We start from the raw sequence: 576716 nt of genomic DNA on the forward strand, positions 1-576716 counted from the left end.
TCCAAGATTAAGGCCCAGCCATCAAAGAACCAAATTCCCTAATCTGATTCAGACAAATAGGCAGTATGCTAAAAACTCATTTTCTCTCCCCAGCATGCCTTCTCTAGCCATGTTTTCCAGGAGATGAAGGGTTAAGATGTAGATCTCTCTCTCTCTCTCTTTCTCTGGAGACACAACCTCAAGTGACTTCCCATAACAGGCCATCTGCCATCTGGTTCCCCCCCCCCCCCCCGCCCCAGCATCCAGAGGGGGAAGGGAATATCTGCATGCAGATGCCACTTGCAACAGATCAGCATCCTTCAGTTTTCCTGGAGGACACCATTAGGTTGATTTGGCAGAGATATTAAAGTGATATCTTTCATATCCACCCTGGCTTTCTAAAGAAGTAGATCTGAGGGATTTACTGAGAGAAGGAGATTTGGAAAAGTTCCTCAGGCAAAGACCTGCACAAAACAAAATCCATTTTTTTTTTTTTGGTAAAAGAAGCATCTAAAAAAGAATCTGTTTTCAAAAGCTGCATGAAGAAAAAGGAAAAACCTTTTGCATGCAACAAAAAAAGGTGTCATTTAGATAACAACCGCACTGGAGAAATTTCAATGCCCCAAAAGGGTACCTTGGAGAGAATTCATATTAATATTAAGAAGCAGAATGGGAAGTTACTCTCCCGCTTATCATACTAAAATGAGATGATGCCTGGATGGGGAACTGTACAAGGAATGGTTAGAAGGATTGCACAGGCTTAACCTGGAGGACAGAATATTACACCGAACCACAATAGCTGAAAGATTGTCAGGTAGAAGATGGGGCAAAATGTTCCAGAAGACAAAGGCAAAATACAGGGGTTATAAATTTTAAGGAAGTGGATTTTGCTTGGACATCAGAGAAAATTACCTAAGAAGCTGCCTTGGGAAAGAGTCCCCTTTTCAGGAGAGATGGGCGGTGATAGAAATTTGAAAAATAAATAAAAATAAATAAATAGGACTCTCCTGGATAACTGTTGGTTGGACATGGTGTAGGAGTGGATTTCTTTTTATTATGATTTTATGATTTTTAAAAAAAATTTATCCTGCCTTTATTATTTTTGTAAATAACTCAAGCTGGTGAACATACCTAGTACTCCTTCCTCCTGCTATTTTCCCCACAACAACAACCCTGCGAGGTAAGTTGGGCTGAGAGGGCCTGGCCCAAGGTCATTGCTGCACTGGACTAGATGATCCTAGAAATCCCTTCCAATCCTTACATTTGATGATTCTATATTAGGGAAAGTTGTGGATGAGAATGGAAGACCTGTTCCATTGATCTATCCATCCCTGGCTGGTATTGAACAGTGTCTGCAGCAGGGAGTCAAAATCTGCAAAATGGCAGGTGTGGGATCCTGAGCCAACCTCCACCCCTTTTGTATGGGCCTACAAAGAGGTACAGCTTGGACCATGATGCCCCATCCACCAACTTGTAGAACTTCATTCCTGTTCCCCCTCGTGGATGCCCCTACTGGTAGCGTTCAAAAGTTGGGTTGATTTTGGATTGACTGTAGAGATACAGTGGATAATCATGATTAGGCTAGGTTTTTGTTTCCTTAGTGGACACCATTAAGAAACACCAAAACTGCAGACCAGCTTGTGAGAACTTCAACTGTCTTCACCCAGAGAAGATAGGAGTTGGCGAAATAAAAGACAAAAAAGCTGAGTAAGATTGAAGGAATCCAGCTGGCACTGTAACAGTCCCAAACTACTGACTGGGTTGACCCAAGGCATATGACTTGTTCAGTGAATTAACCCAGTTTCTGGTTTTGTACTATAATAGGGACGCGGTGGCGCTGCGGGTTAAACTGCTGAGCTGTCGATCGGAAGGTCGGCGGTTCGAAACCGCGCGGCGGGGTGAGCTCCCGTTGCTCGTCCCAGCTTCTGCACACCAAGCAGTTCAAAAACATGCAAATGTGAGTAGATTAATTGGTACCGCTTCGGCAGGAAGGTAACGGCGTTCCGTGAGTCATGCTGGCCACATGACCCGGAAGTGTCCTATTGGCAACGCCGGCTCCAAGGCTTTGAAACGGAGATGAGCATCGCCCCCTAGAGTCGGACACGACTGGACTTTACGTCAAGGGAAACCTTTACCTTTACCTTTACTATAATTGGTAGAACAATCCATGACCAGCTGAAATATCCATTATCAGCATTATTAGAAAGCTTGGCTCAACTTTTACTCATAATTGTCCTCTCTTCTCTGCAGTAAAGGCTGTAAGACATATTTGGGCAACCCCAAAACAAAACTACCCCAAATAGCCAGGATAAAAACTAACCAAGTTTAACACATGATCTGAATGCTGGCCACTATGTTTCTTACTGGTCTGGATAAATGGATCATGCGAACAGTTACGGTGATGGTGAGAACATCTGGATGGCTGGGGATTTTGTACACTTCATGTTACCCCAGGGAGAATTTAATTTAATTATTTATTTCTCATACTGGTATACTGCCAGAATATACAGACTCTGGCAATATATTGGGACAAGTGGACACATAACGGCCACCTTTATTTTAAAAATACGACACCTTGCTATTTCTTTGAATTGTTTACAACCTGAGGTGAAAGATCTAGGCTGTGTGGCTGAGAACCAAAATGAACGAGAAACATAGCTGGTTTTACATCAGCAAAAGAAGAATATGAACTTTGCCGGGGTGCACTAGCTAAGAAAGAATGCCAGAAGGAACCCAACTGGATAGTGTTATCTAATGGCTAGAGCAGTGTTTCTCAACCTTGGCAACTTCAAGCTGTGTGGACTTCAACTCCCAGAATTCCCCAGCCAGCATGCGTCAATACTCTTCCTGTTCTGCTTCTTCAAAACCCAACTTTTGCTTCCATGGAGTGTCACAGGGAAGACCATGGCTTGCACAATTCTGATCTTTGTAGGTCTATACCCGTGTTTCTCAACCTCGGCAAGTTTAAGATGTGTGGACTTCAGCTCCCAGCATGGCTGGCTGGGGAATTCTGGGAGTTGAAGTCCTCACAGCTTGAAGTTGCCAAGGTTGAGAAACACTGGGCTGGAGGGAAGGTAACCTGCAAATATTTCTGGCATTCGTTTAAACATCAGTTCTCCTTCAGGGTAATCAAACTGTTTTTGAAATTTCAAAGAGGAGGAGATTTCTAATATGCAAATGTTTGTCTTGGCTTTCATGAACAATCCTATCTCCAGGAGTAAACGAACCCCTGCATTACCCTGAAATCCTAAAAAAAAAGTCATCAAGAGGGATGCTCGCTTTCAATTTCTTGAAATAATCCTTTTTGCAATTCCCAGGATTAAGGATTGGAGCCAAGAGATGTGTAATCTGTCTGTTGTTTGAAAAGGCAATTTTATCTCCTAATCAAAACATGATACAATATGTTTTCCTTTGGCCCAGATTTCATGACATTTTACAGTGATGAGCAGTAACATTTATTCTCTTTAATTTAGAACTTTTAAATATTGTTTAAGTTTGATGGATCTGTGACAGGTTGAGACAATTTGTAATCCTTTTTGTTGTTGTTGTTTGTTTTACTTTTTTTTAGCTTGTTATTCTTTTGTTGTTTCTGTTTTCTGTTATTCTCTTGTTTTGCATTGTGCTGGGGAGAGGTTGGTGAAATGTATTAAAATACATAAGAAAAAAATATTGCTTCTATTATCAAAATTAACCTATGAGAACTTGTTAAAAAATCCAGACGAAAAAGCCCAAGAAATTTTCCATTCTCTGACCAATAATGTATTCTAAAAGAATGATTTCAAAAAGGGTGTTCCCAAAGAATAAAGTCCACTTTTCAGGTTAAAGATATTCCTCTTTCTCCATTTTTAAAAGTTCCACTAAATTAATTTCTATATTACATATATCGAAACAAAAGAAATGAGGGAAAGAGACTTTAAAGGTTTATAAGAATAATTCCAAAATTCAGTATCAGGCAACACCTTTCAACTTTAAATTTGATCGATCTGAGCTGCCAAGAGTGAGTCGAAATATTAGGAGAAAATGCAAAATCCAGCTTTTTCTTGAGGACAGAGTGAAATGACTAAGTTCAATTCCTTTCTACCTGATATTTGCAAATCCTGCTTCTAAAGATGGCTCAGGGTTCTGTAAGATATCCATCACAAAGGAACAGCTGCATTAATCTCTTTTCATTGATTGATTATGTGACATCAAGTCGTTGTCAATTCTTAGTGACCACACAGATAGATTTTCTCCAGGACAATCTGTCCCTAACCTGGTTCTTCAAGTCCTCCAATGGTGTAGTCCTCGGTCTGTAACTAAGTCCATCCATCTTGCTGCTGGTCATCCTCGTTTGCTCTTCCTTTCCACCTTTCCCAGTGTCAGAGCCTTCTCTAGACAGCTAGTTCTTTCCCTTGATTGAGTGAGTGAGTGAGTGAGTGAGTGATGATGTGCCTTCAAGCGAGTGATGACTTCTTGCAACCACAGAGATAGATTTTCTCCAGGATGATCTGTCCCTAACTTGCTCTTTCAGATCTTCCCATGGTGTCCCTGTCACCACTACAACTGGGTCCACCCACCTTGCTGCTGGTCCTCCTCTTCTTCTCTTTCCTTCCACCTTTCCCAGCATCAGAGCCTTCTCCAGAGAGCTGGGTCTTCACATGATGTGCCAAAGTAGGATAAATTTGAGCCTGGTCATTTGTGCCTCAAGTGAGAACTTTGGGTTGATCTGTTCAATGATCCATCAGTTTGTTTTCTTGGCTGTCCATGGTCTTCTCAGGAGTCTTCTCCAACACCGAAGTTCAAAAGCACCAATACTCTTCCTATCCTGCTTCTTCAAAGGCCAACTTTCGCTTTCAGAGCATCAGAGGGAATACCATGGCTTGCATGATTCTGATCTTTATAGGTATGGACACATCACGGGTTTTTACCTCTTTACATACTTTAGGCTTAAAGAATATCTATGTGCCTCTTGTTTATATTGCTTCTGATCAGTTTAAAGGGAAAGGGAAAACTAAAAGTGAGTTTCTTGCAAATGAACACTTTCACCCATATTTCGATTTCGCATTGCGACGGCAGCAGCTTGAAATTCACTTTTTCCTATCTACGTTGGTCTCTGAAATATACTAATGCTTATAATTTATCAATATAAATCCAATCTTTTTTCTAACCGTATTGATAAAGAAGTAGTCCAGTTCATCTTCTCAATGGCTAAGAAAAACTTTGTTTAAAAGAACTCATTCGTCTGCTCTGCTCAATTTCCCCTATGGAGTTTTGACATAATTTTTTTCCAACATATCTTTTTCATATAAATTTCTCCCTGCAGGCTTAAAAAAAAGTATGATAGAACATTTGGTGACATTTCAAGAAATGACACCCACACCAAGTAAATTTAATTCATTTCTAATCCACATGATTTCTGTGTTGGATCTCAGTGAATATATTTCTTTCATTTTTTTCCTTTGGACATCTAAGGAACGAGAGAGATAAAGATTTTCTTGCCTCTTTCCAGTGCAAATGCCAAAGTGAAAGAATGTCAGGGATTAAAATATATGTTTATTTGTCATCCTTTAATGCTACTTAGCTTGCAGGCAGGGAAACTGAAGAAAGAGAGAGGAGGGAAAAAAAGTTTACAGGTAGTCCTTGCTTAACAACCATTCATTTAGTGACAGTTTGGACTTACGACGGTCCTCACTCTTACAATCATTGCAGTGTCCCATGGTCACGTGAATGCCATTTTCTACCTTCCCGGCCAGCTTCTGGTCAGCAAAATCAATGGGCAACCGTGTGGTTCACTTAATGACTGTAGTGATTTGCTTAACAACCACTGCAAAAAAGGTCGTAAAGTTGGGTTGGATTCACTTAATGACAGCTTCATTTAGCAATCAAAATTCCAGTCCCAATTGTGGTTGTTAAGCTAGGACTACCCGTATTGATTGGGAATTTCCACTGCAATGGTGTTCCTTCATTTACAACTCAGTTAAAGATGCTTGTGAATCTGTTTCTTTGTAAAACAAGAGTTGTTGTAATATGAGATGGGCAGGGAAGAAATATGATTAAATAAATAAATAAATAGATAATCTAGAAGTCAGGCACAATAGTTCTCTCTATTGAAACTATACATTTCGGAGATGAGACATTTTTTTCTGGATCATATCAATGAGATGCTAGTTATCTAGCCAAGAATCTGGCTAAGGATTTAACCCCGTCATCTTGAGCTCTGCCTCCTTGCTGTTTACAAAAATAGCATTTTATCAGTGTGTACCAGAACAGCCCTGCTGGATCAGGCTAACGCTAATCTTAGTTCAGCATTTTGTTTTGCACAGTGGCCAACCAGATGTCTCTGGGGTGCTTGTAAGCAGGGGAGGGGACCTAAACTTCTCCCCATATTGTTCCCTGGCAATTAGCATTTGGAGGCATGCAGCCTCCCAACCCAGAGATAACATGGAGTCTTCAAGATGAATAGCCTGATAGACCTTTCCTGTGAATTTATCAAATCCGCTTTAAGACATCCAAGTTACTGGTCAATACCATGTCTCATGAGCCCAATTCCACAGTTTAATGATGCACCACTTGAAGAAGGATTTTCTTTCATCTCTTCTGAATCTCCTTCGGTCACCTACTGTCAGCCTTGATAGTCCAGACAGGTAACCCAAGCCATGAGTACCAACACCACCTTTACTGTAAGGTTGGAGGAACAGAATCCTGCAAGTCTGAAGGCACTTCCCCCCTCCCCTGCCTTTACTTTCCAGAGAACTAGGGAGGGTCCCTTCTGAGAGGCTTTCCCCACCCCCATCCCTCCTCTGGGCTCAGATCTCTCTTATCAGCCCATTGTCTAGGCTGCGGCTCTTCCTCCTGTCTCCCAAGGTTAGTCTCACAGCCCATTACAAAAGGAGAGATGGAGGGAGGGATAAGAGGGAGATGGATGGATGGATGGAAGGAAGGAAGGAAGGAAGGGTGTTAGCCATTTGAGGTAGTCCAGACAGGAAACCAAAGCCATGAGTACTAACACCACCTTTACTGTAAGGTTGCAGGAACACGATCTTGCACGTCTGAAGACGCTTCCCTCGTCCCCTGCCTTTACATTCCATAGAACTAGGGAGGGTCCCTTCTGAGTTGCTTTCCACACCCCTATTCCTTCTGTGGGCTGAGATATCTCTTGTCTGACCATTGCCCTGACTGCAGCTCTTCCTCCTGTTTCTCAAGGTTATTCTTGCAACAGACTTGCAAGATTCTGTTACTATAACCTTACAATAAAGTTAGAGCTAGTACTTCTGGGTGTGCTTCTTGTCTGGACTGCCTCACAAGGCTGACATCAGTCTTGTAAGTCTGAAAGTACGTCTCTCCCCCCTCACCTTGACAGCTGAAGAAACTAGGGGGGGGGGGTCGCTTCTGAGACATTTACCACACCCCCATTCCTTCTATGGGCTCAGCTGCCTCTTATCTGACCATTGCCTAGTCTGCAGCTCTTCCTCCTGTCTCCCAAGGTCATTCCCCCAGACCATTACATTCACACCCAACCTGAGGCACCTGCAGGATCAGCAGGTTTCATTAAAAACGGCGTTGCATCGTCGCAATGCACACTCCACCCCTTTTGCATGCCCATATGACATCAGGATGATGAACAGAAGAGGCAGGGCTTCTGTGCTGATGGCATGGTGCTGCTTTCTTCATTTGGTTCCCCCCATCCATGCCCTGATGAGTCTCTGATCCAGCCAACATACAAATCCTACAAAATAAAGAAATAAACCATCGAATAACTCTGAGAAACATGTTCCCTTTCATCACGTTGAATGCAAACTGACAAGAGGAAGAAAACCCCAGAGAAAATTTGATTTGATTGGGGCGTGTGCATACGCAAAACGCCTTTCCCCAAATCCATCTGACTTTCTAAATCAAAACCACAGGGCTCTGCTGGATTAAGGCTGATTTGCCTACCCCTAGCAAATAAACCTATAAAACCCCGAGATAAGCTTTCCAATGGCTTTACCTCTGCCTTGTTCTCCTTTTAGACAGAGGCCTTGGGTCACCTCCAGCCTCCTGGGAGGGTTCATTAGAAAAAAGACTTGCTCCTGTTTGTTTTACTTCTTCTGCAACATCACACAATATTCAATAATGCAGCTCTTCGGGCACAGTTTTAACCACGCTGGGGAAGCAAGGAACCTGTTTGCCTGGCTCCAGAACGTGTACAGCAACCTCTTGAAGGCAGAGAATGCAAATCTTTGCCTTCTGTTCTTCCCGGCTTTGAGAATCAATGGAGAGAGTTTCCTTGCCGAACAACAGCCTAGCAATTAAACCGGTTTATATATAGCTCTACAGCCCAGGCAAGAGAGGAAACTCTATTCAAAACAGCCACCGTTTCAGGAGAACAGCAACGTTGGGGCCCCCAGGCTCTACTTAACTCTTATTATTTCATTATATGTACACACAGCTCTTCCTCCCAAGGGAGCCCCAGGTACCTACAAATGGACATTAACACCATTCTCGGTAAGGAAAAGCAAAAAAACAAAGAGAGAGAGAAAGAATTGAAGATAGCTCAACTCCCCTTGGGCGAGAAAAATCAAACCATGAACAGGCAGTAATTAAAGGTAAATTCACCTTTTTTTTTTTTGGCAGGGGGCCAGAAGACTGCAGTGGGAATGAGGCTATGTGGATGAGATCATATCACACATGGGTGGACCGAGATGTCTGTTTTTGTCTTTCTGAGTTTGGAGGAATTTCTTTTTAATGGCATTTTCGGGCTTAGAAGCGTGGGACGGAAGGGACCTTGAAGATCCTTTTGCCCAACTCCACACTGGCAGCAGATTTAATCATTACCTAGGCAAAGCAGGAACAAAGTCTTGGAGAATCTCCAGTGTTGCATTATCATCCTACCCAGAGTAGCTCCCAATGTTAAATGCAGCCCCTAGTCCCCCCGCCACTCAAAAGTCCTGCATCCAGACTTCTGCAAACTGTTTGGCCAACAGTCCTACGAACTGAAATAACCGGGGTGGATAAAAACAAGTGGACCAATTCCAGATGTGCACTGCCAATCGAATTCTGTATTGACCCCAAAGGATGACAGCCCTGAAATCAACTCCCAGAAGCAGCTGACATTATCTTATGAAGACACCATTCCCCTTCATCTACCTCGATTCCTATATTCCCAGCAAACCACCAGTGTCTTTCCCATTTTGGAAGTAATTGACTGGGGCAGAGGAAGAGAGACACAGGGGTTCTTTCGGGAAAGAGCATCATAGGAGTGTGGGAAGGTCGCAAAACTAAATTTCCACGTGGGCCTTCCCCGAGTTAAATCCTAACCCTTTCGCTCCATGTACACATGACCCCTTTCCATGTGTTGGGGGTTTGCATGATCTGTGAAAGAAGATGACTTCCTTGCTTGCAACACATGTAAAAAGGGGGCAGGGCTTGGATCATGGTTGTGGCCACCATCTTTCTTTTTTTTTGCCCCCTCCTCCCTGTGGACACCCCAGGGTGTGGGGAGAAGAACCGGGTAGGGCTTTTGAAGGAACAGCAATACAGGCATATAAAACAAAATGGTTAGGTTCTATGAACAGCATGCATTGATCCACTCTTGGTCTACTCATAATCAAGGAAAGGTGTAGAGGAAACCCATTGCTCTACTGTACCTCCAACCACTGGAACCTCTGTTTAGCCCCCTTCTTTCTTAAACAGAACTTAACATTCTGTGAAGACAGATTCCGTTCTCATCACCTGGAATGTGGTATATACTCAGGCATAATAGGAGGTAACAAATCAAAACACATCTTATATATCATTTGCATCCTTCCTTTCTGGTTCATCTCCTAACCAAGTTGCTGGGCTGGTCTGTCCTGAGTTATAAATTGCACCATGTCCTTAGCAGCGATTCCAACACGCATCTTTCAAGAAATTATGGAAAATAACAATCAATTTCCATGCTTATGGCATATATTTATCTTGCGGGAAGAAACGGGGTAGACCCCCCCCCCAAGAGATCTAGTAATGACATCAATTACTGCTCCGAGGAAAACATCCATCCATTCCAATAAGAGCCATCCATCCCAAGACAGCCATACTGTTACGTATGTCAAAAGTAAAAGCGAGCAGAGAAAGGGAATGCTTTGAATATACCCGGCAACAATGGAGCTCGGAAGCATGAGCCAATCTTTCAGGATTAAACCCCAACTTCTGACTGAATCAAATGGACAGAGGATGACAGAGTCTTCAGCTAGTATCAAAATGAGCTGCAGATACATTTTCTCTCCTTTTCCCAGGAAGGAAGGAAGGAAGGAAGGAAGGAAGGAAGGAAGGAAGGAAGGAAGGAAGGAAGGAAGGAAGGAAGGAAGGAAGGGAGGGAGGGAGGGAGGGAGGGAGGGAGGGAGGGAGGGAGGGAGGGAGGGAGGGAGGGAGGGAGGGAGGGGGAGGGGGAGGGGAGGGGGAGGGGGAGGGGGAGGGGAGGGAGGAAAGAAGGAAGGAAGGAGGGAAGGAAAGGAGAAGGGGAGGGAGGGAGGGAGGAAGGGTAAGAAAGAGAGAGAGAAAAAGAAAGAAGGAAGGAAGGAAGGAAGGAGGAAGGAAGGAAGGAAGGAAGGAAGGAAGGAAGGGAGAGAGAGAGAAAGAGGGAGAGAGGGAGGGAGGACAGAAGGAAGGAAGGAAGGAAGGAAAGGAGAAGGGGAGGGAGGGAGGGAGGAAGGGTAAGAAGGAGAGAGAAAAAGAAAGAAGGAAGGAAGGAGGAAGGGAGGAAGGAAGGAAGATGAAGGGAGGGAGAAAAGGAAGACAGAAAGAAAGACAGGGAGGGAGGGTGAGAGAGAGAGAGAGAGAGAGAAAGCCTGCTTCTTCCTTTCTTCAATGACATATTATACTAAACTTTCATGTGGTTGATTTGTTGTGTTTGTTGGTTTTGGCTTTGTTTGTTGTGTGAATCCAGAGATCATGTTTTATAAATGATGGCTTAGGGCTTAGTGTTACATGGGAATTCAGGCATTTACGATTTTGTTCAGCAAAACACCATTACACAAGCAATTGGTCGCTGTGCACAGTAAACTCAACCAATACAATATCACCAATTAAATGCAGGTCAGATGATGACCCTACCTGCTATGGACAAGATGCTCCTTTGGAAACCTCTCTGGAAGCATCATGTGTTCAGAATATGTGCCTTTCCCCATTAAGGGCTCACCACCATTCCCTGAGTCACCCTAAAATTATACAGGCATGGCATTTGCTCCCCATTGCCAGTCCCCATCCTGCCTTTCTCTGCAACTGTTCTGGGCTGCGGCTAAATGGCGCTGTCCTGACTTTTGGTGTGCAGAACATGGTAAGCAACGCTATTGGTCGATTCTCATGGCTTTGCTGCCCATGAGACTGAAACAGCCAATAAGCACCGCCTTGATCCCACCCAACCCATCAACTGACTTCTCTTCTGACATGGTGAAGCACCATCACCTTCATGGACCTTGAAACTTCATGGACCTTGCAACTGCCAGGGCCCCCACCCTTTGGAATACGTTAACCCCAGAAGTAAGACAGGCCCCCACTCTCCCAGCCTTCTGAAAGGGAGTTAGGACTTGGTTGTGCCACCTCGCTTGGGGTGGGAGGGGGGATAGCCATTCATGGGGATGGTTGGCACCTTGATAGGGCCAATGATGTCACCATTGTTGATGGTGATCTTGGACTGTATATTTTATATCTTGCATTTTTATATTTATGTATTTATATCCTTGTGTGGCGCAGAGTGGCAGGTGGCAGTATTGCACCCGAAACTCTCCCCACGACCCGGGTTCGATCCCAGCAGGAGCTGGATTCTCGGGCAGCCGGCTCAGGTCGATTCAGCCTTCCACCCTTCCGAGGCTGGTAAAATGAGCACCCAGCTTGCTGGGGAAGGTGACATCTGGGGAAGGCAGTGGCAAACCACCCCGCTCTATAGTCTGCCAAGAAAACATCACGAAAGCGGCGTCCCCCCAAAGGGTCAGACATGACTCGATGCTGGCACAGGGGACCTCTCACCTTTCACCTTTATATTTATATTGTATTTATTTTAATCTTTTAATCTTTGATTCTTAACTGTTTGCAAACCACCCAGAGTCATCGTAATACAAGATGGGCAGGGAAGAAATACCATAAACAAACAAATAAATAAATTGCTATTGGATGGTCTTGGAATAAGGTGGATTTTTTTTTCTCTAATAGCAATATGGCTAAGCTTGACAAGCCGGTCTCTTTCACAGGCTAGGCGTGAGATGAATGGACCCAGCAGGGGAGGAAAAATGTTGCAGGACACATTTGTGCATGGTTAGGTGCAAGTAAGGAACTCTGGCTTTACACCTATCCTGCAACAGCTGCATTACTGGCCCCTAAAGGCCACCGCAAACATGATTTAAAAAGAAAAAGAAAAAGCATCACAAAAGAGAAGTTTGAGCTATGTTATCCTTCATCTATGCAATATAGGAAAACATGAAAAAATGGATTGGTGACACTCGGGCCACCACCATGAAGCTCTTACCCCCAACATGAAAGAACTGTACTGTTCGTACACCTTCTAGCAGCTCTTGCTCAGCACAGCCAACACTGGGAGATGCTGACCGTGAGAAGGTCTTTGTTCCTTTCTTTACCTATCTGAAGAATGCCCAACTTCAAGTGACCTTGGGAGATTCACATTAGAGCAGTATTTCTCAACCTTGGCGACTTTAAATGTGTGGACTTCAACTCCCAGAATTCCTCAGCCAGCATGTTCTCAAACCTCCTACTCAGTGGCCATTCCAGATCACCCATCACTGATAGACACCTGAATTCAGATCCATTTCTAGAAGATAATTTCTGGCTGCTTCCTTTGACACTCAGTACCCATGTTTGCTGACCATATACTTTGATGTGAGTCACAGTGGTTCTTTTTAATGTTATAACTTTGGATGAAAAAGCCAAATAGTTGTATGCTTGCAATACTGACATCCTAAATTGCAACTAATATGGATAGAATGTTTTTCTTTCTCTTCTCTCTCCTCAATAATCTAAGCCAGTGTTTCTCAACCTTGGCAATGCTGGCTGGGGAATTCTGGGCGTTGAAGTCCACGCATCTTAAAGTTGCCGAGGTTGAGAAACACTGCATTAGAGCAAGCCAGAACAATCAAAGAGAGAGACAAATATGTGTCCAGAGGGGAGTGGGGGAAGCATACAGAACAACACAAAACCTTATAGGGACTCACCAGCCACCCTACATCAAGGCCTGGGAGCATAGCCAAGGTTTCAGTGCCTTTTGGATCATCATCAAGGTAGGAGCCATATGGATCTCTGGGAGAGATTTTGTTCCAGAGGGCATGGAGAGTGAGATATAAAATGATAATTTATCTTACTAGACAGATTTTTTTTTCTTCCTTCTAAGAGTGCCTGGTGTGGATATTTTTCCCTTTGTCAACCTTGTTTGCATTTTTCATTTCCCCCCCTACTGATTCTTTGTTTCTTTTACAGGATTGTTCTGTTTCCAGCACTTACCAAGTGCCCAGAGCGATGCTAATCCATGGAAACGAGGAGAATGAGAAAGGAACGTTGAAGGTGTTGCCTCCAGGCCCTCATCATTCATGAAGCAGGCTGAGGCAGCAAAACTGGAAGTGATGAGGGAGACCTTTTTTTTTTTTACTGAACTAGCTTTTCCAAACTGAAAAAAATTGAGTATGTAGTGAAGCTGTAGTGTACAAGAGACATTTATTATTATTATTATTATTATTATTATTATTATTATTATTATTAAACATTCCTCCCTTGCTCTCGAGATTAGAAATTAGAGCCTAGATGCAATCCTGCAATCTGGATGCAGCTAGAATGGCTGGGATTACCACTAATAGCAGCGGAGAAATTGTTCCAATACAGATAGTCCTCGCTTTAAAATCATTCATTTAGTGATGGTTCAGACTTACAACGGCACTGGGAAAACCAACTTATGACCGCTCCTCACACTTATGGCCGTTGTAGCACCCCCATGGTCATGTGATCAGGATTTGGGCACTTGGCAACCGGTTCACATTTACGACCATCGCAGTATCCCATGGCCATGTGATCACCATTTTCAACCTTCCCAGCCATCTTCTGGCAAGCAAAATCAATGGGGAAACGCGTGATTCACTTAATGCCCATGTGGTTCGCTTAACACCCAAGGAGATTTGCTTAACAACTGCCACAAAGAAGGTCATAAAATTGGATCGGTTTTGCTTAATGACCACTTCACTTAGCAACCTCAATTTCTGTCCCAATTGTGGTCATTAAGTGAGGACTACCTGTAAAAGAGATTATATGTAGTTCAGGGTTGGACTTTGGAGTTCTTGGTATTTTCTCTGAGCTTGGTGGTTTGCTTACTGACATTTCATTACCCAGCTAGGTAACATCATTAGTGCGAGGGAGTGTGGGCTTTGCTGCCTGCTCATATATGGTAGCTTGTCCTGCCAGTTGCTCTGTTTTATAGATAAACCACATTTGCATACCATTCAGAAGAGACAATAAAAACCCTAGGAATCTCCTCCAGCAATCAATGTTCAGATAAGAAGGGATTAACACCAGACAAACAGGCAGAAAACAATACCCCATTCAAGGAACTACCAAGGAGAGAACTGGCAGGGCAAGTAGCATATATAAACAGGGAGCAAACCTCACACTCCCTCGCACTGATGATGTTACCTAGTTGGGTAATGAAATGTCGGCAAGCCAACCACCAAGCTCAGAGACCACCAAGGGCTCCACAGAGAAATTGTTTTCTCTGCTCATTTCATGGAGACAGAAGATGTTAAGCTCCCACCCAGAGCTGGGTATCACCTCTAAACCTCTACTTAGCATAGCAGCAGGACATACCAGGAATTGTCTTGCCAAAATTGACCTTCTCTGTCGCGTCCAAACATCTAGAGAAGGTCTGCTGAGGTTTCCCCTCTTTGAGAAGTATGTGAGATGTGGGCCAGGCAGAAGGTCTTTTCAATGGTGGCCTCCATGCTCTGGAATATGTTCTTTCCTGAGGAACATGTGACCCCACCTCTCCTTGAATTCTGCAAGGGATTCCAGTGTGTCTTTGGTCTTGGCTGTGTGTGCATGACCATCATAGCTAAGTAATTATTGTCCTGTCTTATTCTGGGCTGTATTGCTTTGCCTGTTTTATTTATTTATTTTCTTTATGGGATGCTGCCCAGAGTCTTAATTTATTGGGGCAGTTTACAAATATGCTACCTGACAAATGAATGAACAAAATGGTCCCAAGGAGGCCAATCTGTTAGCAACCCAATTGTTCTCTGCTTCTGGAAGATCTCCTTTGGTTTCCCTATGAAATGGAGATATAATGGATACTTGATGTCCAACATGTGCCCACCCAGGGATATCCTTCAAAAGTGTCTAGCCTCTCTTTATTCATGCTCTTACTAAACCTGGATTGGTGATATAAACCTTATTCATACTTATAGTAAAGGGAGAGCCACCTTGAAGAGGAAACACAGGGGGTGAATGGCTGGGTTCAAACTAGACTAGGCTAAAATGGGGCTGGGTAGTTCTAGTAGAGCATACTGTGGTAATCCAGCCATTGTTTTAGATCTGTGTTTCTCAGCCTGAGCAACTTCCACTTGTGTGAACTACAACTCCCAGAATTCCACAGTCAGCATGGTCATTGCTAAGAATTCTGGGAGTTGCTGTCCATACAGCTGGTGGTTGCTTAGACATGGAAAGCATGCCTTAGACATGGGGGTTCAACCATGGGGGGTGAACCAAGCATCACATTAAGCCATAATGCTGTGCGTGGCGGGTGGCAGGATATTAAGCACATGTAGCAATTGTATTTTGTTAACCTGGGTTCAGGAATGAGCAGGCTGTGTGAATTGGCCCATAGAGGGAAGGACTGATTTTGTACAACAGCTGATTCAAAACATTGAATCAGCCTTCCTCAGATGCTAAACTTGGTAAATCTGAACCTTGGGTGAGCCAGCATGCAGCTTTAGTGGCTCAGTGTGCTGGGTGAGCTTAGCCCATTTGTTTAATCATTGCAGGAATCTAGAAAATGGTTTAATTCAGCCAACAAGTTAAGGGTGTCATGGCATGTTTGGGTACACATGGGGGAAAAATGCAAAATAGGAAAGAAGGTCTGGTTGCTGAATAGCTCATAATACAGACAAAGGTTTTGGAATTAGCTGGGTGGCAGTAAGTTTCCTAAGTAACATTTTTTAAAAAGCCATTGCCCAAAAATGTTTTCCTCTCTTTCAGAACTGCAGCCAATGCACAGACCCCTTGGGCATCCGTGGATGAAATTAATAGTGCTCACCCAAGGCAATGACAGTGCAAGGACTTCAGATGAGGCCTTCCAGCCCTGCTCACTGTGGGCCTTTCCCCTCTTGGGCACAACCCTGGCAACTTGGTTTTTCTCTTCTGTCCCTGTGATACTGCCTTTCCCCAGCCCAGCAGGGAGACAGGCGCCAGCTGTCCTCAGCTGCGCCAGTATAAAGGGTTCCCTGATGTTCTGATGCAGACTGTGGGCAGTGGAAAATCAGCTAGGATTTGTCAACCCTGGCCTTGGAGGGAAGTCAGAAGATTGTAGAGATTTGAAAGAGAAATAAGAGAAGCAGGAGAGAGACCAGCAAGGGGGGGAAGCCAATTTTATGTCAGCATTGAGATAGCAATCTTCCTATCAAAAAACTGTCACATGGAAGGCTTATTCTCTCTTGTCCCAAAGGGCAGGACCAGAACTAATGAATTAAACTACAGGGAAGGTGGGGATAAAGCTCAGGAAGAACTTCCAAACTGTACAAGCTGTCAGCCAGTGGAACAGGCTGCCACAGGGTGTGGTGAGTTCTGGTCCGCCCCACTAGGTGGTCCAGACCAAGAAATCAACTCCACAAGAAGGTTAATGCTACTTCTATTGAGAGTGGCATAATAGAACCTTGCCAGTCTTATAGTAGGGATGTCTCTGTATGAGCCTCTTTCAGATATTATCTGTCTGTTGTGGATGTAAAATACGTTTTGCCCCTTCATGCCTTGACAGCAGAACAGTCAAAACTCCATCAAGGTCGTCTTCTTTACTCTCTGCAATTCTTCTTCAAAAAGAGGTTGGATGGTCATCTGTCCATTCAAGCTCTGCTGAATCCTGCATTGAGCAAGGATGGACGAGATGTCCCTGGATTCTATGACAGTTTTATCATGACTCAAGGATGGATGCAGGGCATATCAATTCAGCAGTTGGGAGAGACCCCTTGTATTAGTTGCTAAGATCTTTGGGGTGGGGGGAGAGGGGAGGAAAGGGAGGGGCAAATTATGACATGTGCATCTTAATGACATGATGCAAATAAGGTCAGTTACAAGTTCGTGCCAGATGTCTTGATGCAACTACAGAATGGCATCATTGGCACCACGAGGTCACGGCATGCACGAGATGGTGATGTCATTGTGGCTTGTTATGAATTCCCATGTTCGGGAACATGGGGGAAAAAATTCAGCATGGGGGCCATTATTGGATGGTCAGGATTACCATCTTGACTTTTTTTTTACCTCCTTTGTGGACACCTGGGCAGTGCCCACCCAAGTGCTGAAAGGGAGAATTCTTGCTTAAGGCTTAAGAATTTTATTTATTTACATGGTTGTATTTATAAGGAGAAAACTAGGATCAGGTGGTGGTGAAGGTGCTGTCTAGAGTGGGGAGACCCAGCCTCTAGTCCCACCTCAGCCAAGGAAGCTCCCTGGGGCACCATGAGTCAATCCCTTTGTCTCAGCCTGTAATGGTATGTGGGAATGACCTTGGGAGACAGGTGAAAGAGCTGCAGGCTAGACAATAAGACAAGACAAGACAAGACAGGGTCCGATAAGAGGCGGCTGAGCCCACAGAAGAATGAGGGCATGGCAAACATCTCAGAAGGGACCCTCCCTAGTTTCTTGGGCTGCAAAGGTGAGGTGGGGAAGAGACGTACTTTCAGATGTGCAAGATTCTGCTAATGTAACTAGTACTTCTGGATGTGCATCTTGACTGGACTACCTCACAAGGCTGACACAGCCCAACAGACAATGAGGGGGGGGGGGCGGTTAATGAAAGTACTGAAGTAGGAGTGGGGAGACCCTGATTCCTGACCTCCCTTATGCATGGAAGCCAGCTGGGTGACTTTGGGCCAGTCCCCACTCAGCCCTGGACTGGGAAGTCAAAAACAACTATCTACCAACCCACATTGGTACAGCATGGTAGATTTTGGTCCATAACTTTCAGTGAAGAGGCCTTCATCCTTCACTGAACTGATTCAGGCTGATAATAATAACAATAATAATTTATAAGCAGAATCATCTTAATAAACTAATTATTCTTTACAGTGGCCCAGGAGAGACTGGCTGAATGAAACACTGAAACCAATACAGCCAAACATATTCAAGTTTGAATTGTACATCTCCATTCTGTGTGATTGCTTGATACATCCTGTATGACGTGCCAGCCCAAGATCTTGGGGTAAGTAAATAACTCATAAACAAAGATGTCACGCTAACCTGTTTTTCCTTAACCATCTGTCTTATCCCTTACTCAGCCCTGTTTGGAGTCATAGAAAAAGAACTAGAAAAATTGGTGGTTTTGCTTGTTTTAGAATCAAGTATGATAAATGTAAAGTTTTTTTTTTTAATCCACAAGGAATCTTGTTTGGGTCACAGAAGTGAATATGGAATAGAGTCATCGAAAAGGCTGCCCACAAGTTCTTAAAAGAAATGCGGCAATAATTTTTTCATATGAAGACCAGCTTTTGTCCTCTCTGCAAAAGCTTTTGTGGAATAAATGTAAAAAGCAAAAGCTGTCTTATTTAGGGAAAAATTCTTAGGCATGGTGGCTAGTGGTCCATTGAAGGACAATGTCCTCCTAAGTTTCTCTACAGGTAGTCTTTGACTTACGGCCACAACTGGGACTGGAATTTTCGGTCTACCCTTTCTAATCATAAAACCCGTAAATCATAAGTACATTTTTTTCGGTTTTCAGCAGAAAGTTCATAAAGGGTTTCCAGTCACTAGCTCAAATGGAAACTTGATTAAGTGTTGCTATCAATGTCCTGTAGTTACAGTTAATAAAACAACTTATAAATCAAATAAATAAGATAGTAGTAGAAAAATAGTAGTAGCAGAACAGCAACAATGATGATGATGGTGATGATGATCATGATGATGATGATGATGATGATCATGATGTGCCATCAAGTTGTGTTGACTCCTAGCGATCACACAGATAAATTTTTCTCCAGAAGGATCTGTCCCCAAGCTTGTCTTTCAGGTTTCCAACACTGCACCCATTGCCACTGTGAGTCCATCCACTTCATTGGTGGTTGTCCTCTTCTCTTTCCTTCCACCATTCCCAACCTTCTAGACTTCTCAGGAGAGCTGGGTCTTTGCAAAATGTGTCCAAAATATTATAATTTCACTTTGGTCATTTGTTTCTTGAGTGAGAACTCTGGGTTGATTGGCTCAATGATCCATTTGTTTGTTTTCTTGGGTATCCATGGTATTCTTGGGAGTCTTCTCCAACACCAGAGTTCAAAAGGGACAACTGTCTTTCTATCCTGCTTCTTCATAGTCCAGCTTTTGCTTCTATAGAGTATCACAGAGAATACCATTATCTGCGTGATTCTGATCTTTGTAGGTACAAATGCATTACAGCGTCTGAATATCTTTTCCATGGCCTTCATTGCTACCCTGCCAAGTGCTGGCCTGTGGTATATTTCTTCACTGCAGATTCTTTTACTGTTTATTTATCATATTTATGTATCATATTTATATAGCCGCCCATTTGACAAAACATGCCTCCAGGTGGCTTACAATAAAAAACTGTAAAATAGCAATATAAAAAACCTTAAAACATTAATATATAATTAAAAAGCAAGGGGAGAGCATCAGATATTACAGACAATGAAGTCATTGCCTAAAAGCAGAGCCTAACCACCACTTCAGTATCCCCATTATCGATTCTAAGGCTGGTTGCTGTACTTATCGTTAGCTCGGTCTTCTTTACATTTAATCTTATTCTCATTTTTTTTTGCTGTATCCTTGACTTTCATTATTAGAGCTTGCAGATCATTTCCATTTTCAGCTATCAGAATCGTGTCATCGGCATGGCACAGGTTATTGATGTTTCTTTCTACAGTTCTAAAATCATGCCCAACTTCCCTCAGTATGTTATATTCAGCATATAGGATGAATGAATAAGGGGAGAATATCAAGGCTCATCTCACTCCTGTGCCAATCTGAAGCCAGTCTGTTTCACCATGTTTCATCTGTACTGTGGTCTCCTGTCCCATGTGGGTTTCGCATGATGACAATGAAATATTCTGGGATTCCCATTTTTCTAAGCACATCCCATGGCTTGATGGGATCAACACAATCAAAGGCCTTCTATAATCAACGAGGCACTTCTTTTTGGTATTCTGTGGCTTTCTCAACTACCCCGCATGCATCAGCAATAATGCTGCATGTTCATCGACCTTTTCTAAAACCATCTGGCGTCTCCTTTTCCACGGAAAACATTGGATGATCCTAAGCATTATTTTGCCACCATGTGAAATTAAGGATATTGCACAATAGTTTGCACACTCTGTTAAGTCTCCTTTCTTTGGTATTGGTATGCAGACTGACACTTTCCATCTGAAAGTTCCTCAGCTCTTCCTCACTGGCATGTTGAGTGCCATCCAACCTCAGGGGTACATAATTCAGCATTATCCATGTTGATTTTGGGGGGAATAAAATACCGGAATGGTTTACCATTGCCTTCTCCTTTCATGCAGTATGAAACAATGTCTTTGGTCATGAAAGGGATAATTTGCCTCCGATATAGATTACTGCTTACTTTAACTGGGCACCTGGGATGACCTTGATGCTTTGGGTGGCCTGGCTGGGATTTTTTTTAATGAATTAATTGATTGATTGATTTAATATCCCGCCTTTATTATTTTTATACCCTTGTCATGCACTCTTGGCGTTCTTTGATCATCTCTCCCAGAAGCCCCCACACCTTCTCTACCCCCCCACCCTTGCTACAATTTGGCAGCTTAGGACGTGAGGGGGAGTAACAGCAAGAACCACTGATTTTTATACTTAATTTGCTCATCTAACTGAACTCATCCATTCCCACCCATCGACCTGCTTTCCAAGGTTTATCTACCTGCATCTCTCCTGCGGCTGAATTAACCCAAACCTTTCTTTGATTCTCTGCTGCACAAGCTGAAATGTGTCACAATCCTAGTCAACTACCCTTACTCACTATTTCCCCTCTCCCTCCCTCCCCCATTTTTTATGAAGGGGCTCTCCTCTGCCAAGTTAGAAGGCATGCTTGCTCCTAGCAATAGAAATCTAGCTGTGACTGAATTACATCCTTGTTTAAAAAATATCATGTCCCAGTTTGGCAGGAGGATTCACTAATACTTGGCCAGTTTTGACAGGGAAGAGAAAGTGGGTTGCTTCAGTGCAGAGTAAGGCTGATGGCAAAATGAGTTTCAAGGGGATCCCTGGGCTTTTACAAGATGATAGCCGTATTATTATTTTCCTTCAATTCTTTTCTTTTCTTTTCTTGATTGTATAGTTTTAGTAAATAACATTACTACTTTATTATTGTTTATTTTCTGATGTTATGTAAATATATTGAGATCTCTTGCACAAGTCAAATTCCTTGTATGTCTAATCATACTTGGCCAATAAAGTATCCTATCCTATCCTATCCTATCCTATCCTATCCTATCCTATCCTATCCTATCCTAGAGTTGAAATTCTGAGTTGAGAGAGAAAAGAAGGGAAAGAAGGTAAAAGAAGATAAAAGAATTGCGGGTGTAAGAACCAGCGACTCAGCCCAGAAGCGAAGATGTAGGATGGAAATATATTGTAACAATAAGCTCAGCCCCCTTTGCAACCATTGTTAGAACAGATGAAGACAGTTATTTGTTCCTCCCAAGCAGATCTTGTTATCTAGACTGTGTTTCTCTTGCCTGGGAAAAGTTGGAGCATTGCTCTCTCACTGACCCTGAAACAGACGCCAGCTGCTCCTGGATGAGATCAGCAAAGCCAGCCTTGCATCAGATGCTTGGCCACCCAGTTCTTTCTGTGACACCATCCCATGATGACCAGCTAGCCAGGCTATCACAGCTGCTTCTTGCCTGAATCATAGCATAAAAGGCAGAATAATTCCAAGTGCAAATGGGTGAAAATTAGACCAGGATTAGGACAGGAAGGGGAGACCCAGTTTCAAGTTCCCATTTGACCATGGAATGCATTAGGTGACCTTGGGCCAATCACTCTCAGCCCAACCTACCTTTGTAGGTTGTTGTAGTAGGGATATAATGAGGGAAGATGCCCCCTTAAGCGCATGGAGGAAAGACAAGATTTAAAGAAAATATCAACAAATGATTCCTCTCCATCACATTACAATCTATGTTTTCTGTCCTCTATGGACAGACTTTTCATCTCCAGGGATCTTACGTAAAGATTTTGGGAGACTGACTTTGCATGTGAATCAAACCATAAGGGAAAATGAGCAGAGCTATTTGGCAAATATACGGTTTCCCCCTTCTCTTGCTGCAAATCAGAAATTCTGCATATTTTCCCTACCAGCTCTCATTCGACTTGATAAAAGAGAATTTGCTTGAGACTTTTTCCAGAGGAGAAAAGAATGGTGAAATTCTCCTGGGAAAAATGTGGTGTTCTGGCACCTAAGTGATGAAGCGCTGCAAAACGATGTGTGTGAATGGTTTGCCTTTTGAGCTACACACTTCTCTATAGCCATCTGCAATCGCTCTAGTTTTTCACATTTCCCCAGGGGGAGATCAGGAGGAAATTCCCTCCAGGGGAAGGGATTTCCCCCCCTCCCCCAATTCTGGTGCTACTATCAATGCTTAGGGAAAGTCATGTCTCTGAGAAATAATTGGATAGTTTTTACTGCCCCTAAAGAATGTCAGAGGAACTTATCTGTCCACAAATTGGGTGGGGAATTTACAACCTAGAGAAGCCATTTGTTCTCAGCTCTAGGGGTTCTTCCCCATAGGTTTTGAGGGGAAATTTGTTTTATTAGAAGAAAATCACCACTAACAAATTGCAATGAACATATTTTAGGGGCATACCTTAAAGAAACAGGAAACTTATTAACTTTTGGCAGTTATGTCTGGAGGTTGCCCTAGTCTGGGGAGTGTGGGAGGGAGGACAGTGAGAGGAATGGATGGACAAATGGATGGATGGACGGACAGTGATACGGAGGGAGGGAAGAAGGAAGGAAGGAAGGACAGTGAGAGATGGAGATGGAGATGGCTGGAAAGACAGTGAGAGGGATGGATGGACAAATGGATGGATGGATGGATGGATGGATGGACAGTGATATGGAGGGAGGGAAGAAGGAAGGAAGGAAGGAAGGACAGTGAGAGATGGAGACAGAGATGGAGATGGAGATGGAGATGGGTGGAAAGATAGTGAGAGGGATCGATGGACAAATGGATGGATGGATGGATGGATAGATGGATGGATGGATGGATGGACAGTGATATGGAGGGAGGGAAGAAGGAAGGAAGGAAGGAAGGAAGGAAGGAAGGAAGGACAGTGAGAGATGGAGACAGAGATGGAGATGGAGATGGAGATGGATGGAAAGACAGTGAGAGGGATGGATGGACAAATGGATGGATAGATGGGCAGTGAAATGGAGGGAGGGAAAAAGGAAGGAAGGACAGGGAGATGGAGATGGATGGAAGGATAATGAGAGAGAGGGATGGATGGATGGATGGATGGACAGTGAGAGAGAGGGAGGGAGGGTGTGAGGGATGGAAGAGAGGGAAGTTGGGCTTGGGATCATCCATGGTTAAACCAGACCCTTTTCTGTTGTTTCCTTTTTTAAAAGGATGCCCTTTAGAAATTTCCAGCGCTATGAATGACTACATTAAATGAAATCACAAGCCATTTAAAACATGTACATTGCTGTCTATAGACAACTGAAATGCAGTAAGAGCGTTCCTTAACAAAGGATTGAGGGGCAGATTACAAAGGGAAAAAAGAGCTAGCAAAAAAAAAGCTAAAAGAAAACAGTTTTATCAAGGGGATTGTCACCCGTTCGAAGTACAAAAGAGACACATGCTCAAACAATGCAGAACTACTTTCAGCAAAGAACAGGCAAGGGAGGATGCAGAGGTCCTCTATAGAGCCAGATTTCACCCATATTCCCTTTTATGCAGGGTTTCAGTTCCTACAAATGCCCCCATTTTTCTCAAATCATCCATTAAGAGAGCACCTTTTCCCTTCTTGTATAGCTGCACTCAGGAAGAAAAGATTCAACATTGCTTTATAGGCTCCCCACAGCTAAATAAAAAGTGATGGAAAAGCTCGTACAATCCAGGAAAAAATGATGTTCCCATGCACATGCCTGTCATTCGAAGAATTTAAGGATTCTCAGGGATTTGAAAGAAGCAAAGATCAATGGCGGCAAGACCCAACACTTTTTAAAACAGCTTTTGGATCAAAAGAGTTGAAAACTGCCATCTTGTAGTGGAAAACATGAAAACTGTACTAAAAACATAAAGACTCAGTCAAGTCCAACTCAACTCTTGGTGGCCATATGGACATATTTTGGTTATTTCTGTAGCAAGAATAACAAAGTGGTTTATCACTTCCTTTTTCTGGGATTTTTTTCCACTTCCTTGTCCCCATTACAACCCTAGGGTTTTCTCATATCTCTCATCCAAGTGTTGACCAAGTCCAACCTTTGCCAAGACCAGACAAGCTGGGCTTTATTAGCCCTTAAATAAGCAGCCCCTTCAAAACGCTTCCCCAAAAAAGCAACTTTGCCTAAATATGGGATGTGATGATGCACATTTTGAAGTCTCCTGCTCCTGTGTTAAAATATGCTTGGTCATCTAAAGGCTCCTCACTTTGGACCCAATGACAAAAGCTTCACACAGATACACCCCAGAACACTTTTATTTAGAAGGTATTGTCAGGGACGTCAAAGCAAACAGGCTTTCTGAAACAGCCCCTCAAGAGACACACACAGTCAATTATCTTGAAAGCAAATAGAAAAATGACTCCGCTACTTCTGTACAACACACATACACCACCACACTGCTCTTGTTATGAATGATCAAATGTCATTTTGGGCCACTTCAGGAAAAAGCTGATAGGGAAGCTATCAGGAACAGCCATGGTGGCTACTAGGCCCATGAGGTTACACATATTTGTCCTTCAGGAAGCTCCTAGGTGGCATGTCTTCTCCAAACATGCAGCTGAGTAATGGCATAAAAGTTGTATGAAACCACTATAGTCTTTCACTGGGATCCCTCACCCAGGAATCATATATGGCTTCTAGGCCTTAGATGACCTATTTTTCCCCAGGAATTCAAAACCATATGCATAGCTCTCTCTTCTTTAGTTTTCCCTGCAACCACATGGGATAGGCTGGAGTGAGAGAAAATGACTGGTCCTAAAACACCCAGGCAGCTACCATGGCTGTAGGTAGCCTGGAACCCAAGCTTTCACAGTCCTAGACCAACACTCTTAACCAACACACCACACCAGTACATCACATCTCCAGGAAGAGGGTCAGCTTCTACATTTTTCCTTCCTAATCCATCTTATTCCCTTGAGAAATCCCAGGGATCTTGATCTTCTCCCACCATTCAGATAACCCTGGTAGGAATTTATTTCAGGGATGTTTGAAACTGGCACAGCAGACGCAGTTGAGGCAGAAGGACAATACTACTCTTTAAAGAATATTCATACCTGGCTTTTTGAGCCAAATAATTTGTACGTATTTGTGTTTCTACCTCCTCACAGAGAATTTCCCTTCCAATCTGGATCTTTGAAGGTCGCAGAAGAACTGTCATATTATCAATCTATCTATCTGAAAAATTGATACTCCCATGACAGGCATCTTGGATCAAGAGTGACCCTCTTAATCTATACGGATGATTACCATCATTGGATGGTAGATGAAGAGCCATCATTTTATTTATTTATTGGCTCATGGCTTGTCCCATGACTATTCGAGGTGGAGTGGGAGAGAAGGAGAAGGTCTTGCCATCCAGGAAAAACTAATCTGAAAAGGGCATTCAAGACAAGCTCAGATCCAGAGTAACCCAAAGGAGGATTCATCGAGAAGCAGATCAAAACAAAACAGAGAGCAGAAATAAAGAGCAGTAGCAATATCAGTATAATAATACTATAATGCCAGCAGTACTGGCAGTAAGTATGAAAGCCAGAGCAGTAAATAATATTAATTGTAATAAAACACAATACATGCAGCAGTTATCAATGTAACCGCTGCCCCAAATTGTCAATCAATCAAAGAGGCTGAAGTCTTTCTCTACAACCCAGGACCTTGGGAAAAGTTTGCAGCCCTGCCCAGCGATGACCCCCAGGACAGCTTTTGGATCCACCAGCTCTCCCCTCCGGAGAAGACCTCAGCCAGCACACCAGCAGAGACCCGGTTCTCATCTTGCTTGCTGGTCCCAGGCACGGCCAGCCGAGCGGGAGTCTTACCTGGCCAGTGGCTTGCTGCGGGAAGTGATGCTGGCCATGATGATGCTCCCCAACCTGGGGGTGGCCACGGCTCTGAAGGTCCCTTCCCAAAACTTCTCAAACAGCTGCTTCTCGCCTTGCTGTAGGCTGGCCATGGCGCTGAGCTCTCCGAGGTGCTGAAAAAGCTGCCCTCGTTGACATCCAGCAGGGCGTGGGCTTTCCCAGAGTCAGCGCCAGGAGGAGGGGGACGGATTGGGACCCTGGATTGGGGACTCCGGAGCAGACGGCCCGGGGCGGGGGGGTGAGGCTTTTCCTGCCTCTATGATCCAGCTATGGGGGTACCTTGGCGGAGGCGTGCTGAGTTTTGTCTCCCCTTCAACGTGACGTCCAATAGAGGGACGGTCGACTTCCTCCTTTTTCCTTCCTTCCTTCCTTCCTTCCTTCCTTCCTTCCTTCCTTCCTTCCTCCCTCCCTCCCTCCCTCCCTCTCTTTCTTTCTTTCTTTCTTTCTTTCTTTCTTTCTTTCTTTCTTTCTTTCTTTCTTTCTTTTCTTTCCTTCCTTCCTTCCCTCCCTTCCTCCCTCCCTCCCTCCCTTCCTTTCTCTTTCTTTTTTTCTCTCTCCCTTCTCCTCCTCTTCCTGCTCCGTCTGTCTCAGGAACGGACACAAAAGACAGGCACTCTCGCTCCGATTGGCATCACAAAAGGCGCCGAGTTTCCCTCCCACTCCCCCCGTGCGGGGTGGTGGTGGTCGTGTGCTTGTCAATAGCTTGGGAGGGGAAGGGGGCGAGGCAAGGGCGCTGACTCAGAAGCGACAGAATCGAGGAAGGCGCAGAAGCCCCCAAGCTGCCTGGCCGCGCACACAGACACACGCTCAGGCAAACACACGGAGACACACTTAAGTCCGGAGCAGACGGAGGAGGGAGGGGGCGGGGATGAAATCATCCAGATTCACGATCTCGCGGTGGAGGGAAGCGGGGAGCAGTGCTCCTTGGGGGCCCCAAGTCTTGGCAACTTTCCCAAGCAGCCAGGAGGGGGACAAACGCGGCGACCGAGCCGATTTGTCAGCTGCCACGAGAATCAGCTTTCTCCAACTGGCCCCACTCTTGATGGGATGGGTGCCAATTCCCAGCCACTCCAGCCAAGAAAGTCGGGGCGAGGGGTGGGGGGAAGACTGCAGCTTTCGTTTTTTTAAAGAGCCACATCATCAGCATCAACTCCAAAGGGTCCCTAATTGGGAAACGAGGGGCAAACTGCTTTCCTAGGAGATTTTGGCTCCCTGTGACCTCCGCTAGACCCACTCCTGATCGTCCTCCCCTCCCCATATACACCCATTACAAATTTTCTTGGGAAATCTGTTCATGGCCTGCTTAAATAGCCTCATTAGATGTAAGGTCCCAGTTTCAAGCCAAACCCTTCCTTAAAAGTTGTGCATAGAAGCATAAAAGCAAGTGAAAGATGAATAGGGGAATGGGGAATTGCTGTGAATTTGCTGTAGCTAGCAAGGGGCAGTGTTCTCCAATCCTCTGCCCTGGGGCGGTGGGGGGCTGGATTACACTCCCCATTAACCGCAGCCTCTTCAGGAGAGGCAGCTGAAGTCCCAGCCATCAGAAAAGCTGCAGATTCTATTTATCATGTCATGACTGAGATTCTATCAGGTACAGAAAGGAAAAGGTTTTGTTGGAGAAGGTAAACTGAGCAACATAAAATAAGTTTATCTTAAAATTTTTTCCAAATGGCTCCTAATGCCACCCATAGCTTCTGGGGGCTTAATACTCAAACCTAGTGGCATATTGCTCTGTTAAATTGAGGACACACCTCCTAAATTACTCAGAAAGCTTTCATTAGGTTAATCTAAGCATTATTTGGAGGCGGGGGTGGGGTCCCTTTGAATCACTCTTGACTCCTGGCAACTGCTTGGACAAGTCCCTGCAGTTTTCTTGGCAAGGTTTGCCCTTGCCTCCTTCCTAGGGCTGGGAGAGAGGGACTGGCCCAAGGTCACCCAGCTGGGTTTGTGCCTAAGGTGGTACTAGAACTCAGGGTCTCCCACTTTCTAGCCTGGGGCCTCAACCACGACACCAAACTGGCTCTCAAGCCCATTGAGCCATTCATTACAAAATGTTAGGTGCACCTATGGTTTTCAGCCAGACTTGCTCAGTTAAGTCAGTCTGTTGGCACATGCTCAGAGGCAGTTATCATTACTTACCTGGTACTCAATCCAAGTCGCTGGATCTCATTATGTTTTCTCCTTCTGAATCCAGCCTAGGACATTCTCTTTCTAAGGAACTGTCCCAGGTGGGCAAAGCTAAGCAATCTGTATTTTAGTGCTCTTTAGGCTTCAAACACAGAGCCAGTTTGGTGTGGTGGTGAAGGCATCAGGCTAGAAACCTGGAGACCATGAGTTCTAGTCCCACCTTAGACACAAACCCAGTGGGTGACCTTGGGCCAGTCACTTTCTCTCAGCCCAGGAAAGTAGGCAATGGAAAACCACTTCTGAAAAACCTTGCCAAGAAAATGGCTGGGACTTGTCCAGGCAGTCTCTGAGAATCAGACTCAGCTGAATGAATTTAAAAAAAAAACATGGGGGGGGGGCTTCTAACAAGAGTTTTCAAAGATGGCCAACAATAAAATACAATAAAAGCAACAGAGGGCAGGAAAAGTGTAAAAACAAAGCTCACAACAGTCAGAAGTGATCCAGAAAATAATACAATCAGTTATAGAATGATAAAAACCCTCCAGATTTAGAGACAGGGGGTTAATAACTAGGATTGTTGTTGTTGTTTATTCGTTTGGTCGCTTCCGACTCTTCGTGACTTCATGGACCAGCCCACGCCAGAGCTTCCTGTCGGTCGTCAGCACCCCCAGCTCCCCCAGGGATGAGTCCGTCACCTCTAGAATATCATCCATCCACCTTTCCCTTGGTCGGCCCCTCTTCCTTTTGCCCTCCACTCTCCCCAGCATCAGCATCTTCTCCAGGGTGTCCTGTCTTCTCATTATGTTCTGTCGTTTTTGGGGTTGTATCCAAGCACTGCTTTCGCCACTTGACTATTAATTACGAAGGCTACTCCATTTCTTCTGTGGTCCTCTTGTCCACAGTAGTAGATCTGGTGGTCATTTGATGTGAAGTGGCCCATTCCAGTCCATTTCAGTTCACTGACGCCCAAAATGTCTATCTTTAATCTTGACATCTCACCAATAACCACATCCAATTTGCCCTGGCTCATAGATCTTACATTCCAGGTTCCAATGGTGTGTTGATCCTTAGAACATCGGATTCGCCGTTCACCACCAGCACCGTCGGCCGCTAGCCGTCCTTTCGGCTTTGAGCTAGCTGCGTCATCACATCTGGGGCTAGTTGAACTCATCGTCTGTTCCTCCCCAGTAGCATTTTGACCATCTTCCGACCTGGGGGTCTCATCTTCCAATGGTATACCGACATATCTCTGGTTGTGCTGATCCATTTAGTTTTCACGGCAAGAATACTGGAGTGGGTTGCCATTACCTTCCCCAGGGATCGCATTTAGTCTGACCTCTCTGTCATGACCTTCCCGTCTTGGGTGGCCCTTCACGGTTTAGCTCATGGCATCACTGAGGTGCTCAAGCTCCAGCACCACGACAAGGCAACGATCCTTTGCTGAAGAATAAGTAGGATTAGGATGGGGAAATTGAGAGCCAAGAAGACCTTTGTCTTGCTGGAGGAGCAGAAGGCCACTTAAGCTGCCAAAATCATACTAGCAATATCGACATTCCTTGTTTAACCAGGCCAGTCAAAGGCCCAGCAACTGTGTTAACACAACCTGCTAAGCTTGGCTAATGTGATGGTTAGTTTTTTTCTTTGTGGCATTGTGCATTGTGCTACTCCAGGCTGCTTGGTTAGTTTATAGTTCAAGGTATTCTATGAACTCAGAAAATAGGGTTTTTTTTCAATTTCCTGGACAAGCTGGCTATGGAAACCCAAACATTAGCGGTAAGCAGGGAGAACTAACAGGGCAGAGTTTTTGCATAGCATGGCACTCTGCTGAGAGAAGCTCTGTGGCGAATATTCAGGGTTTAAGAAGCAGGGCTGAAAAACGTGAGAGAGGGAGAGGGGGGGGGGGAGACTGACTAGTTCAGAGGTCAGTCTGAAGGAAGTATTCCAAAACTTGCTGCTGGAAATTAAGGACTAATAAAACTAGGGCTCACAGATTTTAGAACTCCAGATGACCACCAGAGAGCACTAAAGCACTGTTTCATATAAGTCTTTCCCGCCATCTAGTGGTCAACTGGATTTTTGCAGCTTAGATCTGGTGGCCTTAATTGCATGAGAGCTCCTTCCATTTATCCAGATCCTGGTACCAGCTATTCAACTGGAAGAGGGACCTTTTACTACTGGTAAGTGTTTATTGACAAAAAGATTTATTTCTCCAGCTTGTGCACTCAACTAGCTGTAAGTTCTGGAGCTTTGATTGTTCTCTGCAATCCAAACCTTGCTGTCATCAGCTAAGATCTGTCTCCTGGGGCATTTCACTTACTCCGAGTAATGCTAGCCCTGGTTCTGGAGATCTGTAGTGCAGCCAAGCTCGGGTATCCTTTCAAACACAGACATGAGAAATGCTCCTAAATATCCACCACAGACTTAAGAGCTATCAACAGCTTATCATCAAGGGCAGGCTGAGAGGGGAGAAGCAGATTGGGAATGATAATCTCTTGCTGATCTACTAGAAACTCAAATGTCTACTTTGCCTCCACATTTACCCCACCAGCATCATCCAAGGCCCTAGCCATTTCAGTTACAAGATTAGAGGTATCTTAATCTGTTCTTCATCCAGTATGAGATATGCCATCATCAGCCAGCAGTGGACCTCTGGATTCTAGACAGGGCAAACTGACCAAGCTTCAGACAAAAGGATGAATGAACATGTTTGACATCAGGAGCCAAAACTAGCACAAAGTAATATCAGCATTTAAATCTCCCAGAGTTGATAGACATACTAAACTGTATGCTCCCCTGCACCCATCTAATGCTACTACCCTGCCTTTCAGATTTTTAATCTTTTAGACTTTTGTGTTTTTTATCTATATTTTAGCTTTTCAGTTTATTCTTTAAATGTATGTTCTATGCTTTTAACTGACTGTACCCCACCCTCCTTACGCTGGTCTTTGACCAAAATAAAGGTTTGATTTGATCTAATCTCCCAGAGCATTTGATTACTGATTTCGAAGGCGCGTTTTCAAACCGCTCCACCATTGCAGAGTGAGAGACTGCCGAATTCACATGCATCAAAATGTTTCTGACTTTCTTCCCACCCCTCATCCCCTTTTAAAATCCTACTTCCCTTTAACCACTCTGGGCATCTGGTGAAGGGAGATAGGAAAGTTGATGCCCTTTAATAAAATTGGTTACTTGGAAAATTTGCTACCTCTGTGGGCTAAAATGCTTTTTACAAAATCTTTTTTTTACAAAATCTACAGATCTACACAATCTACAGATCGCTCTTTTTACAAAATCTACAGATTCCCCTGAGGTCTACTTTAGGGTTTGACCTGACCAGCCTCAACCTGCATCATAGAGGTCTCCTGCTGATGTGAAGCCAACATTTCAGGCAAAACTAGGAATGGAACATAGCACCCAAGGAGCCATGCAGAGGAGATGAGGAGGAAGAGAACAGTTCACAGGCCTTCAGTTGTTACACTGATTCTGGATTTTCATGAAATACCAGCATTAAAAACAACTGCAGGAGGACGCTGGATGCTCCTCCCACTACAGGCATCTGCAGGGGGTTCAAATAAGTCAAGATGGTGACCATGATCGAACCCCTTGAGCCTTTTGATATGCATTGCAGGGCTTCAATCACATGATCTTGGCCACCATCCTGACTTTTTTGACCCCCTTGTGGACACCTTTGCTGCCTAACAGCTTTGAGGCATTGAGAAACTTCATTTTATAACCAAATATTTAATATTATTTTCCTTTTAAAAAATGGAAGCAATTGTGGGTGGAAGATAATTCCCTTCACCTTCCTGTACTTCGGATCCTGGAAGAAATTAATGAACACACACAGAAACATGCAGCCAATTTGAACTGCAGATTTGTGTAGGCAATGCCTTACTTGGTTAGATGAAAGATGTGGGCAGGTGACTAAGCCCATCATAAAAAACTCTGAAAATCTTGCAGTCATAATACCTGGATTTGGTGATAACTGAAATGAGACAAGAGGCTCCTACTGACAGCCTTCCTCTCTGTTTTCCCATTTTATATTAAACTTGGGGGGAAAAAACCTCAGATGCTAACATATGGTTTGTGATTTTTGACTGCCTTAGAAGAAGAGGATTTTATTGCTTTCACTTGAATTCATTAAATCAGGGTTGGAAACCTGTGGTCCTGGGGAAATTGCAGAATGATCATTCCTAGCAATTCCCACCACTGGCCATGGCTTTCAGAAGCTGTACATTAACACAAGTTGGAGGTTGCCTTCCCTGCATTATACAAAAATCATGGGCCCTCAAGTCAATCTTGACTCCTGGGGATTGCCTGGACAAGTCCCAGACATTTTCTTGGTAATTTCCAATTTTTGGTATTGGTTGACCACTGTCCCCCTCTTAAGGCTAAGAGATAGAGACTGACCCCAAGTCACCCACCTGGTTTTGTGCCTAAGGCAGGACTAAAACCCAGGGTCTCCCTGTTTCTAGTCCAGTGCCTTCAACCCCACACCAGATTGGTTCCCTGCATTTGATTAATCTTTTCAGGGGCTACCAAATCTGAAGTGCAAAAATCTGCAGGACCACTAGATGGCAGCAAAGAGATATAGGAATCTCTCTTCTGCCCCTTAGTGGTCATTGTGATTCTTTTGCAGCCAAGGTCTGATAGCCATGATTTTGCCCAAACTTCTAATTGCTGGCGGTAAACATTCCCCAATGGGTTAAAATACAAAGACACAATTCAAATTCGAATGCAAAAATCATCTATTTTTAATTCGTGATAAATTATTAAAAATGGTTATCCTTCATTATTTGAATAACACACAACTGGCTGGGGCACACCATGCTAACCCCTAAGCTCTGATTTAGAACCATGACTTATACATGGTACTTATCTGGGTTCACACAATAGGCTAAGCCAAAATCAAACAGACTGTTTAATGTCTTAGTGCAGTTAATATTTGCATGAAAGTCCAGCTCTTCGACTGACATTTGATGTAAATCATCCCTGATAAGACTTACAATAAAGTCCACGTTATAGACTGGAAATGCAGAATTACTACAATAAGAGATCTGTTAAACCAGAGCTCACACATACGAGTTGCAAAGAAGCAAGGCAGCCACTGAGGGCAGCAAAGGAATACAGAAACCTCCACCATATCATTTCCACCTCTAGAGGGAAGAGGGGATGGCCTTGAGGGACAGGAGGAAGAGCTGCTATCAAGGCAATGCTCAGATAAAAGAAATCTGGGTCTGGGCCAGAAGTGTAATTTGAGAAAGCGTCTCAGGCAAGGCCCTCCTAGTTCTCACAAAGATAAGAGGAGGGAGAAGCACATTCAGGCTTGCAAGATTCTGTTACTATATCTTTACAATAAAGGTAGCATTGGCCTACGTGATTTTGGTTTCCTGATCTGGTCTACCACGAAGGGCTGAAACCATCTAGTGATCATCTGGATTTCTCCAGCCCAGATCCGGTAGCCCTAATTAAACTCTTACCAATCCCTTATGCTACAGTAAGCTTCACCAGCCTGGTGCCCATGTAGGATTTTAACTGTTTGGCCAAGAGCTATGGATATATATGAGTTGAAGTCTACCATATTTGGACGATGGGCGTGTCCATCATAGAAAATATTTTCCCTCCAATGACTGCAGAGGGGGAAAAACTGCATTAGCTCTCCCTCCTTACTCCAGATGTGTATACATGTAGATTAGAATATTATCAAGATGCATCAATTACTATCGATCTCTTGCCCCTAAATTGGAATGGAACTAGGATTAAATATCCAGACAGCAAAGATGCTTTAGGACTAAATGGCTGGAGCAGTTAAGATCAATGGTTAAGGGTGCCCTCTGGTGGACTCTTGAAACCATGACAATATGGCTTTAAAAAAAAATACAGCAAAATGATCAAGGGGTGTTTTGGGCTCTTTTTTTTAAAATCCACGGTGACGTGCCAACACTGAATGTCATTGCTAGATCTTGACTAGGTTTGGTGATTCAGTTAAATTGGCTTCCTGGAATCAAAAATTTACCTAATGCCAAAAAAGTACCTCTCTTATGAAGAATTATGTTCATTTTGAACGATTTGACTTGTTCTCTCTCTTTCCCAACCCCACCAGCCCCATCTTTGCCTCCAGAGCAGGATCATACATGTTCTTTCTTACTCCACCAAAGCACAAAAATCTGGCTAGAAGACTTCAATAGCTCTTTATGACCATCGATCAATCCATCCAGCCAGCCAGCCAGCCAGCCCTCCCTCCCACCATCAGGGTTCTCTAGAATTAGCAGTAACTGGTTTGAATGTCCCCATTTGAATTTCCCACTCTTCCACTGCCACTCTCAAGATGACAGCCATGATGGTGCAATAGAAGCCTGGCCTCTTTTAACGTACGCCGCACACACAACACACATCTTTTAACACACACGCAATATATATCTTTTAATGTATATCGCACACGCAACAGGCATAAAACAACAGGCAGTGTTTGATTGCACATTGTGGCCACCATCTTGATTTTGTCCCCCCCAAGTGGACACCCCTAACCCTTGCCACTGTTTCTCCCCCTGGCCCACCCCTTAATTTTCCCAGTATCTTTCAAGCTGCCCACCTCTTCCCTGTTCCTCATTTTGCAGCAACTGTAGAAGTTTTGTCTGATTTGATTTAGCAGAGTGATAAAGAAGAGATTTACCGCTGAGAAATTAACAACGGGATTGCAGAAAATGGATCAAATCAGCTAGATAACATCCCAGCATCCATCTGAGGAGGGAGATTATGTTTTAATCTCACGCTACTCCTGAAAGTAGGTCAAATTGAAAAAGGGGGCGAGTTACGATTGCATTCTTTGGTTTCCAATTCCCTTAAAGAAGTTGGTCCCTTCCCAACTTCTGAGTTTCCACCCCACTCTAAGTCCCTGAAAACCTGGACCAAATATTAGGTAAAGATGATCTGTGTCCTGGTTAAGTACAAGCCTATTTGCATTCAGACATGTGTAACCTGGGTCATCGAATTAATCCATTTTCTGGGCTTGCACATAACATTAAATACTTAATTGACCAAATTGGCCATGTGTACATCAAATGCTAACCCTTACCAAAGCCAAAAATAATTGCCCTGAGTTTAGCTGGTTGGGTAAATAAAGCCACAAGTCCTTAAATCAAACACATTCTGCACCGTTGCTGTCTATAATGCATTCAAGTCTGCTTGGATGGATCGTGAGCTTCAAAATCTATGGTAGTTCCTAGCAACAGCACAGTCCTTTTGTTACTCAAGGACAAGCAAGACAATATGTAAAAATGTATATCCTGCCTGTGTAATGCATACGCATCATTCAGGGTGGCTATTAATCACGGTTCGATTTGCATAGATTTATTATTTTTTTAAAAAAATAGCAGCCTTGGGCCAGATTGAAATGAGAAAACTGTTTCAAATGATTTGGAAGCAAGCTACCAGGTTCTCTGGTTCTGCCTTCCCTTTGAATGACCCTGTGCTGAAAAATCCTCCAGGGTTTGCTTGGCTGGTTCTCATTCACCTGGATGACAGAAATCCTGATTCACAGGAGCGGGGCATTTAAGGTGAAATTCTCACAGGTGGAACTGGGGTTCTCACATTAAGCTGGATGAAGTATAGCTGCCATGGTCCACCCGATGAGGACATCTACAGAGGCTCTGCTAAAAGCCCCAGCTTCCCGGAGCTGTGAGGAGCACAGATCAGAAACACAGGCCTTCTCAGTGGTTTATCTATTTCCAGGGCTCACAAATCCCTCAGCTCAGACTCCCTTGAATGAACACTATGATCCTCCAGATCTAAAACTTGGATTAAAACGAAATATGAGATCAACCACCACATCATCATAGAATGACAGAGTTGGAAGGCCGGCAAGACATCCTCAATTCCATACTGCAGAGTTCATTACACCTTCCCCAATAGATGACTCTACAGCAGCCTTTCTCAACCTTTTGACCCTGGAGAAACCCTTGAGGTATTTTTCAGGCCTCGGGGAACCCCAGAAGTTACAAAATTATTATATTCATTTCATGGGTAGGCCTGTCTATACGCATGAGCATGTTCTTAAACTAAAAATGAAGAATGAAACTTCCCTCATGTGAAGTTGCTGGAATGTGAGATCATTTTTCAAATAAATCATGATCTCCCAGGGAAACCCTAGTGACCTCTTGCAGAACCCTAGTGTGCCCTGGAACCCTGGTGGAGAAACCCTGCTCTACAGCCTGTTTGACTACCTCCAGTGAAGGGGAAGAAATCACTCCATGTGGTAACGGGAGATTGACTGATAGCTCTGATTGTCAAGAAGTTCTCCCTCAAGTCTCATCTGTATCTACCATACGTCCATGAAGTTTCATCCCATTGGTTCTAGTCTACCCTCTGAAGCAAGGGAGAAGTCCAAACCCTCTACCATGTGACAGCCCTTCAGATATTTGAAGACACTGTCATGTCCCCTCTCAACCTCCTCATCTGCAAGCTGAACATACTTAGGTCTTTTCACCATTCCTTGTGGGTCACCAGTCCTCTCACCATCTTGATAGCCCTTCTTTGGGCTTGCTCCAGCTTATCAATGAGTTGTACCCACTTTATCATCTTTGTCGGAAAAGGTGCTAGCAGACTCCTTTTGATTTTTTCCTTTCAAGAACTTGGGGACACAATTCAGCCATCACAAATCCTTCCTTTTGTCAAAATCACTTGAATTATTTTTGTGCCTGCAAACTCTAGACTGTCTTCCGTTTACGATACTTATTTATTTCCTGATTTGCAGGGCTTATAGGCTACCCTCACCAGCCAGCTTTGAGCAACAGACAACTTCCCAAATACCTAAACGGGGATTAGAAACAAACAAGTCCATAATCAAATGTTTAAAAAGGATATATTGATCTACATTTTGGTTTAATTTGCTTCAGGGGCTGTGTTTCTTCTCCTGGCTGTGTCAAGATCCTTAACTGCTGTGTACAGTCAAGGAAGCCAAGAGTTACACAGACTTTCTTTAATAGATTTTAATGTCAAAAAATCGAGATTAGAAAAAGACTAAAGATTCACACCATCTAAAGAGAAACCAGCGTATTTTTCTTTCTTTTTCTTTTTTCCCCTTTCTTTTCTTTTTTTAGTATTTAATCGTTACATTTGCTTTGCTTATCTTTTTTTGTCTGCCCCCTTTATTAACATGTACAAAAAGTATTAAATAACAATATAATGGAGACCTTAACATTAAGGAATCAGCTCAGACTGAAACCTTTATTATATAACACAAATACTTGGATGCAATCTGCAGCTTTTTTTTTTTTCTGTTATATTCCATTTTGGATGAAAAGGCCAAATGATTTTATTTTTATTTTATTTATTATTCAAGTTTTATTACCGCCCATTGCCCCCAAAAGAGGGGCTCTCTGCTTACAATAAAATCAAGCTACAACAATGAACGTTAAAATCCCATAAAAATAAAGCACATTACAAATATAAAATGCAATAAATAAATATAAAATCCAAGAGGCTATAAAGATTGCAATCTGGTGGCAGGGGCTCTAAGGCGCGAGCCACCCCATAAATGGTTGCCCACCTTCCCGCCCCATGTGAGATGGCAGAACCAAGTCTTCAGGGCCCTCCTGAAGCTTGGAAGTGAAGGGGCCTGCTTCAGCTCTGGGGGCAAGATGTTCCAAAGGGCGGGGGCTACTGCAGAGAAGGCCTGCTTCCTGGACCCCGCCAGATGGAATTCTCTTACAGATGGGGTCCGTAACATGCCCCCTCTGGATGATTGGGTGGGGCGGGTCAAAGTGATGGGGATGAGACGGTCCCTCAGGTAACCTGGCCCCATGCCATGTAGGGCTTTAAAGGTGATAACCAACACCTTGAATTGGATCCGGAAGCAAACTGGAACCCAGTGCAGCTCGCGCAGCAACGGTGTTATATGTGCCGACCTAGGGGCACCAAAAATGGCCCGCGCGGCTGCATTCTGGACCAGCTGAAGCTTCCGGATACTCTTCAAGGGTAGCCCCATGTAGAGCACATTGCAGTAGTCTATATGGGAGATGACCAGGGCATGAGTGACTGTTCGGAGGGCCTCTCATTCCACGAAATAACCTTATGCTTGGTAACACTGACATCCTAAATTGTAATTAATATTGATATAATTCTTCTTTCTCATTTCTTTATTTCCAGTAGTCTAAGTTCTCTAAACAACAGAGTATTAATAATCTTCAATTAATACTGTATAAATATCATTGTACCAAAACAATATAACATATTAAGATTTACTTATTGGCCAGATTGGTCTTCCTGAAATTCTGCCATCTATAGTCTGTAACTCTGCTGGTAACTGCTCCTTTCTGCCAAAAATTGGATTAAAAAAGATAATATACAGCTCCAGAAATATTAATCTTTTCCTTTTAATCTGCCTGATTCCTTTTGAAAGCTATTAAAGCCAAAGGCAAAACTTTGAGGAATAAATTGCATCCATTAGTTACATGCTCCTCCAAGAACAGACTTTGGTTTCCTTTATCAATTGCCTGTCATTGTCAGCCTTTCAAGGTAGACCAGTCTAGGAAACCAAGGTCACACAAGCTAATGCTGCTTCCATTAAAAGGTTCTAGTACAGAATCTTGCAAGTCTGAATGCACTTCTATCCCCCCCACTTTTTTTTTTCTTCATGAGAACTAAGGAGGGTCATGTCTAAGCCGCTTTCTCACATTACCCTTCTGGCCCAGACTCAAATTTCTTTTATCTGACCATTGTCTTGGTAGCAGCTGTTCCCCCCTGTTCCTCAAAGCTAATCCTTCTGCCTATTACAGCCAGTTTCCATCAAGCAGCAGAACCCCAGCAAAATTCACAGGGTGTTTCATGAATCAAGCTTAAGGTCAAGGAAGATGGGGTTAAGATGGGTAAACTCCCCACCTGCATTGATCAGTGAATTCATTAAGGTGGCGTCTCTGTGACTTGTTCGAACCTTTTTTTCCTAAAATGAGAAACTGAAAGGCTTTCCGGGCCCTAAAACATCCATCTGCTCTTCATTAGGGATGTTTTGAAAAACTCCTTTTTTATTTTCTGCATCTCACTCTTTTACAGTTTCCTTGGATGGCTGAGTTCCAGCATTATGAAGATATCAACGTACCGCCCTGGGGCGAAGGGGCATTTCCGGTGTGCGGCATTATTAGGAAAGGCACTGAAAAAAGTATTAAGCTTCTTTTCCAGCTCAGCAATGCAGATTAATTTTATCTCTAAGTAGCTACTCAGGGATGCAGACTGCTTATAATATTGCTGTTACACGATTCCGCTTTATGGCTTGTCTGCGCTGTGTGCTTGCTTGTACAATTACAATCTTCAGGTATAGAGCTGGTATTTCAAATTCTGCATATTTTCTAGGCCCTGGTGTGAAGGAAGCCAGCTGGGAATGGTTGGAGCAGTAGGCTAGCCCATAATAGGCTGAGTACTGAAAGAGTGAATGGGTGAACCGAGTTGATGCCAGTATACTGTAGGGATTGTAGCTGGAATTACTGTAAGAAGAGGTAGACACAAATTTAAAAGCTGGCTCAGACAGATGGGTCCTGCTGGGTCAATTTCAGCTTGGGATTTTGGGGGACTTTTGTCTTTAAGCATCGCCAGAAAACCACATACACCACCTTAAGCTCCTCGGAGGAAAAGCAGAATAAATGCATTAGTCATTCCCAGATAAGAGATCTGAAGATGGCATTCTTGCTAAAGGACTAGCTAAAGAAGAATTTTGGGAATCAGGGCAAACTCTCTCTCTAGCATTCTGTACAAAGCTTGGGTACCAAAATACTCCAAGGAGACAAAGTCTCTTGTGTTTATTAATACTGGGCTGTCATCTACCTTCAAAGTTCTCCCAAGTTTCTTTCCTTGCAAAAGGAGATGAAGAAAATGAAAGAAGAATATTCTTTGGGGTGGTTATTTCTAGCCTTAGTCTCAGGGGTTGGAGGTATTTTCAGTTGATTTTCTGTCAGGGATATTTTCGAGTTTCCTTCACTGTGTGCTATGTTCTTCACCGATTCTGTGAAAGGGACTTTAGAGATCATATAGTCCAACCTCTGCTTAGTACAGGATCTATTAGAGCAGGGGTCCCCAAACTCTTCAGCTCATCGACCCCTTCATGCAGTTTCAGATGGTTCATTAGTTATTATTTTAACTAATAGTAATAATAACAGTAACAATAACACTAATAACAACATTGACCTTGGATAGCCCCATTGACCCTTAGAAGTCAATATTGACCACTTTGGGGAAGCCTGCATTAGAGCATCTTGGACTGATGATCATTCAGCCTCTGCTTGAAGACCTCCAGATTAGGAGACCTTCATTTCTTTCTTGGTGTTCATCCATTCTCTCTGCTACATCCCAACTACCCCCAATTCCTAATTTGAAAGCTCCAGGAGAAACTCCCTCACTTCCCCTGAAAGATAAGGAGATGGCTGACTACTGGAGAGATGATTGGGTCAGGAAAAGGAAAAACATCAGCACCTTCCTCTATGACCCACCTTCAAACTCAAGGAAACCAAAGCCGCCCTTCCCTCCTTAACCCATGCCAATTTTACCAAAATTTAGTTCTGCACGCTAACCTGTGAAAATTCCATGCCGTGTTCTGATTAGAATAAAAACAAAAGCAACTGATTTCCCTGATGAAAGAAACCAATGCAGGGGGGGAAAAATCACAAGAGATCACTTTTTGGGCACCTACACAGGTAGTCCTCGACTTATGACCAATTGTTTAATGACAGTCTGAAGTTATGACGGACTCAGAATGGGTGCTTTACTGCCTGTAAAGCACTTCCAAGCATAATAAAATATCGCCCCCCCCCCCCCGTGATGATCGCATTTCAGGCGCTTGGCAACTGTCTCGCATCTACGATTGGTTGCAGCATCTCATGGGGACATGATCACACTTTTTAACTTTTTTGCCATTTTCTGGCAAAAACCGCCCACTGGGTAAGCTGGATTTGCTTAACGACCACCGTAAAAATGGTCATAAAATCAGGTCCAGTCACATGATGACTCGACTTACAACCGCAATGACTTACAATGGAAATTCCAGTCCCAACTGGGATCGTAAGTCGAGGACTACCTATATTGACACGGCACCTATATTAACACACTCCTTGGTGTGTGTCCTTCAGCTGGAAAAGCATGCTGGGCTTTTTATGCAGCACAACAGAGTCTCCCTTCGGGCAGCCTCACTATCACTCTGGCCAGGCAGTCTTTGCAGACAAATCTCCGGGCCTATAAAACTGGAGGGAAAAGATAGAGGGAAACGCTCCCTTCGTTTCTGCTTGCAGCTGTCTGGAAGCAAATAGCTTTCTGATTGGAAGCCCATCAGTCTCCGGGTTTTTAAAGGGCACCTTTTGAAATGGCTTGGGAGCTGATTACTGTTTTCAAACCTAATGACTGCCACTAAAAGCTGTTATTTCCTTGCAGCGGATCCATTGCCACGGAAAAAATGCCAACTTTGCTTGTTGCAGAAAACGCTGGATTTGGCATGTCCGGGAAAGGTGGGGCAGGGAGGCCACTGGCTTGCAAGCTGAAATGGTCAGGGAAGAAGGCAGAATTCATTGGTTGTCCTTTCCAGCCAGCTGGTTTGTAAGAAGCATCGTTGTACAGGCACCCTCCCCCCGCCCCCCCCCCCACCAGAATGGAGCTTCCGAAAGCCTTTTTTCTCCTTTATATTCTGCTGCTTTGGGGCAGGTGCTGTCAGGTGTTCGAGGTAGTCCAGACAGGGAACCCAAACCATGAATACTAACACCACCTTTATTGTAAGGTTGCAGGAACAGAATCTTGCAAGTCTGAAGACACTTCCCCCCTCCCCTGCCTTCACTTTCCAGAGAACTAGGGAGGGTGCCTTCTGAGAGGCTTTCCACACCCCCATCCCTCCTCTGGGCTCAGATCTCTCTTATCAGCCCATTGTCTAGGCTGCGGCTCTTCCTCCTGTCTCCCAAGGTTAGTCTCACAGCCCATTACAAGAGGAGAGATGGAGGGAAGAAAGGAAGAAAGGAAGGGAGGGAGGGAGCCCTTCGAGGTAGTCAAGATAGGAAATCAAAACCATGAGTACCAACACTGCCTTTACTGTAAGGTTGCAGGAACGGAATCTTGCAAGTCTGCAGGCACTTCCCCCCTCCCCTGCCTTCACTTTCCAGAGAACTAGGGAGGGTCCCTTCTGAGAGGCTTTCCACACCCCCATCCCTCCTCTGGGCTCAGATCTCTCTTATCAGCCCATTGTCTAGGCTGCAGCTCTTCCTCCTGTCTCCCAAGGCTAGTCTCACAGCCCATTACAGAAGGGGAGAGAGAGGGAGGGAAGGATAAGAGAGAGATAGGGAAGGAAGGAAGGAAGGAAGGAAGGAAGGAAGGAAGGAAGGAAGGAAGGAAGGAAGGAAGGAAGGAGTCAGCCCTTTCAGGTAGTCCAGACAGGGAACCCAAACCATGAATACAAACACCACCTTTATTGTAAGGTTGCAGGAACAGAATCTTGCAAGTCTGAAGGCACTTTCCCCCTCCCCTGCCATCACTTTCCAGAGAACTAGGGAGGGTCCCTTCTGAGAGGCTTTCCACACCCCCATCCCTCCTCTGGGCTCAGATCTCTCTTATCAGCCCATTGTCTAGGCTGCAGCTCTTCCTCCTGTCTCCCATTACGGGTGCCTTCCCTGTGAGAGTGGGGGAAAAGAAGTTTTGAGCTGCTCCCAGGAGTGTCCCACATGAGACAAGGTATGGCAAGCACCACCCCACAGGGACATCCCTGCTCAAGCCCCTCCTTTCTGTGCCTGCATCGTGCCAGAGCTGCAAGTCAGGGCTTGCGTAAGGATGACACCACAGAAGCACCAATGCTGCAAAAGGACATCTTTGTTCCTTGCTTGCTGGCAAAAAACAGGCCAGTCACCCCAACAGGTGTGTTTTCTGACGGTAAATGACATTATCTGCTGAGAGCTGACCAGCTATAGACTGCTGGTGGCCTGTTTTTTGCTGACAAGGAATAATTAAAGTACCATCTCACTCTCTCTCTCTGGTACCACTCTCTGTTCTTTAAATAATTTCTGGGAAGTGATTATGTTGAAAGACTTCACTGGTCATCTTCATCTCAGGATCTTCTGGATTTATTTATTGATTTAATTCAGTTCAGGGGCCTTCTGACTCCGGATTGATTCTGGGCGACTCACCATATAATAAATAATAAGAACACAATGGATAACAAAAGAAGATGGGATCTAGTTGCTTTATACAAAAATATAGACAAAAACATATGCAAAAAGAGGCTTCATCTATGTTAACCCAAAGCCTGGGAGAACAACCCAATCTAGAATTGCTTTTGGTGAAGTTTGTAACTTCTGTTACTGCAGAGCTTGTTTTCTGCTACACATCTTTTTTTCGGTTTAATTATTTTTATTTTCGTAAGGTATACATTAAAAAGAAAAAAGAGATTACAGTGAAAGTATAAGAAAGAGAAGGAATAGAGGTGCAGAACAGAAAATAGAAAAAAGGGGGAAGAAACAGAAGAAGAAATACAGACATATATAGACATTTAACAAAGCGACTTCCAACTTCCTCTATAAAGGATATATACAAAAAACCTTTCATACATCCCTTGTTTAACTTTACATTATTTCTTCTACTTTTCCCGATAATCTGTAATTAGAACTAATCATTGAAACCATATGTCACCATTTGACTATGTTCAGTTTCAGGCAAAAAGTCAGTGAATGGCTTCCAGTCTTCCTTAAATTTTATCAACGTTTTTTTCTTTCATAATAGCTGTCAGCTTCACCATTCCGGCTAATTCCAAAAGCTTAACGAACCACACCTCAACTGTGGGTAATGCCTGGTCTCCAATATTGGGCCAAAAGCGATCTGCTACACAACTCCCAATCATTATTCAGTCTCCCTGGCTGTCTTATCTGCCCAGTCAGGAAATTATCTTGATGTCTCCTGATATCTTCTCAAGGGACTGAGCTGAAGTGTGGAAAGTCAGGGAGGCTGTGCACTGCTGGAGGGATGAATCCACAGCCACTTGGTCACACACCTTGTCGTTGGAAGTCCTGGCAAATCCAGCATGCCTCATTAGCATGTGAATTAACATGTACATTAAGTTGTCCCACAATGCAACTCTGAGGAAGCTGTTTGTTGCCACTCCCGCTTCATCTCTCTCTCTTCCTTCTTCTCCATCAGAAGCAAGCACAGGGATGCGTGCTGCTCTCCTCCATTCTGGGCATCAAGTGGTGGGCCTGGAATTCCCCTTTCTTCCATGCAGCTCTTGGCAGCTGTAGGGCTGAGAGTTTAGGGCAAAACTAAGTATTTAGAAAGGAAAGAAGAACAAAGGAACTTCATCTTTTCCACCAAGATGGATGTTACAGAAGCAGCAATAAAGTCAGTAAGAATTCTTTTACTTATCTTAACCTAATATGTCTAAGAGTGTGATTCTTTATGCTTGGGAGGGCTGAATGTGTAAGATTTAACTTGTGTTTCCCTGATATGCTCATTGAAGCTATCTAAGATAATTTTCTTTTTCTGTGCCAGCTTCTCAGCTGTGTTATAAGCTCTGCTCCATTTCAGTGGTTCTAGCAGGCCATCAAAAATGGCTTCACTTGTAAGGTCAGCCAATAGTAAAGGTAAAGGTTTCCCTTGACATTAAGTCCAGTCGTGTCTGACTCTAGGGGGCGGTGCTCATCTCTGTTTCAAAGCTGAAGAGCCGGCATTTGTCCATAGACACTTCCGTGGTCATGTGGCCAGCATGACAGTCACAGAACGCCGTTACCTGCCCACCAAAGCAGTACCTATTAATCTACTCACATTTGCATGTTTTCGAACTGCTAGGTTGGCAGGAGCTGGGACTAGCAACGGGAGCTTACCCCGTCATGCAGATTTGAACCGCCGACCTTCCGATCGGCAAGCTCAGCAGCTCAGTGGTTTAACCTGCAGCACCACCGCATCCCTAACAAGGTCAGCCTCTAGTCCCATGAAAATCGTTGTGCTTGGGGGAAAAAAATCACTAAGCAGTTCTTTCTCCATTCACTGGGAACAGGTGGAAAAACTAATATGCAGAGGACTTATTTGCCACAGCACCAATTAAAGTAGGAAATAGTTTCATTTGTTCTAGCCATATGTATTTCATCCCTGACCATGGATTTGTAGCTTATCAGTTGCAAAGAGACGATGCTGAGGATCATGCAAAAAGTCCAGTGAAAAGGGGTTAACTAAGGAGAAAAGAAGTGGGTAATAATTAACCTTCAGAGGCCAAATACGCCGTCAGTTAACAGATGATGGGCAGAAGAAAGGCAGGAGGGTTGTTGAACTTGTGCCTTGCTTGCAGGAAGCAGGTTGCTGAAGTTGATAGGCCCTTTGCTCTCATCCAAGAAGCCTCTTCTCGTGTTCTTAAAATAGCCCCTGCAGTTTCAGAGCAGAACGAGCTGTTACATCTGAAGTGCTATCACCCCTTCTGCCAGGATGACACTGGGAATGCTTTTCTTCGCACCACCCTCCCACTTACACAGAAGGAACGTGCCGAGCTGATCGGCACAACACAGGGTGTTGTTTTTCCCTCTCTCTCTCAGACACACACACACACACACACAGAGTAAGCCCAACAAGCTAGACCAGACGAAGAAACCAATGCCATATAGGTCGGGACGGCTTTTATTGTAACAGGATCTTGCAAGTCTGAATGTGCTTCCCCCTCCCTCCCTCTATCTTTGAGCGAACTAGAAAGGAGCTTATCTGAGACATTTTCTCAGGTTATTTTCTTGGCCAGGGCTCAGGCCCCTCTTATCTGATCACTGCCTTGTTAGGCCTGTCCTTCAAGGCCACCCCCTACGCCATCTACACACACCCCATGAATACCACAGGCCAACGTATGTATGTTTACAAAGGGTTGGAACTGTGTCGTGTTCCCAGGCTGCACATTTTTCAGAAATCTCTTCTGCTGTGTGCATGGTGCCACCCACTTTGGGGTGGGGTGGGGGGGGGCACAGATCTCTCTTGAAATTAAGCAGAAATTGCAAAAACACAAAGAAGAGGAAGGACACTACAAATCTTGCTGCCGTTGGGGGAATCTCTAGTTCACTGATGGCCCAAATGAGTTACAAAACTTTATCTGTAACTCCCAACCAACAGAAAGAGGGGAAACAAAAATCTAGCACTAACTTCTTCACAAGGATACTATTTCCTAAGCAACCCGGTGGTTTCTGATCTGCTTTTTTTCTTTCTTTAGAGCCATGGGATACCGATTCTGTGGAATGTTTGTCTCTGTGTTAAAAAGACATCACTCACAAGGAGGAGGAATGGAATGGAATGGAATGGAATGCAATGCAGATGCATTTTCCTACTTTTTTTAAGGAACTAGAGTTTGGTGGACAGTCAGTCTGTCCACCAGCAAAGGAACAAGACTGAGTCCCCCAAGGCAACTGAAGGCCAAACCATGATAACTTTACGGTACGTTATTCCTACCCATCAATAAGAAGGATTCAGAATAATGGGGTTAGCCAACAAAGTTGAACAACCTTTCAATAACACCTACTCTTCCCAGTAAATGTCCTTCCCTGATGTCAAGGCTGAACTTAAAGTCTCTATCCAGGGTGTTCCATGAACCAGAAATCAATCTTATATGTCAAACATGGATTAAGAGAAGGATTTAAGCTGTGGAACAAATGAAGACATAACCTACTGCTAAAGGAAAGCTCAGACTAAATGTCATCTCTCTTGCATCTTCAAGAAACAGAAGACTTCTAGAGGTTCCTGAACTACAGCTTTGCAAACCATATGCTGCTCTCTTCTCCCTGCTGGCTGGGATAAATAGTTTAGCAATATTTAAAGAGATGCAGGTTTTCCATACAGGTTCTTAGTGTCATTTGAGAGGCCCAAATAGCTTTTACTAGACAACCCATGACCTGTTGGGTCATCATTTCAAAGATATTTCATTACCAGATTCCTCAATGCCTTCAACAATGGCAGAGCTTCTAACGTCCTGCCTTCCCTGGAAAAGTTCTTAAAAATTCAAGGAGATATTTGGAGATGTATCTACCTGGAAAATAGCCCATGTCATTCATACTGAACTGTATAGCACAGTCAGAGAATAGGAGTTGACCACAGGAAATGTTTTATGGCATTGTGTATTATGTCATAAAATGTTTTATGATCATTTTTATGTCACAAACTGTTGTATAAAACCTGCCAAATTCCAGTTCCACAGGAGTCATGGGTCCCAGATTTTGGACACATTCTGTAAATTAGCCCATTTGAGGTAGGTAAAGGTAGAGGTTTCCCTTGACATTAAGTCCAGTTGTGTCCGACTCTAGGGGGCGGTGCTCATCTCCGTTTCAAAGCCGAAGAGCCGGCGTTTGTCCGAAGACACTTCCTCCGTGGTCATTTGAGGTACCTTGGCTCAAAAATTGTTGCCCTGCGATGCACTGATTTACCCAGTCAAAGGTTACAAAGTATCAAACAGACAGAAGAGTTTTAGCAGTATATAGATTTTGAGCTCTGCTGATGGCTTCTGGAAAGGTACTGTAAAAAGTAGAAGATCCTGTCTAAATATCTCCTCTACTACCTGGATTAGCACTTGGCAGAGAAATTATCTTGCATTCTTTTCTTCCTGCGTTGTCTTTCAGTTTTGATTAAGGGGAATGAGAGCAGCTCTCGGATGCAAAAACCTTGCAGGGTGGTTAAACATGGCTCTGTGCTTGCCCTCACTGGACGGGAACCTCATTTTGTCCCAGACGGCAGAACCAAGCTTTGCAACTCCAGCATTTGTAAGAACACTCCTGATCTTGTATGGAGAACATTCCCCTTCTTCTGAGCTTTTAAATGTAGCCACAGTCAACAGATGTAGCTAATAACCTGTCTATTGTAGGAACCTTGTTTAGGGAGAGCAAAAAAAGAAATCAAATGTTCCTTTTATTTGGATGGCAGTTTTGATTTCTCCTTTTAAAAAAAGTACCCAACTTAAATTGACTCAGACAAAGCAGTTGGTCTGCTTTCTCTGTGGCCTCCTTGTTCCATAAACGCTGTAGATGTACCCATTGTGCTCCCCTTATTCAAAATCACTAGAGCGTGTTGCGACTGAGGCTTTTCTTGTGTCTGCGTTGCAAATGGAAAACAAACAGACTGGGATAGAAAAAAGAGGAGGAGGGTGAGAGTACACAGGTTGGTCACAGCAGAAGTGGGGCGCTATCGACAGGCTGCAGACCCTAAAGGGTTATGACAGAAATGGAACTTGTTTGCAGTAAGGAAATGAGAGAATTGGATGAGAGAACCACACGCATCATTTTTCTTTGACCATGCTGTTTCTTTCAACATTTCCCATTCCTGGGGTAGCAGGGAAAGAGAAGTCCCTTTTCTCTTCTACAGCATGTCCTCTGTACTAGGAGACATCAAGGGGGGGCTTCTGTCCAACCCCCAAAAGAACTCACATGGTCTTCAGCTTGCCTTTGGCAGTTTGAGCCTAAACTCTGACATTCGTAAAGCTGTCAAAACAACACTATTCCACTGTGGTTTTAATCAAGTTTGAATGTTTCTGGCCACCGTCTGGGGGGGTGGGGGGCTTCTGTTCATTGTATGTCTCTCCTGCATTGTTGTTCTCCAAGCTTGGTTCTTGGATTGTAGACATTTCATTTACCCTACAAGGTTGCATCATCGGTGTTTGGATTTTGGAGAAGGGAGGTGCACTGATTGGCAGGGGTTATAGATCCTTCTCTTTGTTTTTATTCTGCATTTTTAACTCCATTGCACATCACCCCGAGGGAATGGATGGAGCCCCACCTCGTTGGCTTCCAGTTTTGATGGTGCCATCAGTCAGCAGAAAGCAGTAAAGATGGTTGGGCTGTGCAGGCTCTGAAAATGATGGGGAAAAACAGCTTTAGAGTTTTGCCTGATTGTGTGGGCCATCATTTCTCTGCTTTTGGTTAAGGCAGATTATTCAGCCTTTCTCCCAGTGCTGAATAAAGGTGTCTCTGCTTTAAAAGTCTTATCGATTTCCTAAAGCAGCTGTTTTTTTTTCAGGGCTGTATGGAAAGCTTCCCGAAAGAGGGGCTGCTTTAACAAAGGTGCTGTGCTTGTGAAAAGTGCCAACTTTCTTTACACCTGATTCCACAGTGGCTGAAAGAGGACAAATGAACATGTCCTTGCTGACCTTTGCAATTCTTCCCACATACTGTCCTTCAGCCTGCTCACCCATTGTGGAATACAGCCAGGACTCCTGAAAAGGAATCCTGTTTTTAATCCTGGGTGTCTCGGGGCAATCATCTGGGGGAAAAAAAGATGTGAATGCTGAACCAGGGAATACCTATTTGATTTTATTTTTTAGATTCATACTGAAATGGAGGCAGACCCTTAGCGCAGCTGTTGCTGGGTGACAGAGTTGGATTGGAAAAGGAGGCAAACTTGCGCCTATATTCTTCCTGTCTCACTGGCAATTCTTTAAAATGAGCTTCAGGATTCAGAGATTGGCAAAATAGCTGGGCACACTTTGACAACAAGTGCCTTCTTTCCTAAACTGCAAAATTTGCAGCGGCAATTCGACAGGGCTGGCCCTGCCTCCAAGACAACGGTTGTGAGGCCAGATGAAGAAGTAATCTCAGTCATCTGAATCTTCAAATTGATTCATAGAAAGAATTCGGGTCCTCCGTTTCTCCCCCCTTTGGAAAGACCTCAAGTCTTACAGAGTTTAGTCATAAGAAAAAGTGAATAATCAAAAAGTAATCAAGCTCAAGCTTACAATCAAGAGACCTGGCACAAAAAGAAACAGGATTAAGAGGGAGAAGGAAAAGCGAAGCAAATGGAGGCATTCTAAGAGGGAAGGGCGAGGTACGCTCCCTGCAACTGCTTTTTCCTAGTATTTTGCTGCCTTTGTAATAGCCTTTTCAGAATGCAGGTCAGCCAACATTTTTTTCTTTTTCCTTTTTATTATGTTGTTCTAAATCTTAATACATTGTATTGTTTCAACACAGTGATATTTATATAATAAGATTAAAGATTATTACCATTCTATTATTTAGATAAGTTCGAGTGGTGTTACTCAACCTCAGCAACTTTAAGATGTGTGGACTTCAACTTCCAGAATTCCCCAGCCAGCATTCTGGCTGAGGAATTCTGGGAGTTGAAGTCCACCTAGCTTAAAATTGCCAAAGTTAAGAAACACTGATCTAATGCATCCATAGTCAAAAGGCTACAGCAACATCAAATACTTGAACAAAAGTACACAATAAAATAAACTAATCACTGCAGCGTCTTGGGTGCTGTCTGATGACAGCTGAAAGAACATATACCAAGCAGCAGTGAGAAATTCAGTTGCAAAACAGGGCCAACACAGGATGATTGCTCTAGCATGGGCTTTTAGGCTTCACCCAGATATAGTATTCCTTAGCACAGGGTTTTTTAAACTATGTTCCATGGAATCCTAGGATTCTGAGAACTTGGTGAGATTTTGTGAGAAACCAAGAGGGGGAAAAAAGTTCACTTGCATGCAGCCAATTTTCTTCCAGTGGAGTTTTGCCCCTTGATTGGAGGTTCCAAGCACTTTCTCAGGTTCTGCAGCCTGAAAAACTTTGCAACCCCCTGCTTTGGCAGATGTGGCCAGAAGTGCTATTCAAGAGCGAGGCTTTCCCCACAAGAAACCCATCCAAGCAGGCAGCGCTTCTGCTTTGCACCACAGTGACCCCTTCAGCCCATGAACCCTGGCTATCAGACCCTTCTAGGGAATGGTGATGGGCCCTAGCCGCAGCTGGAGAAGTGCCTTTCTGCATTTGCAATGTGACATTTTATGTTTTAATTGCCAGCAAGCCTCATTCTGCAACATCATATTGGAGACAGAGAAAATTCCATGCCTGGTTTAATGACCAGTTTAAAATGGAATTAAGCAGCTGTCAAAAGATGGCTTGTGCCTGGTGCTCTTATAGCCACATCATTTCAATATTTGGAACAATGTAAAGCAGGGGGAAGGAAGGAAGGAAGGAAGGAGGGAGGGAAGGAAAAGAGAGAGGGAAGGAAGGAAAAGAGAAGGAGGGAGGGAGGGAGGGAGGGAAGGTAGGTAGGTAGGAAGGAAGGAAGGAAGGAAGGAAGGAAGGAAGGAAGGAAGGAAGGAAGGAAGGAAGGGGAAGGGGAAGAACATCCAGGAAGAGAAGCTGACTTCCCTTCCTCCAGATCCATGAGCTTCATTTTTCACAATCTAAATTGGATTTGATCTTAAATTTGAAATCCCCAGGGACTTCAGAATCATATCTTTACAGCAACAGTGTTTAGACAGGAAAGCTATGAGAATTAATGGCCTGATAATAATAATGCCATATCCATCTGTCACAAAAGAAGTTGCTATGGCAAGGTAGTGCGCCAGACATGTCTGGAGGGTGAGAAATTTTCTCTGGTCAGTCTGAAATCAGCTTGCTGATCCCTGACAGGCTGCCTTTAAAACTCACCTGACAGCATGTATTAATTACACATCTTTATATTTTATCAGCAATGCAGTAGTGCATTCTAGCCCAGCCTGCCAAGAATCAACATTCATCATTTCTCGAACAGGACCATGGACAGCTCTGTTTCCTTTTCTTTAAGGTGGCCTTACTGCCATCTGATGCCCTTCAAGTTTTGTACCTATTGTTGCTGGCTGGGGAGGATGGGAATTGTTATACACATGTTTGAAGGGTGTTGAGTTTTGGAAAAGTGCCTTAAGGAAAATTCTGTGTAGGTTATGCCAGAGACAGACACAAACTTGACTACGTCTATGACAAACTTTGCCAGAATTTGTGATGCCCAGAATTGTCAGTTGAAACGTCTTTATTTTTTTATAAATTGTGGAAATTAAGATGATGCATGTGGAGGGAATGCATGTTTCCCTAACAAAGCTATAAACACTACTTTAAAAACAAGCAGGCCATTGTCAGATGAGAATAAGCTTAGATCTATCATCTCCTCTGACCTAGCTATTACTTTCCACTTTTCTCCAATTGGAGGAGTTGAGTGGTTTGTTTGTTTTTTTAAATCTAAAGCAGACTCCATAATCTTCTGAGTTTCGGATCAGGATACACTGAGTGTACTGATGTGCAAACATATGCAGAAGAAGTGAGCACGCTGTAGCTCCAGGTCGATGTAGCATAGCTGACTTGATATTTTTTTTTAATGCATGCTCAGTAGTCCTATTGGAAGTACTTGTTAAAATTAAATTTAAAAACACATCCAATTTTATTCTCATCCTGGTTCTACCCATCATTTTTGGTCCTGACACTTTTTAAAATCTTGCTGAATAGGGTACTCCTGAAACACATGTGTGAATGAGTGTGTGAGACAGAGAATCTGAGAACCCAGAACTCTGGTGTGGATTTCTCAAAACTTGTTTAGAGAACAGGAGATCATTGTGATGTGTTTCTCATTATGGAATTGCCCAGTAGGGCAATTTTAGACTGTTGGGTGCACACCCAACCAGTGAGGGTTATGGAGACCATTGAGATGGGGTTGTAATATTCTCTGCTCCTCCACCCCCAGCTCTTCCTTCTTCTTCCATCCTTTCTACCTTTCTATCCTTGCCATGGTTTCCTCCAGAGGAATTCACACACAGACCAACAATAAACGCAAAATGAATTGTGCAAAACAGCAGAGGCATCTGCAGGTATGGTCCAAAAGTCAAGATGGTGACCATGATGAAAGCTTTGCCTATTTGTTATGTAAAAAAGTAGGTGGAGCTTCTGTTGTGGCTGACATATTGACTTTTTTGACCACAGCCCTGTGGAACAGCCAACATTGTAGCATAGATTATGCAAAATTGATGCCATGACATCACAGTCATACTGTACTCTCCTAGCACGGAATACCCTGAGGATTGTAGCTATTTTTTCCCCTCTTTCAAAGTCCAACAGCTTACATGCTCCAAAGAGGTTCCATCTGTCACAATTGCCAAAGGAGAACTGGATGCAGAAACTAAGCTAGTTAAACCACTTACTAATTCATAAACTAATTAAGCCAGAGTAATATAATGTTCAACCAAGGCAGGAACCAGTCTTTTCTTCCCCTACTCTTGTGGGTTGTGTTCCAAATTGGAGAAGATGCAAATGGGGACAGAGAAGGTGATTTAAATTACAAGGAAGACTGGTTTATTTTGTTTATCCAAACAAATAAAGCAACTGATTTGCTAGGGGGAGAAACAGCACAGGAAAATAAACATGATAAGAAGATTCCGGCACGAAATGCTTGCTTTTGCAACCATTCTCCTGTTTGTGTTTCCTTTTCCTCTTTCTTCATATCACACTGCTCTAGAAGAGCTAGCTGAACTGAAAGAACTGTCCATTGGGAGCACAGGCCAAGAGAATCCACCCATCTCTAGCTTAGTTGTTAATGGGAAATCTTGATTTCACAGACATAGGGAGAGAAACTTCAGGGCAACATGAATAACTGTGATCATGCATCCAAGCCCAGATTCCACTTGCCATAATCATCAAATCCTCTCAGAAGCTCAATAAATAAATTAGTGCTGGAAATAGAGTCTTTGGCCCCCGGGCTCCACAGAGGACCATTTGAAATGTCTTCAGCAACTTCAGAAAACTGCAGCCCCATTCATGCAGCCCTCTTTGCCAACTCATCTACAAACCACAGGCCTGCATTTGTAGCACAGGCTAAACTTGGCTTGTTTTTAATTTGGGATATGTGTGTGGCTTAGCATGTGTGAATCCAAGCCACTGAGGTAGTGTATGAGTCAATCGATGGCCCCAGTGCAGAATATTGATTAGTCCAATTAAGTGCATTGGGTGAAACCAGCCACTGGAAGTGACTTGGAGGTTCCACGGTTGCTGTCAATGAGCACTGGCAATGTATAACGTATGCATTTATTTAGGTGTCAGTACCAAGCCTTGGGGACGCGGTGGCGCTGCGGGTTAAACCGCTGAGCTGCCGATCGGAAGGTTGGCGGTTCGAAACCACGCAGCGGGGTGAGCTCCCGTTGCTCGTCCCAGCTCCTGCTCACCTAGCAGTTCGAAAACATGCAAATGTGAGTAGATCAATAGGTACCGCTTCGGCGGGAAGGTAACGGTGTTCCGTGTCGTCATGCTGGCCACATGACCCGGAAGTGTCTACGGACAACGCTGGCTCTAAAGGCTTAGAAACGGAGATGAGCACCGCCCCCTAGGGTCGGACACGACTGGACTTTACGTCAAGGGAAACCTTTACCTTTACTTACCAAGCCTTGGATGCTCTGGAAAAGCAAACTTGGGGTGCACCATGTCAGTCCTTGGACAGGAGGCCACCAGGACATTCCAGGACCGTAGGGAGTTTTAAAAAATTGATTGGGAAGTAAGAAGGATAATTCCAAAACCACTTCCATATCCCTGCCAGGAAAACTACATGGGTGCTCCCTACAGCCATCTAATGCTCCTACCCCTTCTTTTAGAGTCTTTTAGACTCTTGTTTTTAATATATACTTTCTGTTTTAGTACATATATTTTTTATATCTTCTAGCTTTTCATATTTTTTTTAAAACTCTGATGTATCTTCTATGCTTTTTAATTGGCTGTACCCCACCTTCCTTATGCTGGTCTATGACCATAATAAAGACTTGATTTATTATTACTAAAACATTCTGTAGAAAGTAGAACGTTCTGGACTTGGGAAAGTTGACAGACAAGGAAACTGAGGTGTGCCAAGAGTCCCAATGGGTATCTCAAAAGAAGACAAAAGGTGCAACTGTTTTTCCAGGAAGCCGCCGTAAATCACAGATCCACTCTAGACTGGGCTTGACGGAAGCATCATGGAGACAGGCTTTTATGCAAAATGCCACACACTGAATGAGCAATTGGCGTGAAGCGCTAGGCAGCCCTGCCAGGGTTGGGAGAGACATGCAAATAGCAGCCAGGGGTTCATCAACTGTCACCAAGAGATCAGGCTTCCTTGCTAATATCTGCAAGGTGTCATTACATTTCTCCAAATTGTCAGCCACAGTTTGGTGTTGGGCATTCTCTGCTGATGTAATCCATGCCCCCTGCCAAATCTCGCTAAAAGCCACTGTCCTTTTAAAAGCGGGGTTCCATAAAGAAGGGGACCTCTGGCTCCAGATGCATATCTTATTTTATATTTATTTATTTAGATTTCAAATTTCTGTCACCACCCATCTCCCCCCCAAGGGGGACTCTGGGAGGTTCACAACACAATAAACAAATTACACCCATAAAACATAGATTGCAATACAAAATATCATTATAAATAGATAAGCATACGAACCTTGTGGCGAAAAGCTCTCATTCAATGGGGAGGGCACTACGGCACCAACCACCCCCAGAAAATGCTATTGCCCTTCCCATATCCTATGCCAAATGACCTTAAAAAAAACAGGGAGAGAGAAAATTCATCCTACTTTTCCCCACATTATATTCCCACTATTGCCACTTCCCATCAAGTGGGGCAGCGAGGTGGCCTTGGGGAAGACGCTTGCTCATGGCTCCCATTTCCATAATTCATCACACCTGCCTTGCTGCCCCCCCCCCCCACTATTTGTCAAAGAATGAAATGGCACCATGAGCAAACCAATTAAGCTCTGAAATGGGCTTGACATTCCCCAACCTCCATTCTGGTACCAACTGCAGGACTGGAACACATAAACATCATTAATTTATGAAAAGGAGGAAATCTGTGTGGGATCCTGGGAGTTAGTCAGTTGGCTTCATTGGAGCACAAAACCTCAATAATGTATCGGAGACCATTTGTGACGCTGTGTTAAAATACTACACAAAAAGGATCCCCCCCCCCCCCATCTGTTGGCTTGTTTTCTTTAACTCCACCTTGTGGGTTCTGCAGCAGACAGATGGGAAATTATTATTATTATTATCATTATTATTAAAACTTGTATGCTGCCCAACTCCTAACAGCTCTGGGCAGGTGGATAGATAGATAGATCAGGATAAAGTCGTCATTGTCATCATCATCATCATCATCATCACTGCGATGACTGGAACACTCAACTTCCCATTAAATCTGACTCATAAGCATTCACTTAGAATTCCCTTTAATGGTGTGAAGCATTCAGTACAAAGGCAAACATTGTGAATGACAAAGCCCACACTTTCCCCCTATTAAACATCTTCAGTGAATTCAAATCCCCCCCCACTCCCCACCTCAGGTGTGCAGCCCTCCCTCTCGTGCCAGTTAGTGTAAGAACCTGCAGCTGTCTTCAGCGGCTCCTCGCAGATGACCTTGGCATTACAAGATAGTCCAAACGAAATGATTTCACACTCCAACGATGTTCCCCCTCCCGTGCCTCCAACTCGCAAGAAGACGACATGTGCCTGCTGAAACATGCATGCGAGCCCAATCAATTGTTCTGAGAATGTTTGATCTGGGAGCATGACAATCACCTTGATGTGGAGCTTGCATGCTCTGAGGAAGATGGGAGCTATGCCAGAGGTTCAACCACACTGGACAGGTCTCATGAGAGGAGCCAGATGAAGATCGTCTCTCCCCTAAGCAATATGGTGAGATGCTATTATCCAAGAGGCATTCCTTAGGTTTCTTAGTTCCCTTGCTCCTTTTCCATGATTTTCACACACCACTGTTTTGTTTACTTTCTTCGCTCTTACTGAATGGCTGGTTTGCTTCGGCGGGCAGGTAACGGCGTTCCGTGTAGTCATGCCGGCCACGTGACCACGGAGGAAGTGTCTATGGACAAACGCCGACTCTTCGGCCTTGAAACGGAGATGAGCACCGCCCCCTAGAGTCGGACACGACTGGACTTAATGTCAAGGAAAACCTTTACCTTTACTAACCTACAGAAACCTACACCGGATTGGTCGTCACAACAAGGGTCAACAAGGACTGCACTGGGTGTTGGAGGTCCTGGACATCTGGTGACAAGTGGGCCAGAGGACTCAGGACCGCTGTGTAATCATTGCCTATTCAAAATCTCTATCAGACTCACACAAGGCTTTCATGGATATCTGACTGAATAATGAATAGCATGCAACCAGCAACAATAATAATAATTTCCTGTCTTCTCCTTTTTCCCAAGGTTAAACATTCCCCGTTTTCTTGCTCTTTCTTTCTGGGATTTATTTTCCACTTTCCTAATCCTCCTAGTGGTTTTTTCTTGGACCCAGGGATGACTGCAGAAAGGGCCAAAAAGTCAAGATGGCAGCCAGGATCGCGTAACCAAAGATCCACCCCTTGTTTTTTTATATGAGCCACACTTGTATAAATGGGTCTCTGCACCTTCACAGACACCAAGTGGACTTTTTTGCTCCCTCCATGGTGAACCTTGACAGTTGGTCTGAAGATCTGCTAACCTGCAATCCTCAAACTTCTCTGAGACACAGGACCATGCATTGCAGAATAAAACAGAGCCATGACTCCCCACAATTGGAAAATGCATTTATTGACACAGCAAAAAATTGCACTTGCCTTTTTTTGCAGCCATGTGCTGTTCCTGTCTCCCATTCTCTTTGTAATCAGCAACCAGTCCAAGTTCTTTTTCATAGGCCAAGCTAGATGTCTCTCCTTTTTTTTTGGCCTGTTCTTTTGATCTGTTTCTCCTAAATGAAAGACTTCACATTTGCATCTGTCAAATCTCATCCGCCTCTTCCTTATCGAATTTTCTCAACCATCAGCATTGATAACATCTGAATTTTATTTCTATCTTCTAAATGGTTAATGGTTCCACTTTTACTCTTTGACTAACTTCTGGATCCCATTTCCACACCCAGGAAAACAGTTAAAAGGGCCAACCCAGGGGACCCAGCAAGACCCAAAGGACCCAGAAAAACAGATCTTTCCCAGTAGAAATGTTACAGAATCCTTTCCGAGCCGAACAGGAAATACAGTTCTCTTTTGAAGTAAGGTGTAGAGAAAAAAAAATCTTTGATTGGTTTAGCAGAGAACCTTAAAGGACTGGACTTCAGCGAGGAGCATCGTGCAACATACAAATGTGGTTTTTATAGAAGAAAAACCCAATCACACATGACCATATTAGCCACAAAAAGTTTCATAAATATGATACACCAAATGAGGGGTTATCTGGAAATGTAATATTTCTTCCTGTCTGTCAACAAGACAGACCAGCCTAAGAAGCCAATGCCAAATAGATCAGGACTGCCTTTATTGTAGAGCTCTAATGACAGAACCTTGAAGGTCTGAATGTGCTTCCTGCCTCCCTCCTTTTATCTTCATGTGAACTAAGGAACAACTTGTCTGAGAAGTTTCCTTGCATTACTTTCCTGGCCTGAGCCCAAGGCTCTCTTATCTGACTGTTGCCTCCATAGCAACTCTTCCTTCTGTCCTTCAAGGCCATTCTCTATGCCCTCTATACTCCCCTCCAAGTCATGATGAAGGGGGTTGAGGAGGAGAAGAAGAGTCTTGGAGGCCCCCCTCCCCTTTCAACACAAACATTGCAAAAGACTCTTTGGCTGTGTTCCCCCAGCTTGCTAGGCTAGATTAAAATAGGGTTGGATAGCTTGTGGTCTAGCATATTGTGGGAAGCTTGCCATCATACTGAGCCAACCAATGACTTCTTTGCTTGGATGTAATGTCAGATATCAATTTTATAGCCATTTTTTAGTGTTTTCAAAGGAAGCCATAACCAGCCACAAAGAAACTTGGTTTTCTTTTCACTGCTTGTCTGCAGGGGAGATGGAAGAAAGGGAAAAAATTGTGTTAACCATGGAGCAGTGGAGAAAATAAGCGGGTATCAGCAAGACGTGGAATATGAATATATTTTGAAAGTCTTAAACTCAACTTGTCCTCAGGGCCACACAAAGACCAGTTCATCAGCCCAACAACCACAACACAGAACGCTTTTCATCCAGGAGAACTAAAAGAATCACAGCAGGTCATTAAACATGAATTTATTAAATTTTTAAAAATACTGTAAAAGGGAGCTGCAGAACAGAGAAATGGCTTTGGTTTCCTACATCTGTTCTGTGATAAAGTTCTTCTTTAATTTAATAAAGTTATCCAGCAGGGCTTTTCATTAACCAGAACGCCAATATTTGGTTTTATTACAAGATTAATATGTCATCTATTTTCAAGATCAGTGCCTACAAAATATTGTTGCAGGCCACAGAAGATGACTTGGTTGACTACAGGGGGCCCAGGGGATGGCGAGATCCATGATAAATGTTCTTGATTAGAGGTGAAGGGTTACTTTGACCCTGAAGGTGCCTTTCTGCTATATTTAGCAAATGACCTCAAGGACAGATGCCTGTCTGGAAGAAGATATTGTATTTTCTTAGCCAGGCTGTCCATCAAGAAGTGACAGGCCTCATGTTTGGAGTGCAGCCTTCCATGAAGATTGTCAGTCTCTGATCATACACCACTGGCAAGAAGCTGCCTCATGCATCAAAACTTTGGAAGAAAATTGCAATGTTTGACTTAATCAGCCTATCAAGGCAGGAAAAGGGATGGGTGGGGCAGAAAGGAAGGATCAAGCCTAGGATTTCAAGGATCTCAGTTGGCCTGCTCTAAAAGGGGAGCACTGGACAGAACCCCCAAATAACATTTGCTTTTAGGAGACATTTCTGTAATGGTATGTGGGAATGACCTTGGGAGACTGGATGAAGAGATGCTGCCTAGGGAATGGTCAGATAAGAGGGAGCATAGCCCACATCTGTATAATGGGAAGAGCAAGACGTTCATGAGGGACCCTCCCTAAGTAATCAGGCTGTAAAGGTGATGGCAGGAGAATTGTACTTCCAGATTTGCAAAATTCTGTTAATGTAGCTTTACAATAAACAGAATTAGTTTATCTGGCCATGCTTCCTGTCTGGTCTACCTGGTAAGGCTGACAATTTCTGACCTTTCTATGTGCATCAAGATAAAAAATCAGTAGGAATCAATTGGAAGAATCACTTTTCTACCCAGTTTGGTTAGAGTGATCTCAGGGGTATCAAAAAGTGGCTTGGAGGTTTCATTCAGTGGGTAGACCATGGGGGTTTCCAACTGTGCTCGGTCAAAGGAAAATTCCAGGGAAAATCAGCTTTCCTAAACATAGCAACCCAGTACTTTAAGAGTTACTTCCTGGACTACTATTATTTTTTAACTGAGTCTCTAGTAGTAGCTTCACCAAGTGACAGCACCTGGATGGCTTTATCTGGGCTGGGCAGCTGAGCAATACTGGCCCTGGACAGGAAATGCCAGGATGAAACTAGACTGAGAAGTTGAAATCAACTTTGAAAGGAAGGCAAAAGAAAATTGCTCCCCATATTGCCAAGAAAGATGTGTCCAGGAAGTCACCTGTAATGGTATGTGGGAATGACCTTGGGAGACTGGGCAAAGAGATGCTGCCCAAGGAACAACCAGATAAGAGGCAGCTTAGCCCGCAGCTGGATAGTGGGAGCAGCAAGAAGCTCGGAAGAGACCCTCCCTAGTTTCTCAGGCTGTAAAGGAGCTGGGGGGAGAATTGTACTTTCAGACTTGCAAGATTCTGTTAATGTAGCCTTACAATAAAGTAGAATTAGCTCATCTGGTCGTGGTTCCTGTCTGGTCTCCCTGGGAAGGCTGACATCACCAGAAATCAAACTTGACTTAAAGGAGACTTTGGAGAGAAGGAAATCCCAGGTTTGTAGGCTAGATTGGAAGATGAAGTACAATATAAACAAACAAATGAACAAATGCATCCAATGGCAAACGATGTCCATATTTTTGCCAAAAAAGCAAAAGGACATGTCCACACAGTCACTAGGGAGTTGTAGAGAAGTACGGAGATGGTCTTGAAGAAGCTATGTGGTAACTGTTAATAAAACATGAGCTTAGCCCAAGGAAACTGGAAGGGGTTAGAAAGAAACTCAAGACTGTCCCTCATTGATTCTATTTGGTATAAAAGGGAGTGAAGGGGAAATGCTGCTGGACTTTCAAGATTCTGATATTATTGCTGACAGCAATACAGTACTAATCTTTCTTGTGGTGTGTGTTTCCTTGGCCTCCCTTGAAGGGCTGACAGGAGTTGAAGATTTTATTTTTACGTTTATTAATGAGAGTCGCTCTTTGAGTGAGATGGGTGGTGAATAAATTTGAAATATAAATAAATTAATGAATAAATAAAAATAAATCTTGCAAGTCTGAAAGTACATTTCCCCCCCTCACCTTTTCAGCCCAAGAAACTAGGGAGGTCCCTTCTGAGATGTTTGCCACACCCCATTCCTTCTGTGGGCTCAGCTGTCTCTTATCTGACCATTGCCTACTCTGCAGCTCTTCCTCCTGTCTCCCAAGGTCATTCCCACAGACCATTACAGTATCTTTTATTAAGGTTATAGTGAGCATCAATTCCATCTGTCCATCTATAGATGTTATCTCTCTGTTTTAAATTTAAAAAAAAATAAAAAGGAAAGGAAAAAAGAAAAACTTGCAAACCAGCCATTCAGTAAGAGCGAAGAAAATAAACAAAACAGTGGTGTGTGAAAATCATGGAAAAGGAGCAAGGGAACTAAGAAACCTAAGGAATGCCTCCTGGATGATAGCATCTCCCAGCCCTTATGGCATCTCCTTGGCTCCAGCATTTTCAGGCATGAGAAGGAAGACAAAGCTCATGGTGACATCAGCGCTGTCATCTGAAGACAGATATGTTGCTGGCTGTGGGGAGCAAGGGAACGTGCCCTCAGCCCACCTTGTGATCCCTTGCTGGCTCTGATATAAACATTAGAGGTGGGAAGAAGGATGTAGATCAAAATGTAATTTTCTCTTACAAGCTTGAGGAGAACACCAGGCCTGGTAGGTAACCTGCCCCAAGGGCCTTCAAGCAATCACTGGCAACCATTTCTTCTCTGCAAACTGGTGCTTATGAAAGGTCAAACTTAGCTGCAGGGAGGTAGCCAGGAAAAGCGATGGAAGTTGCAAAGGAAAAAAAGAATGAGATGGCATAAATGGAGGAAGTAAATAAGGGGGTGAGATGCTTTTATGGATGGCTTCCCCTCCCCTCCATTGCAGTTTATGTTAAGGTCAAAAGACTTGGCTCTCAGTAGCTAAGGATCCTGTCCCCAAAGGATAGCAAGGAATAATTGGAAAAACATCTAAAGTTGTTGTCTTCAGAACTTGACACTGGTAAGATGTGTGGATGGCTTTGCTAGCGGGAGGTTGATGTGCCAGGACGTACAGATTTCCACTTCGGAAATTTGGTGACTGTTTGATCAACTCTCAAATCTGATCCGTTGTCCAAATCAAACCACTTGGTGGATGTGGAGCATCGGACCAGAGGTGTCCAAACTGATCTGACCATTCAGTGGAGTCTTAGGCCCAAGCAAGCCATTTTTCAACTCAGAATCACCAGTCAGATTGGATCAACTGCTGGCCAATCCTGTTCAAAGTCAAACTCATAAGGACATTCAAATGCATTTCCTATTTCGACTGGCTGTTTTCTGAATTGAATTCATGAAGAGAATTCAATGAAGTAGCCCAGGTCTAAGATCTAAAGGAAAGGTTGCGGCTTTTAAAAAAAAGTGCACTCATGCAGATCACCCCGTGTTTTCGCATTTCCAATTTAAAAGATTGGGGTGTCACAAGGATTGCCTCTCTGTAGCCTAGAGCAGTGTTCCTCAACCCTGGCCACTTTAAGCACTGCTGGCTGGGGAATTCTGGGAGTTGAAGTCCACACAGCTTAAAGTTGCCAGGGTTGAGGAACACTGGCCTAGAGGGTTCCCCAATTTGGCTTCCCATCTCACCTTTCAGAAAAACAAATCCAGCAATGCTCTCATCCTGTCGGTCTTCCCGAACATGATTTTTGGAGAAATAAAAGGTGCTGGGCTTAGCTGTAGCTTTATCTTTCACACATCCAAGCTGATTTAAAAATTAAAGGAAGGAAGAGAAAATGCTCTAGCTCATATTTCATGTTGATTTTTCCTTTGCCAGCTCCTCGACCCACACGAATTTTGGCCCTGTTCTGTTCAGTTTTCAGTGTTAGCCTGCTGATGGACAGAGAGACAGACGGAGTCCTTCTTCTTTTTACAGAATTTCTTTCCAACTTTCCATGAGGTTGAAAAGAATAAAGAGGCACTTGGTACGTATAATCGGTTCCTTTTTTATTGTTAAGTGAATAGACTCACCTGATAAAAACATTAAAAAAATAACATTTTTTTTCTTTCTTGATTGTATAGTTGTAGTAAATAACATTATTACTTTACTATTGTTTTTTTTTTTTTTTTGATGTTAGGTAAATATATTGAGAGCTCTTGCACCAGAGTCAAATTCCTTGTATGTCTAATCATACTTCTTCAGCAAAGGATCGTTACCTTGTCGTGGTGCTGGAGCTTGAGCACCTCAATGATGCCATGAGCTAAACCATGAAGGGCCACCCAAGATGGGAAGGTCATGACGGAGAGGTCAGACTAAATGCGATCCCTGGGGAAGGTAATGGCAACCCACCCCAGTATTCTTGCCGTGAAAACTAAATGGATCAGTACAACCAGAGATATGTCGGTACACCATTGGAAGATGAGACTCCCAGGTTGGAAGATGGTCAAAATGCTACTGGGGAGGAACAGACGATGAGTTTAACTAGCCCCAGACGTGATGACGCAGCTAGCTCAAAGCCGAAAGGACGGCTAGCAGCCAACAGTGCTGGTGGTGAACGGTGAATCCGATGTTCTAAGGATCAACAGACCATTGGAACCTGGAATGTAAGATCTATGAGCCAGGGCAAATTGGATGTGGTTATTGGTGAGATGTCAAGATTAAAGATAGACATTCTGGGCGTCAGTGAGCTGAAATGGACTGGAATGAGCCACTTCACATCAAATGACCACCAGATCTACTACTGTGGACAAGAGGACCACAGAAGAAATGGAGTAGCCTTCATAATTAATAGTAAAGTGGCTAAAGCAGTGCTTGGATACAATCCAAAAAATGACAGAATGATCTCAATTCGAATTCAGGGCAAGCCATCTAACATCACAGTGATCCAAATATACGCCCCAACCACAGATGCTGAAGAAGCAGAAGTAGAGCAGTTCTATGAGGATCTGCAGCACCTACTGGACAACATGCCTAAAAGAGACGTTATTTTCATCACAGGAGACTGGAATGCTAAGGTGGGCAGTCAAATGACACCTGGAATTACAGGTAAGCATGGGCTGGGAGAACAAAACGAAGCAGGACATAGGCTGATAGAATTTTGCCAAGACAACTCACTCTGCATAAGAAACACTCTCTTCCAACAGCCTAAGAGACAGTTTTATACATGGACTTCACCAGATGGACAACACCGAAATCAGATTGACTACATCCTCTGCAGCCAAAGGTGGCGGACATCTATACAGTCGGTAAAAACAAGACCTGGAGCTGACTGTAGTTCAGATCACGAACTTCTTCTTGCACAATTTAGGATCAGACTAAAGAGATTAGGGAAGACCCACAGATCAGCTAGATATGAGTTCACTAATATTCCTAAGGAATATGCAGTGGAGGTGAAGAATAGATTTAAGGGACTGGACTTAGTAGATAGGGTTCCGGAAGAACTATGGACAGAAGTTTGCAACATTGTTCAGGAGGCGGCACAAAATACATCCCAGAGAAAGAGAAAACCAAGAAGGCAAAATGGCTGTCTGCTGAGACACTAGAAGTAGCCCAAGGAAGAAGGAAAGCAAAAGGCAACAGTGATAGAGGGAGATATGCCCAATTAAATGCAAAATTCCAGAGGTTAGCCAGAAGAGATAAGGAATTATTTTTAAACAAGCAATGCGTGGAAGTGGAAGAAGACAATAGAATAGGAAGGACAAGAGACCTCTTCCAGAAAATTAGAAACATCGGAGGTAAATTCCAGGCCAAAATGGGCATGATCAAAAACAAAGATGGCAGGGACCTAACAGAAGAAGAAGAGATCAAGAAAAGGTGGCAAGAATATACAGAAGACCTGTATAGGAAGGATAACAGTATCGGGGATAGCTTTGATGATGTGGTCAGTGAGCTAGAGCCAGACATCCTGAAGAGTGAGGTTGAATGGGCCTTAAGAAGCATTGCTAATAACAAGGCAGCAGGAGACGACGGCATCCCAGCTGAACTGTTCAAAATCTTGCGAGATGATGCTGTCAAGGTAATGCATGCTGTATGCCAGCAAATTTGGAAAACACAAGAATGGCCATCAGACTGGAAAAAATCAACTTATATTCCCATACCAAAAAAAGGAAACACTAAAGAATGTTCAAACTATCGAACAGTGGCACTCATTTCACATGCCAGTAAGGTAATGCTCAAGATCCTGCAAGGTAGACTTCAGCAACTCATGGAGCAAAAATTGCCAGATGTACAAGCTGGGTTTAGAAAAGGCAGAGGAACTAGGGACCAAATTGCCAATATCCGCTGGATAATGGAAAAAGCCAAAGAGTTTCAGAAAAACATCTATTTCTGTTTTATTGACTATTCTAAAGCCTTTGACTGTGTGGACCATAACAAATTGTGGCAAGTTCTTAGTGGTATGGGGATACCAAGTCATCTTGTCTGCCTCCTGAAGAATCTGTATAATGACCAAGTAGCAACGGTAAGAACAGACCACGGAACAACGGACTGGTTTAAGATTGGGAAAGGAGTATGGCAGGGTTGTATACTCTCACCCTACCTATTCAACTTGTACGCAGAACACATCATGCAACATGCTGGGCTTGAGGAATCCAAGGCTGGAGTTAAAATCGCTGGAGGAAACATTAACAATCTCAGATATGCAGATGATACCACTTTGATGGCTGAAAGCGAAGAGGAACTGAGGAGCCTTATGATGAAGGTGAAAGAAGAAAGTGCAAAAGCTGGCTTGCAGCTAAACCTCAAAGAAACCAAGATTATGGCAACCAGCTTGATTGATAACTGGCAAATAGAGGGAGAAAATGTAGAAGTAGTGAAAGACTTTGTATTTCTAGGTGGGAAGATTACTGCAGATGCTGACTGCAGTCAGGAAATGTATAACAATACAGAAATGTATATCCAAGATTAGCTTTTGTTTATCATGTAAGATGCATATGCCTCTTGTCTGTTTTTGCCATTCCCTCTTTGCATAGAACAATAAAATAAAAACTTTGTTTAGCATATAAGATATGCATTCTTTTAATGGTTTTGCTTTTTGTTTTTTACTTCTATGACCATACAAAGCTTGTTTGGTATATTAAGAAAAGCTTTCCCTCTCCTTTTTTTCTTTTTTGCACGTCATAAAATAGATGTATTTGGCTTTTTTATTTTCTGCGGTTTTTGCAGGTAACCATAAAATACAGATTTAGTACATAAGATACGTATCCTTTCATGTTGTTTGATGCTGCTTTTATTTTTTGCATCTTACAATAACAATCAAACAAAATTTAATATATTACCTATGGTTGGAGGGGTTTCCTTATCTCCTTCTTTCCTAGTTTTGCATGTAACACTCCAATGAATACTTTTTTTAGTATATAAAGTTCATAGCTTTTTCTGTGCCTTTTCTTTCCCCTGTTGGCATAGGACAATCAGATAAAAACTTTGTCAGAGAGGACAGTGAAAAAAAGGAACTAAAACTAAATATAAAGAAGACCAAACTAAAGACAACAGATGGAACAACCAGTCTTAGAATTGGCAATGAAGATGTTGAAGTGGTGGAGAGCTTTTGCCTTTTAGGATCAACCTGTTGAGGTTTTCCTACTAACGATTAAGACTGCTATTGTACCTAATCATTTTGGCCGGGTGAAGAGGTTGTATTTGATTGTCTCCTCTCACGTGCTTCATGCAAATTGCCTGGGGGGAGGAAACCTGCCCGGACTTGTTCTTACTTCCTCTTTTTTCTCTCTGCCAATATGTAGCAAGCCAGGCTTGCTCTCAATGAGAGCTAAGTCCTTTAAATATGTTTTGCTTTTGTTTTGCTTTCTGTAAATAAATTATTTTTATAGATATGCCTGGTGTGTGTGACTTTTCTGATCTCTCCTGGGCTAAAGGCTTTCCCAGCATTCTGCCAACACAACCATCAGCAGTAAAGGAACAAGCAGTCAAGAAATCTGTTGCAGACTAGCACTTGGTAGAGTAGCCATGAAGGCCTTGGAAAAGGTATTCAAATGCCCTGCTGGGTCTATACCAGTGTTTCTCAACCTTGGCAACTTTAAGATGTATGGACTTCAACTCCCAGAATTCCCCAGACAGCATGGCTAGCTGGGAAATTCTGGGAGTTGAAGTCCACACGTCTTAAAGTTGCTGAGGTTGAGAATCACTGGTCTATACCTATGAAGATCAGAATCGTGCAAGTGGGGGTATTCTCTGTGACACTCTATGGAAGCTAAAGTTGGATTTTGAAGAAGCAGAACAGGAAGAGTATTGATGCTTTTGGAGTCTGGTGTTGGAGAAGGCTCCTGAGAATTCCGTGGACAGCCAAGAAAACAAACTGATGGATCATTGAACAAATCAACCCAGAGTTCTTACTTGTGGCTCAAATGACCAGGATCAAATTATCCTACTTTGGACATGTTATGAGAAGACCCAGCTCTCTGGAAAAGCCTCTAATGCTGGGAAAAGTGGAAAGAAAGAGAAGAAGAGGACGACCAGCAGCAAAGTGGATGGACTCAGTTGTGCACCGTTGGGAGACTTGAAAGAACAGGTTAAGGATAAATTGTCAGGGAGAAAATCTGTCTATCTGGTTACTAGGAGTCCAAAACCACTTGATGGCACATAATCAATCAAACAATCAAATAAATCAAAAACAAAAGAGAATTTTAAACGGTATTCTGTTCATTTTTCTGGTGACCTGACCTTTCTCACTTCGTTTTGGCCAAGGAGTAGAGACGTGGATTGTTTATGTCACCCTTGCCCTCAACCTTTGCCCATGACTAAGTCTGAGAGAAGCTGGGATGGTTCCAGCCATCCACAACACTTCGGGGGGAGAGAAGGAGTCACCTCAGCTGATTTTTCCACCATGAAAGGTGGAGAAGGAGGAGAAGGAGGAGGCTCACTCACCTTGATTGAACAGATTATTCTTGCGTGCTTGAGAGCTCGCGGAAGTCACCCCCTGTTCTTGTTGGGGACATGTCAATCCTTTCTTGCAAATGAATGCGGGAAGCTCTGGTTGCAGGGTAATGTGCTGTGAAGTAGCTCAGTGAGAAAAAAATTGGGAGGTAAGAACAAGTGAAGGACTTTGGGGAGGATTTGAGCATTCTGCTTTGAGTGCCACAAGATGGGCTGCTGGCAGATGCCACCTCAACCCTTGCACCCCCAAATTTCAAGTTTTAGAAGGAGAGGTGTGGAATGCAAACAGGAACAGAGAGGTCACAGTATAAACTGGAAGATCTGCCTTTATCAAGGTAGACAGCAGTGGCCAAAACAGTAGAGACCTTGGGGAGGACTGTGAAGCTAGGTAAGAATTTCTTGTTTAATACAAGTGGGAAGAAGGGAATTTGCACTTTCATTGCAACAGAAGGCAATCAGCTGCTTCATGCTAGTATGAAATAAGTATTTTTATCTAGCTATGCCACACCCTATGCCTGAGGGACTTTAGCCAACCCTAGCAGCCCAACCAGGCTGCATTGAGTCACATGTCCAGGAATTTCTCCATAGGTTTCCCCAGGTAGCAGCATGCCTGACATTTTCCCTAAGTTTTGGAAAGGGGAGCAACCTGAAACTACCAGGGATGGAGAGCTGTGTGAGTTTATTATTTATTTACTTAGTACATACTCCTATCCATTCTGGAGTTCAAGATGTTGTCTATCAACTTCCTTCCTTCCTTCCTTCCTTCCTTCCTTCCTTCCTTCCTTCCTTCCTTCCTTCCTTTCTTTCTTTCTTTCTTTCTTTCTTTCTTTCTTTCTTTCTTTCTTTCTTTCTTTCTTTCTTTCTTTCTTTCTTTCTTTCTTGTAGGCTTTGTTTTATTTTGTATGTTCTACCTTGTAGCTCTAATTGGTAGGTTTTATTGAAGAAGTTTTATTCAGTCTGGGTCATTGGCCTGTAATAAATAATTTGATTTGAGTTCAAGATGACGTACATGGTACTCCTTCCTCCCATTTTTCACCACCAGAACCAACCTGTGAGGTAGCTTGGGTGGAGAGAGAGGGCTAGATCCAAAGACACCAAGGATCTCTCTCCTTCAACACCTTAATCTTAACATCACAAAGGTTTATTAAATTCAGCCTAGATCTTGCAAACAAACCTGCCCTTAGTCATTTGTGAAGGTATTGTGTTGTGTTTTCATCTCAGATGCCTATCTTTCCACTCCTTTTCATCCTAAATGAAAGCAGATCCCATCAGTAGATCCTGAATTTCCCCACATCTGCCAATGAAGAGAATCAGGTGCCCATTTCAGGACCAAGGATAGCTCCACAGAGACCTCTGTGGACCATTTCCCAGAACACTCAATTATGCCCACGTTGACTGGGGATCTCTGGAAGTTCAAGTCCATACATCAAGGACATTCTGCTCTGTCTTCCCAGTAGTCCTTGCTCTGTCCTCATCCAGTGTGTCTCATCCCTGCTGACTTTCCTGAGATCGTTTCTTTGTGGGCCAAACACTGGCAAGGAGGAGAAAAGATGAGAAGAGGTGATTCATTATTGGCTTAAGGTGGGTGATCTAAGTGCCAACAGCAGGCCAAAGGGGGGCTGAGCTGAAAGACTTGATATATCCACAAGATAAGTATGTAGGGTTTCTTCAAACGTTTCTGCCAATTTGTCATTTTTAATGCGACAGAAGAGGGGACAGTCACTAAATATATGGGGAACGATCCTAGCGATGGTATTTCATTTGTCATCTGCATTTGCATTTTAATTAAATCACATGTCATTTGGGTCTTCCCTGGCCACATCTTTTGGAGTACAGCCCCCAAAGAGCCCTTGAAAGGCCAAATACACCTTCCCTCTCACCCCTCCAATTTATGCTTCCATGTCAGCCCTTCAAGGTACATCAGACTTGGACACCAAAGTCGTGAATACTAAACCTACCTTTATTATAGGGTTACAGTAACAGCATCTTGCAAATCTGAATGTGCCTTCCTCCTCCCTGCCTTTATCCCAAAGAGAACTAGGGAGACGCTTTCTCAGGTTACAGTTCTGGCCTGGACTCAGATTCCTCTTATCTGACTGTTGCCTTGGCTGCAGCTCTTCCTCCTGTTCCTCAAGGCGATTCTCACATTCTTACATTCCATCATGTACAGGCTATCTGGAACTTCACTGTAACCCAGTTCAATTACCTCTGGTTTCCCATGTACATCTTGAATTTCTGCCCAGCATTACTTCACAGAATCATAGAATTCATGGTTTAGAAGATCTGTTAGAGATCATCTTGTTCACCCTCCAGCCCAGTACAGGAACTTACTACAACAGCACCCCTAACAATGGCCATTCATATGAGAATCACAGGAATTTGGAGTTGCCTGGAGTGCCCATCCCTGCTTCTTTGGTGGAATTCCATCTCTGCTTTTCTCTCATATCTCAGCTGGTAACAATACCTGGATGGCTTTGCCTGCAATCGGATGCTGAGCAGTGTCAGGCTAGGTTGGATGGGATTGCTCCAGAGAAGTCCAGGATTACAGGTTAGACTAGGGAGTAAAACAAATGCTTGGAAAAATGCAATGGCAAACCGGTTTTTTAGCTTTGCCAAGAAAACTACATGGATGTGTCCATGAAGTCACCAGAAATCGAGCTCAACTCAGAAACTTTTATTATACAGGCAGTCCTCAGCTTGCGATCATTTGTGTAGCAACCATTCCAAGTTACGGCGGCACTGAATGAAGGGACTCACAACCAGTCCTCACACCTCTCATGGCGTCCCTGCAGTCACGTGATCAGAATTCAGGTGCTTGGCAACTGGCATGTATTTATGATGGTTGCAGTGTCCTTGGGTCACGTGATCACCATTTGCGACCTTCTCAGCCAACTTCCAACAAGCAAAGTCAATGAGGGAAGCCAGATTTGCTTAACAACCATGTCATTCGCTTAATGGTCATGGTGATTTGCTTAACGACTGTAGCAAAAAGGTCGTAAAGCTGGGCATGACTCACTTAACAACTGCCTCACTTAGCAACAGAAGTTCTGGTCCCAATTGTGGCCGTAAGTTGATTGTGGTCATAAATCGAAGACTACCTGTACTTTTTTCTATAGTACTTCTTGGGTTCTTCCTGGGTTTTAAAAGTCATCTTCCAGGTTCTGAATTCACTGAATATCAGTATCTGCCTGAATACACTATCCATGCTTAGATAAGTCTAGCAAAGGACAAAGCCTGGGTTCAGTGAATCATCTGGGCTTACTCATTGCCAGTCCAACTGCTAATCGTGAAACATTTATGACTCCCCAGAATAAATAGCAAATCTCAAGAGCAGACAATTTCCATTTAGAGGCACTAATGAAATGTGAAAAGATTACTATCACGGTAGCTGTGTTTGCATGGTTTTGAAGTTGCTATGTACTTCCATTTGTGGCTAATGCAAATGCCCATAAAACTGGGCTAAATTTGCATTTTATGAAGAGGCGTAAACTTTTGTGGGCTGCAGCTCACTTCATCTGATGCACATGCCCTTTAAAGGCTTCTGCCTTTTAATAAAATGGGTTAGTCGTAAGAGGGGCCACCAGACGCCTTCTGATTTTTTTCCACCATGGACTAACCTGGCTGTCCTACAAATTATTTTGAAGTGGGTTGAACGGACATGAAATGAGAGAGAGAGAGAGTCAGCCTTGCAAGGTAGTCCAGGCAGGAAGCATGACCAGACGGACTAATTCCACTTTATTGTAAAGTTATATTAACAGAATCTTGCAAGTCTGAAAGTACATTTCTTCCCCATCACCTTTACAGCCCAGGAAACTAAGGGGGGGGGGTGTCTCTCTGAGATGTTTGCCCCACCCACATTTCTTCTGTGGGCTAAGCTGCCTCTTATCCAACTATTCCCTGACTGTGGCTCTTCCCTCTGTCTCCCGAGGTCATTCCCACAGACCATCACAGAAAGAGACAGTTTTGTATTTTGGAAGAGACATCTGGAGGCCAAAATAAGCACCTGTGGGCTGGAAGAAGTTTGGAGTTAGCCCAGGGGACCAAGTCCTCTCTTTGAGAAATCGATATGGGATGGTGCACATCCTGCCTTGTCTGAGTGCCTCATTGCTTCTACATGTGCTGCATTTGCACATTGAAAAATAAAATGCACATCCCAAAAATCGCCATGCTTCTCTACCACTGTCATACGAAAGAGCCTGAAGATGCACAGCCCTGCAGCCGTTTCACCACTTGAATAAAAGGGGAGCTCGGTTGTGTTTTAAAGAAATTGGAGCTAAAGAGCCTCAGAAGCACAAAACTAGCTATTTTTCTTGTCTGTGGAGGTCACAGTCAGTCAATTAATACAGGAGAAAGTCAACTCTGTGCGGGTGTTCAAACATGGGCTTGGTTGGGTGGAAATTCTGTTTACTGTTTATTAATTAACAATGAGATCTGTTTTAAAGATGAATACACTGTTGAAACTGGAGGCTTTTCTCTTGGGACTGATGGACAGACAGTTGGAAAAAAGTCATGGAATTTTGTTTTTGTACATGATAACTGCAGCAAGATTATTGCATGGACAAAGTTGGAAAGATTCAGTACCACCCACCATGGAGGAATGGTTGGTGAAGACGACGGAACATATTTACTTAGTTTCATTCCTAGTGCTGACCTTGTTACAGCTTATAATTCTAGTTAGTGATTCATACAGTTGACTTTTTTGTAGTCTAAAGCTCAATGGTGATTTTTAGATGCTGCTTTAGAAAGTGAGATATGCCATAACTTTATAAGCAACTAAGGATATATTGAAAAACTGTAACCTCCATGACTCTGTAGACCTCAAGCTTACTTACCCGTTCTCTCCCATTGTATTATAGTCCTTTATTCTTTTTATATGTCTTTCATGCTTTGCGCTTTATATTCTTTTTTTTAAATGTTTAATAAAAATATGGCATCTAGTTTCCAATATTGTGTAACCTAACCCCTTTTTCCTGGCATTAAGCCTGCATAATGAAACTCTGTGCTAAAACAAGCTGACTCTTGCTTCCTGGATCATGTGCTAATGTAAGGGGAGAGAGAGGATCTCTGTCGAGCTTTCAAGATTCTATTAATATACCCTGTAACAATAAAGAAAAGTTCCAGTAGTCCTGTTTCCTGACCTGGCCTACCCTGAAGGGCTGATAGCAGTCCTGAAAGCCTATCAGAATTTCTCTCCCTTCCTCTTATACCAAAGAGAGTCAAGGAGAGGCAGTCTTGAGTTTCTTCCTCACCCCTTCCTGTCTTTTAGGGCTAAGTCTATGTTTTCTCAATGGCTACTGCATATTGTCTTCAAATCTATTTCTGGATGGATGGAGACAGACAGACAGACAGTCAGACAGACAGGAGGCAGGCAGGCAGAGACAGACAGACAGACAAGCATTTGAAGCTGCTTTATAATTAACTGGTCACCTAGCCTAGCCTTGAAAATTCAAATGAACGGCAGAAATTTCCCAGATCTCAAGTAAAGCAATTTCCTAGACAGGGTCTGAGTTTATCTGACATGGAGAAATCAGAAATGGACTTTCTGGGTATGTTCAGCCAGTTTGCTATGGATCTCATTAGCTCAAATGCAACCAGTAATATACAGATTCATGGACTGCCTCCAACAGTACTCATTTGTATGATAAATAACATGGATTAAAATGATAACATGAACAGATTAAACTAGGCAGCAACAGAGTAGAAGATGTTTGCTTTGCGGGGCGTTTTTCCTTTTCTTCTTTAAATAGTAGAATGCCGTTTATTGGTTCAATTAATTGTTCGAACTGCCAAGCCGATGAAAAGTGTGGGGATTAAACAGATGCTGATCATGATTCAATACTCATTAAGGCAGAGAAAGGACTCATTTCCTATGCATGATTAACTTTTGCCAGCCAATGTTTCATAAAGCAGATGATCAGAATAGGATAAATTGTTCCACAAATAGTGTCTCTGGTATCTTGGGAACGTCAGCCCGTGACTTGGCTCTACTGCGATTTGATAATGTGGAGTTTGTAAAGTTTTTAGTTAGTGGGACTTGAGAAAGCAGACCCATTTCCATTATCATTATCAAGGCTACATGTTTGTGAAGCCAGTTCAGCGGCCTGCTAGAACCACTGAGATGGAGCAGAGCTCATAACACAGCTGAGAAGCTGGCACAGAAGAAGAAAATTATCTTAGACAGCTTCAATGAGCATGCCAGAGAAACACAGGTTATTGTCATGAGTAAGGATGGCGAGCAGGGGGCTCCCACCCAGACTGTCAAGCGCATGCGTAGCACTGAGGAACTGTTCAGCCATTCAAAGAGACACAGATCGGGACCGCCTTAACCTTTGGGGTTTATATGACTGGGTTTTTCCCACACTTCTTCAGTTTGTTAGGAATCCTGTTATGTACAAGCAATAAAACATTAGAGACCAGTTCCTTGTCTCAGCGTGTTTCCTGGCAGTTAGGACAGTTATGGATCTTACACACTCAGCCCTCCCAAGCATAAAGAATCACACACTTAGACAGATTAGGTTGAGATAAGTAAAATAATCTCTTACTGACTTTATTGTTGCTTCTGTTACATCCATCTTGGTGGAAAAGATGAAGTTCCTTTGTTCTTCTTTCCTTTCTAAGTAGATAGTTTGCCCTAAACTCTCAGCCCTCTTTGCTGCCAAGAGGTGTGTGAGAGAAAGGGGCAGAATCCCTCATCAAGGCCCAAGCACATGGCCCTGATGAAGGGAGCAGCATCCATGCTGCCTCTCCCTGGGTGGAGAAGGGGGAAAGAGAGAAAGAGGAAGTGGGAGTGGCAACAAACAGCTTCCTCAGAGTTGCATTTTGGGCAACTTAATTTACATGTTAATGAGGCATGCTGGATTTGCCAAAACTTCCAATAGTTTGGAAGTGTGACTTCGGTGATGTTGATTGTTCAGTCCTTCATGACTACAAGGGGCAGTGGGGTGTAGATAGAGTGCTAAGGATTTGCTCTATGTCCCCCTTTGTCTATTACTCAACCTGCTCCTTCTCTATGATTGTAATAACTCGAGGTCACTTCCTTCTGCCTTTCATCCCAGGCACACACACTCACAGACCACATTCTCCTGGACTGTCCTCATGGTAGAATGTAGCTCGGTGCTAGGCTTTGCCTATCATGTCTTTCCTGCAAATAAATCTCCTGTCCATTATAGTTCTTATACTTGCTTCACCAATCCTTGCTCAGGTTAGATTCCCTCTCAGGAATGCTCATATGCACAATGTCTCTAACAAACATGACCTACCAGGAACAGATCAAAGAAGACTATGTAGATCAGGGTTTCTCAACCAGGCTTCCGCAAGAGGTCACTAGGGGTTCCCTGGGAGATCACAATTTATTTAAAAAATTATTCCAAATTCAGGCAACCTCACATTAAAGAGGTAAGCTTCATTCTTTATTTTCAGTTTAAGAACACGGTGAATGCACATAGACAGGCCTACCCATGAAACGAAGGTAATAATTTTGTGACTTCTGGCCTATCTTTGAGCCTGAATGTGCAGGGGTTCCCCAAGGCCTGAAAAATATTTCAAGGGTTCCTCCAGGGTCAGAAGGTTGAGCAAGGCTGATGTAGACACATGAGAATGGACAAGAGTTTGGGGGCTGAGGACGTCACTTCCCTGATTTTTCTGGCTGCCAAAACAGTAAAGCAATGAGGGTGTCATTATAGAGGCAGGATCAGAATTTTCTGTCCTTTCCTGTGTTTTTTTCAGCAGTGGGGTGGGGTGGCTAATATTATTGGTAGGGGGAATTGAGGCCTTTTGAAGGAAAAAAATCCCCATTGGAAGCTTAATATCAATTGCATTAGATCTCTTGCCAGAAAACATTACTGGTTTGCCAGTGAATTTTGATAGCATTAGCTTGACGGCTCTTCAATCTGGAGAGAGAGAGGAGTGTTTGAGGCCCATGGATTGTGGGCTCATTGCTGAAGCTACATTGCCATAGAGTACTGATCCAGATAAGAAGTTGAGTCAGCAACTGTTACGCAACAGTGGAAGATGATCAGATACTGATCCATACTCCCCCCATTAAGGGAAGATGTAACGGACTTCTCAAAGCCTGGGAAAGCAGATGGCAGTTTGCAAAATATTACAAGCTCAGAACATCTGCACATTCTTCTTTTATCTGGAAAATGAGCCGTTACCCCCCAGCATATTAACGGGTGATTAGCAGGAAAACCAAGAAAACTGTGCCTTAGAAAACTTAGAAATAAATTGGGTGCTAACGTAAACATATCCAGTTTCCAAGGTTTCAGTAACTTAATCCCTTTTCCCTTTCAATAAATCTAGTTGAAGAAGATTCTGTAAGAATCTTGCTCTTTGGTTTTAAGCAACTGTTAGATACTAGGTTCGAAATGGAATGTAGGTACTGGATCTGATTTTCTACCTTAACTGAGCCCAGGCACGAATCTTCTGGAGTGGGTGGCTATAATAAATTTAAATAATAATAATAATAATAGAAAAAAGCAAAATGTTAAAAAAAAAGATAGTACTAATAGTAATAGGTACCTTGGATGCAATTCCAAAACATCTGGAGCACCCCTGGAACACCATCGGCACTGACAAAATCACTGTCAATCAATGGCAAAAGACAACTTTACTTGGAACAGCTGACATCCTGCGACGATACCTTTAATATTATTAAACCACAACATCTGCCTATCCCAGGTCCTTGGGAAGGCCTCGCTAGGTGGACAAAAATGCCAAATCCAGTCTAAACATCTGGCTGACTGTGCAGCCAACCATAATAATGTAAGTACAATTATTCATTGCTGGAGACCCCAAGTCCTGAACACTGGTTTAACAAGACGCAAGGGCTATGTTCATATAACCTGCTATGCTCAACAACTTCAGAATGGCCTGGTCCAACACAAGATGCTTGGACGATGTAATGGGCTGTAAGAGTAACCTTGAAGAACAGAAGGAAGCGTTGCAGCCAAGACAATGGTCAGATAAAAGAAATCTGAGTCCAAAGCAGAAGTGTAATTCAAGAAAATGTCTCAGACTTGACCCTCCCTAGTTCTCACAAAGATAAGGAGAGGGAGTGGGGGAAGTGCATTCGGACTTGCAAGATTCTGCTACTGTAACCTTAACATAAAAGTAGTGTTAGTACTCATAACTTTGGTTTTCTAGTCTGGTCTACCTTGAAGGGCTGACAGGCAGTGGCTGGGTGCCACAGCATGCTGAATCACAAATCACTCCATACCTCTCCTTTTAGCCTAGCTGAGGGTAGTTTGCAAATGGAGCACCTTCTGATCGAAACCTGCTTCAACCTTTAGCAGTGTTGGATTAAGAGAATTTCAAACAAAAGGCAGGTGATATCATTCTGCCGGAGCATCACAGCTCTTTTGGCCATGGGGGAGGGCTGTAGGCCCATTTTTTTGCCACCGATTCTCAAAAAGGAACATGCAAAGGGCATGCTGTTTGCTTTTACGGAGCAGCTGTTGGGTTATAGATAAAAACTGTCCATCAGGACAGCAGTCTATCTCTGTTTGCTCATGGTGTGTGCCCGTGTGTGTGTGTGATATTTCAAAACCAGCACCATAAATCTCAGAAGCTCCCTCTGCACAAAGGAACTGACCCCATAAAAGCAGCTGCCCTCAGAAGCTCATGCTGCTCAGGGGAAACAGCATTGGAGCGCAAAGCTATATCTCTGCCAAGGGAAAGAAAAAGAGAATTTCCAGCCAAGTTTTGCTCCAGCGTCTCTCCTGGGGCATTTGCCTATTGTCTGGATCAATGCAGTTGGTGTCCTGTTCTTTGCAGGGGCAGAGGGGGAAGGAGGCCAGCATAAAAATAACAGGGTTGCTTTTGGTTGTCTCTAATTATTCCCCTTTTGTACACACTGCTGGGCAGATTTGTCCCTGACCAATCACGAAAGCAAGATGCCCAGAGCTGGATGCTTTTCTGCCACCGATCTTCCCCTTGCAACTAAAGGATGCTTAAGGTTAACGACTGCATTTGGGCCCTCCGAAAAAAATCCATCCTTTCTTCTCTTCCCACTTTTGGTTCTCTTTTCTAAAAGGTGGAAACGGTCTCCAAATTCCAAAGAGCACTAATGGGAGCTTCAACAGTCTCCCCATAGCGGTTTTGGAGGGTTGATACAAAAAAGTTCCCTGTGAGCTAAGACTATGCCCCTGCAGATAAGGGCTATTGAAACTACAGCTCATGTCCTTTTTTTGGTAACCGCTACAAGGATCGAAGGACCGACTTTATAACTCATCTCTCTTTTTCCCACGTACCTCTACCTCCCTCCCTCTCTCCCTCTCTCTCTCTCTCTCAATCCATCCCTCTATCTCTATCTCTATTATGTAATTTTTATTGAAACTGTTAAACCAGAAGATAAAAAACTAACATGAGCTAATATAGAGAAAAGAAAGAAAAAGGAAGAAATCAAAGGAAAAGCAAAATGTGCAAGAAAAGAAAGAAGTTGAAGAAAAACAGAAAAGAAAGAAAAAAGATATAAAGAAGAGGCTTCTGGTATTTCTCACAGCAGTTATAGCTACAACTATATTTTAACCTCTCTCTGTAAAGTTTCATCATGACTCTTCTTCCTATCATCTCTCCTGTCTAATCATCAAAGTCATAAGTCACAAGTTTTTTTTTTCATTTTTACGCAAAAAGCCCATAAGAGGTTTCCAATCACCAATACACATATATCCTGTCTTTTTTCTAATCAAAGAAGCCAAAGAATTCATCCATCTCAACAAAATCTGTCAACTTCACCAACCATTCCTCCATAGTGGGTAGTGTCCCACCTTATAACTCCTTACTTGGTAAGACACTGGGGAAATTCGGATGTTTTGTTGTTGTGATCAAATCAGTATCAAATTAGGGAGTATCAGATTAGATACTGATTTGATACTCCCTGAATGTAGCCAGAATTTGTTGATGTTAGCCATTCAGGGTGGTCCAGACAAGAAGCACAGAAATGAATACTAATTCTATCTTTGCTGTAAGATTGCATTGACAGAATCTTGCAAGGCTGAAAGCATTTCTCCCCTCCTTTCATTTTACTGTCTGGAAAACTAGGGAGGGTCCCTTCTGAAATGCTTCCCATGCCCCTTTTCCTTCCGAGGGCTAAGATACCTTTTACACACTGGTTGTCCAGTCTGCGGCTCTCCTTCCTGTCTCCCAAGGTCATTTCCACAGACCATTACAGTTATACTGCTTGCAAAATTAGACAGACTTTGATAGCCTATCAATGAACTCGCCACCAATTTTAATATTTTTTTTTATCCTGTTTTGTTTTCAATTATTTTTATTTTTTTAATGTGCTTCTATCTGAATTCTGGTCTGTGACCATAATAAAAATTCTGTTCTAAAAATGGAAATGTAAACACACACACACAATTCCTTTGATGCTCACTCCTCTTTATACAGTTTCCAAAGAGTGTATAAATCCATTTTCCCTTTCTCTCTTCTTGAGTTCCTTTCCTCAGCTGCCAGCCTAAGTCCACATTTGGATTTGATTAATTTTAATAATTAATTAATTAATTAAACAATTAATAATTAAATTAAATTAAATTAAAACCCACTCTGGCTGTTATAATGAACTACTTCTCACAGTATTGAAACTAGATAAACCTAGTTAGTGTTCTATTGGTGTTAAAGAGGCAAAAAGGCTCTTGTTCTTACCAGGAGAAAGACAGAGAAGCTAAGATTTATAGAAAAGATTTTGAGGACCAGACATCCTCATGGCGAGAATTAGGGGATTTCAAGAAACGTCTTCAATTTACATTTGCATTTTCCTCATTCCCACTTCCCAAACTAAGAAGCAAATGCTCTCAATATTTTGCCTTTTCGGAATGTTGAGATGGAATTCTCCAATTGAAAAAAAAATAATCCACCCTAAATTGAGGATAAGGCACTGGGCTAGAAACCAGGAGACTGTGAGTTCGAGCCCTGCCTTTGGCACAAAGCCAGCCAGGTGACTTTGGGCCAATTCCTCTCTCTCAGCCCTAGGAAGAAGAAGGCAAGGGCTAGCCACTTCCAAAAAATTTCCCAAGAAAACTGCAGGTATTTGTCCAGGCAGTCATCAGGAATCGATACTGACAAAAAGGCACACACAAAAAAAAAAAGAAGAAGAAGTGATGGGAGGGGTACTTGCAGATTGCAAGATCGATGTGAGCCCTTTGAGGTAGTCCAGATGGGAAACCCAAACCATGAGTACCAACAGTTCCTTTATCGTAAGATTGCAGGAACAGAGTCTTTCAGAGTCAAATCTGAAAGTACCTCTCTCCTCTCTTATTTTTACTCTTCCAAAAACTAGGGAGGGTCCCTTCTGAGGCGCTTTCTCCACCCCTCCTCCTTCAGACTCTGATTTCGTTTATCAGAACATTGTCTAGGCTGCGGTTCTTCCTCCTCTCTCCCAAGGTCATTCCCACTGCCCTTTACAGAAGGACAGAGAGAGGGAGGGAAGGTTAAGAGAGAGAGAAGGAAGGAAGGAAGGAAGGAAGGAAGGAAGGAAGGAAGGAAGGAAGGAAGGAAGGGGGGAAGGAAGGGGTCTCAGCCCTTTGAGGTAGTCCAGATGGGAAACCCAAACCATGAGTACCAACAGTTCCTTTATTATAAGATTGCAGGAACAGAGTCTTTCAGAGTCAAATCTGAAAGTACCTCCTCTCTTATTTCTACTCTTCCAAAAACTAGGGAGGGTCCCTTCTGAGACACTTTCTCCACCCCTCCTCCTTCAGACTCTGATTTTGTTTATCAGACCATTCTCTAGGCTGCAGCTCTTCCTCCTCTCTCCCAAGGTCATTCCCACAGCCCTTTACAGATTAACTGCAGAAGTCTCATTCTATCATGGAGTGCCAATTCCAGGGCTGAAAATTATAGGCCCAAGTCATTGTTGTGCACCAGGTTCAGAAATGTGGACCTTCCAAGAGGGTGGGGCTGAAGGAAGAAACAGCAACTCTTGTAAGTGTCCAGTTTTGCCCACCCACCCTTCTTGCTTGCTCTTCGTGACTTGCCAAACCAAGCCGTTCAAAGGCACCTCGCATTTTCCATTTAAATGTGTTCTCTCTCCTGACTGTCAGCAACGTACTGAATGGAAAAGATAAATTTGTCAGCAGCTACCTGAAACAGGGAGGGGGGGAGAGTGTGGAAGCTTCCATGTTAATTGAGACATTTGCTTGCAACCAGCCACAGGCTTCAAGCATTTGCTTGCGCACTGATTGGTGCTTGTTTCGGCAGTGCTGAACTCATGTTCTTCTTGTTCTGCTGTGACTGGAGCTGGTTTCCTCAATCAATGAAGACGCACGGTCCCCCCAGGCTAGACAGCAACGCTGGCTTCGTTTACTTCAAACAAAGGATGTGCCAAATCGTCTCCCGCTTTGATTTTTCAGGTCAAACATAGCCCTTTTGGAAGGTGAAATCTCCCAGACTCACTTCTATCTGTATTAGCCCTGCGAGGTAGTCCAGACAAGAAGCGCACCCAGGAGTACGAGGTCCCTCTTTACTGTAAGGTTACATCAACAGAATCTTGCAAGACTGAAAGGATTTCTCCCCTCCTTTCCTTTTACTTTCCAGAAAAACTAGGGAGGGTCTCTTCTGAACCGTTTCTTATGTCCTCCTTCTGTGGACTGAGATATGTTTCACATGCCGGTTGTCCACGGCTCTCCCTCCTGTCTCCCAAGGTCATTCCCACATACCATTACAACCTCCTAGGCTTGCATTATTGTTTCTCCAAACTTTTGTCGGGTCACCGTTGTGTAACCCCCACCCCCTATTAACACCCCCATTGTAACGATTGCCTACTCAAAATCACCATCAGATTCACACAAGGCTTCCGTGGATATCTGATTTAATAATGAATAGTATGCAGGATCACAGGCAAAGCTGAGAACAGTGAAAGTGCGGGATTTCTCCCAGTAAAAACCCAGGCAGTGTCCAGTCCCTCCCCCCAGAGTCAGTACAATCCCATCCCCTGCAGGTGCCCCTAACGGTTCCTGCCGGTCTTTGGGAAATGTCCTTGACCAGCCAAGATAACCCAAACATGCATTCTTCACTCCTCACAGCACAGCCTGGTACAAGGAACAGGAGCCGCCCCCTCCCATACAGCAACCTGTGTCAGCAGCAGCATGGCATGGGAGCATGTTACGATGTTTTCTAGGAACATTGGAACAGGGACCATGACAACATCCCTCCCTCTTCATCTTTGCAGTCCAAGAAACTAGGGAGGGTCCCTTCTGAGACGTTTGCCATGCCCCATTCCTTCTGTGGGCTCAGCTGCCTTTTACCGGACTGTTGCCTAGTCTGCAGCTCTCCCTCCTGTCTCCCAAGGTCATTCCCACAGACCATTACAACCTGCTAGGCTTGCATTATTGTTTTTCCAAACTTTGGTTGGGTCACCGTTGTGTAACCCCCACCCCCTATTAACACCCTCATTGTAATGATTGCCTATTCAAAATCACCATCAGACTCACACAGGGCTTTCATGGGTATCTGATTTAATAATGAATAGTATGCAGGATCACAAGCAAAGCTGAGAATAGTAAAAGCGCAGGATGTCTCCCAATAAATCCCCAAGCAACTCCCAATCCCTCCCCCTAAAGTCAGTACAATTCCATGCCCACAGGTGCCCCTAACGGTTCCTGCTGGTCTGCGGGAAACATCCTTGACAAGGTGAGATAACCCAAACATGCATTCCTCAATCTTCACTCCTCGCATCGCAGCCTGGTACAAGGAACAGGAGCAGCCCCCTCCCATACAGCAACTCGTGTCAGCCCCATGGCATGGGAACCCATTACGATGTTTTTCAGGAACATTGGAACAGTAACCATGACATACTGCCCCCCTGGAAAAAGAAAACTTAACAAGAAAAGGTTAACAACAAGCACAGGAGCAGCCCCCTCCCGTACAGCCTACTGTGTCCCACTTATCCATAACCCCTTGGATGATCCCAGCCAATCAGGGATCACACCGTCAAGCCCCTTTGCTGCACAGCACAGCCAAGGAAGCCAGATTCACACAATCTTTTTTTTCGAATCAGTTTTAATGCCAAGAATTTAGGGTTAGAGTACAGCATCTTGAGAACTGAGGTAAGAACCCTTCAGTCCTCCTTTATTAGTGAGTTCATTAAGTCAGGGTGTCTTTGAAGTTTTTGAATCTCTTTTGCCCCAAATGTTTGCATGATGGACTATGAATATTTGATAAGCTTGTAGCAGGACCCCCCCCCCCCCTCTATTGAAGGGTTGAGTCTTTCTTTCTCAACCTCAACACACTTGCGCAACCAGTAACATCTTGCCACTGTGTTATTGGTCAGGCTTCGTTGGGTGATGTAACATTAAATAACTGAGAATTGTAGTCAATGTTTCCTGGATTGGCCGCACGGGGAACCCATCACGATATGTGCAGTGAATGGGATGACATCACCGCCTTTTGCAGCTAATTAGCTTTGGAATGCGAATCCAAATTGGAAGTGAAAGCAAACTGGGGGTGGGGGGTAAGGGAGGCCAAACAATTAAGAGAAAAAGGAATGGTGTTCTTCAACACCACTGAAAGCATTTGCACAATTATACACACACACATACCCAGGCTGCTGTGAATAATCTCAATCCAAGGCCAGCTTGGCAGGTTGCTGGTCTAATTTTATGGGATAGAACAGCGGAAGGGGTGGGGTGGGGTGTTGAATATCTTCATGCTTACACATATATTACATGCAGCAATGAACACATTTTCCATGTTTTGCCCTATTGTATTTTTAACATTTAAAACCTACCTATCTTCCAAAATGCTAATAGCAGTATGCATGATTCCCTTCTTTCCCTTCCTGCCATTGCATCTTCTCTTCCCAATAATGCTACAGGGGTTCCAATGACATCCTGGGTCTGGCTCATCCTGTCAAAGATGCAGCTGTTGCAAATTGCTAAACGCGGTAAGTTTTTGCCCTGGTTAATTTGTTGTGGATGAAACATGCTGTAATGCATCATCTGCTTGGTTGGCTGATGGCTCAGCGTAATGGGCAAAGTCAGACATTGGGTCAAGTCTATAACAAAGTTGAGCCTGTGTTGGGTGGACCCAACTCCAGGCTGCTGCATGGCGAGGTGAGGATTGCAGTGGGGTCTTCCCAGTGGTTATCAGCCACTTCAACCCCCTCTTGTGCAGTGACCATGGGTGGCCTCTCTCTAAGGTTACATCATAATTCCCACCTTTCTATACCCCATTCTTTCCAATCATCAAAAGCACAAGTCACAAAACCATTTTCCTTTTTACGCAAAAAGCCCATAAAGGGTTTCCAGTCGTTGATGAATGTCAATAATGCCCTTTCTCTAATCAAAGAAGTCAGTCTGGCCATCTCAGCAAGTTCTGTCAACTTCATCAACCGTTTCTCCATGGTGGGTAATGCCGAATCTTTCCATCCTTTTCTGCTTGTGTTTCTCATTGGTTGCCTTCGTGCCGTACACACCGCCCAGGCATCCCTCTGGTTGGGGAACAAAATTCAGGGGAGTAATCAGGGTTGATGCCCCCCCCCCAAAAAAGTTTTGAGTAAGAGTTTACTTCCATCCCTTTATATCCCTCTTTGACACCGCATGTTGGTGAATGATGGAGGAGGTGAAAATGGCAGAGACATGAGTTCCAGAAGAGGCCCTGTTGGCAGAAAACTTGGCTATTTCTACCTGGCACATTATGCCTTTTTTTCTGAATCTTTGATAGATCTAACCTGTCCTTCCCTCCCCTCTCCTTTTCTGTTCCCATCGCCTTTCCTAGTTGCCTGGTTACTGGCTCCTTTAAGAGACAATCCAAAGATAACAGGCACTCCAGCGCTACAGATCTCAGTTCTTCTCCTTCCTTTCATCCAGATTTATTTACTTGCCTTCGCTGTCCAGCTCTCCTCACACAAACTCTCCCATTGCAATTTATCTACTATATTCATTTGCTTCCCCATCCTTGGTGCATTTGCACACCAATTGTTTGAACCTTGGGAAAGGACAGACTTTGGTACATCCTTGCCTCTGAATTATCCCAAGTGTCAGGGTCAGCCTCGCTCCGAATAAGACACGGACTCACTTAATAGGGATTAAGGATTTCCGGTTTATTGAAACGCTTCTGACAGAAAGAAAAACGGGAACGGGGGTGCGGTGGTGAGGTGCCCTGTATATACCCTCTTGCGGGGTCCCGTGCTCCTCCACCCTTCATTGTCCCCAATCCCCCTTGATGGGTTTCTTGATGGCTGTGTGGGCGTTTTCCCGGTGGCTGTCCTTGTCCTCTTGGGTCAGGTGTGTCCTCCAGGGCACCAGGTGCGGCTTATCGCTGCTTATCTGAAGTCCTTCTATTCAGCTGCATATGATTCCATGGGTGTGGGTGCTTTGGGTGCTTGGTTTAAGCGCTGATTTAATTATCTCCTTCCTCTCTCTCTTAATGATCATGATCCACGTTGTGAGGCTCTTTGTGCCTTGCAACGGGGTCATGACACCAAGAAAATTATAGAATCACAGAAAGGAGAAGTTAGAAGGCCATCCAATCAAACCTTGGAAATCATCCAATCAAGCCCCTTGTTCAGTGCAGAAATTCCCTATACAACATCCCCAGTGGATGGTCTTAATCACCTCCATCAAAGCAGAAACCACCATCTTTGGAGACAGTCTGTTTCACTGCCGAACCCCTCTTATTCTAGGCATTTTTTCCTGATATCCAACTGAAATCTACTTCCTCGTATTTTAAGCCCAATGTTTCTTGTCCTGTCTTAAGTCTAGAACAAGGAGATTACATTTGGAAGTGGCTCAGACAGACGCCTCTTTAATTCACTGGAGAATAAAAAGGAGGATGAGGTCCAGCATGATCAGATGTGCAAGATTCTGTTATTATAGCCAACTTCAATAAAAGTAGTTTTAGCCTTCTTATGGAGTTGATTTCCTGATATGATCTACCCAGTGGGCCAAACACCCTCTTTCTGTAGGGAGGATCGGTAGGGAGCCACACAAATTGCTTGCAAGAAGGACAGGGTGACAGCCCTGCCAGTGTTGATGGGGGTGTGGTTTTCTCCTTGGCAGTTCCTTGACTGGGATATTGTTTTCTGCTTGATTGTTTGTCTGGTGTTAATCTCTGCTTATCTGGGTGTTGGTTGCTGGTTGCACGGCAAGACGTGTGTGTGTGTGTGTATAAATAAATAAAAACAGGGAGCAAACTGTCTGCAAGCCAACAACCAAGCTCAGAGAGCACCAAGGACTCTGCACGTAAGGAAGGGTTTAAAAGAAAAAAGGCAGCCAAGTAGAACATTTAATGTAATTTATATAATACATTGTCTGCAGGGCTTCATTTCTGGTACACCCTGTATATGTATATATTCAGAAGGGTTCAGCGTATTCTTCAGTGGTCCAGACCTAAGGCTTTTGTCAAATGATCTGTGGAGTCCAGGGGAGCAGAGTAATCATGCAAAAGGCCTCTTGCTAATAAAAACACAGGATCTCTAACCAACCTCAGCAGGAGAAGAGCCATACTTCAGCCCAACAGAGCATGCTCAACAAAACAGTTAATACGTGCAGCGTGCCCCTGATTGTTAAGTATGAGTAAGGGGGATGATAGTAGGAAAGTCATGAACACACAATGTATCGACGCAATAAATCCTGCATTGATTTACTTGACGTGTTTGTACATTCAAATTTGCACATGGATTCTTAAGAGCTCATTTGAGTTGAAAAGTAAAGTGAATTCAAATCTAGGATGAGTTGGAATCATCTCTTTGCTATGTCCATTGAAACAATTGGGTTCAAAGAGCTGGTTCATTCAACTGGAAGCAATTGTGATGTGGGCACAAGTTGCCATCAAACGTCTGAATTGTTACCCTTGGGTCCATTCAACATCAAATCAGTTGGGGATTCAGTACAAGGATGCAGCTCAGAGGGGTGACTCGATCAAATGGCCTTTGAACTTTCTCTTCAAATCCAAAGCTTGGCCCAAATAAAAGAAGGGGAATCTCAGAAGATAACAACAAAGTAGAGAAGGAATTCCGAGCATGAGGTCACAGCCCTGCATTTATTTTTACAAGTAATTTTATAAACGTTATACATATAAAAATTAGAAATATAGATTATGAATGAATGAATGAATGAATGAATGAATAAATAAATAAATAAATAAATGCATTTCCTCAGCATTAAAATGTGAAAAGAGCTTCTGGTTTCAATCCAAGACGTAGATAAGAATGGGGTCTTTGCAAGGCTCCTGAATTTCACTGTCAAAGAACAGCAGAGGAAACGATTCCTAGGGCAGGACTTGATGGTTGTCAACATACGTTAATTATATTTATATTGGCCACCCAGGTACAATATTTCTTCTATCAAAAGGTTAGAGCAGGGGGGGAAAAAAAGAACCACAACTGGGCACAGAGAAAGAATATGTAACACTCTGGCACTATTTTAACATCCTGAAAATTCTTCCCTGACAACTTCTATCACTTTAAATCTTTGCATCTGAGATTGGACTGCATTGTGTATTTATTTATTAAAGTAATGTTATATCTTAAACTGGAAAACTTCCCAGAATGATTGATGGAAATTGGTGGAAAAAAGACAGTTCCAGCCTGCCGGATGACAAGTTAATAAATGAGATGCAAAAAAAGAAAAAAAATAGATGGGAAGGGAAGAGGAAGAAAGCAAGTTCAAGCAGCAGTTCTTAATCTTAAATAATGGGTAGCTGAAAATCCTTCAATGAGAGGAGGCATCTAATGGTTGGGGCCTGCCTTCCATTTCATCTCCTACAGGCAGGCACCCATTCTCAACTGCTCAGTTGCTGAAATTCTTCTAGCCCCATCCTATTCATCTTAATAAATCTTGTTAAAGAAAACTCTGAGAATCGTATTTGGAAACAATTACTCTTGGTTTGGGGCAGTTGCTAAAGAGCCTGATGATATAGATCAAAATGTCTACATTTTGCAACTGATGGAGCTCTGGGGAGGGATGGAGGGGAGGAAGAAAATAAGAATTTGAGTAGGTCTCTAGTTTCTTGCAGTGGCCCACTAGATGCCCCAAACCAAGAGTAATTGTTTCCAAATACGATTCTCAGAGTTTTCTTTAACAAGATTTATTAAGATGAATAGGATGGGGCTAGAAGAATTTCAGCAACTGAGCAGTTGAGAATGGGTGCCTGCCTGTAGGAGATGAAATGGAAGGGAGGCCCCAACCATTAGATGCCTCCTCTCATTGAAGGATTTTCAGCTACCCATTATTTAAGATTAAGAACTGCTGCTTGAACTTGCTTTCTTCCTCTTCCCTTCCCATCTATTTTTTTTCTTTTTTTGCATCTCATTTATTAACTTGTCATCCGGCAGGCTGGAACTGTCTTTTTTCCACCAATTTCCATCAATCATTCTGGGAAGTTTTCCAGTTTAAGATATAACATTACTTTAATAAATAAATACACAATGCAGTCCAATCTCAGATGCAAAGATTTAAAGTGATAGAAGTTGTCAGGGAAGAATTTTCAGGATGTTAAAATAGTGCCAGAGTGTTACATATTCTTTCTCTGTGCCCAGTTGTGGTTCTTTTTTTTCCCCCCTGCTCTAACCTTTTGATAGAAGAAATATTGTACCTGGGTGGCCAATATAAATATAATTAACGTATGTTGACAACCATCAAGTCCTGCCCTAGGAATCGTTTCCTCTGCTGTTCTTTGACAGTGAAATTCAGGAGCCTTGCAAAGACCCCGTTCTTATCTGTGTCTTGGATTGAAACCAGAAGCTCTTTTCACATTTTAATGCTGAGGAAATGCATTTATTTATTTATTTATTTATTCATTCATTCATTCATAATCTATATTTCTAATTTTTATATGTATAACGTTTATAAAATTACTTGTAAAAATAAATGCAGGGCTGTGACCTCATGCTCGGAATTCCTTCTCTACTTTGTTGTTATCTTCTGAGATTCCCCTTCTTTTATTTGGGCCAAGCTTTGGATTTGAAGAGAAAGTTCCAAGGCCATTTGATCGAGTCACCCCTCTGAGCTGCATCCTTGTACTGAATCCCCAACTGATTTGACGTTGAATGGACCCAAGGGTAACAATTCAGAGGTTTGATGGTAACTTGTGCCCACATCACAATTGCTTCCAGTTGAATGAACCAGCTCTTTGAACCCAATTGTTTCAATGGACATAGCAAAGAGATGATTCCAACTCATCCTAGATTTGAATTCACTTGACTTTTCAACTCAAATGAGCTCTTAAGAATCCATGTGCAACTTTGAATGTACAAACACGTCAAGTAAATCAATGCAGGATTTATTGCGTCGATACATTGTGTGTTCATGACTTTCCTACTATCATCCCCCTTACTCATACTTAACAATCAGGGGCACGCTGCACGTATTAACTGTTTTGTTGAGCATGCTCTGTTGGGCTGAAGTGTGGCTCTTCTCCTGCTGAGGTTGGTTAGAGATCCTGTGTTTTTATTAGCAAGAGGCCTTTTGCATGATTACTCTGCTCCGCTGGACTCCACAGATCATTTGACAAAAGCCTTAGGTCTGGACCACTGAAGAATACGCTGAACCCTTCTGAATATATACATATACAGGGTGTACCAGAAATGAAGCCCTGTAGACAATGCATTATATAAATTACATTAAATGTTCTACTTGGCTGCCTTTTTTCTTTTAAACCCTTCCTTACGTGGTTGACACATGATCTTTGAAAATACGTGACATTTCTCTGATGTTTGCAAACTCTAATTAGAGATCTCCTATGACTTAGGGGGGCTGACTTTTAGTGGAACCTGTATATAACTGAGAGATTAGAGAGAGAGAGAGAGAGAGAGAGAGAGAGAGATAATAGATAATATAGAGAGATGATAGGTAATGTGACAGTTCTTCTGCAACTTTCAAAGATCCAGATTGGAAGGGAAATTCTCTGTGGGGAGGTAGAAACACAAATATGTACAAAGTCTTTGGCTCAAAAAGCCAGGTATGAATATTCTTTAAAGAGTAGTATTGTCCTTCTGCCTCAACTGCATCTGCTGTGCCAGTTTCAAACATCCCTGAAATAAATTCCTACCAGGGTTATCTGAACGGTGGGAGAAGATCAAGATCCCTGGGATTTCTCAAGGGAATAAGATGGATTAGGAAGGAAAGTGTAGAAGCTGACCCTCTTCCTGGAGATGTGATGTACTGGTGTGGTGTGTTGGTTAAGAGTGTTGGTCTAGGACTGTGAAAGCTTGGGTTCCAGGCTACCTACAGCCATGGTAGCTGCCTGGGTGTCTTAGGACCAAGTCCTCTCAGTCCAGCCTATCCCACGTGGTTGTAGGGAATACTGAAGAAGAGAGAGCTATGCATATGGTTTTGAATTCCTGGGGAAACATAGGACTTGTGAGGCTTAGAAGCCACACATGATTCCTGGAGGAGAGATCCCGGGAAAGGCTATGATGACTCTATGGTTGCCTTTTTTCTTTTAAACCCTTCCTTACGTGTTTGACACATGATCTTTGAAAATATAGTAACATTTTCTCTGATGTTTGAAAACTCTAATTAGAGATCTCCTATGACCTAGGGGGGCTGACTTTTAGTAGAACCTGTATATAACTGAGAGATGAGATAGAGAGAGAGCGGATAGAGGGGTTAGGGGATATCTCCTCTATCCTTTATGCCACGCCTTATAATGCAGCAACCAAGCAGGCTGTATGTTGCAACAATAACCGTCTTTACTGCGGTCATTAAGCAGCACAAGGCTGTGTGTTGCAACTTTGCAGCAGGGTAGAAAAATTGCACCGAGTGGTATTTGTCCATGAAATCCACCTCCCCAAAAAGGAGAAAGAGAGGAGAGTTTAATCAAGGAAAAGAAGGAGGGGAGGGAGGAAGGGAACAAGGAAAAAACGGGAAGATAGAGCCAATTTGCCTGACCAATTTGAAATCGACTTGTTCACACATTTCAAATTCAGCTTTACAGTATGCTGTCCTGTTGTCTAGACAGCGAATCTTTTAAATATAAGGAATTCCATTCACTGTAACCATCAAATAAGAGCAGCCTGCAAATCTGGGGAAAAGCATCACAAAGTCTCTGCTAAGAATTTGGGTAGCAAATTGTAGAGCGGGATCAAAAAGAAAGTAACTGTTCTTGAAAACCAGGGTTTTTAAACGGAGAATCTGTTCACATTGCATGACATTTCACGAAGTTACAACTGTGTTGACTTGCTTGAAAAAGTCAGCATGGTGCCCAAGTGTGTCCATGTGGGAGGTAAAATCTAAATAATCTTATGCCCATTAACACTGACATTTTAAATCACAGTTAATACTGACATAATACCTTCTCTTTTTTTCTGTCTTTAATGGTCTAAGCCATCTGAGCATTTGAGTGTTTAATAACCTTTAGCAAATACTATACAAATACTACTATATCAAAAATAAAAAGTATTAGGTAAGCTTTACAACAATACAGACAGTCCTCGCTTAATGTCAGCTGCTAAGTGAAGTGGTCATTAAGCGAATCCAACCCGATTTTACAACCTTTTTTGTGGCTGTCATTAAGCGAATCACTGTGGTCTTTAAGCAAACCACATGGTCGTTAACCGAATCACACAGTCCCCGAATGATTTTGTTTGCCAGAAGCTGGCCAGGAAGGTCGAAAATGGCGATCACATGACCATGGGACGCTGCGACAGTCAAAAATGCAAACCAGTTGCCAAGCGCCCAAATCATGATCATGTGACTGCGGGGACACTGCAACGGTTGTAACTGTGAGCACCGGTTCTAAGTCGTTTTTTTCCGAACCCTCACTAAACAAATGGCCATTAAGTGAGGACTACCGGCATAATAATTTTAAAAAGATGGTGGTCATGTTTGTAATAAAAGGGGCGGGCTTTCATGACCATGGACATGGACACCATATTGACTGCAGTTAGACTCCCCTGGGTACCCAATCCAGAGAAAGTCAGCTCCATTTCTTTTCAAAATTGCTGTAATTGACCCCCCATCTAACAAGATCAGATCTGGATTGCCAGCTAACAAGAACTAGACAATGCTGGCCAACCACATAGAAAACAATGACGCCCAGCCGCATGGCCCAGCCAATCACATGCAGTGCTAATAGGAGAAGCAACTGCTTACTGTCCACCCCATTTCTCCAACAAATCTCACTTCTCCAAGACCATAGGACTGCAGATATGACCTAGGTAGGTAAAGAAACATCTGCAAATGAAAAATGAAGCTCTGAGGGTCCTTCTACCCCACCCTGGCTCATTATTAAAACAACTTCAAAAAACATGAATATTAAGAAAAGGTGGAGCGTTTATCATCCTTGGGACTTCTAAGAGCCATAGTAGCACTGTAGCTCTTTTTAGCTCTGTTCAGAAGCAATGCTTCTTTTCCAGCCCGGTCAGAATTTGTCAGCTTCTCTCTCTTGTTGTTTCTCAAAGGGTGAAGAGGTACCTCTCCTTGAAAAGGAGATGTGAAGAAAGGAGAGAAGCAACAAGAAGAAGGAAAAGAGAATATTGAGACCCAGTCAGGTCTGGAACACCAGATGCATTAGGGAATTGGAAATATTTTCCCGTCAATTTTTTTTTAGGGGGGGAGACAATTTCTTGCCCCCAAGATTAGCGCCTGGGCCTTAGGTTTGAAATGGGAGGCTGTTGAGTGAGTTTCTGTCTCTCTCTCTCTCTCTCTCTCTCTTGTATTCTCTGGACCTGCAAACCCCAGAAATAAGCTCCACTGATTGTCATTCAAGTTGTCAAAACAGGTTTCCCTCACCTATCATATCACATTCACAACATTGGTGGGTGATGAATTCCAAGCCAAAAAGGAGAGATGGGAGTGAGAGGAAAGATTTCTAGCACTGGTCGCAAAGCCACCCACCCATTGCTACACTCAGAAAGGGCCTTCAGAGACCCATTTTGCCTAAATTCATGCCTTCCAGTGCCCCAGCCATGGAGAATCTCAAGCATGTCTGTGGGTCCATGAATTAAGAAAAGATGTAGGCATTTAAATCATTGTCTCACCTTGTTATGATGCTGCTGGGGACCGTGTTCCGTTTTGCATTTTGTAATTAAGGAGGAGGAACAGATGGAGGTTGCCATAACCAAAAGCAATGAGTCTATTAAAATAATACTTGCGCCTCGCCTATTGTTTTGAGATTGTAAGAGTTCTTTGTCACTTGGAGTGGGTAATGAACACTGTCACATCTGATTCTGCTCACGCAACTCTTATTTCCAAGAAGAGAAAAAAATCATCTCAGCATTACGAGGTGGGGGAAAGGATGAGAAGTTGTGAGATCCATAATCCATGCTGTAAACCCCTTTGAAATGAAAGGATTCGGTAAAACACTGCAGTTGTTTTCAAGGTGGTGTTTTATCTCATCAGGGTGACAACTGGTTCCTCCAGGAACATACGTGTCCTCTGGATAGAAATTCCCCTTTGAAATATAAGTTCCCCAGATGCTTTTATGATAGATCTTCTCAGCGGTCAACTTTTCATGCATTCGGTTGTATCTCTGATTGACAGGATCCAGTTTGGGTACCAGATGTAGGAGGATTCAACCAGGTCATTTTTCTAAAGCGGCCTTTCTCAAACTTCTGACCCTGGAGGAACCCTTGAAATATTTTTTCAGCCTGTACATTCAACCTCAAATATAGGCCAGAAGTTACACAATTATTATATTTGTTTCATCTGTAGGCCTGTATATATGCCTCAACGGTATTCCTAATCTAAAAACAAAGAATGAAACTTACCTCAACTGTAAAGTTGCCCAAATTTGAAATATTTTTTAAAATAAATCATGATCTCCTGGGAGCCCCTAGTGACCTCTTGCGGAACCCGAGGGTGCCACAGAAACCTGGATAAGAAACCCTCTTCTAAAGTGTATTGTGAAACTGCTTAGGAGAGGCTGATCAGGTGCAGGCCACTAGAAAAAAGTCATGGAACTTTGTTTTTGTACATGACAACTGCAGCAAAATGTTTATATGCTCAAAAGTGGAAAGGCTCAGCACTACCCACAATGGAGGAATGGTTGGTGAAGATGATGGAGCTTGCAGAGATGACTAAATTGACTTCCTTGATTAGAGAAAAGACAATCTCTATGTTTATTGCTGGCTGGAAACCCCTAATAGACCTTCTGCATGAAACAGAAAGAAATGCATTTACGACTTGTGGTTTTGATAATTAGGGGGAAAAATGGATAATAGAAAAAAGTGCACTTTTTTTGTAATTATAGAGTAAGAGATAATTTTGTAATCATCCTTAAATTCGCTGCAGAGGAAACCGGAAGCTTCTTCTATTTCTCTGTATTCTTTCTCACTGCGCTTTTTCTTCTTCTTTTTTCTTCTTTTTTCTTTCTTTGATCTCTCTATTTGTATTAGTCTGTGTTAGGTTTTACATTTCTTTACAACTTTTAATAAAATTTATTTTCAAGAAAGAGAAGAGATTGATCAGGTTTGCGGTGAAGACTGGCTTGTGGAATCAACGGAAGCAAGGGTCCCCATTCTTTGGGGGCTGGTGGGCCTATCTGGCTGCTGGGAAGCTTGTGCATTCCCAAAATAGTGGTCATGGGAAAAATTAAGGAGTCCACAAAACATTGTTACTCCCACTAGCCTCCCCTCCCCTTCCCATACCTTATCTTGCTTATCTTGGTTCTTTTTCTGACCATGGGACAGCAGGTGACAGAAAGTTGCAAAGAAGTCATCTAAAGGGGCTTGGAAATAAATAAAATGTTTATTACCGAAGCATAATAAACAAACTAAAATAATCCACCCATGATCATACAGTACAAACAAAACTATATAGATTACAGGTATGTAAGTAAACTGAATGTAAGGAGAGAAAAAGGAACTAGGAAAAAGGAAACATAAGATTCAAAGAAGATTTATTCAATCCTCAAACTTATTATTCAATCTAAAGCACATCGAAACTTGCTCCATCTTCTAATTTTTAGAATAAAAAGATACTTTGAAACTTGGTACCCAGCCCATCTCTTGAATCCATTCCTTAACATCAGGATAATGTTATCTGTCGACAGGATAAGTCTCTGAAAACTGAACGCAATGGGACAAAAATTGGCACTGTGGGCAGAACCAGCGAAAGAAAAAATGAGGTTGAAAATGGGTCGGATCCTGCAGGGGCTGCGGAGAAAAAGATTCCAGAAAGAAACCCCCAACAACGAACCATTTTTGAGTCATAGAGAACAAGCTGCCTAATTTTTAATGCAACTCTTTCCAATTCTGTTTGTGAAGGTTTGGGCCCCTTTGCAAAAACATCTCTCTGGCAGCTGTCCCAGAGAGCACCTGTCAAACTGTTTTAAGTATCCCTCATGCCAGTGATAGTTTGAATCTCACCAAGACATAAAACGGACAGAATATTTTTATATTTCCTTAGATGGGAAGGAATTTATTACCCTGATGTTAAGGAATGGATTCAAGAGATGGGCTGGGTACCAAGTTTCGAAGTATCGTTATATTCTAAAAATAAGATGGATCAAGTTTCTATGTGCTCTAGATAAGTTTGAGGATTGAATTAATCTTATATGAATCTTATTTTTCCTTTTTCCTAGTTCCTTTTTCTCTCCTTACATTCAGTTTACTTACATACTTGTAATCTATATAGTTTTGTTTGTACTGTATGATCATGGGTGGATTATTTTTGTTTGTTTATTATGCTTCAGTAATAAACATTTTATTTGTTCTGGAAAAAAAGATATGTAGAACCAGTTAAATGCCTCCATTCCCCCAGGATGTAGTTTGCATCCTAAAGGTTTTGTGAACAGAAAAGTTTAAACTTTTCTTGGTTGAGCTGGTACCAATTCCCTTGCAAGGTAGATAATAGATAGACATACAGAAATACAGAGAGAATAACAGTGCCAGGAGGTTGCAAGGATCAACACACCCTCCCCAGAAGTACCTCAATCTTTCCAGATTCTGTTTCCATCCTTACAAAAGCTCATAGGCAGGAGATAATTTTCAGGGCATGCCACCCCTAAACATCATTCACATGGTTGCATTTTCCATGCTGCTAAACCGTGTGCAAGGTCATTCATCTCCAGGTCCTCCAGAATTCTCTGTGACCTTGAAATGCTGCCTCCAAGTGATGTGGGGTAGCGGCTTTAAAGCACGTGGACCCCAAAGAATGTTTCTTCAAAAATAGCAAGCTGCCTGCAGGCTATGCCCTATCACTCGCCAATTTGCAAATCCCCGTTATGGCTTAACAAATGAATTCCATGTGATTGGCATTCTGGTTTCTGAATGGAGCCAGCCAGTTCTCAGTGGATTCACCTTGAGCCTCAAAAGACAACACATCCCAAGAGGGAAAGGATGTGGAAGGAACAGGAGACACGCTGATTGCTACAGTTGATGAGCAATTAAAGACAGTATTTTCGACAACAGAATATTCTCACTGTCAGGAAAGAGAGGAAGCTGGTGGCCCTTGGGGGTGGGGGGGAAGAGTGCTACTTTCAGATTTTTGTTTCTATCTGCAGATGACAAAACAGCAGCCTGGATGAGATGCCAAACACCTGCCGGCTGCAATAATCATGGGGCTGCATACAGAACGAGCTGAATTTCTCATCCTAAACCTGGCTGAAGTCTCACTGCACAAGCCCATGGTTAGAACTTGGATGGGAAATCGTGCAAAATAATTTCAGAGCTTTCAGCTAGACTGGAAAGGGGAAAAGAAAAGAAAAAAATCTTGTAAGAAGTCAAACCACTCCTCTATTGTTTCATTCATTCATTCATTTATTATTCCAATTTGCATAGCCACCAATCTCCCCTATACAACTCTGGGCAGCTCACAGTGAGCAACAACACAAAACAGCAAAACAATACAACCATTTTAAATACTATTAAAACATTTTTTTAAAAAAAAATCATAAAATTCATAGCCAAGTAGTCACATCCATCAGTAACAATCAATACTGCCGCTGCAGAGGTTCTACCACATTCCTGAGCGTATTGAGTAAAACCACTTGGACATGTCTGCAAAGTTCCAGAAACTGTGCTAAATACAGGTAGTCGTCGCTTAATAACCACAATTGGGTTGGGAATTTTGGTTGCTAAGTGAAGCAGCCATTAAGCGAATCTGACCTGATTTTACCACCTTTTTTGCAGTGGCTGTTAAGCGAATCACCACAGGCATTAAGTGGACCACATGGTTGTTAAGCGAATCATGCAGTTCCTGGCTGGGAAGGTTGAAAATGGCAATCTCGTGACAGGATGCTGCAATGGTCATAAATGCGAATCAGTTGCCAAGTGCCCAAATCATGATCATGTGACTATGGGGGATGCTGTGATGGTCATAAGTGTGAGGACCAGGTGTAAGTTGGTTTTTCCAGCACTATTATAAGTCCAAACTGTCACTAAAGAAATGGTTGTTAAGCGAGGACTACCTGTATGGCAGTACATCATGCACACAGATACCCCAGAACAGGTATCCTAATTCTCCAACTCAGGGATGACCTTTGCTGCTCCCTCAGTCAAAACTGGATTCAGAAACTTCAACAGGTCAGTGTCCCAAGTTTGCATCTGAATAGGGTGGGAAGTGGGCAGCAAAAAGGAGGATGAGGAAGAATCACATTCCCAGCCTGGGGAGGTTTTTTTAATATCAAAATGGGGTAACTCTTTGTCTTGAAGCAGAACCTGAAATTGACGTTTGATGGCGAGAAGCCTGGGTACCTATGTTTTCCCCCTCCCATTTTTTTCAAAGATCATTATCTTCTTTTACAGCCAAGCTCACTAGACTGTACTTGGATGGTTTTATGAGTTGTGTTTTTAGTACTGAGCTGGAATATTTGCCCAATAAATTCCCAGGAATGGGAAATTGGGGACCGACTCTTGCAGGATATGAATACATCTGTTGTGCTAAAAGCCACCTCTTTCTTTGTCAAATGAACAGTCAAAAGTCAGCATGAGACAGGTGAGGGCGTTGGAGGTGAGTTGGAGCTTGTTAAGCAAAAAGGGGTGGTGGTTGGGGGCCTTCAAGTCAATCTTAACTCCTGCTGACCACTTGGACAAGTCCCTGCAGTTTTCTTGGTAAGGTTTTTCAAATGTGGCTTGCCATTGCCTCCTTCCTGGGGCTGAGAGAGAGGGACTGGCCCAAGGTCCCCCAGCTGGTTTTCATGCCTAAGGCAGGACTAGAACTCACGGTCTCCTGGTTTCTAGTCCAATGCCCTTAACCACTGCGCCAAACTGGCCCTCAAGCAAAAAGCACTGAATCGACTTTAAAAAATACCCCTACTTCACATGGAAAGTTCCTATAACTGTTGGACTCAATGCAAGGAGATTGAGATAAGAGCACATCTGGGGGATATCAGACAGCCACGCTTGGTCTTGTGTTATGCGTGTGGATAAATAGGGTGAGCAGGACAATAGTTTCACCTGACCTTGTTTGATTTGAATTAAAACTACACCAGATGCAACATGAATACTGTCACTGCAAGAGGCAGTAGCTAGCTGACCTTGACAGGAGCTAATAATGATTGGGGAACGTACTGTTGAGAGCTGAGAATCTCTCTCATATTCTTTGAATGAGATGATATCAGAAGCCCAGCCCCAAGAAGGCTTGGAGGTCTTCTAGTTGAATCCCCTGCCAGGGCAGGAATCCTCAAACCATCCCAGGGACACTGTTGTCCAACCTTCACTAGAAAACCTCCAGAAATGGAGCCCCCACAGCTTCAGGAGGCCAGCTGTTCCACTGCTTAATAGCTCTCACAGTCAGAAAATTCTTCCCTTTTTCCAGTTTGATTTTGTCTCTGTAAAAATGTCCTCCACTTCCACTGGTTCTTGCCCCACCCTACGGATGCAGTTCCTTTAAGAACTTATCGGCAGGGGCTTCAAACCCAATGTACTACACAGCTCTCATAAGAAAGTGTAATCAAATAAACGAAATCAACCGTTTCCCAGCGTGTGCTCTTTTGTGCTTAAGAGCTGAGATTTTTGCTCATCACCTAGAGTGCAGAGGTGGTGTGTGTGTGTGTGTGTGTGTTTAATGAAGTTCAGTAATCTTCTCCCAACATGTTACTGTTCCAAAGGAAGGGGAGGGTGAGGGAAAGAGATTAGAATCATTGGATCCACCCAGGACTCTTTTACTGAAAGATAGACAGGCCTATCTTTGATTCATATCAGCACCAAGGAGGTGCAGTGCACCTGCTCAAGGTGAAAAGGGAAAATGTTTTGCTTTGCCAAGACAATTTACACCCCCTTGCAGCTTTGGCATAGCCAATTCCAGCCCATGCATGTGCCCACACATGTGCAACCCCTGTGCATAAACCTCTTTAGTCGTTGCTTGTGCGAAGAAGCATGGGAGGCTGCCTAAAACAGAACAATGTGACGGTTTTGTGCTTAGAGATCGGGGATGTTGTGTTGGTTTGCAAAGCTGTTTCGGGAGGGGTGCTCCTGAAAGATCTACCCAGCCCTAATAGAAAAATCATTCGCTATAAAGCCACTGATCTGTTTAAGAACAGATGATTCTTTTTTAAAAAAAACCTAAATTGAAATCAGAATGAGCCTGAAATGCATTTTTCCTCACCAAACCCAAAGACACCCACAGTTGGAGGAAAGAACAGGAAGAGTGAAAACACACAATTTTCTCAGGCGTTTGAGATCCCTGTTGGCATCAGTCGCACACAATCAATTAAATTCCTTATCTATTAAATAAGGGAAAAGCTATAAATTAGATCTCCCTTTCATAGCGAGCATCAGAATTAATACAAAAGATGGAAGCATGAGCTCCGATAGCCTTCTTTTGCGGAATGGAAAGTCTGTTCTCGGTCGTCCTTTTTGCAATTCAAAGCAGCGGAAAGGTGCATCTGATTCCATTGCTTTCCAAACATTTGCAGAAATATCTCCACAATCAAGATGCGTTTATTTGTGTTATAGCAGGGGATTTTCACTCTGGCATCTAGAGACATTCAGAGAGGGGGAACGGCATAGGAGAGATATGGAAACTAGCTGGGCATCCTGTAACAAAGAAATACTGTGAGTCATACAAATACAGAATTAAGAGTCATATCTTTTAAAGGGGCATTGGAGGTTGTGCCTGAAGGACTTTTGGAGGTCAGTTACTGATTTTGGACATGGGTTTAGAAGTCTCTTTAGAGGCTTTGGAGACCATTGGTGGCCCTACATGGGCTTTCTAAATCGGGATGGAATTGCAGCAATCTGGATGTATGGCTTCCTTGCCTGTGCTGAACCCTTTCTGATGAAGGAGTACCCATCATTCCCTGAGTCAACCTGTTCCTTGGTTAATGGCAGCTGTCGTTACAAAACTTCTCTAGATGTTCAGCCAGGATTTGCTCCCCAAGAACTTCTGTGTGTTGATGGTAGCCCTCCATGCCTTGGGAGCAGAGTCTTTCCAAGGGTTTGAGTATCATTTATGGATGCTAAAAAGTTGGAAAGCAGATGAACAGGGAATTGGGGGACTGAAGAAAACAAGTTGGGAGAGGGTACGAGGCCTCTGGCTGCAGATTTTGGACCCCTGATGAAGTTGCAAAAGTTAGCCTTCTCTCTCCACCTGTCTCTCTTTCTCTCTTCTGCAACTTAAAACTAAAATTGCACTCCCCATCTGGTGGGCATATTAAGTATGGGACTTGATTCCCCCAACCCCAGCAGATGCTCAGGAACACTACAGATCCCTCACCTCTCTTTTCCTGCTCTTGCAACAGCCTTATACGAAGATATCCACATTTTCACCAGTGATGGAGTTTGAGGTGTCAATGGCTCCAGCAAGCAGAACTAATCTGGACAGATGAGGTGCTGTTTTCATCCATGAGGCTCAGCTTATTCTTCAGGCCAATTAGGCCAAAGGAAATCTCAGGAGACAAAGTCTGTTCGGGAGAGGAGGCTGTTGGAACCGGAGGGCTGAAATCATGGGTTTTCAAATAGCAGGAGTTAGGCTGGGCCAAGACCAGTGTTGGAACTGTAACAAAACACTGGCACACCCAACATTTGGGAATTCATCCTTCGGTTTCATTCCTGTTCCCCAGCTTTTTGTTAAGTACAAAACTCAGTCATTTGGGTTCCACACTGTTTAAATACTCCTTTGCTCCTAGCCCTGGGGACAGGATGGCTGTTGGTCTTTTGAGAGGTTGTTTTTTTGGGGGGATATTGTGTTTGTTGCTCCTGGATGTTCAGGAATCCTCACGAACTTTTGTTCCGTTTTGTTCGGACTGTCTCTTACCTTTTCATATAACCTGCCCAGAGTCATTTGGAGTCCATTGGCCTCTAGATCTCATAAAATAAAAGAACAAAAAACAAATATTACTTGAATTTCTGCATACCTTGAAGATCCATCACACTGGGTGGTGTTTTCATTGTGTGAGCCTCAGCCCTCCGAACAGGACAGAAATGGAAGGAATGGAAGCTTGGAATATGCTTAAACTAAGCAGTCAAGCTTTGGAGAGTTAGTTCTGGAGGGGAAGGCCTCCAGAATAATGCTTCAGGGGAGCTTGTCCTAACCAGTGAGGACTTCTCCTAGGGATTTTGAAGAAATTTGCCTTGCAATTTCTCAAAAGTTTGCTTCCCCAGCAAAACAGGCTTTTGTTTGTCTACCATTGCCCTGGCCTGCCAGCCCTCCCAGGTAAACCAGACAGGAAACACGACTAAATGAGTTAAATCTACTTTACTGTTGGGCTACATTAACAGAATGATGTCTTTCCTTGGGGTTGAATGGAAGCCAGGGAGGATCCCTGGAGACAGGATGACTTTTATTAATATTGACTTTAGTAACAGAATCCTGCAAGCCTGACTATGCTTTACTCCCCCACCTCCACTCTTATACTCATGTGAATTAGGAAGGTGCCTACCTGTAATGGTATGTGGGAAAGACCTTGGGAGACTGGGCCAAGAGACACTGCCAAGGAAATGGTCAGATAAGAGACTCCATAGCCCACAGCTGGATAGTGGGTGGGGCAAGAGGCTCAGAAGGGACCCTCCCTAGTTTCTCTGGCTGTAAAAGAGATGGGGGGATGAGTCTGAAGGGGAGGGTGATGTAATGGTATGTGGGAAAGACCTTGGGAGATGGGCGAAGAGATGCTTCCTAGGGAACAGTCAAATAAGAGACAGCATAGCCCATAGCTGGATAGTGGGTGGGGCAAGAGGCCCACAAGAGACGCTCCCTAGTTTCTCAGGCTGTAAAGGAGATGTGGGGAGAAGTGTACTTTCAGACTTGCAAGATGGATGTTGGCCGCGCGGGGCAAACCAGACAGGAATCACAACCAGATGAGCTAATTCTACTTTATTGCAAAGCTACATTGACAGTATCCATTTTCCATCTTAAGACTCTGCAAGAAAACTGCATTTTCTAGCTGCTCCCACTCATGCAGGTGGGCTGATTCAGCAAATAGTAGGCATCAGCCATCAATAGCCATTGAAGCAAGCCACTTCAAACCTTCATCCAGGCCTGGGCATCTTCAGCCACCAAGAAAAGGTGGCATCTCTTCTCTGGCTGCCGTTATAGTATTTGTGGCAGTTGAGGAACTGGAAATATTTGTCTTTCACCCAAATTGTCTTTCCATACACAGCCCAGGCTGAATATTCTTATCACTGTCATTTGCTCCAGGGGAGAAAATCTAGGGGAGGGAAACCTTAGATCACAACAACTTAATCTTTGGACCATCACCTGTTTGTCATTCAGTTATTCCAGATCTCTTTTCTTGTGGGCTGCAGCGTCCCATCTCTGCCATATGTTAACTATCAAACAAATAAATAGATAACACACAGCAAGTGAGCTGCACCAGGAACATTGATTTCATATAATGCACCATTTATTTTCAATTATCATGGCACTCTCTGTTCTTTCTCCTGCACCTCCCCTCTGCCTTCCCTCTCTTGTTCCCTCCAACACTCTTGGCAGCTCAGTGCCAGAAATGTTACAGAATTACACAACTTCTGTTGCAGGAGCTCTCTAGGGGAAACATGAGCCTTTGAAAGTCAAAACAGAGGAGCTGAGATTTTAGCTAACATTGCATCACAGAACACGAAAACTTCCCTGCATTAAAGAATTAATAATTTATTTATCCAAATACCTTCAGTATCACAGGCAAAACTGAGTCTAAATGGCAGTAATGCACTCATGTGGGTGAGAAGTTTGTGTGCAAAGATCAGATGTTGATATTCCCTGGTATCAGGCACTTATTGAAATGGTATGTGCTTTCAGACTTGCAAGATTCTGTTAATGTAGCCTTACAATAAAGTAGAATTAGTCCAACTGGTTGTGCTTCCTGTCTGGACTACCTGGCTAGGCTGACATCAGTCTTGCAAGTCTGAAAGTACATTTCTTCCTCAGCACCTTTACAGCCCGAGAAACTAGGGAGGGTCCCTTGCGAGATGTTTGCCACACCCCCATTCCTGCTGTGGGCTCAGCTGCCTCTTATCTGACCATTGCTTAGTCTGTGGCTCTCCCCCCTGTCTCCCAAGGTCATCCCCACATACCGTTACACTTCTTTCTGGCATAGAAACATAAAGCCCACCCTCATCTTCTCTGCATTGTTCTCACTGGTGATATATCTATTTGCTTAATTGGAAAGAGAGAAATGGCGGAAGGAGGCGTGAATAAGAGAGAAGGCAGATTTAGAATGATAGAAGGGATCTATTATCTAGTACAACTTACTTCTGAAGTTCTCATTAGAGAAATTCAGATGTTACAAGGACCTGTCCTCTTATCTGAGGTTACAAGTCTGTTCCCACCCCCAAGTGTGTGTATACAACTCAGAGATAGATCCAAACTGGATACAAAAGCTGTGTCTGTGTAATAGCAGACTGTGAGGGATACCATTTATGTTCCTTCCAACATTTCATATTTTGCAGCTTAAAGTTGGGATACTCATAGAGCAGGGTTTCTCAACCTTGGCAACTTCAAGATGCGTGGACTTCAACTCCCAGAATTCCCCAGCCAGCCATGAAGTCCACGCATCTTGAAGTTGCCAAGGCTGAGAAACACTGCTCTATAGGGTAACTGCAGATAAATCTACTAGGATTCCCCCAGCTGAAACATATTCCAAAAACGCATTCCTCCCCCATCCTTACATAATAAAAAAGCCCACCTAACACCCAGGGCATGCTGCCAACATTTCCATGTGCCCCCGATCCCAATTGTGCACCCTGACTGAAAATAAGGAAGCTCAGCATATATCAAACCAGATCTTGATTTCATCTAGGTTAGGATCAACTTCCCAAGCCTTGCACGACCAAGGGGGAGCCCTTCCCTTGACAAATGGTTGGAGAATTTCTCCTTCCCCTGGAGATACTCAGAAAATTATTTTTTTTCCTTTGCCAGAGGTTAGGTGGAGAATTTGAGAAGTGTCATGAGTATGGATGGTGAGCAGGAGGGGGCCCCTATCCAGGGAGGAAAACGCATACGCAGTTTAGAGGCTTTGAGCTGTCCTTCAAAGAAACCCAGAACAGACCCACCTTGACGTTTGGGGTTTATCTGTCTGGGTTTTCCCACGCTCCTTCAGTTTGGTAGGATTTTCTGTCTACAACAGCAGTAATAAAATACTAGAGACCTATTCCTCATCTCAGTGTGGTCTTTGCGTAGTCAGGACAGGAAGGTTTTTTTATGTCCAGCTCAGAAATGAGCATCTGTCTGTTTTAGATAAGGGTAATATAAAGGAAGCATCTGAAATTAATCTAGAAGATCAACTAGACTACTCTAAAATGAGGAGGAAGAGGAGGAGAAATCGTAATTCTTGTCATCACAGTCATGCTATTTGCTGGGTGTTTATCTCTAACCCTTTCAAGCTAGCATGGAAATAATAAGAATGCTGGGAGTTGTAGTGTGCTAACATTCTAAGGGCCTCCATGGTTTGCCTTTTGGTGAAGAGTGAAGCTTCTTCATGGGGAAGAAGTTGGCATACTCTATAATTGGCATGCTCTAAAGTTGGCATACTCCATTCCTGCAACCCTCTGACCTCTCTTATGCACCAAGCAGACCTCAAAGACTGAGCCGCATTTTCCTCCTGTGATTGGGAGGACAGAGATCCAGCTGGCCGTACCCCAAGGTAAGCCAAATCTTGGCTGATGCTTAGCATCAGTTTCCAACAGATCCTCCAACTGTTGCATGTTGACGTTTGGTGGCTGGCTGAACCTCACGTTCCATCCTTCACAACCATGACAGAATGCAGGAATATTTAATGTTGCTTTCCAAATCAAGAGGAGCTCTGGAGAAATGCCAAGGAGAAATGCACAATGAATGCGTCTGTTTTGAAAAGGACAAAGAAACAAACCAAAACAGAAAATCAGGTTGGAAGCAACAAGGTGAGCTTCAGAGACCCAGAGATGGCAAACAGACAAACAAACAAACAAACAGGTTTCTCTAGTGGCCGTGATCTTCAAGAATTAATAAACAAGGAAGCATGTAATATAATGAATGGGAGAATAAATAATACGGAAAAAAGATTCATGAAATCAAAAATTATAATTACTGAGTAGAACCGTACAGTAACTAGAAACTAAATCCGAGAATTAAATGAAACAGTTCTAGGGCTGAGCTGCATGAAATGGGTCTATAAAGATGTTAAACATCCAACATAAAGGAATATTTCTTTGTTCTGTAAGTGCCTCCTCCGTCCATTTCCTTTTCATGTTCCTCTTTTGCACAATGAAAAACTCTCCAGTGAAGGGAGACAATCTGTGTTGAAGTACTCAAAACTTCCTCTTAATTCACTGTTTAATCCAGCTTTTCCAGATGTCAGAATTTCAACCCACAGAATGTTGAGTTTGGGCCATGCTTTCTGGTAACATCATTCATACATCTTGGTTTGAAATCTTGTCCAGACCTTTTCTCCTGTGGAAGAAATCTGAGATTTCATCCTAAGGACGATAAGAAAACAGCCCTTACCCATAGATCAGGGTTTCTCCACCAGGGTTCCGTGGCACCCTAGGATTCCATGAGAGGTCACTAAGGGATCCCCGGGAGATCATGATTTACTTAAAAACTTATTTCAAATTCAGGGCACTTCACATTAAAAAGGTAAATTTCAGTCTTTATTTTTAGTTTAAGAGCATTGTTCATGCATCTAGACAGGCCTACCCATGAAACAAATATAATAATTTTGTAACTTCTGGCCTGTATTTCAGCCTGAATGGGCAGGGGTTCCCCGAGGCCTGAAAAATATTTCAAGGGTTCCTCCAGGGTCAAAAGGTCAAGAAAGGCTGCCATAGATAGACTTGGGAGCATCTACACACAGCTGAAGGTTAATAATTTTAAACAAGTCTTTTAGAATGGACTTTGCTGTCAATTTGGGGGAGCAAAAAGTACTCCTGAAGTTTCCACATCTGGGGTATTGTCTTGTTTGCTGCCAACGTCCATTCCTTCCCCCTCCAAAGACAAACTCGACAGAGTTTCGATATTGGTAACTGGACCATACCCATAGAAAGTTTGAAAACCAACTAATCTGAAAAAAAAAAATCAATCTACAATAACAGAGACACTCAGATGTGTTGTTTCTAAAATCACTGTACCAAGAGCTTATAAGTTGTTTTTGAAGTCACTGGTGTCACTGTCGTGAGTTCCAAAGCCATGAAAAATGGGCACAGATGGCAAATGATTTTGGGGAGCAAGAGCGAAAAGGGTTCACCAGGCTCTGGGAAGCAAGTAGGATTCATCATAACTAATTATTTCTTCTTAATTGTCAGGGAAAGCCTGGACTAATGAAACACAGCTGCACAGTAACGTTTGGTTTTGCAAAGCAGAGAACTGCGAGATTGAAAGCATTGCCCTTTCCCTTCATAAACCACAGGCTGTTAATTATCTAAATACAGGTCCCTCGGAGCTGGCTGAATGAAGATTAATTAGTTTTTGAAATAATCACTACATTGATGCTGGAAAAACGGGGCTGGGCTTTGGAATCACAGCTAAAAATTAGCCAGCCTTTTTCTTTGTCTCTCTTCGTAAAAGTCCAGATGAAATTTGTCTGCAGTTTTGCAGAGAGGGGCCATTAATCACGCAGGCAGATGGTCCTTCCTGAAGTCGGAAACACAGGGGAGAGGATGACAAAATCTCACCCGTGAAAAGGAGCTCTGGATTCGCCTCTTGGACAGGCTGCAGATTTGATTTCTGAAAGTCTGTACAGAATATTATCTGGCCTGAGATGCGGAAGTGCAGTTTCAGAACCACCAGAGAGAGTCTCTCAACATTAGAGGGGAAGAGAAAGAGGGCAAAAACACTCCATGTCTCTGCCTGCTTGCCCGGTCTGCAACAAGAAATTCCCTGGTATGAGTCTTTTTTTTTTAATATACGTAGATTTTTATTAAAAGTTTTAAAAAGAAGATAAAAACTAACAAAAGCTAATACAGGGGAAAGAAAGGAAAGAAAGGAAAAAAGGAGGAAAGGAAAGGGCAAAAAGAAGAGATAGGAAACTGCCCAGAGTCACTCTTAGTGAGATGAGTGGTGACAAAATTGAAAAATAAACAAACAAACAAATAAATAAATGTTCACTTTGCAGCAATACAGGTATGATTACAAAATTATCTCTTACTCTACGGCAGTGTTTATCAACCCTGGCAATTTTAAGTTATGTGGACTTCAGCTCCCAGAATTCCCCAGCCAAAATATTCTAATCGTCAAAGCCACAAATCAAAAGTTCATTTTTTTCTGTTTCAAGCAAAAAGTCTATAAAGGGTTTCAGCCAGCAGTAAATATAGAGGTTGTCTTTTCTCTAATCAAAGAAGTCAATTTAGCCATCTCCTCAAGTTCCATCCTTTTCACCAGTCATTCTTCTATTGTGGGTAGTGCTGAACCTTTCCACTTTTGAGCATACAATAACCTCACTGCAGTTATCATATAGAAAAACAAAGTTCCATGATATTTTTCTGGCTGTTTATCAATTAGCCCCAAAAGAAAAACCTCTGGTTTCAATTGTTCATCTATATACTACTAAAACTCTCATGTCTGTTTGATGTTTTGTAACCTTCAACTGGGCAAAACGGTGCATCGCAGGGCAACAATTTTTGAACCATGGTACCTCAAATGGGCTAACTTACAGAATGCATCCAAAATCTGGGACCCATGACTCCCATGGAATAGAAATTTGGCAAATTTTATAAAACATTTTATGACATAAAAAGTATCATAAAACATTTCCTGTGGTCAACTTCTGATGTTTGGCTGGGCTATACAGTTCAGCATGGGCTACTTTCAAGGCAGACACATCTCTGACTGTCTCCCTGAATTTTTAAGAACTTTTCCAGCACATCAGAATCTCTGCCATTGTTGAAGGCATTGAGGAATCTGGTAAGGAACTATCTTTGAAATGATGATCTAGTGGGTCATGGCTTGTCTAGTTAGTCTTTAAAATCTTCTGAATTAGTGTGTGTATTTGGATCCAACATTTTCTGGCTTTTTTACATATCCACCAAACTTGATAAAATGTCCCTTACCCTAACCCTGGTATGAGTCCTTCAGTCTGTGTTCTTTCAATTTGATGACAATGGATTTACTTCAGAAACTCTTCCCCAGTGGAAAAGAGTGTGAGTGAACATCCCCTGGGTGGGCCGTGGCATTCTTATACTTACTTAATAGCCAGCCAAATGAGAGGCTGGCACATCCTGTCGTTCACTGCACAGTCTTCTCTCCTGCGGCTTCCCAAACTTCTTCCACATCCCTTCAGTCTGCAGGGAAGGCTTTGTAAGAGGCCCTCTCCATGCAGCCTAATTTCCAAACCCTTCAGCAAATAAAGAAATAAAGTTGAAAGGGTCTCTTTACCTTCCCTGCAGTGCATTGCTTTGGAGAGAAGGTGGTTTCACCACACATAGTGGTGGTGCAAAAAGAAATTCAACAGCATTGGAAAGAAATACATTTTTAAAAAAATCCAAAGCATTCTAAGAATACAACTGGAACTGCAACCACCTATTAGGCATCATTCCGGAAAACATAAATAATTTACTTTGAATCATCAGTTTGATTTAGGCTCCAAAATGGAGTCAATATAATTCAGGAAAAAGGAAGGAAGGAAGGAAGGAAGGAAGGAAGGAAAGAAGGAAAGAAGGAAAGAAGGAAAGAAGGAAAGAAGGAAAGAAGGAAAGAAGGAAGGAAGGAAGATTTTTTGCGCATTTGCAAAAGGCCAAAGATTGCTTCAGAAGGTCAATTCTATGAAAGGATTTAATTGAATCAGCTTTGAATCCAATCTCCATCAGATCTTTCCCCAGCTCTTCATATGTCAGGAAATTCAACATATGAACTTTATTTAATTCTTTGATTCATTGAAACGTAAGCTCAGTCAAATGAAATCAATTTTAGTGTGTGGTTTATTTTTTGCCCTGGCCTCACCCCACCCGCTTCCTGAAAAGTCATTTTAACCATCAAAAGCCAGGTGTGTCCTGCAGCCTGGGAAAAGTTCTCCGCTCCTGATTTAAGAATTCCACACCATCCAGATTCTTTTCTACACGTGACTCAATCCCAGCAACATTTGACTTTTGAAGTGAAAGCAAGGGAAAAACCCTTCTCATTCACAAACTAACCCATTTCTGTTGTGTGACCTGATGTGATTTTTTAGCAACCACAATTCTGGTCCTGCTGCGGGAAGGATTCTTGTTTGGCTAGATTACCTGCTTGAAATTAATCATTCTCACCACAAGTGGAGAACTCCAGGGGGTTGTGGCTAGCCTCTTTCTCTATGGCTGCTGGGGATTTTTTATCGGTTGCACACCAGGAATAAAACCCAACTGTGATCAGTGACATTCTGGGCTTTGCAGAGATCAGCAACTGGACTCCAGTTAGTCATTCTGTTTGTCCAAACACAAGAAAGTTGCTGCCTGCCTGCAGGAATAAACACACAAGCACACAATCACACCTGTCCAGTTAGTAATCCACAGGTAGACTTGGAAAGATTAAAAAAAAACCAATAATCAGCCAAAGAAGATATTGGTAATAGCCAAGGAGCACTAGAGATCATAACTGTTGGATCTTATTCTCATTAGAAAATGCAAAGATGGATTTAAACACTACCAGCAAAGCATTCTTTAAAAAATTGGTGGGGAGGGATATCAGTTGTAAACTAGCAAGAGTAATCAGCAATATGTAAAATCTAGTAAAAGATAACAAGGATAACAATTCAGATATGACAATCCGTCTGAGAAATGGAAAACAACAGAACAAAAAGGGCTATAGTTTTGTAGAACTATAAAAAATGAAAAGCCAAGAATCAAAACAAACAATTGTGACATAAAAGAAAGAAACACTCTAAAATGGAATTCATATATTCTTCCATTCCAGTTACATAAAATTTAAAAGCTGCTAGAAATCCACTTTTAGTGTTGAATGAAACGTTCTAGAATCCATAATTTCTATCGTTCTATTTTTTTCTCTCTTTCTTTGCAGAACTTGCAAGATTGATGTCAACCTTGCAAGGTAGAGCAGAAGGAAACACAGCCAGATGAGCTAAATCTACTTTATTGTAAGGTTACATTAACAGAAGCTTGCAAATCTGAAATTACATCTCTCCCCCCATCCTCTTTACAGCCCAAGAAACTAGGAAGGGTTCCTTCTGAGCCTCTTGCCCCTTCCACATTCCTGCTGCAGGCTAAGTTGCCTTTTATCTGATCATTTCTTTGGCTGTCTCTTCGCCCTGTCTCCCAAGGTCATTCCCACATACCATTACAGAGAGGTGGAATCTATGCCTCTCCCCGTTTGCTGAATGATAACTCTTAGTGGCTCCAGCCAAGTTTCATAGTGAACAATAATAAAAAGGTTCATCACCAGCAGCCAAAAAAACACTCTTCTTCAGCTAGCAAATGACCCCAAAACTTTGAAAGAAGATTGGCTTGCTTGTTGGAACAACCATGAGGATGAAAAGAGGGCAGCTGAAAGCAGGAATCAAGATGGTGTAATGCCCTGCTCTTAAAGAAGATACTGCTAAGATCTATAGGTCCACATTCATCCCTTCTTGTTTTCCTGCAAACAGTCCAGTTGCCATTTGGTAACTTTATCTCTTGGTTTAATGGTCATTACTTTAAAATCTAGTAAATCAGTGCTGCATTTGAGGACTCCTTCTGAAAAACCGAGTCCTATTTTGATGATTCCATTGCCATGTTTGGCTTTTCCACTTCAGATTAGCAGAGAAAATTCTGGAAAGAAGTTGCATTCTGTTTTCATTAAAAACAAAACTTCTCAACAGAATACAGTTGGGTGTGGAATAATGATAAGGGAATCAACTTTTTTAGTACATCTATCTTTTATTAAACTGAGCTTGATCCTATCTCTGAGATATCAGCCAAATGATTTTTTTTTAACTGTAACTTGAATCAAAGCCAGTTTAGAAAGAAAGAAGATAATGAGACTCTTCTTGAAGTTAAGTAGATTGAAGAAATAGAGATACGTAGATCTAAAAGCTGCAGCATGGGATACTGGTTGGGTGTGCAGAATTTGTTTGCTATCTCAACTTTTTGTTTATTCATTTAGTCGCTTCCGACTCTTCGTGACTTCATGGACCAGCCCACACCAGAGCTTCCTGTCGGTCGTCAATACCCCCAGCTCCCCCAGGGACGAGTCCGTCACCTCTAGAATATCATCCATCCATCTTGCCCTTGGTCGGCCCCTCTTCCTTTTCACTCTCCCCAGCATCAGCACCTACTCCAGGGTGTCCTGTCTTCTCATTATGTGGCCAAAGTATTTCAGTTTGGCCTTTAATATCATTCCCTCAAGTGAGCAGTCTGGCTTTATTTCCTGGAGGATGGACTGGTTTGATCTTCTTGCAGTCCAAGGCACTCTCAGAATTTTCCTCCAACACCACAGTTCAAAAGCATCGATCTTCCTTCGCTCAGCCTTCCTTATGGTCCAGCTCTCGCAGCCATATGTTACTACGGGGAACACCATTGCTTTAACTATGCGGACCTTTGTTGTCAGTGTGATATCTCTGCTCTTAACTATTTTATTGAGATTTGTCATTGCTCTTTTCCCAAGGATTAAGCGTCTTCTGATTTCCTGACTGCAGTCAGCATCTGCAGTAATCTTCGCACCGAGAAATACAAAGTCTTTCACTGCTTCTACATTTTCTCCCTCTATTTGCCAGTTATCAATCAAGCTGGTTGCCATAATCTTGGTTTTTTTGAGGTTTAGCTGCAAGCCAGCTTTTGCACTTTCTTCTTTCACCTTCATCATAAGGCTCCTCAGTTCCTCTTCGCTTTCAGCCATCAAAGTGATATCATCTGCATATCTGAGATTGTTAATGTTTCTTCCAGCGATTTTAACTCCAGCCTTGGATTCCGCAAGCCCAGCATGTCGCATGATGTGTTCTGCGTACAAGTTGAATAGGTAGGGTGAATAGGTACACAGCCCTGCAGTACTCCTTTCCCAACCTTAAACCAGTCCGTTGTTCCGTGGTCTGTTCTTACTGTTGCTACTTGGTCATTATACAGATTCTTCAGGAGGCAGACAAGATGACTTGGTATCCCCATACCGCTAAGAACTTGCCACAATTTGTTATGGTCCACACAGTCAAAGGCTTTAGAATAGTCAATAAAACAGAAATAGATGTTTTTCTGAAACTCTTTGGCTTTTTCCATTATCCAGCAGATATTGGCAATTTGGTCCCTAGTTCCTCTGCCTTTTCTAAACCCAGCTTGTACATCTGGCAATTCTCGCTCCATGAATTGCTGAAGTCTACCTTGCAGGATCTTGAGCCTTACTGGCATGTGAAATGAGTGCCACTGTACGGTAGTTTGAACATTCTTTAGTGTTTCCCTTTTTTGGTATGCGGATATAAGTTGATTTTTCCAGTCTGATGGCCATTCTTGTGTTTTCCAAATTTGCTGGCATATAGCATGCATTACCTTGACAGCATCATCTCGCAAGATTTTGAACAGTTCAGCTGGGATGCCGTCGTCTCCTGTTGCCTTGTTATTAGCAATGCTTCTTAAGGCCCATTCAACCTCACTCTTCAGGATGTCTGGCTCTAGCTCACTGACCACACCGTCAAAGCTATCCCCGATACTGTTATCCTTCCTATACAGGTCTTCTGTATATTCTTGCCACCTTTTCTTGATCTCTTCTTCTTCTGTTAGGTCCTTGCCATCTTTGTTTTTGATCATACCCATTTTGGCCTGCAATTTACCTCCGATGTTTCTAATTTTCTGGAAGAGGTCTCTTGTCCTTCCTATTCTATTGTCTTCTTCCACTTCCACGCATTGCTTGTTTAAAAATAATTCCTTATCTCTTCTGGCTAACTTATCTCTGGAATTTTGCATTTAATTGGGCATATCTCCCCCTATCACTGTTGCCTTTTGCTTTCCTTCTTTCTTGGGCTACTTCTAGTGTCTCAGCAGACAGCCATTTTGCCTTCTCAGTTTTCTCTCTCTTTGGGACGTATTTTGTTGCCGCCTCCTGAACAATGTTGTGAACTTCTGTCCAGAATTCTTCCAGGACCCTATCTACTAAGTCCAGTCCCTTAAATCGATTCTTCACCTCCACTGCATATTCCTTAGGAATATTAGTGAGCTCATATCTAGCTGATCTGTGGGTCTTCCCTAATCTCTTTAGTCTGATCCTAAATTGTGCAAGAAGAAGTTAGTGATCTGAACTACAGTCAGCTCCAGGTCTTGTTTTTACCGACTGTATAGATGTCCGCCACCTTTGGCTGCAAAGGATGTAGTCAATCTGATTTCGGTGTTGTCCATCTGGGGAAGTCCATGTATAAAGCCGTCTCTTAGGTTGTTGGAAGAGAGTGTTTGTTATGCAGAGTGAGTTGTCTTGGCAAAATTCTATCAGCCTACGTCCTGCTTCGTTTTGTTCTCCCAGGCCGTGCTTACCTGTAATTCCAGGTGTCATTTGACTGCCCACCTTAGCATTCCAGTCTCCCATGATGAAAATAACATCTCTTTTAGGTGTGTTGTCCAGTAGGTGCTGCAGATCCTCATAGAACTGCTCTGCTTCAGCTTCTTCAGCATCTGTGGTTGGGGCGTATATTTGGATCACTGTGATGTTAGATGGCTTGCCCTGAATTCGAATTGAGATCATTCTGTCGTTTTTTGGATTGTATCCAAGCACTGCTTTAGCCACTTTACTATTAATTATGAAGGCTACTCCATTGCTTCTGTGGTCCTCTTGTCCACAGTAGTAGATCTGGTGGTCATTTGATGTGAAGTTGCCCATTCCAGTCGATTTCAGTTCACTGATGCCCAAAATGTCTATCTTTAATCTTGACATCTCACCCATAACCACATCCAATTTGCCCTGGCTCATAGATCTTACATTCCAGGTTTCAGTGGTGTGTTGATCCTTAGAACATCGGATTCGCCGTTCACCACCAGCACCGTCGGCCGCTAGCCGTCCTTTCGGCTTTGAGCTAGCTGCGTCATCACGTCTGGGGCTAGTTGAACTCATCGTCTGTTCCTCCCCAGTAGCATTTTGACCATCTTCCAACCTGGGGGTCTCATCTTCCGATGCTATACCGACATATCTCTGGTTGTACTGATCCATTTAGTTTTCACGGCAAGAATACTGGGGTGGGTTGCCATTACCTTCCCCAGGGATCGCATTTAGTCTGACCTCTCTGTCATGACCTTCCCGTCTTGGGTGGCCTTTCACAGTTTAGCTCATGGCATCATTGAGGTGCTCAAGCTCCAACACCATGACAAGGTAACAATACTTTGCTGAAGGCTATCTCAACTAGGGCCAGAAAATATCAAGGTTGACCATTTGAGTCTAACCAGAAAAAGTTTAACAAACTCACAATCAATCAAAGATAGTCACACACCACACCAGGCTAAAATGTGGTTGGCTAATTTGTGTTTCAACCAGCGTTATGCCAACCCAACCAGTATTGTTAGTTTAATGCTGATCCCAAGTAATTGGGTGAAAATAGTTTGCCATGATTAGCATACTGTGCAAAAGACAAGGGCTGTGTGGTGCTTCAGATTCAGTTCCCAAAAAGTGCTTCTGTGCACCTCTCTGCAATTCTTTAAAACAGCTGCATCTTTTTTTGGAGTTGGGAAGATGCCTACTGTAGCTACCAGATAATCCTGGATAAAGACATGGCTGCTTTAAATAGATGCAGAGAAATGCTGCAGTTGTGTTTCAAACTACCTTCGGGGAATGGAGCCCAAAGTGCTGCAGAGAATCACAAAATAACCTCTGGGAAAGAGAATCAGGACCATGGAGAGCTCCAGTGAAATCCTGTTGTGCTTCCTGATCCGGAAGAATTCTATGGGCAAAATTCCTTCCCAAAGCTTTCCCTTGAGAGTTAATGAAACCTTAGGACCCCTGAGACAATGCAGAGTGGAAGATATAAAAGATAAATCATTCACACAAGCTTATGCATGCACACACCTTAGTCTCCTTACTGCTCAATTAGTTAAAGGGCCAGGACCCTTGCATGCATTCCTTGGCCTAAGTAAAACAAGTGCAATAATCCCAGTGAGGTTTTCACTTATATGGTTTTATCCTTCTGATTTTTTTTTTAAATTACAACAGAGTGTTTTGGGGGGGTGGTTTAGGAGAGAGCATAGCATTAGTTAAAAGGTGGCAAAGATGGGCATTGGTGGGAAATGGGCACTATTGAAGAGGGGCATGACTATGCAAATAAAAATAATAATCCTAGTACAAAAGGTTTTCCAACTAGTGCAATGTGTGCAAAAGGTGGTTTAAATCTATGAGCACCAATGCAAATAAATTAGAAGGGGGTTCTTCTTTGCCCCCCACCCCCTCATTTTAGCTGTTTTGTATTCCTGCTTCAAAAAGTTGCTGAACATCTGGTGGGCTTGGGAACAGCAGCCAAGCACGGACTTTTTGACAATGTGAGTCTTCTCTCCACACATCTTCAGAAACCCTTTGTGTCCAGAGACTCAAGGAGAGAAGCAAAAGGAAATTGTGCAATTTTGCTGCTAGAAAGAAACATGAAAACTCCGGCAGCCATTTAGAAGTGAACCCCAAGGAGAGCCTAGGACTGGGTTTCCCAGACTTCTATCCAGAAGGTTTAACAGCAGCCACAGGAGGAAGAGGAAGGAAAATCTCATTTGAAATTGTGGTGGGGAAGCAGAGAGAATGAGAAAGCTTCCCACCTTATTCTGATGGTTTTTTCTCCCTTACGTGTTTCATGTATACCCTCTTTTTTCAAAATATTTTTCCCTGGGCACAAAACACATCAAAGACAGTGGCAGAACAGAAATAAAAATACTCCATAATAAAATACATTGGCATAGAAATTACTCCTGGGTAGGCACACACTCTCTCTCTTTCTCTTATACACTGTATATATTTACATACATACATACATACATACATACATTCTCATTTCATTTAACAAAAGGGAATTTGCTTTAGAATTTCTTTCCAAAGGAGGTGAGTTTCAGTGAAAACAGCAAAAGCAGAGCATGATTTCGCTTATGGGCTGCACTCACAGGCTGCATGGATAAAAGTTCTGCCTTTCACTCAACAGTCCTCTCTCCAGCAGCTGCAGCCTCGTTGGATGCTAATTGAATCCCATCCAGTTACATGAAGTCCAATTTCATTTTTCCCTTGCTTTGACCCACTTCTTTGTTTTAATCCAATTTGGCTCCTGGTGGGCCCCTATAACTAAGAAACAAGCTGGAATCTTATATATCCCCTGCCACCAGCCAGACTCTAAATAAGCTAGCATTTATCCTAATGAAAGGATGGGCTAGCTACCCCTCCTTTGAAGCTTCCTTAAATTCAGTGGATGACATTCACTGTGCCACAATTATTTTTATTCTTTCTTTCTTCCATCCCATTCTGTTACAACTTGCAAGGGACTGGCAGCCTTCCTTTCGTTGTTGTTGTTGTTCGTTTTTGTTGAGTCGTTTACAGCTCACGGCGACCCTACGTATAACAGAATGAAATGCTGTTTGGTCTTGTGCCATATGCCTGACTGTTCCCACGTTTGCATCCATTGTTGCGGTAATTGTATCAAGTGAAGAAGACTTGAAGCACTTGCTGATGAAGATCAAAGGCTGTAGTCAGTGTAAGGATCGTCCTATTATAAATAACGCGCAGAGGCTGCTTGGAGCAAACAGGTTCAGGGCTTATTTAGATAGGTACTTGCCCAGTAAAAAGCCGAGAGTAGCGTAGCCTGTTACAGATTTCAAATATATCCCCTCGTTCCCGCCAGAGTTCCTCCCCCCCACCCTTGCTCCGCCCCTTCTCCGGATTTCCTTATTTGGTTGTGATCGAGCCATGACTGCGCATGTCTCAACCACACCCTACCTGTTCCTGCCCTGCTCGTTGTCAGGACAATGGCGTTGATGGTCGAGTGCCGGCTCCTCTCAGGTAGGATATTTCCAGGCTATTGCTTTCTTTTGTTTTTCTAACTACTTCTCCTTTTCCTCTCTCTACCTGAGGCTATCTGTTGTCATGTGTGCGCTGCCATGCATTTGCCCCATGGCAGTGCACTCGTGACAGTCAGCAATACAGACTACACCTGAATGTGAAGAAGACAAAGATACTCACAAATGGACCAATGAACAATGTCACAATAAATGGAGAAGAAATTGAAGTCATCAACAATTTCATTCTACTCAGATCAACGACCAATGCCAAGGGAAGTAGTAACCCTTCCTTTGAAGCTTCCTTAAATTCAGTGGATGACATTCAGCATGGATGACAACTCCACAATTATTTTTATTATTTGCTTCTCCCTTCCCATTAAGTTACAACTCGGGTGTGTTTCTCAGGAGCTCTGCAGCAGGGGTATGGTGGTGTGAGTCTAGGCTGAAACTGCCATAACCTACAGATGAAGCAGGCATGTAAGCAGAGAGGGCAAAAGCCAGGAATCTTGTCTAAAAGATCCCTTCAGGGAGGTCAATAAGAAGGAAGCAAGTCATTAAGGAAAGACAGGGAAAATGTCACCTGACAAAGGAAGTTGGGCCTGTTGGCAGAGTGCTAGGAAAGCATTTGGCGCAGGAGAGATCAGAAAAGTCACACACCAGGCATTTCTATAAAAATAATTTTATTTACAGAAAACAAACATATTTAAAGGCTGTTTGCTGAGAGGAGAGATTTCTCTCAGCTGCATACTCTCTGCAAGCCTACACAGAAGGGAAAACTGAAACTAAAACAAGTCCAGGCAAGTTCTTCTCCTAGGCAATGCAACCATTAACACATGAAAAGGGGACAATTAAATTCAACCTCTTCACCCAGCCAAAATGATTAGTTACCATAGTAACCTTAATCTGTAGTAGAAAACATATTAACATGAGCACATGGAAACCCCCACCCCAATCCCATCAACAGCTACCAGACTTGTAAATTAACAAGGCAAGAGCAGCTGCTAGCCTTGTGAATCAATAAAGCAAGGACTTTTGGGGATAAAAGGGGTCCCAAAGCCTGCCCGCTCCTGGAGTCGTCTTTGGACCCAGACTTGGTGGCTTCTGTCCCTCTGGCTAGTGCCTGGCAGCCTGGTCAAGAAGGACGTAAGTGAGGATGAGAGTGTGTGTGTGTGAGAAAGAGCAAATGTACCTTGCAGCCAGTAAAGTTTGCTGTTGCTTTAAATTCACTGGGTCTCTGTGTATACAAAGAACCTGTTGTGGATCAGTGTTTGGTTGGAAGTTATTTGCGTGTGCCCCTAATTATTTCCTGGCTGTTGACCAGGCTGTGTGTCTCATCTGTTCAAGCTGCACCTCTCTGGAAAACCCAGGTAGAAAGCCAGGGGGGCTGAAATGACCCACATGCCTCAACAGGCTGTGAGTGTGTGAGAGAGGGACCGTAAGCCAAACCTGGGAGCAGTGCGTGTGACAGTGGAAAGGCTATCGTAATGTTGGGCTCCCTGATCATCCTGATGTTTGCCTCAGTGGTGGGAAGAGACTCAGGCTGGACACGTGTTGCTAAGCAGCCCATCCCTACCGACTGTGCATGGCTCAATTCCAAGCCATGGCTTCTGCAAAAAAACTTTATCATAAATAAATGGCAATTAAATTAATCATAAAAGGCATCTGTCTCTGCAGCAGTACCTTAGTCTCTGACAGACTGGGGCTTCCCTTGCCAATCACGGCTGGTATCAGTAAAGGGTAAATATGCAATTTATCCTGTAATTATTGTCACTATAATCAAACATTTATTCTGCAAATAAGTAGCTAATTAAGATGTGACATGGAATGGCAGAGAGCTAAAGATGCTAGCATTGGTGTCTTGCTGCTTTTAGAGAACACATGTTTGCTGAATCCTGGGCTCCTTTTGCCAATGCACCTCTTGCTGTGATTTGCTTAAACATAGCTTGTTGAACAATCCATAAGTGGCTGGTTCCCACATCAAGAACACACCTTGAGTAATGTGTGTTTTGTTGCTAGCCATGTCCCTGTTTTGTAAGTAAGTCAAAGATCAGAATTGTGCAAGCCATGGTATTCCTTGTGACACTCTATGGAAGTGAAAGTTGGACTTTGAAGAAGCAGGACAGGAGGAGCATTGTTGCCTTTGACCTTTGGTGTTGGAGAAGATATCCTGGGAATATCATGGTCAGCCAAGAAACAAACTATGGAATAAATCAGCCTAGAGTTCTTACTCAAGGTGCAAATGATCAGGCTCAAGTTATCCTACTTTGGGCACATTATGTAAAGACCCAGCTCGCTGGGAAAGGTGGAAGGAAAGAGAAGAGGAGGAGGACCAGAAGCAAGATGGATGGACTCAATTACAGTGGCAACGGGGGCACCATGGGAAGACCTGAAAGACCAGATTAGGGACAGATAACCATGGAGAAAACCTATCTATATGTGGTTGCTAGGAGTCAATGCTGGCTTGGAAGCACATAATCACTCAGTCAGTCAATGGAAAGACCTAGCTGTCTGGAGAAGGCTCTGATGTTGGGAAATGTGGAAGGAAAGAGAGGAAGAGGATGACCAGCAACAAGGTGGACAGACTTAGTTACAGTGGCAATGAGAGCACATTAGAAGAGCTGAAGGACCACGTTAGGGACAGATCGTCATGGAGAATATGTGGTTGCTAAGAGTCAACAACTTGATGGCATGTAATCAATCAATCATTCTCTCATGGCAGCCATATTGTGTTGTCTCTCAGCATTTCAGGTGTATCCCTATCCCACCAGTTCAATCTGAACAAATCTGGAAGAAGTTTCTTCTACAGCAGTGTTTCTCAACCGTGGCAACTTTAAGATGCATGGACTTAACCTTTGTCAGCATGCTGGCTGGGAAATCCTGGGAGCTGAAGTCCACACATCTTAAAGTTGTGGTGGTTGAAACTGAAGTCCAGACATCTTAAAGTTGCCAAAGTTGAGAAACACTGCTCTCAAGATCTCCACTTGGGATGGAATGGAATTGTGGGAAAGTGCAGCATTTCCTCTTACACAACTTCCCATTATTCTGTAACCTCCCTGGCTGTTCATACTTCAAACTGAAGTCTCATGGACAGCTCTTCATGTCTTCTCTTGGAACTGAATGGAAGAATGGGAAGCCTGGGATGCTGAAGACGGCTGGTGAAAACATTGCCCTGTGAAAGACAATACCTTCCCACCCACACCCTCAGTCACCTTGCAGCTAAACAAGCGCATAACACTATCTGTGCAACCTCCTCGCAAGGTAGATTTGGCCAAGAGAGAGTGATAGCTGGCCCATTATCAGCCGTGCAACTTCCATGTCTGAGTGGCCTCAACTCTGGGTCTCTCCAGGCCCACACTGACAGCTTAACCACTATCTGCATTAGCTTTGAAGCAAGAAGAGAAAATTAATCCACAATATCTATGGAACATCTCTGAAAGTGGTGCTGGAGGGCGTCTATGGGTACAATAACTGGAAACACACTCTGGGTCAGCCACCTCCCTAAAACCTCCACTTATCTTGGGTTCTTCCAATCTGCCTGCAACACATGGCTACTTTCATGCAGTTTGCTTAACCTGGTTACTGAAGTCACCCCAATTCTACACAATACATTGATCTTCAAACCAAGTTATAGAAAAACACACACACCCTGAGTCAACTTAAATAAAGCTAACCAAGCTGAGCTGGCTGTGTGAATATGTCTGCTAGGTATTTCTTGACCTGACTGAGCATATTGTGTGAACACACAGCCTTTGGGTCTGCTTTACCCACATCTGGAAGCAAAGGATGTCACAGAGCCCTCCGAATAAATCCACCAGCAAATGAGCCCTTTCCAATTATGTGAAGCGTGTCCTGCCTGTGCTCATCTACCCCCTGTTATACTGATGAGGTTAAGCTAAAGCAACCTTTTAATTAGAGATTAACTTGAGCAGATTAACCTCTGATTGAATCTAATGAGCGAGGTTGGCTTCTAATTCTCACTCCTGGGGAATCAGCCAGAAAAAAAGGATCCCAAAGTAGTCTACAAGGATGAGTGATGCAACCAACCCTGCCCTCAGTTTACAGTCTTAAAGAAATGGCACACAAAGAAAAAGGGACAGGGAGGGAGGAGGAAAATAAAAGCAAGTTCAAGCTGTTATTGATAACCAGCTGGGAGAAAGTTTAGTTCAGTGTTTTTCAAACTTGGCAACTTTTAGAGGTGTGGACTCCACCTCCCAGAATGCTAGGACTTGAAGTCCACGCATCTTAAAGTTGCCAAGTTTGAAAAATACTGGTTTAGTCGATCTTCCAGCAAAGGTCATGGAATCAGCCTGCTTCTCTTCATCCTGATTTGCAGCACAACTGGGGGTCTGTTGGCTGGCTGGCTGCCTTCCAGATGTGTTGACATCAACTCCCACGATTCTCATCAATGCTTATGCTGCCTGTGGATTCCACACATCTGGAGAGCACCAGGTTGGGGAAAGCTGGGGAAGAAATGGCTTGTTAGCCAAGTACTGTTCTGGAGATGCAGCTAGGTGTGTAAACCACACCAGATCCAAAATCAATGGCTGCTTTTGGGCAACACGTTACTGTTACCCAAGGAAGGCAGGCGATGCCTGAAGATGACTGATTAAATCATCAAGCTCTAATCCTTCCTAACCAGGCTGCAAGAGGGAAATGAAAACAGCTCTCAGCTGCTAAGCCCCCGTGGAGCGAAAGCAAAGCCATCTCCCAAAGGCACTGGTCGAGAGAATATTAAGCACACAAAACCCACTGTTCCTAAATCTCCTACATGCATCTGTCTACCTCTTAATATTTTGATTTGCAAGCCACGAAGTTTCTTGCAGGATCACTTTCCACCCTGCTCACCCCCTGCTCACCCTATCCTATCTGGACATTTCCCGATGGGTACAATACCACTCCTCATAGTCCTCATCAATATGGTTATTGATGCAAATCTTGCGTCAGATTTCTGGAGGGCACCCAGCCAATGGCTGTCATATCATGCTGCAAATCATACATCTGCAGGGACAGATTGGGCCAAGGTGCATCATGTCAAGATTTAGACCTTCACCCCGGCCTTTAATGGGATGCAATTGCAGTTTGGACTGCTGCAACACACTCTACATGGGGCTGCCCTTGAGCAGCATTTGGAAGCTTCAGCTGGCACAGAATGCAGCTGCCCGGGTTGTACTTACTGTTGGCTACTTGGCAGATGTAACACCACTGCTTTGGGAGTTGCATTGGGTGTGTGTTTCAAGGTGCTGGTTGTTACCTTTAAAACCCTTCACAGCTTGGGACCAGGTTACCTGAGGTGCCATCTTTTCCCAGTTGCCTCTACCCATCCAATCTGGTCCAGCAGGATGGGCATGCTCCGGGTCCCATCAGCCAAGGTATGTTGGCTGGCAGGGACCAGGAAATGTGTCTTTTCTGCCGTGGTGCCTGCCCTCTGGAACATCCTCCCAAGATTAGGATGGCCCCAAACCTGCTGGCTTTTCAGAAGGCCTTGAAGACCTGGCTATGTGCCCAGGCTTGGGGTCCCAAGTGTGCAAAGGTCCCCATTTCCTGGTTGTGCTGACACCGATGGATTTTAATATCTCTTGGCTATTTATATTTAATTTCTTTTGTATTGTTTCAATTGACTTTTTTTTATGATTGTTAGCCACCCAGAGTCACTGGTTTGAGATGGGCGGCTATATTGATTGATTGAATGAATGAATGAAAAAATAGCCCTTGCTTCTGACTTGGAGCAGCTCAGCTGGCAAGGCACAATCCTGATTATATGCCATCAAGTCGTTTTTAACTCCTAGCAACCACATAGATTTTCTCCATGGTGATCTATCCTCAACCTGTTCCTTCAGGTCTCCACACAATCCTGGCCCTCCCTGAAAGGACCTTGGCCAGCTAAAATGTAATTTTCTGATTTTAGCATGAAATTTAAACCACCTTGCATTTTGTTATCCCCAACATGCTGAATCCATTGTCCTCCTGATAATTCTGGCCTCCCAGTCTTTGTCCTGCTCACTGGCCAACTCTGCAACTCTTTCCAGGATAATGAAGATGGGGAGATTTTCTTTCTGCAATTCCGTACATACAGTATTAATCTATCACCCCCAGCCTAAAGAATGGGATTTATCACAAAACAAAAATGTGCAGATTTCTCAGCCAAGTGCACCAAAGCAGGCTTGTGAAAACAAACAGCTCAGGAAAGAATTTAGATTTATTTCATGTGTCAGCTGTAAGGAAACTGAAGCCAGTTCTTTTGCTGCCCCCACCTCCCAAATATCTACTGATATGCCAGCCATTTGTCCAAGCCTTTAAAAAGGTATTTGTTGTAACCATCTTCAAGAACGCCAGTGTGACTTGACCAAATATTCAAAACATGTTTGCTAACAGAAGTCTTTATGGGAAGTCTATAAAAATGCATCTACTGATGCCTACCACCCCTTCATCTACTTACCAGCAACTCTTGCTATCTTCCAGCATCTGGCTCTTCTTAAGTTACACAACCGTTGGCTACATCAGAAATTAATTCAACAGCGAGCAAGGCTTTCAGGCGCCAAGCACTATCGCAGGCGCCAGATACAATTTCTAAAATGGCCCCCAGGTTTTGCCTGTTCCTGCATGGAAAAGCATGGGTGGCTTTGTCATCTGGTATCTCACAGAAGACCACGGCTGCAAGGGCAGCCTAAGATTGGAGAGATGCAAAGGACTCTGGCGGCCACTGGGTCAACCCAACCTACTCCAAAGTTTTGTTGTTACAGGGATAAAATGGAGATCCTGTGCAAATGGGGTATAAATGGCATGGAAGTTTGATAAATAAAGTATCTAATGAATAAATCTCACAGTTGGGATCTTGGGGAATTTGGAGCAATTTTATCTTATTCTTTATTTAATGTTTGGTGTTCTGCAGGCACCATTTTAGAATTATGGGTTCTCAAGAGCTGTTTTGCCTGGTCAATTAAAGGGCACCACGTTGAAATAGAGAGGCTGTTCCCCATAGACACTTTTCAGGAAGAGACAAGGCTTGGCTTAAAATGCAAGTTTTGCATACTGAAGACCCCAGGGAGGGACGATGGGAAAGGCAAGTGGGAAAGATGGCCCTTTGAAACCCCAGGAAGATTCTGCTGAGCCAGATGGCCTTGTGGCTTGACTTGATACCCCACACAGCTTCAAGCCTTCCGCATCCCCACCTCATATTGCTTTCTCCTTTCTTCTTTGCTTCATTTTCATTGTAGAGCACCCTCTCTCAACCTTTTGATCCTGGAGGAACCCTTGACATATTTTCCAGGCCTCGGGAAACCTGAACATTCGGGCTCAAATATGGACCAGAAGTTACAAAATTGTATTTGTCTCATGGGTAGGCCTGTATAGATGCATGAACAGTGTTCTTAAACCAAAGAATGAAACTTACCTCTTTAATATGAACTTGCCCAAATCTGAAATAATTTTTTAAATAAATTGTATCTCCCAGGGAAAGAGCCTTGTGTGGCACAGGGTGGTAGGTGGCAGTATTGCAACTGAAACTCTCCCCACGACCCGAGTTTGATTCCGGTGGAAGCTGGATTCTCGGGCAGCCGGCTCAGGTCAACTCAGCCCTCCACCCTTCCGAGGTTGGCAAAATGAGCACCCAGCTTGCTGGGGAAGGTGACGATTGGGTAAGGCAGTGGCAAACCACCCTGCTCTGTACTCTGCCAAGAAAACGTCACGAAAGCAGCATGCCCCCAAAGGGTCAGACATGACTCGATGCTTGCACAGGGGACCTTTCACCTTTCATCCTCTCCCAGGGAACTCCAAGTGACCTCTCACGGAACCCTGGTTGAGAAACCCTGTGGTAGAGGATTTGTGGATCCCAGCTCTTTAGCCAAATTGGAGGCTAACCCATACAAAAGGATGTGTCAAAGTAGTAATTTGATAGCTCCAGGAAGGTCTTGTCCACGGGGGATAACAACCCTTTGTAGAACAACCGATTTGGACATAACTGCTGCTTTGAAGGGATGAGAAGAAACAAGTAGCTAGCCGTCCAAATTACACTCAATACCAAAACTCAATTTTTTTATACTTACCAAGTGGATTAACTCCCACCCACCTCCTGCCTGGAGAGGTGTGCAAGGGGCAACCGAAATGCAAAACCACTTGGATCAGCCCACCCCAAGAAGATATAGGATGTTCTGAGGCTGGACTGCCTCAGTATCTTGCACATCCTCAGATACGTGGATGTCAGTGTCCAGGATTCCCAACAAGACAACCGGCCTTCATGTGGAGCACATCCAGGTTGAGAAAGGTTGACTTGGGGCACTCTAAGAAGCCAGACCTCGGAAAAACGATTCTCAATGATGAGCATCATCCCCGCGGTTTTCACACAAGATTCACCGTAGGCTTACTCACCTTAAGCCCAGTTCCAGGTGTCCGGAGAAGAGGGCTACTTCGAAATCAGCCCTACTTTGTGCTTTTGGACATAGCCTGGAGGCTAAAGCAAGTGCCCACATGAAGCTGCTTAGTACGTCCTCCTTCCTGATTGCTGGGAGAGAACTATAGGCCCAACGGCTTGGCCCCCCCTCTCGTCTGCAAGAGCACAAACCCCAATTCAGCTACCACCTTTTAATTATTTATTAAAAATAGTATTAGTTGTTTTTTAAAAAAAGAGGCAGTCTCAGCCAGCATTGCGAAAGTTACAGGGGTTATTGGTCAAGGCGAGTGCTCCCCCCAAAGATAGGATTACACTTGGCTTGCTGGGTCATTTGGCACTAGAACCATAGGTAAGTAGCCCGCTTACTGTTTGCACCTGACACAATGAAGAAATGATTAGTTAGAAGGTCTCCCTCCCTCCTGATCTTCAGGATGTCTGTGAAGACTTGGCGATTTCATCAAGCCTTGAGGTCAGGGCTGGTACGACTATTACCTTTCACTGTATTTCTGGAATGTCTGAATCCTGGTGTATATGCCTGTTTGATGCATGATCTTGGTTTAACTGCGGTCGATTATTACGTGTTGATGCTCAGGTTCCTGAACTGGTTTAACCCGTAATAATCTGCAGAGCGATCTGGAGTAAGTAGTCATCCGCTGTTCAGAGGAGGTGGATCAGAGCAGTCAGTAAGGAAAACAATTGTGAAGCCGGGGGAAATAATGCCAACACTACACGCAAGACTGGAGAGATAAAAAATATTTTGGGGGAAACGGCTCTGCCACCACTGGGTCATAAAAACATTACAATGCTGGGAAGCTCTGCTGGTGCTTCCGGTCTGCTTCCAGGTCCTTCTCTTAGTATTTACATTTGGGGGGGGGGGGAGGCAGAGGAGGTTTGCATGCACAAAGTCAAGGCCTCTGGGAGGATGTGCCCAAAGTTTTTCTGGAGAAGGCCAGTCTGAGGAAGGGGGAACTACCCCAGCGAAGGGGGCACTTTTGGGGACACAATCAACTTTGTCCCTCAGCAGAACCCTCCTTCCTGGTGACCCCACTGCTGCTTTGAGGAGGAAACAACATTCAGGAATTGGGGGGGGGCAGAAAGAAGAGAGACCCTCTGTGCTTGTCCACCATTGCCTGCAAAAACAAGAACAGAAACACCACTCCAAGCTCTTAATGTAGCTTTGGCTTAATCAAGAAAAATTCCTGCAACTCCTTTTCATATAAATAACTCGAAATCCAGGATGCCAGGGGGCTTCTGAAAGCTCCCAGCCGCTTCCCGGCACGGCGACTCAGATGAAGGCTGTCCTTTTCTGGTCGTTTCAACAGTCCTCGCTGTCACCATCCCCTCCGTTTGGCGTCGCTCCCCTTTGCCGGACCGTTGGCTCGGCTTCCTCCGGGCTGCCGCGCCGGCCTTCCTTGACTGAAAACATTTACAATGCCTCGTGGGCAAGAAGGAACGACGTAAGAGAAAGGAGAACGCGGGCATTCTTCTGGAGGAGTCTTTGGAGACGAGACAGCGAAAGCAAAACCTCCAGTCCGGGTTGCAGGACGCTCACAAGACAAACCAGGGAGGATGCAGCTGGCGGAGAGGCGCTCCCCGAGAGGCAAAGGGAAGGATTATTGTTTTGCTGGTCAGACCTAGCGAGTTCAAGTACGCCTCTCGCAGGCAGCGGACTGTCTGTAACACGGACGTCTGCTGGGAAGGAGAGAGTCAAGCTGCCGACCGCCGGCGAATCACGAAAGCTCCCCGCTGGAGCTGACCAAGATAGATCCTCATTTTCGTGCTGTCGCTGGTTTTTCTCACCCAGATCTGTCAAAAGTGGGGGGGGGGGGAGAAAAGCAGAGGAATGGTGACGCTGGGAAGAGCTGTTCCCCTACAGAGCGGTTTGGACACGTTGTCGTGGCAGCTGGGAACGCGTGGATTCGACGCACAATCCCGCTCGCCTTGGTTCTTTACTAGGTAAAGGTAAAGGTTTCCCTTGACGTAAAGTCCAGTCGTGTCCGACTCTAGGGGGCGCTGCTCATCTCCGTTTCTAAGCCTTAGAGCCGGTGTTGTCCGTAGACATTTTCCGGGTCATGTGGCCGGCATGACTCACGGAACGCCGTTACCTTCCCGCCGAAGCGGTACCTATTGATCTACTCACATTGGCATGTTTTCGAACTGCTAGGTGAGCAGGAGCTGGGACGAGCAACGGGAGCTCACCCCGCCGCGCGGTTTCGAACCGCCGACCTTCCGATCGGCAGCTCAGCGGTTTAACCCGCAGCGCCACCGCATCCCTTTGGTTCTTTACTAGGAACTGAAATATTCCTATTCGCTCCTGATCATGCTTTCATCAATTTTATTTCCCAACTGGGAGTTTTAGATGCCCAGCTGCTAAGCTTTAAGAGGCGGGTCTGCCCAACCAGGTATCACTCAGAGGATGGCCTGCGTGGGATTATCTGCTTCCTGCTGCCAGTGCGCCCCAGGAGGTTTAGCTGGCCGTGCTAGATGGCTGGCTGTGCAACCTTCATTTTATCTCCATATACTGTCTCGGGCCAATGCTAACCTTGGAGCGTGGGGGCGGGATGGTTTGCAGGCCGTGTCTGACAGTACTGACCACCACAGCAGCAACAGAACAGGCATTGATGGCATGTGCTACCCGGAATAAGGAAACAGGTGCTCACATTGGCAATAATTCAAATTCTGACCAGAAGCTCCCTTACACGGTGTTGGCTTATTGATCCATCGAGGTGTGTTCTGCCTGCTCCAGCCACCAGTGCTAGAAATCCACAATCCAAGTTCTTATCATTATCACTCCATCTCTACTCAATTTACTCAATTGACTTGAATTACTCAATTGAGAATTATTGTACAGGTACTCCTCGACTTACGACCATTCGTTTCATGACCACTCGAAGTTACGACGGCGCGGGGGAAAAGGGGCTTGTGCCCAGTCCTCACACTTACGACCATTGCAGTGTCCCCATGCTTGGGTGCTTTGGCAACCAGCATGTATGTACAATGGTTGCAGCATCCCAGGGTCACGTGATTGCTGTTTGCAACCTTCCCAGCCAGCTCCCAACAAGCAAAAGCAATGGGGAATGATGTAATTCACTTAACAGCCACATGCTTCACTTAACGACTGTGGTGATTCACTGAATGACTGTGGCAAAAAAGGTCGTAAAATTGGGTGTGACTCACTTAATGACCACATCGCTTAGCACCAGTCATTCCAGTCCCAACTGTGATCATGAGTTGAGGACTACCTCTATTCAATCTGACGTCAAGTTATGTTCGGACTCACACCTCATGGCATAACTCCGCACACTCTTTGGAATGTCTGCAACTTGGCTCATTGTTAACTGAAAGAGATGCTCTGAGTAGCAGCCACACAGCTGAATTTGAGCACAAGCAATACCAAATATTTCCTTTTCAATTACCCCTTTGCCAGGAACCCTCCGTTTCACTCAAAATAGACTGAAATGTCATGCTGCATTCCAAACTCAGCGGGGGCTTCTCCACAATAGTTATTTGTACTGGTCATCTTGGAGCTATTTCTATCACTGCAATTTTTCTCTTTTCCAGCTCCCAGATTTCCTCCTTGCTGTGTCGAGCTACAGATTCATTTAAAAACTCATCAGAATAAAACACTGCAAAATTTCACTTCTTCGAGCAAAATAGCCATCAAATGGCAGGTCGACACAAGTTGGGCACATGTACAAGTTATATCCCAATGGCTGGGCTCACACGCTATGCTAGGCCATGATTTCTTAAAAAGGTCAAAATGGCCTGGTTCACAGATAACACTAAGCAGATAACACTAGATAAACACTAATAGCCAGTTTGGTCTAGTGGTTCAGGCACCAGGCTGGACACCAGGAGACCGTGAGTTCTAGTCCTGCCTTAGGCATGAAAGCCAGCTGGGTGACCCTGGGCCAGTCGCTCTCTCTCAGCCCAAGAGCCAATCAGGCGTGGTAGGAGAGTTCTAGTCCCGCCTTAGGCCTGAAAGCCGGCTGGGTGACCTTGGGCCAGTCGCGCTCTCTCAGCCCAAGAGCCAATCAGGTATGGTATGAGAGTTCTAGTCCCGCCTTAGCCATGAAAGCCGGCTGGGTGACCTTGGGCCAGTCCCTCTCTCTCAGCCCAAGAGCCAATCAGGTATGGTATGAGAGTTCTAGTCCCGCCTTAGCCATGAAAGCCGGCTGGGTGACCTTGGGCCAGTCGCTCTCTCTCAGCCCAAGAGCCAATCAGGCGTGGTAGGAGAGTTCTAGTCCCGCCTTAAGCCTGAAAGCCGGCTGGATGACCTTGGGCCAGTCGCTCTCTCTCAGCCCAAGAGCCAATCAGGTGTGGTAGGAGAGTTCTAGTCCCGCCTTAGGCCTGAAAGCCGGCTGGGTGACCTTGGGCCAGTCGCTCTCTCTCAGCCCAAGAGCCAATCAGGCGTGGTAGGAGAGTTCTAGTCCCGCCTTAGGCCTGAAAGCCGGCTGGGTGACCTTGGGCCAGTCGCTCCCTCTCAGCCCAAGAGCCAATCAGGTGTGGTAGGAGAGTTCTAGTCCCGCCTTAGGCCTGAAAGCCGGCTGGGTGACCTTGGGCCAGTCCCTCTCTCTCAGCCCAAGAGCCAATCAGGCGTGGTAGGAGAGTTCTAGTCCCGCCTTAGCCCTGAAAGCCGGCTGGGTGACCTTGGGCCAGTCCCTCTCTCTCAGCCCAAGAGCCAATCAGGCGTGGTAGGAGAGTTCTAGTCCCGCCTTAGCCCTGAAAGCCGGCTGGGTGACCTCGGGCCAGTCGCTCTCTCTCAGCCCAAGAGCCAATCAGGTGTGGTAGGAGAGTTCTAGTCCCGCCTTAGGCCTGAAAGCCGGCTGGGTGACCTTGGGCCAGTCCCTCTCTCTCAGCCCAAGAGCCAATCAGGTGTGGTAGGAGAGTTCTAGTCCCGCCTTAGGCCTGAAAGCCGGCTGGGTGACCTTGGGCCAGTCGCTCCCTCTCAGCCCAAGAGCCAATCAGGTGTGGTAGGAGAGTTCTAGTCCCGCGTTAGGCCTGAAAGCCGGCTGGGTGACCTTGGGCCAGTCCCTCTCTCTCAGCCCAAGAGCCAATCAGGCGTGGTAGGAGAGTTCTAGTCCCGCCTTAGCCCTGAAAGCCGGCTGGGTGACCTCGGGCCAGTCGCTCTCTCTCAGCCCAAGAGCCAATCAGGTGTGGTAGGAGAGTTCTAGTCCCGCCTTAGGCCTGAAAGCCGGCTGGGTGACCTTGGGCCAGTCCCTCTCTCTCAGCCCAAGAGCCAATCAGGTGTGGTAGGAGAGTTCTAGTCCCGCCTTAGGCCTGAAAGCCGGCTGGGTGACCTTGGGCCAGTCGCTCTCTCTCAGCCCAAGAGCCAATCAGGCATGGTAGGAGAGTTCTAGTCCCGCCTTAGGCCTGAAAGCCGGCTGGGTGACCTTGGGCCAGTCGCTCCCTCTCAGCCCAAGAGCCAATCAGGTGTGGTAGGAGAGTTCTAGTCCCGCCTTAGGCCTGAAAGCCGGCTGGGTGACCTTGGGCCAGTCCCTCTCTCTCAGCCCAAGAGCCAATCAGGCGTGGTAGGAGAGTTCTAGTCCCGCCTTAGCCCTGAAAGCCGGCTGGGTGACCTCGGGCCAGTCCCTCTCTCTCTGTCCAACCCACCTCACAGGGTGGTTGTTGTGGGGAAAAGAGGAGGAGGAAGGAGCACTACTGTAGGTATGTTTGCCGCCTTGAGTGATTTATAAAAAATATATAATAAAGGCGGGATAGAAAATAAAAGATAAATAAATAAATAATTGGCGCTCAATCATCCACAATGGTGGGGTTCAGACAACAGGCTAATCTGACACCAAACCAATCATATTCCAGTCCAATTACTAAGTGCGAAATGTCCCATTTGGTGTCATTATTTTCTTTTCCCCCACTTGCTTACTGTGAGACAGGCCGAGGGGTGACTCAGTGAAAGAGACAAATACGTTGTCCTGGAGAACGGTTCCTCTCATTCTGAACCATTTATCTCTGTGTACCTTTTTAGAAACTGCAGAGGAGAACCTCAGAAGATGGGTTAACTTGAGAGGTTAGGAGAGGGTTTCTCAACCAGGGTTCCGCGAGAGATCCCTAGGGGTTCCCTGGGAGATCACGATTTATTTTAAAAATTATTTCAAATTTGGGCAACTTCACATGGAAGAGGTAAATTTCATTCTTTATTTTTATATTAAGAACGCTGCTCTTGCATCTAGACAGGCCTACCCATGAAAAGAATAGAATAATTTTGAGACTTCTGGCCTATATTTGGCCCTGAATGTTTAGGAGTTCCCCAAGGCTTGATAGATAGATAGATAGATAGATAGATAGATAGATAGATAGATAGATAGATAGATAGATAGATAGATAGATAGATAGATAGATAGATAAATTTATATCCTGCCTTTATTATTTTTATAAATAACTCAAGGCAGCGAACACATTGAATACTCCTTCCCCCTCCTATTTTCCCCACAACAGCAACCCTGTGAGATGAGCTGGGCTGAGAGAGAGGGGGACTGGCCCAAGGTCACCCAGCTTGCTTTCGTGCCTAAGGCGGGACTAGAACTCACGGACTCCTGGTTTCTAGCCCAGCGCCTTAAACTGGCTCTATTTCAAGGGTTCCTCCAGGGTCAAAAGGCTGAGAAAGGCTGGGTTAGGAACTAGGAACCTGGTATTTTCTACATGCAAAAGACCATTGCTCGGTTTCACAGCTCTCCTAAAAGTCAGCAAAAGTTGCCGGAGTCCAACCCTAACCAGTCTAAACCAGCACAACCAAGGAAGAGGAAAACCAAAGAGCATCTGCCAGGCCGCTGCTCCTACCACATTAATGGGGGCAGGAAAGATTACAGCCTTCAAGTGAAGAGCCCACATCCAAGCCAGAAATCAACAGAGGGCAGCTTATTTCTCCGACACATCTCAGAGGAAGGAAGAGATGGCGTATCAGGAATGCATGGATTTAAAAGCAACTAGCTAAAAGCAGCGGAGCAGTAAGTATGCCTGCTTCTGACACACAGCCAGGAGAGCTAGACAAGAGTTCCTATTAAGTTTCAAAAGAAGAGCTGTAGTAAGATCAGAAACGTTATCCAGAGAAATAATTGCTTGATGAAAATCTCCGTTCCTGCTCTGAAGGATTCTTCGCGGAAGCCCTCCAGCTGGTGGTTGCCACGCAACTAAGCAAGGAAGGATCCAGCAGGCAATACAGTTATCGCACTCCAAAGATGTGGAGAAGGCTGCTCCTGATTCAAAACCTACACAACCACACAACACAAAAGGGAGACATTTTCTTACCTCGTTGGCCCCCACCGAGCTGATCACACAGCTGATTTTAGTATTCTCTTTCGATTCCAGATAAATAGCCTGGCTCTTGTGATACCTGAAAATAAAGTAAAGAGTTGGATGCCACTGCAAAGGGGAACCTGTCTCTTCTTTGTGAAACGGAGCTCCAGAGTCTGCCCCACCCCTGAAATTAGGACCTTTTCTGCCTGCCAAAAAGGAACTTTTTGCCCTTTCACCCACCAGCCAGGATTCCCTCTGATTTTCACAACCCTATCTGGGCCATTACAACAGCGATGCACAAGCCCTGCCAGCCAAATGCAATGTTTGACACGCCGAAAGGAGAGAAAATGATTAAATATAGGAACTGTCTTATTAATGTTTTGTCCTAGTCCCTAGGAAAAAATCACTACACTTTAACCACGCATATTTAACACGAATTAGATCTGAAACAAATCAACCATTGCTTGGCTGTACGTTTGCGTGCAACCCAGAACTGTCACGGAAATTCTACATTCCTGTAACCTTTTTCTGACCATTTTTTTTTTTTAACTTTTATGCGACTGTAGCTTTCAGAAGAAAAGCCTCTCCTGGTTTCCTTTGTTTTATTCACAGCCACCTTGGGTTTTTAGAAAAGGACAAACAGACCTCCCTATTTTCTTCCTTCTTGTTCCTCTACCCTTGAATTTCTCTCCCTCCTTTTCCATTGTTCTTCCAATGTGTCCTTAGCACTACTGGATCTTTTCCCCATGGAAGAGATTAAGTGTCTCAGGTAGAGCTCAGCTGAGATCAACCATTGCCTAATCACAAGCCTAAATTGTTTGACATCCTTCCTGTTTACGCTGCTCCACTTTCGTTAACAGCCTCTATCTCCATAAGTTCCAAGAATCACTGTATCTAGCCCAGTCCCCGATTGCGGTTAACAGTTCAATCTCCTGACCACCAAAACTCATCAGGATGTTTCCTCCATCATCATTTCTATGATTTCTTCTCCTTTGTTTGCATTATCCTACTGACTGAAACTTCACCTGTGTACAAGACAAGTATAAAAACCAGCATCAGTATGCTGCAGGGAATAGGCCATAGCAAGGTAGAGAGAGAGGTGCCATTCTACGCTTCTCCCAGTTCGGGAATTTAAAATTAAGTATCACTGCCTTTTGCCCCGGCTGCAAATTTTAACAGAAAGGGCCACGCTGTTTACTGGAGCAAGGAAAAGCGTTTGCCTTCTGTTACAAGCCAAAATATTAGGCTCAGGTTGTATGTATGATCATGTCAAATCAAGCAGCTTTGCTTTCTTTCGATCTCACTGGGGTGGATTCCCCTCTCCTGGTCCTTGTCAGTGTTAGGGAGGCATTAGCATTCAAGCCCCCTTGGGCATATACACCAGTGCTGTGTTTCTCAACCCTGGCTACTTTAAGATGGGTGGATTCCAACTCCCAGAATCCCCCAGCCACCCATCTTAAAGTGGCCAAGGTTGAGAAACACGGCACTAGAGTTCAGGCCAGAACAAGAGGCTGATGTCCCCAGCTTAAGGCTCCATTCATTATTCCACCTGCTTTCTGATCATCTGAAAGATGGCTGGTGGGCTAGCAAAGATGTTAAAATGAAGACTAATTGAAATCAAGCTGTCCCTGAGGGGCTTGTAGGCATATTAGACACGGCTGAGGGATTGGCTGTCACTGACCGTTATAAGGATGTGCTGGGTTGTTTTGTTTTTTAAATGAGAAAAACTACAGGAGATATGGAGTCTAAACTGGGCTTCCAGTCTGGCTGGTGTATCACCAAGAAGCTTCTGGAAATTACGAACAAGGGAGTTGCCTGTGTGAGATCAAATCAATACTTCATCTAGCTAATAGCTTTGAAAAACTCACAGGCAAGAGAAGGGGTCATAGCTCTTCCCTTGGCACCAGGATCGGGCATTTACAGGCACGCTGCCCCTCAGCAAAGTTTAACAAAGTAGACTTCTCCTCTACAAGAGAGTCAACTTTTTAGCAGACAGCAAAGCCAGGAGATCATTGCAGATTCAGCAAATGCACTTCTATTATGCACTAAGCTGGGCTAACCATGGATAAGGTACTTTCCCATGGATGCTGGCCCCAGTGGCCAGGCACCTTCAACGTTGGCTAGTAACTCAGCCACCTCTGTGAGGGCTGAACAAGTGATATTTCTACTGCCTAGAATCCCATAAGGATTGAGGCAGGGATAATATATAAAACAAGCTTCCCAATTGTTTGTTTAAAATGAATTTTTAGAACAAGTAAATTTAAAAAAAAACAAAGTCGCTTGGTCAAGAAAGCCCTTGGCATTCTGATTTCATTCTTGCAGAGGGTGGAGGGAAAGGGATTGAGCCAAAGAGTCTTCTTTTATGAGATTTGGGCCGCCTGGTTCTCTAAGCTAGAAGAGTAAATTCTGGGTTTGGAACACACAAAGAACCACGATAACAACAAAGTGGATCCCAGCTGTGATTAAGCACTCTGCCTTGGCCACAACTCAACCTCTACTCTGAAACTGGACATCAGACTAAGAGTTCTGTAGTATCAAGATAAGACAAGACAACTTAGTCTTATAGCAGGGTTTCTCCACCAGGGTTCCATGGAACCCCAGGGTTCTGCCAGAGGTCACTAGGGGGTCCCTGGGAGATCATGATTTATTAAAAAAATTATTTCAAGTTTGGGCAACTTCACATTAAAGAGATAAGTTTCATTCTTTATTTCCTGCATATATACAGGTCTACAAATGAAATGAATATAATAATTTTGTAATGTCTGGCCCATATTTGAGCCTGACTGGGCAGGGGTTCCCTGAGGCCTGAAAAATATCTCAAGGGTTCGTCCAGGGTCAAAAGGTTGAGAAAGGCTGGTCAATAGTGTGAAGTAGGACAAAAGGTATGTTATATCCTATACAATATACTTTTCACTCTGGTGAATCTACTTGCAAATCTATTTCACTGTATGACTGAGTTCTCGCAGTGAAGGTAAAGACCTCCGACTTAATTTGTGTGTCTTCAAAATGTCGCAAGGCAGCTTCTGCTGCATTAGATCCTAAGACCTCGAAATCCCACCCTGACTGCACCATATGGGCCCTCAACATGACACACCGAGTACTGTTTTATAAGTATTACAGCCCTCTTCCCTCTCTCTTGCACAACTGTTATAACCAAACCACTGCCTATCACACCTGATTCCATAAATGAGGATACATTTCCTGCTGAAAACCAGATCTTACTCAACTCTTTGTGCAGATTCTGGATTTCAGCCTCCAAACCACCACTATTTCTGTAAATCTAAATACCATTAAGGAGCTTTAGATATTGCATTCCTAGCCATAATTGTTTGTTCTTTTGAGATAATGATCCTTTTACATGTTTCCTGTCAAGAAAAGTGGGGGGGGGGGGAGGGAAGGAAGTATATTTCTACAGCAGCTAGCAGATTCATTTTTAAAAAACATATGATAGCTTGGGAATTTTAATTTGCGCTTCAAAATTTTCCTCCTACACTTGGGAGCTATTTTAAAAGTAACTTTCTGCCAAAGCATTATTGCAATTAATTTTTTTTAAAAAAATACACAGCTCTAACAGTAAAAGGGATGGTGATGTTGAGCTTGATGCATATGAAGACCTGAGAAAGGAATACAAAAATGACCAGAAATATTCTGAAATTAAACAAAATATTTAGTCTAGTATAACAGATGTTCTATTAAATGCAGAAAACCCCAAACCAGTAATTGCATATATGGACAGGGAAGACTATGGAATTCTATTATGAATTCTTATGAATTCTATTATGCATTCTATGGAATTCTATGGACTCTGGAATTCTCCTCTATTGGTACTATGGAATTCTGCATTCCAAATAAAACCGTGGCAGGGATAAATCATGCAACACAAACACACCCATGCTCACACACCATGCTTCACCTTAATATGGCTTGTTTGGTTGGGATTTGCTTTGTTCTGCGAATTCAGCCATCGGTTACTTATGCCATAAACCACTGTTAAATAAATCACCGTCTAGCCTCCTTGAATGAAAGGAGGAATGCAACGGTTAATAATTAATCTGAATCATTTTTTTCCCCTCTGTCACGAATACAGCAATTGGCTTAAGTAAGCATTCCTACTGCAAATGTAATGCTTCGGTTAGGAGTTTCCACATAGAGAGTGTTAATTTTTTTAAGTAGTGCAGCAGAATTTCAAACAGTAGGAAGTATATGATTAGTTGGGAAGGCAGAAGTTCTTCTGAAGCCTAACCTACACACACATTAAAAACTGCTAATGCAATTGCTTTTATCAAGCCCCACTGAGTTTTCACACATTTTCAAATAAAACCTTTTTACTTAAAAAAAAAAGAGTTCTTAAAACTGGAAAGGGAAGGAAAAAACAACTCCTCAAAAAGGGAACTTTGAAACACACTTTTGGATCCCCAAAATGTGTTCAATAACACCCAGAATCTTGGAATATCAGAGCTCTGGGTCACATCACGAACTATTTCAACATTTTCTGGTTAATTCAAAAATGTGCTTTGTGTGTATGTGTGTATGTGACTGTAGGGGATTACTTTATAGACTTCTGGAAATAGTGGGGAGGCTTTTTCAAATCCAGTGCAGCATAAGCCAAAGGCAAAAGCTCACAAAACTCAATGTGAAAATGAGTCATGCTGTTGAGAAGAATATCACAGATACTAAGTAAGATCAGATCAAATCTGAAAACACTCTCTGCATTTGTGGCCATGCATCCCTTGAACTTAGGAGAGAAGAAACCTGATGTGAAGAGTAGGGGATGAAAACTTGATGTGAAGAGTAGGGGATGGACCTCAGGAGGTCTATAAAGGACTTGCCAATTCAAGAAACCCTCAAGGGACAAGAAAAACAGATTTAATTACTAAGCCAAGATTGTCCCTCAACAGTTTCCTAAACCACTATTCTATCTTCATCTTCATCATGCTCATCATCATCCCAAATCAATCCACTGCAGAATGGAAGTCTCTTCATCAAAGGTTGCTGACCATCATCTACCATCCTGGTCCAGGGTGGATTGGCAGATTGATGTTTTTGACTTCCTGATCAAGGGCTGAGAGAGCACCTGGCCCAAAGTCACCCAGCTGGCCTCTGTTCCTAATGGAGAACTAGAACCCATGTCTCTCCACTCCCAGTCCAGCACCTTCACTACTACCCCACACTGCCTCTTGGACTGAGAGGGAGGGACTAGCCCAAGGTCTCCAGAGAACCTTCATTCTGGGAGGAACCACATTCTGAGTCTTGCCACGTATTGTCCTTCATTTTCACCATCGGCTCTCACTATATCCTTTAATATGGTAATACATATACTGTAGATGTGATCTTTACAAAGATATGGCGGGGGGGGGAGGGGGGAAAAAAAGAAAAAAGCAGCCATTCCCTTACAGAAAACTTCTGATGAAGACTTCTGATGGTCTTCTGCCACCTTGTGGCGTAGAGCATTAACAACCTTATTTTCCATTTCAACCCCCCCCTTGACTCGACTCCATGGGGAGATTTCAAGACTACAGTTCCCAGAACTCCCCTGCCAGGCTGACCTAGACATGACCATGGGGGATTCTGGGTAAGAGAGAACCTGCTCATCTAAAGGCAGCCAGGTTGGGGAAGAATTAACTTAGTTACAGTAAACGGTGTACTTTACTGATTAGTCAATTGACCATATCAAAGCATAGGCATCAGTCACAGTAAGTTACAATAAAATGAGATAAAATAGGCTACAGTGAGATAAAATTGATAGAATATAGTAAGGTAAGATGAAGGAAGGATGAAAAGTAAGATAGCATAGTATAAAATAGAGTGCAGAGCTGTAGAGTAAGATGACTATTAAGACAGTATGTGTTTAGGTGAATTCATCACCTTTGCACGCAATCCTAGCGCGGCGCGTTCTCCGTTGGAAGCCCTGACTATAAATTAACAGTTCTAGGGACTACGTATATATTTGTGCCCTAAAGAAAATAAGATAATCTTTTGTGAGAATCCCAGTATGTGGCTCTGTCAAGTAGTGTCTGCAAGCACTGAGCCCTTGCTGAGGCCCTCAGTTGGTGAAGATGATGGAACTTGCTGAGATGGCTAAATTGCCTTCTTTGATCAGAGAGAAGAGAGTATCTATGTTTATTGCTGACTGGAAACTCCTTATGGGCTGTGTCTGTGAAGCAGAACAAAATGAACTTATGATTTATGGTTTTGATGATCAGACAGGATAGATTATAGAAAGAAGAGAGCTATGTTGTAACCACAGAGTGAGAGGTAAACTTATAACTGTACTTATAACTGCTGTAAAGAAGATCAGAAGCCACTTCTTTGTATTTTTTTTTCTCTTCTGTTTTTCTTTTACTTCTTTTCCTTTCTTGCACTTTTAGTTTTCGCTTTGATTTCTTTTTCTTCTTTTCTTTTTCTCAATTATATTAGTTTGTTATTAGTTTTTGGCTTTAAAAAAAAAAACCTTTAATAAAATGATGTATGTGTATAAAGAAATCAAGGCCTGGGGTGTGGGTGAGTTCCCCTTCCAGGTAAGCAGTCAAGCAGATGTCTACCAGGGCTGCTTTAACTGGAGTTAAATCCCATTCAAGATTCAATTACCTATGCGTATCTAAATCATTAGTAGCTCCAGTAATAGCACCCATTTGTATATCAGTTAGTGAAAAAACATCTGTTTCACTCTTTATCTTTTTTTCAAAGAAAATAACATAAAATGAACATTTCTACTGATATTAGGGAAAGCAATGAAAGAATATTAAGAGGGGGATGTATCACGTAGAGTAGCATAATTACAAAGCAAAAAAATCGTATTTATCAGACATTTGGAAACTAAAGATTAATTAGGAGAATGTAATAAAACAGGCTCCTTAAAGGCTAGAATTGAAAAGAATTGGATATTCTAGAGACTAATAAAATTCCAACACAGCTTCTGTACTGAAAGCAAGACATTTTATGACCTTGGCGGTAAGAACTTGACATTATTAGCCCATGAATTAAAAAAAAAGAGCAGGGGAAAGCAATTTATAAAATTTAACCAGGATTCCACTGATGAACTAGGCTTGAGGGTCCCAAGTGATTTCAAAAAAACGACTGCCTTACACAAAATCAAATCCTTGTTCTGCTGGATGTGGCCAATTTTCCGGTTTGGCACCTGCCCAATGCACTGTGCCTACTGCTCCCAGCATATGTCAGTCATACGGACTTACACTGGGTGGAGACTTTTTGAACTGTGCCCCACAGAACCCTAAGGGCAGCAATTTTTCTAAGGAAAAGCAATCGCACCCCAGTCATTGAACACTGATTCATTTGGTTAAAACATTAACCCCCCCAGGTGATTGTGAAATTGTTGTACCTTGGAAACCTTAATTTTGCATTTGCAGTGAACGGTTCACTTTCTGAATTTATAATAAGTGGAAGAGCTTTCTGGACAGTAATTGGGGCATCCATTTTTGCAAAATTCAAGTAACTGTAATGTATGAATTTGCATTAAGAAATTACAACAAACACAAGTTTGCCAATTTTTTAGCACTAGAGCTCTGCCTCCTGATCAGGCGTTCCAGGAGATAGATAGATAGATAGATAGATAGATAGATAGATAGATAGATAGATAGATGGATGGATGGATGGATGGATGGATGGATGGATGGATGGATGGATGGATGGATGGATGGATGGATGGATGGATGATGGATGGATGGATGGATGATGGATGGATGATGGATGGATGATGGATGGATGATAGAGACAGACAGACATTTAACTAACAGGTTCCACAGCTTGAAAAAAATGGAAAATCCTTGCTTTAGAGCAGCGTTTCTCAATCTCAACAACTTTGAGATGCATGGACCAACTTCAACCTCAACCACTTTAAGATGTGTGGACTTCAGCTCCTAGAATTCTGGGAGTTGAAGTCCACACATCTTAAAGTTGCTGAGGCTGAAGTTGACATGGAAGTTGAAGTCCACACATCTTAAAGTTGCTGAGGTTGAGAAACACTGACCTAGAGGACATTGGGTTGAAGACAGTGGAGACAGATCAATATTGCTTGTTGAGTAAATAACAGTGGTTTCAGGCAGGAGTTGCCTCCTGGCCACCCCTGAAGATGCAAAGAATGGAACCTGAATCTTTTGCATGCACGTTGGGGATGCTATGGCAGTCTGGCCCTTCCAGCATCAACAGGAAGGTGTGATCAATGACATCCCTCTGCATGTGCACAGGCGTTACCACTCTGCATACTTTGACTCTGGCCATGCAAACCTCTCGCAACTTTTACAGATAAAAATTACCTCTGAATACCCCTCCATTCAGAACATTCTTAACGTGCTCTGCAAAGCCTCTCGTTCCATCTGCGGCCCCTTACCATCGTTTATCGTAGTAAAGCTTGCCATCTTCTATCCGGGCCTCAAATCGTTGGGCTGGGGATTCTGCGGGGGTCGCCGGCAGATGCTCGGGCGATGAAGGAGATGCTGGAATGGAAGGATGATCTTGGAATCAGCATCGGCTTAAAATGCAGCTACAGCTACAAACTCAAGCAAAGGATGGCAATGAAAGATTTCATTCCACAAGGAGAGTATTATTGAAGCGTTGGTGAAGAGGACAGAGGGAATGGCCTTGAAGGACAGGAGGAAGAGCTGCAGACCAGTGGGGCTTGACCCCGGGCCAAGAAACTAATTTGTGAAAACGTCTCACAGTAACACACACACACCCCCCCCCTGCCACCCCAGTTCACAAGAAGTGAGACAGTAAAGAGAGAAGCACATTCAGACTGGCAAGATTCTGTGACCAGAGCTGCAACGATAAAAGTAGTCCTGATTTATATGGCGCAGGTTTCTACCTTATCAGCTGCCTTGTAGGGCTGACACTTTGCACAGACCAATCGTGCACCATCAAGCCATCTGTTAATCTAACTCAAAGGGGAAACACAGCCTTAACCCCCCCACCCACCCACACACCCACCCCCCAATCCATATCCCCTTAAAATCAGGCAGGAAAAAATCAGCCCTTTTCTGGTGATATCACCAGCTGGCCTCCTCCAGAAGGTTGGGAAGCTGGCCTGGGGAAGCTGATCATTCCTGTTTTAAAGTAAAGCAGATTAAGGTTTCAGGAATGTAGTCTTCCATAGTCAACTGCATTAAGATCCTTTCTAACAGAGATGCTGAATCTGGGATTTTCCATACGCCAAGAATGCTAAGCTGCAGTCTTTCTCCTTGTTCCAAGCCAAGACAGGCAACATAACTAATTAAAGTAAAACATGCCAATGGTCATACGGCTTACCTGGTCTTTTAGGTGACTTAAGCTATAAAAGAAAGAACAGGAAACTTGAAGGAACAGTCACAAAATGCTACCAAGAAAAAGGAGCGATCAAAGGAGAGCAATTCATTGTTAGCTGTGAGCATTCGGTTACATGAACTGTGACCAGCTAAAGTGGCAATCCAGATGTGTCGGACTCCAAATCCCACAGTTTCCTCAGGCAGCACGGCTATTGGCCATATAAGCTGGGGAGGGAAGAGATTATTGGAATCCCACAACTGGAGGGCCCCAGCTCTCAATCAAATCTTTGAATCAGATAAATCTATAAGGAAATGAACTAATATCATGACATTCTCTGTTTGAGCCACAGTGGTGGAGAAACTCAATACAAACTGGTCGACTGAAGCCAGAAAGTCATCAGCCTACTAATTTCTGCAAGGCTGTCTTGAGAGGCCTTTCAGACTCTTCTCCTCTTACGCAGAATTTCATTTTACGTTTTATATCCGAGCCGGCTCTCACGTCCCCAGCGTCTCTGGAGACAGCAAAGACGGAGACAAATATCAGAGTTGGCTCTCGAGGGGGCAACTTTCTTAAACCACCAGCGATCAGAGATGATGGCCCAGACAACCTTCACATGCTTTCTCTGAGGATTTACAGGTGTTGGGAGCCTGCACTGAGGATTTTCTTCAGCTCGTATCTGTGTGTGTGTAAATATAAAAAATAAGGTTTGGTGTCTAGGAATAGATGGTAAAGCCCTGGACACTGCCTTGGAGAATCTCTCTGATCCAGACAATCCACCATTAGGTAGGAGTGAGCAAGAGTGTCTTATTAGAGCACCCTTGCTCAACCTTTTGACCCTGAAGGAGCCCTTGAAATATTTTCCAGGCCTCGGGGAACCCCTGCACGTTCAGGCTCAAACATAGGCCAGAAGCTACCAAATTATTTTATTCGTTTCACGGGTAGGCCTGTATTACAGGCATAACTGTGTTCTGAAACTAAAGAGTGCAACTTACTTCTTTCATGTGAAGTTGCCCGAATTTGAAATATTTTTTAAAATAAATTGTGATCTCCCAGGGAACCCCTAGTGACCTCTCACAGAACCCGAGGGGCCACGGAACCCTCGTTGAGCAACCCTGCTCTATACGGATACCCTTCTGCATGCTTCAATTTCCAATGTCATCTTCTCTGGCTCTTCGTTAGAACTTGGATGATGAAGGAAAAAGGGCTCCACTCCACCTCATTTGGAGGAGCTAAGAAGAATACAGGTAGTCCTCGACTTACGACCACAACTGGAACCAGAATTTCCATCCTAAGTTCTTGCGGTTCTAAGTCGAGTCACCATGTGACCAGATCCACTTTTACAACCATTTTTATAGCAGTCGCTAAGCAAATCCAGCTTCCCCAATGTGTGTTTTTGGCCAGAAAACAGCAAAAAATGTCGCAAAACACAATCGCGGAATGCTGCAACCAGTTGTAAACGTGAGCTGGTTGCCAAGCGCCCGGAATACGATCATAAGACCGTGGGGTGTGTGTGTGTGCAATGTTTTGCGACACTCAGAAGTGCTTTACAGGCCATAAAGCACCCATTCCGAGACCGTCGTAATTTCGGACCATCGTTAAACGAATGGTCTTAGTTGAGGACTACCTGTATGAGTTATGGCAGGAATTCAAATCTGGTGCTTGGGAGGTCTCCAACAGCATCTTCTTTGTGCCTCCACATCTCCATGATAAAGAACTTTTCCTGGATAGGAATCCACCCTCTTTTTCCCTTACACTTTTTACCAACTTTTGGATGTGACAGCTGTAGCACTGAGCAATATGGAAAACAAGAAGGAAGTGTCTCCCTCTCACATCCGGAATCCACACATAAAACCAGCTTCTTCCTAGGAGAAACAAAATACTTGCCCCAACCCAGAGAAGGCAAAGTTGGGTTGGTTAGACAGAACGCAATTCTTTTTCCTGCCTCTTCTCCTGCCCGCATAAAGAAGCACTTACCTTATTGAGGGTTCTCAAATCTTCCATTATCTGCTCATCCGTTAGGAGATAATTGAGCTGAGGTAATGTGCGTTAAGGGTAATCCAAAACACGAATGTACCTGCGTTCATCTTGCCAAAATGGCCCAACGGTGGCATCTCATTCTGAGTCTCTTTTTCCCATGTTGTACTGCGAAGTGTACTACGGTTTGTTTTTAGCTGTTGTTTACTGAATATTAATGTACATCCTGATTTTTTGGGGAGGGAGGGGAGAACATGATCTTATTCTGCTTTAAGACGAGAAGCCAGTTTCACTGATTCAAAGCCATCTTAAAAAGTCAGTTGACCCTGAAAAATAGCTTAGAAACTCCCTAATAGAATAGGTTGCCAGGGAAGGGCTATGTAGACAAGCATTATCTCTGGTGGTGGCTACGATGAACAAGGTCTGCCTAGAGAACTGTCTGCCTAGACCTGGGATTCCTAACTTGATGTCCAATGGAGCTGCTGTGCCCATGGACACCTCTTCAGGAGAAACCTCTAAGTCTCCTGTTGCTCCCAATTTCTTAAAAACAAAACAAAACAAAACAAAAAACTCTTTGCACTGCAGACTATTTTTTGGCCATGTTGTTCGTCTCCGATGAAGTGTTAATGAAATAAAAGTTTAGGGAACAAAACTGAGAACAAAAATTCCCAAAGGAAGTCCTGTGGTTTTGATTTGGGATCTCCATCTTGTATTTTGGTCCATGGATAAGTTCCTTTCCTCCTAGCTTCTACAGTATGACCTCTGGGAAATGGGTGTTTTGTGGTCCCCATTCCCTTCCTCTTTTCTTCTATGGTACAAGATAGTCAGGATCATGCTCTCAAAATCTGGCCCATGACACACTGGCTCAACAAGATTGTGGACATCCAGACTGGATCACAAGGGGGCTGTGGAAACCCTCCAGAATCCTATTTCTGGCCTGCAAAGCAAGACTGCGCTTGCTGAGATTTGGAAGCAAAATGGTCAACTTTAAGAAGTGTGGTTTTTCAGCCAAAACAAGAAGAAGAGAAAAATAAGAATGGAAACAGGGCCTCGAGTCCTCTGCCAGGTGAAATGCTTCCAAACGTGCATTTACTCTCCTCCGGCCCACATGTTTGACTGCTTCTCTGGAAGGCTTCCTGGGGCCTGCCATCTGGGGTGGGGAGAAGTTGCAACTTTTAGGCTGAAAAATACTGCCTAGCCTGGGTTTCGGGGCAATATTCTGACGCACAAAGGATATCTGGAGCTGGTTTTCTCCTTTTGTCAGGGATGGGAACGGGATCATTCGGCCTCCTCCGCAATTTCCTTGTCATGATAGGCTTTACTTCCATGGAATCTGAAAAATGACAAACCAGTCAGATTGTAAGGCCCACAAACTTCTTTAAAGAAGGCACAGGAAAAAACGCCTTAGGTACTGCAGCATAATAAAAACACTTGTCTCCCCCCCAAGATATATTCTTCACATCTATAAACATCATTTGGCTAAAATATCTCCTCAGTGTTAAGCAAAATAAACCAATTACTGTTCAAATATCCCAGCCATGTTGGGTATGGCTTGCAAGAAACACATTCCACTGATCAGTTATCCTTCATCTCTGAATAAATGTGACTTGAAACACAAGTCGCATTCTACTGGGGTATATAGCTAAACCTGCGTACTATTTTTTTTTTAGATTTTTTATCCCACCTTTATTATTTTTTTTATAAATAACTTAAGGTGGCAAACATGCCTAGTACTCCTTCCTCCTATTTTCCCCACAACCACCACCCTGCAAAGTGGGTTGGGCTGAGAGAGAGGGACTGGCCCAGGGTCACCCAGCCGGCTTTCATGACTAAGGCGGGACTAGAACTCTCCTACCACGCCTGATTGGCTCTTGGGCTGAGAGAGAGCGACTGGCCCAGGGTCACCCAGCCGGCTTTCATGACTAAGGCGGGACTAGAACTCTCCTACCATGCCTGATTGGCTCTTGGGCTGAGAGAGAGTGACTGGCCCAGGGTCACCCAGCCGGCTTTCATGACTAAGGCGGGACTAGAACTCTCAGTCTCCTGGTTTCTAGCCTGGTACCTTAACCACTAGACCGACAGCAATTTAACTGAATCTCCAAATCAAGTTGACTTTCTGAAACATTGTACTGAATCTGGGTATTGAGCCAGGCACATCCAAAGCAATTTGTCTCAATGATTTAGAAAACTTTTGTGTTTTTGCTTTACCTCCTGTTAATTCCATGGTTAGCTTCTCACTCTCAATCATCTTCTTCTTTTCTTCCAATTCAGCAATCAAGTTTTCCTTCAGCTCAATTTTTTTATCCTCAAACTCCTTCACAGCCGCTTTTTTCTCTTTGATGTAGTTTCGTTCAACCTGCTCTGTCTAATCCAAACCCAAAAGAAAAGGAGAGAATTCTCAAGGAGGCAAAGCTTAAGTTGCTGTTAGTTAGTTAGTGAATAGGCTGCTTGACTCCATCCTGGATGGGATGGGACTGTAACATGTTGGGCCCAAAGTAATGCTCACACGGTCACTTAGGTGCAAAACAAAGATGAATTGATTGATGGGTAGAAAAGAATGACCAATCAAAATGGAAAAATATAAACATGGTCTAACTGAATTATCTTTTGGAGGTGTTTCATGGAACAAGAGGACTAATCTTGTTCTTTAATCTGTTCTCAAAGTCCAAGGATCCATCTAGCCCAACACCCACAAGGTAGCAAAGGCCAGCCAGATGGCTAACTTAGATGGCTTTCAAAAGGGATTGAATAAATTCATGTTTGACAAGTTCTTTAGAAGCTAATGGACTTGGAGATTCCATGTTACCTCTGGGTTGAGGGCAAAGCTATCCCCAAATAGCAACTGCAGAGGAGCCATGGCAAAAGGTGTGTGTCTGAGGAGGATGTCTCTATCTCCTTTTTTATGAGACAGAACTACCAGCCACCTCACCCCAACCAAAAATAGTTGAGCATATATTAAACCACTTTTTACAAGATTCACTAAAATCAATTCAGCATCAATTCTGTTTCGATTTCAGTGAATCTACCCCAAATCTGCCTAGGCTGGAATCCAATCCAGTGAATAGAAGTAATCCTGAAGTCCTAACATCAAATAATTTTTATAAAATAGACTTACTTCCAACTGAAGAAAAAGCTCTGAAAGGAAACAGACATGACAATTATTAGTGGGAGGATGCAAGCATATTTTAGTAGAATATTGGAGCTGTTGTTCTGAGATAGATGCTTTGGTGACAAAAGACTATGAAGTAAGCTATAAGATCTTTAACACTGATATGGAAAGCAAGCATATGAATATACTTCTCTCTGCACTAAATCCTAAAAAATGCACAAATGAGATGGGTATACATAATCTGTTATTACAGACAGTCCAAGCATTAGGGTTTCTGCTTAGCAAACCATTGTTAAAACAACAATGACGAAGCGGCATGAAGTTCTGGCATTTATTTTTGAGTAGTAGACAGATGGGACTGAACTGTGAGAGTGAAGATATTTGCAGAAAAGCAATCACTAGTTATCAGGCCTTTATATTTGGAATTAGCTGAAGCTATCATTTATTGGCTGATTCATTTATAAAATCCACAAACAGCCTGTTAGGATCACCATGATACCAAAAAACAGGAGTACAGGCGAAGAACAACAAAAACTCACAGCAACAGAGATTCAGCTGTAATCAGTGATTTCCAAGGGCATTTGCTTGGGGTGAGGATTAAAATCTGAAGATTGGTAAAACTTTATAGGCTAACAACTATCTCTGTTCCAGGTCCTTTCACAGAAAGGAGTTGACATCATTCGATCTAGCTGAAGTAGACACAAATCAACCACAGCATTATATCGCAATAAGCATATAAAGGATTTCATGTTTGTTTTGCTGCAGACGAAAAGCACAACAACCCCTTGGGATTTTTATTTCAAGCAGAGGTGCACCACATATTTTTCCTTTGAAATGTTTTGAATTCAAGATGCTGGGTTTCTAGTTCCGGTGAACAACTGCTTCAAATCTGAAATGGGTGGCTTTGGTCTCACAGGAACAATCTGGAGTTCCCTGGAAATATTCTGAATTCACAGCTCTTTCCCAAGCTTGGTGTGAAGTCAAAACATTTTGCATATCTCAGTTTCTAAGGTAAGAATGCTGAATAGATAATCTTGCATGTTAGGATGGATTTGCTACCTCCATCCAACCCACTCACCTGCATTGCGAATCCTCTCCTTGTACTGCTGATCCAGCTTCTTCATTCTTTTCTGATATTCTTGTAGGGTACCTATTTAGTAGGAAGTGAGCATGAGAAATTGCAACCCCACAGCTGAAAAGACTTCTCCCCTTTCCCAATTTCTCTGCTATGTATGCAGTTACCTGGCAATCACAGGTTTGAAATACCGCCAAGGATTCACTCAGGAAGGAAATTATTTCAATAGTTTACCAAAAACTTTCGCAGGGAGAAGCAGTTTGGTGTTCTCTCGGGGTTTTGAATTACAACCCCAACCCCAATCGCTTGATACTGGTCATGCTGGCTGGAGACGATAGTACTGAAATTCAAAATATCTGGAGGGCATCAGATACTTTGGTCTGTCTACAGAAGCGTTTCTCAACCTTGGCAACTTTTAAGATGTCTGGACTTCAACTCCCGGAATTCTGGGGAATTCCGGGAGTTGAAGTCCAAAGATCTTAAAAGTTGTTAAGGTTGAGGAACACTGGTCTTCAGCCTACATTTCTCCACCCATCACTCTGAGAATTATCAGTTTTACTAGCACAGCAAGTTCTTCTTCTTTTGTTTTTAGAAAACAGGATTCTATCTCTCTCCCCCCGCCACCATTTTAACCATATGAGTGCTATATTTCAGCTTTAATTCAACTTGCAAATGTATATGGAAATTAGTCTCCAGGCCTATGGCGAATACATCCCCATCTCCCCCACCCCCAAAGTAATATATCGTGCCAGAGAAGGAGGAAGATTGGGCAAAATGAACATAATTTTATGTTTTTAGACTTTTAGACAACTTTTAGACCCAGGCCTGCAATGAGAGAAGCAGGCAATACATTAGGATTGCTGCTGTTTTCATTTTTCTGTGGCAGGAAAAAGAGTCACTAAGAGTACAGTTGAGAAACAACAGCTGTTCCCTTTTCAAGTATTGTGCTCAGCAAGTAAGAAAATTAAGTGTCTGTCCCAAATTATCTTTTTTTTAAAATGGGAGACAAATGTTGCATTAAGACTGTCAACTGGCCTGATGCATCAGGGCTAATCTTATGGACCACATTCCAAAAATACAAGTGATGGGTGGGCAGAGATGGAGGACAACGGTATGGGTGGGAATAGGACAAAAAGGTTCAGTTGATTTAATGATATTTAAACTCAGGTTATTCAACTTATATTGCTTACATACATTGACCTGATTTACACTCCACGTTTTTAGTAGTTTTTCCCTTTTGAATACATTACAAATCAGGATCAGGCAGCAGATTTGGGACAGGCTCAAGAGGACCACAACTGGATTTGGCCCACAGCATCTCCACTGATATAAGATCAACAGGTAAGCAGCTGATGGAAAAGTCCTTTCTCTACCCAAGGCTTTGGGAATGGCTGCCAGGCAGAACTGACCATCCTGGGCTGGGCGGAGAAACACTCCAATGGAGCCTAAGGTAGCTTCTTTTCCCCCTAGTACCCCGCAAGAGACCAGATCAGAGAACTCAACATTCTGACGTAGGCAAACTCACAGAACTGAACGGAATGATATTGTACTTGGCAATTTAGAAGCCCTACCTTCCTGCAGTTGCTGCAACTGCCTCTTTAGGGATGCCAATTTATCCTGATACATCCTGCAAAGAGAACAGGTATTAAAAAGACAGGCTCAGGGAACCTTCCATTTAACTTCACTTTCTCCCCATTGCTAAAGATTCCAGTAAGTTGCTTTTAAAACACTGCTTTTTTTAAAACGATCAGAAACAGTAAAGAGTCCCTCAAGCAGAGTTCAGCTCCCAGTGACTAAATGGACACATCCGAGCTGTTGTACATGCAGTCCGAAGTTATGACGGCCTTGGAATGAACGCTTTATGGCCTGTAAAGCACTTCAAAGAGTTACAAAGTCCCACACACCCCCTGCAGTTACATGACTGCATTTCCGGTACTTGGCAACTGGCTTGCATTTATGACCGGCTGCAGCGTCCTGAGGTCACATGATTGCGTTTTGCAACTTTTTTGCTGTTTTCCGTCAAAAAATGCCCATTGGGGAAGCTCAATTCGCTTAACAACCACAGTGATTCGCTTAATGGCCATGATGAATTGCTTAATGACAGCCATAAAAATGATCATAAAATCTGGTCCTGTCATGTGGTGACTCAACTTACGACCGCAACGACTTACGATGGAAATTCTGGTCCCAGTTGTGGCCATAAGTCGAGGACTGCCTGTATTGCAACAATACAGAATTGAATAGCTACTGCCTTCTTTTTTTGAATTTTTTTTTTCAACTTCCCAGCTTAGTCTACAGCCCAGGGATGTCCTGCTTACAAAAAGCCCGTTTGTCTTTTTGAGGTTGGCTAGAGGCTAGAAGCAAACATGACTTCAATGTGGAAAAGCAACATAAGCCTGCTGCCATGATGTAGACTATGGAAACGTGGTCTTCCTTCAGACTTCCTGTTTGTCAAACTAAAGAGCTTTTGCTTCTCAAAAGCATTTGATCTCCGAAGGCCACATGATTAACTACAGGGAGCTGGATTGCGATGGTGCCAATGTTGTACAAGATTAAATATTCTTGGGAGAAATGTTCAAAAACATCTTCTCTACTTTAAAGATGCTGTATGTAATTCAGTGTGCAAGAGAAATCAACTAAATGAGCATGAACAAGAAGAGGGAAGAACACAATCACGTTACAGATAGGGAGTGCACACGGTGGCCCTGTGACGTACTATCAACATGCTTAAAAGTTCAATATTCCCCAGGAGATATTTAGAATCAGTTCAGATATGAAGCTAAGGTACAATTGAACAATATCATGGTTCATAAAGCAGGCTTATTGTCAGAGAGTCAAGATCAACCAGTTTAGGCTGTGGCTGACTCACTAAACTGCAGTTAAGTGTAAATTATAAATTAACTTTCATGTGGCCATGGCAGGGGGGAAAAAACAACAACAACGTTGAGGGAAGTCGACAGTCAAGAGCCTGTTAGTGTACGGCTGAAAAGGAATGTAGAAAGCCAATGACCTACCAAGTGGCTAAGGAAGAACAGGGTGGACAGGAGAGTTCTGGCTATAGCTGAGATGATGGAGGCATGATAAGATAAGGGAAAGATAGAAGAATGTGAGATAACAGGGCATGGATCAGACTTTTAGCTAAAGAGAGAGAGAGGCAAATTTTTACAAGGTACAGAAGGACATGGCAAGAGACTGAATGCAAAGGAGGGTGGCTGGAATGCTTGAGCTGTGAGAATCAAATCATGCCAAGGCTTCACGATGGCCTTAATAATCTTATCAACTATAACAAAAAAAGTTAAGGCCTAGAAAATAATGCTCGTATGTAGAGCAGCGTTTCTCAACCTCCTTTAAGATTTAAGACTTCAGCTCCCAGGATTCCCCAGCCAGCGTTCAATTCTGGGAGTTTGATGTCCACACTTCTTAAAGTTGTTGAGGTTAAGAAACACTGATGTGGAAAATTCTGCAAAGCATGAGAGTTGTTGCTATCTAACAGCAGAATAGAGTGAGATTACAACCAAGGATGAAGAATGGAACCCATGAGAAGTAGAGGGGACTACAGGTAGTCCTCGCTTAACGACCATAACTGGGACTGGAATTTCAGTTGCTAAGCAAAGTGGTCATTAAGCAAATCTGTCCCAATTTTATGAACTTTTTGCGGCGGTCATTAAGCAAATCACTGTGGGCATTAAGTGAACCACATGGTCGTTACGTGAATAATGCGGTTCCCCATTGATTTTGCTTGCCAGAAGCTGTCCAGAAAGGTCAAAAATGGTGCTCACGTGACCACGTGATGCTGCGGTCATAAATGCAAACCGGCTGCCAAGCACCCAAATCATGATCATGTGACCGTGGGGACACTGTGCTGATCATAAGGGCGAGGACCGGTCATAAGTCGCTTTTTCAGCACTGTTGTAAGTCCGAACCATCATTAAACAAATGGTTGTTACATGAGGACTACCTGTATTCATCTGTGGAAACAATGGTCAGTTTCACATATCACAGTGAGCCATGGTTTGTTTAACCAGGAATAGTTAAATAAGCAACACCTGGTTTACTCAGTGCTAAACAAAAAACTATGATTCACAAACCAAAATGGGTGGGTTTACACCACCCTCTAAGTCAAACCACATTATGGTTTAATGCAATGTGTGAAACCAGCCACTGCCTGGGGTGTGTTAAGCCACCATTTATTGAGGTTTAACCGTAAAGACCAGATTCGTAAATCATGCTGAACTGAAATCAATTAGTCCTGATGATGGCATAGTCTGATCTGTGAACCATGCCTATTATTTCTTTAAGGAGCAGGAAGAAAATCATAGAGATGGATCAATCACAGCAGCTTCTAAAATCCATGGTGTGGTCAGTTTAGTGAGGACAATTTTTAGCAGAGGGCAGAAGGCCAGACCGCGTGGAATCCAAATGATGTTAGTCCAATGAAGCAGTAAGACTACATTAAATTTCAAAAGCATAGAGAGGTAGCAAGAAAAGCAGAATGAAGTCAGGAGAAGGCTCTTTGATCCCCAAAATTCTGGTTACGAAATTCTGAAGTCTCTATTTTCAACCTGGTATTAGCCTGAACCTCTTTCTCACCACTGGGTTATTACCAGCCCTCATCAGAAGCTCAGTCATCATGTCTGTGGCGTTCCCTTGTTACAGAAGGTGTCAAATACAATTACAGCAGAAAAGGAGGTAATACTCACTGTTCCTTCATTTCTACATAATCTTCCTCATCGTGTTTCGCCAGATCAGTTTCACTGGCATCTTCCGTGTCTAAGCAACATGATTAGCACAGCGTCAGAAAACATCAAACTACCCATTTTTGCTCAAGCATTTTTCCAGGTGACCCTACAGGGCAACATCTCCTTATTGGCCTTTCTAAAGCTGATGGCTCTAGAGATTGTTGGACCTCAGTGAGTCAGGAGGGGCTCAGAGAAGGGCGATTTTTAAAAAAAATTGTTTTAAAACATGTGAAGGAAGATATCTATGTTACTCCAAGTGGAAATTCTTGGGGTCTGGTTCCCACCAGACACCACAAGTGGTTTTCAACAGCACCTCCTGTCAATTTTTTTCAAAATTCATTGCAGATTTTGAGATGGGGGAATGTGAAAATTTTTCTGAGATTTAAACTTCCAGAGGTGTCTGTCAGCAGATGCTAACTTAGATCATTCTTTTACCATCTAATTGACTGGCAGGCCCATCACTGCAAAAAATATGCTACAGCTGATTGTATGGAAGTTATTTTCACTCTTCCCTTGCAATTCCTCAATTCTCCACCTTGGAAAAAGAAATGGGGTTTTTTCCTGTTTTTTTGCCTCCTCCTAGTCTTTGGATGGTAAGCACCAAATCTAGGTGCCATCTAGATCTTTTGGATCAGTGTCCCCATCATCTCAGACAGAGTAACCACTGCTTGCTGGGAACTGGGAACAAACGGAAGGCCCAATCCAGCACATCTGGAGTTTGCAGAAGGTTGCTATTGAACCCACGTGAATAATGCTGAGATCTAAACTGCTCAAAAAAAAGAAGTGAATTATTGTAAAGTTGCTCTATATGAGTTTCCATCCATGGCTTCCATAATGTCCTTTTCACCCCAAATGTAGCTCTTTGCTTGTGGGATTTAGCCCAAATGGGGGGCGAAAACTACCCAAATTTAAACAAAATCTGCTCTTCAGTAAACACATACAACATTATACTGTAACTCCACAGTAGCCTTCCTTCAACCCCGTTGGACTTACACCTGCTACTATTACTTGCCCCCTCAGATTGCATTGGGCTACATCTAGTCACCATGGCTGGGGCAGTGTGATGGGCATTGTGGTCCAGAACCTGTAATTATCATGGCTTGGGCAGAGTGTGGATGTTGCGGTCCAGCATCTGTAATCACTCCTGCTAGAAGAGGGCAATGGGTGCTGTGGTCCAGCATTTGCAACCACCATGGCTACGGTAGAGTGATGGTTATTGTGGTCCACCATCTACAGTCTCCACTATTGGCAGAGAGTGATGGGTGTTGTGGTCCAGAACCAGCAATCACCATGTTCGGGGTAGAGTAATGGGTGCTGTGGTTGGACACCTGCAATCAAAGCCAGGCAAAATGATGGGTATTGTGGTCCAGCCACCGTAGGTACCATAGCTGGGAGGAGTGATGGGTGTTGTGGTTCAGTCTCCACTGTTGGCAAAAAGTGATGGGTGTTGTGGTCTGACACCTGCAATCACTACAGGTGGGGCAGAGCGATGGGTACTGTGGTTGGGTACAGCCAAAGTGACGGGTATTGTGGTCCACCACCTGCCATCACCACAGTCAGGTACAGTGAGGGGTATTCTAGTCTTCCACCTTGGCTGTGGTGGAATGATGGGTATTGTGGTCCAGCCCCTACAGTCTCCACTGTGGGCAAAGAGTGATGGGCACTGTGGTCCAGCCACCACAGGCGGGAAGTGATGGGTGCTGTGGTCCAGCCCCTACAGTCTCCACTGTGGGGAAAGAGTGATGGGCACTGTGGTCGGGCACCTGCCATCGCCACAGCCGGGCAAAGGGTGGTGGGTGTTGCAGTCCGGCCCGCCACCCGCCCTGCAGCCCCGGACCGGCCGGGCTCACCCTCGTCGGAGTCCCGCGCGCGCCCGCTGCGCTCGCCGTCCTCCTCCTCGGCGGGGCTGTCCAGCTCCTCCTCCTCATAGCTCTCGGCGGCGGCGGCGGCGGCGGCGGCGGCGGCGGGGCCGGCCCCGGGGGGCAGCGTGGAGGCCGGGGGCGGCAGCGGCGGCCCCGGGGGCAGCGCGGGGGAAACCAGCGCGGCGGCGCTCATGGCCGGCGAGGCGAGGCGCGCCCTGCCCGTCCGTCGGAGCGAGCCGCGGCGGCGGCGCCGGTCCCTCCTCAAGCGAGCGCCCACAGAAGCGCGCCCCCTTCCCGCGCAGGCGCCCGAGCCGCTTCCGGGACGGCGGGGCGTCCCCGACCTCGTTTGGCCCGTCGCTCTTCCCGTAGACGCGGGGGCGGGGCATCGCCCGCCGCAGCCGCCGCCAGCCCCAGCGGCGGGTTAGACTCATTCGAAGTTAGACTCGTACGCGAGCCGACTGCTTCCGGGCTCCGTTTGTCCCTCGAGCTCTACTTGGTCCTGCCCTTTGCTCAGGCGAACGCATCTTTCGCAGGGGCACGCTTTGCTAACCGTGATCGATTCAGCAAACCACAATCGGCTGGACTTACGGCTCCTGCTGGGGGCCGCCTGGCTTCTGCATGAACGCTGTTCGTGTTTGATAAATTGTTCGCACCGGAGTTAAGCCCCCTTCACCAAAAGGAGAACCTCGTTTAAGAGGAACGCAGCTGAGCACCTCCTCAGACGCAGCCCCGAGTCCCTAACTGGCTGGGTGAAGCAGTCGTGTGAACGCAGCAGCTAACGCTACCCCTGAGCAGGTGGTGAAGACACGCCCGCAGTTTTCAGTGGGACTCCTTAAGCGGGAAGGAAACCCGGAGGCTGCAATTTTAAAATCTGCCTGGCCAGGTTTCAACCTACTCCCCTTTCTATTGTTGCATTACAACGTATCAGCCCCCCCTAAAGAACGCTGGCTGGGGATGTTGGGAGACGTAGTCCTGCCCAAACGGACAGCTCCAGGGTGTGGGACGCTGCTTACTTGGAACTGAACACAACACAATTTACACTGGAGTGAGCATTGCCACAAATTTTAGGGTTCCCCCATTTCATGATTTACATATCTCCATTTACACCCCAACACTGCTGGCCACAATCCGTGCCTCTGGAGCAGTGTTTCTCAACTTCAGCAATTTTAAGATGTGTGGACTTCAACTCCCAGAATTCCTCAGTGAGCAAGCTTTAGGATGTGTGGACTCTTGACTCCCAGAATTCCCCAGTGAGCAAGCTTTAGGATGTGTGGACTGTTGACTCCCAGAATTCCCTAGTGAGCAAGCTTTAGGACGTTTGGACTTCAGTTCCCAGAATTCCCCAGTGAGCAAGCTTTAGGATGTGTGGGTTTCAACTCCCAGAATTCCCCAATGAGCAAGCTTTAGGATGTGTGGGTTTCAACTCCCAGAATTCCCCAGTGAGCAAGCTTTAGGATGTTTGGGCTTCAACTCCCAGAATTCCCCAGTGAGCAAGCTTTAGGATGTGTGGACTTTTGACTCCCAGAATTCCCTCGCCGGGAGGCCCCAAACATCAGGAAGCCCAAACATCATCTTCGTTCACGCTGAAGATGTTGCCTAGTCTGGCAATGAAACGTCTGCAAGAAAACAACAAGGCTCAGAGAGCACCACGGACGCCACAATCTCTTTGATAGACAGTCAGATAGGTGGGTAGGTAGATTGATTGATTGATTGATAGATATACAGAAGGAGACTGACAGATTCAGTAGATAAGCAGATAGGCATAGATAGATAGATAGGTAGGCAGATAGGCAGATAGACCGACAGAGAGAGGCAGATAGACGATAGATAGAAAGAAAAGGAAGGACGGAAATGGAAAGGCGAAGTCAGCAAGAACGCTGTGCAATAATAAAGTTCGTTTATAAGGGGCTGGAAAATTCAATCTGTGGTCCTCCAGATAGACCATGTGATGATTATAAATTATAATATAATTTCCACTGCCCAGAATGTTCCACCCCACCCATCCGGAGGGCGCAGGGTTGGGGAAAAACAAAGCAAAGCAAGACAAGCTTTGTTTTTACAGCAGTTGCACCCTTTAGGGATCAGCTCAGGTGGTTTTCTAACTCCAGCCAGAAGATGGACTCAGACTTTGCACCAGGCAAGACTTTCTAGACCAATGTTTCTCCACCTTGGCGACTTTAAGACGTGTGGACTTCAACTCCCAGAATTCCCCAGACAGCATGGCTGTCTGGGGAATTCTGGGAGTTGAAGTCCACACGTCTTAAAGTCGCCAAGGTGGAGAAACACTGGCTGGGGAATTCTGGGAGTTGAAGTCCACACGTCTTAAAGTCGCCAAGGTGGAGAAACACTGTTCTGAACGTTTTTCCCCGCCGGCGGCTCCCCGGTGCAAGATTTCCCCCCAGGAGTTCCGCATTCATCACGTTCTCTCGCAGACCTGACCTCCACAGCCCCGCCCAACGCGAAGGCGGGGCCGGCTCCAGGCTTCCATTGGAATGCGGAAGCGCGGAAGCTGCACCCGATTGGTCCGCTTGAGAGCCCTCTTCCCTTTTTTTTGTTTTGAAGGGCCCGAGTGGGGGAGCGGAGGGCCGCCCGGCCGAGCAGGCGGGAGAGTCGAGCGCCGATCCCTGCTTCCCGCCCCACAGGCCGCCAACGAGGCTCCCTCCGAGGTGAACCAGGCCGGCGAGACGAGCGCCGCGCGGTCGAACGCCATTGGCCGCGCCTGACGAGCGAGGAGCTGCACCTCAGGCGGGGACGGCTGCGGGGGGCTCGGCTGGAGTGCGGCTGCCGCTGGCCTTCCTTCCGGGAGCTGACCGGAGACCGGCGAAGAACTTTTCCCAGCCGGGGACGGGTAAGGAGGCACTTTCGGGGAACGCCTGGGTGGTGCGGGGGAGCGACAGCCGAAGGAGGGGAGGAAAGGGGTCGCGTCACAAGGAGCAGTGCCGCGGCCGGAGGAGGAAAAAAGTAGCCGCCGAGGAAAGCGGTGCCGAGTAGGGAAGACGTCTGCGGGGCAGGCTGTCCTGTCATCCTCTTTTCTATGGAAGGAAGTTGGAGGGAAGGAGAAAAGAACTGCGTTGGGCGCGGAGGGGGGAGGGAAGGGAGAGAGGGAGTGGACATCAGAGGTCATCGAGTCTATCTCTCTGCTCAGTGGTGGACGCTGTAGAGCAGGTGTGACTGCTTAAAGACCTCTAGTGGGGAGAGGGAGCAGCTTGGGAGGGAGAGGGGAGACCTCCCCCCCTGAAGAGAGGTCTGGGGAGGGCAAGAGGTTGGAGAGAGGTGGGGGCTGTATTGGGAAGGAACCAGATGTGAAGAGAGCCCTCCGTGGTTTGGAGGGGGTGGATGGTGGGGATGGAGTTGCTGGCCGGGATGGAGGGCAGCATTAGGGAGAACAGTGCAGAGACTGGCAGACCTTAACCATTGAAATGCTGGAAGAGTATTTTTTGGTGCCCAGAAAGCGAGGGGGGGGGGAACCTTTGCAGCAGCCTGCCTTGCCCTCCAACTCTTCTGGGACTACGACTCCCAGCCGGTCTGAGAGTGGCTGGGATTTCTGGGCGTGGTGGTCCCAATGCAGCTGGAGGGCGCCCAGTTGGGGAAGGCTGGTCTGGGGTGCTAGAGGGGCCTCTGGGATGAGAGTGAGAGCTGTTAGATGAAAGGGAGAGGAGGGCGGTGCTTGAGAAGCAGCAGCAGAAGGTCCAGAGAGAAAAGAGAACCAGATTTTGAGCATGTGTTGCATGTGAGTAGCTGGATCCCGTGCATCCACCTGCATTTGCATCCAAGCGCCCACATGCTACTGCTAAGCATTGCTAACCTTAAGCAATAAAATATAAAATAAAATAAAAATGCAACCCACTCCTGCTGTAATGAACTTTGGTGACCATGAAAACAAAGAAGGGGCAAAGATACTGTGTGTGTAGAGAAAGAGATTAGGGAGCAGTTGAAGGACGGTCCTTCAAGGCAGGGAAGCAAGGACAGAATTAGGGAGGTAGTCAGCAGATAAGGCACACTGTGTTCTCTGGTCCCATCCGCTCTCCCAGAGTGGTGGAAATCCACCTTGAACTTTAGGCTAGAGGCTGAACTGAGTTGAAAGCAAATCCACTTAAAGTCAACCTATGCAGCATCCTTGCTCTTAAAATCTTGAGTATAAAATGCTTCTGGAAGCAGGAACTTTCCTTTCTTCCATTGCATCATGCCTATTTAAATATAAGGTACCTGTTCAAAGGCAGGTTTCTTTATCGTTACCATTAATTAATTTTGCAAGTACAGCCAAAGAAAAAAGGGAAGGAAAAAGGCACAAGCAAAAGATAAAAGGAGAGTTGCAAGCATCATGACGTCAGCTGTAACTTTTCAAAATAACAAAGAGGTAAATCTGCATATTAAAATGTCTTCTGTCAATATGAAGGTTTGAGTCAATGTTAAAATCGGTTTAGTATATAGCAATTAAATATAACCACTGTGACTCAGATTGTGTGGCCAAGGTTTTAAAAATTGCAACAATTTCTTTCTTATCTAGAAAATTTGGCAAATGTAGGAGAGAAGAAAAGGGTTGTTTGTTATAGGTGCTGGGTTAGAAGCCAGGAGACTGTGAGTTCTAGTCCTGCCCTAGGCACAAAGCCAACAGGGTAACTTTGAGCCAGTCCCTCTGTCTCAGCCTAGGAAGCAGGCAAGAGCAACCCACTACTGAAAATCCTTGCCAGGAAAACCACACAGACTTGTTCAGGCAGTCGCCAAAATGGCTCAAAGGCACAACTTCCTTTTTTCTTTATTTTAGGAAAATCCCAAACTGGTTAGTTACACATTTGTTATAACTAGGCCAGTATCCTGCCTGTGACATTCTAAATGGAGTTTATAAACTTTTAATTCTAACTCTTAACATATAGATGGGACACATCACCCTGTCCCCATTGAGCAAACCATAGCTGGTTCAGTGCACATAGTGCGCTAAGCCAAAATCGGGCAAACCACATTATGTGACGCAGGGTTGCTCAAGCAGGGTTCCGGGGCACCCTCGGGTTCTGCGGGAGGTCACAAGGGGTTCCCTGGGAGGTCACGATTTATTTTAAAAATTATTTCAAATTCAGGCAACTTCACATTAAAGAGGGAAGTTTCATTCTTTATTTTCAGATTAAGAACACTGTGAATGCATCTATACAGGCCTACCCATGAAATGAATAGAATAATTTTGTAACTTCTGATTAAAATAACACATACACACAGACACACACGGACCAATTTACCATCAGTACTCTAACTGCAACCAAGCTTATCCTCCTGTTTTAAATTTGGGAAGGGGGTGGGAAAAACCCTAATCTTTTCAGATAATCATAGTTTGCATTTTCCCCCCTAAATCTGCATGGAGGCCTACAGTAAGCTAAGGCAAAATGCACTAAAATAGTGTGGCAGAGGAAATCTTGAGCTGGAATTGCAAAGTGGCTGAATTTAGCATCATTTTGGGGGGGAAAGTCAGCACGGCATCTGAATGTGTAGGTGGAATTAATGGAACAGGATTGTATTGAGAACTTTGGTAATAAAGGACGAAGTCAAGGCTGTTGCTTAAAAGCTACTGTCTGTGTTACCGGATTACTTAAATGCTTTGAGATCTTTAAATAGGCCTTCTACTAATAGTGCAAAATTGCTAAGTTATATAACAGGAAACAAAACACAAGTCTTGAATCATTATTTTTCAGAGTTGCATAATAGCATACCAAAACACACACAAATCTTGAATATGGTTCCCCCCCTAAGCTTATATATTGCCTTTCTAATCCTGCCATCAGGGACACTTGCAATAAAAACTTTAATATAACCTTTAACTGCATTGAGTCTCTCTAGATCATTTTGTTTGATATTAATTAAGAGACTTGATGGAAGACGATATGAAAAAGGGAGTGAATATTGATAGCATTGTTAGTCTTTCTACAAAACCGAAAACCACTAATGGGAGAGAATAAGCTGAATTATGTCACAAAGAAAGGGTTGTCTGAGAATTGTTATTCTTTGCAACGGAATAGGAAGGCTGGAAGTGACTTCTGTCTGTCAGGGCAACAGATCTCCAAAAAGTGAACAGAATGGGACTGGTGGTGTTGGTGGTACAGAGCTGGCAAAAGAAAGATGGAGTTCAAAAATGGGCCAGATCAGGCCAGGAAGTAAAGAAAATAAATTCCTGAAAAATTCATGCAAGGCATCCTTGGTGTTTGGTCTTGGACCATAAATACATTTTGATTGATTGAAGGTATCTCTGCAGGAGGTGGAATTGGGCAACAGCTCAAGGGTGTTAGCGACTGCTCCATTCTAAGTCCCCCTTCCTGGTCATGTGACCCCAAGTGGCACTTATGCAGCCTGCCCCATGCTCACCCATGCATGCATACTCATACATGTGAGGGGAAAGCAGAAATATGCACTCCCAAAATGCTACTTTGTTCTCCAGAAATAAATACAGGTAGGCCCTTTGTTAGTACAGGTAGTCCTCATTTAGCAACCATAATTGGGACCAGCAACTCGGTTGTTAAGCAAAGTGGTCGCTAAGTGAAACTGCAATGGTGCTTACAATCTGACTTCAGCCTTCCTTTGCTTTACAGACCTGCGAAGGTCATAAATGCAATGATTGGTCGCAGAGTTACTTTTCCATCGCTGTCGTAACTGCGAACAGTCGCTAAATGAGTCTGTTGTTAAATGGGAATGACCTGTAAAGGGGTTGGAAAGAATTCCAGAAGTCAGGCTCTGCATGTTTCCCTACAACAGAATGTAAAAATGGAGCAGATTGCTGTAATGGAAGAATCCCCCAGTTAATAGATATTCCCAGGTGCTTGTATATAAAATGGTAGTCTTAATTGACTTGTGTTATAAATTCTACCAAATGGAGTGCTTCAATTATGCAATGCGATTATAAATGGCCATTGGAAACACAGGGCTCTGGTATTCTGCTGAATCTGTCTTAGATACATGCCATATATATGGTTTCCTTAAGGGCAGCATTAGCTTTGTACTGAAAAAGACAGTGCTTGGTGCAGAAATTGAGGGAATGTCTGAACCTGTAAACGTTGCAAAAATTTAGGTTTGAGTAGGGCAGCCTGGGGCTCTTGAGTTGGAAAGGTTGCATAACGATTGATAATTCTGAAATGGGCTACAGAAACACTAAACAGAAAAAAGCATCCAGTGTTCTTGCATCGCAAGCAGAAAGTACTGTGCCTTCTGTCTGATCACTGTTCATATACTGGGAAAAAAAGAAACCGCAGTCCATAATTCAGTACTTGTGATTTTTCTGCACTGGACTTGAAGGATCCTGAAATCACATTCTGTCGACTTACCCAGTTCCAAAGAGTAGTTCAATTATGTTTCATTTAAAACGTTTATTTTCCTGTTCTGAAAGCTTTGTTGCAAAAGCATTTGTGGGCTCTCTTATCTTCAGCATGGGAAACCGTCACATTACTGACCGACTCCTTGAGATTTTAGGACACTTGGGTCCCTGGAGCAAATTTTCATTTATATATATTTATATTTATATTTCAGCAGGTCTCCTGCCTAGTTCCCCAGTCTTTTTCCTTTGAATTAAGTAAGTCATCTGGACTGAAAAAATAATGAGGAAGCTGTGCTAAGGTTGAACGTGAATGGGGAACCATTCATTCTCTGCACCAGCCACTTCCTGAGGGAGAAGAGGCAGGGTGCTAAAGGCATTTGAGCATGCTAAAAAAAGGGGGGGAGGGTTGTTTTTGAGTTGGGGGGTAGCTTATTCATTTTTGTCTATGTCAGTGAAAAGGTTGGGATGGTCCAGGAAATATCAGACGTTTCTTCCTTCTTCCAAAGAAGGAAGCATCTGGGTGAGCTGATAGCGTTGCTTGAGTTGCTGCTGAATCTGACCTTGTGCAGGGCAAGTAGAAGACTTGGGGGACTGGCAAATAACCCCTGGAAGACTAATAATAATAATAATAACGGCAATAATTTATTCAACTGGTATGCCCTGGATTCTCAAGGACTCTTAAGCTGCTCACAGGAGGCAGACCAAGGGCAGGTTGACCCCGTGGCCAGACCTGTTCTGGGGAGGGGGGGGAGTAACTCCTGTGAATCCTCTTTGCGGTGTGTACGGGTAATGTAATACTTTAATTTTTTTTTTAATTGCAGTGTTTAACTTGTTAGGCAACCAAATGGCCCTGTGTTTCCGCTTCTGTTGGCTTTGAGTGCTGGCATGGAACAGCAGCTCCACTTTTGCTAGGAACGGTATTGGTTCAGGCTGCAAATCAGTTCCTACTGATTTGCCTTTCGACCTGGAATATACAACCTGTGGTCCCCGAAGCCTTAGGTTTAGCTCTCAGAGCGCCTCCTGAAATTATTAATACGGATTGCTTGATTATTGATTAAATTGAATATAGCCGCCCACTCCAGTGGACTCTGGGCAGCTTACAAAATATAATACTAGATTGAAACAATTAAAACATAATAAAAGCAGATAGCCTGGACTAAAAACAACCATTGAAAGAAAGCATGACAGCCCCGCCCCATTAACCCCACGAACCCCCCTTAACACTTGCTGCTGAATTGTAATTTTTAATGAGAAAGAATGAGAAGATGGTTAGGTTAAATACATTATATGAATTGTATTTAATTACAGGTAGTCCTTGCTTAACAACCACAATTGGGATCAGAATTTTGGTTGCTAAGTGAAGTGGTCATTAAGCAAATCTGACCCGATTTTATGACCTTTTTGCAGCGGTCGTTAAGCGAATCACTGCAGGCATTAAGCAAACCATGTGGCCGTTAAGCAAATCACGTGGTTCCCCATTGATTTTGCTTGGCAGAAGCCAGCCAGGAAGGTAGAAAATGGTGGTCATGTGACCATGCAACACTGCAATGGTCATAAATGCAAACCAGTTGCCAAGTGCCCAAATCGTGACCGCAGGGACACTGCGATGATCGTCAGTGTGAGGACCAGTCGTAAGTCAGTTTTTCCAGCATCGCTAAACAGATGGTTGTTAAGTGAGGACTATCTGTAAGTGCAACTTATCATCTTGGCCCTAAGTGATGTAGTAGCATGTCACTCAAAGCCAGTAATGGCTGTTTGTACAAAAGTCTTGCGTGCTTTACTCAAGTCACACAATCTTTTCTTTTTCTTCTCAACTTCTTTTGAATTAAAGCTACAATATTCCTGAAGGTTCTCCTGTTGGTTTTCCACCCAGGGGTAACTTTCCTAATTTGGGGGAGGGTGGGAGGGTGTTATGAGCTCCTTAGTTCTTCTTTTCTCTTTTTAGTGATCTCACAGATTTTGAACCGAAAGTATTGTAGGGTCCTGCTGTCATGATTCTCCCTGTTCAGAAGATTCAGTGATGTTCTTTGGTAAAACAAAACTGAAACCGTCTACCGAAGGTGGTGGTTTTCGATGGTAAAACTTTTTCATGAGAAGATGGGAACTATTAACTGTGAGGACCGGATCCTCTTCCTTCTTTGCGTTCATACGTTTGCTTGTCCCCGATGTAGAGCGAGCTCATGTCTTGTGTCTGAGGAATCCGTTATTCAGCTTGTAATGGTAAGGAAGATGTCAGATTGAATGCGAAAAGCTTACAGAACCCTTTTGGCAAAGCTGCAATGGAATACTTTCAACCTGGGAACATGCTGTCTGCTTCACAACCTCTCTGTTTTAAGAACAGATTTTTTAGCTGAAGAGTTCAGAAAGTATTTGAGAGATGGCAACTGTCATGAGTGAGGATGGAGAGCAGGGGGCTCCCATCCAGGCTGTAAAGCGCATGCGCAGCACTGAGGAATTAGATAGCCATTCCAAGAGACACAGATCGGGCCCACCTTAGCCTTTGGGGTTTATATGTCTGGGTTTTCCCCACGCTTCTTCAGTTTGTTAGGATTTTCCTGTTATGTAGCAGCAATAAAACACTAGAGACCTGTTCCTTGTCTCAGCGTGGTTCCTGGCTATTAGGACAGCAACTGTGCATTGCTTCATTCGGTTTCCTTGATTTCTGTGTGCGTTGCATTGACCTCTTCTGTTCTTCTTCTTTTCCCCCAAACCTTGACTTCTAGTGCTGGGCATCTTCAAGTGAATCTTTAGACCAGTGTTTGTCAAGCTTGGCAACTTGAAGATGGGTGGACTTCAACTCCCAGGATTCCCCAGCCAGCATCTTCAAGTTGCCAAGCTTGACGAACACTGCTTTAGACAAAATGGCTGGTCCTAACGCTTCATTTTCTGGTTGTCTGTGGAAACACTGGTAGGTATGTTATTTGGTTCAGCTTCTGAGATGCATGGGAAATGTTGACCTCCGGCTGGATCTCCAGTACAGTGTTAGCAGATGTGCTTCTCATGAAAGCTGTAGTACATGTGTTTGCAAGGACTTGGTTCAAGGGACAGGCTCCAACGCTCCTCTTTCGAGTTTGTCTGCTAAAAAGTAGAACTCTTCCCACAACCATTGTCTGTAGAGAGATCGGTGGACGGAAAGAAGTCAGAAACTGCAACCCCTGCATTTTCAGCGTGTCATCAGTCGCCCATCAGATGCTAGTTTCTTTCCTTATAATCTGCATCATGCAGAACTCCGGGTTGAAAAGCCATGGATGTCCTTGGCTTAATTAGAACTTCTGTGTTCTAATTACCTCTTGTGTTGACTTGTAAAGCCATTTTGTTTCCTTGGAATGTGTGATATGAAACCTGACGGCTTGTCTTAACACAGCTTCTCCTTCTGCTAGGGCAATCCTCTTAAATCCATTCAGAAGAATTAGGGAAATCTTCAACAGATCTCCTTTTCAGCTTTCTGACCAAGTAATTAATCAGATTTGAGAGAGTCTTAATCTATTCTGGTAGAGGTAGACATGAAGTTCTTGCTCTGTTCTGCAGGAGACCCTCTGCTCTTGCTAAGGCTATGCTTTGATTCACTTCAGTTGAACATACCTGTTTAAGCCAGTTGAACATTTAACTTTAGATTAGGAAAGATTGTTCTTGTGTAAGTCTGCTAAACTCTGGATGGCCACTAGATGGAAGTAGAGACACAATTCTTACATTGTTTCTGTCATCTGGTGATCATCTAGATTTTGGCAATCCAGATGTGATACACCCAACTTGAATTAAATCTATTTATTTACTTCTGCAACTTTCCACTTCCCCAGTTGCAACAACAACAAGTGGTTTACAGTTCAAGACCATGATCTTGGTTGATGAGCATTCGTGAATGCAAAAGGATCTTCCTTGATGCTGACCATCAATTGCCTTTGACTATATTGAAAAGTCTTCCCCAACCTGGCTGTCCTCTAGATAGGTAGACCATCTTCATGCCAAGAGCTGAAACATCTGGAAAACATCCATAATGGAGAAGACTTGCTTTGGTTTGGATTATCTCCATTAGGAAGACAGATTCTGTTGCTAAATTTAAAACTGGATCTGGGTGACAACCCAGTAGTATGCACTACTGATACAGACTTGCCATGGTTTACATGATGGAGGACATCTTGTCAGTATGGGAATTTTGCTTGAACATCAAAATGGGAGGAGAGGATGGTAATTTAGATACATCCCCCCTAATATAGCTGGTTCTTTTAATTGCTCTGCTGCATTTTTTGCTTAGACTGTTCATGTTGTGGACAATTTGGCCATAACCTGCCTCTAATTAGGAAGATGCAGTAAGAAGATTGACTTGAACTTTTACAGGTAGTCCTCACTTAATGACCATTAATTTAGCGACAGTTCAGACTTAGACGGTGCTGAAAAAACTGGTGCTCACACTTATGACCGTCACAGCATCCCTGTGGTCATGTGATTGTCATTTTCGACCTTCCCAGCTGGCTTCTGGCAAGCAAAATCAATGGGGAACCATGTGATTCGCTTAATGACCACATGGTATGTTTAAGGGTCACAGTGATTTGCTTAATGACTGCCGCAAAAAAGGTCTAAAATTGGGCCGGATTCGCTTAATGACCGCTTCACTAAGCAACCAAAATTCCAGTCTCAATTGTGGTTGTTAAGCAAGGACTACCTGTAAGCCCTTTTGTAATAAGGAAAGTATCTCAGAATCTTTGCCACACTATAATTGTAAACCGCCCAGAGTCCCTCTTTTGGTGGAGATGGGCAGTAATTAAATTTGAATAATAATAATAATAATTCCCAGGGTTCTTTGGGAGAATCAATCCATGATAGTTAAATTGACCTATGTGTCTGTGTTATGTATCCTTCCTACCCTTCCAAGAAGCCAAGTAACATACATTGTTCTTCCCTCCGCATTTAGCTGCTTAACAGCTATATGAAGATGAGAAATACCTTAAGAGAGTTGAATTCCTCTCTGGTTAGAAGCTTTGAAAATCTTTCTTGCCCAACCCTGATTCTTTAAACATACAGGGAAAGTATTGATTGGTGTTTATATAGCAGTTCAAGGTTCACATCTGCTTTCTGTTTTCATCCTAAATTGGTGCTTTCTGTTTACTAATAGTGGTTTTGTTTAGGATTTATCTTTTCTACTTGGCTGATACAGTCTTGTAAGTCAGCCAGCATGTCAGCTGGGGAATTCTGGGGGTTGAAGTCCACCCATCTTAAGGTTGAGAAACACTGTTGTAAATTATGAGATGCAGTTGTAATCACCTGCCCATGTTGATCGTTGGTCCTCAGACCTAATTTTCCCCTGTTCTGGAGATGATTGCTAGGAAAAAAAATGGGGGACTAACATATTGATATGTGCTTTCGTATATCAAGTTCAGAAACATCCCCATTTCATTGCTCAGTGGTTTCCTAAGCAGATATGTCTTCCACACAGGACTCTTGCAAGCCATAGTGTTTGATGTCTCTGGATATTCCCATATAAATACGGGTCTTCTGGTTTATTCAAAATTACTTTGAACGAGTGTGGGGCCAACTGTTGCTTTCAGATCTGAAATAATGCTTGTTTTCATTAACACACGGTTGGATGCAAGCTGGAGATTCTGATAAATTGGATAAAAATAAAAGGAGCATACACTCGTAGCAGTAAGATTGCTTTGGTATAGTTCGTGTGTTCTTGAATTGTCCTGCACAATGACCAAAGTTGCACAAATGTTGACATAATCCAAAGCTGGCAGGGGAGGGGAGGGAGACATGACCCATGTGAAAGAGTTGCACCTAAAAATAAAGGCTGGAGAAAATAAAAATATTTATGCCTTTTTTTTGGAAAGGTATCAATGAGCCAAAACTTATTTGAGGATGTTTATCTATTTATTTATTATTTCAATTTATATAGCTGCCCAACTCAAATTCCTGACTCTGGGAAACTAACAACAGTAAGAAAAATATATTTAAAAAGAGGAAACAATATAAAAACCCTAACCATTTAATTTTTGAATTCATTTAATGTAATCCTTTCCCTTGAAGTTATCCACAGGCCCTTTCAGAGTTGGGACAAGGACCGGGAAAATCTGAGATTAAATCTTGGCTCGTGTATGATTCTTGACCCATCTCACTAAGCGATTTCTTCAGAGGATGACAAGAATAAAATAATTACACACCCATGTGTGTATTGCGTGGGAGAGTCATGTCATGACTTTAGTTCTCTGGAGGAAGGGTGGAATATAAGTTTAACTAAGACACATAACCACTTCCCCCAGCTGACTCTGAAAACGGAAATAAAATTCAACACGGAGATACAATCCTGTGGTGGCAACCTTACCTCTGAATTTTTCCTTCCAGATGCTCCCTACTTTAATGTTTCTGGGATGGGACCTGTTTGCCCTGTAAATGCACCGCCTCGTTTCATAATTGGTGCTCCATTCTTTCTTTAGCAGCTGTAAGGAAAGAGGCAAGTTTGTTAATTCTGCAGTAGTTCCTGGACTGATGATGGCACAATCGCAAAATTCGTATCAGGCATGTTCTGAACCTCGCCTTTTACCCCATACCCCAGAGTTTCTCCAGAGTGGTCAATATTGAGTCACTTCGAGTGAGATGGGCAGTGACAAAATTCGAAATATAATATAAATATCGACTACTGTCCAAGGGGTCAATAAATGTCTGGGGGTGAAGAGGGAGTCACTAAATGTCTGGGGGTCAGTAGGAGGTCAATAAACGATGGAAGGTCAGTTGGAGTCAATTCATCTTTTGGGGTCTCTGTAGAGCTCCACAGCAGTCCCTAGTTGTAATGGGCTGGGGGAATGACCTTGGGAGACGGGGGGAAGAGCCTCAGCCAGGGGAACAGTCAGATAAGAGGCAGCTGAGCCCCCAGAAGGAATGGGGAGGTGGCAAACATCTCAGAAGGGACTCTTCCTAGTTTCTATTATTATTGTGATTCACAGAACTCTTAAAGTAGTATTTATTAAATTATTTTCCTGTAATAAATGTTTGGGGCTTGATGGAGAAGCCGAAACTTCACGACAGGGTCGATGAGCTGAAGAGTTTGGGGACCCCTGCTCTACCCGCCCTTCCAGTGGTGGATTTTCGGATGCTGTCCTATATTAGCAGGAAGGGGACATGCCGGCAGAAAGCCAAGCAGGCATCTAGGTAGATCTATGCGTGAGTCAGATTCTGATCATTCCATTCTCCAAATCAAATGGCGCTGTGAATTAAGACCTATCCCCACCCCCCACCCCACTTCCCCCTTAATCATATTTCATAAGGGGAGTTCATCCCAGGGGTCTTTCCAGTCCATTTTTGCCCCCCCACCCTAAATTTAGGTTTTGATGCTGCTTTACCGAAAGCAGCCTGCTTGGGGAGGCGGGGGGGGGGGGAGGAAATGAAGTGTTTCTGCCCAGCTACATACAGTGGGAATTGCAACCGGCTGGTTATTTTTAGCATCTGAAGTTATCTCACTGCAAGCATGAGTCGGTGTGGTTGCAGATGCTGGGAGCGCATAAAGCTTGCGTGTTGGGGGGGTGTTGTTATTTTTTCCCCCCTTGCTGGTTCTCCGAGGGCCACCCAGATCTTCTAAAGCAGAGAGATCGCCTAGAGATGGCTGAACGATGGGTAGGTGGTGGACTTTCAGCGTTACTTTACTTTTGGGGGAGGGTGGGGGGGCTCATTCAACGATTTCTCCTCCTCAAGAGCACCACACAGCCTGTGCAGTGATTGAGGAAACCGGTTTGGGCTATCCTGCTTGTTTCTTGTGGGGCTGAGTAAATAAATATGTTGTGAGTGTAACTGCTGCTTACTTTCTGGGTAAGACCCACACGCTTCAGTACCCTCCCTTGTTTATGTTTTGGCTTTCACAACAACACATGGCTAGGATTATTACCGGCCATAATCCATAATTGAGGTAGTGCTTCTGTCCATGCAGGATCTGCATTCCTCTCACTAAAAGAATCTGGATTTGGGAAGAGCAAAGCGAAGCAAGTTTTTAACCCCCTCCCCACCCTCTGATTGTTCAGGGATACTTTCAAAGCATTCCAGTTATACTGGGAAACTTAGCATTTTTAGGACAACTGCCATTTTTACTTGAATTACAGCTTGCCCTCTGTTTTGCTGTGGCTTCTTGGTTTTTTTTTTAGGGGGGGGGCATTGTGCTAAATTGTTCATGTGCCCTTCAGTTCTTGTAAGTATTTTTTTTAATGCTAGCCGAGGAAGACTAAAATGTATCCTGGAAAAAAAAAGGCAGTGGCAAAACACTCTTTTTTCATTGTTGCTAGGAAAACTGCATGGATGTGTCACTGTAGTCAGCAGGAACTGAGCTTCATTTGAAAGCCTTTTTACCTTTACTTCTTCGCTTCTAGAAAATCTGCAAAGGGGCGTCTCTTTTGCCAAGCCTGCAATTGCTAAGAGTTTTAGGAGTCGAAGATTTTAACCTTTCTGATTGCTTTTTTTAAAAAATGCTGTAGCTTCATGGAATACTCCCTTGGGTAGAAAACTTGGATGTAAATTGCCTGAGTAAATAGGGAGTAGCAGAATGCATCCTGGAAAGTTTGTATCGTCCTGAAGTCTTGCACTGGAATTTATTCTTCCTTTTCCCACCCCCCACAAGAAGATATTAGAGCTATCCAACGAACTTTTACATGCTTAGCAGGTCAGCTGTTTAGCCACCATCTAGGTAAAAGCTGGGTTTAGGCTAATTTGGAAAGGGGTATTGCTCATGGCATGGGACAGAGCCTTGCTAAGGGCAAATGGTTAGAGGTCAGTGTCCCAAACTGCCCAACCTTTAGTGGTCTGGAGCAGGGAGTAAGTCAGTGCATCGAAAAGCTAATTTCCAGGTTGGAGTAAGAATTGAGCAAGGCCAAAGGGCGCACAGGAGTGGCTGTCGATCAGAGTCCCTGCAGCAGAAACTCTAAGGAGGTAAAAAGGGCCATGCTGAAGTAGACCCCAGGCTGTTTGTAAAATTGCCAAGGAGATGTCTGTAGGAGGCCTGTAAACAGGCTGCTTGTGTCATAGCACATCCCCATTCAGGTTTCCAGACAACTGAAATTAAGAGGCTCGTGCCTTGGATGCGGAGAGCATTTGGGGAGGTTAATCCAAATGGTTATACAAAGATCTAAAACAAGACCGTTCCACTTTTACAGGGGTGGGTGGCGATCTTTGCTGTAAAAGACAGCCCCTAACGTCTCCTGCAGTTTTAAATCCCTTAAAAGCACGCTTCTAACAAACCAAGAGTTATCCCAGTTCGCTGATTCCCAGCTTCTCCAAACGCATTCAAGTCTGATGCGGAAGTTTTTGTTAGCTCTTCCCACAGTTATAGAAAGGAGGAGAGCCATGTTAGTCTATGGTGGCTAAAAATCAGGAGTCTGGTAGCACCTTTTCAACTAACAACATTTGTTTAAAAGGCATCAGCTTTTGTGAGCTGCTGGTTATGCCTTTTAAAGCAATTTGTTAGTTGAAAAGATGCTACCAGACTCCTGACAGAAAGACTTAAACATTTAAATGTCCTCGACTTACGACCACAATTGGGACTGGAGTGTTGCTAAGCGAGGCAGTCATTAAATGAGTCACACCTGATTTTATGACCTTTTGCCATGGTCATTAAGTGAATCACATGATCGTTAAGTGAATCCAGCTTCCCCCATCGACTTTGCTTGTCGGAAGCTGGCTGGGAAGGTTGCAAATGGTGATCACGTGACCCCGGGACGCTGCAACTGTTGTAAATACATGCCAGTTGCCAAGCACCTGAATTTTGATCACGTGACCGTAGGGATGCTGCGATGGTTGTAAGCGCGAGGAACGGCTGTAAGTCACTTTTTTCAGTGCCGTCATAGCTTCGGTTGCTAAACAAATGGTCATGGGTCGAGGACTATGTGTATTCCTTTCTGAACTTGGAAAGGGAAGACTAAGATTGGGAAGATTGTCTCTCTCTTTAAGATACAGTATTGTCTCAATTTGTGACAGGATTATTCTTCACCCACTGTCATCCAGGACTTCATGATGAAGTCAGCCACTCCTGCACCGGGGATTGGATTCATGTCTTATGACAGTTCCTGGGTTTTGTTTCGTCCTTCTCTGAAGTGCTGATGGGTACAATTGTTAATTCTTACTCTTATTTTGACCTTAGCTTGTAAGCTGCCTAGACTGGCCTTTGCATGCCAGGTGCTTAAATCAATCCATCAAAATTTATTTACGGACCGAGGCTAAACTCAATAAAAGACCAGCATACAATACAATAACTATAAAAAGGAATTTTTGAAATTGCAAGAAAATCCTAAAACAATGATCAGCTAACAATTAACAACATGAGGGAGGAAGAAGATGGTTTCTAACAGCTATAGCTACGGATAAGAATTTTGCAGCCTCCTTAGAGGTTTCTGAAGAGTGGCCACCCACCTCTAAGATCTTATTAATTGTTAGCTGCAAATTTTTTAGTTTATTGTAGTTATTGTATTGTGTGCTGGTCTTTTATGTGTTTAGTCCTGGACAAGGAAGGAAGGAAGGAAGGAAGGAAGGAAGGAAGGAAGGAAGGAAAGGAGGGAGGGAGGGAAGGAAAGGAGGGAGGGAGGGAGGGAGGGAGGGAGGGAAGGAAGGAAGGAAGGAAGGAAGGAAGGAAGGAAGGAAGGAAGGAAGGAAGGAAGGAAAGGAGGGAGGGAAGGAAAGGAGGGAGGGAGGGAGGGAGGGGGGAAGGGAAGGGAAGGGAAGGAGGGAGGGAGGGAGGGAAGGAGGGAGGGAGGGAGGGAGGGAAGGAAAGGAGGGAGGGAGGGAGGGAAGGAAGGAAGGAAGGAAGGAAAGGAGGGAGGGAGGGGGGAAGGGAAGGGAAGGGAAGGGAAGGAGGGAGGGAGGGAAGGAAGGAAGGAAGGAAGGAAGGAAGGAAGGAAAGGAGGGAGGGAGGGAGGGGGGAAGGGAAGGGAAGGGAAGGGAAGGGAAGGAGGGAGGGAGGGAGGGAGGGAGGGAGGGAAGGAAAGGAGGGAGGGAGGGAAGGAAGGAAGGAAGGAAGGAAGGAAGGAAAGGAGGGAGGGAGGGAGGGGGGAAGGGAAGGGAAGGGAAGGGAAGGAGGGAGGGAGGGAGGGAAGGAAGGAAGGAAGGAAGGAAGGAAGGAAGGAAAGGAGGGAGGGAGGGAAGGAAGGAAAGGAGGGAGGGAGGGAAGGAAGGAAGGAAGAAGGAAGGAAGGAGTGAGTCATTGGATTTCCAGGTTTGCTAGCTACTTTCACTGGCATCCTTCATCTAAAAGGCTTCAGGCTGCCTGAACAAAGTCTTCAAGAGAACCTGCCAACATATATTTTTTCAGGACAAAATTGAGAGTCTCCTTTTAGGATCCTAAAGAGTTTGAAGGGGAGAGAGAAGAACCTCAATTAGAGGTAGGAGAGGAAGAGGAAGAGGAAGAGGAGGAGGAGGAGGGAATCAAGTGTGAGTTGGGATAAGCTAGGTATAGCTTTTTGTCTCCGTAGGCATCTTGAGAGTCTGCAGGTTATTATGAGACCTCGTATAACGTGGCAGCAAGAGAGGACGTTCAGTCTGATCGTATTTGCCCAGCCCCCCAGTGACCGCTACAGGGCCTGCCATCTGTTCAGATCTACGGCAGTAGTTTTCAAACACATGCCCAAATTGGTTTTGGCCAAATCCTGAACATTAGCTGATATTGTGTAGCACTTAATTTTTATATATTCGCTTTCCCAAAAAGGCCAATAACCGTAAACTGGTTTTGTGGCTGGATGGCCCAGTTCCACTTGATCTTGAGAGGAAAACCAAATGTTTGGATTATTTCAGACATCCTAGGTATAGATTTGTGGTGGGCCAGGGAGGAAGAGAGGGGCATCATTTGTATATAGCGGAACCTGAACTGCTCCTGGCTTATTTAACTGTGCTTGTAATCGGATGTCAGTACTACCAAGGCAAGGTCAGAAAAGAAACAGGATAATCTCAAACCTGAAACTTGAAATTGTACTTGAAATAAACGCTAAGGTAGGTCTTAGGTATAAATTGTTTTAGTATTTCACCTTTTGGCATGCTAAACGGCCTTGAGTTTATGGTGTAAAAAAGTCAGTGCAGTACAGGTAGTCCTCACTTAACGACCATTCGTTTAGTGATGGTTCAGACTTACGACAGTGCTGAAAAAAACTGACTTATGACCAGTCCTAATGCTTCTGGCCATTGCAGCATCCCTGCGGACATGTGATCACGATTTGGGAGCTTGGCAACAGGTTTGCATTCATGACCATCGCAGTGTCCCGTGGTCACGTGATAGCCATTTTTGACCTTCCTGGCCGGCTTCTGGCAAGCAAAATCAATGGGGAACCGTGTGTATTTGCTTAATGACCATGCGGTTCGCTTAATGCCCACCCTGCTTTGCTTAACGACTGCCGCAAAAAAAGATCGTAAAATCAGGTCAGATCCGCTTAATGACTCCTTCACTTAGCAACTGAAATTCTGGTCCCAACTGTGGTCGTTAAGTGAGGACTACCTGTAGGTTTTTAAATTAACACCATGCTTAAATGTTTGCATTTTGGACATATATATATATGCATATGAGTCATTGCCTTGCCCTTTAGGATACGCATTATTGTGCAAAGCACAGGAAAGGAGGAAGAAATAGCTGAAGCAATTAAAGATAGGAGATAAGGAGCTATAACTTAATCAAGGTTATACCAATACCATTCACCGTATCACTCTTGTGGGGGTTGAGAGTCAAAGATTCTCAGGAACAGCTGTCAGCAACTAACAGTCACTCAGCTTCAAGAAGCGTAGGGCAAAAAGTTCCTTAAATAATGAGAAGACTAGGAGAAAGAAGGAGCAAGTTACAGTTAAATTGCAATGAAGATCAAGACGGAACTGAGCCTTCTTCTTGACAGATGATGATCATTTTTGTGTGCATACAGTAGAAGATTCTTACCTTGCCATGTTGTATATCTAAAAGTCATAAGCCAACTGGCAACTGTTCGCTCCATTTTCACTGTCAGTGTTAATGGTCTTGGCCCTTGGTCCTTGATGTATTAATTTTCAGAAATGTTCTTCTCTTTTCATCATGCAGCATATCTAAAATGTGGTGCAAATTCAGGTTCTCAGCCAACCTCACAGCCTCGTCTGCTAGAAAAAGTTCATGTGCATTCATGTTTCCAACCAATATGGTCTGCACCACAAACATTCTTAAACATTTATTCATTAAACAACCAAAGGGACGTCGCACATCTTTGTCGTACTCTCAGCTCAGTTTTGAACTTCTGCTAAGCATCCCACAAAGATTTTATTTCTAACATATACCCCTCTTACTGCATTCAGCAAAATTTACTCAGATCCATGTTCTGGAAGTTGAAGCCCGCCCATCTTAAAGTTGCCATATTCTGTAACTCAATTTTATTCACTTTATCATGTGTTTTCTTCAAATCAACAGACATGCAGTACGTTTTGTTTCTCACAGTCAAAAATATTGTAAATCAGGGACCTGCTGAAGTGGGAAAATTTGTTCTGCACACCCCTTGCCCAGCATAAAGCTGTACTGCACTCTCCAAACCTCACTCATTGTTTCCTCGTTTTTCATCAGAATTCTGCCAAACTCATTTTCCAGGCACATTTAAAAAATTAACCCCTTAAAAAAATTGCCTTCACTTTTGCTACCTTTCCCTTTCAGTGGTGGGACAGCATCAATATTCTTCCAGTTATAAGGCACAGATTACAAGCTTCACACACATGTAATACAAGTCACACAGCCACTCCATAAATAAAGCACATCCATATTTTAACACAGCTTTTCTCAAGCAGGGTCCCCCAGAACCCTAGGGTCCTGTGAGAGGTTGCTTGGAAGTCTGCAAGTTTGTGAAAAAATAACTTTTTGAACTTTGCAAGCCACACAGTGTTGGAACTTTTATGGACCGAAACTCAGCTGCCAGTTTGCCCTTTGCTGGGGATTCATAGGAGATAATGTTTTTTTAAAAAATCAGTTCTAAAAATTTGCAGTCTGTACAGTGCTCTCTGTAGGTATAATTCTTATGCAAGGATTCCCTGAGACCTGAACAAGGGTTCCTCCATGGTAAAAAGGTTGAGAAAGGCTATTTTAAAATTTCTCCCATTTTTACACCATCTACACCTGCAGCCTTAACATTTTTCAGTTCCGTTATCATTTAGACTTCCTTTTCATCAGCTTTTTCTCGGACACTAAAAACTGTAGCATTTGCTTCAATTTCATTCTTTAGTATATCATTGTCTTTTCTATACAAATCTCTAAAATCCATCTTTCATCATTCCCTCACTTAGCTTCATCAGTTTTATTTCTAATTCACTTCATTCTATTGGAAGCTTCTTGTCTAGCCCTCTTTGTCCACTTTCAAAACCCTTTTTGATTTTCATAACAATTGCCCTTCATTTTCTCTGCTTCTAAATGGTGCCCTGCTGTTTAATAACATTTTTTGCAGCTCTCTTCTTTAATGCCTTCTGCTTGGCTTTTGTACCTTCTGAGCATATTTTTTTTCCTGTCATGTTCTAAAATAGCTTTTTCCAAATTTTAAGTTTGTAATTTTGAAACCCCTTAACTGTTGTGCCCTTTTTGTGCTGAAATGTGAAATACAATATGTTAAACATCTTAAATCCACACATAAAGGAGAACGGAAATCACACAGGCTAATATTCTTTGGCATTTTTTTTTGTTCACAGCAAGTGATAGATTAGTTAAGAAAATAATTGCTATGTTTGTCATTTTGGAACAGTGATAGCAACTGTTATATTGAAGCAGGCCCAATTCTGTCTGCAGTTACTGCACTTATGCATATGCTATCAAAATTAAGTCTGCTGACAATGTCATAATATTTTGGATATACACTTCAACATATTAATTTTCCAGCTGGTTCTCTGTAATCAGCACTCTGCCTATAAGTAAGAACAGTATTGATATTAAAGGCAGACATTTGTTTTCCTCTTTTGTGATTTTAACCTTACCCCTTCCTCTTTCCTGCTCCCCCCCTCCCCAAAACCAGGCTGTCTTGTTCTTTTCCTGTAAATTGTGAATACTGTGGTTGCATGATATGGTTGATAAAACGTTTTTCCCTCGTACCATCATCCTGAACTAGGGAGCAGTCTATGGGCAAAAATGACTTCCCGTAGGTAGAACTGATGCATTGCGTATTAGACAGCACACAGGTAGTCCTTGCTTAATAATCACAATTGGGACTGGAATTTTGGTTGCTAAGTAAAGCGGTCAATAAGTGAATCTGACCCAATGACCTTTTTTGTGGTGGTCATTAAGTGAATTGCCTTGGGCATTAAGCGACCTACATGGTCGTTAAGTGAATCATGCCGTTCCCCATTGATTTTGCTTGCTAGAAGCTGGATGGGAAGGTCGAAAATGGAGATCATGTGACCAGGGGACGTTGCAATGGCCATAAATGTGAACCGTTGCCAAGCACCCAAATCATGATCATGTGACCATGGGGACACTGCAGTGGTTGTAAGTGTGAGGACTGGCTGCAAGTCGGTTTTTCCAGCACTGTCGTAAGTCCGAACTATCACTAAAGGAAGGGTTGTTAAGAGAGGACTACCTGTATGGCATGAGGTAGGGGAAGGAGAAGATGACTGTATTCAATATAACTAATGTTTTGAACATCCAAGCCCTAATCAGTGCTGTTTTTTCCTTAGTTATTTATTTGATTTGATTTTGACGCTGCGGGATTCTGGTTGGCTGTTGGAAATGTATATCTCCCTCCCTCCCAAAGGCCTCTTAACCAAAAAATGTAATTGCAAGTACAGCCTGATGCAGTATCTTCTATTTGTAAGGGGCAAGCCGTTGCGTTGTTGATTTCCTTTTGAGTTTTGAAGCAAAGAAAGTCGAAGGAGGAGACTCCATAGTTGGATGATCGTGATAAAATTCAACCTATTTGGTCTTTTAATTCAGTATCAATTCATTATCAAAGTTCAGTATCATCTTTCTTTTTTTTCTTATTTTTTCTCTATTCTTCTTACGATTTCAAGAAAAAAGGAAAAGAAATGATGCTCATACAAACACACATTTAAAAGAATATAGAAAATATAGTAAGGATAGAATCAGGCGGAGTTGATCTCTTTGGATGTTGCCAAATGTCTTTATGATGCTAGTGAAATCAGATGGGAGGTGATTTTTCCTCCAGCTTTATAAATATGGAAATTTTAGATTCAAGTCTTCCTTCTCAGCTTACATATCTTAGATCTGACCAGCAGTTTATAGCCAGAAATATAGATTTAATGGGCATTACAGAGTTATGGCATCAATACTAACAGCAATAGTTAAACTAGTCTTAAGAGTTACCACGTTAGCAGAAATAAACATTTTGCCTTGTTCTATTATCTGACTGAACTCATATTCAAGCCCAGTGTTTCTAGATTTGACTATTTTGTTCTAATCAAATTGTTGGGTGGATTGTGTGCTGGTCAGTGACTGGAATGAAGACTTTGATTTGATTGTAAAGATGGAAACCAACCCCCCCCCCACTATAAACAACAAAATAAAGGTGGTGGATAACCAAGAAATTTCAAATGTCATTTGGCTAGTATATTCTGATACACCATTAACGACTTCAGAGTATTAAATTTTATACTCAATTTCTACTCAAAGGCTGTCCCTACTGAACTGTAAAGATATTTGGTGAGCACAATTGAAATCAGGAAGAGGAAAAGCTATTAGTAATAAACAATGCATTGAAAGAATACTGTAAGTCATATGTAGATTATTGTCTGATTCAAATCCCCATTTTGGGGTCCCCTTCTGCTGCAGGGCTCACACTGCTAAAAATCAACTATAAAAGTATCTCAGGTTGGCTGCACTATTTTTTATTGATTTCAGGCAGGAAGATGCAAAGCATGCTTAGCTTTGGATTGATGCTCAACCGCAAAATGAAAATAAAAACAAATTACAGGTAGTCCTCAACTTACGACTGTTTGTTTAATGACGGTGTGAAGTTATGGTGGCCTTGGAATGAATGCTTTATGGCCTGTAAAGCACTTCCGAGCGTCGCAAAATGTCACATGATCGCATTTAGGGCACTTGGCAACCAGCTTGCATTTACGACCAGTTACAGGGTCCTGCAGTCACGTGATCACATTTTGCAACTTTTTTGACATTTTCCAGCAAAAAGCGCCCATCAGGGAAGCTGGATTCGCTTAACGAGCATCATAAAAAATGGTGGTAAAATTGGATCCGGCCATGTGGTGACTCGACTTACGACCGCAACGACTTACAATGTGAATTCTGGTCCCAATTGTGGTCATAAGTCGAGGACTGCCTGTACCTGGTCCCCCGCAAATGTCCCCACTCAGTTTTGTGACATCATAACGTACTCCCTAATCCAGGGTTTTTCAAACAGGGATCTGTGAATGGATTCAATGGAGAATGTTTTTTTCCCCTCCTTAGATCCTTGCAGAGGGATTATTTCCTTTAGTCACTAAAATGCAGCAGAAGGGGGCGGGGCTTGTCAGCTGACACTCAGAAGCTCCACCCCTCTTGATCAGGAGTTCTGGGAATTTTCCTTTCTTTAACAAACAGGTTCCATGGCCCGAAAAACTTTAGGGAAGTCCCACTCTAAGTTATCTATCTAGGATAGCGGATAGCCCTTGTCCACAACAGAATTGCCTGTTTTAAGCTAAGGACATCTGGAGCTTTGGATGGGAGATGGAAGATCTTGAGAACTATGCTGAAGGCACCCCGCGTTCTTTCATTGGAGCAGCCTTTCTCAACTTCTTGACCCTGGAGGAACCCCTGAAATATTTTCCAGGCCTCGGGGAACCCCTGCCCGTTTAGGCTCAAATATAGGCCAGAAGTTACCAAATTATTATATTCGTTTCATGGGTAGGCCTGTCTATATTTTAAGAACTAAAAATAAAGACTGAAACGTACCTCTTTCATGTGAAGGTGCCGGAATTTGAAATAATGTTTTAAATAAATTGTGATCTCCCAGGGAACCCCCAGTGACCTCTCACAGAACCCGAGGGTGCTGCAGAACGCTGGCGGAGCAACCCTGCATTAGAGTAATAATGGGCAATCTGCTAGCAGGAAAAGTTGCCCTGGGTGGCTGATTTGCTGGCAGAACTTGCCTTTCTGCCCTTATTAATTCATCTGGAACTTACAGGGGGAATATTTTATTGTGGGGTTTAAGAAAATGATTCTTGCAGATTTGCACAATGTCAGGGGAGAAGCTTACCAAAGCGGTAATGGAAGGAGTCATAGTATAGGGACACTTCACTCTGCTGATAATACTGCATAACCACCACACCCTTAAGGCTGAGCTGGAGCCAAAAAATCCTGGCTCTGGAAGAAGAAGGATGAATAGATGGCCTGTTCCAGTTTACATTCCTCTCTGCTTTACTTAACATCATCTAGCCTTCTGTTCCAAGCTCAGTGGGGTTGGGAATAAAGTTTAAAGAAGCAGGAATGTCGTAAGCTCAATACACACTTGCCCCATTACAGGAAGGGGACAGAATTGGGACCATTAGGGGGAAATAACTGGGAATTATCTTGCTGAATCTTCTTCTTTTATTTTGACCTTCTCTGTTGGTCTTTTTGTCGTGGAGAAATGAGGCAGAACAGTTACGGGTATTCCTTGCTTAATGAGCACAATTGAGACTGGCATTTCAGTTGCTAAGCAAAGCGGTCATTAAGCAAATCCGACCTGATTTGTTAAGCAAATCACCACGGCCATTAAGCGAACCATGTGGTTGTTAAGTAAATCACACAGTTCCCCACTGATTTTGCTTGCCAGTTGTCGAAAATGATGATCACGTGGCCACAGGATGCTGCGATGGTCACAGATGTGAACCAGTTGCCAAGCACCCAAATTGTGATCCTGTGACCGTGGAAACGCTGCAATGGTTGTAAGTGTGAGCACTGGTTGTAAGTCAGGTTCTTCAGCACCGTTGTAAGTCTGAACTGTCACTAAGCAAATGTTCATTAAGTGAGGACTACCTGTGCATCTCATGGGAATAAGAATAATACATCCCTGACTCCTATACGTGCTGGCTTATATCCCAGAGAGTTCTGCTACTTGTGGTTAGTCTTGTGCACATGGTATCCTGTGCTGATTGATGTACAGAAGATCAAACAAGCTGTCTCAGTTGCGCAGAAAACATAAAAGATGTGGGGACAGAGTAGAGCCATCCAGGATTAAGGAAAGATTTCTTGATTGGCTTTTGGCATGTGCAGCGTTGGTTTGTTGCGTGGGGCTGATGGACTTTGTTTCCAGCTCTCAAAAACCATGAAGACTAGGAAATTAGGAACATACTCCAATTAGGATGGTTTTCCCCTCCATAAGAGGTGGGCTTTTACAGAGGGAATCTCCATCAGTAGATAATCTTACTTTATTAGACTGAAGTGGTGACATATAAGAAAACTATATGAAGAACATCATTAATGAAAGATACGTGTGCTTAAGACTCCATATGCCTGTTTTTGTCAATGGATGTTACATTACTCCTTAAAAATATATATTGTTTAATCTCTTTCTTAGCAGCACACCATGTTCTTCCGAGGCGATTTACAACAATGTAGTTCACATAACATATTTGCTGTCCTGCATTTTGCTTGCTTTAAACCGATCACAGTATGTAAACCCAGCCACTGTGGTTGGTCATCCATGGTTTGATCTATCCACCCAGCCGACTCAACTAAAAAAGAAACTTTCCCTATTGTGTCTGGTTTTCCACAATCTTTACCTCTTTTCTTCTGTGGATGTAGCCCAGATGATTGGATAGCTATTGAGCTTGCTGTCTCAAGGAGGCTGTGTGTTCTTAAACCAGTTATCAATCCAGCTCAAGGAAGTGATTTTTCCTTCCTGCGTTGAAGGCTAATTCGTTTGTGACCATCGAGACTGAGAGAATCGGCTTCCCTTTGTTCATTTGGCAAGCTCCATATTGGTGAGATGTGGCGTTTCTGCTCGTGGATAATGTGTAAATAGCAAGGACAAAATGAATACAGATGCAAACCTCTGGCTGTGAGAACATCTCCACTGGGCATATCATGAATCATAGAATGGGAAGGGGCCCTTTGGGCCACTGGGTCCAGCCATCTGCTCAGTGTGAGAGCCTAATGAACGCACCCCTGAGAGATGGCTGCCCAGCCTGTGCTCGAACACCCCCAGAGCATGAAAGTTCACGAACTCCAGCAGTGCTGTTCCCTTCGTTGAACTGCTTTACTAGTTGAAACCCTTTCTCACCATCCAAGGAGAATCTGCCTTCTGGTACCTTGAAGACCAGTCTTAAGACCAAGCCTACACGCTCAGCCCTGCTAGGTAGGTAACAACCCCATAGGAACCTAGAACGTTCGACTGGGATGGTCTTCAGTAGTGCTGCTGGTTCTCAGGAAGGAGGGGGCACTTTCCAAGGGGGAGGACAAGATAAGAGGAAACACAGTCCAGGGATGGAACGTGGGAAGACTTAAAAGGTTCAGGGTAGCCCTGCCCTAGAGCCTTCCCAGGTTATTTCCCCTGAGGTTAGGTGGAGTTGCTTTAGTCTGGCAAGATTCTGTCTAGACGGTGTGAGCAGATAAAGAACTGAAGTTTGGCTGGATCGATTCATCATTGTTCTTGGGCTGGCCCTGACATCAACCAGACTATCAACTATCAACCTCAAATGATCAGCCAACCTAAAACTATCAACCAATCAACCAAGAAATCAACCCCATAGGAACTTAAAACGTTCGACTGGGATGGTCTTCAGTAGTGCTGCTGGTTCTCAGGAAGGAGGGGGCACATTCCAAGGAGGAGGACAAGATAAGAGAAAACACAGTCCAGGGATGGAACGTGGGAAGACTTAAAAGGTTCAGGGTAGCCCCGCCCTAGAGCCTTCCCAGGTTATTTCCCCTGAGGTTAGGTGGAGTTGCTTTAGTCTGGCAAGATTCTGTCTAGACGGTGTGAGCAGATAAAGAACTGAAGTTTGGCTGGATCAATTTCTTCATCGTTCTTGGGCTGGCCCTGACATCAACCAGACTATCAACTATCAACCTCAAACTATCAACCAGCCTAAAACTATCAACCAAGAAATCAAGCCCATAGGAGCCTAGAACTATTGAGAGTGGCTATAATAGCAGAATCTGATTGTGCCGTACCTCCTCCTCCTTTTTACGCGCCAAGGAATTAGGAAGGACCTTTCTGAGCCGCTTCTGAATGTGATCTGGATGTTCTGCACTTGGAATACAGGTAGTCCTCGCTTCACAACCATTCATTTAGTGACGGTTCAGACTTACAGTGGTGCTGGAAAAACAGACTTATGACTAGTCCTCACGTGTACAACCATTGCAGCTTCCCGCAGTCACGTGATCACAATTTGGGCACATGGCAACCAATTTGCACTTACGACCGTTTCAGCATCCCATGGTCACAGGATTGCCGTTTTTGACCTTCCCAGCCAGTTTCTGGCAAGCAAATCAGTGGGGAACCGCGTGATTCACTTAATGACCACGTGGTTTGCTTAATGCTCACAGTGGTTTGCTTAATGACTGCTGCCAAAAAGGTCGTAAAATCGGGTCGGATTCGTTTAATGACCACTTCGCTTAGCAACCAAAATTCCGATCTCGATTGTGGTTATTAAGTGAGGACTACCTGTGTGCTTCACCACCCGAACCAGCCTGGCAACAGATCTTGCATACCTCCATCAAGGTCATCTTCCTTACTCTCTTTCATCCATATATGCTCTGATTGCCATGTTGGTTACCAACCTAACGCAAAATCCTGGTTGTTGCATTTAAATTTAAGCTAACTGACTTAGGGACAGGATACCCACAGAAGTGTCTTTGAGGGAGGGTATGCACTGGGTCCCCCTCCTCCCCCCCCAGTGAATTGAAGAGGGAATGCCTTCTCAACAGCTGCCTCCACACTGGGAACAATTTCCTGAGATAAGGAATTTCCCCAATTTCTTGGTCGTTAAGAAGGCATGGGAGACCACCTCACTGTTCCAATTAACACTGATGAGAAAAAGTCTGCTTTATGTTAGATTAGATTAGACTAGACTAGATTGCTGTACTCTTTCCATTTCTTTCACTGTTTACCGTGTCTTAACTGTAACCCGCCTCAAGTTCTCAGAAGTGGGTGAGCTAAGCAAATAAATAAAATCACAATAAGAAAGCTAAGTGTTGCTGTTTCAGATAAGGTGTTGAAGAAGCCCTGTTGCAAAATTTGGTTGGGATTTGCCTTGCTGCCATCTGGTTGTCTGGAGCAAATGGACTTCACTGCCAGGTGCCATTGATAGCGTCTGAATAGTTGTATTTTGACTGAATATTGATTTTTTGTTTTTTTAGAAAAGAAAAGGCTTTTCCAGACTAAATTCAGCATACAGTTGTATTTTTAGAAGCTGTTTATCATATTAATTGACTTTCTATCCTAAAGATATACGTTACGCTAAATCTCTGAGAGCCTAATACCGTTGCTGCAAGATTTACTGCCTGCTTCCATAGCAAAATAATGGGTGTTAATTTATTTGTGCAAAATTGCAATAGGATTTGTTTTGCTACTATTCATTATCTACATATACATAACATTTGACCATTGCTTATTGATCATCTGCAAGGAAAATCCCCTAAAATCGTAATCTCCACAGGGTGGTCTTATTGAATAGGAAGAATCTGAGGGATGATGCCCTTATACTTGTCCCAAAAGTGTCAGTGCAGGGGACATAACCAATATTTTATTTGTTTGTTTGTTTGTTTGTTTTTCAAATTTAAATAGCCACCCATTTCACAAACAAGTGACTTTGGGTGGCATACAAACGTTACCAGCAGATCTACCCGTAGACAATATTGTTATTAATAGGCTATTTAGTATGATCATCTAAACACCAAAAGTGGTGCTAATGTTTGCAGTTGAAACATTGAGCACCTGAGAGTCTGACTGAAGTGACATAAAACATTTTTCTGTTGTACACAGTTGGTGGTCCAAACTGAAAATCCTATTTTTCACCCAGTATTTCTAGAGTTGTTTTAAAAATTGCTATATGATTTTTTTTTTAACATCATGTATTTTTTTCCCAGGTATATCATATTGCCATGATTATGGGCATAATGTTAATCACTGTATTTCAACCAATTAAAACCTAAAGCTAACAATCCTTCTAACTGAAAGATGAAGTAACCCTTAGTATTGGCCTGAATACAGGTAGTTCTCACTTAATGACCACAATTGGTCATCCCATTCAACCCATGAGATTCTATTTATGACAGCTCTTACCAACTTGACTGTGAACAGAAGATCATGAAAGCATATGCAGTTTTTAAGGGTTCAAAACTCCAGAATTTTGGTTGCTAAGCGAAGCAGTCAATAAACGAACCTCACCTGATTTTACCTTTTTTGCGGTGGTCATTAAGCGAATCACCTCAGTTGTTAAGCGAATCATGCAGTTCCCCATTGATTTTGCTTGCCAGAAGCTGGCCGGGAAGGTCGAAAATGGCAGTCACGAGACCACGAGATGCTGCAACGGTCATAAATGCGAACCGGTTGCCAAGCGCCCAAATCGTGATCACATGACTGCAGGGATGCAGCCACGGTCATAAGTGTGGGCACTGGTTGTAAGTCGGTTTTTTCAGCATTGTGGTAAGTCTGAACCATCACTAAACGAATGGTTATTAAGTGAGGACTACCTGTAGGTGTATAAGTTTCTTCAGTTTGTGTTTGCTAGTAAAATGTTTGGAACAAAAGGGAAATTATGTGATATAGTTGCAAACTGACAAATTGAAACCTCCTTTCTTGGAGGTTCATGTAAGCGTTCTTATATCTTGAATGAAAGAGAGGGGAGTTCAGAGAGAAGTTGCCTGAATTCTCAGCAACATAACAGATCTTTTAAGGAGTGTTAGTTTCTCAACAGCAGTTCCATATAGGAGGTATTCCAAAGTATGGACTGTAATCTTCCATTCTTCAGACAAGTTTCCAGGGCAAGAGAACTCACAAAAAAGAGGATGCTATCTCCCAAAACATCCTCCTGGAGCTTAGTCATTAACAGCCACCTTTGGCCACCATCACCAATGTTCCTGCTTTCCCAAGCTGCTTATCATGGTTCCTTGAAATGACTGGATGTTGGAGACTGCAGAGGAATGTGTCCCTTCAGGCTGCCTGTCTTTAAAATGTCTTAAAGACTTTTTGTTCTAAAGTAGGACAAAAGGTCATGTAGGGGAGTAACGTTTTAGTAAAAGTCCAGCAAAACTCGAGCGCTCTTTGACTGGGGAGGCAGATGTCTCCGTCCCATTGAAATCAAGGTGATGGACGGATTTTATTGGCTGTGTTGTACGTGATTTCCTGACAGATGAAAATAGAGCTCTTGTTGTTAAAAAAAAACATTGGTTTCTTTTTTAACGAACCCTTAAAAACTGCAAATGCTTTCATGGTCTTCTGCCCACAGTCAAGTTGCTAAGAGCGGCCATGAACAGAATCCCACAGATTGAAAGATACACCTGGGAATTCCTACGATGCAGGATTTAGTTATTTTATTTAGTTATTTCGTTTTATTTGGGCTCCGCTTGACTCTGGGTGGCTCGCAGTAGATTACCGTAAAAGATCTAAGGCGAACTATAACAAGGTGGGATCCATTCGCTATATACGGACATAAACAAAATCAACAAAGATGCACCCAGGAAGGGGCCCCATCCATCTCAACCCAGTTTAGTTTCTTAACGTCGTTTTTAAAGGAATTCTGAAACCTTGGTCTTTTTACCAAGCCAGCGTCCCTCCCATTCTGTTATTATTTTAAGATGTTGGTAGCACTAGGAAAACGAAAGAAACCTGTACACCTTTCCAGACCCGTGTCTGTAGATGACATGTCTCCTTTCTGGGGTGTAACTTTTTCACAGTTGACTCATCTCTGACTCTCTTCTTGGGCATTAACTCATTTGGAGCCTGATTTGCAATGCAGTTGTTTTAACAAAGCGATTAAACAGCTGTAGACGTTCTTCTGATGTTGCCTCAAGAGAATAAGAGCATGCATATGAGATGTAATTGGCCAGGGGCCTGACGATCTTGTTGAAAGACGGAACCATAGAAAAAGCTTCCAGCCTCTTAAGGAAATCATGAGTTTTAGAGGATGGGTGTTGGAATGTGATGTTCTACACGGGGGAAAACGCTTGCATAAATCTGCAAGGCAGTTTTAAACGCCTTGTACCATTGAGAGAACCAGAACATTCACCTCTGCGCAATCATTACTTTTCTTCAAGAGCTGTCTCTGGGGGAGTTCACAGCGGGTTTGAGCAGTGGATTTCCAACGGCATTTTGGAGAACCCAGGTTTCTCAGATGCCTGAGAAGGGCTTCTCAGAAGGAAGACCGTTAATCATGGCTATAGTTTCTTGTGAGTCAGTGAACCTGAAGCTCAAGAAATCTTGGACTTCTCAGCATCCTACAGGAACTGGTTTTACTCCCTAGGACTCCAAATCCACTGGGGCTTGTTCCTCATCTGAAAGAGGTGAGCGAGGCTAATGTAACAGACTTGTGCATATAATGAGCAAAAGTGCCTGCCTCAAACTCCCAAGAAAGATACCTTTCTAACAGGTAACAGTCTCTGAATTTGGTTGCATGCCAAACAAGACCTTACATGGAGTGCCTTTCTTTCTTGTTTCCCTTTTTTAAATGAATTAGTAATTGTTCAAGATACAATTAAGACACATAACATAGCATATAAGACTGACAGAATTCAAGTCTAAAAAAGAAAGAGGAAAAGCTAAACCAGTGCAGGAATAAGCAAAAAGGCATATCCGACCAGTGGCTTCTGACCTTCCCCAGCACAGGTATAAAAGTACTTGAAAGTTAATTAAACATTTAGTAACCTTGTACCTCTAAAATCAAGCCTGTTTCTCAAACGGAGTGCCTTTCGAGCGTGCATGGCTCTTGCGTTATGTAAAGGAGGGATGAGCAAGCTGATGTTCCTATTCTGAGGTTTGTTTTTGTTGCCCGCATGCCTGTCTTTCAACTGAAAAGCGCTGCTAGGATAAAAGTGGCCATTCCTTGCTGAGTAATAGGTTTTTCTCATTAGCAAAACCAACAACTGGGATCTAAGGCTGGGCCTGCAGTACATGGTGGAGAAGATCAGAAGCTGCCCACAGATGGGTTGAACAATGCACTCGTGTCTTTTGCCTGCCCCATACAGTCTTTGACTTGCTTGAGCCACAGCTGTGCCGCGATGCCCTCGTTTCTGAGCCTACTTTACAAAGAGACCTCTGTGTCTTCTCTTCCATTCTGAAGTTACATATCGAGAGAACAAGCATTTCTGCCACTGGATGAAATATATGCAAACTAGGTGGGCATGTATGTTGTATAATTGTATCTCAGAAATGATGCAATGAATGATAGCCGTGGTGGTATAGGGATTAAGGCGTTAGACAGGCAACAGGGAGACCCCAGTTCAAATCCACGCTCAGCCACAGACGTTCCTTGGTGCTTTTCGCGGTAGACATTGTAGGAGTCCCAGGGTGAATCTGTCCAGTCCATCTCGGTCAACTCAATGTACCTCTCAGGGAATTAATGAATAACTTCATTGATTAGTCAGATGACCATATCAGAAAGTTGGGCATCAGCCACTATAAGATATATAAAATATGATACCATAAAACAGCTAAAATACAGTAAAATTAGATAAAATATACTTTGTTGTTGTTTATTCGTTTAGTCGCTTCCGACTCTTCGTGACTTCATGGACCAGCCGACGCCAGAGCTTCCTGTCGGTCGTCAACACCCCCAGCTCCCCCAGGGACGGGTCCGTTACCTCTAGAATATCATCCATCCACCTTGCCCTTGGTCGGCCCTTCTTCCTTTTGCCCTCCACTGTCCCCAGCATCAGCATCTTCTCCAGGCTGTCCTGTCTTCTCATTACGTGGCCAAAGTATTTCAGTTTTGCCTTTAATATCATTCCCTCAAGTGAGCAGTCTGGCTTTATTTCCTGGAGGATGGACTGGTTTGATCTTCTTGCAGTCCAAGGCACTCTCAGCATTTTCCTCCAACAGTTCAAAAGCATCTATCTTCCTTCTCTCAGCCTTCCTTATGGTCCAGCTCTCACAGCCATATGTTACTACGGGGAACACCATTGCTTTAACTATGCGGACCTTTGTTGTCAGTAGGATGTCTCTGCTCTTAACTATTTTATCGAGATTTGTCATTGCTCTTCTCCCAAGGATTAAACGTCTTCTGATTTCCTGACTGCAGCCAGCATCTGCAGTAATCTTCGCACCTAGAAATACGAAGTCTTTCACTGCTTCTACATTTTCTCCCTCTATTTGCCAGTTATCAATCAAGCTGGTTGCCATAATCTTGGTTTTTTTGAGGTTTAGCTGCAAGCCAGCTTTTGCACTTTCTTCTTTCACCTTCATCATAAGGCTCCTCAGTTCCTCTTCGCTTTCAGCCATCAAAGTGGTATCATCTGCATATCTGAGATTGTTAATGTTTCTTCCAGAGATTTTAACTCCAGCCTTGGATTCCTCAAGCCCAGCTTGTCGCATGATGTGTTCTGCATACAAGTTGAATAGGTAGGGTGAGAGTATACAGCCCTGCCGTACTCCTTTCCCAACCTTAAACCAGTCCGTTGTTCCGTGGTCTGTTCTTACTGTTGCTACTTGGTCATTATACAGATTCTTCAGGAGGCAGACAAGATGACTTGGTATTCCCATACCACTAAGAACTTGCCACAATTTGTTATGGTCCACACAGTCAAAGGCTTTAGAATAATCAATAAAACAGAAATAGGTGTTTTTCTGAAACTCCCTGGCTTTTTCCATTATCCAGTGGATATTGGCAATTGGGTCCCTAGTTCCTCTGCCTTTTCTAAACCCAGCTTGTACATCTGGCAATTCTTGCTCCATGAACTGCTGAAGTCTACCTTGCAGGATCTTGAGCATTACCTTACTGGCATGTGAAATGAGTGCCACTGTTCGATAGTTTGAACATTCTTTAGTGTTTCCCTTTTTTGGTATGGGGATATAAGTTGATTTTTTCCAATCTGATGGCCATTCTTGTGTTTTCCAAATTTGCTGGCATATAGCATGCATTACCTTGACAGCATCATCTCGCAAGATTTTGAACAGTTCAGCTGGGATGCCGTCATCTCCTGCTGCCTTGTTATTAGCAATGCTTCTTAAGGCCCATTCAACCTCACTCTTCAGGATGTCTGGCTCTAGCTCACTGACCACACCGTCAAAGCTATCCCCGATATTGTTATCCTTCCTATACAGGTCTTCTGTATATTCTTGCCACCTTTTCTTGATCTCTTCTTCTTCTGTTAGGTCCTTGCCATCTTTGTTTTTGATCATACCCATTTTTGCCTGGAATTTACCTCCAATGTTTCTAATTTTCTGGAAGAGGTCTCTTGTCCTTCCTATTCTATTGCCTTCTTCCACTTCCACGCATTGCTTGTTTAAAAATAATTCCTTATCTCTTCTGGCTAACCTCTGGAATTTTGCATTTAATTGGGCATATCTCCCCCTATCCCTGTTGCCTTTTGCTTTCCGTCTTTCTTGGGCTACTTCTAGTGTCTCAGCAGACAGCCATTTTGCCTTCTTGGTTTTCTCTTTCTTTGGGATGTATTTTGTTGCTGCCTCCTGAACAATGTTGCAAACTTCTGTCCAGAGTTCTTCCGGGACCCTATCTACTAAGTCCAGTCCCTTAAATCGATTCTTCACCTCCACAGCATATTCCTTAGGAATATTAGTGAGCTCATATCTAGCTGATCTGTGGGTCTTTCCTAATCTCTTTAGTCTGATCCTAAATTGTGGAATAAGAAGTTCGAGATCTGAACTACAGTCAGCTCCAGGTCTTGTTTTTACCGGCTGTATAGATGTCCGCCACCTTTGGCTGCAAAGGATGTAGTCAATCTGATTTTGGTGTTGTCCATCTGGTGAAGTCCATGTATAAAGCCATCTCTTAGGTTGTTGGAAGAGAGTGTTTGTTATGCAGAGTGAGTTGTCTTGGCAAAATTCTATCAGCCTATGTCCTGCTTCATTTTGTTCCCCCAGGCCATACTTACCTGTAATTCGAGGTGTCATTTGACTGCCCACCTTAGCATTCCAGTCTCCCATGATGAAAATAACATCTCTTTTAGGCATGTTGTCCAGTAGGTGCTGCAGATCCTCATAGAACTGCTCTACTTCAGCTTCTTCAGCATCTGTGGTTGGGGCGTATGTTTGGATCACTGTGATGTTAGATGGCTTGCCCTGAATTCGAACTGAGATCATTCTATCGTTTTTTGGATTGTATCCAAGCACTGCTTTAGCCACTTGACTATTAATTATGAAGGCTACTCCATTTCTTCTGTGGTCCTCTTGTCCACAGTAGTAGATCTGGTGGTCATTTGATGTGAAGTGGCCCATTCCAGTCCATTTCAGTTCACTGACGCCCAAAATGTCTATCTTTAATCTCGACATCTCACCAATAACCACATCCAATTTGCCCTGGCTCATAGATCTTACATTCCAGGTTCCGATGGTGTGTTGATCCTTAGAACATCGGATTCGCCGTTCACCACCAGCACCGTCAGCCGCTAGCCGTCCTTTCGGCTTTGAGCTAGCTGCGTCATCACGTCTGGGGCTAGTTGAGCTCATCCTCTGTTCCTCCCCAGTAGCATTTTGACCATCTTCCGACCTGGGGGTCTCATTTTCCGATGGTATACCGACATATCTCTGGTTGTGCTGATCCATTTAGTTTTCACGGCAAGAATACTGGGGTGGGTTGCCATTCCCTTCCCCAGGGATCGCATTTAGTCTGACCTCTCTGTCATGACCTTCCTGTCTTGGGTGGCCCTTCACGGTTTAGCTCATGGCATCACTGAGGTGCTCAAGCTTCAGCACCACGACAAGGTAACGATCCTTTGCTGAAGTAAAATATACTATGGTGAGATAGAATACGATAAAATACAGTAGGGTAAAAAAGATAGTTTTTTTTTTATATTTTATCTAATTTTACTGTATTTTAGCTGTTTTATGGTATCATATTTTATATCTTGTAGTGGCTGATACCCAGCTTTCTGATGTGGTCATTTGACTAATCAATGAAGTTATTCATTCATTCATTCGTGTACCTCGCAGTGTGATTGTGAGGAAAAATGGAACATTATGTACAGCACGTTGAACTCTTGAACAAAAAACAGGATATAAATTTAGCAGATATAAGCAATGGAGAATGAGGAAGTGGTTCCTCCTGCTTAGTGACAGTGACAGAATTCGATGGGATTATTGTGTGCCGTCTGCTGTAGTCTACCAATTTTGAAAAAGCTTGGGAGCAAGCCAAATGTTGAACTTGCTACCAGCCATGAATCTTCTACTGGGTGGGTGAGGCTGCCCGTGATATTTCTGTTAACATCTGATGAACTTGGAAGTCCTCATGTCAGATTCTTTTCAGGTCAAGTTTTTTACTTCTCTCTCCGTAGGGCAGATCGGCTTAACACCATGTTTACAGTAATAAAGCATCAAAGTGAAATGGGAGGCTTACAAGTAAGAGTAAGCTAACACTTGTTTTTGACAGCAAGTACGTGTAAGACTATGATTATTTCTTGATTAACAGTCTCTCACCTCTGTGGAATTATACGAAGTCCCATATTTGTTTTCCCGCGTATCTGGATTTTGTGTTGAGCTAGTCTTCCCAGATTATACAATGTGCTTGCTAGAAGCTACCTTGTTGCTGGACTCCTGATGACCCGTGTGGTCAAATGCGCTTGTTCTCCCATAAATCTTATCAACTTTTAAAAAACACAGTAACATAATTTTAAACAAATTTAAAATGTAGACATAGTTGAAATGCTTACCTTGGAGGGTTCGGTTTGAGGCCGAGAATTCGACAGCTTCACGGTTGCTAAAACTGTTGCTGGCAACTGTGGGAATCAAATGATATTTGATTAAGAATGATAATGACAATCAAATGTTATTAAGAGTAGAACAAGGATCCAGTATCTTGATATTAGTGCCCTGGTTATCTCCCGTATAGACTACTGCAATGCGCTCTACATGGGGCTACCCTTGAAGAGTATCCGGAAGCTACAGCTGGTGCAAAATGCAGCTGTGTGGGCGATCTTGGGTTTCCCAAGATCAGCACACGTCACTCCTTTGCTCCGCGAGCTGCATTGGTTGCCAGTCTGCTTCCAGGTCCAATTCAAGGTGTTGGTTATCACCTTTAAAGCCCTACATGGCATGGTTCCAGGTTACCTGAGGGACCGTCTCCTCCCCATCACATCAGCCCGTCCCTCCTGGTCGTGCAGAGAGGGCATGCTGCGGACCCCGTCTGCAAGAGAATTCCATCCTGCGGGGTCCAGGAGGCGGGCCTTCTCTGCAACAGCCCCTGCCCTTTGGAATATCCTTCCCCCGGAGGTGAGATTGGCTCCCTCCCTCCTGGACTTTAGGAAACAGCTAAAGACCTGGTTCTGTCATCATGCCTGGGGCGGGAGGGAGAGTAGCCATTCCTGGGGATGGTTAGTTTCTTAGAAGGACCCTGCTCTGCCTGCAAATCATAAAGAACTTTTAGCCACCAGGTTCTTATTATATTTATTTTATTAGGTATTATAGTATTTTATAGTTTTCTATTTCTCTTATTCATGTTTGACTGTAAACAAGAGTCCCTTTTGGGAGATGGGCGGTGATAAATTTGATTAATAAATAAATAAATACATATTCCTCCCTCTCCTAACCCCACCAGTGAACATCCTTTGGCTGCCTGGTGCTCCTCCAGTTAGGTCTTCCTCACTTCATTTTGCCAACGTCAGCATCTTCAAAAAGATCTAGTGAAAACACTAATGCAAGTGTTGCAACGTTATTTACATTTTATTTTATTTATTTTATTTATCGAAGATTTATTGTCACCGCCCATCTCCTCCGAGCGGAGGGACTCTGGGCGGTTTACAACATAAAACAATAACTATATAATAAAATTCCGATATAAAATATAGACTAAAACAGTGTTAAAAACTACCAAATATAATAATAATTTAATTTAATTAATTAAAACATTTAATTGATTAATTAATTCAATTTAGTTATTTGATCCAGAAAATTAAACCAGGACTAGCAAGTTGAGTCAAGTACCAACTAAGAGACAAATAGCTGATTAGAACCAAATATTCAGTTTGAAAGAGCAGGAGAACCGTTAGTCTGGTGCACTCATTTGATCAGAACGCTTGAGTCTGGGACAATCCAGTTTTCCGTAGGGACAATTCTGGGCAGGGGTAGGAGAGGTGATGATTTGCAATTTGGCTTTTGCTGATGCTGCTTGTTAGTTTTCTGCAGAAAACTTTTTAAAAAGGGTATCAATTGGTGGGAAAAGATACACGCCTTCAAGCTTAAAAGTCACATTTGTCTACCTGGAGGATGGATAACTTCCTATCTACAACCAGCTCTTCAGTACTGTATCAGAAGGAGTTGGCTATATTTCTCAATAATTGTTGGAGTGGTAGATACACAATATTCTTGAAAGGGAGTGATGTTAGTAACAAGAGAATGGTCATCTGCAGTTGCTTTAATTCAACTGTTTTATTTAGTTTTATCACAGGTACAGTTCTGCGTGGCTAGAATTTTCTTGTGGGGTTTTAAAGGAAATGTCCTTAATTCAGAGAGGATGAAGGGGAAGAACAGCTATTTTTGGCAACAGAGAGAACTTGGAAGAGTAACATATTCTTTCCTTTACAGTACATCTACAGTAAATAGCCAGGTTGACCCATCATGTCAAAAATAAAACAAATGTCCATTTAATTGTAATTAAATGAAATGGCCAGTTGAAGGGCCAGTTAAATAAACAAGTGCATAAAAATATGACCATGCTCTTCCAGATTATCAATCATTTCAGGAGCGAAATAGATATGACTGTTATTGCACTGTTTGGTGGATTTCTGTGTAGCAACAATATATGTAGGGGTGCTGAGTTGTGAGACCCTGTAATGTTTTCTCATGATCCTTTCTGAAATTAGAGCAGGGTTTCTCAACCAGGGTTCTGTGGCACCCTAGGGTTCCGTGGGAAGCCACTAGGGGTTCCTTGGGAGATCATGATTGATTTAAAAAATTATTTCAAAGGTGGGCCACTTCACATTAAAGAGGTAAGTTTCATTCTTGATGTTTAGTTTAAGAACACAGTGAATACATCTAGACAGGCCTACCCGTGAAACGAATAGAATAATTTTGAAACTTCCGGCCTATCTTTGAGCCTGAATGTGCAGGTTCCCCCAGGCCTGAGAAATATTTCAAGGGTTCCTCCAGGGGCAAAAGGTTGAGAAAGCCTGAATTAGAAGGTTCCACGTGTGCTTTCCTTGTATTGCAAAAACCAGACAAGTGTGGGATGAGGGGAGCTCTTTTAACTGGCCCAAAGGCAGGGAATTCTTATCCCACTTCTGGGCCAGCTTGTGCCAAACGTTAGTTCAATAGAAAGCAGTCCCAAATCAAATTGATGGTAGAAGTTGTATCTCAGCTAGCTCTTTCTAATCTGGAGATGGCTGTCCATCTTAAAAAACAGAACTCTGCTTGACTCATAACTATTTTTAAGAAAGCAGTAAGAATAACAAACGCTAAAGAATGTTCAAACTATCGAACAGTGGCACTCATTTCACATGCCAGTAAGGTAATGCTCAAGATCCTGCAAGGTAGACTTCAGCAATTCATGGAGCGAGAATTGCCAGATGTACAAGCTGGGTTTAGAAAAGGCAGAGGAACTAGGGACCCAATTGCCAATATCCACTGACTAATGGAAAACGCCAAGGAGTTTCAGAAAAACATCTATTTCTGTTTTATTGACTATTCTAAAGCCTTTGGCTGTGTGGACCATAACAAATTGTGGTAAGTTCTTAGTGGTATGGGGATACCAAGCCATCTTGTCTGCCTCCTGAAGAATCTGTATAACGACCAAGTAGCAACAGTAAGAACAGACCACGGAACAACCGACTGGTTTAAGATTGGGAAAGGAGTACGGCAGGGCTGTATACTCTCACCCTACCTATTCAACTTGTACACAGAACACATCATGCGACATGCTGGGCTTGCGGAATCCAAGGCTGGAGTTAAAATCGCTGGAAGAAACATCAACAATCTCAGATATGCAGATGATACCACTTTGATGGCTGAAAGCGAAGAGGAACTGAGGAGCCTTAAGATGAAGGTGAAAGAAGAAAGTGCAAAAGCTGGCTTGCAGCTAAACCTCAAAAAAACCAAGATTATGGCAACCAGCTTGATTGATAACTGGCAAATAGAGGGAGAAAATGTAGAAGCAGTGAAAGACTTTGTATTTCTAGGTGCGAAGATTACTGCAGATGCTGACTGCAGTCAGGAAATCAGAAGACGCTTAATCCTTGGGAGAAGAGCAATGACAAATCTTGATAAAATAGTGAAGAGCAGAGACATCCCACTGACAACAAAGGCCCGCATAGTTAAAGCAATGGTGTTCCCCGTAGTAACATATGGCTGCGAGAGCTGGACCATAAGGAAGGCTGAGAGAAGGAAGATCGATGCTTTTGAACTGTGGTGCTGGAGGAAAATTCTGAGAGTGCCTTGGACTGCAAGAAGATCAAGCCAGTCCATACTCCAGGAAATAAAGCCAGACTGCTCACTTGAGGGAATGATATTGAAGGCAAAACTGAAATACTTTGGCCACATAATGAGAAGACAGGACAGCCTGGAGAAGATGCTGATGCTAGGGGGAGTGGAGGGCAAAAGGAAGAGGGGCCGACCAAGGGCAAGATGGATGGATGATATTCTAGAGGTGACGGGCCTGTCCCTGGGGGAGCTGGGGGTGTTGACGACCGACAGGAAGCTCTGGCGTGGGCTGGTCCATGAAGTCACGAAGAGTCGGAAGCGACTGAACGAATAAACAAAAAAAGAAGAACAAAACCAAAACATCCTTCTCCAATGTATCTTCAGATTAAATATTGAAGCCATTGTTCCCAAATTTTAAAAAAGGGAAGAAGTGGTTTCTAGCATCTTTAATAGCTATGCGTGCCAATTGTATAGTCTATAACAAAATGATGGCAATCAAAACTCAAGCGATTGGGGGGTATATTCACCCTTTATGAAATGTGCCTGATTCATGTTTTGTGCGCTTTCAATGGACTTGAATTGCTGGGATATTATAATTATTAAAAGCAAAACCCTAATTCACAATTAAGAATGGAAATGAGTTCTGCAGATATAAAATGCAGTAAAAGGGCTGCCTGTTGAATTAAAGCAAGATCAGCTGAAAGGAAGAAAAACGATTGCCAGAGGAAGCAACAGAATTGTTGGAAACCGCCAGGAGTCAGCCTTCCCAGGTAGACCAGACAGGAAACACGACCAGATCAGCTAATTCTACTGTATTGTAAGGTTACATTAACAGAATTTTGCAAGTCTGAAAGTACATTTCTCCCCCATCTCCTTTACTGCCCGAGAACCTAGGGAGGGTCCCTTCTGAGCCTCTTGCCCCGCCCACTATCCAGCTGCGGGCTAAGTTGCCTCTTATCTGACGGCTCCCTTGGCAGCGCCTCTTTGCTCAGCCTCCCAAGGTCATTCCCATATCCCATTATATCAGCAGTGCTCTAATGGTCAAAGGGACTTCCCAAGTATTTCATAATGTGGAGTTCAGCCTTAAGAAGGCTCCCTGTCTTTCTGGACCATTACTGTACAAGTAACATCATGTTAGCAATCAGGAAAACTGTTTACGAATGGCTTGTCTGAAGGTATTTGAATCTATTGATTTTACCTGCCTCCCACTGTATGCATGTGCTGTTCTTCAGCCTGTCTTAACTCACTGCTGATTAGTACAGTTGAAGAACATGAGTCTGACTCATGTGATTTGGATAGCTGTCCTCCTCCAGCAAATGTGTAGGGGGGAAAGGCATCTGATGTCATGGATGCACCATAGTTGCATTGCCACAGCACTGAGCCAGAAGTGTGGGCAGCCACCACCTGGATTCATCCTTAGTCATATTGTCAGATGCTTTGCAAACAGTCATTCGGCGACAGACCCATTATAGAATCATGCTTTGGCAAAGAGAAAGATGGGTGAAGAGGAAGGATGCTCAGTCAGGCTTAGTAGGAACCAGAAAATTGACCATACCAGAGCATCCCTGTATCTTTGACAGTGAGTAGGAGTGTTGGTGTAGTACTTAAAGGTTGTACTGAGGTTGAGGAGATCCAGGTCCAAGTCCTCTTGGAACACACTGAGTGACTTTGATTGGGTGGTTGTCCTGGTTTAAGCAAGGACCACGCCGAGATGAGGAGAAAGTCTCTAGTGTTTTATTTACTGCTATTGTAGACAGAAAATCCTACCAAACCGAAGGAGCGTGGGAAAACCCAGACAGATAAACCCCAAACGTCAAGGTGGGTCTGTTCTGGGTTTCTTTGAAGGACAGCTCAAAGCCTCTAAACTGCGCATGCGTTTCCCCCCCCTGGATAGGGGCCTCCTCCTGCTCAGCATCCATACTCATGACAGTGGTATCTCTTAGCCCAGTCTTATTCTCAAGGTTCTTGTGAAGATAAACACCGCTGGCCTTCAGCTCCTTAAAAGCAAGGTGGAACATAAACGTAAGAAGATAAGAAATACAAATTAGCTCAGTCTTGTTAACGGGATGAAAGTAGCTTTCCTGTAATGTTTAAAGGACATTTTTGTTGCATTCCTACCCTGGGTCTCCCTGTGACGCAAGCATGCGGTGACATAGAGAGGCACGCATCCAATTCACTTGTTACAGGGCTCAGCACATGGTTTAGATTAGTGAAGTGCTACTAATACAAGCATCCGCTATGAGTTGATGCAAAAAAGTTGAAACATCTGCTGCAGTATCCCGGTATAGGTAGTCCTTGCTTAACAACCATTCGTTTAGTGACGGTTTGGACTTACAACGGTGGTAAAAAACCCGACTTACAACCAGTCCTTGCACTTATGACTGTTGCAGCGTCCCCGCAGTCACATGATACCAATGAGGGCATCTGGCAGCCGCTTCGCATTTATGGGTATTGCAGTGTCCCATGGTTATGTGATCGCCATTTTCAACTTTCCCAACCAGCTTCTGGCAAACAAAATCATTGGGGAACTGTGTGATTTACTTAATGACCATGTGGTTAGCTTAACAGCCATGTGATTCTCTTAATGACTGTGGTGATTCATTTAATGACTGCCACAAAATGGTCATAAAATTGGGTCAGATTCCCTTAATGACCACATTGCTTTGTGACCGAAATCCAAACTGTGGCCTTTCATTCTTGCATCCCAGTTCATAAGTCGCGGAGGTTTGCGCTGCATTGACACAATGCATGTTTTGTGTTGCGTATTTTATTTTTTGCATTGTGATGTCATTTACACTCCAATTCTCTCCTTTTTGATATGCAAATTATACTCCCACAGCAAATTATACTCCTGCAGATAACGTTGGTCTTACAGCCCGTCCCTCTTCACCTTTCCCTTCCTCAGCACTCTGAGATGGGGATTCTCAAATCGGTAGTCACAGTTTTTAAAAACCTGATTCGGCTGGTACAGGCAAAGGGGGAATGTGGTCCAAAGTTGGTCCCCCTTTTTGCCCACAACAGCTCAAAGTGGGCAGTTGTGCTCCTGTATCACTCCTGTGATACATAGATGAAATTGTAATTATAAAAAGTATTTATTTATTTATTTGTTGTTCAACGAATGCTTTTTTCTTGTTCAATGAAAGCAATTTTTTTAAAATTATTCTTGTGGGTCTGCACAAAGTTTGGGAAGCCCTGATGAACACTGGGTGATATTTCCACCTGTCTCTTCAAGTCAGAAAGAGCCAAAAGCATCTATTTAAAGAAAAAAAAGTTTATATCAGAATTAATTGACTCACAGGATAATACACTGAAGTCCTTTCCTTTGCCACCACTAAACCATACGCTTGCCTGTAACTGCTTTTATGAAAAGCTGTTGAAAAAGTTGCTTGCCCAGCTGGTCAAGGCACAGACTCTGACTTGATGTTTGGCTGGATGTCAGAACCAAAAGGATTGGTTTCTTTAATAGGTGAAGTGGCAAGAGTCATGAACCATAATTTCTGTGCTGTACAATTGGGAAATGCTAGATGTGGCTAGCAGAGGACAGGTAAATGCCAAGTTTATGAATGAAAGTGGTGGTTTATCAATGAAAATGGTTGTGGTACAGCTTAGCTATGGCCTTTGCTTGATGTTCGTACCTGGAGATGCAATTACACATCTTTCTTTTTTAAAGGCCAACTGGCTTTTTCCTGTAATCATTATTGTCGTTTGCGAACTTATTTTTAACCATTTCTTTTGGTGCTATGAAGGCTAAAACCCTCCTCTCTAGGATCCAGCATGCTGTTGATAGGACAAAAAGAAATTGGTTCCTGCTTGCATTCTGACTAGTTGATTGAATCAAAGTTCTCTTTTGCTCTCTGCTTTTACATGTCCCCTTGGGGGAAGGAAGGCACATCTGTTTAGAAGTAACGAGGAAAATGACCAAGAAGTGCTTAAATGGCAGTTCAATAAATTGGTCAAAAGTTGCCCATGATCTAAAAGATGTTGTACTGTGTATTGCTTATTTTAATTACTGCTGCTTCTCCCACCTCTGCAGGTCAGAAGATAAAAGTATATACAGCCAACGGAAACACCAAAGGAAATTTCCTGATGTTTTGCCGAAATGAGTCTGAGACATTATGGTTAATGCCGTAATTATCCAGGTACGTCAACAGTTTGAACTTCGGTCTTGCCGCTTCTGTGGAACTTGGCCAAAAAGTCCTTTCTGAAGGTCCACACTTCTCAAGGACAACTTTTTGCCTTACGTCAGTGACAGTAGTCCTGATACTGAAAAGATCCTGATAGGAGGGTTCCCTCAGGAGATCTTCCCCTGAGTCTTAATGAAAACGTGAGAAACCAGGGCGTTTGCAGACACCCCAGAGACAGAACGAGATACTTAAAGGCTCAAGTGACCTCATCACTAATGAAATGCATATTCCACCTATAAGAACATCTCCAAAATTCTGTTCTCCTTTAAAAAAAAAAAAGTCAGAAGCAAATATTCTTCCATCAAATTGAACAGGTGGAAAAAGAATCTGGAGAAGTTCTCTGGCTAGGACAAAGGAAAATGGAAAATAGCAAAAACTACGTCAAGACTGGAGAAGCCAAGTTTTATTGATCCTGCAGATTGACTGCTTTAGCAGCAGCCTTCTCCTCCTGTCTTGAAACATTTCATAGCCATTTCTTCAGCTATATTCACCACCGTTTCTAAAATCTCCCAATTTTTCTCAGCCGTTAGATTTCTTCCATTCAAATGTATATTATCTGCAGAAATGAGTCACCCCAACTGAGATGGGTGAAGTCATTTCGTTCTTTATTCAGGCCTTCAGAATCCTTGCATCTTGCAATTCACGTCTCAAGGTGAAGCACAGATGTACAGTATATGGGTCACATTTGTTTTTTTGTTTTTTAATGTAATTTTTATTGAAGAAATGTTTAACGGGATAAAAACAATATAAATATTAGAAAATAAAGAAAGAAAATAAGGAAGAATAGTGAATAAGTGAGAAAGGAAATAGAAAAAGAAAGAAAAGGTTTATAAAGAAGTGGCTTCTGATTTTTTTGACAGCAGTTATAAATGCATTTATATTTTACTCTCTCTAAGGTTACATCATAATTTTCAAACCCATAAATCACAAGTTTTTTTTTTCTTTTTTCAGCAAAAAGTCCATCAGGGGTTTCCAGTCACTAATAAATGTAGTTGTTGATCTTTCTCTAACCAAACAAGTTAATTTTGCCATCTCTGCTGGTTCCGTCATCTTCACCAATGGTTTCAGAGTCTTTCCATTTTTGTGCATATAATAGTCTTGCAGCAGTAATCGTATCTAAAAATAATCTTCCATGGCTCTTTTCTAAATGACTGTCCATTTAGCCCAGCAAAAAAATGTTCTGGTTTCAGTTGAATGTTGATCTTTAAAATTCTTTGCATCATTATACGTATTTGAAACCAGAAATCTCTGGCTCTTTTACAAGTCCACCATGCTTGATAAAATGACCCTTCATGTTGTCCACATTTCCGACACAAATTTGAAGTACCTTTATACGTTCTAGACAATTTTTATGGAGTTGTATACCATGTATATAGGTTATAGTTGTGAAGCACTTGCCCTTTGACTAACTTTAGTCCTTAGCTGGATTACACACCAGGCCAGAGGTCCTCACATTTTTTTTGTGCTCTAACCCCCTAAAAAGATCAAGGGATTGTCTCAGTGCCCCTCCCCCATGAATAAAACAAATGATTTTGGGCAAGAAATAAAGATACCCCTTTTAAGAATGAAATGTTAATAAATTTAGAGAAATTCAGGTAAAGCCGTGGTAGAACCTTGCAACTTTATTGCAGACCTTTGCATTGGAAAAGGACATAAAGCAAATAGTAGTAGTGGTAGTAATAATTTATTAAACTTGCATGCCACTCGACTCCCAATGATTCTGGGTGGCTCACAATAATCGAACAAAGATTGATTTGATTGATGGATGGATTAGGTGCCATCAAGTCATTTTCGACTCCTAGTGACCACATAGATAGATCAAACAAAGAAATTACAATAAAATCAACGAAAGGTAAAAGGTAAAGATAAAAGTTGGCAAGTGCGATGAAGCAAGGGGGCTCACTCCCCCTTACAAAAGTCTGGGTGAAGAACCGGGTCTTCACAGTTCTTCTAAACAACAGCAGAGTGGGGGCCATCCAAATGCTTCATAGAAGGTGGCTTCTGGGGTGCCGATAGATGACATCGTTTAATCGAAGGAACCTGCAGCGTGCCAACCCTGCAGGATCAATTCAGCTGAGGGGATGCTGTAGGAGAGAGGTGGTTCCCTCAGGTAACCAGATGCTATGCCATGTAGGGCTTTATAGGTAACAACCAGCACCTTGAATCGCACCTGGAAGCAAACCAGCAACCAGTGCAGCTGGCAAAGTGGAGGTGTTACATGGGCATACCAAGGCATGCCCATTACTGCTTGCGCTGCCACAATCTGGACCAGCAGAAGCTTCCAGGTGGTCTTCAAGGGCAGCCCCACGTAGACCATGTTGCAGTAGTCAGGTAAATATACAGGTAGCCCTTGCTTAATGACCATTCGTTTAAGGACAGTTTGGAGATATGAGGGGGCTAAAAAGTTACTTGCGACCCGTCCTCAAAGTTACGACTGTCGCACCACCCCCCACAGTTACGTGATCACCATTTGGGCGCTTGGCAACCAGCTCACATTTACGACTGGTTGCAGTGTCCTGCGGTCACGTGATTGCGATTTGCGACCTTTCCGGCCAGCTTCCGACTAGCCAGATCAAGAGGGAACTACTGGTTTGCTTAACGACCGCAGGAAAATGGTCATAAAATCGGGTGCAGCCACATGATGCCGTGCTTAATGACTGCATCGCTTAGTGACCGAAATGCCAGTCCTTAAGGAAGGATTACCTGTATCCCACTTTTTTAATGGGAAAGATGGGCTCGCTTGGTTTGCAGAATTTCTGAAACCTGGCTTTTATTTCAAGAGTTCCTCTCATTCTTACGTTCCGTTTATTTTCGCTTGGTATTTGCCTTTATAGCTGAAAGTGTAGAAAATCCTGACTCTTCTGCCATTGTCACTCTGCCATCGTCACTCCAGATAGGGAGTGAATTCTGACAGCAATCCCACTTTGGGAGTATGTGCCACAAGGCTTGCTTGCTCCGAGGTGCTACCAGACACCTGATATTTTATTTTATTTTTTGCCACCATAGACTAACACGGCTCTTCTCGTAGTCAAGGGAGACTCTGGAAACAGCAGCAGTAAAGATATTTTAAGTCTGGGGAAAAGACAGCTAATATATCGGTGATTGCTGCTGGAGGAGCCAAGTGTGATATATTCTCTAGACGCCCGAGGGTTCTTCGAGGGATTCAGTCAAGAAAAGCATGGCTTTTCCCAGGTGGCTGTGGCTCAGATGTGTTGGAACCGCAACTCCCAGAATCCCTCAGGCAGAACTTGGAATTGGGAGGTGCCAAGTTGGAGAAGCTGATCTTCACTTGTTTCTGCACATCCAGTGTCATCAAGCAGGATGGGTGCCCTCTGGGTCCCATCTATTAAACAATGTAATCCTGTGGGACCTAGGAGGCATGTCTTCTGGGTTGCAGCACCTGCCCTCTGGGAATGATATCCTCCTGGACATTTGCGTGGTTCCCACCTTTATGAAGTTCCGAAAATTACTCAAAACCTGGTTTTTCTCCCAAGTCTTGGATTAAGGTGGTTGTGTAGCCCTTTCTGGTTAGTTTAATTTTCTTTAATTTAAGATTGTGTGTTTGTTCTCCTGGTCTGTTGTCTTCCTTCCTTCCTTCCTTCCTTCCTTCCTTCCTTCCTTCCTTCCTTCCTTCCTTCCTTCCTTCCTTCCTTCCTTCCTTCCTTCCAATTTGAATGAATGAATGAAAGAGTCAGTTGCAAAGAAGTGGCAATTGAGATGCAAATGGGGGTGCTCTAAATCAATGAATGTTGTTACAGAGATTTTTATTGATTTGGATTGATAACTGTAATAACTGATTATAGATCTCAATTGGGGGGTGCTTAGGTTCTTAACCAGAGACTGAGCTGCAGTCAATAAAATAAATAAAATGAGAGCGGAGTACTTTTTCAACCACACTGCCTGCTTATTTATGTATTTATTTATAACATGTATTTACATCAAATCCCTTTTTGTTTTAAACTTCATTTAAACTTCGTTTTCCAACTGAAGGGCAGCAGGTACCCGTTTCAAATTCAGTAAATAAAGTTGAATACTCTTGAGTAATGTTTAAACTTCAGACTTGTGGAAGCATGGAAAAGCCATTCCCCACGCTCCAGATAGCTTTTCTGAATTTCTGTACAGAAGGGACAGGACCGGAAAAGGCCTGGAAAGACCTACTGGAGTTAACTCCCCCCATTTTTCTCCACAAAGGTTCTGACCTACTTGAAAATCCCATCGTCAATGAAGGAAGAAACCGTTTTGGACTCTGAGGCGGGGGCGAGGTCCTAATACTGTTCAACATGCGTAAAGGGATGCCAAAAGATCCAGATATCGCTGAGCTATTCTACAAAGATGATCCTCAGGAACTGTTCGTGGGTTTACATGAAATCGGACATGGAAGTTTTGGAGCGGTTTATTTTGTAAGTAGCTTTTGCTTTCTGTTCCGTTCCTTCAGGGGTATATATTCCCCTAAGCTTGAAGTTTGCTATCAGGGATTGAAACTGACCATGATGTGCCTGTCTGTCTTCCTGTCTGTCTCTTTCCCATCTCAGAAACATTTCTTTTTGTGCCACCCAGAGTCACTTGTTGAGATGGGCGGCTATAGAAGCCGAATAAATCAATAAAATTTTAAAAAAAATTCAAGATGGCATGCACTTCTGGGATAAAGGAAATGTATTCAGTGTCTTTTTGGATGTTTGCTGGTACCGTTTGTTTTGAAATTTTGGCAGGCGCTCAGTAGTTATAAGAATCAGCCTCGTCCCATCAGCGGCAGCTACAGTTTGGGATGTCGGCCTTCAGCTTTGTTGCTGCGCAATCAAAGGTTTGCCTTCTGTAAGACAGCCTTCCTCAACCTTTTTAACCCTGGAGGAACCCTTGAAATATTTTTTCAGGCCTCGGGGAACCCCTGCACGTTCAGGCTCAAATATTTATTTTATTTTTGTTTTATTTATTTAATTTTTATCCCGCCTGTATTATTTTTATATAGGCCAGAAGTTACAAAATTATTCGTTTCACGGGTGGGCCTGTACAGATGCATTCACAGTGTTCTTAAACTGAAAATAAAGAATGAAGCTTCCCTCTTTCATGTGAAGGTGCCCGAATTTGAAATATTTTTTTAAATAAATTGTGATCTCCCAGGGAACCCCTAGAGACCTCTCGTGAAACCCTAGGGTGCCACGGAACCCTGGTGGAGAAACCAGTGGGTTGAAATGCCTGGTTTTCCATCTCTTCCCTTGAGCTGCTGAGCTTCCCGATCGGAAGGTCGGCAGTTTGAATCCGCGTGACGGGGTGAGCTCCCGTTGCTAGTCCCAGCTCCTGCCAACCTAGCAGTTCGAAAACATGCCAATGTGAGTAGATGAATAGGTACCGCTTCGGCGGGCAGGTAACGGCATTCCGTGTAGTCGTGCCGGCCACATGACCACGGAGGAAGTGTCTACGGACAAACGCCGGCTCTTCGGCTTTGAAACGGAGATGAGCACCGCCCCCTAGAGTCAGACACGACTGGACTTCATGTCAAGGGAAACCTTTACCTTTTAAAGGCTTTTTAGTCCCACATTTGCTGTCAGAATGTAAGCTGGTCAGGTTTTACAGGGAATAACACATTGCCTGGGTAAAATGCTCCCATTGCCAGCAACTTCATTTCCTGATCTGTAAACACATGCAAAGGTCCCTGTGCACAGGGGTATACAAGAAAAGTAAATATTATTGCATTGATGCTTGTCTTCCAGTTGAAAGTGAGAGTGGGGTGTTGCATCTGAGAGGTTATAGTTTGCCTAAATAACCCAGTAAATCTGTGGCAGGAATGATACTTAGATCAGGGACCTCCTGGCACTCATCACTAAAATAATTTGCAGCAATGCCATGGGACAACTTCCTGCTTTGATGCTTTCCCCTGCAAAAGATGGCTGCTTAGGGGCTAAGGTGGCCCAGTTTTACCGCTCAACCATATTGGTTCTTCTGCTTGGCAAAAACGGCATCGCCTTCCTGGAAAATGAAGCCACGTTCCTTAAAGCTGCACAGGGTTCCTTAATCTGTCTGATCAGGCGGCATTCGGGAATGGCATTCTTCTAGGAGCATTTCTTCTAGCCAAGAAAGTTGCATCAAGCCACCTCTTGCCTCTCTCATCTCAGCGCCTGGCGCTTACTTTAAGGGCTTGCAATGAGGGGAAATCGTTGGCTGTTATGTGCATCATGGAAGGTGGCCTTCACACCTTCATTTTCATTAGAAAAGCATGTGGAGTCGCACGCTGAAGCTGTGAGTCTCCTTCAGTTCTGTTTTCTTTATTTAAATCCCTGTTTGAGCGACACCTGGCCTCATAAAAAATCTCTGATTAAATATAACTATTTTCCCCCAAATAATGTCTCCTCCTCCCTATAATTAATAAGGTTCTGGGGATAGTGGACTAGGGCAGCAGAAATCAAGCATATCATTCTCTTTTCTGTCATGAAAATGAAGCTGCTGGTTTTGTATCCTCCAGAGTCGAGTTGGCTCAGGTGGATGGGAGGCGGTACTGCTCCCTCAGTGCGGTAGGATGAAGCGAGAGCTTAATGGGATTTAATTTGGCTCTCTTAAGCCTAGACTGCTGACCTGGTTTCTTAGTCTGAGCGACTTTGTGACTCTCCTTGCCATCCAAAAGACCTAGATTTAGGGGTTGAGTGGCAAAGCGAACTCACTGATTGAATTATTCATGAGCGTCAAAACCAAATGGGATTGCAGTGAATTTCCAAGAGATCCATCCAACCTACAAGGGTGTTCAGCATAGTTTAAGGATAAAGTTAGGCACAACTTCTCAAGCAGACTGCTGACCGCAGTAACCACAAAGGAGATTTTGCAGTAGTAATGGGAAATTCAGTGAAAACATCAACCAGGACTGCAACAAATAATGGATTCCTTTATGAAAAGGAACTATTTCTATGTTAGAAATCATTAGGAAAAGAGAGAAAGATGCATCTGTTGGAACCGTAATGCCTCAATTCACATCCATGGTGCATTTGTCCATGGATTATTGTGCATGACTTGTGTTGGCAGATCTCAGCTGGAGAAAGGTGTGAAAAGGGAGAAAGGTTTGAAAAGGGCCAGCTAAAATGACCAGAGGCCTGAAAGAAGTTCCTTAGTTTAGGGAGCAAAAAGTATGATACAGATTTAAAATACAGGTAGTCCTCGCTTAATGACCACAATTGGGACCGGAATTTCGATTGCTAAGCAAAGCAGTCATTAAACGAATCTGACTCAATTTTGCAACCTTTTTTGCAGTAGCCATTAAGCAAATCACTGTGGGCGTTAAGTGAACCATGTGGTTGTTAAGTGAATCACACGGTTCCCCATTGATTTTGCTTGGCAGAAGCCATCCAGGAAGGTTGAAAATGGTGAACACGTGACCATGGGACACTGCGACGGTCATAAATGTGAACCGGTTGCAAGTGCCTAAATCATGATCGTGTGACCATGGGGGCCGCCGCGACAGTCATAAGCGTGAGGACAGGCCGCAAGTCGGTTTTCCAGCACCGTTGTAAGTCTGAACCATCACTAAGTGAATGGTTGTTAAGCGAGGACTACCTGTTATATAAATGATCTGGAAAAATGGGCAGAATGACATTTCTAATTCATTTGTTAAATTGGAACTTGGACCCTCATTCATAATATTGGAGGAGATTAGGGACAGGGCTTTGCCCATAGGCATAACCCGTGGAATTCGCTGCCATACAATATAGTGCTGCTACTACTGCAAAAGTTTGGATTGCTTTGACTCCTTGATGGCATCAAGCTGATAATTCATTTGATACAACGGACGTGATTGGCATGTAAGGAAAAACGTGGTCTCTGTAGAAGGGAGGGACACCTGCTGGCATCTCAGTGTGTTCAGTTCGTGCAGTGACAGCCCTACAAACTTAATGCAGAACTGGTAACTCGGGGTTGTCTACTTAAGGAGGTCTCCAGAACACATCCACTTTATTGGTCCAGGGAGACCACAAGACCGTAGGTGGGGAAGCAAGATGGCAACCAGCTTGGAAGATGCCAGGAAGATGCTCCTTGCTTGTCCAGAAAGGAATAATATTCAGACTAGAGGCAGCTGATAAGAGACAGGTTCCCGTTCCGAACAGTCCTACCCAACCTTACAGATAATCACAGCATGATCCAGAAACCCAAGGAATCTGCTTTTCTTTATGGTCGCTCTCTCCATTCTCCAAAGCAATTTAGCAAAACTGTGTGTGATCTGCTTTGAGGATGCTCTTCAGTATCCTTCCCCAAGCTGAGTGGTTTCTAGATACGGTAGGTGAACTTCAGCTCCAGGAATTCTGATCTGGAGGATATACTACTTAAGGGAGTCTGCTCTTAAGATCGTAAGAAGCAGCGGTTGTTGATTTAAAGGTAAAATTTCGTTCCTGAATCAAAAAATTCCAGGCTTTGGAAGTAATGCTGCTATGTGCACTGAGCACTTGAGAAAATTAATTTTGAGGAACTTGCACCTAGAAATTGGAATACTAAGCAGGCATGTGCTGTACCTTGGCCAATATCACTGTAGGTCTTGTACCGATGACTTCTAATATAAGCCTTAACACAGAACTGAATTAACTCTTAATTCAGGTTGTCTACTGATCATTTAAGGGTGTCAGAAGACATCAACTTTCTTGACCTTAGCAGAAATGAGAACATTTGTTAAATTTTATTTCTCTCCCCTCCCTCTTCTTCAATTTCCAGGCCACTAATGCCCGCACTAACGAAGTGGTGGCGGTCAAGAAGATGTCCTACAGTGGAAAACAAACCAATGAGGTAGGAAGGACAAACTTCTGCAACGTCTCAATCTCCAGCAACATAGAAATGCTGCGAAGATACATACAGGTAGTCCTCGACTTACGACCATTCGTATAGTGACCGTTCAAAGTTACGACGGCGCTGGAAAAAGTGACTTACGGCCAGCCCTTGCACTTAACGACCATTGCAACTTCCCCGCAGTCACGCAATCAGAATTCAGGCACTTGAGAACTGGGATGCATTTATGACAGTTGCAGCATCCGGGGCCACGTGATCGCCATTTGTGACCTTCCTGGCTGGCTTCCAACAAGCAAAGTCAATGGGGAAGCTGGATTCACTTAATGACCACGTGTTTCACTTAACGGTGGTGGTGATTTGCTTAATGACCGTGGCAAAAAAAGGTCATAAAATCAGGCATGATTCGCTTAACGACCACCTTGCTTAGCGATGGAAGTTCCAGTCCCCATTGTGGTTGTAAGTCGAGGACTACCTGTATTTTTAGCTGCTGCTGTAGAAAAAGGAAGTAATTAAAATAAAATAAAAAACTGGACCAGCATTGGTTAGTGAATTACATTTGCTAGAATTTGCATGGTTTTCAAACAGTGCAAAATACTGATCCAGGTATCTTAGACAGGTTTGTAACAGTATCTGCATTTCTTTTCCATATCTTCTAGCAGATCTATTTCTGGTTTTGGTCCACTATGTGGTTTGCTACCCATCTGTACGCTTGCACACATACGTGCCGTGTTTATGAGTATGTAGGAAATTACTGCCAATATTAGTGTATTTCTGTCCTCTCTTCATTGGCTCAGTGCAACACACAAGATACCCCTTGCTCCTCCAGAGATGCTCGTAAGATGCTTAGGTAGGTCGAACTAAGAAATAGCCAAGTACGTGAGATCAACCAGTAAGCGCTAGCTACTCCAGTTCTCCAACCCCGATTACTCTCTGGCCCGCTTCCATCCTGCCTCTTACGTCCTACCCTACTACACTGTAGAATCCCTCTTGTACCTGGGTTTCCCCCTCAACTTTGGAGAAGCAGCTGCAGTTTTGCACCTTGAGAAGGTTGCTGTGGGTGAAAGTAAAATGTTTGATATTATGGTTCATTGCTTTCAAACCAAATTCAGATGTTTTTTGCAAATTCATCGCATGTCACAGGCCAAACCGCATTGTGTCCCGAAATTATTCCTTGAATGTGCCGATCTGTTCTTGGGTCAAATCTAAGCCGTAAGCCCCAAACCATATCACACAGTGCATATTTACTCACAGCAACTGGATTGCACAGTGTAATATGTATTTTAATGTGTGCTACAGCATTTGCATAATTTATTTTGATTGCCTTGGGTTAGACTATTAGACTTGAATAAGTGCCTTTTGATCTTTGTATCTTAACGAGATAAGGAGTAATTAACGTTGCCTCCTAATCTTTTGTGCCCGAGAGCCCAAGGACCAATGTCGCTCAGTCCTAAGCAATTCCTAGTCATAAAACTCATTGTGAAACTGCGTAACAGCAAGCACTTCTAATCTGACCCCAACAATTTACCAGTTTGTCATCTTTGGGATTTTCTAGATAAAGTGAAGCTTGATGTTAAGTTTCTTTCCTTTCTTCCCCCCTTAATTAACAGAAATGGCAGGATATTATCAAAGAAGTCAGATTTTTACAACAGCTGAAGCACCCCAACACCATTGAGTATAAGGGCTGCTACCTGAAAGAACACACTGCGTGGGTGAGTTTTATCTACATGACATTTTAAGTCCTGGCACTGTTCTGAGCAAGGATTGTTTCTGGAATGGGTTGAACACGGCGCTGGATCTTTCATTTGTCTTTTTTATCCTTCATTCATTGGAAAAACAGTACCGGAACTGGCACATTACTTCTGGGCTGCTGTTGTAAACGATGTATTCCCGATGGACAGAAGATATTAACCTCTCAGGCTGTGTCTTCCCATCTCATTCATCCCCGAATGCCTATCTATGTGTTACAAAGTCCAGAATGTATTTATTTCTCAAATGTACTGTATATGGTAAATCTAAATCTAATTAATCTGCACAGTGGAACTTTGGCCAGTGAACAAAATCAAAGCATAACATCCATTAAAACAAAACAACATCTCCCTTCGGGGGAGATGGGCGGTGACAGAAATTTGAAATGCAAATAAATAAATAAACAAACAAACTGCAGTGACAAAAACTGAGCTGAGGCCCCTGTAAAAATCTCAGTTCCCACATGCACCCACACCAGAACCCCAATAACTAAGATCCTGGCCCTGATGTCAGGTCTTCATGACCTTCAGAAAAAGGCGGTAGAGTTGGGGCTGTCCACAGCTCAGTAGGGAGACAGTTCCACAAGGCAGAACCCACCAAACCTGCTTCAGGGCTGGGGCCTGGAACATGCCCACTCTGCCAGCTTTGGTGGGATGAGCAAGAATTATTGGGGATGGGGACTCCGGCAAGTAACCTGCCCCCCTGCCAGGTTATAGGGCTTCCTTTTAGCTTTTCCATTACTGTATTTGGAGGACGGGGAAACGGTCATCTTGGACCTTCATCCCAACTAAACTTCAACTGGATTGTCACACAGGCACCTGTGTGCTCCCTTAGTGTTGGTGGTAGAACCCCCTTGAGTTTGATTGACCAGTATTCATCTACATATCCGTTTCCATACACTTCTCAAAACTTCTGTAGGTATTGTTGAATGTTTGTCATCCAAGATGATGTGAAGCTTCTACTAAGTCCACTTTTTGGGGTCATGGCAGATCATTTCCATAGGTTGCCTTACAAACTTAATAATGGCACGGACCCCTTGGAACACTATGCCTCCCAAATGATTCTGGGAAGTGTAGTTTGAGGCAGCTGAGACTTTGTATTAGAGATTCCACCCTTTCGCAGGTTTCTCCAAGGAGAAATGATTACAGGTAGTCCTCGCTTAAGGACCACAATTGGGACCAGAATTTCAGTTGCTAAGCGAAGCAGTCCTTAAGCGAATCTGACCCGATTTTACAGCCGTTTTTGCAGCGGTTGTTAAGCAAATCACCACAGGCGTTAAGCAAACCACATGGTCGTTAAGGAAGTCACGCGGTTCCCCATTGATTTTGCTTGCCAGAAGCCAGCCAAGACAGTAAAAAATGCGATCATGTGACCATGGGACGCTGCGACGGTCATAAATGCGAACCGGTTGCCAAGCACCCAAGATGTGATCGCGTAACCGTGGGGATGCTGCGATGGTCATAAGTGTGAGGACCGGTCACAAGTTGGTTTTTTCAGCACGATTGTAAGTCTGAACCATCACTAAATGAATGGCTGTTAAGCGAGGACTACCTGTACTGTCCATCTACTTCAGATATTATATATAAGAACTTTGAATTAATGCAACCGTGATCTGTCCTCTGCTTGCCATGTCTGCTCATTAAAGGCTGTATTTCTTTCTACCTTTCCACAGTTAGTGATGGAATACTGTTTAGGATCAGCTTCAGATCTGTTGGAAGGTAAGTCTTTTGATATCCGTGCTGTATCTTTTAGGCAGCACGGCTGAGCTTGTTAGAGGAGTACATTCCCTGACAGTGTTTCTTAGGCAAATCACAATTCCGTGAAAATCCTGCCCACCCTTTCCTCTTCAGTAGATGGACGGTTTCTGTCCTATGCACTGAATGCCCGTTTGGCTGACTGTTTCGTCTGAAAGCTTCCAGGCAGTCAGGTTACATCTGAATTAATGCCGTGTGGTCCGGTTTCCATCTTCCCATGCTTCCGTTTGATGGTGGCTCGTTATGACAAGATAGCGGGGTAGATCAGGACTACGTTTCTGGACCTTTTTCTCCTAATCGTCTGTTGCCAATTTCCATTACCCCGGGTCCAGCCATGTTTTATTTCTGTAGTTGGCAGCCGAGCTGACAGATCTGGCCCAAGTGCCAAGAGACTCTGAGCCAAGATGATTTCCTTGCACAGTATCTTTATTTAAAAGCTTAAGAGAATTGCCTCTCTTTCTTTGGTGGCACTACGACAAATTCCCTGCGGTAGTTTCCCACGCTCTTATTCACCGTGTGGAACCAGGAGAATGAGATGTGGAGATGATGGGTTCTTTGAGCAGGAGGAAGAAAACATGGTTTTTCCAATTTTTCCACTCTACGTTTTGAATGCTGGTGGGTTACAGACCGAGAACATGTAGACCAGAAACAAGATGGATCCATACTTAGTCCCAGTTCTAAAGATTCTGTGCCGTTGAAAGGAGCAAATCTGCCTTTACTCGACCTTTTTCTACCTGCTGACTACTGAGATGTTGCCATTGTGGATGATCAGAGAATCAGTACAGACATGCGTTAGATGCCTTAACACAGAAGTGGGCAGCCTAACCCTAACCGTTAGCCTTAAATCTCATTTGTGTAGCCCTCGGTGTCTGTTGAACCTGAATGCTGAACCTTGACAGCACCATTCCCATCATTTTGAGGTGGGAAACAAATAACACATTGCAGCAACATGCCACAAAATTGGCACATTAAAAAACACTGGGAAAAAATCAACTCCCAATCCAGCCTTGCCTTCAGGCATAATTTGGCTGTATTGACTTTGCAGCCTTCAGTATCTCCTTACTGAAAAGTTGACTACTGCTCTCGGCTACTAAAATGTTACTCAGCCCAACTTAAAGAGCAGTTGGGATGTGAAAGCAAAGCATCGTTGGCATCCCATTGAGGGCAACATTAGCATGGATTCCACCAGCCTGGATCCAAAACGGTTGCTTAAAGAAGATCTTTTCATATTGGGTTTATTGTCCACCTTTTTCCCAGTAGAAACGCAGGGTTGTTACTCTGCATTTTGTCCCCAAGTACACAGCTATCTGTGTGAAAGTAATTGGACAGACAAAAAGGTAAAAAATCTGCAGAGGCCTTTAGTAGGGAGACAAAGGAAAGGAGAGGTATGGAAAACTTGCTTTCTCCCTTTCTGTGATATTGGAACAGAATAATGTCATTCCAAAATAAATGAAAACTGGACAATCATTTAAAAATATTTACTGCTCCACAAATAGCAAGCTGATGCCTGGTTGACCTGAAACAATGGGTAATCCAGATAAGAGAGATCATCTTTCATAAAAGCCTCCCATTGACATGGATCCTTTATTGATCTCAATTTACAAATTAATTTTTCCAAATATGCGCCATCTGTTTACCCATCAGTGGACTCTCCACATGCTTTTAGTGTTTTGAAACCCTTATGCTGAAAGTGTTCTGAAAGTGTTATCTAACATCCGCCAATTTCAATTCCTTTTTTTTTTTTTTGGAAATGTGGGTTTTTTAAAATAGATAAAAGGAATAAACACAACGCTATATATAACAGGTTGCTTTGTTACTATATATCTCATATAAAATATATAAAATATAAAATATATAAATATAAATATAAATAAATAAATCTGGGACAAAAAGTGACAACCAAGAATATTTAATTCATAGGTGTTGTAATGAAGATTTTCCTTTAATTTTCTTCAACACTAAGGAAACGTTGCTTTATATATTTGTTGGGTTAAACCGCTGAGCTGCTGAGCTTGCCGATCGGAAGGTCGGCGGTTCGAATGCACGTGACGGGGTGAGCTCCCGTTGCTAGTCCCAGCTCCTGCCAACCTAGCAGTTCGAAAACATGCCAGTGTGAGCAGATTAATAGGTACCGCTTTGGCGGGCAGGTAACGGTGTTCCGTTTAGTCATGACCACGGAGGAAGTGTCTTCGGACAAACGCCGGCTCTTCGGCTTTGAAACGGAGATGAGCACCGCCCCCTAGAGTCGGACACGCCTGGACTTCATGTCAAGGGAAACCTTTACCTTTACTACTTTCTGTGGAATCCAACACATAAATTTCAGGCTAGCTGAATGTACAGTATTTGTGAACATTTTCTAACAGGCAAAGAGGGAATCGGTGTTGATAAACATACAGGTGACTACTTTTGAAGTCTTCTCTGCAGGAAAAGAGTGTGCCATGCTTATATGTAGAAGGGGACATTCAGACATAAGCAACACCTCTGGAAGATGTGCAGAGTTTTTTGTAGAGATTTCAGGGTGACAGAATTTTAGATCACAAAAAGACCTACGGGGGCAAAAAAAATATTTTAAAGTTACTTTTGAGTGGCCTTAAGCATCATCTTGAACCCTTCCTTCCTTAGTACAGGAAGGCCATTTGGTTTCTTGAAGAAGTTTTGGATTTTTATTCTCATCGATCTCCACCAGAAGGGAAAGTGGCACAAAATCATGGAAGTGGTACAGTTCGAATATCTGGAAGGAACCTGATTGCTGATCCCTGAAAAAGATTGTGTGCATGGATGTTAGTACAGGTAGTCCTAACTTAACAACCACAATAGGGACGGGAAAAATGCTTGTTAAGCAGTGTGGTCATTAAGTGAGTCACCATGTGACCAGACCCAATTTTATGACCATTTTTATGACGATCGTTAAGTGAATCACAGGTCGTTAAGCGAATCACCGCGGTTAAGCAAATCCAGCTTCCCCAATGGACTTTTTTGCCAGAAACTGCCTGACCGCACGACACTGCAGCTGGTTGTAAATGCAGGCTAGCTGCCAAGTGCTCAGATTGCGAACACATGACTGCGGGGGCGGTGCACCATTTTGTGACGATCGTAAGTGTGCGTGCAGGTCGTAAAGCTCTTTTCCCGAGGTCGTCGTAACCTCGGACTGTTGTTAAACGAATGGTCGTTAAGCGAGGACTACCTGTATCATGAGTGGCATGAGATAACTTTATTTGCTGAGTGCACTGAGCCTTCTTGCCCTTTCAGTGTCTAAAATGTGGTTTCTTCCAATCCAGTTCACAAAAAGCCACTTCAGGAAGTGGAGATTGCTGCCATTACCGATGGTGCCTTGCAGGGACTGGCTTACCTTCATTCTCATTGTAAAATTCACAGGTAAGAACTGACGTTTCTTCTCTTGTCTGTTGTTGCCCCTTTTTTGCATTGGTTCATCTCTGCCTTCAGCAGTCTGCCATCCTCCTGGCATGTGAGGCCTACAACTCCCAGAATTCCTAGCCAGCCAGGAGGGGAAGATCAATTCATCTGATTGGGAGAAGCAGCATTCAAGGTGCTTCAAGAAAAGCCCTGTGCTTCTTCCTCCCCAGAAAAGAAACTCCCTTTCAGTGGACATTTTTCTGATACCTGTTTGGTATCTAAACTGTCTTTGTATGATGTGCCAGATCTACACCGGCTTATGAATGGGTTGGAAAAAAAAAATCACAGAAACCCTATATAATGCCCTGTAGATCAATTTCAATGTTAGCGATTGCCAGTCTTCCTTTTAATGACTGGTTTGTTAGCTGCCCTGGGACTGCTGAACTGAAAGACAGGTACTAAATATGTTACATAAGGCTACTTTATAAAAAGTAGGATAGAACAGTAAGGCCTGACTGTGTGTTAAGCTCAGAGCTGTGACATGGAATTGACAGGGACAAAACTCCACCGGCATTTCATTACAAGTGGTTAGCATCTCTAAATATGAACTGAGAATTGAAGCCCTAGATTTTCAGAAATCCTCAAATCTGGATTTTCTCTTGTTTTGACTTTCAAGCAGTACTGTAATAATTACCCTGACCCCAAACCTTTTTCTGGCTTTCTATTTCTTGAATGAAGGCCATGTATCTGCAGTGCAATAAGTGAGAATTCTGGCTTCCTGGCAAGCAAGTCTTTACAAGCACGTGCCTTTTTTTGAAAGGTGTAATATCATCAGCCCTACAAGGTAGACCAGATTAAGAAACCAATGCCATGTAGGTCAGGACTACTGTTATTGCAATCGTTTATTTATTTATTGTAAACTGCCCAGAGTCACTCTTTGAGTGAGATGGGTGGTGACTAAATCTGAAATATAAATAAATAAAGGGGTGTAGTAACAGAATCTTGCAAGTCTGAAGGTGCTTCCCCCCCTCCCTTTATCTTCATGCGAATGAGGGAAGGGCTTGTCTGAGACATTTTCTCCAATTATTTTCTTGGCCTGGACTCAAGCCCCTCTTAATGGACTATTGCCTTGGTAGTGGCTTTTTCTTCTGTCCTTCAAGGCCAGTTCCTATGCCCTCTACTGATGTTTAAGGCCCACTACTACAGAAAATAGTTGGAAGGGCACAAAGAGATTAGGGTCTATGCCAGGGCTTTTCAACCACGGTTCCGCAGCACCCTCAGGTTCCACGAGACGTCACTGGGGGTTCCCTGGGAGATCAGGATTTATTTAAAAAATTATTTCAAATTCGGGCAACATCCTATTAAAGAGGTAAGTTTCATTCTTTATTTTTACTTTAAGAACACTGTTAATTGCATCTGTACAGGCCTACCCATGAAATGCATATAATAATTCTGTAACTTCTGGCCTACATTTGAGCCTGAATGGGCAGGGGTTCCCTGAGGCCTGAAGAAGGTCTCAAGGGTTCCTCCAGGGTCAAAAAGTTGAGGGCGGCTGGTCTTTGCTGAAGATCAGACGAGAAGATTCTGTGATCATTTCTTGTCCCACATGTTAATTCTTGATGGGCTGGAAGTTTGGTTATAATGGTATGCTTAGAACTTGGGAGAGATTCATTCTAACCAGCTGGACGTTCCTCCATTATAAGTTAATAGAAACACCTCCTTAGCAGTTCACACAAGGACCATGAGGAAGAGACAGAGAAAATCTCCATCTGTAGAGTATGGAGATGGTCTTGAAGAAAATATGCGGCAGCTATTAGGAAAGAATGTACTCAGCCCAGAAGAACAGGAACGGGTGAGAAAGAAACTCAAGATCGCCACACCTTCACTCTCTTTAGTATAAGAAAGAGGGAAGGAGGAGGCTTTCAGGATTCTATTATTATAGTCTATCCCAATAAAGCAGAGTAGTGGTATTTTTCTTGTGGTATCTCTTTACTGATCTGGTCTATCTCAAGGGGCTGACATCATTTTAGGAATCTGGGCAATAGTTTTAATCCTATAGGGGAGGGAGAATACAATCAAGCATAGGGATTTCTGCACCTTCCATCCTAGCTTCTTCCGGTAAACCTCTGTGAAGAAACTCCAGAAGAATCTTGCACTCCAAAATATGCTTCAAGCTGTCGGGTATTTAATTCGTATTATAAAATCATTTTTGACAAGCCATGGTTGTGATTTTTCTCCTTTTCTTTTCTACAGGGACATTAAGGCGGGAAACATTCTCCTAACAGAGCCAGGTCAAGTGAAACTAGCAGACTTTGGATCTGCTTCTATAGGTTCTCCTGCCAATTCTTTCGTGGGGACACCTTACTGGTAGGTGAAGCTGATGTGACTTTTCCTGTAGTCCTTCTGGAGACACGTGACAAATGGGGGGAAAAAACATTGATTTCTCTCTTAAATATAATTCTGACCTTCAAAATCTGTATTTCCCAACCCTGGCAACTTCCATATCCGTGGATGTCACCTCCCAGCGTTCTTCAGTCAGCATGGCTGTTCTTGAGAATTCTGGGAATTGAAGTCCACACATCTGGAAATTGCTAAGCTTGGAAGACCCTGTTCTAAATCAAGAATCTGTAGGAAGACATGCTGTTCCACCATCCTGGCACACTAGATGCTGCAAGTTGGAACCTGGAGGGCCATTTTAAATGGTTTTCTTCCCCCCATCCTTCAGAAGCAAACGAACTAACAAAAACTAAAACCAGTCTATGGTGCAGTTAGGTGCCCAGTTTTGTGGTCCCGGGGAGGTATATTGGAAAAGGAATCCAGCTGTTTCAGAGACTGAATATTGGGAGACAGTCCTGCTAGCCTAGTAGTCTGGCAACTCCTGGGGAACATCTGGTATAAATCCTCCACGCCATCGTTTTTGTAATAAGAATACTGCAGAGTGCTTGCTTCCCTTGTCTACTTCTGGTCCAGTTGCCTATAAATATGTCCTACACAAACCTCAGTCACTATGCTCTTGTGCACATTCTGTTTGTGTCATTCTGGTGTGAGCTTCCAATGCACGGCACCTCCTAGATGCCCACAGGTTGCTTGGCTTGTTTGTTTGTTTGTTTATTATCGATTTGATTTATATGGCCACCCATCTCAGATGCCCATAGGTGGGTTGGTTGGGCGATGATTTATTTATTTTAATTCAGCTGCCCATCTCACTTTTATGTGACTCTAGCTGGCTTACGATCAACACATTAAATACTTAAAACACACAACAGAGTTTCCCACGCTTCTGCTTTTAAAACCTTCCTCCAGAAGCCACAGTCCTTCCTGGCCTTGCAGGAGCTCCCCTGTTGGGAAATGTTTTGATTCCAAGTTGCATCTTCCCCCCAGAGGTGTTTTCTGCAGCATGCAATGAATCAGGGGTGGGTTGAAGGGAGTTAATCCCTATCAGGTTGCCTTAAGACATGTCTACGTGTCACAGATGAACAGGGAACCCGCAGTTGGTTCACTGAGCCGTTTTTTCCTGTTGTTTCTGTTCCGTGATGTTGCTGAGGTACTTGAGACCAGAAGGTGCTGATCCTCTTCCGGTTCCAATCTTTTGAGAGGTGATCAGGTGACCCTGCACACCCTTAGTTTGTTGGTTGTCTTCAAAACCTGAAGGGACCCTTGTTTAAAACTTCCTCTTCCTCCCAACCTACTTCGCTAGCCTTGCTCATCCCCAGCTTCATTAGATGGGGGGACACAGCAGGGCATGAAGGTTTGCTTATATGAGGAGGACACAGACCCCTGCAACGGAGCGTTGGTCTATTCCCTCTTCCAAGTCGACCCCCAAGCATGCCTGTAGCGTGGGTTTCCCTGCTGTTTTTGCCTTGTACCCCTGCCTTCTCCCCGCTTTCCCTCCTGTGCTCCAGATCCCCTTATTTCTTCCATAGCTGCAATCCCAGGCTGAACATCTCCAGGAAAAAACTGTTGGTGTGTCAATGGGAAAACTCACCATGTCTGGTGAGACTGAAATTGGTGCCCTAGGACCCTTTCAGCCCCTGCTGGCTGAACCCAGGTACAGTGCCAGTAAGCTCGGTGCAGGCTGCCTGTTTGCCAGCATGTTGCACTGAGATGGATCATTAGACCTTTTTCGTTTTGCACTCTCATGCGTCCATATCATCCCCGGAAGAAATCCGCTGCTTAAGTAGGCGAGTGCAATTAATTCATTTCTCTTTCCTCCCCTCAGTTACGTTCCATGCTGATTTGTTTTTTTGAGTTGTGGGACTCCTGGGTTGGTCCAGAGGACGCAAAGAGGGGTGGGTGAGTTCATCTTTTGCAGCGCGATGCCTTTTTCTTTTTGGCTTCCCGTAACCGTCGCTCTTTGAATTTGTGCACGGTAGGATGGCTCCAGAAGTAATCCTGGCTATGGATGACGGACAGTATGACGGGAAGGTGGATGTTTGGTCCCTTGGAATTACGTGCATAGAGTTAGGTGAGTAAATGCGCGTTGCCATCTGCTGCATTTGATACAAGAGGTCAGGCATAACTAATTCCGTATTCTGGTTTTCTCTTGGAAAGTTCCTTATGCAAACAGCCCTAACACAGTGGTACAAGAAACAGGGCACCTCCTTTTCAGTCCTCAAAGCCCCCTGAATGATTGGTTTGTGCAAACCGTCTTCTGTTCTGCAAAGTTTCTCTCTCCAAATAAAACAAAACCAGCAAATATCTCTGCCTTCTGGCCCGAGCCACTCTGCCCGCCATTCTGTTTCATAAAATCCTCGAGGGGGTTTGCAGGAGTGCAAACATAATTCAGCAGAAAACAGAATTAAGAAACTAAGAAAACCCCAAAATATCCCTTGAATTGAATTCAACCCCTGGTGAACAGGTGAACAGGTCCATCTGGTTTTCTTTCCAGCATTATGGAAACGGTTTGCGGTGCCTTGTTTTCTCAGCTCTCCAGTTTAGCCTTTATGCATGAAGTTCTCTGAGGGTCTCCTGTTCAAGGATATATCCTGATGGTATATATTGTGAGGAGGCTGAAACAGTAATAGAAGGAACATTAGACATTAGCAAACAAGCAGGGAAGTCCATCATCAGCTGAAGTCATAAATGGCAACTCAGCCCAGGTGGCCAGAAAGCTGGAAAGAAGCATTTCCAGCCATTCAAAGAGACGATGATGAACTTGAAGCCTTGATGATGAACTTGAGCCTTGATGAACTCACTAATAAATGAAAGTTGGAACTTCTCTCTTGCTGCTTCCAAGATTCTGTCCTTTGTCCCTAACACTGGTGTAAAAGATGCTTCTTTGATCTCACTCGGCTGCCAGGAGCCTGACAGCAGGATTGCAAACTGTGATGAGGCGTTACGAATATATTGAACTTGTTGCATCTGTTTCTGGGCCCAGTTTAAAGCCTTGATTTGGCTTTTAAGATCATTAAGTATCTGAATGACAGTCTTTTTTGATGCCTACCGTTCAACCTGAGATCATAATCTAAGAGCTATTGTGGGGTTCCCCTCCTGAGTAAACTGTGGTAATGGGCTGTAATGAAAAAGTCACTTTCAGGGTTGACAACTCTGTAGAATCTATCAATAGAGAGGTGGCTGTTTTGATGGTGGTGCTGGCAAAGACCTGTTTATTTTCCTGAGTTGTTTTATACTTCTGTTTGCTGTACCTCTCTGATTGCTTTTGGTTTTTAAGCTATGGCTTAAAAAAAAACACATTATTTTATGTCTTGGTTTTTTATAGAATCCTAGAATGTAAGGGTTGCGGGGAATCTAGTCCAACCCTTGGCCCTCTCCAGTAATCCGCTACTACAGAGCATCCCTGATAGAGAATTCTCAGCTGAGGAGAGCCCACCAGTTCCTGGCTCAGTTTGTTCCTTTGTTCAGCAGTTGTTATCACCAGGATAACATTCTGTGATGTTACCCAAAATCATCATCTTTTTGATTTAAATCCATTGTTTTCTGTTCTGCTTTGTGGGAACAACTCTGAACAATTCTGCCCCATCTTCTCCATGACGGCCCTTCAGGTCCTTGTCTCCCCATGGTCCTTTGTTCTCTGGGCTGAACATTTCTGCCCTCATTTTTAAATTTAGGTTCTTTGGGCACTGCATTATATTTTACTGCTTTTCGTACACTCTCCACACAATCCCAGAATTGCTGGCAGATGAGAAACCTCATGAAGTTTGTCCCTAGAACTGAGGAATCAGAGACTATGTAGAACAAGATGAGCCTGTAGGACAGTCGGAGAAAGATCCCAGCATTCAATTTCCATCATTTTAGGATTTTCTCTGGTAAAAACTGTTTTGTTCACATAACTCCTTGCTGGGGTTTTGTTCTTGCTCCCCTGATGATTCTCTACCTACTATGTGACTCCAGGGAATAGATTCATGCTGGAGATCTTACAGGCCACTTTTTCACATAGTTTGTCCTAGGATGGCCTTCCCTAACCCCAAACTAAATTTCAGTATGGTTTTCCATACTGCTTAAATAGCTGCCGTGTTCTTTCTGGATGCTAACTTTGGTGTCTCCCCTTCCTTCTGTCGCTCCCTCTCCGTTTTCTTGCAGCGGAACGGAAGCCTCCTCTCTTCAATATGAATGCTATGAGTGCCTTATATCACATAGCCCAGAACGACTCCCCTACACTACAGTCGAATGAGTGGTAAGATCTGGCGTCTGCTTTGGTTTGTGGAGGACGAGGGGGAGATAGTTTTGCAGCAAGCATCGTGAGACTTGGAGCGCCTTAAAGACCAGTCCAGTTCTTAGGTTGCGTGCTGATGTGGATCACAGTTCTTCTGGTTCTGACTTTGTTCCTGTCTACTGTAATATGGTGAAAAAAGAGCTGGTGTGATGCTGTGGGTAGTGTTTGGCACTGTAGTGGTATGTGGGAAAGACCTTGGGAGATGGAGCAAAGGGACGCTGCCAAGGGAATGGTCAGATAAGAGACAGCTTAGCCCACAGCTGGATACTGGGCAGGGCAAGAGGCTCAGAAGAGACCCTCCTTTGTTTCTCTGGCTGTAAAGGAGATGGGGGGGATGAGTCTGAAGGGGAGGGTGATGTGGGAAAGACCTTTGGAGGCTGGGCGAAGAGATGCTGCCAAGGTCAGATAAGAGACAGCATAGCCTGCAGCTAGATAGTGGGCAGGGCAAGTGATCTCGGGGAGTTACTGGCAGAAAAGGGGAGCGACACAGCTGCATTTCATTCTCACAGCCCACAATCTGTTTCCCCTGGGAACTTGGGGGAGTTGAGTCTGAAGGGGTGGGTGATGCAATGGTATGTGGGAAAGACCTTGGGAGACTGGGCAAAGAGATGCTGCCTAGGGAACAGTCAGCTAAGAGACAGCTTAGCCCACCGCTGGATGATGGGTGGGGGAAGAGGCTCAGAAGGAACCTTCCATAGTTTCTCAGGCTGTAAAGGAGATGGGGGAGGATGAGTCTGAAGGGGTGGGTGATGCAATGGTATGTGGGAAAGACCTTGGGAGACTGGGCAAAGAGATGCTGCCAAGGGAATGCTCAGATAAGAGACAGCTTAGCCCCCAGCTGGACAGTGGGTGGGGCAAGAGGCTCAGAAGGGACCCTCCCTAGTTTCTCGGGCTGTAAAGGAGATGGGGCGGGGAGGATGTACTTTCAGACTTACAAGATTGATGTCAGCCTCGTGGGGTCAACCAGATAGGAATCACAACCAGATGAGCTAATTCTACTTTATTGTAAAGCTACGTTGACAGAATCTTGCAAGTCCGAAAGTACTCTCCTTCAACTACCAGTTCAAACAGGAAAATGCCCCCAAATCAGCAGCTTGCTTGCTTGCTTACCAACTGGGGAATATAAAAATGGTAGAGTAAGCCCTAAACAATGAGAACAAACTAATAAACCAAAAAACCCTTCCATCTTCACATTCCCAGGGGGATAAAAAGGGGGAGGGATGTCTGCCTCTCCCTCCATATGCATGACATGGCTTTGCCCAGTTTGCCCTGTGTTCTTTGCAACATAGCTTACTCTGTTTCCCAAAAAAACCAAAAAAAGTTGGGTGGGACCTGCAGCCGCCAAAAACATTTCCATCCTAGTATAACATGTCCCCATGGGAAGACGCGACCCCTATTCTGCATGTAGCATGCAGACTTACCCCTATAGCAAACTTATGTACACCATGTCATGACACAGGTAATATTGTCTGTTTTTGATTGATTGATTGATTATTTATTAATCAGATTTATCACCGCCCATCTCCCAAAAGGGACTCTGGGTGGTTTACAATAAAACATAAATAAAAATATAAAACTATAAAGCATTATAATACATAATACAATAAATATAATAAAAACCTCGATGGCTGGAAGTTCTTTATGATTTGCAGGCAGAGCAGGGTCCTTCTAAGAAACTAACCATCCCCAAGAATGTCTACTCTCCCTCCCGCCCCAGGCATGATGACAGAACCAGGTCTTTAGCTGTTTCCTGAAGTCCAGGAGGGAGGGAGCCCATCTCACCTCCGGGGGAAGGATATTCCAAAGGGCAGGGGCTACTGCAGAGAAGGCCCGCCTCCTGGACCCCGCAGGATGGAATTCTCTTGCAGACGGGGTCCACAGCATGCGCTCTCTGCACGACCAGGAGGGACGGGCTGATGTGATGGGGAGGAGACGGTCCCTCAGGTAACCTGGCCCCATGCCATGTAGGGCTTTAAAGGTGATAAGCAACACCTTGAATTGGACCCTGAAGCAAACTGGCACCCAGTGCAGCTCATGCAGCAACGGGGTAATATGTGCTGATCTTGGAGTACCCAAAATTGCCCACGCAGCTGCATTTTGGACCAGCTGTAGCTTCCGGATACTCTTCAAGGGTAGCCCCATGTAGAGCGCATTGCAGTAGTCTATATGGGAGACTACTTTAATAGCTTTTGTGCATGCTTTGGTGTTTGTTTTGTCTTTATATATCTATAGATATATAGATAGAGATATTAAAAGGAGAGGGATAAAAATAAAAATCCATAGAGATTACAAAATACAGATATTACGTGGAAAATACTCTGGGCTTTTATTATATATTATATAACGTCTTGGATTTTATACTTATTTATATTGTATTTTATATTTGTAAATTGTTTTTTATAGGATCTTAATTGTTTACTATTATAGTTTTAATTTTATTGTAAACTGCCCAGAGTCCTTCTTTTGGGGGAGATGGGCAGTAGCAAACTTTGAAGAATGAACAAAATAAATATTTGTGGTTGTATGGTGTAAGCCCTCAGAGTCGCACAGATTGGGGCAGCCTCTACTTTCCCCAAATAAATAAATAGAAACTTTGCAGAGAAATGTAAGATAAAAGTAAAAGGTAGTAGAGACTGTTCCATTGGAAGAAACATCTCACTTTTATCCTTCGTCCAACTTGAATTGAAGGAAACATACAGCTTCGTGGCAAACTATTGTGAGTTTGGGAGTGATCCAGTAACAACTCCTTAAACAACCAATGGGAATTGAATATAATCTGGCCTGGGGGCCCATATTATGAAGGTGGGGAAAATCTCTTGCTTTTGATAGCACCTCGAGAAAGATTAGATCAGGCTAGGAACTGCCTGCTTATGATGAGCAGGTAGCTGTGATGTGGTTGGTTTGATTTTGGCCTGGAGTGAAGTAGAAACTCATGAAATACTGTACATGGGGTCCAGCCTTCGGTGTCCTCCTGATTCTCAGCCGCCATGCATTGAATTTCTTTCCCTTCTCCAGCCTTAGCATGTTCTGACATCCGTTCTGTTCCCGTATTCAGGACAGACTCTTTTAGGAGATTTGTTGATTACTGCTTGCAGAAAATACCTCAGGAACGTCCATCTTCATCAGAACTTTTGCAGGTAATGTTTCACCTTTCTGCTTTGGAAAATGTGTGTAATGGGGAGGAGACTGACCCACCTTTTAGGTTTCCTAAAGCCTACCTTTCTCTCTCTCACCTGATTCCACCCACAGAAATTTCTCTTCCAATGTATTAGTCTAGCATGAGTGAACTCAAGTGTTCCATTCCATCACTGCGACCTCTTTTTAGATCTTTTCCCTCAAGCCAAAAGGATTCTGGGGCTTTGAGAGATGAGAACATTAGTAGATGCGTAGTGTTAAAGCAGCAGAAATAGAAGTAAGGATAGAGTGGGTGGAGCAGAAGGGGTGATACGTTGGAGGCCGTGAAGCAGATGTGCTGTGAAATCTACTTCCTTGTTTAGTGAAGTAAAGTAGGCTGGTTGCCAGTCAATGGTACATAGTCTTGGGTCCATATGAACGAGGGCGTATCCCATCAACAACATGACATCAGTCCACAGAACCCACGCTGAACTTGCTTTTTATTTTAAAAAAACCTCTTGAAAACGGCCAAATTTTCATTGGGATGCTAAATTCCATGGTAAGGCAGTCTTCTTGCATGAATGAGGTCATAAGACTTCTGGGATGAAATTGCCCAACTCGAAAGATTTCTTCCATTTTATTTATTATTTTTAAATGGTGAGATGGGGATGACGATGCATGTGATGACGATGAAATGGTGCAGATGATGGTGCCCACTGCCTAGGAGGGTTGCTAACTCTGGAATGCCGTGATGGGTAGTTCAGTGGAGTGGATTGATCTCTTAGCAAATCTGTCTTACCAGAATACAAACTGAGGAATTGGGCAGTTATTTGTACCTCTTTGAGGAGAATTATCATTTTGTGCCATCACTTCCTTTTTGGCACTGTCTTCTTTTGAAAAACCTCCCCAAATTAGTTTTTATTTCCAAAGTCCAGGGTGCAGACAAAAAACATAATACCGCTTACTTTGAATGCCCTTTTAACCTGGGATGCCACAATTTAAATAAACCTGTTTTTCCCCAGTTGCAATTAGTCATTTTCAATTAATATTTTCTACCGTATTACAGGTAGTCGTTGCTCAATGACCACAATTGGGACCGGAATTTCAGTTGCCAAGCAATGTGGTTGTTAAGTGCAACCCAATTTCATGACGTTTTCGCAGCTGTTGTTAAGCAAATCACCGAGGTCATTAAGCGAACCACATGGTTGTTAAGTGACCCACGTGGGCGTTAAGCGAATCACGTGGTTCCCCGTTGATTTTGCTTGCCAGAAGCCGGCTGGGAAGGTCACACATGGTGATCACGTGACTGCAAGACACTGCGATGGCATTAAATACAAACCAGTTGCCAAGCGCCCAAATCGCGTTTGTGTGACCATGGGGACAATGCAACGGTTGTAAGTGCAAGGATCAGTCATAAGGCATTTTTTTCAGTGCCGTCATAAGTCTGAACCATCACTAAATGAATGGTCATTAAGTGAGGACTGCCTGTTTAGAGAGATGCCCTTCCGATGTGCACAGATTTGCTGGGTGGGTGGCCTCGTTTTCTGCCTTCTGTTTTTCTCACCCAGAATGCTTCTGTTATCCTTCTAAAACCAGCACGAATTTGTACGATGTGAGCGGCCACCACGCGTTCTAATAGACTTGATTCAGAGGACAAAGGATGCCGTGCGAGAGCTGGATAACCTTCAGTATCGGAAAATGAAGAAAATCCTTTTCCAGGAGGTCCACAACGGCCCTCTGAACGAGTCTCAGGAAGAGGAGGAGGTATCAAGTTTATCTATACCGCTGATGAATAATGGTGTGCCTTGTGCTTCACAGGGTCTCCTCCAAGTCCTTTTTCACAGGCCCCGGCATGACATGAGAAATTTCGTTGTGAGCGAGAAGGTCTTGCGTCTGACATCTGGGCGCTGATGCATTTCGTTTAGTCATTGGGACGGGTGGGAGCAGAGCATCTGAAGCAAAGGAAGTTTGCTCTCGTTTGTTGGTCACAGCTATGGGGGGGGGGAAACATAATTAGACCCCAAAGAGATTTTAAGTGAGGAAAGTGGGGAGGGACTGGTAGAAGTAGTTGCCACTTGGTACCCGGGGTAAAGAAAGTGGCTGAAGATGTTCTCCTTCCTGACAGTTGAAAGTGAGGTGTCCCAGGTCAACAGAGTCGATGGGGGATGCGGCCCAGACAGAAAGAGCTACGTTTTACGTTGCTGTATTAAAATGAGATGAAGCAGTGGCCACTCATTCCACCTCTGAATGGGGATTAGACTAAACCACGTCTGATGCGCCCGTCAGCCGGTAGAGGCTCCTCAGTGCTAGAAAACGTCCTGCGCAGGTTCTCCTTATCTGTGGCAGGTGGTGGCCCTTTTTCCATTCCCTGCTGGGGTCCTGTCCTGACTTAAGCAAAAGACCACGCCGAGATGAGGAGAAAGTCTCTAGTGTTTATCATAACTGCTCTAATAGACAGAAAAGTCCTACCAGACTGAAGGAGCGTGGGAAGCCCACACAGATAAACCCAAAACCCAGGGCGGGTCTGCTCTGAGTTTCTTCGAAGGACAGTTCAAAGCCTCTAAACTACGCATGCGTTTTCCCCCTGGATAGGGGCCCCCTCCTGCTCACCATCCACACTCATGACAGTTAGTGAGTTAACTTTGAGGGGAGGTGTGTAGAAAAAAGGAAAGCAGGCACGAGAAGGTTTCCAAAAATCAGGCCAACTCACCTTGACGTGGCCCTTGCAGGCTGCCTTTGGTAAGCAAATTAAGCAAAAGAGGCCCCAAATAGATTTCTCAGCATTGGGCTGATCAGAGGTTGTGTCTATATGGAGGAAGCTTCATGGAAGATCTTTGGGGCACAGGGAGCCCTCAACTTAAAGCCACAATAGGGACTGGAAAATTTGTCATTAAGTGGTGCGGCCGTTAAACGAGGCACCACATGACCGCACCTGATTTTACGACATTTTTTGTGGCGGTCATTAAGTGAATCACACCGTTCCCCATTGATTTTGCTTGCCGGAAGCCAGCTGGGAAGGTCGCAAATGGCGATCATGTGACCCCAGGACGCTGCAACCATCATAAATGCATGCCGGTTGCCAAGTGCCCAAATTTTGATCAGATGACCACAGGGACGCTGCAGCGGTCATAAGTGTGCAAATTGGTTGTAAATCGCTTTTTTCGGTGCCGTCATAACTTCGAATGGCCACTAAACGAATGGTCGTAAGTCGAGGACGACCTGTAATTGGGTATCTCCTGCTCTAGGTGGTTCCGGATATTTAAATATGTGCATGTCTCGGTCTTGGTCTTGGAGCATAGTGGTGAAGAGGACTTGTTGGCTCCAGAGTTTTTCTAGTCTTAATTTGTTGTAGAACAGGGATGGACACAATCTGCTTCTGAAACTTTGTCATGGATATACAGGACAGTCCTCCCAAAGAAGAGTCTCCTGGAGCAATTATGGGGAGGGGGTTCTCTTTTGAGTGGGGAAGTAGTAGACAAATTCTTTAGACCAGAAGGAAAGGTTCCCTGGAGCCAGTAGTATTGGTTTGAAATAAGCAAGGGCCATTGAGAAGAGGCCTCTCAAGTCATACAGCCAAGATTCTTTTTCCCATGCATTTTACCCCAAACACTTCAGTCAACCAGCAAGGGAGAGGCAGATTTTGGAGAAGCATCATTCAGCTGTGATTGGGTGTGAATTCCCCTCACCACAGCATTCTTCCGGAGTGGTCCCGACAAACCGGTTCTTTGTTCCTCCAAACAACCATCGCATGCAGCATGCAAGCCTGAGAACTTGTAAGCATGTTGAACACCTTCATTTGCGTCTTCTCAATCGCGTATGCATGGCCGCTTGAGTGATACAAGCCAGGCATTACCAAGGCTGCATAGCCACTAACAATTTTTGGCCAGCTCTTGCTGTGCTTAATGGGAGAACTATTTCCAAGTTGCCAGTTAAAATAGAAGTGAAGGGGTTTCCATGTGTGATTCTCCCCTTCCATTCCTGGTGCATAAGAGATGGGATTCTGAGGATACTTAGCCAAAAATAGGAACAGCAACCATTCTAAGTGTGCAAGAGAGGAAATTTTTCAAGAAACGGCACTTTCCAGGTCCCTGGAAGCTAAATTTGCCTGTGTTTTCTGTGGCACGGCATGTAACATGCTTAAAATGGATTTTCCTGTGGCCACGTCATATTTCATGCCTCTTGCACATCATGTTGTGTCTTCCAAGTGGTAGATTTTAAAAAGACAGATCCAGGTTTCATGTAGAGCTGCATTAAATATTAACTAGTTTTCAGTATTGGGGCTGAAGCAAACTATTTCTGCAGAGTTATTAACTCCATCTGCTTAAAGAGGATTGGATGAATGTTTTCCCCCCCAATCCCTTTTTTATGAGAACTTAATCAGAATTTCAAAGTAAAGTTAAAATACAAAATATAGAATACAGAACAGCTTGAACTAAAGAAAAAAGAAATAGGAAGAACATATAAGAAGGTGACTTCTGACCTTTTCCAGCACAGATATAAATGCTTATTATACAAATTTAATCTCTTACCATTAGCTAAACTTTTGCTAACATTATTTCTATAAGAACAAACTATTTAATCTATTTTCCCCCAATCCTGATCATTGCCATTTTTCCTCAGAAGCTACAAAGTACTTTGGATTTTTTTTTTTAAAAAGAACTTTATTATTTTTCAAAGCGTAGTTAAAATACAATACAAAGACAGAGTATAGACCTAAAGAAAAAAGAAAAACTATAAAAGTGCAAAGTTAGAAAGGGATAGAAAAAGAAAGTGACTCCTGACTTTCTCCAATGCAATTACAAATATCTTACCATTAGTTAAACCTTAGTAACATCATTTCTATAAAATCAGACCTTTTAATCATCGAAACCCAAGATTAAAGCTTCGTTTTTTTCTGACACAAGCAAATAGTCTAAAAGTGGTTGCCAAGTAGAAACAAATCCAGAAATCGTATTTTCTCTTATCAGCGCTGTTAACTTTGCCATTTGGGCGAGTTCCATCAGTTTAATAATCCAATCCTCCACTGTAGGCAAGTATTTAAGATTTTTTATTCTGTATGTGTGCACACCTTTGGGTGGATGTTAACTCCTGGCAACTGCCTGGTCAAGTCCCTGCAGTTTCCTTGGCAACATTTTCAGAAGTGGTTTGCCATTGCCTCCTTCCCAGGGCTGAGAGAGAGGGACTGGCCCAAGGTCAGCCAGCCGGCTTTCGTGCCTAAGGCGGGACTAGAACCCTCATACCATGCCTGATTGGCTCTTGGGCTGAGAGAGAGGGACTGGCCCAAGGTCAGCCAGCTGGCTTTCATGCCTAAGGTGGGACTAGAACTCACAGTCTCCCGGTTTCTAGCCTGGTGCTTTTAACTGCAGCACCGAAACTGGCTTTCTGACTCCTGGATAGTCACATGAAAAATCCCAGTGTCAGGATGCAGCACTAACATTACATTTGCAGATAAGGCCAGGCCCAGCGAAGACAATCAAAAGTGGTGATAAGTGAGGATGCTCAGCATAAATGAAGAAATGGTTTTGCAAAGCATATCTGACCTGCTTTAACATGGGGCCCTTTGGGGCATTTCTATTTATTTATTTATCCAATTTATATGGCTGCCCATCTCACATTCGTGAGTCCGGGTGGCTTACAAATAAAAGATCAATAATGCCCCCCAAAACTGTGCAAACAATACAAAATGTTAAAACAATTAAACACCATACAGTACAGACACCAGGAGAGCACGCATTCAAGAACAGTACAGCCATTTTATGGGTGCCGTACCACTCTCCGATCCCCCATGGGCGTTGTCCCGTGTTGGGGAAAACTGGTGGGAAACTTAATATTCCGGCTTCTCGGCAGAGCTGTAAATCTGAGACACACTAGCTCAATCGTCAGATGAGAGAGGAGTTTTTTAAAGTGAGGTCCTGGTTGTTTTTTTTAAAGCTACCTGGGGATAATTAAGATGGTGAATCAAGGAGAGAGATTCTTTTTCTTATCCACTCCTTTGCTTGGAGATTTTGTATAGCAGAATTATATACGACTAAAGATCAGGCTATGCTGTGGAACTTCCTGGAAATGATTTGGTCCGATTTGCAATGTTTTTAGGACACGGTTGTAGTTTTGCTCTACAAATTTGGGTGTGACGGCACTGCCTCCCTCATTTCATTGCTAGAAATTAGGGACACACTACCAATCTTTCCTGACTAACAAATGTTATTAAAAGGCACAAGGTTTTGTGATGAAGCGAGTGGCAGCATACAAAAGTCGATGCCTTTTAATAACATTTGTTAGTCTTTAAAGTTGCTACTAGATTCCTTCTGATTTGAGCTGGTAGACTAAAGACATTCCTGCCACAATGCCTGATAATCTTTGAATTTGGAGTATCCCACTTCAGTGCCAGTTTATGGACTGGCCATAGTATTAAATGCAGAATACAGTTGTGCTCATAAGTTTACATACCCCTTGCAGAATTTTTGAGATGTGGACCATTTTGTAAGCAAGCATGAGCGATCAGACAAAACACACTTTTTTCAATATGCTTTATTGCTGTGGCTTGTTTAATGATTGTGCTATTCTGTGATGCCTAATACAGAAAGCCCTCAAATTACAACCATTTGTTTAACAAAGGTCCAAAGTTACAGCCTATAAAGCACTCCTGAGCATCGCGAGACGTCGCATGATCGCATTTCGGGCATTTGGCAACCAGCTCGCATTTACCACCAGTTGCAGCGTCCCGCAGTCACGTGAACACATTTTGTGACTTTTTTGCCGTTTTCTGGCAAAAAATGTCCATTGGGGAAGTTGGATTCTCTTAACGACCTGCGATTTGCTTAACGATAGCCATGAAAACATGGTCGTAAAATCGGGTCCAGTGACATGGTGACTCAACTTACGACTGCAACAACTTACAATGGAAATTCCAGTCCCAACTGTGATCGTAAGCTGAGGACAACCTGTAGTTTAATCTGAATCACAGTATAAATTTTTAAAAATGTCTTTTGTCTGATCACTCAAGTTTACTTACAAAATGGTCCACATCTTACAAATTCTGCAAGGGGTGTGTAAACTTACGAACACAACAGTAGGTTTACACACACAAACACAATATTTTTATTAAATATTTTTGAAAAAAGAAAAAAGTAAACGAACACAGAATAAATAAACGGAATTTGTGTGCATCGTAGAATACATATATATAAAAAATAAGAGGGAACACTAGCAAGCAGTCCCTAATTGCTAGGAAAATTATTTGAACCAGTTATTTCCATTTCATTTAAACATAGCCCTTTCCTTTCCCATTTCCTTTCCTCTTTGTTCAGGGTTTTAAAAATACGTAATCATTCACATATCAAGGTCCTCTTTAAACTTCAGAGATTTTCCAATGTCCTTTTCAAAGTTTTCAGAGACGGGAAATGTTCCTCACTTTTTCAAATCTTGTGCATGCTGGCAGACAAATGTAGCCCTGTTTCTAACAAAAATAGCCACACACAAAAAAGTTGTACAGAGATTAATTGCGTACAAGTGCCAGCACTCACGAAGTGTGCTTCGTGAAACAGAGGAAGCTCAGAGAGCATTAAAATCTAACGTTGCCCTGAAAGCATAGCAACGGAGATGCAGCATTATTTTGAGATAAAGCAGAAAACCTCCCGAGACTCAAGGGTAGTTGGACATCTCCACTGTTCTTTTGGCTGCCCCTGTCCTGGGAGAACCTGGAATAACTTTCCTAATACTGCTTGGAAGGAATACTTTGGCATCAGTCTGATCCTCTAGTGCAGCCTTTCTCAACCTTCTGACCCTGGAGGAACCCTTGAAATATTTTTCAGCCCTCGGGGAACCCCTGCACAGTCAGGCTCAAATGGAGGCTGGAAGTTACAAAATTATTGTGTTCGTTTCATGGGTAGGCCTGCCTAGATGCACTAACCGTGTTCTTAAACTGAAAATGAAGAATGAAATTTGCCTCTTTAAGGTGAAGTTGCCCAAATTTGAAATAAATTTTTACATCAATCGTGATCTCACAGGGGGACCTCTTGTGGAACCCTAGCGTGCCACGGAACCCTGGTGGAGAAACCCTGGCCTAGCCCATCTCAGTTGATGCAGAGTGCAGGCCTGGAGAAGATCAACTGGTTTGCAAAACGTCACAGTTGACACTGGGCAACAGGCATCAGGGAGAAGCCTGTTCGGTTTCTACCATCTCCATCATCCATTTTTACAAGAGAAGGAGGAAATGATCAAGAACTAGATGAAAACAGTTTGCTTCTGCGGAATAGACACTGTGGAAATGTATATTCTAGAGCAGCCTTTCTCAACTTTCTGACCCTGGAGGAACCCTCAAAATATTTTTCAGCCCTTGGGGAACCCCTGCCCATTCAGGCTCAAACGTAGACCAGAAGTTACACAATTATTATATCCGTTTCATGGGTAGACGCATTAACCATATTCTTAAACTAAAAAATAAAGAAGGAAACTTGCCTCTTTAATGTGAAGCTGCCCACATTTGAAATAATGTTTTAAGTAACTTGTGATCTCCCAGGGAACCCCTGGTGACCTCTCGCGGAACCCAAGGGTGCCACGGAACCCTGGTGGAGGAACCCTGCTCTAGAGTTTGTCTCCCTCTTATTTTGTAGGACAGTGAGCATGGGACAAACCTGACTAGGAAGATGGACAGTCTGGGCAGCAATCATTCAATCCCCAGCATGTCTGTAAGCACAGGCAGCCAGAGCAGCAGTGTCAACAGCATGCAAGAGGTTATGGAGGAGAGCAGTTCTGAGCTGGTTATGATGCATGACAACGAGAGCACCATTAATTCCACTTCCTCTGTTGTGATTAAGAAGGTATGTTGTGCTGGTGCTTCCTGCCCAGTCTCAGGTGGTCTCTGTTTCATTGCACTTCCTTTTCAGGTCTTTGAAGGCACCTTGAGTTAATCAGTAGAGGGTCCTCCAGAAAACCTACTTTAAGAGCTTAGGGTCGGTGCCCTTGCAGGATTCAGGGTGGCTGCTAATGTTTCCTGGCATTCCTTTCCAAATGTAGGTGCAGGATGGTGCCCAGGCAGCAGGTAAAAGGGCAGATCTTTGGTAGGGTTGAGTTGGTGGAAACACAAATGGAAGGTTGGCAGCGAGTGGAAACTTCTAAAATCTGGCTTTGAGAGGATATTTGCCAATCTCTACCCTATCCTGCCTTCGTTGTGTACTTTAACACTGCATGTATACCTCTGTCCTTTCCTGTAACACCACCTTGTCTTCTGAAGTTTGTCTCCCCCAAGTGGTGGTCCTGTGGTTGAAACGGTCACAGTCACTAAACTAACACTGTAACGTCAGTAATTTCCTCCCCAATCCTGATCTGCAAGTGGATTCTTCTCTTGACAAAATAGCTGCTCGTGGATCACTCCGAGAAGGTACGTCTTTCAGGGTTAAAATCAGTACTGTCTTCCGATTGCGTTGGTTCCCCAATCCCACATGGGCTTGCTGGAATGATCCTTCTGACCCACTGCAGCTTCTGTTGGATGGATCCATTTAGACAAAGCCCAGTGAGGGATAACTGACATGAAGCACATACACCCCTTCTTTGTGTTTGAGAGAATCTGAAGACAGCCATCTTCAGCTGCCGAGAGTAATTTTCATTGCGGCAGGGCAGAAGTGTGTTAAAAAAAAAAAGTAAATAAAGGTGAAACAGTGAGTTGGTTCAGCGACTCATGGCTGAGAAGCATTATCTTGGCAATGTCTCTGAACCTCAGCATCTTTAAGATGGGTGGACTTCAACTCCCAGAATTCCCCAGCCGGCATTGTAGAAGACGCCAGAATCTAAGAGGGAAAAGATAAGGTCTCTCCCCAAAGGGAATGTGTGAATAGGGAGGAATGAAATTAGTTCCAATGTTAAGTAAGTATCAAACGATATATAGGTGGGCAAAGAATCTGAACTTTACACATTCAATGACAGGAGAAATGTGAACTCATTCTAGAGTAGCAGTGTCTAATAGATGCAACATATGTTTTGTTAGTAACAATTTTGAATCTATAGCAGTGTGACGTCCGGATGCCAAAATGGCCTTTTCCATAAGTTCAAATATTCTTTTTTTTTTTTATTCCAGGCCCTTCCATACTCTTTGCTACCTCATTTAGTTGATTGTAACATCCATTTATACTGGCTGTAATAGGATTATTTTATAATGTGCTTAAATTCCCCAGTGCAAGACAGGCTTCAGAAGAACCTGGTGGTCCTACCAAACAGTTAAACGTCAAAATATACAGTATCTTAAATGAAGATACTGCCACTCTGTACTTTTTCATGAATTGTACTTACATTGCAGCTACTCAAACTACAATCATGCATAATCTAATGTTATTAATTCACCTGAACTCTGATTTCACTGTGCACCCTTGACCCGGTTCTCCGACAAATTGGGTTTTAACTTAAAATGATCATAAGGATCACCAAAACTCCTTAGTAGCGCATATAGTATAAGAGGAAATTCCAGCTTTTGAGAATTATAAAGAAGATAGCTTTATGATCAAGCTTAGACCTTTAGGCATGATAAGGGGGCAGTAGAAAGAATTTTGTCTGACTCTCCCATAATACTACAATGAAATCAGCAGAGAGCCGTTCTCCAGGTTGTAAAAAGTCAAATTATGGAATTTACTCCAACCAGATGCCCATTGACTTAGATGACTAATCCTCCTTTACTAGAATCTCAAGGCTGAGAGTAAGAACATTGCTGAATCTCAGAGGTGGAAAACAAAAAGGGACACTTTTTGTCTCCTTGCTTGTCTGGGGCCGGAGTGTAAGCAGAGTAGGATAGTCCCTCGGGCTGGTCTGCATAAAGCTGCACTGATGTTCTTCAGCTAAATCTGGGGACTTGATAGCAAGAAAGGCAAATAATTTCTAGGAATGCTTGAATTTCAAGCAATAGGAAAGAAACTGTTGGAATAGCAGTGATGGAGACCGTAAGATGCTGTTTCTTCTCTGGTTCTTTGGGCGTCAGTTGGCAGGTAAAACAGGAGTTGTGAAGAGATGGGTATAGTTGTTTGTTCAACTTAAAAGCTGCCTCACTCATCCAAGTAACTCCAAGTGATGTAGGTAGTGTTTTATTAAAACAAGAACCCGTGTAGGAAACTAACAATCAATAACAAGACATATATCGAACAATATCAGGGAAGGGAAGGAACATCAAGAACCAAGGAATAAAATCCCAATATCAGTGTGGTGTCACAGATCACTCTGCCCTGAGATCTGTTGAATGGGCCACATTAGAAGGGCTTTGCTAAACGATAGAGGGGTTAGAGCCATGTGGAAATGTGTCCCACAGGGTAGAGGCAGCTGCAGAAAAGTCTTGTCTCCAAGGTCCCACAAGATGACATCATTTTTAATGACAGGCCCTGGAGTGTGCCTGCTTTACTAGATCTAAATGAGATGGACAGCTAAGATTAAAATCTTTGTTGCATATTGGCAGTTGATTTTTTTTTTAATCTTTAAGGATTTCTACCCCTAAAATACCAAAGCAAGAGATAAAAATGGAACAGTCACTTGTCTTCTTATTCACAGATCAGACTGTAGAACAGTGTTTCTCAACCTTGGCAACTTTAAGACGTGTGGACTTCATCTCCCAGAATTCCCCAGCCAGCATGCTGGCTGGGGAATTCTGGGAGATGAAGTCCACACGTCTTAAAAGTTGCCATGGTTGAGAAACACTGCTGTAGAAGGTAATAACGTGGTTTTGAGTTTTAAATATGTGGCATCTATTTACATGTAAAGATGCTTGGAATTTGTGGATCTACCCTACTCTACGAGAGTAGATCTCATACAGTGATAGTATATTTTTAATAAACTTGGGACAAGTTAAGGAAAAATTCTAAAACTCCAGAATGGGCTTAACTAAATTTTCCAGCACACCATGTGTCCTTTTCACTGCCACCATAGTGAGTTCACTTTTGCTTCCATCTTTCTGCTCCATCTCAAGGTCTCTTTGATCTCAGTCTGATTTAGACCCCATAGGTCAGTGTTTCTCAACCTCAGCAACTTTAAGGTGCGTGGACTTCAGCTCATAGAATTCCCCAGCCAGCCATGCTGGCTGGGGAATTCTGGGAGTTGAAGTCCACGCATCTTAAAGTTGCTGAGGTTGAGAAACACTGCCATAGATGATGCCTCGTTCTGCAAACAATGCAAATAAATTGTAGTTTTCCCCATTAACATCAAAGCAAATAAGGCCTCGATCTCCCTCACTTGTATTTTAATCAGAAGTGCAGTAATTGATAGAAATCCACACCATCTCAAGCTGCTGCTGCTGCTGCTGCTGTTGCTTTCATATCCAGATCACACCGTAAGCTGCCAATATGACGCCACCTTCTTGGCCTTGTTGTTGGCCAAAAACAAGTCATTTCCAGTGCACGCTATTGGTAATAATCGGCAGGTCAGCAGGTGGGCCGAATTCTGTCTCTCTCCCCATCCACACAGTGTGTTATTATCTGTCAGCAACCCCCACTTGAACATATTAGTCTTACATCTTGGCACTCCAACCCTCAACCTGCTCAGAGTCCTCCAAATGACAGAAGGGAGGTTGACTCCCTCAGCCATATTCTCTGGGACTCTTCCTTGGTCAGTGATTTCTCTCCTCCATCTTCCAATTCAGTTCTGCTCTCGAGTGCCCTCGAGAGTGTTTGTTCTTGCCATGAAACTCTTCCTAGGTTTTAGTCGACGAGTTTGAGGCTCGTCCCCACACAGAGGGTGCTGGCGATCCTTCTCTTGCTTTGTTCTCTCAACATCTGGTGTACCTTCTCTCCTGATCTTGGGTGGTGCAATACCAACCAGGGGGTGCATTTTCTCAATCGGTGTAGGCTTAAGACGCCCTGCCGCTAACCGTACTGCTTCATTTACGGCGTCAGCTTGTTTTGCGTCTGTAGACGCACTCCACGCTGGAGCGGCGTACTCTGCTGCAGTGACCCTCAAGGCCAAAGCTGATGTTCGTAAGGTGGATGGCCGGGCTCCCCGTGTGTAATTGGTCAATTTCCTAATAATGTTCTTCCTCGCACTAACCTTGGCCTTAATATTCAGGCAGTGCTGTTTAAAGGCTCGGTCAAGTGTCACACTGAGGTACTTCTCAAGCTTGGCATGATAGACGTAGGCTTTGCAGAAACTCCAGTTAATACACCTTGAGCAAGATTATGCAGTTTTGTTACTGCAGTAACGATATATTGCGTATTAGATAAAATGTATGCAGCAGAACGTGTGTAAACTGAAATAGGCCCACCAAAACACCCAACGGGACTAATACGTTTTCGTCGTGCAGCATTTGATCCTAAAGGTGCTTTGGACTGCACAGGCACCTGTCTGCAGCTGTTGACATGAGCCATGTCTCTTCTGCAGAGCAAACCATCTCAGGAAAAGACCTGGCTGCTTTAAAAATTTGCAGGCGGGTTCATGCCCCCACCTGGACCAAAGCATCTTTTGGGATCAAAAGTGCTGCCCAACCTTAATAGTTGTAACAAAAATTAGAGAGAAGTCAGTCTACACCCACCCCTAAATGGAAGATTTGTTCTTCAGAGGAAGAGCCAAGAAGATTATTTTTGTCACTGTTCTAGCATCCAGAGGCCACATCCAGGAAAAGAATTGCCAGAGAATACTCTGAAATGTGACTCGCTCATATCCCTGGGCTTTGAAATTGCTATATGAAAGAGGACCAAGCAGATTCAACAATGATGTTCGAAGAGGCTTCAAGGCCATGGGATTTAAGATGGTGATTTTTACCTAGGGAATGTCTGGAGTGCATCCATGACCATTTGATGGCATGTGGTTGCTTGTGATCTCTCTTCAGACCGGAGAGCTCAACCTTCTTGGAGTTTTTTCCCCCTGTTGTGAATGAGCCTAAAAGCACAACCTGGTGTCCTTCAGATATACCACAAACCACAACTCATTTAGACCATACTGGGTAGGAATTACGGCAGTTGTATCCAATTTATCTAAGGTATCACAAGATGATGGAAGTTAGACCTTCCTTTTTTTTTAATCCGTTCCATCGTGTCCGATTTTCATAGATTGCCTGGGTAAGTCCCTGCAGTTTTCTTGGCAAGGTTTTTCAGAAGTGGTTTGCCATTGCCTTTTTCCCAGGGCTGAGAGAGAAGGACTGGCCCAACGTCACCCAGCTGGCTTTGTGCCTACGGTGGGACTAGAACTCACGATCTCCTGGTTTCTAGCCTGATGCCTGAACCACGACACCCAACTGGCTCTCTAAACCTTCCTACTTAGAGGTTTAAACTTCCAAAACGGACATTTTTTTTCTGTTTTCTATTCCTTTTCCTTTCTTTTGCTCATCTTAGGGGATAGCCTTGTTCATCTAGAGGTGAAAGCTCACAAATGTGTGTATATTTCTGTTTAGGGAGACTCAAAATACAAAAACACCTTTATCATAGAATTAAAATCAGAGATGGAGTAATACTTATTAACACCAGTGGATAAAATACATAGTCATGTCAAGTTCTAAGGGAAATGGGAGCCCTTGCAAAAACAGTAGAAAATGTCAGATATCTGGAGCACAGTCTAACAAAGAACTCAAGATATTAATTCACAGTGCTAGTATGTGTCTAGATCCAAAAATGCTTTCAAGGCACCCTTCAAGGTATCCAGAACTCCAGCTAATCAAGTAGTTAGTTCAGCTAATCCTTCAGAACAAAAATAAATTTGAGACTCTGCCAATGAAAGATGACCTGAGTGTTTAAAAAAAAACATTTTGGGTAAAAAGAAAGCAACCTCAATATAGGGGATATAACAAAAGAGAATGTGTGGATCATTACATCAAGGAATGGAAACAGCCATGCAGTCTGGGAAGAAGATGTATAAAGCAGATTCGGAACCTGAGATAGCTAAAGAGAATATATTTGATAAACTGTCCTAGAAGGAATGGATCAAACTTCTGTGACCTGGGAAGGGATTGTGTCACGGCGAGCGTACAGAAGGTTGTTCATCATGGACCATTGAGGAGAAGTTATTTCATGCAATCAATTCAGTTCCATAGTGAAGTTGCCACAATGACTGTTCGGACTACAGATGCCCGCTTTTTAAACCTGCTCCACATCACACAGTTGTTTCAAAATCAATTTCATCTATACAACAGGTCCGCTTGTTGTAAAAATATTCCGTTTTTCCACTCAGGTAAATACGTCTGGAAGCACCCTGAAAAATCAGTTCCGAGGTAGCACCTTCTTCCTTCCTGGCAAAAGAGAAACAGATTCTGGTACTCAAGAATCCCATGGCCAGGCAGACATTTTTAGTTCCTTCTAACCCTGGCCTCTGGGATTTTTAGTCTGCAAAATGTTCCCTCTGGAAAAATATGTCGTTTCTCTTCACCTGTGTCTGGAGCAATGGCACCATGCACTTCATGGCTGCATGCTGTTAATCCTGTCCAAGATTATCCTTATAGAAATCGCAGATACAGTTTAGAAGACCTGTTGCATCAGTAATATAACCCACACAGTAGGGGTTCCTCTATATAATTCCTCTGAAACCAAGAGCAATAAAGCCAGGCTGGATTTTCTGTGTCTCAGTGGTGAAAGAGCTAAGAATAACAGATTTCTGAAGTGCTATCGGGAAGAAAGGATGAACTCTTTTTTGGACTCAGCTGCCTGCTAGTCGTATCCTGCAGAAGCCATTCTTCTGGTGCCTGTGTTGTGGTATTGCTGCAGTCCTCCCCCGCCCAATGTCGCATCTTGGAATTTGGTTAGAGATTGAGGGTGGCAGAAATCCAGTTAAAGAGCCCAAGATGTCATGTCAGAAAGTTATATTCACACCCAGCCAACCGAACATGCCAAAGAGTTGTGGATAAGTTGGTCTGGAAGTCAAGAGCTTAATGGCATTTTTGTTGGTTGAAGTTCTAGAAGGAAAGGTGAGCAAAATTATGGTCCAGCTATGAAGAGTCGGCACACAATAAAGTTGGTCAGGGTTTAAGTCGTAAGGGGTAATACACAGGACAAATGCAATAGATATTGGTCCCAACTCTCAACAGAAAGCTTTAACCTTGTGGGTGTACCTCGTGCTGTTCCCTTAGTTGGTCCTTTTTAAGCCTGATTTGGCTGCATGTCCATCCAGATGGTGTGGGACGCGGTGGCGCTGCGGGTTAAACCGCTGAGCTGCTGAGCTTGCCGATCGGAAGGTTGGCGGTTCAAATCCGCGTGACGGGGTGAGCTCCCGTTGCTAGTCCCAGCTCCTACCAGCCTAGCAGTTCGAAAACATGCCAGTGTGAGTAGATTAATAGGTACCGCTTTGGCGGGCAGGTAACGGCATTCCGTTTAGTCATGCCGGCCACACGACCATGGAGGAAGTGTCTACGGACAAACGCCGGCTCTTCGGCTTTGAAACGGAGATGAGCACCGCCCCCTAGAGTCAGACGCGACTGGACTTCATGTCAAGGGAAACCTTTACTTTTACCTACCATCCAGATGAGCTGGGCTACTCTTGGGTAGACCTTCATTCCACACAGCATTCTCCTTTGAAAGCCTTTCAGTGCCTCTTCACTTTGTGATATTCAGCTCCCTCATGCTGTTCACAGGGACTGGGCTAGATCAGAGTCCCAGGCAGAGGACGCTGGGGTTGATTGTGGTTTACAAAGTGATTTTGGCCTACAGTCTGTGCTAAAGCCTGCCTCAGCTAGTGCAGGGGACTGGTGGAATTGCCTGCCTTATGTGCTTCGAAGACTCTACCCAGAATGTTGCGTATCCGAATTGTTGTCCTAAGCTCCTTTTCTCAGGCCAAGTAAGACTGAATGCTCATTATTCTCTCAGACACGAGAAAGTAAAATACCTCTGAAAATAGTGCCACCCCAGGAGCAGAAACTCAAAGTCTCGCTACTTTTCCCTGAGGAGCAATGCCAACTGAAACCCACTGCAAGAAAATAGCTCAAGATGGTGCATGATAAAAGAGGCAAAATATGTGAAGGAGAGAGGGGTCTTCTGTCCCATCAAGCACGGTTTGCCAAATTACCCAAAAAAGCTTCAAATTTCAATTTTTTGTCATTCTCAGGAGATAATGCCCCACTGTTACAATGTCACGTAACCTAGTCAGTAGTCAGAGTTTTGGGGAAGTTGAAAAAAGAGGCAAATTACACACATTTAATTTCAGTGAAGGTTGGGAGATGCCATGAAAGAACCAGAAAAATAAATTCTGCAGCTGTAAGAAAAGCCTAGCAAGCAGGGGGTGGAGGGGCACTTCTATGCTCATGATTTTTTTTTTAAAAAAAAAAAAGGCTGAATCTCCTGGCAGAATTGTTTACATGAAAGTGATTCAGGCTTCCAGCTGAGGGCATTTATTTTTAAAAGACGTGTGTCTTGTCCTTCAGAACTGAGTTAGTGAAGAACCGCAGCAGAAATGTAGGGTCCCGAGTGTCTATTCCTTTGCCCTTCGGATGCTTCTGATACTCTGCATCTGTCCCAGAGAACCTGCAGATGCCAGGTTCCCCAAGTCCCTCTCAAGGAAGAACAGAGAACTCAGCTTTCAAAGCTTTCAAGGCATGTAAGTCCAGACACATAGACTTCACTGGGTTTATCATACCATCTTTCTAAAGCAGTGTTTCCCAACCTTGGCAACTTGAAGATCTGTGGACTGGCTGGGGAATTCTGGAAGTTGAAGTCCACACATCTTCAAGCTGCCAAGGTTGAGAAACACTGTTTTAAAGTATCATATCATCTAAAGTCCCATGGACACTCCTGTTAGAGAAGACACGTTTGGGGGCCATCTACTTATGCAGGCATGCATAGCTTCAAGACAAGACTCTTTTACTAGAGCTTCCTATGGTCCTTCAGAACTTAGTGAAATTTAGCCTTCAGCATCCCATATAATGGGCCATGCTAGTCAGGGTTGTTGGGAAGTGATGTTCTGCAATACCTGAAAGGCTACGGGTACCCCCAATCTTGAGCTTGGAGATAGTGCTTGGACCTCCAACCATCTGTTTATCAGTTTAGGTTCAATAGATGGCACACTGCTGCTGCATCTTCCCTCTCATCAGGAGGACATTACCTGGGAACTTCCCCAGGTTCTCCCGAACACGGCAACTCTTTTTCTTGGCATGTCTTATCTCCAGGGTTGTGAGATGCTGACTTCTTTGCTGTTCAGTTTCATTCTGCACTTGCTGAGCACCAGGTGGACTCTTACTTCTGCAGACTTGAAAGAATTCCGCGTTTGTAAGACAGAAACGGGAAAAGGGATTTTGGAACTGCATGCTTATATCAAGGGGAAGATATTAGGGACAAAATAAAGGATGCTGAAATGTGTTCCATTATTGGGTGGAATCCAAGGCATCACAAGCTTCTCAGTCATGCATGATGTTTGGCAATAAGAAGGGATGTTCTTACCAGAGAGCCCTTGTATTCTCAGTGCTCCCAAGCAATTGCGCAGAGTAGCTGTGGATCGGGGCTAAAACCTTGAGCAAAAGGGTGGTGCAGGCATGAATTATAGAAAGGGTTTGTGATGAAAATATTTCATAGGCCTCCTGTCTCCTTGGGTTATGTTAGTGACAATAAGGGACAGTGTTTTTTCCCCACGTGATCATAGACAGTTTTCTTGAAAGTAAACTCTTCTGGCACATGATTATAAAGTTACTTAAGCAACAGATAGAACTCTTCCTATGTCTATTGATGCCCCTCAACATGTAAATGTTTTGAGACTGAATTCTTGGCTGAATATTGTTTTCCAATATCCTTAATGGATTAGTAAAATAATCTTCCCTGGGATAAAGATTCAGATTGGGAGGAAGTTCCGGTCATATTGATGGCGATGCACAGCAACATAATGTATCTTGAATGCCTGTTTAAGAAAGACAGGCATGTAATATATATAAATATTATATTATAGGGTTAGGGGGCAGCTATGTTTAATTTTAAATGTGGCTCCTGGATATGTTTTTACTTCAGATTAAATCACCTTAACCACCTTAACCTGAACCACCTTAAAATTTCAATGAATAGGCATGGCCTGAGAAATGCAATTGATATGCAATGATCAATACATATTATCAGTTATTAAAAAGAACCTCCCTCTATTTCCTGAAATGGAAACATGCATGCACTCTTCTGTCCTAGAAGATTAAAAAAATGGTGGTCTTGTTGCTTAAGTCCATTCTTTTGCTAGAAGTAGTAACTACTATATGACGTTGCTAAGTCAAAGAATTTCTCACCTCCAACAGTGGACACACCAGAATACGCTTAAGAGGCTGTCCAGAGTTCCTCTAAACCCTAAATATTTGTATAACTTACTCCTAAATGACCCCTGGTGATGAAGATTCTGCAGTCAAGTTTACTCTTCTGTTGGTCTACTACAGCCTTTCTCAACCTTTTGGCCCCAGAGGAACCCTTGAAATATTTTTCAGGCCTCGGGGAACCCCTGCACATTCGGGCTCAAAGACAGGCCAGGAGTTACAGAATTGTTCTATTTGTTTCATGGGTGGGCCTGTGTATGTGCACAAACAGTGTCCTTAGACCAAAAGTAAAGAATGAAACGTACCTCTTTAATGTGAAGTTGCCTGAATTAGAAATTATTTTTAAAAATAAATTGTGATCTCCCAGGGAAATCCTAGTGTCCTCTCACAGAACCTTAGAGTTCCAGGGAACCCTGGTTGAGAAACCCTGATCTACTACATTGGCAAGACTAACCTTTTTAAATAAAGGAAGGTAGATCAAACCACTGTTCCATGTGCATTAAGCTGTCACTGCTTGACTGTTGAAAAGTATATGGTTACGTGGCAGGAGTGGGGATACAGAAAGCATCTACATGCGCTCAAATATACTTCTGGCATTTTATGCCAGCCTTATGATTGAGATGGTATTTAACTACAATGTAGAATCTGTAGCCGCACCTGCAAACAAGATTATTAACAAGCAGAGATTTGGTGAAACATCTGGGTGGAGATGAACCTAACTGGTGGGGTCACCTACAGGTGTTACCTATGCCTGCTGTATGTGAGTTTAACAGTTTGAGGTGGTAATTGTGTGGCAGTTGTGTACTTTAGGACAGCCAAATGAGAAGCTAGTTTTACCAAAGCTAGGTTTGACTTCTCCCTTTAAGAAGCTGGGTAACGTGCATCTCTGTGAATTCGTTGTACTAATGCCTTCTGAACCCACCTATGGATCTGATGGTGTATCTCAAAGGATTGTGACTTCCGTAACCTCAAAACTCTCTGCTTTTCCCCCTCGTGTTAAAATGTGGTTTGTTTGGAACGTAACTTGTTGGACAAGCAATAGTAGATTGATTCACAGAACAGGAACTTTATAAATCAGGGCTTAGAAACCACAATGGCTTGCCAACCATGCCATGCAAAGCCAAGCTCCCAAATCCTGCTGAAGGACAGATTCTCAGGAGCTGCCTCTCTTTCAGGTCAAGCTGTGTGATAGCTTAAGATCTGCTTGCTTAATCGGGGAAGGTTAGGAGGCCTTGTGAAACCAAGGTCTCTGATTTCTCCTCACCAGCATAACAGATACTTGCTTCTGCTTTAAGATGCTCATCTTCAGGAATCCCTAGGGAATTACAAGGACCTGTATATGACTCAATAGCCAGAGCTGCATAGCTAGAATCCTTGAAGGAAGTGTGAGGGTGCAGGCAGAGTAATAACCCCAAGGCAGAATTTTGTCAACTAGTAGAACCTGGTCTGTGGTCAACACCCTTGTTTGTTGTGTGCCCTGGAACCCATTTCCCACAGTTGTTCACATGGCCTTTCCCTGTGTTTTCTTAACAATGAATGTTTTCCATCCACTTTGACTCTTACATTCTGAAAGTCAGCTACTAACTCCGCTAACATATTTCTGCAAGCGTCCCGTTGGCTGCAGCCCCAGACAATGCCAGAACCAATACATTTCTAGATGGTACAGGTTGTCCTCATTTAGCGACCGCCTCGTTTCACAACCTTGCAATGGTGATGAATAAGTAACACTGCGACCAGTCCTCACATTGACGACCTTCACAGGTCTGTGAAGCAAAGGAAAGCTGAAGTCAAATTGTAAGCACCGTCGCAGTTCCACTTAGCGACTGCTTCACTTAACAACCAATGTTGCCAGTCCTAATTGTGGTCGTTAAACGAGGACTCCCTCTATTCGCTAATGCTGCTTGCATTCCTGCAAATGGTGAGCATGCCTTGGAAACAGAAGGAAGTCTTTGGGTTGTCCCAACCAGGAGGCTTGCAAGCAGCTACAAATAGCTCCTTAATTTGACCATAGATAACGCTACGTAAGTGGTTTTCATATGTGTAATCGTGTTGCTGCCATTTTCAGCCCGATTGGCGGAAGACAGCGATTTATTCCCATTTTACAGATGCGCAGCTGAGGCTCAATGGTGGCGAAGCTCAGGGCCACCCAGCCCATGCACGAGAGGGCCATTGTGTATGCGAACATATCCCAAACCTAGGGCACTCCGTTTTCAGAAGCCTCTGGATTCCCAGATAACGTCTGTCGCTATTTAAACACCTCCCACCCTCCCCCCCACTCCCTCCCCCCAAAAAGTGCATGCACAAGAGAGTGAAGTGAGCACCAACCCTCCCACCCTCGTTCCTGTGCCGAAGTGGGCTGTGGAAGCCCTGGGTCCAGGATCGTGGGTCGGAAAGCTGCTCTGTCTCTTTAAATGTAAAAAAAAAAAAAAAAAATCCCCCTTTCCAAGGCTATGGAGAGAAAATGCTAGAACCGTGCAGGATCATGACTAGAAAGCAGCATCTCTGAGTGGCCACCGAGTCTTTTGAGCACCGGGATAGAGCCCGAGAGGGGTGGTGGTGTTTTTTTTTCCCCCCCTTTTTTTTCCTTTTCCCTCCTCCACGCTGCATCCTCCGCCGAGGCAGAAATGCTTCTCCAGAGCAGATAGCGAGTTCAGAGGAGGAAAAAAAAAACCGGCTGGCCAAGGGAATGAGGCAGATCCCTGCTCCTGTGTTCAAAGGCAGCAGCGGCGGCGGCGGCATCAGGAGCATCTTCGCTAGCCATGGAAACCATCTTTTTAAAGCGGTTCTTTGGGCGCAGCAGCGGTCTCAGCCAGCGCTTCTGAGGACTCTCCCGGCTCTGCAGTGCTCGGCGCTCCGGATTCTCTCCCGGTGTCGGTCGGCGGCACCGATGTGATTCTGGAGGTTACCCAAAGGGGGAGAGAGCAAAAAATAAAATAAAATAAAAGGGAGCGAGAGAGAGAGAGAGAGAGAGAGCGACCTGCCAGGGATTCAGAAGGCATCCCACTAGCGATCAGCTGACATTTCTTCCCCCCACCGAAGGCTGCAATGTGCTCCTTATGCATCTTCTACCACCGGGATTGCTGTAGGGACTAGCCCGAGAGCCGAACTATGCATTTCAAACCGCGGGGCTTGGGCAAAAACCGGGGTGAGCAAGAGGCAGCCGGCGAAGAAAGAGCACAACTGGACTTTCTCCTTGTTTTTATCCATTTCTGCAGGATCATGTATTCATAAGGGATGAGGTGGGCCACGGGGAGCGCAGGCCTGAGCTGCGGCCTACCCACTTGGTCCAGAATCGGGCCCTCCACTACCGGAACCGAGAACCCTTTGCCACAATCAAATCAGCATCTTTGGTAAGCCGCCACCACACCCCTCGCCCTGTTGTCTTCCTCTCTCTCCCTCTCCCCCCTTCCCTTCTTCCCTTCCCCGCCACCCCATCTCCTCCCTTCTGCTGTGACAGTCAGTCTGGGGAAGGGGTCAAGGCGTTCTCCTCTCTCCCCAACGCCCTCCTTCCCCCTCCCCATTTTTTTCTTTTTCTTCTTCTTTCCCTTCTTCCTCCTTTTTTCTTTTCTTTTTTTCCTTTTTTTTGGGGGGGGTTGTTGGCATAGCAACGAGATATTGCGAGAAGGACGTGTGTGTGTGTGTGCGCCTTCTTTTTTTTTTTTTTTTTCGGTCCTGTGCGGATTATTTTGCAAACCCTTCGGGCAGCCGGCCGGGAGGTTCTTTTGCAGCGTTTTTTGGGGGTGGGGGGGGTGGGGTAATGGAAGCAGGGCTTTGGAGAGAAGTGGGGCTCTCGATAGATACCTCTGGGGGGGGGGAGATGCGTGCATGCCTGTTGGTGAGGGTGGTGCTTGCAGGCGCGTGTGTGTGTATGCCTGCTATCTACCTCTCTCTCTATATATCTATATCTGTATCTATATCTCCATCCCTAATTGGTTTGCTCCAAATTGCATCCATTTTCGCGGAGCATAATTTCTATCTGTCTGGGGTGGGGGTGGGGCAGCGAGGGGGGTGGGGCCGGCTGACTCGAGCTATTGATGATTATCATTTTAATTTGAACGAGCGGTGATGGGTTTGACCAGGGGAAGGGACAGCTGGTTCCGCTCACCGTGGGTTGCGAGCCCGTTTGCATTCATTAATTCTCTGGCGTCCGTTGGTTTGCAGCTTAATTGCATTTGTTCCCACTTGTCCCTGTAAAGGGGATAGGGCTAGTCTTAGGGAACGGCAGGCAGAGGGCTTGTTAGGGTAGGGGTATTTGGGGGGGCGTTCTCTTTAAAATGGGAGGCTGGCGGCGAGGAGGGACCGCGGGGACGGTGGCAACAGCGGGATCAGCTGAAGCAGGATTTGTACTCCGGCGAATGCGATTGCTCGCGAAGTCTTTGTAGTAGGAAAAGGGGTGTGTGCTGGTGGAGAGTAAGGTCTGTGCTCCCCCATCCTTACCTCCTCTTCTCTCTCTCCCATACACGCACACTCACGCGTGCACACGCGCGCGCGTACACACACACACACACTGACACACGCACACAGAGGTGGCTGGAAATTGGAAGCACTACCCCGCGAGTGGCGGGCGGAGGAGGGCTCGGGATGCTCCCCAAAGCCAGAACCGTTTTCCTCCATGCAGAACGCCTAGGAGCCATTTGGTATTTCGGCCAAATCGGTATTAGAGGTCACATGGGCAGAGAGATTTACAAGGTGCCCAGCGTTTGGCCAGTTGCATTTGCTGCCTGCCATTATGACATCATCCGGAGCCAGCCCAGAAATTACTATGGTTAACCCTCCCCCAGTTTTTGTCTTGCCTTGCATCCCAATGATTCCCCCCCCCCTCCTCCTCCATTGCTGTCTCCCGGAGTCCTTTTGGTAGAGCATCTGTCTCCCCATGGCCACCCCACCCCACCGCTGCTGCCGCTGCCTTCCCAGCGCATCAAAGGAGCGTCCTAGAGAAAGCTGGGTTGAGGAGGCAAAGAAATTGCTAGGCGGGGAAGCTCGTTAGAGTTTACAGCATTGCTCACGCTCGTCCCTGGCACGGATCCCAGGATGGGTGTGTGTGTGTGTGTGCGCGCGCACGCATGGTAGTGTGTTTTCCTCTATGGCATGGGGAAGTGCCCTCGGTGGAACTCTGCAGGGTGACCTGAATGCGTGGCGAGGCACCCTTGCTTCCCACCTGCTCCAAACAGGCCTCCGTTTTCGTTCCTTTTTCAAAGAGGTCTACAATACCATGATTGGATAGAACCTCTCTTACTACGAAGCTGGCTGCAATCCAGCGTAAGGTAGTACAGTTGTCCTCTCTGGTCGTTCTCATGCTTTTGGTAAAAAATGCTGCTTGGTCGTATCTTGGGCGTCTTCAGAACGCCTCCTGTGGTACCATGGAAGCATTTAACGGGGTGGGTGGGGATACCCCTGCCATCCCTGTTAATGTTATATTTGCCTCCAAAATTAGGAGAATAGCCACAGTCCTAGGTAAACAGAATCCCAGTTGAATTTTGGGAATGCTGTGAAATCTCAGGCACTTTGTAGGTTGATGATCACTCGGCACGCCTGCCTGCAATCTCTTCTCTACCTCCTGATACAGAAATAAATAAATATATTATTTATATCCCACATTTTGAGCTACAGATCTGACCAGAGTGGTATCAAGTACTAAATCGAGGCATCTTTGCAGAGTCACAATATTTTTTGACAGCCTTGAAATGGGAATATCAATATTTCACTAAATAGTTCACTAAATTTTGCCGTAACACAGAAACTGTCTGGGGCCATATTGTTGTTGAACAGCAGGTACAGGTGCCACGAAGCCTGGAGGTGTGTTACCATGACTTGAGCAATCTCCCTGTTAATGCAAGTATAAAATCATACAGCTACTGTTCTGTTTTACTGCTGTCATTCACACTCAGCAATGGTTTATTTTGTCCTAAACCACAGTCTACAAAGTATGGTGTCTAGGTTCACACAGTGCACTAAGCCAGAACCAGACAACCATAGGATGGGTTAGCAGATGTGTGAACCTCGCAGTCACCCCCTCTGTCTCCAATCAGGATGACCTTCAAGAAGACAACTTACTACTATATGGCAGTCAGATGGAGCCATAAGCTCCTTCCATGTGCTCCTTAGAAGGATGGATCTAACTCATAAAAAGGAAAATCTGCTGGAGCCATTTTGGGACCACCAGAGATCCCTTAATTGTTTATAGCAAGGGGAATAGAGGAATATAGTTATGCTCTCCTATGGGGATATTACAAGCAGCTCCTTTCAACATTGCCTCCTGTTCTTTTTCTCTTCCCTGGGGACATTTGGTGGCTCTTGGGGGACTTAATTGGACCAGATGATTTTGGAGTTATGGGTTTTAAAAGTATTTCACATTTCTGCACAATTCCCTTTCCCCGTCCCCCTGGCTGCAAAGTTTCCTTCTGACCATGTTGATAATGCTCACTTGTTTATCAGCGCCTTATTTCGCTCCAGAAATTGAATTTCGCCCAACACTTGCCATCTGAATTTGCAGTTGGAGGAGCCACCAGGAGGCCTTAAGTGGCCTGATTGCAGGGAAGAGTTTACACAAGGCATGAGAAACCCAGATTGGTTGCAAGACCAAACCACGTCCCCACCCCCAAGGACCTTCAAGATGCCTGCTCCTAGTTTGAGTACTTCAGCTTGAGTCCAGTAAGGACCTTCCTCTCAAGAAAGCCACTTAGTAATTCCTGCACTGAGATTCTATCGTGGTAAACGTGGTGGAACGGCTTTCCCAGATCTCATGCCCAACTCTTGGAGTTCCCAGCCAGCATGGCTATTGCTCAGAGACAGTTGAGTGGACTTCCCTGTTGCACTAAGCCTTAAAGCATCATATACAAACTACAACAGCTGTGTTTGCATATTGCGCTAAGTCAAAAGAAAGTTAAGACATAGTGTGGTTTTAATGCAGTGTTAGAACATCCCATAATGTCATAGACATGGGGGGGGGGGAAACCTCTACTCTTCTAAGTTGTGGTTTCCAGATCCATCATTAGTTAAAATGAAAAGAACTTTTTGAACCCGCGCTCCTGTCATTACTGCTAAGGCAGTTTAGATATGAAGACTGACATATGTACAGCAAATAGAATTGCTGTATTGATCCATCTGAATTACTTAGGAGACTGTTTGCCTAGTGATCACACACATCTTCGCACATGCATGTGTATGTCTCAGAGTGACTTGACTAGAGAGAATGTACACACACTCAGACTAAGGGTCCACAGCACCTTCTTGTCCCTTCAGTTGGAGAATGGAGGATGATTATGGAAATCTGTTTTCCCCAGAAGGGTTGAAAAATGTGTCAGCCCCCTTAGGGCAAGAATGGGGAGGAAATGGTCATTGCCATTGGATAGTCCAACGAGGAAATAGGGCAGGAAGTGTAATGCTATACATTTTGTTGCTAGTGCCCAGTGATTCCTTTTAACAGGGAACTTGGTTGCCCCAATATCTTAACTGTTTGGAAGCAGAATCAGCACCTCTCCCATTTAGATGAGGTTTCTGCATCTTCAAAGATCTCCAACATGATATTATTTTGAAAAATAAAAGGGGAAGGATGCTCATTGGAGCCATGGAATGTTGAAAGAATCATTTGGTGAGGAGGGCATGGTTTGTTTTCTATCCCAAAAGCTTATAATACTAGAGGCCTTCCCCATTACTTGCTTGGTTCAGCAACAATTGCCAAAATTAGATTATATAAAACTTAAAGTCGTATGCATGCAAGGGAATATATCGTAGGGGAAGGTTTTGGCAAGTTGGGAATTCCAAATGACGTTGCTTTGCCTCCCACCTCCAGAAATCCCACATCTTATAAACGCCCAACAATTCTACACCATTGCAGCTTGCTGTTGACTTACATTTTTATCCTGAGGCTCAAAGAACTTGAAACAGTCTGAAGCCCATCCCAGCAGTGTACAGGAGCTATTAAAAGTTTGTATAACCTGCCTCTGGTCAGCAGTTTGCTTAAGGCATCATCTGTGGCAGCCCCCCATGGGATGTACCTGAAAATAGGAACAGGCTGTCCAGCTTGGACCAGTTCAAGCTCTTGAGGGCTCCCTTAGCTGGTGAGAATTCATCATTCTGGCTGCCATCTCTCTTGGGATTCTCCAGCTGGGCTCCAGCTTTAGCCACTGTTATTTTAGTGCCTGGTCTTCCAGGAGCTGCAGTCAATTCAGCTGGTCTCTGAAAGTCTTGGTTCCTCCCCAGCCCGTTGGATTACAACTCCAGAGCTTCTAGCCCCAGTTGCAGTCCAACCAATTTGATCACTTTAAGTTGGGGAAACTATAATATAGTTCCCTACTCCATTTTCTGCACCTCCAGTGAAAGGTTATTCAACAGGGCTAAAAAAGATCTCTGGGAAAGTCTGTGTGAGATGTTTGTTAGCGCTGATCTGATAGCAAGGGGGTTCCTCATACACTTGAGCTTCAAAACCTCTGTGTTCTCTTGAAACTAGCCTGATAGTTCTTACTCTTTTCTCTCTCCCTCTGTGAATCATTCTTCCCTTCTTTTTGGTAACAGATTTTCAAACTCATTCCTGCTGTTCCCCGAGGGACATCTGTGATGATAGTGGTACTGTAGTAAAGCTAAATGAGGTATTTGTGTGTGTCCTCAAAAGAGAGGTCACCAAAGAGTGTCTCGTATCCCAACGAGGCCCCTCAGACGGTAAAAATGACCAAGTAGCGTGTCTAGAGGAGGGTTTAGGGAGACGCTAGCATCGTTGCCCCATCACCTTGTTTATTTTGTGCAGCCTTCTCCAACTGGAGCTTTGCAGATGGGTTGGGATGATCTTTCCCAGAATTTTCAGCCAACATGAATGAAAAATCTTCCATCCTGCTGCCATCTGACAAGTGGTCCATTCTGTTTAGATAGTATATCATTGTTGGGTAATGTTTAAGTTAGAAGCAAACTAGGTCAGATCTTTCAAGTGTAAGCTGAGGTAGAGCTTACCAGTTGACCTCTTCAGGAATGTCGGTCCATATATTTCTCATGATATCGCTGGTGGATAACAGAGTTTAACACTTCCCTGCTAAGTTCATGTTTCTTTGCTACGTTGCAAGGTGCCCTCCACTCTCAGAGTTCTAAAACAGCCTTGTGTAAATATTGTCTTGGTGGTTGAGAAACAGCGTGTGTGGCTCCAGAATTATAAAAGGGTGCTTGATTTCATCTTCAGGCTGATGATCCTGAGTTCTAGGCAAATTTATTCTGTTTATAAGCATGCAGCCTTACCAGTTTGGTTTTGAGAGTATCAGTTGCTATATTTAGGTGGTGCTTCCTAGAAGTTTTTTTTTGCGGGGGGGCATGGTCCACTATCCAGCTTACACATTTTAGCAGTGGAGCATAATATGTTCCTCACATAAGCCACCACCTCCATTGATCCATTCATCTCTGCATAGCAATATTTATGAGTCAGTATATTCTGCCCTCTGGATAGCATCCCCCACAGAGATCCATGTAGCCCCCCACGTGATGGTGTTCAAGAAATCTCTGAAAAGCTGGATGTTCCACCAGGCCATGGGGTAGGATGAGTATTGACCCCCTATAGGGTTTTATTTGTTTTGAGGAATTGCCTTTTCCAGATGTACATGGTTTGTGCTTCTTATTGTTTACTGTTTTAGTATATTTTAATGTGGTATGCCCCCTAGAGCTGGGCAGCCTTTTAAATACAATAAATAAATAAATAAATCCTGCTATTTTATCGTGAGTCCTTCCCTTCATAGAGCAGCCTTGTCACCAACATTCTTGTTGAGCATCAAACATTCAATTTCCAGTTGAAACTAACATTCAAAATCAAATCAAATCTTTATTATGGTCATAGACCAGCATAAGGAGGGTGGGGTACAGTCAATTAAAAAGCATAGAAGATAAATCAGAGTCTTAAAAAAAAGAAAAAAAAAGAAAAGTTAGCAGATATTAAAACAGAAAGTATATACTGTATAAAAGCCTATAAGAATCTAAAAGAAGAGGTAGGAACATTAGATGGGTGTAGGGGAGCCTAAAAGGTTAGTATGTAGAAGACTACATGGAACTAACATTAAATGGCACTTAGTATTGTTCAGCTTTTTATCGAATTTGGTATCCTTCATAATGATGCTCCCGTGATCACCCAACTAAAAAATATCTGGATAGTTTGCAATCACCTGTCAGTTTGGGAGCTGGTGCATGTTCTTTATGAGAAAAGACTTGGGCCTCCTGGTGGGTGACTGGTGTCCCAGACACAGCACGATAAAATTCTAGTAGGAGATGAGGATGCAGTCAAAAAAATCAATGAATGACCCCAACTGTGACTTGTGTGGATGGTGGGGGAAGAAGGAGACTTCCTGACCTGAACAGTAACAGCAAGAGGGACATCGTTAGTGTCTCCTCCTTGTGAGAAGGGTCTTAAAAGAGGAATTTGTGGAGGGCTACCTCATCTAAGCAGATGAATGGACTCTGATAAGTATGGAGGAGGGAGAAGACTGGTCAGGGGGCATTGCTGACTATTGCACACATTGACTCAAAAGGTGGCCATAAAACTGCCATCTTGCTTGCAGAGAAATAATGGAACACATACGGCTATTTGATTTTTGGCTGTCCTGGCGTCTACTCATTTTTATATGATTTTCCTTACAAATGTCTCACAACTTCCCAAACAGGCCCAACTCTTATCTCTGGAGAACATAGCTGATACAAATAATTCAACTCCACGTATGTGACATTGTGAGAATACACGTGCTGTCTTTCCTAGAAAGGCATATTCAGAACTCACCACAGGGGAAATTTCCATCCACTCGCTTGCCTTTTTGTGCCTACACTATTGAATAGACGCATCAGATAACTAAGCAGCCTCGATGTCCTTAGTGTTGGCTCGTACTGTATAGCTTTCTCAGGGAATGTGACTGAGTCGTAGTGCTGTTCAGCAAATCAGGAAACTCTGGAGAACTCAGATTAAAATTAGCGATGGGCTAAATCACCAAACTTTCAACCTTAATTAATCTTTAAAAGCTGCATTGATTAGGTGGATGACCCTGAATTTAATCCATTGTCTTTTGGACTGAGGATTGGTGAGACTTCTTGGTCCTCTTGCAAGTTTCTGATAGTGCTAAGCCCAAGAATAAGGGTGGCAGCTTTCGTGCACCCAGCAACCATCTCAGCATAAATTAAATACTTTCCTCCTTCCTTTCTTTCAATGATACCCTGTTCCCTGGAGACGGGAATGGCAATAGCATGATCTAGTTTGGTTCAGGAAGGGTACAGAATGCTTTGAACTCTCATATACTACCATATACTAGATTCTCCTCTCTCCAGTAAGTCAAACAGGAATGCTAGAATGCTTCCTTGTGAGTGATAAACCTGGGGTATCTCATAGCTTGAGAGCAATTCACGTAACACCTTGATGTATCATCTGTGTTCAGAAACAGCTGAGACCAGAGGGCTTCCTACTTCCTCCTGGTAATGTTTGGACCTTCTACTGCAAGTATCCCTAATTTGAATGAGCAGTAAAAAGTGACAGTCTTGGGGGCATGATCCCTGCTTTGACTGCCTTGAGGCAGTTCCAGAATCCTTAAACATGTTCAGTAATGTCAGAAGGTCTGCACTGGAGCTACTTAGTTTCCCTGACCTTAGTGGCTGATGATATGGGACAATGTGGGATTGTTCTCTGCACAAGATTTGTGGTTTTGTTGAAATGAATGTGCCTTGCTGATGTGATGTAGTGGTTCAGAATCCTGATGCAAGTTTTGATACTATAAATAGGACTAGTTACCAGAGATTCAAAAACTGGTGATAAGACCTTAATTGTCACTGCTGAGATTTCATCTGGAGTAATGTATGGCGTTTAAGGAAACGATGGCAGCCGGAAAGGAATCCGAAAGGATTGAAGGAGATGAGCATCCTCTGGGTAGAAGGGTGGGCTATAAATCATAAAAAGAAAGGAGGGGGCCTTTATGTATCTTCTTATTCAGGAGATCAGAACTTCATCATGGTGGACAACGACTTTCCAATACCTGTCAGGGCCTGAAGCAGTGTTGCTGAACCTCAGTTCCCAGAATTCCTCCCCATTGACTGTAGTGGCTGAAGCTGCTGGAAGTCGTAGTTGTAGCGACATTTGGAGGAGGGTAGGTTTCCCACCCCAACATAGGAAGTTTCTCCACCCCATTAGCTTACCAGACAACTATACCAAAAACTGTGGATTTCTGGTTTTCACCCCAGCAGCTCCAGTCACTGTATCACTAGACTTTTTTTTTTAATGATTATTATGGTTGCAATAATGCCATCCAGGAACTGATTTATGTTACCTGCAGGGACTTGCTATCACGTGACTGCTCCCAGCCACATTGAGGGAAGCTGATTATGTTAGTAGAGAACATGGTCACTTTGGGTAATGTGATTATTCTCGGCAGTACGCTGTCCCTGCCTGTGTCAACCGTTCCTTTCAAGCATTGCTAAATAAAGTAGCCTTGTTGCAGCAGGTTCTGCATTTTTGCTGGCCATCTAGGAATTGGCTCTTGATTACCACTGGTGGAATGTGCAGAGGCGACTCCAAGCGGGAAATTGTTTATTTATTTATTATTGATCGATCGATCGATCGTGCGGCAGCACATCGAACGTATTGCAAATGTATTACATTTTTTAAAATTGGGAATATAAAAAGCTATACAGGAAATATACATTGGTCACAGGGCAATTATAACTTAAAAACAAACATTAAGGTTACAAGTATAGTCTTTTGCAGCATCAGCTGCCACCAGGAAATCAGCAAAGTTCTCGTCGTAGGTGCTAGTCTTACATTCTTGTGCTATATGTTTGACAGTTTGCCTGTCAGCCCCGCAGTCACACCTTGGAGATGGTATCTTGCCCCATTTATATAGGGAGTCTGCACACCTGCCATGATTAGGGATAGGGACAACTGATGGACCGCCTCCACATGGTATCCCCTGGGCCTCCTAAGACTTTTGGGAATGGCTAAATGGTCTATCATATACGAGGCAGCCAGAAGATCCTATGGAACTCCTGGCTGCACATCTGTTTTTGTCATCTTCACTATGTAACAAGGAAATGGAAGGTACCAACATGGGTGAGAAGGCGTCTAGCCTAAAGCTCATCTGTGGGATTAGATCTGTATTGCATCACTTTGGGCCCCACTGAGGGGCCACTATGTTATCTTATAGTGCCTCCTTGTCTCACCCATGATCAAGGAATGGCAATGCAGTATCAGAAGGAAACACTGTGGTCCAGGTCTTTCCTGAAGGCTGTATTAATTACTTTGAGCCTACTTCTTGTTTTAAAATGAATCTAAAGGAAAGGTGGTCCCATCATCTCCCTCAAATCAGGAGGACACTTAGATTTAACTAAGCGTTTAATGCGTGGCCTACATCCTTAAAGCCAGTTTGTAGACCTCAAGCTCCCTTTTGCTGGAGTCTTTCGAATTGGGGTTGCTGAAACCCATACCAGAGCTTCCCACCATTTTGAGATGGACAACCCACAAAAACTCATCATCAACCTCAAAAGCGCATAATGTAATTTTCTTAATTTTCTTCCTGCATCCCAGGAACAATGTAAATATGGCCACATATATTGTGATATGGTTTTTCCCACCTTGCTGCAATTACAGGCTACCCCACCCACCCCGCCCTATCCCCAGCCATGATTCTAAAAGCTTATATCAAGATGCCTTAATAGGCTTGAGGTGTCCTTTTCAAGAAGAGAAGATTGGGAATCCATTGTTCACACAGATGATTCTTTGATTCTCCAGATAATTCGCAATGCATCTGGAGGGAGTTATGTTGATGAAAGCAGGTCCACATTTTACTGTCTTGGATTCCAGAAAGGCAGAGGAACGCTGCTTTTAAGAACTTCCTTCCCATATCAGTGAAGCCCTCCAGCTGGTGCATGCAGAAAAATCGTCTTCCATGGTTTTCTGCCAACTCCCATTCAGTTAGTTGAGAGAGAATTTGCTTTTGAAATTTTGGTGAAAAGGGAAAAGAATATCAGAGAAATTTTTACAACTGGGGCGTTGGGGTTCTTGCATCATGAAGTGACGAGGTGACCAAGGGGCTTGAGTGTCCTTATTTTTCATTGCACTATTGTCTCTCCATTGATCTGCAGCCTCCTTTGTTTCCAAAACTTCCTTTTAATCTCAAGGGATAGATGAACTTCTCCCGTGGTGCTTTTTCATACTGGGAAGTGTGGGCAGCCAAGGAGGCTTTCAAAAGATGGAAAGATAGGTAACAGAAAACCAGAACATCAGCAGTAACACCTTTTGCCACCCTCAAAAGAAAGTCAGAGCTATTCTTAAGTATCTTGAAACCCTCTTCTCCGTGGGAAGAAAGCTTGTGAGAATTGGCTAGGAAGAAATTATCTTTTGATAAGGTTTAATAACAATAGTCTGACTCACATCATATGCTAAGATAATGGCAGTATTCCTACAACTGACTGAACCACAAAATTACCACTCCCCCTTTGAGCCTAGTCACATTGCGTGACTCCACCCTAAAAGTAGTTTGGAAGTGGCCTGATTCTGGGTTCATAACTCACAGAAATTTCCAGGAACAGATGGAAAAGCATCTGTCTGGGGCACTTCCTAAGTCTCTTACTAACTACTGAGGTGGGAAATTGGAAAAAGGTGACCTATTGAAACCCCCTTCAGATGACCTTTTATGGTAACCTTCTCCAATCTGGTCCTTCTAAATGCATCCAGAGGGCTTTTTTATGATTATTTCTATTGATGAAATGTTCATTTATTTATTTAGGCCAGAAATGGACAACGTTTGGGTAGATGAGGAGGAGGAGGAGGAGGAGGAGGAGGAGGATAGATTTTGTGGGCTACCATGGTCAGTAATATGATGACATAACTGATGTGGGTGTAACAGTCAATGCCCATTCTCAGGAGCGGCTTGAGTGGGGGGGGCTTTGGGGGGCTTAATATGGGGGGATGCATGCAGGGCCCAGATTACTCCACTCTGATTTAGGCAGAAATCTATTTTGAAATGGGCATGTTTCCCCACAATGAACATTCTTGAGTTCTAGCTGTCCATGTTGTCCATGTTCGGTGTCCATGTTCAAGAGAAAAGTGACTCTGCTTAATATGGGTTTTGCATTCCACTTAGTCCCTCCCTGATTAATGCTACAGAATATTATTCCCTTGTTTTATTTATTTCTTCGATTCTGGAAACACTTGGACTTTCTATGCATGATCCTCCTCCACGCTGTACAGGACATGCTGTCCTGTGTTTATTTTTTCTCCTAGCAAAGTCATTCCTAAAGACCCATTAGACATAGAAGATCACACTGGGACAACCTCGGGGAGAGAAATAAAAAATTGTTGTTCTGGTGATGGGACAAGCTGGGTATGAAACGGCAGGTGGTAAAAGATTTCGTGAAGGGTATTTCTGGAAGTGGAAGAGAAGTACTAGGAAAAATGGCAAGAGAGGTAGAAGTTCTTCAGGCACAACATGTATATGAGGTGCTGTTGGTCTTTAAGGACCTATCATGAGATGTGATGCTGGCTACCAGTTTGGCTGGCTTCAAAAAGGGTTGGACCAATTCATGGAAGTCATGAGGATCAACAGCTATTAATCTTGATGGCAGTGGAGCTGCCTCTGAAGACTCTCTGCTGGAAGACCAGTGGGCTTCCTTTGCAGTTGGTGGGCCACTGGGAGAACAGACTGTTGGACTAGATGGGCCAGAGGTCTGGATCGAGCCGGGCACTGCTGAAGTTCTTATAACCTCTAATTTCTGCTGAGACACAGCAATTTTTGGATGCCTAGCAATATTGCCATATACTTTTCCCGACTCCATCTGTTGACTTCCTTAGTGGATTGAGAACTTCACGTACTGATGATGGGACTATCGGCTTGCAGGACTTGTGCAATATTAGGGCTGTGCTGTGAGACGTAAGAGTCATAGTGAAATGTGGTTTGATGTGCCTATCCTGGTTTGCATGGAGGCGCCCTGTACTTGCAGTGACCACATCACAAGTCACTGTGCTTGAGAGACGGTGCCCAGATACTTGAGCCTCATTTTATTATACTCACAGGGATATGTACTGTTGGCTTTACCTCATCTTTCACCCTCAACTTTTAATGATAAAATAGGTGAAATAACCACAGTGGCTACTATGAGGATCACATGTGCATACCTGTTGAAAATTAGAAGAATACCGACAGATTTAATGGGTTGAATCATCAATTGATCGTGGGAGTATTGCAAGATTGCACTACCATGATTTGGGTGTAAAATGGCCGGGCTTTGACAACACATTTTATTTGGATTTTTTAAAAAGGGATTGATCAGGAACTGATCCGGAGTGAAACCAGCAAGTAAGTGGAAGGCAAGTCCATAACAATAATCTTGCCCTTATTTCCATTCCAATTTGTTTGTACGGTAAATGATGGAATGGAAAACCAGGAGCTGCTGACTTGGTCCTGTGGGTTTGGCACACTCGACTTTAATTCTAGAAAGAACTCATGAAGTAACATAGACTTCTTCCAGATATTTGGACTTCAACTCCCAGGATTCTCAGGAATGCCTATGCTGGCTGGGGAATTCTGGGGTTGAAGTCTTGGTATCAGAAGGCACCCAAATTGGGGAAAATCTGATATCAAGTAATACAGGTAGTCCTCACTTAACCACCTCAATTGGGACCCAAATTTTGGTTGCTAAGCAAAGCAGTGAATCCAACCTGATTTTACAACTTTTTTGTGGTGGTCATTAAGCAAAACACCATGGGTGTTAAGCAAACTACATGGTCAGTAAGTGAATCGTGGTTGATTTTGCTTGCCAGAAGCCAGCCAGGAAGGTTGAAAATGGCAATCACGTGAGCATGGGATGCTGTGATGGTCATAAATGTGAACTGGTTGCCAAGTGCCCAAATCATGATCAGGTTGCCACAGGGACGCTGCAACGGAGATAAGTGCAAGGACCGGTTGCAAGTCGGTTTTTCAGCACCGTTGTAAGTCTGAACCGTTACTAAATGAATGATTGCTAAGTGAGGACTGCCTGTATCTTGTTTAGAGCTTTGTTGCATGCTCTCATGCTGTGTGACCATTAACACGCCAAATCAGCTTTTGATAATTGCATGCCCATGACATGCACTTCCCAGAATCCTGTAGAAGTTTAATTTCCAAGCCCACAGAAACATGTGAGCAAGCAAAAAGACAGTCTTGCAAGAGTAGGTGGTGACAGCAGAACTGTCATGTCAGGATCAACAACCATAAAATAAAAAGACGGTGTGTCTTTAGAATGATAGCAACCACAACAACTAATCTCAGGAAAGAAGAACCACTTGGATATCTGAAATGAACTTTATCGCTGGTCGGGTCATGTAACAGAACGTTGAAGCCTGCCGAAGCCATTTTCCAGCTCAACTTATACCTAGCATAATTAAGGTGGAGTTACTCTGAGCCTCTTTCTCATGTGTGCTCCTCCCCTGGTCTTGAGAATCTTTTCAGTAAAGATTCCTGCTCGCTCCTGCAACGGTCGTGCTCCGTCCTCTGTGTTCCCAGGGTCTGTTAGACATTCCATCAGATATGGGGATGTATCTTCCATGGTTGGAAGTTTTGAAGCTTGCAATACGTGTTTTGTCCTTGTTGGTTTCTTTTAGTAGAAGCCTCAGCGTAGATCTACTAAGGGCAAGCATCTATTGGGTAGATGTGAGAGATGTTCATAGAAGTACCCTAGGAAGGACTCAAGCACAGAATTAATATTCAGTAGTAGAAATCAGCTTGAAGTTCAAATCCTTTTTTATTTCCTTCCTCCCACACTCATCCACCTGATGTCGGTTATTCCGTAAGCCCTATTTTGGGGGTGGGGAGTTGGAGGCATCATTTTATTAATGGTCTGTGTAACAATGGGGAGTTGGAAATCCTTGGTCACCTGTTGTAAAGGTGAGCAGCCCAAGGATAATATACAGTCCCAAACCATTCCCTCCCCACCACTGTGCTTATGCCAGTGAATTTTAACTACCATCAAATATCGGCAGCGTGAGTTGCCATTTGTGTGTGAAGAAAAGTATTAAGTGCCTGATAATACCCCTTGTTCTGATTTTTTGTGTGTGTAAAGAAGCCCTCCCAAAGGGAAAGAGGGGTCCATGGTTCTAGTTCCATGCCTTGGGTTACTTCGTTGTGTCACGGGTCTACATACTATGGCTCAACGGCTGGAAAACTGTGTCTGTCTGTGCGTGCGCGTACGCAGCCCCAATGGCCAAAGATGGGTTGGCTGCTTTTGGTCTGTTGTAGTTGACCGGTAGTTTCTGCTGCACAGTTGTGTAGGAGTCTGGTTAGAAAAGTCCTAACCAGCATTTACCTGGAGAAGTGGGGTGAGAGAGCTCTCATCATCCTTTAGAACTATAATCTCATTTACGGATATGTAGAAATTAGGCCTGAAAGACCCCAGACCTCTTGACTTCTCATGAAGAATTAGCTAACCAACAAGCTCTGAAGGAGTTGTGACCAGTGGTCTGCAGCCCCGTATCTCTGGCCCAAGGGCAGACCCAAATGTTGTATGAGAACTAGATGTCAGAACAAGTCACTGCCCTATAAAAAGATTCGCCCCCAACTGAAGAGTGGGGCCTGGGAGGGGCCTTGAGGGTCTGCGCCATTAAATAGGGCTCACTTGTGCTCTGAAGTTATTGCTGCTTACTTGGAAGCCCTTCATAATCTGGTCGATCACATAGCGAGTTGGCTATCAACATGGCATTTATTTCCCCACAAATGCCTTGTGGAGTCCAACTTTACTTGTACCTCCATGTGTCTCCCCAGCATCACATGTGAATGAAAATTGAGCAGATGAACAGCTTTTGTGGCTCCCTTTCATACATCGAAGGACAGAGCCTCTAAAAATGGTAGAGGTCGGTCAGCAGCGGTCTTTGCGACTTCAGATATTGTTTGAACTCCTCTTGTCCTTGAGCACAAGATGTTTAGCTTGAATCGAATTCTCATCCCTTCCTAGGAAAGCCAACAGTAGATGGGACAGGGAATGATGGAAATTTCCCAGCATTCCAGCTCGGTTGGGCACCCAGGCTAGTTCTTTAAAACTACAACCCTTCACATACTTGTGTAAAGAGCAAAGCCCACTGCATGCAATGGGATTCAGTTCTAAATAAGTTTGCATGGATTGTGCTTTAAGTATCTGTGTTATCATGCAAATAATGGGAGGGCAACCTTTTCAGTTCTGAGAACAGCACTGGCTGTCAGTTCAGTTCCCCCCAGCTTCCTTCTCGCTGTCACACACACACACACACAGAGGCAAACACAATATTCATCACCTTCCCCCCCTTGCAATTTTGAAAGGTTTTCTGGGAGAAAGGGGGAAGAAACAAGGTTTCCCCTACCAAGTCATCCTGCTTGGGGTTGCTGCTCTCCTGCCGTGCAAAACCAGCCAATTTTAAGCAAGGCTGCTGTGTGGGATGAAGGAAACCTTGTTCTCCCTCCTCCCCAGCATTCCCAGACCAGATTGCTGGTTTCTCACGTTATTAGCAGCAGGAAACTAGTGATCTATTCCCAGTGATCAGGTGATGAGCGGCTTTGTCCGCCAGCCAACTGATCAACAGCAGCAGCACAACTGTGGTTGGGCTGATCAACTGACCAGCAAGGAGAATGAGCAGAGCTTCCCATGGATCTGCAGGCTGTACTGTTGGTTGTCAAGGGCTGCGCATAGCCCACAATGGACTAGGTTGCCCATCTTTGGGATAAAGGAAGACTCAACCAAGATCACGCGTCTAGTGTTATCCTTCAGGCAGGGTATCAGACAGGGGTACGGTTTGGGCAACAAGCAAGGCGAGGTAGGTCTTGAGTATGAGTGAAATTTACAGTGAGTGACCTGGAGTTTTCTGATCTCTCTGAGGTGTTGCTGTGTGGCCCCAGAATCAATCAATCTATCTATCTATCTATCTATCTATCTATCTATCTATCTATTATTCACATTTCTATCATTTTAGTGAAGGAACACGGGGATCTGGTGTTTCTGGAGCCATGCTTGCATTTTCTGTTTGTAGATTCCTTCTTCCAAACACCCAAGCCTATCTGTAGTGGAACCCCATCCCAGCTCAAGATGTATCATTACATCGATTTATCTTTCCGTGGGTCTGCTTCATTCCAAGGATTGAGGGCAGAATGTTCTCTCTATTGGTCCAATAGTAGTGGAAGGCAGTGGAAACTCAAGGTCAGGGAGGAACTTAAACAATGTCCTGAATTTTCAGTAGTTGGCAGAAACATACAGAATTGCTAAGCTGGTTTGGAGTTCAGACTGATACTCTAATTTCCTTCCTTCCTTCCTTCCCTCCCTCGACTTTCCCATTATTATTTCTCGACTGCCACTAGATAAAACAGATGCCCTCTAGAAAGTCCATGGTGGTCCCCTTGTACTTTTAAAGACATAATAAGCATTGCAGAATTTGGGGTACATTGAGGGGTTCATGGCTGTTCTGCACGGTCTGTCCCCATCTGCTTCCCTGTTCCTGAAATGAATGGGTCCAAAGCAAAAGATGGGTATGCCTGGAATTTAGAAGGAAATGAGTTGGAAACAAGACTGGCTTTGGCCCAACACCTTCCTTTGTATGTCCAAACAATTCACAAGTCGCTCAGGAGGAACTAGAAAGCTCAACCCTTACTCCTTGTTTCTAGACTGGGTCTTGACAGATTTCTCCTGGAATGCCATATCATATCAGGCCATTGGTTTGAGCTCTCTGCCATGACAGAGTTGGACTTGAAAGGCACGGGGTGTCAGCATTTGTGACCTCCCTCCTCTGGGCAGAAGCTAACTTTGTTTTTTCTTTAATCATCTTGGATGACCTCAGGTTACAAGGCAGATCCATGAGCATGAGCAGGAGAACGAGTTGCGGGAACAGATGTCAGGATATAAGCGGATGCGGCGCCAGCACCAGAAGCAGCTGATCGCCCTGGAGAACAAGCTGAAGGCTGAAATGGACGAGCACCGCCTCAAGCTGCAGAAAGAGGTGGAGACGCATGCCAACAACTCGTCCATTGAGCTAGAGAAGCTAGCCAAGAAACAGGTGGCCGTCATAGAAAAGGAGGTGAGTCAGGATGCCTTGTGTGTTGGTCCAACGTATATGCTGCACAGTTAGTGATTTAGAGGCCACCCAACTCCATGAGACTCTGGGCAGTTTACAATGTTAGAGAACAAACAGTAGAACACAAAAAAGCAGGTCCTCAATCCCATCTCACAACTCTTGGTGGTCCACCTCTGTTATAAATTAGCAATAAAGACCCTTGTAAATTAAAGTTAACATTAAGTTAAATTAGCATGAAACTCATGTAACACAACTCTGATGATGTCACGGTTCTGCCCAAAGCCTTTTAGAAGCATTCAGTTTTAACTAGCTTCCAGAAGGCCATTAATGATGGAGATGATCTTGCTTCCAAGAAGAGGATGCTCCAAAGGACCATGTTCATCATGGCGATGCTCCTTCCTCCCCTTTTCCCAGAAATGGGACACCACCACCATTTACTCCCTTTGGGTTTGGGATCCAGTAATTTAATCTAAAGACTTGTTTCAGAGGTTACTCATGCTTTCTTCCGAATAAAGTATTTTTTTTAATATCGATAAGTCATCTTTCCAAACAAAGCTTTCTTGCCACAGAATGTGGTGTTTGAATAGTAGGTTGTAAATAAGAAGAACGTTCCCCATTGTAAAAAAATTGTCTATAGAAAGGCCTCTGTGCTAGATTCATACGACACTTAACAAAGAATCCATATTCTGTGGGTTCACACTATCTGTTGAATCCTAAATTTACCAAATGGGATGGTTTGCACAATACACTAAGCCACTAAAAACTAATCAAGAATAAAACAAATTTCCATTTAGTAGAGTTTGTTCCTACTATTTTCTATCTTCAGTTCTGAAGAAAAATGACCCATGCAGATTTTAAATTAAAAGTACAAGTTGTCCTCACTAACAACAGTAATTGGGACCGGAATTTCTGTTGCTAAGTGACACGGTTATATGACCGTCACAAGATCGTGCTGCTAAGCAATAAAAATTCCGGCACTTCTGGTCGTTGTTAAGCAGATCCTGTGACGTCATTAAGTACAACATCACATCACCGTTTGCAGCCTTCTGCTGGCTTCCCCATTGACTTTGCTTGTAGGAAGCCAGCAAAGAAAGTCGCAAATGGTGATCATGTGACTGTGGGACGCTGCGATGTTGTGACTGTGAGCTGGTCACCGAGCGCCTGGATCATGATCACGTGACTGCAGGGCCACAGCAACTGTTATAAGTACGAGGTCCGGTCATAAGTACCACTCGTTCAGCGCTATTGTAAGTTCAAATGGTCACTGAACAAGTAGTCATTAAGTGAGGACCACCTGTAACCTTGCATATTGGGGAGAGGTCCCTGAAAAAAACTGGGATGCTACTTTCTCCTATGCTGGCTGTATTAAAGACTGTGAGCTCTAAGCACAGGTTTTTAATTGAACATTAAAAAAAGGAAATGCTTAATAATGCATATAGGTAGTCCTTACTTAATGACGGTAATTGGGACTAGGAACTCTGTTGCTACACGATGCTGTCCTAAAGCAAAATATCACATGATTGCACCGACTTACAACAGCAGTTGCAGCACTCCCAGTTGTGTTCATTAAGTGAATCCTGCATGGTTGTTAGGCGCGATGTCATGTGATCGCCATTTGCTACCTCCTTCCAGCTTCCCCATTGGCTTTGCTTGCCAGAAGCTGGCAGTGAAGGTTGCAAATGGCGATCACGTGACTGCAGGCTGCTGTGACCAGCATAAATGTGCGCCAGTTGCCAAGTGCCCAAATCATAAACACATGGCCGCAGGGACACTGCAACGGCCGCAGCTACAAGGACCAGTCATAAGTCTCCTTGTTCAGCGCCGTTGTAACTTCGAAAGGTTGCTGAACGAGTGGTTGTTAACCAAGAACTACCTGTAGTTGTGAGTTGTCTCTCCTTTTTCAGATACCTTGAAGCAGAATTTCGTTCTGGGTTCCTTGCATTAAATGGCAGTGGGGGCTGTATATAGCCCCCACCCCACCCCAGTGTTACGAATCTACCAAATTTGTTGTAATGTATAAGCCACGGCATCATAGCTCAGTTGGTGAGCTCCTAAGAAATAGCTGACATCTGATCAGGAGACTCCAATTTTATAATCAGAGATTGGGCATGTCTGCAGAAGTGTCAGCAGAATTCCACCCTTGTAACCTGGGTTTAATGCAGTTGGCTTTAAAATCTCATGATCTCCAGGGCATTTGCTTTTCAGTAAGAATGATTTACGGCTGCATGCTTTAGTTTTGTAGCTGATGCATGTGTTCCTCCTCCTCCTCCTCTCTCAGCTTCTGGGGAGACTATTCAGAAGCAAAGGCCATCCTTTAGGTCTCCATCCCTTGCCACAAGGTCACCCATGTTCGCTCCCTGCAGCTTCAGTCAACACAGATGAGTGACCTGTCACACTCCAGATATTATGGCCATCCTCCCCACTGGCTCCGTTGGCTGGAGCTGTTGTGACTTGGGAGTCCTAACTTCTGGCCTTCTGTCTCTGATTTAACAGATCTGGAGCTGTTAAATCGTTGGAGAACTATTGTTAGGGTGAGCAGTCCAGGTCAGAAGGACTCACTGACTCTGCATGGGAACAGCTGAATTCTCACCCAGCTCAGGAGCAGGTTGAGAGAGCAGCAGTGGCTTCTGTGGAGAGCAGATCCCACTTTGGGGACTAGAAACCGCCTTGCTGAAAATATTCGGGCTCTGGAAGGCGAACGGTTGGAGATCTGGCGAAAGACAGGCTGACTTCACACAACAGACCAAACCCTAAACCTAGGCTTTGTCTTCACACGTGATGCTCCGACAAAGAAAACCATATTATGGCCTAGTTCGCAGAAGACTCTCAAACGATTACTGAGCTGGCACAACGTGCTAAGCGACCGAATACCAACCATGATTTTAGCATCTTCCAGTGCAGAGGGAGGTAACCAAGCCATTGTGCACCCAGCACCAGAGAGGATGTGACCGTCCGTGTGAAAGTCTGGGTAGACTGTAATTTTCAAAGAGCCTTCCTCACTTTTTCTTGACAGGCAAAGACAGCGGCAGCAGATGAGAAGAAGTTCCAGCAACAGATTTTGGCTCAGCAGAAGAGAGATCTGACCAATTTCTTAGAAAGTCAGAAGAAGCAATATAAGATTTGCAAGGAGAAGATTAAAGAGGCAAGGAGAATTACTCCTGATGTTGGGGGGGCGGGGGGGGGGCGGGGGGCAAAGGCCAGAGTGTGTCCGGAGAAGAAATGTTGCAAAGGAATATGAGGTCCTCTTGGTTGTTCCATCATCACAAGAATACAGCGTGGTTAGTCACCTTTCAGAATGACCAGGGAATTCTCACAGAAACTGACTCTTTGAAGGCTCTGGGTGGTTAATATATTTAATCAATCAGTAAAGGGCAGTGAAATATTACAGGTAGTCCTCGACTTACGACCACAATAGGGACTGGAAAATTCATCATTAAGCAGTGCTATCGTTAAGCAAGGCATCATGTGACCGCACCCGATTTTACAGCCTTTTTGCTGTGATCGTTAAGCGAATCATGCGGTCATTATGTGAATCCGGCTTCCCCCATTGATTTTGTTTGTCGGAAGCTGGCTGGGTGAGTCGCAAATGGCAACCGTGGATGCTGCAACCGTCGTAAATACATGCGGGTTGTCAAGTGCCAAATTTTGATCGTATGACCGTGGGGGCAGTGCGACGGTAGTAAGTGCAAGGACCAGTCGTATCTTTTTCCAGCACTGTCATAACCGATCACTAAATGAATGGTCATAAGTCGAGGACTACCTGCATGTCCTTTTGAGTAATCTACCTTCTCTAAGCTAAGCCCCCCATCCTTCCTTAGAGAAGAAGGTTTTAATTGCTTATAAATTCAGAGAAGCTCTGTCTTTTGGGGTGCCCCTGAGATACAAGCCTCCTGCAGGGGTGATTGCTCAGTGGCACTTTGTGCTTCAAAATAATGCCAGGTATCACAGCAGTGACAGGCAACCTGTGCCCCTCACAGAAGGAGTGCCCAAAACTTTCAAAATCGCGACAATTTCGATTTCACTGAATTGCTTTCCTAGATTTTTATTAAGCAAAGGCTGAGTGGGTAGATGGAACGTCTGCTAGGCTTAATACACTGATTTTATCCTGAGAATGCCTCCCAGTTTTACAAAAAATATGGGGGGAAAAGAGGGCCAGAAATTGAAGGAATCAGCATTTTCCCTCCCTCATAGTTCTCAGGGGGGAAAAAATATAAAATAAAATACACTCCCAGAGACAGAAGTTGTCTATACTTACATGAAAGCAATTGAAAGCTATCAATGAAAAAGTCAAACTCAACAACAGCATGAGCGGTGCGCATGCGCAGAATGACTTCCTTTGTTATGACTTTATTCCACTTCTTCTATTTAATAGTTGCTGGGAAATGTTCAGAGCGCAGAAATCCTGTCCCAGCCACAATATATTTTGCCTCTGTTCTGAGATTCACTTGTTTTCAGATGCATTTTCCCATCCAGGAGGGTTAGCATCTTGTTTTATCAGAAACAACTAAAAAATAGTTGTCTAGAAAGCAGCAGCTATGCAAAAAGGAGGGAAGTCTTTAAAGGTTCCTCTAGAATAGTGTTTTTTTTAAATTTGGCAACCTTAAGATGTGTGGACTTCAACTCCCAGAATTCATGCATGCTGGCTGGGGAATTCTGGGAGTTGAAGTCCACACATCTTAAAGTTGCAAAGTTTGAAAAAACACTGCTCTAGAATCTAGTCGGTATCTTTGAGACTGGCACTACAGTACAAATATTTATTACGCTGAATGAAAATAGTAGCAGTTTCCTTTGTGGAAGTTGTTACTTATTTATTTATTTGTCTGTCTGTCTATTTATTTATTTTAATGCTAATACACACACCTGAAGTGCTATGTATGAATATGTCAAACATATTTTGAAGATAAGACAGGGACTTTCTGTCCTATATACATTTGCTAGAAAATCTGTATGTTCTCCCACAACCTGGAATAGCCCTAATCTTCTTTTAAGCGTTAATGCTTGAACCAGTGCTCTCTGCATTTCTATTTGGAACCTGAACAAGCTTTTCACAAACACCCTTACCTTTTCCCCTGAGCTTCATAAACTTTCAGAGGGATTCATGATGCTGTATGGTGCAATTTTTAAAATAATATATATTTTGGTGCCTTTGAGGCACACTGATTCCTGATGACTGCCTGGACAAGTCCCTGCAGTTTTCTTGGCAAGATTTTGGAAGTGGTTTGCCCTTGCCGCCTTCCCAGGGCTGAGAGAGAATGACTGGCCCAAGGTCCCCCAGCTGGCTTTGTGCTAAGGTGGGACAAGAACTCACCATCTCCCAGTTTCTAGCCTGGTGCCTTTAACCACTATACCAAACTGTCTCTCTATGGTGCCATTACTCCAAACTTTTAAAGAAAAATGAAATCAAATCATAAGGCCAGAAAACAGGGAAGCCATAGGGTCATAAAACTTCCAGAGAGAATTTTTATATAAATACATATCTGTCAGTTTACAAGAAGATATAAGATATGTAGCTCATTGCTTACAAACACTTCTAGCCTCCTAACATTTATAGAAAAGGGATTTTTTTTAAAGTGCTTTGCCAAATACCTACAGCTAAAGTACTTTTAGAACAATTACATAAATTGTTGAGGCTGGACTGCTTTTGCAGAAGTCTGTTTTAGGTGCTGGTCACAAAAATGCATTTTTGCCACAGGCACAAAAACAGTTTGGCTATTTAACCTGAAGATGGCTTTATTTAAAAAACAATGAAGATGGGTAAAAGTTTTACAAGGGTCATTTTGCTTTTAAACCCAAGCCCATCTTGAACCAACCTTAAACACAAAATAAACCCTGCATTTTAGATTACAGCATGCTCAAAGTATTATTAAATTCAAAGGAATTATTGCCTCTGAATTTGGTATTTTATAATTCCTAAACTGATTCTAAACATGACCAAAAGTCCCAAATTCCAAACCGAATTCTGTGGATTCCTGGATGGTCTCTGGAGCTTCATCAGTTAACCCGTTTCGGAGTTCTAAGAAGTCCTGAGATAATGCATAAATTGGATATATCATTGGTGTTACTGTATTGCTATACTTTAGGCCTTATCTATAGTCTATTTCTGAAAGATGCAGATGAATGCTTTGTCGTTAAGTAAGACGTGCTGGCATAATAGCTTCGGATAGAGGAAATAACAGTTCTCTGCATAAGTTCCTCTCCCAAATTAAAAAAAAATTGTCCCTTCTTTTTCAAGGGGGTGGGGGTGGGGGCTACAGAATTTCAGGATGTCAAGAATTTGCCCTGTTCTGCTATTTGATTTGCAGCAACTATTTCTCTCTGGACACAGTTGAGCTGAGTCCAGTACTGTGCAGAGCTTTGAGTGTGATACTGATAACCTCTCACACTTTTTCAGGATTTTAGGTACTAATAAAGGGAAGACAGTAAAGGGGGGCAGTGTGGTGTAATGGTTGAAGGCATTGGACTAGAAACCAATTGAACTGGGAGTTCTAGTCCTTCCTGCCTTGAGCCCAAAGCCAGCTGGGTGACCTTGGGCCAGTGACTCTCTCCTAGGAAGGAGGCCAGAGCCAACCACGTCCCAAAATAGCGCCAAGACAACCGCACAGACCTGTTCAGGCAGTCGCCAGGAGTCAAGACTGACTTGAAGGCATGGGGACAATTAAAAAGTGAAACGCAGAGATTTCTGAACAACTTTAAACAGACAGTTCATCTGTGGGCTCATGGTAGTCTCGGAAATGGCACATGTAAAGTTTAGACTAAGCCGTGTGCTGCTGCTAGGCTCCACCGGGCTCACCTTTTGATATATTGCTGCAAAACTTAATCATCCACTGTTTCTGATGGATCTTGCTGAAAGGGAATAGCATTCTGGTGTTGTTGTTTTTTAAAAAAAACAGGTTTTCTGCATACTTAGCCTGCTTTTTTATTTCTCTTCCACAGTTGCTTTTGAGATGGAAAGGCTACAAGGAAAAATGGTTTTCTTTACACCCCCCACCTAAAAAAAATTGAGCTAAAATGATCTTTTGGGAGTCACCCCACCAATGTGAAATTGTAGCTGCCCGTTTCTGCTTTTCCTTTCCAGTCCACCCTTTGGCTGGTTGAATCTCGCTCAGACCAAATCCAGCACTGCAAGGTGGTCTGTTCATCCTCCCTTGCCAAGCTAAAACCTGATTCTTCTCTTTAACTGAGCAAGATCCATTGTAAACGTGCATCCATCTTCTAGCATTTTAATTGTTACGCCCTCCCTCCTGGGAATTGTAATTGGGTGAAGGAGAACCTCTGCTTCAAATCAGATGTTCCTAATTTCAGTGTCTAGCCTTCAGTGCTCATCTGCCCTGGGAGCATGATAAGCCATTTTCACTCCTTCTTCTGTATGCTATGTATTATCTGATTAGCTCCCAGCAGTAGCATCTTAAAAAGTAATGGTCTTAAACCCTGTTGGAGCGGGGAGATGAGGGGAGGATCCTGGATTTATTCTGGAGCTTTTACAAATAGAAGTAGGAAGCAGGCCATGTTTTCTTTCTGCTGTGGGAGGTGACTTTTACAGTTAGTCTTCAGTTAACAATCATTTGTTTAGTGATAGTTCAGACTTACGGTGGTGCTAAAAAAAACCCCAACTTATGACCAGTCCTCACACTTATGACCGTCGCAGCGTACTCACAGTCATGTGATCCTGATTTGGGTGCTTGGCAAGCGGTTCACATTTATGACTGTTGTAGTGTCCTGTGGTCACGTGATCGACATTCTCGACCTTCCTGACGTCTTTGGGGCAACCAAAATCAATGGGGAACCACTTGATTTGTTTAACGACCACGTAGTTCACTTGATGTCCACAGTGATTCGCTTCACGGCCACTGCAAAAAAAGTCGTAAAATTGGGTTGGATTTGCTTAATGACTGCTTCGCTTAGCAACCTAAATTCCGGTCCCAGTTGTGGTCCTTAAGCGAGGACTACCTGTAATCAATGTCTTTGGTCATTGGCCTCTCTTCTTCCCATGCTTAGGAGATGAACGAGGACCACAGCACACCGAAGAAGGAGAAGCAGGAAAGGATCTCCAAACACAAAGAAAACCTGCAGCACACACAGGCTGAAGAGGAGGCTCACCTTCTCAGCCAGCAGAGACTCTACTACGACAAAAACTGCCGTTTCTTCAAGCGGAAAACTATGATCAGAAGGCATGAGCTGGAGCAGCAGAATATTCGTGAGGTCTCCTCTTTTAACCTTTGCTTCTCCCTTGCCTCCCCCCCAAAAAGTAGGAGGAGGAAAAACAGAGCAAATGCAGATGGGTAGGGTTGGTGTGCCCCCAAAGCCCTCTTCTGAAGGGGCCAGAGCCCTTCTCCAAATATGTTGGCCCCAGATCATCCCAAGTAGTCCTCGACTTACGGCCATTCGTTTAACAAAGGTCCAAAGTACAACAGCCTTGGAATGGGTATTTTATGGCCTATAAAGCACTTCCAAGCATCGCAAAACATCACACCACCAACCTGTGGTCACGTGATCACATTTTGGGCACTTGGCGACCGGCTCACATTTACAACCAGTTACAGCGTTCCACAGTCACGTGATCACATCTTGCAATGTTTTTTGCCATTTTCCAGCAAAAACACCCATGGGGGAAGCTGGGTTCACTTAATGACCACTGTGATTTGCTTAACGACCACCATAAAAATGGTAGTAAAAACAGGCCAGGTCACATGGTGACTCGATTTACGACCGCAACAACTTCCGGTCCCGAGTGTGGTCATAAGTCGAGGACTACCTGTATGCGGGCGGGTTTGGCCAGCTGGTAACTTCATTTGGTCAGCCTTAGCTTCCCGTGGTACGAAATGGCATATAAGTCCGTACTGTGGGGACTTCAATTCCCCCGCATTGCCATGTGGGGGAATTCACCACAACTGTATACCTGTTCAGGAATCTCGGGAGGTAACAGCTGAGCTGAATGAATCACATTCTGTCTTGTCCATCATGTTCTAAGGATAGCATAGATGAAGCATGGGGGGGGGGGCGGGTTAACCACCTTGCATTTCTTCAGATAATAAAAGCCCAGACTGACTGGTCCCGTGCCTTGCACTGGATCAGTGTTTCTCAAACTTGGCAGCTTTACAATGTGTGGACTTCAACTCTACGCTGAGCCGAAGTCCACACATCTTAAAGCTGCCAAGGTTGGGAAACACTGCCCTGGATCATGCTTTGATGCCGAGCCTTGCACTGTGCAGGGCTTCAAACCAAAGTAGCCCAGAATGACGGCCACCCCTTGATCCCACCCTGTGAAGCAGAACCCAGGGCTGCTCTCAAGTCATTCCCTTCTTGTCAAACCGGTTGGCTGATGGGAAGGTTCTGCTAGCACTCACCCAGAATCGGCACTGAACCCAGTAAGTTAATCCAGGTGGTGGTCTCAGACCCCTTGCTCAGTGAACAGAAAATCTGAAAATTCAGTCCTAAGTATTTTCTGGTACAGCTGACGAGGACACCTTTCTGCAACTCTGGAAGAAGCTGCTGATATTTCTTTATTCATTCATTCGATTTCTATAGCCGCCCATCTCAGCAAGTGACTCTGACGCTGATATTCTGAGTAGCCACAGTGGGGATATTCTGCAGGCAATATTTGGAGTATTGAAGCAGTAGTTAAAGACATAGCATCCAGAGAAACTCCGATGACGTCAGGTGCCCGATGGTGTAATGACACATCTGACATCATCTGCCACGCGAGGCTGACTTACTTTATTTATTTATTTATTTATTTATCGTATGGCATTGCAGCTCGGTGTTCATGCTGCTTTTTTTCTTGCTGGGAAGTCCTTGTGAGGTCCAGCAGCCAGATGTGTAGACTATTTAGCCGTGACGAGTCACATTGCCCGGGGTGCACCACGAGGAGGCTGGTCTACATTGCACCTAGTTGGGCCGAGAGAAAGCGACTGGCCCAAGGTCACCCAGCCGGCTTTCTTGCCTAAGGTGGGACTAGAACTCACAGACTCCTGGTTCCTTGCCCAGCGCCTTAACCACTAGACCAACCTGGCTCTATCGCCATTACATCAACCCGTCCCACCCAGTCAGGCAGAGATGGCATGTTGTGGGTCCCGTCTCTGAAAGAATGTCAACTGGCGGGTCCCAGGAAGAGAGACTCCTCTGCCCCTGCCCTATGGAACACTCTCCCCCCAGAGGTGAGGTGAGCCCTCACTCTCCCGGCCTTCTGGAAAGGAGTGAAGACCTGGCTCTGCCATCTCGCATGGGGCTGAGAGGGAGTGACTGGCCCAAGGTCACCCAGCCGGCTTTCATGCCTAAGGCGGGACTAGAACTCACAGACTCCTGGTTTCTCGCCCAGCACCTTAACCACTAGGCCAAACTGGCTCTTATTTATAAATGTCAAAAAACCGCAAAGCTTCAGTTAATCATTGTCTCTGTGTACAAGCTAGGTTCTTAGGGCAGCCATGAACTCACTGGGCTGGCCAGAGCCATTTCCTCTCTCTCCCCTTTGCTCATAAAATAATTTTTTAAAAAAAGAATTCAAATCTGCACTAAAACGCGATTACCCAGATTACAGAGACAAATTTGTGCAAATTTCATCAAGAAAAAAAAATCCCATTAGTGATGAGTTGGATTCAGTCAAACATGTCTCTAAATCTGGAAATCCAATGTTACTTTATGGAATCCCTCAAAACGTTAGATCTCTTTCCATCTCTGATTTGTATGAAGTAACTATCTAGAATATATTTATTTTGAGTAGGTATGACTGATCACTGGGTGTTATCTTGGAAAATGGAGCTCACACTATAGTTGGCAGGTTTTGACCAGGATATTCTAAGGTTTAGTTGTTATTAGGAGATTTTGACACACAACAAAACCCCTTGATTAAAACAAGAGTACACATTTTTCTGTTTCCAATGTTTTCAGTAGCCTTTCTCAACCTTTGACCCTGGAGGAATCCTTGAAATATTTTTCAGGCTTCGGGGAACCCCTGCACAGTCAGGCTCAAGTATAGGCCAGAAGTTACAAAATTATTATATTCATTCATGTGTAGGCCTGTCTAGATGCATTCACAGTGTTCTTAAACTAAAAATAAAGAATGAAACTTAACTCTTTCATGTGAAGTTGCCTGAATTTGAAATAATTTTGTAAATAAATTGTGATCTCCCAGGGAACCCCTAGTGACCTATCGTGGAACCCTGGTTAAGAAACCCTGGTTTGCAGGAACCAGGCTGTAAATAATCCACAATTTCAGTTCCTTGTTAGCAAAGAAATGGTGTAAAAAAAGTCTCTTAGTGGCTTTCCTGAATGCCTCTGCTTTCATTTTAAAACACCTAGCAAATTTCTATCAAGATACACTTGAAACTATTTGGTGAAACTGCAGAAGTCTGAAAGTTAATTGAGTAAAAATTTCAGTGGTTTTCTTGGGGGGGGGCAGGTTACATAGGGGAGCATAGCTCCGGTGTCTTTCAGAATTGTGGCCCCTTCAATCTTAGCAACCAAATCAAAGCAATTTCCACAAAACAATTGGAAAAAACAAAAGTGAAATTGTCAAAGCAAGTGCCTTTTCTTAGACAACGTGAATTATTCTTGAGGTTTCCATTCCTTCTCTTTTTTTTTTTTTTTTAAAAAAAAGTACTTTTAAAACTCTGGTCCTGAGAGGGTTTGTGACTTTGAATGGGATGGATTATGCTTTCAGGAAGCTAAACTTTTCAGTGTTCCAAATAGTGAAAAGCAAACAAAAGAAAAGAAAAACAGTTGTGCACTGAGAACAAGTAACAGTGATTTAAAACACACAAACACAACCTTAGTCTTCCCATCTTTGTGTCATCAGCAAAAAAAAAAAAAGGGGGAAAAAGGCTATATGAACCTTTTTCCCACACCAGCTTTTATTTTTCTGAATATTAGATCCAGAGCTGTCCATTTTGTGTATGCCTATGTGTGTGTGTTTGCGTGTTTGCATGCCCGCTGTCACATCCTTCTGGTGAGACAAACACAGTGGGAAATAGGTTTTGCCAACCCATATCCATGAAAGCAAACGAAGATTGGAAGGTTAGGATGCAAACATTCCTGCTTTGGGTTTAGACTTGGATTGTATTTGCATGGTGGATTTGCTGAGACAAAACCAGTGGTGTGGTTTTTTTACTGAACGTGGCTGGCAGAACTGACTTAGAAGATTTGTTTCAGGTTTTCCAGGAGTTGTGTCTCCAGATTAAGAGAGCAGAAGGCTAAAAGTTTCAAGAAATACTATTTTTACACTGAGTCTTTCTGACATGGAGATTAATTTCTGTTGGAATGTGAGCAAATCTGTCTTTTTCATATTGGATGCATGCAGCCCCGCTTAGAGGCAGAACATACAAAAACTGGAGGGAAATGTTTGAAATGTACAGGTAGTCCTCGCTTAACGACCGTTTGTTTGACTATGGTCCGAAGTTACGACAGCCTCAGAAAAAGTGCTTTACGGTCTGTACTCACACTTACGACCATCGCAAACTGTCACATCACCCCGTGGTCACACGGTCTCAATTTGGGCACTCGGCAGCTGGCTTGGATTTACGACCAGCTGCAGCATCCTGCGGTCACGTGATCGCGATTTGTGATCTTTTTTGCTGGTTTCAGGCAAAAATGTCCATTGGGACACGCTTAACGATCATGGTGATTTGCTTAACAGCCCGTGATTCATTTAACGGCTGTCGTAAAAAATAGTTGCAAAATCGAGTCCAGTCACATGTTGATTCACTTAAAGACCGCACCACTTACTAACAAATTTTCCAGTTGCGGTCATTAAGTGAGGACTACCGGTACTTGGCAGGGCAAGATTAATGGATGCTGCCTTTTCAGGACTGTTTTGACTCCCCCTCCATGAACTTCCCTGATTCCTAGGGGTTACTCCTCCTGCTTCCCTTGAAATAAAAGTTAAAGCTCCAGAAAGGAGGAAAATTGAGAAACGCATGGAGCAAAACGGGAACATCATAGCCCTTTCAAAATTGTTTATTCCCACTCCCATAAATATTTCAGTTCTGGATCTTCCGGTTTAATTGATTTGCGATAGGTTTAGATTTGGCGCACGGGCAGCATTTCCTTGGTGGAAAGTGTTGAACCTGGAAAGCCTCCTGGCTGTGCTGCACATTTGCTCCTGCTCCATCTGCTGGGCCGCTTTCCAAAATACACCATAAGAGCCCCAAAGACTTCTGCTTTGATGCTCAGCATCATGCCTGCAGGATGTTAGTTCCATTTCAGCGAGGACAGTGGCAGGAAGCTCTGCAATCAGCATGCAGAGAAGTTGTGGAATTCCCTTTTGTGAGATGAGGCAAAGGTGGCTGTCTTAGAAAGGTCTGGTTCAGTGTTCCTCAACCTTGGCATCTTTAAGATGCGTGGACTTCAGTTCCCAGAATTTCAATTCTGAGAGTGGAAGTCCACGCATCTTAAAGTTGCTGAGGTTGAGGAACACTGCCCTAGAGTTTAGAGCTTTGACTTAAAGGAGTGGAGTTGAAACTGATCATTGGAAGGCTTTCTGATCTCACCCTGCCATTTCCTTGTGAAAAAGAAGAGCCCAGAGTAACGGTTGGTTACTCTGTAATGGCTTACACTGATTTATTTACAATTAAATAAAAGCCTAAGCAGGGTATCTGGGGCAGGGAAATTGAGGGACATCCTGGCAGTGGAGAAGTTCATAATCTTCTGCAAAAACACTGCAAGGTGGAGGCCCCGTCAAAGTGTGTAGGAAGATTGCTTCACAGCCAGTGTCTGCCTTGGTGCCACAGCTAAGTAAGTATCAACAGATCCTGGTATTATCTTCTCCAGAAGATAAAGCCCAGATAATTCAAACATGGAGACAGGGCATTCCTCCAATTTCAGTGAAATGGCTGAGACCACATGGCATGCCCAGGGCCAGATAAAAGCCAACCGATACCCTAAGCCAGTGTTTCTCAACCTTGGCAACTTTAAGATGTGTGGACTTCAACTCCCAGCATGGCTGGCTGGGGAATTCTGGGAGTTGAAGTCCACGCATCTTAAAATTGCCAAGGTTGAGGAACACTGCTCTAGTTTAATGGGAAGAGCCAGATTGGTCTAAGGGTTAAAAGGGCTGGATGAGGAGCGGGGAAACCTGAGGTCTAGATCTCCCTTAGGCATAAAGCCAACTTGGTGACCCTGGGCCACTCCCTCTCACCCCTAGGAAGGAGGCCAGGACAAGCCATTGCTAAAAATGTTGCCAAGGAAACCGCAGGGACTTTTCCAGGCCTTTGCCAGAGTCCAGACAGACTTGAAGGCACACAAAAAAAAGCCTTTAATGGGGGAGGAAAGGTCGATGGGCTGCAGTCGCTGAATGGAACCACCAGGGTCAGTCGGCCAACCTATGAATGCAGACTCTTTTGGGCAATCATGAGGAAGGACAAGCAGCTTCACACTTGGGTTTGGGGTTCCCTAAGCCCTCTGTCTGTTCTTGGTTACAAAAATTGCTGGTTGCTTTGGGTGAAGGGTGGGCTTTGGCTGCCTCCTTGGGAAGTGTCTGCCTTGCGAGGTAGTCCAGACAGGAAGCACACCCAGATGAACTAATTCCACTTTATTGTAAGGTTACATTAACAGAATTGTGCAAGTCTGAAAGTACATTTCCCCCCTGTTGCCTTTACAGCCTAAAAAACTAGGGAGGGTCCCTTCTGAGACATTTACCACATCCCCATTCCTGCTGAGGGCTCAGCCGCCTCTTGTCTGACCATTGCCTAGTCTGCAGATTTTCCTCCTGTCTCCCAAGGCCATTCCCACCGACTATTTCGGGAAGTCTCCTCATCGACATTCCTTGCCCCCCAACGCAGGAGCTGAACAAGAAGAGAACCCAGAAGGAGATGGAACACGCCATGCTAATACGACACGATGAGTCGACGCGGGAGCTTGAATACCGGCAGCTGCACTTGCTGCAGAAGCTGCGTATGGACTTGATCCGGCTGCAGCACCAGACGGAACTTGAGAACCAGCTGGAGTACAACAAACGGCGGGAACGAGAGCTGCACAGGAAGCACGTCATGGAGCTGCGGCAACAGCCCAAGAACTTGAAGGTAGCCAAGGGGCAAGGATGGGAGCCCAGCCCAGCGAGGCTCAGCCTGTTGGCTGCAGGTGACCCCCTCCAGGCCTTCAGCAAGCCTGGGCCCAAGTGTAGTCTTTGCCACGGTCCTGTCCACATCTTGTTCGTGGACGCCCAATCCTTGGTCCTCAGCCTTCCACTTGAGAGCCAAATGTAGCCCCCCCAAAGTTGGTGTCTTCGGTCGAGCACAGAAGAACTTGGTGGCTGAAGCTGTTTCGTCCAACCCTAGTTCTACACAGGTGGGGACCTTAATTCTTCCCCTCCTTGAAGGGTGTTTACGGGCAGTCCTCGCTTAACAACCAGCCGTTCTTCTCTATTTTTTTCTTTCCTTTTTCCTTTCTTGCCCTTTTCTCTGATTTCATTCTCTTTCTTTTTTTTACTTTCTATTAGTTTGTGTTAGTTTTTATATTCTTTTTAAAAATCTTCAATAAAATTATATTTTAAAAAATGTAACGGTAAGAGGGGTAAGCCTCACTTACTTTTGGAGTGCAACCCCCCCCCACTGCAGCTCAAAACCCAAGTGTGACCCTTAATACCCCCTCCCCAAAACTGTAACCCTCCAGTTTATTCTGATATTAGAGAGAAGCATCATGTAGCTGACAGATATGCAGGTAGTCCTCACTTAACAACCATTCGTTTAGTGACAGTTCAGACTTACGACAGTGCTGAAAAAAAATTACAACCAGTGTTCACACTTACAACTGTCTCAGCATCCTGCGGTCATGTGATCACCATTTTCAACCTTCCCAGCCAGCTTCTGGGAAGCAAAATCAGTGGGGAACCGCATGGTTCACTTAACGACCACATGGTTTGCTTAACGGCTGTGGTGATTCACTTAATGACCACGGCAGAAAAAAATTGTAAAATTGGGTCAGATTCGCTTAATGACCGCTTTGTTTAGCAACCAAAATTCCAGTCTCAATTGTGGTAGTTAAGCAAGGACTATCTGTATTGGCCCTAATTTGCCCTTACTGCCAGTGCTTCCTTCCATTTAAAATTAAACCTACAGACGCATAGCGCACTTCAAAGCTTAAATGGTCATTTGTCAGTTTCTTCTCACTTCTCCCATGCAGGCCATGGAAATGCAGATCAAGAAACAGTTTCAGGACACGTGCAAAGTGCAAACTAAGCAGTACAAAGCGCTCAAGAATCACCAGCTGGAAGTGACTCCAAAGAGTGAGCACAAAACTATTTTGAAAAGCCTGAAGGATGAGCAGACGAGGAAGCTTGCCATCCTGGCTGAACAGTATGAGCAGAGCATCAATGAAATGATGGCGTCCCAAGCGGTAAGAGATGGTGTTGGGTGGATGGTCTTCGATCCCTGGGGAGCAGGGCTCATGTGGAAATGGCCCCTTGTCTGAAAACGAGTATTAAATAAAGAAGCCATCTTGGTGGGACGTTGGAGGTAACATTTTATGTTACAGAGGATCCTGGGAGTTGAGTGGGACCATAAGAAGGCCCATCCAGCTCAATTCCATTTGTTTTAAACTTATCATGGTGGAGACATCTGGAGAACTGAAAGCTTGCTTACTATTTTGAAGCTAATTTTAAAAAACACTAGATAACCCATGAGCTGTTGGGTCATCGTTTCAGAGAGGTTTCCTTACCAGGTTCCTCGATGCCTTCAGCAATGGCAGAGCTTCTAATGTACTGGAAAAGTTCTTAAAAATTCAAGGAGACATTCAGAGATGTGTCTGCCTTGAAAGTAGCCCATGTTGAAATGTGTAGCACAGTCAAACATCAGGAGCTGGCCACAGGAAATGTTTTATGACATTTTGTATTATGTCATAAAATGTTTTATAAAATTTGCCAAACGTCTATTCCGTCAGTCTAGGATTTTGGACGCATTCTGTAAGCTAGCCCATTTGAGGTACCTTGGTTCAAAAATTGTTGCCCTACGATGCTCCATTTTGCCCAGTTAAAGGTTACAAAGCATCAAACAGACATGAGAGTTTTAGTAGTATATAGATGGATGCCTTTTCTGTGAGTGGAGAGGAAAAAGCATAGTTGCCAGGCCTGGCTGTTCCCCCACCTGCAGGGCCAGGATGTTAAGGGAGTTCTGGGGGTCAGTCATGCAAGCAATGAAATTTTTTTAGGGGCCTCAACCTCTTCTTTAATTGATTGGTCAAATTGGGCAATGTTTGTTTGTTTGTTTGTTTATCAAATTTTATCACCACCCATCTCCTCCCAAAGGAAGAACTCTCTTATCTCTGTTCACCAGCCAGAGTTCCTCTGATAGATGGGTGGCAGTATAAATGTGTTTAATAGATAAATAACCTTGAGGGGAAAATGGACAGGGGAGCTGAATGAATGGAGAGGATTATTTGGGGCCACTTTTATGCAAGTCAAGGAATGAGATGCAGAGGGCAAAGGAACTTGGATATCCAAGGGACAGCAGTAGAGCAGAGATAGTGTTGAAGAAAGTGTCTGGCTGTAATGGTATATAAGAAAGACCGTGGGAGACGGGACAAAGAGATGCTGCCTAGGGAACGGTCAGATAAGAGACAGCATGGCCTGCAGTTGGAGAGTGGGTGGGGCAAGAAGCTCAGAAGGCACCCTCCCTGCTTTCTCAGGCTATAAAGGAGGGGGGGGGGGGAATTGTACTTTCAGACTTGCAAGATTCTGTTAATGGAGCCTTACCATAAAGTAGAATTAGCTCATCTGGTCGTGTTTCCTGTCTGGTCTGCCTGGGAAGGCTGACAGCAGCAGCCGTTAACAAACACATCAGCTTAACCTGGAAAGACAGAAGGGGTGAAGAAGAAACTCAAGATGGCCCATCTCAATTCTCTTTGGTATAAGAGGGAGAGAAGGGGAAATGCTGTCAGGCTTTCAAAATTCTCTTGTGACAGCCTTTCAATAGAGTCCTGGTATTTCTTAGGGTGCCAGTATCACAGGGCTAACTTCAACCCAATTTTACCAACCCACTTTGCAGTTCAAGAGGAAAAGTTTCCATATTGTCCTTCTGACATACAGTATTGTCCAGCGTGGAATCCCCATTCATGTTCTGACATAACACATTGGTTCTAACCACCTTCTCCAGTTGAATCCAATTTATTTATTGGCCTCCCACAATTGCCCCAACTGACAAGTGAGCTGCCCCTCCCCTGACTCTCGATTCGCTTTCTTCCAGCTGCGGCTAGACGAGGCTCAGGAAGCAGAATGCCAGGCCCTGAGGCTGCAGCTTCAGCAAGAGATGGAGCTGCTCAACGCCTACCAGAGCAAAATCAAGATGCAGACAGAAGCACAGCATGAGCGGGAGCTCCAGAAGCTGGAACAGAGGGTGTCCTTGCGCAGAGCACATCTGGAGCAAAAGGTAGGGGAAGGAGGACGTTGTCTGAATGCAGCATAACGATGGGGAAGTTCCAAACAAAGGATCCTTCTTTCACTCCATGTAGCAGAGTTCCTTGTCTCTAGATCAATGTTTCTCAACCTCGGCAACTTTAAGATGGGTGGCCTTCAACTCCCAGAATTCCCCAGCCAGCCTGGCTGGCTGGGGAATTCTGGGAGTTGAAGTCCACCCATCTTAAAGTTGCCGAGGTTGAGAAACGCTGATCTAGATGGCTGTCCTAGTTCAGGTTTCAAACTCACACACCTAATAGTAATTTACTCAAGGATGAGTAGATAAACAGCAGACAACGGAAGGAATATAAATCAAAACAAGTCTCTGGGAAAGAAGGCTTGCCCAGGTAGTTTTACTTTCAACAGGATTGCACAGAAGAGAAGTCAAAAGTCCAGTCTGAAGTTCAGAGAGCCAAGCCAGGGTTGTACAATGGTATGTGGGAAAGACCTTGGGAGACTGGGCAAAGAGATGCTGCCTAGAGAATGGTCAGGTAAGAGAGGGCATAGTCTACAGCTGCATAATGGGTGGAGCAAGAGGCTCAGAAGGGACCCTCCCTAGTTTCTCGGGCTGTAAAGGAGATGGCGCAGAATTTGTACTTTCAGACTTGCAAGATTCTGTCAATGTAGCCTTACAATAAAATAGAATTAGTTCATCTGGTTGTGTTTCCTGTCTGGTCTGCCTGGGAAGGCTGACAGGTTGTCAGCCAGTCCAAAGGTCAGAGTTTCAGGGTTTGTACACAAGCAGGATTCACAGGAACGTCATGCCAGAGCAGGAGATCAGACAGTTGTTTCCAATGGAGAAACACGGGTCAGGGCTGTCTCTTAAATCATGCTGCAGCCGGCTCTCTTCAATTAAGATAGTTACTCCCTTGCTTGGCAAGGGGCCTCATTGAGTGTCTTTGCTCTGCTCTCCACTCTACTCACCAAGTCCCAGGGCTTGGGGGCTGTACGTCATCATCTGACTGCTCCAGCTGGTTCCTGTGTTTGATCAGCCTGAGGTGAGGCCTGGCTTGGTGTCTCCTGAGGCTGACATTCCACTGGTTCAGCTGGAGCAGCAGAATCAGAGTCCTGGGTTATGACAGTGGTGTTGCTTGGTTGTATCCCAGACTGGCAAGAAGCTCAAGGAGCAATTTTTTACTTAGTCAATTCCTAACATATAGAGATGAGAATCTTAGTGGGCTTTTAGCTTTCGTGTATTTGCATATCTTGAGCACAGATTTGCTGAGAATGGTACCTGCCTTCGAAGTGTCAGCTTGCCCCAAAGTAGCTGCATCCCTCACACCCCCAGATGAAGGTTCCTTCTTCCTGGCCAGCCGGTAAACAAAAAGAGTTAGGTATCTGCCACCCTTGCTGGTTGCAGTCCAAATAATAAGATTGTTCTCTCCATGGTTCTGCCCAAACAGTACATGCCAGTTCGCTTACCCGTAACCCCCAGTGTCCATTTAGAGCAAGCACGTTTTTTGAGTCATCGGAATCCATCGAGGAAGCCTGTTGAGTTATTAACTACGCGAAAGCGGTGAGGGGGTTTAACGGTTCTCCTTCTGCAGCTCCCCACTTTCCCCAGATTGTGCCCCCTGTTTTCTTGGCGTCAGCTGGCAACCTGGTTTTCCATCTCCAGGTCCCTCAGAAAGCCTAGTTCAGAAGGGTAAGGCTGATCTGGAACAACAAATCTCCCGAAATTAAGACCGGGTGAAGTTCTTCTGCGCAACCGGAAGCAAAGGGAGCCCTGATCTTAAATTAGAATGGTAGCGTTGTGGTCAAAATTAGAAAGACAACTTTGTTGCTGGAATAAAAAAAATCCAGAAGAAAATCCAGAAGCCTTGTAGCTGTTCCTAGCCTACAGCAGTCTTGCCTGCGGACATTTTTAAAAGAAGGTAAGGCAGAAGAGAAAAGCCGTAGAGTTGCGGAAGAATAAGAGCTTCATAGAAAGAGTCTTGGATTCCGCCTTTAAGGATAAATTCATGGCGGACACCCTAGAGCAGGGTTTCTCCGCCAGGGTTCCGTGAAACCCTTGGGTTCCGCGAGAGGTCACTGGGGGTTCCCTGGGAGATCACGGTTTATTTTAAAAATTATTTCAAATTCGGGCAACTTCATGTGAAAGAGGGAAGTTTCATTCTTCGTTTTCAGTTTAGGAGTTCGTTTGTTCGTTTGATTTCTATAGAACACTGCTAATGCGTATAGACCTACCCATGAAACAAATATAATAATTTTATAACTTCTGGCCTGTCTTTGAGCCTGAAAGTGCAGGGGTTCCCCCGGGCCTGAAAAATATCTCAAGGGTTCCTCCGGGGCCAGAAAGCTGAGAAAGGCTGCCCTCGAGATCTGCAACCCATCATGGTCTACCAGCCTTCCTCAACTTGTTTATTTAGGTTTCTCCCCTAGGAATCTGGACTGGAAACAGCAAAGGCAAAGAACGACATCTCTCCGATTAGTAATGCTTATTAGAAGGAAAGTTAGAAGGCTGCAGTACAAGAATTCCAGCAACAGGTCTTGTAGGGGGAGATGGGCGGCCACAGAAACTTGAATAATAAATAAAATAAATAAAGTAGCATGCCAGTGAACAAAGACGGGGTGAACAAACGTCACAGAGTTTATAGTTTTCCAGTGTATCATTAAGTTAGGGATAGATTGCCATGGAGAAAATCTATGTGGTCGCTAGGAGCTGAAAATGATGTGATGGGACATAATCCTCCATCAGTGTATCATTAAATGACTGTGAATAGCTGAATATATCATTTTTAAAGCCTAAAAATTGCTCTTACCCCAGCAAAGCCTACATATCAGGAATCATGGTCAGCACAGGACGAATCACCGAAGGAGAATGTGAACGACAATAAATTCTCTCCCTATTATTAAAACCCTATTCTAATTTAGGTAATCTATAAATAGAAACAGAGACTTTGGATGGATGGATGGATGGATGGATGGATGGATGGATGGATGGATGGATGGATAGATGGATGGATACCCACGTTTTTAGAATAGGGAGGTTCCAGGACTAAAAAAAGAAAAGGGGGGTCTTCGAGGTCCATAGGGACTCCAGACCTATAAGGGATTGATTTTCTCATTGACAAGCAATTCATCCTTTGTAAATGCCACTATCTCACTCCACTCTTCTGGTGTCAGCCTTCCCCAGCAGACCAGACAGGAAACACGACCAGATGAGCTAATTCTACTTTACTGTAAGGATACATTGACAGAACCTTGCAAGTCTGAAAGTACAAATCTCCCACCCTCTCTTTTATAGTCTGAGAAGTTAGGGAGGGTCCCTACTGAGTATCTTTCTCCACCCATTATGCAGCTGCGGGCTATGCCCTCTCTTATCTGACTGTTCCTTAGGCAGCGTCTCTTCCCACCATCTCCAGAGGTCTTTCCCATATTACATCTGGATATCTATTGTACTTTCAAGCTGGGCATACACCTAGTTGGAAAGCTGAGGGGTTGGAGTGGGAGTGGGTTGGAGACACACACAAAGGACAATTCAGAAAGCAGGGGAAGGATTGAGGACATCTTGTGCATGTTCATCTCTGCCCTGCAGCCATTCCTTTCTGGTTGCATTGGCCTTCACTGAAAGACAAGGAATGTTTGGCCCTTCTGTTTGAGTCCAAGGACGGGGTCAGCTCCATCTCACCCCCTTCCCCCTCTCTTCCCTTTCAGATTGAAGAGGAGTTGGCCGCCCTGCAGAAGGAGCGTAGTGAGAAGATCAAGGTTCTGTTGGAAAGGCAAGAGCGAGAGATTGAAACTTTTGACATGGAGAGCCTACGAATGGGCTTTGGAAATTTGGTCACATTAGAATTTCCTAAGGAGGACTACAGATGAGATTAAATTTCTTTGGCCATTTAAAAAAAATGCAAACCAACAAAAAATATCTCAAACCAACATTCCCCTCCCCCTCCCCACGTTAATGGGTGTGCGCTCTCTCTCTCTGTCTCTTACTGACATCACGTCGGACTTAGTGCCTGTATATTTTTACTCCATCAGGGCCCCCCCCTTCCCACCAAGTGTCACGTTTTGGAGCTGGACCATGCTTTGGCTGTCTCTCGAACCTCATAGTATCTCACAATATCGACGTATCTGTGCAATGATTTTGATTTTGATTTTTTTTTTTTTTAGTTTTTGATTAACGTTTCGGTGAAAACTTGGGAAACAATTCTAATGAATCAAACAAACAAACAAAAAAAAGGCGGATGTTCTGCTTGCTTTCCAGCAATCACTCCTTGTTTGCCACTAACCAATGAAAAAACAAGCAAAAAAAAAAATCAAAAGAAAACAGAACCACCCACAGAACAAAAGCATCTTTTTAAAAAAAAAAAAAAAAAAAATAGAAAGAAAAAAGCATTTTCAGATTCCCCAGAGGGGGGAAAAATAACGGATATCGCAGCCTTACCTTAATCAGCTGCTACATAACTTTTTAGTTTCTAATTTTATTATTATTATTATTATTATTTCTTTTCTTTGGTATTTATTCATCAGGAATAATTAAATGAAAATAATAAAACATTTTAGTAAGAGATCAAGAAATTTGATACATTTTGCAGAAAATACGAATTCTGAATTGTGGTGTACATATCAGTGGTGGACATTACTTCGTGGGGGGGGGGAAGGGGCGGGGGGGTTGGAAAGAGGGAGAGCGTGATTTTTTTGAAAAGGGCAAGGCCGGCCAGCGGGGTGGGGGGGTGCGGTTCGGCCTTGGCCTTTGGCACATTCTTGATTGTATCATAATCATTTTCTGCTGTCGCAGAGGATGTGAATACACTTAAAAAAAAAAAAAAAAAGGAGGCCAGAGGATCCCCGGAGCACAAATTGGGCCTTCTCAAAATTGTGTATTTTGTGTATAGAAGGAAATTTAAGGAGAAATTTACTTATTTTCATATTGTATTTTAACTGTTTCTCTGATCAGAAGTTTTTTTACTACCTGCCTCCCCGTCCCTCGATCCCGTTCCAAGCCACCCCAGCCCTCTTCCCCCCAGCCTCTTTTTCCAAGTCAATCTTTGGAGTTGAACACTGTCTATCAAATCACATCACCCTGACCCTTCCCTCTTCCCCTTCCCCGCCTTCCCTCTCCCTGTTCCTCCACCTTTGCTCCCCTCCCCTTACACCCCCCCTTCTTCCCATCCCTGATAATCTTGGTCATAAATATTGCATTATTCACACTTTCAAACTGTGTATTTTCTTACAATAAAAATGGTTTAAAAAAGGCCTTTTCTTTTGCATGCCTTTTAAAAAGCGCGCACGCACACACACAACTCAACTTTTTTTTTTTCAGACTCAAAACCAAAAGCCGGATCATTGTCAGCACTTTTAATTGTATTTGTAAATAAAAGTGTTGCCCTTCAGGTCTCATCGTAGCCGAGGGGAGCCATCGGGGCCATCTCTGGCAGCCCCCTCCCAACTCTGAGCCCCATGGTGGAAGATGGTAGACTTCCTGGTTCATTCCCATCCCACAGCAGCAGAGGCGCAGGTTCTGTCAATGCCAGTAGTGTCACTCCTTTGCTCTGGACCAAATGGAAGAATGTCACCAGAGGACAAATCCATGCAGAAGGTATCAGGCAGGGCTGTGATCACACACAGTCACAAAGTCCTGGCTTGCACATCATGCTAAGCCATAATGAGTGGGTTCAGACGCATCCCACAAAGCCAAGAATAAGCCAACTTAATGTTACGCAAGAATCAGGCATGGCATTCTCTTTCTTGGCTAGGAAGGTAGGAGAGAGACCCCAGCGGTGGTTGCCAGAGTTGCAGCAGGCCACTGAGTGGCACACTGGAGGTGGCAATCCCAAAAGAGGCAGGGCCAAATGAAAAATAAAATAATTTCAATTAAATTAAGCAAGTCCACCCAGCGGAATCATTCTCCATTGATTTAATACTTCCGTCTGTCATATTAAGCATTAGAAGACCTTTGGGGCTTATGCGCCACAGCAAAGGTCTACGTGTAGCTGTGGTAAAACAAATACATTGTACTCAAGCTTCATTGGTGCCATGTTAAATGCCCTTTCTGGGGCTCAGAACAACATTTTTGAATGGCTTTGGCTGAAGACAGGTGTACGATGTGACTTCATTGTGTTCTTTCCCAATGGATTTTCATTTCTGGGCTCAGAAGGACCATAATTTTGTAGCAGGACCTAGTTACGGATATAGTGTCCGTGAGTTGCCCCTTATCCAGAAACACTGATCCAAGTTTTATTTGAACAAGTTTCTGTTGTTGATGACTCCACAGCTGGTAAGTAGAGCTGTGATGTTTCCAAATAAGACAAGCCGTTCGTGAGAAGACTCGGAAGAATACAAGGTTGACAATTGAACCTTCATCCACTTGGGAAAACTGGAATGAAGTTGGGCACAAACGAAAGGCCAGTTGTGGGTCCTCTTCTTATTTCTTCTGCCTTCGTTCTTAAAGATCGAAAAAGAATGTTCTGGAGAGTGAAAGTGGCCTAAAAAGAGGCCAGAAAATGCAGTGATTTGTTTTGAAGTGGGCAAAGACGGTTGAACAAGGAGCCTCGGAGGGAATCAAATTAACTTTCAGTTATTTGGGAAGAAGGGTTTTAGACACCTGCATGAGAAAAACAGTGGTATGTCAAAGGGTGAAAATGAAATGAATGCTGTAAATGTTCATTCAGGAAAAAAGGAAGTCACCGATGATGTGGAAATACTGAAAAATGGTAAGGCTGGAGGTGTAATGCTGTGTCATGGTATACGGGAAAGACCTGGGGAGACGGGATGAAGAGAACGGTCAGATAAGAGGCAGCATAGCCCGCAGCTGGATAGTGGGCGGGGCAAGAAGCTCAGAAGGGACCCTCCCTGGTTCCTTGGGCTGCAAAGGAGGTAGGGGGAGAATTGTATTTTCAGACTTGCGAGATTCTGTCAATGTCGCTTTACAATAGAGTAGAATTAACTCATCCAGTCAAGTTTCCTCTCTGGTCTACCTGGGAAGGTTGACATGCTGTAACTTGAGCAATGATATCACAAATGGATGTGATTTGCTTCTAGAGAGGCAGTGTGTTTAATGTCTGCGTAAAGGCTACATCTGATTGACAACGGGTGGTAGAATGCTGTGGTAGAAAGGGAATAGCAAGACCAAATGCAAAAACTATTGCCTGGGGGGTGTTTCATTTGCCTGGGAAAATAAGAAAAATGTTTGTCAAAATCCTGATCAAAGGACTACAACGGACAAAATTTTTGAAGCGCCACGTGGCTTCAAAACGTGTGCAGACTGAATTCTTGTTCTTCAGATGGTCACTGAGAAATGTGATAAAGTAAGCATACTATGTAGGGACGCGGTGGCGCTGCGGGTTAAACCGCTGAGCTGCCGATCGGAAGGTCGGCGGTTCGAAACCGCGCGGCGGGGTGAGCTCCCGTTGCTCGTCCCAGCTCCTGCTCACCTAGCAGTTCGAAAACATGCAAATGTGAGTAGATCAATAGGTACCGCTTCGGCGGGAAGGTAACGGCGTTCCGAGTCGTCATGCTGGCCACATGACCCGGAAGTGTCTATGACAACGCCGGCTCCAAGGCTTAGAAACGGAGATGAGCACCGCCCCCTAGAGTCGGACACGACTGGACTTTACGTCAAGGGAAACCTTTACCTTTACCTAAGCATACTATATGTTGGTTGATTCAGAGAAATGCACGATAAAGCAATTAGACTTGAACTATGGACGTTTTGGGCAAATGTGGAGCTTAAGAGGGATGTCCGCTGTGATTAGAGTAGTACATGATGGATGCAAGAGAATAAATGGCATGCTTAGTAAATGGTTCAGGACGGATGTGAGAGGTCCCCTCGGTTGTTTAATATATCTGTAGATAAATGTGCCGTATGAGGAATGTTTGTGATGATGTTACAAAGGTGCTGGTTGGGGACATGGATGTTCATATATCTTTGTATGCAGACGATGCCATGTTGACTGAGACTCAAATCATTTGCAGCAAATGTCAGATAGATTGCATGTTGGATCTGAAGATTCATGTATCAGGAACCAAGATAGTTGTGTTTGACAGGAAAATGAAGTGAGCAATGTTGAGTTCTGCATGAATGCTGGAAAAACCAGAACAGATAGATGTATCTGTGTCCTCCTGTACAGTGTTTAAAAAAGTTGGGGGGAAAAACAAATTTCAAGATACTCAAGCGCAGTCATCTCTTGCAAGGGATTAATGTTTGTTGAAGGAGGATAAAATGGTAGTATATAGGAGTGCCAGATTTGTTTTATGGAAGTGGGAGCTTGGAATCTCGGGAAAAAGATTAAAATATGTTGCATGCGATGGAATGGGGGGCTTAAGATTTGGATTTTGAAGCAAGAAGAGATAGGGTCAAAAATGAGTGGGTGCTGAATAAACATGGATAAACGTATTAGTACAAAAGTGGTACTAATGAGGTGGCTTGGTCATAAAGAGGGAGTAAATGAGGATTGTATTGCAAAAGGAGTACATGAAGAAGGAGTGAACTGATCAAGAAGGGGGACCTGAGAAAGTTGTGGCTCAGTGGGATTGATAAGATCCTCAGAAAGAGAGGTGAGAAGCTTAAAGAATAAAAGGCAATGTGTGAAATGGTGTACAGGTAGTCCTCGCTTAACGACAACAATTCGGACCAGAATTTCGGTCACTAAGCAATGCAGTCATTAAGCGAATCCGACCCAATTTTACGACCTTTTTGCAGCAGCCGTTAAACAAATTGCTGCAGACATTAAGCAAAACACATGGTCATTAAGCGAATCTCACAGTTCCCCATTGATTTTGCTTGCCAGAAGCCGGCTGGGAAGGTAAAAAATGGCAATCATGTGACTGCAGGGTGCTGCAATGGTGGTAAATGCAAACTGTTTGCTGAGCACCTGAATTTTGATCATGTGACCATGGGGACGCTGCAATGGTGGTAAGTGTGAGGACCGGTCACATTTTTTTTTTTTCAGTGCCATCGTTAAGTCCGAACCATTGCTAAATGAATGGTCATTAAGCAAGGACTACCTGTATGGGCATAGAGGAAGCAAGGATAGAAAGGTGTGAAGTGGTATAAATTCTCAGTGTAAATTTTAGTGAGATTAATTTTAATTATGTTGCCTTTTTCTCATCTCATGCCTTTAACTTGTTTGACTTTCTATTTCTTACTCTTTGGGGCACTCTGTATAATGTTTACCACAAAAAGGAAGAGGATAACAGGTATGTCAGTATGCATGTATAGAGACAATGCTTCCATTAGATTAATAAAATTTTCAAACAAAGTTGCAAACTTTTATGTTTCCAAGACCTCTCCATGAAGTTGGAATCCATAAAAGAAAACAACATCCGGATGGATTCAACTATCATTTGCTTTTTTTTCCCCAGTAAATTTTGGGAGAAGTCTTCTGCACCCAGAATTTGTATGCCTGATATTCTTCCTGCATCTAAGAACGTGACTTCATACAGATGTCTCAACTATCAGCCATTATCCATCCCTGAATGTTGTTTCAAGATGTTTTACTCCCTTGCTAGATGAACAGTTCCCGAAAACTCAGATGTGCAAATATATAAGTCTTCATTTCATCTAATAAAGTCTGTAGGTGTGGGTTTTTCTTCTTTTTTACTGTGCTGGTTGCCACTTTAGCTACTGTTAATGATTGGGACCGTTTTTAAAGTCATCGATGTATTTTGGCTAACGGGAAAAAGCTGAAACCTAGATCCTCTTCATCTCTACGGCTTGGTGGCTGTGCCTCAACCAACTTGTTCACAGGAAGGATGGATTAAAAAAAAAAATCTCAATTTTTCCACTGCTATTTGGAATTATACTAGTGCTGCTCCAGACTTTAAGCAAAGATGGCTCCCATCATCCACAGCCTGTTTGGATTGACCATGCTGATTATGGCTATTAGGAGTAGAGGGGCACCAGGTTGGTGATTGGGCTGGAGAATTTATCTGCTACAGACTTCATGCTGGCTGGGGAATTCTGGGAGTTGAAGTCCACATATCTTAAAGTTGCTAAGATTGAGAAACACTGGCCTATAGGACTCTTCAAACTGCTGAATGGTGGACTCTTAAGGAAAGGTGAGATATTTCTCTAAGATACCAGGTAGGCCCAGGAGACTTAAATTACAGAAGAGTAATTTTAGCTTAACAAAATGGATAAAGTCACTTAAAGGTAGAACCCATTGGCCAAAGGCAGGGACAGGTGATAGGGTTGTACAAATCAGTTCTGATCCAAGTTGAATTCCCAAACCAATTCAGATCCATTAGGAATTTCAGATGGATTTGATTCAAACCTCAGCTGAAAAAGTAATTTTGGCAAACACAAAAACCTGATAAATCTCCTTCCTGGGTTCACATATTTCCACTTTCAGTTCAACGCTTCGCCTTGTTTTGAAACTCAGTCCAGAAATCCCAACCAATCTGTCAATGCTAACAAATTGCCTTCTCTGAATTGACTATCTGCACAGCCCTAGCAGATGACCTAAAGCCCCGTAGATACTTTGGATTTCTGCTTCCATCAGTCTCAGGTAGCATAGCATGACAGGATTGTAGCAATTATGGTCCAAAATATCTACAGGACCTGGTTCACTCTCCTTTTAGGAACTCTTCAAGCAAAGGCTAATTCAATATCTGGCAAGGTGTCATGCGCTGCCTACCTCTGAATAACGTTCAGACACTGGGTTGCGAAGCAGGCTCTGGTTTATTTCAGGATAGGTACAACGTTGTTAGAAAAAAGCTGAGAGTGACAGGAGCGCGCCGGTGCGGGGTTTAAATACCCCGCGCCGGTCAGCGCCCCCTCGCTCTCGATCACGTCACCCCCCTTTGTCCCATGTGTTGCCCTGCCATTGGTTGAGGGTTTCCAGGATCGCCCATCCTCCGGTTTTCAATCTTCTGCTGATTGCTTTCAGCTGGGCGATCCCCGTTGCAATTGCCGCTGATGGCTTGGGTGGCTCCGTGATCCGTTTATCTATTGTCTATTAGCCGTTAGTCGTTGTGGGTTGATGGCTACTTAACTTGTCCCCCTTCACCTATTTCCTTGTCATTGTCATGAGTGCCATTGCGCTGATGACTTTAGCTCAACGGCACTCATGACATACTGCCCCCTTTCCGAATAGTGTTCTCCCCCGGGTTTCTGGGTTTTCCCCTTAGAGCTGTCACAACGCCACATTTTTTTTTTTTTTTTTTTTTTTTTTTTTTTTTCAAAAGTTCCCGCCGGAGTAGTTGTCGCCCCTCCCTTTGCTCTTCCCTCTACCACGTGCCTTCCCAGGGTGTGTCCATGGTGCGCATGCTCGGGTTCTGACCTGGCGTGCGCATGCTCCAACCACACCCTGTTTGTTTGGCTCAGTTCGGCGAGGCGAGAGGCGTGGCTGGTCGGGTGCTGCTCAGCTCCAGGTAGGGCCCTTTTTTGCTTATTTGGAGTGCGTCGCCTTTGTTGTGTCTCCTGGGCGTTGCCCCCAGGTTGCCCTGTTGACTTGCTTGCCACTCCCCCGCGGCCAGGGGGCGGGGGGAGGGTGCTGGCGATCGTTTGTCACCACCCCGTGGGCCCGGGGCGGGGGGAGTGAGTCCCGGGGGGGGGAAGGTCCACCCAAGTCGCGGGCTTGGGGGGGGCCCTTTCCCTTGGGGCACGGGAGGCGGGGGGAGGCCTGCGGGGGGGGGGGTTGGTTTTGCTGACCTTGATTGCGGTTTGTCGGGGTATGCCCGGTGAAATGCTCTGGTCAGGTCAGGCGCGTTAACGTTGTGCGCCGCCACCCATTCCGGGTGGGGGAAATGTTTCCACCTGACCAGATAGTGTAGAGTTCCTCGTTGCTTACGGGAGTCGAGGATGTCCCTGATCTCGAAGTGGTGTTGCCCGTCGATCATTAGCGGTGCGGGCTGTGGCATGCTTGGGTGCCATCGGGAGGAGGTCGCCGGTTTTAGGAGGCTGGTATGGAACACCGGGTGGAGTCTCCGGAGGTTGTGTGGCAGGTCCAGCCGTATTGCTACCGGGTTCACTATTTGCGTGACTCGGAACGGCCCGATGTACTTAGGCCCCAGTTTTTTCGAGGGTTGGGTTGACTTTAGGAACTTGGTGGAGAGATAGGCCATATCCCCCGCCTGGAACGTCGGTTGTTGTCGCCGGTGCTTGTCGGCCTGCTCTTTGTAAGCAGCCTGTGCCTCCTTCAGCGCCGCCGTGATTACTGGCCATGCTTCCGCGATCTTCCGTCCCCAGTCGCTGGCGTCCACCTGGGGTTCCGGGGGTTGAGGTAGCTCCGGTATGGGGACGAAGTCGCGCCCCGAGACTACTTCGAACGGGGTTTTTCCCGTGCTCGTGTGGACGGCGTTGTTGTATGCGACTTCGGCGAACGGGAGCAGTTCAGCCCAGTCGTCCTGGTGGTAGTTCGTATAGGATCGTATAAATTGCTCTAAGGTGGCATTAAGAACCTCAGTGGCTCCGTCCGTCTGCGGATGCCAAGCCGTAGACAGGGCCTGTTGGGTCCCCGTCAGCTTCAAGAAGGCCCGCCAGAATTTGGAGGTGAACTGTGTGCCCCTGTCGGTCACCACACGTGCGGGACATCCGTGTAGCCTGTACACGTGGATGAGGAAGAGTTTGGCTAGTTGTTGTGAGGATGGGACTGACGTGCAGGGGATGAAGTGGGCCTGCTTTGAGAAGTAGTCCTTCACCACCCAAATGGCCGTTTTCTTCTGGCTGGGTGGGAGGTCCACTATAAAATCCATAGAGATTTCCTCCCATGGGCGGGAGGGTTCTGCCACCCGTTGCAATAGCCCCGCGGGTTTGCCTGGTGCCCGTTTGGCCCTAGCGCACGTTGGGCAGGACGCCACGTAGGTTTTTACGTCTCGCCTGAGCGCGGGCCACCAGAATTGCCGCCGTGTTAGGTGTAGGGTCTTGAGGAACCCAAAGTGTCCCGCTTGCTTGGCGTCGTGTGACCTATGCAAGATCGCCTGGCGTTGCGAGTCCGGGACGTAGATTCTGCCTTCCCCCCATGCTAGGTCTTGCGCCATCGTTACCTTGTCGGGGTTTGCCAGGAACCAGGGGTCGGTTTTGAGGGCGGCGGCGAGGTCCGTGCGCATTCCCCCTGGTAGTTGCGGTTGCCTTCTTTCCGTCGCCGGTTGTCCCGCCGTCGGCTGCGCCGTAGCGTCGAGCTGCCTCCGTGCGCCGCTTCGGGTGGTCACGGCCATCCCCAGTTGCGAGGCGGATAGGACCGTCCCAATGGTGTCTGGGGCGGGCTCTTCGTCTTGGGGCAGCCGGGAGAGGGCGTCGGCCAGGAAGTTCTTCTTGCCCGGCATGAACTTCAACTGGAAATCAAAGCGGCTGAAGAATTGTGCCCATCGGACCTGTTTTGGGCTAAGGCGTCTAGGCGTTCGTAGGGCCTCGAGGTTCCGGTGGTCCGTCCAGACCTCGAATGGTTGGGTGGCTCCCTCGAGTAGGTGACGCCATGTTTCTAGTGCCGATTTCACCGCAAAGGCTTCTTTCTCCCAGACGTGCCATCGCCTCTCTGTCTCGGAGAACTTCCTTGACAGGTAGGCGCATGGTTTCAGGAGCCCCGTGGAGTCTTTTTGTAGGAGGATGGCTCCCAGGGAGAAGTCTGAGGCGTCGGCTTGGACCACGAACGGCCGTTCTGGGTCCGGGTGCGCGAGGATTGGCTCCGTCGTGAACAGCGCTTTCAGCTTGTCGAATGCGGTCTGGCACGCGGGAGTCCAATTCAGCACTGTGCCTGGGTTCTTGGCGCGTCTGGTGTCCCCCACCCCTTTGGTTTTGAGGAGGTCCGTTAAGGGGAGGGCTATCTCAGCGAACCCCCGGGCGAAGGACCTGTAGAAATTCGCGAATCCCAGGAAGCTCTGTAGTTGCCGTCTGTTGCGGGGCCGCTCCCAGTTTAGTACCGCTTCGACTTTTGCGGGGTCCATTTCGATGCCGTCCCCGGAGATTCGATACCCCAAATAGTCTAGGCGGTCTTTGTGAAACTCGCACTTTGTGGGCTTTGCATAGAGCTGCGCCCTTCTGAGCTTGTCGAGGACTTGCCTGACTAAGGTTACGTGTTCCTCGTATGTTTTTGTGTAAATAAGGACGTCGTCGATGTAGACCAGGACCCCTTTAAACAGATGTTCATGCAGTACCTCATTGATGAGCTGCATGAACACCCCAGGGGCCCCCGCGAGTCCGAAGGGCAGTACCTTGTACTGGAAAGCGCCTAGGGGGCAGTTGAACGCCGTCTTCCATTCGTCCCCCTCCCTGATTCGGATGCGATAGTACGCCTCGCGCAGGTCCAATTTGGAAAAGACTTTGCCCGTGGACAGGTGGGCGAGCATGTCCTTCACCAGGGGTAAGGGGTATTTGTTGGACAGGGAAGCCGCGTTTAGGCCCCGGTAGTCGGTACAGAGCCGTAGGGTCCCGTCTTTCTTCTCCCGGAATAAGACGGGGGCTCCGACCGGTGAGCATGCTGGCTCTATAAATCCCCTGTCTAGGTTTTTATCGATGAACTCCCGGAGGGTTGCCATCTCCTTCGGGGTCATCGAATAGATCTTTGGTCTAGGTAGGGGGACGTCGGGCAGTAGGTCGATTCGGCAATCCGTCTTGCGGTGGGGGGGTAGTTGGTCTGCCTCTGCTTCTCCGAAGACCTCGGAGAAGTCGGCGTATTGTTCCGGTAGGTCTGCAGTGGTAGCGGCGTTGTCTTGTGTGGTCGCCTCCGCTCGTCCTACCGTGGGGTTGCTTTTGCCAGCTGGTACTGGTGCTCGATACTCGCCGTCGCCGAATGTGAAGGTGCGGGTCGCCCAGTTGATCCGCGGGTTGTTTTTCGCGAGCCATGGCATCCCCAGGACTGCAATGGGCCGTCCGATGGGCGTGACTACGAACGACGTGCGCTCGGTGTGAGTGCCCATTTGCAGGGTGACCGGCTCGGTTTGTAGCGTGGCTGGTTTCCCCCCCGCTGTGGAGCCGTCCAGCTGGTGGAATGCTAGCGGCGTGGGGAGGGGGAAGCAGCGGAGTTCGAGTTTGGCGACTAGGTCGGGGTGGATAAGGTTTTTTGAGCACCCCGAGTCCACTAGTGCCGCGGCCGTGGTGGCTCCGTTGCCGGCAGAGAGTTGAATTGCTGCCAATATTACGGAGCTTTTGTCGTTTCGTTGAGGTGGTTCGCGTTGCTGTCCCGCCGCCTGCCTCGCCACGCGTTTCAGGGCAAGCGGGGAGCATTTCCCGCCGGCTGGTCGGGGTCGGTATTGTCCTCTTCTCCCCAGTACGCGTCCCAGCCATCTTCCGGTGTCGCTGTGGCCACGGTCATTCGGCGGTGAGGGGGCGGCCCCGGGTTGGGTGGTTTGGGGCTAATTTTCGGGGCAGGCTTGGGCGCGCTGGTCGGCAGTCGGTTGGCGAAGCAGTCCGCCGTCTTGTGCCCTAATTTGCCGCACCTCCCGCAGGGCTCCCGGTTGAACTTCATTTTTGGGTATATGGGGCCGGCCATCCCCCCGTGTGGTGCGGGTACCTTTTTCCCGACGTAGTTTGTGTCTTCCGTGGTTGTCATAAGGAAGGTGCGGTGCGCGTGTTCGGCTTTCCCCGCGAGGTGGATCCACCCGTGTAACGTTTCTGGGTCGTCGCGGTAGAGGGCCCATTGGAGAACGTCGCGGTTGAGCCCCTTTTTGAAGATTTCTAGCAGGGTGGTCTCAGACCAGTCGCAGACCTTTCCCGCGAGGGCTTTGAACTCCAGGGCGTAGTCAGGGACCGTGCGTGTGCCCTGTTTAAGTCTCTGGAGTGCGCTTTTCGCCCGTACTTTAGCTAGGGGGTCTTCGAAATAGTTTTTCATCTCGTTGATGAAAGCAGGGAAGGTGGCGAGGGCGGGGGAGCTGGACTCGTACAGTTGGACGTACCAGTCCGCCGCCCTGTCTTGGAGTTTGATCGCCACGGCGGCGATCTTGTCGGCCTCGGAGTCATAGGAGTGTCCGTGCCTCCCCATGAACTCCCTAGCGTTGGTCACAAAAAACGAGAGTTTTGTGGGGGTCCCATCGAAGAAGATGGGGAAGTCCTTTGGGGCCCGGGCGTTTTGTGCGGCCCCGCCTCTCGCTTCTCGGGGTGTGGTGTCGGCCGCCTGTGCCGTCTGCTGGCCCTCCGCTGGCCCGTGTGGGTTCGATGCTTCGCTCGGGGTGTGGGCTTGTGCGGGGACGTCGTTGGGTGGCGCGGGGGGCATAAGCGCCTGGAGCATGGTCCGGAGTTCCGTCAGCTGAGCCCGCATGGCCGCGAGTTCAGCTCGTGCCTCCTCGTCCACAGCCCGCGCCGCCGCTGGGGCCGGTTCCGTTGGCGCGTCCTCGGGGGTGGGTTGCCGGCGGGGTTCATCGTCCCTCTGTCGCGGGTCCGCTTCCTCCGCCGTCTGATGGGTGTCTCCGTCGTCCTCCTCCGTGTCGAGCGCCGTGGGGCTGTCGCTCCACGCCCGTTGCTGGGGTGCGATGTGGGGCGCGGGGTCCTCCGCTGGTTTCGGAAGTCGTGCTGCTCCCTCCCGCGGTCGGGTTGCCTCCGTCGCCATCTCCCCTTGGGGTTGGAGCTGAGGCTCGGGTCGGGTTGGGTGGGCGTCCATGGCTCCGGGAGTCCGCGGTGCCTCTGGCCTCGGTCGGTCCTCCTCTGCCTCTTGCCGCGCGGCTCGCCCTCCTTGCCCGCGCCGTTCCGGCCTCATCTTGCTGGTCTTCTCGCCGTCTACTCCTCCCGCGGCTCGTTGTCGTCCGGTGGGGCTCGGCGAGGCTGAGTTTATGACTCTCAGCTTTATGTCATGCGCTGCCTACCTCTGAATAACGTTCAGACACTGGGTTGCGAAGCAGGCTCTGGTTTATTTCAGGATAGGTACAACGTTGTTAGAAAAAAGCTGAGAGTGACAGGAGCGCGCCGGTGCGGGGTTTAAATACCCCGCGCCGGTCAGCGCCCCCTCGCTCTCGATCACGTCACCCCCCTTTGTCCCATGTGTTGCCCTGCCATTGGTTGAGGGTTTCCAGGATCGCCCATCCTCCGGTTTTCAATCTTCTGCTGATTGCTTTCAGCTGGGCGATCCCCGTTGCAATTGCCGCTGATGGCTTGGGTGGCTCCGTGATCCGTTTATCTATTGTCTATTAGCCGTTAGTCGTTGTGGGTTGATGGCTACTTAACTTGTCCCCCTTCACCTATTTCCTTGTCATTGTCATGAGTGCCATTGCGCTGATGACTTTAGCTCAACGGCACTCATGACACAAGGATGCTCTACTTCTTGATGTCCTGACTAGATGGCCTGTAATAGAGATATGAATTTGTGCCTTCCAGTTGTTTATGGCTATTAGCACCTGGCATGATGCTTGGGGTTTCTGGGAGTTGTAGTTCAACAAGTGAAAGGGCTACAGGTTCCCACCCTTCTAATTCTACAGTTCGATAAAAATACATGCTCTAGCTGGAAATCCTGTGGATGATAATCCTGCAATTCACATCCTACACAGTACAAGAAAAAAACAAGCAAGGAAACAGAGTAACAGCCGTATTTATGCTGATAGATTTCATGGATGAAATGTTTCCAAGTCTCTATAGAATCATCCATCCAACCTTCAATCTCTCTCTTAACAACTGCTAAAGTTTGGTTGGATCTTGGCCAACGCCTCATAGATGGCATTATTGGAAAAGGTCTATTGTTCCACTTCAGCCAATCAGAGAATCTGGAACCAATCCTTCATTTGAATACTGACCACTATATAAGGGCACTGCTTGGGCATGGTCCCCATCATTTGCAGGTGGGCCAACTAAATTGAATGGGTGTCAACATCACAAGCCATGGCTGTTGTCAAACGAGAGAGGAAGAGTGATGTTTTGAGAAGGAATCGGCCCAGTAAACCAGCCAAGATTAGTACCAAACGTGGGAAGATGCTTTCCAAACCCAAGAAGAACAGGTGCATCATAAGGTTTCCAAGAAGCGGTTATTTAACTTCATGCCCCCTGGTGTCCTGGTATTTCAACAGGAGGATGCGCGACGATGTCCTTTCCTTGCACAAGAGCAGAGATTCCTTGAGCCCCTGCATGGCTGACGCTCACAAGTTATCTCTACGGCTTGACCGACAGCGAAAGCAGCAGTCTTTTGCCCGTGGTGGACCACATTCTTTGCGAGCCACACTCCAGGAGGTAGCCAAAAAGAAGCGTGCCAAGTGGGTAGTGGAATCGACCAAAAAGAGAAAAAGATATTCTGACAATGAGATCTTCTATAGTTTGGCCAAGAGTCCCTCCATACCAGAAGATACAGAAGGCTCTGCTAGTGGTGCAGGGGTTGAGGACATGGTCTCCCATGCTCCTGGGATACCCCAGCCCACTGCAAATGAATTGCAAGAGGCTTTAGGCTAAGGGGTATCCCTCCCTTCTTCTCGGCATGGCAAGTGGGCTTCAGGAAGGGCCGAGACAGAAGAACAAAAAACTAACGCTAGCCTGCACAACAGATCCAGTAATTTTGGGGAGTCCCACCTGCGCACATATTCCAATCCTGAACCCATTTTTCCCCAGAACCGATAAAATTAGTATTTATCAATCCTTGAAAGAGAAAGAAGGGGGGGAGGAACATTATTTGAACCATCATGTGAAAGCAATGTTTTGGCACCTAGAGAAAGAAGACCAGGTGGTTCCATAAGAACAATATAATGAAAGAAGATCTTCCACCCTATCCCAGTGAGAATGAAATAACTCTTGTAATATCAAAGGCGTTCCCCATCGCTCAAGGGAATCCATCTCAAAATCCTAATAAAAACAGGATCTTTGGAACACAACACACTGTCTCGTGAGTTCTTTCCAAAAGAAAATATTAAATGGTTGCATTTGGGGTCAGTGGGATGAATCTAGGTGGGTTAAACTAGAGTTTTTTAATATTTTGAGATGGAGAGGGGGAAAAATGGGTTCAACTGTTGGTTTTAACTTTAAGAAAAGAAAGCATGGTGCAACATGGGGTTCTTAATTCAGGTTGGAAAGGATCTGCTAAGGACTTGGGGGAGGGCAAGACCAACACATTGCATCAGTTGGATGCCAGTTCTAAAGAGAAAAGTAAGCAAAACTGGTGCGTATGTATAACTGAACTCCCAAAGGGGTCAAGTTACAGCCATAAAACTACACGAACTTACATCAGAGCTGAAGGAGATATATATTGAACACATCTGTTTTTTTGAAGGAAGCAGTCCAAGCATTTGTGGCCCTGTTTGGTTGAGAATGCCTTTAGGTTCAGAAAGATAAGATAAATATTGAGCAGAATTTTCAAGACAAAATGACATGATTGTCCTCACATCCATTCTGATTTTGCAAACAATGCGTTACAAAACCCTCACCGAGATCTGCACAGATTTAACGGAATCGTTAAAACTCTCCCTGAGGGCAATAAGAGATATGGTAATTCGAACATCTAATATTGATTAAGTATTTGTGAATTACAGCAATTAATTACCACAGTTCCAAAACTGGATCGTTTACCAGCCCATGGATCAACAGAGAAGGAAAAATTAGGATTTTTCTGCACAGAAGATGGCTATTTTACAATGATGTGCACTGGATGAAACCATTCAACAAACTTTTCTGCATCAATTCAATTCGGAAATCAGCATAGGCCAGAGCATGGGTCATCTGTGACCATTTTGGCCTCATATACTAATTGTGGAGTTTAATTCAGGGGTAGAAGCCAGATATTTGGACTATAATTCCCACTATCACCAAACTTCATGCTGGCTCAATTTATGCAAGACGGTGCCAAAATTTTGAGAGGCCATCAGGTTGTTTTTCTAGACTTGCTAGCTGGGTTTTGACATTGCACCAAGCCATGGTTTAGCTTATCTTCTGTTGAATAGGCCACAATGGATTGGGTGCAGATGACAGGCTAAGCTCAAACCAAACCAAACCCATGATTTAAATGGGTTAAATCTAGCTTCTTTGCCAAACACATTCCTAGCTACATCTGATAATTCCAACTTAATGTGGTTCTAAGACTGGGGATGACGGAAGGTCTATTTAACTTTGCACGGCTCTGGGATAATTGGCAGAGATATTCCTGACATTTCAAGATGGGTTTTGTTTTCCACATTCTCCAGTTTCAGCTATGGAAGGGACAACCCATCCCTGGTGGAAAACCAGCGTAGAAAGGCAAGGCAACGCAGTGTTTTTCGTGTAACCTAATAGCACATTCAGTTTTCTATGTAACTGAATTCAGGTACCTGAAACAGGACAATCACAAGAAGTCTGTCAGCAAAATTAGGGATGGAAGGAAAGCATCAGAGGAAGGGGAGCAAATGCAACCTTCAAACTCATTTATTGAGAAGGAAGCACCCTGATGCCAAACACGGGGTGTATTTTGGACAAGGAAATGGGAAGATGGGGCAAGAAGGAAGAGAACAGGTATCCCTAAATTACAAGGAAAGCAACCCTTGCAGTTATGGAGCTCCATTTGTGAAACCAGGGGGAAGATAGTCTAAGCTGCTGCTTCTCCCTCTCCCTCTTCCTCTTCTCCTTTTCTTCCTCCTCTTCCTCTTCCTCTTCCTCCTCTTCTTCTTCCTCCTCCTCTTCCCCTTCTTCTCCTCCTCCTCCTCCTCTTCCTCTTCTTCCTCTTCCTCTCTTTATAGTTAGTCTTGATTTTAACTTTTCAAATTATACCAGAATGAAAATATTTTTATTTTTAGAGTCTTTCGCTGCTATTTACTGCTATGGAGTGTGCCATGCATGCGGTTAAATTGATTCTTTTTGTTTCCTGTTTTTCATGTTGGAAATCAGTGTGTAACCACCCAGAGAACCCCAACTATTTGGAGGATATAAAATAAACGATGTGGCTTGTTCACTGGCTGAATTGCACCCTCTCCATTGCAACTAGTCAGCAAGACCAGTGTGTGCCTCTACTATGGATGAGAACTTTCTACTATTGAGTACAGATGGCCTTGAAGAAAAAGGAGGTGAAATGTTAAGATATGGGACAGGACATCTATCCTTCACCAAAAGCTATCAGAGAGGCTGCTTTTACTTAACATTTGGCCCCAGATAGCCAGCTCTGACTGGCAGCACTGTCTAGGACAGGGTTTCTCAACCAGGGTTTCGTGGCACCCGAGGGTTCCACAAGAGGTCACTAGGGATTCCCTGGGAGATCATGATATATTTAAAAAATTATTTCAGATTTGGGCAACTTCACATTGAAGAGGTAGGTTCCATTCTTTACTTTTAGTTTAAGAACACCATTCATGCATCTAGACAGGCCTACCCATGAAACGAATAGAATAATTTTGTTAACTCCTGGCCTATCTTTGAGCCTGAATGGGCAGGGGTTCCCCAAGGCCTGAAAAATATCTCAAGGGTTCCTCCAAGGTCAAAAGGTTGAGGAAAGGTTGGTCTAGGATTTCCAGCCCTATCTGGAGAAGGTGAGAGTGGAATCCAGGGCATTCTGTGTGTCATGCAAATGGTATGACTTTCTCATCCTTTCGCCAAAGGTCCAATGAGGATAAATGTATCTTAATTTAACAAGGGGGGTTGAGTGGGGAGAGGAGTTGGATTCAACCAGATTTCTACACAAAGCTCTCTACAATGCTGCTTCTCAAGGGGAATGCATCTACACACGGAGAGACCCACCGCCCCACTGCCACTGAGCATCCCAGAATGCGGGGTCCGTGTTGCAAAAGATCCAGTTTTATTTGTATTTCAAAAAGAATTCCTTGATCGGGCCAGGGCAGAACACCACCTTTGGAGACAACATGGCTCTTGTGGTCAGGACAGAGGGAATTGGGGTCTCATCAAGTCTTGTTCTTGCTGCTGCTTTTTCTTCCAGGTATCGATAAAACTAATTTTAAGGGTTCGGGAAAACGGTCCTCCATGCAGGACTGAAATATCAGCCCAGGTGGTCTCCGGAAGGGTGTTGGATCTTTTGTGCAAAGCAGGTTCTTGACTTATTTCTCTCTCTTCTGTGTTCGTTCTTCTTGAATCCTGCATGGTCTTTAGAGAAGAGAGAGGGATGTGCCTTTAGGCCTCTCCAGTTGGCTGAGATATCTCAGGAGCACCCCGCTTGGACCCTTTCTCAGGGGCACAGAGATTGTCTTTTCTTTGTTTCGACAGAGAGTTGGCCAGCTTGTAGAAGATCTCATTGTCTGAGTAATACCTTCGCTTTTTGGTAGATGCCACCGTCCTTTTTGCCCCTTCCTTCTTTGCCATCTCCCTCAGGGCCGCTCGCAGGAAATCTGGGCAGCGCCGTGGTTGCACATGGGCCTGCTTCTGGGACCTGTGGCTGGCTCGCAGGGGCGACTTAAGGCAGGGGCCACTTTGTTTGGACAACACGTTAGGTTTGCCCTTCTGGAATGGAATCCGGCTGCCCCGTATCCACCTGTCAAAACACCAGGACATGAGGGGGCATTTCATCCGATAACCCCGTCTTGGAAACCTTATGATGCATACGTTCTTCTTGGATCTAACCGGTAACTTCCTTCTCCTTCTGACCAGAGTCCTCCAGGATCTTCTGCTTCTCAGAGGGCTCCTCCTCCTCCGCTCTCGGCTCCTCCTCCTCTTCACCGTGCTCCTCCTCCTCCTCTTTGCTTTGCTCCTCCTCCATCTTTTCTGACTCCTCCTCCATCTGCTACTTAGAAAATAAGTCCTCCTTTGCATTTTGAGAGCAGCCAGGTCTTGGCAGGGCTCTTCCTCTCTCCTCTTGGTCTTTTCAGATGAGGCTGATCTCACTTCAGGCCTTTATATAGCTTCCGGCATTCAAATGAGGGTCTAGGTTTGCCTTCCCTGATTGGCTGGCAGGGAACAATAGTCAAGCGGGCTACCCAATAATGTCAGACTGTGAGGCCTTTGCTCCTATATGAGGCTAAAGGGAGGGTGCCAGGCTTAGGAGGACTGGGGGCGCAATTGTAGCTCCCCCAAAGGATGCCATGGTGGAAGCTGCGTTTCAAGGGGAATATTAAGGAGGCGTTCAGGTATGTCCTAAAGAAACAGTGACCCTAATGGGGCTTAATAATGCCTTGACTGAGGGTTTCAAATCTGTTTCCAATTTGCCCTAATGGTTGCTTTGCCCCTAAGGCTTCTGCGTTTCTACCCCAAATTCTTAATGTCTTTTGGCTGTTCCGCAGCAATCACTGAGTGTCAGCCCCACCAGGTAGACCAGACCAGACCAAAAACCTACTGGAAAGCTAAAACTACTCTTACTAAGAATGGCTGTAATAACAGAATCTTGCACATCTGATCATGCTGGACCTCCTCCTCCTGCTTATTCTCCAGTGAATTAGGGAGGTGTCTGCCTGAGCCACTTCCAAAAGTTATCTCCTTGTTCTGGACCTTAAAAATGTTCAGCCCCTTTTGCCTCGATAACAGTTCCTGCATATCTCTGTCATCTCTTCCTTACTCTCCACACCAGTGTTTGTCAACCTCAGCCACTTTTAAGACGCGTGGACTTCAACTCCCAGAATTCCCCAGCCAGCATGCTGGCTGGTGGAATTCTGGGAGTTGAAGTCCACGCGTCTTAAAAATGGCTGAGATTGGCAAACACCGCTCTGCGTCAAGAGCTAGTGTGGTGTGGTTGTTTAGGTACTGGACTAGGAGCAGAGAAACCACCCATCTCCCCAGATGACTTCGGACTAGTCGCTCTGCCTCAGCTCAACCTATCTCAAAGGGAAAAATGGAAGGGAGGAATACCCTACCTTGAGCTCTTGAATGAAAGATGGAATAAAAATAAGTAAATAAATAAAAACCAAGGTATGCTGGTGTTTTTGTTATTGGGTTGTCTTTTTGCTCTTACACATCCATCACCCAGCATCTCTGGCTTCCGGATGTCCAAAAGGTCCTATGTGATGAAGGACACTCATCTCTTCCTCTGAGATTTAATTGGGGCTAGACAACCCATGACACGTTGGACCATCGTTTCAGAGGTATTTCCTTCCTTACCAGATTCCTCAATGCCTTCAACAATGGCAGAGCTTCTAATGTCCTGCCTTCCCTGGAAAAGTTCTTTAAAAATCAGAGACGTATCTGCCTTGAAAATAGTTCACGTCGTTCATATTGGACTGTATAGCACAGTCAAACATCAGAAGTGGACCACAGGAATTGTTTGAGACATTTTGTATTATGTTATAAAACACTTCATGACCATTTTTATGTCATAAAATGTTTTATAAAATTTGCCAAATTTCTATTCCATGGGAGTCATGGGTCCCAGATTTTGGATGCATTCTGTAAGTTAGCCCATTTGAGGTACCATGGTTCAAAAATTGTTGGATTATGATGCCCCATTTCGCTCAGTTGAGGGTTACAAAGTATCAAACAGACACAAGAGTTTTCCAGATAGATAGATAGGTACTGTAGATGAAGTCTGGGAGGCTGCAGACCACTGGAGAGAGAATTTCAACCTTTCTCCAGGGACTGGGGCAGCAAAGTTACCCCATCCCACTTTCTTGACTTTTTAGCAGAAATGCCAGAAGTCAAACCACCTTCTCATATTTTGGCTCTGCTGCTGTTTCAAGATCATAAGCAGATGCGCACACTCACTAAACAGGGCCCATGTTTTTTATGATTAGAGCAATCCGTTCTGGGAAGTTTGCAAACAGTCAATTTTATGCCACAACTCAGAGTGGATTTTAACTTTCCAATGCACTTATGTTTATCTGATACAGTGAATATATTTTAAGAATGGCCAGATTGGAAGAGAGAACATCTGGAATCCAGGAATTGGAAGCCAAAACACTAACAGTTTGAAGTATGCAGATGGCTTCACTTTGTTAGCAAAAAGTAAAGAAGATTTAGAAGAGCTCATTATGAAACTGAAAAGGAAAAGTGAGGAATCTGGGTTAACAAGACAAAGGTAATGTCAACCTGTACGCTTAATGAACTTATAATTGGCAGTAAAGATAGCTTTAGATAATTTTGTTTTCTTGGGTTCAAGAATAGATAATGATAAGCCACGTGCAGGAGAAGAGAAAGGAAGGATAAACTTACGCAAGCTGGTGAAGGATGCTGAGATTTAAATGACAGCAGAAATTCAAATAGTTAAAATGAACTTTCCAGTGGCAATTTATAGCTATAAAAGCTGGACTTTGAGAAAAAAGATGCACACCTTTGAATTATGGATTTACTAATTTACTAAGAGTGCCATGGCTTGCAAGAACCAAATAAGCAGTCCTGGACCAGATCAAGGCTAATTGTCCTCCTGAGATGGTGATTGGTAAGCAGAACTCACATATTTTGGGGGTGTGATAGGAGCAAATGAAGGACTAGAAAGAAGGAATTTGCAGGATTGAGAGAATTAGAAGACTGGGCAGACGTTGGGATGGGATGGGATGGGAGGATGGGAACAAAGGGGTCACCATAATGCCTTTGATGGTCTGTAAGTTTTTAATACAGACAAGGTGAGATATCAAGTATTCTTGAATTCCCCAGATTCAGTGGCAATCATGTGCTTGTAATATTTCCATAATCTAACAAGGAGTTGCCAGTTTGCAGAGTGGCTGCTTATAGAGGTGTAAAATGATTATAATTTTAACAGAACATCTGCACAACTACCCCTATCCGTCTTCTTTTAAAAATGGGGACCTACCTTTACTTTTTGCCTGTAATATTTAGGAAGGGTTTTGTCAACCTTAGCAACTTTAAGGTGGGTGGACTTCAACTCCCAGAATTCCCCAGCCAGCAATTGCATTGCATTGCTGGCTGGGGAATTCTAGGAGTTAAGTCCACCCATCTTAAAGTTGCTAAGGTTGAGAAACACTGATTTAGGAACACTTAATATTCTTCGGTCTACAGTACCAGTCTTGAGTTACCTGTTTGCTTAAAAGTTGGACCACATAGGGCCAGCAGGAGGCGCTAAACAGCTACAACATTCAGCCTTCTGCTTCATTCTTCCTCTTCCTTGTTTGTGCATTACAGAAAAATACAGGTGTTGCTCCCCTGGTTTCATGCATGGTGTAATCATCAGAAGCAGCAACTTGTGACCCTCGCTTCAGACCAAACTGATCGTCACCTTTTGCAGAAACTATGACCTTCCTAACTTATATTATGGCCGGGCCACAGCTCTGTAGATGTGGGGTGTAAATTGATTTTTCCGAAGTACAGGTAGTCCTCGCTTAACCACAATGATTTCAGTTGCTAAATGAAGTAGTCATTAAGCAAACCTGGCCCGATTTTATGACCTTTTTTGCGGCAGGTGTTAAAGTGAATCACTGCGGCCGTTAAATGAACCATGTGGTCATTAAGTGAATCATGCAGTTCCCCATTGATTTTGCTTGCCAGAAGCCAGCCAGGAAGGTCGAAAATGGCAATCACGTGACCATGATGGATGGTCATAAATGCGAACTGGTTGCCAAGCACCCAAATCATGATCATGTGACCGCAGGGACACTGCGACAGTCATAAGTGTGAGGACCGGTCATAAGTAGTTTTTTCCAACACCATTGTAAGTGCGAACTGTTACTAAACAAATGGTTGTTAAGTGAGGATCAACTGTAACAGCAACTGTAGTCAATCTGAGAGAAGGATTACAAAACGCCATTTGAAAAGGAGGTAGTCCTGCATCCCTCTGAAAATCTGAGAGTTTCCTAGAGAAGGAAAAGACTGGGCAATCGTTGCTCTAAATTTACGTCCAGGCAAAATTAAATGATACCCTTTGATTTTAATAAATTAGCAGTGCAGTTTCTTAGAGTGATTTCCCTGGCTGCTTTTGCACAACCCACAGCTTAGTCCCTGAATTGAAGCTTTTTCTGGATTGGTAGAAAATGTTAATTCATAAAAATAAAACAAGAGAAGAGTCATACGGTTGGAAGGGAACTTAGAGGTCTTCTAGTCCAACCCCTTGCCCAGTGGAGCAATCCTCATACCATTCTGGGCAAATGGCTGTCCTGCCAGTGCCCAGGATGGGGTCAAAAAAGTCAAAATGGCAGCCACAATGGTGCAATGCGAGTTTCATCCATTTTTTATATGCAATCACACCTTTTTGGCACCATCTTGACTTTTTTGACCATACCCCGTGAACACCCCGGGCTCTGCCCATCAAAACATGACGTACCTGTAAGTTTCCCTTGCTTAATCTGAATTTGCTTTATTTGATGGATTGTTTTCATTCAAGAGTTCTCTTTATGTACCCTCCCCCCAAAAATTATTACATGATTTATGCCAGCAAAGTTAATTTTTGCACCAAAGATCTGGACACCTGCCCCCTTTTCCCTTCTGGCTCAGCATCTTCTTCATGTGAATTCATTTTAGGTGAGGTTTTTGGGGAATGTCGCCCCAGCATCAAGCGAAGGAAGTCTATACTCTATTCTTTGGGGTCCTTTCTCCTCTTTCTTGCAGTAAATAGGGGGGGGGGGAAATACAGAAGTGGTGGGAAAGCTGAGGATGGTTGCAAAAATTCGTCCAGACCAATTCCATCTGTAGTAGGGGACCTCTCAGTAAAGATCAGACAGATCAGTGAATGGGTGATAAGTTGTGAGGATTCTTCTGGTATCGACTCAAATATTTTGGGGGCAACAGGAATGTTAGAGCTTCAGCAACATGGCCTTATACCAGTTTTGAGAATTTAATACTTGACTACTCAGAAGAACCAAAAGGAACAATCTCATATAGGAGATCCACCCCATAATTTAAAGGAAGTTTGGGACACTGATCTTGGGAAATCCAGACAGGAGATAATTTGGCAGGCATTATGGAAACCAGGTGGATCCACCTCAGCTTGGATGCAAGAATTGTGGTGGAAGATTACACATTGCTGGCACTTGTGTTTGGCATCTCTCTTAAAATTATCCTTCCTGATGTTGGAGAGGTTATCAGAAAGAGGGGCATTCTTTGATCTGCAGCAGCCATGCAATATCAAAACCGTTCTGGAGAAGCGTCTGTCAGCTTCTCTTGGCCAAAGCTTTCTACCTGAGCCAAAGCTGTTTGTAAAGATCAAAGCCTTGGCGTGCAGCTGGTTTTGTGCTTTGGAACTATCTGGGATGGTCGGCATCCTGGATCATTCAGGGGTTTGCCCCAGAATAGAGGATGCTTTTATGGAACAATAATATGGGGGTCAGAAAGACCCCCACCACAAGATGCCAAAGATGGCTGTGGGGTTTTCTCACCCAAGTGGCTCATGCATGGCCTGAACTTCATCCATCTTGACTTCCATGGGCCTTTATTTCAGGTTTCTATGGACCTCATCCATCGACTTCCATGGGCCTTTACTTAATCAGCCTCTCGGTTTAACGGGCACTGGGGACTCTTGGACAAGCCAGGTGTCAGGGAACTACATCTCCCAGCATTCCTCATGGTTCTGCAGTCTCTCTGGGGTTGCAACATCTGGAGGGCCACAGGTTCCTCCGCTTCTGCTTTCAGGCCCCACCGAAGCAATCTGGTTGGCTTGCTGGGTTAACCCCTGCTTTGCTGGCCCGGGGTCTGTCGAACGAGCCCTACCTGGCTTGAGGTTCAGCCCAAAGTAAGCTTGGTTGGGTCAGTAGGTATCTACGATAGGATACGTGTTTTGGAAGCGCTCCCACGAGCCTTGGGGTTGGTGCTGCAGCAGATCGACAGGGCCGTCCTTGATCCGATCCTGCTCGGACCCACCGCGGGGGTGACCGATCGGCTGACCCGGTTCCTTGTGGGGCGTTCTGGCTTTGCTCAGAGGTGAGCCTTACGCTCGATTCCCAGGGATCCGGGCTGGGTGACGACCTGGCCTCGATCCACGCGGGGGACGTGGTGGCCGGGAAGCGGGTGGGGGGAGAGGGAGAGAGAGAGAGAGAGGGAGAAGGGGAGGAGAAAGGACGGGCGGCTGGTTCTCTGCGGTTTCTGGCCGCCTCCATAGGAGGGGGGAAAGATTCCCTCCGCCCCTCCACCGGTCCCCCCTCCCCGCCCCCGCCAGCATTCAGCCTGCGCCATTCGAGCTCCGGGGCAGTGCGCGGTACGGTGGGGAGGGGTCGAGACCACCTGGGGACAGATGAAAGCTGGCGGGGGGGAGTTGCTGCAGGGCGAGCGCGGCGCGCCTGCTTCTCCGTTAGCGGCCGGGAGGCGTCTCCCCTCTCCCCGCCCGCCCCCGGCCACCCTCCCCGGGGCACCCTCGCTCTCAGCCTCCTAGGCGTTTTGACGTGTGCAGCCGGGCCGGGAGGAGGGGAGGGGCGGGGCGGGCGAGGGAGAACCGGCGCCTCGGGTGGGGGGTGCGAGGGGACAGGAGAGCGGTGGGCAGAGCCCAGCGGGAGGGGGTCCCGCCTGCGATCCGGACGCTTCTCTCTTCCTGCCCGCCTCCGCCCCCCCCCGCCGCCTTTTGTGTCTGGCTCTTGGACACTGAGCAGCCAGGTAGGAGGCAGCACGGGGGGGGGGTTTGCTGGAGGGTCTGTCTTTCTGGGTTTGTGGGCTTTTCAGGCCAACCGGAGAGGGGAGACAGACTGTGAACCCCAAAGAGAGGGGTGCTATGGGGCGGGGGGTGGCTGGGTTAGTGGGGGAAATGAGAGAGAGAGAGAGAGAGAGAGACGGAAAAGTGGGAAGCGACAGCTCGTAGCAGCCGGCCAGTGTCAGCGCCGCTGAATCCGGAGAAGCTCCGGATATGGAACCGTCATCCTCATTCGCTTTTCGTTCCCCCCGCCTCCTAGGCTTGCCCGCCGGCTCCTCCCCGCCTCCACATCAGGCTCCTCCACAAGAGCCAAACCAGGTTTGGGAACTGGTTTGCGCCAAACGAGGGTGACACAGTGTCGCCGGTGGCAGCTGCGCTGGAAGTAAGACGGTCCTTCGCCGCGGAGCCCGATCTCCAGCCGGGGCTCCCCCCGCCCCACGCCGCCGGGCTCTTCTGGCCAGGGCGGAGAAGCAGGACCCCCTCCCCGCCCGCTCCCACGAACACTGCTCCTCCGGACTGAAGCGGGGCTCCTCCGGGGCGGTCTTGGGCAGCTGGATCTTGGCCCCTGCCTTTAAAGATCATCCGGGCCAGAGCTGGGGGGCCATCGAAGCAGAGCTCAAGAGTTGGGGACCGAAGATTGCCGCGGGGAACCGGGATTAGCAGCTGGAAGCAAACCTTTTCTCAGCAGCAGGAAAGAAGGTGGGGGTGGCTGGTCCCCCTGAAAGCTGCAGCAGAAGATTCAGGCACCTGTTTTGCTGTGCTCTGACCTCTTTGCCCCGACTGCCTTTCTGGAGTGGCGAACTTTGAGGTTTCTTTGCTCTGCTCTACCAGATTCCCCCCCTTCACCTGAAACTGACAGTCTGGAAAGCCCACCTTCAGCCGGCTTCTTGCCTGGGGCAGCTTAGCCCTCCCCAAGCAGCAACCCCCATGCTCAGCCTTCTGTTTACTCCCTTGCTGGGCCCGCCCCAGGATTGCCAAAGGCAGGAACTGCAGTTTGGACCCTAGGAAAGAAGGCAACTTCCAAGGCACCTGAGAAACGGGGGGCTTCTCCTGAGGCGCCCTGGGGCTCCCCAAAGCGGTAGGAAGCCCGCCCACCGCCCATGCCTGGTCCACAGAAGGCGGCAGCATCATGGCACGGCCTGGTCCGGGGGCGCTGCTCTTTGCAAACGGGCTGGGCTTCCCCCCAAGCAACGTGGCCCGGGTCGTCGTGTGGGAATGGCTGAACGAGCACAGCCGGTGGAGGCCCTACACGGCGGCCGTCTGTCACCACATTGAGAACATCCTGAAAGAGGATGCCCGGGGCAGTGTAGTGCTCGGACAAGTAGATGCCCAGCTGTCACCGTATATTATAGATTTACAGTCCATGCACCAATTCCGGCAGGATACAGGTAAGCCGAACTACCACCATCATGGTAAATGTTGGGCTGAATCAAGGGGAGGAATTCTTCCTTCACTTTCCATCATAATTGAAAAGATGTATATGTGGTGTTTTAGCAGGTGGAGGAAGCAAGAGAGAATCTTTCACACTAGAAAAACAGATCGAGGAAACAGCCTGGAACCTTGTTCCCTGACTTGCTAGATTTCTACCTGGGAGGCATCCCTGTTGTATTAGATTTCTACTTGCAGGGAATGGGACATAGGAAGAAGCATCTGAATCACACTTTTCCAGCCTGGGTCCTTTTGGTGACAGCTTTTGGCTGCTCACTGGAGCATTTCAGGCAGTCCAAACCATCCAGCGAGATTCAGATAGAGTGGCTGATTTAAACAAGCCACTGCCCTCTTGCAGTTTGCAGTGGTTAGCTTGGGAAAAGCTTTTACTCTGCAATTCTGGGGAGCGTAAGAGCCTGGGCAAAGATCTGAGCGCAGGGCATAACCCGGGAAGAAATAAGGCTGATGGGTTAGGAAGGAGCTCAGATTCATTTTGCCATGTCAAGCTGATGCCGGTTGAAGAGTGGGGCTCATAATCCTTATAATGGTGGTGCGATAGTAATAACCAAGGTAATAGCAGTAGCAATGATGATGTTAATATTGAGAATAGGAGGCTTAAACCGAGTAGATATTTCGATGTTGAAGCTCTGTTTTGGTACTCAGCAACAAGCAGAAAATGCACAGGCCTCCGGGATGTTTCGGTGTGTCCTTTTCGCCATACAAACATAATTATGATTCCCTTCTCCTTCCATCTGCCCCCCCCCTCCAAAGGCAATCCAGGTAGGCTTAGTGTTAAGGCAATATCTGGGGAGGCCCCTGTCCCCACCCCTCTTCTTTGCATCGCAAAGAAAGCTGGAGCATTGCAGGGCGATAGCCAGCTCCGCAATCCTACACCCATGGATTGCAAAGAGCAATCTACCGATGTCAACAGGATCCCCTCTGCAGTTAATGCATTTAGAACTGCCACCTTTTAACTGGGATTGGGTGTGCTGGCTTGGCGGGCTCTTTCCCCCTGCTTGTAACTAAGATGCTGAAGATGTCATCAAAGGAAAAACAGGTTTGTTTTAAAAACAAAACAAAACAGTGTCTCTTAGCGTGGACTGATTACAGCACAAGCTTCTGCGGATCAGCCCGAACCGCCTTTCTCACATTCAGGGATGCCCTGGCAGATCCCTGCACAGAGGGAAAAAGTCTTGGGGAACCCAGGTATCATCCGTCGGACCCCACAGGACTCCTATTCTGCTTTGCTGCAGTAGATGGGTGTACCTCTGGAATGGAAAATAATTCATTTAAGAATAAGCTTCTAGATCTCATGAGGGCAGGGGGTGAATGACTGGGTTGAACATTACAAGCCATCCTGGATTAAAGCAACAGGAATTACTCTTTGACCCCATCTCAGCAATGCTTCTTCTTAGCTTGAAAAACATATAACTATAGAAGTCTTGGGGCAGCAACAGAATTGTGAAGATGGGAGTGCCTCTGAGAACACGCAGAGTTTTTTCTCCCTACAGTTTGCAGAGTTAGGGGAAGAAGATAAAATGTTTTAGGTAGGGTCGAGCTGTGGCATCTTTTCTTGATTTACGTGCAGAGGGTAGTATTATGGTGTTTACACACAGGACTGGCAAGAATCAAATGGAAATCTTTCTCACGAAGCTTCTGGAGTGACCCTGGGCCAGTGATTATTCGTCTTCTAGGCTTAAACTACTTTGCAGAGTCGTTGTAAGGCTCAACTGAAAATGGTCTGCAGGGTGGCGAAATATATACTGCTTTCAAATAGTTTGCAGGGTGGGGAGATACATAATGCTGTCAGGTCCATGGCAGATGAGCTGGATGTAGGGAACTGCAAACTATTTGCTCATAGCTCCATTTTTCTTCCTTTTGGCCAGATCCATGCAATGCTCTTGTTTACTTTCATCTTCTGGGTGAGCGAATCCAGAAGGATGGATGCAGGCGGTCTGCCTAACCTCAAGCAGGTGTGTGTGTGTGTTGATAGCTTGAGCGGGAGACAGTTGGTTACAGTATTTTTAACAGAACTGAAAATGGCCTGATCAGCTGAGCCTGTTTTGCTTGTCAGCCTCTAAACCGTCACGCGTGGTCGACTTTGAGCATCCCCATTTAGATCGCCAAAAAAGAAAACCAACTGTTTGGGCTAACTTGATAGATTGCAGACAAGCCTACCTTTTCTAGAGGTTTGGGCTACATTGCTTCATGCTGACCCTCAGGGGTTGCACAGGGAAGAGGTCCGAAAAGTCAAAATGACAGCCACGGCCATGCCACTGAAGCCCCGCCCTTTCTCACACAACACACTTAAAAGTAGCAGGGCTTTAATTGCATGGTGGCGGCTGCCATCTTGACTTTTTTGACCCCCACAGACCCCCAATGGCCATACTGAAGTCCAAACATCAGGAGGGCATTTGCTTGCTTCTTCTTGATGTGTTCACAACTGTCATTATACAAGTGACTCGAAATACAACATTTGGATCATTTGTGCAATGATGTCATGATGGCTGAGATGTCATCTTGGCCTGTACAAATTCCCTGTGCTTCTGAAGCCCCAAGGAGTCTCAAAGTTGTTTCCAAATTCCACGTGACAGGAAGGAGCAGTTATTAAATACGTGACCAGCAAATGCCTCAACCGAGTCAAATGCTGGTTTTCTTCTGCCCCACCACGCCCTCCCCACTTTCAGAACGGTTCTTTAAGCCAAGCAGAGCCTTTGGACTATAAAGGTTTTCCTGCCCCTGCAGAAAGCCATAGTTTGTCTAACTGTGGTTTATTCTGTCAGCCACCATGGCTGGATCACTAGAAGAGGTGAGACCATAAACCAGGGCTTGCAGGCTCTCTATATGAACCCTGGCCTTTTGTCTCACTTTTGTCCCAACAAAATAATTTTTGCAGGTCCCGAAAAAGGCATCATGGTATTTTCTGGCTGGGTTGAAGGGAACCATCATTGTCTCTCGCCTTCAGCATTGCAGGGCATCCTATAAGCCCAGGGGTCTAGACTTCTGCTCCCCAGCATTTCCTCAGATTTGCAAAGCGGCTTCTGGTGGTTTCTGTCTTCAACCGGAGCTTTCTGGTGGGCTGATAATGATGCCTGCCAACCTGATGGGTCCAACAGCATCTCTCCATTTGGACCGGCATTGCCCCTCCCAGACTGATCTGAAGAAAGAAGAGCTGTGCTTATTCCCTATGCAGGCTCCTTCCCCAAAGCTTCTGAAAGGCAGGGGAGTCACCCCAATTCTCCCTTGGTGACTAAGGTTCTCGTAGAAAACACTGGGCCTTCAAAACAGCTCTTGCCTAGTTGCCTTTGAGTCCTGCCTATGGCTCCCCAGAGATTCTGAATTACACTGACTCATTAAAAGTCTTCCCGCAGAGGTCCCCCGGCCCCCTCCCATAAGCGTGTGTGCTTGTGTGTGTGCGATGATCTCCCTCTGCGGAAGGCGTTCCAAAACACACTGGATGCAGCTGAGTCTCTCGCACCCAACCTTTGGATGGGCGGGTCTGATCGGAAAGATTTCATCAGCCGCGGAGCTTATCTGTGGCTCCAAGGAGTCTCTAGTAGGTGGGGAGAAAAACTGATTTGCAATCATGGTCCCAGATGGGGTTCACACATTGTGTCCAACCAGAGAGGCACGCAAGGATCTTGTATATATCATTTGATTGAAAATTCTAAATATACAAAGTAAAATAGAGCGGAAAACGGAAAGGGGAAAAGGGGAAAAGGAAGAAAAAAAACAAAAGGTGCAAGTCTAAAAGAAGTGGAAGAAAAATAGAAAAGGAAGAAAAAAGATATAATGAAGTAGCTTCCAATCTTTTTCACAGCAGCTGTAAGTGTGATTATAAATCGACCTCCCTCTCTAAAGTTACATTGTGACTCTCCTCATTCTACAATCTATCCTATTGAAACATCAAAACCATAAATCATAAGTTCATTTTTTCTTCTTTTTTATCCAAAAAGTCCATCAGGGGTTAGGCATGCAAGGATTTTCCGACCAACAATCACAGTCTACCTTTGGGTGGCAAGTCAGGGGCCGTCCTTCAAGTGCGTGTGGGGGCAAGGCAGAAATAAACTTGGTTTAGACTTCAGAGGCCTTAAAATGAACACCGTTGCATGGTGTCTATATTAGCACCCCAGGCATTTAGACAATTTTCTCCTATTACATTAGAAATTGCAGTGGCAACGTTTGAATGAGACTTGGGGAGGTAGTCAGGAGCTTTGGGGCCACAGTCCACCCTGGCTGGGGCCTGTACTCAGTCATGGTTTGTTGAAGAAATCTTAGTTGGCTAGATCACAACACTTGCCACTGAAACCAAGGAAACCACCCCGTGGTTTAAACACTTTTCTTCAGAGGAAATAGTATGTTAGTTTGTCTAAATATGAAAGTCACTGCTTAACTCTAATCAGTAGCTCCTTAAGGCTGGAGTGCTATAATTACAGAGGTGTGAGACTCATCCTGGCTGGGAATTATGGGAGCTGAAGTCCATCACAGGCAGAAGGTACCAACTTGAGGAAGTCTGGTGTTAATAACAGCAGAGCAGCTTTGAGGTGAGGGATCTGGGTTCAAATGGACCACGTGGCTTTGCAAGGTCATCAAAGCACTTTGGATAAACCGGGGTATGTTTGAGGTGGCTGTAAAGCTAATTAAGCCTTTTGAGTAGCTTGACGATGAAGAGGTAAAGCATCATTTTACTAAGCAAAGCCAAAGGATTTGCTTATTCATTCATAAATGTTACATACATCTTGCATTTTCTTTGTTAAAAGCAATCCCAGCATGCATTTTGTGTGAGATGATTCGATATAGCCTTCAGGAGAAGTATTTAAGATCTCAGGTCTTTAAAACACTTTCAGGGTAATGCAGCCTTTCCCAACCTTTTGACCCCGGAGGAACCCTTGGAATATTTTTCAGGCCTGGGGAACCCCTGCACATTCAGGCTCAAATATAGGCCAGAAGTTACAAAATTATGATATTGGTGCCATGAGTAAGCCTGTGTGTGTGCATTAACAGTGTTCTTAAACTAAAAATAAAGAATGAAACTTAAATTCTTTGTATTTACCACAAACATAAATACATTGAGAGCTCTTGCACCAAAGTCAAATTCCTTGTATGTCTAATCATACTTGGCCAATAAAGTATTCTATTCTATTCTATTCTATTCTATTCTATTCTATTCTATTCTATTCGTATATTATTATTGTATCTTCTTTTATAGATTTTACCCTGGAATTAGTTCCTGTATTTTACCTTTATTTTATTTTCTTTGATACGGTCGTAAGACTAATCAATTAATCAACCACTGCTACTGTTTTAAATGGAATCATACAATCCTTCTTTTGTTTGATTCAGCGTAGAATAAAATGCATATAAATCAGAGCACGAAGCAGCAAGATCAGAGCAATCCCAAAGGGTGAAGGGTGTAATAAACATTTACTTGAGTAGCTCATGAAAGAATTCAGTGACAAATATTACCTTCTATCTAGTAAAATGTGGAGAATCTCACTAGTGTTCACATTCTTGGTTAGCCAAGCTGACTGCATTTATAACCAGCCAGGCACCACGTTCCTAAAAAAAATCATAATTATATCTGTTATTTAGTATAGCTTTTAACTGGAGATCATAACCAGGGTTAGTATTTCTGAAATGTCATTGTCCCCTTCTGAGTCTGACACAGACTCTTATGGAGGCAAAATATTGGTTGGGTGTGCTAAATAATAATAATAATAATAATAATAATAATAATAATATAAACCACACTGAGACGAGGAGATTGTCTCTAGTGTTTTATTTACTGCTATAGTAGGCAGAAAGTCCTACCAAACTGAAGAAGCGTGGGAAAACCCAGACAGATAAACCCCAAAACTTAAGGCGGATCTGCTCTGAGTTTCTTTGAAGGACAGTTCAAAGCCTCTAAACTACACATGCGTTTTCCCCCCTGGATAGGGGCCCCCTCCTGCTCACCATCCGTACTCATAACAATAATGTATTAAATTTATATGCTGATTCCCAGAATTGCCCTAAGTTAAAATGAAGATGGATCATTTGTGATTTGTAGTTACTGTGGGAGCACAACCGTTGTTGGGAACCAGGACTATTGGGAGAAGCCATACGTGTTTGGGCAGATGATGTGAGCCAAAAAGTTGTGTGTTGTTAACTTGGGTTTAATGCACTGGGTGAGCTCAGCCATTAAGTCCGAACATTGCCAGTGACAGATTGCAGTGTATTATCTCCTAAAGACTTTAGAGCTGTTATATTCATTTATTTGTTTGTTTGTTTGTTCATTCCATTTGTAGTTCATCTAAGCCAGCTATGCCAGAACCCACTTCCATGCATGGGAGTTGAAGCCCACCTTATGGGGTGTACCAGTTGGGGAAGGCAGGGACAAAATTAGTTGATCCTCTCCCTCTGCCTGTTTATCGTGGACGGCCTGGAATTTAAAATACAAGAACATTTGTAGTTTAGAATCTTGTTTCTTTCTTTGATGAATAGTTTAAGATAAGAGGATAATCCTTACCTGGATATTGAAACCTTTGATCTGCTCCAGCAACGCAGCCAGCAGCATGTGTCTCCTGTCTTCCTAATTTCTACCTTCCCTGGTTTGTTTGTTTTTTTAATTATTATTCTTTGAAATGAAAAATCATCCTCGTTTGCTCTCGAGCAGACCTGTCGTAGATTGTAAAAGCTTTGAAATTGGCCATTTTTCCAGGAAAAAGAAAATAGCTTCCGAAAGAAAACGCCAGGAGGGAGAGTCCAGCTGCAAAGTTGGAATGGGGTTGCAGATTTGATGCAATTGCTGGGTGGATTCAGCAGAGACTAGGGGAAGCTTGCTCATTGTAGAAAGCAATTATTCTCCCTTATTCCTTAGGCTTTGCTATTTAAACATTTGACCCGCATGACTCCATGGAGCTTTAATTATTTATTTATCTAGTAACTTACCAAACTTGATTTTCTGGCTTTGTTTGTTTGAACGGCATTAGTTTCCACCCAGTATTGTTTGAATCTTCTGGCTGCACCTTTTCAACAGCATGCGTCTTTGACTCCAGTTTGAATTTACACATCAACCTAAGCCAGCCTTTCTCAACCTGGAGGAACCCTTGAAATATTTTCCAGGCCTCGGGGAACCCCTGCCCATTCAGGCTCAAAGATAGGCCAGAAGTTACAAAATTATTATATCTGTTTCATGGGTAGGCCTGTCTATATGCATTCACAGTGTTCTTAAACTGAAAATCAAGAATGAAACTTACCTCTTTCATGTGAAGTTGCCCGAATTTGAAATAATTTTCAAATAAATTGTGATCTCCCAGGGAACCCTTAGTGATCTCTTGTGGAAACCTAGGGTGCCACAGAACCCTGGTAGAGAAACCCTGGCCTAGCCCATCTCGGTTGATGCAGAGTGCAGGCCTAGAAAAAATCAACCGGTTTGCAAATGAAAGAAGCCATGGTTTCTTAAATAAGCTTCGGTGGCTGGATTGTCATCAGTTTAAACCAGACACCATGGTTTACACAGTTCAGTTTATTTCATCTTGGTCCTAGACCAGCTCAAAGGAAATGCAAGGATAAAACTTACTGAAACTTACAGAAAACATTCTTTGTAATTCTGGTCAGTGACTGTAACAAAAATGTTCATTTTTTAAAATATAAAACTTACTATTCCCAAATAGTGAATAGTGAAAATAAACAACTGTGTACAGAACTGTGATACACACAGCAATGGTTGGAGTTATAAGACTTTATTAAGCCAAATCTAAAAGTACCAAATCATGGATTAGTGAGGTGAGCAAATCTAATCATTGGGCATTTAACTGTTGAAAATGTTATATTGTTTTATTTGCTGTGAGTACAAAACAGAAAGAATAAAATAAAACAAAATACATCACAATGTGTATATAAAATACAAATCATACTAATTAAAAAGAGGAGAAAGGGGAGGAAGCTTCTTTCTCTCATTTCTCTTCTCTTAGTATAAATAATATAACCTCATGAAGTGTCTTTCCCTTTTTTTGAAGAGATGGTTCAGGCTAGACCACCTGGAATCATGTTGGTCAGTTCTTCCATTGGGTTGATAAAGGGCCAGTTCAAAAGCTAAACGATAACATGTTTCTTCAATCAAGGATTTGACATTTGGGATAATAGAAAGATAAAATGTAAGAGATGGGAGTCCAAACCATGCTCAGAATCTTGAGGGAAGCCTGGGAAGAAATGTCATTAAAAAACAAAATAGTATTTTGGTTTACTCCAGTTTGCCGTTCCTGGGCTGTGTTCACAAAACCCATTTGCACCAGGGGCTAAGTTTGGCAAGTGTTAATCTTGGTTTGGTTTTCTCTGGTTTAGTGTGTTGTGCAAACCTGCCCCCTCAGCTTAGGTTTTGATTCTGTGCATGATGCAAAGGAGTTAATTCAGGAACCAGGTTGAGTGTGCAATGTAAATGCCAGGTTACCCTTCCAAAGGTACATATTTTGGGGTCTGTGCAAGAAGCGGGGAAGGAAAAAGGGTGGAGACCGGCTACTTCTGCTTTCATAAGGCTGCCTGCATGCTGTTGCAATCTGTTGCACGCAGGCTTCCAGCAACCGCCCGAATGCTGCATTGCTTCCTGAGCCAATACTGCAGGAGCTGTTGGCATGCCTGCCTGATGCTTGGATGAGGCACCTGGGTCACCCAAGCAGGTGGCCAAGGGCTCTGTCTAAACTGAAGGCTCTTCTCAATCCTCTTCTGAGCTGGAGCAAGCAAGAAAGTGAGGGAGAATGAGAATGCTTTTCCTCTGCAACTTCATCATACATATCCAGGATCCTAAAATTCAGGCTGAAGGTTCCAGGGTGTGAGAGATCGTTGGGAAAGGAAGGGAAGGGAAATTAGACACAAACAATCCAGAGATACAAGGTGAATCTCCTGGAAGTTGGTCTGATAAACAGCAACTGAGCCCAGGTGACCAGAGAGGTAGGGAGAAGCATTTCCATGCTTTCAAAGAGATGATGATGATGATGATGACCGTGATAGCTTGAGCTTGATGATGAACTTGAGCTTTGATGAACTTAGTGTGAATGAGGGTGGAAATTCCTCTCGCTGTTTCCAAGATTCTCTATTTTCCCCCACAAGAGCATTAAAGACAATTTAGTGAAGCCAGTGTGATTTTTGCTTTCTTGGTCTTGCCTACCTGCATGGTAGAGGTTTAGGATTAGTCTGAGGCCAATCCAGGGAGCAGAAACACTTTGAAGCTCAGGAAGACACTTGCTATGTTCACACGGAAACTGTCATGAGTAATGACGGTGAGCAGGAGGGGGCCTCTATCCAGGGGGGAAAACGCATGCGTAGTACTGAGGAATTAAGCAGCCATTCAAAGAGACACAGATCAGGCCCGCCTTAGCTTTTGGGGTTTATATGTCTGGGTTTTTCCCACGCTTATTCAGTTTGTTAGGATTCTGTTTATGTAGCAGTAATAAACACTAGAGAACTACTCCTCGTCTCAGTGTGTGTCTCACTGTTAGGACAGAAACCGAGTTGAGTTTGCTCAACAGTGGTTTATTGAATAGTTCATGATCATGATTAGCTGGGTTCCCACAATGTGTGAAAGCTGAAACCATTGTTTATGAACCAGAGTGATTGGGTTCCCACAACGTGCTCAGACACGGGCTGGGTCTGTGGATCACAATGGACCCCACACAAGCCAACTACATTGCAACTTAGCATGGGATAAGCATATGGTTAGCTTATCACTTTGGGTCCCGTGCGCAGGGAACAAATGGTGTGAACTGAAACTTCCCTCCCCTCTCCCTTACACAAAGGAGAGTCAAGGTGGGATCACTCTGAGTTTCTTTCTAACGTCTTCTCCCTTTCTTGAGCTTGTCATATTTTGCCAGCTGTCACTTTCGCCCTTCAGGGTCATCTCTGTGGCTTTCTATAGTAGGTTCCTTTGGACCTTTCAGCCCTCCATGCTGGATTTGTATTTCTGGACTTTCCAGAAATATGGAGAGGCTGTTTTTTGGCTGGACTATTCCTAACAACAACAACATCATTACGACATCCCAGGTTCTTGGGAAGAACGTGATATAAATGAAGGCCAACTCCAGCTAAAGAACTGGGAGCTGTAATTTCACATTGTTGTGTACATGATGAGGATGATGAGGATTATTTTATTTTATTTTCTATCCCGCCTTTATTATTTTTATAAATAACTCAAGGTGGCAAACATACCTTCCTCCTCCTATTTTCCCCACAACAACCACCCTGTGAGGTGGGTTGGGCTGAGAGAGAGGGACTGGCCCAAAGTCACCCAGCCGTCTTTCATGCCTAAGGTGGGACTAGAACTCTCATACCACGTCTGATTGGCTCTTGGGCTAAGAGAGAGGGACTGGCCCAAGGTCACCCAGCTGTCTTTCATGCCTAAGGTGGGACTAGAACTCTCCTACCACGTCTGATTGGCTCTTGGGCTGAGAGAGAGGGACTGGCCCAGGGTCACCCAGCTGACTTACATGGCTCAGGCGGGACTAGAACTCACAGCCTCCTGATGATGGTGATGGAATGATATAGCAACAGCCTTTCCCCTCCCTCCACATCTCTAGGGTAAGGGCTGTAATGCCAGAAGCAGTTCCTTCTCTTCCCCCCACCCCCTTGTGGGGAAGCTGGCCTTCAGGCCTGGGTTGGGGTGGTGTTTATCTTGCTTTCATGTAAGTGCTTTGAGTGGCAGCAAAGTTAGAGCAAAATCCTCCTCCTCCTCATCAACAACGTATAATCTACAAAATGCTGTTTTTAGATTTTTTTATTCCACCTTTATTATTTTTATAAATAACTCAAGGCGGCGGCAAACATACCTCATACTCCTTCCCCTCCTAGTTTCCCCACAACAACCACCCTGTGAGGTGGGTTGGGCTGAGAGAGAGGGACTGGCCCGAGGCCACCCAGCCGGCTTTCGTGCCCAAGGCGGGACTAGAACTCTCTGTCTCCTGGTTTCCAGCCTGGTGCCTGAACCACTAGACCAAACTGGCTAATTGGACCACTAATTAGACCAATCTTCAACATTGGCAGCCAGGCTTCCTAAACTACAGTAACATCAGTGATGGAGAAAGGCCTCGATGGATATTAAAGGAACTGTACGAATGCAATTGCAGTTTATGACTTACGCAAACAGATGGTTTGGCATAATTTTGCTTCGCTTTGCTAAAGGGGAGAGGCCACAAAGATACCCAGAACGTTAAAACACTCTCCTCTGAATAAGTTTAGATTTCTGTTTAGCACTTTTACATCATCCTCTAAGGCAGGGACGGTGAACCTATGGTTTTTTAAACATCTTCCAGCTCCCATCACCCATCACCCTTGACCGCTCTCGCCGAGCCTGGTTGGCTAGCTAATACCACTCTCCCCTGATACTGAACTCACGTGCCCACAACTTGCTCACAATGCCCATGCTCGTAGTTTATGTTTGGGCACCACGGGCACAATCCACCGTTGGCTGGGTTCACAACACACCGAGCCAAAACCAGCGCATGGCACCACAGTACCTCTTCACATGGTCTGTGTAAATCAGATCGTGGTTTTAAGCATTTGGTTGTAACCCACAAAGACTAGAAATCCTTTCAATCTTTTCTTTCTCCAGAAAATGCTGTGGCCTTTGATTCCAGCAGCTATCTCTGCTTTTTCTGCATAAAATTCACACCCAGTCACCCAGCTGTGAAGACAAGAATCTCTTACAGAATTTCTTTGCAACAGACCCTTCATATCCATCCCGGCCAATTTGGGCTGAAATGCTGCAGCCAAGCAGAGGGCCTCTCCTGCTTTCTGTTCAGCCTGTGCGTGGAAGGAGGAGGTTGAATGAGGCAACCCTGTGATTACCCACAGCTGTCAGCTTCCCCAGGCCGTCTTCTTCCCAAGGAAGAAAGGAGCTGATTCAGCAAAAAGCAGATGCCTAATTCAATCTTCTCCTTTCCGCTTCACTGCTTAGAAGGCAGTTGATTAATAGCCATAATTACAGCAATTAACCAGGCTGGGCAAACAGGGATGAGAAAAAAGGGTTGTGTGTGTGTGTGTGGGGGGTTGCACGTGGAAACCTTTTTCCTGGGTTGTGTAAAAGACCAAAAACAGTGCAAGGCAGGAAAAGGGGCAGATGTGTGATAAGATCAAAGCTGTCACCATCCTAAAGAATGGGATTGAACCCCTCTGTGAGCCAGTTGTTAATGGTGAGAATTTGGACTGGTGGTTTGAATGTTCAGATTGATTCCAGAAATCAATTTGATTCAAGCTTTCAAGGCAATTTGGAGCATTATTCCGATCTGAGAGTTGAAAGTAGGGAGGAACTAATGTCTGAATCAGATCCAATTTGATTTGGTCCAGTCTGGATGCTTCACATGGAGAGGCAGAAAGGGTCAAGCTCAGTAAGACTTAATTTCAGTGTGCTCCATTTGATTGGAAGAATCAAATTGCTTTGAATATTCAAATGTGCGGATCCACTCAAGAACTTGCCCACCCTTGTCAGCTGTGCTAATTTTTGTTTTCCATTTTACGGTGACACTTTTCTTTTGATGATTGTGATGGAAGAATGAGAATGTGCACAGGCCGAAGGCCTATCCAGTTCAGTGCGGTGTTCAGGGACATTTAGAGGGAGGTCAAAAAAGCCAAGATGGCAGATGTGCACTCAAAGCCCCACCATGTAAAAAGGGGGGAGGCATCAATCACATAATCATAGACACACACACAAAAAAACACAGTGGATACCTTGATGCCCAAGCAAGAGATGAGATTCTTCAATTCCAGCATCCTGTGCCCATTATGAAACGGGTAGAAGCCATTAACATATCATAGTCTCTATGGCTTGAGTTTAACCTATTATGGAAAGCCAGTCATCATGGTTTGTAAACTGGGGCTTGGTGCCAAAGACTTATTCCATAAATAATCTCACATAAACAAAGCATAGCTTAGCGTAGTGAGTGAGCACTATCCCAGATGGTTCACCCAACATGCTAGGGCTGAAATATGGTTGGCTGATTTGTGTTCAATGTGTTCTTTGAACACTGAGAAATTGTGGGGAGGCTGGGAAAGGAGTAGAAAGGAGAGTAGATATAAAGAAGATAAGAAGGAATTTGTTGGGAGCTTACTTCATAAACAACAACTCAATCCAGGTGGAGAGAAATTTAGGAGGAAGTCAAAAATCTGGAGTTTTCCAACTAGCCAATTTTATCCAATGGCATCAGCTTTTGTGAGCTGTGGTTCCCTTCATCAGATCCCTGGAGTGGCTAAACCAGTGTTTCTCTACCTTGGTGAGTTTAGCAACTCCTAGAATTCTGGGAGTTGAAGTCCATCCTTCTTAAACTCGCCAAAGTTGAGAAACACTGGGCTAAATTGATGTAGAAGATCCAGTTAATCCATTTAACATTTCAAGTTTAAACTACCAGACTCCTTCTGATTTGGGGCCACCATAGTGTAACCCCGACTCTCCTCCTACAACATCCATGCTGAGAAGAAGCATTTCCAATCATTCAGAGAGACTCAGCCTTAATGAGCTCACTAGAAATGAGGCTTAGAAATTCCTCTTATGGTTTCCAAGATTCTGTATTTAACCCAAGATGAGCATTAAAGGCACCCACCTGAAGTCTGCGTAGCTGGTACTTCCTCAAACTTGATCAACTGTAGGGTGTTTGAGCTTGGGCAGTTGGATTAATTCAGCAAACCATAGTTGAATTAAGCGAAATTTAGCATGTGAGGTGAACCCCATCAGAGCAAACAGCCTCTTGCCAATGGAGCTATGTTGAATTGATCACTCTAATTGATCAGTTGGTTGATCAGGTGCCATCAAGTCATTGTCAACTCTTAGCAACCATGGATAGATTTTTTTCTATGACAATCTGGCCCTAACCTGATCTTCCAGGTCTTCCAATGGCAATTGATCAATTAGATCACTCTAATTGATTCCTCTAATTGATTCAACCCAGCTCTCCAGTTTTCCAGACAGGATTTTGCCTTTTATCTCCTGAAGATGTCCAGAAAGTCTCTCTTTTATCACCTCTGCCCCCAAACACCAAGAAAGAAGAAGATGTTTTGAAAAGTAAGCATCTGGCTGATTTGCTGAGTTACTGATTTAATAGTCGCCCAAATTGTTTGGGAGGAGGAAGAGTCCACGGTTAAGAAGTAGCTTAGAGATTGTGGGATGTGTTTGTGGGACACCCTGAGTCATCAACCACATTTTAATTTTGCACGTTGTGGAAACCCAACCCCAACCCTTATTTGATGGTTCATGGTGTCATGCGCACATAGGAAAATCGGTTACTTGAATCAAAGCACATGGAAACATGTGTTAACCGAGCTGCTGTAACCTCTGTCTTGAGGAAGGGAAATGGCAAGTGTTGTGCTGGTGTTTGGGCATTCCTCTCCTCTGACACAATGGGTGAGGCAGTAGCAGCTCCTGGCTGGCCCTGGTTGAGTTGAAAAGCCAAGCAGGACAGTTGTATGGGAGACTCCCAGGAAATCCTGAGGTTCTTTCTAGCCTAGGAAATGAAAGAACATCTCCAAAGCAATATAACAAATGTCTATGCTGTTGCCAAACATCCCTATATGGATATTCCCATGAAGTGTTCAGGACACAGGCTGGATCCACAGGAGACTTTAACCGGAGTGTCCTTCACCAATGTTCTCCATAAGGGATTTCCTGGAATTTTAGAGGGTCTCTGCATAAGGTAGAAGATTCACATACCGTATGATGTGATGCTTCTGTGAACCTTGTTCTGGTCAGAGTTGTTATTATGCAGCTTGGTGGTTTCTGTTGTGTTTCGGTAGCGCCTGGGGGAAAAAATTCCATCTTTTTGGGCCATTCTTATTTAACCTGATGAACAAGAATCCGTGTTCAGATTCTCACAATGGCAAGGGAACATTCAGTGAAATGGGTTGGGGCACGTAGTACGTTTGGACTTACTTCGTTCTGGCATGGCCAGAGGAGGTGTGCAAAAGTTTTGTTCCCTTCTGCGCAGGGGAAATGCAGTTTTCCTGACACTTCCCCATATTCCTCCGTGGAAAATACACCTATCATCCAGAAATTAATCAATATAAAACTCCTATTTGTTGTCTGTCCTGGAGTCCTTTTCTTTGGATAGACTGAGGTGGGGGTGAAATATCTGTGGGACAAGCATGCTGTTGGATTTCTGGTGCTGGACAGTTCTGAGTCTCAAAGTGCTTTGAGACATGGTGGGAATCAGCAGGTAGAAAAATGCATTAAAAACCCTGGGGTGATTGAGTTGTTAATGAAGTTTTCTGCTGCTCTGTAGCAACATTGGTGGAAGGATGTCCCATTAAAAATCTCAGTCAGGGGAGGTGATGGTAAAGCATAGGCTATTGTTTTGAAAGCAGTTTTCATTACCCAAAACACAGAAAGCCACATGGCTTTAATTAATTACAATTAAAGAAGGACAGAAGGCAGGCAGATGAAAATGCCTCCCAGGTCTTAACTGTTCACCCTGTTTGGTCAAGCTGCACTTTTCGTTTTAGGTCAGGTTGTACAAGTGAGGGGGAAAAAATGCAAAATTGCTGAGCAGATCAAATGTCTATAGAACGGTTAGAACAGGGTCAGGAAGCCGGTAGGGTGGAGTCAAAATGATATCATAGGAAATCAAAATTTCTCCTTCTTTTTAATGGGAGGGGGAATAGCTGAGAATTGAGAGCTTTTTGAGATTCCATTTTTGTTTTAGACAGAGTTGAGGATTTTAGCTAACCACAGGAGGTGTGCTGAAGCCACAGAAGCTTAATGTATTTAATCCAACCTTTATTTTCAGCTAAATAAAAGTGAACAGAATGGTCACCTGAAATTGCCAACCTTAGAGAATAGGTCTGCAAAAATGGGTTTGCCAGCTGCCTGGGGCCCAAAGATGCCAAGCGATATATTAGTAGAATGCCATCGTTCAGTTGATGTAGCAGATCTGCTTCCTTGAAACAGGTCAGTGTTGTTCAACCTCAGCAACTTTAAAAAAGGTGTGGACTTCAACTCCCAGAATTCCCCAGCCAGCATGCTGACTGGGGAATTTTGGAAGTTGAAGTCCACCCATCTTAAAGTTGCCAAGTTTGAAAAACACTGAGTTAGGTGGTTTGTAAAAGATGCATCTGTTCTGCCACACTTTCAGAGTTTCCAACATAGAGTTTATAGCAGAGTTTGATTATTTACTGAATTTTTAATCAAGTAAAAGCAGCTGATGTGGCTCTGATTCCTATGCACGCTTAATTTAAGCTCCCAGCCATATGAGATAGGCCAATCTGAGAATATGAGAAGCTGGTTTAAATTCCTTAACTAAGGGTTGACTGAGAGGAATTTGAACCTGGGTCTTCCCAAACCTCGTTGGACATGGTGTTCTTCTAGTGTAAAAATGGGTTGGCCTTGCTCATGTTTGGCTTTATGATTCTGGTATACAGAATTGGCTCTTTGATGACATCACAAAGCCAAATCAGAGAGAGAGAGAGCAGCATTTCATGTCTTCTCATAGGTCTTTTAACTACATAGTATTTTAATGGTGGCTCTGCAGGTTAAACCGCTGAGCTGCTGAGCTTGCCGATCGGAAGGTTGGCGGTTTGAATCAGCGTGACGGGGTGAGCTCCCATGGCTAGTCCCAGCTCCTGCCAACCTAGCAGTTCGAAAACATGCCAGTGTGAGTAGATTAATAGGTACTGCTTCGGCGGGCAGGTAACGGCGTTCCGTTTAGTCATGCCAGCCACATGACCACAGAGGAAGTGTCTATGGACAAACGCCGACTCTTCGGCTTTGAAATGGAGATGAGCACCGCCCCCTAGAGTCGGACGCGACTGGACTTAATGTCAAGGGAAACCTTTACCTTTACCTATTTTAATGGGAAACAGGGCAATTACATGGCATTCCTTCTCCCAGTGGCTTGTGTCAATAAATAAGAAGGCAAAATTAAGCCACTGAGGAACATGTTCTGCAAATGCATGCTTGGGAGAAAACTAAGACCTACGTACAGACTTCAAAAAAAAAATTTAAATAGCACAATCCTCTTTTCCAAACACCAAGAACAACAACAGTATTAAGAGGGTGTCTCCACATGCAATGAATGGGTCTCTTAAATGATGCTGAGCTGAAATCCAAGTTATGCTGTTATAGGGAAAGGAATGGCTAAGGTCATTAACTTGTATTTCAGCTCAGTGTCATGCACTAGCAGGGGAGAGATTAAAGAAAGAAGATCCCTCTCCTCCTATGTGGAAACTGGAGAGAGCTGTACGGTGAAAGACAAGGCTTTTGCACCCACCTTCTTGGCCAACCTTTTCACTACTGTAAGTGCAAGAACTCCCCTCCCACGATTCTGTCCCTGGGAATTTTGCTGAAATTTTCTCCTTGGAGTGAAATTTTGGGCACTAATTCAGTGCAGAAGAAATAGTTTGACTGGCCCTAGGCTAGACTGCTTGATCAATGGGACTCAAGTTAATGGAGGTGAACGAATGAATTTCAGGGCATTTCAGAAAGTCTACCCCAATTGGATGAATGCAGGACAACCCCCCCAAATTTCAGTGCTTTACATAGAGTTTTTTTTTTAGAGGCAACTTCGAGAACCTGATACAAGGCCGATCCTCTGCACCCCTTACAACCTAGATTCACCCCTCGTTCTTGATAGTCTCTTCCCAGGTCCTGCTGCTCCAGACAGCTACGAGCAGAAGCCGCAGGACGCTTGCCAAACCGTGCTGGCTGAAAACAAACACCACGGAAACTGCTGGTGTACTGCTGTTCAGCTTTATGAGCCCCTGGGGAGGGATGCATAGTTAACGTAACACTTCAAACATAATTATTGATTGCATGCATGGCCTATTGCTCGGGCTGCACCATCAGCAAACCGAGGGAGGGAGGGGAGGCAGTGCAAAAAGTGTGCATGTGTTTATTCATCGGTGAGCAGGATGCGTCCTAAGCAATGCAGCCCTTCGTTATCATCTACACAAGTCCTGAAACATGGGGAAAAACCACGTTCTTTCTAAACAAGCCATGATGAGAAATCCTATACCAGGTGTTAAAACCCAGCTAGGCCTAGTCTCAGGAACTCTCCTGGCAAGAATGGGTTTGCCAAGCCATCTTTTCACATCTCCAGAGCACACCTGTCTGTCCTGCTGACTCGGAGGCTCCCAACGCGCATTGGTACAACAAACTTGCATTGTGCTGTGTATCCTTCCATCCATGCTGGGCTCCTCCCTGTGTCTCCACTGCCTGGCCAGTTTGGACCAGAGTTTGGTTAGTCACAGGACTTTGCCCTCTGGCCACTGAAACAGTCCAGCCCAGCCATTGTTCTACCTTGCAATCCCTTGTAAGGTAGAACAATGCTAGCTTTCCTGTGGATGTTTCCACACAGCCAGTCCTGGGAGGAAGGGCAGCCCCTGTCTTCTGCTCAGATCTTCCTGCTGATGTCACCTTTCTGCTGATCGCTTTGTGCTCCTCAACCCTCAGCAGATTCCATCTGAGGTCACCGTGGGAGAATTTCCCTTTCCCTTTCCCTCTCCCATTCCCTCTCCCTCTCCCTTTCTTTCTCTCTCTCTCTCTTTCTTTCTGTCTTTCATCAGAGGTCACCATGGGAGAATCCCCTCCCCTCCCTCTCTCTCTGATAGGAAAAACAAATGCCTTTTCCTCTCTCCCACTTTGTTTGCCCTGTGAACTTCAGAAAGAGGATATTCAAATGAAGATAGATAGATAGATAGATAGATGATAGATAGATGATAGATAGATAGATAGATAGATAGATAGATAGATAGATAGATAGATGATGGATAGATAGCTGGATAGATAGATACTGTAGATAGATAGATAAATAGATGATAGAGATATAAAATATATAAAGCCGCAGCTCCAAAAAAGTGCTTTGCTGGCTGGGGAATTCTGGGAGTTGAAGTCCAGGCATCTTAAACTTGCCAAGGTTGAGAAACGCTGGGCTAGATTTAGTAATTAGTTTCAGGATTGAGTGCATCTTGTATGAACAGTAATTGAATCCTTTTTTCCTTTATTTTCCCTTTATGTGTAGTTTATTTTCAGAAATGCATATATTGCTGAAAATAGATGCATTTTGTTATTGTAATATCACAGACATAATATTTTTATTGTTTGTTATACTTCACTAATAGAAATAATAATAATAATAATAATAATAATGACGGTGATGATTTTCTATCTATATAATTTTATTGATTTTACAAGTAGAGTTAAAATATAAAATATAGAGTACAGATAAGATAGAATACAGAACTAAAGAAAATGAGAAACTATAAAGGTGCAAAATTAGATAGAAAACAGAAAAAGAGAGTGACTTCCAATACAGATATAAATGCATATTATACAGATATAACCTCTTACCATTAAAATAACGAGGAGGAGGATTCGTCGTTGTGCTTCTTGGTGTTCTCTGAGCTTGGTTGTTTGCTTGCAGACATTTCATTAACCAACTAGGTAACTTCAGCGTGAACCCCACATGCCAAGGGCCTAAAAATGATTAAGGTGGCATCTGAGGATATAGGCAGTTGCAAGCAAGGTTTTTATTTTTATTTTTTTGTAAAAGTAGGGTGTTCAGGTCCAATAGATTCAAAATTCCCAAATGCCAAGGGAGTTCTTTAGGTATTGCTCCAATCACAACTGGACTGGAGATTTCTTTTTCCGTAAGCAGATTTCTTTTTCAATAAGCGTTCAGCTTCGATCTGCAAGTCCCGGTATTTTGTGATTTTTTCCAATTGCTTTTCCTCCATCCTAGCTTCAGCCGGTATAGCAGCATCAATGAACCAGACTGTCTTCTTTTCAATGACTGTTATATCAGGCATGTTATGAACAAGGGGCCTGTCTTTTGGATATTAAAGTCCCATAAGGTCTTAACCCGCTCGTTTTCCAAAACCTAATGTAATGGCTGCCTATTCAAAATAGCAATCAGACTCACACACGTATTCTATGGATATCTAATTTAATAATGACTAGTATGCAGTAACACAGGCAAAGCTGAGAATACTAAAAGCATGGGATTTCTCCCAATTAATTCCCAAGCAATCCCAAACCCCTCCACCCAGAGTCAGTACAATTCCATCCCCTTGCAGGTGTTCCTAACAGTTGCTGGCAGTCTTCGGGTAATGTCCTTGACCAGTTAAGATAGCCAAACATGCATTCCTCTAGATTCACATCATCCAGCTCGCTGCCTGGCACCAAGGAGCAGTAGCAGCCCCCTCCTGTACAACAACATGTGTCAATACCAGCATGGCATGAGAACTCATTGCGATGTTTCAGGAACGTTGGAACAGGAACCATGACACCTAAAAAATAATGTGGAGTCCTTGCTGCTCTCTGAGCTTGGTGGTTGGCTTGGAGACGTTTCAATACCCAACTAGGTAACTTCATCAGTGGGAACTCCCACACTCCCTCGCACTGATGATGTTACCTAGTTGGGCCATGAAACGTCTGCAAGCCAACCACCAAGCTCAGAGAACACCAAGAATTCCATTGTTCCAGCCTCAGCTACAGATGTTCTATTGAGTGGATGCTCTTTAAAATTTACCCTTTTACATTTAAAGATTTAAAGACATCCCTATAACTCAGAAGCAGGCAAAGCAAGATGTCCTCCTTATCCATAGATAAGAATACGAATGCTCTATGTAAGACTGGGTTGGGCAACGAGACATCTGCAAGCCAACCACCAAGCTCAGGGAGCACCAAGGACTCCACCGTTTGACCCTGAGCTACAGAGGTTCTCTTGTATTGGAACCATAATATAATGTAATAAACTAGGACACCCTAATAGCTGGTGGTCTTCTTTCCTTGAATCCTTCCAGCAATATTCGATGCAACTATTTACCTTTAGTTCCTCTGCTGTGTAAGTTCATCTGTCTGTGGTCTCTTTCAGGGACAATGCGCCCAGTGCGGAGGAATTTTTACGATCCTTCTTCTGCTCCTGGCAAAGGGGTGGTATGGGAATGGGAGAATGACAACAACTCCTGGACACCGTATGACATGGACATCTGCATCACCATCCAGAATGCATACGAGAAGCAGCATCCGTGGTTGGACCTCTCTTCGCTGGGGTTTTGCTACCTGATCTACTTCAACAGCATGTCTCAAGTGAACCGCCAGACACAGAGAAAGCGCCGTCTCCGGAGGCGCATGGACTTAGCCTATCCGCTCATCATGGGCTCCATCCCTAAGTCTCAGTCCTGGCCGGTGGGGACCAATTCTGGGCATCCTTGTTCGTGCCAGCAGTGCCTGCTGGTGAACAGCACTCGAGCAGCTTCTAATGCCATCTTGGCCTCCCAACGCCGGAAGGTTTCTTCAGGCAATAGCAACGGGACGCTGGCGGTCCGTCAGAGCAATACTTTCAACGGGACAGCATTGTGGTCTTTAGGGACTGTGCAGGCAGGTGGGATGGTCAAGATGGAGCAGTCCCGTTCTGCCAATGGGATGCAGGTGACCACCTTCTCCCGAAGCCAGAGCGCACCCAACAATACTCAACTGCCAGGTCAGAATAACCTAAACCGGCCTGGGACACAGCGTGGAGCCATCCTAAGTAGCAGAGCTTCCATCCCACCAGGGTAAGTATCGGAGACCTTGCGTTCCTTTCCAAATGGGCTTTTCAAAGCATCAAGGTCAACTTTTCAGGGATGGAGATAAACAGGACCTTCCCAAAGAGGATTTATAGGGGACTTAAAGTGTTTGACAGGTGCCCTGGTTTGGGGCCCTCCCAGCAGTGGCTTCAAGCCAGTTCTGGAAAAAAAGAATCTTATTGAGGACTTTGTGGGTCCAACCAATCAAGGTTTATCTCTACCTCTAACTCTCTATCCCTCTATCTATCTATAATTTTCAAAAAAGAAGATAAAAACTATTAAAAACTAATATAAAGTAAGAAAAGAAAAAGAAAGAAATCAGATAGATAGATACTTTATTTATTTATTTGTTTGTTTATCAAATTTTTATCACCGCCCATCTCCCCCTATTGATTTAGTCTTTTGGCCATATCAAGAATAAGAGAAAAAAAATAAAAAGCCATTATAAACATACAAGTAAATACAAGCAGGTACAAATAAAACTAATACAAATTCATATCAAACCGTCATTCCTACAGTAAACTCCAATCTGGTCTAAATAATCTGTCCTCTTTAAGATTGATATAAAGAGTGCAGTCTTACTAGTAATGAGCTGGTTCTTACCCTGTAAAAAATAAGAAAGTTTCTGCTGGCTGCTCCAGTATTTTTTGTTTTTTAAATATAAATCTAAGCAGCCAGTCCTGTCTACAGAGTATAATTTGCAGTCAAATAAGATATGTGCGGTATCTTCAGCAGCTGGGGCACCACAAATGCATTATCTTCCTTCGTATGGAACTCCTTAAAACCTTCCAAATCGTTCCATGGAGTCTAATTGGTCAAACTGAGCTCTAACAGAAGCTTTTCTGAGATACTGGGGCAAGAAAGTTGTTAAAATACTTTTCTAGTTGAAAGACTGATTTGTGTTGGGCCAGCCACTTCAAGGACTTGACACGTTTAAGGGGTGCTGTATCCTCTTGGGCAGCCACATCCAAAACCCTTTGTTGGACACTTTTCTTGGCATTCAAATCTAATTGGACTGGAAAATGAACTGGAAATCCATATTGCGAGATGGTATTGGGAAGTCGGGCCGCCCAGGCACGAGAAGGCATGTTACGCATCTGCTCTTCAAAACCAAGCTTGGGTAATCAGTCTGAGTCCATGAAGAGCATCTTCAGCCAATAATTAAATCAAAGAGAAAGTTAAAGGTGCAAGAAAAGGGGGAAAAAGTAAAAGAAAAATAGAAAAGAAAGAAAAAAGGTACAAAGAAATAGCTTCCAATGTTCTTTACAGCAGTTATAAGTACAATTATAAGTTTACCTCTTACTCTTTGGTTCCGACTTAACGCTCTTCTTTCTATAATCTATCCTGGCTAATCATCAAAGCCATAAATCCTAAGTTCATTTTTTCTGTTTCACGCAAAACATCTATAAGGGGTTTCCATTCAGCAATAAACATAGAAATTGACTTTTCTCTGATCAAAGAAGTCAATTTAGCCATCTCAGCCAGTTCCATCATCTTCACCAGCCATACCTCCATTGTGGATAATGTTGAATCTTTCCAGTCAGGATATATATATATATATATATATATATATCAAGGACAGTAATATCATGGCATCACGTAGCCATTCAAATTGTGGAAATGCAGCAACCACACCCACTGCCCTCATGCTAAATAATAGGGAAAAGAGGGACCGTTTCTTTGTTGCTGAAATAACTTGAATAATGTTCCTTGTGCAATTATGGCCAAAGCCAGTATTGGTTTTACTGCATTTTTCGCTCCAGCATTGAGTTAGTTTCAACTGCTTTCTACATCAGCTTGTTAAAAGTTGGCTTGAAACTGCATGCTTTTTGTGCTTTTCCTAATGGTTACATTTTTGCAAGTTTTTGATCCTATTATAATATACTGCATTTTTGCACTTCAACTGCATGCAGTTTTGACTTCGGGTTCTTTATGATGTAAGTGTTCTGTGTACTTTTACACATTTTGGAAGGCACATTTTAATGCTGCAAACTGCATCATCCAATTTGGAAAAATGCACATTTTGGTACATACCTGGCTGCCAGGTCAGGACTAGGTTTGGGAAAGTACAAAATGAATAAATTTGAAAAAAAGATGTAGGGAGTGGTCTTGGGGTAGAGCAGATGGCGTTCCTTCTTAGTTGGGCTTTGTGTATGTTTTCTTTGCTGTTTGGCCGGATTTCCCATCTTGTGCATTATTTATCATATACTGCATTTTTTAAATCTTGTTTTATAATTCTGTAACTCTCTCAGAATTGCTCTAGAGCAGTGTTTCTCAACCTTGGGCACTTTAAGATGTGTGGACTCCAACTCCCAGAATTCCCCAGCCAGCATAGCTTTAATAATATTCCATGAATATTATTAGCTGGCTGGGGAATTCTGGGAGTTGGAGTCCACACATCTTAAAGTGGCCAAGGTTGAGAAACACTGCTCTAAAGTCAGGGGGTACCCAAAAACAAATTAAATAAATAAATAGTATAGCACCCAACTCTAATTTTTTTTCAAATTTAAATCTCTTTTTGGCTGCCCTCTGCTTCCCAAAGAGCTGCTGACCAACTAGATCTTTTATTTTATTTTATTTTTTATTTATTTGTCATATTTCTTTACCACCCATCTCGTATTACAATGACTCTGGGCAAGCAGAGTCTTTAGATCTTTAGTGGCAAACAGCAGGCAAGCAGAGCAGATTCAATTTTTTTTGTTGTTGTTGTTCAAATAAAAGTGGCCTAGTTAAGCATGCTTGCTTAATCATATAGAAATGCTACCCAGAGTTCAGCTCTGAGTTGTTAAAACAACCAGTCATGGATACTAGAAGGGTATTGTTCGTGACACCTGTAATTAGTGAAACAAGGATATGGCCCTTCAGCATGTTTAATATGCTGCCGCAGATCTGCTTTGTAACGATGCTCTTTTAAAACCAGTTCCATTGCTTTGTGGTTAGGATGGTTGTTCATTTGTGGAATATTATTATCTGTATTATTACTCCTGCCATATGACTACTATTAATAGTAATACCACTGCTATTAATAATGACGATGATGATGACGTCTGAGATTACGGTTCTCAGATTGCTTGCCTACCTGGAAGAATACTATGGCTTGATGTTGTTAATCAATGTCTAATAATAATAGTGGTGGTGATAACAATAATCATAATCACAAGGGATAGAAACAGGAGCATGGTTTACTCCTGTTTCCAGATCCATAGCCTGCTTTGCTATTGCCTGATGGAGTAACAGACCTTAAAATTTCACACGCTGTCCCATAATAAGAAAAAGAACAGCAATAGCAACAATACCAATACCAATAAACTAGTAACTGCAGCAACAATAGCAACAATAACAATAAGAACCATATTAGCAATCATAGCAATAACAATAACAGCAATAGCAATGACTAGTAAGAACAGCAACAATAGCAATAGGAACAGTAACAAAAATAGCAGTAGCAACCATAACAACAGCAACAACAGCAATAACAAGAGCAATAGCAAACCATAACAACAGGAATAATAATAGCAACAATAATAGCAACAGCAAAAGAGCAGCAATAACAATAGCAACAATAACAACAGTGTCAATAATATTTGGGTTTTCACATCTGGACCACAACTGACTGACTGATGAAGGAGGCGTGGAATGGGGGGGGACTTGTTTGACCCCCCCCCTTATATCCCCCTCCCTCTTTCGGTCTTGCCTGCCTTGGTGGGGAGGCAGAACGAGGAAGCAGCTGATCGGACCGTCTCTCCCACCGCTGGCGGGAGGCCGTGAGAGCAGAGGGGCTGAGCCGGGGGTCTTCTTTCTCCCTCCTGGGATCTCTGGCCGGGCCCCACCTCCCCACTACCCCCCCCCATTTCCTCCATCGCCAGGGAAGGAGGCTTTGGCTGACGATGAACCCAAAGAGCCTGGCGTTGCCACAGCAACCAGGTGACCCTGCGCAGGATTGAGCAAGAATCACTGGAGGCTTCAGGGCCTCCTCCGTCCTCCATCCTGGCGTTCTGCTGCTCCCTCCAGTCGCTTCTCCTCTTCCCAAGCTGATTTTCCAGGGCTTTTCCGTCTCTGTCTGTCTGTCTGTCTATCTTCCCTCCCTCCGTCTCTCTCTCTCTCATCTCTCTATTATCTAGCATCATGCTCTCTCTATTTTATCTCTCTCTCCTATCTGTTTATCTATCATCTATCCATCCATCATCTATCTTTCTAAATTTCATCTATTATCTCTCTATCTACACACACACAGATATGTACACAGACACATGTACACAGACCCATGTACACACCCATATATACCCACAGATACTTACACACACACACAAAATGATAGATAAGGTAGGCAGGTAGTTAATAGAGCATATATAGGTGTGTATATGTATATATGTTTGTACATTTTCTCTCTCTCTCTCTACACACACACACACACACTATCATTACTCTGTCATCTATCTATCTATCTCTACATCAGTCTGTCTTCTCTCTACCATCTTTTTGTTATCATCACCTATATATAATCTATTTTTACCTATTCTGCTATCAATCACTTCTCTATTATTTACCTACCTACCTGCCTACCTATCATCTGTCAATCTATCTTTCTATCACATATCTATTATCTGTTTATCACCTATCAATTACCCATTTATCTACCAACCTACCTATCGCTATCTAGCCAGCCAGCTAACCACCTATGCAGCTCTGTCTGTCTGTCTATATCCATAGGTGATAGAAGATGTTGTCTTCCAGATGTTTTAAGTCTCCCGTGCTTGTATTCCACTGCCTTTTTGTGTGCTGGCTACATTTAGTGACGTTTGAGGAACCATGTTGCCTTCTTCCCTCCATCTCTGATGGATCACACCATCGTCTTCTTCAAATACATGTTCTACAGATAGGTTGGACCTCCCCCGACACAATTTCCAGCATCTGACCAAACCTTGGCCATCTCATGAGGGCCTTGACAGGTCCTACTGCAAGTGATTTTGTGGCTGATTTGGAGGAACTGAACCTGTTTCAACTGGGTTTTTTTGTCCTGGACAAAGGGCTCCAGGCTGTGCTTTCAGATCAGCATCTTTGAGTTTGGCAAGTAGGCTCAAGTTACACGTTCTTTCTTCATGAAGCTTTTGGGGCTCTGGCTGAAGTTCATAATAAATGGCACAATGGCTACTCAGATCCTCTGTTCTTGTGTGCACAAAAGATTCAAGAGTTTTCAAGAGTCCTTTTTCCCCCTTTATGGCAGAAATAAGACAGGGGCCAGAGCACATACTGAGAGCTTTCTGCTCAGGAAGTTATTTGTTTCAAGCATTTTAACTCTCTTCATCGACGTAAAGCTCCCTAAACCAGTGTTTCTCAACCTTGGCAACTTTAAGACGTGTGGACACCAACTCCCAGAATTCTTCAACCAGCCATGCTGGCTGGGGAATTCTGGGAGTTGAAGTCCACACGTCTTAAAGTTGCCAAGGTTCAGAAACACTGCCCTAAACAGTGTTTAAAGATAAGAAATACCTTTATACTTGCATTCTGGCTCTTAATCAAAACAAGCATAATGATAGGAAAAAAAAGATGGGGAGAGAAATGGAAAAAAAATTGCATAAAAATACCACACGCTAAAACTTTTAACTGTTTTATAATTTTTGATGATTGTAAGCTGCCCAGAGTCACTGGCTGAGATGGGCAGATATCGAAATTATAAATGAAAAAACAGACACAGGTACTTGTTCATAGTTATGCCCTACAACATGGTCCATCATAGAATTAGTCGTTCATGGGGGATATAGTTTTTTTTTTTCAGACTTGGCGTACTGGAAATGGCTACTTGCGTTTTACTCTTTAGTAAAAACGAAAGTGATAAAGGTTTAAGCCAGGTTCCTTTTATACCCCCAAAAAGCCAGCAGCCTTTTAGAGCGTTGATCTCTCCCTACACTTTGCACGCACTTCCCTCTTTCACTGTTCGGCGTTTTGGTTGCTGCGATTGTCCGTGTTGTACAAGGATGTTCTTTTTTGCAGGATCTGCTGTGTCCACGGCCAGGTAAGATGAGGCAATGGGCATTTGCTTTCAGAGGTTACCTCCTGGCACCCAAGATGAGGGTCAGTCAGCAAGAAGGTGCCGGAGAGGGAGAGTGTGTGTCTATAAGTGTGCAAGCAAGTTAAGAGGGGTTGAAGGGTGCATCCATCTTTTTAGGTTTTCAGTTATGCATTTTTAAGGGATTTCAAATGTGTGAAGCCAGCCCTCCTGCAAATGGGGCTTGAGAAGCCTGTCCTATGGGTTATGTTTCAAAGGCCAGGCTGGGGACAACTTTCACTGGGTAGTGCAGCTAGTTGCCGATCAGCTCTCCTGCTGAGCAGAGGAGAGACAGACTTTCTCAAAGCCCAAGAATAATGCCAAATAAGGAAATTTGGCCCAGGGGTACCTGGCTGGTCTGGAATGAGAAGAGTTAAGCTGATGAAATAGACAAGAGTCCTCCTCTGGGTATCTGGGCCCAACAGCAACTCCAAGGAAGCTGATTGTATTGATGTTTTTTGAGGGAGGTGGCTTAAATGTTATTGTGATATTGAGCATTTATCAAGTACCTCCATAGCCTGATGGTGGTGATGATGATGATGATGATGATGATTAAACTTGTATGCTTCCCAACTCTCAATGACTCTAAGAGGCTCACAACAATCAAACAAAGAAATTACAGTGAAATCAATAAAAGATAAAGGATGCCAAGTGCAAGAGACCAGATGGGGGTCTCACTCTTCCCTTGCAATCTAGGGATGTTGTAACTCCCCCCCCCAACTCTTACACCTATATGGTAGGGGAAGGAAAGGCAAAGAGGGTGAAAGTGATTGAAATCAAGCAAGTGGTGAGTTGCACTTCAAAAGATTTTTTTTAAAGGAAGTGGGATGAAGAACAGTCGCTATTTGAACCAGATTTGCATAACAGTTAAGAGGCTGGCATTGTGCCAGGAAGATCCAGGTGACTTTGCATCAGTCCCCTTCTCTTGGTCCAACTGCAGGGTTGTCATTGTGAGAATAAAACTAGGGAAAGACACCCCACACACACAGTGGAAGTGTCTTTCTTTGAGAAAAGAATATATATATATATATATACACACACACACACACACACATATATATATAAATACATACACACATACATACACATACACATACACACACCCACACACACTGTATATTCAAATAACTAGTTGTAGTTGTCAAAACTGGTGCCATTCCAGTGAAGGGAATGCAGTTATTTTTAGTGGCTTTGTTTGAAGGACCATCTGGAGGGTTAAGAGAATTTTGCTTGGGGGGCTGGGGGTGTCTCTGCAGCCCCCTCCAATTCCCCCTGAGTTGCAGCGGAATGTGGTGAGCCGTGTGGTTGCACTAGAGAGGAATCAGTCAGTGTTAATCCTGTCTGTGACAAAGGAACAGTTTACCGATGAATGTTCAACAGTCAATGCTTCCTTTCTTTGTTTATAACCCCTGGTGACATCTGCATTTCTTAACATGTGCAGCTCCCATCACACGCTTGTCTTCTTAAGCAGCTAGCCTGATATAAACATACACACACACACACACAAACACACGTATATCTATACACTGACACATATACATACCCAACATCCACAGGTACATACAGGTCTGTGTCACCCAGGGAAAACATGGATTCCGTGCCCCCCCATGGGTTGGTGAGGGAGGTGTTAACAAGTTTTATTATTCTATTATACGTTCAATTAATAAAACATTCAGTATACAAATACTATTTTGTCATTTTGGTGCCCTTCCAGCGTGGTGCCCGGGGCACATGCCCCACTTGCCCCCCCCCCCCAGTTGTGGCCCTGAGTACATACACATTCACACACATGGAAGGAGAGAAGGAGAAGGAGAAGGAAAAAGAGAAGAAGGGAGGAAGAAGGAGGTGGAGAAGGAGGTGGAGAAGGAGAGGGAGAAGGACAAGAGGAAGAGGAATTATTGGTACATTATAAAAATCACTAAACACCATTGCTCTTCCTTAGTTATTTATTTATTTTATAATGTACCAATGGAATAATTTACAGAAATCATGTGCTCTTGGTTTGAGATAGAGTAAGGGATTGATTATGGAAACTGTTGTATATACTTGTTGAAAGTTGGAAATCACTTATTTAAGTAATCTTCAAAAGATATTTTTTCATCTTGTGTTTTTCTCACTTTTTTAGGTTTTTGCTTTATTGTAGCTTTTATCTTTGCTTTAAACTTAATAAAATTCTTTTTAAAAAAGGAGAGGGAGAGGGAGAGGGAGGAGGTGGAGGAAAAGGGGAAGGGGAAGAAGGGAGGAGGAGGAGGTGGTGAAAGAGAAGGAGAAGGAATAGGGATATGGGAAGGGGAAGGAGAAGGGGAAGGAGTGAGGAGGAGGTGGAGGTGGAGGTGGAGTAGAAGGGGAAGGGGAAGAAGGGAAGATGGAGGAGGAGGAGAAGGTAAAGGGATATGGGAAGGGGAAAGAGGAGAAGAGAAGGAGAAGGTAAAGGTGAAGAAGACCACCAGCAGCTGGAACAGGACTTTTAAGAAAAAGGGTATTCTGAGTTCTTGGTGCCTTGATGATGTTACCTAGCCTGGTAATGAAACATCTGTAGGAAAACTGCCCAATTTAGACAACACCAAAAACCCAACAGTTCAGCCTGAGCTACATATATTCTCTACTATGAGAAAGCATTTTGTTTGTTTGTTTGTTTGTTTGTTTGAAAGCCAGGTGGACTAAGGTGGTTGGCAGGCTACAAGGGAATGTTTCAAGGGTAAACTCCAAAACCACGTTCTCCTTCAAAGGATTACTGTTCAGATCACCTCCATCTTTCTCTTCCAGGGTTCCTGCTCTCCCAGTGAAGAATCTGAATGGAACTGGTCCAGTCCACCCTGCCTTGGCAGGTACGGGTTACTAAGGAGATGAACTGCAGCTCACAAAAGCTGACACCTTTTTAATAAAACTTGTTAGTCAGCTCCCTTCTGATTTTTATTTATGTTCAGTGAAAACCTTGATTTAACAGACCGTTTGAGAGGAAGGTGTGGCTGTTAAATCCAAAGGTCTGTTAAATCCAGACATATGGAATTACCCTCATTTGCATCATTACAGAACTGCCATTATTATATCATTTGCCTATGTAAGCTGCAGAAGTCAATTGATACAAATGATGTCGGTTACACAAATTGTCCTGACTGCTTCCAAAAAGGAAATCTCTGCTGTCTGAAGGTGAAGTCAAATGAAGTGAAAGTGGGCTGGCTTTGTGGGGCAAGTGTAGGAAAATCAGTGAGTGAAATATTCTTTCTTGCATTCAAATTCAACAGAGTGGTAGTCCAGACAATCACAATTTTCCTGTAATTATCTTTAAATTACAGTTTAGATTTTGTCCTGGCTCCTGAGGCTACTTACATTTTTGGAGCATACTTCCCAGCATGCCTTGGAAAGATTAAGGATGGCCCAAATGACACTTTAAGGCAGTGTCTCTCAACCTTGACAACGTTAAGATGTGTGGACTCAACTCCCAGAATTCCCCACCCAGCATGCTTTAAGACAGTGCTCCCCAAACTCTTTCCTTCATTACCCCAAACTGCTTTTCAGATAGTCCTTTTTACACAATGTAGGTAAAACACTAAGTCAATTTAATGGATTTGTGTGTCATTACCCAAAGAAAAACCACTTTTACCCAATTTTGGGTAATTTACTTAATTTGCTTTAAGATGGGTAGACTTCAACTCCCAGAATTCCCCAGCCAGCACACTTTAAGACAGGTGGAGTTCAACTCCCAGAATTCCCTAGCCAGCATGCTTTAAGCTGTGTGTCTGTGGACTTCAACTCCCAGAATCTGCTCGCTGGGGAATTCTGGGAATTGAAGTCTACACATCTTAAAGTTGCCAAGGTTGAAAAACACTGGTCTAAGGTGTTTGTGGAGTATCCAAAGGGCAGAAGCGTTAACCAATAGTGGGTCAAGGTGGATAAAACGTTTTAGCAGCAGCAGATAAAGTGAAGTGACTTTGACTCTTCCCCTCCTGAGTCTTGTTTGAATCCCTTGCTTTCTCTGTCCTAGGAATGACCGGCATCTTGATGTGTGCAGCGGGTTTGCCCGTCTGTCTGACTAGAGCGCCAAAGCCGATCTTGCATCCCCCGCCCGTCAACAAGAGTGACATGAAGGCAGTGCCAGGCATTACCGGCATCTGCCGTAAAACCAAGAAAAAACATTTGAAGAAGAGTAAGCCATTCTCCTCCCTGGTCTCTGAGGGATTAAAATGTTGAGCCTGATGCTAGGCACTGGCCTTTGGACCCCTCTTGGGGTCTGCAGCCATTTTGCATTTCACATCATGTCCTGGAGGGATGCTGCATCAGGTACCCTGAGCATTGTGGGAAATTCCGAAAGTCCATAGACAGTGTAGAACTGGGCAGCAAACGGAGGGCCAGGCTTGGCTTGGCTTTTGATGAAATTGACAGTTTGGTGCAGGTTGGAACGGGGAGGGGTAAAATGGCTTTCATAGAGCAGTGGGCTAATACTGCAGCAGCCACAGTGTCTAAGAAGACAATTTGCATCATTGTGTGTCTGTGTGTGTGTGTGCATGTGCTTCGACTGCCTGGACAAGTCCCTGCAGTTTTCTTGACAAGATTTCAGAAGTGGTTTGCCATGGCCACCTTCCTGGGCTGAGAGAGAGGGACTGGCCCAAGGTCACCTAGCTGGCTTTGTGCCCAAGGTGGGACTCGAACTCACAGTCTCCTGGTTTCTTCTAGCCCAGTGCCTTAACCACCACACCAGACTGGCTCTCTCACACCATCATGACCCTTTGTGAATAGCTGCCATTCTTAAAGTCTGCTCCTCAACTCCTAGATTAGCGTTCTCCAAAGTGGTCAATACTGACCCCCAGGGGTCAGTGGGACTACCAATGGTGTTGTTGTTATTTGTAGTAATATTAGTTAATGCATAATGGGTGGTGCAAGAGGCTCAGAAGGGACTCTCCCTAATTTTTCAGGCTGTGGCAGGAGAATTGTACTTTTAGACTTGCAAGATTGTGTTAATGTAGCCTCACAATAAAGTTCGCTCAGCTGGTTGTGGTTCCTGTCTGGTCTACAACCGGGAAGGCTGTCAACAGCACTCTTCTCTTCTCTCCAGGCAGAAACCCTGAGGATGTGGTGCGACGTTACATCCAGAAGGTGAAGAATCCCCCTGATGAGGTGAGTTGCCCCACTTTCTGACCCATCGGTGGGGCAAAAAGTTTAAAATGTCCGGGGCATGAGGCACTCCCAGGCGTGAGCAAATTTGATCACTCCCTCTCAACCTAGTCTACTTTGCAGGGCTGTTGTGGGGATAAAAGGGGAGAGATCCTAGAGCCTTGAGCTCCTTGAAAGAAGAGGAGGAAGAGATGAAATAAAGATGGCTTGGAGCAAAGACCTGCTGGATGTGAGGTCTTGGGTGTGTAAATGCAACAACAGGAACGTGCCCACATTTGCACCAAGCTGGTGCAGTTATTATCATGAAGCAGTTTGAGATATGCTTCAGCATTCCAAGGCGCTGGTGAGCGTGTGTTTTCACCCATCGTTTGCGCTTTTTCAAATGATAAAGTCCAGTGGTTAAGAGGTTGAAACCTAGATTCGGGTCCACCCTCAGCCACCAAACTTTGGGCCAGCCCCTCTCTCTCAACCTCACCGACCTCACAGGGTTGTTGTGGGAGAGTTAAGCAAGCAGAGACCCTCATCGAGGCCAGCTGGAGTCCTCAAGAGGCAAATGCCACCAAGAAGTCCTAGGGTTGTGCAAACCTTTTAGGGAGCATTTTGCAAAAAAAAAGACACTCCACTTCTGGAAGCAAAGCTCTTTTCCCGGTTCTCTGAGCACAGACCCAGAGAGGTTGGCCACGATGGCTGCCGAGGTGGCTTTTAACAGATGCAGATGCTTCGACGCTCTGAGTGAGAGCTTGGGAGGCGCGCTTTCCAACTGCTTGGCCCAGCCCTAATAAATATAAGAATGCCTTGCTTTGACAGAGGCATCAACCGGCCTGTTCTTCACAAGTAACCCCGAAGGTCCTTTTCTATCATTCAGCCCTTAGGAGCAGAGGATGATCAAAGATGCCAGATTCCCAGGGACTTCCTTGAATTAGTTTTAAGGCCAAGAATCTGGGGTTAGGAGATTCTTGAGAAATGAGATAGGGACCTTCCAGTCCTCTTTTATTAATGACAACATTGGGGTGCCTTTGAAGCTTTAGATTCACTTTTTCCTGGACTGATTGCAGGATGCCTTAAAAAGCTTTGATTAAGCCAGTAACAACCTCTCCCATCCAAATGTGGCTTGGATCTACAGATCTCTCTCCTTCTGGCTCATCCTTGGCATAATCGCTTCCAGCAACGACCTCTCTTTTCAATTTACTCACCATGCTTTGCTGCTCCCTGGAACTCAGCCCCCCCCCACTCCCTCCTTGTAGTTGTTGCTCACACCCCATACTTGTCTCCCACCACAGGACTGCACCATCTGCATGGAGAGATTGGTCTCCTCCTCGGGTTACGAGGGCATCCTGAGGCACAAGGGTGCCAAGCCAGAGCTGGTAGGGAAGCTGGGGAAATGCGGGCACATGTACCACCTCCTCTGTCTAGTTGCCATGTACAACAATGGCAATAAGGTGAGCCTGGATCCAAGTGGGCAGGTGGGGGGAATCTGGGGAACATTATCAGTTTTTTTATGAGAGCCTAGAATTTTTTTTACCCGCAGTGAAAAACTGTAATGGTATGTGGGAAAGACCTTGGGAGACTGGGCCAAGAGACGCTGCCAAGGGAATGGTCAGATAAGAGGCAGCTTAGCCCACCGCTGGATAGTGGGCAGGGCAAGAGGCTCAGCAGGGACCCTCCCTAGGTTCTCGGGCTGTAAAGGAGACAGTGGGAGAATTATACTGTCAGACCTGCAAGATTGATGTCAGCCTTATTCAGTAGATCAGGCAGGAATCACAACCAGATGAGCTAATTCTACTTTATTGTAAGGTTACATTAACAGAATCTTGCAAGTCTGAAAGTACAGTCCCCCCACCACCCCCTTTACTGCCCGAGAACCTAGGGAGGGTCCCTTTTGGGCCGCTTTCTCCACCCATTATGCAGCTGCGGGCTATGCCCTCCTTTATCTGACCATTCCCTTGGCAGCATCTCTTCGCCCTGTCTCCCAAAGTCTTTTTCACATACCATTACAAGGGGGGAACCTGGAGAACATTATCAGTTTTGGGGCTGAGAGCCTAGAATTATTTTTTGCCCCAGTGAAGAACACAGTTGAGCCCAAGATATTTTATAATGAAGACACCTTGGGAGTTGAGCAGCCGATGAATTTAAATAAATAAATAAATAAATAAATAAATAACCGTAACCAATGAATTCATTGCCATTTCATAACCCCCACCAAGACTGCTGTCCTATATCTCCATCCCACCTCCTTGCTTTCTTCTGCCTCTCAGGATGGAAGCCTCCAGTGCCCCACTTGCAAGGCCATCTATGGGGAGAAGACAGGGACTCAGCCTCCTGGAAAGATGGAATTCCACATTATCCCACATTCTCTCCCTGGCTATCCGGATTGCAAAACCATCCGCATTGTGTACAACATTCCTGCGGGGATCCAGGTGAGAAGGAGAGAGCAATAGGCTGGCCTCACTCACATGCTTAAAGCTGGGGGAAGGTCATACCCTGGGGATGTTCCCATAATTTGCTGTCAGGCCTTTGAGGTAGATCAGACTGAGGCACCAAAGTTAAGAATGCCACTACTTTTATTATAAGATTATAGTCACAGAATCTTGCACTTCTCACCTCCCTCCCTCCATCTTCCTGAGAACTAAGGAGGGCCATGTCTGAGATGCTTTCTCAGATTATAGGTCCGCCCTGGACTCAGATTCCTCTTATCTGACTGTTGCCTCAGCTGCAGCTCTTCCTTATGTCTGCTTTGCTCAAAGATGTAAAGCAAATGGTGGTTTGACATGATGGCTTGGTTCATCCCACATGCTGTGACAGAAGAGGGGGTTCCCACAGTCTGCTGAAGCACGGAAAAACCAACCTCACTTTAGCCCTAAACTGTCTTGCTTGTGAATCCAGCAAGATACGGAAGTCAGAGATGGGTTGCAGAGCCGTAATGAACATTTGGCTATGCGTTAATTCGGTTTGTCTCTTGCACATTTCTTTGGTGAGTCCAGCTTTACACAAAATACAGAATACAGGGGGTTTTTTTGGGGGGGAAATGAAATTAATACCAAAGGCTACAAGGAGATCCTTTGCTCTAGTGGGAGTTAGGGGCTCTTGCAAAACCATTCCTCATCTCCCTGGAAGACGAAATCATTCTGGGGAGATTGGTTGGCCAATGTATCATTCTTCCACAATACAGGTAGACCTTGTTTAGTGACTGCCTCGTTTAACAACTGTTCGCAGTTACAGTGGTGATGAACAAGTAACTTTGTGACCAAAGGTTGCATTTATGACCTTTGCAGGTCTGTAAAGCAAAGGAAAGCTGAAATCAGATGATAAGTACAATTGTGGTTTCACTTAGTGACTGCTTTGCTTAATGACCAAGTTGCCAGTCCCAGTTGTAGTCGCTAAATGAGGACTCGCTGTAATGGGAAAAGGTGCACTTATCCTCATTCTTCCCTCCTTGCAAAATAAAGCACAGTGACGCTGGTACTAAACTCACTTCCATAGCACAAGTTGTGGAACAGATGCATGTTTCCTTGCCTCATCCAACTCTGGTCACTTGTTTAACCAGGGCGCAGAGCATCCCAACCCCGGGAAGAAGTTCACCGCACGAGGTTTCCCACGTCACTGTTACCTTCCAGACAACGAGAAAGGCAGAAAGGTAAATGCTTCTTTTCCCCAGCCTTCGACCTATAGTGGGTTCCAGGCCAGTTTCAAGTTTCCTCTGCTTGATCTCACCCGGGATTTCTGAGATGTTGCTACCTATTTTCAAACATCTCTGAGGTCATCAGGACTAGGAACCTGCCCTTTTAAAAAAAGAAGGAAGGAACAGCTAATATCATCTGGATATATGATGAGGATTCTGCAAGCAGATGTGTGATTTTGGAAATGCAGAATATAAATGCGCTCATGGTCTGTGTCAGGGTGGACCAGAATAAGAAAGATGGTCTGCAAAGGAATCTTTCCTCCCTCCCTCCCTCCCTCCCTCCCTCCCTCCCTTTTCTGTCTTCCCTCCCTCCCTCCCTCCCTCCCTCCCTCCCTCCCTCCCTCTTTCTTTCTTTCTTTCTTTCTTTCTTTCTTTCTTTCTTTCTTTCTTTCTTTCTTTCTTTCTTTCTTTCTTTCTTTCTTTTTCTTTCCCTCCTTGCCTTCCCTTCCCCTTCTGTCAGCCCAACAAGGTAGACCAGGCTAAGGTTTGTGCTGATGGTATAGTTTGTTTGTTTGTTTTTTTAAAAAACACCTCCTTCTCCTCATCCAGGTTTTGAAGCTCCTCATTGTGGCCTGGGAACGCCGACTCATCTTCACCATTGGGACGTCTAACACGACAGGGGAATCGGACACTGTGGTGTGGAACGAGATCCACCACAAGACAGAATTTGGGTCCAACCTCACTGGCCACGGCTATCCTGACCCGAACTATCTGGACAATGTCCTGGCTGAACTGATGGCCCAAGGGGTCTTGGAAGCCAACCTGAAGGACTGAGAAGGTGTTTTTGGCCTCCACCCACCCCACGTTCCTCCTGCCTCCACTTCTCAATGTGCAGTGCAGTGCCAGCACTGCCCTTCTCCATCCATCTGTCTGTGTTTGCTGATTGGCGAGGCAATGGTGTTTGGGATGGCCCCTCCCACCTTCCCCTGTTGCTTTGATAGCTTGACTTCTGACCAATTCATGGAGGGTGGAGGGTGCTTTCCCCCATCCGTAGCAGGATTCTCTACACAATTTCTGGGTTCCCCCCAGAGAGCCAGCCAGAAGCTTTGTGAGTGAGCCATTGATGCCAACCTTCTGCTCTTCGTTTTCTACACACGTGTATAATTCTGGGCCATCCCCGTGGGTGCAAGGGTCACTTCTCCATACCATCCATCTCCAAGTGTCTTTCACAAACCTGCCTCCTTTTTTCCCAGCTCCTCATTTGTTCTGGGGTGCCTTTGTGGCTCCGTCCAGAGAAGCAGGAAAGAAATCCAAGTTGGGGAGCTAAGGGAAGCTTGCATTGTGGCTTAACTGCAGGCAGAGTCTTGTCAACCAGCTTTGCCATCTGCCTTCCATGCCAATGAAAGGAAGGGTGCCCATCCCAGCCTCTGTGGCTCCCCCCAGCCTTGGAGGTGTTCCCTTCACTAGTGAAATGCAAAGTTGGTCCCCTAGTTGATGATGCTTTTCTTGAAAACGATATTGCAAGATGGGGGAGGTTTTTCTACTTGGAGCCATGGCAGGGTGAAGACTGGACAGTCCACAAGGACTTTTCCTTCCCTGTTATCCCCATAAGTTCCCCCTTGTCAGCTGTTTGTTTAACATACCCACACACACACACAAGCATGCCTTGCAGGATCACCTGGATGCTTGGTCCTTTTCACTTCAGCCACAACAGTGGGTTAGACAGGCCTTTCTGCCTGTGCGTCTTACATCATCTTCTTCCTGTCACCTCCCAATACTCAGAAATACACAGTTAGTGCCATGTCTGGGACCATTTTGGTGGCGATGGGAGAGGGCAGACTCCTTTCTTCCTGCTGCATCAAATATCTCCATCTGTTTCCCTATTCCACTTCTTTTTTGGTCCATCGTGGACAATGGAGAAATTCCAGATTTTGAAGCACCGGGGAATGTTTGTTCTACCCGATGGTTTTTAGGGCCTTGAAAGCAAAGGATCAATCCATCGGGAGGTCTTGTGATGTGTGGGGCTGGGGGCTGGGGGCAAATCCCCAGCCCTGAAAAGGCCCAGGCTGCAGCCAGTAAGATGCCACCTTCTTTCTCCCCTTGCTTGACATGAACGTGGCAATTCCCTGCCACTTGGGGTTCTCCTATGTTGAAAGATGGAAAGAAGGCAATGTCTGTTTCTGGTTTGTTGCAAATAATACAACGGCCTGGATAAGTCCTGGAGGTGAGGTGAAGACACCCCTTCTGTGCCAGCACTGGTGAACTTTCTATCCCCAACATCTGATGTAGCATGTTCAATTGTCCGGATATGAGTGCAGGACTGGGACAGGTTGCCGAAGAGGATGGGAATGTAAAGGAGAAAATGTAACTTCTATACACAGCTTTGGTCCATATCAAGCAGATGCAATAACAACAACAACAATAATGATAATAAAAATGGGACGAAACTGAGCAAAATGTTACTGGCGTGGTGTTACCAGGGCAGGATTGGTCAGGAAACACCATTAGATGTTCCAGAGGACCCCACATGCTTGGGCTTTCCTTATTTTGAAATGAGAAAAGAAATCTATGCATGATCATCCAAAGCAGGAGCAGGCAGACTGGGATCTCACTGGCTGGGAAGACAAGAGGTGTTCTCTCTCCAGCATAAAATTATGGGATTTCAGGTTGGGGAAAGCTGCACTCATTCTTGTGGGCAGGTGGCTGAGGCAGGTGGCCGAGGAGCAAAGCTGCCACTTCTCCAGCACCTTTGTGAGTTGGATCATAACCATGTTGAGGCTCCCCCCAGCTACAGCAAAGAAAGGCAGGGATGCTTCTGGCACCGAATGCTTATTGGGCAGTGCCCCCAACTCAGCGATGGAGAGTGGTAGCCTTTCAGTTGGCATCTCCACCTGTTTTTCAGCTGCCTCACTTCTATCCCATCCCCCTCCACCCACCCCCCAGAAAAAAAAAATTAAAGAAGGAGATGTTAGCCCTGCAAGGTAGTCCAGACAAAAAGCACAACCAGGGCTACTTAGCAGGGTTGCATTAATAGAATCTTGCAAGGCTGAAAGTCTGTCTCCCCTCCTCTCCGTTTACTCTCCGGAAAACTAGGGAGGGTCCCTTCTGAAATGCTTCCCACGCCCTCCCTCCTTCTGAAGGCTGAGACATCTTTTATGTGCCACTTGTCCAGTCTGGGGCTCTTCCTCCTTCTCCCAGGGTCATTCCCACAGACCATTACAGGAGAGACCCACAGAAATGCCTTTGGGTCAAAACATTGGCCAGCTTTCTTGTGAGGAGCCAGGGAAGCTGCACCCCACTTTGAAGCTGACCAAGGTTGGTGCACTCTTTTAACCTCCCTCCTGCTCTCTTGCATCTGGAGTGATGATTCCACCCCTCAAATTGCAACCTTTTCCTCTCCCCCCACTCTTCCTCGCCCTGCTGCCGTTCAGCATGGTCTGGGCACTCTTGACAGAGGAGAGTGCCTCTGAGGGTGTGCAAAGTATGTTTCTTTTATCTGTGGGCAACACGCATAGCTTCACTCAGCAGGTGCCATGCATTGGAGGTAATGTCAAAGAGACCGTCTAGGAAAAGGGGTTCATCTGTCACCCTGTTTCCCAAACCAGACCTCTTGGTAATTTAGTCGGCATCGCTACAGCAGAAAGGACAGGAGCGAAAAGTATCTCTCATCTTGTTTCTCCAGCTGCCTGTCCCTTTTTCTCAGCAGAAACAGGCTGATGGCAACATTTCCCCAAGTTTGGCTGGGACATCGTTCCGCCCTACCCCAGGGAAATAAGCACCTCTTATACCCTCATTTTTGCATCCCCCAAGGTTGACTTTTAATAGGTCTCAAAAACAGCCTGCCTGTTAGGTCACTGGCTGAGTCTCTGTTCTAGACATGCATCAATATTAGGAAATTACAGGTAGTCCTCGCTTAATGACCACAACTGGGACAAATTCAGGTTGCTAAGCAAAGTGGTCACTAAGTGAATCTGACCCAATTTTATGACCTTTTTGTGGTGGTCGTTAAGTGAATCACCACGGGTGTTCAGTGAACCATGTGATCATTAAGCGAACCATGCGGTTCCCCATTAATTTTGCTTGCCAGAAGCCGGCCAGGAAGGTAGAAAATGGCGATCACATGACCACGTGATGCTGCGACAGTCATAAACGCGAACTGGTTGCCAAGAGTCCAAATCGTGATTACATGACCGTGGGGATGCTGCAACAGTTGTAAGTGTGAGCACCACTTGTAAATCAGTTTTTTCAGCATTGTCATAAGCCCAAACCATTACTAAACAAATGGTTGTTAAGTGAGGACTACCTTCATCTCCATGATCCCATTGCCCTCTGCTGCAGAAATGCAGCAACAATAGAGATTCCCTGCTAAAGGCTCCTTCCAATTAAGAGAAGTGGCCAGCAATCTTTTTTCTCTGTCAATATGTGTCCTCTTGGGGGTTGGGGTTTAATTCAGGTAACAGCACAGTGCCCTTTCACAACCAGTATGCCTTCCAAGTCATTTATATGTGGTCACAATTGTCACAATTCATCCATTTCCTTGCGGGCAGATTTTTAAAAAAATGATCAAGGAAGAGTTTCACATGGACAGTGTGTTTGTGTGTGTGTGTGTGTTAATACCACAGGGCAGGATTTGGGTGCATCAGGACAGGAGATTCCCCAACTGAAGGAAACATTTGATGCAAGCAATTGAATGCATATTGCTGTTTAAAAGGGAGCATTTGAAGACCATTAATTACCAGCTGGATGCCCCCATTCAACTCTTCCACATGCAGAAATGAAATGCGCTCAGCTACATAGGTGTGTGTTTGGAGACACTCCCCCATGAAATACAGATGTAGCCATAGGCTGGAGAAACCTAGCCATTTGGATTGTTTATTTTTCCTGAGCATGAAAAAAATATTGATGAGACATTGAACATCTCCATGCCAGTCACAGATATTGGACCACTTAAGGTAAGGATACATCATACTTCTGAACATGTGCAGGAAAGGATCAGAGAATAAATACCAATGGGTACTAGGATGACCAATTCCTCTTTTATAGAACCAAAGATATGGGTCCCCAAACCCTAATCAATGAGGGAAGGGAAGGGATAAATATTTTCTATTAGAAATATCTGGCAGGTACTTTTCTGGACACTTGGGGGCATCTCTGCTTTGTCCTGTTGCATCGTCATGATGATGACCATGATGATATCTCTCATACTTAGGATCATGATGATACTCACACATCCCAACCCTACCCCAGCTGGGCTCAGGAAAGCTAGCTGTTGTCCACCGCTGCCTCTGCCAGTCCAGGTGGGGAGCTGCCTATATGTCTTAGAGAAGTGTTGTGCCTCCCCCCACCAGCCCTTGTAGCAAGAGCTATGATACCCATCACCCATGTTGGCTGGGGGTGACCGAGCTGGAATCCAACGTTTTTGGCAATGGTGTCTCCTTCAGCTTTTTTGTTGATGCTCTTCTCTGAGCAAAGGTTAGTGGACCCAGTCAACTTCTATCAGTAACCGTGCCAGGTTGCTCCCTGACCTGCTCAGGAATGTTCCAAGATGTCCCCATCATTCCCAATTTTTGTTTGGGCCTGTTTTGCTGGGCATGTAGACCCTCTTCTGAGGTGCCACCACAGAAACATTCCCATGAGCTGTGAATTTTTCACTAATAAGGCTTGGATTCTGAATGACTTGGGTGGAGTCCTGCCATCCATCCCAGGTAAACCGGGCAGGAGACACAGACCAGATGAGCTACCTCTACTTCATTGCTAGGCTACATTAACAGAATCTTGCAAGTCTGCAAGTACAACTCTCCCGTTGTCCCTATTTACTGCCTAAAGAGGGTGAGTCCTTTCTAAGTTTATTTCTCGCCCATTACTCAGTTGTGGGCTCCTCCCTCTCTTATCAAATTGTTCCTTAGGCAGCATCTGTTCTGTTTCCTCCCCCCACCCAGGTCATTCTCACATTCCATTCCAAGTTCACATCAGAGCTAAACTGGCATTTCCTTTATGTGCAAAGAAGCAATATGCAATGGGTATACAAGGAAAGACCAAGACTAATTTTTCCATCCTGGACCTTTTCAACTTGGTTGCAACTTGATTCTCGCCATTCAGCGACCACAAAAATCTCTTGCCCTGAATTGCACTTGTCCAAAGTAGGGTGGAGTGACATGTTCAAGGAGTCCAAACAAATTGTGGGCTCCTGTCTTCAGCCACGTCCCACCCTCAGACTTAAGCAACTAATAGTAGGGAGGAAATTGCCACATCAATACCACAGTTCAGTGATCCACAGAGGCTTTGTAATAGCCTTTCTTCTCTCCCTCCCCACTTCTGTTCACAGCCAGCATCTACTGATGTCTTTGCAAATCTACCCAGTAAATGTGGCATCCAAAATCCCCTCCCTCAATGTCATATTTCTTTTTTGGCCTGAACTTCACGCCCAAGGATGTCACCTCCCAAGGATGGAGCCCTGCCTCGCATTCTGCCTTCTCCAATCAGTTTGGCCAAGACGAATTCGTTGAAACTTTCCAGTTGGCTAAATGTTTCGAAACAGCCCACAGTTTGAAGAGCAACCTTCATGTGGTTGGCAGGGACCCCTCCCTAGCAAAGAGAACCTCCCCACAATATCGTCCTACAAGGACAGCTGGGAGCAGATTTATGGAGCTATTAAGACTGAGACACATGATCTCTTCCCAGGACATCCCAGGGGCACCAGACTTGATGGCTGTTGCTGGAACGCCATTGATGATGAAAGCTGTATATTTCAGCCGTCCAGGAATATCTTTCTATTGGCATCTTCCTATAGCTGAGTGGGCAGGCACTGTGCCATGCAGGTTTCATCCAGCTGAGCTGGTAACCAGCAACACAATGACCAAGCTAAGCCCCATCGGAGCTCCCAGTGCAAACATCTGCTTCCGTTTGTTCATCTTAGCCTGCTCTTAGTCCTCGGGGAAAACCTATTTCGGTACTGGGCTGTTGGTGAGTCACACTGGCTGCAGAAGAGCCAGAGGCAGACAGAACATTGAAAAAAGTGACTGAGACACACCGTTGTCTTCCAAATGTCCGTTCATTTCCCTGCCCGGAGAGAATCAAGTGAGCAAACAGCTTGGAGTAACTGGTTTTTACTGGAATGCAGAGCAAACGCAGCTTGAGTATCTATTGGCTCAGAGGGGTCTGCGATTCAGCCACGATTCGATTCAAATTTCCAACTGGAATGGTTGATTTGGCTCAAGTTTGCACCTTGGTTGATTTGGGCAACTGTCAAATTGATTCCTCTCAAAAGATCCTCTTGAAAAACTAAATGGTGCATTTGATGCAAATGGCTTGATTAAATCTAATTATCTTTGAGTTGAATTTTTGAATAGGAATGTTGCTCAGGCCCTATTGGCTAGTACTCTGAACATCACCAACCCAGGAAGCAGCCTTATTTATTTAATTTAATTGTTATCCTACCTTTATTATTTTTATAAATAACTCAAGGCAGTGAACGTACCTAATACTCCTTCCTCCTCGTATTTTCCCCACAACAACAACCCTGTGAGGTGAGTTGGGCTGAGAGAGAGGGACTGGCCCAAGCTCACCCAGCTGGCTTTCATGCCTAAGGCGGGACTAGAACTCACAGCCTCCTGGTTTCTCGCCCAGCGCCTTAACCACTAGACCAAACTGGCTCTCTTATGCCATGGTCCATCTAACTTATACTACCTGGCAATGATTTATTACCTGGATTTCAAAATAGGAGTCTTTTCTAGGCTTGCTTGGAGATGACAAGAACATCGTCTGGCTAACCAGTGACAATTGCTATAAAAAATAAATTAAATTTCCATAACCTTTGGAGAGAAGGATAAGGTGAAATAAGAATGTACATTGATTTCAAGTCTTGGAAATAAAGGTCATGCTGGGGACCACTGCCCTCCTTTGCCACAAGGTATTTTCTATTTTGTTTAAATTAAAACCATCTATTTCAAAGATAGGGGATGCAGTGGCCACCAACAGATGTGTCTGCCTCTGGCACTCTAATTCTTCGGCATGTTTACTTTTAGTTGCTCAACTTGTTTTGCTGGAGAAAGAAGGAGACAGGATATTGGAGGTGCTTATTGTAATTCTTGACATTAGCTCCCTACAACCCATGCCAGGATGCTGTGGCACTGCACACTTCACAGATCAGGAAATCTGAGCAGGGGGGATCTGCAGGGTGTGGTCAGAAAAGTCAAGAAGGCACCCCCTGAATGGATGGGTTTTTCTAGTCATCGCTTGCTCCACTGAACTTGGGAGAAATAATGCACACTCAGATCCATGCTCTGGAATACCGCCTGCATTTATGGGAAGGGAGAATGCAAGAAAGGGAGATATGCAGAACAAGGAGCAGAAATTGATATGCCACACCCCAGAAATCCCAATTCAGCAGAACAGCAAATTGGGTGATCCAGAAGAATTATGCAAGACGCAGGCAACTCCCCCACCCCCTGCCCCCCCTCCTGTTTTATATTATTTTATTCTCCACTTTTCAAAGATCTGTTACATAGCCTGCTTTTTATGGCCAGGAGGAATAGCTCAAAGAGTTATACAGGGGAAGAATTTACTCAACCTCTCTGAAAATGTTATGCAGCCTTCAGTCTGTCATCTTGACATTTCAGCAGGCCTTCCCTCCCCCCCCCATATTTTCAAGCTTATTTTTACTGTGATAAAGACTAGAAACTTGATCTAAAAGAGAGAGAGAGAGAGAGAGAGAGAGATCTTCACCATTAAATATGGTGCCCAGGCCCACAATCTCGGCTACAGGAGATTTGTGGACCACAGGCACTACCTTCCACCCATCTCCGTAGTAAGCAGAGACTGGACACATCCTATTCTTCTGGAATACAACCATGGGAGAGCTTCATGTAGAATGCTGGTTGAGTACAGCTGCGAGGATAAAAGGCATTTGTAACTTCTGCCATACGTGCTTCTTGGTCCCTTGTTCTCCTTCCAAAGGGATGCTGTCAACAAGAGCAGAGCAGTTGGTTTCTTCTCCAGACAGATGTAAAGACATCATTATTACAAGACAGACAAGACAATCTAGTTCCCAACAGGGGACGCCACCTAAGGAGCGGGTAGAGTGCCAGTCCCTGGTTTCTCTTCATCTTCTTGATGCTCAAAAGCCTTGTGGGCCTGCTCCAGACCCTGGATGACTTCTAAAAGATGGGCGGCTGCTGTCAACCTTCGTTGGCTTTTGTCTGAAGTTGGGTATGGGGGGTAGAGAAGAGAAGAAGAGAAAGAAAATAATAATGAGAGATGATCCTTGAGCTGGCAAAGGCTGACATTCCAGTGGAGCTTTTTTCTAGGAATCCACCTCCCTCTGCCTGGCTAGAGAAATCTAATGGGGTTCTCCACAAGCCAGGTAAGCCAATCAAGGATCTAAGGGTCACCAGGGAAATGGGCTTCTGGGCATCTATGAAGCCATCCTAAATCATCCAACCAAGTTGGAGGACCCCGTTCGATTGAACAATTTATTTCAAATCCCAGATTCAATTCAGGAAAGTCTATTTGATTCGGAGAGCAAAGTTTTACACAGCCCTACATCTTACTAGCCCCCAAAGGATCCAGAATTGATTAAAAAAAAAAAAAGAATTATCTTCAAGAAAATGAACCTGATGGAACAATAAACAATAGAAGACCTATCCTTTAAAAAAAAGAGCAGGCAAATACAATTGAGAGAGAGTTCTTTTGACTTCTGCTCCAAGGAATTCAACAATCAAAGTTCTGTCTTCTTCCCCGACTTAGACTGAAGGATACCAATTCTCCAGGCTGACTTACTACTTCGTTTCATTTCATTTCATTATTTTATTTTAAATCCCACCTCATCTCATATAAACAGAATGTTTATTGGGCAATGCCCCTGACTCAGCAATGGAGGGTGGTAGCTCCATATCTCGGTGATTCCATATTTCTAAATATTTTATGGACATTTGCAACCAAATAAACCAATGCCATGATTGTCTCTGGAGCTTTTCCGTTCCCTCCTTCTCTTCTCATCAGGATACTGAGTTTAAAACATGAGCGTGTCCTTACGGGAAGAAGAGAAAAAATGCTCTTCCTATCCAACCATGCTGAAGCTGCAGACTCCTGTTGTTGTTGTTGTTGTTGTTGTCATCATCGTCTTAGGTTTAATTGTTGGCCTGTGAAGACGCACAGGTCTTTCCTATATTGTTGGAATGCCCTTTGCCATACTTCAGCCAATCTCATCCAACCACGTGGGCAGAAAAGGGTTAGCACATCTCTCTAAATCTCTCCATTTTGCTCATTGACAACCCCTTGTGAGGGTGTGAAGTGGTCCAAGAAGTCCACAGTTCCTTGGTATGCTGTTCAGCTCCTAAGGGATGACCAAGTCTTGTTAGACATTCGAACAAAATATCACATCTCACTGGGTTGGCGTTGAACTAATTATCTCCAGTTCTCCAGTTCATTCCTCTGTGTCTGCTTAAGGCATTTTTAACTTTCTGGCACAGCAAATATCGGTCATCCATCCAGGAGATTGACTCATTCACCCTTGATTAGGGACGCACAGACGTGCCATGTGATGGCAGACTTGGAAAGTGTCTTCTCCTGGTCTGGAAGGCTTTGGGAAGTACGCAGGTGACCCACCGCACCTTCTTTGGGTTTCTACCAACTGACACAAAATAAATACACCAGCTCATTAGGGATTTCAGGGTAGCCTCTGAAACCACTGGGCTGAGTTGAGATGAGGCCACACAGCAGTCCTTAAACACACCTGAGATCCAGGTGAGAAGATTCAGCAAGAGAAGGTTAACTCTCGGGGAGAGTTTTTGTCAGGGGAGGAAAGGTCACATAGCCAGCAGTTCGCATACATGTATGTGTATGTTGGTGGCCCAGTGCTGTGCAAAACAGGAGGCCTGGATGACAGCAGAAGAATTGTGGCAAAGTCATGCTACTGGAAGGAAGCGCTGCTGACTGAATTATGCATTGTTGATGTCCTAACAGTCAGGAATCACGCTGAGACGAGGAGTAGGTCTCTAGTGTTTACAGTTAGAGTCTTTGCTAAACTGTTTACAGGTAGTCCTCGTTTAACGACCACAATTGAGACTGGAGTTTTGGTTGTTAAGTGAAGCTGTCATTAAGCGAATCTGACCCAATTTGATGACCTTTTTGCAGTGGTTGTTAAGCAAATCACCACGGGCCTTAAGTGAACGATGTGGTCATTAAGTGAATCACGTGGTTGTCCTAACAGCCAGGAACCACGCTGAGACAAGGAATAGGTCTCAAGGGTTTTATTACTGCTACATTAGACAGAAAATCCTAACAAACTGAAGAAGCGTGGGAAAACCCAGACAGATAAACCCCAAAAGTTAAGGCAGGTCTGATCTGTGTCTCTTTGAATGGCTGCTTAATTCCTCAGTACTACACATGCATTTTCCCCCCTGGATAGAGACCCCCTCCTGCTCGCCATCAGTGCTCATGAGAGTTGATCATGCATGAAGGCAACCCACTTCTGTGGTTTATTTTTATCACCTTGTGCCCCTTCTCCATTGCAGGTTCTGGGCACCTATGAGACTCAGGCCTACCTCTTTTGGCTGTGTGGCTTTGTTCCCGCGCAGACTCTGTGCTTGCAATCTCCTGGTACTTTTCCCTATGGAATGGGGAAAGGAGGCAATTTATCACAGAGCAATAAGCCTTAAAAGCAAATTGAAAGCAGCAATTAATCACCTGCATCATTAATTGCAAGCTTTAGAAGCAGGGTCTCAGGAGGAGAAGGCATCCCAACACCTGGAATGACCTTTATGTAAGCCCTGCAGAGGGAGAATCCACCTTCGCATGGTTTTCAAAATAATTTTCAACCGATGTGTCCTGAACTCAGAATAAGAAAGGCCTGTCAGATCTGTGGAAAAGGAGCAGTCAACCTATATATGCGTTCTGCCAGCAAATCAATACGGTGGCTTCTTCAGGAGAGAAGCAGCTCACCGTGAAGAAAGAAAAAGGCATGCGTTAAAGAGTGATAAAAATATATATGTGATTAACATTCATACATACAGACATATACATACACATACACAGTATATATACAGTATATATATATGATTTTTAAGAGTGATTAAACTATCTATCATTATTTTATCTGTCTCTGTCTCTATCATCTATCTATCTATCATTTATCTATCATCTATCATCTATCTATCATCTTATCTATCATGTATCTATCATCTATATCTATCATCTATCTATCTATCAGATTTTATTTTATTATTATGTTGTGTTATGTTATTATGTTATATTATTTCATTTCATTTCATTTCATTTCATTTCTTTATTTTATTTTATTTTATTTTATTATTTCATTTCATTTCATTTCATTATTTTATTTTATTATTTTATTGTTTTATTTCAATTTTACATTTTATTATTATATTATTATGTTATATTATATTATAATTTCATTTCATTACTTTATATTATTTCATGTTATTATTTCATATTATTTTATTATTTCATTTCACTTCAATCTATTATTTCATTTCATTTCATTTCATTCTTCTCTCCCCTTCTCTTCGATTTTTACTCTACTCTTCAGCCAGAAAAAAAAAAGCTCTCCAAATGGTTTGCTGTTATTTTGATTGATTGATTGATTTTATAATTTTTGAATACCAGCCCAACCAGTGGGACTCTGGGCAATCCAAATAAGCAAACACAGAAATAACACCAAGCCTGTAAGATAAAATAAACTAGCATTATAAACAGCAGTTGCCTGATAGTCATATTATGGACTGCAGAAGCATGGAATAAAAGATTTCTCAGCAACAGGAGAGTCAGACTGGCTGCGTTGCTGGGGCAGCATATTCTAGGGTGGGGGGCAATGAGTAAAAATAAAAACGGTTGTGAGCGTGAGACAATCTCCTTCTTTAGTTTTACAGACATTGGCTATGATTCACAAAATCCGCTGAACCTGGTCAGATGCATTTGTTTACACTGACATCTGTGGAACAGGGGTCAAAAAAGTCAAGATGACAGCCAGCAGGACTGAAGCCCCACCCTTTCTATATTAACCTGCAAAAGGGGTGGGGCTTCAATTGTGTGGCTATGATGCCCAAATTGTCTTTTATTGATGCCATGGTACAGCATTCTAAACTACAAGTTTGGTTATTTGTGCTTGAGTGTATGTACGATTATTTAACAGGGGTTTTGTGTGTGTGTGTGTGTGTGTGTGTTGGGGGATGACCTTTTGGGTTACTTTATGGTTCAGTATATTACACAAACTGGGAAAACAAGTTATATCTCATTAAGTATTTTCTATGAAAACAGCCCAAGAGTCATATCACACAAGGAAAAAGGGATACGCAGGGAAGAGGAAAAATAAAGCAAGTGCAGTCCCCATTGCTGATGTGATGTTCTTATGGGATGAAAATAATTCGGGGAACCTGATGGGGGTAGCTGATAACTAGTTGTCTGATGAAGGAAGGTCAACTACAAATATTTTTTAGAAGAGATGGGTGGACTGGATTTCATGCAATGTGGGTGTCTACCATCTAGCTAGGGGATTTCCCAAGATTTAGGCTTCCAGGCAGGCAAAACCCTAATGCGACCTCGGTCTTTTAGGATTTCCCTCTCTTCCTTTCATCAAGAGAAGGATTTTTTGACAAGCCTGGGACCATTCCTTAACAGGGGGTGCCCTCTGCTGGAAACATCCGCTCTCTAAGCTGATCCATTTGAGGCCTGCAAAACTCCAGATAGAATGAAAGTACTTGTGTATGGCCTCCTGCCGGCAAGGGAAGTGAAAATACCACGCAGGATACTGCCTTTGCTGGGTAAATCCGGAGAAATTTCCTTCCCATACAAGAGCTCATAGAACATGCTCACTCCAGCACAGTATTTCTCAACCTCGGCCACTTTAAGATATGTGGACTTCAACTCCCAGAATTCCCCAGCCAGCCATGCTGGCTGGGGAACTCTGGGAGTTGAAGTCCACACATCTTAAAGTGGCCGAGGTTGAGAAACACTGCTCTAGCACAACACTCAGCTTTGTCTCCCTGGCTTGGTATTTCCCAGAGTATCGTAACTACAGGTAGTCCTCGACTTACGACCATTCGTTTAACGACGGCCTGAAGTCACAATGGACTCGGAATGGGTGCTTTATGGCCTGTACAGCACTTCCAAGCATTGCAAAATGTCTCACCCCCCACCCCACCCCTGTGGTCACCTGATTGCATTTTGGGCGCTTGCCAACTGGCTTGCCCTTATGACCAGTTGCAGTGTCCCACAGTCACGTGATTGTGTTTTTTTACTGTTTTTTGCCATTTTCTGGCAAAAAACGCCCATTGGGGAAGCTGGATTCACTTAACAACTTGTGATTCGCTTAACATACGGCAGAAAAAAGGTTGTAAAATTGGGTCCAGGCACATGGTGACTCAACTTATGACCACCATGACTTATGTGGAAATTCTGGTCCCAATTGTGATCGTAAGTCAAGGACTACCTGTATATTTTCTTTTGGATGCAAATCTGCCTGTCCAACTTTCCCCACCAAACGGACCGGGACCGATCCCTTGCCCTCAACGAACCTGAGCTTGTCCTTATGCAACGAAAGCTGCTTGTACGCCATCTGAGCGTCGGCGTCGGGATCCAGCGGGTCACTCCAATCGCCCAGGGTCACTGCAGAGTGCGTACGGCTGCAGCCCCGAACTGTAACCAAACCACAACCAAAGACAGTCCTGTAAGTCAAGGAAACGGGTGGCTGCGTAGCCCGGGGGGAGGGGGAACAGAGCCTTGCGATGCTACTAACTACAATACCCAGCCATCCCGGCCAGCGGGGCTGATGGGTTGAGATGCCAAAAATTGCTATCTATCAACCTCTGGAGAAATGCAAATCCTCATCTTTGACAGCTTCCGATCTGAGTTTGGGCGATGGGAAAAAGGAAGTTTAGAATGTAGATCTTGCCAAGTATGTTTGTGCCTTTGCTGTATGGAACAACTTTCCCCATGTTGTCAGCCCTTCAGGGTAGACCAGCCTAGGAAGCCAGAGTTATGAATGCTAATACTAGTTTTATGATACGGTTACAGTGACAGAACCATGCAACTCTGAATGTGCCTCCCCCCCCCCCCGCCTTTATCCCAAAAAGAACTAGGGAAGATCAAGTCTGAGACGCTTTCTCAGACTACATCTCTGCCCCGGACTCAGGTTTCTTTTATCTGACCATCGTCTTGGTTATGACTCTTCCTCCTGTTCCTCAAGGTTATTCCTTCTGCCCATTATAGACAAGTATGGAAATGGCCTTGAAGAAGCCAACAGTCATTACTAAACACAGGCTTAGCCTTGGAAGGGAGGAGTAAGTAAGGAAGAAACTCAAGATTTTCCAGACTTGATTCCCTTGGGTATAAGTCAGGGAAGAGAGAACCTCCGTCAGGCTTTCAAGATTCTGGTAATATATACTGCAGCAATAGAGTTCCTGTCATCTTTGTAGAATCTATTTCCTGACCTGGCCTACCTCAAAGGGTTGGCACCCACTCCCTTCTTCTTTCCACTTCCCTTGAAAAACAAAATCAAATCCCTAGGTATAGGGCAGGAGGGAAAAAAAGCATTGAGTTGTTAATCACAAGTTGGATATGAGCCAGCAGTGTGATGTGGCTGCAAAACGGGCCAATGCAGTTTTAGACTGCATCCACAGCTATCTGGTTGCCAAATCACTGGAAATAGACATGATCCATCCTAGTACACTCTGCACTGCTGAGATCCTAGCATGAATGTTTTATCCTGTTCTGGGCACCAGCTTTTAGAAAAGATTCACAGAAACTAGAACAGGGGCAGAGAAGAGCAAGGAAGATGACCAAGGGAGTGTAAAATGAGTCCTAAGAAAAGAAACTGAAAGAACTACATCTGTTTATCCTTGAGAAGACTGGGGGCTAAAACTATTACTGTATTCTACTCTATAAAACTATTATAAGTCCTCTACTTATGACCATTTGTTTAATGACGGTCCAAAGTTACGACAGCCTTGGATTGGGTGCTTTATAGCCTGTAAAGCACTCCCAAGCATCACAAAACATCCCACCACCACCCCACAGTCACATGACTGCATTTGGGTGCTTGGCAACCAGCTCGCATTTACAACTGGTTACAGTGTCCCGCAGTCACGTGATCACATTTTGCAACATTTTTTGCCGTTTTCCAGCAAAAAACGCCCATTGGGGAAGCTGGATTCACTAAACCTGTGGTTTGCTTAACAACCACTGTAAAAATGGTCATAAAATCAGGTCTGGTCGCATGAGTGACTCGACTCACAACCGCAACGACTTACGATGGAAATTCCGGACTCCGTTGTGGTCGTAAGTCGAGGACTGCCTGTATTTTTCAAGTACCCAATAGGGGTTATGCAGAGAAAGGCCAAACCTTGTTTTGTAGTCTTCCTGCGTAAAATGGAGATATTGCATTTATATCGGTTGGGCACTTGGAAAAACCTCCTACCAGTAGGAGTGTTTTGATAATGGAACCAAGGACCTTGGAAAGTGATGGGCCAGGGAGACATCCACCAGGGATGCCTCAATATGGATTCCTGCACAAGGTGAGTGCGGGAGGGGGGAGCCCATGATGGTCTTGGTAGCCCCTTCTAGCATCTAAGATTCCTCAAGCCACACGCCCAATGCTCGAGAGAAGGCTGCAATGTTCTGTGATGGCCCAGCCTAGATCTAGAAGTTTGGAGCAAATCCCTGAGCAGGATTAGCTTTTCTTCCATTGCCTAAAGGGCCTAATTCCAACTCCGGGATTCTGCAACACAGAGTCTGGTTACCGGCACGATCTGTCTGCAGGCAGCAAGTCCAGCGGCTGCTTCGGAAGGCCCCAGGGTGGCAGAAGGGGAGCATGCATTCATTGGAGACGGTGGCTTTTCGGATAGCGGAAAGCCACTGGTTGAGCTCGTTGACGTTCTGCCAAAGGAAGGCAACAGGACGGGTTAAGCAATGGCAGGAATGGCCCTCATCAGTTGCGTTCTTTGCTGCTGCATATTTCTGCGGCCGGTGTCGTCCTCCTGAGCTGGCCTGCGGGGACTGGCCCACCTCGAGGTTTTGCAAAACCTGCCCCTCTCAGTTTCAAATTCACTGCTATAGTGTGTGGGGGTGTCTGTGGGTCTTCTCCCAAACCTAAGCATTTTATAGGGATTAATGATGAGGGGGCCAACAGAGAGAGAATGTTTGGATCAGGAGAAGACAAGCTGCAGTTTGCATGCAGCCCCCAGGCCATATAAAGCATGCTGCTTGATTTCCTGCTGGTCATAGGCAGGCCAGAGAAAGAGAAGGAAATGGGAGCTGATCCCGAAAAGCTAAGCAGGGCCCGATCTATTTCGAGACTACACTAGAAAAGTCCCGGGGCTGCCAAATTTGTAAAAAACACTGCAGAAGAAAGCCGGGGGAAAATCACTTCCTATATTGCTGTCAAGAAAACTACACATAAGTGTCCGTGCACATACAGGTAGTCCTCGCTTAACAACCACAATTGGGACTGGAATTTTGGTTGCTAAGCAAAGTGGTCATTAAGCTAATCCAACCCGATTTTACGACCTTTTTTGTGGTGGTTGTTAAGCAAATCACTGCAGGCATTAAGCGAGCCATGGGGTCATTAAGCAGATCATGTGGTTCCCCATTGCCAGAAGCTGACCAGGAAGGTCAAAAATGACAATCATGTGAATATGGGACGCTGCAACAGTCATAAATGTGAACCGGTTGCCAAGTGTTCAAATCATGATGTGACCACAGGGATGTTGCAACGGTCGTTAAGTGTGAGGACGGCCACAAGCCCTTTTTTTCCAGCACCATCATAACTCTGAACCATCACTAAACATATGGTTGTTAAGTGAGGACTACCTGTACTGACTCAAGAGGGACTTCACCTTCGCCTTCTTTTCTAGTAGAATAGATTTTCCCAGTTTGGTGTCTCCAAGATACATTGAGCAACCACAGTTTCCCAAATTCCTGGGGAGTTAGGGGGCTGCAATTCCCCAATGTATCATCCAGAGAGCACCACGTTGGGGAACGAGGCAGCTGGAAGAGCATAACTCAGGATGTCTATAGTTTGGATCCTGATCATAAACCAGGCTTACCTTGCACTGAATGTACATAGTAAACAGCTGGCCCCCGGTTTCTCTCGTTGTGATCTGCATCATGTGGGCCTGCTGGAAAGCATTTTCATCCACCCGTTCCACAGCACAGATTCGCTGGACTGGAATGGATGTGCGGACCTGAGCATGGGAAAGAAATGTTAGCCCTGTGAGGTAGGCCAGACAAGAAGCACCCAGGAGCACTAACTCTACCTTTATTGTAAGGTCACATTAACAGAATCTTGCAAATCTGAAAGGACATCTCTCCCCCCATCTCCTTTGCAGCCAAGAAACTAGGGAGGGTCCCTTCTGAGACATTTGCCACATCCCATTCCTGCTGCGGGCTCAGCTGCCTTTTATCCGACTGCTGACCTGGCTGCGGCTCTTCCCCCTGTCTCCCAAGGTCATTCCCGTGGACCATTACTAGAAAGGCCATGCTCCTAAACCATTATTCTTATTTCCCCAAAACCTTCCTGGGAAGATTTCTGCACATCTGCTGCCTTGGGAAAGTTCATTTGAAAAGCGCTCAGCTATCACTTCCATCACCCAAGGAACTTTGCGGCATGGCCAAGGAAGGCTTCTGCACCAAGACATGGAAAGGTTCTCCCATCATCTAACTTACTTACTTACTTACTTACTTATTTACTATATTTTTATCATGATATTTTTATCATGATATATTTATCATTTTTAACTTGATCCAAGAAAGGGAGAAAGAGGAAGCTTCCTTCACTTAAACCAAGGGATGGCAGACTTTATTCAGAAAGAACCTGAAAATGCCTCTGTGCAAATCGCTTCCTGAAAAAATTCAAAGGTACCACAGTCATGCAATATCACCGCACTTCACAAGATCTCAGGGTGCTCGTCTTGAGATCTTGGGCAAAAAGGCAGAATTCTTGCAAGAACCAGTATGCTTACCCATTGTCAGCCCTCCCAGGTAAACCAGCCAGGAAACATGACCAGATGAGCTAATTCTATGTTATTGTAAAGCTACATTAACAGAATCTTGCAAATCTGAAAGCACAAATCTCCCGCCGTCCCTATTTTCTGCCTGAGTAATTAGGGCAGGTCCTTCCTAAGTTTCTTTCTCTGGCCGTGGCTCTGTTGTGGGCTCCTTCCATTTTTATCTGATCGTTCCCTAGGCAGCATCTCTTGCCCCTGTCTTCCAAGGTGATCTTCCCTTTCCATCATGCCCATCTTCTGAGCATGGCCCTCAGCAAGAGGGGAAAATAAGCCTAAGGAAAACCTTGCCTATTCCTCTTCTAGATGAAAAAGTGTTCCGAAATTCTTTCAGTTATTTGGTGTGTGCATTTTTTCCAACTAACAAATCTGATTTTTTTTTTAATCGTATGGCATAGCAGTTTGGTGTTCATGCTGCTTTTTCTTGCTGGGAAATCCTTGTGAGGTCCAGCAGCCAGATGTGTAGACTATTTAGCCGTGACAAGTCACGTTGCCTGGGGTGCACCACAAGGGGGCTGGTCTACATTGCACCAAGTTGGGCTGAGAGAAAGTGACTGGCCCAAGGTCACCCAGCCGGCTTTCATGTCTAAGGCGGAACTAGAACGCACAGACTCCTGGTTTCTAGCCCAGAACCTTAACCACTAGGCCAAACTGGCTCTCACAAATCTGATTAAAAGGCAGAAGCTGCAGTTCACGATTTTTTGCTACCATCAGCTAACACAGCTCTCCTCCTACGGTGTGTGCATTGGTAAATGTACAGCCACTCCTCAGTTAGCGACTACCTCAGTTAGCGACCATTCGCAAATACGATGGTCATAAACAGTAATAAAAAATTCATTTTCTAACTAATGAACATATTTACCAACAAATTTCATGCACCTGACTACAAAAGCCTTCAGTCAGAAAATGATTAAGGTCTGGTCAGTTTCAGGCAGCAGTGCCCCCAGGACATAGGTTCTAATCAACTAATGAAGGTTACAGAACTGAGTTTGTTAACTTGCAGTTACTACTTTTTACGGACACGCTGCACTGTGCAGAAAAGCAGCCCAGGAAAAGATTGCTTGTTTACGCAATCCCTCCGCCCTGCAAGGGGGCAAGAACGGGGGGGGGGGGGGAATGGGTCCAAGAGAACTTTATCTGAATGAGATGGCAGCAACTAGCAACCATTTTACTTAACAGTAAAGTTGCTGGAATGGAACATGGTCTCTGAACAAGGGTATAGTTGTGAAAAAGCATTTTCATTAACCAACTCTCAAGTTGAGCCTGGTTGCAGCCTGGTTGCAGGCTTTAAGATGAGTGGACTTCAACTCCCAGAATGCAGCCTTCTGACTTTTCCAAGAAGACAAGGACTTACTTGCCACTCAGGAGACTTGGAATAGGAAAGGCTTTCATTGCTCAACCAGAAGTAACGCTTTTTGAAGGTGAAACGGGGCACCAGGTGGAGACCCTCGGCTTTACGTTTCTGCAGGTACCCTTCTTTGATGATGGCTGAAGAGTGGAAAAGGCTCCAAGGTTGTTTTTCATTTCCTTCTAGAGAAAAAAAGCAGTGGAGATATTTGGAACGCCTCCATGGATTGCTGAGTAAGTGTGAAGATCTTTCCAGTTGATGGCTGTTTAGGGCAAGACCCATGCTCCCAAAAATTCTAATTTTGGGGTCATAAACTGCACATCTTTAGGAATTTCCAAGATGCAACTGTTCTGGTGCAGCCAGAAAGGCTTTACTGATGATTCCCATGATTTGGAATGAATGCCAAGAAAAGTCAAAATGTGGCTGGTTGCCCTCTTAGATTTTTATTTTGTATTTTTTATTGTTATATGGGGAGTGAGGTTTTTTAAAATTATTACTGTTTTTTATGCTGTTCTCCACCCATATTGTTTGATCTGGGTGGCTTTATAAATCTTAAAAATAAATAAAATGATAAATTTATTGCATATTTGATAAAGAAAAGTTTTGAATAGATAGGCTGACCATATTTCCTTGAGGCAAAAACAGGACATTGGGATGGAAAAATGAGGCAGGGCTGGGCGACGGGCTGGATCGGCAGGCAGGAACTTCTCCAGTTTCCTCGGGCTGGGAATCTTTGGATTCCTTCATTTGCGAGGGGCAAAGCTGGGCTGGAGAGTCAAGTGAACGGTTGTCCCCAACAAGCCGTTCCTCCTCTGGCCATGCTTTCACGTTCTTTCCTTCCCGCCCTTTCAAGGCAGGAGCCAATCGGCTCGCCCTTTGATCACCACCTATCAGCTGATCCTGTTTTTTTCTTTTTAGGTTTCCCGCCGGGTCGAGCTCTGCGGCTTTTTTCCTGCCATTTCTGCTCAGCTCCCCCTCCTTCCACTCAAAGTCAGACTGCCTTCTGACAGATTCGCAGGAACTTCCACATTTTTAAGTAAGGTTTTTAAGAAAACGGGACAAAATGGACATTTATATTAAACCGATGGGACGGTCTGGAAATGTTAAAAAAACAGGACTGCCCTGTTCAGACAGGACGTATGGTCACCCTACGAACAGATAATACACCCAAGTCTCAGACTGCCACCATCTTTGGGCCTGATTTACTATGCCCAAGCTTCCCATTTGCAATTTTGAACCAAACACATCTCGTTGCTTCTGGGAGAGCATTATGCAGTGGCTCACCAATTTCCACGTCCACATCTATGAGCCTGTCAAGGAATTCTTGGACTCGACCAATGCTGGCAAGGATGAAGGGATGGAGAGGCTCCATCCATTGCTCCTTCCCGTGACCCAGCTGGAGCCCAAGGTTGCCAATGCTCTGTACTGCCTGCCAGGGAGAGAGACAAGGAAGAGAACCATTGGCCCAAAGGTGCCAGGTGACCCACACCAGAACAACCCAACTTGCCAAACCCGAGTTAACTTCTGCTTGTGGTGGCCATTTAGGGATAGCATCCACGGCATACTTCTAAAACTCCCAATGTTACTCAATGTCTCCGACAAACATTGCCTAATCTTATGCTACATTACCCTTGCTCTCAAGTTTATCTGGTGAAGCTGTTTTCCGTCTTCTCCTTCTCCAGTTTCTTCATTCATTCATTCATTCATTCATTCATTCATTCATTCCAGAACTCCTGAATTCTAATGCCCCTTTTAGAGCAGTGTTTTTCAACCTTGGTCACTTTAAGATGTGTGGACTTCAGCTCCCAGAATTCCACAGCCAGCAGGCTTTAAGAAGTGTGGACTTCAACTCCCAGAATTCCCCAGCCAGCATACTAGAAAGTCTCCCAGTAGGCTGGCTGGGGAATTCTGGGAGTTGAAGTCCACACATCTTAAAGTGACCAAGGTTGAAAAACACTGTTTCGGAGAAACTCACGGGTGAAACCCATTAGATATACCTTGGCCAGAAGCAAGAGTGTCCGGCTGGTCTGAGTATCAGCGTGGTGGTCCCGGAGACTGAAGAGCTTTGGGGTCAGAATTGCAGGGGCAAAGAAGCGGAGGAAGAGGAACCCACTGATAGCGATGTACTTGGCTTCCTGGAAGGATACCAGCAAGAGGAAAGAAAGGACAGATAGGACCAATCACCCTTATGAAAAAAAAATGCCCTCTGTGCTGCTAGAATGTGAATTTAAATGCGAAAGCACCAAAACAACCTCAGGACCTCTGAAATGACGTTTGCACCCTTCCCCAAACCAGGTTCTGTGGAACCTCATGCTGACCTCTTTCTAGCTCTTTCACATATTCGGTTGGCTAGAAGACAGCAGGTGCCAAGAGAAGACTTTTGAGGGCCCCTCTTCAGAACTGGTTGCTCAGTCCCAGAAGACCCACCTGATTCTCTGCTTCCTTAAATCGCTCTTCCACCCGCTTGTACAGCTGTTTGAAAGCCACTCTCATGATAGGGGGGCACTTCTCTGTTGAGCCCACAATGGCCTCCATGATGTCTCCCAAATACCCCCTCAGCACCTCCAAGCTGCTTTCTCGGATCTGGGCCTCAGACAGGGAGCCTTTGAAGGAGATCCGCCTGAGCAAAAGACCCAAAAGAGGTGGGGAGGACAGGAATGTGCACTTTAAAGGGGGAGAAAAGGAAGACATCGGCGCATCTCCAAAGCACTCCAAGCCTACAGCACAGCTGGAATCTGCCTTCTCCAAGTCTTGGCTGTGAGAAAAAGTCAGCAGAAAGATTTGCTACCAGGTTTAAACCACCTCCCTTAGGCAAGTGTAGTGGTTGTCCCCTTATTTTGGCCAGGGACCAGCATAACAGCATTCAAGAATAAAATGACAGCCATCCCATTGTGGTAAAAGTCTAACTTATGTACTATAAGAATCAATTAAAATTTTGATCTCTAGTGCAAGCTATAAAACCATGGTACAAGTACTACGAAGACTGTAAATTTGGAGTTTTAAAGACAAAACTTAATATGATGATGATGGTGTGTCACCAAGTTGTTGTTGACTCTTAGTGACCATGTGGATAGGTTTAGGTAAAGGTAAAGGTTTCCCTTGACATTAAGTCCAGTCATGTCCGACTCTAGGGGGCGGTGCTCATCTCCGTTTCAAAGCCGAAGAGCCGGCGTTTGTCCGAAGACACTTCCGTGGTCATGTGGCCAGCATGACAGTCACAGAACGCCATTACCTGCCCACCGAAGCGGTACCTATTAATCTACTCACATTTGCATGTTTTCGAACTGCTCGGTTGGCAGGAGGTGGATAGGTTTACTCCATGACAATCTGGCCCTAACCTGGTTCTTCAGGTCTTCTAATGATGCTACTGTAACTGAGTCCATCCCCCTTGCTGCTGGTCGTCCTCTTCTTCACTTTCCTTCCACCTTTCCTAGCATTATGGACTTCTCAAGGGAGCTGAGTCTTTCTATCGATTGGTTGATTGATTGATTATGTGCCATTAAGTCACTGTTGACTCCCGGCAACCCCATAGGTAGATTTTCTCCATGATGATTTGTCCCTAACCTGGTCTTCCAGATTTTCCAGTGGTGCATTCATAGCTACTGCAACTGAGTCCATCCCCTTGCTGCTGGTTGTCCCCTTCTTCCCTTTCCTTTCACCTTTCCCAGAATTATGGGCTTCTCAAGGGAGCTGAGTCTTTCTATTGACTGGTTGATTGATTGATTGATTGATTATGTGCCTTTAAACCAGTGTTGACTCTTACCAACTGCATAGATAGATTTACTCCATGACAATCTGTCCCTAACCTGGTCCTTCAGGTCTTCCAAAAGTGCCCCCAACATCACTGTAACCAAGCCCATCCACCTTACTGCTGGACATCCCCTTCTTCTCTCCTTCCACTTTTCCCAGAATTATGGACTCCTCAAGGGAGCTGGGTCTTCACATAATGTATCCGAAGTAGTAGCATGTTGTGTGTGTGTGTGTAATATACAGTATTATATGTTACAATAATATATAGTAATATTTAATTTGGATAAAACTATAGTATATATGAAGGGACACAGTGGTGCTGCAGACTAAACTGCTGAGCTGCTGAGCTTGCCGATCGGAAGGTCGGCGGTTCAAATCCGCATGACGGGGTGAGCTCCCGTTGCTAGTCCCAGCTCCTGACAACCTAGCAGTTCAAAAACATGCAAATGTGAGTCGATTAATAGGTACCGCTTCGGCGGGCAGGTAACAGCGTTCCATGTAGTCATGCCAGCCACATGACCACAGAGGAAGTGTCTATGGACAAACGCCGACTCTTTGGCTTTGAAACGGAGATGAGCACCGCCCCCTAGAGTTGGACACAACTGGACCTAATGTCAAGGGAAACCTTTACCTCTACTATAGTATATATAGTAAATTAAGACAAATAAAAATACCTAATGTGAACTATAAAACCACTATAGCACTAAAACTTTCAGGTAATCTATATGTAATATAATATTGCCACTATAAGAGCTATAACAGTGTGATATAAAATAGAATGGTATATAAAGGAGCTAAATATGACCAATTGCAATAGCTGGTTTTTGGCATTAAGGGGATCTCTAGAAATTGATGATGATGATGATAAGAAATCAATAATAATAATAATAATAATAATGATGATGATGATGATGATGATGATGATGATGATGATGCAGGGAACTGTTTATAAGTAACCCAGCTGAGACAGCCACACTGAAGCCAACACAACACAAGGCATATCAAAAACACTTTTGTTTGTTTACATTTTTAACTTAGTAGACGTATGTCCCGCAAGAATGTTCAGAGCAAAAGCATAATAGGACACTTAAACAGTACCCTAAAAATTAAATGTCCCTCTGCAAAAAACAAAACAAAATGCCCTTCTTTTGGTCTTCAATCACAAATTCAGTAAGCTGTACATAAAATAAAAAGTCAGTTTTTAAAAGCTACATAAGACACTTGCTCACTCTCTCCCTGGATGAGAGAGAGTGTTATAATCGTATGGCATCTCTATAATATCTATTTTATTTGTAAATATAGAAGCAGAGTAGGCAGGAAGCAAATCAACACTCCTACAGATGGCAACAGCTTGACTGACCTGAGATAAGATTCTCACTGAGCAGCTTTTCACTCCTCCCTGGTGCCACAAAATTTCACCCACCTTTTAGCTGACTTTTATCCTTGATTCCAGATTCAACCCTTCAAGCTCCTTTACCTTCCCATACACAATTGCAGAACATGGGTGTTTGGATCCACCCTATGCATGGAGATTGCACCTTCCAGGAACAATTTTTTTATTTGTTAAAGAATATTTATTAAATGTCCCCCCACATCAACTGCCTACAGAAAGATTATAGGCAGAAGTGGAATATTAATTGCAAAAATAAAACAGAAATAAAAGCGTGAAGCTAGAGCAGTGTTTCTCAACCTCAGCAACTTTAAGATGTGTGGACTTCAACTCCCAGAATTCCCCAGCCACTGAGCTAGAGACTTTGTGTTCAGGACCATGGAGAGCACCCTGGCTTTTGCCTTTAAATGCTCTAAGTGGCTGTCAGAAATTCAGCCTATTTTCTTCTGCACGGGGCTCCTGATAGCAGTTTAGCAAATGTGCTTCCTCCTCATTATTGCAATGTAAGATCCACTTCATACTCAGGGGACACCACCACTTTCTGGAGATCTTAAGCCTGGTTTGGAACCCAAGACAAAGAGCACATCCAGAAGGACCCCAAAAATCAGGACCCTAGGAGCACTTTGCCAACTAACACATTTTATTAAAAGGTATAAGCGTTTGTGAGCTGAAGGTCACAAAAAGCCTTTTAATAAAAGGTGTCAGCTGGAAAAGATGCTGCCAGGCTCTTGATTCTTTTGCCACTGTTGACTATCACAGCTTTTGTTCTACAATATCCAGAAGGACCATGGGTTTGTGTTTGGGTGTCAAGGTCACAAATGCCCCTCTTTTCATGCAAGCACCACTGCTTTCATGCAATTAGAGCTGCGTGAACTTTGGACCTGTATATCTGCAACTAAAGTTCTAGCTATGTCATTAGAACATGGGCAGGCAAGAGCTGGGGGGAACATCCTTTTTAAATTAAAAACAAAAAATCAGCTCTTAGGTGGCTTAGCAACACTAGCAGTCAGGGAGGAAAGACTGGTGCCTTTTTGTTTTTCATTTGGCTTGAAAGTGGGGTAAAATGCAGAGCCAGTTTGGTGTGGTGGTGAAGGCACCGGGCTAGAAACCGGGACACCGGGAGTTCTAGTCCCACCTTAGGCACAAAGCCAGCTGGGTGGCCTTGGGCCAGTCCCCCTCTCTCAGCCCTAGGAAGGAGGCAATGGCAAACCACTTCTGAAAATCTTGCCAAGAAAGCTGCAAGGAATAATAATAATAATAATAATAATAATAATAATAATAAGTTGGGGTAAAGGTTCAGGCCCCAGGCTAGAAACTGGGAGACCATGAGTTCTAGTCCCACCTTAGGCACAAAGCCAGCTGGGTGGCCTTGGGCCAGTCCCCCTCTCTCAGCCCTAGGAAAGAGGCAATGGCAAACCACTTCTGAAAATCTTGCCAAGAAAGCTGCAAGGAATAATAATAATAATAATAATAATAATAATAATAATAATAATAATAATTAGTTGGGGTAGAGGTTCAGGCCCCAGGCTAGAAACTGGGAGACCGTGAGTTCTAGTCCCACCTTAGGGACGAAGCCAGCTGGGTGATCTTGGGCCAGTCCCTCCCTCTCAGCCCTAGGAAAGAGGCAATGGCAAACCCCTTCTGAAATCTTGTCAAGAAAACTGCAGGGACTTGTCCAGGCCATTGCCAGGAGTCAAGACTGACTCAAAGGAACACACTAAACCAGATAGAAAGAAAGAATGATGTAATTCCATGATGCTGTATAGGGACTAGTTACTTGAGAGATCACCTATCTCCTATAGTTTCTGTCCAGCCAATTTGATCTGGCAAGGTTGGCGCACTCTGGGTTCCATCAATTAAACAATGCCATCAATCAAGACCCCAGAAGTGCATTTTCTCTGCTATAGCATCTGCCCTCTGGAATGAGGTTCTCCCCAAGATCCAGTTGGCTCCCAACCAGCTGGTATTTCAGAATGCCTTGAAGATCCAGGTCTTCACCCAGACCTTCTGGGTAATGTAGGTTTGCTTACATTACCCAGAAGGTAATGTTGTCCTGGCATGCCATCTTTTGTTTTATTTTATTTTTTGCTGTGTTTTTATCTCTGAACAGCCCAGAACTGGGCAGTGTGAAAATTTAACAAACAAATAAATGAAATACATTAAACTTAATGCCCCTATCTTGCAGCTTGGCACAAAAAAGTAGATAAAATGCACCCCTGCATTGGTGCAAGTGTTTTGCACATAGATTAGTGCACACATTTTTAGCAGGGCCAAAAAATGGAGCTCATTGAGCAAGACCCAAGGTTCTGTCAATTTAGCCTTACAATAAAGTAGAATTAGTTCATCTGGTTGTGATTCCAATCTGGTTTACCCTGTGAGGCTGACATCAAACTTACAAGTCTGAAACTACAATCTCCCCCCCCCACCCCCAATCTCCTTTACAGCCTGAGAAACTAGGGAGGGTCCCTTCCGAGCCTCTTGCCCCATCTGCTATCCAATGTGGGCTATGCTGTCTCTTATCTGACCATTCACTTGGCAGCGTTTCTATGCCCAGTCTCCCAAGGTCTTTCCCACATACCATCACACATTCAGAAGACTGCCAAGACCTGTTCTTTATTGTTGCATGGTGCAGGAATGATATAACCATCTTAAAATATAGGAAGGCAGAATTCAATTAAACATTAGGAAACTCTAACAAGATAAAACTTTTCATAGAGGAACAAAGGTGGCAGTGAGGTCTTCTTCACTGGATGTGTTCAAGCAGAAGCTGGAAAGCCATTTGTTTGGAATGTTTTCTTGGATTCCTGCACTCGGGCTGGACCTGAGAACCTCAAGGCCCCCTTCCACTTCCTGGATTCTATGATAGGAAGCATACTGTGGTGGTATGTGGGAAAGACCTTGGGAGACTGGGCCAAGAGACACTGACCAAGAGAATGGTCAGATAAGAGACAGCTTAGCCTGCAGCTGGATAGCAGGTGGGGCAAGAGGCTCAGAAGGGACCCTCCCTAGGTTCTCGGGCTGTAAAGGAGATGGGGGGGATGAGTCTGATGGGGAGGGTGATGTAATGGTATGTGGGAAAGACCTTGGGAGATGGGACAAAGAGATGCTGCAAGGGAATGCTCAGATAAGAGGCAGCATAGCTCTCAGCTGGATAGTGGGCGGGGCAAGAGGCTCAGAAGGGACTCTCCCTAGTTTCTTGGGCTGCAAAAGGAGATGGGAGACAATTGTACTTTCAGACTTGCAAGATTCTGTCAATGTTGCTCTACAATAAAGTAGAATTAGCTCATCTGGTTGTGATTCCTATCTGGTTTACCCACAAGGCTGACACATACTCAGCTAGTTCATATACATGTGCACCTGAGAAAATATTTTAGCCTGCCAAGAACATGTTGCTCGCTTCCCACGTCTTGGGATGCTCCATTCGCAGCTCTTGTGCTCTTGACTGCATCTGCAGCAGGACACATTGTTTTTCAGGGGCACACCCTCTAGTGGCACCCTCCACTTCAATGTTATCTTGATGCAGCGCCATGTTCTCCCCAACAGCATCCTGGAGACAGCATTGCCTAGCAACCTGAACGAACAGTATCTCTCCCAAGAACACGGCTATCTTCGGAATATCTGAAAACCTCGCAGTGAGCTGGCTGCCTGTTCTCAGCCTTCAATCACTGTGGCACTTTTCTGTAAAGGCAACCCTTGGTGCCACCATCACTCACCTAAATCAAACACGGGTGCATACGTGAGCCTGCATGGACACAACACACAACCATCAACGTTCACCACACTGCAATGATCTTTCCACATGAGTGCATTTAATAGAAAGGAGATATAAGAACACATTTTTCTTATTAAGACCAGCATCATATGTGCTTTTCAACATCTGTCATCTTTGAGAATGGATTCTGCGTTCTCTTCCGTGGATAACTCAGGGAGTAGTCCTTGAGGACATCTGGCCCTTGAATCTCCCCTACTTGGCTCACAAAGTGCTCTGGCCCTGACATGCTGCCTCCCCCAAGCCATCTCCATCTTCCAAATCAAAGGAAGACATTTACAACCCTGAGTGAAGAAATTCCAATCAGATGGTATCCTCCAACTTGCTGTGGGAGGGGAAAAGCTACAGCCATGTGGGTATAGCCAATCAGGGATCCATCGCAACCAACTTCTCAACTATAAAGCACCCTGAGATCCTTTCTGTGCTTCCTCCTCTATCTCCATTCCTAGAGTTCTCAGTACAACTCTTCTCAGAACTGAGATTTATCTTACCGGGCAACATTCTGCCCAATTATTTTTAGAGTCATAAATCATCTGTCAGGCAAGTGTTGCCATTCCTGTTTTAATTAGCACTGTGGAGTGAGAAAAGTTACTTGTGAATGAGGCTGGTTCCCCTGCACCACTGTTTTAATCATTTCTCACTGCCTTTGGCACTTTCCCAGGGGAAATGGACTTTTCTGCAATCTTGTTCCAAATTCATGACTCTGAGATAGCAACAGGCAGATTAGTCAAGCTGTTTCACTGATCACATCCATAAGATAGTATTCGAGTGCACCAGTAGATTTTCCCTTCTTTAAAAAAAGAGCCATTAAACAAATCTGCATCTGTTTATATTAGCAGCAGACTCTAATTCTGAGTTATCCTGCAGGATGGAAAGCCAGGGATAAATTAGGTAAATCAACAACATCTTAATTGGCATCACTGGTAATAGTTGTGGCGCTACCTCCCAACAATGGTTCAAACTTTTCTCCAAGTTAAAAAAAAACCCACTGAAAATAACTCCTCCCAAATTGTATGGCCTGCTCAGTTTCATAGTTTGCAGCATAGGTAATTTTTCTGGTGCCTATCAGGATAAATTTTGGATTTACTCCCTGCATGATATGCTGCGCAAAATAATTAAGGGTGCAGCTCAACTGATAATTACATAAACATCACTGAATCAATTAAATACATATATATTTATTTCCTTACCTGGCCCGGCTAGGTTCGATCTTGCAGGGATCAAGTTCCACATATTTCTTCTCCTCAAAGATCCGGTGAATGATAACTTTTAGAACTTCATGGAGGTAGGGCATTCCCACCACCTAGAAAGGACCATGATATTGGGGAGGCATGGTAGGCAAGAAAAACATATGGGTCAAAAAAAGAAACAGGCAGTAAGAGCTGCTGATTTAAAAACAACGAAACAGAAAATCTCCTTTTAGCGATATGGATGAAGTGCATATCTTTACTACAGTTTAAAATGAGACTTATATCATTTTTTTCCCTTTTAGCCTCAACTCCAAAGAATCCTGTGAGGGTGATCAGAATTAGGGAATCCAAAGGGATCAGAATTAGGGATTCCAAAGGGATCAGAATTAGGGATTCCAAAGCTTTGCTAGCGGTGAGAGAAACTTCTGAGTTTCCTAGGTAGAGAATGATCTAGGAATCTGCCTTTCACTGAGACAAAGCATGTTATTGTCCACACTGAATGGGGTCTGCCCTCTAGGGATTCAGGCAAACTGGAGATGCAGAGCTGGAATTGCCTACAATCATTTGTATTTAAAGATAGTTCAAAAACCTGCAGAAACCACTTTAAATATGGTTTAATAGCATCGTTTTGTTCCTGAGCTATCGAAACCTTTCACTGGGCCTACAAAACATCTCCTGTAAAGGCATGTTATGGCTTCATTTTTATTTTACTTTTTTTAAGCCGTTCAGTCATGTCCGATTCTTGGAGACTGCCTGGACAAGTCCCTGCAGTTTTCTTGGCAAGGGTTTTCAGAAGTGGTTTGTCGTTGCCTCCTTCCTAGGACTATTTATTAATTTATTTATCGTATTTCTATGACCGCCAATCTCCCCCACATTTATCGTATGGCATAGCAGCTTGGTGTTCATGCTGCTTTTTCTTGCTGGGAAATCCTTGTGAGGTCCAGCAGCCAGATGTGTAGACTATTTAGCCGTGACAAGTCACGTTTCCTGGGGTGCACCATGAGGAGGCTGGTCTACATTGCACCAAGTTGGGCTGAGAGGGAGTGACTGGTCCAAGGTCACCCAGATGGTTTTCATGCCTAAGGCGGGACTAGAACTCTCCTACCACACCTGATTGGCTCTTGGGCTGAGAGAGAGGGACCGGCCCAAGGTCCCCCAGCTGGCTTTCATGCCTAAGGTGGGACTAGAACTCTCCTACCACTCCTGATTGGCTCTTGGGCTGAGAGAGAGGGACTGGCCCAAGGTCACCCAGTTGGCTTCCATGCCTAAGGCGGGACTAGAACTCTCCTACCACACCTGATTGGCTCTTGGGCTGAGAGAGAGGGACTGGCCCAAGGTCACCCAGCTGGCTTCCATGCCTAAGGCAGGACTAGAACTCTCATACCATGCCTGATTGGCTCTTGGGCTGAGAGAGAAGGACTGGCCCAAGGTCCCCCAGCTGGCTTTGTGCCTACAGTGGGACTAGAACTCCTGGTCTCCCGGTTTCTAGCCTGGTGCCTTAACCACTACACCAAACTGGCTCTCATGGCTTCATTTACAAAACAGCTAACTTTTTATTTAGATGATATTCTAGCCAGTCAGGGAACACACACATTATGGGATAATGTGCCACTAACTAACTAGGTTTGACTACATGATGCCCATCACTACCCCAGGGTATAATGAAACATTTTCACACAGGCTGTGTTGCCTTATCTTATGGTTGGATGTTTGCCATCTTATATACCCTTCTTTCTACAATGGCAACTTATACAGTCAACATTCAGCTTTACCCACATCGCACCCCCCCACCCCCAAATTGGCATAGGAATCAGTTCCCACAAAAACCTGGCACCATCAAGTTGAAACATATTCTGTGATTCATAGTTTAGACTTCTTTCTAGCAATTTTGAGACAGATCCTTCTGCTTCAACCTTCCCCATCCAAATCATCCTCTCTGTGTTCTTCTACTCCTCACTCACCTTCATGAATTGCTCCATGGATTTGGAGGCTAATGAGTTGGAGCGGAAGAGAGTGTTGGGATCCACTGCAAAAAGAACACGCAGAAATTGGACATTTCTCCTCTAATTATTAAAGGTGAGTAAGTGATGCCTATGATCATCATTTCTCATTGCATTTGGCATTCTACCATCACCAGCAGCCCACGCACCTCTTCCATGATCTTGCGTTTAAAATAGGCAATTCAACATTTCCCCATCACTCACTGTAACCTTCTGGGCTCACGTTTCAATTCTTTCATGACTACTTAGATTTCACACAATTTAAAACTAGGTTTAAGGCATCCATTTCACCCCCCCAAAACAGCCCTGCTGATTTGACATCGCATACAGTGGTTGGGTGCAACCTTGGCTAACTTTCTGGCTGGGTCCTAGGTCACTCTATCGAAATCCAACTTGATATAGGACAGCACTTACTTGTTCTTGAAATCTCACGGAAATTTAGGTAATCCAAGAAGGGTATAACCAGACCCTGCCCAAGGAAGATCTTGACAAGCTTGGTGGATACATCTTGACGACTTTCCGCCAAACATACTTCTTCCAGAAGGGCCAGTGGGGTCAGGTCATCTGCTTCCTGCAGAGTAACACAATATCTATCAGTAATGTGCACACACCTGTGTTTAGGTGTATTTTAAGTTTGCCCTCCTGGTGCTGAAAAGGGCCTGGAGTATAATCATTTGGTGAGCATGTTGATGGAGGAATGTAACTACATGTATGAGTCATCTTATGGGTCCATAATAGTCCTCTGCAAATCAGGTAAGCTTTAATTTGAATCTGCCATTTGATTCAAATAATTGAATCAATTCAGTTTGTGACTTCATTCAGTTTTGTGCTTCAGATCATCACACTGATTGAATTAGAATTTTTTATCTGATCTGTTGAAGTGTGTGCATCTGCCAAAGTGTCGACTACTTGAGTCAATTCAAAGGCATCCACTGTACTGATCTGAAGGTTTGGCTTGAAATAATAATTGGATCAAATTGACTTTCAACTGAAACTTCACATGAATGTGTGCATTATTGATGCAAATCCCGTGTGAGAATGAGTAGCTCTTGACATCTCAAGACTTCAGACTTGAGATGGACTTCTCAAGAGCAACTCCTGCTCTCCTAGGACACTCTCCAAGGTCCTGTAATCTCAAATTATCCAGAGAGAGAGAACTTTGTTCCTTCCTGCTTGCACTGCACCTGTTGATACCAAACCTGGAACTAACAACTCTTGGCTCTAAATACAATTTATGTGAAGAGCTATCATTATTTTAGCTTGATATATTTTCCTGTTATATTGGTTGGGTTCGGACATCATGCTAAACCTAATATAATTTTTCTGGTTGAGGTTTAACCTGATGTGTGAATCCAGATCCATTGTAGTTTTTAAGCTATAATTTATGGCTTAGCATTATCTCTATACCCAGCCAACATGAATTATCCCCCCCCAAAAAACCACAACTAAAACCAACCATGGGCTTACATTCATTCCCTTATTCACATTCATTTTGCCCCATACTTAGGATGTCTCTTTTTAATCCCCCATTTCTTCCCACATTAAATAATCCAACAAAGTTTGTTCCTCTTTATATAGCTTCTGTTCAACTACCCACCTCCGGGGGGCACAAGACAGACTCCATCAGAAGGTCTATGAGTGGTTGATAGTAGCTAGAAGGCAAGATCCTATCTTCGGCAAGCCGAACCTGCAACCTCAGTGCCCCCAGTTTCCCCCTGCAAGCAGAGCAGATGGGCAAATCCATGATCTAACCTCTGTGTTATGCTTTGTGAAGAAGGTGGAAAGGATTACAAAGGAAGGCTAGTGTTTAAAATCAAGAACTGGCTCTTCAAGGCAAGACTGACATATAGTAAGAATGAGCAAACAGAACAAAGGCCTTGATCTTGATTCCCATTAATACCTATTACCATCCCCTCCAAAATCCTTCTGTGTTTTTTCTATGGTTCTTCTTCACTTGGACGAAAGAGAAATTGACTTCATCTTGTCCTCCATCGAATATGACCACTTCAAAGACATTCCAGCACATGGTGTCCTTGCATTTATTAAGAAACACAGTGGCCAAAGGGGGTCTGTGAAAGTCAGATCCAGACAGTTTGGAGCAATATTTTCAGAAGTGGCTTGCCATTGCTTTCTTCCTAGGGCTGAGAGGCCCCAAGTCATCCAACTGGCTTGGTGCCTAAGGGAGATCTAGAACTCAGATCTTCCCACTCCTAGTCCGGCATCTTTAACTGCTACATCAAACTTTCTCTTGTTTGATCTCCTTAAACCTGAACTAGGCTCAGCAGCTTCCTGACCAGCAGCTACAGAAGTAATTCACACAGGCTTCTGAAATGAGACATGGTATTTTGGCTGAGGGTGCTCAGATCCCAAACCCTGCATGCTTCATCAAGACCACCTCTTATTTACCCAGCATCCTCCCCTGCACTGGGCAGAGGAAGCAAGCGGAACCAGCCTTTGGGAATGGTCTTCTGCACAGTGCCCAGAGAGAACTTGACCTGCATGGATACAAGGAAAATGCAGATAAACACAGAGATCAGAGTTAAATTGCAGCTTAAAACCCTTCCTTCCTTTATTTATTTACCTGCAGTCCCAGACCAAGATCAAAGATTTTTCTGCTGCTTCAGAAAAAAAAAACGCACATACCAAATGCAAATGCTGAAAACAAGAATATATGGCTAATTGCCATATAAGATGGAAAATATCTATCACATCTTATGTATGTTATTTCCTTATAGCCATCGTGACTGAACAATATTTTGTAACTTCGCGATGTCGGCATATTTATCAGCTAAGAAGAATGCACTCTCTTTGATAGAACAGCCAGAAGGATTAGCTAAGAGATGTGATCTGAATTCAGAGTCCCAGATATGGTACAGTGGACAACTCAACAGAACGTGGGATGTTGATTCAACTTCATCTTCCATGCTGGAGCAGATTCTATCTTAGACAGGACACAAAGGCAAGAAAGTAGTGAAAATGTTCACGTAGAAATGGGGAGGCCTAAGTTCTAGTGCTCTCTCAACCATGGAACCTCCCTAGAGGACTCTGGGCCAGTCCTTCCTTTTCAGCCCATTAGACAGGGTGGTGTCGTGGTGAAGGTGCTGGACTAGGAGCGGGGAGACCCAGGTTCCAGTCCCCCCTCAGCAATGAAGTCTCCCTTGAGGACTTTTGGGCCCTTGAGGACTGAGGGCAAGAGCGAGGGTGCTCCAGTGGTGAAGGTGTTGGACTAGATGCAGGGAGCCCCAAGTTCTAGTCCCTGCTAAGCCACTGAAGCTCCCTGGAGGACTTTGGGTCAGTCCCTCTTTCAACCCAAGAGCCAATGTGATCCAGTGGAGAAGGTGCTGAACCAGGAGTGGGGAGACCCAGGTTCTAGTCCTCCTTTGGGCATGGAAGCTCCCTGGATCACTTGGGGGGACAGTCTCTCCCTCTCAGCCCATTAGCCAGAGTGGCGTAGTGGTGAAGGTGCTGGACTAGGAACAGGGAGAACCAGGTTTAGTCCATCTTCAGCCAAGAAGTTCCCTGAATGACATTGGACCAGGATCTCTCTCTCTCTCTCTCTCTCTCTCTCTCTGTCTAAGCCACCTAACAGGATTGTTCTTGTGGGGAAAATAGCAGGAGGGAGAACTATCAATGCCACCTTGAACTTCTGAAGAAAAAGGCAGGACAACAATCTAACAAATAATTAAAAAGTGGGTGGAGCTAGGACAAAATCTTGTCTGAATGAAGCTGCAAAATGAAATGAAACAATTGATAACAAATACTTTCAGTATATTCCCATATTCCCAATAAAAGTGGCAATCTGGCACTATCTTTGGAGAAGTGTCTGGGGGCTTCACCCAAGATTTGGGAAGTCTGTATATACAATGCTGTTGAGGATTATAGTCATGGACTCCTCCTATAAAGAAAACAAGACGGGCAAGAAATCTGAGTATGTCACATGTCCCAGAGGAGAGCCCAAAGCAAATGCTTCTTTCCAGACTTCAATTCCCATAATCCCCCAACCAGTGGGTCAACAGCCTTCCTGTTGGGTTCTTATGGGAGCTGATACCATATTTGAGAAAACTGGCTTACAGATACAGCACCTGAGGATCTGCCTTATGGATTTTGGCAACTCTGCTGGTCCATTTTAAAGAGACCATCTGGAAAAGATAGCTTGATGGTGCTCAGTTCCACCATTCAGCTTAGAAATCTAGGACAGTGTGCATTCACATGACACACTGACCCAAGTCAGGAGCCGGCACAGCAGCTACATTTACCCAACATGCTACAATGGATTAGTTTTAATCTCTCTTCAATTTTTCAGGGAAGTAGTAGCTTAGTGGGTTGAATGTTCCTATCCAACTGGGTGAGTTGACAGTTCAAATCATTGTGCAACTCTCCAAAACCATGTAATTCAGAGATCATTTGACTGATTTCCAGCAGTTATAATTGGAAGAGATACAGGGTGCTGCAAAAATGGGGTTCATGGGCAGCATGCCAACCTCTAAGCTAAAGAGTTGTGTTGGTTGGACATTCTCCTAGGTCTCCTTCACTGTTGGGTGCTTGGTTAAGCTCAAGCCAAGGGTCACCCCTGGGTGGGTCCTCCTTTTTCCTTACCTGCCCCAGGAAGTCGTTCTTGCCCACCATGTCCCAGTCCCAGACTTCTACAACAAGGGGAGTCTTGGAGTCAGCCCCCTCTTCCAGGACAAACTCCAGCATCTCTTCCCAACGTGGGAAACGGGTCTTCTTGATAATCTGAAGAGTCACAAAACAGGGTAAGGTGAGCTTTCTACTTAAAGCCCTCCTTTGTGTCTGCCTGCTTTTCCAAACAAAGCCTTGGACTCCAGTGTCTCACCAGTTATATTTTCTAAGGATGTGACTATGCTCCATGCAGAGCCAACAGCCATTCCAGGAAAGTTTTAAGTCTTTTAATTTGGTAGGTCCCTGTAGCTAAGCACTGTGCAAGCAAAGCAGAAGAATAGAACACAGTATAGACTGGAATCAACAGGACAACAATATATTCATTGATTGAAACATTTTCTATTCCCAGATAATGTGGGGGGCTCGGCCTTCAGTGTGCAGGATGCCATCTTCTCTGCATTCTGGGGAGACCGCTCTTGAGATTGTCTTGCAAGTCACAGCTCTTGCAGCACAGTTGCTGAAAAGGGTAGCCGATTGCCAAGGTAACACAAAGCTGCCATGTTGCTACTGAGCTGAAATGAGTATTTGCTATAACGTATGAAGCCTTTTATGGCTTAGGAGATCTAAAAGATTGCCTGTTGTCTTGTTAACACTCTTTGGCAACTGCCTAAAACCCAAAGTGATTCTTTCGGAGTTTTCTTTAGCAAGATTTATTGAGATGAATGGCATGGGGTTATGAACATTCCAGTAATGGAATTATTTTCCATTTAGAACCAGTGTATCCTGGCGTCCATCAAAGCTGAGACTTTCTGATTCTTGTTCTGACAGGGATCTTGTGATCCAGCAAACAGACAGATCTCTTCACTGATAATAGGTAAGATTTCAGTCGGTCATTTATATATGAAGCTGTTCTCAATTGGGGAATGCTTACGTTATGCCCACTAACTAAGGGGATCTCCTCATAAGGGCACTGCATTTTCCAGGGCTTTGTTGACCTGACACAGGGCAATGTTGCCACAAGTGCCCAGTTGTGCAGCTGTTACCAAGTTTTTTAAGTATTTGGCAACAGCTTAAGACAAATCAGTTCACCCCAATATTGGACTTTTGTGGCTTTTAATGTAGTTCCATATGCTTCCCAGTCTTTCACTTTTTGATGGTTTTAAACATATTGAGGGGTATCAATGTAATGGTATGGGGGAATGACCTTGGGAGACAGGAGGAAGAGCTGCAGACTAGGCAATGTTCAGATAAGAGGCAGATGAGGCCACAGAAGGAACAGGGGCATGGCAAACATCTCAGAAGGGACCCTCCCTAGTTTCTTGGATTGTAAAGGCAAGGTGGGAGGGGGAAAGATGTCCTTTCAGACTTGCAAGATTCTGTTAATGTAATCTTACAATAAAGATAGAGCTAGTACTCCTGGGTATGCTTCTTCTCTGGACTACCTTGCAAGGGTGACAATCAATGGTTTTAAGCAGTGGCTCTCAGGGTGGTCTGGGGACCCCTGGGGGACCCTGAGGCTCTTTCAAGGGGTCCATGAAGTCAAATAAATATTCTTAAATTTCTCAGCTTTAAGTTCTAATACAGTCCATATCGCTAGCTATAACCCACATAAACCAAAGCTCTTTGGGGTCCTCCATCATTTTTAAGAATGTAAAGGGGTCCTGAGACCAAAATGTTTGAGAATCACTGGTTTAGACAATTTTAATGGAATTGCTTTTGATGAAATTGTTTTTCATTTAAGGGCCAATGGTTTGTCATTGTTCCTGCTTTGGTTGTGTTTTTTTTAAATTGAAGTGGAAAAAATTGATCAGCAAAATAATTAATAAATAATTGTGGATGTTCCTTAAAGAGTCTACTTCCCTCTCTGCCAATCTGTGTGCCATGCTGATGTGTGGATTTCAGCAGGGCCATTGCTGACAGTTCTGGGAGTTGAACTCCTTTTTTAAATTTTTTATATAAAACTTCATTATTTTCAAAGTATAGTTAAGATACAAAAAAGAGAATATAGAACAGATAGAAAACAGAGCTAAAGAAAAAAGAAAAAAACTATAAAAGTGTCGACAGAAAGAAAACAGAAAGTGACTTCCAGCTTTCTCCAATACAAATATAGATAAATTTACAAATCTAATCTCTTACAATTAATTAACCTATCATAACATTATTTCTATTACAACAGACCATTGAATCACTAAAACCCAAAGTCAGAACATCATTTTTTTCTATTACAAGCAAGTACTCTAAAAGTGGTTGGGAGTTGAACTCATGACGATGATGATGATGATGACGATGATGACGATGATGATGATGATGGGTTACTCATCTGGAAGATAGCTAGGTTGGAGAAAACATGTCTAGTAGAACCTTTGGAGGACTTGCGCTATAATATTTTTACTGGGAAATGTACTGGGCATCTTGGCCTATAATTCCTTTTTAAAGCTGTGGCTTTGCCTGGCCCATGGATCAATTCCCTGGTTTTAACCACTGCGATCAATGTTAGGTTTCTCTCCCATTCAGAATCTACCCAACATCTCTGCCCTAACAGGCGAAGGGCATCCAAAGATACTCACAGTTGTTTCCAGGATCTGCCCATTAAACAGTACACGGGCAAAGGGATCTGAAGTGCCTGAGAGATCACGTGGTGCTAGATCTCTAAGGGGAAGAAGGAAAGAGCAGATCAAAGCCAGGAAGTATCTCAGGGTGGGGTGGGGTGGGGTGGGGTGGGAATTTCACTAACTTATGGGAACTTTGCAAAAGTGATTTCTTAAATCTAATGTTTAGAATATGTTCACGATCCACAAGGACCACCAACATCTCTCAACTGTTCAATAAAAACAAGCCCACCTTCAAATCTTAATTAATTAAATTTTAATTGACATTAAAACTAAAATGGAAAGCGCCAACAATGAAAAACCTGTTTTAATGGAGTTTGGAGAGCTGCCAAAGATGTTGATTCCCTCAACCCAGCCAACAATGGCATTCCAGAAGTCCAGGGCAGCTCCGGAGAGGACCCAACTCTGAGTCATCACCTGACAGGCCTATGCCCACCACGGGGAGATCTTCTTTTAACAGCAGACTCAGGTACTGAATTAAAACCAATATATAGCCAACACTGGGTTGTTGTTGAGATATACGACAGAAAGTTCCACAGCTTTATAAAAATAGGAAAAAAAGAAAAACTTGTCTGTGTGTGCGTGTGTATATATGTGTAATCCCTATGGGGGACCCCCCCCCCAAAAAAGGCAGTGAGAATCAGCATACACCTGGAATTGCAAATGTTTCCCATTCCCCCAAAACAGAGGGCAGACCTGCACAGTTCAGTCATCTTTATTAACACGATGCATTTCCTCCAGAACATCCTTGACTGCACTCATCTCTTTGCTGCCAAGCATCGTTAGACAGTTACCCACTCTTTTGCCAGTCAGTGCCCACTGGTTTCCACAGAAGCAGGATGCTTCCTTGGCTCTGGGGACAAATGGCCTAAAAGACACCTCAATCAGAGGTCACTTAGAACACCACTGCTTCCTTCCTGATCTGGAAGCTCATGGCATAGTCCTCATGAGGTGCCACGTTCAACGCACCCATTTCCAACTTGCATAAAGAGATACCAGTCTTGCTGCAGCCACCCTCTACATCCAAACAATGCAGGAAATTGTATTTAGGGAATATTAGATTCCCCAGGGAATGAATTTGAAAGGATGGACACAGATTTTTTTAAGCTGGAGGTGAAAGAAATTCGAGGGTGCCTTGACCCAATTGATATGGTCATGTGATCATTTAGTATCTTCTGGGGGTTGTGTATGACTGTATATTAGTAGATTTATGGGGAAATCTTCAAATGTTAAAATGATAATGCAATGTCGAATTACATCCCAAAGCTTTGGAATTTGACTGTTTATCAGGAATTGTGGTTGTACTGAGGATGGGGGGTGGCAAAAAGAATTGTAGTAAGAAATACGAAAAGTGATATTATTCTAGATGTCAAGGAATGGTTGTTAGAAATGTGTGATCTCTCTGTTTTGGAAAAGGCAATATTTTCTACCAAAGGATGCAGCAGTATGCGTTATTACAGCAGGGATTCTGTGATATCTTAAAATAATATCTTGTTTATATTGTAGTAGTGAATTCATTGGTAAACCAGTGAATATTGATAATATAAGATTTTTTTCCTTTTCCTTAGTTTGTGTTTTTTCGTTTGCATTTTTTAAAAGTTTCTCTTTTTTTAAGATGAACGATTATTTTGTTACAAAAATAATGATATTAAATAAATAAATCAGAATTAATGATTAAAAACGCAGGAAAATCTCCAAAATCTATGCCAACCTCTTCTCTCTAATGACTTTCAAGAGTATTTGATTTTCTAAGGAGGGTGGTGGTAGAATCCTAACAACCACAGGCTTGATCGTTCATACATCATTCTGGAAAATTTCAGTTTGGCAAGCTGAGTTCAAAGAAATCAAAGTAGGAAAGAGAGGGGAAAAAAATTTTTTTTTTCTGCATCTCAGTTCCTGGGGAACCAAAATTCAGCCCCTCTAGTTGCAGTTCCTACCATCTTCTTGATGCTGGGTGGGTTCCCTAGTCAATTTCTCAAGCAACAGAAAAATCTTTGGCCTGATTTTGATTGGCTTTGATTTTTGAGATCAATTTTCCTCACAGGTTTGAGTAGCACACTTCTTTCCTTAGCAGCCACCCCCTATAAAACGGATAGTTCTGCAGCTTTGAAATGCCATGCATTTAGCGGGCCATGAAATGGAAAATTCAGCATCAGGCAGGTGGGAAAAAAGAGAAAAAATAACATCAAGATAGGCATCATTCGGAAGGTCGGCGGTTCGAAACCGCGCGGCGGGGTGAGCTCCCGTTGCTCGTCCCAGCTCCTGCTCACCTAGCAGTTCGAAAACATGCAAATGTGAGTAGATCAATAGGTACCGCTTCGGCGGGAAGGTAACGGCGTTCCGAGTCGTCATGCTGGCCACATGACCCGGAAGTGTCTATGACAACGCCGGCTCCAAGGCTTAGAAACGGAGATGAGCACCGCCCCCTAGAGTCGGATTCGACTGGACTTTACGTCAAGGGAAACCTTTACCTTTACCTTAAGGCAGTCATCAGTGGATATGCCATCTACTGAGACTCATTCCAGCGAAGAGCTGGTGAACCCTGATTTTCTGTTGCATTACAAACCAAGAATGACCAGTTATTCGCAAACAGGATATGGATCCTAGTTTGTTTGGAAGCTGTTAACCACAGTTTTCCAGTTTGCGTGTAATAGAAATCACATAACTTCCGAAGGACAGGAAGAAGCAAAATAGCAGCAAAAAGGGATAAGTTTTGATGTAAGAAAGTTAGGCATATTTTAGCTTACTGAACTAAAATGCTGGAGAATCCTGGATCACCTCCAACAGCCTCATCAGTTGCGAGTTATGGGTGGCAAGTTATGAAATTTTATCTCCACCCAAAGTTCAGTCAAACCAAAGGGATTTACAATTAACTTTCCATTCTTTCTCCCGCCTCTTGCACTGCCAAAAATGTTCACAGCTTTTTTTTTTAAATCATAAACTGTTAATTGTCTCACTTTCTAAGGGAGACTGCAGAGAAAAATAATCACACTCCCTTTCAGCAGCCACAACACCTCTCTATTACAGCACCTTCTGTATTTTCACTGGTGGGGGTGGCATGATTGCTCCTCTTGGTCTGAAAAGAATTGCTGGCAGGTTGTCCCACTCAGGTTGGCTCTCCACAAGGGCCCAGCTAATTTCAAAACCTTTCAGCAAAAGATCGATGAAGAGCTCTGGAAAGACAATCTGGCCGGTCATTAGGGAGGGAGGGGAGGGGAGGAAGAGGAGGCGATGGAAGGAACAGAACGGGGGGATCATGGAGAGAGAGAAGTTGAAGAACTCATCCAATGGGAATAGTGTAAGGAGATTTGTGGCTGGCAGAAAAGCAGATTTTCCCCCGCAGTGCATGGGTCAAAACTGTGGAATTGGCTACCAGCAAATAGGATGAAGAAAGCCAACTCAGATGCTTTGAAAAGGGAGACTTGATCTGTCCAGGGAGAATCTGGGTCTCAGTGGCTACAAACATGGATGGTTCTTTCCTTCCTCCTGAATCAGAGGCCTTCTGTATGGATGTACGGATGATGATGCTTTGGAAGAAAGGTGTCTATAGAAATACGAACGGAAGGCATGCATTGTACTCTAGGACACATGAAGTAAGGAATGTGGTGCTTACTAATAAAGACCATCTACACAAGTAAGAGAGACAAATCGAGTAAGCCCCATAAAGCATGAGAAGAATGTTTTGCGATTAAACTTCGTGTTACTACATGGCAGTGTGCTGATTAACTCCACACACTGGAAAGCGTCCAGTTGCCCAGCTTTCTTCTTCTAGCCAGATGTTGCTAGATGAAGCTTTTGAAAATATCTGCATCGTAAGAGCTATCCCCTATGTTCATCACAGAATAAAAATATCTCATTTAGCTTTTCTGCTTAATTTCCTAAGCAGGAAATTCCTGAGAAACAGCAGGAAAAGATGGCCTTTGTCCTCTAGTCCTACGCTGGGGAGCTTCCGAAAGCATGCAGTGGGATACTCCACAACACAGAAGGCTGGTGGAGATCCAGCAAAGGTTTTCTTAGAAGAAGCACAAGGGTTATTGGAGAAACAGGGAGTGGTGGGTGACCATAAATGGAGAAGAGACCAAGGTGGGGGGTAGGTCCAAAAAAGAGAGAAGGATAGCCTCACTTTTATCTCTAGATGTGCCTACTGCCAACATGTCCTCCCCATTAACCAGATTATTCCCAAGGAAATGCAGCCAGTTTCCCACTCCATCTGCAGATCTACCTTCCTTCTCCTGCCTTACCTGGCTTCGAGGACATGGCAGCAGAGTAGCCGTTGATGAGCTTCTTCCACCACTTGCAACTCCAGCGAGATTTCCCCCTGCACCTCCTCATTGGGGTCCACGGGGCTCAAGTTGATCCAGCTATCGATTCCTGCCACAAAGGGAATTAGGGCAAGCCTGGCTTCTGTTTCAGCTCACCCTTGGCGAGTTCCCGCCTCCCACAGGTGCAGAGAATCTGCCCCACACCTCCTTCCCATTCCTTTCAACTCCAAGTAGAGCACCCTGGTGCATGAATTGCTTCGTTTGCAATGATGCCACTTAATTTCAGGGAGCTGTCCAAGAATAGCAAACACCAACAAGAAGGATGCTTTCCAGAAGGGACACCCAGCAGGGCAAGGGAATCAGACTGTGACTGTTAGAAAAGATGCATAACAAGGTAGAAGAAAGGTTGGATGGGGAGAAGAAATGAAGAACTTGTTTAAAAAATGGGCAAAGGGGTCTGCTGGATGCTGTCCACAATTAACAGCAGTCACCTAACATTAGGGGTTACCAGCTTCTAGCAGAAAGTGGATCCTAGAAAGATGGTTCAAATTCACCAACACCAACAGTAGAAGCCACTAGAAATCATCAGAAAAAAAATCCAAGATCAATGGATCTATTTTGGCCAAGAGGATCCCACAAATAGGAGGCAACCCTGATGTGTTGGGTCCATCATCAACATAATGGAGGGGTACCAGGAGGGGGGGGAAATGCTGAGATTTTCTGCCCATATGTGACTATAATGCCAATTTATTATTTTTGCAGCATCGTTTTCTTTGCCACAGCACAGAAATGGGTCTCCCACCATCTTCTATTTCCTACTTTGGCCTCCAGCCTTGGATTCCTTGGGTGGCCTCCCATCCAAATGCTCTCCAGAGCAAACTCCGCTTAGCCTTGCAAGTTCAGCCAAGGACCACTGAGTGCGATCATCAAGCAGAGCGACCCTTAGGGGTGTCCCAAAGCACTTACCCCTCGGCTGAGATGAAATCTCCTCTTTGCCCAGGGCAATTTTGCCAATGACATCGTCATGTCTGCAGAGAAGGAAGCCAAGAGAGATCCCTGAGACCACAATGTTTTGCCCAGGAAGAAAAATTAAAAAATACCTTTGCTCCCTTCCTCCATCCTAAAGCTAATGGGACTGGCTGATGCATCTTATCTGAACTTCCCTTCCCTTCCCTTCCTTCCTTCTCACTGTCCTCCTTCCCTTCCCTTCCCTTCCCTTCCGTTGCACAGGATCCACAGATTTCACTTTGTAAATATCAGTGGTAATTCAGCCTCCCCCCTCCCTCTCCCCCTCTCTCCTCCCTTCACTGGCAACTGCTTATTTCATCTTCCTTTTCCCACTGGGGAGAAGAACTGTGGTGGTGGTAGGAGGAGGTTCTGCAACAAAACAGAACAGCTAATGATGTCACTGTGCAAGTCTCTCCTTTGCGTGCCTGCATCTTGATGCTGCTATGGGGACTTGCACAGAGATGCCATTGCACATGCTCAGATGCTGCAACACACATCTTGTTTCTTGCTTGCTGGCAAAAAACAGGCCAACCAGCCCTGCTGACTTGTTTTTTGCTGGCAATTGCCAATTATTGTCTAAGAGCAGACTACCTGAAGCCTGCTGCTATTGCCCTGTTCTTTGCTAGCCAAGGAATAATTAATTTTTTAAAAAATTCTGGGAATCAATAACCTTTGCTAGGGCACCAGGGAACTGCTGTCCTGTCTATGGTATGTGAGAATGACCTTGGGAGACAGGAGGAAGAGACAGAAACTAGGTAACAGTCAGAAAAAGAGGCAGCTGAGCCCGGAGAAGGAATGGGGGTGTGACAAACATCTCAGAAGGGACCCTCCCTAGTTTCTTGTACTGTAAAGGTGAGGGGGGAGAAACGTACTTTCAGACTTGCAAGATTCTGTTAATGCAACCTTACAATAAATTAGAATTAGTTCACCTGGGCATGCTTCTTGTCTGGACTACCTCACAAGGCTGACAGGAGGGCATTGTGTAATTGCAAGTGTGTCAATCTCACTTTGCTGCCTTTTAAAGGGAGGGAGTGTTAAATGGCTTAGGCAACCATCGTCCTTTACAGAGTCCTCAACATTACAGTGGTCATTAGAGATTTCTTCCAACTATCTAGGTTGTTTCAAATGGCCTTTGGAAATTCTTCACCAGGTTTGTGGGCAGAGAAATGGGTAATATGGGTTGCGGGGGGGACATCTCAGATTTCTCCAGGTGGGACTTTGCTTCCATAATGACAACAGGTCTGTGACTGAAACAGCCTCAAGAAGAGAGTTTATATATTCCTTTGTGATGCCAAGCCAGTGCGGAAAGAGAACTGTATAAGGAAAGATGGGACTTCAGCACAGATACTCACAGCTAGCTTGTCATTAAATATCTGCTACAAGAACTAGTCTCCACCCACTTTCTCTTCTCCTTAAAAAGGTACGCCAAACTTTTTACCTAACCGAAGGAGGATGGAACGTTATGGAACATTCCTGGAAAACTTCTCAGCCTAATGGAAATAATTGATAGGTTTGCATGGCAAAGAAGCAACAGGCTTTCCTTGTTATGCAATCCAGTTTATTTCCCCGACACTCCCCGCTGATGACACCAGGCACCTTGGTTTACCTGCTGAAGCCATTAGAAAGAAAAACAGAAATTTCCACCCAAGGCCTGGCTGTCGAACTTGGAGTCTGGAGATGTCCTGAATAATTCTCTGCAGCTTTGGGCGGGAAAGCAAGATGCTGACATGAGGGGATGGATCCGTGAAATTAAGACTGAAAGTTTTGTATGCCAGGAGCTACATTCTTGCCCGTTCATCTGTTTTCATGCCTCTCTACTACCCTACAGGAATTATTTCAGCCTCAAGGTATTCCCTGTATATTCCCTGCATGTGCCAAGCTGGGCATCACCATACACAAGTGTTCTGTTCCTGCAACAGGTTAATTTGACACTATTGCCCCTCTGTCTGATGGCCCCTGACTGCTGCTGCCTTAGAGGCTTATGGGAAATGGAGACAACTTCCCCCCATGGGGTATTGTGAGAAATGGAAATTGAAATGATGGCTGTGCAATGATGATCACCTGGAAAAGGAATGGATCAAAGAGATTAGAGTCACTATCAAAGGTGTGACTTGACAGTTGGCTGCATACTCTGGTGGGTTGACTTCCATCCACACCCCTTCCCATCTCGGGGTTGTAGACTCTTTGGGGTAAATACCTATTTTTTTCATTTGCTGTTCCACACCCAACATGGAGTGGTGGCATTTCATATGTTACACTTATCAGCCACAGTAGGCATTATTTGAGGGACTGTCTCTTCCTGGTTACATCTACCTGTCCCATCAGGACCAGCAGGAGAGGCATGTTACAGGTCCCATCTATGAAAGAGTGTCATCTGGTGGGACCCATGAAGAGACCCTTTTCTGTCGTGGTGTCTGTCCTGTGGAATATCATCCCAACCTTAGATTGGCCCCAACCCTCCCAGCCTTTAGGAAGGCCCTGAAGGCATGGCTCTGCCACCATGCCTGGGGGTGGCAATGGTGGGGACCTCTTATGATAACTGTGTTGAGCTGATATAAGGATGGATTCTGCCATTGATCATGACTATTTTTGTTTTAAAATGATTATGAATGGTTTTTATATGTCTGTATATTGGGGTTTTTTAACTTGATTTTATTGGATACAGGTAGTCTCTGCTTAACAACCACAATTGAGATCAGAATTTCAGTTGCTAAGAGAAGTGGTCATTAAACAAATCCAACCTGAGTTTACGACCTTTTTTGTGGTGGTCAATCAGCGAATCACCATGGTCTTTAAGCAAACCACGTGGTTGTTAAGTGAATCACATGGTTCCCCATTGATTTTGCTTCCCAGAAGCCAGCTGGGAAGGTCGAAAATGGTGATCCCGTGACCACAGGATGCTGCAAAGGTCATAAATGTGAATCTGTCACCAAGAGCCCAAACCGTGATCACCTAATTGTGGGGACACTGCAACAGTCATAAGTGTGAGCACCAGTTGTAAGTCAGTTTTTTCAGCACCGTCATAAGACTGAACTGTCACTAAACGAATGGTGATTCAGTAAGTGGAGTTGTTTTTATCTGTTGTGAGCCACCCAAAGTCAGTCATATGAGGTCGTCATCATCATCATCATCATCATCATCGGCACTGTATCTCTCTTGCTCTGCTTCTTGTGGTCTACTCACCCAATGGTGTCTTCATCAAAGACATAGAAAGAGAGGTTGTGGAACCCCATTGGAAGGTGCAGGGTATATTCCTCCCCCCAGAAAGGGTTGAGATTCTTCCAAACCGTCGCAGTCCTGAAGCACAGAAGAAAGAGGTCTCTTGCCTTGCTTAAAGGCAAGTCGAACGATCTCAGGGAGAAATTTCTAAGTTACAGGGAGCTTCCAAACGTCCCTCACTTTTGGGGGGTATCCTCTCAAGTCCCAAAGATCGAGCTACTGAAATTTGGAAGTAAGACCAGGCTGAAGTTTATAAAACTAAAGGAGAAAGTGGGACGTATGTTTTCAGACAGGCTTAAGGCACTAGCAGATAATAATCCGGTGCCCCAAAGCATGGTAAAGTCGCAAACATTCAGCTTCTGACCAGCTGCATTGTGGGCCTCATGGCTGCGTCCCTCAACCAACAACAAAACCATCTTAACACGTACAGCCCTTAGTGGTTAAAAAGTTACCATCCTTCTGCAAAATTGATCAGGAGTGATGGCTTTGACACACTGTTCCGGTGGGCGTGCAAACTGGGTCTCATCCAATTTGTTGAACCTGCTTGATTTGGAACATTGGATTAATTTGATTTAATTGAGTCCACATTTCAGAATGATTTGGAAGGGGGAATCTAATTACCAAATTACCAAAATGGCTTAATTTGGTCCCAGTTTCTGATCTGATTCAGAAAATCATTCTTCTGTTTACCAGGCAGCAGAATCAAATTGCTGCATTGAATTATCAAGGTTTTCTTTGAGGTGATAAAGCTTTGAACAGCTGTAATGTTTTGCTTTTTTAAAAATTCTGGGCAAACTACTTACAGACAGGGGGAAAAGGGTGGAGAAGTGGTAAATGATCAGCCCAGCCAGGCATTAAAATGTAGAAGCAAAAGTTGCTTTTCCTTACATTTTTGCGTGGAAGATGCCTTTGCCTCGCAGTAACGAAGTAAATCACCCAATCCATCTATCACCGTGATTATGTCATCACCCAAGATCTTCCTTTAAATATTATTTATTTATTTAATGGGTTCAGTTCCTGCAATTGATTGTTATTGCAAATACAAGAGAGGCTTACCATAGCTCTTTCATGATGTTTACTGGTTTCAATCTTATTCGCCAGGGCTGTTTTCTAATATTTAGGAGCATGCAACATTTATTTATACACCCACACACATACACATATTTATATATACTCTGTGTGTCTGTGTCTGTGTCTGTGTCTGTGTCTGTGTGTATATGTCTGTGTGTGTATGTGTGTGTGTATACACACACACACACACTTGATAAATATATCATGGTGATGAAATGGCACTTAAAAATAAGGCAATTTAAGTTAAAACCTTCTAGCATAGCTATTTCCTGCCTTTAGCTGTTGTGGATTCCCAGCAAGAAAACCCATTGATACAAGACACATCACAGGTTTCAGCCAAAATCATTCTAGCTTTATTTCTCTTCCTATTACCTTCTGATAGTTTATAGAACGCATTGGGGTGGCATGTAAAGGTGATAAATGCATTTAAACTCACATTGTTTCTATATTTTATTACTTGTTTTATTACATCTTGCATTTTGATCTTACAACTTTATCTCTATTTTACCCTACTGTATTTTATTGTATTTTATCTCACCATAGTATATTTTAGCTAATTTTATTGCATTTTAGCTGTTTTATGGCATCATTGTTTATATTTCATATCTTATAGTGGCTGATGCCCAACTTTCTGATATGGTCATTTGACTAATCAATAAAGTTATTCATTCATTCATAGTTCTGTACTTGGATTCATAGGGATGAACTGACCTTTCACTTCTCTATGTACACAGAATCAGATTCAAATTCCAAAACGAACAAGAAAACACACCATATAAGAATGCTTTCCGCATTTCTTACCAATCATGGGATTTACTGTTCGAAACCCAGCCTCCAGAACCCAAGACAGAACAAGGACTTGGTAGGACTATCCAGCTTAGTAATTTATAAGCCAGGGTTTCTCAACCCGGGCAGCTTTAAGATGGGTGGACTTCAACTCCCAGAATTCCCCAGCCAGCATGGCTGGGGAATTCTGGGAGTTGAAGTCCACCCATCTTAAAGCTGCCCAGGTTGAGAAACACTGTGGTAATCAGTTCTTTGATTCCCCACTCCGTAAGAAACCACCTGAAAGGTGTGGTACTATTGTTTCTAAATCAGCGCCCCCAGAAACACATCTGGAAATAGAAGACAGGGGTGGCAGGAATCTGTCTGAGATGATTCCAGATTTGCAAAACACTCCTCCGTGTTTTCCTCATCCATTCTCTTCTGATTGGATAGAAGACAATTGCTTTTCAATGTTCTTTCAAAACAGGTGAAAATTTCCAAGAAATTCTCATGGAGGCATGTGGCATTCTTGCGTTCATAGGGATAAGGTCCAAATCAACGTCCTGTCCTCCTTTCTGCAATCTTCCGCAACCATCTGCAGCCTCCTTGGCTTCACCCATTTCCACCTAACAGTCTGCAGCCTGTGGAAAGGTGCCACCAAAAATGAAAGCAGACATCTCCCTTTCTCTCTCCTCTCCAACCACCAGGTCAGCTCAGAAACATCTCCAGAAGAAATTCTGGAGCACTGTATGCATCCTGCATGTACGGGAGGTGACTTAGTGGGAATCTTGCCAGAAAGAAACTCAACATACAAGAAATTCTGGTTTGGCTTTCTTTCCCCTTCACAGAAACAGGAATCCCAGCCAGACCACTACCTGCAGACGTCAACAGTGCCCCTTCTTTGCTCGCTTAATTGTCCCTTTACCCAGGGGAAAATATCTTTCTGGCTCAGAATATCTTCCGCCAAACCTCTTGAAATGTTATTAAGTTCTCTTGAACAAATATTTGAGGAAGGTTGAGAAGACAAAGGGGAATCAAGCTGGGATGGCACTGCCAAAGTCACGGATGTCTTTGCCAGCTTCCTCCCCAGGAGAAGATCAAGAGGGTTCCCTCCATCTTTCTGCCCCAGTGGCTGCCAAGCTGCCCCTTTCACCCATTTCTCAAGGGACAAAGGGGAGGCTGAAGGAATCAGCGTCCCCTATCAGCTACCAAAGGAGGTCCTAGGACTGAAGACATTGCGTTGGAATTTTTCCATTGAAATTGTAGCCCGTACTTTATTTTTTCCCCAATTACTTTCAACAGAAAGCACACTTCCATCTTCATTGATAATAAGTTTGGATAATATTATTGATAATATTATCCAAACAGCATGCATCCTAAGAACAATATAGTGATTTCCTGTTTTTGGGCTAGTGAGCAGATTTTGTGAGTAACAACTACAATAATAATAACAACAACAATAATGCAACAAGAACTGGTGGGATCACAAAATAGACAAAGAAAGTGAAGAAGCCAAAGCGCTTCTTCTTTAGAATTCAAGCAGACAAGCATCTGCCACACAACACCCCAGACTTAACAACTGTTGATAAGAAAGACAAAAAGGTCTGGATAGTGGAAGTTGCAATCCCTGGAGACAGCAGAAGAGAAGAGAAAGAACTGGAGAGAATCACAAAATACAAAGACCTGCAAACAGAAGTAGAACGACTGTGGCAAAAGAACGCAAAGGTAGCACCAACAGCAATAGGCGCCTTGGGTGCAATCCCCAAATATCTGGAGCACCCCTGGAATGCCATCGGCATTGACAAAATCACCATCGGTCAATTGCAAAAGGCAGCTTTGCTTGGAACAGCTGACATCCTGGGAATTTACCTTTGATATTATTAAACAACAACATCTGCCTATCCCAGGTCCTTGGGAAGGATTCGATAGGTGGACAAAAATGCCAAATCCAGTCTGAACATCTGGCCGACTGTGCAACCATCCATAATAACGTCTACCATTTGCAAAAGAGCTGCCATGGGGCACATAATCAGTTGCAAAGCACTGGTGTATCCTTATGCTCCTCACCAGTCCCTTGAACTTTACCCAAGATGCTTTCTACCCTTATGGCTGTCCTTGCCTTTATGATTTTCCTGGAGACACGGCACTCTTCCAGTCAAAGCCCTGGAGAACAGTCAGCTCCATGTTTATTCTCTTTAAAAAGAGTATGGGTTCTCTTAGAGCATTCTTGGAAATAGAGACAATGCCAGTGGGTGATGTGTTCCTTTTTTTATTTGCAAGATTTTTGTAAAAAATATGGCCAGAAGTCAAGCAAGGCAGAGCCTGATGGCCACCAAAAGAGGTGTCCACATAGGGTCTCCAACAATAATGTAATTACATTGGAAAGAGCCAGGATTGTCTAGTAGGGAAGGTGCTAGACTAGGGAGATCTTGGTTCAAGTTCACCTTCAGCCATGGAAGCTACCAAGGTGACTTTGGGTCAATCACTTTCTCTCAACTCAAGAGAGAGAGAGAGAGAGTGGTGTAATGGGGCATCTGCTGGACTGGGAGTGGGGAGACCTGGGTTCTTGTCCCCCTCAGCCATAAAAACTCTGGAGATGACTTTGGGCCAGTCCTTCTCTGGCAGTGTTTCTCAACCTCAGCAACTTGAAGATGTGTGTGGCATGCCAGCTGGGGAACTCTGGGAGTTGAAGTTCACACATCTTCAAGTTGCCGAGGTTGAGAAACACTGCTTTAAAGTATTGAACTAGCAACAGGAGACCCAGGTTCAAGTCCACCCAGCCTTCCCAGTGGTGGGGAAAGTTGCTTGGAAGAAAAAAAGATACATTTTTTTTAAAGGCCTGCTATGCACATGTTCTTTTGAAAGCAAACCACAAATCCCACTGCATGCTGTTTGGTCCCCACCCGACATCCCCGGTTAGGGAAGGAATTGCAGGATTGCTGACAAAGGACATTCCTTTACTTTCACTTACCTTGCCACGATTTCATTGTCTACCTTGATGATACAATAGGGATCACTTGTGCCAGACCTTTGGGGAACAAAGCAACACTATGGGTGAGTGTTCGGTGCCAATTATAAGCACATTGACAGGTTCAAATGCAAACTTTCTCCACTGAGAGCACAGCAGGAAATAATTGGAAATTTATTTATTTGGGAAATAAAGTGAGAGGATGCGCGGGTTCAGGGGCTTGGCTAGAACCCAGGAAATCTGGGTTCCAGTCTACTCAGGAAATTGTGCCAATCTGGGGTCAGCTGTCACTTCTCGGCCTAACTTTGCTCATGGGGTTGTTGTAAGAGACAGAAATGGAGGCAAAGTGCAAGGGATGATGCTCACAGAGAAAGGCAGGGTGTCAGGGGCCCCAGGAAGGAAAATGAAACTGCTGAGAAAAATAGGACTTTCTAATCTGAGGTCCCCCCACCCCCACCCCAGGTCTGTTGGGACTTCAAATTGCTCATCAACATAGCCTTACGTTGTTTTTTTTGAACTGTGGTGCTGGAGGAAAATGCTGAGAGTGCCTTGGACTGCAAGGAGATCAAGCCAGTCCATCCTCCAGGATATAAAGCCAGCCTGCTCACTTGAGGGAATGGTATTAAAGGCAAAACTGAAATACTTTGGCCACATAATGAGAAGACAGGACACCCTGGAGAAGATGCTGATGCTGGGGAGAGTGGAGGGCAAAAGGAAGAGGGGCCGACCAAGGGCAAGATGGATGGATGATATTCTAGAGGTGACGGACCCGTCCCTGGGGGAGCTGGGGGTGTTGACGACCAACAGGAAGCTCTGGCGTGGGCTGGTCCATGAAGTCACGAAGAGTCGGAAGCGACTGAATGAATAAACAACAAATAGCCTTACTGGCTGGGAATTTGCAGAACTGGTCTCCCAACACAGTGGAAAGCAGGCTAGATTGTGTTAGAACTTTTAATGCTAGATATGTATAGCTTAATGAAAAGAAGACTGAGGGGAGACACAATAGCAGTCTTCCCATACTCGAAGGGCTGCCACCGGGAAGAGGGCACCGACTTACTCTCCGTGGCACCTGAGGGTGGGACAAGGATCCATGGGTAGAAGCTCCTCAGCGGGAGATCCAACCTGGAAACAAGGAGGAATTTCCTGACAGTGAGAACTCTTAAGCAGTGGAACAGCTGGCCTCCTGGAGTGGTGGGTGCACCATTGCTGGAGATTTTCAAGAAAAGATTGGCCAACCATTTGTCTGAGATGGTTTGAGGATCCTGCCCTGGGCAGGGGGTTGGACCAGAAGACTTCTAAGGTCCCTTCCAACCCTGTGCTTCTGTGCTTCTGTGCTTCTATGATTCTATGAATATTAGACTATCTACAAAAATATGACCGTTCCAAATTTTGTCTCCATTGCAACACAATCTGAGATGCAGATACTCAGCAGCAAGCTGGGCTAAATTTGGTGCAGCTAAATCCCAGCTCACCGGCTATCGAATTGCAGATGGTGAATACTTAATTCCATTATTGATTGGTCCTGGTGCTTTGCTCAGCTTTGAGGGTTTCCATTGCTGTGGATCCACCTCCTGGTAAACAAAATGCCATGTTCTCAAGCTGCCTGCCACACGCATGGGTGAGCTGTTGCTCACTGGCACTGTGATGCACTGTATTATTATGTTCAGCTCCTCCTCCTCCATTATTTATAGATTAATATCAGCCCAAATTGTAACTTGATCGCTAATAATAGGAAGTGGACTCCACTTGCAAAAATTTAACAAGGCAACTCTAGGATCACCATTCAAGAACGGAGGGATTGCTGCCTCATTAAAAAAAAATATATAATAATAATAATAATCCCAATAACCAAGGATGTCATAATGTATTGGCATAGTATGTGTGCAGACCCAAGCAGCGTGTCCTTCCGTAATTATTATTATTATTATTACAGAAGGACACTCTGCTTGGATTCACACATATACTATGTCAATATGTTATGGCATCCTTGGTTCTTGGGAAGAACTCGATGTGAATGAAGGCCAACACCAGCTAAAGAGCTGGCAGCTGTGATTTCATGTTGTTGTATATAATAGCAATTATTATAATTATAATTATTTTTATTCAACAGGTGAACAAAACTGCCAAATCCAGTATCAACATCTGGCTGACTGTGTGACCAACCATAATAATAATACAGGTAGTTCTCACTTAACGTCCACAATTCGGACTGGCATTTCGGTTGCTAAGTGAAGCGGTCATTAAGCAAATCCGACCTGATTTTACAACCTTTTTTGTGGTGGTTGTTAAGCGAATCACTGCAGGCATTAAGTGAACCATGTGGTCACTAAGTGAATCATGCAGCTCCCCATTGATTTTGCTTGTCAGAAGCCAGCCAGGAAGGTCAAAAATGGCAATCATGTGACCATGATGGATGGTCATAAATGCGAACGGGTTGCCAAGCACCTGAGTCATGATCATGTGACTGTGGGGACACTGTGATGGTCATAAGTGTGAGGACCAGTCATAAGTTGGTTTTTTCAGCACCATTGTAAGTCCAAACTGTCACTAAACAAATGGTTGTTAAGTGAGGACTGCCTGTATAGCACCTTCTAATATTCAAAGGTATTCTCATTCTACAAGGCTGTTCTTTTCTGATTGGGAGGAAAGTAAATAGGACCATCATTCCACACTAGTGGAAGGCATCAGTTTTGGGAAGTTTGGCCCCTTATTATTACTTTCATTCCCATACTGAGGCTGAGAGGGGGCAGCTGACCTAAAGCTTCCTGGGGCCAGAGGTGAGGGTCGCACCAGGAATTGTTTGATCTGCAGCACTGAATGCAATTCTACAGAATCACAGAGAGCTGCAGTGTTGCCCTGATCGGTTGTGTTTTTCCAGCTATTGCTATGAGCATCACCAAAAAGCACCCATTGGTAAATCCATGGAAACAGCAATGGACACACGCCGGGTTGTGTGTGTGTGCGCGCATCAAAGTCAAGCCTCTGTTATGATGCTCAGAAATGACGGAAAGGCTTTTCCTCTCTGTGAATGAATCCAAATCTTTAGTTACTGCGCCAACCTAAACTGAAAGCAGGGTGGGTCGCATGGAACCTCTTGTCAAAAGCCTTTTGCAGCAAGCAATGCCAGCCACAGGCAAAAGGGTTCTGTCCCTTCCTTGGCCACTTGCTATGAGAAGAAAAAAACAAGGCTTAATTCCTAGGCTCAGTCTCTGCCTCTGATCAGGAAAATGAAGTGAGTCAAAACACGCAGAAGGAGCTCCAGGGAGATGCCAGGAACATCCGGTTATGGTTAACCTGCATTGGCTGTGTTTGGAGACAGAGTATAAAAGTGCTAAAGGGCTGCTGATGAATCAAGCTAGTATTTGCTTGGAGTTTTAGGCTGTGTTATTCAGGTTTAGGAGTGGGGTTTTTTGTGGTGCAAAGTTGGGTTGGTTTAAACTTGGTATGTGGAAATAAACTACACTGGATTGATCAAGACAGATGTTCTGTTTATAAGCCTCAGGGGCTGGGTGTGCAAAGTCAGACCTAGAGATATGGCATCGTGGCTGACTGGTATTTATGCCTCTAGTCCTCTGCAAGAATTGCCTGGCTCTGTGCTAGTTGGTCCTGCTTTGACTTCTTGGTTGACTTACAACTCCTGGTTTGTGCTGAGTCTGCTTGGTTGAGTACAGCAACTCCAGTGACTTGTTCCAGAGCAGAAAGGGAAGAAGGGGTGGCTTTCAAACTGGGGTCCTCTAGTCTGAAGCTGGATGAGGACAGGAGGGGTTAGAAAAAGGGGTAACAAAAGAATGTGAGTACCCCTTATTGGGGCTGAGCTTTGGGACCACCTGCTAACTGTTGTATCCTGTCCCACCCTTGGTCTCTGAAGTCCTTTGCAGCTCAGTGAGTTACTCTATAGCAGTGTTTCTCAAACTTGGCAGCTTTAAGATGGGTGGACGTCAACTCCCAGAAATCTGGGAGTAGAAGTCCACCCATCTTAAAGTTGCCAAGTTTGAGAAACACTGCTCTGTAGGCTGTTTAGAAAGGATGTCCCCCTGGATGAGACCAAAGATCTGTTAGATGCAACATCTTTCTTCCGAGGTACTTAGGAGAGGGCAGGACAGAGAAAATAGTTGGCATGTACCTATCTCTAGAGACCCATAATCAGTAAAATAAGTGTGGTTTGCTTGGCTTGGGGTTAAATCTCACCCTTGCAAGTTGTAAACCAACTTGTTGAGGTTATTGTAGAGACAAGCAACTTTGGGGTTGAGGGCACTTTGGAAACTTGTAACCGGCTACCCTGGGGGAGCTTGGTAGCCCTAAAACCAATGCTGCTAATAAATAGGATGCTAAGAATTGGTATTTTGCAACAGGACAGCTTCCTCTTTAGAACTCTGATTAAAATAATCTTTTCCAAAGTGTCAGGCATGGGAAACAGCCTGGGGAGCATTGAGAAAGAATCAGGAGGAAGTACGTTTTCCCTGCAAGCACCATTTCACCTACCCCTAGCTTAGCAATGGTGGGAACTGATGAATAGTGGTTGAGTCAAACCATGATTAAACAAACCATGGCTTAGTGAGACATGTGTGCCTGATGTCCTCTGGGGGCAAGAAGATTCACTTATTACAGTTCTTGCTAGTTAGCACAAATAGATTGCATTTGCTCCAAATCTGAGTGAATCCTTTGGAAGTGTAAATTATTGTTCATGACCAATATGCAATATCTAATAGTCACTACTTATATGTAGAGATAAACCTACCATTAAGTTTTCTGGGCAAAAAAAAAAAAAACTTGAGTTGTTGCTTCACTAACAAACCAGAGTTTCCCATCTAGATTTGGGTAACACATCCAGGCTTATCAATCCCAGGATTCAGAGGCAGAAATACACATTTTTCCACAGTTGAAATTTCTTGGATTAACCGGAAAAGCCAAGCATGTGGCGTTAGACAGCTTGCCTTGCATGCTAACTTGTAAATGATAAACCAGGTTTCAGATTTCCAGGTCTGACTTGTGTTTTCTTTTGCAAATGCAGCTGTGGATAATGTCATGGAGGGTGTAATTTTTTAAAGGAATTTCTGCTGGCAACCATCCCACCTTCCAGTGGTAATTAGTTCCAATGGTTAAGTAGGGAGCTTTCTCTCGGAGACAGGTGCCATTTCCTTGAATTTTGATATCCGGAGTCAGTGACATTAAAGGTCACTTTGAAAAGAGGCATGGAGGCTTTAGAGCCTTGGCATCACAGCCTGACTTGGCAGGTGCTAATGTTTCTAATCCCATCTTCCATGCCGTGTTTGCAATTAATGGGCCAGGCATTACTCCCCAAAGTGATTGGTTTTGATTCAGGGTTTTCACTGCAAGATTATTTTAACCATAATGGTGCTCTCCAGTCTAGCCTTGTTCTCACTGACTTATGCATTTGAGTCTGGACCATCACTTCCAACTGCAGGTAAGGGTGAATAGAGCAGACTGGTCTTTTCTGTTGAAAAATGCTTGAGTGTTTGTATTCTATATAAGTTTAGCTCTTCCTGGGAGTTTTGCCTTAACCCCAGTTCAAAGTGGGATAGTCCAACATTTACGACTGCACGAAAGACTATGCTCTTGTCTTCAATTTTCTATACCTTTTACACACATCCCTCCAGAGTCCTCTTCCCATGGCTGCATTGACCCAACTTGGCTACCAAATCAGCTTGTCTTCAGAGTGATTTTCAAGGAATTGTAAACTAACCAAACTGGGCTGGGTTGGCACAAGGCACCGACCCTCAGAAAACATACCCAGGTTTTCAGGCCAACCAAGATTAGTGTGGTGTGTGAATTCAACAGACTGGGTTGGAAATCTTACAGGAAGCTAGCCCAGGGAGAGAGAGAATTTTAGTTCTTTTCAAACTTTCTGGATATTTCTGTTCTTCTCCCCTCCCCTTCTTTCTTTTATCTTTTTTTTAAATTATATATTACTAGTTTTTCAGAGCCCTACCGTAGGTCCTCTTTCTAACCAAGGTCCTGTGTCTTCCTGTACTTGAGGGAGAGAAAATGGGGGAAATGGATTATGCAGTCTCCAAGCAACTGTGCCAGAGATGAGCAAACTTTTTTTGGGGGGGGGGAGAGCTTTGCACTTTACCTCCCCTTCCCCCCTCCCTGCCCAAACTATTGGTATTCAGATTCAATATATCTGCTTGGAAGTGACTGTCACTGTTTTCAAGCAAGCTGACTCCCATGTACATATGAATATGGCCCTTTTTATTTGGGGTTTGGGAGCTTAAAAAAGGTGTTTTTAAAAAACAGGGTTACATTTGGGGGTTACCATTTGCAAGCATCCATCAAGCAGAGTTTCTCTCAAACTTGCTGCTGAAGGGCAAAAACTGTAGGCTTGCCAACCCTTGTTCATCTGGGGTAGATCTGGCCCAGATGCTGCAGGGAAAGACAAGGGGGGCATGATTCAGAAAAGATGAGTCTCCTAATCTATTTCCTTCCAGATGTGCTGGGACTGAACCAGCCTTGGCTGGAAATGGAGGCATAAGCACCAGGTTAAAAAGGGAAGCCAGTTGGGGTCCTCCAAAAGACTTTAAGAAATTTTTGGTTTCAGGGTGAACATTCTAGGAGGAGAGCTGGGTTTGTCTATGGTGACCAAAAAAGAAAAACCCTAGATCAGAAGGAGGCTGGCAGCCCCTTCTGGAACCAACAGATTTTCTGAAAAGCCATCAGCTTTCTTGAGATGAAACGAGCTGCAGCTCGAGATGCCCTTTCATAAAATCCGTTGCTCTGAAACGATGCGGCTCCACTTCCTCCTGGTTCTTGATCTGGAGGGTCTTTTGAGCTGCCTGCTGCTGTTCAGATTCCCGGGGGCGGGGGGTGGGGGGGAGACAGGAAACACCTTGCACAGGGCTTCGGTTTCAACGGAGCTTCTACTTCGGTGCCCCGCCCGGGGAGGCCCCGCTAGAAAGGCTGTTGGCGGCTCTTTCAGAGGGACGAATTCTTCTCCCAGGCATGCAGGCTAACCCTTCCCACGGCCGCTACGCCCGTCTACTATAATGGAGCCGCCATCCATCCCGCCCCGCATTTGGGCTCGTTCCCGATCGCAGCCAGCTCCAGCGAGCCCCCTTCGCCTCCCCTTCCCCGCCCGCCCCGTCGGTCCCTCTGCGCCCCGCTGCGGCGGCTGGGCAGCGGCGCGGGGTCCCCGGTCCGGCCAACTCACACATCCTTGGCCGGCAGGTCGCGTCCCTCCACCACGCGGAAGTGCAGCGCCGTGTTCCTGGCCATGCCGCGGCGGGCGAGGGCGAGCGGGTAGGCGGGCGACCGGCTGCTTGCCCCGCCGCTCCGCCGGGGTCCCGGGGAGCCGAGCCTGGAGAGCTGGGGAAGGAAGCCAGGACGGGGGGCCGCTCCGAAGCCCTGCAAGCCGGAATGTTCCCGAGGCTGCAGGAAGGCAGACAGGCGGGCAAGCAGAGGAACCGGTCCGGCCAGCTGACGAGCTCCGCCGGGTTCAGCGCCTACCTTCCAGCTGGCGCTCGCTCTGCCTGCCTCGCACCCGGCGGCCCCGACGCGCCTGCTGTGGCTACAGGTGGCCCAGCTGAGGCGGAGCGGGCTGGCTGCCTCCTTGTGGCAAGGCGGGGAGGGGGCACCAGCTCGCCTGCCGGTCGGTCTGCGGAGTGGCTTCGAAGGGGTGGGAAGAAGAAGAAAAAGAAGAGGAGCAGCCGCCGGCCAGCTCAGCTGTCAGAGCCCGCCCAGCCCAGCCCAGCCCAACCCAGCCAAGCCCAGCCCAGCCCAGCCCAGCCTCCTCCTTCCGCCGCGCAACGGACCTCGGGGGTGCTCCAAAACGCGGGCTGGTGGAGCGCAGGGCTCGAGTCCGCGAGAGCCGGAGGTGGAGCGAGCGCCGCCAGATCTGCGCAGCCAAAAGGCCGGCGAGGCGACCGCTAGGTGGCGGCAGAGGTGTAGGAAACGCTCGCGTTGCTGCCCTCTAGTGGCGGCCCCACGTTTTGCAGCATCCCGCTGAACCTCCCGAACCCCGGAGAAGTCCAGAGGCCGCGTTCGTACAGCAAGCCGCCTCGTTTCGCAGTTCGCCCAAACTCTTGGCCCATAAACCAACTCAGGGGGCCACGTCTGCCCAACCCAGCCTAGCCGAGGTTAGGTGGATGGGGCGTGAATTTCACTGCAGGGGTTAAAGGCGTTGTGGGCACCGTTGCTATGCCCCTCAAGTCCAGAAAATTGGAGCCAGTGAATCACGGTGAAGCTAACCGCCCCCTGCTCACCGCCTCTGTATCACAGGAACAGGGCGGTGGTGTTGGGAATGGCCTGTGAGCTCACGTTTTATTATTTGGGCAGGGAAATGGGTCCTTACTATGTCTCTTTCTTTATGTGCTGAGTTCACTAGTAAAACCCAAGTTTTACCTGCAAATGATTCAGTCTCCAAGCAAGGTTGGGAGAAGTCTGTTGCAGTTAAAGTCAGAATTGCTGAAAACAGACTCTTTTGTCTCTCTCTCTCTCTCTGTGTGTAAAAATACATATAGTAGTCTATACCCAGAACCATGAGGACCAGAATCTTGCTTTATCTTTACACGCCTGCTGGTCACTGGTACAGCATCTGCTTTGCATGGGAATCCCCCATTTCCAGAATCTTTGAGACTTGCAGAAAAGGCTTCCAGTTCAATGGATGTGCTGGAATTACACTGTGTTGGAGGGCAGCCCTTGAGCCACTATGCAATGGAGTGTGTGGTCCTTGAAGCCACGGAAGCTGTGCCCCTTGACCTTGACCAACCAGTGGGGAGGCTCAATGGAAAGTGCTTCCTGGGTTTTCGTTATTAGCTGTATACATTTGGATCAAGCTAAGGCAACCATATCTGGGCTGAAAAGTTTCAAGTGGCCACTAGATGACAGCAAAGAGAGAGAAACAATTACTGCCATCTAGCGACTGTCTGAAGTTTTGCAGGTGCCAGACGAAACAGGAGGAGCAGCAGGAGGTGGTGGAGGAGGAGGAGAGGGGGAAGGAGAAGAAAGGAAGAGGTGGTGGTAGTGGAGAAGGAGGGAGAGGGAGAGGGAGGGGAAGAAGAGGAGGAAAGGGAAGAAGGGAGGGGGAGAGAAAGAGGAAGAAAAAGAAGGCTGCTTTGAGTCTCAGCAGAAGGCTGAAGATGCCAGCCTTGGATTGATATCTAGTATTATCTTGGTAGGTCCCTCTGGACATGTAAAGACCTTTTCCATAAGCTATGAGCCGTGCTTGGTCTTAGCAGTGGTCTTCTGCTGATCCTAGTGCCTTCATGGACCCTTGAGTTGTTTGCAGTAACCTTTTACCAGCTTCGGCTCAATGATCTGATCTGGCCGCAGTTATCCATGCCTCAGTAACTCCCAGGACATGAGAAAATAGCACCCTCTGGCTAGTGTTCCCTAGCAACTGGAATTCAGAGTTAGCCTGCCTCTTGTCCTATGCATATAAACCCTGTGACAGCCTGCTTCACCTCTGTCAAATTTGTGAATTTGTGGTTGTGAATCACTGAGTGTTACTGCACACCAAGTCAGCAAGGGGTGCAAAAGCCTGGCCCAGGATATCGCAGGATGAGGCTTACCAGCATCCCCTATGAAATCCTCCCCACAGTGCCTGTGGCCAAAATGTGAGCTTATTTCTTTACTTATTTCTCTATCTTCTTTTAGAGTAGTGTTTCTCAACCTTAGCAACTTGAAGATGTGTGGACTTCAACTCCCAGAATTCCATGCTGGCTAGGGAATTCTGGGAGTTGAAGTCCACACATCTTAGAGTTGCCAAGGTTGAAAAACACTGTTTTAGAGTGTTCAAGGAATTTAAAGGGCAAAGTGTATTGCAGCATTTAAAATCACTTAAAAATAAATCCTACTTTTGGAATGCAACCTTTGAAAGTTGCATGAAGTGTGTTGTGGGCCTTTTTTTGTTTATTCGTTTAGTCGCTTCCGACTCTTCGTGACTTCATGGACCAGCCCACGCCAGAGCTTCCTGTCGGTCGTCAACAGCCCCAGCTCCCCCAGGGACGAGTCCGTCCCCTCTAGAATATCATCCATCCACCTTGCCCTTGGTCGGCCCCTCTTCCTTTTGCCCTCCGCTCTCCCCAGCATCAGCATCTTCTCCAGGGTGTCCTGTCTTCTCATTACGTGGCCAAAGTATTTCAGTTTTGCCTTTAATATCATTCCCTCAAGTGAGCAGGCTGGCTTTATTTCCTGGAGGATGGACTGGTTGGATCTTCTTGCAGTCCAAGGCACACTCAGAATTTTCCTCCAACACCACAGTTCAAAAGCATCGATCTTCCTTCGCTCAGCCTTCCTTATGGTCCAGCTCTCGCAGCCATATGTTACTACGGGGAACACCATTGCTTTAACTATGCGGACCTTTGTTGCCAGTGTGATGTCTCTGCTCTTAACTATTTTATCGAGATTTGTCATTGCTCTTCTCCCAAGGATGTTGTGGGCCTTAGGACAGCACAAATTTATTTCTGTGCGAGAAGGAGAAGGGGAAGATTGTTTTTGTCCATGTTAAGTATGAAAAAAAAAGCCAGCAAGATGGTTAAGGGCACAGATTGAGTTTGTTTTAAACCAGACAATTGGCTGAAGGTGACTTCAGTACCCTCTTTATTCTAAATTATACATTGCAGCCTGATTGGCTCATGGAATCAGAAGTTGGGCAGAATATCCGCCTGGATACCTTGCTTTGCAATAATGTCAGAAAAAAAAAGAGCACATTCAGCACACTGAAGGCTGCAGAGACATTATGGTTGCAAGAAGGGAGCTTGGAAAGTAGACATCCTCCTGGGATAAATATGGTGCCTCTGCTGGACAGCTTTTGACATTTGGGGAATGTTAGCTTAGGAAAAGTGAATTAAGGGAAGGTAACAATTGGCTGTGAAATTATGCAAGGTGTGAGTAGCCTGTATAGGAAGATTTTTCTCTCTCTCTTTATAATAAGAGATACTGGAGGCATCCAATGAAGGTGAATGGGGGAAAATACAGAAGCAATGGAAGCTTGAAGTATTTTCCCTTCCAAAATTTCTAATAGGGTTACCCTGCCTGAACTACAGGAATCTGGAATACCATTGGATATTGGCCAGGAGAGCCTTAACAGTTGTTCCATCCCTCTGTTGCCATCCGTGATCATCGGCCAGTCTGCTGTAGTGGCTAAAGGCACCAGGCTAGAAAGCAGAAGATGGGGAGTTCAAGTCCTGCCTTAGGCACGAAGCCAACTGGGTGACCTTGGGCCAGTCACTCTCTCCCAGCCCCAGGAAGGAGGCAATGGCAAACCACTTCCAAAAAACCTTGCCAAGGAAACTACAGAGACTTGTCTGGGCAGTTGCCAGGAGTCAAGATGGACTTAGTGACCACCCTCCCCCATCCCCCAATGTCATTTATTATTTGAGCAGCTCAGATACTGTATCTTTGTCCAAAAGTCATCAACTGGCCACTGTGGGAACGGAATGCCTGATTGAGATTGGTCTTTGCTCTGATCCAGCGCAACATCCTTCACCTGCCAACGGGTCTCCAGCAATTGATATTTAAAGCTGGTGGGGAATAAATGGCACACGTAGGTCCTACAGTAAAATGCTAAGAACTGGATTGCTCCTTCTCCAGATGTCAGAGAATCCACCAGCTTGCTTTTTCAGGATAGTTCTCCTCATCCCTACCCCTTTCCCTTCCCATCCCTGCTCCGTGTGGCTATGCCATAAACCCTTTCATCTGAAATCCGAAGGAGTTGGGTAGCACCTTTTCAGACAAACACATTTTGTGGAAAGGCAGCCGCTTCTGCAAGCTGCAGCTCCCTTCATCAGATGCATTGGAGCTGTAGATGCAACGAAGGTGGATTCTGCATGTTGAGGATCCATTGCCTCCGATGAAGGGAGCTTCTGCCTCTCCATAAAAGGTGTTGCTCTAAAAAAAATGTTGCTTCTGATTTTTGACTATCAGCGATTAACATATTTCTTCCTTGGTTATTCTGGTTTATTAGGGTGCCTTTGTGTTGGCATTTTTTTCTGCTCTTGGCTACCATGGTAATTAAGTACTTCCTTAAGCATCAGCTGAGTGAAGAGGTCGAATTTAATTGTCCTCAGTTTAGGTGTTAATAGTTGCATTGCCTGAGGGGAAGGCAGCTTGCAGGACTTTTGTTTAGTTTCTTTTAGCCTTGCCGCTGAGTAAGCAGCCTCTCTTCCTCTTCTCTGAGAGCGTAAATATGTTTTTGTGCTTTCTGTAAATAAATTTATTTTTACAGAAATGCCTGGTGTGTGGTTTTTCTGATCTCTCTGGGCCAAATGCTTTCCAGCACTCTGCAAGACTTTGTATCCTCTCTGCAACCCTTGAGTTCTTCCATCAGAGACTTCCACTGTACAGATTTAAGCAAAAAGCCACGACTGGAAAAGTTCTCACACAGCTACCTGGTAAAAGACACATCGGCACGTCAAAACCTCCTCCACATCCCCCTCTTTTCCCTTAACAGTCCGGCATTCCAGTCCTGGCCGGTTGGCTGATATGACCTTGGATTTCTTCTCACTCTCAGCAACTTTTCCCCTCCCATCCGGAGCTGGACACTCATTGCTTCAATGGCAGAGAACACAATCAAGAGATCTAAGAACTCTTTGATTGTGGGTTCTGACATCCACAGGGTATGGACACAAAAGCCAAGATGGCAGCCATGATGAGGTGACAGATGCTTTGCCTATTTTTTAAGGGCAATGCCCTGTTGCAGCCACCCTCTTGACTTTTTTGGCCATACCCTGCAGACACCCCAGCTCCCACACCCATTCTTGCATGTGGGTGCCATTGGTGTCATCTGGCTGTATAAGGATCGGGGTCCAGAAATCCATTTGCAATAGCTTGTTAATATGCAGGATGTCTTTTTCCTGATCTGGAGATCAAATGCAGGTCTCTGATATTGGAAGAGGGTGGGTGCTCTTACAGGTAGTCCTTGCTTAACGACCACAATTGGGACTGGAATTTCAGTTGCTAAGTGGAGCGGTCATTAAGCAAATCTGACCCCATTTTATGACCTTTTTGTGGCGGTCTTTAAGCGAATCACCACAGGTGTTCAGTGAACCATGTAGTCGTTAAGCGAATCACGCAGTTCCCCATTGATTTTGCTTGCTAGAAGCCGACCAGGAAGGTTGAAAATGGCAATCACATGACCACAGGATGTTGCAACAGTCATAAATGTGAACCAGTTGCCAAGCACCCAAATCATGATCATGTGACCACGGGGATGCTGTGACGGTCATAAGTGTGAGAACCAGTCATAAGTCGTTTTTTTCAACACCGTTCTAAGTCTGAACCATCACGAAACAAATGGTTGTTAAGTGAGGACTACCTGTACAGCAATCAAACATACTTCCTTACAGAGGCTTCTCCAAATCCGCACATTTAGGATAAAAGCTATTTTCATTTTAGTTTTCCAAATGGATGATGGACATTAAGAAATTGTCATCTGCAAATTAAGTCTAGTGAGTGCCATGTCCCTCCACCCCACTCTTTTATAACACATCTCATCTGTGAAACTGTGGTGTAATAGATTCAGGCTGTATTCACACAACACGTTCTACTAGGTCAGGTAGCAATTTAGAAGTATTCTCCCCGCCCCCCCCCCCCAATTGTAAGCTTGCTTAGTGATAACCATGATTCACCTCTCTCTGTGTGGGGTGCAGTTTAGCATTTTGTGCAATCTGGACCCATTTAGTTACTGTTGGGTTAAATATTTTTGGGCGAAGCCAGACAATGGATTGATTTAGTGATTACGTTGACTGGATTCTGTGAATGCAAGTTCAGAATTCAGCCAGTGGATCAAAGCGCTTTGCAGTGTGTGGAACATCCAGCCCCAAAATTAAATGTAGTGGTGAACTTCAGCTGAGATATTTTTAAGAAGGAAATCTGTCAACTGTTCCATGAAATCAACAGTATTAATTCATACCGAGAAGACCTCCAGTGTATCTTTGCCTCCTTGATGCTGGTGAGAAGGAAATACGAAAGTGGGCTTATGATTTCTTTCTTGCATTTCTGTTACCACTGGAATCAAAGCCAGTTAATCCCCTTCTTGTCTTGAAGATTTCTGGGAACACACAGCTGCTTATCATGGGATTATTGAGAAACGGTAGAGATCGCTTGGATGTATTCTTTGTAAGTCAGCAAGGGATTTGTAGCCTAAGAAATCTGTCCTTAAAAACAATTTGTCCATCGTTTTTTAAAAAAATAGTTTTTAGTAAAAGATTTTACATGCGTAATAAGAAATGCATTCAGAGAAAAGAAAAATAGGAAGGTAAATGTGAAAAAGAAAAAAAAGAAAGGAAAGGAAAAGAAGAAGAGACAAAGAAAAAAGGAGATAGAAAAAAGAAAAAGAACAGAAAAGAAAAGAACAGAAAACATGAAATATATATATAATTTGTTTAGAACAATAAACATGAAATATATATATATATGGCTTCTGATCTTCCTCTCAGCAGTTATACATACAGTTCTAACCAAACCTAAGATTACATCATAATTCCCCCCTTGCTATAACCTATTCTTTCCAATCATCAAAACCACAAGTCACAAAACCATTTTCCTTTTTACGCAAAAAGCCCATAAAGGGTTTCCAGTCGTTGATGAATGTCAATAATGCCCTTTCTCTAACCAAAGAAGTCAGTCTGGCCATCTCAGCAAGTTCTGTCAACTTCACCAACTGTTCCTCCGTGGTGGGTAATGCCGAATCTTTCCATCCTGTCCATTCTTTTTTTAAAAGTTGGGTGATGCTTTCAATTCTTAAGCTTGTTACCTGTTTTGCTGAAAAGGGCACTCATCTGCAAGACCAACAAGGTATGAGGCTACTTTTTTTTTAAGGATGGGTGGCAAAATTCTCCTGCATTTCCCCCCATCAGTTCTCATTCAGTTTGATGCAAGGGAATTGCTTTAGGAATTGCTGGATGGGATATTCTGGGCGTTGAAGTCCACCTATTTTAAAGTTGCCGAGGCTGAGAAACACTGCTTCGGAGACTTCAGAGAAATTGTTACCAGGTGTGTGGCATCCTTGTACTTGTTTAGTGAAAAGGTGGCGTGGCCAAGGAGTGAGTGTGACTGTCCGATCTTTCATTATACCAATTCACCCCAGTTCCCCATGTTTCCATTAAACCACGTAGGAGAACACAGGGAGGGAATTCTTCCAATGTGGGCTTTTTCAGAACTGTCATTCCTAAGGAATGAGAAATGTGGGAGAATTGATCGTTTTCTAAAGAACTAATCCACTTACAAATTGGGAGGGAATATGCAAAGGCCATCTGTGCCCAGCAGTCATAAATGTTCTGAGATTTATCTGTTCTACTCTTAGGCACTGGGATTTTTTTCCAATATTTCATTCATTCATTCATTCATTCATTCATTCATTCATTCATTCATTCATTCATTCAATTTGTATAGCCGCCCATTTCAAACCGGTGACTCTGGACGGCAAATAATCATAAAAACCATTAAAACAGTTAAACGCAATACAAAAAGAAATGAAATACAAATAGCAGCCAAGAGCTATTATAACACTGCAATTAAATCCTTTATGTGCAATTTTACTGTAATGGGGGGATGATGGGAAAAGGAGTGATAGAGAGCTATGAAGGTCAGTTGTATACTGTATACACCTCATACGTGTGCTTTCTTTACTAAAGTTTGGCACTTTATTCACTGTGATTAAGAATGCCTCTGATGAGGAACGAGGAATAAATGTCAGCAGAGGAGGGGAGAGGGAAAACGGGGTCTGGACCTTCTTTTTCCTTCTGCAAAACATCACAGGGCTGGATGTGAAGTTGGGTGGACGTGTTTTAAATTGCCACTTCTTTCACAGCTGGGCTGCATCACCAACAGGTCTGCCGGGGGACAAGCTGTAAGTGTGCAAAGCTTGGGGCGTGCAAAAAGGTGAGGATGACAGCCATATTTGGCTTTCTAACAAGTTCCCCTTTTTTTCAAGTCCAGTTGCAACATTCGGGGCCGGGGAGATATTGCATGCGTGGGAATTCTAGGGTATGAATTGCGCCACAACGATAGCATTTTATCCCCAATTCTCTTCCCCTCTGAGGGGTGGGTGGGTGTCCAACTGATGGGGAGAGAGGACAGGAATATCATATGAAATGGAGGCCGGGCCTAAGCTAAAATAGCTTTGAATTTTTGGTTATCCCGTGCTGCAAGCACCCTGTCCTTCCTTAACTTGGTTGAGCCAAACCATCATCCCGTCAATTTGCGGATTCGTCGCGTGTTGTGTGAATGCAGCCCCTGCTCTTTGCTAGCCCGGTTTGAGTTTTTCAACAAACCCACCCAACTCCCTACGAAATCGAGCAGGGCTCGCCTCGCCTTCTTCTTCGCCGCCGGATCACGCAGGCGGCGGCGGCGGGGAGGGGGGGCTCGCTCAGCCCGTCGGACGCGTCGCCCCAGCAACAGAACGTTGTGCTGGCCGTCTCCGTGGCAACCGGCGGGAGGACCGCTCTGTCCTGCAAGCTGTCGCTTCGCTCGCCCCTTGGGTGGCTCCGGCGCGACTGGTGGGGAGGGGCGACAGGGAGTCATGGCTTCGGATTTGGAGGAGATGGTGCGCGTCGCCGTCAGGGACAAGCTGCTGCTGATGTAAGGCCGGGGGAGAGGGGGGCGCCTCGTCCAAAATTATACCATTGGCAAAAGGAGTGAGTAAAAAGACAGAAGTTATATGAAGGTGCCCGCAAGGGGCGGGGACCACGTCCTTAAAGTTAGCTTAATAGAAGAATCTTTGCAAAAAAAAAAAAAAGTCTAGGTACCCTCCTTCGTACTTGCTTGACATTTTGGACAATTCTCCACTCATGGGCTGTGCATTTGCACCATCTGTTTAACTGTGCTAGCCTACTTTCTGGAATTGTGTCCTCCTCTGCTAAGCAACGAGCTGAGCCTTGGATTTGTCTGTTCCAGGAAAATCCCAGAGAAAGAAAATGGCTTTTTGTCCTCAGCTTGTTGCCTGTTAGAGAAGCAAAGAGAACTGGCGGAAGTGGAGAAGAGCTTCCTGGCCACCAAAGAGGTAAACCTGGTTAACTTGAGGGGCACCAAAAGGTGTGGGCTTCACTTCCCAGAATTCCCTGGCCAGCAGGGCTCTTGCTTAGAATTCCTGAGGCTGGAGTTGCACCACTGGAGAGCACTGGGATGGGGAAGCTGACGCTAGATGGCCTTGGGGATTTGAACATGAAGGACCTTCAGCATGGGAAGTAGATCCAGGATTAAATCTTGGGGCTAAAGACATAGGAAGCACCATCTTGACCACAGAAAACTTGGTTCAGATGCAAAGCTGCCAAGTCCATGCCAAGACACTCCCTGACATTGCAGCATTTTTCTGAACCTAGTGCATATGTCCATGGAAGGCCATTCTGTTATTCAAACCCCTCTGCTTTGCTAACTTATTTAACTCTTAAATTTATACCCTGCCTTTTCTTCAGGAGCTCAGCATATACATTAGGTTCCCTCCTCCCATTTTTCACTACAAAAAAACCCCCTGAGGTAGGTTGGGCTGAGCGTGATGGACCCGGAGTTATCCAGTGACCTTTCATGGCTGAGGGGAGGACTAGAACTTGAGTCTCCACAATCCTAGTCAAGCACCTTCCTGACCACGCCACAATGGCCCTTGGCCTGAGAGGGAGGGACTGGCCCAAAGTCACCTTAGGAGCTCTCTGGCTGAAGGTGGACTAGAACCTGGGTCTTCCTGCTACCAGTACTGCAACTTCACTACAGCACTTGGGAACTTGGGTTGGGAGGGACCAGTCCAAAGTCCCACAGGAAGCCTCTTGGCTGGGGGACACTAGAACCTGGGTCTCCCCACTCCTACTGCAATACCTTCACCACTACACTGTTTTGGCTCTCAAAGAAGGAAAGGCCTTCAGCACCCAGTATCATTGGGCAATCTCCCATCCCAGTATTAGCCAGGCTTGCTCCTGCTCAGCTTCCAAGATTAGACACTTTCAGAGCAGTAGGGCTACAGGTAGTCCTCGACTTATGACCACAACTGGGACTGGAATGTCGGGTGCTAAGCAAGGCAGTTGTAAAGTGAGTCGTGCCTGATTTTATGAGTTTTTTTGCCATGGTCATTAAGCAAGTCTAGCTTCTCCCATTGACTTTGTCAGAAGCCAGCTGGCAAGGTTGCAAATGGTGATCACATGACCCCGGAATTCTCCAACCATTGTAAGTATGAGCCGGTCACCAAGCGCCTGAATTTTGATCACGTGAGTGCGGGGATGCTGCGATGGTCATAAGTCTGAGGACTGGTCGCAAGTCACTTTTTCCAGCGCCGTCGTAACTTTGAATGGTCACTAAAGGAATGGTCGTAAGTCAAGGACTACCTGTATTATATGAAGATACAGTCAATCAAATGTTATAGTATTACGGGTTCCTCCATGGTAAAGCAAGTGCTTTATCGTGGAATAGAAAGCTCCCATGTAAAATATTGCTGAAACTAAAATCTATTCCCAACTAGTACCAGGCAAAAACATTCTCTTGCCGCTTTTTCTCTATCAGCTTTCATTCAGTTGGGTTGCAGAATCTGCTGCTTTCTGAGAAGATAGTTTTGAAGGAAATCTCCAAGGTGGAATGTGATGTTCTTACACCTCCTTTGTGAGTGCAAATGTCCTCCTTTCACTGTATAATTCTCTCTCCAGCAACCTCAGGAGAGAACACTTTCCAGTGGGTGTTTTTCAGTAGCAATGTTACTGTTAGTGCTAAGGAGGAGTCTTGTTGAGGAGAAATGGTCGATGACCTTCTTCTTCTTCTTCTTCTTCTCCTGGAGAAGGTGCAGACTGGATGGAGAGCATCAGCAGTTCATTCTGCCTTGCTCTGTTCCAAGCATTCCCAGAACATTCCACTAAACCAGCTTAAAAAAATCCTAGTCGGGTCGAGGAAAGTTATGGCAGGGCTACAATGGCAGGTGAAAAATGCTCAGCCTTTGAGAAGGTCTATCGTCTTTTTTTTCCTTGTTCAGAAGCATTTGACCACATCTCTTCTTCAGCTGCTCTCCTCTGTCTCTCCCTGCCCCTTTCCAGGAGTTCCAGAAAAAGATGGAAAATCTGCAGCAGCGACGGCAAGAATTGGAACGCAAAGAGAGTCAGCTCAAACAGGCCATTTTGAAGTTTGACAAGTTCTTAAAGGTCTGTGTTCGGAAGTGAAGCTCAGAGCTAGTGTTCTTGGAGAGGGTTCCTCAAGCACCAGCTCAAATGCCACCTTGGCTCAAAGACACGGCCTTTTCCCCAAGTTTTCTTCATTGCACCCAGGGTGTCACTTACATTTCCACCCCATCCACTGCTTTCCTAGAGCTCTCTTTTTGTAATGATCTGTGGGAATGACCTTGGGAGACAGGAGGAAGAGGAACAGCAGAGTAGACAACGGTCAGGCAAGGGGTGGCTGAGCCCACAGAAGGAGCAGGGGTATGGCAAACATCTCAGAAGGGACCCTCCCTAGTTTCTTGGGCTGTAAAGGTGAGGGGGGAGAGATGTCCTTTCAGACTTGCAAGGTTGAGGTCAGCCTTGTGAGATAGTCCAGACAAGAAGCACACCCAGAAGTATTAGCTCTAAGTTTATTGTAAGGTTATATTAACAGAATCTTGCAGGTCTGAAAATATATCTCTCCCCCCTCACATTTACAGTCCAAGAAACTAGAGAGGGTCTCTTCTGAGATGTTTGCCATGCCCCATTCCTTCTCCCAACTCAGCTGCCTCTTATCTGACCATTGCCTAATCTGTGGCTCTTCCTCCTGTCTCCCAAGGTCATCCCCACATACCATTACACTTTCATGTTGAGTGATGGGGAATATGTCCAATCAGTTGCTTGCTCTAGCACTTTCCTCCTTCCAATATTTTCCCTTTCAGTCACAGCTGGTTGTGAATTCTTTCCACATCAGAACATTGGAGAAAGCTGTTATATAAATACCCCTCCCCTTCAGAAGTGTGGTGAGCTGGTGCGTCCCCTATGACCTGTCTGGACATTCTTTTTTGCATCCTTGGGTCAGCAAACAGTTTGGCATTTCAATTACCCACAACACATTGTGTGATATAATGTCTGAAGCATTGTGGGTAATTAAAATGGTGAGTAGCTTGCATGTGACTTGGTGCAGACTGTCTTGCTTTGGTCAATGCTCACATCAAAACATAGGCTTACCCAAGATTTTACCAGTGTATGATCAGTTGAGTGGCTGGAGATTGCCAGCCTTCCAATTCTCTATTCTGTAAGAATTTATTTATTTAATCCATTCAATCATGTCTGATTCTCGGAGACTGCCTGGACCAGTCCCTGCAGTTTTCCTGGCAAGCTTTTTCAGAAGTGGTTTGCCATTGCCTCCTTCCTGGGCTGAGAGACAGTGACTGGCCCAAGGTCACCCAGCTGGCTTCGTGCCTGAAGTGGGACTAGAACTCACAGTCTCCTGGTTTCTAGCCTGATGCCTGGACCACTACACCAAACTGGCTCTCTCTTTAAGAATAGAAGCAATAAAAGAGGTCTTTTTCCTGTTTACTTAATATTTTATGCCCTGCTAATAACTTTTGGTGAAGGGACGCGGTGGCGCTGCGGGTTAAACCGCTGAGCTGTCGATCGGAAGGTCGGCGGTTCGAAACCGCGGGGCGGGGTGAGCTCCCGTTGCTCGTCCCAGCTCCTGCACACCAAGCAGTTCGAAAACATGCAAATGTGAGTAGATTAATTGGTACCGCTTCGGCGGGAAGGTAACGGCGTTCCGTGAGTCGTGCTGGCCACATGACCCGGAAGTGTCCTATGGACAACGCCGGCTCCAAGGCTTTGAAACGGAGATGAGCACCGCCCCCTAGAGTCGGACACGACTGGACTTTACGTCAAGGGAAACCTTTACCCTTAATAACTTTTGGTAGACTATCTTTCCTGAATTTTTCTAGCCCAGTTTTCCATAACTGGTACTCTCCAAATGGGACTACAGCTTCCATAACCCCCAGCCACTTGGGAATGCTGGGAGTTGCAATACCCCAAAGAGTAAAGGATGTGGAATCGGCTCTGATTTTCATTAAAAATGCCTGCCTTTCATTTTAGACACACTATCAGTTGGCCTGTGATTTTATGCATGAAACCATCATTCCCCCCCACCCCCGTTCTGAATGAAACTTGGTTTCATGGTGTTTTGCCCCAGATTTTGAGTAATCTAAAGTGGGAAGTAATGTGCTGTTCTCTACAGGGAGCATCTATCCTGGACGTTAAATGACTGGGATAAAATCTTTATTTTCTCTTTTTCTTTCATTATATTTCTATCTTACTCTACTTGTGTTTTATGTTTATACCGTCCTGTATTCATTTTTTTTCCCTTTCTCTGATTCTTAGGCCTTTTTTATTTTAGGTGTTATATGATTGTTATACTGTCTTTGTCGTCTTTGGTATGGTTTCTCAATTTTACTTTTCTGGTCATCAACCACAATGAAATAAAAATTGGATTTGGAATTGATTCGAAGTGGCTGGGATGGGCCCCAAAGGGGGAATGGCTTCCTAGTGCGATCTGGGACCGTTTTCTCTCTTGCAGGAGAACGATGCCAAACGGGGCCGAGCAATGCGCAAAGCTAATCAAGAGAAGGAGCAGATGGCTCTGAAGGAGGTGGAAGCAGAAAACCTCAGGCAGGAAACGGCCCAGTTGCTGACGGTGAAGAAGAAACTCCAAGGATGCCTGGCAGCTCATAAGCCTTTCCAGGAGTATCTGCAGAAAGTCCTGGGGAAGGCGGAGCAGGTGAGGGGTGGGGTGATGGGAAGGGGCGGGGTTTGAGAGAAAGTTGGAGAAGAAAAATCTCCAGGCAGGCAAAGGAGCACATTTTGGGGAATTCTGGGAGTTGAAGTCCACACCCCTTAAAGTTGCTAAGGTCGAGAAACCCTGCCATGATTCTTTTCCTTGCTATTCAGAATGGAAAACTCCACCGTAGTCTTCACCAACCTGGCGTGTGTACTTTTTAGATCACGCATAGCTTTTTTTCTTCTCTAAGATCTTGGAAAAGCTTTGTGGGGTATCTGAATAAATGGGAGCATCTCACATCCTGGCTTTATTCTCTATCCGTCCCAAAATCGAATTCAGGGGTTTCAAACCGAAGTCTTTTTTTTTTGGGTGATACTTAGAAAAGAGGGACCATCCCCTAAGCCAGCTTTCCTCAACCTTTTGACCCTGGAGGAACCCTTGAAATATTTTTCGGGCCTGGGGGAACCCCTGCCCATTCAGGCTGAAATACAGGCCAGAAGTTACAAAATGATTTTGTTTGTTTCATGGGTAGGCCTGTCTAGATGCATGAACAATGCTCTTAAACTGAAAATCAAGAAGGAAACTTCCCGCTTTAATGTGAAGTTGCCTGAATTTGAAATAATTTTTTAAATAAATTGTGATCTCCCAGGGGACCCCTAGGGACCACTCGTGGAACCTGAGGGCGCCACAGAAGCCTGGGGGAGAAACCCTGCCCTAAGCGGAGATGAACCGTCACATGTTCTTATTGGCTTTTGGATCATTTCTTTCTGCCTTCCCCTCCCTCCGCAGTTTCAGGAAATCCCAGAGCTGATAGGTCGGTTCCAGACCCTGTTGGCCACCCAGGCCAGCTTGGCCCAGAGGGAACAGGCTGCCCGTGAAGCCGTGGAGGAGGAGCGCACATGCTTGCAGCAGTACTTGGAGGACAGCAGTAACCAGATTTTGCAGCAAAACAATCTGGTGGCTGAGCTGCAACGCCAGCTGGACCAAGTCCGGGCCAAGGTGTTTGAACTGGTAAGATCAGGACATCCGTAGAGGCAAGGTGGGATGGTGAGAACGATGGAGGAATGTTGATGAAGTTGGTTGAAGCTCTTAATCAAAGCCTTTGCTTTGTTGGGTAGAGATAGGCTTTTTTTTTGGTTAAGCCAAACATAAATTCTTCATTCAGGTGCTTCAGGCTGTTTCAAAAGGCTGCGCTATCTGTATTATCTATACAACCTGTGTAAATTACAGGTAGTCCTCGCTTAATGACCGCAATTGAGACCAGAATTTCAATTGCTAAGCAAAGCGGTCATTAAGCCAATCCAACCCAATTTTATGCCCTTTTTTTGCAATTGTTAAGTGAATCGCTGCAGGCATTAAGTGAACCATGTGGTCATTAAACAAATCACGTGGTCCCCCATTGATTTTGCTTGCCAGAAGCTGGCTGGGAAGGTCGAAAATGGCCATCATGTCACCAAGGGATTCTGCGGCAGTCATTAATGCAAACCAGTTGCCAAGCGCCCAAACTAGGATTACATGACTGCGGGGATGCTGCGACGGTCGTAAGTATGAGGACCAATCATAAGTCGGTTTCTTTCAGCACTGTCGTAAGTCCAAGCCATCACTAAATGAATGGTTGTTAAGCGAGGACCACCTGTATACCATGAGGGGGAGAAGGTCCTTATTTGTGTGTCATGAGCATTTGGCAACGTTGCAGGGTTCCTGCTTCTAAAAGCACAAAAACCTTGTAGCTGGGCCCAACGGTTGCATGCTTTTGCCAAGCCCAGATGGCCAGTTCATGCATAACATTAAGTTGTGGTGGCCTGGCTGGCAACCCCGCAAATCATACATTATGCTAAGCTGGAACCAAAGCAGGCAACATACATGAAACCAAAGCCAGGATTTTCTCCTGCTTCTCCATGTCCAGGAGTCCAACTGGATCTGCATCCAGAACACCGCGGCTGACAAGACTCTGGAGCTGGGACAGATCAAGCTGGCAGCCCTGAACCTCTTCCAGATGGTGGCCAAGCATAGGAAGCTACCAACTAATGTACCACAGGAGGACACAGAAGCTCAACTGGATGCGGTCAGTGTCAATAGCACTTACATAAATGCTTTTAGCAGTGGCAAAGTTACAGCGTGGGAGGTTTTAAATTATTAATAGGCTGACAATGGATCTTGCAAAGGGAAGTAATGTAAGATGTTTATCTGGCAGCTTGGGATCCAAGCTGTGAAATTTTTGACCTTTTGCTGATCTCAGTGCCTTAATATATACCCAGGTGGTACATTCACTGGCTTCCTAGAACATCTGGAATAGCCATAAAGTAGATCTTGATACCAAACCATCCACGTGTGTTTTTTTTCATGTGCCAGCAAGTCAGCATTGGCTCTTAATGACTACATAATAGAACTTCTCCAGGATTATTTGTCCCCAACCTGGACCTTCAGGTCCTCCAAGAGCCCACCGTTGTGACTATAGTTGAGTCCATCCATATTGCTGCTGGTCATCCTCTTCTTCCCTTTCCTCTACCTTTCCAAGAACTATGGACTTCTTTACATGGTATGTCCAAAATGCAGTAATTTGCATCTGGCCATTTGAGTCTTGAATGAGAACCCTGGGCTGATTTGTTCTGGGATCCATTTATTCGGTGCATATCCTGCCTTCTGTTGAAGTGTTCAAGGCAGTGTTATGTAGCACTTCCTCCTCCCAATTTTATCAACAGCCACCATCTTTGTTTCCCCATCCCACCAGGTCCAGCTTTGCATTGAAGATTTAACAGCTATACTTGCTGATTTCCGCAAAGGAGAGCCGCTACAAGCTTCACAGCCAGAAAAAGTGGTGCCATCTCAATCCAGTACAGCAGCCAGCCAGTCACATCCACTATCTAGGGTAAGTATTGCATCCTCTGTAACTTGCACTATGAACCCCCCGATTTGAGAATTACACTTTATAATGGTCTGTGGGAATGACCTTGGGAGACAGGAGGAAGAGCCGCACCAGGGCAATGGTCATATAACAGGCAGCTGAGCCTGCAGAAGGAATGGGGGGTGGCAAATGGCTCAGAAAGGACCTCTCTAAAAGCAGGGGGGGGGGGAGTGTATTTTCAGACTTGCAAGTCAATGTAATCTTACAATAGAGCTAATACTTCTGGATGTGCATCTTGTCTGGACTACCTTGCAAGGCTGACACACTTGTATTTATCTGTATTTTTCCTTTCCCCAGATATCTCCAACTGGGGTTCTGCTCTCAGAATCCACAGCATGAGATGTAAACCACAGATCCCCTATTTAAGAATTCCACTGATCTTAAAATAAAGTTTCCAGTTCTCAGGAACCGCAACATACTTGGAAATGTTCGGGTCACAACTAGAAACCAGGCAGTTTTCAGCACCCTGGACAGTACTTCTAGTTCCCTTCCCAACATCTTAGGGCTAGCAAACCTGCAATTCTTCTTAATTAGCCTCAGAAAACAATAATCTCTAATATGGGTGCCCTTCAGCCCTGCAGGTCAACTCATGAAATGCTTAGCGAGGACCACATAGGTTGGGGGACTTCTAGAAGTTGAAATCTATTCATCTGGAGGACGTTCAGCTTAGGAGCTCATATTGCAAGAATACATCTCTGAGGGAGGGGGAAGATGACGAAAAATGCCTCCTAATGCAAATACTGTGACATGCGTACTGACATCAGGACACAAGCACGTAAGGGTGGGAGTTGCATCCTGATGTCACTGCGCGCAGGTTGCCGTTTTGATGTCACCCGTTTGCTGCAGACCCGTGACTGCAGCTTTTGGGGACAAGACCCTGGTATGTTTTTAATTACATAAATCCATTCTGCGTTAAAGGGCACAGCGGTACTTCAGGGTGGTGGGTGCGGAAGAGTCAATGTTCCTATCTATGTAATGTTTAGATTCAGCTGCTGTGCTGTATATTCACATGCCGGTTAAAAATAAAAGCTGCTTTCTAAACAAGAAAAGGGGTGGACCGCTGACCGAGAAGGTCAAACCTGCATTGATTTGCAAAGCCACAGGAGGCCAGGCCAATCTTGTTGCCGACAGGCTTGTTCCAAACACATCCTTTTGCAGGGGACCCCCATCTTGCTTTAGCTCAATGGGAACTGATTCTGTGCTATGTCGCGTGACTAAGAGCGAAAGCAGGTGCTCCAAGGTGTGAATCTGCATTTGCCTAAGCACATAATTCAAGATAACTCTCGACTCCGAACCAATTAAAAAAACAGGAGGAAAGGACTGGACGCAGCATGATAAGGGGCCACTTCAAATGCAGCAGCTGGAAGCTGAGCGTGGTTTAATCTTTTTTCTTTTAGACCCAGAGTCTACACAGTAAATAAGCGGAGGTCGGCTGCTGCAAGCAGGCATCTGGGACGCAGGACCTCTACATCCGTTTCCGCAGCTTGCCCTTCTTGGCAGTTCGGCGTCCAAAGGCCATTTGGCGCAGCTCTTGCACACGTCGCCGGTTACGGGATTTCAAGCGCTTCAGCCCTCCGCTCTGCAGGAAACGCTGCTTGGACATCTTTCTCCTTTGCTTGAAGATCTGCTCCTTGGTTTTCAGTTCGGAGCGGACCCTGCCTTTCTCAGAGAACGATGCAGGGTGGGATCCTTTGGAAGGGAACAAAAAGGTTGTGATGGAGTTCTGCAACACCTTGATGTTTAGGCAGGTTGAATTGTGGGACAGAGCAGGGACGGGCAGCATGATGTAGAACGGGGGAACATTACAGGTAGTCCTCGACTTACGACCATGCTGGCTGGGGAATTCTGGGAGTTGAAGTCCGCATCTTAAATTTGCTGAGGTTGAGAAACCCTGGCCTAGACAGTGGGAGAGTGTCTTGACTTCTATAGCAGAAGTGTCAATGGGTCTTAAACTGCGACTTATACAACCAAAAAATAATATTTAGAAGTTATTGGATTCCATTACTTTTGTATAGAAAAGGACTGTCTAGGACAGCATTTTGTTGGAGGTGTAATAAGGATAATGATTCTTTAAAACACATGTTTTTACTATGTCCTATACTAAGTGTTGGGAGAAAATAGCGGACTATATAAACGTGACTGTGCGACAAAAGCTAAAAATTTCAGAGGATCATATTCTCTTGAATTACACACCAAGTACATGGAATTTGACAACTGAACAACATAAATGGATTCTCCGCGCCCTTACTATTGCCAAAAGACTGATATTGCAGCATTGGAAAGATAAATGCATGGCCCCATTCACTCAGTGGATTGAAGACCTGGTTACACTTGCTATCTATGAGCAGACTGCCTATAGACCAGTTTTTCTCAACCTTGGCAACGTTAACATGTGTAGACTTCAAGTCCCAGAATTCTGGAAGTTTAAGTCCGCAGATCTTAAAGTTGCCAAGGTTGAGAATGACTGCTATAGATGTAGACTTTGTATGGACAAGTATAATGAAATATGGGACTCGTTTATACAAAATACAGTAGGTTAAAAAAAAAAAAAAGCACGATAGTTATGTAAGTGAATATATACATTTTTGCACAATATTCGCATTTGATAAGTATATCTAGAATTGAAACTGTTTACCATTACAATGGTATTTTTTTTCTGTTGCTTTTCACCTTTTTTTGAAGCACTTGTTGTATGTTTTTTTCCTTTGACAATGCACGCATTTCTATCACGATTACCTGTTTTTCTTCTTTCTTTTTCTGTTATTCTTTTAAAAGCAATAAATAATAATAATAAAAAAAGCTCACCTCTGCCCTTCTGCCTCTTCCGGCTCCTCTGATCGCCACCGAGCTCCGTGTCGGAATCCTGTTCATCAATCTTATTTCTCTTTTTCCATTTCTCATAACTGCAGCTGAATAAGAAATCCAACCTACCCAAGTCTTCCTGGGCAGCCCAAACACAGCTCTTGGGCTCACCATCCCATTATGTTGCTTCCCACCCACCCCGGTTAAAATGCATGTCGGAAAAAGAACAGGGGTGGACTCTGGTCCCTCTTTGGACCCTCAACTCCCACTGGATGTTCTAAGCTTCTCTTGAAAGGATGGGTGAATCCCTATTGACTACGGCAGTGGAGATGTGGGGACCTGCATCCGAGCATGTGTGAAGATCAGACCTTGCCCACCCCTGCCTTATCCTGAGAGGTGGGCAGATGCTAAAGACCACCTGGACAAGCTACTCTGCTTGAAATGAAAAATCACGACAAGATCATCCAGAGTACCTGCCTTCATTGCTAAACAGCTCCAGCCACCATCTGGTTTTGCCCAACGTTCAGCCAACATCTATTTCCTGCAACGCAACCCCAATGATCCAAGGCTGCCTTTCAGAACAGCAGAAGACAAGTCTGCAGTCACGAAAACTCTTCGGAGTCTTTCTTCTCTACGCCAACCTACTTCAGTCCTTCCTTCTTTGTCCCCATTCTAAAAATTAGCAAGAAGAGATCTTTGTTCTCCACTCTAATCTAAGGGATTTCCCCCCCCTTTTTTGCATTATATACACCAAATCACTGCTGCGTCTGAGACAGACACAGAGAGGCTTTCCCCGGGATGAAATTGAAGGATACACATTGGTTTTGTAGGAACTGCTGATGTAGGTGCCACTTTCGGTCCGGATCTTCTTCTTATCCTCCTGACCCGTTTGCCCGACAAACCGTTTCCGCTTCCGATCCCTGCAGGACAACGAATACAGCAAGGTAGGAGAGAGATTATTCCTCAAGGAAAGGCTCAGCCAGAGGCTCAGCCAGTGAAAAGGCAGAGCTCTTCCCACACCTGGGTGCTCTGCAGCTGGGCTGAGCTTCAGCTCTCAGAATCACACAGCCGACATGGGCCACCTGATGGGGGAATGTCATGGTCTGGGGAAATGACCTTGGGAGACAGAAGAGCCGCAGGCTAGGCAGCAGTCAGATAAGAGGCAGCTGAGCCTGCAGAAGGAATGGGGAAGCGGCAAACATCTCAGGAGGGACCCTCCCTAGTTTCTTGGACTGTAAAGGGGGGGGGGGAGCAATGTGCTTTCAGACTGCAAGGTTCTGTTACTATAACCTGATAATAAAGGTAGTGTTAATACTCATGGTTGGTGCTTCTTGTCTGAACTACCTTGCAAGGCTGACAGGGAAGGACTGTATTTCCAATATTCCAAATGACACAGAGCTGGTAGTTTCAGGGAAGTGATGCTCCAGCTGGATTTATTAATTAAGACATGCTCTCCTTTTAAATAGAAGCCAAACGAGGCTAATAAAAATTAAAGGCACCCAATCACTGGTTCGCACTAGCTGAAGTGCCCTTCATTAGCAGTTCTTTCCTGCTTGGAGGAACTTAAAAAGAAAAGCGTAATAGAACTAATTCAAGGCAAAACAGACCTTGTATCTCATTAATATTATCCACTAAGTTTTACAGTATCCCAAACAGCAAATGTACTGTTGCAAAAGGCCTCATAGCTGCAGTTACATTTTCAGGAATCTTTTTCAAGGACTCAATCAACCATGAGTGTTTAAAACCAAGACCATCAAGTCAAACCAATCCCAGTGTTAGATGGACAAATCGCTACAACTGCCTTGACAATACGGCAGTTGTTCCCCATTGTTTTCTTCCCGGTCTAGGCTATAGTCCTGGGCTCTCCTCGTGGTCTCCCCTCCAAGAACCAATCAGCTTTACCTCCCTTGCTTTTGTGAGATCAAACAGATGCTAACACCTGCTGCAGGTAGAAACCCTACATCAGAGTTTCTCATGCTGGCTGGGGAATTTTGGGAGTTGAAGTCCACACATCTCCAACTTGCCAAGCTTGAGAAAATCTGCCCTACGCAATAATACATGGTTTTAAAAACACAAAGCACTTCCTTCTTTTGCCAGAAAACTGGTAAAAATTCATGTAGCAATTGGGCGACTCACCATTTGAAGAGTTTTTTGCCCTTGTTCAGATTCTGGTTCTCGTCCCCCATTAAGTCGAGGACCACTGCAGACGCCTGCTGTTCAAAGGCGGTGCCTTCCCCGCCTACACAGAGCCTGCAAAACGAGAAGAGACACGTTCCATCAGTTGCCCTCTGGAGATCCTGCAGAAGGGGCACTCTAGGGCAGCCTTTCTCAACCTTTTGACCCTGGAGGAACTCTTGAGATATTTTCCAGGCCTCGGGGAACCCCTGCACATTCAGGCTCAAATGTAGGCCAGAAGTTACAAAATCATTATATTCATTTCATGGGTAGGCCTGTATATATGCATGAACAGTGTTCTTAAACTAAAAATAAAGAACGAAACTTACCTCTTTAATGTGAAGTTGCCCAAATTTGAAATAATGTTTTCAATAAATCAGGATCTCTCAGGGAACCCCTAGTGACCTCCTGCTGAACCCTAGGGTTTCACGGAACCCTGGCTGAGAAACCCTGCTCTAGGGTTTTCCCCACTGTCTGATATGTGATCCCTCTTTCATTCAGGAGATGGGAGGGTCGAGCTCTGGAATTCTTTCCGAACAAAGCAGAGGGAGGGGACTGGAAAGCATGGTGTGGGTGCATTCACAAGATGGCTGCCTTTAAGAAAGAGGCCTGTTTGTTGTAGGACAGCTGCCACCATGGACATTAAACACCCATTCATCAGGAAACAAGTACATGTGCTTGCCAACTTCGTTCTCCAAGATGTTCTCTATTGCCACACCTCTGCCAGGGCAGGGGGGCACATCCAATCCAACCCCTTTTTATTTAAGACATATAGCTGAGGAGGGCTACACAGGGATTCTTGAAGATCAAGATGCTAGTGGCGAGTTGCTTGAATTAATTCTCTTAAATGCTTTTTGAAGAACTGGGGAACAAAGTGCCAAAGAATGTCAGCAGCCCCGCACCTACCATGGTTCCACATTATCCACCCCTGAAGCCAAGGACATCTCTGCCTAGGTAAGGGGTTCAGTGTGCCCCACCACCCCACCCTAGATCCTGGACATACCCACGCTCTGAAGCAAAATCCTTGGGTCGGTAAGGGATGTAAAACTTCTCCTCCTCCTGTGCTGAGAGTTTCCTTTTCTTCCCCATCCTACTTTCTGATGGAAGATGCTTTCGTTTCTTTCCCACCACGCTGGAGAAGACCTCCTGGTGCAGAAGTTCAGGAAAATGAGTTAGAGGACTCCTGATCTTAGGGAGAAGGTAAGCCATTTGCTGGCTCCGTTCCTTCCAGCAATATCTTCATGACTAAGAAGAGCACTGCTGCTGGACGCACAAGAGATGGTCTTCCGTTGTTCTACCTGAATGTGGTCTTCTCCATCTTCCAACTGTTCTTCTGGGACAGCCAGCTCTTGAGCTTTCATAGCAGCCAAGGACAACCTTTCCTCCTGCCTCCGTTGGTGCCGGTCGACGAACTGTCGGTCGCGGATCCGTTTGGCCCGCATGATGTCACTGGCCGGGGTTTTGTTGGTGGCATTAATTTCAAAGATAGTCTAATGAAAAGAGGGCAGAGATTGAGAAACACTTCTCCGAAATTTACGCTAGGTAAGAGGCTGGCGATCCTCCTTCGCTCTAACATGGCCCCGCTCGTTGGGTTCCCTGGAAACCGTCATTTTCTCAGCATCCCAGTTAGCTGCCCTCTTGACTTCCCATAATGCCCTTGGCAAGGCTACATCAGGTGCGTTGTGGGGGACTCAAGTGGTGACTCCCAAGGAGAGCCATCCATAGATGATTAGAAGGCTGGTTCTCATAAAAGGCTATCCAAATGAAGAGGAGTTTCACAAGAGGAATGTTTACAGAAGGGCTGAGCTGCCCCAGGATGAAACAGACCATGTCTGCCTAGAGGAACCAGGACTAAAAACTGGCTAATCAAACCTCTCTCAGGTAGGGCACGGAGTACTCAATAGCTGCATTTCTACTTCACGCCAAGCTGGAATTTTCAAAACTTCATCTGCATCATGCAAATGACACAAATTGCAGCAATCATGTATTTACTGGGAATAACACACACTTTTCCTGCAGTTTGTTCAGGAAATCCAGGATCGACTGTACCTATAAACCACTCCAGGGCCAAGGTGCAAAAATTATGGGGGACGCATGGACTGACTATACACTCAGGTGTCCCATGGCTTCAAAAGGATCACGAGAGCAGAAGTGAAACCCGGTCGCTGAAGTCACGGCTACACTTACTGCTTTAGAACGATACGTTTTGATGCTGTCCACAAATTTCAGCCGTGCCATCTCATCCTCCTCAAAGCGCAAACCTTAAAAATGAAAACAAAAGAAACGGGTCAACAGTGGTATCTAGGAAGCCCAAGACGGCATTCCCACATCACACTTAACCCTGACTGGTGGAATCCATTTCCTGGACATGCATGCACCCTAAACCTCTACCCAAAGAGACTAGATTCACACAACTCACAAAGCCCAGCCAAAAGCAAATCAAAGTTAAAACCAACCAACATCCACCAAGTCTTTATGTGGCTGAGCCCAGCAGCCTGTGTGTCTCCCAATAACCAAGAATTCTCCATTCTCCCACCATCCCCGTTCAATTACAAAGTTAATCTGATCCACGGATATTCAGAAAAATAATTATTTTCACCCCAAGATTAAACAGGTGGAACCAATCCATAAAATCCAAAAGTTGGACAACGTTCAAAATAACTTCCTACTTAATTAGATTTTGTCCCACCCAGCCCTTGGAGTAATTCACAACCTCCAGGAATACTCACTGAACAAGGGATGGATCCCTAAAAGGCTGAATTCCATTTCTTTGACCCTCTTGATGGATTCCAGGGAGGGACTTGGCCGGGATTTCTGGTACTGCTTTTGGGCATTATCAGAGACACAACGGAGGTTCTGCAGCTCAAGGGAACGCTCATGGTCAGTCTGTAGCAAGCTTTCCTCGTCATCGATGATGACCTGAGGAACACGGCCAAAAACACCATCTAAGTCTGAAAAGGAGAAGAGTGAGGGGGTCAGGAAAAGCATGCATATGGTCCAAAAGGCAGGGAGGGGCTGCTATTAAAAACCACCTATTTGGTGGTGGCCCTCCAAATGAAGAACACCTCAACGCTAGCTGGACCAGACTAGGAAATCAACTCCACAGGAAGGCTAAAACTACTTGGATTGAGACTGGCTCTAACAGCAGACTCTTGCAAGTCTGATGGTGCTTGTCCTCCACCCCCTTCTTATACTGCAGTGAATTAGGGGGGTGTCTTCCTGAGTGACTTCCAAATGTTATCTCCTTGTTCTGGGCTGAAAAAATGTCTCAGCCCCTTTTGCCTAGGAAACGGTTCCCGCACATCTTGACCTTGACCGCACAATCTTCCCCACTCTCTACACCACCCTTTGGTATCAAGTTCAGTGTCCCCAAATGGATCACTCTTTCAAAGGAATTTTTGCATTTTTAATCTGGCATGTTTGGGGAGTCTTTTGCAAATAATTCATTTACTCTGTTTTCAAGAGTCCCAGCTAGGAAGCGGTTGCCTAGAGCTATCTATTCATGAGCTCTGGAGCCAAACCAGCATCCCCCAATGTTACTCAAATGAAATCGGCTTTTATAAGTAGAGGTAATCCTTGCTTAACAGGTAGCCCACAATAGGGACTGGCATTTTGGTTGCTAAGCGATGCAGTCATTAAGCAAGGCACCATGTGACCAGACCCAATTTTATGACCATTTCTGCAGCAGCCGTAAAGTGAGTAACTGCAGTTGTAAAGCAAATCATGACAGTTGTAAAGCAAATCAATTGTTTCCAATTGATTTTTTGGGGTTGGAAGATGGCTGGGAAGGTTGCAAATTACGATCGTGGGACCACGGGACGCTGCAAACAGTCATACATGCGAGCCAGTTGCCAAGTGCCCAAATAGCAATCACGCGACCGTGGGGGTGGTGTAACAGCCGTAACTTGGAGGACAGGTCGTAAGTAATATTTTTAGCCCCATCATATCTCTGAACCATTGTTAAACTAATAGTCGTTAAGCGAGGACTACCCATACCTCTATGTTCAGCAAAAACATTTCATTCTTACATATTTATTTTTCAAATTTATTATCACCGCCCATCTCCCCCGAAAATATGTGTGGATTGGCTTCTCTCTCTAGTCCAGCCTTTTCAGCTTGTACTCTCTAGATGCAATGAGGTTATAACAAAACGAGTTCTCACCGTCCATCCGCCGTACTACTGCTCCTACCCCATCAATATATAGCTGCATGGGCATTGTTCCTGCAGCATCAGAACTAAAGCCGCATTTTTTTTATATAGCAAACTGTGGTTAACTATTTCCATTACAAGAAACATCGCTACTCTGTGGCTTAAGCCAACATTTTAAATGCCTTGACATAGACTCCTGGGTTAATGGTTTTCTCACCACAGGTGACCAAGGAAGTGACAGCTTGCGAGCCAACACTTTCTTCAATTATGTATCCAGACTGGCACACCAAGTGTAGTTTGAACAGACTAATTAGGGTAGAGGTTTCTGTTATTTCCAGAAATTCAGTAAATCAAAGGGTATGTCTTCACAGTGATACAAACAGCGCAAATATTATTGTTGGCACCCTTTATGCCAATGACATGCATCAACAGATGTAATATACAGGTAGTCCTCACTTAACAACCATTTGTTTAATGACAGTTCAGACTTATGACGGTGCTAAAACTGACTTGTAGCCAGTCCTCACACTTATGACCGTTGCACTGTCCTCACAAGTCATGTGATAATAATTTGGGTGCTTGGCAACTGGTTCACATTTATGACTGTCGCAGCATCCCATGGTCACGGGATCGCCATTTTCAACCTTCCTGGCCGGCTTCTGGCAAGCATAATCAACAGGGAACCATGTGATTCGCTTAATGACCATGTGGTTCACTTAATGATCACCACAAAAAAGGTCATAAAATCGGGCCAGTTTTGCTTAGTGACTGCCTCATTTAGCAGCCAAAATTCAGGCCCCAATTGTGGTCGTTAAGCAAGGACTACCTGTAATTTGTATCATTTGCATAACCATGTCCTTATGCAAATGGCAAGGGAGCCAGAAAGTCAAGGTTTCCCTGTTTTAAGTGCAGAGCAGTCACTGGGACGCCAGGCTTGAGTTGACCTACTTACCTGTGGGCTTCTGATGAGGACTGGCAAGGACCAGAGGCCGGCCCAAAAACAGATGCAGATCAAAAACGTATGGGGTCTCATCTGGGGCCACAAGGGAGTAGGCCGTGCCACTCCTCCCTGCACGGGCCACTCTGCCTGCAGAGAGAACACAAAATGCCCAAATGGTTCAAGTGCCAAATGGGAATTTTACAACCATCGATCCCCACCAGCTTTGCAGAAGCGTCATAACCCATGGGCTGTTCACTGCCCCTTCTGAACCAGCTGGGTGACCTTGGGCCAGTCACATTCTCTCAGCCCTGGGAAGGAGGCAATGGCATTTGCGTTATAATAAGAGTTTCGGTCTTAAACTAAATTACCTGATGCTAAAATCTCCATCTTGGTGTATGCATGGTGGTTATGTTTTATCAATAAAATATTCAAAAAAATAAAATAAAATCACATCCTACCAAGAAGGCTGCAATTAAAAACATGTCCTAAAAGGCAGACCCCGTTAAGACTGATCCTGCAGGAGAGGCTCTCCACTCAGCTGTTCCTCTGCCCCCACAGTAGCCAATCCAATGGGATGTCCTTTGGTTCTGTTGAGGCCTGACCATTGTCCCTGGCAATGCAGCCAATGCTAATGAGGACATAATAGATACTAATCTTCCAGCTGGTCTGGGGAGCACCAAGGTCAGGGATGGCAGCCTTAGAAAGCATTCAGAAGAGTGTTGCTGCCAGCTTTGAGAGGTAGTCCAGACAAAAAGCACACCCAGGAATACCACAGGTAGTCCTCGACTCACGACCATTGGGACTGGCACTTCCGCCTCTAAGCAATGTGGTCGTTAAGTGAGTCGTGTCTGATTTTTACCTTTTTTGCTGCAGTTGTTAAGCGAATCACTGTGGCCATTAAGTGAATCAAGTGGTGCCCCATTGATTTGGCTTGTCAGGAGCCAGCTGGGAAGACTGTAAATGCCGACCGCATGACCCCAGCACACTGCAACCGTTGTAAATACATGCCAGTTGCCAAGCACCCGAATTTTGATCGCAGAGACGCTGCGATGGTCGTAAGTGCGAGGACTGGTCATAAGCCATTTTTTCCAGCACCATCATATTTCTGAATGGTTGTTAAATGGATGGTTTTAAGCTGAGGACTATCTGTAGCTCTAATCTTTACTGAAAGGTCACATTAACCAAATCTTGCAAGTCTGAAAGTGCCTCTCCCCACTTGCCTTTTCCAAAAGTTCCAAAAAACTAGGGAGGGCCCCTTCTGAGACGTTTGCCACACCCCCATTCCTTCTGCAGGCTCAGCTACCTCTTATCTGACCATTGCCTAGCCTGCGCCTCTTCCTCCTGTCTCCCAAGGTCACCCTCACATACTATTACATCCACAGTGCCTTAAATGCACGAGGGTTCTTGGCTACAGCAGTAGGCAGGATCATAGATAAAACCATGCAAGGCTCCTGACCTCAGGAACTCACCGACGCGGTGCAGAAAAAGCTTGGGCTTGGCTGGGAAGCTGTAGTTAATCACATTATCCAGAAGGGGGATATCAATCCCCCGGGCAGCCAGATCAGTGACAATCAGCACGGAGCATTTGCCATGGGTGAACTTGCCGATGTTGATTTTGCGAGCGGTCTGATCCAGAGAACTATATACCTGTGCGCAGTTCACCCCCTGCATCGTCAGCAGCTGCAAACACACCAATCCATTATGCCAGGAAAAAGTCAGCGAGCCGTGGAAATCTGGAGGATGGTTTATGCTAAAAGCTTGAGCCAAGAATGTTTTTTCTTCCTTTTCCCTCCCTTTTTATTTCCTTAGTGCATACAGTTTTAGTTCTCATTTGGACACCGAGAGAAAACTTGTATGGAAAAGAGGCCCCCTCCCCATATTTTGTGCAAGCCAATGCATCCCGAACAAATATAGCCCACAAAGGTCTCCACTTGGCCCACCAGATTCTTCCCTCTTTTTCTATGTTCTGGAATTTTTCCTCCTTCGGGGCTCATCTGGGTTTGAAAAGACCACTGTTTTGTCTTTCTTCGTGAGGCAGAGAGGTTCTCCATGAGTGTGAGCAGAAGTGCCTTCTTCTTGGAGAACGCTGGAAGAAAGGCCGTGCCAGTTGCAAGAGGGTTGACCCAGGGTCAAGTCTTTAGAGCAGTGGCTTCCTCAAAATTAGGATCATGCCACCTGTGGCATGATTGATCATGCATGTGGGAATGACCCTGAGAGACGAGGGGAAGAGATGCTGCCTTGGAACCGATCAGATAAAAGGGGGAGGAGGCTGCAGCTGCATAATGGGCAGAGAAAGAAACTTAAAAAGGATCTGCCCTAGCTTATCAGGCTATAAAAATAGATGGCAGGAGATTTGGACTTCCATACTTGCAAGAGACTGTTAATGTAGCCTTACAATCAAGTAGAATTAGCTCATCCAGTTGTATTTCCTGTCTGGACTACCTGGGAGGCTATCGACAATCTTGCAAGTCTGAAAGTCCAAATCTCCCACCATCTCTTTTTACAGCTTGCTAAGTTAGGGTGGATCCTTTTTAAGTTTCTTTCTCCACCCATTATGCAGCTGTGGCATCCTCTCCCTTTTATCTGATTGGTCCTGAGGCAGCATCTCTTCCCCTCGTCTCTCAAGGTCATTCCCACAAACCATTACAGCCTGACAGGAGGAGAGGGGGACAGCTACCTCAAGACACAATAGGTTCTCCAACCCTTCATTAATAAAACACAGAGATGGAACACTAAAGGATTGAGCAAAAAAATAGTCTAAGGAAGAGAAGAGATCTGAAAAGCATAAAAGACACCATCAGGCATAACGCAAACCCTCACCTTTCCCCAGGCAACTGGGGACCACGCACATACCTCTTTCAGATATTCTGTGTGATGTTTGGTGGCCACGAACACAATGGTCTGGTCTTGTGGCTTTACCACCGTCCTCAGCAGATACAAGAGAAGGGCCGGCTTGTCATCAGCACGCACGTGGTAGAATGAGAGCTAGGGAACAGGAAGTTATTTAGCACCCATCACCCTGATTTAGTTCTCTTCCTGCCTGGAGGGCTTATCTCAGCAACAAGGAACTGGGACACTACCCGAAGTTTTTTGTACCACAAATCCCTTGCCATTGCCTTCATTTTTAGAGAGTTATCCTGCTGATGGATAGAGAGACAGAATTTCCAGACCCTTGTCAGTATTTCTTTCCAGTGTTCTGCTGGGTTGGATTGGAAAGCAGAAAAGTCATACAGCCATGCAGCTAACAGCTGTATGACTTGGGTCTTGTATCTTCATATGAAGGGGCAGAGGACACATGTCCCCCTAAAGACAGAGGACAGATGTCCCACTGGGGGAGATGGGTATACATTTAATTATTATTAAATTATTATAAATTTAATAAATAAATAAATAAATAAAGCGGTCACAATCAAAATCAAGGAGTCTAGAGTTTCAGAACAGCTTCTTCCCTCCACCCCCCAAGATTGGGGCATTTAATCTAGCTCAGATATTATTCTGTCTGCATTGCTGTAGAGAAGAATTCAGCAAAAGGTCCTTTAGTATCTCCTCCTTGGGAAGCTGGAAGAGACTGATCTCTATGCCAGCTCTGGCAATGCGGTCAAATACACAAGGCCTTTTCCAAACAGGCACTTAGATTGATTTTAAATACTTTGATTTTAACTTGGCACTGTATGTGTATCTACCTCTCTTGCAAACTATCAAGAAAAACAGGGCAAATGCAACCAATAAATCCATAATGGAAAAATAAAGGGCCACCCAAGATTCCAGACACCCAACTTTTTCACTGAATTCACTCAACTCTGGGCCATTATGAGATGCTGGTGATTATGCCCACCTTGAGTTGCTCACTCAGCTTGGACTCCACATCCAGCCGGATTAACACCGGCTCTGTGAGGCCTGAGAAGAAAGGGAGAAGAATCCGTCAGTCCCCGTTATGAGAAGACTCCGCAGCAGATTAATATACAACTGAGACCAGAGGCTTTTCTTTTGGGATTGAAAGACAAACAGTTAGAAAGAAGTCACGGAACTTTGTTTTCATACATGATAACTGCAGCAAGATTATTGCATGCACAAAGATGGGAAGATTCAGCACTACCCACCATGGAGGAATGGCTGGTGAAGATGATGGAACTTGCTGAGATGGCCAAGTTGACTTCTTTGATTAGAGAAAAGACAGTATCTACGTTTATTGCTGACTGGGAACCCCTTATGGACTCTTTGTGTGAAATAGAACAAAATGAACTTATGATTTGTAATTCTAAAGACAAGACAGGACAGATTACAGAAAGAAGAGTTATGCTGTAACCACAGAGTCAGAGGTAAACCTAAAATTGTACTTATAACTGCTGTAAAGAAGATCAGAAGCTACGTCTTTATATCTTTTTTTCTTTTCTATTTTTCTTTTACTTCTTTTCCTCTCTTGCACTGCTAGCTTTCTTTCTGATTCCTTTTTCTTTTATATTAGGTTGTATTAGCTTTTGTCCTCCTTTTTAAAATCTGTAACGAAGGTAAAGTCTCCGCAGCAGAAGAGCGTAAAGAAGGGTGTGGGGAAGGGCCAAGTTCCTGCCTCCTGACTGCTGTGCGAAGACGTTTCCCAGATGCTTCCTCTAGTAGAGATCAGTAGCCAGGGATGGCCAGCTTTCAAAGGAAGGCAAGACAAGAAGTGCGATCCACATCCGTAAACATCAACCACTGATGCCTGGCTGAGCAACCTTACCCAAGAGGAAGAAAAGGTTGCTGATTCATGAATTTTACCTCCCACCCTCTAGATCAGGGTTTCCCAACCTTGCCAATTCCCACTTCAAATCCTAGAATTCCACAGCCAGCATAGCCATTGATGAGGATTTGGGTAGCCGAAATCCACACACCTGGGAAACCGAGAAACCCTGCTCTAGCTGCTGTTGGTCTGCAGCAACCATTGGACACTGAAGCACTTGGAAAGTTTCTCGTTGCTGTTGAGTACATGACCAGCTCTCAGTGTCAGAAGGATCGGTAGATGAATGAGGATTCCAACCTGGATTTCCTCAGTCTGATCTCAAATTAAAACTCACTGGGGAGGCATCATGTTCAATCCTGGCGATCATTACTCCCTGAAAGGCCTGCTAGAAACTGGCTTCATCTATTCCAGGGGTGGGAAGCTGGTGGCTCTTCAGACGTTGCAGAACGTCAGAGCCGCAGCTGGCGCCTTACCGAAAGACATGCTGGGAGTTGTAGTTCGGCAGTATCTGGCAGGCTACATGTTTTTGAAACAGGACAGGGGTAGGGAACATGCACTCATTAAAGGCAAAGAATACTGCTGGCCAAGGAGGAAAAGGATGAGCTGATCTCAGCTAGTATCAAGCCAAGGAAGAGAGTCACATCGGAAAGGGCACAACACATTGCCTGCATCATATCCAGTTCTCCAACTGCTCTGGAGAAGATACAAACATGCTCAGCCTAGACCATCTTCTCACCAGCTTGAGCGAACTCCACAAGAAGTTTAGGCAGGGTGGCAGAAAACAGAACTGTCTGGCGACCATCAGGAAGCCTCGAGAGGATCTCCTTCAGCTGTTCTGCAAAGCCCATCTCAAACAACCTGGCAGGGTGAGAGGAACAGGATCTTAGGACAGATTCAGCAGGAGAAGCTTCAGATTTTCACACCCCTGCCAAAGATCTAGCTATTTCTCTTCCCGGGGCAAGAGTGGCTCCACCCCATGAGAAGGGCCAACTTTTCTCCTTCTCAACTTGGATGTTGCCAAGATGGGTCAAGACTGTCTTGACAGCCTCCAGTTCCTCTTCAGCTCCAGAGTTGGAAGAACGGCTGGGGGAAATTTGGAAGCTCCCAGGCTGCAATTTTAGGATATGTCTTGGCCATGTGAGACCAAGCTGGCCACTTCCTTGAAGCAGGAAATGTGGGAAGAAAGGAGTCTCAGAACTTCACTAAGCATATGGTCCGATCTGGCCTTCCCCTTATCAGTTCCTCCTTCAAAACAAGGCTGGAAGAAGAAGAGGGCTTCACAGTCACAACTTTTGGCTTAACCTCAAAGACCAATCAAACATGTAGCTCTCTCAACAGTTGTGACTTGAGGCTGCTTGGCGACATGGTGGTGAATACTGTGAAACCAAGCAAGTAACAACTACATCAGGAAATATGAAAACAGGCAAAGAGAAATCCCATGGCTGCATGCCAAATAGTTCAGAAAGCAAGTATCTAGCCCTCACGGGAAGAGAGCAGCTAGGAAGGCAGCAGAGTAGATGTCCTGTGCCTCATGCTGCAACTTACCCTATTTATTTTAATTTTTATCCTGCCTTTATTATTTTTATAAATAACTCAAGGCAGGGAACATAGTTAATACTCCTTCCTCCTCCTACTTTCCCCACAACAGCAACCCTGTGAGGTGGGTTGGGCTGAGAGTGACCGGCCCAAGGGCACCCAGCCAGCTTTCATGCCTAAGGCGGGACTAGAACTCACAGCCTCCTGGTTTCTAGCCCAGCACCTTAACCACTAGACCTAACTGGCTCTATTACCCTATTCCAATTTAGACATTGTCAAGTATAGAAAGTTATTTAAGGGGCAGAATTTAACAGCATACATTTACACAGATCTACTACGTTATCCACTAATGGAATAAGTGCTACAAGTAGTCCTCGACTTATAACCATTCATTTAATGACGGTTCAAAGTTACGACGGCCTCAGAAAAAGTGCTTTACAGCCTGTACTTGCACCTGTTGTACCACCCCCACAGCCACAGGATTGCCATTTGGGCACTTGGCAACCAGCTCGCATTTATGAGCGGTTGCAGCATCCTATGGTCACGTGATTGTGATTTGCGACCTTTTTGGCCAGTTTCCAGCAAAAAACATCCATTGAGGAAGTTGGATTTGCTTAACGACCTGTGATTCACTTAACAACTGTCATAAAATCGGGTCCAGTTACATGGCGAGTCGACTTATGACCGCAACGACTTATGATGGAAATTCTGGTCCCGGTTGTGGTCGTGCTGCCTGTATTATGAAAAGCATAGAAAAGCAGTAAGAAGCAACAACCAAAGAAATTAAAGGCAAGATAAAGATAACTAAATCTAGTTTGCAGCACCATCTATCACTAGTTCTTCAAAGTGCTGGATCACAACAATTTAGGCCAGTTACAGAATCTTTAGTGGTGAAGGTATTTAGACCAGGAGTGGGGAGGCCTGAGTTTTGATCCTCCTTTAAGCACTGAAGCTCCCTGAGGGGCTACGGGCCACTCCTTCCCTCTCAGCCCAAGAGGCATATGGGGTAATGGCAGAGCTGCTGGACTGGGAGTGGGGTTCTAGTCAGCAATGAAGGCTCCCTGGGGGTCTTTGGGCCAGTCCCCCCTCTCAGCCAAGAGCCACTGCGGTCTACCAGGGAAGGTGCTGGACCAGGAGTGGGGAGGCCTCAGTTCTCGCCTTCTTTTGGGCATGGAAGTTCCCTGGATGACTTTGGGGGAGAATCCCTCTCTCTCGGCCCAAGAGCTAACGTGGTATCGCGGCAAAGGTGCTGGAATAGCAGCAGGAAGACCCAGGTTCTAGTCCTCCTTTAGGCACGGAGGCCAGCTGGTGATGTTCTCTCAGCCCATCAGCAGCACTGGCCCCCGTGACAAGCCAGCTGAAGAACGAACCCCTCATCACACCAAGCACGGCTTCACTGCATCGACTGAAATAACAAATGCAAAGAAGAGCGACAGCAGCCGAATCCAGCTAATCTTGATACGGAGTCTGCATGGCTGTAGCATGTCTGATGGGCTCCTCCCAAGGAAAGAGTCCAAACGAGCAAGCCGTAAGGCGGAGGAACCCAAGTGTCCTGCGGCGTTCCCCTTTGGCGGGTGGGGAGGAAACATCAGGGAGAAGCACCCACCTGTCTGCTTCGTCAAACACCACGTACTCCACACTGTGCAGCTTCAGCTTCATCTCTACCGCCACGTGCACCAGCCGACCAGGAGTCGCAATGATTCTGCAGAGGGTGCAGATTTAAGCAACAGCTGTTTCTTTCCCCTGGTCGAGGCAAAAGTGGGGTGTGGACCCCCCCATCCACCACACCCAAACTGGAATGACTGTGTCTTTTATTTAGTCAAAGCAAAACCTTCATTTGCAAAAGACACCCATGTCCTCAGCAATAATAAAAGTGGGATAAAAATTAAATCAATAAGCCACTGCCTACGTTCATGCCCTCAGATCCCCAATCCCAGACTTACATATCGGGGTTTTCATGCAGGGCTGCAAACTGGTCTTCCATCCTAGAAGAGAGGGGGGAAGGAAAACCCAATTCAGAGGATACTTAAGGAGAGAAGAAAAAAAACCCTCTTTCTTGTCAGTAGTTTTCAGCAGGAAATTCTCCCAGGGTTCCAATGAATTAGATCCAGAGAAGAAAGCAGGGAGCCCCAGATTTATTTCTCCCCCCACCCTTTTATTATGTTACAATAAAATTATAATCCAACTTCTGGGTACAGAGAAGTGGATCTATTAGAAATGCACTGCATTTTTAAGCCATAAAAATAAGAACAATTAAGAACAAGACTTAGTAATGTCATTTTAAGGAACTAAAAATATGAGGGTGCAGGTAAGAAATCTTAAGGATAGCAGACACTTGTGCAGGCAGGCATGCACACAAACACACAACTTACCTGTCTCCTCCAAGAACCAGGGCAGTTTTTAAGCCAGTAAATCGACCCAGCTGCAGGAAAAGAGGAAGGAGAGTTAAATGCTAACTTAGCTCATATTCGATCCAGACTAACCTCCATTCTCTCAGACTGTAAAAATGGAGCATGCCAGTTTCTTTTTCTCTGCATGGGGATTGAGCCATCTGGCCCACGGAGAGGTTAAATTTGGGGGCAGTCTACCCTTCATGCTAGACCAGTGTTTCTCAACCTTGGCAACTTTAAGATGTGTGGACTTCAACTCCCAGAATTCCCCAGCCAGTTGCCAAGGTTGAGAAACACTGGTTTAAATGATTTAAGCAATCTAATTCCTTAATTGTTTAAACGATTAAACTCTGTGCCACCAAATCCTTGTCTGCATTGTTATGCCCATGAGAAAATCTTGTGGCAGTATGTTCCACCGGCCAACTGCATGTCAGAGGCAACTCTCCAGGACCACCTCGGGAAGTTTTAGCATGCTCCCAAAACGTCCCTAAGGCTCATTCGTGGCAGATCAACATGTTATTCTTTAGTTCCCCAATTCCCACTTCTTGAAGTACCTCCTTGGTGAATTTAAGAGTCTGCAAAGCAAGCTCTCGGGTTGGGGATAGGATGAGAGCTCGCGCTCCTGTCTTGGCGCTGTGGGCTTTCAACTTCTCCAGCATGGGAATCAGAAAACAAGCCGTCTTTCCGCTCCCAGTCCTCGCCATCGCCACCACATCCTTGCTGTCCAGGATCAGAGGAATGGTCTGCAGAACAAAGCAACGTCAAGAGGAAAATCCTAAAGCAATTGCCATCTTTCAATCACAGCTTTCCATTTTACATATAACCCAGCCGGTTACGGAACAAATAGAGAATCTAGCAATTCAGATCATGCAAAGCTACAGGTAGTCCTCATTTAACAACCACAATTGGGACTGGGATTTTGGTTGCTAAGCAAAGCGGTTTTTAAGCAAATCAACCCAATTTTATGACCTATTTTATGGCAGCCATTAAGCAAATCACCATGGGCATTAAGTGAACGTGGTTGTTAAGTGAATCGTGCAGTTCCCCACTGATTTTGCTTGCCAGAAGCTGGCCAGGTAGGTCAAAAATGGTGGTCACGGGACCATGGGACACTGCGACAGTCATAAATGTGAACTGGTTGCCAAGCACCCAAATCATGATCGTGTGACCACGGGGATGCTGTGACAGTCGTTTGTTGAAAAAAAACAACTTTCGACCGGTTCTCACACTATGTTATGAAGTCTGAACTGTCACTAAATGAATGGTTGTTAAGCGAGGACTATCTGTACATAGCGAAACATAAGAGGCTGCAACATGTCACTCAGCAACTACTAAAAGCACAGATTCCCTACCTCCACCCATTTTAAAGGAAGTTGACTTTTATCCTCTGTTCTTTTTCAGCATGGCATGCCTAAGATTTTTTTTTTAAATAAATCTATTATCAAGTGAATTAAATGAGAGATGATTTAGGGCTCATTTTATCGGTTTGACCAAACAGATGTAATCTGAAAGTTTACATCCTAGGGGGAGAAAACACATTATTTCTAAACAATTAAAAAGAAATCTAGTAGGGTGCTTCCTGTGTTCTCACCTTCCTCTGGATGGGGGTAGGTATTTTGTATCCTTTTTTCATAATTCCTTTGAACACTGGATAGCTGAGACCTAGGAAGGAAAATAACGTAGAGATGTTGTCCCCTTTTCATTTGAAGATCAAGAGACCTTCTGAGCCTTCCCAGCACAGAGGAAAGAAATGCAAAGATGAAATAAATAAAGAAAAATAATGCGGATTGATGAGGCTGTCCTTCCCCTGAATTCCAAAGGAATATTACAATTCTTTGGAGGGCAATTCTTCTCTTTCTCACCAGTATCACTGCCCTATTGCCTCTCATCCCTGGGAGATTTGGGATCCAGTTTGGCAGGAGTCAACCATCTTGTTTTGCCCAGAATGCCCTGGGCTTATCCAGGGGATTATGGGGCATAATAGGGTGGCAGTCAGTCAGTGAGAGCAGGCAGATTGGTCTGGCAGCTGCCTTGTTGCCTCCCAGAGGACTGTGCTTGTTGTATCAGTCCAGGGCATCATGGGACAAGGAGAAGACCAAGATGGCAGAAGGAAGCCAACTGGAGGAATCGGCTGCTCCTTGGAGGAGCACAAAAAGAAAAAGGAAATTTGCTCCTCTGGTTCATCATTAATAAATTAATCTCTCTCGTGAAAATTTCAGCCAGGGCTCTGGAGTCCGTTTAGCCACAGGCCCCCTTAAATCACCAAGTTCCAGAGTTCCTCAACTCACCCATGGATTGAAAACCTCCTGATTTCTTCTTTTTCTTGTTCTGGGCACGAACCATTTCCTGGGTGTCGAGCTCAACATCAGAAGCAGCATCAGACTTGGGTAAAGCCAGCTCTGGAATTTCGCAGTCCTTTGAACACAGCAAAGGAAAGATGGAAAATTTCAGAGACAGACTGCTGGGACAGCCGCCTGGTAGGAATGCTCAAATTCTGATTTCTAACTGGCTCAAAGCCTCTTCCTCCTGCTCTACAATTTTATCAGTTGAATCTTTAAAAATCCAACCGACGGGAAGGAGTAAGAATACGCACAAACACACACACACAAACATTAAAGCAGGAATAAGCAACTGTGTTGTGACCAGGGGGACACATAGTGATCTTGGAGTGGCAGGGCCATTTTTGGTACAAAATGTGTACCTTCTTTCACCACTATGACCTCACTAGTTAGCAGACGATTGTCTGCCTCTGCTAGCAACAATGTGCAAGAAAACCCAACATCCCATCTAACAAGAAGCTGTTACAATGAGTTTTGATCGACTGAAGCTACCCCTTCGAGTTTATTGCTTACAGCTCAAGATTCAAGTTGATATTAGACAAGGTATCTGACGTTGCTTAATGTAGGCATCCTGTTGACCTCCAAATGTTGCAGACTACAGTTCCCAGAATCCCTTGCCACTGACCACAATAGCTGGGAGTGATGGGAGAGGAACTCCCAAACCCCTTAACTTGCCTGGCTCTAGTTTAGATATAAGAGCCAGTTTGTTGCAGTGGTTAAAGGTACCAGGCTAGAAAACGGAAGACTTGATTTCTAGTCCTGCGTTAGGCACGAAGCCAGCTGGGTGACCTTGGGCCAGTCCCCTCTCTCAGCCCTAGGAAGGAGGCAATGGCAAACCACTTCCAAAAAACCTTGCCAAGAAAACTGCAGGGACTTGTCCAGGGAGTCGCCAGGAGTCAAGACTGACTCGAAGGCCTGCACACACAGTTTAGATATAAATTGATTGTTAAAAATATTAATAACAATTAAATTATATTTGAATAATCAAATAATTAGATAATTAAATAACAATTATTTAATAACAATAATACGATTGAACAGGATCAGGTGCACAGGTGGAATGGCATTTGGGAACCGGGGCGACTCACGGTCGTGGCAGTCTCTCTCCTAGCAATATTGGGGGTGAGCATGACTAGTGGGGAGGGGGGCTTGGAAGGGCACCTAATTGGGGTTTGATACCATTTTGTGTCTTCCACCCAACTGCGCCTAGTGGGGTTCAACTGAGGGCCAACCAGATTCGGGGTTTCCTTCTGGAGCAAAGAGGCACTCCCTTCGCCACCCATTTACCCCCTTCGCCAGGAGGTGGGTCCTCCCCTCCCAGATGTTCTTAAACTACAACTCCCGGCATGCTTCCTTCTCGCACATGCTCAGCGTGGCAGCTTTGCAACCTCTGGAAAGCCACCGCTCTGCCCCGGGGCAGGCGCCCCTTCTGCTCCCCCGACCCGGCCCTTTCCAGAGGCCTTGGACTCCTCAGCCCAAGCGCTGGACTACAGTTCCCATGTCGTGGCTGGGGATGATGGGGGCGCCAGTCCAGCCCCTCTCCCCCCACCAATACCTGCTCCTCGTCGTGCTCCCGGCTTTTGCACCGCCGCTGCCTTTTCCTCCTCCGCCCGGAGAAGAAAGCCGGGGCCATCGCGGCCGCCCCACCGAAGCACTCCTTCCTGGAAGGCGAAAGCCACGTGCGTTAAAGAGGAAGGATCAGGGGGCGGGGCTCGGAGGGGGATGAGGCCGCTGATTGGATGCCTCGATGGGCGGGACGCGCTCTAAGTCCCGCCTGCCCCCGCGCACGCTCTGGGGATGGCTAGCGCCCCTGTCAATCCGAGACGGGGAGGGGCGAAAGGGACCTTCCGTAGAGACACGAAATGGAAGAGTGACCGCGTCGGCCTTCCTTCCGACTTGGGAAGGCACTTTCGGGTTCGCTGAGCCCTCCGGTTCCAAAGGGCCGGGCGGGGAGCTGCTCAGAAGCCATCCGAGCGTTTGAAATCCCCTCCCTCGAGGGGGCCTTTTCCTGCGTGCTCAGGGATTTCAGTGTTCAGTTTTAGGGGCTGATCGGCGCACAACCCGCCTTGCGAAGGGCGGCACATGCATGCATATAAGATAGCTGGATATAAATAGATGCACTCTATCAGGGTTTCCCCACCAGGGTTCCGCCGCACTCTCGGGTTCCGCGAGAGGCCACTGGGGGTTCCCTCGGAGGTCACGATTTATTTAAGAATTATTTCCAATTCGGGCAACTTCACATGAAAGAGGTAAGTTTCATTCTTTCTTTTTAGTTTAAGGACACTTTAATGCATCTGTACAGGCCTACCCATGAAACCAGTATTATAATTTTGTAGCTTGTGGCCTCCATTTGAGCCTGACCGTGCAGGGGTTCCCCCAGGCCTGGAAAATATTTCAAGGGTTCCTCCAGGGTCAGAAGGTTGTGAAAGTCTACACTATATATGTGTGTGTGTGTGTGTGTGTATTTAGGCATATATGTGCATATATATCTGTCCATACACATATTTGTGCATATATAAGCGTATGTACATCTCTCTCTGTATATGTATATATGTATATATTTGTGCATATATGCGCGCGCGTGTATAGGCACATCAGTGTGCGTGCGTGCGTGCGTGCATGTATGTCTCTCTCTGTGCATCTGTCCCTGCCTCTGTCCAGCTTGCCCGCCCTTCCTGCCACCCAAAAGGGGCCGTCGGGCTCGGCCGGGGTGGGGCGGGGAGCCGCTTGGGAGCCCGTCCCACCTCCAGGGTTTCTGCGCCACTCGCTGCGCAGGAGAACCGGGGAGGAGGCCGCCGCGCCTCGCAGCCCCCCCACGTCTCTTGGGCGCCGGGGTGGGGACGCCGTTTCGGGGCTGCAGAGCCGAGGCGGGGCCGGGCGGGGGGCGCGCGCTCCGTCCGCCTGGCTGCGGACCCCGCTCCGACCGGGCTGCGCGGCTGCTCTGCGGGGGGAAGAGCGGAGGCGCGGCGTCGCAGGTGGGCTGCGGTCCGTTCCCAGGCGCCGTCCGCGCGTCTCAGCCGCCGCCGGTCCCGCGGACTTGCGAGCGGCGGGGCGTGGGATGGCGAGCTTTGCGCGCACCAGCCGGCTTGCTCGGGGGTCAGCCCTGGCCGAGGCGAGGCGAGGCAGAAGCCCCAGCCCGTCCCCCCAGCAGCCTCTTCCCCCAGGGGCCATGCCACTGCCCAGCCTCGACGGCAGAAGAGTAGCCTTCTGGCCGCAGGCAGCCAAGGTTGCTTTGCTGGAGAAAAAGAACCATCATTCCCAGCTAGCCTGAAAGAGAGAGGAGTTGTGGAGGGAAGGCGACTTAAGCCAGGTTGTGGTTTATTTGTAGCGAGGAAGCCAACCATGAGTGGGGGTGGCCATGCCTGGGCTGCAAAAATAGACCACCGCTAAATAGCCAGAAAGATTTCTCCGGATATCTTGGAGCACGGTGGGGGAGGGGGATTGGCAAGCCAGAGTATAACTTGAGTATGAAACTAGTATTGTGGTTTATCAGTCTGGACTTGTGGTTTAACAGGTTGTGGGAGCGCGCTTGGTGGCTGTGTATCCACAACAAACCCGTGATTAAATTGGCCAGTGAGTCCAGTTGGGATTTACTAGATACTTAATCTAGGATGAATGGAGTTGGGTTCTAGTTTTAATGTTTCAATAGAACAGAAGATCTGTAGCTCAGGGTTGAACTGTGGAGTCCTTGGTGCTCTCTGAGCTTGGCTGTTGGCTTGCAGATGTTTAATTACCCAACTAGGTAACACCATCAGTGCGGGGGAGCGTGGGGTTTGCTCTCTGTTTATATACCGTAGCTCGCCCTGCCAGTGTTGGTGGGGTGCGGTTTTCTCCTTGGCAGTTCCTTGATTAGGGTCTTGTTTTCTGCTTGATTGTTTGTCTGGTGTTAATCCTTGCTTATCTGGGTGTTGCTGGAAAGGATGCGTTCTGGTCTTTTGGTGTCCTACTTAGCTTTTTTTATTGTCTCTTTTGAACAGCGTATAAATGTGGTCTATCTCTATGTGTCTATCGGTGGCTGAGTTGTCTGAATGCCAAGCTTCCAGGAATTCCCTCGCGTTTTTGGATTTAGCTTGGTCTAGGATGCTCACCGTTTCCCAGTTGATGCTGTGGTTGAGTCTGTCCGGGTGTTGTGAGATTAAGGAGTTTTCATCGTGTCTTCTGACTGCTAGTTGGTGTTCATGGATGTGCTTTGCTAGTCTTCTGCCTCTCTGTCCTAGTTCTAACGTTTGGGGAAACCCAACGTTTTCTTTTGTGGATCAGGCCGTCATGCTCAGCTACCAAACAGGATATTGGTTATTACGCTGTGCGAACACAACAGGTGTGCTTTGTTGACCCTGGTTCAGCAGGTTGCGTGAGCCCCGTCAGTTCTGCCCATGCCGGAACAGAATTGTATTAACCAATGCGATTTCCATTGCGGTATTCCCAGAAAATGGTGGTTCATCCTTATCTGTGTTGCACTCCAGTTGTTGGCACGTCTGGATGAGAGCTTCTGCCTGCCTCGGCTGGATCCATGAAGGCCTCAGCAGGGCTGGGATCTCCGCTGCAACGCAGAGGGATTGCCTACAGGATCAAGGCCACACCTTCCTATGTGGACGAATCCCTCTTCAGCAGCCACAGAAAACACCAGCCCGCCGGACCGGATTTTGAGCCTCCCTGGAGGGATGGAAAAACATGGGGTCAGAGACCCCTGCTGTGGAGTCCGGAGACCACACGGGTGGATGCCGGTCCCTTGAAATCCCCCCCACCAGCCAGCACCCCACGGAAGAGAAACAAATACAGGTAGGGGGCATTTGGGGTGCCATCTGTTTGCAACAGGGGCGAGATGCACAGTGCCCCGAAGTGGGAGCATCTCGGGTGCATGGCTTATGGAATTCCCTTGTTTCAAAACAGCATGTCCAGCTTTTCAGTTTAGGAATATGAGAAATTGCTTTCTTCCAGATGCAAGGGTTCCCACCTGCTGCTAAGGTTTAACCATGGTTTGTGGACCAAAACACAAACCATAGTTTACTAACCAAAATAGTTGAGCTTGTGCTACCAACAAGCCATATTGAGTAGCCTGATGTCTGAATGTTGTGTACTTATGTACTGGCTGTGGTTTCTGTTCTGGCTGATGTGAAGTTGGGGGGGGCAGGGGGGTATATTAAATTTGCTGAGTGTCTCTTAGAAAGAGTTTTGGACCAGTTTTTGGCTTTAGGGTGGAAGTCACACAGAAGAGGAAGAATATTAGAGTCTTTTAATGAGGAGCTGCCCCAAATACTCATTATGGGAAGGTGTTCTACATTCAGATAAATTAATGAATCATTTGCTATTATTTTTTTACTTTGAACTGTATTATTTAAAATGATTGCTTTGTTGTCCCAAGACGCTGACCTCTAGTTCTCTTGGCAGTAAAGGGCAGGTTCATGCAATGTGTGTCACCCGGCTGATTGAACACCAATGCAGTGTTTCTCAACCTTGGCGACTTTAAGATATGTGGACTTCAACTCCCAGACTCCCATGCTGGCTGGGGAATTCTGGGAGTTGAAGCCATGTATCTTAATGTCGCCAAGGTTGAGAAACACCGACCTAATGCTTTTTCAGAAGAGAAGCTCTCTTAGTTTTGACATTTTTTCCGATGGTTTTACCAACTCAGCCTGTTGGGTTGGTTGATGAGTCAATGCACTCCCCCAACTCTAAAAATGGGGGAAGCTCCTTGTCTGAATGCGGTCTGTGTCTCTTTCCTTCCGGAAGGCTGAAAAGCCACACTCCGTCCTACTGTGATGAGACCCTGTTCGGGTCAAAACCAGGAGGACAAGAATGGACAGCATCCTGGGCAGCGAGAGAAGATGTGGCTAAGCTCCGCCCTTTGCTCTGGACTCCGCCTTCAGCTCCAAGAGACCTGCCGGCCCTTTTCCGCCATCCGAAGATGGTCACCTCTCAGGGGAAGGACAGATTTGAAGCAAACCGCAGAGTAGAAACCTCTTTGGGGAAGCAGCCTGCAAACTATTCAGACACGGCCACCCAGATCATGGGAAGACCACGCTCCCAGTCCTTCACCAGACTGTATAATGCTTCCGATCGATTTCATCCAGCAGGGTCAAATAAACAGCAGGATCAACGCACGTCCACTGCTGCTCCAGGCCCTCTTCCCACTCCGTGTTTGTCTGCCCGGGCGAGCAGTTCCCGTAAAGAAAAGCCCCCTTGGAAATAGAACGGTCAGATGAATCCTGTGAATGGAGGACTCTCTAAATCAGTGTTTTTCAAACTTAGCTACTTTCAGATGGGTGGACTTCAACTCCCAGAATTCTGCATGGCTGGCTGGGGAATTCAGGGAGTTGAAGTCCACCCATTTTAAAGTGGCCAAGTTTGAGAAACACTACTCTAAATGAGGAGAACGTATAGAGAATAATAGCACTGGTGGTGGTTTCTTGACATTTCTTTGGAGGCTTTTGATGATGGGCTAGTGAACTGTAACGACCTTTCTCTATGTGGGCAACCTGTGTGGGGCACAAACCATGCAAAATGAGGGTGGAGATTGCATGGCCGGTTAAGTGAGCCCAGATGGTCCGTTTTTGCACCTTTAAACCAGGAGCTCCCCATTTTTCTGGGCATTATGGATATTCACAGAACAGGGCGGGTCACACCCTCTGCGACAATCATAAAACACCCATTATTAGAAAGTGAACCAATCCGTTGTGCCCACGTACCCCCAGTGGCTTCCCACGATTCTTTTTATTTTTCGGGGTAGAGAATCGTGGGCCAAACCAAAGTGGTCATCCACAGAGCCCTCCATTTTATTCTCTAAGGTTGCTTATGATGTCTGCATGAGACTCAGAGAGTTACAGTAAATACAGGTTATGCTTGAGCCTGATGGCTTGCTCTGCAGTATCTTAGCTTCCTGTGTACTTTAAAATTAAAGTAGTGCTTAAAGCAAAGTCGGGTGGGGCCAATAGACTACCTGGCACTGAGGGAGGTGTTGTGGCTGCCATTGTGGTTTGCTTCGTTGTCATTAGTGAATAACTTGGCCAAGTTGACATAACACATTCCATTATAAACAAGCAAACTGCCTTTTCTGTTGCTGTTTTGCTTGCCGTGCAGTGTGAATCCAGACCAGGGTTTCTCCACCAGGGTTTCGTGGCACCCTCGGGTTCCACAAGAGGTCCCTAGGGGTTCCCTGGGAGATCACGATTTATTAAAAAAAATATTTCAAATTCAGGCACATTAGAGAGGTAAGTTTCCTTCTTTATTTTCAGTTTAAGAACACTATTTAGGCATGTAGACAGGCCTACCCATGAAACCGATATAATAATTTTGTCATTTCTGGCCTACATTTGAGCCTGAATGGGCAGGGGTTCCCCGAGGCCTGGAAAATATCTCAAGGGTTCCTCCAGGGTCAAAAGGTTGAGAAAGGCTGATCTAGATACTAAAAAAACTATTTTTTCTTCTTCTGCATTTCTGGGAAAGTGGGTGGGAAAAGGATTCTTTTCTAAGCGGAGGGAGATTTTCTCGTCTTCCATTTCAACATACGGCATCTCCCCTGCCCATGGGGAAGGGCGAAAAAGGCAGAGCAAGCTGACACTAGCAAAGTGTGAAACAATAAAGTATAAAATTCTAAAGTTATCCTGGCAGGTGCACAATCATGTACCAGCGGTTCGTTCTGCCCGTAGGAATCGAATCCAATAAGGAATCAAGAACAGCAGGGGAGGGTCTTAGCAAAGCAGGTGGAATTGAGCACTGATTGGACAAGAAGAGAGAGAAAGAGGTTTGTGGATGATCCATTTTGCATCAGTTGGGCTGGTTTAGCACCATGCAAGCAGGATCAAGTAAGAACCCACCCCTTAACCCAGTGTTTCTCAACCGTGGCAACTTGAAGACGTGTGGACTTCAACTCCCAGAATTCCCCAGCCAGCATGGCTGGCTGGGGAATTCTGGGAGTTGAAGTCCACACGTCTTCAAGTTGCCACAGTTGAGAAACACTGCCTTAGCTTAATGGAAATCTCTCCAGCCCGGGTTCCAAAATTTCAATCCACATTTGGGAAGATGTCAGCTTAAAGAAGGGCCATGCCAAACCTGGGTACAGTGTGTTTGGCTAGAAAGCGGGGTAATTGAAAACAAGGGAATGCTACTGCCTCTCCTTCAGTGTGCTGTTTGAAGACACCTTGCAGACTAATTTACTTCTGAAATCAAAACCAAGTTGGAAGAAATGGCTGCAACCAACGGTGTGAGAAACCCAATGTGTGTTGAAGGCCAGTTTGTTTTTCAGCCATCCCCAATTCTGCCCTCACTTGTTGATCAACTCAAAAGCGTGCTCAGTTTAGTCCTAAGGTTCTCAGAAAGCTGATTTCCATGGCCGGTGTGTTCAATCTGCCTTTCGTTTGTGTATATTCTTGCGCAGGGGGGATGAAATTTGGAGGATAAAACGCTGAATGCGCTGGATCAAAGAGGAGCATATCGGTCGAGAAACAAATCTGTAGTTTGAAGCTCTCCCCCCACTTTCTATTCAGGGCGAGAGAGAGTTCAGGCGGGGAGAAATGATACCGCTTTAACGCACCTCCATCTTTTTCAACGATCAGCTTTATTAAAGAAGATGCCACCCTCGGGAAGCCTCCATCTCTCTCCAAGGCTGCCCAGGGTAGCCTTACCACCGGAATAGATGGACAGGGATTGGCCAAAGCTCACTTCCTGCCCATGCCCTTTTTCCCCTTGCCCTTCTTCTTCCTTTTGCTCCGTAGGAGTGACCTCACCAGGTAGCCCTTCCACAGGGCTTGGATAAGAGTCGCGGCTCGGGCTAGGATGGCCAGCTCCTTGTCAGCTTTCTCCCTGTGCTCCTGCTTTATCCTCCTCTCCTCCACAATCTGGCTGTATTCCTCATCCAGCCGGGTGTATTTCTCCCGCAGCTCTGCCAGCTGCTGCTTCTCCACCACGTAGACCTCCTCGATCTCCTCAATCTCTTCCTGGGGAGAGAATTGGAGAACTGTGGTGCGGGAAGGGACCTCGAGGGTCATCTAGTCCAACCTGCTGCAAGGTGCAGGAAAGACACAAGCACCGTCCCCGAGAGGCGGCTGTCCAACCTCTTCTCAAACCCTCCAGAGCTGAAGAACCAGGCCCTCCGCAGGGAGACGGCTCCACTATTGTAAGGAAATGCTTCTTAGGGTTAATGAGTTCTGGGTAGCTGCAGTTTCTTTTTATATAATTTTTATTAAAAAAATTTTTTTAAAGGAAGATAAAAACTAATGCAAACACAACTCATTATTTCTGGCCCTAATTTCTGTGGCTGTGGGAAAAAATTCATCCTCCCGGTAGTTTCCCTTTACGTACCTGAACTTGCCTATCCTGTTTTCCCCCAGTCTTCTTGGCACTGAAATGGGGTTACTGACAGTCCACGATGGGCTTGACTGACTGACTCGTTGCACTGCACCATAAACCACGGTTTAAAAACCATACCACATTGAATTTGCACAATTCAGTAAACCAGCCCAGTTGAGGCTGTTTGAACACTGTGCAAACCAACCCCCTGGAAGACTCATTCCGCTACATAGGTTTGGTTCCCAAATATTTGTACCTGATACCGGAGTAAAATTCTGACTGCTCAGCTGGGTGATTTGGGAGCTCAAGCTACCCCAACATATGGTGGTCCATCTCTACAACTCAGCAGAATACTGGGGCTGACGTAGCTTCTTCATGAGGTTTGGCTAACCAAATTGTACTGCCCTGTCCAGCCAGCTGAGCCTTTCCAATGAATGTGTGAGGACGGTGAAATCTCACTACAGGTAGTCCTTGCTTAACAACCATTCATTTAGTGACAGTTCGGTCTTACGACGATGCTGAAAAAACCAACTTATGACTGGTCCTCCAAAGAGGGTCACAGCTTTCCCACGGTCACGTGATCACGATTTGGGCGCCTGGCAACCAGTTTGCATTTACGACCGTTGCAGTGTCCCACGGTCAAGCGATTGCCATTTTCAACTTTCCCAGCCAGCTTCTCGCAAGCAAAATCAATGGGGATCCACATGATTCGCTTAACAACCGCTGCAAAAAAGGTTGTAAAAATCAGGTTGGATTTGCTTAGCAACTGAAATTCTGGTCCCAATTGTGGTCATTAAGCGAGGACTACCTGTAATGTTATAATCTCAATGGCAGGAAAACCGTAAGGGAGAATCATCCTGCGTTGAAGGCCTAGAAGACCTGGCTGCTTATCTTTGCAAACAATCGCTCAAGAGGAAGATGGCACACTAGGAAAAAAAGAAGTTCATATGGTACCTGCTTTTCAATCATCTCCATATCGTATTTTTGGACCCAATTTTCTATCTCCATTTCCACCTTGTATTTCTTCTAAAGGAAATGAGAGCAGAGTAAAATTTGTCAGCTAGGCAGCAGAGGTTATTATTATTTGCCAGAGCATCTCAGTCACCTTAACTTAGGCTCAGAGTTTGTCAGGGTGTGGTAACCAGTGGCAGTCCTTGCCTGTTTTAGGATGTCCTGAATTTGTTACGTGAGTCTGTTATGTGTCTCTGACTGGAACCCACCCGTAGGGCACTTTAGCCACATAGCCAAGTGCCAAGGTTCTTTATTTTCTGGGATAACTGGTTCATGTATATAAAAGAATGATGGACACTTTATGTCCTCCATGTCAGATCTGGCCTCAAGAAGCGATCAGTCAAATTTCAGTAACGGCTTCAACTGCTGAATAGACTGATGGGGTTCTGCACTTGCAAACGCTTCCCCTAGAGAATCGGTTTGTTAAAAAAAATACAGTCTGGACTTAATGAATAGGTGTGCAAATGCAAAAGTGCACTATTTGATCTGGGATATAAAGAAATCAATCTTGGATTACAAGGCTGAATGTGTAACCTGATAATGGAATCACTCCTTCTTTGCCCATCACTAGGAAGATAACATATAGGCTATTCACACAATATGCTAAACTATGGTTTATTGAATGAATCCAGGTAGTTGGTTGCATACAACACCCTGATCTGGTTTGCACACTTTAACTGGATGGGGGGCCTTGTCCGGCAAACGCTGCCACTGAACTGCAAACTAACGACAAGGATTTGCTTCCTGAAACATACTGAGACATAAGCCAGCCAACCACATTTTAATCTTAATGTGTTGTGTGAACTTGGCCATGTGTTTGAAATGAGCTGAAACCTAAAGGTTTATTTGGACAACTGAACTCTATGTCTGTATCCCAGGAAAGGTTCTGTGTCTTTAGCTCTGGGCTAAATTGCTAATGCTAAATTAGCTTATTGCTTACCTTGATCTCTAAATAGTCAACAATATACTCTGAAGTTATGGCTCTAAGCAAGGAGCAAAATCAAGGAAGATGCTGAGTCCCTGAACTTCAGAACAATAGATGCTCTTGAAAATAAATCTGAATTAAGTGTTGTATATAATGTATTGCCTGTTCATTGTGCCTTGTAGGGTACTCCCCAGCATGCTGTGGGGATTTCTCTGCTCAGCCTCTACCGGTGATTTACCTTCCGAAGGTTAAGTTCCGATTCCCGATTCTCAGCAACCAGGGCGTTGAACTGGGCCCGTAGCTGATGCAGCTCCTGTTGTAACTTGGTGCATTTTGCCTGAGAACTGCGCATCTCTCCCTTGTGCTGCTTCTCTGCTTCCGTTCTGGTGCGCTGGATTTGGTTTTCGGAGAACTTGGCCAGATTGTGCAAGTGACTTTTCAGGTCTTTGATGGTGGTGTTCTTCTTGGAAATCTGGAAGAAAGAGAAAAAAAGTCTGCTCGGTCAGCTTGGAGGCTTTGTGATCGAACTCTCAAGCACAGAGAGTTTGGATGGGTGGGTCCAAGCTATTCTTGGGATAACACCGTTGAGGATATGTGGAGTAGAAATTGGCCGCAGCAGTTGAAGCTGAATGAAACTCATTTGTTGAAGTGTCCTGTTACACTTCCTATACTCACAATCATTATTATTAGGTCCTGGATGTCTTTTATGGAGAAAAGCACATAAAGACTGTAGCAAAAACTCTAAAATGTGCTTAACATCGGGGCTGGCGCTACCATTAAGTGAAAGCAAGCATCGGCTCTTGAGTAGTGCCAGGCATTAAATTACTGATTAAGCCCCCATCTATCACAACCATTTAACGGAATTTAAAGTGTACAATTCATTGAAGCAGCTGGCTACCTGCCAGTGAAGCTTGGGGCATTTTCAGAGCCAAGCATTGCACAACGCTGCCTACACAGATGGTCCCGATGGAAACTGCCTGCTGCTCAAATATAGGGAGTCCCTTCAAGAAGGCCTGATCCCACCCATTCATCTTATAGTTCCACCCACCTCTCCCCAAAAGTGGTAGTGTGCCCCTAAGGCTGCGACCTAAAGGTTGCCCACCCTGATCAAAATCACCCCAGAATGGGGAGGACAGAAAACTTGAGTAGAAGAAAACATTCCTTGCGAGTAGGCGGATCATCTCACGCCAGCTTCAGTGTGGAAGGGTGTCTATCCCAAACCTGCCAAATGAGGGAAGGCAGCTCTTTAGCATTTCTGCAAACAAAGAGAATTAAATCTATGCCCATTCTTTTTCCTGCCTATCACCCTGCCTTCTAGGGAAACAAAACCCAGCTCATTTTAGCAATTAATTGGGTCTCATGAGAGCACGTTTGGTGTCGTGGTTAAGGTGCCAGGCTAGAAACCAGGAGATGGTAAGTTCTAGTCCCGCCTTAGGCATGAAAGCCGTCTGGGGGACCTTGGGCCAGTCCCTCTCTCTCAGCCCTAGGAAGGAGGCAATGGCAAACCACTTCTGAAAAACCTTGCCAAGAAAACTGCAGGGACTTGTCCAGGCAGTCTCCGAGAATCGGACACAACTGAACAGATAAAAAAAATACTTTTTTTGACTGGCCGAGCGTACCCAGGTCAGCTTCCGCCCCTTGGCTCTACCACATACCTCCTCATCCCTGTTCTGGATGGCTGCAGTCAATTCATCTTCCAGAGATGCCACAGTCTCTGTGTTTTTCTTTTCCCTCTGAGAGGTCTCATGCAGAAACCGTTTTTTTTCTTTTTCTTCTATGGGGGTGGTGAGGAGTTGTTCAAAGAGGAACTCCCTCAGCTTGGAAATACCTTTGATGAATTTGCTGACAACGGGGTCCCTGGTATGAGCAAGGTCTCTCAGGGTTTGACAAGCGATCGTATTGGCGTAAAGCAGGCGTACGATGTTTCGGACAGAACTTTTGAGACCTTGGATTTGCAAAGCGAGATGACCGTCGGTGCCGGTGCCAAAAAAGGTTCCTTTACTGGCGCCCATGTATAGAACATCTTCTTCCTTCATGTGAGAGAATGTTGCTTCTAGAATGTTGGAGAGTCGGAGATGTTCCCTGAAGGCTCCTGTAAGGTCAGGACCTAACACGGTGCTCAGCTCATCAAGGTGCTCAGTGACGTGGGAGAAGACGCTGACCAGCTCCACCTTAAAGATGGTCTCATCCAAGACAGTTATGATCCTCTTTGTCTCCACAGTGGTCAGTTTCGACCGACCAGGATCGAAGATCCTTAAGGGCACCCGGAGGGTCTGCCTTCTGGAGTGGCTTGGATCGATTCGCTCGTAGGACGGAGAGAGCAATTCGGTCGTCATGTTTTCTGCTGGAGAGCCTTCAGACGGGAAGGCGGCTTTTGATTTTTCCGAATGATGGGCTCAGATGCTTTAGCGCTTCTGATGGGTGGGATTCTGTGGGTAGGACAGGGTAATGGGAAGAAGGAATGACCTTGAGGGACAGGAGGGAGAGCCTCAATAGGACGGTCAGCTAAAAGAAATCAGTCTGGGGCAGAGATGTAATCTGAGAAAGCGACTCAGGCAAGCCCCTCCCCAGTTCTCATGAAGATAAAGGGAGGGAGCAGGGAAGCCCATTCAGACTTGCAAGATTCTGTTACCGTAACCTTATAATAAAAGCTGCATTAGCTTGTGGGTCTTTGATTTCCAAGTTCGGTCTACCTTGGAGGGTTGACAGTGAAAGGAAATGGAATTAATCAAATGGAAATAGGCCTAGAAAGTAGTTTGGAAGCTTAAAAGAGCCTATGGGCATAACCACCCAAAGCTGCTGAGAATTGGGTGGCATAGAAATTTTGATGATAATAATAATAATAATAATGCTTGAATGGCCATGAGACAGGCCAATGATTCTTCTCCGGTGACCCAAGGTATTTATTTATTATTATTAAATTTTAAATAGGGCAACAGGGTACTGGCAGGGTACACACACTACACAAAGCCATAGTTTATTGGAGACCATACAGAACCTCCGAAATCCTGCAGAGGAGGCAGCCAGGAGCTCAGGCACATGGGACTGCAGGTCTCTTATCTTTAAGTGGGGTTGTTGGGGATCATGGGAGTTATGTCCCAAGGCGCTCTGCGGACATGTCCAGCAACAGCGTCTATAATTCTGGACCGTGGTGAGGGAGGATTATGAGATCTGTAGTCCGAGATACTGGCTCAACATGGGGTGGGAGTGAAACCAGCTTTCCAAACAACCCCCCACCACGTCCTTTCTGGGGTTCTCTGGGCAAGTCAGGCTATAACTCCCATCCTTCCCAGGTGTATGTGTGGGGAAGCTTGCTGGGGGGGGGATGGAAGTTGTAGTCCAAGGGATCTGGAGGGCAGCAGGGTGGGGAACACTGGAACAGAATTTAGGAAGGAGTATTATAATACTTTAAAACATCTGAGTTGGCAGTTGCTGCAGGCAAGCAGATTATTAATAATTATTAATTATCAATAATTGTTAATTATCAGTAATTAATAGTATAATTCATGGAGAAAATCTATGTGGTTAAGTCAACAATGATTTGATGGCACATAATAATATGATATAATATATAATAACAGTATAATAAAATAAAATATAAATAAAATATAATAGTAAAATAATCTAATAATATAATGTACACTAATAAAATATAATGTAATATATAATAAAACGATATAAAATAATCATTTTATATTGTTTTATTATAATGTATGACGTATTTTATTATTATACAATATCATTGTATTACACTATCTTTTTATTTTTATTATTACTACTATTATATTTTGTATATTTTTATTTTATAATGTATCTTTTAATGATATTTAATTCATTTATTGTTTTAATGCGCCTGTAAACCGCCCAGAGTCGTTTGTACAAGATGGGCGGTGAAGAAAAGCGATAGGTAGGTAGGTAGGTAGATAAATATACTCTTATACTAATAATATTACTATTATTATGTATTATTGCATTATTCACATTAACGAGGGGTGTTTTCCCGTTCCTTTCAGCCCGCGCAGGCGAAGCACCACCCGAGCGCTTCAGCGTCACCCGAACCAACCGCCAACGACGCCTCGAGCACCACGACAACCGCGTCCCTTTCTGAAATTGAGGCCGAGGCCTCCTGTTGCCAGGCAACCCTGGCCCGCGCGAGACGCTAACCAGCCTCGTAAGGGGCGGAGCTCCATCTAGCCAATCGAAGCCTTCGTTGCTCCTACCGTGCATGTTACGTTGTCCAAGGCTCGTCCAATAAGGGAGCGTCGTCGGTCGTTCGGTCGGCGCCTTGCCCCGCCCTCTTCTCACGTGCCGGCTTAAGGGAGTCAGATTAGCAAAAGAAGGTGGCTTACACTTCGGGTTGTCAGTTGACCCTAACAGAGATCAAACGGAAAAGCAAAGCGGAAAGCGAGCGAAACTTATCGCCTGGAAGTCGTTGTGATTTCGTGCCTTTTTGGGGGGCGGTTAGCTGCTGAATGGCGTCGCTGTATCTCAATAACCTCTACGATGGAAACGTTACGTTTTTCTTTCTACATGGTGCCGGCAGGAGAACAAGTGCCCTAAGTTAGACGTAATATTTACTTTAAGCTTTTCTGTTTGTTTTTTTACCGGCTTATGAACAAGCTATTGACGCAAATAGGCAAAAGAATGCTTATCCTTTATGTATAGGTCTAATTCTGGCCACTCAAATGGCGGCACATAGATGTGGAACCGGAACTGTGGGGCAACCATACGTTTCCCTATCTCTACTCTAGTAGGGGTGTAGCGTGTTCCGGGGCAGGACATGGGAAAAGGGCAGGCTAACAGCGCACGCGCACTCCGAAAGGCTCTAGAGCAAGCGGTAAAGAGGGAGTAGAACCACAACTTCCGGATACCAATAGGACGCTGCTGATGTGCTGAGTGGAGACATTAAATAGGCTACCCTTCTCTCCTCCCCGCTCAGTCATGCTGGTTGGGGATGATGGAAGTTGTCGTCCAACCCATCTGCAAGGCTGCAGGTCGGGGGGTGGGCTGTGCAATCCGTGCAATCCTTTCGTTGAGAACTTAATCTGTTTTATTGCCAGGGCATTGCAACCTTTAAAGTCATTTTTTTTAAATTAAAAAAAGGGATGATGCTTCCAGGATTGCGAGCGCGCGTGCATGCATGGCTTCCTTCAGAGTCAACCCCAAATAAACGGAATCGCCCCCAACTCTGCCAAGGTCACCCGCGGGCTTTGCACAAGCCGGTGGACGGGAGGAAGCGGATCTCCCCGCTGGACGTCTTACGCGAGCCGCCCGGTCCGACCCAGGTTCATTTAAAATCCAGCCCGACGTCCAACCCAGCCGCTTCGCCCACTTTTTTTTTAGCATGGCGCCCCCGGCCCTTTGCAAAGTCAGGGGGATCCTGAAGCTGGAGCGCATTTTTTTAAAAAAAGTTTTCCTTTTGCAATTTCCTCTGCAGCCCTGGGGGGGCTTCTTGGCAAGCCACGATGATGCAAACCACGGTTAGAAGGCTGGGCTGAAAAGGGAAGCGGGCGGAGAGAAAGGGAGGCAGGCAGGCAGGCAGCGTCCGGGGCGCGCAGTCGCTTTATTTACGCGCTCCCCCTTCCCCGCCTCTTTTGGACTCGTGCTTTGCTGCTGCTGCGGCAGCTTCCTCTGCTGCTTCCTCCTCCTCCTCCTCCTCGCAGGACTCTCCCCTTCCTAAGTCGTCGGAAGGGCTGCGGAGGCCCGAGAGGGAGCGCGCGAGGCGGTTGCAGCCGCGTCCAGTAAAGGCTCCCTCGCCGCGCGCCCAGGGCAATCGCTTGCTTGCTTATTTTCATTATTTTATTTTGCAAACGATCCGGGACTTTTTCGACACGCGTTGGCGAGGATCATGGGGACGCCGGCAGATCTGCAAGACGGGCTCCAGCTTTGAGCAAGCAGCTTGCAGGGAAGTAGCAACTCCCCCCCCCCCACCTCCCCCGCGCAGCATCCCCGCCGGTTGGGGAGAGCGGTGCGGGCCTCCCATGGCTGGGATTCCCGAAGAGGACGACGTGCCCCTCATCTTGACCTTAGAGGAGACCAGAAGCCGGAGGGCCGAGCCGGAGGGGGTCCCCAACGAAAGTAAGCCAACTTTGCTCCCTCCCCCTCCGGCTCCCTCTTTGCATCTCGGGCCGGCCGGGATGCGCTTTGCAAGCGCTGCGCCAGTTGCGTCTTTGGGGTGGTGGTGGGGGGGCTCTGTGGGTCTCCAAAGAGAGGGAAAGGGGGTAGGGGGGGTCTTAGAAAGTGGAGGTGGGGGAGGGAACCTGGGACTGGCGGGCTCCACCTCCTAGCAGCCCCAGCTGGCTGGGGAAAGGGTGTGGGGAGGGCTAAGTTGGGTGCATGTTGGCAAGGGGGTGCATTCTGGGGGGGGGGTCGTGGGTCCTCCCCTGCACAATTGGGCTTTCCCAGCTCCGGCAGAAACCCCAATTCGTGTCTGGGGAGCAGCAGTGGAAATGTGTGGTAGACCGGCTGCCTGGGCCTGATGTCTTTTCCAAATGGGTTGGCCTTCCTTTCGCAGAGGGTTGGCACTGGAGACCCCCTCTGCCTGGAAGGCAGCTGGTTAGGGAAGGCTCTTTGCCGTGGATTATGGATTCAGCCTTTTTTGGGGAGGGCCTTTCTCTCAATAGCATCCTTCTGGTGGGTGTGGGAGAGAGCCACCAAGGCTCGTCTTCACGCACCAGCAGCCTCTCTCATTGGCCAAGCCAGGGGCATGAATTTCGCACCTGCCTGCCACACCTTTGAGGCTGTGGCAACTCCAGAGTGGTTCCAAAGTCCTTTCTGGGGATAGAGTTCAGAGCGCTGCACTGCTAGTGGGTATCCCTGCTTGCTGTGTTTAATTCCCCACTCTTGTGTGCTTGAAAAATGGCACCTTCTGCCCACGTTCGGATTTATGTCTTTAGGCAGGCATGTAAATACAACGAGTGTGGGCGTGCTGGGAAGTGAAGTGTAGTTTGTCCTTAATGCCTCTGTGGAGGAGTGACACCTTTGTGTCCTCCAAAATCCCTGACATTAAGCCGTGGGATGCAGCAAGAATTCATCACTATATCTTGGCTGAATAATGGAAACGGCTTTCCCCACCTGACTGCCCTCCACAAGGGTGAGCTTCTGTTCCCAGAATTCTCAGCAGTACCCATGCTGACTAGGAAATTTCGGGAATTACTCTGCACATAAGGCAGTCTTTTTCAAACTTGGGAACTTTAAGATGTGTGGACTTCAACTCCCAGAAGCATAGCTGGCTGGGGAATTCTGGGAGTTGAAGTCCACACATCTTAAAGTTCCCAAGTTTGAAAAAGACTGAACTTAGGGGAAGAGTTATGCTTGCTGTCAATGTGTTTTAGTTCATTAGAGGTAGTGATTATTAACCAAGCCTTCTTGGGTTATGAAATGCACAGCTTGGCATAAATTTTTGTGGGCCAGCTTGTGCGTCTCGTTTGACTTGCTGGAATTGTTTTGTTGTGCCCTAGTGCAACAGTGCAATCTTCCTTTTTTCAGTCCTAAATCTCTTTGCAAATAGTAATGGTGGTTGCCGTATCCCAAGTGCTAAGATATATTGTTGGTTTCTTTAAAAAATCTTTAAAATTGTGTACCGATTTTAAAGCAGATTTTTCTCTGCCCACACTTTGTTCACTGGGCTTGAGTGTCGCGTTCTGCATTTTTCCTCCCTGGTCAATTTCCTTCCTTCTAAGCTAAAAATTAATGTGGTTTTCAGGAGTCTGTCAGTATGCATGATTTGTCAAAAGCTCCTTGCTTCTTGGCATCCTTATTCATCACAATATTCAGAACAGGATTTGAGAACCAACACCAAGATAAATGAATTAGAAACAGCTATACAGTGGGTAATTTTTTTGGGGGGGAGGCATTTTCACTGCTCTGCAGATAGCACAGACTCAGGTTATATTCCAACTTTTTTTTTTTAATCTATTCAGTCCTGTCCGATTCTCGGAGACTGCCTGGACAAGTCCCTGCAGTTTTCTTGGCAAGGTTTTTCGGAAGTGGTTTGCTATTGCCTTCTTCCTAGGGCTGAGAGAAAGTGACTGGCCCAAGGTCACCCAGCTGGCTTCGTGCCTAAGGTGGGACTAGAACTCACAGTCTCCCAGTTTCTAGCCTGATGCCTTAACCACTCCACCATGCTCTCTCTCATTCCAACATTTATTTAATGCTTAAAAGGGAAAATACATTTAAGTAAACATTGCACTTTGTTGCAGAAAAGTAAAAACCCCAAAAGATGGAGTGCGTGATGTGAAAATCCACTAACGAGTCTTAAGCTTGGAAGGAAAACGTACTCGTAACTTCGGGAAGGAAAGATCAGTTCACAAGAACGCTATTTTCAAATCCTTTCGTTATGCTTTCAAATGGTGTGTCCAAAGGCCTAGTTTTTATTTTCCGTTCCGCCCCTCAATGCCATCTGTTGGCAGAAAGCAGGGCTGGAGCTTTCTGGGATAAATAAGGGGGGGGGGGGCAGAGATGCCTTGTGAAAAACATGACTTTGTCACCAATGCCAAGAGAGAGACAATGACTCCAATGCGGTAGGGTTGCAAGAGTAGAAACAAAGGGTAGATTTTAAAAACCAAATTGACTCCTTTGTTCAGCTTGGGCCTCTGGAAGTGATGCTCGCTGAGCAAACCGCAGCGTGGGGTGAATCAGAACGCGGAGGCAGAAAAAAATAGACTTGGCCCAAAGAAAGTAAGAAAATGCCACATTACATCTGTTCACATAAAACACCCCACTCAGTCAGGAAGAAGACATCTACGTTCTTAATTAGACCCCCACTTTGGTCTCTCTGTAGCGAATTCCTGAAAGCCAGCTTGGTCTAGCTGTTCAGGCGCTGAACTGACCTGATTTCTAGTCCTGCCTTAGGCACGATGCCAGCTGGGAGACCTTGGGCCACTCCCAGTTTCACTTAGCGGCTGCTTTGCTTAACGACTGAATTGCCGGTCCCAGTTGTGGCTGCTAAAGGGGGGCTACCTGTAATCCGTCTCAATAAAGTGGAATTCTCATCTTGTGGAGGTGGTTTCCTGATCTAGTCTACCCCGCAAAGCTGGCACGATCAAAGTCACAGGAGGAAGATCGTAGCACCACCTCTGTCGCCGCCGTTGGTTTGGCAAAGGTGATTTTGCTCAGCAAGCCCACATTTTGGTTCCATCGGTGACTAAAAAGATTTGGCCGGCCCCCACCTCCCTCTTCTCCCGGCATCCAGAAAAATCAGCAAAGAGCAGAAAATTTGAGGTGACGCGGATGGTGCGGATGCTAATAAAGTCTTGCCAAATCACGTTCCCTGGGAGCCCGTGGCATTCTAATCCCAGTTTTTTGTTTCCAGCCCTTGTTCGGCTGGCTTCTGAGTCAGCTCTTGCAAGCACAGAGCCACCAGACGCCGCTGAAAACTTCCTGTTGTTTCGGATGCGCAGGCTGAGCGCGTTCCAGGGCTTTTGAACTCGCTTAGGAGGCCATGCGCAATTTCCACCTGTTCCCAAAGCAACCGGCCGAACGATGGTGCGCATCTTGGTTGCGTTCTCGTTCTTTGCCAACCAGCAAATTGAGGTTGGGGGGAACGCAAAGGGTTTTGGACATCTTTGCAAGCGCAAATGGTCTCGGACCTCTTTGCACACCAAGGGTGTGCCTCTCGCAGCCGTGTGGCTGTGTGCGCAGTTCAGCTTCGTTCATAAGGCCTGGGAGAGTTCTCTGACCAGGGTTGCTGAAATGGGCTTCCCCCCCGTTGGGAGGTGGGGGGTGCGTTCAAACGGGAGCGTAAAAGGAGCAGGTTTGCTATAAGAAAAAGACAGGATTTCTGAAGAAAATCTCAGATTTCTCCATATGCACGGTGTGGCTGCAGATGCGATGTGGTCTTCGCTTGCTTCAACGTGGTCCGTGTGTCCTTATCACTAAACTGAGGTTCCCATTCCTTAGTGCCAGCCAGCAACAGCAGCCTGTTCTTGTTCTGAGCCATCATTAATTTCTTTGGCTTTGTCTGAATTCTTACCCTACGCTGAGCCTTAGGTGGTTTATAAATGTATTAAGCCAACCATTCCGTCAAGACCAAGGTGAAATCATATTTGTTTTTTAAAAAAGTAAACACAACAAATGTCTTGAGTTTAAAATGATACTTTAAGAACAAAGTATCTTAAGGTATCATTTTAATAATGATTACTGTAATAATAATAAAGGCAGGTTAAAAAAAATCTAATCTAAAGTTTTTAAGAACTCTTTAGAAACAAACCCTAATTCTGCAATTTTTAACATTCTTTATTTTTTATTTTTGCCTGTGGAATGTACACTTTGCTGTATGCACCATAAGCACACACACACACACCCCAAAAATTGGGTTTCTGAGCATTCAGCACACTCTACCTGGATGACCTCACCTTTCTTCATGAGCTCTAGAAACTTGACATTCTTTAGAGGACAACTCTTTCAATCACATCCATCACCATTTTAACATAACGGTGTCCTGTCTTGCTTGGGAAGGGTATGTCTTAGGAATGAACAGGCAGAAAATGTACTTGCCTAGAGTTTGCAATCTTTTCTCCCTGCTTTCAACCAAGATGGAGGCAACTATGATGGGGTCCATGATCTGTCCAGCCCGGCGACTGGAGATAGCTACCCTCAGTGGAATCATGGAAGGCAAAACTGGGAAATGAATTATCAGGAGGCTGCAATCTACTTACAGGTGGGCCATGGTCTTTGTCTTATGCCTTGGAAAAAAATAAGGGAAGGAAAATGGGAGGATGGGTGGGGTCCCAGAATTCCCCAGCCTGAAGAACCATTGCTAAGAATTCTGGGAGTCAAAGCCCATACCTCTGAGACTACCCAGGTTGGAGGAGGTTGGTATGGAATGAGAAACTAAATGTCACAAGCAATCAAAAGCATGCTATGCCAGAGGCTCCTGGTCCAGGTATCCACAATTTGGGGGTCTGTAATGGTCTGTGGGAATGACCTTAGCAGTCAGGAGGAAGAGCCACAGGCTGGACCATTGGCCTGTCAAAGATGTCTCAGCCCACAGAAGGAGAGATGATGTGGGAAGCGTTTCAGAAGGGACTTTCAGCCTTGCAAGATTCGGTTACAATAAAGACAGAGCGAGGATTCATCATTGAGCTTCTTGTCTGGACTACCTTGAAGGGCTAACCGATCTTGAAAGACTGCAAGTATTTCTCTCCTTTTACTCTGGAAAACTAGGGAGGGTCCTTTCTGAAGTTTCCCAAACCCTCCCTCCTTTGGTGGACTGAGATATCTTTGACATGGTGGTCCATGGTGGTGGTCCAATCTGCGACTCTTCCTCCTGTCTCCCAAGATCATTCCCGCAGACTGTTACTGTATAGGGCCCTTAGATGCTTTGGCCAGGCTGCTTGGAAGTCTAAAGAATAAGCACTAACTTGGGGAAGACAGGAAGAAGTAAAGGGAGACCTTCATAGCTGTAGAAGATTGTAATAAAGATTGTAGGAGGGGCTTCATGGAACCCTGGGGGCAGGCCTTGTCACCTCCATGGAGGGAAGTGAGTCATTAATCCGTTGCTTCTCCTTGTTGGCATGGGGGAATCCAACCATCATTGAGTCTCTCTCATCCTCCCAGCAGCTGGACCTAGCGGTGAGGGAGATTGGGGGCTGAACTGCCACAAGCTCTGATCAGCCAGAAACCCAGTCTCTCCCAGTCTCTCTAAGCAGCATGGATCCCTTCTCTTAGTTTTTTCCCCACAGTAGTTTGGACTAAAAGGTAAGTGACTGGCCCGGAGTCACCTGCTCAGCTTCCAGTGGGTGGACCTAGACCCAACTCTTATTCCACTGCCTTTCCTGCTTTATCAAGCTGTCCGCTGCAGCATCTTGTTTAGTTTCTTCAGTGGGAGGAATAGGGACAGTTGGGAAAAAAATCAGGGAACTTCGTTCTTGTATATGACAACTGCAGCACAATTATTATATGCACAAAGGTGGAAAGATTTGACGTGACCCACAGTGGAAGAACGGATGGTAAAGATGATGGAATTTGCTGAGGTGGCTAACTTGACAGCTTTAATTAGAGATAAGGCATTATCTGAGTTTAAATACTGATGGAATCCCCTTATTGACTTTTTGCGAGAAACAGGAGAAAAAATGAAATTATGATGTATGGATTTGATGCTTAGAAAAAAGAAAAACCGATTATAGAAAAAGTGTAAGTAATGGTGTAACCATAGAGTAAGAGGTTAATTTACATTTTTACTTGAAGATCGGAAGTCATTTCTTGATAATTTCTTTTTGGTATTTTATTTTTTCTGCACTTTTAGCCCTACGTGTAGTCCTCGCTTAACAACCATTCATTTAGTGATGGTTCAGACTTACAGTGGTGCTGAAAAAACAGACTTATGACCGGTCCTCACACTTACAACCGTTGCAGAGTCCCCACAGTCACATGATCACAATTTGGGCGCATGGCAACTGGCTCACATTTATGACCATCACAGTGTCCCACGGTCACGTGATCGCCTTTTCGACCTTTCCAGCCAGTTTCTGGCAAGCAAAAGCAATGGGGGACCACGTGATTCACTTAATGACCACATGGTTTGTTTAACGCCCATGGTGATTCACTCCACCACCACCAGAAAAAGGTCATAAAATAGGGTTGCATTTGCTTAATGACCGCTTTGCTTAGCAACCAAAATGCCAGTCTCAATTGTGGTCGTTAAGCGAGGACTGCCTGCATTCTTTCCCCACTTTCTTCTGTTTGCTTTTCTCTTTATGCTAAATATTGGTTCTTGTTAGTTTCTTTTTTATCTTTCTTTTGAAAATTTCAATACAGTTATTTAAAAAAACAAAAGAGGAATAGGGAATCCTTTACAAGCATTTTATTGGAAGTCTGTGCCATAACATGACAGATAAATAAGTAAAACATGTGGGCTTTCTTTCTCTCTCCCCACTCCCCCAAATGTTCCAGGAAGGAGAGAACAACGATAAGTTTGTCACTCATCCCAAGGATGCCAAAGCTCTTGCTTCCTACCTCTTTGTCCACAACCATCTCTTTTATCTCATGGAGCTCACCACGGCACTCTTGCTGCTGATGCTGTCCCTCTGCGAAGCCCCCGCAGTTGCCATATTCCGCCTCGGCATTTACGTATGTAGTTCCTCGGAAGGGGAGGGAGAACGGGGTGGAGAGGACCTGGGTGCAAGACAGACACGGGGCTCCCTCCCAAGACGGAAAGAATTGCGTTTCCAGCGGATCGGGGAAGGGCGTCTTGGGGAAGGAAAGAGGGCTGGCTGAGGGCGTCATACCACGTGCTTGGTTTGGCTGAAACGCGATTGGGTTGTTGGTGTCTTGGAAATCCAACCACTCGTTCGGGCATAGAGTGAATTACGGCATTTGCTGGGACAAATAGTGTGGGAGTTGTATGTATTGTATGAATCTAGAAAGGGGGCTCTGTTCACCAGGGTGTAACATGTTCGGATAGATAAATGGGGGACAGCTAGGAGACTTGAGGCCCATTGTGCTCAAGCAGGTTAGCAAAGGGCAAATGTTCGCTGCAGTCGTTCACTTGAATTCTCTCCCCTTCTTCCCCTCTCTTTTGTATGCCCCCTACCCCATCTCTACCTACCTACTTGTTGGCATTTCTTTGTTTTTGCCTGGACCAAGCCACTAGGTTACCATGGTAATTGAGTACTTCCTTAAGTATCAGCAGGGTGAAGAGGTCGAACTTAATTGTCCTCAGTTTGGGTGTTAATAGCTGCATTGCCTGGGGGAGGGCAGCTTGCCTGGGCTTGTTTAGTTTTGCTTTTGTAGCTTTGCAGCCCAGTTCCTCCCCGTCCTCTCTGAGCGCGTGTGAATGCACAGCTTGTAAAATATGTTTTTTGTGCTTTCTGTAAATACATTTATTTTTATAGAAATGCCTGGTGTGTGATTTTTCTGATCTCTCGGGCCACACGCTTTCCAGCAATCTATGACACTACCTACCCATCCACCCATTGTTCCATCCACCTTTCACTCCACCTATCGCTCCATCCATCCATTGCTCCATCTATCGCTCCATCCATCCATCCATCCATCATTCCACCTATTGCTCTATCTACGACTCCATTCATCTCCTGCTCCATCCATCCATTGATTGCTCTATCAATCTATCACTCCATCCATCCATCCATTCATCTATCACTCCATCCATCCATCCACACACTTGCATAGTTACAGAGAGTATGCTTGCATTGAGGAAAAAACATGCCGTTTAAGTTCAAAAGTGTACTCAATACCCTGCCTTTTAAAGGGAAGAATAAATATGACAGTGCATCGGCAAAGCTTTGAAAATTTTAGCAAAGTATAAGGATGAACAGAAAACCTCCTCAGGAGCTGTTTAAAAAAATTGAACTGGCTGAAATGTAAATGTGTACCTTGAAGGAGAAAGAAAAACATTGAAAGAACTGTTTTCAGAAAGGAATTTTGCCTAACTAGAGGTAGTCTGTTTGGAATTACTTTAACGTAACTAAGAAATTGAAGACGTGTGTGAGTAAAAAACAAAACAAAACAATGGTTAACTTTTTTTAGTGTTGCTGTCGTTTGTGGAATAATCAGGAGTTTTTTTTGTGTGTGAGCCTTCGAGTCAGCATTGCCTTCTGACAACTGCTTGGACAAGTCCCTGCAGTTTTCTTGGCAAGGTTTTTCAGAAGTGGTTTGCCATTGCCTCCTTCCTAGGGCTGAGAGAGAGCGACTGGCCCAAGGTCACCCAGCTGGCTTTGTTCCTAAGGCAGGATTAGAGCTCACAGTCACCTGGATTCTAGCCTGGTGCCTTTAACCACTACACTGAACTGTCTTACTGCCTTTGAGTTACTCTTGACTCCTGGAGACTGCCTGGACTGGTCCCTGCAGTTTTCTTGGCAAGGTTTTTCAGAAGTGGTTTGCCATTGCCTCCTTCCTAGGGCTGAGAGAGAGGGACTGGCCCAAGGTCACCCAGCCGGCTTCGTGCCTAAAACTAGAACTCCCAGTCTCTAGCCTGGTGCCTTAACGACTGCATCAAACGTGCTCTCAATCAGGACCTGGCACCACCGAAAACTTCAATCCAGGAAACCATCTTTGGGGCTGGCTTCATGGGTGAACCAGGGCATCCACAGAAAGACTTGCTCATTTTGCAAGGACTGCATGCAGTCTTGGTTGGTGATGTAAGCTCCTTGGTTTTTATGAATGAGCTAAGGAACATGGACGCTCACCTCTTGCTCTTCCCCCTTCTGGTTTCAGGTCCATGCCACCCTGGAGCTGTTTGCATTGGCCGTTGTGGTGTTTGAGCTCTCCATGAAATTAAGATGGCTGGGCTGCCATACCTACATCCGGCACAAAAGGACCATGGTCAAGGTGAACCCTCACTTACTTGGTCTGGGCTGGCCAGAACCGGCTCGTATTTTTACCTGGAAACTAGACAACCTGTGACACGTTGCGTCATTGTTTCAGAGATATTTCCTTACCAGATTCCTCAGTGCCTTCAACAATGGCAGAGCTTCTAACGTACTGGAAAATTTTTCAGAAATTCAGGGAGATATTCAAAGATGTATCTGCCTTGAAAATAGCCCATGCCCTTCATACTGAACTGTATAGCACGGTCAAACATCAGGAGCTGACCACAGGAAATGTTTTTGACATTTTGTATTATGTCATAAAATGTTTTATGATAGTTTTTATGTCGTAAAATGTTTTATAAAATTGCCAAAATTAAATTCCACGGGAGTCGTGGGTCCCAGATTTTGGACACATTCTGTAAGTTAGCCCATTTGAGGTACCTTGGTTCAAAAATGGTTGCCCTACGATGCACCATTTTGCCCAGTTAAAGGTTACAAAGCATCAAACAGACACGAGAGTTTTAATAATATATAGATAAATCCCACTATGTTTGTTCTTGTTCTTATGTATGTACTCGTAAGCCAAGTCAGGAAACAGACACCGTAAGAAATACTAAGACTTAATTTATCGACAGAGGCTATAATATCAGAGTCTTGAGAGCCTAATGTTTCTCCTTCCCTCTGCCTTAGACCAAGAGAGACAAGATGAGGCAGTTCTGAGTTTCTTTCTCACACCTTTTTGTTTTCCTGGGCTCAGCTGGTGTTTTCCCAGCTGTTGCTGCATATCTTCTTCAAGGCCATCTTGATGCTCCTCTGGCCTGAAGCCCGAATCTATCTGTTGCAGTTGAGCTGTGTGGTTTGACAGTTGGGGAAGTTTTCTTCATAATCATCTTTTGGCTTTCAGCTCAGGGGATCAGAGTTCGCCATCTGCTTGCGACCAGCAGGAGTTGTCGGAGAACTCCTTAGAACAGATGTTAATCAGTCTCCTGGGTTCCATATTTTTTGTTTAAGCCACCCTTCCACATGATTGCAACTTTACCTTTTAATATTGAAGAGATTTTTTTTTCAGTGGAGGCCACCTCATATTCATTTCTCCCGGGCCTTGCTTTTCATGGAATGATCTCCTGTTAATGTCAGGAAGCAATCCAGGTGTAAGCAGAGCTCTGTTCTAGCAAATGTTTGGATAAATTGACAAACGGGGGCAAGGAGTCGAGGAAGACTCTCAGTCATTCAGGTGAAATTGTCTGTAGGTTGAGTCATGGCGACTGGATTTCTTTCCTTTTGGTAGAAACGTTTCACTGCTTGTCCAAGCAGCTTCTTCAGTCTGGTCAAAGGTTGGTGATGGGGCCCCATATATGTCTTCCAGGGTGGCTGCATCGTCCCTACACCTGAATGGCTGTTGATTGTGCCATGGAGGTGTGGATTGCCTTTGGGATGTCTCAGTCCTAGATCCTTTGTTCATCCCCAAGTGGATCCTTAAGAGTGGCCTTCCTGGTGGACTTAATCTTCCTGGGGACTGATGAAAGAGCAGCATGAAAAATGGGGGACGGGTTGTGTCTGAGGCCTCCGCCTCTATTGAGGGAAGGATTTTCCACTTTGGCATGGATGGATTCCTTAACCCCTCTCCCCGAACCTTTGCCCAGACTGAAGAAGTTGCTTGGACAAGCAGTGAAACGTTTCAGCGAAAAAGAAATTCAATTGCCATGACTCAACCTACAGACAGGGGCAAGGAAGTGCGACCTGAGGTCTCCAGGTGCCCTTTGAGGCAGATGTGGGAAAACCATGGTCCTCCAGGCGGCACTTCAGATCCCAACGTCCCTCCCCAATGGCAGTGCTGAAAGTTGTAGTTCAGGAGCATCTGGAAGCCACTGGTTGTCCTCCCATGTTTTTGTTTCACTGCTTGTCCAAGCAACTTCTTCAGTCTGGGCAAAGGTTCGGGGAGAGGGGTTAAGGCCCAATGTCATTCTGCCAAGGCTAAACCTGGAACGTCCTGATGTCTCCTCCCCGTGCAGACCTGTGTCCTGCTCCTGCAGTTGGTAGAAGCGGTTGTGGTGTTGGTGCGCCAGACGTCCCACCTTCGGATCACACGAGCCTTGCGCTGCATCTTCCTGGTGGACTGTCGTTACTGTGGAGCTGTGCGAAGGTGATGGCTAGGTGGTTGTTGACTGGGCTGGTGTGATGCTCTTGGCAATAGGACCAGTGTTCTCTTTCGCTTGCTTTTTGATGCAGAATTGTGTGAAGATTTTAGTCAGCCCTTCTGGTTTGAAGGCAGCTAACTGGAAGTCTGAACGATAGCTTGTAGACAGCCACTGAAGTTATGGCAAACATCAATTATGTCCATAAACTGAGTCATCCGTTTCCTACTTACAGAGTCATTAAAATATCTATAAAACCGTTGCCACCTTCAAATATTGTACACAGACCTAATCTGTTGCCACAATTTTTCAGGAAACTAGAGTTACTCCTGCAGAACAAAGGAACCAGGGCTTGTCTGATCCATTCCTAGTTTATTTTCTGCTTTTTATCTGCTCCTCTCTGGAAGCTTTCAGTGATGCTTGAAACCAACCCAGGAATAAGCCAGGTTTCTTTGTTCAGCAACCCAGGACCCAGGATGGGAAAAGCAACACCACACTATAATTTCAAATTAGGGCTTAATATAAACATGATGGTTTTCTTTGGATGGCTGTGCAGATCTCACTAAGCCAAATCAAGCAAACTACAAATTATGGCTTAGCATAACTGTTATCCTCCAAACAAACAAAATTAGGCATAGCAGGAAAGATCTCTCTCCGAAGAAACAAGATGATTCCCCCCCCCCCAAGCAGGTTAATGAGCGGGCTAGTTGCGTTTCATTGCCCAAGAATTTATCCTAAAATTTATATGCCAGTTTAGCTCTTCGGGCCTTTAAACAATAGCAAAATTTTACTAGCATCTCACTGGACGGTTTTAAGGCGTGGGGAGTAATCAATGCGAACAGAAGATTTTTCTTTAAAAGAGCTACATTTTTTTTTCCAGAAACCTGCGCCAGATTTTCCAGTCTTTGCCTCCGTTCATTGATATTCTCCTCCTTTTACTCTTCTTCATGGTCATCTTTGCTATCCTGGGTATGGACGTTTCACTATTCTGTTCATTCACTGGGGTTTTTTGGAAGGCGGGAGGAGCCGTGTGAGGAAGGAAGTCTGGCCGACCCATCAGTTTTCGGAGTAGGGCAGCGCCCTTTCAGGAAGGGTGGAAGCATCTGCAGCAAACTGAGATCTGGACCAAAGGACGGGATTCTGGGTCGAGATGTCCCAATGCAAGTGTGCAATGCATTATGGCATCGCTCTTATGCACTTGGGTGTATCGCTGTAGTGGAAGTACAAACGGCTCAGAGCATGCATTGCAACATCATGGCACAAGCCCCATCATTTTGCCTCTTGCTCTGCCCATGGACACGGTTGAGCGTAGGCCAGTTTAACTTCCGTGGAGAGATTAATTCCATATTCCATTCCTCCTTCCTCTTCCCTGGCTAAATTAATCTCTGCAGACTTTGGTAGAGTCTGCAAGGCATCCTTTTCAAAATACAGTGACTAAGTAATCTCTAGTTTCTTCAGCTAACCTGGTCTTGAGCTTTTCCCAAGCTAAGTCAAAGTAAGGTGGTCCTCACTTAATGACTACTTGTTTAACGATGGTTCAGAGATACGGGGCTTAAAAAGTTACTTATGACCCTTCCTCAAAGTTATGACTGTCGCACCACCCCTGTGGTCACGTGATTGCAATTTGGTGGCTTGGCGACCGGCTCACATTTACGACTGGTTGCGGTGCCCTGCAGTCACATGATCACGATTGGTGACCTTCCCAGCCGGCTTCCAACGAGCCAAATCAATAGGGAACCATTGATGTGCTTAGCGACCATGATGATTCCCTTAACAACTGTGGTCAAACTGGTCATAAAATCGTGTCCGGTCACATGATACCTCACTTAATGACTGCATTGCATAGTGACTGGAATTCCAGTTCCAACTGGTCATTAAGCGAGGACTACCTATAGCAATATTTCCACTCTTTAAAACAGAAACAAGACTGCGATGGATAGACAGAATCATCCTGATAGCTAGATGGAACACTTTCTGTCTATATATATTGCCTTTTTAAATGTAACTTGTTTGATCTTTCTCCATTCTCTCTTCTTTGCTTTTTTCTAGGATTTTATTTGTTCTCTCCAAACAAATCTGACCCTGTAAGTAAAACATAAATTCAGGGACTCTTGAATGTTTGTTTTTGGCACCGTCCTTACAAATCATAATGGGGGCCCTTTTAAGTGATGGCACTTGGTTGAAGTTTCAGTGAGTTCCAGTGCGATGGGGGTAGTTCTAGATTAACTGTTGGGTCTTGGAGATGTTCTCAATTAGCTCAGACGCCTTCCCCTTTTTTAAAATAAAGAATATGTCTCACCCATACAGAACTTGAGATACCAACTGTATTGGTGTCGTTCTGCTTAATTGTTTTGCGCAAAAGGAATTTATGCCCACCTTGTGACATGCTTCGGCAGTGAAGTTACAGCCAGGAGTTTTTAATTAATTGCTTTTTACTGAAGCGAGCAAAGCACTAAGAGAAGAAATTAAACAGGAAATTAAAAATAGGAAAGGAAGCAAAGAACAAAAGCAGCAATGAGAAAAACCTTAGGAATATGCATCAGCCTGTATGTGTGTATATATGAGACCTTAGAAAGAAATTTAGGTGTTGTATATGTGCAATATCTCTATCCAGGACAATATGGGAAAATGGATGGAAAAATTCTAATACAGCTAAGAAATGATATAACTGGATTGGAATGACCTTGTCCTTGATTGCAAGATTCTTTAAAGTCTTTTTTTTTTTAAACTTCTGACAATGCCTTGCTTCACAATTTTAAACAGTCCAGAACTGAAGAAACAGGTTCTTTAATTTCCCAGTGCTTCCTGACACCACACCTAGCAACAAAGTCATTTTTTAAGTCCAAGCTTCTAGGCCTCAAGGGAATGAGGTTGCCAGTTTTATAATTGAACATGGTTGGGTGTTTCTTCTGACAGGACTTGTCACCAGGCCAGCTAAATTACAGAGGGATGAATTGTGTACAGGAAAAACTTCCGGGTTCATACTGAGTCCAGTTTTTTGGCCTCACCTACTCTAGAAATAAAGGGATGCGGTGGCGCTGCGGGTTAAACCGCTGAGCTGTCGATCGGAAGGTCGGCGGTTCGAAACCGCGCGGCGGGGTGAGCTCCCGTTGTTAATCCCAGCTCCTGCTCACCTAGCAGTTCGAAAACATGCAAATGTGAGTAGATCAATAGGCACCGCTTCGGCGGGAAGGTAACGGCGTTCCGAGTCGTCATGCTGGCCACATGACCCGGAAGTGTCTATGACAACGCCGGCTCCAAGGCTTAGAAACGGAGATGAGCACCGCCCCCTAGAGTCGGACTCGACTGGACTTTACGTCAAGGGAAACCTTTACCTTTACCTTACTCTAGAAATAATTGCTACCTATAGGAAACCATACTCGTTTGGTGCCAGGAAGGAACGGAAGATGCGAAATTCGTCGTTCGTTCATTTATTTTTACAACTTTTTTTCATATGTAATTTTTATTAAACCTTTTAAGAAGGAAGATAAAAATTAATACAAGCTAATGTAAAGTAAGGGGGAAAAAATAAAGGAAATCAAAGAGAAAGATAAAAGTGTGAGAAAAGAAAGAAAAAGAGAAAAGAAAGAGAAAAGATACAAAGAGGTGGCTTCCGATATTCTTCCCAGCAGTTATAAATACAATTATATTTTAGCCTTTCTCTCTAAAGTTACATCATGATACTTTTCTTTCTATAATCCATCCTGTCTAATCATCAAAGCCATAAATCACAAGTTCATTTTTTTTTTTCATTTTTATCCAAAAAGTCCTAAGGGTTTTCCAGTTGCCAATAAATGTAGTTTTTTTTCTAATCGAAGAAGTTAGCTTATCCATCTCAGCAAGATCTTCAAATTTCACCAGCCGTTCCTCCATAGTGGGTAGTGTCAAATCTTTCCATCTCTATGCATACAGGTAGTCCTTGCTTAACGACCACAATTGGACAGGAACTTAGGTTGCTATGTGATGCAGTCATTAAGCGAATCCAGACCCGATTTTACAACCACTTTTGCAGCAGTCGTTAAGCAAATCACTGTGGTCATTAAGTGAATCACATGGTCGTTAAGCCAAAGCATGATGGTTGCCAAGCACCCGAATTGCGATCACATGACTGCGGGGACTCTGCAACGGTTGTAAGTGCGAGGAACAGTCGTAAGTTGTTTTTTTCAGTGCCATTGTAATTCTGGACAGTTGCTAAATGAATTATCGTTAAGCGAGGACTACCTTTATAGTAATCTTGCTGCAGTAATCACATATTGAAATAATCTTCCATGGCTTTTTTCTAACTCTGTATCCATCAATCCTAAAAGGAAAAGTTCTGGCTTCAATTGAATATTAATCTTTAAAATCCTCTGTATTATTTATTTTTACAATTTATTGCATACAATGCAGCTTTCTCTGGGCTCCTTTGGGGCCATGTACAAATATGGAAAATACTGGGGACAAGGTTGGGAACCTCAATTGTTATTTCCAGGTTCCAGGGCTTGATTCAGCCCGGATCAGAACTTTTGCCCGTGCTTGGGGTCATCCAACTGTGGGGTGAAGTTGGGGCACCCGCTGCTAATTCCAAAGAGTTTTTTTCCCCCCCAAATAACCACCACCGTAATAATCAAAAGCCAAACAGTGGCATGGTAAGGTTGCCTGTCTAATTTTCCATAAAACTGAGAAGCAACCAAGCTCCTTCAAGCCGTGAGATGCTTCTGAGCTGGGACAATTCAGAGACATCCATTTCGTTTTTTTCCTCTCTCCAGTGCTTTTTCTTTCTTTTGCAGTATTTCAACACTTTGGAGAACAGCCTGGTGAACCTTTTTGTTCTTCTGACAACTGCCAAGTAAGGCTTGAGAGTTTGAGGAACCACAACGGTGGTGGTGGTGGGAGGGTGGAAGAAAAGCATCAGCATGACCTTTCTAGCAGCTCACATTAAGCATCCTTCTTTGAAAGTGGGTGAATGGATCTCTCTCTCCTGTGTGCATTGAATCATCAGAGAACTCTGAAATGGGGAGAAGTGAGAAAACCCAGAGCAAATGTGTTTTTTGATACTGGTTTGGGAAGTGCAAACTAAATTGCCTCCCTGACAATCAATCAATCAATCCCTTTTATTTCGGTCATAGACCAGCATAGAACTAATAACGATCATGCTAAAAGAGAAATAAAAATCAAAAGTCAAGATAAGGTAAAGATAAAATTATGAACGTAAAAGTACAGCGTACAGGAATTAAAACACAAAAGAATCCTATAAAATTACAATTAATTTTATAATGAATTAATTTTGTTGAATGAATGAATGAATGAATGAATGAATGAATTTTGTCTCCTAGTATGATGCAACCCTCAAATTTTCCCTTTATTTATTGATTTGGTTGGTTGATACCCTTCCTCCCTTTCCAAGGAAGTTCTCAAGGCAGCTAACACAATTTAACAAATTAAAACTGAAGCTGTTCCTGCTCGGAAGTAGATGTTTTGGACTTGATTGAGTCTTCCTGGAGTTGGGCACCGCTTTGGAATCTGTCTCCCGAAAGACTTGGAGCAGGCATGTAATTGCTACCTGCCACATCTCAGAATAGCCATGTCTTTCCTGGGATTGCATGACTGCCTTTTGGAGAACAAATCTGAAGCATTGTGCAGCCTTACACCCTAAAACTCCTCTAATTGTCTGTCTAGCTGGAGATGACTACTTGTTGGTTTCTCTCTTCATCTCTCTTTCTTGCGGAACAGTTTCCCTGACGTGATGATGCCTTCTTATTCCCGAAACCCATGGTCCTGTGTGTTTTTCATTGTGTACCTTTCCATTGAGTTGTACTTCATTATGAATTTGGTAAGTTGCCCAGCTGCAGTCTCCAACCTTTTGTGTAAATGCTTTGGGATCTTTCTTCTGACGGAGAACATCAAGATGCTTAGCCTAGAAGGATCCAGGCCTTGTTCAGCCCCACTAGGTGGACCAGACCAGGAAGTCAACTCTCTAGGAAGGCTAAAACGTCCTATAAATTAGCTATAATCAGAATCAATCCTACTAATTGGCTATAATAACAGAATCTTGCGAGTCTGATTGCGTTGTACAGTAGGCTCTCAGTTAGTTGGAACTCAAGCAACTGTCATTCTCAAGCAACCAGCAAAAAAATTGAATAAATAATACAGTAGACTCTCAGTTAACCAGAACTCATTCTCAAGCAACCAGAACTCATTCTCAAGCAACCGGCAAAAAAAATAAATAATACTTTAAATAATATTTAACAGTAACTCTCAAGCAACCAGAAGCTACATTTATCTGGCATCTACCAATCCCCATGGGTGTCAGTTAACTGAGAGTCTACTGTATCTCCTCCCCCTTACACTCCAGTGAATTAGGGTGGTGTCTTCCTGAGCCATGTCCAAATGTTATCTCATTGTTCTGGACTTAAATGTTTCAGCCCCTTTTGCCTAAGTACTGGTTCCCGCATAATTCCATCAAGGTCATCTTCCTTAATCTCTGTACCTTGTTCTTAAGAGATTCACTGAAAATGCATCTCACTTGAGCACCAGATTAGCCCCAGTTTACAGGATTTACACAGTTTCATTGAATGTTAAGTTGACCTGAACACTTGGGTTTGCCTGACGTGCTAACCCACAAAAAGCTAGCCAAGGTTAAAACAAACCATGGTTAGCATGTTGAATAAGTGGAAAGTCTGAATCTTTTCAGAGTTCTGCAAACAAGCTATGATTCTCTCTGCAACGTTTCTCAACATTGACTCATCCTGAATCTTGATGGTCTACTGCTAACATTTAGATGTCTAATGCAGGCTGTTAGCCTTTAGGTGCAGTGAAAACACCTAAGAATCTTGCAGCCCTTTAAAAATTGAAATAGTTCATCCGGCACCTGCTTTTGAGAACTGGAATCCCATTTGTCAGATGTATGACGTGGGTGTTTACACCATAATAACTGTGTTCAGTTTGAGGTAAGACTGGATCGTTCCAGTTCTGTAAAATTTAGACCTGGTGTAGGCAGGTTGATGTTTTTCACAACTTTTGGTCTACTGATTGCAGCTAGTAAAGTTAGCTTGGGTAGATGGGAGCGTTGAAGCCCAAACGCTCTAGAAGTTCTAGAGAACTTCTCTAGAAGTTCTCTCCATAGCAATCTCCTCCAAATCTGGATGCCCTCCAGATGTCGACTTCCAGCTTAGGTGAGATGGGTGGCCATACAAATCACATAAATAAAAAAGCTCCCAGAATTCTTGGGTGTGGCCATGCTTGCTAGGGGACTCTGGGAATTGAAGCCTATTTATTTATTTTTTATTCCACCATTTATAGAGGAGCTCAAGGTGGCATACCTAGTGGTCTTTCCCCCTATTTTTTTTCTACTTTTCCCCACAACAACCCCGTGAAGTTGGTTGAGCTGAAAGGGAAGAACTGGCCCAGAATCACCCAGGGAGTTTCTGTGGCTGAGCAGGGACTTGGGTCTCCCTACTTCTGGTCCAGCACCTTCACACTTCCCCTCTCTAGCTTTTGGGCTGAGAGGGAGGGACTGACCCAAAGTCACTCAGGGAACTTCCATGGCTGATTTGAATCTGGATCCCCATTCCCAACTCCAGCGCCTTCACTGCTATGCCAGACTGGCTGTTTCATACATCTGGAAGATGCCCAGGTTGGGAAAGGCTTCCCCAGAGAAGGGGTTTCCGAGCTGTGCCTAGAGGTGCCAACGTGGTCAGATCTGGAATCTTTGGATGTGAAGTATACGCACTCACACTGTAAGACTGCCCCAGCTCACTGGAAGGACTGAAGCCAAGGATGGTTGCCATACACAAATGGTCCATCCCACCATGGTAGATTAAGCCAATTAAAAACATATAAATAAGCCAACACACTGCCACATCTTTGGGTGCTAGGCAGCATGGTTAACTTACATGGCATTCTAGCTTCTCTTCCTTTCTCTTCCTGTAGCTCCTTGCTGTTGTCTTTGATACATTCAGTGACATTGAAAAAATGAAATTCCGATCGCTGCTGCTTCACAAGCGCATGGCCGTCCAGCATGCCTACCGTCTGCTGGTTAGTAAGCAGGTAAGTGGCGCTGGGCACGCATCCAAGAGGTTGCTGTTGGGTGTCTCCAAGAATAAAAGTGGTGCAATGGGCTGTGAGAATAGCCTTGAGGACAGGAGGAAGAGCCGCAGCGAAGGCAACAGTCAGATAAAAGAAATCCGAGTCCAAAGCAGAAATGTAACCTGAGAAAGCGTCTCAGACTTGACCCTCCCTAGTTCTCTTTGGGATAAAGGCAGGGAGGGGGAGGCACATTCAGACGTGCAAGATTCTGTTGCTGTAACCCTATAATAAAAGTAGTTTTAGTATTCATGACTTTGGTGTTCAAGTCTGGTCTACCTCAAGGGCTGACAACAATCCCTTGGCTGTAGCTCGTCCTCCTGTTCCTCAAGGTTATTCTCACAGCCCATTATAGGTGGTCTCCTGAGAGTTGGACTCAGCTCCGGATGACCTCTGGATATGTCTGTATAGTTTCTGAGCAACAGTCTTGAAGTAATTCTAACTCACAGAGCTGGGATTTTCTGGTTGGACTCCCATCCAAGTATGAACCAAGCCCTATCCCACTTCCCTTCCACACTCAGAGAAAATCAGCCAGGTGTTGGCGTCCACTGAGGCAGCACCTTCAAAAGTTGGATCCCCAATACACTTGAGCGGTTCAGGTCTTCCAGTTGGAGTCACGCATCACACTAAACTCTTGATACCCAACATGGCACCCGTGGGCGTCAGTGTCCACAGATACCTCCCTTGATGCCTACTAGATACCCTGCCCCACCTGTTTTTAAGAAGGAAGGGCACAGCCTCAGGCATTTGCAAAACTGCCTCTGTTATAATAATAGCGATTGCTGCAGTAGTAATGGCGCAGACCCCAGAGGCTTTCTTAGCCTTGCGTACTGGAAATGTGCCCATCTGTCCCGGGGAGAGAAAGACAAGACAAGGTGAAGGATATCAAGCATCCTAGGATGCTAGAAAGAGGGAATGGGAAGCTTTCCAGCTTGCCTTCTGGTTGATGGGATTCAGCCCCGTAGCTGCCATTTTGTGAGCATGCCTAAGACATGCTTTCAGAATTCAACATGTGCCCACCAATTGAAAAAGTCAGAGGATTCTTGTGGAAGACCCATGATGGCTTAGGGCAGTGTGCAAATCCAGTCAGCTTCCCAGTCAAATGGATCCCGTTTTACACACGGGACTGCCAGATACTGACCACCATCAGGTTCTTTACCGCATGTGTAATGGTATGTGAGAAAGACCTTGAAAGTTGGGGCGAAGAGATGTTTTTTAAATTTATTTATTTATCAAATTTCATCACCACCCATCTCCCTCGAAAGAGGGACTCTGGGCGGTTAGGGAACAGTCTAGGAAACAGTCATAGAAGAGAGGGCATAGCCCACAGCTGCATAATGGGCAGTGAAAGAGACTTAGAAGGGACCCTCCCTAGTTTCCCAGGCTATAAAGGAGACGGGGGGTGGGGGGAAAATTATACTTTCAGACTTGCAAAATTCTGTTAATGTAGCCTTACAATAAAGTAGAATTAATTCATCTGGTCGTGTTTCCTATCTGGTCTGCCTGGGAAGGCTGGCATCATGCTAACAGAGGAAGCAAACTGAAAAAAAGCTTGTAGCCACCTGCCCTCTCTACTTCCTCTGTGTAACTCACTCCTTTTATCTCTCAGAGACCCTCTGGGATTGCTTTCAAGCAGTTTGACGGCCTGATGCGCTTCTATGCGCCCCGGATGAGCGTTCGGGACCGTTATCTTACTTTCAAAGCACTGAGTCAAAGCAATACCCCTTTACTCAGGTGAGGCCACTTGGGTGGTTGTTGTTGTTTTTTTCCTTCTCCATGGGAGAAGATGGAAAGAATCTGAACATTTCTTTTCCCAGGACAAATTACAGAACATCAAAACTAGTACTGTTTGTTCTTTGGAAATTGATTCAGGAGAGATGCCCTGAAATACACAGGAATAGGATTGCCTCTTTAAAGCAGCTACATCTTTGCTTGTGAGAACTTGGGAAAGGATATAGGTGCTTTAATGAGTCAACTCAACAGATCTGGAGGGCAGTAGGATGGGGGAAGACTCTTCAGCAAGAATGTAGGTGATTTAGGGATCTGCACTCATGTGCAACAATGGAAGCAGTTTTATGTCCAAGAACAAACTTATTTTAAGAAATTTAAGCTAAATGTTAAATGTGTGGTGTCCTTAACATGTTTTGTAAAGACCAAATAAAACAGGAGCTTTTTGCCACACAGGTGAGGGAAATGCTTGTGCGTGTGTATGCATGTGGGTCAGGGGCATTTTAATGATCGTGCAAGTATGGAGTTGTTGCAAAATGCCTGGCAACCTTGTGTGCTAAGCATTTAACACATTTTACAGTAAGGAACATTTTTCTATGGAAGAGCAATGAAATTGTCTCAGAAGAGGAACAAGATCTTTGCTTGAATATTTGCCTCCTTTTTTGCAAGCCCCTAGCAAATCTGGTGATGCAGAACTCCTTATTTTTAGCTGTCTGTTAGCTGAGTTGGCATGTACAGACTGCTTGCAGACCATGACATCTGTGCTCCGAACTTTCGCCAAGACTTTGATTTAAATTGTGTGCAGCTCGCCAGTCCCAAATGTGGGACTGGGCCCCTAGCACTTGAACTGGGGGAGGTAAAAAACAGGATGGCAAAATCTGAATTGGAAAGTTGAATCAGTCTAGCAAATGCACCCGCTTAAAGAGAACCATTGTGTCTTTCAGTTTGAAGGAAATGTATAGTTTCTACGAAGTTGTTGGCTTAAAATGGAAGGTAAGCTGTCTGGTTTAGGGGTGCTGGGTGGGAGGGCATCCCCTAGAATGCTGAGGAGCAAAAGAGACACTCGGTGGAGGAAGTAAAGCACCGGGAAGTTTTATTTATTTATTTTTAGACTCCTACAGGAAGAAGGGACCTTGAAGGTCCTGTAGCCCAACCCCTGATCACTGTCAACTCCGCTAGGGCGTCTCAGCCTCTGCTGGAAAACCTCCACTGATGAAAAGTTCATCCCCGTTTCTTCTACACCAGGGGTGCATCCCCTGTTTCTCCAGGCCAAAAATTGCATGTGTCCTTTTGAAAGACATTCCTGCCAGGAGAGGGAGGGCGGGCTCCCATTCCTCCCAGATAGTTACGGCCAGGATAAGAATGGCCTTTGCTTTGATTCCAATGGAATTAACATTCACGAAACACAGTTCTGATGACGTCTCCCTCTGTATGAAGGGCTCCCCTTTCTTTCCTTTAAAAAAAAAAGTTAATTCAGGGGCAGCCTTTTCAAGTCCTTGCGGTCGATCCCAAGTCTTCTCGAGCCGTGTGCTTCCGTGGGTCTCCAGGCTGTGCCCCCGTGTTCAGAGAGTCCGGGGGGGGGGGGGAATGAGGGGGCAGGTGATGATGAAAGCAGCATAGTGCTCTGCCTCTTCACTATATACCTTGTGAAGTGGCCTGCGCGTACATAGGGATGAAGCTGTCGTTGCATCGGCCTCGCTCTGCTTCTGTCGTTTTAGCAAAAGTCCCAGATCGTGTGGAAGCCTCTTCCTATGTTCTGTGTTGTGTGTAAAACTATTCCTTTCTTTTTTCCAAATAATTTTATTAAGAGTTATAAATGAAAAGAATACAAGTCAATATAAATGACAAAAAATGCAAACAAAAAAAAGGGGAGGAGGGAGTGTAGAAAAGAGAAAAAGAAAGAAGAAAAAAGGAAGAAGTAACTTCCCCCTTCATCCCAGCAGGTAAAAGCAATTTTAGTACAGGTAGTCCTCGATTTACGACCACAATTGGGACCAGAACTTCCATTGCTGAGCGATGCGGTCATTAAGAGAGTTGCACCTGATTTTACAACCTTTTTTGCCATGGTCATTAAGTGAATCACTGCAGTCATTAAGCAAATCGGGCTTCCCCCGTTGACTTTGCTTGTTGGAAGCACCCTGGAAAGGTTGCAAATGGTGATCACGTGACTGCAGCCATTGTAAGTACATGCCAGTTGCCAAGCACCCAAATTTTGATCACATGACTGCATGGACATTGCAATGGTCATAAGCGTGAGGACCAGTCACTTTTTCAGCACTGTTCTAACTTTGAATGGTCATTAAATGAATGGTTGTAAGTCAAGGACTACCTGTAGCTTATGACCGTCTCTAAATAAAACATAATCTCTCTTCTCTCCATAACTCACCTCTTAGATGAAAACACAAAATCCAAATGCTTTGTCAGTCATTCTTTGTCAGCAAAAGTCCAGTAAGGACAACCAGATAACTATTTTCCTCTTTTAGCCCTGGTCCAACCAACCAAACGTACAGACCTTCCCTGAATTTTTTAAAATTATTCTTTAACCCCTTCAAAAAAAGTCCCAGAGGTAGTTTGCTGGTCATCTGTGTATCCTGGCAAAAATCCTTCAAAACTTTTAACAGATTTCCTTTGTACGTCTGCTGTGTGTAAAACTATTACATGAAAAATGAACCAAAGCTGGTTTGGGGTTGCTTGTTTTCCAGGCAAAAAGGAACCGCGAGCATTGGTTTGATGATCTTCCAGGAACAGCTTTCCTTATTTTTAAAGGTAAAACCCAGCAGTTTATGATCTGGGGCCAACGGTCCTGTCTGAATTCAGCAGCGCTGTTCTAAAAAGGACAAGGCAGGATTTTTCCCGTGCTGGTCGAAGTAGAAAGTGACAAGCGAAGTTGGGCTTGATAATATCACGGACACATCCGTGAAGTTTTCTTGGTGACAAAATATACAGAAGTGGTTCTTCTTTCCTTCCTTCTGGCTTGGTTTGTGGTTTGCAGTTTGCGTTTGTGTTTTACTTCTTGGTCTAGCCTACAACTCTGATCTCCTGGTGGCCTCCCATCCAAATCCCAACCAGGTCCACGCTACCAGGTATAGGAATCTGGAGGAATAATGGAGCAGCCCATACAGTGGTTATGCTGAGTGCGGATTGATTTTAGACCCCAGCTGTGGATGTTAATTTAATTGTATTGATTTTGTACCTTTTTAAAAAAATAGTTTGATTATTATTATTTTTTTGGTAGTTTTTAAATGGTTGTAAGCCGCCCAGAATCATGCGGTTGAGATCGGTGGCTATATAAATCAAACTAATAAATAAGTAAGTTGCATGTATTTATTTTTGCTGAACCCGGATAAAATCAGCCAGTCTTGCTGTTTCCTGAGAAAAACTAGTGTTAGCCCTGTAGAATCGTAATCATTAATTTGACAGGCACTGTGTTCCTTAATTATGTTAAGCTGGGAGGGGGAGCAGGTTTCCCCCCCCAGTCATATTCCTTAGTTGGGGGTAAGATAAAAAGGGGGCTGCTGCTCCCAAATCTCTTGTATTTATTTATTACATTTATTTATTACATTTATACCCCGCCCACCCCACTATCAAAGAGACTCTGGGCGGCTTACAAGTAAAATGTCATAAAAACCATTATAAAAATACAAAAAAAGAGAAGAAGGTAAAAGAGAAAAACTAAAAGGCGGAGAGAGCATCTTCAAGCCACCAACCTTTTTTTTTTTCCCCCTTTACATCCAGCCCGGGGTGTTTCAGGGAATCTAGCAGCAACAAGGACGGGAAGCATTTAATTCTTTTTCTTTACCTCTTCTTCCTTTCAACAGGTATTAACATATTAGTGAATTCTCGGACCTTCCAGTACGGCATGTGTAAGTGTTCACTCTGTTTTAGGGGTGGGTGGATAGAGCTACGTGGTGTATCAAATGGAGTTTCGTTGTGGCAGCATGCTGAGCAATGTATCTTCATTTTTTAAACAGTAATTCTATTAAACGTTACGATTAAAAGGATAAAAACTAATGCAAACTAAATAAAAAAGAAATGGGATGTAAGTGGCAGGCTGAGCCTTAACTGCCGGGGAGGAGGGTAAAAATGGTTTAAAACCCGTTGATCCAAAGGTTGGCTTCCTTGGGAGCACCTCACCAATGTGCGTTTGTGCAACTGAGTCTTTCCTGCTTTGTTTGAAAGCTACGCTGAGGTTTCCCATTATTTATTTATTTATTATTCAAATTTATGTCTTCTAGATATTCTGGTGGCGGTGAACGGCCTCTGGATTCTAGTGGAAACCTTCATGTTGCGAGGTACAGCACAACACGGCGAATGTCCGTTTACCGAGTCCACTTTCCCTTCCCTCTGACGTGATTTCAGCTGTCCTCTGGAACTCCCCGTTGTTTCTTTTTCAGATGGAATCTTTTCTCGAGATGTCCCTTGGAGTTACATCGTCTTCCTTACGAGTGAGTCTTTAGCACCTTGATTTCCAAGACGGCGTTTGGAGGCTTCCTCAGAGAATAAAAAGGATGGGACGTTGGAGCCCAGTACTAAGTTTGCCCAGAAAAAAAAAAAAGAAGAGAAAAATGGAGTAAGATACTTTAGGGTGATTGGGTGGAAGGGAGATTAGAGGAAGGGGTAGCCCTGGTTTTATGGGGCTGCTGCATCCCCCACTGGTGCAATTAAGGGAATGTGTGCAAGCTCCTGGGGGTCCCATGGGGTGAGAGCTCCTCCAACGTCTTCTTGACATTTTGAAGAGGCCCTTTGTCTCCCCAAAAGTTGAGGGCCCTCCATACAGAAGGATTTAGCCTGAGTCCTCAAAGTTAATTCTGTTCTTCAAGCTGCTACGTAATTGGTTCAGGTGGGATTTCTAGGGAAATCATGAAAAGCAGAAAACACAATGTGTAATGGTAGGTAGGAGGTAGGTAGACCTTTTATCGTGGTCTTTGACCAGCCTGTGTAGTGTCTGTGTGTGTGAATATACATTAAAAGAAGTTAAAAGAGAGAGGGGAAGGGGGAAAGAAGAAAAGGAAGGAAGGAAGGGGGAGAGAAAGGGAAAAAGGGAAGGAGAGAAGGGAAGGGAATCAGGCAGGCAGGCAGGCAGGAAGATGAGAAAGGGAAAAAAGGAAGGGGAAGGGAAAAGAAGGGAAGAGAAGGGAGAAAATTTTAAAGGTATCAAAGGAATGCAGTTTTATTGGACAATACCGTATAATAAAAACAACCATCACAGCACCTCCTCTTCTGTGTTGACAGTCTATGGAGTTGAAGTGCTGCTGAAGATCACAGGACTGGGGCCTAAAGAGTACCTCTCTTCTGGCTGGAACCTGTATGTATCTCACCACTTCAGGGATTTGGCATTGGAGACTCTAGGAATGTGACTTGCGAACGCCTCCCGGAAGACCCGCTTTCGTGTCTGCTCTTTTCCAGCTTTGATTTCGCTGTCACGTTGTTCGCCTTCTTGGGTCTGCTGGCGCTCGCGTTCGATATGGAGCCATTCTATTTCATTGTCGTTCTGCGGCCTCTGCAGTTGCTGAGGTGAACACACGGGATGGGTTGGATGCAGGCGGAACTGGGGGGTCCCCTGGGTACTGAGAAACTGCGGCTCCCAGCATCCCTTGCTCTTGGTCCCTGATTCCAAGGGATGCTGGGACTGGCAGTCCAGCAACCTTTGAAAAGCTGTTCCGAGGTGGAGAGAATTGGTACCGTGGAGCTGGTAGGATGAGTGATTTGACTCCAGGGTAGTCCTGAATGAAATAAACCATGGGCTAGAAATAAGTGAAGAATAGTTGGGACTGAACAACAACAACTTCTCCTTCAAGAATAGTTGTGGCTGAACTACTTCTTCCTTCTCCTCCTCCTCCTCCTCCTCCTCCCTCATTCAATCCCTGTATGTCATGAGTGAGGATGGCGAGCAGGGGGCTCCCATCCAGACTGTTAAGCGCATGCGTAGCACTGAGGAACTGTTCAGCCATTCAAAGAGACACAGATCGGGACCGCCTTAACCTTTGGGGTTTATATGGCTGGGTTTTCCCACGCTTCTTCAGTTTGTTAGGATTTTCCTGTTATGTACAAGCAATAAAGCATTAGAGACCAGTTCCTTGTCTCAGCGTGTTTCCTGGCAGTTAGGACATCAATCCTAACAAACTGAAGAAGCGTGGGAAAAACCCAGCCATATAAACCCCAAAGGCTAAGGCGGTCCCGATCTGTGTCTCTTTGAATAGCTACCTAATTCCTCAGTGCTACGCATGCGCTTAACAGTCTGGATGGGAGCCCCCTGCTGGCCATCCTTACTCATGACACTGTATCTCCACAAACCAATCTTATCTAAGATTGTGCCCTCCAATTGTGATGGGACCATAACTCCCAGAATTCCTGAACAGTGCTGCCATTGAGAACTATGGAAGAACCAAGATACTTGTAGGGCATCAGGTTGAGGAAAGCTGAATGAAAAAAAAATCAGAGGTTGCTGTAGTTGGAAGGAAACCTTCCGGGCCGTGGTTTCTAGTCTGCAAGGTGCTAAGCTATAAGATGGTTTGGTTTGGTTTAGTGTGTTATATGAATCCAGACATTGTGGTTTGGAAACTATGTTATATTTAGTGTGTTACGCAGAGCCACCCGGGATTTATTCAGTAAACTATAATTAAACAAACCATGGATTAGTAGGTGTGGACCCAGGAATCTTACACAATAAACCACATCTTTAAGCTCAGCTCTGGGTTCACATCCGTGTGATCTTCTTGGTAACAGTGGAAAAGTGGTTTGCTGATAGTCTCCCATCCAAACACTTAACAGATCCATCCATGCTTAGCTGTCAAACCCAGCTAAAGTCAGACAGTACTGGGAATAGTTGGAGCAGTATGCAAATAAGCACGTCATGTTCAGTTCATTGCTGCAAATTAATAATTTATTTTGAGAGCTGAAGCGTTTTGGCATGCTCAGAAGCAGCCATGCTCCAGACAGTAATGCATGTTTTATTTCTTTCACTGCAGGCTGTTTAAACTGAAGAAACGTTACCGGAATGTCTTGGATACCATGTTTGAGCTTCTTCCCAGGATGGCCAGGTATGACAAGCGAAAGATTTCTGCCTGGATTTATCTTGCTTGGGCCCTGAGGCCAGATGCATTCCAGCCTTTGTTCCTTTGTGCATTTTATCAATTACAGCATTTGTCTTCTGCTCTTCCCATAGCTGTATTCAAACAACTTAAGAAGATAGTAATAAAATCATACTGAACATGATAGACTTCATAGCGCATAACAATATAAATAGATATTCAGCATTAAATCCCAAGAGGAGGAAAAACACCAAGAAAAATACAGTAACTCAGGAGGTTCAGAGGCTACAGAAATAGACAAGTCTTTGCATGCATCTGTTTACAGAAGTAAGCTCATGTGTCGTCACAGTCAGCATTTTCGAAGATGCAAGCCCACAGCAATGGCTGTGTTGGTCCAGGAGGTGTGTGTGTGTGTGTGTGCAGGGAAATCTAATGACCCACAGCAGCAATTTTGCTCTGAGAAGGGGAGTTTTGCAAATCTCTGCTGTGCCTGAGATTAGCAGAAATTAGATTCTGCTAATTCAGAGCCTCCGGCAGGTTAGAGATGGTTCAGAGGAAGGCAGCAAAGATGGTACCGAGATTTAAGGACATACTAAGAAGACAGGCTGAAGTAACTTGAGATATTCAGTCTGAAAGAAAGAAAACTTAGGGGCGACATGGTAGCCATGTTCAGGCCGATAAAGGGAAGATGGAACGGACTACCTTGTGGGCTCTCCGTCCCTGGAGATTTTTAAGAAAATGCTGGACAGCTACTTCTCAGTGGTACTTCAGCTGGTTTTCCCACACACCGCAGAAGGCTGGTGTAGCTGCTGCTTGTAGGCCTTTCCAATTCTACAATTCAGTGAGATGTTCTTAGCTGAAGTCAGAAACAGAAATCCATCATTAAGAAGCCACCTTGTGAAACGGCACTTCGGCTAAGCCCTGCCTTTTTTCTCTAGCCTAGGCTTAACTCTACTCATCTTCTATTACTGTTTTGCCATTGTGGGCATGGAATTCTTCTCAGGAAAACTCTACCCCAACTGTTGTAAGTAAGTGTCTCCACATTCCTTCTCCCTGAAAAATATACATGGACTTGGTTTGTCCATCCATCCATCCATCCATCCATCCATCCATCCATCCATCCATCTAATTTGTCCCCACCCATCTCCTCCCGTCGGGGGGCTCTACATATAGTAGATCAGTGTAGTTTGCTGTTTTAAAATTGAAGGAGCAGCCTCAGGTCATTCCGTTGTTCAGCTCCTAGCTTTTCAGTCCCAGCCAACTATGGCCAGGGGTGTTGAGAACTGGAGTTCAACAACATCTTGTGGGCCTTGGATTGCTTGCTTGCCAGATTAGGGGAAGGGGAGCCAAAGGGGTTGAAATCACAAGGCGTTGAAATCACAAGGACCACCCCCAAGTTGTAAGATTTTGGCCATTTTGAATTAATACACTGTTGACTTAATTCTGGAACAGCATTTTCAGATGCTCTTGGTGATATCTCTGGACAGTTGGGTGGCCCACCTTGACCCAAAGGTAGTGCATTCTTTGAAATGAGTTAAAATTATACCCATGCTTCCTTCCTCACCTTGAATAAAGAGAACGGAGGGGATTTTTATGAAGAGGCTTAGTGTAAAGTAGTGGTTAAGGTGCCAGATGTGGACTTAGGAGACTCAAGTTAGTCCTCGACTTACGACCACAATTGGGACCAGAACTTCCATCGCTAAGTGAGGCAGTCGTCAAGTGAGTTGCACCCGATTTCATGACCTTTTTGCTGCAGTCATTAAGTGAATCACAGTCGTTAAGCAAATCCGGCTCCTCCCATTGACTTTGCTTGTTGGAAGCCAGCTGGAAGGTTGCAAATGGCAATCCTGTGACCCCGGGACGCTGCAGCTGTTGGAAATACATGCTGGCTGCCAGGCACCTGAATTTTGATCATGTGACCGCAGGGACATTGCAACGGTTGTAAGTGCAAGAACCGGTCATAAGTCACTGTCATAACTTTGAACAGTCACTAAACAAATGGTCGTAAGTCAAGGACTACCTATAGGGACCAATCCAGTCACCGATCTTTACTTCTCCACCCTTCTGTGCCTGCTTCTTGTGAAAGCAGATTTTTTAACTCCCTGCCTAGTCTCAAGTTCGTTCTTTCCTATTCCCTCATCCAGCACCAGCACAGTGGCCGATGCCTTTCGCTGGGTCAACCGCACCATTGGGAACAAGACCGTGATGGAACAAGGCTACTACTATCTCAACAACTTCGACAACATTTTGAACAGTTTCGGTAAGAGCACCAGCCTGCTTGGCTTTTTCAGCGTGAGCCCTGTGCTCCGGGGCGGAGAAGGTCTCTCTTCTAGAAGGATCTGGTCTTTCGTCCAGGATCCTGGTTCTCTTTGTAGGTGAAGAACCATCCAGATGTTCTGGCAGAAAAAGTTGATAGTGCAGTCCTTCCAAAATCCCTTGGGCTATTTACTGGCATACTAGATCAGGGTTTCTAGGCCGGGGTTCCGTGGCACCCCAGGGCTCCACGAGAGATCCCTAGGGGTTCCCTGGGAGATCATGATTTTTAAAAAAAATTATTTCAAATTCAGGCAACTTCACATTAAAGAGGGAAGTTTCATTCGTTATTTTCAGTTTAAGAACTCTGTTAATGCATATATCCAGGCCTTTTGGTGTTGTTTATTCGTTTAGTCGCTTCTGACTCTTCGTGACTTCATGGACCAGCCCACGCCAGAGCTTCCTGTCGGTCGTCAGCACCCCCAGCTCCCCCAGGGACGAGTCCGTCACCTCTAGAATATCATCCGTCCACCTTGCCCTTGGTCGGCCCCTCTTCCTTTTGCCCTCCACTCTCCCTAGCATCAGCATCTTCTCCAGGGTGTCCTGTCTTCTCATTATGTGGCCAAAGTATTTCAGTTTTGCCTTTAATATCATTCCCTCAAGTGAGCAGTCTGGCTTTATTTCCTGGAGGATGGACTGGTTTGATCTTCTTGCAGTCCAAGGCACTCTCAGAATTTTCCTCCAACACCACAGTTCAAAAGCATCTATCTTCCTTCTCTCAGCCTTCCTTATGGTCCAGCTCTCGCAGCCATATGTTACTACAGGGAACACCATTGCTTTAACTATGCGGACATTTGTTGCCAGTGTGATGTCTCTGCTCTTCACTATTTGATCGAGATTTGTCATTGCTCTTCTCCCAAGGATTAAACGTCTTCTGATTTCCTGACTGCAGTCAGCAACTGCAGTAATCTTTGCACCTAGAAATACAAAGTCTTTCACAGCCTCTATGTTTTCTCCCTCTATTTGCCATATCCAGGCCTACTACCCATGAAACAAATATAATAATTATGCAACTTCTGGTGTGTATTTGAGCCTGAATGGGCAGGGATTCCCCCAGGCCTGAAAGATATTTCAAGGGTTCCTCCACGATCAGAAGGCTGAGAAAGGCTGTACTAGATCGATACATACCAAGGCTGAAGCTGAAACCAGTTGTCACTTGTATTTAATTTCTTGAACAGAGGCTTAGAAGGCTGCAACCTTTGCTTGCATCAAGTTTTATTATACCAAGCCAAGTAGCAAAGCAATAATTCCATCAGTTTTGTGGATGGTTTTGTACAACACGCTCACCTAAGCTAAAATGCGGTTGATCAACTTGAGTTGCGTGCTGTGGGGATTCATCCGTTGTCTTAGCATGTTGGATGAATTAGGCCAACACAAAAAACCATTTACTTGTTTGAGTGCCACCTGCTGTGTGAACAGAGCCATACATTTGCTTCATGTAACACACTTAACCTGGGTATTGAATGAACCTGTGTTCTGGGTTTTCATTTCTTAAAGCATGCATTAATCAAATGGTTCTAGGTCCACCCAACACAGTACACTACAAAGAACTGACTATGGTTAATATTAACTAAGCTTAATGTGTTGAGTGTATGCAACCATAGCTCTTCAGTTGACCTAGCTAAGCATATTCTGTGAAATGTAGCCAATAGTGTTTCATGAACTTCGGTTTAGTGTATTGTGTGAACCCCGGATACATGTTCTGCTAATCTCACGTGTTCCAAACTTGATGTTGGTTGCAGACGCTTTGCCTGATACAAAAATCACGCTGCACTTAAAATAATCTGTGTATTTTCCAGCAAAGGAACTCCAATATGGGAAATGTTCAGAAGCTTAGAAAAACAGGAAGGGCGTGCATCATGCAGGCTGTCGGCCAGATGTGACCTGCCCCTCAGCCCCAAGAGCCCCCAACATCCCTTGGCTGAAATTCAACAGCAAAATGGCCATATTGGAGTGATTGTAGGCTCAAAATAGTATATGGAATGCTGGTGACCTACATGTTGTGTAAACTGTACCCCAAGACTTCCAAGTATGGGATTTTTCAAACCTGATGTGCTCCAGTGGTGTTCCTGCATCAACAGTGATAAGCTTGTTGCTGCCGGTCTTGGAGCAACCCCCCCCCCCCCGCTTTTAAAAAATTAACATATGGCCCTGTCTTTGCTCTCTGGTTGATTTCATGGAGCCTTGAAGTGGAAATGTTGAGTGAAAGACAATTGTTTCCTGTTCGTTGTCTCCTTACCCTTCTTTTCTTTATGCAGTGACCCTGTTTGAGTTGACTGTAGTCAATGATTGGTACATTGTCATGGTGAGTCTAAGAAGAACCCCTCCTTTGCTGGAGCAATCCCATGTCACTTAAATTCCCCCGCCTTCCCGGCCCTTTCAGTTCCAGAGTATTGCAATGAATAAGCCAAAGCACTGGCAATGATGAGTAGTGGTTAGAACACCATTGAGAAACTCTACTCAAACTTGAAGCCACCTAGATGATCTTGAGCCTATCATTTCTGCTTGTCCTAACTTTCAAAGCGATTGTGACCATAGAATGGAGGGTGGGAGGAGATCTGGGTATGATGCCCTGAGTTCCTTGGCAGATAGATGAGTTAAACTTGGGTATAATTTTTTTTTTAAAAAAACTGGGATGCTCTGTTGGGAAGATACTGACCAGTTTCCTCAAAGTGGCCTTTTTTCTTATAGCAACATTGCTAGCTAGGATTATAATATCGTACATCTAAAAGAGATTTGGAGCCGTTGAACTTGGTGAACTGATCCATTAGCATGGTGTGCTGGACAAAACTTTCGTTCCTTGCCGAAGAATTGCAACGTTGCCCTTTCTAAAATTTAGTGTGCAGGATCATTTAAAACCAAGTGGCAGTTAAAGACAATAGAAATGAATTGAGGAAAAGTAGAAACAAATAACAAGATTGGCAGGTCAAATCAAATCAAAGCAATTTTAAAAAGGCATTTTTTTTTTAATCACTATCACCACCACCACCCAGTTTTGGCCTTTTCTTTTGTTTTTCAATTTCGTGGCCTCCATATGTTGCTCTGTGGCTTCAAGCATTAAAATACGTACCAGTGCAACCAGTTACATTTGCACACTGAAATCAGTTTAATTGTATACAGAGGGTTTAATTCTTGGTTAAGCGTAGATAGGATTGCAGTAGAAGACAATACTATTGCCTGAATCTGACACTTCTTCTCGAGCATATATAAAAGTTATTTATTGGGAGGGTGCCTTTCTGGTTGCCGTCCACCACCACCTGCTAAAAGACCCCATTTTTCTTTGTATTTTCTAGGAAGGAGTGACCTCAGAGACTTCTCACTGGAGCCGTCTTTATTTCATGATTTTCTACATTGTGACCATGGTCAGTGGATTCAACAAGATGCTTCAATGCACTTTTGGATAATGATTATGATAACATCCTTTTTATTATATTTTTAACATAACTTTTATTAGACATTTTTGCAGAAGTCGAAGATAAACATGGAAATATCTAAAAAAAAAGTGAAGGAAAAGATAAAAGAAGAAGTGCAAAGTGCAATACAGATAGAAAAAGAAAAACAATTAAAGAAGCTACCTCCAAATCTTATTTCCAGCAGTTACAAACTTATGATCCTTCCTCCCTCTTTAAGATTATATTACATAGTTCTGTCTCATATTCAACCCTTTTTAATCAGCAAATCTAGAAATCACCATTTCGTTTTTTCCCATTTTCAGCAAAAATTCCATCAGAGGTTTCCACTCTTTTATAAAAATACTCATTGTTTTACCCCTGATCAGACAGGTCAACTTTGCCATTTCTGCAGATTCCATCATCTTCACAATCCAGTCCTCCACGATAACATCCTTTTTATGATGGTTAACCATAGGACAACTGTACAAGTCTTCCAGCTGCTTTGATAGCTGGTATTTTGAAGGCCATTGGAACAATATGACTACAATGATGTTTCAGTAACTATTTTGTAGCTATAACTATTTGGCCAAGCAGTGTCATGATTTCTGCGCAAATGTGTTTAAAAGAGAAAGAGATTTAGAGTAACAATTTCTGTCAACCAGCTTTAAGATCTTTTCCAGTGGTCTTCTGGAATGCTTCAATGGACTTTGTCTTACTTTAGTGGGTGGAGCCTCTGTAGATTAACCCTGAATATCAGTTACATCTGTAAATGATGTAATTTCTGTCCTATGAATCGATCTCCACATTTGCACGGTGGTATAATTATGTCCCTGATGTATTTTGCATAATTGATGTTGGTTTACATCACTTATATAATTGTGTCATTACAGAAATGATACAAACGTTTTAGATACAAAGAATTTTGTCCATTATTTTGAGGTGATGTTGGAAGGAAGAGTTTGCCAGTTGTATCTGAGCTCTGGAAGGCTGTGGTCTGTTAGAGGTTACTGTATTTAATGCATAATTTATCCCTTTTCAGAGAAGGCACGTGTTCATCCATGCCTCCTGAAATACTCCTAACTTTTCAATAGAAGAGAATATATGTAGCTCAGTATTGAACTGTTGAGTTCTTGGTGTTCTCTGAACTTGGTGGTTTGCTTGCAGACGTTTCATGACCCAACTAGGTAATGGGATGATGTTACCTAGATGTTACCTAGTTGGGTCATGAAACGTCTGCAAGCAAACCACCAAGTTCAGAGAACACCAAGAACTCCACCTGTAACTTTATTAGTCTTGTTACTTCAGCGTGGCCACCAAAAACCAAGAGATCAAGATGTTAGGAGAGGAATCTTCACATTGCCACTGACTTTGGATTTCTTTCCCAGGTGGTGATGACAATCATTGTAGCTTTTATCCTGGAGGCCTTTGTATTCCGCATGAATTACACCCGCAAGAATCAGGATTCAGAAGGTGTGTGGAACATATTGGTCCTCTGTTGGGTCGCATGACTTCCTCCTACCAGTCTTCTCCCGGTAGGCTAGATTGGAATCGATTAAAGAGGCAGACAAGAATCAAGGAACATCTGAGAGGATTTTCCTGTAGAAAGAATTCCAGGGAATGCTGTGTACCAAACGCCAGACCTATTTATAGTCAACTCAGTGTTCCGTTTTTGTATCTCTTTCATCCACCCATGCTCAGCGATGGCCTGCATGGCTCCCTCTTATGGGTGAAGGACCAGTTTCCAGCTGTTACTCAGTCTGGTAATGGACAGATTTGATATTAGCTTGTTTTCCTCTGACTGTGTGAGAATGAAGTCTCTGGCTTAATTCTGGGCAGGAGAAGAGAGAAGAATAGTCGCTCTGGGTTCTGTTAATAACCTCCTTGTTTGTAATGCTAGAAACCAGCTTGTTTTGGACTGTAGCTAGGAAGTTGATGGCTGCTGGCTTGGATTCTGTTTAAAAAGCAGAACTCAGCAAAATCAGCTCTAGGGTTAAGCCTTCTTTCCTGCTTGCTTGGTGCTTTTCCTCCATTCTTTTTCAGATCTGGACATTTTTGTAGCTCACTTTCATCCTTGACTTCTTTCTCCAGCAGAAGACAGTGGGATTGTGTTTGAGCGGGAGGTCTCCAAGGAAGAAATTGTGACTGTCGCCGAGTTATACGGGAGGCATGGGAACACCTTGGCAGCTAGTCAACTCCTCAAGGTCATTTCCCAAATGGATCGGCACCGGGTGAGTCACAGAGGCCGGAATTCCTGCCTTTTCTGTTTACCTCTTCCTGCTTTCTGCCTACCCATCACCCTCAGGATGAGAGGTCTCAGAATGGGCTGGATCGAATGATTTCTCCACACGTCACTGGCTATCCACAAGTGATTGCTGATCCTTCCAAGGGAAGAACAAGGCAGCAGCTGTTGTGATGCTGACCGGATTGTCTTTTTCTTGATTGGTAGAGGAGGAAAAAGAAGATCCCAGTCAGGGATGCTTTTAGGTTGGACTCAGAAATTTCAGTGATCCTGAACTAGCACCAGGGAGACCTGGGTTCTAGTTCCTGTTCAACCACAGAAGCTCCCTGGAGGACTTTGATCCAGTCCCTGCATTTCAGCTCAAGAACCAGGGTAGTCCAGTAGTGAAGATGCTGGACTAGGAGTGGGGAGACCCAAGTTCTCATCTTTCCTTGGGTGTGGAAGCTCCCTGGATGACTTTGGGAGACAGTCCCTCCCTCTCAGCCTGAGAACCTGTGTGGAGTAGTGATGAAGGTGTTAGTTGATCGATGTCGGCCTCCCAGGGTAAACCAGATAGAAGTCTCAACCAGATGAGCTAATTCTACTTTATTGTAAAGCTACATTGACAGAATCTTGCAAGTCTGAAAGTAGAATCCTCCCCCTACCACTTCCTTTACAGCCCGAGAAACTAGGGAGGGTCCCTCCTGAGCCTCTTGACCCACCCGCTATCCCGCTGCAGGCTAAGCTGTCTCTTATCTGACCATTCCTAGGCAGCATCTTTTGTCCCAAGTCTTTCCCACATACCATCACAGAAATTCACTGGATGACTGGGCCAGTCCCTCTGTCTCTTAGCTCAAGAGCCAGGGTGAGGCAGTGGGAAAGATGCTGGACTAGGAGTGGGGAGACCCAGCCCCCCCTCAGCAGTGAAGGCTCACTTGAGGACTTTAGGGCCCTTGAGGACTGAGGGCAAGAGCCAGGGTGGTCCAGTGATGAAGGTGCTGGACTAGAAGTAGGGAACCCCCAAGTTCTAGTCCCTACTAAGCCACCGAAGCTCCTTGGAGGAGTTTTGGTCCATTCCTCTCTCAGCCCAAGAGCCAGGGTGGTCCAGTGGAGAAGGTGCTGGACTAGGAATGGGGAGACCCAGGTTCTGGTCCCTCCTCAGTCACAGAAGCTCCCAGACTTTGGACTAATCTCTCCCGCTCAGCCCAACCTGCCTCACAGGGTTGTTTCTTGGGGGAAAATTGGAGGAAGGACTGCTCTGTATGCTGCCTTGAACTCCTGAAGGACAGGCAGAAATCTAATGAATAAGTAGTGCACCTTCTGAGAGGTCTCACAACCAAGAACACATTCCTGTACAATCAACGTTAGCGGTATAAGAACCTTACCTTCTGTATGATGTTCACATTCAACAGGGCACACAGTTTTCCTCCTGGACCCACTTCTGTGGAAAAGGAAAAAAATTGGGAGAAAGGAAAATGATCTGCAGCTCCCTCTAAAATCAAAAGAAAGAGAAACGCCCCCGTGTAAATCCCTCTGTGCCTTTAGCAGCATCTGCCCTGATGTGGCAAGCTGCCAGTGAGTTGGACTCATTGGCAACCATAATTCCCAGCTAACACAGCCCCAAAGACACGAGGTTGGGGACAGCTGGTCAGAACATAAAATAGGGTAGTCTTCCCATCTAGCTGAGATGAGGTCTCCTTCTTCCTCTCACCATTTGTTGTCTTCTGCTGCTTTAGCAAACCTCCATGCTGTTCTTGGGCCGGCGGTCGAGGACCAAAAGTGACTTAAGTATGAAAATGTATGAGGAAGAGATACAGGTAGGTTGGTGAGACCTGCAGAGGTTGTACATATGGTGTTCCTTGGTTTTCAATGGCATAGAGATGTCTTGGGCAGTAATTTTATGGTGGATAACTGAAGAACAGCCTATGCAGAGGATCGGCAACTTGATGTCCATGGGTACCAATATGGCCACATGCATTGTCCTGGACCTTATGGGTTTCCTGCTTCCCTTGACTTTATTTATTTTTAGATTCTTTCAGTCTAGGGCAAACAAGATAATGGCCATATCTCCTGCTGCGTCAGGAGGTTTTAATAATAACACGATTGGTCTCCAGCTTCCGGTTTGGTCAACTCTGCAACTCCTACATTGGGATCCAGATCAAAACTCAACTAACCCTTTCACAAAAAGAGGAGCAAAACCCTCTGTTGCGGTACTGTAGCTAAAAAGTTGACAGTGGGAATGTGGCACCTGCCTAGGTTGCACCCAAACCAAATGTGTTGCCTGAAGTCAACGGTTGCTGTGTGTAGATCATGTTTCTGCTTTACTGTTTTGCGTGAGCCAAGCCAGGGGTGAAGATGGGTGGACCCAGTCAAACCTTGTCTTCCTTAACCTTTCTCAGAGTTGTTCACAATAAAGAAAATGAAGTTGTCTGTGCAACTTCTTGCTTCTCTGATGTGTGGAAGGAAAGGTTGCTATTTATCTGATTCCTGGCTTTGCCTGCATAAAAATTTTGGGGTCTGCCTGATATCATGGATCCTGCTCTGTTTTCCCTGGGTGGGCGTTCTACCTTGGATGGCTGTGGATTAGCGTAATGACACCAGTCTTCCGTTCTCAGGAATGGTATGAAGAGTATTCCAGGAGAGAAGAACGGCAGCTTCCTTGGCACGAAGATGATGAATTGCTCAACCAGGCCTTTCACCCTCCTGGCCTCCGGCAGCGTTCGCAAACAATCATCTAAGCTTTGCTTCTCGAAAACAGGTTCTCCTATGCATTCAGCCTGGGCTTGGCGACACAGTGGCAACTACCAGCCTCCCCTCAATCAGATTTTTTTTTGTTAATGTCCCTAACCTCTTGAGACTTCAAGCCAGGATGCTGACATCTTGTGAGAAGTTGACCATTTTTTATTATTATTATTATTATTATTATTATTATTATTATTATTATTATTATTATTATTTTAAATTTAAGCCTTTTCCTTTCTTTTGGCATCTGCATTACTGCATGGGGGCATCTGGAGGGACTCTTGACCTTGCAGTAATGTTGCGATGCAGGACTAATGCACAGTCCTGCCTGGCCAAAGGACAGCTGGACTTTCTTTTGGAGAAAACCTGTGGGTTTTGTTCTTGTGGCTGCTGTGTTCTTTTGCAGACCAGTTGCTGTGTGAGAACTGTCAGATGCACTGGCCCAGAGGGCTGGGATCTGGCCCGTTTGCGAGCAAAGATGTCAAGCGGGATTAAGTATCGGGTGTACATCTCAGCATGTGCCTCGTGTATCTTTCTTCAGGCACTTCTTCTGATGGGCTGGAAATGGCAGAAAAGCTGGCCAAGTCCCCTAGATTGCTCTCTCTGCATTCGTAATGCACTAAGTACAGTTGGGTGAAGTAGTATATCCCACACTTATTTTCCCCACCCTTTGTAGCTCATCAGCAACTACAAAGACTGCTAGTGCTCCAGTGATTGCTTGCCAGGTTTTACCAAAATGTAGCAAGGGTCTTTGGCATGTAACAGGACCTAGGGCCAACTTGGGCTCAGAGTATCTTCCTAATGGAAATGGATTCCTGGTTCAGCGAGAGCCTGAATGTGCATAAGACTCTTTCGCGCTCACGTGCTCACAGACGTTACCCTATGTTAGCATCGTGATTCTTTCACTTTCTGGGATCTGGAAACCTGAAATGGTACCTTCCTGGAGCCATTAACAGTTACAGCCCAGAAGGCAACCCTGCCAATAGGCATTGTATTAAATCCTGAAGCCGCCCTGCCTAATAGGTGTACTAAAGCAATAATTCTTCGGCAGAAAATACAAATGCGATCCAGGGATTGGTGTCCGTCAGGTTTTGTTGCTGATTCTCTCCTGTAGGAAGTCCTTAGTCTGTTTCCAGGCTTTGGGGCTCCTGGAAAGCCTCTTCCTCACAAGAGGAACAAACAAGTGGATTTATATATGTTTTTATCTTTTGATTTGGAATAGGAACCTTGGCAACGCGCAATGCTTGTCTTAAAATACGAAGAAGCATTACGCTCATCCAGGTCTGTCTCTGGCTATTACTTTAACCTGGATGGCAAATTAGCGGGGGTAATCTTCCTTGGCAACTTATAAGCAGAAAAAACTAGGGTTTTTTTTTTCTTTTTCCCTTGTCCCTTCTGTACTTAGGATCGCAAGCCTAGGACAACTAGCAAACTTTGCTTTCTTGTGTCTGCTAACTCTCTGGCATGGCATTACCTAGTTAAAAACAGCAGGTGTGTTTCCATGCTAAATGGACAACTAGAGAAGGGTTGGCTCTGAATAAGCTAAGCTATTTTCCACTTGTTGGAGAGAGGAATGGCTCATCTTAACTCAAAGCCAGTCTCCAAAAAGGGGATGGGTTTGAAATAAGCAGTCACCAGAAGTGAAACTTTCCCGGCCTTGCTTACTCCGTGCTGGTACCTCCCAATGTCCTGAGTTACATTAATGGCCAGGGAAGATTGTAGTTGTAGTCTAACATCACCGGAGGACACCAAGTTGAGGAAATGAAAGTTCCTGCACCCGTGATCACTGATGTTCTTTCTTGTTTTCTTCCTAAGAAGAATGAGGATATTTTGTAAGGTAGATATCCACAATTTAGATGACCTCCGGGTGTATAGACTTCAACTCCCAGAATCCCCAGTGCCTGCCATGCTATAGGACAACTCTGGGAGTTTAAGTCCACCCAGCTGGAGTTTATCCAGATTGAAGAAGGTTGCCTTAAGGTCCTTAGAAGAGAGAAGGGGCATCTTAAGAAAAATACTGTAGGTTCAACAGGGCATTAGTGTTGTCAGTTCAGGGAAGGTCTTCCTTCCTGCTACATCAATCAGGTTTGTTATTCCTTTAAAAAAGGAGTAGGTTTGCAAAGCTGAACAGATGGGATGTTTTCTAGTGGCAATTCATTAGGGATATGCTGTGTTTTGGCTCCGAAGCAAAAACGGAATTTCAGAATGGGTAGGGACATCCAGATCACGCCTGTCTATATATGTGAAAGAGGTGACTTTTCCGGGGTTGCAGAATAATTGCATCTTCCCTGGGAAATAGAAATTTAAATGAGGGAGGCGCTGTGTATGTATATGCATACTCAAAGCATCTTACTGTACCCCATCAGCCCTTTCTAACACACAGTTTTCCTGGGAAATTTTTCCTGAGATTGTGTGGTGGTGGTGGTGGTGGTGGTGCCAGGAAAGGCACAGCTTCTTTAAGGAGGTGCTGACGCGTGCAGGACGCCCGACAACTCTGAAGCATGCTTTCAGCTTTGGATCTGAAGCACCGCAAAGCCTTGCAGTAGGTTCTCAGTTTAGTATTTTTTTAAACAGGAGCCCGGGTAAGACTTACCTTACTTACCGACCGTTTTGGTGGTGTCACTGAGCAGAAATGAATGCTGACCGCCTTTACGATTTGGATTTGTTTTGCTTGCCAGTCAATGACCCAAACCTGGTGTGCACGTGGGGCACATTTTGCACACTGTGCACACCCAGGCTAGTTGACAGGAGCCTGCTTGGCACCATCTAGCCCATCTTTTGCACAGTTCTTTGATCATCGTCCATAGCTAAGCAGGTTGTCAAAACCTAGAACAGTGTTTCTCAACCTTGGCAACTTTAAGATGGGTGGACTTCAATCCCCAGAAGCTATGCTGGCTGAGGAATTCTGGGAGTTGAAGTCCACCCATCTTAAAGTTGCCAAGGTTGAGAAATGCTGACCTAGAGCAATGCCTTTTTTAGTTAGCATCAATCAAGATTTGAAGCTTAATTCCATTATTCAAATAGTAGTTTCTGCTAACTGGAAGAATAGTTATAGCCAGTCTGGATGCACTACAGGAAAGTCACAAATCAGCATAAAATATTCACTTTATCAGCCTGGACAGTAAACAGTGGACTATAGTTTCAATTTTCCTTATTCCACATGGCGTTAGAGATGCTGGCAACTTAATCCCAGGCATTTGTAGAATAGACTTTTTTTTTTGATGTTTTTGTTATTTTTGTTCTTGTTTATTTTTGTTCTCGTTTATTAAATAAGCTAAAAATAATTTCAGAAATTTCTTTCTTCTGAGTATCTTGGAAGGAAAACAAACTTGGAAAGAATGCAGGGATTTATTCCTTCCTAAATACCCTTCTCTGCTCTTAACTCCAAAGACAATCATTCATAGGGGATGAAACACATGATGGGTTTTGGATACTGGGAAATTTGTATAGCCATTATAACAATGTCTGAAGCAGTATTATATAGATGTTTACAGCACATTTAATAAACCTTTTTAAACCTTTTTCCTTTCTGCATCTCCCTTTTTATATCTGAAATATATGGATATAGAAAAAACTGAGCTGACGATCTGGTTGCACCTGTATCTAGAGGGATCTGGGTTCATTGATACATGCATTGGTAATCTGATGGCTGGAGTGCTACAGAATGCTCTCCGTAGGGTAGCCCTTGAAGATGTTCTGAAAACTGCAAAGGGCATCTCTGGGTGATGTTATATTACCCCTTTCCAACATTAGTTCAAGATGTGCACTTTGGGGGGTAAAGCTGTGTGTGGCTTAGGCTCACATGACCACAGGACTGCTTGCTTACTGTCCACCTATCCATTCAGAGCCTCAGTAAGTCCTGCCAGATGTGTGTAACATAAAAAGCAAATTTGGTTTTTCCCCCTAGGGCCCATCCTGTAGACAGTCTGAGCAGAGGCAGGCCTCCCTGTAGTTTACAAAGGGGAATAAAACCTACCTTTTTACCCAGCCGTTTAGATTATTTTGAGATTTTCAGCATTTAGTTTTAATATTAGTTTTGGGTTTAACATAATTTCAGATCTTCCTCTCTATCATCCATCTCTATTATTATCTCGTATTTTTCTAAGCTGCCCCAAATCATTTATATCGTATTTTTGTAAGCTCCCCCAAATCATTTAGGTGGTCAGCATATACATCTACCTACCTACCTACCATCCATCCATCCATCTCATCTATATCCATATCCATATCCATATCCATATCTATATATAATCAATCTATCGTATCTTTCGTATTTTTGTAAGCTCCCCCAAATCATTTAGGTGGTCAGCATATACCTCTAATGTAGAAACTGGCTCTCTCCACAGAAGCATGCAGATGTCACGCATGGTTTTTCTTATGACTGTGTATGCCATTTGCCTCTTCCTGCACAGATGGGGAGTTATTTATGAAGGTTTCTTACATCCCCTAGATGCTGATGAGCTGCAGCTGCCAGTATCCCACCCACCAGCCGTGCTGGCTGGGGGCTGCTGGCCATGCTGCTTCTGCCTCTCTTAGCTTTCTGCAGGCTTGCAACTAACCCAACACCAAGAAACTAGTGTATTGTGTGAAATCCCCCAAAATTGAGTCAATTGGATAAGCCAGGCCTTCAGTAGGTACGTCATGGCACATGCAGCAAGTGTGTGATGCTCAGGAGAGGGCAAGGAGCATTATGTTTTCAGAAACGGGGAGGCAGGCAGGCAGGCTGCCTGATTAACTTCTTGCATCCGAAAAATGCAAGATCTGATGCTTCAACCTGCAGATCTTTGAGTCTCCCTGGAAAAGTTTTCGGCAATATGATGTTCAGAGAAAAAACCTTGACGACTTTTTCAGGACAACTGATGCAGCCAAAACAAGGAAACATGGAGGCTTAGCAATATAAATAGCTGCAAATGACAGCTAATAAATAAATACCAGTTCCAGTTCATAGTTGGAAAGTGAGATTTAACCATTCCACCCCATTCGTAATGCAAAATACATTCTCCTTCCAGCCCACCCAACCCTTAGGATACAGAGAAAGCAGCTATTTTATGATCCAAGGAGATTCCTACATCGATTGTGACAAAAGAAAAAGTCAAGAAACTTGTTTCACACAAACCTGTGCACACAGCACGAACGAGTCCTGTAATTGATCGATGCTCTTTATTAGTTAAATGAACGGAAGTCGTCATACACCAGAGTGGGATGGGTAAGTCACAGCGCTTAAGCTCTTGCTGAGGTAGATCATTAAACACAGAAAAAGCCCATCAGCAGTGAAATGTATTTACAGAGATGAGAAAGGATCCAGACCTGGGGCACCATCCCTTAATTTCAGTCTGCCACCAGCTCACTTGGCTTCCTTTATCCTTGGAAAAAAGAATGTTAGCCATAAGGTGCTTGCCATTCCTTTATCAGGTTGGTTTTTGAGCAACAAAACAACCGCCAAAAGAGGACTCTCTTCAGTTGACCACGTTGGGAGCAGAAAAGGAAGTGAAACAGGCTGGGCATGCTTCAGAAATGATTTGGAAGACATTAGACCTTGTACAAGGCCAGCGTGTTTCTGCCTGGAAAAAAAAACCCTGAAAAAGATGAAGTTAAAAAAAAAAGCGATGTTCTCATGAGCTCTGAAGCATGTGCGTGTCTATGTCTGTCTGTGTATAAACATACACATTAAGCACTTCTGAGTCATTTCCAAAACATGCACAACCTCATAAAATGTCTGAAGAGAACAAGATTGGAAATGAAAGTTCTCACAAATGCAGCTTGTTTTCTCCTGTGCTAGCCTTCCCTGCTAGATGAACTTCAGCCTAGAGCAGTATTACTCAAGCCTGGCAACTTTAAGAGGTGTGGACTTCAACTCCCAGAATTCCCCAGCCTGTTGAAGTCTACAACTCTTAAAGTGGCCAAGTTTGAAAAACAGTGATCTAGAGTTTGGGCCCCAGCCTTAAATTTTCTCTTAGGCCTTATAGCATACCGTAGATACACTAAAGCAGTGTTTTTCAACTGTAGCTGTTTTAAGAGGTGTGGACTTCAACTCCCAGAATTCCCCAGCCTGTTGAAGTCTACAACTCTTAAAGTGGCCAAGTTTGAAAAACAGTGATCTAGAGTTTGGGCCCCAGCCTTAAATTTTCTCTTAGGCCTTATAGCATACCGTAGATACACTAAAGCAGTGTTTTTCAACTGTAGCTGTTTTAAGAGGTGTGGACTTCAACTCCCAGAATTCCCCAGCCTGTTGAAGTCTACAACTCTTAAAGTGGCCAAGTTTGAAAAACAGTGATCTAGAGTTTGGGCCCCAGCCTTAAATTTTCTCTTAAGCCTTATAGAATACTGTAGATACACTAAAGCAGTGTTTTTCAACCGTAGCCCTTTTAAGAGGTGTGGACTTCAACTCCCAGAATACCCCAGCCAGCATTCTGGGAATTGAAGTCCACACCTCTTAAAAGGGCTAAGGCTGAGAAACACTGCTCTAAGAATACATAAATAAAGGTTCAGTATCTGCTAAACCTGGATGGGGTATAGCCGTACTGGAGACAAATTTGAAGCTGTGGCTAATGAGAACTTCTTCCCTAGACAAAACTTGGGATTAACCATTTGCTTATGTGTGTCCCTTCACGTTAACCTTGATTTCGGGTGATTGTGGACAATTCCCTAGAATTTTCTTGGCAACTTTTTTTTGGAAGTGGTTTGCCGTTGCCACCTTCTTCCTAGAGCTGAGAGAGGGCGACTGGCCCAAAGTAACCAGCTGGGTCTGCGACCAAGGCATGACCAACACAGAGTCTCCCAGTTTCCAGCCTGGTGCCTTTAGCCACTACACCAAACTGGCATTCCAGTTTGCTAAAAAATTGATTGTTTTGCTTAGTGATGCTAAAAATAAACCTGTGATGCTGCAGCCACAGCTATGGAGGGAAACGCTTGAAAACGAACCCTTCCGAAAATGGATCTAAATGCATTTTCCAGGAACTAAGTTCACAGAATGCAGAACAAAATATTCTGAATAAGCATGTGTAGGGTTGCACATGTTCTATTCTGGCTCAGATGGAAGAAGTGAATCATCACTTGGACTTTATGCCATAAAGCCACATCATGGACAGTTCTTAAAACTGGCAACTGCCATCCACAGTTCTTGTATGTGGGAAAGACCTTGGGAGACTGGGCCAAGAGGCACTGCCTAGGGAATGGTCAGATAAGAGAGAGCATAGCCTGCAGCTGGACAGTGGGTGGGGCAAGAGGCTCAGAAGGGACCCTCCCTAGTTTTTCAGATTGATGTCAGTCTTACTAGGTAGACCAGACGGGGAACATGACCAGATGAGCTAATTGTACTTTACTGTAAAGCTACATTAACAGAATCTTGCAAGTCTGAAAGTACAATTGTCCCCCATCTCCTTTTGCAGCCCGAGAAACTAGGGAGGGTCTCTTCCGAGCCTCTTGCCCCATCCACTATCCAGCTGAGAGCTATGCTGTCTCTTATCTGAGCATTCCCTTGCAGCATCTCTTTGTCCCATCTCCCAAGGTCTTTCCCACATACCATTATATCACCCTCCCCTTCAGACTCATCCCCCCCATCTCCTTTACAGCCCGAGAACCTAGGGAGGGTCCCTTCTGAGCCTCTTGCCCCACCCACTATCCAGCTGCAGGCTAAGCTGTCTCTTATCTGACCATTCCCTAGGCAACATTTCTTGGCCCACTCCCCCAAGGTCTTCCCCACATACCATTACTGTCCTCTATCAAGCTCTTTCCTATTCCCTTTGTCATCTCCAAACGTAGCAGTCCGCAAGTCCCATCAACTCTGGCTAACTAGCAAGGGCAGGGCCAGATTTAGACCTAGCGAGGCCGTACTCAATGGGAAGAGGTAGAGGGTCCACTTAGCAAGTGCTAATAGAGAATAAGATGGTGTCACGATTGAACTAGGCAAGAATACCACCATGATCCAGAACAAACTTGTGATGGGGTACAGAAAGGCCACCTTTGAGTAGAAGGTGTGAATGCCTGTAGAAATAAATCATAATAAGGGTCATGTGAGCCATACAGGAAGGCTTGATTTATGTGGACTTTCCTATATGAAATTATAATAAAACTGTCACAATTTTTTAAAAAAAAAAAAACTTTGAGAGGTTCATTCAAGACTCTGAAGTCCTAAAGTGTAACCTGCTTAGCTTATGCTCTGAACATGGCCACTGGGAAACATTTCTCAATTGCTCATAAGATTGAATTGTCCAAGGAGGGGACATAGGCAAGGTTTTTTGAGCAAGAGTCCTGTTTTGATCTGCTCTCAAGGGAAGACATGGTCTGAGCAAGTTCACCAACAAGGCTACGCAAGGCTTCCGGTTTGCTGTTGCCCAACGGGGAGGCCAAATCTTTGTGATCTTCCCTCAGATTTATTTATTTATTTATTATTCATATTTAGCCACCGCCCATCTCCCCCAGAAGAGGGACTCTGGGCAGTTTACAATAAAATTCCCCATAAAACATAAACATTAAAATCACATAAAACAATTATAATAAAACCCAATAAATAAATAAATAAAATGGTCAGGTGGTCAAGTAGTGGCTGAGAAAGAACCCTGTTGCACTTGCTGACATGCAGATTGTGAAGCAAGTCCTACTCAGCCACCTCCCAGCAGCTGCTTAAACCATATCTGCCCAAGGTCAACACCCGGCCCATGCAACGGATGACTCAGCCGAATGTAAATCCACCAGCTGTGGGTGACAGAAAGCCAGAGGATCAGTTAAATGCCCATTTTTGCTTCATAGTTAGTGCAGCAAAAAACAGGAAGTCGAGAAGAACATGTTAAGCCTTGGTGCACAGCTGGATGGGCACATCAGGCTGAATGGAACCGTTGTTAGCTGTGCAAGCATGTCAGAGTGCAAAGGTCCCAGAATGTTTTACTGACTTACTAACTCATTACTGACTTAGCAGAGAGAAAGACAAGAAGAATGGAAAAGAATTGTTCAGCTAGTACGATTCTGCAAATAACCCCGTTTTTGAGTGCATATGGAGAAATATCTTTGCTCGTATTAAATATGTATCATATTTGCTCACCCAGCACAACAACAGAAGGAGAAAGAGGAAATGGGACGAATAAAATAAACTTCTTTCAAAGGCAGCAGAAAAATCGGGAGGGAAGAGGAACCAAGAACTACAAAAAAATTGCTCATAAATGTAGCATGCTTGCAATGCGTTTTGCATCCAAAGACCCTTCTTTTGCCTTATTCTGATTACAGATAATCCTCCCTTAACAACCACAATTGGGACCGCAATTTCGGTTGCTAAGCGAAGAGGTCATTAAGCAAATCTGACCCAATTTTACTATCTTTTTTGCAGCAGTCATTAAGTGAATCAATGCACTAGTTAAGCAAACCATGTGGTCATTAAGCGAATCATGCGGTTCCCATTGATTTTGCTTGCCAGAAGCAGGCTGGGAAGGAAGGTCGAAAATGGTGATCACGTGACCACAGGATGCTGCAACGGTCATAAATGCGAACCGGTTGCCAAGCACCCAAATCATGATCACATGACCCCAGGGACGCTACGACAGTCATAAGCATGAGAACCGGTTGTCAGTCAGTTTTTTTGGCATCATCATAAGTCTGAACCATCACTAAACAAATGGTCATTAAGTGAGGACTACCTGTAACATGTTTGGGAGGATTTCCAGATCTGCCTTCAGAGACAACGAAAGATGTCCTTTCTTTGTCTCACGGGCTTGCAAAATATATCCCTTTTGTATATCCCTTTTAAAAAATGCTGGCTGTGTTCGCACATCATGCTTTCCCTGGTCAGTTACAAACCTAGCTGTTTAATTTGTCCATCATCCCAATCTTACTTAGTTTTAATCCTGGTTGTGTAGCTTAGTGTCTTGGATAAACCCAGTCAATTTAGTTGATTTGCAGGTCAGTGTAACATCCAAGCCTTAAAAAGTGGGTTAATGCAATAAGGTAAAGCATGCTCGCGAACACACCCAAGCTATCAGTTTTTCATAGGCTGTTGGCACATTATTCCAGCCATCCTTCCACTTCAGTTTTGCTACATATCCATACAGCAGCAGGTCTACAAATGTGCCACATGATCCATGTGGATGGATCATGCCGTTTTGTACCTAAATGTCAACATTCACATTCCCATCGCTGGAAGGACAGTTTTCTTCTGTGCTTTTTCTTGACAAAACTCTCGACAGCCAAAAGCAGGACAGGGGCAAAACGTTAAGACGGCAGGCACAACCCACGATTGAAGTCTCACCCGTTTTATAAGGCCATGAAGACACCCTTGCTAATAACCAGTGGTCACAACTGATGAAGAATTCAGTGGATGCATTAAAGCCTCAATCCAGGAACTGAAAAATACTTCTAATAAAATTCATTTCTTAAAAAAGGACACCTTAAAAAAAAGCACTGCTATCTAAACGGGTTTCCCTTAGAAAAGCTAACACTGATTGGTAGACAAACCGTGTCTCAAGTATCCCGTAATCCTGATTTGGTCCTAAAATCCCCAAATCACATAAAAGGCCCTGAAATGGCTGGACTGATGCAAGACTGTCACAACGCCCCAGCCGCTGTCCAGTTTCCACTGATTGTCCTTCTCTCAGTGGCCACCAGCAAATCTGGCTACCAGGCTCTATGTAGAACTTGCCAGCAAGTCTTTGTCTCAGAAGGCACCCTCTTCAAGTGAGGATCGAGCGCAGGTCCAACCTTTGGTGATGGAGGTGAGGTCTTAAGATGAGATGCCTCGTCTAGACGGTGGAAATTCGGATCACCCTGAACTCCGTCAGCAGTGCAATTGTTAAGAACACCAGGTAGTACGCAATGAGGCAGCAGCCATAGGCCTGTCCAAGGCGGAAGCACTGGGCAGGTACGGAAAGGAAAGAAATGACAAGGCTGAGGCCGAGGGCTCCTGCTAGAATCCATACCAAGAGGCCATCTGACTCTAGCTGCAAAGGAAGAGAGAAAGTGGAGAGTAAGCTCTTTGCCCAGAGAGAGCAAGAACCTCAAGGTTGATCTAGCTGACCCTTCTGCAGTGTGCAGCAAAGCCAATTAAATCACCACTGAGAGGTGGCTGTCCAAAGATGGAGAACCCACAGCATCCGTAAGTACAGGTAGTCCTCGCTTACCAATGCTAATTGGGACTGGGAACTCCGCCGCTAAGCGACGCAGTCGTAACATGAACGCAGCGACTTACAACAGCGGTCCCGGTTGCCGTCGTTGGGCAAACCTTGTGTGGTGGCAGCATCCTGCAGTCACGTGATCGCCATTTGCGACTTCCTGCCAGCTTCCTTGTTGACTTTGCTTGTTGGAAGGCGGCAGGGAAGGTCGCAAATGGCGATCACATGACCACGGGGATGCTGCAATGGCCGTAACCGCGAGGACCCGTCATAAATACCTCTCATTCAGTGCTGCTGTAACTTGAAATGGTTGCTGAACAAGTGGATGTTAAACACACAACTACCTGTACACTGTTCCAGTCTTGTACGGGTCTTATCATCAGGAAGTTTATATTTAAGTGGAATCTAGCTAGCTGCAAACTATACTCATTATTTCTGGTCCTAGTTTCTGTGGTAAAGGAGTTCCTAATCGTCTTCCCTATGACCCCCTTTTATGCACTTGAACACTGATATCATGTTTCCAACCATCCCCCCAATCCCTTTGTCAGACGGAACATCCCAAGTTCCTTCAACCTGTCTTCATAAGGGCATGTCCTCAATGTCCTGTATCCTATATGTCACCCTTCTGTAGACCTTCTCTAACCTGTCAGTGTCCTTCTGGAAACGAGGTGCTGAGGACTGTACACCATACTTCAGGTGTGGTCTACCAGTGGAAGGTGACTGGGGAATGAAGACTTCATTTTTTTTTTGGCCCAAGGCTTCTTCTAAAACAGCCCAGAACTGCAGTAGCCTTTCTAGTAGCTGTCTCACACTGCTGTCTCATGTTCCACTTAGGAGACATTTCTTAGGGCCAACGTAAAACAAATAAGGAAAGAAGTTTGACCAGGTAACCAGTTAGCAGGATGGAGAGGTGGATCCCTTCAATGGAGGTCTTCAAGCAAAGTTGGACAGGCATCTTCTGGGGACACACTATCTTTTCTGCATTGATCAGGGGGCTTGAACTGGAGGACATCTAAGGACGCTTCTCACTTCCAAGTCTCTCTCCATCACTCCCCCAAACTGTGATTACACTTTCTCAAGAGATGCCAAATTGCAAGGATCCCACATGGTAAGAAACAAAATACATATAGTCCCTTGGCCTTCCTGAAAGCAATGCTCTTAATGCACCTTTTTCCTCCTCGTTCTAATGCAGTCTCTCTCCAACCAACGTCTTGAAAGCAAGACCTTCTGCACGCTTTTCATTCCCTATTCAAGGGACTGGTTCCCCGCTCAGTGCAACCCTAACAATATCAAGCAAAATGAAACACCACAGAGAAGAACCTGGCATTCAGAAGTTGCAGTGAAACTAGGAACTTAACAGTAATGATCCCCGGGCCAATTAAAACTCATAAAAAGGTAAGGAAAGTGATGGACTTGGTCTAGCATCAAAAGATGGCTTATGCCATGAAGATGTTTTCTCCATCACTTACCTGTCTGGCCTGCCCATGGCAGGGAAACCAGGAGAAGACACACACACCCTTTAAAAATGATCCATGTGCTCAAACTGGAGCCCTGCCTCTCAATCCCCAATGCCCCATTCAGATTTGAGCAGATGGATCAGTTCCCAGTAGGGAACAGCACTCTGCACATCCCCAATTGCCTCTTCAGAACGTCGATTGCAACCAAGGGTGTGCCTTAGAGTCAGCTGCCTTCCGACTGCAGCAGCTCACCAGCTCTTCGGCAGGAAAAAAATTGCCCATCGAAGGCTGCTCTTCCGGCTTGCCAGATGGTTTTATTTCCAGCAGTTTCTCTTCTGCTTTCCCCACCAGAAGAGCAGGGAGGGAATAAAGGAAGCAAATAAACAAAATATGCAAAACGGAGATGGATGCTCATACCCTGACAACTAATTTGCCGCTTGTCATCTGCAAAAGGCAGCCCAGCCCGATTCCAACAAGCATATCTGTGAGTGAGTTCAGGAGAAAAGATTCTGCCAGGAAGAGTAATCCATTCAGGGGGGGTTGAGAGCTTTCCTAACTGGATCTGCTGGGTGCGCATTCACCCAAGGAACGGCAGCACATTGGAAATGCCAGCTTCTCTCTAAGAGTGGAAACATCATTTCCCTTAGCAGCACCACTAGGGAGTTTTACAGGCTATGTAACAGCCAGTTCTTTGAGATGATGATTAGAAAAGGGGTGGATGGACTTTAGACTAGGAGGGAATTGAATTTACAGGTAGTCCTCGATTTATGACCATTCGTTTAATGACTGTTCAAAGTTATGACAGTGCTGAGAAAAGTGACTTATGACCGGTCCTGGCACTTACGACCATCGCATTATCCCCATGGTCACGTGATCAAAATTCGGGTGCTTGACAATCAGCATGTACTTTTAATGGTTGCAGCATCCTGGGGTCATGTGATCACCATTTGTGACCTTTCCAGGGGGCTTCTGACAAGCAAAGCCAATGGGAGAAGCCGGATTCGCTTAACGACCATGGCAATAAAAGGTCATAAAACTGGGCGCAACTCACTTAGCAACCGTGTCGCTTAGTGACAGAAGTTCCAGTCCCAATTGTGGTCGTAAGTCGAGGACTACCTGTATTGTATTTTTTCAAACAACTGCAATCCTCCAGCTGTGAGATTGATGAAAAGTTCTGGCTGGATTAGAAACATGCAAAATTCTGGCTTTGGCCATGGAATGATTCACCTGCAAAGGTAACATTTTGGGCAGGAAGGTTTGATATAAATCAAAGAGACAACAACAACGTTGTACTCAAATTTGCCTATTTTTCCCAAAAATTTTCTTCCCTTGCACAGGAGGGATTTGTTTTCCTATTTTTTTCTCCAGGTTGCTGGGAATTGTTTTCCAATTTCTCTTGGGGGTGTTTTGGAGCTGACCAATTGCTGCAGATGGTAGAGGGGGGTTTTGCTAATTTTTTTGCAACCTCTCGCAACCTTCTGCAACCACCTTGCACTGCATAAGTGCAGGCCCGCTGCATTCCACCCTGGGGAAGGTCACATTTTCTTCTCCTTTCTTTAAAAAAAAAAGGTTTCAGAAGAACATCTTTCACCAAGCCAAAGGAGAACAGGTTGGAAAAACAATGCAGGATTTTTTTTTTCTCTGCATGGTGCTATGTGCAAACTCTATTGATACCCAGTTTGTAAGAGATGAGAAATCGTACTCAGAAATTTAAAACTGGCCAGAGCAAGTTGTACCAAATCCGTTTGACAGAAAAAAGGACGGGATCATTAATGTGCAATTAGCACCCAACTATTTGAGCACTCCCCCCGCTCCAATTTTTAGTTATTAGGAGTCACTCTGGAAGTCAAAACCCTTTTGTGATCATATCACCCATACCCGGAACTGCCTTCCAGGCATCTTACAACAGACAAATGCAGGATGGGAGAGCTTTCTTAATGACTATTTATCAAGGAGCTACAATGGAGCTGCTGGATTCAGAGGCAAAATACTGCAAATAAGATTTGTAAGACAGGTAACGGGGAATGTTGCTGCCTTGGAACATGAAGATGGATCAGACTGATCCTTGGTGTGACCCAGGTGGTCTCTTTTTATACAAAGGGTAGAGAGAAAGATATGTTTTCCTGTCCTGAGGTCAAGCAGCAGAGCCAAATGCAAAAAACTTTCCCCAACTTGATAGTCTCTAGACACGCCAGAGCAACTAGTCCATTAATACATCCGGAAGTGAGGGAATCAGTCTTGGCAAAGCTTTTAATGCAAACTCTAAGAAGACTCATCCGTTCCACTGCTGGAGGGGGTTGAACAGACCAATTCCCCATCTACAAAATCATAAAAGGATACTGAAGATAATACCCCCAAAACAGGCTGAAAAAGCCATCCGAGGGTAGCCCTGGCGCGCCATGGTGAGGTCGGAGAACGTGTCTGTTGGGGGAAGGAGGAGAAGACAGACTCAGCACAGAGCATTCACCTCCCGAAGAAAGATCTGGTGTTGGAAGGATTTTTGTTTCTGAACAGCTTTGCACAAAACCTGCCGGTCTATACCATCGGTCCCTTAGCCCTGATTAGCTAGGTCTGCAAAACGTGGCTGGCTTAAACCAGCCACCTGAGGGCTTAATGGGATGTTTAAAATGGGGTCAGATGTAACTTGTATGTATGCATGTATGTGAAGAGAGAGAGAAAGGATAACAATACAATGGAGATGTAAGGGAGGGAGGGAGGGAGGGAAGGAGAAAGGGAGGGAGGGAGGGGAGAGGAAAGGAAAGGAAGAAGGGAGGGAGGGAGGGGGAAAGAAGGGAGGGAGGGGGAAAGGAGGGAGGGAAGGAGAGGGGGAGAGGAGGGAGGGGGAGAGGAAGGAAAGAAGGGAGGGAGGGAGGGAGGGGGAAAGGAGGGAGGGGGGAGGAAAGGAAGAAGGGAGGGAGGGAGGGGGAAAGAAGGGAGGGAGGGGGAAAGGAGGGAGGGAAGGAGAGAGGGGGAGAGGAGGGAGGGAGGGAGTCACTAAGTAATCAGCTCAAAACCAAAATCTTTATTATACAGCAAATACTTTGATGTAATTTGCAGCTTTTTTGCTTTTTGTTTTCATGTTACACTCAATGCCAGATGAAAAAGTATGCTTGTGATATTGACATAAATTGTAATTAATATTGATAGAATACTTTTCCTGCTTTCTCTATTTCCAACACTCTAAGTTATCTAAATAATAGAATGCCAATGATTTTCAATTAATACTGTATAAATATCACCGTATAGAAACAATACAGTGTATTAAGATTTTTAACAACAGAAGAAAAAGAAAAAAGAAAACGCTAAAGAAAGAAAAGAAGGGGGGCCATTCTCCTGGGCATCGCATGCAGGAGAAGACAAGTAACGCCATGTGTTTCATGGCATCGTCGTGCAAACGGCGTAATTCACATCATCTGCACATGGAGTCATCATGGTCTCTCCAGAGGCCTATGGCCCATCTTTGCTCTGGTCAAGATTCAGTTAACTCAGTTTCCACCCCTTCGATTCAAACCCTGTGGAGCAGACTCAGTTGACCCAAGTTAACTGTCTTACACGCTGGTGCTGAGCATAGCATAAAATTGAAGAACAAAAATGCTGCAAATGACATCACAGTATTGATTGTGTGATAAAGATTTGGATTTTGAGCCGATCGCTTAGCATTAAGATCTTCTTATTCAGCAGCATTGAGCCAGCTGCTAATTTTCCTTCGACCTACCCTACATCAGAGGGGGTGTTAAAAAGCAAAGCCAGCAGATGAAGGTGATGTAATAGATCATAGCTGGAGGCAAGCATAAGACGGCGTGCTCTACTCACCCCCAATGCTGTTTCCCCAGGCCAGCAGCGTCAACCCCAAGACCGTGTTGCTTAGGCGGAAGACAATGCCTAACGTCTGCAGGATGTTAACCACTTCGGTGGCCGCTGCGTTGATCCACATGGCACTGACAAAGAACCCCAGAAAGGCAAAAAGCTGTTGCCACAGGGAAGAAAAAGAAGAGCAGGAAAAGAGTGCAATGAATTCACACTTCCCATTAAACCAGGGTTTTGTTTTAGCATTGCCTATTGAATCAGCTGGAGTCAATCTCGCAGTCAAGCAAAATAACTGCAGTTCTTCCTCTCCCCTTCCTCCCTCTCTCCTTTCCCTTCCCTTCCTCCCTTTCCCCTCCCTCCCTCCTTCCCTCCCTCCTTCCTTCCTCTCTCTCTTTCCACCCTTCCTTCTTTCCTTCCTCTCTCCCTTTCCTCCCTCCCTTTTCCCTCCTTCCCTCCCTCCTTCCTTCTCCTTCCACTCTTCCTTCTTTCCTTCCTCTCCCCTTCCTCTCCCTTTCCTCCCTCTCTCCCTTCCCTCCCTCCCTTTCCCCTCCCTCCTGCCTTCCTCTCTCCTTCCACCCTTCCTTCTTTCCTTTTTTCCTTCATCTCCCCTTCCTCCCTCTCTGCCTTCCCTTCCTCCCTTTCTCTCCCCTCCCTCCCTCCTTCCTCTCTCTCCTTCCACCCTTCCTTTCCTTTTTTCCTTCCTCTCCCCTCCCTCCCTTCCTCTCCCCTCCTTCCCTTTCTCTCCCCTCCCTCCCTCCCTCCCTCCCAACTTCCTTCCTTCCTTCCTTCCTCTCCTTCCACCCTTCCTTCTTTCCTTTTTTCCTTCATCTTCCCTTCCTCCCTCTCTGCCTTCCCTTCCTCCCTTTCTCTCCCCTCCCTCCTTCCTTCCTCTCTCTCCTTCCACCCTTCCTTTCCTTTTTTTCTTCCTTCCCTTTCTCTCCCCTCCCTCCCTCCTTCCTTCCTTCCTTCCTTCCTTCCTTCCTTCCTTCCTTCCACCCTTCCTTCTTTCCTTCCTCTCCCCTTCCCTCCCTCCCTCTCATTTAAAGCTGTTTTTTTCTTGGCCCCTCCGGAGATTGGCTTGACTTTGGAGGGACATAAAAACAAAATCAACAGAAACTGCACAAGAAATCATGTCCCTGCCCCTGTAAGCATGCATCGCTCTAAGCCACAGCTGCAAGGAACCAAGCCAACAGGAAACAGTGGTTCACAGGGGCACCATGCCAACCAACAATACACGCATTTAAGAACACACATTATGCCTTACTACAGCTTTTCCTAACCTAGGCACCCTCCATATAGCATGGCTATAGCTGAGGATTCTGGGAGCTGAAGTCCACATATCTGGATTGAGAAAGGTTCCCTTAGGGGATCCTGGACTTAATCCAGGTGTTTACACAATCTCTCCTCTTGTTGCATTCACATTTTTGAAGAGGCTGGACAACTTGGCCAGAGCCTAACTAAGAGATGAGGGAGGAACAGCTGGATACACAATGTTTCAGTCTGAACTACTTTGAATTCCAAACATCTCATTTTGGGCCAGAAAAAGAAATAACATGTTTTGAGCAGAGTAGAAGTGTCCCAAACTCAAAACAGAGCTGTTTTGGGCTGAAGACAAATGCTCAAAACTGCCCATTTTGCATTTCAAATGGGATCTTTGCGTTTGAGATGCTTCCATTCGAAATGTTTTACACGCTCTGGGGCTGAGGACCAGAAAAGGAACTTGGAAGGTAGCATTTACACAGACAAGCAAAAAGCAAATTGTTGAGTTCTCAGTTTCTCCCCAGAAGCAAATATTTGTATTACACATAGAGTCCATTTCAAGATCAAGGGACTCCAAATATTTTGCAATAGGGAGCAGTCACTGTAGCAAACCACTGTTAGGAAAGTTCCTTTATTTTCCCATTAAGCTGGGAGGGAGGAAGAGTTGATGTGATCATCTGCTAACTAAAAAAAAAGTCATCTTTGCAAATAAAAAGTCCAGTTTGTCCAGAGTGAGTCGTCTTGGAAGAATAATTAAATGCACCTGGAGAGTCACTGGGTCTCCATTTCTGGTTCCATCCTTTGACACATCCAACACATCCATGGATGCTTACATTGGGGAAGGGTGGACCAGCCAGTGGCAAGACCTGGTTCCCACATCAATTGTGGTCAGCTAGTTTTGGCCTTACAAGTTTGTGGGAACCCAGCTGTGATGGTTTGTACATCAGGGTTTCTGGAGTGGGGGAATTGTTTGGCAATTCCAGAAGCTGAAGACACCTGGTGGGGGAACGTCTAGACTGAGTTTCACAAGACAGGATTCCAACCACATCTGTGGTGCTCACAGCTCTTTCCCCAAGACTCACAAAGTAGTACTGGGGTGGTTCTTCATTTCTTGTGGTGCAAAAGACAGCTGCAGCCAGCGTAGCCCCAGCCAAGACCACGAGACCCCAAATTGGGAAGACCCCCTGGATCTTGTAGAGACCATCTGCAATAAAAACACAGCCTTTGTTTTACCCCTCTTAAACCAACTCTCGTGCCCATTCATTGCCATCCACTGTAAAAAGGAGGGCATCTGGAGAATAAGAACGTTTTATAAAGCATTTCCACATCACGTATGCCACTCAAGAACCAAGTTTCTCTGCGGGCGTGGAACATATCCAGAACATAGCAAGCTGTCTTCTAGAAGATGAAATTGTAATGCCAACTAGCAGTGGCTGCTTATCAGCCCTTTGAGGAATGCCAGGTTGAGAAACACCACAAGGATTCCAGGAATGCTAGCTGGAGGGTATATTTACAAAATCTTGAAACCCTACCAGAGATTCTGTCTATCCCATCTTATACGTCATAAATTTAAGATAATTTTGAGTGTCTCTTTCCTACTTTCCCCAATTCATCTCAAAACTCCTTTCTATTGAGATTTCAGTTTCCTGCCCTCACACCTGTAATGTGCCCCTTCTAACTGGGAATATTGGGAAGGGAAATGGGGACTATTTATACACAAAGGGGTGCTCAAGATTAAGAGAAGTCACGGCTAGCTGTTAGCCATCTTTCTGATATATAGCACAGTTTGGAGAGGAAAGATGGAAACTTACAGGTTCCAGATTTCAGGATGAGGATGCAGGTGAGTGGGCCAGTGATCAGGTGCAGACAATTCAGCGGCCGCCTCCAGTTTTGACCCTCCTGGTCAAGATCGACAATTGGTACTGTCAGTAAAAGGACCACTTCCACAGGAATCTGTGGAGAGAAGCTGCTATCCTCAGGTCACCCAAAATGAAGATTGTTCTGCATTTGTTCTGCAGAGGACTGTTTGAGTTGAGGAGACACAGGGGGGTGCTGCTGATGCTCAGGTATGTTTGCAAGAATTCATCAGAAAGAAAGAGAGAAAGAGAATCAGTGGGGGTGGGGTGCATTGCTTCTTTCCTGCTCAAGAGCTGCGTCTGACTTGGAATGACATTCCAGGCCGGCACTCAACTCAACTCAAGTACTCTTAAAGATCTTGATCAGGGTCACCAACCAGCATTTTGTCATTTTTGTCAAAGGCTTACAGATTTCAAGTTGATACACACAACATTTTCTAGATGATGGGTAGTAATTAAAGGGTCAAACTAAAATGCATGATTAAATACAAGTAGTAGAAGACAAAAAGTCAAATGCTTAATATAAAACTCGTTTGTGAATAAAATACTGAGATGCTGAAACACTAAATGAATACTGTAGGTCTATGCTTATGTATGCAGACTTGTTAGCAGAAATGGCAAAACTGGTCAGGGATAAAACATTAAGTACTTCTATAAAAGGCTGGAAACCTTTTATGGACTTCTTGCTGAAAACGGAAAAAAATGAAATGGTGATTTGTGGATTTGCCAATTGAAAAAGGGGTTGAATATGGGACAGGAGGGATTTCTGTAATGTAATCCGAATGGGGGAAGAGGGGTAATAACTTTATTTGTAAATGCTGCAAAGAAGATCAGAAGTCCTTCCTTCCTTCCATCCATCCCTTTCTTCACTTTTTCTTTTACCTTTTTTTCTTTCTCTTACTTTTCTGTACATACTTTCATGCTTATCTTTTCTCTATGTAAAATTACGAACTAGACTTCTAATGGTTCAGGAAATTACACGTTGCCTTCCTAATGGAGAACATTCTTTTACACACTCCAGGTAAATATATTAGCTGTCCCAAAGATAGAGATGGGCTTATTGGGGAGGAGGAAAAAATCTGGAAGCTCTTCCTAGTTAGATGTCTTCACACTGCATCAGGCTACAATTTCGGTTGTTGCAGTGGTGCCTTCCATACCCTTCCATCTCTCACAAAGAGGCCTTAAAAAGTGCTCTTCACTTATGAAATGTCACTGCTCCTTACGTTGCAGTTGGTATCACCAAACTGGCTGCTTTATCACCACAAGAGATGTGAAGTGGTCACAGCTCTGTCTGTAGCATTACACATTGGAAACCACAAGGGTGTGAAACCAGAGGGTCTGGACTGCATTTATTAACAAGAAGTGGGACACTATCGTTTTGTGTGCATGTTCACACACCGTCCTGTATCCCTAATGTACAGAATGTGTTTTTTTCTAGCAGGAAGAGGAAGTCATGGGTTGTTTTGGCTTAAAAGATAATAAAAGTAAAACCCATCAATCTAGTGCTGTCAGAAACTTGCTTGCTTGCTTTACAGAGTTCAACAGGAAGAGCTCTCTAAATGTCTATGCAACAGAAACAACGGAGGGCTGGAATGAAAACAGATGGAGAGAAACAGAGAAGAACCCAAATTTCCCCCTTAGTTTCATTATGGGCAATTTGGAGATGCTAACTGAAGCGTTTTTAAGCAAAAAATATATAGCTGGGCTCACACTACATATGACATTAGACTACAGTGGGGCTGATTACTTTCATAGAATCACAGAATGTAAGGGTTGGAAGGCAATTTGAAGATCATTCAGCCTCTCTCTACCCAGTCCAGGTTCCACTATTATAGCATCCTTGACAGATGGCCCTCCAGTTTAAATATCTCCCATGAAGAAGAATCTACCACCTCCAAGTCACTCTCTTCTCTTGTTGAACATCTTAGGGCTAGAAATTTTTCCTAGCATCCAACCTACATCTTCCTGTCATTTAAACCCCTAATTTCTTGTCTTCTGGAATGCCTCTGAAGAATTCTGCCGCATGATAGCCCTTCAGGTGTTTGAAGATAGCTCCCATATTCTCCTCTCCTCTCCTGGCTACACATACCCACCCACCTCCAATCATTCTTCAGAAGATTTTCCTTCCCACTTCAGTTCTCCTCTGGACACATCCTACTTCGTCACCGTCCTTCCTAAAAAGGGGCACCCAGAATCAGATGCCATATTCTAGGTGTGGTCTGAATACAGAGGAACAATTCTCTTAAACTTGACAGTATAGTTCTGTTGATGTAGCCTAGGATAGTGTTTGTGTTGTGTTACGTTTTTTGGTGACTATATCATGCTGTTGGCACACGTCCAGCTTGTGATCCACTAAGACCCTCAGATCCTTTTTGCATGTTGTGGTTCAACGCATCATGGGGATGAGCCACTGGCCTAGGATGTTGTTTGGACCAGGCTGTAATATTAAGCAATAACTTGATAGATTTTGTAGGCATAGTCCACTGGGTCTAATGCAGTGTTTCTCAACCTTAGCCACTTTAAGATGTGTGGACTTCCACTCCCAGAATTCCCCAGCCAGCTTAAAGGTGCTAAGGTTGAGTATCACTGGTCCAATGTGTTGTGCTGAATGTAGCGCTGAGATTCAATGAACAGCTCCATCATCTGTTAGAGAACTCTTCTGCCTCCTAAGGTTCTTAATTTTGGACCACATCCCAAGAGGATTCTGGGGCTTGGTCCAACACAAAGGAAGTGTACCAAGGTTGAAGACTGCTGGGTTAGAGGGCAGCCAACAGAAGCAATTTAAAAGTGCCAGATGTCCCATGGGGAGAGATTGTACAGTTTAGACAGATTCCTTTAAAAAAAGATACAGCCCTAACCCTGAAGGCCTTGAACAGTTTCCAATAGCAGGGTTTTCTCCTCCACTTCCTATAATCCAGAGGATTGATGGATTGAGTCAGAATCTGGAACGTGGTCTCCTCTGAGGGCAACAAAGGTTGGTATTCTTCCTCTGCACAAGTGAAGGAGACAAGGAGCTATGTAAGTGGATAGGAATCAAGATTTCCCATTCTCCCTCTCTCTTTCTTTCTCATGCGTTCAGGTAACTGCCTGGACTAGTCCCTGCAGTTTTCTTGGCAGCATTTCCAGAAGTGGCTGGTCATTTCCTTCTTCTTCTTAGGGCTGAGAGAGGGACTGGCCCAAGGTCACCCAGCTGGCTTCATGCCTAAGGTGGGACTAGAACTCACCGTCTCCTGGTTTCTAGCCTGCTGCCTTAACCACTACTCCAAACTAGCTCACCTCCCCGCTTCAAAAACGGGGTGGCAGGATCTTTGAAGATAAGGAAGGAAATGGTCAAGGTTTCATCCAATGTGATACCTTCTCAAGAACAACTAACGAGCAGAGGCGATCAAATAAATATGTTGAACCACTGAATCCCATCACCTCCAGCAAACACAGAGGAGGTTGTATTGGCTGAAGATGATGGAAACTTTATTAAAGGTGGATGGGTAACTTAGGAGTAGCTGATAAAACTCTACTCCAGGCCTCAGATAAAAATCTGCAAGGACCATGTCAGACTTCTGCAACCAGGACAGAGACTTCATTTCCCCCTTTCAGAATGAGGACACCTGCTCAATTATTTGAATGTTTATCAAAAGCATGTCTGCCTGAGAAGTAATGGAGCAGCTTGCAATAGGAAAATGTTATGGGCTACGCAAATAATTAAGATCAACTCTAAACATTCTGCATGCTTAGAAACCAGAAACTGCAAATGCCTCACCCCCATTCAAGCTTGCAGTGTCACCCTCTTCAGAATCTGTTGGAAGTTCTGCACAGAGAATGAGAGAGAGAGAACGGTAGGAAATGCATGTATTATATTTGTATACTGACAGTCTTGAGCATCAGATGACCATGTAAAGCAAACTGATGGAGCATCTAAGTCAGCTTGACCTAGCACAATTTGCTCTGGTATTTCAGACAGACAAGACTGTCCCTCTAATTACTTCCTGGCAGGCCATTTGTAACAGCAGTTGCCACAAACTAAACTACTGTCCTTCTCCATCCAAAGCACAAAGGCTTGTTGCAGAGAAAATAGGACCCTCCTGATAATGCTGAACGCAACCCACAACTTTGAGTCCCCTTTGGGGGAGATAGGCAGTGATAAAAAATTTAACAAACAAACAAACAAACAAAACTTTCCAGACCTTTGGCCATGTTGGTTTTTTGCTCATGGGAACTGGATTACTGGAACAGCTTGCGGTCCAGATGTACGCCAGCTCTGGCCTATAGATTCACCACACCTCACCTGGTTCTGGATGGCTGGGTGGAGCCAATCTTTCCCTGTGCTGCCTCTTATGAAGCCAGGTTGAAACCACAACAGTCAAGACGTAGAAGATGTAAAGTCCAAGGAAACCTGGGGATGAGAGATATTACTTCACAGCAGCTGATGCTTGTCTTCTCTGCTCATCAAACCTTGACTCCAGTTCATGTACAAGTTATGGATCAACTTCACTTTATATATTAACAACCTCCTCCCTAATGAGTTTCCATAATAAGTAAAAACACAGCTCTAGGAAAAAGCATTAGGTGTTGCTATCTACCCATGTTGGTCAAGGCCATTATCATACATACTCTTGAGTACTGTTGGGTCATTTTTAATCTTTTCTTTCCTACGTATGCCACCCTGAGCCATTCGTAGAATAATACAAAATGTTAAGAAATGAAACAGATAAATAAATAAAAATTCCACTTATGGAATCTGAGCTCTTTTCAGCCTGTTTTGAACCCAACACAACTGTTCCAAGCTCAGAACAAGGAGGTGTTTCGAAGTAGAAATGTTCTGGACTCCCAAAACATTTTGTCCATCAGCAATGTAAGAGAAAATGCCCTCTCTTTATCTAAGTTTTGTGGTACAGGCCAAAAAATAGCTTTATCTGCGATTGGAGAATTGTTGTGCAGAGTTGACCTCAAGATCTTTTACCAGGCTTCAGATCCAAGGGGATGCTGAGCAGTTAGGCATCTACTCAGTAGCTCCCATGGATTGTCTTGAATCAATAAAGCTTTGAATAGCTCAACAAGCTGTAGTGAGCATCCACATTGAGACGCTATTCCCCTGACGTTGAATACTCCGGAGCGGTGTTTCCCAACCTTGGCACCTTCCAGGAATGAGGACTTCAACTCCCAGAATTCTTACCAATGGCTATGCTGGCTGTAGAATTCTGGGATCTGAAGTATCCATACACCTGGAAATTACCAAGGTTGGAGAACACTGCTCTGGAGCGATGCATCTGGGGCATTATGGGAAATTCATTTGGCAGTTTCACTCAACTACCCAACTCTGGTCCTGTGAACCAACCTCGAACAGGCATCAGCTTCAACCCTGTTGGGATGAAGGAGTAGCATCACCTGCAGAAAGAGCCAGGCCCTGTTCCCAGAAGACAAAGCATGAAGATGGGTTCTCTACCTCCCAACAAGGACTTCTTAAGGCCCCTTTGCCTTGTAATACCTACCCAGAGCTTCTGCCAAGGTGACTTGTCCAAAATAGAGAGCCACAAAGGTCGAGAACACGGAGATCATGTAGAAGACAGCATCCCGTAGGAATGGACGAGAGGCGGCTGTGAAAGGCCTTATGAGAGCTATGCCACCTGAGACTATGGTGGTGACGAAGATGCCAGCACCTAGTAAAAAAGAAAAAACAGCTGGATGATCTTTCCTCTTTCCTTTACTCAGCCATACATACTGTAATGGGCTGTGAGAATCACCTTGGGAGACAGGAGGAACAGCCGCAGCCTAGACAATGGGCTGATAAGAGAGATCTGAGCCCAGAGGAGGGATGGGGGTGTGGAAAGCCTCTCAGAAGGGACCCTCCCTAGTTCTCTGGAAAGTGAAGGCAGGGGAGGGGGGAAGTGCCTTCAGACTTGCAAGATCCTGTTCCTGCAGCCTTACAGTAAAGGTGGTGTTAGTACTCATGGGTTGGGTTTCCTGTCTGGACTGCCTCAAAGGGCTGACCCACAGACAGAATTCCTTCTATATTTATTCTATCCTGCCCTTTCAAAGGGTTAAACATTTCCATGTATTCTACATTAATTCTTGTTTGAACTAAATACCTGCATGTCAGCAGGGGGATCCGCAGAGTGCGGTCAAAAAAGGTCAAGCTGGCAGCCATGACTTTGCAACACCCAGGCCAAGCTTCAACCACACTATCGTGGCTGCCATTTTGACTTTTTTTACACCTTTCTGCAGGGGTTGCTGTGGAGGTGTGTATTGGAATGGAACTGTCAGCCCTCCCAGGTAAACCAGACAGGAAACACAGCCAGATGAGCTAATTCTACTTTATTGTAAGGCTACATTCACAGAATCGTGCAAGTCTGGAAGTACAGACCTTCCTATTCACTGCCTGGGGGTGGGTCCTTCCTAAGTTTCTTTCTCTGGCCGTTGCTCTTTTGTGGGCTCCTCTCTTTTTTATCTGATCATTCCCTAAGCAGCATCTCTTCCCCGTCTTCCAAGGTCACCCTCACATTCCATCACAAGAACTGTATCACACCTAGGAAAGTGTAAGTTCTGTAGATTGGGCACCGATTCAGAAACTGTGATCTAGATATTTTTCCACCTCTTCCAGCACAGATGGGCTGATCTCATGCCAAAAAGAACTTTCTTTGGAGAAACCCAACACTGAAGACAGCTCCCACTCAGGTTGGAGAGGAAGACACACCAATCTTCACAGAAGGAATACAGCGACGTATGTTTTGGTCATACGTTGCATTAGGCTATAAAAGGGCTTACTTGGGTGTGGCTTAGTGCAACACACGAAATCCAAGCCTTGCACCCTGCCAATCAGAACTTTGGATGTGTGACCTTGGTCAATGGTAGCTTATCTAACCAACCATAGTTCAAACAAACCTTGGTCTGAGGCAGCACACAAACCCAGCCCTTAGCTTTGCCACTCTTACCAAAGATAGATCCAATGGCTAGCCCAGCTGTCCGGGGATCAGAGAAAGCAGCGATGGCACTGAAGATGTCAGGTGCCCCATTTCCAAAAGCCAGAAAAGTGACACCATGGAGGAAGGGCTAAAGAAAGAAAATCCACCACTACTGGCTGGTTTAGGAGTGGGCTTGGTCCCATTATCCTGCTGGCCTCTACACACACAGCACCAGCATAGTCAGGGAGCTGGCTTAGTGTGGCCCTGGAGTTAAAAACAGCCTCTTTTATGTTTGTCTTCTGGGGTCTTCTCAAACATCTGATGATGATCTTCATCCTCATGATCCTCATAATAATTTGATGCCCAGTTAATCAGAGGTGACTTTTTTTCATTGCCACTTCAACCTTGTCAACAGAAAGCTGCAACGTTTTCATCAACACTGTACCCCAATTCCCCACCCAACTCTCATCCTCCCTGGTCCACCTTGTCCATTTCATGGGCTGTCCTCCCAGGAGCTTCTCTTTCCACGCACACCTTGTCCCCCACCCCCAAAAGACAGGAGGAATAGGCCTAAGAAAGGATACTGCCACATTATGGGCCAGCCGCAGCTTGGTGGAGATGGCTGCTAAGTTAGGGCAAAAGCTGGAAGAAACAGAAAGATTAAACATTTCTGAGACCCTGCTTCTCTTTTATTTCTGTTCCTTCCCTGCCTTGCCTCCTGAAGATAATTTCCCAGTTTAAAGACTGCCAGGCTTCATTCCACAGGCAGGAATGAACCTTTAAGAGAAGCTCACAAGAAACCAAAGAACTTTAGAGCTCTCCACCTGCCCTTTGTTTTTGCAGCAGTTGGATTTGCTACCATGTTGTTCTTCACCAACTGCGTGAGAACTTGGGTGATGTAGGGATTACAGTGTTGGACTGCTTCTCAAGAGGTCTGGGTTCAAATCCCCCTTCAGCCATAGAGGCTCCCTGGGGAATTTGGGGCCAGTTCCTCCCTCTCAACCAACAGCCAGTGTGGGGTAATGGTGAAGGTGCTGAGCTAAGAGTGGGGTAGACCCAGGTCCTGGTCCCTCCTTAACCACAGAAGTTCCCTGGTTGACTTTGGGCCAGTTCCTTTCTCAGCCCAACGTATCTCAGCGGGATGTTACAAGAGGGACAACATGGCAGAAGAGACCCCCATACTGAGCTCCTGAATGAAAAACAGGAAATAAATCCAAGAAATAAATAGACTAATGCTTACAAAGAGCATGGAAGCAGCATTATGATGGCTCTTGCGTATGTCCGTGTGACTTACTTTCACTGGCTGGATTAGGCCAAAGGGCCATTGGGTAATTCTATGCTTTGAGATGTTGAAGGAACCCTTAGTATATTCTATCAACCATGCAATCACATTAAGCCATTGTATGAAATTAGGCTGTCCTATGTTATTCATCTGGATGTAGCATGCTCTGTGAACCTCAGAATGGTTAACCAAGGTTTAGTATGTTGTGTGAACCCAGCCACTGCATATTTAAAGGATATAGTGATGGGATCAACCCCAGATGGTCAATCCAATTTGGTGGCAATGGATAGGTCTTGCTCACCCTGCTCAAGTTACTACCAGATGCAGCACTACAGCTGGGTTCCAACAACACCATAACCCATCAGATGGTGCATGCATGGGCCATCAGACGCCAGGTGTTTGGTCAAGGTGCCTTTGAGGACAAGCATGGTGCCTATTTTTCAGGGCCAAACAACCCAATCCATCTTTTGCACGTGGGGGCAGAAAACAGCTTCTGAGCCAGCAGGTCCTATCTGAATGAATTCCATTTCTGAACTTTGGCTCTGAAAGTGAGATTTGAATTTGGGGTTTACTACTCACAATTTCTCAGCTGTGACCCCAAGGATGACAAAGAGGTAGAGGAGCCAGAGAACCTACAGGAAGCCAAAGACAAGGGCGTTTGCTGTGAAACAGGAGGAGGAAAAACACCATCCAACCTTCCCATCCGGGTCCCCCCCAGACAGGTTGGGACCACAACTCCCAAGATTCCAAGGCAGCAGGGCCAAAGTCCACAGGCACTGCAGCTCCAATCCTTTTGGAGGACACCAGGTTGAGAAAAGCTGATCTGGTTTGTCTCCACAATTTTTCCCCGGCCAAGCAAAAAATCCAAAGAAATTGTCTTCTTAAAAAACTCACTTCAATACGTTGAAATTCAGCAGCAATCTGTTTAAAGTTTGTTGCTGAAATGTAATTCTGAACACACTACCTGGAGAACAAGCTCCATTCTGTCATAGAAAAGGATACATACAGGTAGTCCTCGACTTACGACCACAATTGGGACCAGAATTTCCATCCTAAGTCCTTGCGGTTGTACGGTGAGTCACCATGTGACCAAACCTGATTTTATGGCCATTTTTACAGCAGTCGTTAAGTGAATCACTAAGGTCTTTAAGTGAATCCAGCTTCCCCAATGGGAGTTTCTTGCCAGAAAACAGGAAAAAATTGCAAAACTCGATCACGTGACCGTGAGATGCTGCAACCGGTCATAAATGTGAGCTGGTTGCCAAGTGCCCAAAATGCGATCATGTGACTGTGGGGGGGGGGCGACATTTTGCAATGCTTGGAAGTGCTTTAGAGGCCATAAAGCACCCATTCTGAGGTTGTTGTGACTTCAGACCATCATTAAACGAGTGGTTGTAAGTCGAGGACTACTTGTAGAAGCTAGATTGAGCATCTATAATAAAGTTCTGGATCTCCTTGCTGCATGTAGGACTAATATCTCACTTGTCATTTTCTAACAGAAGCCGAGACCCCAGAAAGCTGCTCGAAAGATCTCCTGAAGACAGAAGCCCCTAATTAACACCACACTTGTTACTCCCTCCCTTCATAAAGCTATTTGTTCATCTAAGACGGTCTTTCTCAAAGTGTGGTCCAAGGACCCCTGGGGGTCCCCCAAGACCCTTTCAGGGGTCTGCAAAATCAACATTATTTGCCAGATATTGAAGCTCTTTGCAAAAATTTAAAACACTGTCACTGTTCTCATTGTTATGTTTAATTTGTTAAAAAAAGATTTCAAAATATTTATTAGATAGCTAATGTCTAATGGGTTTAATATTGTGCTTACATCATTTAATAAGTCAATATTCTATGAATGCATCATTTATTTTTAATATGGGAAATATCGATCAATATAACTCATATCCATATGTTTTCGTTTTCTTTCTTTTTCTTTTTCTTCTTTTCTGTATTTTTTAATAAATCTTCCTTTAATTTTGTGTACTTTTATTCTATTGAAAAATTCAATCCAAGATAAATATAACCCATACAAACAAAAGCTCTTTTGGGGTCCTCCATCACTTTTAAAAGTGGGAAGGGGTCCTGAGAGCAAAAAAGTTTAAGAAACTTTGATCTAAGCCCTCCAAACATGACACTGCACCATCTTCCTCGCTCCTGGAGAAAAAGCAGTAAGGTTAACAATAATTCATGACAACCACCATCACCATACTTTTTAAACTCGGAACTCTGCAGGCTTTCAGGCCAAGAGGCACATTTGGATGCCTGAGTGCCTACAGGGGCACAGTCCCAAAATGGGCAGGGCCTATTACAATGCACCTTTTTCTCCAAAACTGACTCCTCTTTAATCCTTGCAGATGGTCTCCAGCCTTCTCTGCAAGTGGGCATCTGTCCATACTAGGTGTAAGCTGCACCCTCCCACCATTTTTCTTTTCCCAGAACGCTCGTAGGATTTCTGTCTGTCAGCCTTACCAGGTGGACCAGACAGGAAACACAACCAGCTGAACTAATTCTACTTTATTGTAAGGCTACATTAACAGAATCTTTCAAGTCTGAAAGTAACAATTCTCCCATCTGTCTCCTTCACAGCTCAAGAAACTAGGGAGGGTCCCTTCTGAGCCTCTTGCTCTGCCTACTATGCAGCTGTGGGCTCAGCTGCATCTTATCTGACCGTTCCCTTAGCTGCGTCTCGTCACCCTGTCTCCCAAGGTCGTTTCCACATACCATTACACCACCCCATGCTTGCATTTTATAGCCAGCTGGCTCTGTGTTTCCTGAGTTCCTTCATTAAAAGAACTTTTTAAAAATCAGGAAGGAGGAAAGAAGCCATCAGGAGAAAAATGCAAGGGGTGTCTTCTCTCCCCACCAGGATTCTTACGTAAAGGGTCAAGGCCAAAGGCTGCAGAGCAGCTGGGAAGATGCAGAAGACTCCGTTGAGGTAGTTGAGAAAGCCGCCCTCCATCTTGCATTCCGGGTTATGCTGGATGAAGGAACAACGGTTCGATTGATTCTGTTTTCCCACTTCCCTACACTAGAGTGGGGAGAGAAAACAAGGAAGCATGCTTAAGGGAAGAGATTCCACAGGAATGGCCTGATCACCATCATCTTTTACATTTTTTATCCCCCCCCTTTTATTGTAATGTTGTTGGTCACGATAGTAAAGGTAAAGTTTTCCCTTGACATGAAGTCCAGTCGTGTCCAACTCTAGGGGGCGGTGCTCATCTCCGTTTCAAAGCCGAAGAGCCGGCGTTTGTCCGAAGACACTTCCTCCGTGGTCATGTGGCCAGCATGACTAAACGGAACACCGTTACCTGCCCGCCGAAGCGGCACCTATTCATCTACTCACATCGGCATGTTTTCAAACAGCTAGGTTGGCAGGAGCTGTGTTGGTCACGATACATTGTATTATTTCAATATAGACTCAATGCAGTAATGTTTATGGAATCCTTGGTGCTCTCTGAGCTTGGTGGTTTGCTTGCAGACGTTTCATTACCCAAATAGTTGGGTGTGGTGGATTTCGGCAGTTCTGCTGGTTCTCAGGAAGGAGGGAGCACATTCCAAGAAGGTGGAGGAGATAAGAGAAGGCACAGTCCAGGAAGCGATGGTGGGAAAACCAAGAGGTTCAGAATAGCCCCGCCCTAGAGTGCTCCCAGGTTATTTCCCCTGAGGTTAGGCAGAGTTGCTTTAGTCTGGCAAGATTCTGTCTAGACGGCGTGTGCAAAAAAAGAACTGAAGTTTGACTGGGCTGATTCTCCATCGTTCTTGGGCTGGGCCTGACATCGGATAATGAAACGTCTGCCAGCCAACCACCAAGCTCAGAGAGCACCAGTTCAACCCTGAGCTAGATATAGTCTCTTCTATTGGAGGCATGTTTACATAATATAATATGATTAAAAGTTATTCACATTCTATTATTTAAAACGCTTAAAGAATTGCAAATAAAAAGAGGAAAAGAAAAATTCTATCAGTATCAGTTCCCATTTGGGAGGTCAGTGTGACAAGGATGCGATTATTTAACTTTTCATCCAGAGTTGAATATAAGATAAAAAAGAAAGGACCACTGCAATTCGCATCGAAGTATTAGTTATGTGACTACAGTCTTGAACTAGTTAATTGATATTAAGGTCTCTGTTGTATTGTTACTTTGTGTGGGTGGGTGTTGATAAAAGGAAATAATAGAAGCAAATTTAACAAAAATTTAAATGCTTAAAAGTTAAAATACCTAAGAAAGAGAAAGAAGAAATAATAATAATAATAATAATAATAATAATAATAGGAGGAGGAGGAGGAGGAGGAGGAGGAAGAAAGGCAGGCAGGCTATTGATTTCTGTCTCCCCACTTTTATTATATTTGCTAATTTGCAATTTACATTTTTACAAAGCCTTTCTATCCTGCCTTTTGGTAAAACAGAGTTCCATCCTTTAGTCTTCAAGGAAGCTAGCAAGAAAACTGAAGGCACCATACAGTATATTGTATTTATTCATTGGTTTATAACTTCTATGGCTACCCACTCATACACAAATAACAGAACTTTGGACAGAAGAAGGTCATGTTTTCACTAGGCTTGGAGGTAAACTGGTAGCAGAACTGGTTTAAAAGTGGTTAGATGTGGTCCAATAAAATACACCAATAAAAATACTCTGAACTGGACAAAGACCAGGTCAAGGAGTGGTCTTCACAAATGATACAAGACCAGAAATAGTTGGTTTTGTTTTGGCTTAGCATATTGTAAATCCAGGCATTGTGGCTTGTAAATCATGTTTTAAAGCTTAATCTAGCCTGTTTTTCATCTCTGATAATTATATAAATTGACATAGGACTATTTCATTATACCTACTAGGTAAAGTAACCGTGTTTATATATGGAAAGAACTTAAGCCACTCAAAGATGGTGGACAACCGGAAAGGCATGTTAGCCTAAAAAAATATTACTGAACAAATGATGATTTAAAAAATGTGAATCCAGTTGTTGCCACAAGTTGACCGCCCTTGGAAATCAGGGGGCTAAAATTTGTAGTTCTGCTAATGCTGTTTATATAATCCCCTCCTACAATCTCTCACTTTCAGCAGTCAGGGTCTTCCACAGCCCAAAGGTCTTCTAGAAATAATTCAGCCTATGGGAACATTAACTGTGTGTATTACCAAGTAAGCAAAAATTAAATTTCTTGGTCTTAAGGCTGGGTAGGGCCTCTGTGGGGGGTAAAGACACCATGATAAAGATACTGGCCTAACCCCAGCAAATCCAGGCTTAGTACACCTTCAGCCACGGAAGCTCACTAGATTGACTGGTGCAAGTACTCACTCTCAGTCCAATCTAACTCACAGGGGTATTGTGGGGACAACATTGGAGATGGGAGTGCTAGTAGCTGCCTTAAGCTTCTGGAGAGTAGGCAGGATATAAATCCAAACCTAATGAATGAATTATATACATAAGGTAGAGGGGAGCCAACTTAGGATCAATGAGATTTAAGAAAAAAGGTGGTTAGAAGGTTCATATATATTCAATTTTTACCCTAGACACACTCCCTTTCTGCTTTTACCACACCCATTTCCTTGTTGTCCCACCCACAGAGGCCCTCAACACCTTCCCCAAGAAATGCACATCATAGTTGACTCAAAGACCCTTAATAATGGATATCGAAAGTCCCAATGAAGAAGTGAGACTTCTGCTCCCAGACAAGATGTTTTCAGACAAGGGTCCAGAAAACTGTTGACTAGAGTCCCTGTGGGACCCAGCAGCCTACAGTTCTGCTCAAGTTCTTGACAAAGAGAAGACAAGATTAGGAGCCAAAAGCATTTGATTTTCTGCTGGTCCTTGTCTTTTCCAGACCCAGCCAGTCTCTCAATCCCTTTGCCTTGACGAAAAGATGAAAGGAAGCAGTCAAGAATGACCATATATAATGGTTAGCTGATAAACCCATCCAACATCTGACCTCTCCTGAATGTGGATCCTTACTCACCAATGAATCCCAGAAGCGTACAGAGGAAGCCAGTAGAGACTGGAACACTAGTTGCGTCTATTCCCAGTCATTTCTCCTATTACGAAGTGGGTTACATTCTACACCACCTGAAGCTTCTAAGCTGTATTCAGGTTGTAGGACAAAGAAAGGCCCTTCTTGATTATCCCTAAACAGACAGGTTACACTCAAGATAATAAAGGTAATAAATTACTATGGACATCAGGATGTTCTAGAAAGGGGGCAGGGGTGTCCACAAGATGAGGTGAAAAACCATGACTGTGATCAACCTCCATCTCTTTTACATGACACTTGTACAAAGGCGTAGGGCTTTGATAACACTTGAAGCCGCCATCTTGTCTTTTTTCACCTTATCCTGGAGACCCCCCTGGGTGGATGAGTGGCCTGTCAGGGTTTTAAAAAGCCATATCGGGAGCACAATGCCTTTGTGTAACGACTGTAAAGTTATCCGTGGAAAGCAAACACATTAAAACAATGAGAAAGGGATGCATTGTGCGACGCATGTTTACAAGCCCTTTAAGACTCTCAAAGGTAGTACCCAACAATTGTTGCTGAATACATTGCTGTGTTTACCAGCTGGCCTCCTCTACTTATTGGGTGCAGAACTGTTCAAGTATCAAGAGCCCCCTCATAGGGTGCAATGTAATCGACCACCTTTGGGGGTGACCCTGAAGCACGACAGCTGGACCAGGGGTCAGATAGCAAAGGCATTTTAATATGTAGGTCACTCTAGGGACTTCTCCAGGTGGGAGCATGAGATGACCTTGGCTGATCTTGAAGATAAGAAGATGGAACACCACTAGGAAGCGTCAGGATGTCAACTATACTAAAAAAAAAAATTAGAAGAATATTGCAACATACAGTATATCAGTAGATGAATGGGCAAAGGTGAAAGATGTCAATGTTATTTTGAATGATATTCCAAACTTGGGGAATCTGTTTTTGAGGAATATTGGTTATATCAGAGGTGGGGAATAGTTGAGAATTTTACTGCAATTGGAAAAGTGCTATAAGTCCAGCTATCAAAGACTGATTTCAAGGAATGTATAATGTATCCATTTTTGAAAATGGATTTTTTTTCCACTAATTTTTTTCCCCACTAATAATGACACAGTATGTTTCCTTTAGGCATAGATTTCATAAGATTTTACAAGAATAGGAGAAAAAAATATTCAGAGTTTGGTAGATTATTGTTCAACGATTACATGAATAAGTGATATATTTAGGCGACTTATATTGATTCAGGGTATTGATCTTTTAGGGGTATTTTTCTGTGTATTTGTTTGTTTGCTATATTTTAGTCTTTGGTCACCCATCCAGTCCATCAGCATTGTGATGGGATATACCATACATACTGGAAATAAATACTTACCACACCCTGTCCCATTTCTCTATCCATACAAATGATAAATCTGTGCTGTTTGTAAAAGTGGTGCCATACATATCATAAGACAGATCTCTTTGAAAAGGCCTCTTCTAAGGAACATTTTTTTAAAAAAACATTCATTTGTGTCCGATTCTTGGAGACTGCCTGGACAACTCCCTGTAGTTTTCTTGACAAGCTTTTTCAGAAGTGGTTTGCCATTGCCTCCTTCCTGGGCTGAGAGACAGTGACTGGCCCAAGGTCACCCAGCTGGCTTTGTGCCTAAGGTGGGACTAGATCTCACGGTCTCCTGGTTTCCAGCCTGGTGCCTTTAACCACGACACCAGACTGGTTCTCAAGGAACCAATTATGCATTAGGATAAATGTTTCCCAAGATTGGCTTTAGCCCCAATGTAACTGAAAGAGAAGCATGCCTCTAGGTTTTTTGCAACTTACCTCCACATTTGAGGCTGAACTCTGGATTCCAGTAGAGAAGGGTGCTCGGAACTTGGTATCCCACGGTCCAGTGGAAGATCCTACAGCGTTTGCCTCCCTGACCAGCAGAAAGGCCACACCAAGCACCCAGAAAGTTTGCATAAGGCCCAGCCAGAAGACTTGCCTTGTCATCACCGAGACCACCATCTAGAGAGAAAGACTGCACTTCAGGGCATTGGGAGCAGCAATGTCAGAAAGGAGGAGGCAGCACGTCCAACCACTAGGAAGTTTCACAAAGGCCGGCCGTTGGTGGAAATGGAGAAGTGAGCTCAGCAGAAAGTTGGGGTACGTGTTATGACATTCCTCTGTAGAGAGCAAGAACCTGTGGAGAAGCCAAAAGAAGAAAGCTCAGGCTGGAAGAAAATTAAATTAAAATAAAGTAAAACAATTAACAACAATAAAAAAGTAAAAAAGTAAAAATAAAAAAATAAAAAAAATAAATTAAAAATAAAAAAAATAAAAAAAATAAAAAATAAAAAAAATAAAATTTAAAAAATGTCATTTTCTGAAGCTTAAGGTTTGGGCAATACGCCAAGGAGGATTCATCTAAGCCTCAAACGACAGCTGGGTGGTTGAACCTTTTTCTGTAAACCCAAGTTGGCAAGAATCAAAATGTGGACATGGTGAGCAGATGACTACACTGAGTAAGGGATTCTGGGAATTCAGCACATCTGGAGGGCACCAGTGTTGGGGAAGCCGATGCAGAACAGCAGACCTGATTCTGTGCCCAGACTCATTTTTGGTTCCCTTAGTTTTCCATTGTGAAAAAATCAGTAAGAAGAATAAGGAATGCTACTAGTATTATTTACTACTTGATGTACTACTAGTAATAAAGTTTTCCTCTAAATACTGCCTGTATTCCATTTTTTTAAAATCCATTCAATCGTGTCCGATTCTTGGACAAGTCCTTGCAGTTTCCTTGGCAGGTTTTTCAGAAATGGTTTTCCATTGCCTCCTTCCTAGGGCTGAAAGAGAGGGACTGGCCCAGGGTCCCCCAGCTGGCTTCGTCCTAAGGCAGGACTAGAACTCAGGGTCTCCTGTTTTTTAGCCTGATGCCTGAACCACGACACCAAACTGGCTGTCCTGCCTATATTCCATATTTGAAAGCAAATGCTGGAATTCTTGTGTATCGCTGCAACCTTATTCCTACTAGCTCTTATTAACTCATCCTCAAAAAAAATAGTTCCCTTGCTGTTCTCCAGTCTTGGCTGATCCTAAGCAGATCAGATCCTAGGATAGGAACAGAGAGGTTGGGTACACACAACACCATGCTGGTCCAGACTGAAATAGGCTGGACAGCTTCTGGTTCCACGTGTTTTGGGAACCAGCTCACCACACCATTCATTTGTGTTGTTATACAGGCAAAGCTATTGTGTTTTGTTAATTCTGAGGGCTAGCACGTTGTGTGAACCTCACATTAGGGCCTTGGAAACATCTCAGGGGCCTGCCATCTTCCTCAACCCAGGGTGGGCAAGCTGTTCAGATGCAAGGCCTACTTACAGCGCTGGGTAGAAGATCTGTAGATATATATATTTACCTTTTCGGTAATTTTATTTTTATAGCTAGAAAACACAGTCAAGGTGAAGGTGGGGGGGAGAACTACAGAGTAACATACCAGACAGTATAAACATTAACACATACCCAACGAAAAAGAAAAACATTCCAACAGCAACAATACATAAACACACACACGACTCGGTGCTTGCACAGGGGACCTTTCACCTTTCACACACACACAAACACACACAATGCAATACAGGTATAAACACAGACATATATATCCTGTGTGTGTGTAGACAAAAGGGTAAATTTTAGAAATTAACACATGGGTTGTGGGTAGGTATTAAACATCCTTCCCATGTACAGTGGATATAATAAGTGAGATAAGGTAAAGGTAAAGGTTTCCCTTGACGTAAAGTCCAGTCGTGTCCGACTCTAGGGGGCGGTGCTCATCTCCGTTTCTAAGCCTTGGAGCCGGCGTTGTCCCTAAGGACCCGTCCGTGGTCATGTGGCCGGCATGACTCACGGAACGCCGTTACCTTCCCGCCGAAGCGGTACCAATTAATCTACTCACATTTGCATGTTTTCGAACTGCTTGGTGTGCAGGAGCTGGGACGAGCAACGGGAGCTCACCCCGCCGCGCGGTTTCGAACCGCCGACCTTCCGATCGGCAGCGGTTTAACCCGCAGCGCCACCGCGTCCCTTAATAAGTGAGATACTTAAGAGCAATCATCAGAATGGCCCAGCCCCACATTATATATTCAACATAATGGGTATTTTGACTCTACGAGCTGATTCAAACCACACAGCAAGATCACAATGTGCACTGTGTAAACTCAGCTCAGAACGATGTCTGCTGTCTGAACCAAGCCGCTGTGGCTTGCAAACCATGGCTTACGGCTTCGAGTCTTATGCAAACCTACTTTACAGAGGTTTATTCAACCAACCGTTGTTAAAACCTACAATGCGTGACTCCATCTCAGCCCTTCCTCCATGTGTCCTGGGCCTACGACCAGCTTGGCCAGCAAGAATTCTGGGAGTCGTAGTCCCAACATGCACACACACGCGGAGGGCATGGAATTGGTGGGTGTTAGTCCACCCCATTACGAGTATCTCATCAAAACCTGCAAATCTGTTTCCACGTTCTCCACATTTTGAAGGTATTCCTTATTGCTTCCTTTTTTGTGGTTTGTGGAGGAAAAGAGAACAACTACGCCAAACTGGAAAGGGAGTAACAAAAACAGACAGTACTTGCAGGGATATTTAACACAGTCCCTCTTTCGCTGATATTAAGATAGAAAACAGCCTTAAGGAATTCCTTCACTCTCACCTACTTAGGAAGATCCCAGTAAGTATTTTTTTTTCCTCCCTAGGTGAATAATTATTGTGAGTAGCCTTGTGGAACCAGCCAGACACGTTCTGGAATAACAGCCTCAGAAGAGACAAGAATTTTTCTTGGCTTTCTGGGGCCACTTAATCAACCTGTCTATTTCCAGTCTTCCTTTTAAAACAGGAAGAGCGAGCCAGGATGCCATGTCAGTTATCCTGAAGTTCATTCATAGATCTACTTCCTCCTCCCTCTGCATCAAATCTTCAAACAACTCTCGGAGGGACCGGCTTTCGAAAGGTCTTAAAGGGAATCCAGGAATCTCTCACCAAATTACTCATGAACCCGTAAAATCCAATCGGGCTTCGATCTCGATCTATACCTCACCCCGGTTCAACCCTGTCGGCTGGGAGGCACCAGTGGAAAACTTCTAAGGCTGATTCCTAAATAATGTCCTTCCGTAGCCATGAAGGATGGAGTATGACAAACTGCATAGTAAGCTTACAGAATGTATAAGTGAAATGCAAAGAGGGCCATTAGCTTAATTGCTTCTGGGAGGACTATTAAGCAGGATATAATTCTGCTAAGAAGTATAGTCTAAAGGCACTTAAAGACAGAAGTGTGCAGGGCCAGCTTGGGTTACATACTGGATGGGGGGGGGTGCTGCCTGCAAGCTTACAGGTAGTCCTCACTTAATGACCATTCGTTTAATGATGGTTCAGACTTACGATGGTGCTGAAAAAACCAACTTACAACTGGTGCTCGCACTTACAACCGTTTCAGCATCCCCGTGGTCATGAGATCACCATCTGGACGCTTGGCAACCGGTTTGTATTTATGACCGTTGCAGCGTCCCGTGGTCACGTGATCGCCATTTTTGACCTTCCCAGCTGGCTTCTGGCAAGCAAAATCAATGGGGAACTCCATGATTCGCTTAACAACCACCACAAAAAAGGTCATAAAATCAGGTCGGATTTTCTTAATGACTGCTTCACTTAGCAACCAAAATGCCAGTCTCAATTGTGGTTGTTAAGCGAGGACTATCTGTACTTACTTTTAAGGGTCACAAAATATGTGGCTGAGCTTGGTTGCCTGACTAACATACAATGGAGTTAATGTGAACGCTCACAAGCAGATTATTCTGAGTTCACACAACCCACTAAACCTGGACCAATAAAACACTTACTGTATCAAAACACAGAACCATATTGTGGTTTAACTTCAGGGCCTGGTTGACAAGCTGAGACAAGGGCTGGATTCAGACACCTCCATGACCTGCCAATTATTTGACCTGATGCTAGGCTAATCTGGCATGCTGTGTGAATCCAAACACATCGGCCTGGCTTAAACCTGCTTGCTACAGGCCAATCCTTGGGAGACCAGAGAAGGGAGGGGTATAAAAAGTAGGAAGCAAGCAAAGCTGTAGTTGGCCCTGATCATGGCACAGAACCTCCATGTACAGGGGCAGTTCACCTCTGGCTCCCAGATTTGAAGGGTCTTGTGACACCGGGAATCCGTGCACTACTCTCACAGCTGGCCCAAGGATGTGTAGTAGAGAAAGCACGCTAACTGGATTGCTTTCATTAAATATGTCATCTAGCCTGCCTCCTTCTCATTTCATCCTCACCACCACCCTTTAAGGTAGGCCCAGCAGAAGGATTGCCCAGTGTTTCTCAACCTTGGCAGCTTGTAGATGTGTGGACTTCAACTCCCAGAATTCCCCAGCCAGCATACCTGGGAATTGAATTCTGGGAGTTGAAGTCCACATATCTTCAAGGTGCCAGGGTGGCGATACACTGCCCTAAGCTGCCCACCAATCTTGGCAGCCCAGCAGGGATCTGAACTCGGTCCCTCAAGCAACACCGCCCCTGCCGGCTGGGGATGATAGGAAGCGTCCTCCAACGCCATTCCTGGCAGCGGATTCGGCCGAGGAAGAGCCAAACCCCACGCGCTCCCCTTCTCACGACCGGCCCATGCAGCCACCCGGGAACGCGAACCTTCCCCTTTCCTCCAGCGGCATTTGGCTGGCGCCTCCCTCCTTCCCGGCCCGAAGCCCCGTCTGGGGAGATCGCCGCCTCCCTCCGCATACCTGCTGGTCCAGTCGCACCTGCCGACCCACCTGGCCCGCAGCAGGAACAGGAGCAGCAGCAGCAACGCGCCACACCAAACCCCAGCCGAGCGCCCCCAGTGCGCTATCTATAGCCGGGGCAGGCGAGCCGCAACTCCGCCTCTTTCGCCGCCCCGGCGGTGGCTTAAAGAGACAACGCGCCCTGCGAGGCCCACAGCCCCACCCGGGCCACGCACACGTGGTGCCCCGTCGCCCCGCCAAGATCCGCGCCTTTCTTTGGCGCAGCTTTGCCAGGCGCTGCAGCTTTGTAGCCCAGCCGCCCTGCGCTCCAGCGAGGTTCTCACGCCGTGCCTGGCTGGCTTGGACGCCGATAGCCCCTTAGACCTCACCGTCATCCCAGGAAAAAAAAAAAGGGGGGGGCAGCGGCTAGATAATCCTAAGGAGTCCAGTAAGGCCGAGAAGGAGGCAATGAACTGCCTTGACTCTTGAACTGTAGAAGTCCGAAGCACCTTTAGGAAAACAAGCCCCATTCATTTCCACCCCATCGCTTTTTGAGCAAATATTGCCTGCCTCTCTTCCAAAAAGTTTCATGTCTTCCTTATGCTTCCCCTCCGCTTCTCCCTCGGCTTCAGCAACCCCTTCAGTCCATTTTACAGATGGGGAAGCTGAGTTTTTAAAAGATTGGGGCTTGTGGGAGGCTGTATGGGAAGAGGCAGGTGAAAGTGAGATTCAAATGCAGCTCAAGTCACTCTCTGGCAGATGAAACCGCCTGCTAATGCTTAAGGCTGTTTATGTTTTGCCCAGGGCTGCAATTTTGTTGCGTATTGTCTTCTTTTGGAAATAAACCTGGTTTCTGACTATACATCCTTGGTGCAAAGCCACAGCAGGAATTATTTGGAGATGAGATCACTGGGGTTGGCCCGGATTGCTGGGTTCAGAACTAGAGATTAACACAAATAAGTGCAAAAAGAAAAAAAAATGAATCCATGTCAACATGTGCTGAATACCAGCATGAATTCCAATGAGCCATTATTAGGGCAGAGAAAATCAAAAAAATAAAAAAGCAGATTAAAAAAAAAGCATTTTGCTAATTGATGAAATAGACAACGGATCAAAGTTTTCATCACTCAATTGTGGATGAAAGGCACCACAGTACAGGAACTCATGAGCTGGGGTAGTTAAGGAATTGTTTTAGTTTTAGTTTTAATGGGATTTTATTAGAATTTTATTGTATATTTATTCACATTTTATTGTATATTTATTCTGTATTGTAAACCGCCCAGAGTCTCCGGTCAGAGGAGATGGGCGGTGACAAATTTGATAAATAAACAAACACACTCTTCCTAAGGGCAAAAGATTATGTCAATTTCATGCTGTACTGTAGGTTATCCAGTAGCATAGATTATTTATATTTAACAATGTCATTGAAATGGATTGGAGCCCAGAGATCATTCTGTTCTTCTGGGCCAGGGTTTCTCAACCAGGGTTCCACGAGAGGTCACTAGGGGTTCCCTGGGAGATCAGGATTTATTTTAAAAATTATTTCAAATTCGGGCAACTTCACATTAAAGAGGGAAGTTTCATTCGTTATTTTCAGTTTAAGAACGCTGTTCATGCACATATCACAGAGTCTGCTTTTCTGGAGAGATGGGTGGTGATAGAAATTTGAAAAACAAACAAGCAGACAAATAAATATCCAGGCCTACCCATGAAATGAATATAATACTTTTGTAACTTCTGGCCTGTATTTGAGCCTGAAAGGTCAGGGGTTCCCTGAGGCATGAAAAATATTTCAAGGGTTCCTCCAGGCTGAGTTCCTCCAGTCAAAAGGCTGAGAAAGGTTGTTCTAGGCTATTCTTTGCAAATCATACCATTATTATTTCAACTGCAACAACAACAAAACTCAGATCTGGGTTTATGTATGGTTCTGGCATTCATCTAGGAATGATGGCCTAGGGTGATTACTGAAAGGTTTTGTTCATACAGTCCATTAGATTAGGCTAAAAGGGAATTAGGTTATTTGTGGTCCAGCCACAAATAAACTCAGCCATTGTCTTAGCTTGTATCACATTAAGCCAAAATACTTTCATTTGCTTGGACATAATTCATTATAAGTCAGCCAGTTTGTTGTGGTTAAGGCATCAGACTTGAAACCGGGAGACCATGAGTTCTAGTCCCGCCTTAGGCATGAAGCCAGCTGGGTGGCCCTGGGCCAGTCCCTCTCTCTCAGCCCTGGGAAGGAGGCAACGGCAAACCACTTCTGAAAAACCTGCCAAGAAAACTGCAGGGACTTGTTCAGGCAGTCTCCGAGTATCAGACACAACTGAACAGACTAAAAAAATAAAAAATAATATATATATATATATAGGGACATCTGTTTTTTTTTAAAATGCAGGTTAAAAATGCAGGTTTAGGGTCCAACATGTGTGAACTGAGCTTCAGTATCATATAGCTGGGGGAAAAGAACCTCTCTTTCTACTGCTACTTCCCTTTAGTACCATAATGTGCAGGGAGACAGGGAACTTCACCTGTTGAACTGCAACTTTTTGCTCAATTCATAAAATTAGAAAGAAGGAGCTGGTGAGGACAACTGGCTAAGTCTGCATGCTTACTGAGGACTAACAACTCTGGTCTTGTTAACTAATATTTTGGATTTGATTAACACAATGAACAAACAAGAAAGGCTGAGTTGCGCAACTTAACTGACCAAAATGTGGTTGGTTAGTGTCTGGGTTTGTGTTTTCCACAAACGTAGCCACAAAGCCCAAAGGAATTTTTATCCGTTTGTCTTTCCTCTTATTTTTTGATGTATTATTCATTTGATTATCAGCATGTAGACTCTGTTTTCTGAGATAACTCCATAACAAGAAGTTATCTGGGCATCTTAGGACAAAACGTAAGAGAAGTGGAACAACAGTAAGTAAATACATTTTGTTTATAAAATAGAGATAAATTGTGTCCTTCCAGATGTTCCTGCAGTTTTACAGTTTCTAGCATTTCTCAGCACTGGTGATGGTTGCTTAAGTTACTGGAAGAAAGGATGATGATGACGATGACGACGATGAACAAAAAGACAGGATTTCCAGAAAAATTAGGGAATAGATGCTCCCTATAATTCAAACCCTGTAACCCATCCTTCTTCAACCTGGACACCTTCCAGATGTCTGGACTTCAATTCCCAGAATTCTCCAACCAGCGTGGGTGCTGAGAATTCTGAGAGCTGAGTTCACGCATGGGGAAGATGCCAAGTTTGGACAAAGCAGTTGTAAGCTATCCAAACTCAGGAGGCTGGTCTTCTATTCCTTCCTTCTCCAAGAAACGGCGTCTGTCCTTCTGCTGGGTTTTGTTTTGCTGACTCTCTCTCCTCCTCTGGCAGGATTAAAAGCTCTCCAGGCAGACACCACCATGTTAGTGATATAAAACTCTTAAGAGCTTAAAGGTCAGCGTCAAATCTTTTTCAATTGCTCTTCCACGATCACATGCTCCAATTCAAGAGAGCCACTGAACTCAGCCACCCGGGGGTTGAGTTCACGCCCCAACTGCATGAAAAGGCACAATTTTCTTTCTTTTTGCTGAAACAGCCAAGGCCTTTTGCTGATTCTGAAAGCCTCAACCCCAAAACACACAGTCCTCATTTAGCGACTGCCCTGTTTAGCAACTGTTTGCAGTTACGACGGTGATGAACAAATAACTTTGCAACCAGTCCTCGCATTGACGACCTTCGCAGTTCTGTAAAGCGAAGGAAAGCTGAAGTCAGATCATAAGCACAGTTGCCGTTTCACTTGGCAACTGCTTTGCTTAATGACCAAGTTGCTGGTCCCAATTGTGGTCACTAAATGAGGACTACCTGTACTTGGGCAAGATATGGGAAATCTCCAAGGACAGCTGTCTTTTAAGACCTAAAGTGTCCAGACATTGATCAGGACACTCTTTGGGGCATGTGTATCTGAAGGGAGGGAGGGAGAGGCAAAAAAAATCATGCATGCATGAATGAATGAATGATTTTTTAAAATTGCCTCATTCATTCAGCAAGATTTCAAAATGCCCAACTGCAGACAGAATAAAAAACAGAACAATCATATAAAACAGGACCAGAACATGCCGGACAAAATCTAACAAGGGCTCACCCACCCCTCTGGCCTTGCAGATAGCCAGGTTTTCAAGGCCTTAACGGAATATCATCCGGGTATATCTGCATCATGAAGTCACAAGAACAAATTCTGGGACTTTATGTTCTTGCCCTGGGATTTATTATTTATTTCGTGTCCAGATCAAGCTTTGCTTTGCCAAAATGTAGCCACCGCCACAGCTTTGTCATTAGCTTGCTGTAGGTCATTGACAGTACAAGGCTCCGGCAATAATCGGCACACCATCCGATGTGCCAGATCTTGGATTTCTGCGCATTCACACAGTATATTGCCGTCAGCCAGCAACCCCCACTTAAATAGATTCCTCTTACATTTTGGTACCCCCACCCTTGTCCTATTCATTGTCCTCCAAATTGCATACGGGAGAGTGCTTCCTGCGGCCATTTCTTCCTTTGGTAGAATTCTTAAATCGGTGAGCTCATTCCTCCATTTACTTGTTCGATTCTGTTCTTTGGGCCCCTCGAGGGTTTTAGTTCTTGCCATAAAGCTCTTTCTAGATTTAAGTCGACGAATTGGAAGAGCCTATCTGTTTATCCTTGGTACTTTCGGCATCTGCTTCTACTTCCCTTCTAATCTTAGGTGGGGCAATGCCTACGAGGGGATATAATTGATTGACGGGCATAGGTTTGAGGCATCCCATCACTATGCGCATTGCCTCGTTCACAGCGATATCTATTTGCTTCGCATGGGCCCATGTGTTCCACGCTGGTGCCGCATACTCCACAGTAGACACACTCAAGGCCAGAGCTGATACTTGTAGTGTAGCTGGCTGGGCTCCCCTTGTCCCGGGATGCAAGGAGGTGAAGGGAGGATTTGCATCATGGCACAAACTCAGGCATATTTACATTTGGGCTTCATCGGGGTTTGCTCTGGACAGCCCAAAGTCCCTTTCTGCTGCAACACGTCTGCTCCCACCCGCCCAAAAAGTCCTTATTAAAAGCATCTGTCCACCAAGAAATTCAAAGACATGGCTTGATCTTTTAGAGCCGGCCAGTCTCAGATCCGGGGATGGTGGACACTGTAGCTGAAGATATTGGGGGAAGGGTCTCAAATAGAGGAAGGCTAACTAAGGTCCTCATCACCCTGGCAATTGGATGGGCCCAGTGTCCAAGCTGGCAGCAAGCGGCTTGAGGCTGCCTTCGTGGGAGATGATTTGTCAACGTCCCACTCTAGTTTACAGCTTCGGGACCCCCAAGTGGTCTCCCATCCAAGTCCTAAAGACCTTCCTGAGCTGAGTTCTACTTTCTGCAGCCCCAGGGGCATCTCCCAGCTGTTTTTCTGGGCAAGTAAGAACCCCACTCCACCCCTCCACCCATCTGGCTCACACCTTTGGGCTTCTCCCCCATCCACGTCCCCACCAAGCCAAACCAAGCCCCTCCGGGGCCCCCAGCTGAGAAACACCACCCCTCTCCACACGGATTGAAATTCTGAGTTCCGTGTGGTGCTTTGGGGGGGCTCGTGCCCTCCCAGGCTGCGGGGTGGGGGGTGTGGAGCAGCGGGGACTCCTCAGCCTTGCCAGTCTCGCCCCCCCACCCCCAAGGCCGCCCTTCTCTTTCGCTGAGCAAGCAGAACGGCGGCCTCCTCCGCCAACGGCGAGGCGTGGGCTCCCTCGCGGGGCCGTCGTTGGAAGCGCACGGCCGGCGGCGACCTCGGTGCCCGGCGGCGGGGACTCCTCCTCCTCCGGCTATATCAGAGCTGCCTTGACGCGGGGCGGGGAGGGGGCCTGGCGTTCGAGGAACCGGAGGAGCCATGGGGCAGCTCCGACTGTCGCCGCGATTGCTGCTGCTGCTGCTGCTGCTGCTCCGGAGCCTCTCTGCGTTTCCTCCGCCGCTCTTCCCCAGCGCTGGCGCGGAACCGGCCCGTGGCTGCTCGGTGCTGCTGGACTCGGCGTCGGCGCAGCTGAAGGTGGTCGACGGCTGGGCTCCGGGCGCCGTCGCTTGGGCCAACCTGACCGACGGGATCCGCGACAACGGGTAGGACCAGGGCCCCCTCCCGGCTTTCGGCGGGCGCCTAAGCGGGCTTGGCTTCGCGCAAGGAGGCTGCGGGAGCGCGCCACGGCCACCCCGGAGCAAGTTGGGGTGTCCGAGGCGGGCGTTTGACCTTGCAAGGCGCCGGTCCTCTTTTCTGAAAAATTACATTTACTGAATTTTTTCATATCATAATAACAAACTAAAAGGGGGGGGGAAGGGGGGGGACAGAAAACGGAAAGAAAACGGAAGTTAAGACACATAGAGAATGATTTTCGACCTTGTTTTCAACAGATATTTACATTCTTATTGTCCCTCCTCCCCCTTCAGTATTTTACAAGTCTCTTCACTCCTTCATTTGGTCCTGATCTTTTTAGTTTTCAAATCCATACATCGTTAATGCGTTTTTTTTTTCTTTTTGGCAAAAAGTCCATATAATCTTTCCAAACGGTTTTTGTTGTTTGTTCTCTGACCAAACAGGTCAGTTTCACCCTTTCTGCCGATCCTGCCATTTTCACAATCCATTCCTCCATTGTGGGAATATCATTATTCTTCCATCGTTTTGCATCCAGTAATGTTGCTGCAGTTACCATAGACCAGTGTTTCTCAACCTTGGCCATTTTAAGATGTGTGGACTTCAACTCCCAGAATTCCCCAGCCAGTCCACACATCTTAAAGTGGCCGAGGTTGAGAAACACTGGCATAGACAGGATCAATTTACCATGACTCTTTTCTAATTCATTATCCGTAAGTCTCAATTAGAAAAACATGCAAGGCGCTAGTCCTGTGGAGGGTTGTGCTTGTGGAAATCCCAGGGAATGCAGCATGGGTGTTGGGGACAAGAAGAGAACAGCTACAGCTGCAAACTTAAATAGGGTACACCTTCCTTGGTGGGAAAGCAAGCAGCCTCCAGTCATCTGAGGTCAGAAATATGCATCACATCTGCCCTGTGGTCCTTTTTTGACTTTGCTCCTGTTTACAGAGATAGGCAGACACCCAAAGCAGATGAATTCCTTGACAGGTTTGGCTAGAAGTTGCTCAGCCTGCCAAGTTCAAAAGCCTCCCTTAAGGGTCCAATTCCGTCCAGGTTACCTAAGGGATCGTCTCCTCCCCATCACATCTGCCTGTCCCACCCGGTTGTGCAGAGAGGGCATGCTGTGGACCCCGTCTGCAAGAGAGTTCCATCTGGCAGGGTCCAGGAGGCGGGCCTTCTCTGCAACAGCCCCTGCCCTTTGGAATATCCTTCCCCCGGAAGTGAGATTGGTTCCCTCCCTCCTGGACTTTAGGAAACACTTAAAGACCTGGTTCTGTCATCATGCCTGGGGCGGGAGGGAGAGTAGCCATTCTTGGGGATGGTTTGTTTCTTAGAAGGACCCTGCTCTGCCTGCAAATCATAAAGAACTTCCAGCCATCAAGGTTTTTATTATATTTATTGTATTACGTATTATAGTGCTTTATAGTTTTATAGTTTTATTTATGTTTTATTGTAAACCGCCCAGAGTCCCTTTTGGGAGAGGGGCGGTGATAAATTTGATAAATAAATAAATAAAAATCAACTCTGTGATACTGGTTCCTTTCTGGTGCAACGGTGTCAATACAGTTCCTTAAAAATTAAATCACAACATTTGCCTGCAGATGTTAAAGAGAGGCTTTTATCCATGGACAATGGTTTTGAATTTGTGGCAGGTAGAGAAAGGCAGGAAAAAAAATTAAAGGATTGATAGTGTGCGCTGGACAAATGAAGAACCCAAGGACATTTTAAGGGTTAAAACCCTGAATGTAGATTTGCAGGCAAGGGCGAAAAGTTGTAGGCATAACAAACAGAACAGAAGATGGCAAAATGGATTGATTAGCAGCAGAGAGGGGGAGAAACCCTGGCCGTTCAATAGGGTTCCCTGTTGATGATTTCCTACTGAGGACTAGAAGCTTGAAACCAATACAAAGTGTAATGGGGAGCCCATGCAAGAAAGGACGCAAGCGAAGTGCCGTTACTGTGCCAGGAAGGATAAGCGACAGACTTATACACACTTGAGAGAAGAGGAAAACACACAGACACAGAAACACACAAGACTAGTTGCAAAATGTAATGGGGAAACTTAGTCAAATATTTAAGGGGGTACTATTGTGCCAGGAAAGTAAAGGGACCAATTTGTATAGTGTAGTGAGAAGTGAAAAAGGCAAGTTTTCATGCTGAGGTCTAGAAGCTTGAAACATGCAAAATGGAACTGGTCAGGCCACATTAGGAATTAAACCGAGGAGCGTTAACAGTGCTAGGAGATAATTGTGGGAGGAATGCATTCTTCCCTTAGACTTCTGAGTTGCTCTTCTTCTCTCTGTTTCATAGATGGGCCGTCCTGGAATTAACTACCAATGAGAAATATAATGACAGCATCCAGGCGTATGCAGCCGGGCTTGCTGAAGCAGCTGTATCCGAGCAGGTGAGTTCACATTCCCAATTAGCCTATTTTGGGAAGGATTTGGCAGATCCGTCCAAATCTGGGGGAACCAAATGGGATCCTGAAACCTCACGATGTACACCTTTTCTCTAGAGAGAAAACAGGGTTTAATTTGATGAATCCCTTACGCTTTCCATTGCTGTGAGCTTCAGGAAGACAAAAGAATATGAAGTGGCCTCTGAACATGTGCAAGAGAGTAGCCAAATTATCTGTTAACTGGACCAGCAAGGATGTGTTGTGTAGGTGTCTAAACCAAAGAAACCGCAAAGAGTGTCCCCAGGTTGTACCAAGTGAAGGTATAAAACACAATTTGAGCCCCGGATATAGCAGAAGATTTGCGGTGATCAAGCAGAAGATTTGCGGTGATCATTTTGCAAAATGTCTGTACAGGCTCCAGAAAAAAGAAATTCAGTAGCAGTCTCTGGCCCTTGAATGTTGTGCTAAGCGTTAATTCGGCTATTTCAGTTGTGGCTTAGTGCATTGGGTGAATCTAGACCAGCCTTTCTCAACCTTTTGACCCTGGAAGAACCCTTGAAATATTTTTCAGGCCTGGGGGAACATGTGCCCAGAGCACAACCTGTACTAGCTCTCCCTTTGCTGTAAGGTTGCATTAACAGGCACTTGTAAGGCTGAAAGCATTTCTCCCCTCCTTTCATTTCACTCCCCAATAAACTAAGGGTGGTCCTTTCTGAAACGCTCCCCACGCCCCTTTTCCTTCTGAGGGCTAAGATACCTTTTACCCACCGGTTGTCCAGACCATCACATTCAGTGAGGACCAGATGCACTAATGCAAGAGAACGCCAAGGGTCTTTTAGAGTGAGGGGAGGCTGGGATGAGAGAAGTGATGGAATGGTGTCTCCTAGAAAACAGCACATCTACAGGAACTTAACCATAACTGTTCCACATTACAATGTGTGACAGCAGCTTCCATTTACTGTATATTTCACAGTGCTGGGTTGGCTGTTGTAATCATATGTGGGAAAGACCTTGAGAGACGGGGCAAAGAGATGCTGCCTAGGGAACAGTCAGCTAAGAGGGAGCATAGCCTGCAGCTGCCCAACGGGAGAAGCAAGAGGCTCAGAAGAGACCCTATCTAGTTTCTCAGGCTGTAAAGGAACTGGGGGCGGAATTGCACTTTCAGACTTGCGAGATTCTGTCAATGTAGCCTTACAATAAAGTAGAATTAGTGCATCTGGTTGTGATTCCTGTCTGGTCTCCCTGGTAAGGCTGAGAGCTGTCTCCTCTGATTCTGCATGGGCTCATCTTGTGCAGTAGCATCTGCAGAAAACTGCAATGATGGCAAAATGATGCTGTGCATGCAGCAATGTTCTCATGCAAGCATCCTTGCATACTTGTGTCCTGACATCAGATGCAGATATGTAAGTTGTGGCATTTGCGCAGGGACACATCATTTTTATTCCGTCCTCCCCAATGGGTGGACACCCAGAGGCTTGTGTTTCCTGAGTAGGATTTAGCCTTGCACATTCCCTTTTTCATTTCATGCCTTGCAGCTGGTGTACATGCACTGGATGAATACCATGGTTAGCTACTGTGGGCCTTTTACCTATGAGATGGACTACTGCCAAAAGCTGAAAAATTATATTGAAACCAACCTGGCTTGGATGGAGCAACAGATTGAGGAGGCAGGAATGGACTCTGCGTATTGGTATCAGGTACAATTGTCTATTTACTGTGATGGAAATTATGACTTCGGTCAACAGAACATCTGGTTCTTTAGCTGCTCCAGCAGAAGCATCAGAAATGGGGAGGGAAAAAAAGGAGTGAACTCTGACATAATATATTGTTTTTGCTATGTGGCCAACCTAGAATTTTTGATGAGGATAACAGATTTCAGGTAGTCCTCACTTAACAACTATTCATTTAGCGATGGTTCGGATTTCAATGGTGTTGAAAAAATTGACTTACGACCGGTTCTCACACTTATGACCATCACAGCATCCCCGTGGTTATGTGATCATGATTTGGGTGCTTGGAAACCAGTTCGCATTTATGGCTTTTGCAGTGTCCCGTGGTCACGTGATCGCCATTTTCGACCTTCCTGGCTGGCTTATGGCAAGCAAAATCAATGGGGAACTGTGTGATTCACTTAACGACCATGTGACCCTCTTAACGCCTGCAGTGATTCACTTAACAACAACCGCAAAAAGGTGCTAAAATTGGCTCCAATTCACTTAATGACCACTTCGCTTAGCAATCAAAATTCTGGTTCCAATTGTGGTCATTAAGTGAGGACTACCTGTTCATTTTTTGTGTTTAAGAAACATTTAGAAGATGTCAAATTTTTAAAATAAACGTATATGAAGCCAGCAAGCTAATGGGTTTCTTAAGTGCAGAGACACACTTGCAGTTTGGTTTCAAGTGTGCAGGAGAATATCCTTTGAGGCTATGCCCTACAAAATCTCCAGGTAGGTAATAGGATGCTGGTTGGATTTTTTATCCTGTCCCCGAGTACAAACTATATTGGATTATGCTGGACTGGGGAATTCTGGGAGCTGAAGTCCACCCATCTTAAAGCTGCCAAGGTTGAGAAACGTATAGGGTATAACGACAGATTCTTGAAAGCCTGAGAGCATTTCCCCATCTCTTCCTCATATACCAAAGAGAATCAAGGCAGGGAAATCTTCAGCTCTTTCTCACATTTACCTGTTTTCCTGGGCTAAGCTCACGTCCTACTAATGGTTACTCATGTTTCCTTCAAGACCATCTCCTGTGAATGATGTCTCTCTGTTGCCCATCCCAATTTCCAGGTACGCCTTGTTTTGCTGCAATTGAAAGGTCTAGAGGATGGCTACAATCAACAGATTTCCTTCCCAACTGGCAGATTCTCTATTGCCCCCCTTGGCTTTCTGTGAGTACCTTTCTGACAGCAGATGGGAGGAAGGGAAAAGAGCATTCACAGGGACTACTGGGTTAGGTGCAGGACCGACGGACACGTGACATTACGGGTGTGTGGAAGAAAGTAATGTGCCGATGCAGAAGCCGGAGCTTCACACTGTGCTGGGGTTAGGTGGGATTGGCTGCAGTGTTATGTGGCTGAAATGGTACCTCCTCTCCAAGTTCTGTAGCCAGTAGTCGTGCATTTTTATTTATTTATATTTATATTTCGAATTTCGTCACCGCCCATCTCATTCAAAGAGCGACTCTGGGCCGACTACATTAAAACTAAAAAGAAGTACAGATTAAAATACAATAAAAACAGTATTTCTTAAATATAAATATAAATGTATAATATAAAATCCAAGATGGAGATATTAAAAGTTCTTAATTTAAGTTCATGTAATTCATGGGGCCTCTTCAGGGGGGCTAACCACCCCCAGGATTTTTAGGTAAATTTCCCACATTAATGATATGCATGAGGGCATATGGAAAATGGGAGTTGTGTGCAGATCGACTTCGACCTGCTTTGAATTGTCAAGTGAGTCAAATTAGCAATCCAGTCTGACTGCTTGAATTAATTTGGGAAATTGAATTTGATTTGGTTTGACTTTCCAAACAGAGTCAAGAAAAGAAAAAGGCTTTTGGGCAATTACAGTAGAGGCATTTTGGAGATGTGGCTAAATCACCATTGCACAGCTCTAGAGAATAATATAATGTAAATATAGAGAATGGCCACATTAGGCAAGCCAAGTCTGTCTTTTGGTCCCATGTGTGAATATATCATTAGTAGACCTGGAAAATGTGGTTAGCTGGTTAAAACAAAGCAGTGGATGATGGATTTGTTATGCTTGCATGCAATCTGTGTGAAAATTTCCTTAACTTTTGAGGTGTTTTGAAAGTTGGTCATGATGATCTAATTGCTTATCACTTCCAAGATAAGGATGGAGCCAAATGCAGACACTCAGGGTTAGAAGGAAACTTCTCCTTCCCTTGAAAACTTTCCAAGAATTTGAAATTGCATAAACAGACAGGGCAGGCTGGAGATGAACAACCAGGCAGAAAATATTTTGTTTGGTTGGAAGAGACCAGGTAAATATTCTGGTGAGACAGGGATCGTGGATTTCCTGATCCGTGATCCCAATTCAAGCTTAAAAGGCTCTGTTACTGCCTTTCTCAACTTTTTGACCCTGGAGGAACCCTTGAAATATTTTTCAGGCCTGGGGGAACCTCTGCTCATTTGGGCTCAAATACAGGCCAGAAGTTACAAAATTATTCTATTCGTTTCATGGGTAGGCCTGTCTAGATGCATTCACAGTGTTCTTAAACTAAAAATAAAGAATGAAACTTCCCTCTTCAATGTGAAGTTGCCGGAATTTGAAATAATTTTTTAAACAAATCGTGATCTCTCAGGGAACCCCTAGTGACCTCTTGCAGGACCCTAGGGTTGCATGGAACCCTGGCTGAGAAACCCTGCTCTATTTTGTATGTATGATTTCTGCTTAGGATAATCTATCTGATTTATCTACTTTGGAATAATCTACCTTTGGGAAGATCTACCTTATAGATCTGTTTTGAGAAGATAGCCTACCTTGAGATAGAGGTACTTAGGGATGGTCTACCTCTGGAACAATATACCTTATGAAGTCTCTTTTATGTAATCCATCTATTTTGTTATCTCATGGAGGTCAGCCAAGTGCCTCTGAGAAGCACACCTGCAACCTATGAAGGGAGTTGTTGTGAGCAGTTTGGCTCACCCCACCAGATCTGACAGATTTGGCATGCTCTGGATTCTTTCCATCAAGCAATACCTTCTGATGGGACCAAGGAAATGTGCCTTGTCTGTTGTGGTACCTGCCCTGTGGAATAGCTTGCCCCATGAGTTTTGGGTAGCCCCATCCCTATTGGCCTTTCATAAGGTTCTTAAGATGTGGCTGTTCTCTCAGGCACTGGGCCAGAGTGTTGAGTGAACTCAACCCTTGGAAGCATGATCATAGCTTTCTATCTCTCCCTGTATTGCTTTCTTTTTATGACTTCTTTTCATTTGTTTATATGCCACCCAGAGTCACTGAGTTGAGGGCATCATATCTTGCAGAGTGCTGGAAAGCATTTGGCCCAGAGAGATCAGAAAAATCACACACCAGGCATTTCTATAAAAATAAATTTATTTACAGAAAGCACAAAAACGTATTTACAGGCTTGTGCGTTCACACATGCTCAGAGAGAGGAGAGAGCTCTCTCAGAGAGCTGCTTACTGGCTGCGAGGCTAAAAGAAAACTAACCAAGCAACAAGCAAGCTGCCCACCCCTCAGGCAATGCAACTATTAACACCTAAACCGAGGACAATTAAATTCGACCTCTTCACCCGGCCAGAATGATTTGTTACCATAGTAACCTTAATTTCTGTGGCAGAAAACAGTATACCAACATCATACAAGTTCAAATATATAAATAATAAAACATTTACTGTGATATCCTACCAGCCAATAATTCAAATAAACCTCACCTCTGAATTTTGTATGTATAGCTGGCCTGAGAAGTAGCTGCTTCCACGCTTCATCTCCATGTGTTTATCCTAGCCCCCTTTCATTTAAATCTCTCTTACCCCTCCAGCAGTTGAATGAAACACTTTCACAATGCTCAGTTAGCTGTGTGCATCAAAGTATTGTTTGTGCAAAGCAGAATGGTCACTGCAGGTAAAGGAGTGTTTAGCCTGAGAAGAAGCCACAACTTCTTCTGATTCACACTTGGCCTTTGAAGAGCATGCTGTGACCTCATTCCCAAAACTGATGGGTGGAGCCAGGACAAAAATGAACGTTGATCTTGTTTCATTTTCTTTTAATTAAGATCAAGTACGGTCAATAAGATCATTCTCTAGTTGTGTTGCCTTTCCCATCTCTGTATTTTGTAGCACCTTGAATAACCAAGAGTTCTGGAGGACATGAAAACACATACTTTTGTGTGGATTTGCCCAGCTGTGTAATTGGGATAGATTTTGGATTTTTCCAAGGAATCTGTTGCTTTTTATTAAATATTCTAATTTGTTTATGACCTTTGAGGATCTTTGGTGAATACACCCAAGGATTTTGAGGGCCACAGATTGTGCAGCTCTGACTTAGCATTTTGGAGCACTTCAGGATATTCAGAACACTTGACAACCATGACCTTAGCACGTTTTATCTCAACCCTGTAAGATAAGCCAACCTTATTATCATCTTATTATCTCCTTGATAAAGGAAGGAAGACTGAGAAATATATATGGTATTCTCAAGATTACAGAATTAGATCTGTCAGTGTTTTATCACAACCACAAACCACATTTATCTGTAGATAAGGTGGCCAGGTTCCTTCAAGAACATTTCTTTCTTCTAGTTTGTTCCAACTAAGGGGTGACCTGGAAGACCTGGAATCAGTCTTCAATAAATCTGAAGATAAGGATACCCTTGGTTCTGGCTCATGCTCAGCTTTGATCAAGCTCATGCCTGGCAACCAGGATATTCTTGTCTCACATGTCACGTGGAATAACTATCAGTCCATGTTGCGTATCCTCAAAAAGTATACTCTGCCATTCCGGACTTCAGCTCACAGTGAGTAAAAAATGGGGAGGGTCTTTAAAAAGCAAAGCATTTTTTGCTTGCTTCTCTCATAGCTTTAAGGTAATGTCCAGAGAACTTCACTCATATTGTCCGCCAATATTTGCAACAGCCCTGTAAAGCAGGGCAATATGATTAAGCCTGTATAAGGTAGAAATTCTTTGTCCTCAATGACTACCCCTGAAGTCCAAGGCTAGGGTGAGATTTGAACTTCCCAGTGTTTGCTTTTAATCCCAGTGCTAAACCAGGATTCCTGAGCTATTTAAGAGTCGTGAGAGGTTTCCTTGATGCCCTGTGCTATTTTGCTATGGGAGAGGTGGCTAGAATAGGAGTCTCATTCCAGATGGGCACTGACAGATGTTTGTATTATGCTCTTCAGGTGATACCACGATCCCTGGTTACACCCAGGTTTTCTCTTCATATCCAGGCACTATCTTTTCAGGAGATGACTTCTATATCTTGAGCAGTGGATTGGTGAGTGGCATCAGTTGTTGGTTTCCTTTGGCCCTGTCTTGGTTTGGGCAATCAATCAATCAATCAATCAATATAGGTTTCCTTCAAGAAGGACTTTCCTGCCACAGCAATAAAACCCTGCCAGTTACTTCAGGCCAATGCTGTGGTAACAGTTCTGTATTTACCAGGTTAATTGCTGTCCACAGTTCTGAAGCAGATCAACCCTGGCCCAATGTTTAGAGTACTGTCCAAGGTCCTGAACCCCTTCCATTTTGGATTCATGCTACTTCCTGGTATTTAATCCAGATGGGCAGGATTTTTTCCTAACCCAATTCACACAGGCAGGCAACTTCTTTTAAGAAAATAATTAAAAATGCTAGGAGAATTTGTGTGTTTGAGCTAATAAGTACACCTTGGTAGTTATTGGACATGTTGTAGGAAACAGTAGATTGTCCTACCAGATATATTGGGCCTACAGATCCCAAGGTTCCTTGATTGTATGGATAATTTGGAAACTGTAACCCCTATCCATTTATCAGTCATTAAGTTTGAGGAAGTCATCTCTAGTAAAGCATAGGTTTTTTGAAGTTAAAGAAATAACATGCTAAGATAAGTAACATTCATATGAATTGATTACAACTTCTAAAGAGAAGAATCTCAACTTTGACCTGACTGTTTCATTCCTAATCATGGGAAGAGCTCAGAATTTTTCCTTTCTGTAGGTGACTCTGGAAACTACCATCGGAAACAGCAACAGTAACCTTTGGAAATACATCCAGGCCAACAACAGTGTGTTGGAATGGTTGCGCAACATCATGGCTAATCGACTTGCAAGGACCGGGGCAGAATGGGCAGCTATCTTTGAGAAGTTCAACAGTGGCACGTGAGTGGGAGGGCTGAAGAACATGTGTGGCATGATGGCAGTCCTGGGTTCAATTTCCAAGGTTTTAGGTTTGAACAGCGCAGAAGCAGGTGGTGGCAAAGATCATCTCCTTGCCAGGAGAGAATCTGCTCACACACTCCAGACATCTAGGGAGCACCTGTTGAGGTCTCTCTTTATGAGGTTCATGAACCAGGTGACAGCCTTCTCATTGGTGGCCCCACTTTTTGGAGAACTCTTCCCCTGGAGGTATGGATGGTCCCAACTTTGCTTGTATTTTGCAAACATGTGGAAACCATCTTGTTAGGGCCTTTGATGGCACCTAATGCTTTGCCCTGTGTTTATTCATTCATTGGAGTTTTTATTCTATGATTTATTCAATTGTTACCCTCTGAGAGTCTTTCAGAATTGGGGCAGGATATTAGAGATCATTTGTTGTATTTTAAAAGAAGGTGATAAGTCACTAAAATTATTTATACTTGTTGTAATGAAGACAGAAGTCATTTCTTTATATAATTCTTTTCTCTTTCTCTTTCTCTCTCTCTTTCTCTCTTTCTCTTTCTCTTCCTCTTTCCCTGCACTTTTTATTCTTCCTTTCTATTCCTCCTCTCTCTGAGTTTAGTTTACATTTGTTTTTACTATTGTAATTGTGCTTGAATCTTTGGACAGCAGATAGTTACAGTGAAGGTTAAAAAAAACCAGTAAACACTTCAAGTTGAGTTCAGCTCTTGGAGACTTTATGGACATTTCCATGTGGCTTTTCTTGGCAACAGTCTGTAAGTGGTTCCCTATTATTAGTTCAGGATCTTTCTTCCCCTCCCCTCCCCTCCCCTCCCCTCCCCTCCCCTCCCCTCCCCTCCCCTCCCTTCCCTTCCCTTCCCTTCCCTCCCTCCCTCCCCTCCCCTCCCCTCCCTTTTTTACCAGTGTAGGCCATTTAGTTGTAGTCTCCAATCTTAGACTTTAAAAAAAAAGGAGGCAGGTAAGTGCCTAGTTTACCATGACTTGCTGCTCAATTTCTGATTTCCATGCTTCTAAAGATGGCAGTTCAGAAGATGTGGGATTCTTTTTTATATATATAAAAATGTCACTTCTTAAGGCCAGATATAACCCAAAGGTGACATTGCTAAACCTTGAGTTCCAATAGACCAGCCTTTCTCAACCTTTTGACCCTGGAGGAACCCTTGAGATATTTTCCAGGCCTCGGGGAACCCCTGCCCATTCAGGCTCAAATATAGGCCAGACATTAGAAAATTATTATATCCTTTTCATGGGTAGGCCAGTATAGATGCACAAACAGTGTTCTTAAACTAAAAATAAAGAATGAAACTTACCTCTTACGTGAAGTTGCCAGAATTTGAAATAATTTTTTAAATAATTGGTGATCCCCCAGGGAACCCCCAGTGATCCCTTGCAGAACCATGGGTTGCCATGGAACCCTGGTTGAGAAGCCCTGCAATAGACTGTATGTCCTAGACATTCTCCTCCTACACTTTGTTTTCATTTTGCACAGGTACAACAACCAATGGATGATTGTGGATTATAAGTCTTTCGTCCCAGGCATGGCTAGTCCCCGAGATGGCCTACTGACTGTGTTGGAACAGATTCCGTAAGTGTCGCAAACTATATTTTCCATATTTTTCTCCAGCATCTCTTGAATGGCTTCCAATACGATTTGCAATGGAAATGACTTCTCCATGTGCCTCTTCATGGCTGGGTCTCTGGTTGTGAAACAGCCTTTCTTAGTTTGGGACAGGTGCCCTTGACTGATGTCTCATTTTGCAAAATGTCTGTACAGGCTCCAGAAGAAAAAAAAATCAGTAGCAGTCTCTGGCCATCGCATGTTGTGCTAAGCCTTAATCTGGCTACCTCAGTTGTGGCTAGCGCATTGGGTGAACCTAGACCAGCCTTTCTCAACCTTTTGACCCTGGAGGAACCCTTGAAATATTTTTCAGGCCTGGGGGAACATTTGCCCAGAACAACTGTTCTGAACTGAATAAAAAGCATTGCACAGCCCTGGGGGAGGCACCTCTAGGATACCCTTCCTTAGCTCCAAATTGAGATGGTTCTCTCAGAATTTCTGTAGTGGAGAATGCAGGATGGGCCAACTGGTAGGATCCCTCTGCTTTGGATCCCTCTCTGGTCTGGGTGAACAATTGGAACTTGACATCATTCTGTATTTTAGATGCTTGCTTTCCTGATTTCAGGAAAAGGATCCCTCAGCTTGGTAAAGCTTGCTGGTTCCTTTCCCCCTTTTTCTGTATCTCCAGGGGAATGGTGGTTACTGCTGACCGGACCAAACTGTTGTACCAGGAAGGCTACTGGGCGAGCTACAATGTGCCGTAAGGATTCCCTCCTCCCTCCTTCCATTTGATGCTTGGAGGGGTGAAGGTTTGCAACTCAGAAGGTGGAGCATGCATTTTCCGTACATGCCAAAAGCTCTGGAGAGGCCCATCATTGAACTGGAGGCCACATGAATACAAAGGAGGTACACATCAACAAAATCTCTCAAGGCAGTCAAACTATTCTTAGATGATTGTTCTCTGCATTCAGGTATTTCCAAGAAATCTTCAATGCCAGCGGTATTCCAGCACTGGTACAGAAATATGGGGACTGGTTCACCTACGAGAAGACCCCCCGAGCGCAGATTTTCCGGCGCAACCAGACACTTATCCGGGATATGAAGTCGATGATCCGACTGATGAGGTTAGAAGTCTGCTAGTACGGCCCATGGTGCCTCAGATGTCGGCGTAATGAATGGCCTTTGGATAATATTTCTTTATATATGGACACTGGGGGATGGGGAGCAAAGACGACAAGTAAACAGCACATCCATGGAGGAAGGTGGTAGAAAATGAAGATAAATGTTGCCTTAAGCTGTTCATAGAATCATAGAACGTTAGGGTTGGAAGCGATCTTGAAGATCATCTAGGCGTTCATCCAGAGCAGTGTTTTTCAAACTTGGCAACTTCAAGATATGTGGACTTCAACTCCCAGAATTCCCCAGCCAGCCTGATCTACACATAGTCCTCGACTTATGACTGTTTGTTTAATGACGGTCCAAAGTTATGATGACCTCAGAATGGGTGCTTTACGGCCTGTAAAGCACTTCCAAGCATCGCAAAATGTCGCGCCACCACCCTGGGGTCACATGACCACATTTTGGGCACTTGGCCACCAGCTCACTTTTGCAACGTTGCGACATCCCATGGTCACGTGATCGTGTTTTGCCACATTTTTTGCCATTTTCTGGCAAAAAACGCCCATTGGGGAAGCTGGATTTGCTTAACAAGTGTGGTGATTTGCTTAACGACCCATGATTCGCTTAATGGCTGTTGTCAAAACGGTCATAAAATTGGGTCTGGTCACAGGGTAATTAGACTGATGACCGCAATGACATACGATGGAAATTTCAGTCCTAGGTGTGGTTGTAAGTGGAGGACTACCTGTAGAGGAATATAATAGTTCTAGTCCTACTGGAGGCATAAAACCAGCGGGGTGAGTTTGGGCCACTCCCTCTCTCTTAGTCTAGAGAGAAGTAGTCCAGGTCAACGTTGCCCAGAAAACTGCAGGACTTCTCTGGGTAATCTTCAGGAGTCAAGACGGATTTGAAGGCATAAAAATGGATGGATGGATGGATGGATGGATAAATTAAAGTCTGCTGTGCTCTTCATCCCCTGCCCAGGTTCAACAACTTCCCCCAAGATCCTCTGTCCTGGTGCAAAGGTTGCAACCCACCACGTAACGGGGAAAATGCTATCGCTGCTCGCTCAGATCTCAATCCTGCTAATGGCACTTACCCCTTTGGGGCCCTGCACCAGCGGCCGCATGGGGGTACCGATATGAAGGTGAGGGGCATTGCGTGAAAGAGCGCAAACTTTGAGAGGAGTGGAGGGTTCCTGCCACACGGGAGATCTCACTGCTGAACCACAAGTTGCTTTCAAGGGTTTTGTTGATTGCTTTAATCTCAGCAGGGGGCAGCACCTGTCTAGTCTTGCTTGGGTTCAAAAGCTAAGCAGGTCTGGTTCTCATCTGGATGGGAGACCACCAGGGAATCACAAGGCCGTGGAGTAGATGGGGAGATCAACGAAACATCCCCCAAATGGTTTTTTTCCCCCCTTCTCACTTTCTTTTAACTTAAGGAAAGAAACAGTTGGATGCACTGCATGGCCAAGCTAATTGTCCCTAGATCATTTCACTGCTCTTGGCAGGGACCTCCATGGGAGGGTCAGAAAAGTCAAGATGGTGGGACTTCTTCCAACCCCCTTCCACACTGTTGCCAATGGTTGTATCCCCGGAGTCGCTATGCATTGAGCTAGACTGAAGGGCATCTTTACATTTTAAAGAGAGTTAGAAGTCACTTGGGAGATGCTGGATTCACTCAGCATAATCCATTCAGCACTGCTGCGTGATGTTAATCCGATTTTCCAAGTTGGTGGAAGGCTTCACAACCGGCAAGGGGAGAAAGGAAGAAGAACATAACGTAAGAAGAACGTAAACCTCCTTACCCCCTAAAGTCATAGGATGGAAACTTTTACCACTTTCTGTGGGTGTCCGTGTGTATGTTTTCAGGATGAGAGCTGATGTTCTTCAGCTGGGAAATTCTTCAGCCACTTAAGAGGTGGTGATGGAAATGTGGCACAAATGCCCAAGACTTTCTGCATTCTTCCTGTTCTCACGATCCCAGCTCCACCCAGACCATCTGGGTAAGCCCAGGGCTCAGGAGTTCTGCAAATTCAGGTCTATATACATCTTTAAAAAAAAATAGAATAAAATAAGGAAAGTCCTAACCCCAAGAGGGTGTCCAAAAAGTCAAGATGGTATCTTCTGCTGCACAAAGCCCCACCCTTTTTTTAATGAGTGGCACCTGTCAAGCAAGGGCCGGGCTTTGATCACATGCTTGGGGCCACTCACATGCCCCCGTGAAGATCCCCTGCCCACAATTGGGGACATGAAGATCTAGGCATGATTAGCTTTGCTCTGCAAGTTCTGGTTCTTTCTTCCCTCAAGTTAAAAACGGAGAACTCACAAAGGAAGAGAGAAGGGGAGAATATTTTCAGGGATCAATGATGAGCACCTTTTAAGGACACTTTGCTTCCCCCCTCTCCCCATCAACACTGGCTCTTCCCCACTGGCAGAAACAGGAGACTTAAAAGCTTTGGAGACCTTGGTGCTCTCTGAGCTTGGTGGTTGGCTTTCAGACATTTCATTACCCAACCAGGTAACACCATCAGTGCTGGTGAGTGTGGGGTTTGCTCCCTATTTATATACAGTTGCTTGCCCTGCCAGTGTTGGTGGGGTGTGGTTTTCTCCTTGGTAGTTCCTCGATTAAGGTATTGTTTTCCACTTGATTGTTTTCTGCTTGATTGGCCGCTTGATTGTTTGTCTCCCTGGTAGTTCCTTGATCCAGGTATTGTTTTCCACTTGATTGTTTGTCTGTTGTTAATCCCTGCTTATCTGGGTGTTGGCTGCTGGAGAGGAGGTGTTCTGGTCTTTTGGTATCCTCCTTAGCTTTTTTACTGTCTCTTTTGAATGGTGTGTAAATGTGGTTTACCTCTGTGGCTCTGTCGATGGCTGATTTGTCTGAATGCCAAGCTTCCAGGAATTCCCTAATGATTTTGGATGTAGCTTGGTCTAGGAGGCTCACAGCTCACAGGTTAAAAGCTTGCTAAACCAGAGACATTGTTCCTAAACAAAACTCTGCTTTTCTGTTTGCAGATAACGTCTTCCGAGATGGTGAAGAATTACAGCTTCATGGCCAGCAGCGGGCCAACTTGGGATGATCTCCCTCCTTTCCAATGGAGCACTTCTCCCTATGACAATCTGTTTCACATGGGGCACCCTGATCTTTGGAAATTCTTGCCCATCCAGGTCCATTGGGCTGAGGTCCCCTAAAGCTGGTCTTCCCCCCCAGTGGGCCGGGCTTGGCTTGTGAGCCTAATTCTAGCTATCTGTGTTGAGCTGTTGGGGTGCAAATTCCACCCAGGGGAAAGAAGCATGAAGGCATTCTTTCTTTCGTTCTCAGTTATTAGCATGAGCAGTTATTAATGAAATAATATAACTGTTTGTAACTGAATGCTGCAATTCTGTGCAGCCTTTGGCTATCGGAGGAACTCCACTTCCTGAGGGAAATACACATTGCTTGCATTTTAGAAAAATACATATATTTTAAGTTTCTAGCCCATCTGGCTTGCAATAAGGAGGCATGGGGTGATTGCTTGCAGAAATCTTGAAAGCGAGATCAAGGGATTGAATGGAAGGGTCTTTCACAAGATGCACAAGTCCCAACCTCAGGTTTTAGCCAAACTGCATCCTTCCCCCCACCACCCCAGTTGTGAGGGGACACTCAAGCCGTCTTTGGCTTTCTTAGCATTCTGCCCTGTAAAATCGACTGCGCTTTCTTGTGAGACCTAAGATCAGTTATGCAAAATAGTCAACGTTGCAGATTTTTTCTCACAGAATACCGGACAGCATTGCATGGCTTGAGCAAGCAATGCTGAGTGCAGAATCATTCATGCTGCAAAACAGTCGTGGTTTGAGCACCTGACATGCCACAGCTCTGGATATGATACACTACTTAGATTTTCAGGCAAGGATTTCTACAGTGTTTCTGCTCTTCTCCTGAGGGAGATGTTTGACCGACTTGATAGTATTCATGTTCTCCTGTTGCTGCTGCTTTCTTAAACAGGAGATGCACTGGGAATCTTTCTGGAAATTTGGGACCTCAAGCTGGTTTCTAGCTTCTAGTCTTGGAGCTAACATCTTAGTTGTTGTCAACCCCATCATTGGATTGAAATGAAAGCAGAAGGTCTACAGAACTTCCATTGGGAAGGCATGGCCCATTCCATTCAACAGCTGGGAATTGGTTCATGGATCTATCGAAGATTGGGGCAAGGAATTCTATAACTTTTTGGCTAAGAAGTTGGTTTCCTTGGGAATTTTTCAGTCCTCTGTAGCCCCCCTTTGCTATTTGGAATGTCAAATGTCCTGTATTTGTTCCTTCTTTAGTAAGGCTTGGAAACATCTTCAGTCACTTTCCAGGGCGTTAAATTGTCAGGTAAGCCATCGGATTTGTGCTATGATTCTGTGAGCCTCAGCACAACTCCTAAAACGCTCAAGAGGATTTCAGAAAAATCTGGGTTAGGGTTAGAATCAAAGCAGTTTATAGAGGAAGCCATGTGTTCCTTCTTTGCACCAACGACTTTCATCCTTCTATGGTGCCATTAAGCCCCGATCCTTGTATGCAGATGGATCCCTGTGAGAGTGAGTGAAGAATAATCTGTTTTGCTGTTGCTTAAAATGCAACCCCTAGTCATGAACAGGAGGTTTACACTCCCTGAAGATATAATTTGCTCTCCCTGCCTTGAATCTGCTCTCCTGCCGAGCCCCAGGTCTCCATTGGAAGAGATGTTAGTCCGGTGCGTAGACAGAGTGCCTTGAAAGTCACCACTGCGAAAGTTCACAAGGGTTTTAAGTTGGAAGAGTGCTTATAGACAAGTGGATCAACGCATGGAGTTTTTTTAAAAGCTCCATTGTTGCTTAACATTGGCCACTAAGATGGCTTGAACCCTAAAGGTCAACTCTTCACACGAAAGAGTCCCTCTGGTAGGAGGAGATGGGCGGTGACAAATCTGATGAATGAATAAATAAGATAAATAAAGAAGTTTTAAAGAATTGTCTTGCTCCGATAGTGCCCCATTTCTTCTCCCCTTTAGAAGGGTTGGTTGGGACCTGAGGAACAGTTTCAAACATCTGGGGAAGTTTGCTTTGGGGACCACTAGGACATTGCAATGCGTACTTTAGGATAATGTTGGCTCTCGCCCAACACTTTTGAGCTTTGGGACACAACCATTGGATAAAAAGAGGTTCATCCGGCAACTGGGATCCAACCTGATCCCATTTTTCTAGAGAAAAATGCCACCTGTATTGGATCATCTCAGATACTTGAAGATACACCTAAGCCCCATAAATGTGAATGCCCAAATAACCAGGATCCTGGGACAGGTATTGTACAGCTACATTTACCATGGTGCACCCAGCAGCAAAATCCAGGTTTCTGTTTGCATGTAATGCATGAGACAACTCTTGACACTTTCTCCAGTTCGTTGTTATGGGACAGAGCGTATTCATGTCCTAAGCGTATTCATGTCCTAAGACAAACTGGAAAAGCCAAAGATGTTGTCTCCTCCAGTGCTTAAAAATAATGCAGCTTTCTCCTTGCGTCCAAATGAAGGAGCTGAGATGGTTGAGAAGAAGCCTTGTCCCTTGCAGATCAGGGTGCAGAGGTGGGTCTCTGTCATGTGAAGGGCATTCTGCTGATTCGTCACATCCAACCTTTTTAAACACTATTTTTTGTTTTTTGTTTTGGTTCCAATAAATGCCCACACCAACTGGTCTTGGGTGGTGTAGTTCAGAGATGAGTTAAGAAGTGTTGTCCACTATATGTGTAATGATTGCCTATTCCAATAAAAGGAGTCTCATCAGTAATTACTAGAGAAAACTAATTTATTGAATGAATAGTATGCAAAGTACGAAGAAAGCTGAGAATGAGCAAAAGTGCGCCAAATACAAACTTAAAAAGCCTTGCTCCCCTTTGCAAACCCTCCCCTCAGGCTAGCATAGCAACCACCCACCCCAGATGCTAGCAACCGTTAGAATCGGCCTGAGAAAGTAACCTTGAACAGCAGAGATAACCCAAACATACATTCCAGAAGATCACAAGTCAGCACAAAGGAAATTTACCAGCGTGGCCAGGCAGGCACGCAACTGCAGATATGACATGTGAAACGTTACGAGGAACCATAAACATCGGAACGGGAACATGACAATATGCTTGAATGGATTGTGCCACAGGAAGTTTTAGTTTTGGGGGGAAGAACGTTTTTAAATCACCAGGACACAGTCATGCGATCTATTTTCTTGCCTTTCTGGTGTCCTGTTTGATAGCTGTTGTGGCAATGGCTTCTTTAGGCAGGGAAGCAGCTGCATGAAGAAGAGAGAAGCAAGGATAGATACCCAGGCAGAGACCTCAAGGAAGAAGTGCTTGCAACATAGAGTGGTCAGTCTTCCTAACGGCTCATATCTGGTTTCTTTGGTTCAAGTGAAAGAAGCAAACAAGTGAGAACAATTTGAGGTGCTACTTGATCGATCAACTGCAGGTAGTCCTCGCTTAAGAACCATTAGTTTAGTGATGGTTCAGACTTATGATGGTGCTGAAAAAAATGACTTACAACCGATCCTCACATTTATGACTGTCACAGCATCCCGTGGTCACGTGATCACTGTTTTCGACCTTCCCGACTGATTCCTGGCAAGCAAAATCAATGGGGAACCATGTGATTTGCTTAATGACCTCAAGGTTCGCTTAATGCCTGTGGTGATTTCCTTAATGACCACCACAAAAATAGTTGTAAAATTGGGTCAGATTTGCTTAATGACCACTTCACTTAGCAACCAAAATTCCGGTCCCAATTGTGGTTATTGCAACCAAAATTCCAGTCCCAATTGTGGTTATTAAGTGAGAACTACCTGTAGGTTACACCCTGGAGAAGAAGATGATGCTAGGGAGAGTGGAAGGCAAAAGGAAGAGGGGCCGACCAAGGGCAAAGTGGATGGATGATATTCTAGAGGTGACGGACTCGTCCCTGGGGGAGCTGGGGATGTTGACGACCGACAGGAAGCTCTGGAGTGGCTGGTCCATGAAGTCACGAAGAGTCGGAAGTGACTGAATGAATAAACAACAACAACCTGTAGGTTAGTCCTGCTTTTGTGAGCTCTTAGCCTTCCCCTTCACTGTGTCTTAGCTCTTGAAACCTGAGAAGTATTTATTTTCTGAGACCAAGAGGAGGGAAAATGGTCCTAGCAGCTCCTCTTCCTTAGCTGTTTCTGCTTTTGGAGAAGCATTGACTTCCAACTCTTTGGAACAGGGAAGCCATACTAGGCCACTAGAGAAGGTTGAAAACTCCCTGGCACAGAGGTCTCACATTTGCCTAAGGTTCTTGGTCCTGAAGAGTCATCATCATTTCCTCCTCATCAGTAGGATCTTTGGAGCAGTCCGGACACCCTTCAAAATCCCAGCTTTGGTATCCACCAACTATGTGGACTTCAACTCCCAGAATCTCCAACTGGCATAGCCATTGCTGAGAATTCTGGGAGTTGAATTCCACATAGTTGGAAGATGCCAAGGTGCCAAGGTTAGAGGAAGCCACCCTGATAAGCTTCCAGCACCATCATTTCTGGCCAACATGACCAGCTGACTTCTAACTGGAAACAGAGTTGTCCAGATATCCTACTGAAGTTGCCGTCACACAAGACACAAATTAGCCGCAAAATGGATAATCTTTTGGTAGAATGGAAATGGTTGCATGAACATGAACCAAAATTTTGGAAAGAAGTGAAATCACTTTGGGATCATGATGTCAACCACTAAAAGCTGTGGAAGAGGATTTTTGTAGGCACTAAATAGTTATCACCCTACTTCGATCATCACTTAAAGATTGCAACAAAGGCCCCCAGATGCATGTACTTAGGGAGCAAGTACGTTGCGGTGTAGATTTGGACTTAGGAAGAAGGAAGGGAGGTCCCCTGGATTCACCTGCTCTTTAATCCCCATCCAAGCAGCTTTCTGACATGTAAACTTTTATCTAGTGCAGGTGGCAGCATCTCACCAACCTTGGCTGATCTCAGAAGCTAAGCAGGGTCCAACTGAGACCTGGAGTTTTAGATGGAGGCCACCAGACTATCCCAGAACTGTAGGCTCGATTGGGAAAGCAATAGCAAGCAAACACACAAACCCATCCTGGGAGAAAAGTAGATCAGTGATGATCTACTTCCAGAAAAACTATCAGAAAGGCATACAGATTTATTGTAAACTGCCCAGAGTCCCTTTTGGGAGATGGGCAGTGATAAATTTGATCAATAAAATAAAAAAATAAAATAAATACAGATGTAGTCAACCGAAGTCAGGCTTGAAGCAAAAGCTCCTCTTTCTGCTCCCAGCAGCTGAGCCAACCCAGCCCAAATCTTCACTGTTTTGCAGCACAATCCTATTATTCTCTCTGGAGCAACCATCCCAAGCTGGGCTGCTTCTCCCCCATTCCACTTGTTACACTGAATGGCCTTTGCCTTCCCCAGCAATGGTGTTTTCACCCACACCGTACGGTTTGTTCTTTTGTGATGCCTGGCACAGCTCCATGGGAGTTGCAATTTTCACACAGCCAGTGTAAGGCCAAGCACTCCAAGATATTTCAGTCCTCTGACAAAGAGAAACTCATTCACGCTGATGAACAAGGAGTGGTATTCAAGGACAATCTCCATTGTATCTTAGCAAATAGGCAGTCCTTCCTGCACCCCCCACTCCTCTAATAGGCTTCCCATCTGCCTGTGAGTGTGCTTGTTCTTGGCTGGCATTGCTTTGACATGTTCTTGAAAACTGTTCAGGTTTAGGGTTGCATCTAAGCTGTCTTTCTCCTGCATTCTTTTAAAGAAGACCCCATCAGAGCCAATTTACCCATGGTTTGGGGTGGCGGGTGAAAGCCTCAGCACATGGAGAAGGTTAGCTTGGCTCTCCTCAGGAAGCATATCTAGAATACAGGACTTAAATTAACAATTACCAGGCCTTTTTTTTTTAATGTTTTGTTTGCACCAAGAGAAGCTTTAGGAAAAAAGGCCTACTACTGCGTATGGGGAAATGAATTACAGATCCGAAGAAGGAAGGCTAAAGTATCCAGCTTCAGTTATTGGCTGCTGAGGAAAACATTAGTAACTAAAGCTGGATACCGATGGCCTTTTAACATCACCACATTTGGGCAATGTCATCTCAGTGTTTCTTCTCGGGAAGGAGAATGACTTCAGGGATTTCTCAAAGACAAGATTTGCCCTTTTGTGATATCTAGTTCAAAAGCCCCCCAGGAGGAATTATTTCCATTGCTTTCCCTTGGGATTGAATGGGAGAGCGGGAAGGCCATGGGAGAGGGGATTTCCTGGTACATGTCTTTCCATCACTCTGGAAACTTCCCGGTGGCCCAGACTTTCCAATCTGAAAAAGTCCCCTAGGAGGAAATTGCTAGAAGTAGGCTCCATCTGGAACAGGAAGTTCTTGATCTTCTTCCTGTCCAGGGAGAACCAGTAGCCAGACTTAAGGGATAGTTTCCAAAGCCAGGAGAACACTTTGCCTAGACATCCCACTGGGCAACTGAGCTTCAACCCTACTCAATGGGTTGGGTGAAGACCAACCATCTTCAGTGGGTGAAGACCAAGCTAGACACTGACCTAGCACCAGCCCACTCTTGATGGGTGATCCAACCAACTTTAAGGAAGAAGACACCAGGCCACTGTCCCGTCCCCCCCGTATGTTCCTGTTGCACACCCTTGTGTAAGACACAAGCCAAGGAAAGAAGACAGCAGGAGGCAACTGAGTTTTAATAACTACAGGGTGGCCGGTGTGTCTGGAACGAAGTGTGAAAAACGCTGCCTCTGTTTTGGGAAGACCACAGGGCCATCGCAATGTGGCTCTCTTCTAAGTCATCATCCCACTGCTCCACAGCATTCGAGAAGCCCAGCTGTGACTTGAGATGCTGCAGCTGGGCCAACGTGATGTTGTTTCCCCCACACACGACCACCACGAGGGAGTCCAGGTGGGGCTTCAGTTTGCCTTCTGCCTGAAGCTTTTGCACCACTCTGCTGTAGACAATGGCCAAGGCAGCCCCGCAGGCAGGCTCCACAAGGATCTTCTCATCATCTGTGAGTGTGGGAAAATGGTTATTTAGCCTGCTTGAATTCAGTGAGGAAAAGAGGAAATTGATTTCCATGGTTTCAGCATCATTGTAAATCTAGGGCCATTAAATCTGACAGGCCACTAGATGGCCAAGAAGAATAAGTTTACAGGTAATCCTAAATTAATGACCACAACTGGGACCAGAATTTTGGTTGCTAAGTGAAGCGGTCATTAAGTGAATCTGACCCAATTTTACAACCTTTTTTGCGGTCGTTAAGTGAACCACATGGTCGTTAAGCAAACCACATGGTTCCCCATTGATTTTGCTTGCCAGAAGCTGGCCAGGAAGGTTGAAAATGGTGATCACATAACCATGGGATGCTGCAACGGTCATAAATGTGAACTGGTTGACAAGCGCCCAAATTGTGATCAAGTGACCATGTGGATGCTGCAACAATCATAAGTGTGAGAACCAGTTGTAAGTATTTTCAGCACTGTCTTAAGTCGGAACCATCACTAAACAAATGGTCATTAAGTGAGGACTACCTGTATTGTGTCTCTCTGCTGCCCTCTAGTGGTGTTTTACAGCTCAGCTCTAGTAGTCTCACCTAACAGAAAACTCAGAGAGCGAGTGACATCAGGATTAAAGCTGAAAGGAGGGCCACCAAGAAACAAGATAATGT

General features: G+C 44.6%; 13 protein-coding genes across 15 annotated transcripts in view; 7 read left to right on the forward strand and 6 right to left on the reverse strand.

The window, feature by feature from the left end:
- Positions 1-126626: 126626 nt before the first annotated feature.
- On the reverse strand, positions 126627-155357 carry SUDS3 (SDS3 homolog, SIN3A corepressor complex component). Its single transcript, XM_063315471.1, has 12 exons — positions 155148-155357; positions 153259-153328; positions 150130-150185; positions 148562-148633; positions 147490-147509; positions 146583-146739; positions 145612-145707; positions 144375-144436; positions 142404-142425; positions 141490-141595; positions 133155-133239; positions 126627-127694 (listed from the first exon to the last, which is right to left on the reverse strand). Exons 1-12 carry the CDS (start codon positions 155350-155352, stop codon positions 127596-127598), a joined length of 1050 nt encoding a protein of 349 aa, XP_063171541.1. The 5' UTR covers positions 155353-155357; the 3' UTR covers positions 126627-127595.
- A 2496-nt stretch (positions 155358-157853) lies between these two features.
- Positions 157854-290147, forward strand: TAOK3 (TAO kinase 3). The gene is made up of 21 exons (XM_063315967.1): positions 157854-158007; positions 200872-200977; positions 205214-205422; positions 209702-209773; positions 211381-211482; positions 213192-213237; positions 216552-216648; positions 218881-218994; positions 221001-221092; positions 223168-223261; positions 226356-226437; positions 228011-228178; positions 235027-235233; positions 248786-248920; positions 266338-266574; positions 269585-269713; positions 274567-274770; positions 281343-281582; positions 282682-282894; positions 284739-284921; positions 288605-290147. Exons 3-21 carry the CDS (start codon positions 205303-205305, stop codon positions 288764-288766), a joined length of 2697 nt encoding a protein of 898 aa, XP_063172037.1. The 5' UTR covers positions 157854-158007; positions 200872-200977; positions 205214-205302; the 3' UTR covers positions 288767-290147.
- A 19845-nt stretch (positions 290148-309992) lies between these two features.
- Positions 309993-314809, forward strand: LOC134505880 (uncharacterized). The gene is made up of 4 exons (XM_063315817.1): positions 309993-310002; positions 313429-313517; positions 313609-313704; positions 314390-314809. Exons 1-4 carry the CDS (start codon positions 309993-309995, stop codon positions 314648-314650), a joined length of 456 nt encoding a protein of 151 aa, XP_063171887.1. The 3' UTR covers positions 314651-314809.
- Positions 314810-315048: 239 nt separating this feature from the next.
- On the forward strand, positions 315049-354308 carry DTX1 (deltex E3 ubiquitin ligase 1). 2 transcript variants are annotated; one of them, XM_063315514.1, is made up of 9 exons: positions 315049-315518; positions 336381-337062; positions 345887-345948; positions 347106-347267; positions 348174-348235; positions 349513-349596; positions 350488-350649; positions 351777-351866; positions 352461-354308. In XM_063315514.1, exons 1-9 carry the CDS (start codon positions 315260-315262, stop codon positions 352683-352685), a joined length of 1788 nt encoding a protein of 595 aa, XP_063171584.1. In that variant the 5' UTR covers positions 315049-315259; the 3' UTR covers positions 352686-354308. The 2 variants fall into 2 exon arrangements, with proteins under 2 accessions (XP_063171584.1, XP_063171583.1); XM_063315513.1 differs by having other exon boundaries at positions 315053-315518; positions 349513-349671.
- Positions 354309-360836: 6528 nt separating this feature from the next.
- On the reverse strand, positions 360837-412456 carry RASAL1 (RAS protein activator like 1). The gene is made up of 21 exons (XM_063315571.1): positions 412005-412456; positions 404840-404896; positions 399997-400110; positions 396772-396833; positions 395785-395914; positions 391502-391583; positions 388911-389048; positions 386721-386809; positions 385912-386029; positions 384729-384885; positions 384276-384340; positions 382315-382427; positions 374643-374835; positions 374213-374350; positions 373500-373644; positions 372222-372397; positions 369911-370048; positions 368606-368741; positions 366383-366503; positions 363395-363459; positions 360837-361048 (listed from the first exon to the last, which is right to left on the reverse strand). Exons 1-21 carry the CDS (start codon positions 412067-412069, stop codon positions 360915-360917), a joined length of 2436 nt encoding a protein of 811 aa, XP_063171641.1. The 5' UTR covers positions 412070-412456; the 3' UTR covers positions 360837-360914.
- Positions 412457-421316: 8860 nt separating this feature from the next.
- On the forward strand, positions 421317-429731 carry CFAP73 (cilia and flagella associated protein 73). The gene is made up of 8 exons (XM_063315818.1): positions 421317-421375; positions 421691-421796; positions 423802-423906; positions 426287-426487; positions 427277-427498; positions 428394-428552; positions 429219-429356; positions 429690-429731. Exons 1-8 carry the CDS (start codon positions 421317-421319, stop codon positions 429729-429731), a joined length of 1032 nt encoding a protein of 343 aa, XP_063171888.1.
- Positions 429732-430734: 1003 nt separating this feature from the next.
- On the reverse strand, positions 430735-452110 carry DDX54 (DEAD-box helicase 54). The gene is made up of 20 exons (XM_063315962.1): positions 451997-452110; positions 450391-450517; positions 449694-449764; positions 448657-448845; positions 448085-448134; positions 447656-447697; positions 447319-447414; positions 444913-445034; positions 443295-443356; positions 442313-442444; positions 440929-441139; positions 439472-439606; positions 437099-437320; positions 436557-436630; positions 435668-435859; positions 435373-435515; positions 434331-434444; positions 433010-433114; positions 432198-432295; positions 430735-431081 (listed from the first exon to the last, which is right to left on the reverse strand). Exons 1-20 carry the CDS (start codon positions 452072-452074, stop codon positions 430858-430860), a joined length of 2487 nt encoding a protein of 828 aa, XP_063172032.1. The 5' UTR covers positions 452075-452110; the 3' UTR covers positions 430735-430857.
- Positions 452111-453256: 1146 nt separating this feature from the next.
- RITA1 (RBPJ interacting and tubulin associated 1) lies at positions 453257-457487 on the forward strand. Its single transcript, XM_063315574.1, has 3 exons — positions 453257-453416; positions 454905-455220; positions 456172-457487. Exons 2-3 carry the CDS (start codon positions 454952-454954, stop codon positions 456629-456631), a joined length of 729 nt encoding a protein of 242 aa, XP_063171644.1. The 5' UTR covers positions 453257-453416; positions 454905-454951; the 3' UTR covers positions 456632-457487.
- A 1479-nt stretch (positions 457488-458966) lies between these two features.
- IQCD (IQ motif containing D) lies at positions 458967-464083 on the reverse strand. The gene is made up of 4 exons (XM_063315565.1): positions 463318-464083; positions 461901-462134; positions 460681-460752; positions 458967-459374 (listed from the first exon to the last, which is right to left on the reverse strand). The coding sequence occupies exons 1-4, from the start codon at positions 463996-463998 to the stop codon at positions 459096-459098; spliced, it is 1266 nt and encodes a 421-aa protein (XP_063171635.1). The 5' UTR covers positions 463999-464083; the 3' UTR covers positions 458967-459095.
- A 3241-nt stretch (positions 464084-467324) lies between these two features.
- Positions 467325-510079, forward strand: TPCN1 (two pore segment channel 1). 2 transcript variants are annotated; one of them, XM_063315963.1, is made up of 27 exons: positions 467325-467740; positions 472198-472322; positions 474557-474733; positions 476840-476953; positions 478947-479077; positions 479950-480038; positions 481119-481153; positions 483839-483897; positions 484782-484881; positions 486981-487097; positions 488743-488867; positions 489806-489854; positions 491564-491627; positions 492680-492724; positions 493097-493153; positions 493256-493306; positions 494094-494166; positions 494268-494375; positions 495830-495901; positions 496831-496920; positions 498037-498152; positions 500464-500510; positions 501499-501567; positions 502983-503067; positions 503686-503825; positions 505552-505632; positions 506431-510079. In XM_063315963.1, exons 1-27 carry the CDS (start codon positions 467644-467646, stop codon positions 506551-506553), a joined length of 2439 nt encoding a protein of 812 aa, XP_063172033.1. In that variant the 5' UTR covers positions 467325-467643; the 3' UTR covers positions 506554-510079. The 2 variants fall into 2 exon arrangements, with proteins under 2 accessions (XP_063172033.1, XP_063172034.1); XM_063315964.1 differs by having other exon boundaries at positions 503689-503825.
- Positions 510080-514565: 4486 nt separating this feature from the next.
- On the reverse strand, positions 514566-547030 carry SLC8B1 (solute carrier family 8 member B1). Its single transcript, XM_063315523.1, has 16 exons — positions 546951-547030; positions 541996-542356; positions 537078-537230; positions 534788-534840; positions 533511-533568; positions 532957-533074; positions 531517-531684; positions 530313-530420; positions 529788-529835; positions 528889-529019; positions 525986-526127; positions 525257-525378; positions 522921-523074; positions 521448-521528; positions 519525-519589; positions 514566-517479 (listed from the first exon to the last, which is right to left on the reverse strand). The coding sequence occupies exons 2-16, from the start codon at positions 542179-542181 to the stop codon at positions 517282-517284; spliced, it is 1785 nt and encodes a 594-aa protein (XP_063171593.1). The 5' UTR covers positions 542182-542356; positions 546951-547030; the 3' UTR covers positions 514566-517281.
- Positions 547031-552800: 5770 nt separating this feature from the next.
- On the forward strand, positions 552801-571215 carry PLBD2 (phospholipase B domain containing 2). Its single transcript, XM_063315405.1, has 13 exons — positions 552801-553050; positions 555389-555482; positions 557012-557173; positions 558269-558369; positions 561768-561982; positions 562368-562462; positions 563164-563324; positions 564832-564927; positions 565589-565660; positions 565872-566024; positions 567004-567166; positions 569037-570893; positions 570983-571215. Exons 1-12 carry the CDS (start codon positions 552827-552829, stop codon positions 569211-569213), a joined length of 1713 nt encoding a protein of 570 aa, XP_063171475.1. The 5' UTR covers positions 552801-552826; the 3' UTR covers positions 569214-570893; positions 570983-571215.
- Positions 571216-575737: 4522 nt separating this feature from the next.
- SDS (serine dehydratase) overlaps positions 575738-576716 on the reverse strand; it is a 7990-nt gene continuing 7011 nt past the window's right edge. Inside the window, exon 7 of the mRNA XM_063315533.1 lies at positions 575738-576057. Coding sequence (XP_063171603.1) covers positions 575738-576057 — 320 coding nt within the window. The remainder of the gene's footprint in view (positions 576058-576716) is intronic.

This window comes from Candoia aspera, chromosome 15 (assembly GCF_035149785.1).
Source record: "Candoia aspera isolate rCanAsp1 chromosome 15, rCanAsp1.hap2, whole genome shotgun sequence".
Lineage (NCBI taxonomy): Eukaryota > Metazoa > Chordata > Lepidosauria > Squamata > Boidae > Candoia > Candoia aspera.

What these genes read in the sequence shown, in the direction of transcription:
- LOC134505880 (XM_063315817.1), top strand. An exon ending in ACGTGGTGGCCGGGAAGCGG is followed by an intron (nt 313,518 to 313,608) that starts GTGGGGGGAGAG and finishes CCGCCTCCATAG; the next exon opens with GAGGGGGGAAAGATTCCCTC. An exon ending in GAGCTCCGGGGCAGTGCGCG is followed by an intron (nt 313,705 to 314,389) that starts GTACGGTGGGGA and finishes CCCGCCTCCTAG; the next exon opens with GCTTGCCCGCCGGCTCCTCC.
- TAOK3 (XM_063315967.1), top strand. Translation starts at nt 205,303, where the DNA reads ATGCGTAAAGGGATGCCAAAAGATCCAGATATCGCTGAGCTATTCTAC. An exon ending in GTTTTGGAGCGGTTTATTTT is followed by an intron (nt 205,423 to 209,701) that starts GTAAGTAGCTTT and finishes TTCAATTTCCAG; the next exon opens with GCCACTAATGCCCGCACTAA. An exon ending in GTGGAAAACAAACCAATGAG is followed by an intron (nt 209,774 to 211,380) that starts GTAGGAAGGACA and finishes CTTAATTAACAG; the next exon opens with AAATGGCAGGATATTATCAA.
- DTX1 (XM_063315513.1), top strand. Translation starts at nt 315,260, where the DNA reads ATGGCACGGCCTGGTCCGGGGGCGCTGCTCTTTGCAAACGGGCTGGGC. An exon ending in CCAATTCCGGCAGGATACAG is followed by an intron (nt 315,519 to 336,380) that starts GTAAGCCGAACT and finishes GGTCTCTTTCAG; the next exon opens with GGACAATGCGCCCAGTGCGG. An exon ending in TGTACAACAATGGCAATAAG is followed by an intron (nt 349,672 to 350,487) that starts GTGAGCCTGGAT and finishes TCTGCCTCTCAG; the next exon opens with GATGGAAGCCTCCAGTGCCC.
- RASAL1 (XM_063315571.1), bottom strand. Translation starts at nt 412,069, where the DNA reads ATGGCCAGGAACACGGCGCTGCACTTCCGCGTGGTGGAGGGACGCGAC. An exon ending in ATCGAACCTAGCCGGGCCAG is followed by an intron (nt 374,836 to 382,314) that starts GTAAGGAAATAA and finishes TCTTTTGCTCAG; the next exon opens with GCGGATCTCCTTCAAAGGCT. An exon ending in TTGCATAAGGACAAGCTCAG is followed by an intron (nt 363,460 to 366,382) that starts GTTCGTTGAGGG and finishes CCCATTCCATAG; the next exon opens with GGAAAAGTACCAGGAGATTG.
- TPCN1 (XM_063315963.1), top strand. Translation starts at nt 467,644, where the DNA reads ATGGCTGGGATTCCCGAAGAGGACGACGTGCCCCTCATCTTGACCTTA. An exon ending in GTCTGCTGGTTAGTAAGCAG is followed by an intron (nt 487,098 to 488,742) that starts GTAAGTGGCGCT and finishes TTTATCTCTCAG; the next exon opens with AGACCCTCTGGGATTGCTTT. An exon ending in CAACATTTTGAACAGTTTCG is followed by an intron (nt 498,153 to 500,463) that starts GTAAGAGCACCA and finishes TTCTTTATGCAG; the next exon opens with TGACCCTGTTTGAGTTGACT.
- PLBD2 (XM_063315405.1), top strand. Translation starts at nt 552,827, where the DNA reads ATGGGGCAGCTCCGACTGTCGCCGCGATTGCTGCTGCTGCTGCTGCTG. An exon ending in GACGGGATCCGCGACAACGG is followed by an intron (nt 553,051 to 555,388) that starts GTAGGACCAGGG and finishes TCTGTTTCATAG; the next exon opens with ATGGGCCGTCCTGGAATTAA. An exon ending in AAGCAGCTGTATCCGAGCAG is followed by an intron (nt 555,483 to 557,011) that starts GTGAGTTCACAT and finishes CATGCCTTGCAG; the next exon opens with CTGGTGTACATGCACTGGAT.
- SUDS3 (XM_063315471.1), bottom strand. Translation starts at nt 155,352, where the DNA reads ATGAGCGCCGCCGCGCTGGTTTCCCCCGCGCTGCCCCCGGGGCCGCCG. An exon ending in GTTGCAGCAACTGCAGGAAG is followed by an intron (nt 148,634 to 150,129) that starts GTAGGGCTTCTA and finishes CCTACTAAATAG; the next exon opens with GTACCCTACAAGAATATCAG. An exon ending in GCTCGGTGGGGGCCAACGAG is followed by an intron (nt 127,695 to 133,154) that starts GTAAGAAAATGT and finishes CACTTTTGACAG; the next exon opens with ATCTGGGTGAGAAAAACCAG.
- SLC8B1 (XM_063315523.1), bottom strand. Translation starts at nt 542,181, where the DNA reads ATGGTGGTCTCGGTGATGACAAGGCAAGTCTTCTGGCTGGGCCTTATG. An exon ending in CACCTTGGCAGAAGCTCTGG is followed by an intron (nt 530,421 to 531,516) that starts GTAGGTATTACA and finishes TCTCATCCCCAG; the next exon opens with GTTTCCTTGGACTTTACATC. An exon ending in AACTGTTCAAGGCCTTCAGG is followed by an intron (nt 526,128 to 528,888) that starts GTTAGGGCTGTA and finishes TTCTCTCCACAG; the next exon opens with ATTCCTGTGGAAGTGGTCCT.
- RITA1 (XM_063315574.1), top strand. Translation starts at nt 454,952, where the DNA reads ATGAAGGCCTCAGCAGGGCTGGGATCTCCGCTGCAACGCAGAGGGATT. An exon ending in CGGAAGAGAAACAAATACAG is followed by an intron (nt 455,221 to 456,171) that starts GTAGGGGGCATT and finishes TCCTTCCGGAAG; the next exon opens with GCTGAAAAGCCACACTCCGT.
- CFAP73 (XM_063315818.1), top strand. Translation starts at nt 421,317, where the DNA reads ATGGCTTCGGATTTGGAGGAGATGGTGCGCGTCGCCGTCAGGGACAAG. An exon ending in AGTTTGACAAGTTCTTAAAG is followed by an intron (nt 423,907 to 426,286) that starts GTCTGTGTTCGG and finishes TCTCTCTTGCAG; the next exon opens with GAGAACGATGCCAAACGGGG. An exon ending in GGGCCAAGGTGTTTGAACTG is followed by an intron (nt 427,499 to 428,393) that starts GTAAGATCAGGA and finishes CTCCATGTCCAG; the next exon opens with GAGTCCAACTGGATCTGCAT.
- IQCD (XM_063315565.1), bottom strand. Translation starts at nt 463,998, where the DNA reads ATGACGACCGAATTGCTCTCTCCGTCCTACGAGCGAATCGATCCAAGC. An exon ending in TCCAGAACAGGGATGAGGAG is followed by an intron (nt 462,135 to 463,317) that starts GTATGTGGTAGA and finishes TCTTTCTTCCAG; the next exon opens with ATTTCCAAGAAGAACACCAC. An exon ending in CGGAACTTAACCTTCGGAAG is followed by an intron (nt 460,753 to 461,900) that starts GTAAATCACCGG and finishes CATTTCCTTTAG; the next exon opens with AAGAAATACAAGGTGGAAAT.
- DDX54 (XM_063315962.1), bottom strand. Translation starts at nt 452,074, where the DNA reads ATGGCCCCGGCTTTCTTCTCCGGGCGGAGGAGGAAAAGGCAGCGGCGG. An exon ending in GCTTTTTCTGCACCGCGTCG is followed by an intron (nt 439,607 to 440,928) that starts GTGAGTTCCTGA and finishes TTCTCTCTGCAG; the next exon opens with GCAGAGTGGCCCGTGCAGGG. An exon ending in GAAGAGGCAGAAGGGCAGAG is followed by an intron (nt 431,082 to 432,197) that starts GTGAGCTTTTTT and finishes TCCCTTCCAAAG; the next exon opens with GATCCCACCCTGCATCGTTC.